This window comes from Zosterops lateralis (genome assembly GCF_965231275.1).
Source record: "Zosterops lateralis genome assembly, chromosome: Z".
In the NCBI taxonomy this organism is placed as follows: domain Eukaryota; kingdom Metazoa; phylum Chordata; class Aves; order Passeriformes; family Zosteropidae; genus Zosterops; species Zosterops lateralis.
Genome location: NC_139800.1, coordinates 24,533,428 through 25,110,143, shown reverse-complemented (window position 1 = coordinate 25,110,143; position 576,716 = coordinate 24,533,428). Strand labels below are relative to the sequence as shown.

The 576,716-nt window shown below is 36.6% G+C and overlaps 1 long non-coding RNA gene across 1 annotated transcript; it reads left to right on the top strand.

Annotated features, from left to right (window-relative positions):
• Window positions 1-101,861: 101,861 nt before the first annotated feature.
• Window positions 101,862-575,798, top strand: LOC310923000. The gene is made up of 2 exons (XR_014592525.1): window positions 101,862-102,099; window positions 575,677-575,798. It is a non-coding gene; the product is annotated as an uncharacterized lncRNA (long non-coding RNA).
• The last annotated feature ends 918 nt before the right edge of the window (window positions 575,799-576,716 follow it).

Here is a 576,716-nt window from a genome sequence, read left to right as displayed (position 1 = left end):
GTTACTGATCCTATGTTCAAATTTTTACCATTCTAGAGCTTCCCAAGCTCAGAGGGCTGGAATATCACCTTTGACAGTTTCAAACCTCTCAACAAGAGAAAGGATGTTAGAACCATAAAACCTGGACAAGATCAGACACAGCTGTCCCTTAGGATCAAAATAAAAGGCTGCAATCAGATGGAAGAATTGAAGAAACATCCTTTTATCTTCAAGTTTTTGTGGATTTTTTTGAGTATTAAGATTTGATCTTTACTGGCATGAATGCAAAAGCATATTATAAACTTGGATGCTTGAAACTGCATGAAGTGAATGTCAAATAGCATATTCATTTAGAATAATCTGAATTTGCAAATCATGCTGTATTAGTAACTCCCATAGTTTACAAAAGGGAATGATATGGCAGGAGGAATATAATTATCCAAAGCAAACAACCAAATGAACAAGTATACATTCAAAGTAAAAACATATTACGGTGGACTCTGCAAGATCCTCATACAGGAAAACAAGTTTCACAAAACTAAAGAAGCCAAACTCAGCAAATTAGTTTTTTTGGAATTAGATAAATCTAATTCTATTTTTGTATAGTTTCCCACCACATGCTGCATATAGTCATCAGCTAGGATTGTTTATTGGCACCTAACAACCCACTGCTGTCCATGAATCACAAATTTACTAATACAGGCATAACTTGTTAATTTCTTTCCCAGTCAAAGTTTTTTACATCTTTGCAAGATGTTTAACATCAAAAAACTGTCCAGGGATAAAAAATCAAGATGTCTTATCCCAGTGTTTAATTGTATTTGGAACAGATTGCCTGTGAAAGTTTTGTAGTTGCTGTGGTAATGAAGCAACTTCTTACTTGCTATGAATGTCTAAATTAACCAGAAAAATGTGTGCTGTGTCAGGAAGGTCCAGAGTTGTAATCATATTCCCTCACCGATATGTGTAATTCACATATACATATATATATATATATATGTGTGTGTGTGTGGATATGTATTGTGTAGGTATATAGGTATGGGAAATTACATACGTATATATATATGGAGAGATAAAAGCATACTCTGTTTACCTTATGGTGCAGTACACATCATTCAATTAGCTCTAGATTTAGGGGTTCACTGTCAGAAGCCAAAACTGAAGGACTAATTGGAAAAAAGGGTAATTTTGGTTTAATTAGCACCTACACTCTTAAACATATTGATAAGTGATTTTCAAGAAGAGCTTAACAGTGGAAGAATTTTGGATGGCACCTAAACAATACCCAGTTGGGAGTGTCAGATTTGAAATGGCCTCTTAAGAACTGTAGGAAGATCTCTCGGTGCCCCTGGGTGAGCGAACAACTGACAGATAAAATCCAGTCATAATTAGTGCTCGTGGGTAGGACCTGGCACTTGGGGTACTTCGTTTTCACAGGCTCCAAAGATTTTTATGTCATTGAATTCTTTTGAGAGCCCAGGCTAAACTAAATTGCCCAAGGTCACACAGAAAGCCTGTGGCAAAATGAAAGATTCAACCCATCTTTGCTGATGTCTCCTACTGCAACTTTAAGCATTAGACCATAAATTTTGTCCTTCATCATGTTTAAAATTTGGGCGTGTTTGCAATTATTTGTGGACACCAGTAAAATTCCATGAACCACAGCACTAAAGAAAATCTGCATCTGTCTGTCCTCATTCCAAAAAAAGTAAAATGACTCCCAGAGCTTTATTCTGACTGGCAGGGTTCTCCCCAAACCCTCTCACCTACATATTTCCATATTTCAGACTCAGTATTTTATACTAGTGATGTAGTTGAATTTCCATAATTCAGCTGTTCAATCAAGGTCCATCACCTTTTTAAATGTGTAAGTCATAAATATGAAAAAAAAAAAAAGTGCAATCTCTGCTGACTGAATTAAAAGTCTTAAAGAAACTTTCCATGCTATGAGGACTGTGAAGGATTTGGCAGAAATGGTGCTAACAATTAAAGCAGCCAGAGACAGATTAAATTTGCTGATGACAGCTCATTTCTGAGATGGTTACAGCAAAAGCCTGATAAACGCTTATCTGAAATTCACAGTTTTGATGAGGCTTCTGCTTGTACCAGGAGAAAATGAAACACTTTAAATAGCCTGTGATCCCAGGGAAAGGTCTGCTTGGTATTGCAGAGGGAAGCTAGGTATTTCTGCTGCAGTTATGATTGTGAATTATTATAACCCTTTGTTTTCACAGTAGGAAAAATAAGTCTAAACTGTGTCTTATAAGTGAAACCAAGGGCAATTTCCATCTCCATAGAAAGTTTCAATGTTTAAGCAAAGAAGGAAAAAAAAAATAAAAAGTAAAAAAAAAAAAAAAGTGGGATATATTTGAATCAACAGAAAAAATAAATGTGGGATTTTTTAAATGGGAGGAAGAATCAGCTATCTCAGTGTATTCTGAATTCCTTGAACCCAGAGGTAATAATTCATCTAGCAGAACAGCCCTGATGCTACTCTGGTTTGGAGTACATCTGCACACACACATTGCGGGTGAAACAGCTGAACCCTGAAGAATGAGCTCTGTTTGCCTGAATTGTAACAGGTCTGTGTGGCCCTGTACCACCAGCCCCATGGCCATCTTTAAGACCTGGCACTGGAAAGTTTAGCAGGAAAATTAAAACTCCGTTTCTAGTCCCTTGGTCTGAGCGTAAGCGTGAGGATTTAATCAACTCCAGTAGATTTTAAGCTGATTTTCATAGGTGAGAAGTTACCAAGGTGTACAGCAGAGTCATGTCACAGAAAAAAAAGACAGATATAGGTAGACAGATATTATTCCAGGCAGCAGTCAAGGCCATGGAGACATTAAATGAGTAATATTAAAGAGTATTTTTTTAAGTAAGAACAATATCTAACTTATAGACACTAAGTATAGAAGATCTATGGGGGAAAAAAAATCAAATCCAACCACAAAAAAACCCCACACAATTTTGTTCACAAAGGGGATTTTTGTACTTATCTCTAAATGGACTATTTCCACTCTTACCAGGTTTCTTCTGATCCAGGAAGGCAAAATTTGTGCTCAGTAAGTTTAGGAGAATTTCAGAAAAAGTGTGAAAAGTCAAGAGGAAAGAGAAGAAGGAGAAGAAGGAGAAGAAGGAGAAGAAGGAGAAGAAGAAGAAGAAGAAGAAAAAGAAGAAGAAGAAGAAGAAGAAGAAGAAGAAGAGGAAGAAGAAGAAGAAGAAGAAGAAGAAAAGAAGAAGAAGAAGAAGAAGAAGAAGAAGAAGAAGAAGAAGAAGAAGAAGAAGAAGAAGAAGAAGAAAATAAAATGAGGCAGTAATAGTTTTGAAACTAAAGTGCACAATTGGTTAAAGCTGTGGCATACAGACACCTCTTTCTTGTATTGCATTTTATATATTAGATTACTCACACAGGGATTTAACTAGAAACATATCTTTTATTAAAATCATATAAATAAAAATGTCCCTCTGCCCTCCAGCATGTTTACAGATGCATTTATTTATTTTACAATATTCTATTTAATTAAAGATCTGCCGTTATAGGAATAAAACTTTCTGAGACGTTTATATCTCCAAGATAAAATTGGACAGGTTTGCAGTGACACAATTGACACCCAAACTCACAGTCTGCACATATGATGTGCGCAGAAGTTGGATATTACACAGTCGTGTTATCAGCTAAACTGGGGCTTACAAACTCAGCATTCAGTAAATTTGAATATCTCAGTAGCTGTATCTCCGTAGTTTTTTCCCTGTGGAAATGTTTTTTTTTTAAATTTTTTTTTCCCAAGTGAAACTTGGACAAGAGGAAAATTCAAGTGTTGATGTGAACTTTGTCCCTCCAGAGAAAAAGTGAGGAGGTAAAATTGAATGAGTCAAGCTTTGTCAGAGGCCCTGAAGTTCAATTTTTTTGGTCTTTGCTCTAGGACTGCCTTTGGCTCATGAGGTAACCAGTCCAAGGCAAAGAGCTTTTCCTGACATCCCAGTGGTCATCCACTGCTCAGCAATTCTGATACTCTTGAATTAGCATTCCCTGCTAGACGGCTCCAGACCAGTTCACACACTCCCCAATTGCACAGAATGTGCCACATTTTCTATGAACTTGTTTTGAATAACTGATCAGTGGTGAATTTCATGTGTATGAGAAATGATTTTCCCCTGTAACACTGTCATTCTATTTTGAAACCAATATCTTCCTTTGGGATGTTTTTGTTTACAAAAGGGTATGAAAGTTACAGGATCTTAACTTTTATTATAAACTAATGTCAACTGCACCTATAAGCATTATTAAAAAAAAAAAAAGTCTTTCTGGTTTTTCTATTAATTGTAATATGTCTTTGAAAATCTCAATAGTCTGTCTTTCTAAAAATTAATATCAGGATTAAATTTCGAGATCTAAAGAAGTAGAAAATAACATTAATGTCCTTTAATTGTCAAGTTGCATAGTAAATATTATACAATGTTTACTTTTTCTTTTCTCCATAACTCTGAGTGAAGCATTGGGAAAAGGTGTTATTTTTTCAATTTTTTTCCTCTAAACTAGACTAAAAACTTCATTTCTGAAAATTTAGAGAAAGAGATTAATTATCTCAAGAAAAGGACAGGTTAAAACAAGTTTCTAAAACTTAAAATTTAAAACTAAAACAACCACAACCAAAAAGAAAATAAAATCAAAAACCAAAAACCCACCAAAATTTAATATTTCAATACGCAGTTATACCTTAATTATAAGGCTATATTAAAGTGTTATAACATACATGTTGCAAAATATGAAGAGTTTGTCCAGAAATTTTTCCAGGGAAATGTGAATAACTAGTTTAGATTTCCCTATGTGTTTTCCACTATGCATCACAAAACCAAAAAGAAAAAATTAAATTTGGAAGCTGAACTACCTTTCAGAAAAGCTTGGATAGTGATTCAATTCCCTTTTATTTTTTTTTAAATCTTCTGAATTCTGTTTTTTTTCCCCCCTTAGGAGGGGAAACAGAATAAAAACAACAGACCAGAAACCATTACATCGCAGAATTTGAAATTATTTGTTCATTTTGCTATTCCTGTACCTGGATACACATGACTGGAGTATTTTACGTTTTCAGAAGGAAAATGTCATATTTATTTCAGGATGGACATCCTCCTCTTGTTGCTGTTTCTTTGTGCAACAACAGCCTATTTTTATAAGTATGGTAGTCAAGAAAATTGAACAAATTCAAGAACTTTATATTTTTTTAAAAAAATAGTTGACTTCATTATATTGTGATGTTTTCAGCCTCTTTATTTTCTGCTATTTATGAATGGACAGACAGTAGTTCAAGTGCCAAGTGATCAGAGAAATACATATGAATGAAATAACAGTAATGAGTGTTAGTACTGAAATAAATATTTGCATCAGGTTCTGGTGGACAAGTGCTATAAAAACTAAATTACAGCTAAAATTTTATTTTCCACCCAGGTTTTCAATTTAGGGGCCATTACCACAGTAGATTCAGTAATGTTAATAACATCACAAAATTTTAGAGTTAAATTTTACCCTCAGTGTATGACACTATGATTGAAACAGCCCTCTTGCTAACGATGATGAATTAGTGTAATAACAGTGGAAGTTTACTGACAGCAAGGTAAAAATAAAAACACAAATAAAAATGAAGTCTTCTGAAAGAGGTCCTGGTTCAGTGCTCATCAACTCATTAGAAAGACTCTATTTGCCCACTTCCATGGAAATTAGTATACATAAAAGTATTCCTTCAGAATTTTTAATGAAATATATTTTCCTCTTTTCCATTTTCCAGAAAGAGTCATGGAGAAAGGACATCTGCACTTCATGTATTTTTAAATAATTACCCTGTCTTTGAAAATATTAATATATTTCCCATCATTTTTATGCTTTTCAAAATTTTTATGTTTTTAAAAATTATTAATGAATACATTGAGGTCGGCTTTTCTAACAGTTTTACTGAAAAACAGATTTGCTAAAAAGAAATACTTGCAAATTGTTATCCTATTAAAAAATTAATATTTACCTTTTAACTAAGACTTAACTATTAGTTAAAACTAAATAGGTAGTATTTACCTTTAACTAATAGGTCATATTCCCCTCTCACCTCAGTTTCCCAAATACAATATTTGTTTTGAACCTTTATTTTTCCCTTCTATATTTTCATTTTGCTTTCTCTCTTTTTTAATGTTTGTCTTCTTTTATAGTAATACTTTCAACTTCTCATTTTTCTGTATATTTATATATTATATATTTATGTATATATATATGTATACATACACAAATACCAAAACAAAAGCAGATTTTGGAACTTCATTACTTTCTAGGCACAGAAGAAATTCTGAACAATTAAGCGTAAAAAAGATGCTCTATTAAAATTGGGGTTTCTACTGTAAAATTTTTCTGAAATTGAAAAAAAACTGAAAAAAGCCAGAAAAATTAAAGATAAAGAAAAAAGACAAAAAAGCACAGATATAAACAACCTGCAAACTTTTTTTTAATGATTAATTAATTCTTTTTACTAAGAAACAAAATATTAATATAATAATCTGTTTTTGTTTTGTTTTGTTTTTTTTTTTTCCTTTCTGTTTAGTCTAAAATGAGAATTAGTATTTGTTTTAAATAGAAACACAAAACTATTATTTAACAGCTAATCTGTGGCTCCAACGTAACAGAACAAAACATGTGAATGCATAAATTTCAAAGAGTTCTTGGGGAGAAACAGTAGAGTTCTGCATATGTTCTGTCCTCTTGAGGAAATGGGGAGAAAAATTTTGGTTATGTGTTTGGTGGGATGGGAAGGGACAGAGTTAAACCATTTTTTAACAGCTTATTTGTTAAATCTGGTAATGAATAACGAAACTGCACTGAAATTTCTTTATATTACTTTTTATTGTAAATTCACGTCTTATTTTATGCTCTTTACAAAGTCTCTTTCAGATCTCTCTGGTGTTCAAGGGCATCCGTTACTGACACATTATTATATAACTTTATTCTTTTGCTATTTTTCAATTAAAAAAAAAAAAAAAATCAGTGGTGTTTGATTTGCTTTTCTTCCCTCCCCCCCCCCCCCCCCCCCCAAAACTCCACCTCGTGTAATTCATATTCTTCTTTTATAGTCATACTATGATTTCTCTGGTCTTGTCTACAATTACAATATTCTAAAATATTGTTGAAGGGATAAGGATATACAAAATCCTATAAGCATTGCTGACTGGATATTGAAAATATCTATACTTGCAAAATTTTAGTTTTCTTTTCTTTATGCATTTTGATGAGCTAATTTCTTTCACCTGTCAAGCTACCTCTGTGGATTTCCTGTATTACTACAAAACACATGTTTGCAGTTGTGCTTTCCTCTGCATTAGCAATACTTTCCTGGCTTAAGAGCATTACTCTGCTAATAAACTACTTTTCAAAACCCATTAAGTTCACGACTTTCAATTTCTCAGTTGCATAGATTCTTTTACTTTTTTTCTCCCTCTTTTTGTTATTGTTGTTGTTTTTGATATTGTTGTTGTTGTCTGGACAGTGCGTAGAAAAGTATGGTAAGGTGTAGAGGATCGAGAGTATATCTATAATAATAAATAATGTCCAATGCTCAGAAGCTTTACAGGGCTTTGATCTGTTAGTGGGTTGTACCTCATTTGGGGGATTGACAGCAAATATTATCCTTCTCTTGATTTTCACAGCTGATACAATAGAAGACCAGAGCTCATATAATACCTGATTTCCCAAGCTCCCAATCTGATGGATAATTGTTTCCCAGAGGGGAAATTTCTTCCCAGGCTACATCAGCAAGTGGTAGGTTTATAACACAAAACATGAGGATTTATGCTCTAATCTATTCCATATCACTATCAGACTCGAAAAACTTGATTTGAGGAGCAGAGTTAATGTGCAGTTAGCAGTTTTAATGTATCTCACCTATTTGTCCAGAATTTAGTGAGATCTCCTAAAAATATAAGTAGGATTGTAGCAAGCAGGCATTCAACCATACTGAACCCAAGCAGAGGAAGAATTTCAACACTGTATGATCGTATCATGGTGCTACTCATATCCTCAGAAGATCTGTCAGCTGCTGCTCATCTTAACAGTGTGGATCAATATATATGAAAAATAAGTGAGAAAAAAACTGCCTTGAACTTTATTTCCTTTTTTGCTGAAATGAGGGCTGTAAAAAAAATTACTTATTCAGAGGAACGCTGTTAAAAAATTGGGTAAGACACTAAGACTGTCATGGATGCAGACATTTCTGATGGCTGTGTGGGGTCCATGGTGGGTACATCTACTCATTCAGCCTGAATCAGAGGAGCAGTTGGGATGCGTTTGTGAGCTGGCCCCAAATGCTGCTTTGCATGTCCATCAGCACTTGAATCAGATACAGCAGTGACTTCAGAGACTGGTCTGGTGCTCTGGACTGCAATGACCATCAAATGTTAATTACACAAGAGCATTTTCTGCTGCATTCAGCAGCCTAAAAGCAAGGTGTCATTCTGAATCAGCCATTTGTGCAACCTGAAGAATCCATATGAAGGCACAGCCAAATCATCCCCTCCCCAAAAACTGAATGGGACAACTGATCCTTTTATGGTCTTGATTATATCTTTCTTACAGGGTGAGAAGATGAAAACAGATGAGTCATTTTTAGTGAAATTTAAATGGGATGATTCCTATGCATTAAATATATTCTGTTGTGCTAATTGGCTGCTTCTGTTTTCTTACATACCAAATATTTCCAGAATCCTGTGACAGTCAGCAATACATCTTGTAAAATGCTACCTAACAGAATTGGAAATACAGGAGTGTAACGTCTTATGAACACAACAGCTTTAAACTTAATCTTCTTTGTTATCTGCTTTTGACAATACCAAAGCCAATCTGATTTTGTGCACTTTCTTTATTTCATCCCTGCTGGGGATGGCACACAGCCATCTATGATGCTACTGAGTTGGAAGGCAACCAATTCAAGGCTAACTGAACAAGATGGATCTGGGTAGGAAAGCACCACAGAAGGATTTTTTTCACCTTTTGACTTTTCAGACCTCACCATGTCTAATTTCACTATGCAACATAGAAGGGAAGAAATCTTGAAAGATGAGAGATAACATCAGGTCTGTGTGAAAAGACTACATGGCTTGTATGACATTGACTGATTTATATTGCCCCTTGTTTTTGAAACTTGGAAGAATCCAGAAAGTGAACTATGGCCTTCATGCTAGGACAAAAACTGATTGCCAGAAAAGTTCAACATTTAGAAAGACTGGTTATTATTTTTGAAAGCTAGTGTCAGAGTGAAAGTTTAGGTAAGAAGGCACTCAGTCTCTTTAGAAAAAAGTTCTCTCTTAAAACAACCCATCTTTGAAAAGAGATTGAATCCCAGCCCATTGCACAGCTTTCTCATTATGGGTGCTTCAGCGCTATCACTTTTTACAGTCTGTGATTCAACCACTTTTTTTTTAAACTCCTCTGCAAAGCAGTCTGTAGAGATCCTTTAGACAATGGCAGTGACAATGGTTTCCTTGGAACACCAGTCGAGTTCCTCAGTTCTAATTTAAGGTAGAGGTCATCTTCATTTAAGAAAACCATAGTGAAATATAAGAATCCACATCCTCAGACTAATCCTATATAAATAGTATCCCTATATTGTTATATCTATAATATCACTATTTATTAGTAATATAATCTCATAATCTGTATTAAATCAACATGCATGCCAATTTACCATATCAACCCTCCTTGCCTCACAAATTGCTGTCATATACAAACAAACCAAATTGATTGGTGTTCGCTTCATAATTGTCACCAGCATGCAATGCAGAAGAATCCTAATCAAATTCAGTGCAGCTTTGAAGACATCAAATTTATTTTCCATAACATATGAATCCTTATTGAAAAACACTCAAACCAACCCCAAAACTCACCAATAAAAACAGAACTCCAGCAGAAACAACAACACCACCAACATCAACAAAAAACAAAACAAAACAAAACAAAACAAAACAAAAAAAAAAAAAAAAAAAGGCACAAGAGGAAAAAAACAACACACACACACCAAAAAAAAAATACAAAAAGGAAAACAAAAATAAACAACAAAGCAACCAAATAAAAAAGATAGGAAAAGAAAGTCAATAGTTTTCCAGGTCATCACACATACACACTGTCGAGTTTTCAAAACTATTGTCTACCACTGCACCTGCTTCAAAGACATCAGTCTATGTTTGGGGACTTTTTTATTGCAATTTTCAGCATTATGTGGTCCTCATTTTATTAAATTTGAAGCCATCCAGAGACATCACTGCAGTCCAGCCCCTGAAGAGCACTGTAATTTTCATTGCCTTGAAGAAGCTGCATTTTATGCACAGGAAGTTTATATCTTTGCTTTTAAAACAGAAAACTGACAATGTGAGGAACAGAGTGATCATTCCATGGGCAATGTGGGACAGAGAAGGTTTTTCTGATTTTATCTACCACCTCTGTTCTCATGTGCCCTGGAAAGTCTGAGACAAGGAGTTTAACATGCACCCACTCATCTCTTTTCTATTATTAACTATTTTCTATTATTAGTTAAACACTGGTAGGGCTGTGAAAACCAGAAACTCTGAGGATATGTTTCCAAGAGAGAGGAGCAACTTCAGCTCCTGCTCAGTAATTTAATTATCAGGAAAGAAGTGAAAACAAGCGGAAAGGGATTGATAAGGAGGTTTCTACTATACAATCTGTACACATCCTGGTTTGAAAAGAGTGCAGTGAGAATGAGATTTTTCTCTCCTAATCTATGGAGATTTCTTTTTTTTTTTTTTAATCTTTAGTGAGAATAGCAACAGCCGAAGGTGCTAGTAAAGTGGTCCAGGTTCATATTCTCCTTTTAATATATATTAATCACTTCAGGACAAATGTTCCAATATCTAGATCCAGCTTGAAACTTTCATTTGTTGATTCTTTCTCAAATTGTTCCTTTCCCTAAGAAAAATATGACATCTTCCCCTGGATATTGTTGTGCTGGAAGACCTCCATTATTCTGCTTTAGCTGATTGTCTGCTTGGCATCGAAAGGGATATAAAAAAAATTAAAGGAAGAAGAAAATAAAAGTGGGCTCTTTAAGCAAGAATGCTCATTTTGTACATAGCCTTTGGCAGCAGCAGGCATTATTTGAAGAGAATATGAATATTTTGAAGACAAGTTCAGAGAAGAAAGACATATTCTTGGTTCCTTTTCCAGTAAACAGTGGATGCTGAAGATGCAGCCTTTTTGTGATAGGACTATGGGCAGTCACTTTCAAGAAAATTTATTCCCTGGAGGCTCATTTATGCTGGATAATTATGTTTGCAGTTATTTTAAGATAAAGTTCATCATGGAATGCTATCATCTTGTAAATCTACAGTGACACTTTCATTATCTCAAACCTTACAAAGATATTTGAAAGAAGATCTTCACAGTTCCCAATGGGGGTTTAGTGTAAGACTGTCAATAAAAATGCCCAATTTCCATCTATGCTTTTTGGAAATTGTGTCCACATGGATTACAGATTTAAAAAAACAACAACAAAACAAACAAACAAACAAACAAAAAGCAAGGATATGAAGAAGAAAATAATGGAAATGAGGACCTATGGTCTCTGAAATTACACAATTTGTCCTTTTTAAGTTGGAGAAGACATGGTGAGCTGTTACATTTATAGTTAAGAAACTAGTAAATGTGTAACTCATTTATAATATTGCAGTTATGCTGTACTTGTTAAGTGTTAAACACGAGAACATGAACAGCGACTTTAAGATTTTGTGTTTTCCATATAGTTTGAAAATTTAGAGTATGGGATCAGACCTTTTAAATGACCTTGAAAAAGTAATTTCATCTTCTGTGCCTCCTCCTGTGTTAAATGAAGGCAATAATCAACTACAAGAGGAAGGAATTGTGAGGATAAATTTGTGCAGGCACATAAACTGTGTACAGACTGGGACACCGAGGACTATGGAGTGACTGTACAGAGAGAAATTTAAAAAATCCAGTGTCACAAGTATAGAAAATTGATGTTTCTACAGCACAGGGGGAAAAATCTAATGGTTGCCACATCTTTCAGACCATGTAGAGACTTTTAATTCAGTGCCAATATATTTGTTATGGTTCAGTTTTGCTTAGAGATAGTACAGCTAGGTTTCTTAGGAGGAGTCTACTTTTGCTTCGATAAAGTAGAATTTATTTGTGATTGCACAGCTAAGGTCATTTAAATCATGCCATCATAAAAATATATTTCCATGGTGTGGCATTTCCTTGTTAAGATCTGTGACAGGCACAGGTTGCCCGAGGAAGCTGTGCATGTCCCATCCTTGGAAGTATTCAAGGCCAGGTTTAATTTGGCTTGGAACAGCCTACACTAATGGGAGGTGTCACAGCCCATGGCAGAATGGTTGGGACTAGATGATCTTTTCCAATCCAAAGGTCTTTTCCAATCCAAACCCTTCTATGATTCCAGGATCTGTAAGATATGGCATTGCTATTATTGGGCATTTGGTAGGTTTTGTTGCAGTTGTATTTTTTTCCAGCAGCCAATCACTCATATCTGAAGTCTAAATGTGTTGTATGAGCACTCATGTAATGTATGAACACTGAAGTAAATAACAAACCCCCCCCAACTCCCCACTGAAAATACTGGAAAGAGCATCTCTTTTAGTAGATTTTGGATCCTTCTTGACATAAAAAGACCACAATAAGAATCTTTCTCAGGATATCTCAGTATTTTCTTTTCTGTCCTGACTAGAACCAAAGGATATCATAGAAAACACCCTTGAAGGTGCTTGTTCAAAGTTAGATACTTCAGAACACAAAGTCCAAGGAGAACTGATGTTCTTTATATACTTCCTTTCTATACATAAGTAAAAATTGCCTTGAAAATGGCTGACTTTACTAATGCTTCTATTGCTTGTTTTACATGATTGTCACTTGCACTGAGAGGTCGCTAATGCCGTTAACAGAGAATGCAGAAGGACTAGCAGCCATGAGGGATAATTAACTAACAAAGGAGGAAATAATTTGCAGGATTTCCCTTGCCTGTTGCAGGGTTTTTTCCCCTCCCCTCCACCCCTGCCTTTTTCTTTTTGAAAGACTTAATTTCTTGTCCTGAGCTTCATTTTTTTTTTTTTTTTTAAATTTTATTTTATTTTATTTTTTTTGTTTTGTTTTGTTTTGGTTTTTTTTTTTTTTTTTTTTTTTTTTTTCAGATGAATGTGTCTAACATTAGTAACAAACCAATTTTTCCAGTCCCCCCGGACTGCATGAGAGTTATAGCTTCAGAAAGCAAGTCACACAACGTTCTCTGCTGCCTGAAACTCACATGGTTCATGATGCTGTCATGGGAAGACATTTATGGATCTCTGAATTGTCACCACTCTTAGCTTCCTGACCAAGCATCACCTTGCTTTATTATTTAGAAGGCCTGGCATTGGAACACCACAAAAACACTTCAAAGGAGATGTTGCTAACGGCTCTAAGACTGAATGTGCTAAATGGGATACTGGGTCTCATGGCAGACTAGCATGGTGAGTTTCCAAAACCCTAGTGGCTGGCAGCATAAGGACACGGTGACCTAGTTTGTGGAGCAGCCATTTCATGTCTGCCACTGGATGTGGGCTCTGCTCTTCAGTAAATGCCTGTTGGGATGTCATGACTTCCTCGTCCATTGCAACTGTAGAAACTCATCAAGGGCCAAATCTGTAACCCATGTCAAATAGACTAGAATTTATGGATATGACTGACTTTTGAGTTACATAGTCAACAAAGCAGTGAGAAACACATTGCAAAACATTCGAGCTGGTAATCAGGTCAGTAAGAGGGTATTTACAGAGATAGAGATGTTCATTACTGAAATGATGTGTCAGAATCATTAACTATGCTATTTCCAAAGTTTTTTAAAACAAATTCTATACTTACTTTAAGAAAATCCTTTCCAGGAGGTGAAACTGAGGCCTTCTAGACTATACCGATGTGAAGTATCAGATGTACTACTCATCACTGCCACACAGCCCTATATTACATCTCCATTAGCAGAGGAGTAACTGCAGGACTTCATTAGTTATCAAGATTAATCACTGACTCACCCTAGTAGGCTTCTGTAGGTGACTTTATAACTGACATGTTCATAAAACAGCAAAAAATTCCATTGGACACTTCTAGATCTCCTTTTTGAGAAGGAATCCACTTTTTATGGGAGTCTCCATCTGAATATCATTTGATGCATCCAGAGTCAACTCTCATTGTCATGTTTTTTTTATATCAGGTTCAGACATTGTTGTAGGTGCTGTCTAAATCCATCACAAGCCCTCAGATATGACAATATATTATTTTATGAAGCTCTAACTATAAAGAAATATAAGAGGAAATATAAAAAAATGCTTTCTCAGAAGGAAGTGACTGTTTTACACTGCCAAAATAGCTAAGGCAATATCAACTGTCCAGAAAAGCAAAAGCAGGTTCTCTGTATTTGGAACACTGAATTTTAACAATGTTTTTGTGGGCCCTTGGGTAAGTAAATATATTTGACTGCGTCTCTGTCTACTGAAGAAGAATTAAACACTGCTTTTCATGAAGGACTGGGAAACCTGGCTTGGGTACTTCCCTTTCAGCCTTTGCACAAACAAGACAATGACAAGGAAATAAGAATAATAAAATAACAATAAAAGAATCACACTTTTTTTTCTCTGGATAGAAGAGTTTACTGTTTAGTTCAAAGTTTCATTGTGCTGAATACCCCCAGGCAAAGCTTTAAAATGTGTGCATGTGTAGAACTTCCAGTGATGGAAAAAGGTCTGAACATGTTCCAAATTGCATTGTAATTAAATTTAGTTCCAGGAGCCTGGTGCTCCAGAGCACCAGTACTCCCAGTGACACCTACCAAAGCCAGTAAACAGCTACTCACTTTTTGACTTACCTAGCTGCCATTTCGCTCTCAGGTGTATTTTACCTAGGAAAAGCTCTGCCAGCAGCTCTGCAGTTTCAGCACAGAAGGTGTCATAATTTGCCACTTACAATGGAGACAAAGAATCCTCAGATTGTTACGAGCACAATAAGAGCCCTAGTACACCATGGAGCCAGGATCATTCCAAAAGGAGAGAAAAATAAATACTTAAAAGCATATAGTGTTTTGTCTTTTTTATCTTTTCCTATGCCCTAGCTAGCAGTAACATTCAGGAGCGTCAAAAATATCCAAGTGCTTGGACACTCCAGAACCTCTGACTGATGACTACATGTTCAGAGGGAATGGCTTAGATTTTGTGGGAGTGCTCACAATATTTGTTCATTTTTAAATTGTTGTGATACTTGTTGCTATTTTTTCTGCTTTTCTAGGAAGTAAAAACAAAAAAGGAAAGTATGCTGGAGTAAAACCCCAGATATCTAAAGAGATAGGATAACTACACATCTCTGGGTTTTTGTTTGTTTGTTTGTTTTGAGGTTTTTTTGTGTGTGTGCTTTTTTCTGTTTGTTTTTGTTTTTGTTTTTGTTTTTGTTTTTGTTTGTATTCACTGACACACACACACACAAAGCAGACTAGTGTTTTCTACATAAAAGATCTAAGAACACAGAGGTTTAAAAAACATTTTGAAGAAAAATTTCTAAGCTGATGAAGAGGCTACACTTTTAGTAATATATTTAATACTTTCACATCTCCTTCCTAAAAGGATATTTTCTGTACCAATCTGTATGCAGAGGTATGCGTTGGAGAATGAAACATTACTGCATGGTATATATAAAATAAATGAAATAACATGTCCATATTTAATACATATTTGAAAGCACTTCAAATGCAAATTTGGGCATCAGAGAGTGCCTCTATATGGATAAACTACAAAGAGACAAAAGACAGGCTGAAGCACTGGCATGTAATCATCCATACTATTTAATTTTTATCATGCCTACGTCATAGGTTTGGCTTATGCCGAATACACTCTCTCAGCCATTCCCTAAACAGAGACTCAAAGTCAAGGGTGTGCTTAGGTGTCATCATGAGCTATGTCACCCTGTTTTAGGGTGGACACACAGGAGGAAGAATGTTTAGAGGTGAGTGACCAAAATGAAGCAATAGATCCTGATCCTTTAAAATATCTTATTGTCATAGGGACATTAATTTTAAGTCCAGCCATGCCATGAACAGCCAAGAATTGTGCATCTTCTTACAGGGATTATGCAGTTGTCAGGAGGAAATATATATCAGCCCTGGAGTAAGGTGGTCCTACATATGAGCAATGTCAGATGATACCAGGGCCGCCAGTCCCTAGACTGGCACAGCTGGGCTGTCACTGTGAGTTCATTTCTTTCTGTCCCCATGTGTGATCTGACCTGACCTGACCTGACCTGACCTCACAGAGCCCCTTCACTTGCCATGTTTTTTTTTTCCCTGTGCAGAGCTGCCAATCCTCCCCAGGACCCCACCAGTAGCTGCACTTGTGCCTGCACTCATTTAGTTGAAGCACTGTGCACCATCTTGTAGAGAGTCTTCTTTCCGGCTGAAGATTACTAATTCGTCCAATGAGTGTAAGCCCAAATCTTTAGCAAGTTTAACAATGGCTTATTTCAGAAGGAAATGCTGACTGGTTTCAGAAGAACATTTCATTAAAATGAACATATTTGACTTTGTAGCCTTTTGCATTAGTTCAACCAATTTGTGTTCAAATGATACTTGAAATGAAATCATAATATTTTTTAAAGGACTTATCAACAAGAGTACAAATAACATTTGGTCCTGGATAGGATTCTGAATAGGCCTATGAGCTGGGATCAATGTTCAGGACAGGGCTGCTCTGTAGAATGCTCAGTTAAAGAAAAAATTCAAACTTAATCATAAATGAACTTGGTAAAATTCATAAAGGCAGTTAATATTTCTACATCAGTAAAGTGACAAATTTCAGTCTTTGTAGGGTGTCTCTAAGACAAAATTCTCCAAAGTTTCTGAAGAAAAATCATTATAAATCACGAGCAAAGTTTAAAATTAGAAGTTAGATCCCTACTTTTCCACAAACTTTCAGTCTCTAAACCTCTGGCCAAACACTGGAACAGAATTCTTAGGGAAGTGGTCAGTGCCCTTTGTGTATAAAAATGGACAATGCCCTTAAGAACATTGATTTTTGGTCAACCCTGAAATGGACAATGAGGTGAATTAGTAAATTGTTGTAAGCCCCTTTCAACTGAAATTATTCTATTCCAGTCTAGTCTGGTCTAGTCTGTTCTGCAATAAATAACACCATAACATTTTTGTACTTTCTTAGAGTAGACCAAGAGCCTATACTTGCAGATTTCATGAGTTCTCTTATCCTCTCTGATCCTGCTTCTCACTCCCAGCTCCAAAACAAGACCACAATTCCTCTCTGATTGTTTCTGCTGTTTTACTGTTAACATTTATTTTCGTCAAACAATATCAAGGAATGCTGGAAAATCAATCTTTAATAAGTTACAGTAATGTTTTCAATTTCCTGTCATCTGGTTTAATGTACACGTGTACCCTGTCATTTCTCATCACTTTCTAAATCCATCTTGTTATCAGCAAGGTATAACTTAATGTACAGCTAACTCTTTCATAGGTGACCTTAAAGCATACACTACTGGGGATGCTTTGCAGAGGAGTCACTCTTTCTTTGCAGTAAAGGTGACAGAGGGAACAGCTTGGAAGCTGCAGCACAAAACTTCAGCAAGGACTTTTACACTTGGGTACACATTCTTGCAAAAAAAAAAAAATACTGTATAGGCAGAAGAAATTCATTATGTCTGCAATGATGTGGTCACTGTGTACTAGAAGAGTATTTGCCTGGCAAATGTAAAGTTCTAAGGCTTAGTCTGACAAGGTTTCATTGTGTTGTCTGAGGATCTGACCTTTAACATTTATTATGAAGGTATGACCTTTAATATTCATGACTATTACTTTGCTATACCTTCTTCTTTGCAGTGACATAACCGATTGACAAAAAAACATTAAGAAATGAGGCTGTGATGATTTAATTCAAAGTTTCCACAAGCACTGCTTTGAGATGTTTCCCTGTGTGATGAAAGCTTGAGAAGGGAAACAAAAGTAAAGGGTGAAAGACTGCATTGCTATGATGCAAAGAGAAAGAAATAAGGAGAGTAGCAGGAGGGAAAGCAAATTAAGAGGGATTTCACTTCCTGAGGAGATTGATCCAGCTGTCTGCAGGCATCCAAACAGTTCAGTTAGTCTTGTTTGGATATTGTATGTTGTCAATTCTCTTACACCAGAGAGAGTTTGCTGTGGAGAGCAACCCAAAAATGGAACAAGTGATGTAGGGCTTCAGACCTCCTGAACAAAAATCCTTGGCTCAAGTCTCCACCGTTTAGATATTTCATTGGCCAGTCACTGCAAGTCATTAAATCGCACCAGACTAAACAGCATGGCCTATAAAAAAGGATGGCAACACCTAAATGGTGCTGTTGGCACTCAGCCCATAGTCTTGTTATTCCAGAGATTCTGCTAGACACTTGTGCTACTCCTGGTCGTGCTTCCCTTCCGTTTTTGTTCTTTTTTAATGGCTCTAAATTTAATTGCTGGAACATGGAAATGTGTCCCCATCCAGATGTGCTAAAGTCTTAGGTTAGCCTTTTTGCATGCATAAAACTCTCCAGACTCAGATTTAATGAAGACTTGGGAAATAGAAAAAGTAGAGAAGTAGTGAATCTGGGAACAAGGGCCAACCCACTCATCCCAGTCCTGAAGGCACCAAAAAGACTGTGAACTCCCACATAGATTTATGCATTCAATTCATTACCAGTTGGTACTTAGAGATAACATTATGGAAGGTTTTGTTTCTCCACTTGGCTTTAATTGCCTTCCTTATTAGAATTTATCTTTCTGATATGTCAAAATATTATTTCAATAGATGCTGCAATGTTATGCAAAAGAAGTTTAAAATAATTTCCCATAGAACATTATTAATGAATGTTTATGAGTTTCAATGCAGGTAATTTAAAGGGCTTGGAAAATACCTTTCTTGAGAGCTCAATTCAACACAACGCACGTTTAGTTTAAAATAAGCTAAGCTCCATGTTTGGAGTTTTCTTTCTTTTTTCATTTCCCTTTTTTTTTTTCTTTTTTTTTTTTTTTTTCTCCCTTCCTCTGGAATATATGAAACTATTCTTCAAATGGTAACTAATCTAACCAATTTTGCATTGAAGCATGAATGCATTTTAATTCACTATTCAAACTGTTGTACCAATGAATATTTCTGCATCCCTAGCAATATGTTGAAAGAGAGCTTTTTGCTGCTATAAAAAAACTCCAAACAAACAAACAAACAAAAAACCCTTCTGCAATTTCTTTATACAGTCTGATTAAAATCCAATTAATTACAAAAATAATTACAAACACAATTAAACCTTTCTACCACAGTTTGCAGAAGAGGGCTGATGGAAGTAAAGTTGTCAATCAGACATCCAATTGGGAGTAGTAACTTGTCATCTATGTTACTTTTAACCAGTAAAAGTGTTAACTTAAAATACTACATTAACAGTGTATTGCTATATGCAAGTTTATTAGGAAATATCTCACTTCTTTGGTTGTTGTTCTGCTTATCATCAGATCAATACAATTCTGTTTATATGGCACCTTTCTTGACAAAGTCATCCCAAGGCATTTCACAACAATAAATGTACGTATAATAAAAAGGCAGTTAAAAATACAATAAAAGGAAATTAAGCATTAATGTACAATCCAATCCTATTGTGAAGTCAGTGCTGCCAAGGAATAATTTTATGTCATCCAAACTTTTTAAAAATTCTTGTTTTATTGACATTTTTAAATTTTATAAAACCAATAAAATGCCCAGCCATAACAAATAGGGAATATACATAATATATATCAGAATTTCTCTCAGTCCAGACTGTCTATTGGCATAAATCAGCATTTCCTTGCTGGCTTCTATAAAGATGTAACAAATGATTATTGGGTCTATTACATGTTGATTTAAACTTTAAAGACAGAATACATTTCTTATCATTTGGGGCTTTGACGTTTATACTAGTTGCAGACAGGTTACATCTTTGTTTCTTTGCTAATATCATTGAAAGCTCACTGGAGGGTATATACCAAACTTCTTCTTCAAAGGGCAAAACAGTAGGTGTAAAATTCTCTTTCCTATCCAGGATTAAAAGACATATTGTGAGAGACCACTAGGTACCACACAGCCACTCATTCACTTCCTATGCACAGGATGAGGAAAAAAAAATGGAAGGGTAAAGGTATGAAAACTTGTGACTTGAATTAAAGATCATTTAAAGGCAAAACCCATATGTACCAAAAAACAAAACAAAACAAAACAGCAACAAACAAAACCCCCAAACAAACAAACAAACGAATGAACAAGGTATGACTCCATCTCTTCTCATGGCCTGGGAGGGGTTCATCCATTTCCAGGAGAGTGGGTTTCCGTCATGTGCAATGCTCACCTGGGAAGACAAATACCATGACCCTGAACATCCCCTCTTCCTCTTTCCTCCATGTTTTACTGATGAGCATGTCATATGAAATAGGACGTGTCTTTGGCCAGTTGGGATCAGCTATCCCCAGTGTGTCACCTCCTTGAGCACCTCCAATCTGGTCACTGGCAGAGCAGGGTAAGACACAGCAGCCCTTGACGCTGTGTGAGCAACCCTCAAGAACAGCTGCAACATTGTCAGAGTCCAGAGCACCCCTTCAGTTCCCCTGGATGATTACAGACCTCGGCACAGAGGTCTGGAACCCAAGAAAGAGGGTTTGAAACCTGGACACGGGGTCTGTCCAGCGGGATTGCCTGGCACAGAGCCCAGGAAGACATAGGCTTTGATTTAAGTCCATGGGAAAAACTTCCAACACAGAGAGGAATTACAAGTCATAAATGTTTGAAAGATAGTACAGTTTATCACCAGGTGGAAAGTTTTGTAGTTTTGGGGTTTTTAGAATGTAGGTGCAGGGGAACGAGATGGAGGATTTAGGGTGGTACCCTGGGTTGTTCTTGTTCTCCTTCGGCATCCGTTTTTTGCAGTGACAGTGGCACAAGGTAGTTTGAGGGTATTGGGTCAAAGTAGAAATTACTCTTCTAGTATAGATACTAGACATTGGAACAGAATTGTAAATAAGAGCACGTAGTTATCTGTATAAGAGGGGTAGCAACCTCCCATCACGGAGGGAGTTGCATCGTGTCCAAGCTGCTGTGAACATCTTGGCCAGGCACAAAGAAAACTTAAAAGATAAGAAACAATAAACATGCAAGAAACCAGAGAAAAAACAAGAACTTGAGACTCCACTTCATTCTTGCATCTGGCTCAAAGCCTTCAGAGGGCAGAGAGCAAAAAAGACTCACTCGAACCACCACCAGAACCACCACCTGACTCTCAGATGAAAAGAAACCAAACTCAAGACAACATGTGTTGTAATCCAAACAAGTTTTTGACCTCAAGATGTCTCAGGCTGGAATTTGGTCCACAAGCTTTGCCTCTAACTTGCTTTTACACAAAATTTAACGGAGATAAATTCACCCATGCCCCCATCTGCTCCCACATTGCTCTCATTTTTTATCCTGTCCTCAAACTCGCTGCTGTAATCTGTCCTTTGACATCTCTGACATTGCTTATTCTCTACTCTTCATTTTTTCCTTGCTTCACGTCTGCCTCTTTGGAGGATGGGACTGCAGGAAAATCAACATAACTAAATCCAGTTCAATTTACAGAATAGTATAACTGTGTCATCTTCCCTAGGACTACCAGGAGTGGATGTAGCATTCCTCAATTCAGTGTGGAGAAGAACTTAGATGATTTGATGACTTCAATGCATTCTGGGTGCTCTTTATACTAGTTACTGACAACAAACTGGGGCATAGTTATGCATGTGAAGCCAGGTACATAGCCTAAGTTTGAGAAAATCTGAAAATCATAGCTTGAGAAATGTTAAAAAGAAAAAAAATTCCAACAATTAAAAAGCCCCAAGCAAGCACAAAAAGCACCCCACCAAACAATTTTGAATGTCTTTTTTAGCACATTTATGTACTAATCCTTGATTGAAGTCAAGTGCATCTTAGTGGTATGTATGCCTCTGAATATTTTGCCTAATGCTAAAGCTTGTTAGCACATTTACATTTTTTTTTCCCACTAAATGATTGTCCCAGGCCACTTGTGATTCTATCTGAAACTAACAGAAGTCACCAGCGAGATTTGCTATATCAGATTTTAGTGTTCAGCTCTGATTTAGTCCTTAAGACACTGGTAGTCAAAGACGACAAGCAAAGCAAGATTTCTTTGTCTCAGGGAGCTGTTTTGGGGTGAGGTGAAGCTTATCTTTATGAGTTCCTGGGCTTTATTTTTCCCCAATAATAAAGGGAGCCTATAAGACTATAAAGGGAATCTGGTACAACCGACTTCCATTTAGATGTTTACTTTTAGTCAGTATCTTCAAGTCATACTTTGTAAAGGTGGGGAGGAGTCACTAGCAAAGGACAAAATGTTTTTTCATCCAGACATACCTCTACTCCAATCCTGAAGCTCTCCGCCTCCCCCATGCTTTTTAAACAAAAGGATGTCACTTTTCACTAGTGGCTAATTCAGTTGTGAGGCAAAGAGAATGACTGGAAAGGGTGTAATAATTACAGCACAATGTGATGATCCTCTAGTGTATTCCCTGAAGATGTATGATCTCAGAGAATTTCTGCTAGGCCCTCTTCAAGTAATTACTGTCAATTTATGCTTATCTGCGAGCTCTCTTTCCACATTTTCTTTTCCTTGCCTTCCTCAGTGAAGATACTGGTTCTGACAAAAGGAGCCATTTGTCAAGGAGCTGGGATGCTGACTATTCCCTCCTATTCTTTGCTGAAATTATGCAAGAGATTACAGTCCAACCTGAACCCATATGTACCTTATCAGCTAAATAATAGAGCACATAATGATCAATGTCAAATGGACATTGGTGGTAGCAGATACAGTTATGCCATTCTCACAACCACTTCTGGACATCTTCATTTTCAACACGGGAAATCACATAGGGCTTTCTAAGAGATCACCAAGGCTAATTCAGTAACTGAAAATTCTGTAGCTGTAACAATCCTAGAAGAGGATTTTGAAAATAGACTCTTCTCCTCAGGTGCCATACTGGAAGGGAGGAGTCTCTTCAGGGTGTATCTCAAAAGATGAATGTTGTGTATACATGAAAGAGCAACAGGTAGGTTTTTTTGGGCTTCCACAGTGATGACCTTGACTTAACTTTAGCTGGCATGGAGTGAAATTACAGTCTAAGACTTGTTTATTTTCACAGAGTTTAGACAGGGGACCTTTGACTTATAGTTTTTGTGCAAGCCTGTTAGGCAATAGCAAATTGAAATCCTCTAATGACAAATTCAGGTGGATTCCTCCTCTAACCACTAAATTAATTAATTTTAAATTCTTGAATGGAAAATTGAATTGGCTTAGACTTCCTGTAAGAACAGCAAAAGGGACTATTATTTAAAAGGTTTAACTGTCTAGTACTGCAAAGAGTAAATCTACAGGAATAAGGAAAAATTGCCACATATATTTGTGTGCTTTTGATAAAATAGCAAGGGCTGTCTAAAACCAAAATTCCCATCCTTGTTTCTTAGACTAGAGAAAAACATGAAACTGTTCAACGGTTCAAAAGTCTACACAATCTGAGATTCTGAGCATGGATTCTGTTCCTCTCTAATTTCCCATTTCTGTGTGAGCACGCCCTGAGAACAAAGTGATCTTCAGGGTTATGCACTATTTTGGTAATCCTGCAGCTTTGGTGGTGCAATACATGAGACTGGATGTAGGATTGTCATATCCCACTGCTAAGCCAGTTTCTCACTTGTGCTTCTGCCACTAGACAAGCTTTTACTTTGGCAATTACATTGTCATTTTTCAAGAGACTACTGCTCTTTCCTAAAGTAAAACACTCACCTTCTATTGTCTGGCCAGTCTTCACCACAGAGGGAAAACAAAGCCAGTTCCCTTGAAAAAATATGCATTGTGGAATTTTCATCATTTTCAGGTTTTAAACACATGTTAGTTTCAAGGCTATCTGTACAATACACAAAGGGTAAAATAAGAAGGAAATAGGAGCAAGGTAGAACTCTTTACCCTAACAATTTGAAGAGGATGCTTTGGCTTTATCAGATGCTAGCATTTGCCTCAGGATTTGGGCTTATTATGAGCTTGATTTAGCTGTCAACAAATTGATCCGTAACAACTGTCTTCTCCATACTAGTTCCTTCAAGCCATGTAGTCTCTCTGGAGGACAGGTCCTTTTTCATTTGTGTGTTGTGATTTGCTTTCCCCACCCCATCCCCCACCCCTCACTCTTTTTACCCCCAGCACTGCCATTAGTTCGCCCAATAACTTAGTTGCTACCACATTTTTTAAAATTTCCTAGTATTTTAGTGGCTGAAGAAATTCAGCAATGCCCTCTGAGTACTTGCACAAACATGCCACTTCTTTGCAAAACATCCCCTGATTTTGTCAGTTGCATGAGCTAATGCCAGTGAAACTCCAATGCTTTGGAAGAAAATCCAGGGGCACCTTGAGGGGGTTTATTTCTTTTCTTTTCTATTTTTTTTTTTTTTTGGTAAAGTTCAAGATGATTAATTATATGGGACTCAAGATATGTAAAAGTTATCCAAGTTTTCACCATTAATCACATAAATGAACAGAAAATAATTAGTTCGTAGTGACTTTCTGGCTTATTATAATCAGCCCAACTCAAATCGACTTAGCCCAGAGAGCCAAATATAGCAAGGAAAAAAGCTCGAGGCATTTTTTCGCTATGTGTTGCCTGTTATCACACAGTGAGGTTTCTGTTCAAATGATGTGCCTTATTAAGGCAGGCGAAACCCATTTAAACAATGTATCAGAAATGCAGACAAGCTGCAGAAAAATACATGTATAAAGAGTATATTTTGTCTTGAAATGTATTGATAGTTAAGCCTGCTAAAACTTTAGAAAATGTGTTTTCTAAACCACTGACATTATGTTTTTCTAGTAATGCGATTGTTTGAGTTTCTTTTAATTATTTTTAATTTTGCACTCATTCTTTTCTTCCTTTTACTTCTCTTTGTAATGGACTTGAAGAATGACAATTATTCTCTTTTATTTTACTGACTTAACCGTGTGCTTATTAGAATAAATTTTATCATTACCCTTTTTATTTTATGATTAGAAATTTTTATTTGATTGCCAAAGCTTTTACTATAGGCTTAAAATCTTGAATATTCCATGTGATTAAACAATAATAAAATGGAAAGGTTTGGATCTTTCTTTTGCCTAATAAATACAACTTTAATTCTTAGAGATCTATTCTAAAGGTAGGTATCCCATATAATGTTTAAATTATTGATTTTTTTTTTTTTTTTGTCATCTCTCTGAATATGAAACCTCATGATCTTTGGCATTTTCGTTTTTTGCATGATAGCATAAAATTACAGAAACATGGAATCATTAGGGCTGGAAAATACCTCTAAAGTTATCAAGTTCAACCATTCCTCCACCACTAATCCATGTCCCAAGTGCCACATCTACATTTATTTTAAATCCCTCTGTCCTGGGTTGCAGTGTGGGATGTACACAAAGTATTCTATCAGAATCTTCATGAACTGTTGAAACCAGGTGGGCTAGTGTTTTCCCAAGCCCCCTGCCTCTTCTGCTAATGACCTTTGGGGGTGTCTTCTGCTAATGGCCCATTAACGCCTGGCCCATGAATCACAGGTATCTCCCTCCAGGGGTTATCTCTGTTAATGGGCCATCAAGGAACCACTTCACACTCCTCATCCTATTGTGAGATGCTCTGCCCAGGGGGAGGAGCCAAGCATTCTCACCTGGATATAAGCTGGGATTTGGGACAGTGCAAGGGCACTTACCCACTGGATTCCCAGAGGACCAGAGCTCCCAGACCTTTCTACAGGATCACTGCTTCAGGAAGAGCACTTCACCTGGACTGCTTCCACCATCCTGCTCAGGTTGTATTCTGACTCTGTCAGTGATCCTTTGTGTTATTGCATTTATTTTATTTTATTTTTACCTTTTTACCTTTCTTCTTATTAAATTATATCTCTGACTTGGAGCCTCTCATTCGTTTTGCTTTCAAACTACAACACCCTCCAAGGATGGTGACTCCATCACTGCACTGGGCAGCCTGTGCCAGGTCTTGACCCCCCTTTTGATGAAGAAGTTTTCCCTGATTTCCAATCTAAACCTTCCCTGGTACAACTTGAGGCTCTTTCACTTGTCCTGTCCCTTGTTCCCTGGACCAGAACCCGACCCAGCCCTGGCTTCTCCTATTATCAGAGAGTTGTGGAGGGTGAGAAGGTCCTCCCTGAGCCTCCTTTTCTCCATGCTGAGGCCCCCAGGATCCCTCAGCACCTCCTAATAGTCTGTGAGTGTGTTCCAGACCCTTCCCAAGGTCTATTCCTTTCTCTGGACATATTCCAGGCCCTCAATCATCTTTCTTGCAGTGAGGGGGCCAAAAATGAACACAGGATTTGAAGTGGCCAGAATTGTTGGTGAATGATGGAAAATGGCTCAGAGCACTTCTGCCAGTTCCCTCAGTCCACTTGAGTGGATCTCATCTGGCCCCATAGACACACACATATTTAAGTGCATTATCAGAGCACTTTTAATTTCCCCTTGGAATACGGGGGCTCCCTGTTCTCCAACTCAGGGTGCCTGGACAACAACAGTTCTTTTTCTTTTGCTACTGTGTTTACCCCCATCATCCAGTAAAGGATGGAGAAATATCAAATTGTACTAAAGTTTGTGTTCTAAAGTTTAGAAATTTCAGTGTCATCAGACTGCTCAGACAGACATCTGTCAGGTGAGTTTCATGGCCAATTCACTTAAGTAAGTACAGTGATAAACTTATGAGTACATAAGAGGGTTGTCAGTGCCACACATCAATAGAATTGTGATATCAAATGAGAAAAGATGTATCCAAAATATTGGGTAAAAACTCAGACAGGATCCCAGAAATTTCTGTGGCATCAATAATGGAGAGGCAAAGCTCAGGAGGTCCTTCTTCTGATAAACTTTTGCCCTGTACTTTCACACTGGTCACTCAGCAATCATTTCCTCTTTGATTTTTTTTTTTTAATTCCTGTATTGTGTAGACCACTTGTCAGTTGTTTTAATATAGCATTTAAAACAAAGAGCAAGGAGACCCCAAGATTTGGGGTCTCAGAAAAAGGAAATTTGAATATTTGCACATATTTCTCCATTTCCCTAGAAGAACTTATTTGTTTCCATTTTAGGGAAAAAAATAAAAATCCTACTAATATGAAATCTCAGCCTACTTTTTTTGGAAGACTGAAAATATAGGAATATATATATATACATGCATATAGATATGTGTGTATATAGACATATATTTATCTCTTGTTATAAATGCAACGGCAAAAATCGGATTAACAAAGAAACAATTTATTAATAAAACAATCCCAATCACTGATAAAGAGAGAAAACCACAAATAGGATTTGCAGTGCAGCGCCGGGTGGATGAGAGGACTGCACTCTAAGGCACGGTTTTCCCAAATCCACATGGAGCAGATCGCAGCTTGGGGTTTTATAGGGGTTTTCATGTCCCGAGGTGAAACAGGTGCCCGGGATAATCCAGCAAATAGTCCAAATAATTTTTGGATGGGCTTCCCGGATTTGCCGGACTCTGCAGATCGTATTCTGGGAAGGTCCTTTCACAAGCGGATGGAGCTCGCTGGCCCATGTTTATTTCAATGTGTATTCCTCGGCGGAGAATTCTCTTTTCGTTCGGGGAGGAACTTCTCTGTCTGGGTACGATGCCAATTCTTATCTGGGTTGGCTAGTGTCTTTGTTCCTCCTGATGGCTCCTGTCCTGTTCTTTTGTCCCAGAACTGGGGGACGATGGAAACCTGCCTGGGGGAAAGTTTCTACGGACTATACCTTTTCACATTTTATATTAACACCAATCTAACCCATATTGTTATATTCTTTTATCATGAATTTTTACCCAATGCCACATTTATCACATCTCTTTTTTCTTTTTTTGCTTTGTTTTCATATTTGTACTCATGGTGAGAAGTAAAGGACTAGTGTCACATAGCAGTGTCACAAAGAAAGTCTACATTAGGCATAAGTTAATCCATCTTCTTCTGGATGAGAACACACAAGGAAGTCGCCCAGGAAAAAAAAAAAATTCTATTCACCAATTAAAGAGTAGTTATTTTATTTATTATTTTACCTCATTGTGAGTTTTTTTTTTCCTGTACTTCTTTAACTTAGGAAGGTGCTAGGAAAGGATGATCTATATCACATATAGAAGTCAGGTGAGAAGGAAATATTATGGCAGGCTGTGCTTTTAAGCAGCCCTTTGTATGGAAATATCAATCTGTTAACTGCTTCATTCTACATTACGGCATTGTAAAAAAAATTCTTTCTTGTAAATTTGATAAAAATACTTACAGCTTGAAAACTTTTTTTTAAAATATTTTTATTATTATGCATATTCATGTCTTAAGATTTTATAGAATGTTAATAGCTAATGGTTTATACCTGATAAATGTCCCTTCAGCCGTTTTTTATTCTCCTTTCCAAGAATCACAGATTTAATTTTTCTTTTCCCCATGGAAGTCAAATTATATGAAATGGTAGACAGCAGTGAAAAACTTTTTATTCATTCCAACATGACAAGACCTAAAATTTCTCATGAGAAATGATGCAAATTTCTCCCTGCTTTGATTATTCACTCTGGATTACAGTAACACAGCTATTGCTTTTGCGATATAAAATTTGAATATTTGGATACAAAGGTTTTGGTGTATATTTATTTTGGTTGGTTAGTTGGACTTTTTGGGTTTGTTTGGAGTTTCTTTATTTTCTTTCCTCAAAAAATCTGCCAGCTTTTAAGTTGATAATTGTTGAGCGATTGAGGAGACGAGGTCTCCATGGTTTGCATCATTTTTGAAGCCAATTTTATTGAACACACTGCTGGTTTATATACCTTTCAAGCATAACAACCATATCCATGTTTCTTGGTAACATTGCTTAACTATGGACAACCACAGACTTGTACAGGCCTGTACTGTCTTGCACAAAAACATACATGTATACAACCTTGATCTCTTCCTCCTTCAGGGTCTTGCCTCAACTTGCCAGGGCTTGTAGCCCTCTAGCACATCTACTTCTGTAATGAGTTCAACTATACTTTGAGTCCTGCTTCTAAGTTGTACTCCCACAGATAATCTATTCAGGTGATAGAAGACAAGATATTTGAAATAAGTATCAAGTACGAGAGGACATTTCTGCAGCTTCAGGAACATCACTGGAGGTGATTCACTTGTTGATTGGGAATTATTTTCCCTCCCTCAGCAAAGCACAAGGGAAAGCAAAAAAGTACTTTTGGGAAGAAGACTTAGACACTACAAGACTGGTATTTCTACCAAATAAAATTCAGGTGATATAACAGCTCCATCAGCAAAATGGATTTGGTGGCAAGTGGTCTATTTTGTTGAGGCAATAAGTTTGTGTTTAAGAGAACAGTGCTAGCAAGGTTTATCTGCAGCACTTTGTTGTGAAGGCAACAGCAGTGGTCAGTGTGAAATTATTTGAAAATGCATGTGAGAATTTTTAGTAAATTTTTTGGGGCATTTGCCCATATTTAGTTGCAGCTCAAAATTTTTATTCCAGCCTTATTAGTTTAAAGCTGTGATGGAAACTCAAAATGACAGCGCTGTCAACACACTAAGACATAATTGCTACAAAGCCTTGTGCTTCCAGGCCAGCAAATAAAACATCGGCTTCCAAGTAAAAAGGCATCAAAGTAGGGGAAAAAAGCAATTCTATGCTGTGCATTATCACCATATAACACTATAAAGTAGAACAACATATTTACTAATGAAATTAGGGGCAGGAGTGCACATGTAGGGATATTGTGTTCATAGTAGTGCCATAATCGGCAGTCTAATTTATTTATATTTTAATTTCCATGATGATGGGCTATTGGTAGTAATTAATTTCCATGCTGGAATTGGCTATTCGTAGTAGTCTGCTACTAGTCTGAATGATTGAGGAAGAGAGAACTTCTCTCTTTGAAATACACATACATAAAGCAAAGTGAGAAAATCACGAAGAAAGACCTAAGGTGTACTTCTTACACACAAAAGCAAGCAAAACAAGATGAAAAGGCTTTGAAATTATATTTAATGCTGTAGCAGCTCTGTTGCTGCATCATAACTCCATTAAACTCAGCAACTGAAAGGATACAAAGAACCTTGGTTTCTTTGTTTTCTACTGAAATTCAGATCTTTCACACCTTCCAGGGCTATTCTCAGGCAATAGTGAGTAGATTTACCTGCAGAGGAGGCAACACTTTCAGCTGCATTCTTTTGTGTGAAAATGCAGGGGGAAACCGAAAAATGAATGAACAGGGACATGGAAAACATCGAATTTCCTCCTTCCACCTACTCAGGTCAAGTCTCCACAGTAACCTCCATTTCTAGGGCTGAAAGTGTTGGTGGGAAGGAGGGTGAGAACCAGCAAAGAAACAATACAGAATGAGTGGAGCTCATGTGATTTTTTGGTCAAACACCACAGGCTTTAAACCTTACTCAGGTGCACTTCACGTGGAACATTCAATTTCACTAGAGAGTGACAGTGAGTCAAGGTATTCTTAGCGACACAAATATATAAAGAGAAAACAGTATTTCTTCAAGATCTACATGGCTTCTGTAAAATCTCTCTAGTGTCTCTGGATTCAGAAGGCCTTGTTAGTCTGTGAAACAATACATGAGTTCTAGGAGTCAGTCCTCTGGAAATTGGAATTAAATCTTGATATTTCTCCATCACTTTGACAGATGACCAAATCTACTGTCATCAGAAGCTCCAAACAAGTTTTGGTCCCACACATGCAAGGACACATACAATCATGATTGACAATATGCTATCATAAAGTTTCCTTATTACTGCTGTTAATATGTAACTATTTTTACTACTGCAGGTAACTACTGTATTTTTAATAATTGTGCAACAAGGGCCTTTAACAAAGACCAGGTTTCTGAACTGTTAAAGTTTCTGATTGATAAAAAAACCTCACAGAACAACGCAGAAGAGGAGAACCCAATTAAACAGTTTGAACCTAAATGGAAGTGCTAATCTGGGTATATTGAGAGAATTACAGCCACAGAATAAGTTGTCATACAGAGCACTAAATATGCCAAATCCCTGGTGTTACAGAAGCACTATTATGAACCTGTAGTCCCTTGGTGAGATGCCAGAAGGAAAAGGGGAGAAGTCTGCTTCCTGCACCTTCTCCTCAATAACATAAAGTATGGCAATAAATTACCTTTTTTGTCTTCATTGCACCTGTTACAATCATCTTGCAGCATAGTAGTGTCAACAAGGTGATGTCATCTTTTTCTACCCTCTTCTTGCAGCAAATACATTAGCCAACATTGGAGATTAAGCGTTAGAAACCTGGTGATCAGAACATTCTGGAAAACTTAACACCTGGAAACAAGCAGCCTATTATGAAAATGAATAGCACTGTACTGATGGTTCATTCTGAAGGTTTTCTCCTAAAATTCTTTGCTCCTTCCTAGCAACAAAACTACAGAAAATTCTACAGATGTATCTTAGTTATACGAAAAATAGATCAGGGTTTTATCTAAAAATAAATGTTATGCTGCATTATTTCTGAAAGAAAGCATAACCAAAAAGAATCATCTGTTTTCCAAAACTGAGCCAATTCTTTTGGCTGGTACAAAGACTTGATAAGTTTACAAATGCTTGTGATGAACAAGGGCCTGCAGACCATAAAGAACACAACTGCTATGATGTCTGGGACTATTTACCATACTTTGTATTCAGAATTCTTAGTGATTTTATGTGACACAGGACTTTTGTTTGTAATATGCTACACTTTTCCTGCCTCCATGTTCTTTATGTAATTTTCCACATCTGACTGGTTGAACATAAAGGAAACAACCTTAGTACTGAACTGCACTGTGAAATCAAAGAAAGAAAAAGCTGAATTTCGACTCTGATCTTTCTTTTGCTTCTTTGTCACGGCTCCAATTGTCACTTTTATTTGAGAAGCAAATGTTGTTACAAACATCACCTCTTCCCTTATTCCAGAGGTCATCTTAAACCTAGCCCACAGATCTTCATGATAGACATCCATGTAGCATCAATTAGAGGAATTAAGATATCCTTTGAGTTTGGCTGGTTCACACAAATTGAGGATATAGTGGTACAATTTTTCAAGCAAGGTATCTGCAAATTAATTTAATGAGAGTCATGACTAAATAATGTCATGGAACCTCCAACACCTTAATAAGAGCATTTAATGGCACATCAAGACTTTCTTTTCACTGTTTTACTTAGGATATTTTAGGGGTATGCAACACTGTTGTTCCTTATCTGACATCCCCATGTCTATAAAAGTAATAAAATAAACATTATTTATCATTACAGAAATTTTCAAAACCACACAAAATATAAAGCACTTCAAAAGACTTCAGGGCATTTGACAGTTCCATCCTTACACACTTTTCATATCGTCTTCAAGGATTGATCAATATTCTAGTGTGGAGTTCACCTCAGTAAGGCACAAACATCCAAAAATCTAATATTTGAACTAGCAGCCTGAGCTCCCTTCACAAAAACATTGCCAATTTCAAAAGAAGTTGAGACATTTTACATGGATCTAACATCAGGAAGTAGACCCACCACTCACTATTGGCTGAGAAGGACGCTTAGCCCATCAGCAGCCTGGACTCAGGACTAGATTTGCAGGATGATGAGGCTTGATTAATAAACCCCATTCATTCAATTTAGAATGATTCACAAAAGCATAACTGGTTTCCATTTTACTTCTCTCCCACATTCAGCATAAGACATGTTAGCATCTTTCATTATTTTAGAAGAAAATATATCTTTGACACAAAGATGCAAAGCCTTTGAGTTTCTGTGCCAAAGTGTAGCGGTGTCAGTGTCTCTCTGCCTCAGCCAGCCCTGGCACCTCGGCAGTAAAGGGCATGGCTCGGTAGCAGAATGAACCTCACCCATCCCTTGGGTTCTCGTTTGCCCGAAGGAGTTAAGCAACAACAGCAGGAAAGAAAGAGGGACTCTGCTCAGGGTTAACTACTGGCTTTATTCCTCCCCCAGTGGGGATAACCTCAGTTCAGAGTATCTGCCTCAGCAGACACCCCTCAGCAGAAGTGGCTCCTTAGCAGAAAGAGCAGGAAAAAGAGGGGAACCTCCAAAAGCAACATCTTTTATTGGGGGAAGAAACTCAGGGATGGGTTTGACTGAGGACAAATCAGGGATCATGTGGGTATGGCTCTGCAGGTAAATTACACATATTAACAAATCAATAACTCTGGCAGGAAGACAGCCAAAGCCTTGTCCAATCACTCAAGGCCTCACTGGAACTTTCCAGACTTTTGGGAGAGACCCCAAAGTGACAGACAAGACTCAGGGGCTGTATAACTTATGATTGACACATAACTAGGTTTGGGGTAAAACCAAGAAGGTTTTATAAATATGGGTGACATGGGGCAAACTATTACAACTTATAAGAAACAATATAAAACAAAGAACAAATACATATATAAAACTGATAAAACCATGTTGGGAAAGATGGGACATGAAGGGCTTGTGAATATGATTACCTAGTAAGAAATATTGGACATGTAAAGCCTGTGAGTGAAATAGAAATGAAAGCCAGCCTTGAAATGTAGGCATGGCAGGCAGGAAGACGGTGATTAGCTAGAGTCAGGTTGAAGGACAGAAAACAAAAGGGCTCAAGAATGTAGATGCTCTCCACCCTGCCAAGGCATCAGGGAAGAAGTAGGTAAGAAAGTAGTCTTTAGAGTTTAGAATATAGGATATATATGGTAATATACTAGTTCTCATAGGCTGCATGCAAAGTTTGTAGGTTTTGTATCTCACGCTGGTTGGTCACTGTAAATTAGAATATTCAACGCAAAAGGAGATATAATGTATTGTAATAAGGTGCTCACTCTCTTGCTCTTGCTCTTCTACCTCTTCTACCTCTCTCTCTTACTGCTCTGATCCCTGCCCTCTTCTTACCTCTCTTACTCCTCTTAGCTTTTCTACCTCCCTTACCTCATAACCTCTCTCTCTCCCCCTCTCTCTTTTGGGGCTTTGCTTCAGTAGAGGCTGGTGGCTGAAGGCAGGCCCTTTTTACCCATGACCCTTGCAATAAACCCATGTGTTTCTAGAATATCACAGGTCTGCAGAGTTCCTTGTCCCTGCCATCCATGGAATCCCCTACAAAACCGAAAACATACCACTAGACCAAAGGAAGAGGGAAGTTGAGCTCAAAAACCCTGCTGATGTCCCACAGTCTGGCAACAGCACAGTATTTGTTAGCTAATGTTAAGAAGTGGACTTCATCCCATATTAGAAAGAAGAAATAACTCTACACTGTGTGTTAAACTGACCTGAGGGAAAATTCCTATTAGCAGGATATAAAACCAAGAACTCTACTTGTATTATAAAAACAGAGTAATGCAACTTGTTCCAGGGGTACTGTTTGCTCACACAGCTCACAGGACAATGAGGCCTTATTCCTCATTGTGGCATCATTGCTGTAATGAAAGTAAGAAATAAATGCAATAAAAACACCCCAAAAGGCAGAATAGCACCTGTCTTTAAACTCATAAGATTAATAAAGCAAGGATTGATTTCAAGAAAGGAAATTAACCTGCTGAAGTAAAACACAGTAAGCTCTGACACAGAAAATGCTCCCTAAGATCCCATGGTAGTTTTGCTTGAGTAGGGAATGTTGGGCTCCAGCTGTGAGTGAATACTGACAGTCTGTGCTATATAGCTGGCAAGGTTTAAACATGAAACAGCCATCTGTGGAGAGAAGGAATGGAGGGAAAGGACAATGCTCCAGTTCCCTGGATAATAGACCTGGATCCCCAGCAGAGAAAAAGCAGGAGATGACAGATGAAGGACAAACATGTAGGAGTAGCATGAAACCTGTGGCAGAATGTAAGAGGATTGCAGACTACATTCAGTTATACAGTGCTAAAAAGAATGTGTGCAGTAATTTTCACTGTGCACAAGTGGTGCCACCCATCTCAAAGGCTTTCAGTACTTAGGGTACCCATTTGGTGAGTCCTCAATTGTTTCAGGTGTTTTGGTGCCTGCCCCAGCTAGGGCAGCAACACCACTCTAAGGAAGCATGAGCAGAACTTCAGGAGGTTTCCTGAAAAAACACTTCCCACTGTCATGTGGACTCTAAGGTGACTACAGTTACAGTGCAGAACTGAGAGCTCACATTCCATCTGAAAGTCCTTTCATTATGATTGCTAAGTGCTGCACGGAGTTCATCTCACTTCTTAGTAAGGTTTACTGGCTTAGGCTCAGCATTTTATTAACATTGCTATGAAGCCTGCTGATTGGAGCAATATTGTGTCTGGACAGCTCAGCTTGTGCCTGGCTCCATGAACAGGAGTGTTTCTACATGCCTAAATCACATTAATTTTATTTGGTTACAAATATACCTGTTTGGATCTAGCTGTAAATAGATAGCTCAAGGTTACATGCTAAGCCAAGGCTGAGAATTGTCTTCCCCCTCTCCATGTCCAGCCCTAGGCAATACTCTGATCTGCTAGTAGGTTATGCATATTCATGTTTTCATAGCCTCAGGAACCAGGACCTTGTACAAGGCCTCAGACACAGACAAAAGTCTTCTCTTGGTGGAAAGCAACATAAAGCGATAGAGCAGAAAGGCAGACCATATGCTAAAGAGAGGATGAAGCCAAGGGAGGCTCCCAGACATCTCTCAAGGACCTCCAGTGAGCTTGAAAGCTGTTTCTTCTGCAGATCTTCTTGCCTGCAGATATGCTGTTTGCCCTTTGAAGGATGAATTCTCTTGTCAGCACAGAGAGTCTGGTGGTATGCTGAAGGTATGACTTTCTTCTCTGCTTGCAGTACCTTGATTCCAGCTGTAACCTAGTGGGGCTATACTCCCTCCAGGCTATGAAACTGCCACATTAGGATCCTGAAAGGGCCCTACTTCTATTCAAAGCATCTTCCTTGAGCATACGTTGAAGTGCCATGTACAATGACTAAGCTCTACATACATGTAGCCCCACAGTCTTAATGTAATTGACAACCCAGTTATTTAATTGGATTTCCCTCTCTTCTCTTCTTCACAGACATTAATTCTTACCTTTGGATTTTTCATACCAAAGTAATAGCATCAAGCACAACATAGTGGATCCATTTTCTGAGCCCCCAACACAAATTTCATTCATCAACCACCAGCTATATATTACAGATCCAATCCTTATACATTACATTGAAACCTTAATAGAGCTGTCATTCACCTCTATTATTATTATTGTACAATTAGAGCCAGGTATGTTTTAAAAGCTAAAGTCTGTGCATTCCTATCCATGGTAAATCCTGCCTGTATATGGACTTTAATATGCAGATAGAAAATTATTAATCAAACCTTTACAAAACTAGGTGAAAGAATTTCTCTTTTCCTTTCAATACATTGCATTGGCAAAAACAAAACAAAACAAAATAAAACAAGGAAAAAAAAACCCCAAAAAAACCCCAAAAAAACCCAACAAAAACTTCCCAACTTTTATAACATGTTTTTGAGTCTGAAAACTTTCCAAACACATGTGCACAGAAACAAACAGGCCACATGCAACTTTCATAGTCAAAACTGAGTTTCCCAGTTTAATTTCCTCACCAAAAAGGAACATAAAATCCTAAACATCTTCTGCAGAGCCTAACCAGATCTTCACAAAGCTTGTCAAGACTTTGTACATAATACCCTTGCAGACAGAGTTGCCTAATTTGGACTCAGTTTGATAAATCTTTTAAAGTATGGCTGACTCTCTGCTGGATGAAGTTATGGATGTCATGATGATGTATGATGGAAACAGTACCTTCAGTGAGTTTGTACCATTCTCATTAGAGAGTTGCCAAAACCTACAGATAACAGAGACAACTCATAAACCAGCACCCCCTTTACTGTTCTGATACCCTGGCATGTAACGCATGGATAAGACACAACCAATACTGTAGGAGGTTGCTTTAAAACAGAATCAATCTGTTTTTTATCTTAGTCTTGCAGTTTTTCTAGCAGATTATCCATACAACTGTCCAGCATTGTCACAGTGAGCATAATTCACTCATCCTGAGGACTATAAAGTGCAAGTGGGGAAAATCGACTGACAGTGATTCATGTAAGGAAACCAATGTATGTGATACAAATGTACTTGAGGGGTATCTAGTTAATTATCTTTGTTTGCATCATCTTCCTTTGTTGATTGAATAGTCCAGAAAAATATTCTTTATATTTTTTTTCTTTTTAGCATGTAAGACCTGACCCAATCTATGCAAAATCTTGTGTATTTTGTAAACTGAGGTATCAACAACAGTTGCATACTGCAATTCCACACAGGCAAACCCAACCAAGCAAAATAAAATGGCCACTCTCATCCCCTGAAGGAATTAGAAGAATCCTCATCCTAGAGGGTCAGAAGAGAACTAATTTTGGATCAGTAGATACTCCAATTATCCAGGAAATGAAAGGAAAAAAAGTTACCTGCACCATTTTTGTTACAGAGAATTATTACTATCTCAAGAAATAAAATAAATACAGTTTATTAAGAAAGCCCTTTAATTGTTTTTATTTATTTTAAAGATACATGGATTTAAAAACTAGGGAATTCTGTTTTCTATTTGATTGCTGCTGTCTCCCTAGGCCCCAGGGATGTTGCTCACAGGGAGAACCAAAGTTATATTAAGTGACTTGGACAACACATCCCATTTATATGCTCCAAATAGCAAAGACACAGCATCATAATTTCTTCCCTCCAACATCAAAATGATGTGGCTAGAGAAGGGTGCTGACTGCTGGATGTGGTAAGAGTTAATACAGATTCCTGAAGGAAATAAGTAGCTATGTGTCTAGCACGAGAAGAGTGAAACAGTCTTTATTCTCTCTGTGACCCTGCACTGCCAGCTGCAAGCCTTTCACAGTCACAGGTTATTACATGGCACTTGAGGAATGCAATAGCTCCCCTCTATTATTCTGATGAGGCTTTTCGTATTTTCTTTTTTTTCTGAGAGCACTGTGTCTTTCCTTGGGAATAAGTCACCAGGAGGGAGCTTTTTAATCTGTCACTCAGGGACTCATATAAGCAAGTACCTGTATAACAGGGTTTGTGGGATCTAGGGAAGATTGAGTTCTTCAGTCAAGACTTGAAGGTGTGACCTCCTGATTTAGAAGACAGAGTGCTACTTCTGGAGTTTACCACTTCCACCATCCTCCCCATTTGTTTTTGTCAAGCTCAAGAATTGTGCTGCCAGTGGAAAAGGCTGCAGTTCTTAATGAAATCAGAAGTGCTGGAAATTAAATCTGTGCTTTCTGAAAGATCATCAGCAGTCTCTTTTAACCCCTTTTTCTTTCCTTTTTTTTTCCTTTGTTAAAAACTTTTAAACAATAGCTTTTCTTCTTTTTTGCAATCCATTTGCATTATTTGTTTACAAGGATGATCACTAATATTCCAAGATATTTTTTTTATTACTGTTCTTCATTATAATGCCAGACAAAAGTGTGAAACAGACAAGGAGACAAAAAATAGCTCAAGCAAAAATTCAGTAAACCACAGGAGACAACTATGGAGAAAAGATACAAATACTGATTTTGTTAGAGCAAATCTGGAAAACAAATAGAAGTGTAAGCACCAAATTTTCAGGTGATAAATAGCGGTTTGAATCTACAGCAAAGGATACATTACTCAATTTACTTCCAGGCTTACTTCCAGCTGTGTGGTAAGATGACCCTGACTGGACATGAGGTTCTCAACAAAGCCACTCTGTTACTTTCCTTCTCAATTGGGCAGGAGAGAGAAAATATAGCAAAAGGTTAATAGAACAAGATAAGGACAGGAAAGGGTCTTTCACCAGTTACCAACATGGGGAAAATGGACTCAGCTTGGGGAAATTAGCTTATTTCCAAGAAAATCAGAGTAAGGTAATGGGAATAAATCCCAATTTTTAAAACTTGCCCCCTTCTTTCCGCCCCCTGTCTTTCTTTACTCATATTTACTGCCTCATTTCTCAACCTCTTGCTCCCCAGCAGCACAGGGGGGAGGAGGAAAGGGACTGTGGTCATTTCATCACACTGTCTCTGGCACTCCTTCCTCCAGCTGTGCAGGACTCCTCATCCCCTCCTCCTGCTCCAGCATGGGGTCTCTCCCATGGGAGACAGTCCTGCAGGAACTGCTCCAGTGTGCGTCCTTACCACAGGGTGAATCCTTCAGGAAAAGACATTCCAGTGTGGCTACCCCACAGGGACACAGGTCTTGTCAGGATCCTACTCCAGCATAGGGTTTCCACGGGTTCACAGGCTCCTTTAGGAATTCCCCAGCTCCCCTGGGCTCCTCCAAGAGCTGCAGGTAGATCCCTGCTCCCTCATGCTCTCCCTGTGCTGCAGGGACACATCTGCCTCAGCATTGACTGCTGCAGGGGCTGCAGGGAAATCTGAGCTCCAGAGCCTGGAGCAGCTCCTGTCCCTCCTTCTGTTCTGCCCTGCCTGTCTGCAGGGCTGCTCCTCTCAGGCATCCTAACTCCCTTGATCAGCTGCAGCTGTTGTTGTGCAGTCTTTTTCCTGCTTTCTGTTATTCCCAAAGGTGTTACCACTGCCACTGAGGGGCTTGGCCTTGGCCAGCAAGGGTCCATCCTGGATCCAGCTGGCGCTGGCTCTGCTGGACAAGTGGAAAGCATTCAGCAGCTTCTCACAGAAGACACTCCTCTAACCCCCCAACATCTTATGCGAAACCAGTACAAACTGAAATAAGAACAGGAAAACTGGAGGCTCCAGACTTTGGAACTGATAATATAAAGAGTGTCCTAGGGTGACAAAGAGCCATGGCCTCAACATACATCACCTGCCACGGCAGTACACCTGTCTACAGAACATGAACCATTTGGCATTGTTCTTCATTGAGGCAGTTAAAAATTCTTCCTAAAGATGTTTGGCCTTTTGATCATCCTCTTATTTTTTCCCAATGTATCTTTTCTTTATTTTTTCCTTTTTCTGTTTATTTGTTTGTTTGTTTGTTTGTTTTTGTTCATTTTGTTAGTTTAGTTTAGTTTAATTTAGTTTAGTTTTGTTTAAATTAAGAGAAAGCAGATATTACCAGCACTGAGGAGTCAGAGCTGCTGTCCTGTGGACAGAGCACAGGACAGATGACTAAATTTGTCTTCCTGTCTTTCCTAATTCTCCTCTGTGTGCCTTCAGGCAACCATCTTCCCTATAATTTAATTCCTCTATCTCTGAAATAATAAATGATCATGAGCATATTTGTAGTATGTATTGTAAATCTGATGTTTGGGTGTTATTATTGAGTTCACAATTGTTTTATTATTATTATTATTATTTTAATTATTATTATTATTATTATTACTATGCTTCTGCACTGGTGAGAACAGCTTAAAACATATACCACTGTGCTGGGATCTACAACTTGCAACAGAAAAACTAGCCTGAAAGATAACCTTGCCACTAACAAGGTAAAAATTAGAGCACCAAGCAACTCTATAGCCTGCCTCACTGATAACAAGGATTTCAAATACCCTGAGCCAGATTCTGTTCTCAGTAAGATGAGTTAAAATCTGAAGGGTCCTGCTGAGGTCCACAGGACTATAGGGAAATTACTGAAAATCAGAATTTGGCCCAGTGGTACTTAAAATAATCGTGCTCACTCTGAAGGGTCTGATATGTATTGGTGCTCAGTGTGCTACACAGGGAAGGAAAAACAACAGAGACACACACATGCTAATTAAAACTGCAGATGTGACTTGGTGGCTAGATTAAATAACACCTCTGGAAAGAGGGAGAGGTGCCAGCTCGAAGAGCAGAAAGCTCCTCAATTAAATTTCTCAAAGGGCTGTTGCTGATCTAATTTCTAGAACCAGGACCAATAACCCTCTGTTTCCAGATGAAGTCTGTCAGTTAAATACTGACCCGTACCTAGTCGACTTTTTCTCTGTACAGTTTGAACAGTAGCTCAGGCAGATATTTAAAAAGGTTTCTGAAACACTCCTGTTTTCTCCTGCTTGGGTGAAAATAGAGCAGGCAGTGCACATGTGGGACCGAAGATACTAGAACAGCTCATTTTCAGCCCTTTTTAGTCGCAGAGTGAGTATGGAAAGCCTGAGTTACAGACAGGACAATAGCCATCAATTCATCAATTCAGATGGAAAAAAACGTGTCATATCTATGTGTGCTAAAGTCAGATCTTCACTGTGCTTCTAGTCTCACAGGCAATATCACCCCCATTTCCACTAGAGCTGGCTAGTTGGCTTGCAAAGTATTTACAGTGCCACCAAAAATGCATGAAAATTCTCTTTTGGGTAACAGCAGTGGCTGAAGACTTTAAAAATTCACATCATTGCTAAGGAAGAAATAGCATACCAAAAACTCTGCAAATGGAAAACTGAAAATGAAATAAGGCTAAGGCCCTCAGCCTGGCTTATCATTGCTTGAGACGTCTCCTGTGGCTGCTATTCCTACAACAACTGCTGTGTGGCATTGCTCCCCTTCAGATGGAGGAAACAGGGCTCAGCACAGTGAGTCAACAGCACTGGATGTAGTACTTTTATTCCAGACAGCCCTATTCCCTGTCCTCGTAACAAACTGTTCTAATTGTTATGTTGACTATTATGGCTAAAATTGCAATGCTCTGCTGTTCAATTTTTTTTTCTATATTTTTATAAAGCTATGGGGAGGGGGAGAAAATGCCTTTTACAAATTATTTTTAAGGGGAAAAAAAAGAAATGCCTTAAAAATAATCTTCTGGCTATAAAATCTATTATGAAATATATTTCAATTAAAAGGCTACATAATTTATATGCATAAGCTTTTCTCCTGTCAAGTTTATATTTTTGTTGACTTGTCATAATGCCCTGAAGTAACTACTTTTGAATTTTAAACTTAAGCATTTATCTTAGCAATCGCAGTAAAGATAAATATCCCTTGAGGAAGATACACAATTGGATCTTGTATACTAGTAAGTTAGGCTTTGTACCAGTTATAATTGCATTAGGAAGCATGGGGGTTCAACAGCAACCATTAGCATTTGGAGATACTCTGTTTATGTTCAGTGTATTGTACATGCACCAGTTAATTAAAGCCATGCCATGGTTGTGATCTCAAAACTCAGCTGTGGGATCCTTGGAAAATATTTGGGTGGCATAAAGGGGTCATAAATTAGTTTAAAATGTTCATTAAAATTTCTCCTGGTGCTACACTTGCTGTAAGGGTCTTTTTCTTAACACTCTTCTACTACAGGGGATCTGGAAGGATCATGGCTGACAAATCCTATGGTAAAGTAATACTTTAGAGCAACAGCAGCAGCTTCTGAAACGGAGAGCACTCATCATCTTTTCACCAGTTTAAATGGTTCCTGAACCTCTTTTGCATGGTCAGTGTGAGCCAAAAAGGTTTACAGGAAAATCACCCCTGTTTTGGTTTTTTTTTTTTTTTTTTGTTTGTTTGTTTGTTTTGTTTTGTTTTGTTTTTGTGTGTGTGTGTGTGTGTGTGAACAGGATAATTCTCAGCTGGCTCCGTGCTTTGATCTGATTTACTCAGGGGCCATGTAGAGATGCTTGGGGCCAGCACAACAAGGGAACAGATTGAGAAGAAAATGTCTTGGGACAACAGAAAGGTGAGTACAATCACCCAGGTGAGTATTCAGCCGTCACATACCTTAGTTTCAGAATGGTAATTATGTCAGGTGTTTAACTTGAGTAAGAACTTGGCCACCTTTAAACTAATCTAAGACTGCACTGTTATGAAAGCAGACAGCTATCCTCTGTGACAAAGCACCAGCCTTGTGGTTAGCCAGACCTTACTGAAAAATCCAGGAAAAAAAGATTAGAAAATGTGCTAGTACTGACATGGGGAGGAGGTATTAATAGAGAGTTGGGAATAGAGTAAAATATGAGGTAGTGCTTTCCTGATATGTGCAAAGATGTGGAATAGCTGAAACTGATGGTGAAACTGCTCCTGTAGACTGTCTCTAGACTGGCCTTTGAAGGATTCTTTCACTTTGCTGATCACTGAAAAAAATAAATGTCCATTAGACCACCAAAATAAACATTAAATTAGTTTTTAAATAAAAAAAAAAATGAAACATTAAGGGCCTCTGAGCCAATGCACAGAGTCCTAGAAATAAACCTTATTTCCCAACACATAACCTATATCATTCTCTGAAAGAGGGTCTCTGCTAAGAGTCGTCCTGAAACTTCTTTGACTTACGTGGGAAAAATCTGTCCCCCTAATTTGGACAGAGGTCCTTTGACTAATGAGAAGGTGGCCAGTCAGCCAGCAAGCAAGTGAACCACAAACTGGTCCCAGTCTCTCCCTGCTGCTGGTCTCCTCCCCACTTTGCCTGCGAGCCTGCAAGGAGTCACTGCGGTGGTTATTTATCTCTACAGTGAGAACTTTCTTTCAGCTATAGTCTTATTGATTTCAGTGTTGGCTGTACTGCTTGTTTGTAACCTGAACAACTCATATTCTTCTCTGCCAAGTTGCATGAAAGCCAAACAGGTATCAAGACCCCATAACATTTCAGAGAGTGTTACAACCTTTGTCCTATGCTGTTATTACCTTTAGGCTTCATAAGAGATGAGGATCCAGATTTATGATTCTTATGCTTGCCAATATAAGTTCAAGGGCCTTTTTTTTTTTTTTTTTTTTTTTTAATCTTGGTTCCTGACTTGTGACAGAAACAAAATGTCTGTAATCATGATCATTCTGCCTGACTCTAACTCTCTTTTCCTTGCCAAAATTTTTGAGCTCTTAGCCAATTTCAACTAACTAAGGAAGATGAGAATTTATATTTAATTCCTATAGCATTTTTAGGAAAACTGGGGATTAGTTCCCAGAACAGCTTATCCATGAAAATATTTTCTGCCAGAAAGGATGACTGATCATTTGTCATCAGATGTTACAGCCCGGAAGTCACCAAACAAATAGCTCTGGACTCATTTCTAATTACATTTATCTTGTACTATCTTGTAGACTTCTAGGGGTATAGGTTGGCAAGAATGTTCTGGGATAATATTAGGGCTTGTAGTTAATTGCTGCAAAACAGGTTTCTGTAGTTTTTGTTTCTAATTGATGCTAGATTTATTTCCTCTCTTATCCCTGTTGACTGCTGTCCTGATTGTGACAATCTTGTTTTTATGTAACAAATCTAGAGATACTGACCCAGTCACCTGTTCAATGCATTGGGAGCAACTGTCTGTCCTCAGCATTTGATACATCCTTTTTCTCTCTCCACGAAAGCCTGAGAAAACAGGGGAAAAAAAAACCCAAAACTTACAAACTCTTAAGGCTTGCCAGAACTGTGGCTCATCTCCCTCCCTGGCTCAGATAAGCTGTGGGTAGGAGTATTATGTACTAAGACTGTGCTTTGCAACTGACCAACTGCTCAACCCAGATTATTCAGAGGAAATTTCCTGAAACCATACAAACAAAAACACCCTGCCAGTATACTACATGCACACGCATATATCCAGGCACAGAAGGTTTGAGTTTCCTTTTCTGAAGGTAAATGCTGCCCTGTTTAATTTAGATTGAGAGGCAGTCTTACTTGCAGGTGAGATCTTGCCACCTTTTTATTTACAAACATTAAAAAGAAATCTTAAAGAAATTTCCTTATGTAAAATTCTTTTAGAGCTTTTCTCTGCCAGTCCAGTTTTTCTTCTATGTCCCTCACTGTGACATCCCCCAAACAGCCTGGGCTGACATTTGTGATCACTGCTACCATCTCTTTAGTTTCACAGTATAGTCTTTAACCATCCGGGGGCTAAATTTCAGGCCAGTATATGTTCTGTGGCAGCTCTCCACCAGATAATCCCTCTGGGTATGATGCACAGAACCGATTCCCCCTCCCCCCAGGACAGTAGGGCACATACGCATTATACTTCCACCCACTCTTCCCTGTCAGGAGATATGTCTGTCCCTGGATGCATTCATGCACTGCAGCAGAAAATAAGAACTAAAATAATAATAATAATAATAATGATAAAATTATATATATATATGTGTGTGTGTGTATATATATATACATAAAATAAAATAAATATATACTTATCTGTAGGGTAAATCAAATTAATTCTACTCAGGTCAAAACAGCTATCCTGATATTCACTAAATGAGGGTTCATTTTATAATTTCTAGAGGTATAAGCAGATGTGCTTCAGTTTTACCTGCAGCTTTCACAGAACACCAATATTTTAAACATATAACAAAACAGCAAACCACAGTGTAGCCATTGCTTCCTTATAGCTGGTTGCTTATTTTAGACAGGAAGAAATCTGTTCTTTTCAAAATATAATGGAAAAGATTACTAGCCACCAAATATATAGCAGCTGGAGGTGTCAGTTTGAATGCAGCACACATATCAAAATACAAACATTTTTAACAGGTTCTAGTGCAGAACTAAAAAAAAAAAAAATTAGCAACACATTTGTTCTATCTATGCTCTATGCTTTCATGTATTTTTATAATTCAAGTATATTAAAAGAAAATAAAATCTGATGAATGCATAAAAAGAAAAGGATTCATTTTGAAATTGCAACCTAATTGGCTCCAAATCTCTGCAGGTTGTGAGGCACACCACTGAGCTGAAGTCATGTTGAAGAAACAGCTTAAAATGACTCACACTCTCTGGTTTCTGGGTAGATTAGTTATTTGGGGGAAGAGGGAGAAAAGGGGGGTGTTTGGGACTTTTTGTCATTCTTTTCCCAAAACACAGAAAGGAACAGCTTCAAATGCTGCAAGCATCCTGTTTGAAAAGGTGACTTCAGAGTGCAGGACTACCTGGATTGATTTTCCCAGACATGGGAAGTGGCACTAGGTGGGTTGTGTGATCTCCAGACAGCTGTGCTCTTTCTTTGTGAAACACTTTGAGATTTGTGATTTCAAACCACTGGTGCAAAGGAAAAAGACTTAGCAAAATTAAGAGACAGAGAAATAAGTTTTCTATAGGATTTTTAAAGCAATCTGAACAATTCTATTTGCAGGGATATTATTCTCCCTTCAGATTTATCATATGATACAAAAATTCTACAGAAAGGGTAGCATCCTTTATTAAATTAAGAGGCTATTTAGAGTAATTTCTATAGAATCCAATTTAATTTCTATAAATCCCTATAGGTATCAATCTTTTTCTATTCTGTAGGATTTCTCCATAGGGACAGTTATTAGCGGCTGAAGGATTTGATTCATAGCAAAGTTGTTTTGTAGAAAGGAAAAATGGCTTCACTAGGAAAGGTTTTAATGTAAAGCACTGTCTGCTTTTGCAGGTAACAGCCCTAGGCTGCTCCTTTGGCCAAATTGGTGCTGGATATACCCACAGTGGGTATATATTTCACAGTGGTGAAATAAAACTATATAGGAGTACAGAGAACTTTGCCCAAGTGAATTTGGAGGGTTCAGTCCTGAGAAATCGACTTTTGGTTTTTTTCTTCCCCTTTTTTGGGTATTTTCGATGCACACTCGCACAGCCATCAGCTGAATGAGAAGGCTGACTGCTTGTAGCGAGTAACTCAAGTATAAAAGCAAGTCCTTTTAAGGGGGAAATGGCTCCTTAATCTGCCATTTGGTGGAAGCTGGCAGTTTGTCAGGACCAAGTTTCATCCTATAGATCTACCTTTGATCATGCAGCTCTTATTGCCCTGCCCATTACCTGACTGCTTGCCAACAATTTGAGGCTGCATTTTATGAGGCAACAATACACATGGGCTCTGCAAAAGCCAGCTCGGAACAACACGAAGTGGAGAAGCAACTCAGCCAGCAGTGACAGTTCCTCTACCCCAGCTCAAATGACTAACTGGATAGGAAAATCAGATTCAGACGCTCTTAAACACTGAATCGCACTCTCGTGCACTAAAGCACTTTGCAAACACATGTTCCCAGTTGCCTTTCCAGCACACTGTGGCCCTTTGAATCAACAGCAGTGGGAAGGAGCAGACCCAGGGTTTCATTTTGCCACCAGCCTGCAGCACTGAGACCGTGCAAGTTGAACACACCTTAAGTTTTAGCAGTTGCCATGGTGATGAAAGGAGGCATTACAAAATGCACAAGCTGTTGAACATGTTGTGGGAGCTGAGAGGAAGGGCTAAGAATAAACTTCGGGCTAATTCTCCGTAACAGCGCACTCCAAGCAGCTGCTACTCGGCCAGCATCACATCCCAGCATCACATCCCAGTTAAGCAGCTCGTTAATACAAGGCAGATTGGAGCAGGAGGGTGTCGCCCCGCTGGGCACTCATGGGTCCTGGTACCCAGCACAACAGCTGCAAATGGAACGTTCTAAAGAAAGAAAGGGCTAATTCTGTTGTGATGATTACTATTGCTATTTAATTTCTCATTTCCATGGGGCTGACAGATAGGATTGCGCCAGCTGCCAGCATATGAATAACCTTTTTTTACTTTAATACTGACTGCAAAAGTCCCCTCATGACGAAGGCTGTAGTGATGAGCTGGAGCAACAGGAAAGGTGCCCCTGCAGCTGAGATAGGAGCAGGAGTTTTGAAGGGGAAGGAAGATGAATCTCACCCTTCACCATTTCTGTAGCTGTGTGCTCACTCCTGGAACCACAGAACAGAACCACAGAATGGAATCACAGAATGTACTGAGTGGGAAGGGACCCAAAATAACCACCAAGTCCAACCCCTGTCTTTGCATACCAAAGTGGAAGCATGTCAGGAGGCCTGGCCCAAACGCTGGGGCAAAGAAACCTCCAGGGTGTATTTTAGACAGAGTATTTCTACCTCCCAAAAACTCCTGACACAAAGACATAAGATCACGTAGGGTAAGCAGGTAAATGCTCTGTGTGCTTCTTATAGAAAGCCAGCCTCGAAAAACAGTTTTTCATTTTCCATATACCTCAAACCTGTGCCTCCACATTCGCTGATCTGAGGCAGAATTCTTTAGCAAAGTCTTTTTTTCTGCCTGACAAAAACCCACTAGATGGCAACATCCCTCATCCCCTCAACCAGCACTTCCAGAGCCGGATCCCTCTTGGTGCAGGGGACTGAGTGTGTTGGGGTGTGGCAGATAAGACACAGAGATCTTGGATGTTGTCATGTGCTGATATTTCCAAAGTGCAAACAGAAACAGATCAGCAGAAAATTCATTGACAAACTCACCCTTTAACCATCAGTGGCAAAGTGTGTGTTACCTGTGTCTGTTGACAACACAGAAAGTTACTTCTGAGCACCTGTGCAGATTTCAGGCCCTGTAACTCAAATGACCCAGTTCATTAAGGATGTAAAAACTACAAATCCGATCAACAAGCTTCTTCCCCTCTGCTCTCACATGCTTTCCCTTGTCTTTCTCTCAAGTATTGTCTTAAATTATATTTGATTACAAGCTTTCTATGTATATATCTGTTTACATATCTGTAAATTGTTCATCCCATTTTGAGCATAACTTACAAGATTAATAGGAAATTCTCCATGATTCTTTGTGCACAGGGCCCACCCTATCAGCCTCAAACATATGTGCATGCATAAAAGTTCTTGGAAGCACTAGAAAAGCACCCAAAACCATGCAGGGAACATAAACAAGATGCAGGAGAAGCAGATACAAGAAAGTATGGAAATTAGAGGGAAAACAAAAAACATATATATATATATATTTCCACAGAGTATTATAGTGATCCAGTATTAAAGAGACAATATCACCATCTGATGTGACAGGTTATCATGAAGTAGAAAAGGTCAAGTTTTGTATCTCCCATGGAGGTCAATATAGGGCACATTTCTCAGAGATGTAACCCCAGCCCTGCCACAGGATCTGGTAATGATGGTCTGGATGAGGGGTCACCTGTGATTTGATGCTGAGAAGAAAGCACTCTACCCTATTGAACCCCAAGAGTGGGTCCTGCTTGACAGACTGATAGCCTTTAATCTTCAGGTTTTATCCACCCTCTAAATTCCAAAGGCAGGGTGGATCCATCTCTCATGAGAAAATTTGCCTGTCATCAAATGTTGTGTTTGGGTTGCATGTTTATTCTCCCTTTTCCCAATACACACTGGTTTTGCTATTACTGTAACAGAACCTCTCTCCAAATTTGCTTCCTGCAGCATGAGCACATGAGGTTCAACCCAAACTCAGCATCTTAAAAGGGTCATAAAGGAAAGATAAAGGAAAGGAGCTCTGGGAAGAAATGCCACAACCTCTTCTCCACAGAAATTCAGGCTAGGAGTGAGAAAGCTGTGAAAATCTATGAGATTTTGCATGGTGGCTTTTGTCTTTAAGCGAGGTCCTACTAGAAATGTCCCCTATTTCCCTGCCCATTAAAAAAAAAAAAAAAAAAAAAAAAAAAAAAAAAAAAAAAAAAAGAGTGAGATGAAGTTCATTAAACAGGGATAACTAGAGTGTGACTGGCATAGAAAGATTAGTAGCTAGATTGTCTGGAGCACTGCAGTGTAAGGAAGACCATCCACATGACAGATAAAACCCAGAGGAAATATCTGCAGGGCAACAAATGCTGGAACTGTGCTTCTGTAATGGTTAAATCTAATGCAGCAAGAAGGCCCTCAGCTTCAGTAACTCATCCGTAACCCTCTAGTGTGGCTCACTGCAAGTCTTACAAGGAGCAGGAGACTGATGATGTCTTATCTCATGCTGACCACTCCCATCTTTAATCAGCATATGAAATCTGTGCCATGGCAAATCATAGACCTGCAGGAGCTTAGGACACTCTGGCAAAGGATTCAGATAATTTTCCCCAAGCTATGTAAGAATGGTCACTAAGGACATATGTACACTGAATGGTGGGGGAAATTAACACTGCCACATATTGGTTATCCACACCTACGCCTGAAACAAACATGTTTCCAATTAAAAGTGGAAGAGACAATTGTTGAAGTCACTTTGGCAGTGAGAACTCTCCAGCTGCCTCTAGATTCCTGAATAAGTGAAATGTTTGACACAGAAGCATATGTTTTTGGCAATGTTGTTTAATCCGTGTTTTAAAGGGAAAATTGAAATTCTACAAGGTGTGAAAAAAAAAAAAAATCACTGGAACATTTTCTGTTTGGAGTGACAGAGACCATGTCACCCCTCTATTCCTGTTCTCTATGTAGACTTCATTTTGAAAGATCTGCCTTACAAATGAACAGAGAGGGAACATGCTAGGTAGGCACATAGCAAGAGAAAGTGGAGGTAGCAACAGACTCCCAAAACAGTCACACTCTGCAAGATACTGAAAAAGGCCTTGGAAGTAGAAATGCAATCGGAATTATAAAATCAGTGAAATCTCCTACAAGATAATGGCACATGTTTAAAAATTTGGTCTTTTTTTTTTGTTATTAAAGCTGAAGAGGTGAGATGTAGATGAGGAAATACAACCTATAAGTGTAAGCTGTTGACAAGCCAGTGTACAGGCGTCACACAGCTCTACCTCCCAACCCAGCATCCAGCCTAGACTGTCTCTCACTTCAGCAAGCCAGAAACTTGGTTAGACCAAACTGAGTCATCTTGCTCTGTCTACTGCTACAGGCATGTAGCTCTAACTGGGAAAGGACACAGAACACGATGGCTGCATTTGCTTTCAGTGCACACTCACAGGGTTTGGTTCTAGAAACCAACACTCGAATACCTTCCTTTATTAAATCTACTCTTAAGATGCTGAAATGTAAGTATTTTTTAATATATCAAATATAATATTATTGAATAATTTTGATTTCATCCCACAGATAAACCTCCCAAAACAAAATCAAACCCTACCAAATTACTTTTTTTTCAAGTAGCAGACAATGATAAAAGAAAAATTAAAAGCAAACGCTGAAAGAACACAAAACCTATAAAAACTTACCATATATCACATATTTCTACCAAAGTCCCCTTAAAAGAAACATTTATTTTCCTTTTATGCCTTCTGTTTCTTATCCAGTCTTTGCCCCATTATAATGCGTTTTCCTTCATATTCCATGACAGCTTAGTTTCCTTAACAGCTTTGTGTAAGAGAATTTCTCAATAGCTTCTTGAAAATTCTAATAGATTATGTCAGCCAGTTTTCCTTTATCCAATATTTGACACGTTCAAAGAATTCTAGTAAATTAAAGAACTTTGATTTTCCTTCACACAACACACATTTTTTATCTGTTACATATCATGCTTATCTAGGATTTTTTTATAATCCTACTTTTAATTATCATTGCAGTCCATTTGCTGAAGTAAGACTCACTAGTGTGTAATTCCCAGGATAATTCATAATGTCTTTTTAAAAGACAGATGAAATATCTTCAGTGGATGATGTTAATGAGAGATTATTTCATTTCTGTATAGCTCAACCACTTCGTCCTTAGATTTCCTCAGCATCTGGTCCAGGTGGTTTGTTACCCTGGTAGGAATCTAGCCAGGACAGAGGGGTTAACACCTCTACCCGTGAGAAAAGTGCTCTGAAATCCTGAATGGCCAGATGCATCAAGAACATCAACCTCTATGTATCTGTTGATATTCAGCTTTTCCAGGAACATGGTGCCCCATGCTGGGAAAATATCATGGTGGTCATCTGTGGACTTACGGGCAGAATTTTCTTGCAGTTTTATAGACTACAAAACTGATAGAACCATTTCAACCATTTGTATACAAATATGCAGCAATTAGTGTGAATGAATGAAGCTCATTCCATAATTCCACTGAGCACTATTGTATCATGTAATCAGTTTATTCTACCTGCAACATAAAATTCTACTTAGTTACACAAGAGTACATTTTATAAATTATTGATTTATGAACATCTAAGGCTTTCTTCAGTCCCATTTATGCTCTTGGTTTTATCATCTCTGCTGTACAGAGAGTAGTGTCATCCAATGGCATAGTCTATACTACTTAAAATTCCACATACTTCAGTAGATTACCCCATTAACCATTATGTTTTCCAGGCTGTATAGATTAAAGTAATTAAACTTGTCCTCAAAGACCTAGCTTCTTGATTATGGGATCATTCTACCGCCTGCAGCACATTTGAGGTGATTTGCAGTAATATTGTCTTTGGGAATTTAGTGACCGTATTACACTGACAGCAGTGAGAGCTGGTGGCCTTCGCAAAAATCAAAATTTCATCTGTGCCCCTTGGAAAATATCTCACAGAGGTATACTGGAGCAAGGCAGCAGTGTTATGGGTGGCTGGATGGCTTTGGGAGACTGGAACTGGCGTGTGTAGTCCCCTAAACCAGGATTTAGTGTTTGGGTTGTAATGAACTTGCAACTGTATTGTGATTGGAAGTGACTGGAAGAGGTTTACAGAAGACTGTACATTGGCCCATGTGAAATGAGCTGGACAGCATCAGCAGAAAGAACAAGTGTCCATATTACACTTAACAAAAGTATACCACTCAATTCTCAGGATAATAACTTCAGCATCAAGGCCAAGGATAAAGTGAGAATGGTGACTAAACTGCTTTTCCCTCCTGTAGAGATGTCCCTTCAGGTCGAACAAATGCATGTTGGTCTGAAAATCTGAGGAAAGCTGCATGTTTTCTGACTACACTTTATCTTTTCTGTGGATAAAAGGGAGATTTAAGAATGTCAATCCTGCATTTTTCACTGGCAAGAAATTGACTAAAAAAATGCATAAAGAAGGAAAAAAAAAAAAAAAAACCAAACCAAAAAACCAAGATGCATGTAGACAGGCTACTGATACATCGTGGAGAAATTTTTCAAAACCATTTCCTTTAGAAATAATTCATCTTTTGTGTCTCATATTTTCCCCTTTTTCTCTGTACTTTTTCCTCTTTACAAAGGACTGGAAAACAGGATCCTTGATGCTTAAGAGTTAATCTGCTTTTGTTACCTATTCCTCACCTGCAGTCAATATTCCCCCTCTGTGACAACCATAGCTGTGAATTTATTTATACAGCAGCAGTGCCCAGGGGCCGCAGTAGGGATCAGCATTTCATTTATAATATGCAGCAACATATAGTGGAGTCCCATGTGACTTTTTTTCTTAATAAACAAAAGATGAAAGAATATAAGTGATTCTTCCCATTTTATAGATAGGGAACTGAAATGTGAAGAGACTAAAAGGCAGATGCAGAAAAGGATTTAGACAATGTGCTGACTGCCACTTAGCCTGCATCCCATATACTCATGACTCTGACTCTTGGCCATCTGCTTATGGAATGATGTCTATATTTAATTAGGTTTTTGATTAAATTTCCCTAGGGAGATGTATTTTGTCATAATGTAGCCTGTATCTGGAGCTGCCCAATGTCTATTTCAATCCAAAATTCCCAATGGGATTAAAAACTTAAATTTTCTTTGCTTGGCTTTGTTCCTGTTGGATTGATCTTCTCATAAAATAGAGACTGTAGACCTCTAGTACAGAAGAACCTAACAGAAACAACAGAAACTTGGATGACTAATTCATGGTGATGCTTGGTTTTCCTTTCATTCTTTTTTTGTTTGTTTGCTTTGGTTTGGTTTGGGTTTTTTTGTTTGGTTTTTTGTTTGTTTGTTTGTTTTGTTTGTTTGTTTGTGGGTCTTTTTGTTTGTTTGGTTTGGTTTTTTTGGGTTTTTTTGGTTTTTTGTTTTTGTTTGGTTCGGTTTGGTTTGGTTTTTTGAATTTTGCTTGTTTGTTTTGTATGAGTGGTTTTGTTTGGGTTTTTTTGATTGGTTGGTTTTTTTTGTTTTCCTCCTATGATTTTGTGTTAAATCTTGAATCTGGATGTAGATTTGTGTCCATTGCACTTCAGATGCAAAGTGCAAAGGAATGATATTTAGTATACAGTCGTCCAGATAAGATATAAAGAATAAAAATAGAGGGTGTTTGTTGACAATCCTGAGTTTAGCAGTTGAACACAATTCCCAGAGTCCAAAGGCATATTTTTATTCTATTTATGGCTTTTATTTGGATCTATTTATATTTTATTTAAGACTGCTGATCCAATATGGTGGTCTAAGTTTACCTGAAACAAGACACAAGTGCTTTGACTACTAAAAATAATACTTAAGACCATTAGAAATTAAGGCTACCAGGTAAATTCTACCTGATTAAGACAGAAGTTCTGGAAAGGACACTCAAGGAGCTAAATCTCACTGCTGCATCTCCTTCTGATTTTATAGCTTTTTTCCTATATAGCTGGGTTTACAAAACTTACCAGCTTTAGAAAGTTCCTGGATTTTACTCTGATCCTGGCTACAGCTCTGATTGTATTGTCTTGCTGTCCAGCAAAGGGGAAAGAGTAAAACAATATTTCTCAGAAATTCTGCAATCCACACCAGTAAGGATTATTTCAGTCTAGTGTGAGGTGTATTTTTAATTTCTGTGTTCCTCCTCTGTGTTCTGGAATGGTTCCAGGTATCAGAGTTCATATACAATGAAAGCACCTCTGCTATGGTCCGTTCAGGGAAAAAAATATTCTTTCTCAGAATTTCTGAGGTTATTCAGACTATTTAAATACTAGGGACACTGCCAGATAAAAGCTTAGTTGTTATCTCTTCTTGGAAGTTAACATAATTTAACATTATGGAGACAAGCCATTTTATGCCACTTTTCTTCAGTGCTGGAAAATAGTTCCAATACAAATAATAATAATATATATGCCATTGACTAATGAGTCAGATTAAGAGTGAGACTTTTATTATCCTCTTTTTCTAGAAGTTCTTGGGGTTTTAGCATTGTAATGAAGAACAAGATTTATATTGTTTTCTTGTATAAAGTATACCAGTCTCTGAGCTACAGTAAATTTGCATGCTTTCACTGAATTCCACAGGACCATGATGAAATTTGAACTACCGATTAAATCTTTTGTTCAGTTATCACCCAGGTTCTTAGTGCTTTGCAAGATCAAGCTGCATGGATCTAATCCAATTATCTTTTCCAAAGGAAGGTTGACTTTGACTACACCAGGATGAGTATCTGCGTGTCATGATTTCAGAGCAACTGTAATGAACCCCCCCTGTTCTGCAATTATGCTAGGAACTTTCAAATACACATTTGACAAATGTTGCACTCTTGAGAGGTGTCAGAGTGATTCTCCTGAAGGATGAAGTGTTTCATCTCACCCCACAGCAGAAAAGGAGCAGGTAGCTGCAACCCACCCATTCTCTAAGCTATACTAAAGTGGCAACCCTCACTCCTGGGACTCAGATTTGTAGTGACAGCATTACGTATTCCTTGAAAGAAAACCTCTCCCGTGTGGGTCAGGGAAAAAGGCTCAGAGAATAGCCCATCAGCAACCTCAAATCTGTCAAATACACAAGCTGATTTTCTGTTTTCACTCCTTTATTTTTTTTTGTCCTACCTTTTCTTCTCTCCTATGACAGAGAGAGCTTTAGTCTTCTGTTTAATAACAGTCTGGGTTAGCCAGACAAGACAATTTATTTCACAAAACTTCTGTGATATGGTCACCAAAATGCAACTAAATTAACCTCTTAAACAGCCTAGCATGAGTTCAGGTTTTTGGGGAGGTAATAAGAATATGCACTGTGGTTCTTTTTCCCCACATTGGAAAGTAGAGTTAGCACCAGAAAGAGAAGCTGAATTTTGCAGGTTTCTGGGTTTTTCTCCTTGTCGCCAGTCTTTGTCTTTTCTTCCTCTTCTGTTTCACACATTTGCCTTGCTTTTCCTGAAAAGAAGAAAATTAGCAACAACAGCAATAATAGCCCTTCTCAGTTAAGTTTTTCAAGGATGTTTTTTGCTTTTCTGTTCCAAAAAACATTTATTACTATCTTTAACACAGTGTTTCAGTGTATTAAAGCACATCTTTCTCTCCAGAGGTTTTTATTCTTTTTTCTACAGCTAAAGGGGTTATAAAGGATACAGTTAAAGCCTCACTTAATAGTTTAAAATTTCATGCTTCCACCTTTTTTTTCCTTCATTCCCAAATGACTAAGCAGATTAATTCAATGGTGCTAGACTGGGAGAAGCAGTGACATTAAACATTGTTCAGTGAAAAAAAATCAGGGAATTCTGCTAGAGCAGGAACCAGGCTGAGAGTACTTTCCCTGGATCTACTACACCCAGATACTACAGTGATTTGTAAGCTAATGAATTGTGGAAAAATCCTCAGAAACAGACACCATAAAATAAATAAAATATAGGAAAATTTGAAGGTGTTTTAAAATATGTTTTAAACTTTCCTATCCCATTTATTTTTCCCAAAAAACTTCTACTACCTCCTGCCAAAAGAAGACCGTGAAACATACAAGCTGATGACAGCTTCAATCCTGAAATCCCATCAACAGAAATGGGAGAATGCATTGCACAAATATGCGTGGCACAGCACACCTGAGACATACCTGTATGGGGCACTTGCTATCCTTAGAAATATGGCTCCAAATTTTTCTTGTACTGTAAGCAAAATATTAGTACTTGGCATAATCCAAGTAGGAGTCTGCTGAACTGTATTTATACATACAAAATTTTACATTTTGGATGGAAAAAACAAAGGTTGCTATTTTTAGAATAGATACCACTTATGCTCTTTTGACAAATATGTTGCTCACATTAACACACATGCAGCAGTAACTCAGTAGTGCATATATCTAACAAAGGAAAGCTTTACTGCGCTTCCATCCCATGCTTTCAATTTGTGGCCAGGCAGCTGAACACATCTTCAATGATCTTTAGATTCCTTTTTAACTCTATGAGCTGGAATCCATCACTTCCCAAAATTTCTGAGTGTGAGAATTTGAAAGGTTTATTCTGATCATTAATCAGCCCCTCCAATTAAGCACAATTACATCCTATAATGATAGTTATAATTATTGATTGATTAATCTTTCAACTATTAATTAAGAATCTTAATTAAAGGAGTTTTTTCATGTTATTTAAACTGAAACATGACTAATTATTTTATAATTTACCCAGTATGTGCAAAAACTGCATTAGTTCTGTTGTGTTTTCTCTGTTTCAGTGCTGCATTGAACAAACTGGATTTAGATTGTCAAAAAGAGCTACGCTTCCATCCTTGCATGGCCAACTTGTGGACATCTATTTCCATCCAAGTTTGCAGAAAGGGCTGAATTGAAAATGACTTTTATAACAGGAGAGGCATAATGATCTCATGAGATTAAATAGTTAATTTGAAAATCTTGGATTTTGCCTGCAAACTGTGATGGATATTTGAGTTATTATTCCTTTGCCTTCAATATGTCTCACAAATGTAAGCTAAAGAAGTGATTTGTACTCTGGCATGAATGTAAGCACAGCTGAAGTTATACTAAATGAAGGACGATACAAAGTTCTAGTCTCCAAAAAATTCCAGTCTCTAATGTATTTCTTTTGGCTATCACAAAACTGAAGTACAGCTGCAGAGAATGAATTCATAAAGGCAGAGAAAAAAATATGAAGGACTTAGATATACCTATAGGTACAACTCTTCCTATTTGTAAAAAAATATTTTTCTACTACATGATAAATTTATGTAGAAAATAATTTCTACAACTGTTTATCCTTGTTTAATTCAACCTTACATTTGTATTACAGCTGACTGAACTCTTCATCTCAATGCTTCAAAAATCATCTTTTGGGGGAACATTTTGTGTTTTGTTTTTTTTTTTTTTTTCTTTCCCAGCACACCCAAGCTTTGTGTTTTCCATGAAATTATGGTAAATCTTATTTCTATTGAAAATGATGGATACAAGTTCAAGGTTTTAAAAGAATCCTATCAACAAAATTTTAGGTGTCTACAACTAAGTTAATCACCCTGTCTATAGTTACTGGATAGAAACAAAGGTTGTGAATAATTTGATGCTTAAATAGACCCTTAAAATGTCAGGCAAGTGATTCTTTCTTGCAACTTATATTTCTCTGCTGATTTTAAGGGAAGGCAAAAATGTCTACCTCAGATACATAGCTCTAAAAATAAGTAAAATCCACCTCTCCTTGTGTTTTAAACTCTTGCACATTCTATTTAAAATTTTAACTACAGTCTGTGCTGGAATACACATTCTGAGAATATTCATTTTAACAGTCAGTATGTTGAACATATAATGGGATTATTTGTGTGAACATAAATAAGGTTGGAAGAATCAGGTTGTTTAGTCCAATAATACAACTGATCTTGGTAGAACACAGTGTAAAGACATGCTCTTTTTATTAGGAAATTAATCAACAGGGGATATTGATTTACAAACTAATAGATTCTGTTAGAATAGATTCTTCTAACTATAAAACTTTCAGTCTGGAGCGTGTTATTTTACCTTAAAGACATGAAAATGAATTGTTCCCAGGTTATATTTTTCTAAAAGCTTTACCTCTATGGAATAAAAGAAAGTTATGTCATTTCCAGCTAATTCCTTGCTATTTCTGAAAACAAAGCAAAAGAAAAACAAAACAAGAACAAAAACAAAAACAAACAAACAAAAAACACCAAACCAAACCAAACCAAACCAAACCAAAACAAACAAACAAACAAACAAAAAAAAAAAACCAGAGAAAAGAAGCTCAAAAGAATCAGTCAGCTGAATATAGGGAAGATGAAGCAATTGTGCCTCATTCTATTAGTAATGGGGTTTGTTGATAGCAGACACAAGTAAGATGGAAATCCTTTAAAGCTCATGACATATTTCAAACAATATTTAAACTAAAATGCTAGACAAGGCTAAAAAATAGAAGAAAATAATTGAAATTACAAGCTTCATAAATTCACTTATACCAGACCCTGATGTGCCTGTCGTAGACTTGGCAGACATCACTGGAGGCAGAAACCTTTGCACCAAGAGGACACTAATCCGTGAGAACTGGCCTGTGTTTCAGGTTGTAAAGAAACCTCCTCCTGTTTGGTAGGGATTGTTGGTTTTGTTTTGTTTTTTATCCCAGCCTTACACACCCGCAGATGGCTATAGCAGCACCTTGTCAAGATAAACTCTCTGGCTTAAATCACCCTTTGCTCTGTATCAGCAGTGCAATGAAAACACTACTTGGAATGGAACTTAAAGGTCTGGGATTTTCACTGAAGTCATGATGATGTCTGTACAAGAGAGATATTCAGGAATGAATACAATTTGTATTGAATGAAGTGCTGGCATTGACTTCAGGCAGCTTTTCACTACAATTTCTTGAGTCCTCATCAGAAGTCCATTGTAGCCAACTGAAAGAGTCCCCTTTTCTGTGAATATTAGCTGGGCTTGTACTTGTCCAAAATGTCTAGTGTGAGATTTATATGCTGAGACTGAGATATGCAGTATGTTCAGCCTCCAACACAGAACAAATTTTGATATATTTTCTATATTATTTGACCAACTTCCTTTAACTTTCATTGAGTTAGATGAAGTGAAAACTCATCAGTAACCTGTACAGTCTCTCTCATAGTTTGAAAGTCAGTGTCCTCTTTCCATCAATAACTATATGGGAACAAGTACTTGCCAGATCAGAAACCATTTATGGGAATAAATTTGCATAAGCTATAAATCATCTACTTCCAAACAGTTTATGTAAAAATCACAAAATTGAGAAAACATCTTACATTCTTTTCTTATTTACCTTATCTGATCTTAAGTATATAAAAATATTCTGCTAATCTGTCAATTTATAAATATCCATGGTTAGATTTAAACACTCAACAAATATACTACTAAAATGCATTCTGATTTTTAAATCATTACTGTTTCATCTATAGCCATGTTAGTCCAGGACTTAAATTATCCACTCACTTTGAGCCACTGGAGACAATAATTATTTGCAATCACTAGTTTGGGTGATTTTTCTGTCTCATTCAAGCTGTACCACAAGGTGAGTTCTCAGCGATGAACTGAATTTCCCTGAAGTTCACAGAGCTTTCGTTATCAGCATCTCTCCCTTGCACACAGGGCCCTGTGTGGCTCACACAGACAGCACCAAAATGCACTGCAGAGCTTTTAATGCATTCTGAATAGCTCTTGTCATTCAGGATCCTTCATTTCATGTTTCAGATTTTCCCAGGGGGCTTTGATGTTAATCCATTTCACACTTCTAACACATCTGTTCTTCTTCTGGCTTTCTTATCTCTTCTGAGCATTCAAATAAAATAAAAAAAAAATTAAAAAAAAAAAAAAGGGGAGGAAAAAAAGGAAAAGAAAAAAAGTTTTAGCTGTCATTGTGCAGTTTCTGAAGCCAGACTTTAATGATGAAGCACACTCCAGCTAACTTCATTGATACTTGGTTTAAGCCACACAAGGAGTTATATATTCACAATATATCCAAAGTTAACTGCTTCCACTTTACTTTGAATTTCTCTTGACTCCTCATGTAAATTAAGAAAAAACTGCCCATCACAATCCCTAGAAATAAGACAGTGTGGTCCAGTGATTAATTTTTGTACATCAACAGGTTTTATAAGAAGAAGCCATCCTTCTCCAGCAGTATTAATTAAGCTGTGACCAAAACATCTTTCATGTGTAGGTGTCAATAGAAAGTAAAATGCTGAACAAACACAGGGCAGTGATCATTTCTGGTTAGAATAGGAGTTTCCAAAATTCAGTGTTCTGATCCTTGATTGCAGAAAAATTAGCTTTTCTTTCCTCAAAGATTTAAAGTGGAAATTAGTAATGCTAGCAAGAAAGATAATTCCGAATTCCTTATTGTTCTCCACTCCACCACAAGTGAAATGTAGCTCACATACTTATACCAGCCCTGTGTAATTAGTCAAAGCTGGATTCTCAGTCTCGGTCCATAGTCAGTGGTGAAATATTGGGAGCTCTGGGTGTGATTCATCCCAAGATTCAACCATCCCAAGGTTTCAGTCTGGATGGGATGAATCATCATCTCTAGGTGTCACTTTCCATTGACACACAAAGTTTCTGGATGACAGCTTTAACTTGGTTTAAAATTCAGGTAGCTAGACTCAACTAAAAATAATCCTAACTTTTGATTTTATCTTGGAGAATAAAAGAATTATTATAAACGTCCTTAGTTTCCTTTTTGTCCTTTCTTTCCTCTTCAACTGGGTAAGGCATTAAGGCTATCAATGATAGTCCCCATTTTAAATATGAAAATGTGCTATTTCATGGTTAAACCTTGGAGGAAATGTTCTTTTTACAATTGCACCTTATTTGAGACATGTTTTGTGGGCCTGACCGAAACTGGTTGCTTAACAAAGGCAGTAACTTAATAATGCTGGAAAAGAATTGTATTTGAAGCATCTCTACAGACAGAAGGTTACCTAATAACTTTCTATTGTAGGCCTGTCACTGTCTATGAAAGACACGCATTATCATATAAATGAAAAGACTGCTCTTTTCCATCATCCATAGCCTCACTCCTCACAAAAAAAGAAAAAAAAAAAAAAAAAAAAAAAAAAAAAAAAAAAAAAAAAAAAAAAAAGAAAGGAAAAGGAAAAGAAAAATCTGTCCAGATCAAACTTTAAAAACACTAAGTTCTTTGCAAATTCTTACCAACTCTTGGCAGATCTCAAGCAGTTTTAAACCACATCAAAATGTAATTTTATGAAAATTACATAAAAAATTGTGACATCTTATTAGTGGATGGATAATTAATATTAAAAAGCAAAATGATCCAAATAATATCCTGTTGACAATGAATTTCCCATGTGATGATTATTTCTATCTTAATTCTTTGTTTCCTGTTGTTTCAGTACTACTCAGCAGAAGCAGGTACTTAGTCACAAAAGTGCTTGACTTATTCCTATGAAAGAAAGCAGGATGTTCTCATTTGGCCATTGGAGGTGGTGGTTTGCAAGTATGTTTGAGGCATTTATGATGAATTAAGCATTTAAGATGATTTAGGCACTAAAAAGTTTGAAATAATCAGTGCAATTTCTAGTGAGCAGGGAAGTCAAAGGATGCTTACAAACATGGAGTTAATGGATCTGACTAGAAAATCTCATTAATATAATAAAATGTTATTCACATAATCAATCCCACTTTGTTCAAAAGAAATCAGCAACTGAACTATAATTACATTAAAGCAAAGACAACTTTTCCATGATGGAACAATCAGAAAAGCTGATTTTTCCAAATGAAACACTATACCAATAGTAGTTTCACTGTTATTTTCAGAGAAAAATGTAGTTGAGGAGAACATCAATAGAAATAAAACATGGATGAAATTAACAACCTTATTTCATCAGAATTAAATGCTCTGATAAGGTAATGTTGATTTCTCTTTGTCAGAACTATATTTTTGGCATAATGTATATGTCTGGATAATTAATAATGACTTTGGAATAATAGACATTTAAAAAGTGAATTTTCTGGGGGAAAAAACCCAAAACATAAAGTTTCTGTGATGATTGGATTACTCTGTTGAAATAGATTTACAGACATAAGCCTAGAAGTCCCAATGCTTAGGAAATTTTGCATACCCGCCCCAGAATATTTGAAAGACAATGTCTGAAAGTACAGCATAGCTGGAAAAAGGTGAGATCTTTTGTTTTGTTTTGCTCAAATGGAGCCCTTTATAACTGTACTTTTTATTTCATTCAAAAATGGCTCAGAAGTAGGCTAACTTTATATGTGTGTATTGCATATGTATACATCTAGAATGTTAAGAATTGAAAAAAAATAAACCAAACCAAAAAACCACCACCAAGAAGTAAATAGAAAACCAATATATGGCAAAGAAGACTCAACCACAAAGAAGCTTTTTATTTTGTCCTATGCAGTTAAAATCCAATTTCTTTTTAACCTGATCTTGAAGAACTCTGGGAAATATGATTTAGTTATTTTGTCTTGTCCTGTCCTTCATAGTCCCAATTGCAATATTTAATCTCCATCCATAATGAACTCCTAGTTAAAATAGAGTTCTCATCACACATTTAAGTAAACTGAGAAAATGTGGACCCTGTGAGATGGAGTCTATCAGAGAAGAAAGGGAAGGAAGGCAGCAAGTCATCAGTCAACCAAGTCTCCCTCTGGAGAAGCTGGCAACAAATGGGTGCTTCTAACTTCAATTTGGTGATGCAAGCTGATTTGATATGAAAGCTTCTTTACCAAAATAAAATTGTCTGTGCCGATTTTTTCCAGTTAGACATAAGGAATTTTTGACATTTTTCCCTGATGTCTGTAAGGTGATAATTGCTTGCTACTGCTGTTAGATAACAGAGCTGCTAGTCAAGTGTATGAAATGTCTGACTTGGAGCTGTATATGCTGCTCATGCTGAAGATGAACACGTGGGGGATTTTTAATGTTAAGTGTCTGAAGTGTTCATCATTTTTCTTTAACACATCTCAAAGAACACTGGAATTCATCATGAACAAAAAAGACCAAGACTGGTTTTGTCTGGTACGGCTTAATTTTGCGCTCTGTGCTACCAATGTACTTCCGTACCCTCCACTTTCCTCTTTCTTTTCAGAAATAGTCACATAGCTCATAATCCTCTGTTCTGTGTTTGGTGACAATGGTCTTTGAATCTACAGACTCATCTCCTCTGCTTTTGAATAACCTTTGTTGGCAAGATATTGTCTTTTTTGAGCTAAGTAATTTATTTTCTAGGAAACAGGCAGGTTTTCCAGCTGTAATAGACAAACACTCCCACCCTCCCTCATTATTCAGTTTTGGAACATTTTATTCACTTCTTTTACCTACAGTACCTCCTAATTCAAGTATGTATGACTGAAGAATATGTCTGACCTCACTTAAAGGCTCATAAAAATCTTTTTGCTACTTCACAGTGAATTGAATGACTAGTGAAAATAGAGAACCAAATACCCTTCTCTGGCTTACATTGATATTTTGTTCCAGATTGAAAAATAAGATAAGAATGTCTAGGACGTCTGTGTAGTTGTTAGAATTATGAACATATCTCAGGTTTCCAAAACAGTTTGCTCATTTGAAGAGTAATGATTGCTAAAATACCTCAGAAGCGCTATTAGTCTCTTCTGACTATATTTGAAGCTGAAGGAGAACACAATCTCATTAAAAAAATCATCAAGTTTCTAGAGAAGATCTTAACTCACCCAAATAGCCAAGATACCAGTTACCCATATGTTCAAGATTGGATGAGGACTTTATTTTCTGAGGATCCGAAGTGAATTTTCTAGCCTAGCAGGTGATGTTCTGTTGTAGGACGTAAATTGTACAAATGTCATAGTCTATATTGAATTTTAGTCTCTCCAAACAGGACAGACAAACAGTACAGAAGTTCTTAGATATAATTTTGATTTTAGATTCATTAACCTCAGATCACAAAATCACAGAATGTTCTGAGTTGGTGGCATTTGACTCCCTTCTCCATACTGCAAATCTTGACAGCACATTCACACATGCACATACTGTCAGAGAAAACAAACTGAAAAACTTTCACAAAGCAAAATGGTCTTCTCAGATGGAGGTTGGTATTGGGTCAGGAACCTTGTAGACAAGGGAAGCATGTGGCTGAAATTAACTTAAAGGAAACCCACAATGGAATTTAAGAAAGCCATAAGACCTGCAGGGGTAACATGGGGCAGTCCAGTGCAACTGGAAGCTGGGAAAAGAGAAAGTTTCAAAAATGTTGTGAAGGCAAAGGTTGTAGAGAGGAGAAGGAGAGAGCACGTATTTTAAAAGGACATTTTATCCTTTGAAAACCTGTTTGCTTTGGTCTGTTACTAAAAAAATTAGGACAAAGATTATTGTCCTATTCGTTTCACCCTGTTTCATGGAACATTGTTCTATAAAAATAAGTTACTGTTATTATCATGATAAATAAAGGACAGATCTGAACAGCGCTATAAATTTTGGTAGTTTTAGATCTATTGCATGAATTTAAATGGATGTTTTTGTCACGGTTATCTATTCCCTTGACCACTCTCTTCAAAGAATTAAGGATATAGAATTTTAATATTCAAATAAACTGCATTTGCAGCATAATTTCTTCAGCATTTGGAAATGAAGCAGTGCTAATAATAATGATCATGCCAAAATATAAATACTAACTATAAATAATTGCTACTAGACAGAAGGAAAATACAGAGTTTAGATCTTTTCATAATGAAGCTCCTTTTATCCTTGTCCAGTGAGCTGTTGGATTAGGACGAGGATGAAGATCTTGAAAATTCTGACTTCTCAAATGATAAAAAATCACTCAGGTCAGAAAATATACCAGAAATCAGAGAAATGTGTCGGCAAAAAAACTCTTGGATATTGTGAAAAACTAAAAAAAAAAAGCAGCCTGGAAACAACATTTCCAGCCTTCACAGAGCTGTCGCAGTCATGGCATGTTCTCCAAGTTACTGCCTTCCAATACAAGATCTTCTACAGACATTCTTTAGCCACACTGACATACACTCCTAAAATTAATTTCCAATTAGTAAATAACATGATGTGGAAGAAAATCCAGTAGCTGATAATTACTATAAGGCTTCAGAGAGTAAATAGGGTTATGCATACTAAACTTTGCGTACTGTCTTTTCTGTCTAGATTTGACCCTCATCTAAGATACTGTGGAGGAGAAAGAGGAAAGTTTCTGGGGAATATTTTGAAACACCATGGTTATGTGTTATTTATATTAGAGGAAAGAGAGAGCATTGTGGAAAGAGTTGAATTTGTCAAGAAAGTGCAGAGTCATCCAAACCAATAGCTTCGGAGGTGAAGTTTTGGGACTGTTTCACTGCAACTTTCAAAAATTTTGTTAGCCTTAAATCTACATTCTTGTCAAAATAAAAAGAAAAAAGCAACCACACAATCCTTGAGAGACAAGATTCTTTATGCTGTTACTTATCTAAATTCAAATTATTGCTTTGTCAGTATTGCAGGATGTCAAAACCCCTTGCAATTTGTTAATGTTCAGGTGTATTTTTCTCAGTCTTAGATTTAGAAATAGTAATTCCTTTTCAACAGGTATTCTCTAGAAAAATATCTTGTACTTGAACTCTTCACAACAGAAGTCAGCTTGACTACTATCATGTTACTCCAGTGAAAAAAGGAAGGAGCTGCATGAGAAAAATATTTTTTGAAAAAATAATCTATTTTGTGGCTTGGAATGCTCTTTTTCACCGAGCTCCCGCTAAAATTCCTGATATTTTAGGATCCTTTCCTCTTTTCATTGCTAGGATTCAGTGACAATTCTATGTAAAATTGATCCATTATTCCATGCAATAGCCTGATCCAAATTAGCCATGTTTCAGAATGGAAATTGAATCAGATGACCTCCAAAGGTTCTTTGGAACCAAAATTGTTGTGTTCCTGAGGCTGCTGTTCAGCATGAGTTTTTGCAGGTTGTCAAAAAAGGAAAAAGAAGGACATGTCTAGGCTTCAACAGTCATGCATGGTGACATGCAGTCAGTTACTGATCCAAATTTACTCAATGTTCAATTATATAAGGTCCTAATGGAATAGGGATATAAAAAAGAAAAGACGAAATACATATTATTAACCTATATTATAGGAATATAAGTATTTTTTTCTTCTTTAAAAATTAGGTAAGAAGTGTTGGAAATGGCTTTAAATGCAAACAAGTAGTATGAGTGGATTTTATTCCATTTCAACATATAGCTGACCTGCATAAAAAAACCTGCATTCAGTTAGTCTGTAGCTCACTGCTTCATTCGGTGAGTCTGTAGCTGCTGAACTCAGTAGCTAGAAGTGGGTGGAGGGCTGGAAGTCTTGTTTAACATATACTTGAATTATCCAGAAATAACATAATCACCTCTACTTTAGAAATCTTTACTTTTGGAAGTGAGTAGCCTTTTTTTTCTCTTCAATTCAGAGACTTGTACTTTTATTATTGTAGCTTATTTTGTTCATTAAATTAGTAATGGTTATGCTAACATTATAATTACTGATCAAAAATGAGAACAGAAACAAGGAAATGAAAATAACTTAAAACTTTCTCAACAAACAAAACATAATGAACACTTCTGAAACAGTTTTAAGATGTCAGCCCTGTTTTTTGGTTTTTTTTTAACAGAGGCTCAATTCTTCACATAATATAATGAATAACACACATTAGGCATTGAAAAATAGGTCTGTAATTATACTACAGGGGCTTGGTGACACTGATAAAACATTCACCATCATCCTCTCATTGGAATTAGGCTAATTATGTACATAGCTGGGTGTCCATTAATCCTATTATTATTATTATTATTATTATTATTTAACAGTATTATTCATAATGTAAGTTTTCCTTCCTTTAATTTCAGACCTGTGACAATCGAGAATGTTCCATGCTTAATTAGCAGCCAAAAGCTTGAAAGTACAGTATAATGGGACATTATGGGGGCTCTATAATGAGTTAATGACATAGCAACCCACTAACGAGAATGAGGAATTTTTACAGTGGCATTCTAAAATGAACTTCATGGAAGCACAAGTTATGTCAAATAACATCATTGCCAGTATCCCTACTAAGCCTCTAGAAGTGAGAGAGGTGCCAGAACCCATCGTCTCAGAGGAGCAAGAGGAACAAGACTCATCTATGCCCTGTGCCATGTGGGGCACTATGTGTCACTTTCTCTAGTGGGAGGAAAGCTTAGGAAATCTTGACTAAAACTCTCATAAGAAATACTCATCTCTGGAAGTCTGTCTAGAATCCATTCTCTGAGACAAAATTCTATCTGAAATAAGGGAATAAGAGCAGGGACAGGAGAGAACAAAAAAGCTTAGGCTGAAAGTGTCCCAAAACAAATACCTCTGTAAAACTTCCCTTCATCCTGGATCATGTTCATCCTGGTCTGCAGGATGGCAGTGTTTTCTATACACTACAGGAAAGGTGATTTCTAAAAAGGAGGACTTCACTGCATTCAGCATAATACTGATATTTAAGGAACCAGGAACAAGTTCACTGAGTAATACGAGATGTATGTGCTCCATCCTCACATATAAAACATAATAATATTATTTTACCTCAACAAGAATCTGGTTTACAAAGAACAGTTTCCCAGCAATTGTTCATTCTTTGACTGTACAGCAAGGAAGAGTTAGTATTTTCCACAAAGTTTTGTAGTTTTAGTGCTACTGCAATTCAACTTAAATTAAGCTTATTTAAGTAACTATATTTTTACATCAAGTGATTACAGTAGCCTACACAGAATACGCTCTATTCTACTTAATTTAATAGAGGCTGGACTATTAATTACAACTTTCCTCTTGGAATAATTCCCTGTGCTTGCTAAAAAATAGTCAAACTTGCAATCAGACTAAGATATTTCTCTATAACTGATGATATTACTTACTTTCCACAAATACTCCTCCTTCCATTTCAATTCCTTACAATACTGTGGTTTTTGTTAGAGACCAAACTCTCAGGTGGCTACATTTAAATTATTTGAATTCTACCCACACATATGCATGAAAAATTGGCACTCTTTAAAAAGTGCCAATTCAGATTATTTCTGTCATTTTCTGCCATGAGCTGGTGTGAAAGTAGATCTCAGATGATAATACTTCATGTGTTTGAGATAAAACTTTCTAGAAAGGAGCAGTTGTGAAATAGTAGCTACTCTGTTGTATCATTTCACCTCTGTTACCAGAAGTCCCTGGTCTCAAAACCAACTCCTGAGTCAAAAAAGTTAGATTGTGAAATTCAGCTCTGATTCAAGAAAATTCAACATTTTCTGTGGTGTTTTTTTGTTTGGTTGGTTTTCTGTTTGTTTGTTTGTTTGTTTGTTTTGGTTTTGTTTTGGTTTTTTCCCCCTTGTTTTCCGGTCAGTGAAAAAAAAGCTTTAAAAGTTGACTTCAAGGAGGAGAAGTAAAATATAGATATCTTTTGCCCCTCTACCTCAAAAATATGTGGAAAAATAGAAAATTATTTAATATAAAATCATACAAAAATATAAGAGGAAAGAATTATTGCCTCATTTTTCTGGGAGTGAAAATGTGTTTTAACATATAAAAAAGGTACATGAGAGAAAGCAAAAAGAACATCAAACAGTACTTCATAGTCTTTATTGAAGAACATATACTTCTTCTTTTTGGTAAGGATGAAGATACTACAGCAGAAAGAAAAGAGGGGTTTTTTTTCTGTTGGTGCTGTTTTCCTGCCTTCCTTGCATTTATTTCAGTGATTACATTTTTCCCTTCAAGTTGCTATACTGATTTTGAGCTGAGCTGAATATAAGAAAGAATAATTTTGATTTGCTTTAATGACTTGAGAAGATATATAATTGTTTACAATTGAGAATTTAACCCTAAAACCAAAATTAAACAAAATACAATAATTTTTTATTCAAGTGTTATTGGTCCTGCACATATTCTGCAACAAGAGAAAAAGAATTACCACTTCTCTCATACCCTTTGTACAAATCAGAAATGAAAACTAAATAATGGGGCATAGCATGCCAAACACTCATAAATCAAACCTGCCCCTAAATAAGCACTATTCATAATAAAAATATGCAAATAACATTGACAGAAGCCATGCAAATAATTTCAGAAGTAAATCAGGGTAAGTGGGCAGTAATAAATTCCAGCTTGGCTGGAACGGCAGAAATTTAGACAAATTAGTGAAAGGTGGGAATGTTTTACAACCAGATGGAAAGACAGTAATCATTTGATCAAGTGCAACTGGACGCTGCAAATTATTCCATCTTTCTCTTTAGGATGAGACATGCACAGGATACTAACCAGACTTCTTCCAGACTTATATCTGTAAATCTTTTGGGAGGGAAAAAGAAATGTACAAAAACGTGAACAACATAATGATTCTGAATACAAACTCAAACCAGTAATAATTAGAACTATGGAAAACAAAACAAACTGACAAACAAACAAACAAACAAGCTCTTCTCGTTGTTTCAACAAAGCTCCCTCCATTATGCTTGTGCAAGGGACCTTAAGATAAAGTGCTTACTTGTATCCTCCTTTTCTGGCTGCATCATATAGAAGAAAGGGACGCAGCAAAGACAGCCATGAGGAATACAGGCATGCCAGTGTGACTCACAAAAGAGTGCACTTGCTGTCTCTTTGGACAACACTTATGCTGTGCCAATCCTTGTACCTAGTGTCTAGGAACTAGAGGGACAGGTGTCTTAGGAACTGGAAAGACAGACAAATCAGATAGTTCAATGAGACACAACCGTGAGTTTCAGTATGAGTAAGGCTCACGCGGTTCAGGGATCTAGACTGACTTCTGGTTTTCACACACAGTCCTAACCATCATGGCATTTGTACAGAAGTGTCTCTCCAGAGGGTGTGAATATATTATCTCTGTGTTAGAATGGCCAAGTAGAAGGAATATAACCAGCAGCCTGAAGTCTTAAGTTCTCTACCACACAACTGCATCCATGGTCCATGATGACACCCCTACACTGGAATCAATGTGTCTTCCTTGCTATTTCATTGGAGATTAATACATATTATTTGAAGTTGCTTATCAAAAAAAAAAAAAAAAAAAAAAAAAAAAAAGAGATCAACAGTTTGTCAAACAAGAGTACAAATTAACTATCCCTTTAAAATTCCTGAAGAAAAGTAATTACATACTTCCTAAACAAGAAGCCAGTCATGCCTTCAGATGAGATACAACTTCAGGCAGCAAAACTTTATCAGAGCTTCATTTCTCTTGTATGTTTAACTGCTTTTCTGTTGGAAAGATAATTTTTCAGCCTTTCCTTTCCTTTCCTTTCCTTTCCTTTCCTTTCCTTTCCTTTCCTTTCCTTTCCTTTCCTTTCCTTTCCTTTCCTTTCCTTTCCTTTCCTTTCCTTTCCTTTCCTTTCCTTTCCTTTCCTTTCCTTTCCTTTCCTTTCCTTTCCTTTCCTTTCCTTTCCTTTCCTTTCCTTTCCTTTCCTTTCCTTTCCTTTCCTTTCCTTTCCTTTCCTTTCCTTTCCTTTCCTTTCCTTTCCTTTCCTTTCCTTTCCTTTCCTTTCCTTTCCTTTCCTGAACTTCCCTGAACTTCCCTGAACTTCCCTGAACTTCCCTGAACTTCCCTGAACTTCCCTGAACTTCCCTTCCCCTCCCAGAGCTTCCTTTTCCCTTTCCCTTTCCCTTTCCCTCTTCTTTTTCTTCCAAGGCACAAACTTTAGTCTAATTTCTTAGGTGACTGAGATGCTAATCAAGCAACTCAAGACAGAGAGGCTAGAGAAAACAATCAAATGTGAAACTGTCCAGGGGAAACACTCTACTTCAATGTAAAAGAGAGGAAATTGTCATTTTGAAGCCACTGGAGACAGCCTTCTTGTTACAAAGAAGACCCTGGGGAGTCACTACCTGATTTGCTCTTAGTCAGGCTGGCATCTCAGTGACAGGGCAATTGTAATTAGGATGAATAAAATGAGAGAAGTGCCAGCTTCCTAATTTGTAATTCAGTAAGCTACATTAAAGACACAGTATTATGTTTAATTTTTTGAAAAATCAGGCAATGTACTAACAGGTAGCAGGACTTCCCCCTACAGAGATAACTTACATAAAATCTAAATCTCTTTCCATGAAGAGAACAAATATGACACAGGCAAAGGAGCCCAGATGGTTATGGAATTTTAGGCAAGCTTTAGAAAAAAATAAGATAGAATATCAGCTGGTGGGATTTGTTTTGCCTTCTGAGAAGAGTCACACAAGAGGAAAACAATGAAGCTTCACTGATGTAACTGATATTACAGTCTGATCTTTCATCTTTTCCTCTGACTAATGAAAATTACAGGGTACAGATGCATCAAAGACCATTCTAATAATTGCCATTTGAATCAGTAATTCCAAAACAGAATATTTTCAGTATCATTTTCTGGGTATTTATAATTAATTTCCAGGTAGAAATAACAGTTGTTCCAGAAAATGTATAAATTTACGTATGTAAAAACTAAAAGTTCATATTTAATAACTGAACCCTGTTCAAAATCTTTTCTAAAAGTGAGATGGCATGACTCCAATAGAAAAACATGTACAATGAGAAGTTTGATGTCAAACTTCATTTCCAAACATGAACTAAAATTCTCAGAAGAAATTTCATCTTCTCTAAAGCCAAAAAATAAACACAAAATCTTTGCAAAGAATAAGTTCAGATTGCAAAAATAAGTGATGACTGATACAAAATAATCAGGTTTTGGCTTTATGTTTAAAGAATATGGTTCCTAAGAGGCTGAGTTCCAGCTTCAACTCTTTGTTGGTAGCCACCAGTGCATATCAGGTACCCTGTGGAGACACAGCCAGGGAGAGATAAATATGCTTCATGTAATTTTGCATTTTGTTTCTGTGAGTTGAAAAAAAAAAGCCCTGAATATGAATATAATTCAAAGCTGGAAAATTTTCCCCTTTTACAAATTTGAATGGTCCAGCAGGCACTGAAAGATGCCAAGATATAATCCCCACAGACACTCACACTTATACAATATTTTCCTTTCTAAAACTTGCATTTTAAAATTGGAAGCAAAGGTTCCAGAAGTCTGAAGAAAATTTGTATTTCAGCAATTCTGTGACCATCAGCATTGCCAGGGCCAGAAGTTCTACACAACCAAGTCCCCTGCCATAGTGGCTCAAAATGATGAGTACAACAATAACCATGCACTGTCACTGAGCTCAACCTCAGCCAGGTCTAATTTGTAGCAATGTCTAAATCTAATCCTGGTGAAGTTCCTGTCTACATTAGAGATTGAAACTGGTTTGTAACAGGTGGGTTGGGAGACAACCTTTCTGTGGTTGGTCCCTCTGGCAGTTCCGTAATGTAGGTGAACTGTCAGGGTTACTTTAAGATTTCTTTCTTTGAAGCTGTCTGCTCAGTCAGTGCCACAACCATTAAATTCTGTTGAAAATATCAGTTTTCAAAGAGAAGATACCTTCTATTTATGACTTGCTCAAGTTGCCTTCCTCGTCTTCTTTTGTCATGAAAGTCAAGAAGCCAACAGCTATGTATTGCTACTACTTTTAGTTGTGGGTTTCTCAAATTAATTTCTCCTGTTGATGTTTAAGTCTTGGCTATCTATATGTCTGTCTGTCTGTCTGTCTATCTATCTATCTGTCTATCCATCATCCATCCATCCATCCATCCATCCATCCATCCATCCATTCATCATCTATCATTTTTTTTTTCCTGAACCTGGAAATCAGCAATTCCAAACTTTGACATTAAGTCCCACAAGAGTTGTCATCAGATTCCAGCCTCACCATCATTACGTCATGTGGTTTAAAACAAAAACAAATTAAAAAAAAAAAAAAAAAATCAAAAAAAAACCCAACAAAAACAAAGCCAGAGAAAAGAACAAAAACATCCAACAAAAGAAAACAAACAAACAAAAAAAACCACTCCCAAAGAAACCAAAACCAAACCAAAGAACAACCTACCTAAAAAACCCCAACAACATCGTCCCCTTCCCCCCCCCCCCAAAAAAAAAAAAAAAAAAAAAACAAAAAAAAAAAAACAACAAAAGCAAATCCCAAAACCCAGAAAAATGTTAATCTCTTTACAGTACATCTCCCCCCACCCGCTGTCCCCCCCACAGACTATCACAGAAATCAAACAGAGAAGAAGAGCTGTGCTTTTGGAGGGAAAAGTAAATGATACTTTAAATTTAAGCAAAGGGAAAGATAACTAAGAAGTAAACCAGGTGATTTCTATTAAGAGGGAAGATAAAGAAAAGCTCCTTGGCTGTCACACCTCAGCTCCAAATGAATAACTGAGAAACTTCTCAGTTTGAAAACCAGGATATGAGATATTAGATTAAAAAAAAAAAAAAAAAAAAAAAGTCTTTTAGTCAAGTGTGCCACCATTACATCATTGTTCAGAAAGCAATCAAGCTGGTTAAAATCTCGTGGCAATATCCTAAACCCTCTGTTTTTAAATCCCCCCAGTCTTGTTACCCCATTTCACTGTGCTGAATCCTAGCAACAGTTCTGTTTGCATCTTTTGTCAACAATGTGGTAAACATTTCTACTGGAACAAGGGATCATGGCTGTCTTTCAATAGCCCAGCAACAGCACAAGTGTAAAATTTGTTAAAGTTTGATGGGAAATAATAATGGTAAATGAATAAATAATAAATAAAGCATTGCAAATTACTGCTAGCCAAAGAAGATGAGTAGAATAAGAGAACTTGTATAAATACATCCATGGAAACTGGCTGGAGAGAATTTAGACCTTTTTAATGAGCAAAAAAATAAAGTAATGATGGCTGTAAAGTAATGGGAACATTGAATTCAACAAAATTCATTGTGTTCAAATGAGACCCATCTTCAACAAAACACTTTAAAAAAATCAGTAAATAAGAGTGAAACTCTGTTTATATCGCTAAACTATGAGAAAACTTCTGTAAAAGTTGAGAGCCTTCAAAAGTATCACCCCAGTGTGAGGAATGCTGGGTATGACAAGGAATGAATGACTAGCTAGGTCATTCAATACCAATATCAATATCTCCTACAGAGAGAATAAAATCTCCTACAAAGGATATAGGATCTCCTAGGATCTCCTTGGATTACAATTTTCTAGAGAGAGATATTGAAAATATATTAAAAGCAGATAAATGATTGACTAAGTGAAATAAAATCAGAAGATCAGAGCAAAAATATAAACTGTATGCTCAGAAGTTGGGGATAATCTATATATGCAGTCCCAAACCATTAATAAATCATGGAAGGCATAAGGCCATTACTTCCATTATACTTTGGACAGGTAGACAGGGTTCACTCCACATAAGCCACGGAGTGTCAAAAATCAACCTCAGTCTGTGTAAGCACATATACTTTCCTGTAATTGTCCAAGAGTCCGGGAATATATTTCAAATGCATCCAATGCTTCCTGCAGAAGGTAAAAGTAACTAATCCATGCTAGTTTCTTCAATACGGTTGAAATACTAAAAGAAGTGCAAGACATGTTCAAAAATCACTTTGCACTCATGTTATGCCAGCCTAGTTTTATGTGTAGGTCTGAGTCCATATTTAGGAAATAATGATGGAGAAATCTCAGGTTCAACCCTCTGCTTTTAGGCATGGCAGAATCTGCTTGCAATGCATGTTGAGCCTGTCTTGGCCACTACCTTTTATCCCATGAGACTGTGGCAGAATCACAAGTTCAGGACACCTTTCCAATGACAAAAATATCCTGTGATGGAAGAAGAAAGGGGATATTAAATGAAATTAATCTTGGGGAGGTAACAGATTTGTTGCAGATAGCCAAGGGATTATGGGTCTGGGATCACATCAAGCCTAAGTAGGAGTCTTGGCTCAAAATGGCAAAGTCCATGTAGACAGTCATAAATGCTACCCACTGCCTTGTTTAGGGACTCCAGTTTCTAAAAGTAATCCATTCTGTTAGGGATTACACATGTGCAGTAAGGCACAAGGACAAAAAGCTTTGCACTATTCAAATACAAATCTCCTTACTGTGTGCGCAGACCAGACACCGAACTGAGTTGCTAATGTGGTTAAAAATCAGGCTCCTGGTTCCAATCAGATAAATCAGTTCTTTTTCAAAGTATAAGAGAAAAGGCTCATTTTCACCCCTGGCATAAGAACATGAAGGGCTGTAACGAATCTAGCTCCCAGTAGAGCTGAAAAAAATCTGTGAAATATCTGATAAATATTTGTTCAAATGCTTTGGGCCCTGACCCAAAAAAGCATGTGTACAGATGAAAAGCAGATGAGTGCTTCCAGCAAAATGAAAGGAGAACCTGTAGAAATATGCACAGGTCAAAGTCAAGTATACACTAAAACATTTTTCTGGGTGGCTCTGGTCTATAGCTGGTATGAGCACAGACTCTAAGCACAGAACTATTGGTACAATTTATTTCAGGCAGAGAAAAATCATTGCTATTATTGTTCTTACTGATATTTTGCAGCCCTTATAGTGAGTGCACTTTGACTTCTATAATGTTTTTCCTTGATCCTAGTGAGGCTTGTTCCCTTGCCATATATCACAAAGCAGTTTATGCTGGCATAACTGCATCTACAATAGCACTTAAGCTGGTATTTCTGTAACAGTACATCAGGAACTGATGAGAAATAAATAAAGACAACAACAAACCCCTCATTCTCCTATATTGAACATCCATGTCAGACTTGGAGTACCTTCTTTCTTGTCCTTCTGCCTCTCAGAAAGGATAAAACAACCAATAGAAATATGTGAGGAAGACTGAATATATAATTTTTTTCTGGATTAAATAGCCCAAAGTTTATACAAAAAGAAGCCTGAAAAGATTGAGAGAAGTCTCTAAATTGTGAAGAGTAATAACAAATGAGTATTTATTTTTTCTCATGACACAAAAATTATAGGTAGTCAAAAAGAATTTTCAGATGCGAAGTTCAAAAAGCAAACAAAAGGACTGTTACATAAAGCAGAATTAATTGTACAACTTGTTGCCACAGTAACCTGTGGATGCTAACTGCATCAGGCAGTTTCAAGAGATGATTAGACAAATTAATGAAAATCCTTTCTAAAGGATAGACAAAGATGTAAACACTCTAGGTGTTAAGACTGCACTGAATGAAGACAGGCAATATTGGGGGAGTATTAACCTGTGCATGTTCTTGTTCTGCACTCTTTCAGGCTGTTGCCCGTAGGATATTGGGTTAGATGGCAGGAGGGTTTCAATCATGGTGTAAATATTGAAATGTAGTTTGCCATGGCTGGCAAATATGGACATCTCCAGTCTCACACACTGCTCTCTTTTTACAGTAAGGCCTGCAGCGACCTACATTTAGTGTGGTTTTTCACCTCCTCCGTGTGGCTATGGGTCCTATGCAAATAGGTCAGGCTAATTACACTCCTCTGATTAATTTTACTCAGCACAGTCTGAGTTGAAGGGATGAAGAGGTTCTGGCAGCAGATAACATCAGAGCATTGATAACTCACGGAGTCCTGAAGGGACAAGCCACCTACACCATGGTGAATGGATGCAAAAATACAAAGTTTTGTTTTATTGTCAAATATGAGTGCAGTGCAAAATATTTAGACTTGCTTTATTGTCATATATCTAGTTGCCAAATTACCAAGACAGCACCTCTGCTTAAGTTTAGATTTAGGTACCATTTCCATTTCAAGCATCTCAGTTTTCTCTAAGTGTCAAATTTGGAGTTACCTCAGAAAACTTAACCTATTACACTCTTTCACCTGGCAGAATTTGCCAGTATAAATTACTTAGGTTTGTATTTTTGAGGACATTCAGGTGCCATTTCCTCTGCCCACTTTCTGATCTTTTATGCATTTTGGTTCCTGTCACAGAGGACATTACCCAGAAAACCTGCATGAAATCCTCCCTTGCAAGCATCTGAGAGCCTTCCAGTCTCCTTAGTTGTGATTAATGGATCTATTCATGTGTGTAAAGTTATTAAGAGAAATATTCATAGAACCAGATACTAAACCAATGAGGAATGAATTAACATTTAACAGGTTAAAATGGGTGTACAGAGCTGTACAGAGCTGATCTGGTTATGCTCCAGCTTAACTTCTTTGTAGTGACCTAAATTTATAGCCTACCAAAAAAAAAAAAAAAAAAAAAAAAAGAACAAACAAAAAACACAAAAAAACCACAAAAAACACACACACAAACCCAACAACAACAAAACAAAGCACCAAAACAACAACAACAACAACAAACCTCCAAGAAGACTTTACAGCTGAAAATCCTGTCAGATTGTCAGATTTTTGGCTTTTTTTTTTTTTTTTTTTTTTCTTGTCATGGGTTCACCTTTCTAGGAGGCAAACTCCCATACAGAGGCTCACTCCCCACTACCCATCAGAAGCACAGGAGCAGAAAGTAGAAACAAAACAGAAGCAAGAAAGCTAGTGGGTTGAGATTAAGACAAGGAGATCACTTATCAATTACTGTCACAGTCAAAGAAGACAGGAAAATGAATTTAATTTATTGCCAATTAAAATAGATTTGGATAGTGAGAAACAAGACAAACCTTAAGGCAGCTTTTTCCCTTCTCCTTTCCCAGAGCCTTCAGACTCCTCTACCCATCCTCAAGTTGCCCAGGTGGTACAGTCAACATCAGTATCATATCAGTTATGCCTGAAGACTTTCAGGTTTTTAAAACATTGTAGCTTTGTAGATTTTTAATATGTATGCTCTCTAGTTTTTTCCTGCCTTTTCTCGCATCTTAGAATAATAAACTATATCTTTCTAAATCGTTTTCAAAATTCTGTTTAGTCTTATCATTAAAAAGAGAACTTCTGACAAAGACATCTTGTTCTCCACCAGAACTTAAGACACCTTTCAAGAAATAGGGCAAAGAATCCCTTGAATCAACTCCAGGGGACTTACCCAAGGGTGGATTACTGGGGCAACTGATCTCCTCTTGGATGTACCTGCTAGATATACTAATTAATTAACCTTAAAAAATTGCAGGAATCCTTTACCACATGTGCATGTAGCCATATTTTGTGCATCGAAATCTTCCATTAAAATATTGGGGTTTTTATCTTACCAATCTCAGTATTGTTTGGAAAGCTTTGTCTGTTGGTTCCAGGCAGCATCAGGAACATGCAAAATTCTCTGGTTTGGGGTCCTTCTCATGGGTATCTGCCCCAGAGTGATCGTCTTGACAGACAGCAGTGTGGACATCTGCTCCAGACTGACAGTCCCCATAGGATGCTGGGGTGTCTCTGCTGCTCCTTCCTGCCTCCTTCTCCAATGTTTGCAAGGGTGTTTCTTATTCTTGTTTTCTTCACTTGAAAACACAAGGAAATTCCATGGAAATGTAAGGCTGAACACCACAATGAGGAAGAATGTATGGAAACATTCATTCAGGAGCCTTAGGCATAGCTGGCTGTATTTCTGCTGCTGGGACATGCACTTCTTGGGCAGAAAAACAGTCATGTCCTCTGCTGTAAAATAAATCACAAATAGAGAATACCATTAGACATATCAAAAAGCTTTTGCTCTCAGGGTACGTGTTTAAGATGGAGGTGAACCATTAGTACACAATGGCCAAAGATCTGAAAACGTGACCTAGCAGATACTTAGAAATCACACTTAGGCACCAAACTGAGGGACATAACTGAGGGACCAAACACTCTCAAGAGGCTGTCTCCTGGGATACATGTGTCCATCTCTTCTTGTGTAGGAACTGGTAACCTGAGGGAGAAGGTGCCACCAGAGGGACCACTGGTCTGATCTCTCTGAAGAAACATAGAGTTTCTGCACTGCCTTAAGTTATCTGAAGTCAGAAATATATGGGATCATGGTGCCTTTCTTGATGGGAGCGTCACTGGTGAAGACATCTCCTGAGAAACTAGGCAGTCCCACCTCACTTCCATCCAATAGTCCCTGTTTCACATCTGTGTGATAATGGGCACAGAACATGCTACACATTTCTCAAGGGATAGATGAAAAGTTAGAACAGCTTTTCCTCTGTTTCTCATCAAAGAGATTGCATTAGTCATTTTGAATTACACTTCAGCTGAAAACCTAAATGTTGGATATGAAGAAAATCTTCAACCAGCCTCAAAGGAAGAGTTCAGTAAATGGAATAAAACACCAGAAGGGTTTTGTGTAAATGAGGAAATAATATTCAGGGAAGGATGTGATACAGAATTATTAGGAATGGAAAAAACATGTGAAGTTGATCCTGCCACAATGCAGGGGGAGGGAAGAGCGGCACAAAGGCCTCCATTCCAGCCTTAATAAATGTGTATGGGAGAATACTGAGTTAGCAGCTAAAGCAGACACTAAATATGCAAACACAGAGCTGAGATATTAAAGGACAGAGACAACGCTCTATTTACAATAAAATAAACGTCGTTTGCACATGTATTACCCATTTAAGTGAGAAGATCGGAAATGGAAGCAGGCACTGTCAGGCTACGTTTACAAAAGATGTGTTTGATGGAACAATTCAACATGCTTTGATTGAGACCCCTGCTACTTTCTGTTTGAAAACTGTAGAGTAAAATGTGCTGGTGAATTGTAAAGGTTTCATCCCCCCTTGATGTATTTTTATTGAACACGACTTGCAGACTTCAAACTTTAATACTCTGTCCCTAGACTGCTGTCACTCACCATATCACACTTCTCAATTCACAAGGGTTAGAGTATGGGGGAAAATGGCCCAAACATAATCACTGGGACACTTCGTTTGTCATAGGGATATATTGTCAAAATGTAAGTTTATATTTTGCAATTCCCATAGGAAATAAAAAGGAGGCATTTAAAAGTCAAAACATAAAAAATAATAATAAAAAAAAAGTTCTTCCTCACTAACTCCCATGCTCTATCAGAAAACAAAAGTAGTTCCTGATTATATTGCATTTATTTCCCAAGTGCTTGTTTCTCCTTCATAGGAGATGAACAGCATAGGAACTTTTTCATCAGAGTTTCAGAATAATGTCATGTTTTTCTTTCCGCCCTAAGCTTTCCAGTGTTCAAACTTACAGATGGCAACCTCCTTCTCAGATGTCATTTTCATTGCTAAGAACTTCTGTGCCTGTGGAGGAGGCCAGTCTATGGTTCTGTTATGCCACTAATGAGTCTCCCATCTCTTCAGCAGTAAACAGTGTTTTTACTAGTCAATATTTGTGCTGCATTATGCACACAAAACCCTATGAATCTTGCCCCCACTAGTGAGCACATATTACGGATATAAATAGGTTTTTTTGTTGTCTTCCAGAGACTCAGGATTACTGGCCTTTTTTGTGTATTCACAATGTCTTGTGTACTTAGATTATAAATTTTCCATGAAAAATGGATGCTTGTGGCAGTGGGCAATCTAACTATCTGTATTATTTATTCAATTTCTCTGGAGCAAAAACTAAATATATTGACTTTTGGCTAGTTAGTTGTACTTGGTTCTTTGTGATTCTACCTAGAAAAAAACAGACTGAGGTCATTTAAAAAGCATGAGCTTTTCCAGGAAAAGCTCAAATTCAATATTATTTAGTAAATACACCCGGTTTCACTGTAAAAAATGAATAAAATGGATTCAAGGAAGACCTTATTGGTTGTATTAATATTCTGTGAATGTGGGAGCATAATATGGACACAATAAAGCACAAGAGACTCTTAATTTACACTTGTTGCTATATAGGACCACCAGGTAAACTAAATAGAATCTGTCTTGACAGTGTCCTATGAACATAAACAAACAATTTTTCCCAAACATATAACCTGGATTTTAAGGTATAATTAGTAGAAGGAAGGGTTCATGAGCCAAATAAAACTGGCATAAATAAAAGCTATATGTTCCCATCTATGACCATTCCCAAGGTGGAATTTTCAGGTCTGTTGAGCTGCACTAAGGCATCTTCAGGTATTCTAGATTTATTATGATGTACCTCAAATGATAATTGGATTTTGATCAGGTGAGTCAAAACCTCTAAAAGAGTCATGAGTATAGAGTATCTCAAACTATATTTGAAACTGCGTTTCAATCAAAAGTGATACAGAAGGAGCCCATTCAACAATTATCATGGAAAGCATCCAGAATCCTGTGCAAATGGTTTTTCCTCAGCCTCCCTTTCCCCCCTGCTGCATTCTTAGTTCCAGATATCTTGACAGGCAGCAAATACTCCAAGGAATTCTCAGCTTGGTAAGGCATCTATAGGGCTGGAGGCCATTAAATCAACCTTGCTCTTGCATCCACTATCCTGTCTGCATTATGTAGAATAAAACTTTAAAATAGGAATTAAAACTCTACAAACTCACATTCAATTAATATTATTCATCTTATTAATACTTGCTGTTGTGAGAATTATCAGGAGATAATTGACCTTGCCAGTGTTATGCACCCTCTGCATTACCGTTGGATTTTTCCACTCCCCTCATGCTTAATTATAACTTGATAAAGCCAAAAAGTTTATTTTCCTCTTCCCAGGTTTAACCATAGAATATCAAAGAAAAGGGAGCAGGGAGGCTGGGAAAGGAAGAAGGAATAAATCTTCTAAAACATGTAATCTGCTCAATTAATAAAGTGAATCTAACAGAGTTGCTCCCTGGGGCCTGACAAATGCATCTGTCCTCATCATCAGACAACTAATATAAAGCACATGTCCAGACATTTTCCCTTCCACTATTCTCTATACATGTATTTTAAGAAAATAATTCTTTAAATCAAGCTAGTGGGTCATGGACTGACCTGTTGTTTTGTTTTGTTTTGTTTTGTTTTGTTTTGTTTTGTTTTGTTTTGTTTTTAACTGCAAACCACTGATTTTCTGTCATACTCATGCTGATCAGCTGGCAACACTTAGCACAGCAAACACAGAGCTTTTCACAAATGTATTCAATTGAAGAAGGAATATATGTATACTAAAAGAACAGACATTCTATCCCCCATCTGCAGCTTTTTAAAGTACTATTTCATACATCAGCCTTGAGCTGTCATTCCAGCAGATTTAAGACTCACATGATTGGAACATTGATAAGGAAGTGATGGAGGTATTCCTGTGTCTGCAAACTGGTGGCTGTGCCCTGGGGATTAGAGAGGAGATGAAAATATCCAGTCCTCCCGCTGTCATTGACATATTCATCCCTAGATACAGTGGCTAGATTCCATCTCCCCAAAGAGCCCTTCAAACAGTCAACACAGGGACTGGGTAGTAAATAGAGGATGAGTAAAGCCTTTGGTCTTTTGGATTTCACCTTGTGTGACCTTCAGAAAGCCTTTTAACCCCTTGGGTGGCTCTGTTTTCCAGACTGTAAAAAAGGTAGGGTCATCCCATAAAGAAAGAGATGACTTACCTGTGGCTGTGACTGTCTCCCTGAGCATGGATCACAGTGCTTAGGAGATGACCTTTGCAAAGGAGATGTTAGCATCTATCTACTTACTTAATAAACAAGATGTCCATGGAAATGAAAGATGTTTACTGTAATTCTTAAGTTTTGCCTTCTTGAGCATTCCAAAATAGCCTATTCTCTAAAATTTTTTGTCATGGGTTGAGATTTTCCTCATATAGTTGGCCAGTGTGGTGGTGCTTAAATTCAATTCCAATTGGGTTTTTACTGCTCCAGTTTGGTTTTATAATTTGTGTTTTATAATTTTGTAATTATCACTATTGTTTAAGATGGCCTCTCCTTCCCTCTCCTTCTCTCCTTCTCTCCTTCTCCCCTTCCCCCAGACTTTCCCGCCAAAACCTTGGTTGTCCTGGTAACCCTATCCCATAATAGTTGTTTACCACCTTTCTGTTAAGTGTCAATCTTTAAGTTATATAACTTCCCCACCCCCTCATCATGTATTCCTCCTCCCCAAGTTACCTATTATTGGTCCAAAAGTTGTGCATCCCCTCATTATACCTTGGTTGAAGGTTGTAATTGGTCCCACGCAATCCCACCCCTGTAACCCACTCAATAAAAAGCCGTGCCATTTTGAGGCCAGCGTCTCTCTCCGGAGCGCTGCCTTGGGACCACGCATCCCTTGGTTGCACACCCTGAGAGTCCCGCCTTTCTATTCTGCGCACTATCCGCACCGTGGTTGAGTTTGCCCACGCCTCTGGCAAAGTGGCCCCTGGATGTAGTGGCGGCAGGGCTGGCCGGAACTGCACCCGTTGGAAAGCCGAACCACTGCAGGCCAGGAATGTTTCCTTGTTGGTATAATATTTGACTCACTGAGTCTATGCTCACTATTGGCTGTATAGTCAGTAAAACCAAGTATTCTTCTTATTTTTTATTTTTCTTGAATTTGCACGTAGGGAAGTGGAGAACAATAACAATCACATCCAACTTCCTCCTCTCCTCTCCTCTCCTCTCCTCTCCTCTCCTCTCCTCTCCTCTCCTCTCCTCTCCTCTCCTCTCCTCTCCTCTCCTCTCCTCTCCTCTCCTCTCCTCTCCTCTCCTCTCCTCTCCTCTCCTCTCCTCTCCTCTCCTCTCCTCTCCTCTCCTCTCCTCTCCTCTCCTCTCCTCTCCTCTCCTCTCCTCTCCTCTCCTCTCCTCTCCTCTCCTCTCCTCTCCTCTCCTCTCCTCTCCTCTCCTCTCCCCCTCTCTCCCCCTCCACCTCCCACTCTCTCTCCCTCTCCCTCTCCCTCTCCCTCTCCCTCTCCCTCTCCCTCTCTTTCTCCTTCTCCCTCTCCTTCTCCTTCTCCTTCTCCTTCTCCTTCTCCTTCTCCTTCTCCTTCTCCTTCTCCTTCTCCTTCTCCTTCTCCTTCTCCTTCTCCCTCTCCCTCTCCTTCTCCTTCTCCCTCTCCTTCTCCTTCTCCTATGTTGCTCTTTGAGTCAGCTGATGTTTTTTCCTTTGGACTGAGTAAACAAAGAAGCTTCTCTTCTGCCTCTGTATTAGATGAGCTTCATGGCTGAAGCTTGCACTACACCTACAAAGTGCTGTATTTGCCTTTGTGCCACATGGCAGATTCAGAGACATTTTTCTGGGTATTCTTATGGGTTTTATCCAAAATATTTTTTTTCTAGTAGACATCTTAGGTGGAGTAATTTAAATATTTATCTCATTGCTCAGACAGCAAGGACTGCAATTTAATAGTAAATTTTGGAAGTGGGCTCAATTCACTTTAAAATCAGTTAGCTTCTGTCAATGGAGGTTTTGAATGCCTTGTATATAGGATCAGCAGGGTTAATCAATAGGAAAAATTGCAGAGAAGTGCTTTCTGAAACATTAGAGTTGTCTGAAAATAGGGCCCATTCACAATGAATTTCTCTTAGAAAAACAGAAATCACAAAAGATTATAGAACATCTTAATTTTCCAAAATGCTTGATACAGAATTAATGATTTCTGTTGAATTTTTTTAGAAAGATGAAAAACAATTATTTTAAAGTGACTCTTATAGTTAAACTTGACATGCTTTCACAGACTTTACTGAATCTAATTCTGAAAAGTGATGTCATTACATATGTGATTTACTTGTTTTTGTCTTTTGCATTTTCTATTAAAATTAAGGAACTATGCAACATGCATAATGTCTATTTAATGCAGGTAATCCTGTAAGCCCTATTACTTTATTGCTTTCAGGAAGTAAGACACGTTTACCTGTACTGGCAGGTTAGAATAGGTTAGAGGAAACAGGCACCAGCTTTTTTTCTATCTGAAGCCAATGAAATCAGAGTAAATTGCAGGTATAATGAGCTTAACTTCAAGTAAAGGAAAATCCAAAGTAAGGTTCTTGATGCTCTTCTGCTGCTAGCATATTATTGCCTACTTCTACTCCCACTCTTTCCATGGAGAATCACAAGAGTTTCTGTTTCCATGGTCTACATTCAGACTTGTTTCCCATACAGAAATGAGCCAGTCTGAGCACCCAGAGTGAGAAGACTGATAAATAAAAATCACAAATTATTCCATCTTTTTAAGCTTGAAAGTGGTGTCAGGGTGTTCTCCCCACAACTCCTTAAATCATAACCAGCCATGAGGGCTGAGATGGCTGGAGACAGATTGATAACTGGACTGGCAACATGGTAGGAAAAAGCTGTCCTGAACAGCAACACAGAAATCTTGCTATTATGCAAACATAATTCCATCATCTTACTCCACAAGCAGTGGGTAGCCTGGGAGCCACTGAGCTCTCATGCCCTGCCGTGGGGTCTTCTTGTACAGAGAGGCCTTTCAATGCTACTTTTGAGGCTGAGACCACTTGCTGAAACTGATCCTTGTTAAGAGATTAATGGCATACTATACTTTGAAATATCAGGTAAGGAATATAAAGAGTTAACTAAGCATATATAAACCCTTAAAAGTAAACTTTTTACTGAGTCTTGGATACAAAGTGGATACAGGTGCACCTAGAGTCATCTTTAAGAAGGTTCTTTCTGAATCTCATGGCCCAATGGGAGCATCTCCCTGAGAGTTCTGTGTGACCCTGTTCCCTATGCAGCAAATAATCCAGTGTACCTCTCTGTTGAATTTTGTTAAATCACTGCCACATCTACCACAGAATTTTGTTAGTTCACTGTTTTATTTCAACAGGATATGTTTCATCTTCTCTCTTCAGAGTGAAATGCATTACTCCCTTGGAGGTGGCTCACAGTACCACAAAGCATATCCACTCAGTATCTGGATTAAATACCTTCAGTATGTCCTGAGTTGATCACTGAGCTCAGAAAAAATGGAGGATTCCTTTGACTGCATTCTCTGCACAAGCCATTCTGACCATCCTCACATGAGATCTTGTTCTTGCGATGAAGATGCTGAATGTCCTGTTGTAAACCAGATCTGTCTGATCTAGACATCCAAGGAACCCATTTGGTTTGGAGGTAGAACTCAATGCTCCACCACTGGTGTGCCCCAAAACAATGCTTCAGACTCTTTCACAGGCCATATGAAACATCTAAAACATGTTTTGATGAAATTGACCCATATCTAGTTTAAGTAATAGATAGAAGTTATCTAGATTTATTTTATTTGAAAATAGGCAGAAAGCTATAAAAGATAAAGTCAACATGTTTTCGAGATTCAACACAAACATTTTAAATGTCTTTGCCTCTGCCTCCTAGGAATTAACTAGGAGGTATTACCAAAGAAAAGAACCCAAATTTATGCCTTAGAGCATGAAGCAGATTGAGACATATGAAAGCTAGAGTATTGCAGTAGAGTAAGCTCTTCTGTGCTTTGTGAAGACCAAGCATGTGATGCTTAAAGTGCTGGCATAGATTGCAAGTATCTTTGGTTTTTTTTCTTTGATCATAGACTTTCTACCTGACCGGCCTTGGTCAAATCACTTGAATTGTTGATTAAAGGTTAAACAGAAAGAATACTGCCATGCCTCACAGTGACAGAGGGGATAATATTTAGATTATTTATACAAGACTGACAGACAATCTTGATAGCTGAATGGTAAATTGAAGAAATACTACTAATAAACCCCAACAACTAACAACTATCCCCTAGGCCAGTACCTTTGTGTCCTCTATATTAAATTCCCCATGCATAATACTTCCTTGTGCCGAGCTCTGCTGATAAAGGAAGAATTTGTTAAAAATTATTTGTGCTATTCATTATGGAAGCCATACAGGGCTCCTGCATGACAGCAGCAGTTTCAAGAACCTGAAGATGTTGGGAGAAAAATATAAAAAATCCCACAGCTTAAAAGCAGAAGGGGGGAAAAGAGCACTTTTCTACACTTCTGTAGGAGCTTTAAGAAACCAGTTTGGCTTTCAATAGTATCCCTGTGAATAGAAGCCAGATGGTCTTTAAACCAGCATTTCCCCCACCATCTTAGGCATGAAAGCCACTACTCTGATGGAGCTGCAAGGGGGAGAGGTAAGGATTGCAGAATACAGGCAGCACACAAAGGAAAAATAAGAAATCCTTTAAACAGGGATTGAAATAGTCTGTTTGACAGCTAGAGGAGGGGGGAGTGTCAGAAAGGTAAAAGGGCAGGCTCCATAGAGGTAAGTAGAAATAATGGAGTGTAGAGTAACAAGATGTGAAGAGGTTATAATGATCATGGTAGCCAAGTGTGTAATTTGCAGTGAATAATTGATCCAGTGATTATTTTTTTTTTTTTTTTTCTGTTTCTCATCTAGAAGATCACAATTTTCTTGCATCTGTTCCATCCTGATGATTCAGGGAGTGATTTCTGCAATTGAAGCATGGTCTGTATACTGAACACAAGCAAAATTCATTGTGAATATACAATATCAGAAATCCTAGTTTAGTTTTGATGGAACACATAAATCACATGGTATTTTGTACTTTCTCTAATTAGTCAGTGCAACTCTAACAATTGCTGTGACATTTCTTCCAATTACATATTCAGAAAGTGTTTTTCATGAATATTCTTTTAAAATGGACTTTCTCTCCAAGTGCTTATGACAGTAAACTTATTGGCAAGAATAGTATTGCAGTGTTTGACAACCTAGAGATTTAAAATTCCATGGTACTTTTTTGTTAAAGGGGAAAAGATTACATGAAAAGCCAACCCCAACTCTAGCATATATAATTACTCATGAAAATATCTGATATGGTCTTCATTAAATGAAATAAGTCTCCAGTTCTCTGCTTCTTTCTCACTCTGGATACATTGGTGTATATGTGACTGAAAGTAAATTTGTGTATTTCTCATACATGAGGTGGGCTGAAAATATCTTCAAACCAGGATGTCCCAACTGCCTATCATGAAAGCTACAGGGAGAGTTTCATAATTACATGATCAATAAGCAACTAAGGTTTCTAATTTCAGGACAAACTCATAAAATTCCAGAGGGTGGAGTTCGGTCTAGTGAGACTCATGAAAGGACAGGAATGTAATTAATACCCAAACACCATTCACGGGCAGTAACAACAGGAAGCACAGAAAAAATTATAGTGAGAGGAGTCTGGGGCAAGAAAAAATCCTTAGTAGAAGAGATCAGGTCAAAGAATTCTTAAGCAACTTAGACAAACATAAATCTAAAGGTCCTGATGCCATATACCCAAAAGAGCTGAGGGATTTGGATTATACCATTGTGAGGTCTCCTGACAGTGGCTGAATAATTATGGTGACAAGAAGACACGCCTGAGGACTGGAGGAAAGCAAAGGTCACTTCTATCTTCAAAAAGGATAAGAAGGACAGCTTGTGAAATTACAGGCTGGTCAGTCTATAGTCCTTGGGAAAGTGATTGGTTAACTTTAGAAGGCATTTCCAAGCAAATGAAGGACAAGAAAGAAAACAAGAGCAGCAGCATGGGTTCACTAAGGGGGACACATACTTGACCATTGTGATAAATTTCTATGGTGAAATGGGTTTCCTGGCCAGTGAGAGAAGAGCAGTGGACATACTGTGACTTCCACAAGACACAGAAAACTGTCACCACAGGATCCTTATAGGGGAACTGGTGAAGCATGGTCTAGGTAAACAGAGAAAGACATGACTGAGAAGGGCCAGGAAGATGGTAATCCATGACAAAAAGTCTTGTTAATATCCACTCACTGGTCATAGATATTCATTATTTTTCTAGATGATGGGGAAACAACTATGCAAAACTGGTAGAGCTGGCTGCTACACCATTTGTCATCTAGAGGTACCTCAACAGGTTGGAGAAATAGTCTGGAAGAAAACTCATGATTCCTAGACATCAGGAGGCCCATTTCAGGGAGAGGAGAAGGCTCAGAGAGAATGTATCTATGTATGTAAACATTTGAAATGATAATGCAAAGAAGTCAGGCTCTTTGGAATGTCCCAGTAGGCACATGGGTGGTTTCTGCTGGAAATCAGGAAACACCTCTTTACTGAGAGTGATTGGTCACTGGCTGTCTGTAGTGGTTTAAGCAGCAGCCAGGAGCCCAGCCCTACAGAGACACTTACTCAACTCCCCCACCAGCAGGATTTGGGAGAGAATCACAAGGTAAAAGCTGGAAAACTTGTGGGTTGAGATAAAGACAGCTTAATAGGGAAAACTGAGAAAAACAATAATTAATTCACTTCTTCCATGGGCAGGTGTTCAGACACCTCCAGGAGAGCAAGGACCCACCATGCAGAGTGGTTACTTGGTAAGACAAAGACCATCACTTCAAATATTGCCCTTCCTTCTTTCCCCTTGCTTATGTACAAAGTATGACTTCAGATGGTCTGAAATATCTCACTGCTCAGTTGAGGTCCCCTGTCCCAGCTGTGTCTGCTCCCAACCTCCCATGTACCCTCAGCTCTCTCACCAGTGTGGCAGTGTGAAAAGCAGAAAAGGCCTTGTCTGCGTAACTCTGTTAAGCAATAACAAAAACATCTCTGTGTTGTCAACCCCGAGTTCAGTATAAGTCCAAAACACAGCCCCACTTGAGACACTGGGAAAAAAACCTCATTTTGCCCCAGCCAAAACCATTACAATATCCCCTTTCAGCAGGGGTTTGTACAAGGTGTCCCCCATCCCTTCAACGTTCTGGGCTCTCCAGCTGGGGTTTTCCCACAGTGCTCAAGGGAATAGTCCTTTTCTGTCAATCTTTTGAGAACACAATTCAGGGAAAATTTTGCACCAAGAAAGTCACCAGGATTCCCTCACCTGCATTTCACTCTCCAGAAAATTGCTGGACGTTTGTGTTGAGGGCCATCAGTGCCTCATCACAGCACTTGTCCAGCCTGAGACTAAAGAGCTCCTGCAAGGTGATGAGAAGGTGGCAACACCCTAAAAAGCAGCTTTCTCCCCTCTTTAGGGCATCTGCATCCCTGGGTGAGCATCAGCTAGGGGCAGCAGCAGGGACCATCCTGGTGGCACTGAGTAGAGGCTGTTACTGCCCCAAGAATTCTGCTCTTCAGCAGACACACAGGCTTTGTCCCTTGGCATTAAGTCCAGAGCTCCTGTGAGCTCACAAGTGTGGTGTACTTGTATGTCCCAACAAGGGCTCTGGTCTTTCACATGGAGGGGTGTCATTGAGGACACTTATGGCTGGCTGGTGGAGGTGCTGTGGTCCTGCATGGTGGCAATGGACCAGGACCATGGGCACACAGAAAATTCCAGTGCCCTTAGTACTTTTAAGTAAGTACTGAGTACTTACTAGAAGGCCTTAGAAGATTCCCAGACAGCTCCCGAGCCTTTCCAGAGCACCTTTTGCATGTAATATAAAATATAAAAGGAAATTGATCAATGCCCTGTATCTCTTTTCCGCTGTCTTTCTCCTTTCCTCTTTCTTTCCTTTTTTCTTTCCCACATTTTTTTCTGCTTACATTTTTTTGTCTCACAACTCCAGTTCTAGAACCTCCATGCAGTAAGACCAAAGCAAGATCTAAGGACTGATGATGCCCTTTGTTTTCTTCCTTTGCTTTGTCAGGGCACATTTTATTCCATTCTCCCATTCTCCATATAGAAGTTTGTTTTGGGAGGCAAGAATTTTTAGAGATGTTTGTGGCCTTCAAGCCAGTACTTTTAGTGATGAGTTGTACTTTACGAGCCAGCACTTTTAGAGGAATTTTTTGTGGGAGTTGTGAAGTGTTGCAGAGTCATTCTCCCCATGCTCAGGAACTCTAGTTGTGTCCCATATGTTTCCATGGATGTCTGCATTCCAAATTTGCCTAAGCAACTCCCATTTTGATCTTTCTATATAGTGTATGGTATCGCAATGCTTTAAACTCTGCTGCTAGGCATGCGACTGGGAAAGCTGGAATGCAGACTGTACTACTAAAGGCTGAGCAAAGGAAAACTCATGGACCTTCTTCCATGTCCTTTGCCAATGATTTCTTCAGTAGCGGGCACAAATCTTCTTTGGTCTTTGTTCTGCGCTTCATGTGATACTAGAAATCTTTGTGGTGCTTTTCTTATCTGTTACCAATTTTAACTCCAGGTAAACTTTTAATTGTCTGATTGCATTGCCCTGAACTCCTTATGGTGTCCCAGAGTGGTTATCAATGTCTACTCACTAATTTTTTTCCTACTTGAACTCAAAGAACCAAGTAATCTTCTTGCCAAATCTGCTCAAGATCTTTCACAAAAGAAATTGATATTTCTTTTACTCTAATTTTGTCCTTAATGAGCTACCCCACATCCTTTGGCCCTTCAGGGAAACACCTCATGATATCTCACAAATTCTTTAAACAAGGCAGGAGTCATTCATTCTGCTAGTGGTTTTCCTTATATCCCTCAGGAACTTTACCTCCACTATTTAATCTCAATGAAGTTATGCATAAACATGGAAATGAGATTTCAGGGTAGGTACAGAGCTGGCCATATGCCTTTATCTGGAGGGTGGAAATTTTGGAAATTAAACACACTTAACAATGGAAAAAATCACACAACATTTGTTGAGAGAATTTCATAAATATTATCTTCCCCAATCAAACTAAAACACAGCACTAACTCAGAGCTGTGATCATTTTTAACTTGTGCTAACAAATATGAAGATGAAATAAATACTTATCATACCAAGCTTAGAATTCAGGTATGCACAAGTAATTCAATATGTTGGATTACCACATTAAGACCAATATTATTTTTTCAACAAAATGTAGCCATTTCAAAGATAGTATGTGGAAATGAAAATAACTAGTCTTGGCAAAGAGTCCGCAGGTAAGGAAAGGCAGATATGTCCACCACAAGGGGAATGTGTCATATCTCTCCTATGGAAAAGTGAGACTCATCTAATTACCTCCTGTCTCACCCTCATTTTCTCCTAGGAAAAAATGTATTTCACTCATTTCTAGCACAGCATCTTTTTTTTTGGTCCATGATTATCACATGCCAGGTGCAATTGGACACCAGCGGTGTCACCTGGAATCAGGTGTTCCTTAAGGCTGCAAAGCCAGAGAGAGAAGAGGAGTTGCAGTGCCTTCCAGTAACACAATGCATCCTGTATGGCCAATCTCATTTATTAAATGGCAATTTACCATGGAAGGAACTTCCCCAAAACTGAGGAATTTACAGAACTTTCTTTTCTAAGGGTTTTTTACTATCTACAAAGATTTAAGGTCATATTCAGTGTCACTTCTGTAGAGTTTTCTGGGTTTTACTTTTAATCTAGATATTTTTTTCATGTTAAATTCTAGGAATTAAGTCTTAAGGTTAACTGTCCTTATGAAACTTACTTGAAACTGGGAAGCAAATCAAAAATTTTTCATGGAATATAGAATCATGAAGTCTGCAGAAGACCTTTGAAATCATTGAGTCCAACTGTCAATCCAGCACCACCACCACCACCTTTACCACCAAATCATGTCTTTGAGTGCCACGCACATAAATTTTTTTTAGCACCGCCAGGAATGATGATTATACGACTGCCTTGGACATGGAAGAACTGGGAGAAAATGTAAATAAAAGAATCACAACTGGAAGACCCCTTTTTCCCTAGGATGGCATTTGATATATGTTAACACCTCCAAGCAATAACCAAAAAAACCAAAATCAAGAGCATTGAGTCACAAAAAGCGTCAAAGGCACCATAGAAAAGGAAGGTACCTGGAGCTGTAGCATTATCAAATCCAAAGCCTTTAAGAATTTACAAAGAAGAAAACTGTCAAACATATTTGTAACAATTGAACTTGATTCTTCATTGAGGCTGTAGCCACCTGCTGTGTTATCCCAGTAATTTAGATAAGTAAGCATATTACACTGGAACAATGTGGGAAATGTTGGAAATACTAGCATCATTCTGAGTTAATATTAAAATACAGACAGCTGGTAAAAATAATATCTAAGATACAGCTTCCAGTCATTGATAAACCAGTGCTGATTTTCCTGAGAGAAAGGGTAGGTCGAGCCAGGGAACTGAAGAATTTAGCTCATCGTACCCTGTCTTGTGTAAGGAACACAGCCACTGCAAAGTGGTATGCAATATTCCCAGAGAATATAAGTTTTCAGAGAGAGGAGACGTTTCTAAGAGAAGCCAAAGTTTGGAACAAATTTTCCTTTGCTGTCTTTAGAATTACTGAAGTAGAGAGGTCCATCATACTGATGGACCGCTATGGAATAAATTGGTGTCCTGACATAAACTGATGACCCAAGATCAAATGGGTAAACACTTTATCCATGTGAAACTTGCATCAGCATTTTAACTAGAGAAATGGAGAAGTAAATGAGCATCTGTAATTATCCGAACTCAAGATTATGATATGCATTAGTTAATAGTTAATGCTTTCTACATGGTGCCTGTGTTTTTGGAGGGTTTTTGTTTGCTTGTTTGTTTTGTGGTTTTTTTTTAGTTTTGTTTGTTTTGGTTCGGTTTGGATTTTTGTTTGTTTGTTTGTTTGTTTTGTCTTTATTTTTTCCTTTGAGGTATCTGTATGCAAAGGAGATATCTATAATCCATAAACCCATCTGGAAAATTTTTTCACCATTTTCAGATTTAGGTTAGGATGTGTTTCAAGATTTACTGATACGTGCACAGCAGATCTACTGATAAGAGCAGTTCTTCCTGAAGCTGATGGCTAGTGACACTTCCTATATTGGTTATATATCTGCCAGGTTGATTGCTCTAGTCCTCAAGTAAGGACTCCAAATTTGCCCTCAAAAGTAGAGGCTATTAAACTAATAATGAACTTCTGGGATATGAAGGCAGTCTGGGGATTATTTCCAGATTTTAACAGCTGTTTTTGTAGAATTTATGCACAGCTAATAGAGGGATGTAATTTGGTTGAAGAAAGGGTGAGTTTGGATGAAGAAGTTTGTATTTTAGCTATTATGTAGACTGTTTCATAATTTATATAATTTTCTTCTGATTTCCTTACATAACTTTATTGCTCAGCATAGTGTAAAAGATAATGTTTATTCACTTTACTCTGATTTTTGCCTGATTAAAAAAAAGAAAAAATCCCCCAGACTTCTAAACTAGAACCAATCAGTGCAAATGACTGAATTTGAGCTGTTACAGAATATATTGTCTCTTTGCAATCACATGTCTTGCCTTTAGATCTGTGTTTGATTTTTTCTTGTACCAGGGCAGAAGTCCGTGCCACCCACAGGAGTACTAAACATTTTGAAGAAGCATTGTGTGATTTAACTATATATTCAATTTAATTTCTATGGTAAATATGATTTTCAAAATACAGATGATTAAACAAACCAGTGCATTTTCTTATTTTTCAAATAATGTTAGAAATGGGAGGAGAAGAGGGGTCCTAAAAATGCTCTGCTATGACAAATATCATGTAGTATGAGGTTTTTCACTTTCCATATGAAAAGAGAACAGGATTTTTTCCTCCCGGATCTGTGGTTGGTAGATTTATACAGAACAAAATTTCTCTAATAAGTGAGAATGCTCTTCAGCTTTCTAGTTTAAATTTATTTTCAGCACTTTATACCCATTTTGTCTTTTACAAACATTGCCTGTTAGCTGTAATAGATCCATTCCTTCTCTCGCGTTACTATTAAAATTTCCCTGATGTTATTTTAGCAATCAAATCTTCTGTGTCCCTTTCATTTTGAGAGCCCACAAAACCAAGATTTCTAGATTGATAAAAAAATTTCTCCATTCCCTTGACCTTCTAAGTAACTCTTTTCTGAATTTGTCCCACTCTGTGTTTCATATCTAGGGTTTTATAGTCCATTTATATTAAAAATTTAAGTGAAACTGGCAACTATACATATGAATTTATTGTGCCTGCACTTTAAGGAAAAAGAAAACATATTGAAGGTAAGAAAATAGTCCATTGACAGTGTTCTTTGAGCCATAATTTTGGGGACAGTTATTTTTTGTGTTTAGATTTGTGTTTGTTTGTTTTGTTATGGAATATTTTAATTTGCTTTAAAATGTAGGGAAATTATCTGTTACTTATGAGATACACAGAGGTGACTCTGTAGACTGAACTTGAAGTGCATATTTGCCTATAAATTCAAAATGGGGATTTGCTGATACAGCAATCCCATCACTCTCTCCTCCTCCCAACCGCTCCCCCCCTCCCCCAGTATCAGTGAATTTTACCCTCTTACACTTTTGGGAGTATCACTGTTCTTCCAAATAAGCATAAGAGCTGTTACCAGAATAAATAAATATAGTATGGACAGAATTATCTCTTCTCAATCTGCCATGTGCCTGGGTAAAAAAGGACTCTTAATGAGGGAGTACCAAGCAGGATCTTCCTCCAGGTTGAGCAGAGTGTTATATCAAGTGAGGAACATTACTGTCAAGAAATTACAACCTCAGCATTGACATAAATGTTGACAGCACCATTTCCACTGATAGTAGTATCAGAACAGATTATGATTCACACAGGACTGCCCAGAAAATGATGATTTAGATTAAATGTTCTGAAATAAGAAAAAATTCTGAAAGGAAAACTGCAGATGACAAGGATTTTATCAGGCCACTACTGAGATGGAGCACATTTTCTCTCCTGTTCTCAGAAGCATCCTGCCTGTGGAGATAAACTAACCATAATGAAATCTCTTTCTCCACCCATTCCTTGACGGCAGCAAGAGACATGATAGTAGGGAATGATAAATCATGTGGTGATTGAAGGTGTTTAACTGCAAAAAATCTCATCTCCCAAGTGCATTTCTGTATATATTTGAGGAACTCAGGCCCAAATCTGTTAATAGTGTGACCTGAAAGAATCCAGTAAAGGCTTTTGATGATTTTTCATGGTCATAATTTCCAAATTCGACATTTGGAGTATTCAGTCTGGCAATGATTAAATGACTTTGTCAAAAAGACAGAATTTATGGCATTTTAAAATTTACCAAGTAGGTGGTGGGGGTTTTTTTTGTTTTTGTTTGTGTTTTTGTTGTTGTTGTTGTTGTTGTTGTTGTTTTTTTAAGTTGAGATCTTCCAATCTTTTCTATTTGATACAAACTCTTGTAACAAGGAAATATATATATACTTTCATCCCTAGATTAAAACCAAAATAAGAAAACAAAACAACACAACAAAAAACAAACCAACAAACCCCCCCCCCCCAAAAAAAAAGAAGAAAAAAAAAAAAAAACAAACAAGGAAAAAAACCCTAAACGACAACAAAAACAAAACAAAGAAAGAAACCCTAAAAAAATAAACTAAAAAGGAGATATATCTAGAATATATAAAACAATAAACTGGGATGACTTCACTCTGTAAACTCTTTGGAAAAAGGAAGTAAATATTTACGAACTTATAAGAATGCTGCAGATGGGGTGAAAAGAAGTATGCTGAGATGTAATATTGAGGAAGATAAGGCAATAAGAGTGATACTGCACTATTATTGATAGTCTCATGATATAAATTAGTGATTTTTTTTTAGGGCAAAGCAATATCTCTTAAAAAACTTTTAAACACAAATCGAAAAAGCTACACTTTCCTGATGATGGAAACTTTTTAAAATTTGAGATATAAATTGTAATTTAGAAATCTAGATAGAATTTGACAGAAAGGCAGTTGATATCTGGTGGGGAGGGGAATAGTGATTTAATAGTAATGAAACTATAGTCTAGCCATGGACACCTGGAAGAGTGATTTTTCTGCTCTGAAAAATTCATGAAGGCTTTATTTAAAACTGCAATTAGTGAAGAAACCTTTGAGACACAGATTCACAGATAGCTCCTCCCAGTACTTCAACAGAGCCTACAAGAGAGATGGAGAGAGATTATTTACAAGACTCTGGAGTGACAGAACAAGGGAGAAAAGCTGAAAAAGAGTCAGTTTAGATTGAATATTGGGAAAAAATTCTTTACTGTGAGGGTAGTGAGGCATAAGTTGCCCAGAGAAGCTGTGGATGCCCCATCCCTGAAAGTGTTCAAGGTCAGATTGGATAGAACCCTGAGCTGCCTGGTCTAGAGACATTATGTAAGGTCCCATCCAAACCAGACCTTTCTGTGATTCTGAAAAAAGAAGCTTATCACAAAACATTGGGTTTGCACAGCAACGAATTCCAGTCTTGGGGGTCCAGTAACATAACTCTAACTGCTTGATGTTTGTTCTGTGGTCAAAATAGGAAGCAACACACTCATCTAACTAGAAATGATCACATGTGGAATGTACAGATGAAGAATGATGTAATATGCATTTTCTGACACTTGGAGCTACATTACATCCTCTAAAAAAACTTCTTAATCAAGTGACAGCAGGAAGACAAAGTCTGACTAATGGACCTACGGTTTATTATATTGATGAATTTACATGTGTATTTAAACAAAAAACAATTGCTAGGAAGGTCATTGAAAGTCTTCACTTTTTTTTTTTTTTTTTTTTTTTCCATAAGTGAACAAAACCTGTTTTTATTTAAAGGAACTATTTTGTCCTATTTCTCACTTCAGTTTTAAGAAGGGTAGACTTTGTTTTTCTCTTGAGGTGAATTGAGGGACAGTAAAATGTAGATTGAGAGTGTAGAAACCAAAAGAAAGACACTGATGCACAAATACAGGTGTTTCTCCACCACAAAAATCTTTCAGGTTACCATACGCCATGATATGATCACTTTGGAGGCAATCTCTCTGCAGGGCTAATATAGCTGAGAGTAAATCAGGAAAGTCTCAGGTCCTTGATTTTAATGATAGAATTGAAATAACTCTTTATAGATAAAAGATAACAAGTAGTTTACTGCAAGTTTATGCAGCAAAATTTGGTGTTTCTCTTTTCTTTCCAGTCCCTTTTCAAACTGCTATATTCCCTTCTTTGCTTACACTTTGATTTGCAAATGTTAGTGGATGTACCTGTAGATAAAAATCCGTAAGTTTAGAGATGAAACAATATTTTGCAAAGATCATTATCTTTGCCAAATCTGTCAAATATATCTCAATAAAACAATACTTATTAAACGCAGAGTTTCAAAATTTTAAATACTCTTAAAACTGTTCTGAAATCACCAAGTGCACTCATTGGGAAATTTTCTTACGATCTTAAAAGTGGGAGAACAGTTCGGTGTCCAAGTTTGCTTTTAAGTTATAACTAGACTAAAATAATTATTAGCTCACAAATAATACTTAGGTCACATTTGAGATTTATGCCCTCAAAATTCAGATGTCCCTGGGACAATATGGAGAAATTGTCTTACACTTTGTATTTCTGTATCTGTAACACTATGTACAACCAAATACAATCTATTTGATATTGCAATATTTTATGAAATGCTGTTTCATTTTATTCAGTATCCTCTATTTCTACTTCAGAGGTTTAAACAGGTTTATGATCTCATCTTTTAATCTGCCTAGGCTATGTTCAATGTTCAGAGGGCCTTAAGTAATTCCCTTCTTATTCTCTGTTCATGGCCGGAGCAAAGTCTGTTCTTTATACAAGTTTTTAAGCTACTCAAAGTAATGTTGCTTAAAAAAGCCATGAAAGACTAATCAACTTGCCTGTGCATGTTCTTAATCACCCATATAATCCATTCACTATTGACCAGAGATGAGATACTTGAGGAACCAACCTCAAGTATCCCAAGGTTTGGCCTTCAACTTTTCTTAGAGAAAGAGTATTTTTCACTGCAGACTTAAAAAAAAAAAAATGTAGAGAACTACTTAACAACAAATCTACTTGCCTTTATTTTTACTTTGATATAAAAAAAGATGGAAGTACCAATATAATACATGTTGATTCCTTGTGGATGTGTATCCTATTTTAAAACCCTTCCTTTTTCAGGAAGCTGCTTTTGGGAAGCCAGAGTGTGATGTAAAGGTTTAAGAACAGTATAGAAGATTCAAGGACAATTTACTGTAACATAAGTGTTGCAGTTCAGTAATTATTTTAAAAATCCAGGTTTAGAAGGAAAGGGCAAACTAATTTGAAAAGAGAAAATAAAGAAGAAAGAGGGAAGGGAAAAAAGAGAAAAGAAAAAAAAAAAAAAAAAAAAAAAAAAAAAACACAAACTGGAGGCTGAAGAGGGTAAAATGGAAATATGAAGGAGAGATAGGAATAAAAAAGAAGGAGAAACTGTTATACATTTAACTCTATAGTACCCTGTTAATGGCTAAGTAAAACAAACCTGGCTCTATTAAAGGTAAGGTAAAAAAGAAAGTAAAAAGATTAGGTGAAAATGGCCTTAAATATACAGCTACTTATATTGGAAATAACTCCAAGAATGTGTTCAGCTTTATCTGTCCACATTATGTCCTAGCACAGCGGTCAGACTTGGAAAGACGTAGAAGACCCTTCCTTTTTTTTCCCAACCAACTCTAGAAGCCTTGACCTTAGAAATATTACCTTACATAGCAGAGAAAGGAAAATTGCTCTCTCCCTTTTTTATGATTATTTTTGTGCACAACAGAAAATTATGTGTTGGAATTTATTGCTGATACAGAAAGAAGCACAAATGACCTGTGATAGTGGGGTGTCCTTTCAGACCTCCAAAAGCACTTGGCATTGAGCAGAAAAGACACAGAAGCCTCTATAAGACGACTCCTGCTGTTTTGCACTGCAATACACAGATAGATAATGCAAAAATAAAGAAGGAATATTTATTTGGTGTACATTGACCTTGGTGGCGCTATATCAGTTTACTCTGATGGGAGATCTGCTGCAAGAAGTCTACAATGCTGACCTTACCTTCTCCTCTAGACAAATATTGCACTGGCTTTGCTGAGAACCTGTTCCCGAATGTCTGCATTTTATTCCAAGTTTTCAGTACTTGGAGAATAGGGGGTTTGGGGTATTTTTCCCTGTTAGTTCATAATTGTGAGACCCAGTTCTTGGGGTAAAGTGATTACATTAGTTAGAAAAAAGACAACAAAATCCCATAACTTCTATTTATTGACTGACGCATCATAGTACAGATAAATGTTCTGTGATCATAATAAGCAAGCATCATAATTCAAATCTCTCAAAGCACAGGAGTAAAAGATTCCACATGCTTAAATGTATACTCACTTAGTAAAGAAAGAAAAAAAAAAAAAAAAGAGAGAGAGAAAATATTAGAGATTTTTTAAGCCAATACTAGCAATATCACTTTTTGGGACATAGCTGTATCTTCCAGGAAATTTATCAAATTATTACCAAAATTGAATGGTAGTAATGTGAATTACTTAATTACTTTACAGAATTACAGCATCATTCATTTCAGCAGATTTATGGAAACAGTGTGGAAAACACAAAAATAAAACTGTTTCAAGAGGTTTCTTTTTGTTTTTGTTTTTGGTTTTTTTTTTTTTTAAATCTTAGGACATGAATTGCAACACAGCCATGCCTCCTCTTTGTTGGTGAGTGGCATTGTGTGTGTATTCACAAGCATGTGTGTAGATGCTGGATAGAAAATTCCTGTGGGTGACTGTCATCCACCAGGATTTTTCATCCATAATGTGGTATCTAAAACTCCTGTGGGTGAGTCTTGCTGAAACCAGCTAACACATATATACTTATGCGGGGAAAATGCAGCATACCCCTCTTTCATGCTCTAGCAAAAGCAAAGGCAGTACTATACTTACCCAAGCAGTTAATTTTTAAACTCCAAAATGCCCTATGTGTCTCAGCATGAGAATGGAGCAACAGCTATTTTGTTCGGATTTCAGTGAGCAGCTTGCTAGAATGATTTGAAAAAGGGGAAACAGGGGGAAAGGTAAAAAAAAAAAACACAACACAACAAACAAACCAAGAAAAGAATATAATTCAATTCTCAATTACTTCAAGTAAATATATATATATATATTTATAATATATATATATATACACTAAATCGAATTATATATATATATACTAAAGTGAATTAAATTAAAGCTAGATCCAGTTGAGAATGAGAATTCATGCTTATTTGGATAGCTAAACTAAGAATCCATTTGTTGATTTCAATCAGTCAGGCATCTTATTGGATGATATTTCTTTTCCTCACTATTTTCACATTCGGACTTTTTTTGTACTAATTCCTGTGGTCTGCATCTCTTACAATATAGAGTTCTCTCCTTAGCCGACATGCAGTTGTTTCCCAGTTTATGGGAACTGTTTCCCTGATATTATATCTCTTGTTCTGGCTTACTATTTGGAACTAAACTTATTTGTATCTCAATTTAACTGTGCATAAAGTGGTTGCAAATGTGTTTATTTCTCATGGGGCTTGTAGAAGTTATTTTTTATATTTTCTCTCTCACTCACTTTTATTGTTCTTTCACTCTTACTTTATGTTTCCTTATCTGTCTTATAACCAGTCATTAGAGTGAAATCCATCCTCAGCTGAGGCAACAGTAAACATCCTTGACTTTGTTATTTTATATATAAAAATATAGTGTCTTTTCAAAAGATGCTATGTTTTCAGCAAGGCACCGATCTGTGTCACTCACTTCACCTGCAAGTAAGAGAAGGCCCTTGGTCAGCCAAGGCCTCCTTACTGGAGGAGGGCCTGTCCTTTCAAAAGAAAGATGTCCAAGTAATGTGGAAAGAATTTCCCTCAAGAGGTATTTATTTTTCTCTATTTTCTATGGAGAAAATCAAGGCAACCATCTTAGATGAGATGGCTATTTTTCAGGGTGATAAACTTAGATGGAAAGAATAGGAAGGATTTGTCTCACTTTAGTTAAGACCCGTAAGTTAGATATTTCAGTATGAAGTGGTCATTCTAAGCTCCTTTTGTAAGTAAAGAAGAGATATAAGCACTTTTGCTTGTTCCTCAGGGCTGCTCATTTCATCCTGAAATACCTTGTTAAAATAGATCAGATGACTTCAGACTTCCTAAACTGAGAGAGATGAATCTGACTCATTTGCTCAAAAGTACTCAGCACAAAATTACTTTGATTTTAGCCACACCATCAATATAATGAAAATTATAAATAATCACTCTAATATTTGGTGGAACTTTTTAGAGAAGCAGAAGAAATAATAACTTTGAATTATTCTCATTACCTCACTCATGACAGCCTTTGATTTCCCCCTGCTCCTTCATTGTGCTTCCATCTTTAGAGATTACTTGCTTAGAGATTCTTAGTTCCTTTGTCATCTTTAATATTTTCATCCAACAAACAAGCTTTGAAATGAAGGAATAATGGAAATAAAATGCTTAGCTGAATTCCTGTCCTTTTGTGTCTGTTTCCCAATACAGCCCATGGTAATCTTGCAGAAATACAGTGTAGGCAGGGAAATGGGGGCCCAGACAAAAAACAACAAAAAAAAAACAAAACAAAACAAAACAAAACAAAAAAACAAAAAAACAAAAAAAAAAAAAAAAAAAAAAAAAAAAAAAAAAAAAAAGTGAATAATTTGTATTGGTAAAACAAAGCATGGGACCCGTGGTGTTAGTGTCTTGTTTTGTATCTTTGGGTAGGGCAGGGTGAAATGTTGAATTTATAAAACGCTTTCTTTTTGTGTCCCAAGAGAAAGAAATTTCATGCTCTTTTTAGATCCCTTTGGAAACTGTCAAGACACTTTGGTCTCAAACTCTTGTCTAACCAGGATGTCTCCATCTCCCCAGACTTTATTATGTTACACGTGCAGAGCTGAAGACAGTATCTGTCTTAGTTCAGACCAATTCTGTGGCGAGTTATGGAAATTAGGGCCTTGACCTTAAATTTGGGTTCATTAATTTGGATGTAGGAATGATAGACTGTTTACATTAACACATTGTTCCTTCAGAAGACTCTTCTATTTCCCACCCTGTGGAGTTAATTTAGTACATTTAATTAATTAATTATTAATTAATTTTACTTTTTGCAGGTATGAATTTTAAGAACATTTGTCTAGCATCCATCAAGGAACTCAAACCTGGACTGAAACTTTACTTTCTTGAGGCAAATGTTTCCTTCTGCGATCTTCTAAAGCCTGGATATTTACTGTTTTCTTCTAAAGAATTGTTTCTTTCGCCAAGCCCTGGAGTAATTAAGAGATGTGTTCAGTACTGCAAAGTTAGTACCTTCCTGATTGTTATTAGTGCTGATAACTATCACGAATAGTACCTTTGGCTTAGCATCCAGCACAGCAAATTGTCGTATTTGTTGAAAAAACAGGAGACTAGATTTACTCCAGATAGGCCCTTTATATAAAAAGACACCAAAGAAACCTTCTGTGTTCAGTATGATATGATTTACTGCCATTTACTGCCAACACTGAAAATATACACAATATTGAACATTTACTATAGTTCTGTGAAGGAGCTGCAGACTTTTATGTACAATACTGCTTTATCTTAAAGATGTTGCATTATCTTGGAGATAAAACAAGTATTTTTGCACCGCCATGTAAAATTCCACAAATAAATCCAGCATGTAAATTCAGTCATCAAATATCCATTGCAGATTGTGGATAGACAGAAGAAAAGGACGGACTGAGCAAGCAGTTGCTTTTGCCCTTCTAAGCATCTCCAGAGCAGGTGAAGGAAATGCATGTTGTATACTTGAGAGCTGTAAGTGTCAGATCATGGATAACTTACCACCTATTCTCAAGACTCATTTCCCTTCCAATGTTATTTCTGTTAGTTGGAATACCCAGGCTTTACTTCAGCACTACATCTTCTATTTCTGAAAGATAGAAACTGTCATTCCCAATGAGATGGGGTTACGACTGAGGTTATGAACTTATCTCAGGTTTCCTGTCTAGAGCCTGTATAATGTTGTCAATGTCTGACATGAGAAAATATTTTGTGTGAAATTTTAATTTCTCAGTTTGTCTTGTTCTGATTTTTTGGTTGTAGGAATTTGTATTGTTTCTTTTATGCCTTTAAGAAAGGGATAAAATGAAACAATCTTCTCATTAAGAGAAAAAAATCTACTTTCTTTGTTCTTCAGCTATTCTACCTATATTTTCTCCTGAATTATTTTTCCTTCAACAGTGTAATGAATGAATCTTTCTCAACTCTGTCTTTCGGGAAAAAAATATACCTTTCCCAATGTCAAAGAGTGAACTTATTGTTTCCCCGCATTAATGGTTTTGGCATTATGATGTATGGAATTTCTTCCCTTTTTTTCTTTTTTCTGACTGAATTTGTGCGCTGTGAATTAGTGAATTGATTCAACTGCAGTGTGTGTGTAGTGTATTTAGAAAATCCCTTTTATGTTTGGTATTCTATATGTTTTAGCATCTATGGGTCACCATTGATAAAAGCTGTGCCTATGCATGAAGATTTTCCAGTCAATTTCTGTTAATTTAGCAATCTACATGCAAAACTCTGATTGTTACATGAGATGTGGATCAAAAGAAATTCTCTTGGATCTTTTGGAGCAATACTCTCCTTATTCGAGTGTAATTTAAGTGGAAGTGGGTACGTCCTTGAAAAAAACCCAAAACCAACCAAAAACCAAAAATTTTCTTTTTCTTTTTTTTTTTTCTTTACAGTGATATTTTATTTCATGCTCTGTTCATTCACAAAGTAACTTGCTCTAATATCAATATGGAAAAAAACCCCTTGTTGAAAGTAAGGCTCTCAAGTGAGAGCTCGCACAGACAGTCACCCTGAGGTCACTTGTTGAAATCCAGCACACTTCAATAGCAATGACGCCTTTTTGGCAGATAAAAAAGCTCTTCAGCGAACTTCAGTCCAGGTCAGAACAGGTGAGTTCCTCTGGAGAGGAGTTGAGTAGTCTGAACTTGCCTTTCACTGAAGTAAATTGCTGAAGCAGAGGATGAGAAAGAAACATCTTCTGGATGAATCAAATTCATAATCTGAATTGTCGGTGTCACACTTTTTCCCATCACTGACTGTAATTAAAATAGGACCTTACATTTGGCTGGGAATTCTTTGTACATCTCTGCCTTACATCAAAAAGCTGATTGTGCCCATTTTCTTATGAATACTGTGCTTATAAATGTTGTTTTTTAAAATAAGAGGTGAATAAAATAACATTGCACCAGAAGATAGAGAAACAATTAAAGTGGAAGTTGCACAATTTTAAATTTTTTCATAATTTTCCACTTATTTCCCAGCAGGTGCTCTAATTTTCCTCCCTTTAATCTGATCTTCAAGGTTACATTGAAAGCTAAAGTACAAATGTAAAAGCCAAGAACACATTAACCAGACATAATCATATTTCTGTTTGAGGTTTGGTGAGCTGAAAGCAAACAAACAAACCAAATAAAGCCACTCCCAGTGACTCCCTAAATTATCCATTTGAAAGAAAAAATATCCAAACAAACAGACAATATGAAAAAAAAAATATGAAAAGAAAAGAAAAGAAAAGAAAAGAAAAGAAAAGAAAAGAAAAGAAAAGAAAAGAAAAGAAAAGAAAAGAAAAAAGAAAAGAAAAGAAAATCCAAAACTAATAGTGAGGGGAAAGTACTGCAAGGAATTATGAATATTCTTTAAGTGTGTGAAGAAAAAAAGCAAACAAACAAACAAAAAAAAACCCCACAAACAAACAACAACAACAACAAAAAAAACACAACCCACAAACACTACAGCTGTTTTAAAGTGAACCTCTCTCAATATGAAATATTTACCAAAAATATGGTTCTTTGCCTAGTCTCAAAATCTCCTCCTTCTCTTTCATCCCTCCCATAGCATTTTTTTGGGTTTTTTTTCCAGAATCACCCTTCCCTATATCAAGAATTTGTACTGATAAACTAACAATGAGGCTAAATAGAAATATGATCTTATCTATGTCTTTAAGAGCTCCACACACATGGATTTCCACACAGCCATGGGTCATAATTTTTGGTGCGAAAAATAAATAAAAGGAACTTAACATTTTCTAGGAAGGGTTTGGGTTTTTTTAAACAAAAGCCAAAATAAAACAAATAAATTAACAAAAATAATGGTAGAAAGATGAACATTCCAAATACCTTACCTGTGAGAGTTCTCAGGAAGATAAATATTTCTCCATGTTTACTGTGGGAAGAAAAAATTCTGTGGTGTCATGCCTACACCAGTTCTAATAAATTAAATAGTTATGGGGAATAATTCTGAATTCCAGAAGCCTGTTAGTTGTGAAGCTAAATTGTAACTGTGGTCTCCAACACCCTTTTGAACCATCTGACTTGAGATATCACAATTTTCAGTATGTTTTGTGTTTAGCACAAGCCAGGAACCAGTTTACAAACATCCTCCTTCTTTTGAAGGTGAAAAGCATTTAATAACGTGGACAGAGCCTTTTCTGTGCCAGTTGGCCTCAGTACCAGAAAATAAAGCTGGGCACATTTAAGCTGACAATTTCTCTGTTTATTTTCAGCTCTATCTGCTTGTAGATCCATAGAAATTTATTTTCTCCTATTTCTAACAAATCAAAGAATCATAAAATGCTTTAGAGATCACTGGGAATCATCTTCTCTCTCACTCAGAGAAGGTTAAGCTATTCAGGACCCTACTTGCACAAACCTTGAATGTCATTAAAGGAGGGAGATCCCACAAGACCTTTGCAAACATTTTCCAGAGTTTGACCACCACAGTAACATGAGAGCTGCCTGGACAGCAAAGATGAAGTCAAGGAAGGCTTTCAGTACCTCAGACTCTGCCCCAAAGGTCCCTGTTCCACTCAGCAGCAGCCCCACCTTTTTCCTAGAATTACTGTTGTTATTGATCTATTTGGGAAAGAAATATACACTTCACTATTGCTCCCATATGCACAGGAGAGAATAAGGCATTTCCAGGGGATTACTCAGAACTCAGTCAGGCAGCAGCAAGCTGATGACCAGTCCTGGGACTGCACTGTTCTTTAAATACTCCTTCCACCTCAGCTGCCCGCTTAACTTTCTTTGTTGATAGCTGTAGGTGTGAAGATTCTGGTGACTTCTGGTATTAGCAAAACCATGGGACTGTAGTAATTGAGTATTTTTTGTAGTCTTTTGCCCTGAGCAACTACTTTGCTTATGCTTTGAGTCAGCCCTAAATTTCTTTCTTTAACAAATGTGTTTGTTTTTCTTAAGGCTCTTTAAGTAAGTTATCTGCTGGTGTTTCTGAGTGTATGTGTACAGAAAACCTCTGAATAATGTAATGAGATAAAAGAAAGCAAACAGGGCATTTGTAAGTCTTTGCCTACACAGGGAAAGGAAAATAGAGCATAGAGAGCATAATCTGCTAAACATGACAGGGGAAAAAACCAGGCAATTAGAGTAAAGAGTTATATATTCTGTAATACGTGTGCATCCATATGGAGACAAAATATGTGTGCAAGTACGTGCACATACAGCAATAAACATATACACAAATGCAAACACATATACAAAGACAAACACAATTAATTTCTAATTAAGATGAGAGCAACATTCAAGCCTAGACTCAAAAGTTATCAGAGGCCTTGCAGAGAATCCCCCTGGAGTTTCTGAGAGCTGGGTTTAGTAGCCAGCAATTTTCAATTTCTTAGATAATGTGTAGGACCATAGTGCTGATTAGCCCTTAAATCACACCCTCCCTGGAAAAGCAAAGTCTTTAATTTCTTTAATGGCTAAAAAAAGTCTCTGCTTTTCCCTTTTTCACCTTCAGAAGCTCTTGGTTAATTGTGATCTGGATTTTTTTTTTTTTTTTTCCTTTTTTTGGTGCTGAGAATAAACAAGGGTACTTCTGTAGAAGAAAAATGCAAGGGGGTCTCATATTAGGGGAATTGGTTTCTCTAGTGGAGAAATGATACATCATTTTAATTCCTGCATTTTTAAAGTGACGCCTGGGGTTTTTAATCTCAAGTCTCCCTTTGACATTAATGGGAGTCATGTTGCTGAAATAAGCACGTGATGCTTTGATAATTGAAAGGAACCATGTGTGATAGAAACATAGACACTGGAGAGATAAAATACCTGTTCCACTAGGAGATCCTGCCAGTTGTCCTTCTAACTCAGGAAATCAAGAGATTTACAACTTGTTTATTAAAGTAGTTTAGTCCATCTATAAACTAGTTAGAATAGAAGATTTCTGCACAGGATAAATAGACTTTATCAAATGGAAGTGTTCTGTTTCTTAGTCTCATTCTATCACTTGTTATTCTTCTTGTGACCTGTGAGTAATTGCTCTCACATAACATATTTTACAACATTTTGGATGCTTTCAGAGGGTCACCTAGCTTTCCCCCAGGCCCTATTTAGTTGATTTGGTTATTTCAATCTACTGACTTCATAAGTCAAGCCTGAAAATCCCCACCGGGATTTTTCCTATCTCTTTTTCCCAAATATTCTAGATCTTGGGGTATTTTACAGAGACTAAAAGAAAAACTTTTATCCCTAGAACTGAGGGATCCATTAAAAATACCAGGTAGAGTAGGATAGTGCAAAGGGGCCTCAAAGAAGATGTGAAGACCATATTGAGCTATGAAGATATTTATTTCCTGGGTTTATGAAGTCCATAAAATCCATGGAAATAGTGTGCACAGTCTTCTAAAAAAAGCCTTTTTATTTCCAACGAGTCATTCAGAAAGTAACATCAAACGTTTTTGGAGATAATAAGGCCTTGACCCCTTCAGAGTCCATTACTGTGTATAGTGCAAGAAAGAAGGAACTGAGAATCATGATCCTGTGGTTTAAATATTGCCTATATTGTCTGTTTGTTTATCAGTTTTCTTAGTTCTCAACCCTGTCTAATGTAAGGACATGACAATTGCTCATCAGTTAAACAAAACATCATTATATATATTTACTCTCCCTATTCATCCCCTGAAAAGAATCTTGTACATATTTAAATGGAAAGAAGGAAGAAAAATTAATATAATATACACTTTTACGATTTGTACAAGACAAAACAAAAGGAATTTACTGCAGTAACATTTCTGCAGTTCACTGTGTAGAAAACACAACAGGGATTTCAGAAAGAAAGAAAAGAAAAAGAAAGTAACAAAATTTGAGCATGCATTTTTAAAGTACATCAAAAATATCTAAGAAAATTAATTGGGAAAAACAGTTATTAAAGCATAACTGAGGTCGCCACCACAGATCATTTAAACATCAAAAGCAAAGCTTTCAGTCTTTTAATGTTAATTTTCTCATGCACCGCATGAAGTTCACTTTCTGGTTTCTGCTTTGTCATATTTGCATTAAAGACCACAGAAGTAGCTAAAGCATCATGGCAGTGGAAGTTGAAATGGAGACATTTTGCATAGAAAATTGTGAGAATTTTCATGTTCTTCTTCCAGTTAATTATTAAGAAGTCCCACAGTCCTGTGAGCCTGATGGGAACAATATATTCTTGCTTTACAGTTAGGGGCATTCAGCTGTTAAGAGGATGGGCTATTGTAGGAGAAAATTAAGAAATGGGTATAATTAACTTGTCTAAAACTGCTCTCAGACTATAGATTCAGAATAACAGTATTTCTCATAAGTACCAGCAGCCTACCAAAAGGCTACATTATGATGGTAAATATTTCCCATATTTCCCCCTGAAAATATGCTTGTAGGACTTTCTCAACTTCTAGCAACTCTAAAAGTTGTGTGGGCCTACACACTTCTGTTAATTTCTGCATGTCTACCATAGGTGTCTTCTTTAACATCAGAATGCATCCACTGATAGTGGAATCATTCAGCTTTTAGAAAAAGCACTGAGTAAGAAGTGCTTGCCAAAACAAAAGCAGGAGCTTCAACTTCATTTTGCTTTTTGTTTCAAAGAACCCAAAATTCCATCTCCCTCTTCCTTTGACAGTTGCTTACCAACAAACTCCAGGGTACAGGGACCAAAGAATAGGAGGGTGGTGAAACACTTTTGGGTCTGAGGATAAGTTGCTTTTCAGAAAAGAAAACAAGTCATGAATCCAGGGTGAAGGGAATGTGTTTTCCAGCAGTTTGGCCATACAGTTATACTAGACGAATATGTACTAGGAGCTGCTAGTCAAGTGTTTCGCTCTGGATATCTAAATATTAGTAAGCAGAAGAAATGTATTGATATGTTCTAGACAAGAAGAGTTTCCAGTGTTTGTCTAATGTGTTCTTTTAGCCTCAGAAGAATTTAAGGCACAAACACTCTTTCCAGCATAATATTTAACCATTTCTTACCATCCCCAAGCTCCATCTTGGTCCTCTTCCATGCCATATTTCCTGTTCCTCTCTGAACAATGAGACAGAGGACTTCACAGGAAGTATTCTTGATGCATAGGATGAAAATTCAGTATTTTTTTAACAGCAAATCTTCACTACAAAAAGCCTAATCTCTTGTATTGTTTGAATTAGAAAAATCATTCAGTTTACTTCTAGTTCCAGCATGGGTAGAAGTGCTTAAATTTTCATACATAACAATAAGTGTTTCCTATTATCTATTTATTTTAATCCACATGCAAGTGTTTGAATGTCCCACAGGTTATTCACATCACTTCCTTCCATTGCAATAATAAAGTGTCATAAGCACATAGTCCTTATTTCCTGGAGTTAAGGTGTTTGGGATTGTCTCTTCACAGTCAGACAAACATATGAAATGCTTATTATGATTTGACTATCCTTAGTGAAAACACTAGGACAACTTACGGAAGTTTTACCCAATAGAGTTGAGAACAGAGAGATGGGAAAACAGAGGTAGAGCTGTGGTTAGACCTCAGCCATTATGGTTCCCAATACTCCATGACATGAAAAATAGTAAGAACAGAAATGTTTTGGTACCACAATAACAGAACATCCAATCCATAGACTATATAATACTTTTCTTTTATAGCTGTGTCAATGCAATTTCCTTTGGTGATGTTTTGAAGCTTGTACGTTAAATATGAGGCTCTGAATACCTCTAGTACTGAAGCTTTAGCTCAGCAAAAATAATAGCATGAAAACACCAAGTCCATTCTCTTGAGTTTTCATGGTCTATTTCTTTGCTTGCAGCAAACTTGGATAAAAGTATTTACCTCTTAAATGTTTTCTTAATACAGTATGAAGACTTGACCTTAAATGGTCTTTACAGCTCATAGACCACAAAAATAAAATTTTGACTGAGCAATTTTTCTTCCAACAAAACCAACGACTGTAGAAAACTATGTTTCTGACTCTTATCCTAAGAATACAAGTAATAACATCTTGTACAATTACTATCACTTGCAGACATTCACTATCACTTTTTGATGTAACTTTAAAGTTGGCATCAGTACTGGTAGGAAAGAAGACAGCCTGAAGGTACTAGACAGTGTCTTCTTGTATTCACTTCTGGAGTCAGTGAGAAAGACCTGGATTCTTGTGTTTCTTTACCTTGCGTCTTCCGTGGTTGTAGTTTTTCTGTCTGTTCCTTGCCCTCACAAGAATTTATTTAATTACAGGGCCAGTCTCCTATAAATAGCATTTCAAATCTAACAATTGTCTTTTTTTCCTCTCCTCCTAAGTTACACTCTATATTAAAATACTGTCCATCACTTAATTCACATTAGGACAGGGGCTGCAGCCCCGGGCAATCTCTGCCAGGGGAAGAGCAGCCTAAGAGACTGCAACCATGGGCCACCCTATTCTTTCAAGAAATTTATGTTTTCTAACATGACTTTATAGCTTCCCTCTTTGTCTTCTTTTGGCTTTTTAAGAAAAATCAGGTGCTTCCAATGAACAATGAGCCTATATATATAGTTTTTCTATATTTTAAATTTCTACACACACATATATTTCTATTTTTAAGCAAAAAAATACTGTGCTATATTCATACACTGTAATGGTCACTTTCCTTAGGATTTGTGATGAGAATCCATTACCAAGAGAAAAAATGCAATTCACTTGAAGAGCATTTTTTCTCTCTTTCACTGCTAGTCCTTTGATCTACTCTTTTCATGTTTCTGAGTTGTTTTGCTTTGTTTTGTTTTTACTTCTCCTTTCAACCTGAAGCACAAATGATGAATACTGATGTGACAGAGTTTTGCCCTATTCAAAAACCAAGAACATAGATACACAAGCTTGTGCCAGTTGCTTATAATGTGTAGGTTAGGAAATATAAGATTTTTTAATTATTTTATTTTATTTTATTTTATTTTTAGGAAAGAGTCATGCTTTGTGGCCACTGGATTCAGGTTAAATAAATTCTGTAATGCTCTGAGTTTTAATATAAGCCACTGTGAGACTTGTTGCAAACAGCTTTTCCTGATATTGAGGTCTCTTCACTTTTTCTGAAAATAAAACCAAACTAAACCAAGCCAAACCAAACAAACAAAATGACAAAAAAACCCACCAAAAATAAACAAACAAACAACTAAACCTCCCCCCAGAACAAACCAGATATAGATAAATTTAAAAGGATTTGAGACCTTCCTCAGATTTATGCCTCAGCTGGAGTGATACTAATTAAGTTTAGTCTCTCCTGAGATAGTTGATTTTTGTGTCTGTCTACCTGCACAGAAATATGTAATGAAACAATGGAAGAATATCTTCATTTTTAGAGATGACCCTGTCAAAATCAGAATAGTGAACAATCTTGAAAAACAGCTTTGCTTATGAATATGTACTAAATTTTGGGGATCAGCTCAAACTGTATTCAGACTGAATGTTTACGTCCTTGCTGAAGCAGATCTATGGTTTGCCTAAGGTATCTATAGGGCATTCAAGCTGCAGAGACTAAACTGACAGGATATGGCTGCAGCATGTTGTTCTATTGTATGTTTTTTTCAAACTGGGAGATTGTTTGCCTGTAAAAAAAAGACAGTGATTACAAAGGAAACAACATGACAAATGCTTCAGGACATTAAAAATCAGGTAAAAAAGATATCACACTGAGCTGCTCTCTTCCAGATTATAATAAAATTGGGTAAACTGTTCACCGTGACTAATTTATTCAAAAGTTGCCCCTTCATGGGCTCATGAATTTGTATTCAAACAGATTTGGATTTCTACAGATTTCTACTCAATGTCACAATTATTGAAATAGCTGTACTTTTAATCCTTTCTTTGGGGACTTTCCTTTTACACATTCTTTGATTCTTATATTATACATATGATTTTGAGAGCAGATGAGTTACAATATGCTCTTGACATGAAGTATTAAGGATGGGTCTTTATAGGATTATTCTTTCCTAGCTGCCCTGCTGCATACAGATACTCTGCAGTAAAGATTTAGGTAACATTATCAGTCTGTATACTAAATTACATTGTAGTAATCTGTTCAGGAAAGTGCATTATGAGAGCAGAACTGCCAAGTTCTCACCTTCAGTTTAGATTTTGTCTATAAGAATTTGTGTATCTTCCATAATTTAATAATTTATCTGAATGAATCCAGGCCCACTGAACTGTCTTACTTAAGGCCTAGGTCTCATAGAATGCACTGAAACATCCTGACTTAATTAGTAAATAATTTAAAGTAGGGTAAGCAGCTAATATGAAAACCTTTGAAGCATTTAAGGCTGTGAACACAGATGTGCCTTATTAACCTCATCACTCAAAGAGAGGTCAGATTGATAGGACATCCTTAGCAGCTTAGGCTGCTGGACCCAAACCAATTCCAGTTTGAGGATGGGTGGCCTGATTTACGAAAAAATCCACAATAGGGGATATAAACTGTTTCCCTAAAGCATTCAATACCTCAGGTTGCACATAGTAGTAAAATATGACCACCAGACCAGGAGTTACTTGAACCCGATGTACTACAGAGTGAAAACTTCTTTCAGCTTGCCCCACCATTCTATATTCAATTGAAAAAACCCTCAAGGATCCTACGCTCTTACAGCTGAGTGTTGAGGCCTAGGTCTCACAAAGCATCTCCAGTTTTTGAATTAACACTGGCTTGACTCTACATTCCCTACCCACTCTAACCACAAGATATTTTCAGTTCTTCAGGAACCCAATAATAATCTACAAAAATACCTGAACCAACATAGAGAAGATCTACAAAGGACATTTCTGTAAAAAACTTCTCTGTGGCCAAGATGTGGGCATCAGAAATTCCCTCTTCACGTTTTCAAATCGCTTCCTGAAAGTCTGGTTATTAAATTATTTCTTTGCATGTATATGAACAAACAAAACATCAAAATAAGCAGGTCATAGCCTAATATTTAAAAACTATTAGAAGAACTTTAAATCCATCACACTCAGAGTTAGTGGATAAGTAATTTATTTAAATACTGTGCAGTCCATAGAGAGCTCATACATTATTATCGACCATTATTATGCAAATATTCTCTTTCGTAATAATTTCATATCAACCTTAATTGTCCACTTAGACTGTTTATTACTGGGTTTGCTTCTTGGATGACAAACATGGGGGAAAATCAAGTATTTTGTGAGATTACAATCAGAGTTCTATTAACGTTGACTATTTATTTGCTGGGATATCACTTACAATCAAAACCTCCAGCTAAATGAAAAGTAAAGAATATGATTATAAAAGGGTCATGAGGGTATGTAGATGAGTCAATCATGACTGACATCAAGTTTTCTTTGTCTTACATCATTTCCAGGAGTCTTTGCCTCAAGGGCACAGTTATTTCATAGATAGGACAAGCTACATGCAAATAATTGAGGATTAGTTGCAGATATTCACAGAGTATGGATACACTTTCACATAATTATTTGATTTATCTCTTTCTTAGAAGAAATTTATCAACTTCGTTTTGTGAACAGATAGAACGATTTTTCGATACTGTACAAAAAAGTATGTAGTATGTACCTGAATGAATACTTACAAAGAATGTTTCTATTTCCATCTCCCACAGCTGGTTCATTTTCAGCCCATTCTGACACTGAAAGAGGGACATGAGCATATGATGAGTGGTTGGCAGGGCTGTGAAATGTTCAGCGCACTGCAAATATAAAAATCATCCTTTGACAGCATCCACACATGAAGAAGTATCCCTGCTCCAGATCACTGATGGCAGAGGGAAGAGGAAAAAAAGAAGACACAGGAGAAATAAAGAGAGCAGGACTTAATTATTCTTTCACATAAATTCAGGAAAAAGACTGAGGAATATACTGCTGCTGTGAGTAACTGAAGGAAGACTTAATTGTTGCTATTGATACTGTCTGAGTGGATAAGTGAAGAAACAGTTTTCAAGGGGTTTTATAGTTTAACTTCTGCCTTCCCTAAACAAATATTTTTTTAAAGGAAGGGAAGTTTTTTTGAATGTCTAAAGTGTTGTTGAACTTTTTCTTTATCAGGGATGTGTATTGTCTACTCTTTTGTTTATTAAGATAAATCAGAACTGACAAAGAAAATTTTATGTTTACCAAGTGTTGATATTTTTTAACCTCTAATGAAAGATAGATTTTATATCCTGTTGATGAAGGAATTGCCAGAAAGAAGGTATTACTTATTGATGAGTTATTTAAAATGTCCTGTGTACTGGTTTACGACAGCTTTCTCTCTGTGTTTTTTAACACAAAGGTACCTTTCTCCCAAAGCCTTAACTCACAATTTTGATGTTCAATCATCAGCCTTCTAGTGTAGTTATATGATAGCAATGCCCATAAAACACACATAAACAAACTCAAAAAAAAAAAGAACCCTCCCCCCTCAAAAAAAAACAAAACAAAAACCCTCCAAAAATCCCCACACCAAACAAACAAAAGAAGACAAAATAAAAGGAATACAATGAGAGTCAAATAGCAGTTTGGGGTGTAGTACTGCAACCTGTGACTAAAAGATTTTTCCATGATGAAATTCTCTCTCATGTATCAATATAATATATAATACAATAAGTGAGTGGTTCTCACACAAACTGTGTCATGTCACTCCAATGGCTATGCCCTGTAAAATTTTACTTGCTCTCATTGTTTTATCAGAATCTATTATAAGAAAGAAGACTTAAGACTTTCTTAAACTTAAGAAAAATTTAAGAATATCCTTGTTCATGTCTCACTCCAGTTCACAGGAAATCCCAAACTAATTCACAGCCTATTGAGTTTTCTGTTAAAAAAACGCCTGGTGGGAAGTAACATTCAGCAAATGCAGAAGGCAGAATTCTAGCCCAAAAAAAAAAAAAACCCCAAAAAAAACCCAAACCAAACCAAACCAAAACCAAAACCAAAAAAACCCAAAAAAACAACACAACCAAAAACCCAATTAAAAAAAAAAAAAAAAAAAAAAAAAAAAAAAAAAAAAAAAAGCCTCTCATAGTCAAGCTCAGGGTGGGACCCTTGGGAAAAAAAAATTTGACTTCAAAGGGATGAGATAAGCTAATTTCTGATTTCTATAACTTGCAACTATACATGCAGGCTGAAGAGGGAAAGAGGAACATTGGAATAATGATGGAAGAAAACAAAGTGACTGAAAATTTAACTACATGGAAGTGCTGTTCTTGATCTTGAAATGCCTTCAGTGCTGGCAATTGTGCAATTTAGAAAATTGGCTCAATTAATGCAGCAGCTTCTTATGTTGAAAGCTCTGAGCTTTTGAATAGGGCAAGAGCTGGATGTAGCAGAAATCAAAGGAGAGTCATAAAGTTGTAACCATAAGATCCAGGACAGTAATTTTGTGCTGAAATGAGAGTTTCAGAGCTCATATGTATCTCCTAAATGGAGCTAGAACAGATGCAATTGAAGGTTGAGGAAATAATTTGAATTTGTCACTAAAGAAGATAAAGAAAACTCACAGTGGATCACACTAGTTAGATAATCTTTGAGTCAGATGAACTCTTAGATCCTTAGCACAATGTGCTTGAGAGAAACAAATCCACTTCCCCACAGTACTCTAGGAGTTAATACTGTTGATGTGTATATTGTATCCATTTAAAACAAAAGAATCCCATTGCACCAAATAATTTTTGTATTTATTTTCATTTGTAATGGTAAGTTTGAACTTACAATTTTTAATTAGGTAAATTGACTTCTTTTTTTTTTTTTTTTTTTTTTTTTTTCAGAATTCCATAATGTTTGACTATATTCTATCTGAAATAATGATCTCATACTGTGATAATAATCATGAAAGAAAAAAAAAAAAACACATTTGAGAAGTTCCTGTTATCTGGCAACAAGTTCAATCCAATGGATATAAACTTAATTGCAATATATTTCCTTAATGATCTGGCCTAATTGGGACTCAAAGATACGGTATCTTTTGAATGCTGCCTTCCTTTAACAAAGCATTCGTAGTCTGCTTTATTTGAAGCACCTTTAAATTATTAACTTTATAAATAATGATTTTTGTGAATATTTAATCAAGACATACCGAGACAGATTGGCAGGAAATCACAAAAATTAGCAAAGGGAATGAGCTGTTGGGTCATCAAGCATTATTTTCCCCTTCATTCCCAGTCACAGAAGAGTGTAGATGGTTTCCCTGCAGTAAGATTTTCAGAGCTGTGTCCATTCTTTAGAATTAAAGTATTTAATTTTGAAAGAATAGCTGAAAAAAGGGAGCATTCTGGAACCAAGTTTCCTTCTCATCACCACTAAATTAAAAGTCTCATCACCACCGAAATCAATGCAATTGTTCCTTGTTTCTAATAACAGGAAAATTAAAGTGCAAATTCCAGGCAAAATCACCAGTGGTCTGAATCATCCATTTGTGGAGTCTATTTTCTTTGATGATGAAAGGAGACTCCAGTAACTACTTACCTAATGTAGATTTGCTGTTCCTATGTTAATTCACATTATTTAATCTAATCGTTCATACACATGAACAATTTAATACTTCACTCACTCACACACTTGTAATTAATATGTTTCATCCAAAGTGTATCAACAATTTGAGAGAAATACTTGTAACAAGCAAGTTGTAAGGACTTCAGGAAGGAACAGAAGATGATGATGGTGACATAGTGACAACAGCTGCTTCTGCCAATGCTCAGAATGCTCTGTAATTGCAAGGACCAATAAAAAGGTGAAAATTACAGGAGTGGACACCAAATGGGGCACTGCCACTACCTAGTGATCTCACATTATACAGAGTATTATGATTCCAAATACTTTTATCTTTTCATTATCAAATTATGTTTTAGAAGTGCACATTCTCTATTTTCTGTTTCTTGCTATCTCCATTGTCTTTTTTCCTTTTTTTTTTTTTTTTTTTTTTTTTTTTTTTTTTTTTTTTTTTTTTTTTTTTTTTTTTTTTAAATCTAGGAAGCATATTAAAAAGGTACTTAACCCTAAAACATAATTGCACTGATATTTCAAACCATACTTCTTCTGCGGCATCCACACTATCTGCCAGCCATGAAGAGAACCCTGACACATTGAGGTAACTTTAAAACCAAGTATATATCACCGAAACTAAAACTGTCATGGAACTTTTATTGTAGTTTATTTTTTCCCTTGTAATTGTTCATTACCAAAACATGTGTTCATGTAAGAAGGATATTTCTTTTCCTTTATCGGGTTGTACCTCTCCCTGATTCATGAGTTTTGCCAGAGACTGACTTTAGCAACATTATTAATCTTTTTGTATGGTGGGGTGGGGGGGGGGGGGGGGGGGGGATTGCAAGTGTTCTCAACCAATTATGACCAGTCCCTTAAAAGATCAGGAAGAAAGGATCTTGTATTACAAATCCGTTACAAATTAAAAAGGCAAGGGAGAAACAGAAGACAAGAAGAAAGACAAAAGTATCTTTCCACAGGGAGAATTCAAAGAGATCAGTACACTAAAAGACTTAAGATGGTCCGAATTCCTAAACAAGCAGGTAGTGTCATACTCCTGATATCCAAGTTATCCACAAAGGAGCTGGCAAATATGACACAATATTTCTGAGCTGTCTGTGGTCTTCTGGAGGTGTAGCTGAATTTTAACAGCTATGGTGGGCATCTAAAATGCCAGTGAGTTCCTTTGTTTGTGAAAGTATGTTGCTCTTTTTTAAGACTTTTAAGTGATTTCCTGTGTATTTATGAAGTTTATTAAGCCCTGTCTTATGTCTCAAGTACTGCAAAATAAAAGAACTAGCTAGATCAAAATTTCAAGCTCTTGGTATTTAGTTTGCACCTGACCCATTGAATCTTTTATTCAAAACTACACTGTGATCATGATTAAAGTACATATGAGGGGTTTCACTCCTCTTCACTTTTTTTGGAGAACACAGAGCCACAGAATGTGTCAGGTTGGAAAGGACCACAGTGGCTCATCTCTTCCCAGCTCCCTGCTTCAGTCCCGGCACAGGATTGTGTTCAGATCTCCAGTGAAGGAGACTCCATGACATCTCTGGATGGTTCCAGCACCATCACTTTACAGTAAAGAAACTCTTCCTCATATTCAGGTAGAACTTCTGTGTACCAGTTTCTTCCCACCGTGTCTTCTCCAATGGATTGGCATCATTGAGCAGAGCCTGGTCCATCCTTTTGGATCTACCTCCTTTAGATATCCATACACATTGAAGAGGTCCCATGCCAGTGGTCTTTTCTCGAGTCTGAACAGATTCAGCTCCCTCAGACTTTCTTTGTCTCTCTTCATGAGAGAGATGATCCTCAAGAGAATCCCATAATCAATTTTGTAGCTCTCCACTGGACTCATTCCAGGAGCTCCTGAGGAGACCAGACCCTGGACACAGCACTCCAGATGTACATCACAGGGCTGAGCAGAGGGGCAGGATTACCTCCCTGATCAGCTGGGAATGGTCTTCCCAATGTACCTCAGGATACCATTGGCCTTCTTGGCCACAAGAACAGAGCCATAAGCCTTCTTGGCCACGTGACTTTTGGCTATGGACAGTCTGTTATCCACCAGGACCCCCAGCTCCTTCTCCTCAGAACTGCTCCAGCAGGTCACCCCCAGCCTCTGCTGGTGCCTGGGGTTCTTCCTCTCCAGGTGTAGGACCTGCCTTCCCTCTGTGAAATTTCAACATTCTATGAATTTTCAACTATGTTAAATGAGATAGATAAAAATGGGAAACATTGTTAGACCATGTTTTACATAGATATTATATTATTTAAAAAAAAAATGAAAACAAGTGAACCAAGGAAGAAAAGAAAATATTACCAGAATTTTTTTCTTATAAGCATGTAGGAGTTATTAAGACTCTAGATTCAGTCTTCACATTTTCTTCCCTCTGCAAACGCCAAACAGATGAAGGATGAATCTCCCAAATGATATATTTTAATTTGAGAATAGATAAAAGACTGATACAGATCACTCATCTGTAGTGTGGTTGGGACCATCTTCCCCAAGAAACTCTTATTTTTACCTCTTTTACTTTTTACCTTAATTCTGCATGACATTTTGAAAAGGCATCTGTTCAGTTTGATAGATGATTTTGTGGGCCAAGTGTCTTACCTCAGATCTGAACCTAAACAATTGCTTTCCCAAGGGGGAAAAAAATAAAATACATGTAAGTAGTTAGAGTTATTCTTTGCTCTCAACTGTCACTGCAAATATATCTCACTTTACATGCAACCAGAAGACAGTCGATGATCCTTGCTTCAGTGTCAGGTCTGTTTCATAAATCAGACAGCAGGAGGTGGTCCAAAAGTCAAATTCTGTATACTCTTCTGGGGTCCTAAAAGGTTACCTTTGAATTGGAGCAAGCCCTCATGGGTCCCAGGCTGTTTGAACTCCATAACTGGGTCTTCCACATAAGTAGTTATCAAGCCAATGGGTCTTCTGGGTTCTTACTTAATATGCTTAGAGGTTTTGCTATTAGAATAAATGCCAGTTCTTTTTGTTAGTGGATTCCTCAGGCTTTCAGAGTGCAGTTTTAAGCATTCTAAATGCCACCAGCACTCATTATCCCACCTCCCCCTCTCCAGTGGAATTCTTAAGTGACAAGAAGCTGGAAAAATACAGATGGCATAATTATATATTGTGCAGTTGATTAATCACCACAAAACATTAATCACATTTGGTATAACAATACATAATCAAATTCTTTATAGTAGAAATTAAGTTTCCTTCTGATACAAAGTGGATTCCTTTAGGATATTGACATGGCTTTTCGGCATGTGTTTTCCACCAATTCTGCATCTGCATCTGATTTAATCAGCTTTAGGGCTCTGCAAAAAAGATGAGTTTAAGGTTTGTTTCATGTTTCTAAGTGCACATGTTAATAATAGCAGAAGTGCAAATACAGATATAGTGCTGTGACAAACTACTCTTTGTATGTTACACTTACTAATTTTCTGCCTTCAGTGGATCTTTTCTTTTGGATACTTTGTTGAATAGAACAGAAAACTTCTAATGAAATAATTCAAGGTTGTAACACATTGATAGAAGAAAGACAGTCAGTATAGCACACCAAAAAATGAACTCCTAGTATCTTATCGGGACAACTCTCAGCATCAGAGGCATGAGGAATTGTTGCTGGCCCAGTGGTCAAGGCAAGATACTGCAGCTAGTCACATCAGATATATTTACCAGCCTACCTTTGGGGTTTTATATTTGCTTTTGACTCCCCAGTCTCCATGATCTGTCACATGTAACTCTCCTGCCAAGGAATAATCTTTGGCATTGGTTCAAAGCTGTCACTCTGTGGCACAGGCCCACAGATCCTAAGTTGTCCCAGGATATGCCAAAACTGTTTTCAGCTCTGCAGATGTGGGCGATGGAGGCCAAGGATTTCACTTCCAAAAGTGTGTTTTACTAACCATGTTATGGAACAGCCAGAGGCCAGTGCTTGTTCCATCACTGCTGCTAAATCTGGGTCACTGTGCAGTAAAGCAATATAAAATGTGTAAACCAGAGGCAGAACAATCTAGCAGAATTTAATTGCCCACTTCTAAGGGATACTGTCTCCTAGATTACACATGTAAACGTAACTAAAAAGAGACTCTAAAATCCAGACCCTAACTCACTCTTTTACACTAGTTTTTTAGTATAACATGATACATTAAATAATCTAGCTGCACCACACAGGCTAAAAAAGCCTTTCTGTTCAGGCAAGAGGCATTTAAGCTTATTTGGAATGTGGAAGCTCAAACTCAGCTCAAACCCAGTCCAATGGAGGCTTTTGAGGATGGTTCCCCCCATTTCTACAGGAAGTATTCTGATCTCCAGGTTATTCCGGACAGAAGATTTTTTTCCCTCTCAAGGAGTCCCAAAACAAGCTTTTTATACAGTCACAGGCACTTAGTTCCTCTGAACCATGTTTTTAAGACTCATAATTTCTCTTCTAATTGTATGGGAAACTATGACAGACCCAAGGTTAGAAAAATATGCCAAGAAAAGTGCCTTGGCTTGAATATGAAACCACTGACTTCCACTTGAATTTTCACAATAGAGATACAAATCATTTTGGGGGGCGGGGGCTGGGGGGGGTGGAGGGAAGTCATCAAGAATTTGGGTTGATTGGTTGGTTTGTTTAGGTTTTTAGTTTTGGGGTTTTTTTAAAGAATTTATAGGCAATTTATACTGAATAATATTAAATTAATCAGTTATTCCATTTATTTAAATAAAAGCATTGTGCAAATGGGATATTAAGAAAACAGTGTAAGGGAAAATCAGTAAGAGGCTATATCTCATATTCAGTATGTTCAGCTCTTGATTTCAATGCCTAAACATTGGGTTCAGAATATAAATGCTTAGTAAAAGTATTCATATTCATCATGTTTTTCTGAGGGACAGCAAGAGAGCAAAACAGCACATGCATGTATGTAATAATCATTTACTGCTTCATGAACATAAATTGTAAATTAACCATGCAACTTACAAGGAGTGATTAAAAAAAACAAACAAATAAAAATAAAACAAACCCATCCCACATTAAAATAAACTAGATCAACTAGGTTTTGGAACAAGGAACTCAGACATCTTTTCTGAACACATAATTTGTCTGCTGGTGCTCAAAATTGGGATGTTACTGGCTTCTATGAAACACTTTTAGAGCTATGAAGAGTGGTGCTGTAAAAATAAAGTGACTGATGTTCTGCCAATGCAAGCCTCAAAAGGAGGTTGAAAAACACAGCAAGTGTCACTTCTGAAGCTGGAGATAGGGAAGCATTATGCTTTATTTTGCCCTTTAATATAAGCCCCAAAGCATTGCTTCACTAACACGGGTCTGCTACCTGAACTGAGTCCAACTCAGTCTCTTAACACAAATGCAGGGATGAAAAACCCATTCAACATGTCACTGTAAAATTTCTGTGTTTATTGCTGGAATTAACAGAGCACAGGGTCTTCACATCCACAGGTTTTGACTTCTATTTTGTTGCATACTGAGGAGATGTAGAGCCAGCTGTGCACTGTTTATTCATAATGGAGAACTGCTACTTGCCCAAAATCCCCACTGATAACAAGAGGATTGCTTTAATTGGAAACATTAACAGTCATGGGAAACCATGTTTGAATCCTTAAGGGCACACAAGGGCTCTGTCATGATCGGTGGTGGATAGGAAAATTGCTTATTTGCTTGGGAAAAGCTTTTGTTTTGACTGTCCATGCAAAACTCACTTGTCACTCCTAAGTGCTTTTGAGCCCTTGAATGTGAGAATTTTATGAGGTAATAATTTTTGCCAATAAATAAGGAGAATTTCAGGATCATGATTTAACCCTGGAAGTACCCCACTGTCCCCAGGAAGCCCCTGCTGAATAGAAGCTGAAGATCTGGCTTGGGCTTGTATAGGCAAAGAACCATGATGCTCCTCATAGAGTGTGGAATTTCTTGAGGAATAACCATAAAATCTCACAGTGCTTTAAAAAAAAAAAAGGCACTCTGGAACATGTGCATATTTTCTCAAAGTTTTTTGAATCAATCAATGTAGTTTAGTGCAAGTCTTTTAGCATGTAATGTTGATCCTTGTTAAGGCGAATTTTCCTTTCTAGTGCACTTCATGCAAAGTAAATTTGACATTAACACTGTTGGATAATCTTTTCACCTTCAATTTGAATATTTAAAGCAGGATTTAAAATATCTTAGTGGGAAGAACACTACTCTGTCACTAAGTGGAAAAGCAATGAAGCAATAGGTATTTCTCATTTCTGTTCTTACAGTCCAATATTTTTAGAGAAAAAGATGGAATCTAGTCCTTTGACATATTTAGCATGAATGTTAGAAGCACAGTTTTCTGATCAAATGGGACAGGCAAAGGATACTAAACATTCACTAAATACCATTTCAATGATCATAGGGTGATCACAATCATGAGACAACTTCTTTGCCACAAGAAGACTCTTTCAAATCTCTAAAGACTGTATAGCTGGAAAAGAGGCTTTTATATCCTAATATTTAATAATTAATATTTGTATTTCTGAACACATATCTACAGATCTAAGAAATAACTGGCTAACCTAGAGACATCAGAATCACCTCTATACATATATGAGGACGGAGAAAGACAATGTATTGAAATGGAAATATTTTAATTTAACCAATTAAATTGAGCTAGAGGAAAACAGACCTGAGATCCTGTACTGAGTTTGCATGACCAGGTTTTGGTAGAGGAGGGGCTGCAGGGGTGACTTCTCTGAGATGCTGCTGGAATTTTCCCCATGTCCAGTGGAGTAAATGCCAGCTGGGTCCACTGGGTCCACTGCTGGCCGAGGCTAAACCCATCAAGAATGATGGTAATGCCTCCGTGATAACATATTAGGAAGGAAAAAAAAAATATATATATATAAGGTAGGGAGGTATTTCTAGTCACAGAAGACCGGAGTGACAATATGTGGGAGAATAGCCCTGCAGTGCAGAAGGAGGAGCAGGAGCTGCTCTAGGCTCTGGAGCTCAGAGCAGCCTCGAGCCCTGCAGCCCATGCTGAGGCAGATGTGTCCCTGCAGCACAGGGAGGACACAGGGGAGCAGAGATCCACCTGCAGCTCCTAGAGGAGCCCAGGGGAGCAGGGGGATGCCCAAAGGAGTCTAGGACCCCACAGCACTCCTGTGCTGGAGCAGGATCCTGGCAAGATCTGCAGAGCTACGGAGAGAGAAGACTAGGCTGCAGCAGGTTTTTGATAGGACTTGTGTCCAGTGGGGTCCTGCACTGGAGCTGCCTGTTCCTGAAGGACTGAACCCTGTGAAAGAGTGACCCACTTTGGAGCAAATCATGGAGAACTGCCTCACAAGGAAGGACATCATGCTGAGCAGAGGAAGGATTTCAAATCCTCTCCCTGGGCAGCAGCAGGAACAACATTTGGTGAGCTGACCACAACCCCATCCCCATCTCCCTGCACCATTAAGGGGAAAGAGGTAGAGCTTGGAAAGAAGGAAAACATTGAGGGAAATTGTTTTTAAGATTTACTTTACTTCTCATTATCCTGCTCTGCTTTTTTTGGCAATAAACTCAGTTAAATTCCCCAGGTTGAGTCAGTCTTTCCCACAATGGTAACTGATCTCTCCCTGTCCTTAATTCATTAACCTTGTGTTATGTTTTCTCTCCCCTGTCCAGTTGTAGAGGGGAAGGAGAGAGTGGCTATGGCTGGGGCCTGGCACTCAGCCAGAATAAGTCCTCTAAAGATGCACATGTATTTGTGCACTCCTAGATTATCTTTATAATGTTGTGGGGCTGCCCAGATTTGCAGACCAAGTCATAACAGGGACCTGATTTGGGAAAAATACACAATGGTAATAGAAGGATGTTAGTAAGAAGCCTGCAGTGTATTTATACCCTCAGGAGCCCACTCCAGTGATATCTCTGATATAATAATAGACTAATATAAAATACTATGCTAATACTCTTACAGCTCTCTCAGTTGTTTCCAAACTAAACTTCCCTAGACATTCACAAGAGTTGTACCCGAGCAAGGACCAAGCAAAGACAGATTCAGCAACTCAGGAATAAGTAATCTTTGGGAAGTACATTGATTAGCTATCTCTATTCTTGTTTAAACATGTTCCTGCTACATTGTTGACTGAGAGGATTTGCATATGAAAGCAGAATGTGCTCCAGTGTTGAGAAAAGGGTGAGATGCTCACTGTGTATTTATGGAAAATAAACTGTGAAAGAGTGACAACCAGCTCTGAAACTTCAGGGGGTAGAAAAAGAAGAGAGAGAGGTAGAAAGAAAGAGAGATAGAAATCTAGCAGTTTTTGACAGGTAGGCATAAATCTTCCTGAAGGGTAGAATCACCTGAGGAAAGAGAATGTGAGAGACCATTAAACCTTAAGGGTTTTGCATGATTTGTGAAGAAAATATGGTATTTTTTAAGGCATAGACTGGCAATTCCAAACGTAGATTTAAGTTGACTAGAAAAGCCCTTTGTCTGTATTTGGCTCAAGGGACGCATGTTAGGAATGTTGAATTATCAGCTCGGCTGTTGGTAAAAGACAGCCTTGCTTTCTGGGGTTACTGGGCAGATGTTTGTGATGAGCTGTTGTTGCAAACCACAGACAACCCAGCATTTTTAAGCAGTAGGATTTAAATGTCTTGCCTTATAAGAAACCAGGCTGGACAATCCTTACCATTGGTTTCTAGACCAATCTTTTCACAGGTGCAGCACCCCTGGACTGAGTGATGAATGACACTGGTTATAGTTCATCTGTGTTTGAAGAAGATAAACAGTTTGGTTCCAGTTCACTCTCTTTCCATAAAGTGAATAACACAATAAAAGGAGAAAAGGGGTTTATTTACCCTCCATTCTTCTACCAATCTGCACAATTCTCAACTTTGAGCCCACTATTTGTCCCTGCATGGTAGAAAGTAGGAACTGTTCTCTTCTGGCTTGAGAGTGTTTTTATTTTTTCTGCTGTCATGAATTGCAGCAAAGATTAAAGGCTGGGACTAGGCAAAGTGGCCGCTAATTTCCCACTTTGCAGGCTTTCTCACTTTTCCATGTGTTTGTGGAAGCCAAAAACAGTATTGAAATCCCTTACCCAATATGCAAAACTCGTGAGAGGACACATGTACCTTGTTTGTTCCAACTTTTCTTAAATTATATTCTTGAACCATATCTGAATGATACTATTTCACCTTTCTTTGCAACAGTCACTTCCTGTGAAAATCCAAACCAAAAGAATCCAGTCCTGCCTGTAGTTTGTATTTCATGACTAGAGACAGTGACCTTCACTGTCTAGAAAGAGAAATAAGACAAAGTCAGTGCAGAATGGACAGTAAAGAAACTACTTACATGGCTTAGGTTTGTGGTACTTTCTAAGAAATGAGATCTATTCATAAACCAAAGATCTGATAATTCCTATTTTCTCTTGTGTTTTTGTGATATCAGACAAGATCATACCAGAAAATCAATAAGGAATTTCAGAAGATGCAATATTTAGTAAGTTATTTACTCCTTATTTCACAATGTCTTTAGATATTCCCCACTATGACTAATGGGAAACTGGTGATTTCATCTGACACACAGACACACTTTGTCACTTGATCTGCTCTGATCTGTTGATGACAATATGAACCAGTTATGCTAACTTCATAAAACAAAAAAATAAAACCACACTGCCCTTGCATATGAGAGGAGTTTGCATGAACTGTTGTAGAATTCACCACTAAATAACCACTAAATAACTCTACAGATTTAGTTTTTGCTTATCTCTACCAGCATGGCAGCTGATGGGACAATAAAGGCCATGTTCACTTTCTATTAAAAAAACCTCAATCTTTAGAGAAGAAAATAAATTAAAACAAAACCAAAACTAAAAGCAAAACCAAACCAAAACCAAAACCAAAAAAACAAGAACACAAAAAACCTAAAATCAAAAAACATTGGAGAGGGAAAGAAATAACAAAGGAAAAAAATAGAAAACAAAGAAACAAACAAACAAAACCCAAGAACAAACCAATCGACCACAACAAAACAAAAACATAGGCCCTAAATTTCCCCCAAATTTATTCATAAAGTGCAAAACTAAGGTCAGTTCTTTCCCAAAGTGATAAATGACAAAATTACCCCTTCTATCTCTCTCTATTTAAGATAAATACAGTCCACCTCTAACAAAGAGTGAAGTTCAAATAGAGAAATAAATTATCTGATCTACCTCAGGTATTTTAGGTGCCTATGTCTTTTATGTTTAATCTTCAGCTAATTTCAACATTTCTTCTATAATCTATTAAAAACTAACAAGCAAACAACAACAACAACACAGAAAAAAACCCAAACAAACAAACACTAAAGTCAAAACCCTGCACACTTGAAGAAAATCAGTCTTGTTAGATGACATATTTTAGCTTTCTAGTCAGGAATAAGGTGCATTGCACCCTGAAAGTAATTATTTCTCTGTTTTGCTTAAGAGACCTGAAGGATCACTACCTCAAGGGTAAGGTCCACGTTTAATTAGATAAAGTCTACTCTTAGTATTGGAAATAATAATGTGACTCTTATGGCTGTCACCAGACGCCATACACCAGATGCCATACCTTCAAGCAACTAGAGTTTTTACATAGTGTTTAGGGAGAGATACATAAGAACGGGATCTTCACATGCCAAAATCTGAGTGGTTTACTGAGAACCATTGTTGTGGTTTGAAAGCAAAACGAATGAGAGGCTCCAAGTCAGAGATATAATTTAATAAGAAGAATGGTAAAAAGGTAAAAGTAAAATAAAATAAATGTAATAACACAAAGGATCACTGACAGAGTCAGAATACAACCTGAGCAGGATGGTGGAAGCAGTCCAGGTGAGGTGCTCTTCCTGAAGCAGTGATCCTGTAGAGAGGTCTGGGAGCTCTGGTCCCCTGGGAATCCAGTGGATAAGTGCCCTTGCACTGTCCCACATATCAGTTTATATCCAGGCGAGACTGCTTGGCTCCTCCCCCTGGGCAGAACATCTCACAATAGCATGAGAAGTGTGAAATGGGTCCTTCATGGCCCATTAACAGAGATAACCCCTGGAGGGAGTTACCTGTGACTCATGGGCCATTAGCAGAAGACATCTCAAAAGTCATTAGCAGAAGACACCCCAAAGGCGTTAATGGGCCATTAGCAGAAGACACTCCAAAGGCCGTTAGCAGAAGAGGCAGGGGGCTTGGGAAAACACTAGCCCACCTGGTTTCAACAGTTCATGAAGATGGTGATAGAATAAATACTTTGTGTACATCCTACACTGCAACCCAGGACAACAATGAACTCTAAAAGATTCACTTATCTATTGTAATGCAAATATCCAGCCCTCAGCTGAAAATTTCCTTCCTCTACCTTACACTGCAAATCATGATCTCTTTTTCTTAAATTTGGATCTACAGCAGGTCATGTTGATAAAAATGAAAATTAGAATGTTGAAAATTTGAAGAGTTGAAACCCTTGATTGTCATAGAATAAGTGTATTAATATTTTAAATGTAATAATCTTAAATTGTAACGTAACAGTAAGGAGCCACCTCCATGGTCCCCCTGGAAGGGGCAGTGAGGGGGGGGCTGCTTGGTCGCTGGAGGCCGCCTGCAGCCCCCCTCCCTCCCCCCCACCCCGGGAAAGCCTGCACAGACACCAAAGCAGGCCGTCCTGGCCCCAACCCCCCCTGTGGCACCGCCGTTGAGGGCAGCCCACCGCTGCTGGCGGCGGCGTAGCTCCACGATGGGGCAGCCCACCCCGGCTCAGCCCGCTCCAAAAGGACCCGCTCTCCGAACCATGGCCATGCCACCGCCGTCACTGCTGCAGCTCTGCTGACAGGGCGGCCCGCCCCCAACCCAACCCGCTCTAAAAGGACCCGCTCTCCGAGCCACGGCGGATAGCCGCCGAGCCGCCGAGCCGCCGGCGTGCCGCCTCCACCCCCAAGCATCCACCTGCCTCGGGCCGGCGCGGCCCGGCTCCCAGAGCCCGTAAAACCGCCCACCACAGGACCCCCGAGGCACCCCCTCTCCATGTAGCACAGCCATCTCGCTGATGCCAGTTGCGAAATGCCATGAGGCTGCTGCAGCCCCTGCCCCCCCCCGAGGCAACCCCGTAGAATATGTAAATTAGAAAATCCCAATGCATTCTGGGACACTTTTTAACACCAAAAACCCCCTATAAAGATAAATCTAAGTAAGATTTAAACCCACAAAAACCAGTACTAAGCTGTATATACCCTAGAGTATCAATAAAGCTAATTAATACAATTTTTGTAACTCGCTGTAATCTAAAAATACCAAAAGAAAGGTGAGACCCCAAGGCAAACAAATGGAAATCAGAACTCCTTGGAGACTCCCGGCGAGGGAAGAGTTCTCCAGCTCTGCTGAAACTTCCTGCTGCAGAGCTGACCAGGACCCTCCTCCTCAAGGGTGAACCCGGTTGCAAGATCCCTCGAGCCACTCTTGTAAGAGCTGATTAATAAAGGCATTTTAAGGAGAAAAATATTATCTCCGCCCATTTTTAACAATGTCATGGTCTTTTTGGTTGGTTTCTTTTCCTGTAAAGCGGCAACATGGTAAGGAATCGTAAGTATATTTGCACTCTGCCTTAAGTGTTCAGCAGTTGTAACACATCCTTTGAAAAATCTTTCTTTAAATACTCAAAGTGTTTAATTTATGAGACCAGAACACTCACACCTCAGGAGGGAATCTCCACTGTGAGATCAGATATTCTTCAGTGCATTTCTAGCTTGGTAAGAAAAAGCAAACAAAGCAGAGAGACATAGTGAAAGATCAACAAACTAAAAAAAAGAGGAAGCACTAAATACCAGCTCCTAATGTATTAAATATTTCATTAACTCTCACTTTTGGTATTGTAAAATATCTGATTATCTACTTCTGATCAGCCTTAATAGGAAAGATAACTACCACATATACCTGTAGAGAGAGCACACAGGACTTATTTTTACTTTAGAGTCTAGTTTTCAGGCTCTGGAATCTAATGTGTAAGGCTGATTCAAAAAGCACCATCTGAAAATGCTGAGCAGAGTGTCTTTACAGAGACACATGGGACACGTTTATCCAGATTCCAGGTGACTAAATAAAATTGTCTAAATGGCTACCTTAAGACACTTAAAATCAGCCTGAGACAGACAGATATGATGTAGAAGATATAGGAGGTCTGTTTCTGACTGGATTGATGGCTGGAGGCACCTCAGTGTATTTCCTGGTTTCTGGGGTCTGGGCGTAGGCTGTAATCCTAAGTAAATAGCCATTGGACCACCTTATTTTGCATATATCTGCAGGTGAAAATCAAGGTTTCAGTGTTTTTTATGTTTATAATGTCACAGCAAGTATTATATAGGGATTCTGAGAATCAAAAAACATTTTGTAACATCAGTGCTGAAGAAACCTGCCTATTCTTATGAAAGAAGCCTTTCAAGGAATTAAAAGCAGATCTTCCAAATTTCATTTTAGAGTGCCAAAAGACTCACACTTGTTTTAGCTATAATATTATGAAACAGGTAAGTAAAAAGCAAAACACTGTTGACTGCATGAGCTGAAAGTTTTAAAAGGCTTTCTCTTATTCTGCCTGAGTCACTGTAAAGAGCCCTGGCTAATTTTTCTTTCTGGGAAGTAAATCCAAACTCATCAGCCATTGTTTCAAAGCAAAAAGTTTTAAATCAAAAGGGAGAAGAATGAAGAATTTAAAAAAAAAATCTAGTTCAGCAAACTTTTGTAGTGCAGGAGAAGAGCCACTAAGCATACAATCGTGTATTCTCAGAGTAAATGACATGCGCTTTTTGCTCTGGTGAGCGATCCATATTTTAAATGTTCCCATATACCATTATCATGCATAAAAACCTGTCACTATTATTCATGTCTTTTTCCCAATATCCATATTTTGACATTGCCACTGAAAAGATCCAGTGTGCTCAGTGGCTTCTTAAAAATAAATAATTGAAAGCTACTGTAAATTATATTAAGCCTCGACATGGCTGACCCTCTCTTGCTTCAGTCCATTGCTATCTCTTTAAATGTATTCACTCATAAATTATATTGTAATTTGGAGGTGCTGAAGTCTTAAGTTTTTTGACTCAAATGTAACTTCCTTCCCAATGCATAATTCATTTTCACTTTGTTCTTGGTGCTGCGTGTGCAATCGGATTTTTGGCAGCCAAATGCAGGCTGAAATCAACAACTCTGTAAAGGGTGAGAATGAAATCAGAATGGACGGCTTGGCGGAAGAAATATTAAGCATGTCACAATGTTTTGTACTCTATCTTGTGAAATGGAGACAAAAACCTCAAACAACTCTTGAGTTTAAAAGGAATGACATTTAAAGTCTGAAAATTATCCACTACTGATGTCATGCTGTTCTTGCATTTAATTACTTTTCACATCACATAAGCTGATGGCTTCTGAATGTTTTTATGCCATAGATTTTTTTTTTTGATGGAGAACATACTCTCCCATTCTCCACTTTTTTTAAACTGGAATAAGTCAGTCCATCTCTGTGGACACAGATGAGGGATATCAGGGTTATCCAAAAAATAAATGTCACTAACCTCAGAAAACTGACCTTCTTTTCTGAAATAGGGTCCTTGCAAAAGCTTTGAAACTCTCATTAAATTAACATGTTATTGGGTCAAAATTTCCACTGCTTTAATGAAAAGTAGCTTTGCAACCTTATGTTGACTGACAGTCATACCTTTGTTTTTATCTTTTCAACATGAATAAGTGGTACTGGAAACAGACTAATTCAAAAAATAACATCCTAATAACAGTATTATAGTTTTCTTAACACATAGTTATATCTGCAAGACAGCAAAGTAGACAGAAGTGCAGCTGCAATGTGACGGATCAATGGCAGAAACATTATATTGATAGGGATTAATGAAGATTTCACATGATCGAGCATAAAGACAACAAGATTTTTTCTGTATGAGATCATACAACACATTCAAGAAAATGAGGTGAAGAGGAAGCTGCAAAAATTGAAAACAACCTAGGAAAGTCAAGACTATAGAAAGGCCAACTTACAATATAATAGATGACACATTATGACCCAGGAACACTTACAAGAAACTGCTGAAAATTAGACATGGTGGTTAGGAGTAAGCTGTTATAAGGATTAAAGATGGAAAGAAAATAGGGTTCAAAAAGGCAGTTGAGACACACAAACACTTCTCCCCATCAAAGCTTACTTAAGGACTTGTCATTTACCTCAGTAAAGTCATTATGTTATAAATAAGCACCTCTGTAATATTAAAAGTACCTAAACCTAGTTATGTGAGGCTGAAATCTGTGATGACTACCATAACCTGTGTGTCAGCTATGACAGCCCAGCTGGACAACATGACTGTTCTTTTTCAAATTTCTTCTTTTCTGGCTTTCCACTCCTCACCTGCTTCGGTCCTCTGTTGGATGTTCAACCTCCGCAATGTGGCACAACAGAGACTCTCGAGCACTGCTGCTTTCCTTGAGTGACCCGTGTCTTCCTGACATCTCCCTCTGTCCCTGATTGGCCTTATTTCATCACAGCTTTAGTCAGGAGGATAAATAAGACAGAAAAACTCAAGATCCCAGTTTCAATGTCATAAATGATGAACCTTTGCTTTTTGTCTACCCTTTCCTCAATTCCAGCTTTTCTGTGCTTTTCCCTCCTGATTTCTCACTATCCATCTGTCCCAGCATCGCACCTTGTGTTCATTGTTACAGCAGTGAGACAAGCGTTATTTGTATGATAACACCTCCCATCCCAGTCTGCCTCTGTGTTTTTTTCATGTTGTTCTGCAGGACTAGAACAGCTGTCCTGAGGTAATATGCCAAGCCCCTTAACCTTGCATTATTCAAATCTCTCCCTAGAGGAGGAAGAAAGACTGTGAGCATCATCCACTTACAGGAATCTTTTGTCAGTGTATATGGTGTTACCTCAGACCTACTCCTCTTGCCAGAGAAAAAAAGCTTATTGCATTAAACAGGTTCTTCTCAAAAGACTTCTCAAATGAGTTCAACCTGGCTCATTAAAACAGCAAATGTGAAGACAAAAAATATAGTTCAAATGGCAAATTTAACTAATCTTTTTTTTTAAACCTCTGACACACACAAAGAAAGAAAAAGCTAAGTGAATTACAAGAAAGAAAAGGAAAATAGCTGAAATAAAATCTACATCCATAGATTTTGACAGCTGCAATATTATAGGCTGAATTAATGTTCCATAAATATACACTGGGCATTTCCATTATACTAACGCCAGCTTTCATTGTCAGTTAACAAGTGCCTGTATAGTAAACCACATCTGACTTCTGAGCTTTACCTTAAGTTGTATTTTCTGATATCAAATATTATGATGGCATAAAAGCATTCTTTAATTGTTCTACTGAAATGTTAGCGCTTAAAAACTCCCTCTCTCCAAAAAAAAACAAACAAAAAACAACAACAACAACAAAAAAAAAAAAAAAAAAAACCAAAAAACAAAAAAACAAACAAACAAACAAACAAAAAAACACCAAACAACAAAAACCCAACTAACATCAAAAAACCCAAACAGGGAACACATGGGAAAATTTTTCAATTTCATTGCAATACTCATCATACTACATATGTCTTAAAGTGAAGTGAGCTGATGTGTAATTATCAATTGCATTACTCACATCAACAAATATATAAAAGAGAAACCTATTAGCTATTTTAGTTATTTTCTGAGCTATCTGTAAGGTAAATCTTAAATGGAAATCACTAGTTAAACCACCAGGGTTTATTCCAGAGACTAAATCGCAGCTAAGAATGATGACTGTAGAACTGATTAGAACACCTCCAACATCTAAAAGGAAAAGATGTAAACATGAGGGAATTTCTGAATAAAAGGGGCATGGAATCATTGACTGCTTGTGGCTGGATGAAAGTGGGATACTCTTTTTTATCAAAACAATCTGTCTTTTTCCTCCCAACCAAATAAAAGCAGATAAATTTGAAGTTCTGTTTTATGCCACTTCTTTTTTCTTTTTTCTTTTTTTCTTTTTTTCTTTTTTCTTTTTTCTTTTTTCTTTTTTTCTTTTTTCTTTTTTCTTTTTTCTTTTTTTATTTTTTCTTTTTTTTTTTCTTTTTTTTTCTTTCTCTCATTTTTTTTTAGTTTATTTATTAAATTAGTGACATGGAGGTTGTCAGGACACGTGGGACAGGGGAACTTTAGCATTAGCTTAACCCTCAGGGAAGTGTTTGAAAACCTCTGTGCATCCAGCAAGCAACAACATAACAGATGGGTGAGTTGGTCACAGAAGCAAAGACTTTTCCTTGCATTACCACATTACAGGAAGCTTCTGAGAGAACGACTCAACTTCACACATCCTTAACTTTAAGCAAAAAGACGAATAGAATTTTTCGCAGTCTTGCATTGCCTGAGAAGCCACTCAGAATGAAATGTCACAATTCTCCTTAGCACAAAAGTAAATGCGGGATATAATTGTTTGTCATCTTTTATTTAAGTTGTGGTTCTATTCGAATTTCAGGCGTGCTTAATTTGACCACAGCCAACTGTCTAAACAAGCAAGCCTCAGTACTTCTACTGCATCAACAACCAGTTTATTAATATCAACATATATTTTAAGATGAATTTTCTCTGGTTTCCTGAAAACGCTGTTTCTTCTGCTCACTGCCATAGGCTAGTTACACATAGTGGAGTGTAGTTTCAGATACACTGAATATAATGAGAAAAAAAATAGCATCAGACACAACAATATTGGCAGCAGAAATCTGTGAGAGAGGCTGTCTTATCACAATTCCTGCCTCAGCCTTTCATTTGTGATAAATCTGGCATCAATAAAAACAAACAAAAAACTCAGTTGTGGACTAGACCTGTCAGAAACTGCTATTTTTATTACACCAATCCTCTGGCAAAAATGGTGTGACATGCTATGGCTTCCTAGCTTTAAGGCTGAATCTAACTTTTTCTGCTTGGATAAGCTCAGCTGGACTGACTTATGACCATACAGCAAATTCCATAGTGAAGCAGGGAACAGACACAGGATGTTTGCAGACTGCAATCATCCAGTTTATCCATAAAAGCAGCTACATTTTGTTGTATTACTACAACAGTCCAAGGAGTGTGCTATTACCAAAATTCAAATTAGCAAAATACAATGTTAGTACTTTATATATATATATGTGAAGCTAAATGAAGATCTTCTCAGCTTGGTCTATTGTTGTTTCTTTCTCCTTTTAGTCTTTTGTCTTTTTGAGTCTTACCTGCCTCAAAAATTCCTCTGCTTCCAAAGTAGTTACATCTCTTAGTACTTCTATAGGTACTCATTAATTGTTCATGTGGTCTTCAGAGTTAAACAGAATGCATCACTTATTTGAGTCCTTTCTAATTAATTGGCATTGCTTTGATGTGTAGGTGCCAATACCAGTTCTGCTGATTCAGTAGATCTTGACAGTGAAACAGACAACTCTGAAGTGAACTGTTGTCAAATAATGTTACCTCGGTTTCTCTTTTACTTGCCTGAATGGAAGGATATTCACAACTACACTGAACTGTAGAAATGAGAAACCCCAGGTCTGTACAAATACGGTGTGGCATTCACAAAATTACCTTAGGAAAGCAGACATGGCCAAGATTTGAGTCTATTGGTGCTAAATCCAAAGTTTTGATTGTTAAGCAGTAGCATCCTTGACAGATCACTAGAGCTTTTGTTTCTCACAAGGGTCTCTCCGACATCATGAGCTGAAAGTTGCTGAATATGCCAAAATATAAATACTATGAAAATGGCTTGCTTTGTGAGAGTTTGAGTATTCTCTCTCTCCCTAAGGGCTAATATACTTCATAAATGCTCTTTTCCACCTTATATTTCAGAATCATTCTTTTGTTCCCAAGCATGAAAATAATGTATATGTAAGGATTACAATAACCTCCTGCATGTTAAAATGTCTTAGCTTATGCTTATTAGTTTAGCCCTCCCTAAAGATACGCATTATTTGCACTATCTATTCTTCCTAAATTCGGCTCATCTCTTTGCCAGAAATTTTAAAACATATGACATTCCTCCTGGTCCTTCTTAGCCAAGTATGGGGCTTTACTGCATCAAACACTGAAATTACTGAGATGAAAAGTTAGTGCAATATTGGTCCAGAAGTGTAGGTGGTATTGTTATCTTTTCATAGCTACATATACACCTCTCTTGAGGAGATTTCTTTTAGCTTCAGTCTTGGAGACAGTGCTTTTGAGTCAATATTATGCTGTGATAATTCTTCAAAACTTTATTTCTTTATATTAGCACCACTGGACAATATCCTTCTTTGAGTGAAACACCATCATTTACCAGTAGCTTATATTCATACTAGTCCCTGTAGCACAATTCAGAAACACATTTTCTATTTACATTTGTCTCTCCCAGCTCTCATTTCACTTCCCAGACATTTTCTCCCCATGCTGTAATAGGCCTGAATTTTGATGAGGCCAAAACACAAAGCAGCCATCATGAATGACTTATTTAGATGCACAACTTTTAGCATACTGCTGATTCTGTTACTACATCAGTCAAGTTTCCTGACTACTCTTCCTGAGATGTAACAGCTCCAGAAGGATTTGGAGAAACATTACAATAGCCTGAGAGTTGCATTTGTTCTCGCTTTTGCTGTTGCCCAGCCCTGATTAGAAGAAATGTTCCTGTTAGCTAATTACTTTCTCAGTGGTGACAGATGGCCAAAGGGTGTGTATGAGGGAAATCAGAGAGGAAAAGGGTTAGTGTTGCAGATCACCTCATTCCCCTTTTATTTAAGTTCCTCTAAAGCCGTTGATTTAACGGATTGATCTCAGGTTGGGGCTGGAGCACTGACTGGAGAATCAGGCCCACGAGGTTCGGTGACCTCTGGGCGAAGGCGCTGAAGGTGTGTGGCTAACAAGGTGCTAATTGAGTACCAGAGTGAGGATGAAAGAAGTTACAAGCAGTTGGTCAAGAGGCAGCATTGTACCCCGAAGAGCTGCAAGTGCCGGGCTTTGAGCCTGGGAAGAGAGGCGAGCTCTGCTCCTGGCCGCTTTACTGCCAGATCCTGGCTGAGACTGTTTTCATCGGGAGGAGCTGGCAATGCTCTCCTGCACCTTTCATGTAAACTACTGAATCTGAGAGAAAAGTCAGACATTTAATTAATGGGTGTAGATGTGGCTCAGTGGATTATATTTTCATGGGAGCACAGATACAAAGGGAAAATCCTTCAGTGAGAGGCTACAGATTCTGCATCTACTTTTCTCATGAAACCTTGAGAAAGTTATAATGCTTTAATTTCTCTGTCTTTCCCACTACCCAGTTTTTTGTTTTCTTTTGTTTTGTTGGGTTTTTTTACACTGTCAACTCAATGAAGTTTGTTCCCCCTTACTCCTTGCTCTCAGTATACAAGATGCTCACCTGCTAACACAACTTCACTATGCTCAGGAGGCTCTTACATCTGAAATCAACAGAGAAAAGAGAAAATAAAGATTGTAGCCCAAAATACACAAACTAAACTGTGAAAACAATGCTGTCATCAGTAAGACAGCAGCAAGAACGTTGACCGTATTTTTGCACTCGACCTGATACAAACCCTTGGTTTTGTTTCCCTGGACATTTGCTTGGTTTCAAAACAGTATTTTTTGCAAGGAAAGGAAAAAGGTACCTTCAAATGTACTGGTCAGCACTTCCATGAGAAACCTGCCTTATATAGGATTTTCATTTAGAGCTTGATGAAAGATGCACATGCCTCCTTCAACATGCAAATTTCTCTTCCTTTCCAGGTGGCTGCTCATTGTGTTTATTTTTGCTTTATTGCAATATTGAGCGTTGTCATCTACTAATCTTTATCTTTTAAGTAACTGGGAGTAAGGGGGAGAAAAATAAATGGCTGTTATATTAGTGTCAGTGCTCATGGAATGTTCCTTTGTGGGTTTTGTCGTTGAGTTTTTCATGTCTTAATTTTAAACAGCCATCAGCTGTACTTTAAATTGCTGCTGAGATGAATAGAAGCTGTTAAGAGGCATTCCTGAAGCTTGTTTTCTGATCAAATCAGACTGGATCGTACTAATAAAAGTGGCTATTGTGAGCAGAAATATTTGTGATTAAATAATCAGTTTTGTTATTGAGAAGTGATTAAATTGCCTAAGGGAAAAAATTATAAATAACACCTAGTTTACTAAGATTTACATTAAGGGCCATTCCCTCCTTCCCCCCCCCCATCCCCTCCCCAAGCAATCTGAGTTGCTTTTCTGTTTTATTTATTTATTTATTTGTTCTTATTTATTTATTTAAGATCAGTCATATGGTTTATTCTATTACATACAGCTGTGTTGAAGTGTGACTATATTGCAAGGGACACTGACATCAGTTTCCTCCATTTAATTAATGGGGAAACTGTTGTATAAGAAGGGGAGCTGTAACTAGGAGTAATTGTAAAGTATCTGCTGACATAAAAGTCAAGTTTAACCTAGGCTGAAGAAAAAAAAAATAGTGGTGTAAAGATATCACCTTCTGCAATTGACATATTTTTAAATAAATGGAAAATTTTCTTCTCTTTTTAAACATAATGTTTGCATTTTGACATGAAAATAAAACAAGTGATGATTTACACAGAGTTCTGGTATCTTAAGCATAGTTTTGGTAGTTTTGCTAGAAGGTAGGACTTGGGATAATATGCTTAGCACAATTGACTTCAAGGAAAGCCTTCGTTCTTCCCCTCCTTCAGTTCAAAAAGACAATATTCCAAGGAAATAGACCATAAAGTATATTCTTCTTGATTTAGACCATGTGTTGGCACTTAACTTCAACTGAGTTATTAAATCATTTTGGCTCTATCACACGTTTAAGTGCTTTGCTGGTTTGAGATCTTAGTGAGGCCACCTGCCATGGTTCCTTTTTGGTTCTGCCTGAAGCTTTAGAATGGGTGAAGAGGTGGCTGCAAATCCCATTCTCTTTTTCACTGATTTTTTTCAACTTGAGCACATACTTCTCCAGTTCAGGCTTGTTTGCTCAATTATGCCACTGAACACACCATGACACTCCACCAGGAATGCTTCATAATTACCATAGGTACTAATAGGTATATATGTACTAATAAGTATGTATCATAGCACTGATAAGAGAGAGAGACAGCATTAAAATAATGTGCACAGTGCAAAAATGTTAATGGGTTAAAGTATTTTCTTGCCTTCACAGTGCAGCTGAGCAGAAAAGAGAGTTTTTATTTCTCATAGTTCAACTGTTATTTGCTTATGTTAAACACAAGGCATATTCTAGTACAACAAACAAACAACAAAAACCTCAAACCCAAAAATCTCCTACCTTAATTAAAGATGAAATACTTCCCTATAATTAACAAATTTACAGATTTACAACAGCCCCATCTCCTGCAGGAACAGGTATCAGCTCTAGCAGCCTTCATCATTATTCCCAAGGGGACAAAGGAGTATTGTGGTGCACTGTGAAGGAGTTGGAATTCATGTACCACAGGAATGAGTTGAGGATCTCACTGTGAAACTTTGGTGTCATGTTTCTGGTTAACCATGATGTCTGCATATGAGACAAACCCTCTTGTCCCCAGATGTTCACACATAGAGGAAAGTTGTCTTTAATAACAGAGTCATAATACATTTAAAGTTTGATGGAGTAAAACTTGTTACTTTTATTTGATCCAGTCAGGGACTGGAAATTCAGGACCCCAAGACCATAAGGATTTGATTTTAAAAGTGAAATTATTTACATTTGAGTTTCCAAATGGTTTGAGTTCTCAAACAGTAAGATTCCAAACAAAGCTGTGACAAAAATAACCAAAAAAACCCCCAAACTAAAATCAAACCAAAACAAACAAACAGAAAAACAACAGCAAAACAAACCAAACCAGACAAACAAACTCCCTTTAATCAAGCAAACAAGCAATAATTTTAGTGTATTTTAAAATTAGTTTATGTAATAAATTAGTTTATGTAATAAATTAATTTAGGATTTTGTTTGATGGTATAAAACCTTGACTTTAAGAATGTGTTATTCGTGAAACTCCACTGTGCTCAAAATATATTTGTAAAATATATGTAACATATGTATAGTGCCCTTAGATATTTTATTTATATAGACAAATAGGTAGATAAGCACATGTACACAACATCTGAATTTTGCAGACAGGAAGAAGAGGAAAAAAGAGAAGTGTTTTCCTTTGGCAATGTTTAGTTCCAGAATAAGTATTTCAGTATTAGAAATTACGTGCAATCACTGGTATTACAGTTCTTTATCTCCCTGTAACATTCAGGATTATAGTTTTTTTATTAACCTGAGGCACTAAGATGATGGAAAAAATAGGGAAGGGAGAGGGAGTAGATTTGCCTCTCATGTTTCCAGAAATTGCCTCCTATTTTTCTCCAAATAGAAGCCCAATAAGTGTGACACTTCATAGGCAGCTGTTCTGAAGAGGATCAGGATATTACTGCATCCTCTCAGGCTAGTGGGCATCTAGCAAGTGTTTGCAGAGCTCAGTAGGAAAACTGGAGTACTGGGAAATCATATTAGAATATCCTTTCATTTCTCTCCTGAATTTGTGTATAATGGGTATTGGGTACTTCATGACATATGTCCATTGAGGTCAGGAAGTGTGTACACTCATAAATATCACCACAGCAGTCCTCAAATCTATTTTTGCGTGAATTATTCTTTATGGCTATGAATACTAAGAGGTCAGGGACAAGAAATGGACTGTGAACCTTTAGCATATCTGACTGCTTCTAGTGTATATGAGCCCTGATCTCTGAATGCACTCAGTTCTGAGATTTCATTTCAGATCCTTCTGTACACCCATCGTCCCGCCATTGCAGTGGGACTAAAATGGGATAATGACTCCATTCCAGGGCTTTAATGGGCAGAACATGTTTGCAATGTGTTTAGCTGCCATCAATATTAATGCACTCATTTGAGGGGCAATAAATTGATAGAGTGTGGCCTTATAATGCATAAAAATTGCATCAGCTTCAGAGCAGTAATGGAAAATTCCTCCATGAGTTCAAGTAATTGGGGAAGGGACTTTTCTTATAGTCATTTTATTTGGCACTTTGAATATTCAGACCTTGACAAGAGCAGTCTTCTTGTCCTCCTTTGGAATCTCAGTGGGATAAAAACAAAGGATTGTTATGATACAATAAAAAATAGTAAGTAAATAAACTCTCTTTGCTGTTTTGGAGAAATATTATGAGAAGCAGTTGCCTTCTGTAATGACTGAGTTAGAAATGAATAAGCTATATTTACCTCCAGCTTTATTAGTCTGAAAAAATGACTTAATGATGCTCTAAAAGAGAGCAAATAGTCCATTAAGAAAGTTATATATCTATTTAAACACCTATGTCTGCCTCTCACCTACAGCCAAAAGATGTCAGACCCCCTTAGTGAGTGGCTCCTTAGTCTATATCTATATCAGTAAATTAAATGTAACTTTTCTGTGCTCTGAATATGAATGTCTATTTTGTTGGTACAAGTATTCCTGGCCTGGGTTTGGTTTTGACCAACTGGTAAGCTCCCAAATAATCCCTGTTCATCTCGGATCATTATCATGCATTATAGGCCCAACAGGCAGCTGGAAGGTGTCCATCCTTTTAATAGGCTAGACTGATAGCTGGAAGGTGAGTCATTTGGTGTTGCTCTTTTTCCTCTATGACCAAACAGTCCCAGGGATATATTTAATTTACAGCTAAAAACTTAGCTATCAAAAACTTCTCTGACAGTCATTTAAGAGCCAATAAAAAGTCTGCCATATTATTTAATTAAGCCAGAAAGCATATATGCTGTAGCAGGATGGAACTACTATTAAAAAAAAAAATATGTATGATGTATGAAAATTAACACACCGAATTATGTTCAAATGTACATGTAAAATAGGCAGAAGGATGATTCACTTTCATCTACAGTAGCTCATATCACTTGGCACTGATGACATCTATTCCAGACTCTTGGAGAGGGTATAAGTTGTGGCAAATGTCATTTACATAAGACAAGAAAAGCTTGATGTTGACCACAGAGAACTCACCAAACCAATGTACTGCAGGTGGATTCAATCTCTAAATTAAAGCTCAGCCAATATCAGGCATGGACATATGTAAAGAATAGGTGTTATAAGGCAAGTAGGTGGGAAAACCCATGCAAAACTCAAGTAGTACCATGGATTCTCCTACAGGCCAGTTTACAAATGATTGACAGATACGGTCATAACCCAAACTGAAAAATGCAAATAATTAATATCCTAGATACACACACACATACACACACACGTACACAGAGAAGTAAAAATACAAAGGCTGAGAACTGATCCGGCAAACCAGCCTGACAGAGAGGCAATGTGACACATACTGCCTGCTGAAATAGAGATGTAGAGAGCTGGATGACAACAGCATTCTGAAAAACACTGTAGCCCATGGCTCCTCATTATCTTCATATCTGTGACTCTACATCCTGACCTGGGGGGGATGCCTTAGGGTACATATCCTGAGGTAAGAAATATCCAGCAAAGACTAAGCAGGAAATATTGCACAAAGACAGCATGGAGAGACACTTGGCAAATCTAGGAAGTGAGCAGCTTTTCAGTTCTCTTTTCCCCTTGGGTCTCTTCTGAAGGCCATAATCATGAAAATACAGTTTCTTTCAATTTGGGCGAGGCAACAAGTAAGCCTTGAAAAGTTGCAGGCATGATGAAGATGATGATGAGGGTGATGATGGAAAAATGGATCATGTGATGTGATGAAGGAGTGAGGAAAATGTGAATTGTCTCTAAGTTGTGAAAGCGAAAGCCTGAGAAAAAAAGTTAGCAAACAGTGTGAAGGTTTTCTAAAGCATCCAAGAGATAAGTGTCCATCCTTCATCACTGCTCTGGGAGCTCACACCACTGTCACTGGAATTCCCACTCCATTAATTTATCACACCAAGAGTGATTTTAGGTTGCCTTCATTAGTGATCTCTCACTAATACCAAACTTTATATTTTGTTAACCCTTGGACGCCATGCTCTTGATTTGGGATGCTGATGCATTTGGCATTTTTAGAGAAAGGGCAGAACTTGCTTGAAACTTGAATCTGGGTTCATGTGTCCCTTTTCAATCTTTTAAAATTCCAAGCCCCAGTAGTGATGATCAGCAGAGGTCTCAGCACCACTGTGGTCTTCATGGAACCTACTGTCTGCCTGATTTCAATTCTCCAGGGCACCCCATTGTGCTCTCAGTGGGGAAAAGCTGCTTTCTGCATTCTGGGACCTAATCACACTACGGAAGGAGGGACGAAAAAGCAATGCAGTCACCATCAGGAGGGCTTTTCAAGCCCTGGAAGACCATGGATCCTTTTCCCTTTTCTTTGTCCAACTCTTTTCTCATTTGCATTTAGACAAATGACATATAGTAATTAGGTTTCTGACTCTGCCAAAACTTTAAATAGGATGCTTTAAAAATAGCCTTTTAAACTTCAAGGTTTTGTTTGTTTGTTTGTTTTTGGTTGTGTTTTTTTGTTTTGTTTTGTTTTGTTTTGTTTATTTTTTTTTCCATGCAATGAACAATAAAAACAGTCTGCATTTTTAACACTTTTTTTAACAACAGTCATTTGGAAATGCAGGGCTGAATGCTGACAAGTTGACTAGCGCAGAGACTTTTGAAACCTAGAAGAAGTGGAACTTACTGTCTTTTTTACTTCATCCCCCTCCACTTCTCCCTTTTGCCTCTTCCTTTCATTCACCATTGACAATGTATGCATTCATAATTTAAGAAATTCTTTGTAGAGTTGCTGCCCTTGTCGGTGGTGTGGCTGCTGTTTCTGCAAACTAAACACATTTGACTGCTAATTTCCCATTGAAAGACATTGGAAGGTTCCTGAAATTAATGGTGTAAGACAAGTTTACAAACTGGTAGGCTCCGATGTGAAAATTAGTGTGTCTCCTCTGCGGAAGCTAAGTGCAGGAAGTTGACATAGCAATGAGCAGCCTGAATACTCATAAAGCACCATCAGCAAGGAAAATAAAAAAGTAAAATTTAAATTTTTTGCATATTTCAGAGACTTGGAAACAGCAAGAAATAGACAAAAATATCAGAACATGTAGGCATGGAGAAGGTGAAAATAGACTTCTTAACAAAAGAAATTTGGAGGATTTTTCGTCCCGAAAACTTTTACTCTGAGAAATCAATGACTTGTTTGGGACCTGTGGTTGGTATTTTGCTTCCATATACTATATGTTAAGTTATGAGTAATATTTGTGGGAAATTAAGAAGATTTTTAAGCCAGGAAGTTACAGGACACAAATTTAGTCATTTATGAAGCAGAAATAACAGAAGAAAAAATCATAAACCCATCGAAATTGAATAGTGTCTTCCATTCATGTAAATGGACATATATTCATTTGGGTAAAGCTAGTGAAATATTTTACCACAGTAAGACAAGATAATAGAAGAACAATTTCCCCTACTTCTTTGAAGAAAAACAGAATACTCCTAGTTTACGATTTGCTCAGGGACACTCATTTCACATATGCAGGCAGCCATTGCAGTTTTCACCTAAAAAGTCTCTGTCCTTAAACACAGTGTGTCACATGAAGCAATCAAACTCCTTAACTATATCTAGGTTCTGATATTTCTTCCTAGAAATCACTGTAAATATTTCCTTGACATTTGAAAAACTGCCTTCTCTGCTATAGTAGTTTTTTGGGTTTATTTTACTATCTAGATCTTTGATTAAATGATTCAAGATACAATCTATTTGATTTTAGTTTATAAAACAGAATGAACACATCTTACCTGAGAGAATTATTTTCTATTTTTTAAATGAGGCTATTTCTGATATCTCCTGGTGTAGACTTTGTTATTACATTAATAGTGGACCTAAATGGATTTTGAAAATTATGCAGTTTTTGCTTTGATAAAACCCTCTTAAAATAAAAATAATTTATTTCAGACAAATTTTTACCTACATTAATGAAAATCAGAATGCGTTTTTACTGTTCTGAATGATTCTCAAACTACAAAAATATCAGGAAAAAATTATGACAAGTATTACATGTTATAAAAAAAAAATTAACTGGCAATTAAAATTTCACCATTCTGTCCTTCTTCTGGGTAACCTGCCCAATATTTCCCACAAGTTATAGACTACACTTACTTCCCAAACACAAATGAACAAAATTTTATATCCTACATTTGTATGTTGAATCCATGTAAAGCCAACAAAATCCACAAAGATTTGTCCAACTGCCCCTCCAATGTATTCGCTTTGAAAATAGAATCTATGAAGCTGTTTTTTTGACTACTCAGAGCAACTCTTAAGGAAATGATCTTGGGACTGATTAATTCTGCATCCTATCAAAAATGTAAAGTAAGCATAAGCAGGAATAGAGTGTTAACAACTATGCTGTAATGACATCAGAAAACAAGGGATGAACTCAGGCTGTTTGGGAAAGTACCACGAGAGCTCTTACAACAATGGATGACCAGTACTGTTATATGTGGACTTCTCTTAAAGGGACTAGTAATTTCTACTGTTTTTCAGAAGATGTTTTCTTGTGAAGATGTTAGTATTTTCACATATCACTCATGCTCCATGTGCACATCAATGATCGTAAAGGGTAATATATAAAATTATTTGAGGTGACTGTGTTTTCTGCTGTCTCCCTAGTGAATGGAGATGTAGATAAAAGATAAAAAAAAGAAAGACAAGAGAGTTTAATGGAGAAATACGTGTCCTGTACACCGAGAATGAATTTAAAAAGAAGCTTCTCCCTGCTAGTGGGCGATTAAACTAAATTGCCAGTCTAAACTTTTCTATGCTGCATTTCAAATGTCAACACATTACATTGCTATTCCTCTTAATTTCTCACAAAGAAAATGCAAAATGAATTCATTATGCTGGAGTAAGTGGAAAAAATGATGAGTTTCTCCAGAAGAGTAGGCAACAGGGAGAGATTGGGCAGGGCGATTATATTGAGATATTTGAATAGCTGGCCATTAGCAAGAGGATCCCCATTACTTTGCTGATAATTACATCCTCTTCGCTATGACTTCCCAGTGGAATAATACAATGTTCCCAATGCAGGAGATAATGAAAAATACCATTCAGGTGGTACATATATGCCAAGAATAGTGTGTTATATTTCTTCCCTTCCCCCATCATGTAGATTGCAATAGCACGCACCTACACGATATGTTAATGTGTGTTTGGTTGTTCAGGGCTGTGTGCAGGGCAAATAAATGTATCTTGAAAATGGAGCTGGCAGTGGAATATCATTCTCCCAGTGTAATTATCTTCCGTGTTTAGTGGGCCCGGTGTATTGCTGAGTACATTTTTGTTAGCTATTATGTAAATGACTTTCAAAGCCCACCACATTGTAATAACGAGGACTTTGGAAAGGATCTTATAGAGATGAAGGGGTTTTTTTTCCTATTTTAAAGAGAGATGTATGTTTCTCCTAATTAATCCATCATTTTACAGATACATTTCTGTTCAGCAATCAGGGAAAATGAAACAAACAAACAAACAAACAAAAAAAAAAAAAAAAAAAAAAGAGGAAAAATACAGCACAAGAACACCCACTCATTTACAGTAACTATTTTTTTCCAACTGATACATAAAATCTCTCATGTGTTATTGCTGCCTTATCACTTCTTGGCATTTTTATTGCTGTTCTATTTTCAGTTTGAGGGAATCTTGCTGCATACTATATATCTGTCTCAGATTCATTAATTTTCAGAGAAAACTCAATTTGCATCAAAATACTTTGCTGTTTGGATGTTACTTTACATATCTTGGGGCCTCATGGCTTGGATGAGGACTTTGCCTTCCAATTATTTACCAGAGGAGAGAAAAGCAATGCCTCTGAAATTGCTCAAATTTTAATACTGCAGAAGGAAGTAGAATTTTGTTCTAGGTTTCTTCTATGAAAACCTTTTACTGGACAACCTATGTCATTGGTTTAGTTTGACTTGGATTTGATTTGTTCTAGTATTTAACAAGAATCATAAATGAATATAAATTAAGTTCAGTAATGACCTGTGGTAACCAATTTTTCATTATATGTGCTTCCATTAAAAAGTTTAAAACATTGACAGGTCATGCAAGAGGAATGTTTTTTATTATATTGTTATACAAGTAGAAATATTCTATTCTACTTGTAGAATATACAAGTAGAAATATTCTAAAAAACCTATTAATGAATTTAATGACAAAAGTGGTAAAAATTTGGGGGACTGGATTCCCTTCTTACTGGAAAGTCACTTTGGCATAAATTTAAATGCCTTTAGTGAAGGAAGAGTGAATATTTCTCTTTTGATTGTTTTGGTTTGGGGAAAGGGGGGAGGTTGAGATGGCAGGGAGAAACTGTGTCTTTATCTGTGTCAACAAGATGAATCATAGAACAGCCTGGGTTGGAAGGAAGCTTAAATGTCCTCAAGCTTCAAACACCCCTCTGTGAAGTTCAGTTTCTTTTGTATGGAACTTTCCACTGTAAAAAACAGTGTATCCGTGGAAGGAAAAATAATCTCCAACATATGCAATCATTTTTTTTTTTTCTGCAAAAGATATGAAAATGAGGCAGAAGCTCCTGAATGTCCTTTTGCACGTGGGCATCTATGCTGATAATATTTTCAGATGAGTGAACTTCTGCAGGTTCATTTGGCACTGTGACATGTTCAGAGTATCCACAACATATGAAAATATATTTGGAATAGAATCTGCAATGAGGGTGTGGAAGTTTGTCATTTACACAATAAATCTGGATAAATATAACTCCCAAATGCAAAAAACTTCATAGTATTAGTTGCAAATAAAAAGTTGTGTGTATTACCTGCAATAAACTGGTCCTCATTCCTGTGACTTGCCCTCTTCCTTTCTTTTTCTTTACCTCCTTCACACTATTCCTTTTTTTGTTGTTGTTGTTTTTCTTTCTTCTTTTTTTTTTTGTTTGCTTGTTTGTGTGTTTGTTTTTTAATATTCCTTTCACATCAGATACATTTGTAGTTCTTGTGTGCAAAAAAATAAAGCTTTGTGAACATTGGAAACTATTCACTGGTCTTTGCTAATACTGTTTTCTTAGGAAATACTTAAATGAACAATGTGTATGGACACTGTTTCAATCAAGAACTTTGAATAATAACTTAAAATGATTGTCTCCACTTTGCCTCCACTTTTCTTCCTCTAGAAACTTGACATACGAGATGAAAAATAATCAGAAAATTTTTATGTTCTGTTAAGGTTGTGGTCCCTAATCTACACTTCTACAGCAAGGACAGACACTTCTGAATAAAAGTTCTTGAGTAAAAGGCCAAAGCAATATGCTATCTTGTGCTTCCTCATATTTACATAGCACATATTTATGTTAAACGAAAAAAAAAATCAAACAAACAAAAAATCAGCTATTTGATAATCTTCATAGTAAATAAGCAGATGTAAAAACTTATGACCTTTTACAAAAAAGATGGTCTTTTTCTCTCTTTAACACATACTGAAATATGCACGCCTGTGTTCAAGACAGTACCAGATTTTGGTGAGAACACACTGAAAGACAATCTGTTTTATTCTTTATGTAAAAAATAGATAGATGGATTAGATGGGCAGAAAGACAGAATGTTATTTCTTGATGGGCTTTATTTTTTGTTTCATTTTTTTTGTTTAAATTAATACTTAACATTTAATTTCATTAGTGTTATGCTTAATGTTATTTCAATTTGTTTGGAGGGAGATTTTTTGTGTTTTTATGTAATACAGCTTGACATGCTTGGACAGAATCATGGAAACTGAATAAATCTGTTAACGTCAATCTAATTGTGCAATCTACACAGTGGTGTTGAAAATCGATCAATACAAAACATGTTTTACATATTTCAATATGAATTTCCTCCTGTCACTCAGCAGTGGTTACTCATCATAAAAATGTGTATTTTCAACAAAAAAGAAATTATGAACTTTAAAGACTGGAATCTTATTCTGCAATCTGTATTTGAGAAAAATCACTTTAGCTTGCCTTACAAATGACCTAGAGAGGCCTCCTACTGAAAAGTGATGGTTTTCATTCTCCATCTTCAGTCAAATTTTAGCATCCTTCCTGAGGGAGCCAGCTGTCACTTGGTTAAGAGTTTGGAAACCTAGGCACAAGCCTACTTTCATTTCATTAAGACAATTCAGATAATGTGGGCGCATCCAAATAGCTATTAGAGAGAGTGTGCGCTTCCACTTGATCATTAGACTGGGATTCATCTGACTAAATGTAGACATCAATGAGGTAGCTACATATTTTTTATCTTGCCAACGAGGGAAACAAGGTCATGATTCATCTTGTCCTTAAGAAAATGCTCAGAATATATTAGATGAATTACTATTCCTCTCCCTAGACAATAACAAAGTGTACCCAAAATGCTCAGAGGTAGATGTCCAGTGTAGATAACTAAAACTAAAGATGATGAATCACAACATAAATATTTGCATCTTTATTCTATAGATTCTAAGTAATTTTTATTTGATTTCTCAAGACTGCTTCAGACTAACTCATTAAACACTCTTTAAGCTTGCCTTAGTCGGACTTTTGAGTCAAAGACAACATAGGAAACTCTGAGAGGTCATTCATCTGAACCTGTGTGAGACATCTGACTTTCTCTGTTGACTATTATGTTTAATTTTTTTATCTTACAGTATGATTCTTCCCATAGAGTTTTTTTGGCCTAAAACACATATCTAAATTTAACATCTGTCCCCATCCTTGTTGTATCATAGAATGCTGCGATCACAGTAATGTCCAAACTTTGTCTGATGTCTCTTGAAGGCTTGGACCTTCAAAGAATTTTTTAAGAGAGTTATTTAAATATATCCCTAAAAAGCTTCAGACATTGCATTACTCTTATACAACACATGCCCAGACCGTTTTGTTTAAATAATATAGGAGAAGCTTTGGAGGTCATGCCCCGATCTTCACTGTTTTGGAAGCCTATTCTTTGCATTCCCGATCTGTGTCTTCTAATCACTTTGTGTGTACTAGTCATGCAACATATACTGAGATGAAATCACTGTATCAAATGTCCATTCGTCATTTTTGTTTCAAAGGGCCAGCTAATTAAGTCATGATTACCAAGTCCCACAAAAGCAACAAGAAAACAGTGTTATTTCTATACAACATAGTGTATCACCAGAACTGTGCCTTCAGAATAATGTCAGAAAGGCCTCCAGGGTTCCCACCTTATAAAGCCATTCAAGAAATTTGTCCTTGTCTTTCCTTTGAAGGGAGAAAACTAGGGTTAAGGGGACTCATTCCAGAACAGACCAGCTGCCTGCATGGTTTGTTCCTCCTTATTTAGCAATAACAAAAAAATGTGCTACAGAAAAAAGAGTTTACACAAATGTGCAGAGAAAAAAAACAGAGGAAGATATGTCAGACTGTTTATTCCCAGAAACAAAAGCAATAAAACAAAACAAAACATAAAAATGTCCTCCAACATGAACATCATGATCATTATCAACATTTAAAAGTTTATGGAAATTATTTTGAAAAATAGGTCCAGGAAATTCAGTTTGCAAAACTGTTTTTTACAAAGACAAATGATAGGAGAAAGACTATAGGAGAAGTGAGTCAATAGCAGTCACATCAAACTTGCAAATGAGGAGAGGGTATATTACTGCTTTCATTACTGTGAATCTTACTGCCATCTCAGTCAAAAATTTTGCATTACTACTCTCTCTTTCTCTTTTCTATCTGCCTTTTCTCCCTTTATATACACTTTCTTTGTTCAACTCTCTCCAGCCAGAATGTCTGTGACACTCCAGGAAGACATTTTTATGACTGATATGTACAGTAAATTGCTCACTTCAAAAAACGTGCAGTAAAAGGTCTACCCCATCTGACTCTATGTTCTCCCTGATGTCCCATCTCCATGAAAAATAGATACCTAAAAAGCAAGACAGCCGCAAATTTCACAGTGATGGTCTTGTGCTTCATTTTAACATTTACAGTTACTTGGGACCTAACTAGAGAACCCAAGTGGTGGAAGCTTAGGCAGTGCGCTAGCACTTAACTGAGCAGGCAAGATCATAAGCATTCTGCTGAATTTGGTCAATGAACTTTGATAAAATGTAATAATTAATATAGACATCAAGTACTTAAAGAAAATGTCTCTAAATCTGTTAATTCCAGTATCATCTGCTCTAAAATATAGTCATAGATTTTGGGGCTCTTTTAAAAGCTCCAATTGTGTAATTTAATAATAGGTTATTTTATTAATGATTTATCCATCCTGCTAAACTACCATGATTCTGACTATTTCCTAAAGCATGATGAATGTCACTGAAAAAAAGAGTTGAACCATTTATCCCAACTTCAAATGGTCCTTTTATTTCACAGAATCAAAGAATCATTTAGGTTGGAAAAGATCTCTGAGATAATTGAGTCCAAGCTTTAATTACCACCTTGTTAACAGGACCATGGCTCTGAATGCCACATCTAGTCATTTCTTGAGTACTTCTGGAGTGGTGAGTACACCACCCTTCTGTGCAGTCCATTTCAATGCTTAGCATCCCTTTCTATGAAGAATTTCCTCCTTATGTCTGGTCTGAACCTCTCTCAGCACAGTTTGTTGCTATGTCATCTTGTCCTGTCCTGGGAGAAGAGATTGAGCCCAGCTTGCTGGAGCAATTTGTGTATATTGTTACAGAATGTCAGACTCAGGAAGACTGGAAGAGACCAGGTCTTCCAGTCCAACCTCAGTGCTCAAGAAGAGTGTCCCAAAATACATTACTCCAGATTTTGTCCAGACAGCTTTTTAATATTTCCAGGGAGCAAGACTTCTCAACCTCTCTGGGCAGCCAGTTCCAGTGCTTAGCTACTCTCACAGAGAAATTCTTCTCCATATTCACCTGTAACCTCTTGTGTCCCAGTTTCCACCCATTTTCTCCTGTCCTATTTCTTGTCACTACTGAGGAGAGCCTACCTCTGTCCTATTGAGATATTGTAGACATTGAGATAATAAAATAAGAACAACCAATCAAATAAACCTACCAAAAAACCCCTATTGCAGCCAAAATAAATATTTACCAAATCAAATTATGAGAAAAAAAAAGTTGTTAATAAATCTTGTTCCTAAAGGAAACTGCTCCTTTTCATGAGCAGATTTTCTTGGTTTTGTTTGGGGATTTTTTTTTGTTTGTTTCTTTCTCTCTTATCTTCTCCTGAACGAGAGACCTGTGAGTTCATTAAATTTTCTGTCTAATAGTGTGTAACACATAGTTGAGGAATGAAGAAAACAAGCCAAATTGTTCACCAATTTAAGAGCAGATTTTTATTCTGGATCTTAGATATCTTTGAGTATAGGATTTTTAAGAAAAGGGATGACTTTTTGCATTTCTTCTTTCCTATGCACCAGAAAACAATCTATATGAGACTATGTCCACCTGTTTTATTAAGAGGAATAAAACTTACTAGGAGCTAGAATCTATCCAGAAAATATAGTCAAAATCTTTATTTTATTATTGATTTTCCCTTCTTCTAGCATTTCCACTGAGGAGTTTCAGTTTTAACAAGCAAATGTTCTCCTGTGGGGGCACTGAGCAAACCTCAAGGGAAGACTGAGGTAGGCATTCTTTAGATTATCAACCAACTTGTCTGGCTCAGAGATACTTCATGAAATTTTTCAATGTAATTCTGCATAATGTGTAAGGAAATTACTCCAAATCCGTTGGCTCTTTGAACAGTTTTGGTGAAGACAGATAAGATTCAAAATACTGTGGCTTTTGCACATCTTTGCTTTTTTCTTTGCTATTGAAAATAATTTATTATGCCCATGATTGGCAATTTTGTTTTCCAGTCACCAAAGAGCACTCTTAGATATGAGGAACCTGCCTCAGAAAGCAGGCACTGTAAATTTTCATGAATTTTTTTCTGGATAGAAGATAATTGAAATCAATGAGGTTCAACCAAGGTTAAAATCATTCACTCATAGGGAGTTCCTCATCAAAGGATGGCATGACACAAATAACTATCACTGAAAGAAACAAAATATTAGAGATCAAATGATAAAGCAATTAATGGACAATACTCAGACTATTTTGTGATTCTTTGTGATTCTTTCTCTCTCTCTCTTTTTTTTTTTTTTTTTTTTTTTTTTTTTTTTTTTTTTTCTTCCTCTCCTTTCCTTGTATTTCCTTTACTGCTTCCACAGTGAAAACTTGAACTCCATACTGGGAACTAAATAATTCCATTAAAGGATTTCTTCTTGGGAGAGCAGAGGAGGTAGAAATAAGACTTTTCTTATTTTGAACATTTTAGCAGCCCAAAAAAACTACTTTTGAGACATTTGTGGGGGCAGGGAAGTGAAGGATGGTAATTTTTTTGTTACTTATTCCCCCTGTAGAGACCCAAATGCCAATCGACTTCTCTCACAGCACCACCTACTGTGGTGGTCTAGCTGCAGGCTAGTGTGCAGAAAGATTAAGCTTTTTCATCTGCAATGTTACAGTTCCTGGGAGGCTCCTGCACTGCTGTTTCAGTAAAGAGATTTATAGAAGTATTTGATGAATTTTAGTCATTTTTTTATCAGTCTGTAACCATAGAAATGTGTGTGTGGAGACCACTGCCATCTTAGGCACTGCTGCAATTTCTACAAATCATCTTACTTGTCTGCCTTATACCTTGTATTATATCAAACTTTTCATTAGGAAGGAATAAGACAGCTTATATACAGAAACAGTACCCTAGTGCATCTTTATGCTGGTCATGCAGTGCAGAACATCAAAAGAATGAACGGGAAGAAAAAGGCAGAGACTTTGTAGAAGTAGGGGTTCACCTGATTGTGTAAGTTTGACCCAAATGAAAGTACAAAGCCCTGTGCATCCTCCTTCATACACATAGAAACATCAGCAAGAAAGAAGTATAAGGGATCTAACAGTAGATATTTCATTGTCCTCAAGATGTTATTAATGCTTATTGTCCCTAAGATACTTTCTGGTCAAAAATGCCTCCCAGTCAATTCAAGGTTGTTAAGAATGAATCTTTTGGGCTGAATGTCTTCAGAGACACTTAATAAACCACCTGCTCTCAGTGCAAAAGTTAATATGTAGATATCACTCTTGGGTCTTTTCATGTGGCTCTTGGGTTGTGAGATCAAAATGATAAACAGTGGTTCCTTTTTAATTAAACAAGGTGACAGAACTGGGTATTCAGTAGCTGCCTCTCAAAATAGAAATGTTCTTCTTCAGTATAACAGAATCACTGAAAACCAGAATGGGTCAGGTTGGAAGACTGGAAGACACCACAGTGGATGATCTGATCCCACCTCCCCGCTCCAGCACGGCCATCCCAGAGCACAGGGCACAGGATTGTGTCCAGAGGGGTCTGGAATATCTCTAGTGAGGGAGACTACCCCCTCTCTGGACAATCTGTTCAAGGCTCTGTCACTGCCCAGGACAGAAGTTCTTTCTCATGCCCAGGTGGAGCTTTCTGGGCTCAATCCCTGCCTGTTCCTCTGGAGCCATTGCTGGCGCCCTGGAGCTCAGCCTGGGACCCACTCTGACCCTTCCTGCAGACAGGGATACACAGGGAATGGGGTCTCCTCTCAGTTCTCTCATCTAGATGCTAAACAGCTCCATCTCCTTCAGCCTTTTCTCATAAGAGACATGGTCCAGATCCTTAACTGGAATTGTCACCAATCATTGGACCTACTTCAGGAGCTCTTGTACTGAGGAGCCCAGAACTGCTGTGTCTGTGTTGTTGTGTACTAAGTTAAGTTTTCTTGGAAAACTGTCGCATTCATGTATGCTTCAAATGGTCATTTCCATTCCTTGTGTCTTTCCTTCCATCCTCTTTAGGCTTTTTTTTGTTTTGTTTTGTTTTGTTTTGTTTTGTTTTGTTTTGATGGTTTCTTTTACCTCTGGATATCTAGATCTCTGGGATTCAGATAGTTAAATGATTCTGAACTTCTTGTGTTTATGATTGCTTATAGACAGTTACCAGTAGGTACAGTTATGATACATCACAGCTACATCTCAAAACTTGGAAGCTTGGGTGAAGGGTTGATATAAATACATTCAATGGCAAAAAAGCTTTCCTATGTCAAATTAAAAGTATTTCAACTCTTTTTTTCCCTATCTCTTGGTTACTCTTTTGTATTTTCTTTTGTGCTCTGAAAAACTTCTTCACTGCTGCTTTGAATACTGAGAAACAGAGTTGACAGTAATGCATATTGCTTCATGTATAATTGTAACTCCACTGACTTAATATTGTTGCTCCTGATTTTCCTGAGTAGGAAAGGAGGATAGGCCATTTCTCAAGACACAGTCACATGGCATTTCAGCCAAGTGATACTGTCACCAGTAGGTTTGTGCGTGTCATCTTTCCACAGCAGTGTCACAGTCCTTCTTTCACATGTAGTCAGTGGATATCTGCACCAATCATTTGCATCTGTTGGTGCAGCATAAAGACACCCTATTTCAAAGACCGAGCCGTCTGTTTCAAAAGTCTCTGCAATGCAACGTAGCACAATTCGAAACTGAGGAAACTCTTCATACAGGATTACATCCATTTGCAATCTGACATTATTCAGACAGGATGGCTATATTATGGAGAGCCTAATTACAAAATGTTATCCCTGTAGTACTCTGCTTTTGTATGTAGGCAGATTATTAAAAATGGCTAATCTTAAAATCATTACACATACAGTATAGTCAACAGCGGAGAGAGTCTCAGCTTTTGTGTGTTGGTATAACAACGTAACAGCTTATGGAGTTGAGGTCCTGGCCTTATTTCTGCTCCATTATTGCATTGTTGTATACAAAGGATGAAACCCATTTCTCCATTACATCCTGCAACACTTGAATAATTCTTCAGAAATAAAAGATGAATTTTGGTTTCACATTGTTGTTTTACTGACTCAGTATTTGAATACCATTAGAGCGATATCTTTTTTTTTTCTTTTTTTCTTTTTTTTTTTTTTAATTCTGCAGAAATCCTCCAGCTGCGGATACAAGGTCTGAAATATGAGTTAGAGCACAAATGCTTCAAAACCTTTAACTACCCTACCACATTCATATCATATTCTTAGGAAACAGGAGCAATCAGAAGTTTCCTTTTATTCCTGCCTGAAACAAAAGTAGACATCTAAAATGCAGGGCTTCACAGCTTCATAATCATGAATTCTTAAAACTATTGAATTTGAAAAAGACCTCTAATATCAGAGTCCAACTGTTAACCTGTACAACAAATGTGTTCATTACTAAACCACATTGCCAAGAGCGACCTTCACACACATTTTGAACAATTCCAGGATAGTGATTCCACCACTTCCCTAGGCAGACTGTTTCTATGTCTGACTACCCTTCTAACAAAAAAACTTTTTCCAAATATCTAATCTAAACCTCCCCCTGTGCATCTTGAATCTGTTTCTTCTTGTTCTGTCACTTTTTGCCTTGGAGAACTACCCACCTGGCTACAACGTCCTTCCAGGGACTTGCAAAGAGAGATGATCCTCCTTTACTCCAGGATAAACACCCTGAGATCCCTCAGCTGCTCAGATGTGTCCTCCAGACTTTCTAGTCTGGAAGTGGTACAGACCTACCAATGATACAGACATGCTAAAAAATTAGAACAGGTCACACATCTTTTTGAACTAGAGATTACTTGACTCTGAGAGGATCACCTGATGTATTGATACTGTTCTCACTGGAACCAGCAAAGGTGAAAATCATCTTTCATTAACATGGAAACTTGGAGCCAGTGGTCCTCTTCTTTAATATCATCAATCACCACAGGCTGAGCTGAACAGTGACTTAACCAGTCTGCAAAAATATAACTATAATCTATAATCACCAATACAGCAAGGTCTCAATGATGGAATCTACATAGACAGAATTAATCCATGTAATGAAGAAGAAGAAATATTCCCCCAGCTGATACAAGGGAAAAAAGGAGTGGATCTGTATTTCTTAATATTATTCACTGTATTGCTGAAGGGCAGTTTCATCTGATGGCAGAATTAGGCCAGGTGAGTGGGGCTGAATTTTTCAATATCAATTTTGTTTAGTTAGGGAAGCATTTTCTACTCAACTGTGGAATATAAGGGTAATATTGCAGGTGATTATAACTGCTTCATATCTCTCACAAGCTGAGATTATATGAAAACCTGATATTCACTTATTATATGCATTTCCATCAGTGCAGCCTTGTCTATCAAAAATGAAAATGCTCTTTTCAAAATTAAAATTATTTTGGTAAATCCACAAGAAGAATTTTATTTTAAAAAATATGATTTTTTTATATTTTCTTTGACAGTAGGGACAGTGTGGGATTTATGTCTCTCACACTCAGCATCATAAATTCAATCTGCCATCAGTTAATCTAAATGAATTGTGCAGTCTATAAATGCTGAAAGAAGAATCCTCTCCTGTTGTGCAAGATCTCCAACCACAAGTGGTTCATTACAGAAAGGCAAATGATAACCCTTTTCTGTACCACACACAAATCCAGAAAGGGCTGTGCAAACTCAGCATATAAAATGTGAAGATTGCACAAGGTTTATGCCTTTGCCCAGTGCTGAAAACAACCACAACCTCAAATAAAACTACAGCTTGCAACCTATTTGAAATGTTATTCAGTTAAGCTCTATTTATTGCCATCAAAAATAGCACACACAGGGACAGACAAAATAGTCCTGTTTCACAAAGCACAACTGGGATCAGCTGACTGGAACTCACACTTATGTTCATTGAAGGGACGTATTCTCATTTTCTGCTCCTTGTTCCTATTTAGAGTTAATGGTAAATGTCTTTTCCTTATCAACTGTCAAATTGTCAGAACACACTTTGTATGTTTGAGGCTGGAGGATTCAGGGGGTGTCAGAGGAAGGGGGAGGACCATCTGCTTTGTTGATAGAAGTTTACTCCCAATATTTTATACTGAGTAATTATTCAAGGTCCCTTGTATTTTGTGTCTCCCAGAGAGGATGTATTAAAAATGCCCACTATTAAATGCTTTTCACATAGAAAGCAGGATTTTATGACCCTGTAACTGCAGGAGCAGTGGTTTTACACTCTTTAGCCTCTGCAATAATGTGTGCCTGGTTCCGTATGCAGGCCGTGCTGTGGTTAGTGTTGATTCAGTAAACAACATTTTGTTTCATCTCCACGGATATTAGGTCTGTAGAGGACAGATTGCATTTGCTGATACTGCCTCATGGTCTTAAAGCACACTTGACTAATTCTGGCTATCATTTGTTTTTTGTTGTATTTTAAACAAGGGCAGAATTTTTTAAGGAGAGATAAAACAGAAGGAAGAAAAGAAAGGAAGTGATGTGAATTGAAGCAAAAACAAGAGAACCTTTAAATGGCATTAAAAAATTAAATGAGGGAAAAAAACCTGCCCCAAACCCTTTCTAAGTGATTGCATAAGGACAACATTTAAAATAAAATAAAAAAACCCCAAACAATCAAACAAACAAAACCAAACAGGAAAAAACACTCAGATGGATATCTGGAGCATAAATGCTTTTTATTTCTATTAACAGAAAGTGCAAGGTTTTTTTATTTTGATTTTTCATGCTTTATATATAGATGTCATGTTCATTACTTATGAACATCTTGTTTTCCCTCCTCTGGACTAGCACATAGTGTATGAAATCTTATCACATCTTTTGACTGACTAACCTCCTTAAAAAGTTTACATTAAAGATACAGGTTTGCCTGAAATTACAGAGCTGCCAGTGAGAAGAAAGGACTGGTCTCAGAAAGAAAGTAGTGACTGCAGGGATCTCTGTCAGGGCTCTGTTCCCACTTTCTTGGATTATTCCATGCAGGAGAGATCTCCTGTGTGGAATGGAAAAAAAAAAAAAAACAACAAACCAAAAAACTTATGTCACATTCTGATCTCAATCTTGTTGCCTACCTAAATGTGACGATGGCTCTGAGGGAGGTGGAATATTGGTCTCTTCCCAGTGCTGACAGGAAAGGGAGACAGTGCCGGAAGAGAAAATGTCATGAGCCTGTTGTGATCACCAAAGGGACTATTCCAAAGTTCCTCAGTCTATATCAGCTCTCTAAGAACACACTGGGGTAATTTGTGGTAGCATCAACATTTTCAGCTCTGAAATATTAAGCGTATCTGATAAAATTTATATTTAAAGATCAGCTTAAGGTGGTTCATTTCTGAATAAACAGCTGACAAAAGTAGATCTTCCATCTTTCTGTCACCCTTTTGCTTGCTGAAGAATTACTTAGAGAGGAATGTTTGTACCAAGACCAAGACTTCAGCCTTTGAGTAGAGGACTTAATTCTTAATACAAAATTACTGATTTGACCCCTTTTTCATTATTGAGATGTGTGCTATCCACATTTGCCCAGTTCTAGATCTGTCTCCCCCAGACTAGGATTCATAAACCATTACTCAGAAACTTCAACATTTTACCATTTCTTGAAGCTTGCTAGGGTCTTTTGAGAAATTATCCACTAAAGTCACATTCCTGCTGCTTCCTAATAATTTTTTTGTTGTTGTTGATGTTGGAGTGTTTTGTTTGATGGGGATTTTTTAGGCTCTTTCAGCAAACTCTAGTCAGCTTCCAAGCACTGAAGATTCAACTTTTGGTGGCCATGTCCTCATTTATAAAATGATGTTTTCACCGCTTTCCTTGGTTTTCAGGTCTTTTTAGTGACAGTGAATGCTTCATCCTTGTAGAAAAACACTAGAAAGGTCTCATCCCTGAGGTCGTACCATTCTCTGCTACATCTGTCTTGGTAGAAGACTGTAGAACCACAGAATGGTAAGGGTGGAAAGAGACATTAAAATATCATTAAAATATCATCTAATCCCAAGCCCCCTGCCATGGGCAGGGACACTTTCTGCCAGACCAGGTTGCTCAAGGCCTTATCCAACTTGGTCCTGAACACTTGCAGGGTGGGGATGTCCACTGCCTCCCTGGGCAATCTGTTCCAGTGTCTCACCCCATCCATGGTAAAGAGTTTCTTCCCAATATCTAACCTACATTTCCCCTTTCTGTTTGTACCCATTCCCCCTTGTCCTACACGGTATAGATAGAGTCCCTTCCTAGCTTCCCCATAGCCTCTTCAGATACTGGGAGGTTCCAATGAGTTTTCCACTTAACCTTTTCTCCAGGACAGAAAGTCCCAACTTTCTCAGCCTGTCTTCATAGGGGACATGTTCCAGTCCTCCTGTCAACTTTGCAGCCTTTTCTGGACCTGCTCAAGCAGTTCCATGTCCTTATCTTGAGAGGACGAGAACTGCAGTCAGTTCTTCAGGTGAGATCTCACAAGAGCAGAATAGATGGGGAGAGTCTTCTCCCTCAACTACTGCCCATGCTCCTTTGGATACAGCCCAGGATACTTTTGGCTTTCTGGGCTGTGGCTGCTTACTTCCAGCTTGAGCTGTTTTTCATCTGCCACCCCCTACCAAGTTTATCTCTGCAGGGCTGCTCTCAATCACTTGTCCACTTAGCCTGTAGGTGTGTCTGGGATTGCTTCAATCCAGGTCTAGATCTCTGCACTTTGCTGTATTGAATTACATAATGTTTACATGGTGTCCCATGTCTAGCAAAACCTCTTATAAAAGTCCTTCTGGATCCATCTCTTCCCTCCAGCACGTTGACCACACCAAAAAGCTCAGTGTTGTCAGTAAACTTGCTGAGGTGTCCTTGATCCCAGTGTCCCAGCAAAGATGCAGAACAGTGTCAGGCATTGACCCCTGATGGATACCACTAATCACTGCTCTCCACATGGACAATGAGCCATTGACCACAACACTTTGTGTGGTTAACTCAGATTATCTAAGTTAATTATTATCCAGCATTCCAGTTCAGAGAATGATTTGTACCTCTTTTGATAACAGACAGCTGTCCAGTCAAACTTATTCAGTGACACACATGCCCATAGAAACCCACCAGAATACACATACCCTTCTTGCACATGTTATCTGTATTGCCATAAGAAAGGGAATAAGCAAAAAAGATGTAATGGAAACATTAGAAATATTGAATACCACAAATGAGATGTCTTTCCTATCCAAGTTACCCAAGCTCATTTTTAACCCTGAATAATCTTTGTTGGAAGTAATGTCTCTCAGTACACCTGTCTTTCTATCTGTTTATGTAAATATATACATAAAACTAGTTGCACACACAAGCTCCCCATGACAGTAGTCTGCTATATTTTTTCCACACATCCTCACACTCTCCCCTCCCCTCTTTACCCTCACCAAGTAACTCCTGCTGGGGAGATGCGCCAGCCAACTCCCTTGATGTGTCCTGCCCCAGAGATGGCAGCCAGATGGCCTGACATCTGCAGCAAGAAGAGCTGGCAGGTCGCCCTGAAATCTCCCACTCAAGGGAGCTGTTGTTATGTACTGAAGTCCTTATCCCTGGAAAGACTTCTTTGAATAAAATATATAATACATGATAAAATGCAATAAATCCTGAAGAAAAGGAAAGCAAATAGTATTTTGAGACTACTTATCGCAACCTCATGGGCAATATTTGTGGTGGAAGCCCACCAAGTCTGTCATCATTCAGTACTTAAACACAATATGTGCCGTAACACACGCCATGAATTGCAATTTTTGTTGACACGCATTAGAGGAGGCCACGGTGTATACAAATGGTAGAACAGAAGTGGGTCAACTCAAAGAGGAACAATTACAACTTACGTATGTCGTGTCACTTCTCCTGATCATGATTTAAGTACATTGCACTGCTTCCAGAGTATCCATTTTGGGAACTGTATGGGAATTCAAATACCTTTCAAATGGAGGCTGGTTTGCACTCCATTACTATGAGTTACACAGAGAGACGGAGATGTTGACAGAGTTCTGAGAGGGTAAAAAAGAGACGGAAATAATGTTAGTAATATAGAACACTTCTATAAATAGTAATTTCTTTTTCCTAAAGGTTTGAGGGATGTTGTAGCTTCAAACACCACCTGTGCAGAATTTAAAGTGAAATATCCCTAAGGGACAGCTGGAATCACCCTCACCCTCTTAGAACCATCTCCATTGTGATCTCCATTGAGTCTCTGGGTGTTTATTCTTACATATAAAGAAAGCGCTGAGAGTACTTTCCTTCTTGGAAAATTAAAGAAAGAGAAAGAAAAAAAGAAAAGACAGAAAAGAATAAAAAGAAAAAAGAAAAAAGATACCTGGTGACTTGCTTTTTAAAAGTAATCAAATTTTAATTTTTTTTTCCAGTAACCTAAGAACAGTAAGAGATTTGAACAATAAAACAACAAGGAAAGCCAAAAAGAAACTGAGAAAGTATAGACAAAACAGCAATCAGCATATTTCAGTATCAGTATGAATTTTCTGCATATCTCATTCCATTTGGAAGAGCTCTACATATGTGTATAAACATACAAAGCTCAAATCTGAGCTCTGCAGGACCTCTTTATTTCAGATGCAAATCAAAATGCTATCTGGGCACTCAGTCTCAACCTAGAATTCTCCAAAGGTGAACACCAAGTTCAACGTTAATTTTGTTGCAAAAGAGCAAGACATCTTTTGTTAAATTCAGAGGTAAAAAGCAAGCAGCATCTGGTAGAAAAAAAATCCAACAATCCAACAAGCAAACACCACTACCAACATAAATCACTCAAAGCAATCTACAGGTCAAATATGTTACATGCATATTTGTCACCTTTTGCTGTCCAAGGCAATATCCACAAACTCGTTAGTGTTTTCCCATATAGAGAGCCAGGCAATAGACTCCAGCTATTTTATACAGCTACTGGTAACATCTCTTGCCCAGAAGGCAGTGACAGACAGAGAGAAAGAGCAAAGAAATAACTTTCACAGTTTTTGTGTTTTCCCAGCTATCAATCAAATTCCCTCTGACATTGCTTCATTTATGGATTATTGCAAAAACAGTGAAACAATGTGCAATGATAATGTTGTAAAGCTACAGAAATGAAATTGGTAGGAGTAACCCATTTCTCACTGGGTTCCCAAGCACTTCTCCACTCTGAATCCCCAGCATTGTTTAAGCTTCAGTTCTATATAAGAAAGCTAATCAAATGACACTCAGGAAAATTGACTTTGGTTTTCAATCTAGTTTCAGATCTCTATTGTACTTATTTCAAATAGCATTTGTTATTCTCTGCATATCCTTAGGAACATGCCCTGTCAAGAAATGCCATACAACTTCAAACCATGTTTTTTCCCACCTCTATAACTTTTTATGTATTCCCTTTTTACATTTTATTACAGCATAACATCTAAAAATGAAATAAAGATTATAGGCAACGCTTCAGGACTTGTAGTTCTGCGGCTTGCCCTGAATATCAAGTATTGTTGATAGGGACTTGCTGCTCCACCGCTATAAATTGCCTAAATCTCCCCACTGACCATCACTGTAATTATTTCTGTTTGGAAATGAAAGATTTGATCGGTAGACTGATTTTTCTTTTCTTTATATTTCCCACTCCTTTTCTTGTCTGTCTTTCCCCCATTCACCTGGACTGTGAATTTTGTCTTGATAGTCGATTTAAAGATTAAATCTGTATTTATTTACCATAGTTATCTCTAAAAGTAAAAGAAAACAACAGGCAGCAGGGGAAAAAGTAGTAAAAGAAAATAGAGAAAAGTATGAAGGAGAGAGGCAAGAAAGCATGGGGAGAGAAATGCACAGGACAGACATCCCAGCGACTAATTTAACAGAGAATTTTTTTTTCCTCAAAGTGCAAAACCAGAAATAAAACAGAGGTAGTTAGTCCCTTTGCATCCAACACCTCGGGGTATTGCTAGGATAGGTACTGAAATTTAAACCACTCTTCCTACAACCCTTTATTGCCCAAATGTGTCAGAATCAGAACAATAGGTCAAATTTAGTGCCTGCAAAAGCCATGTTTGAGGAATAACTTACAATTGAAATTCAAACAGATCAGAAAAGAAAAGTCAACACATCAGTAAAGAATAATCAGTGTCAAAGCATGAATTAGAGGTGCAGGCCAAAAGTACATAAAAGAGGAAGATTCAGAGGGTTTTGTGTAGGAGCTGGGTTCAACTCCAAGGTCAACAAAAGAGCTGCAATAAATGGGAGTAATTTTTTTGTGTCAAAGAAAAATGTCAGGGAGAAAAACTAGAGTTTGTTATGTTTTATTTTCCTTTAGACTTTGGACTGAGATTCAACTGTTGTGCAGCCTCCATTTCCAAGACTGCTATTGATTTTCCAGGAGCCAGAAAAGTGTTGTTCTCCGCCAGGGCCTGGCTTTTCTCCTGAGCAGAGGAGAAGTAAAATGGTCCTTTTGTCCTCATTTCTTTAAACAGCACCTACCCTAACCAGTAAGTAGATGGTACAGTAAGTAGATTTGCATCAATGGGAGATTATACAAGTGAAAAGAATGTTGTGGTGCTATCCAGAAATGAAATTTAGAGCCTTAACAAAAATGTGGGAATGATAAGAGAACATTCTGCTAGTTTGCTAACTAGACTTTCTAAAAAGCCTTTACTAAGGCATCATACTATGGATCTGACCTGCTTCTGGAAGAATTTGTTCCTTCTCTGGGACATATTCATAGGGGTTTCCATTTCTCTGTAATTTTTGAAGGTGTCTCAAAGCCACGAATAATCTTGACAAGTTTACCAAGAAATTGCAAATAATTATTTTTTATTTATACACCACTAGTTTCAACTAATTTGTTTAAAAAATCACAAACAAATTTTTAAATTGAAAAGTGCCAAACACCTGTCAATACTGACAAACTGGAGATTCACTTATCTACAAGAAATATGAATTCTCTGCTGTTGTGAGGTGTATACACAAACACACTCACAGAAAGATATTTAATGTCACTGAAATAAAGCCCTCCTTCTTTACTGCATTAATTGATAAATAGCAAAAAATTTTTAAAAAATCAAGCAAAATTTTAGTAGAATATTAGAACATTTGGATAATCACTTTCTTTAGGTTATAATATATGAATAAATAGATACAGTTATATCTTTATATACTGTTAATGTACTGAGAAAACATGTATTCATTGTACAAGCATATGATTGATGCATGTCATACACATACAAACCTTTTAGATAAATGGACTTAAAATGAGGATTTATATATATTCTTCCATTTTTCTGACACATTCATTTCCAGATTTTCAGAGAAAGTAACTGAGACTAGTTCAAAGTTCTTCACGAATGCTGACGTGATATTCAACCAACATAAAAGCAGAATACATACTGGTATACTTATTTGTATACCATACAGGCATAATTATTTGTATACCACTTGTTTAAGTGGCATATTAGGATGACTAAGCTTCGTGAATTTTTTGCAAATTAGTTTAAAAAAGTGTCATATACTTATATGAATGTAAATAGTACCCCATAACTTTCACTACTTTAGACTTCCTGTCCACCATCCAGAAATATAAATTTTGTCAGTTGCCAAGAAGCAGTTGCATCCAGTAGCAAAACAATTTAAAAAAAAAAATCTTAATAGAGTTTCATAGAAAGATGGCTCTGTGGTTGTTGGGAAAGATGGAGCAGGAAGGGCTTACGAATATGATTGCCTGGTAAGAAATACTGGAGATGTAAAACATGTGAGTGAAATAGAAATGAAGGCCAGTGTTGAGATGTGATCATGGCAGGCAAGAAGACAGTGATTAGCTGGCGATGGGTTGAAGGACAGAAAACAAAAGGACCCAAGAATGTAGCCTGTCTCCATCCTGCCAAGGTATCAAGGAAAAAGTAGATAAGAAAAGTAGCCTTTAGAGTATAGGATGATATGGTAATATAGTAGTTCTCATAGCTGCATGCAAAGTTTGTAGGTTTTGTATCTTGTGCCGGTTGGTCACTGTAAATCAGAATATTCAACACAAAAGGAGATATAATGTATTGTAACAAGATCCTCGCTCTCTTAGCCCTCTTAGCTCTCTTAGCTCCCTTACCGCCCTTCCCCCTGTTATCTCCTTAACCTCATACCCTCTCTCTCTCTCTCTTTGGGGCTTCCCTTCAACCGAAGCTGGTGGCTGAAGGCAAAGCCCTTTTTACCCACGACCCTTGCAATAAAACCACATGTTTCTAGAATATCTCAGGTCAGCAGAGTTCTGTCTTCCTGCCATCCACAGATGAACCTACATGTGGTAGGATAAGTCTGGTCATTTTTTGACCTTTTTTAAAATTTTATTTTTAGTATTATCACATTTTATGAGCTTTTGTGGTATGGTTGCTTTTTGTGTAATTTTGTTTCTCTTTCAGTCTCCCTTTGTCATCTCATGCTATTATCTTTATAGAGTGCAGCTTTATGGCCAACACATGCTAACGTAGGACCATCACAGTTGAACCAGATAACATTTTCATCTGAGGGAAGAGTAATCAGTTTCTCTCAGGGTCAGGTTTGGATCGGCTCAAAAGCCTTAGTGTGGAAAACATAACTGAAGTTGCAAAGAGTGAGGGAATGTTTGTCATATTTTCATCAATAGCATAGAGATCAGACTAAGCTGGCTCTGAAATTTCTTCTCAGTTCCATTGTCTTCCTGTCTGTATTTAAGATCAGTAAAGGTATATTGGTGTAGCAAATCTTGTTCCTTACTACAGTTTCTATTTTTCCTTCCTGTTAGGACAACTTCTTATTCTTCTATTGTTTATTTAAAGAAATAAGCTTTGCTATTACTTTTCTTTCATAACATATTGTTGTCTAATTCTCTGAACTCATTTAAATATTTCTTTCTGATGCCTTATTTATGAATTCTTTTATATTTTCTTCCTCCCCCTTAACTATCATGAGCTTTATCTTTTTGTGGTGCCATTTGTCTTCTAGATTGTTAATCGGTTCCTCATTTTGGATGAGATGATTCAATTAAGAGCCTCTGCATAGAAATGAATTATTCTCAGCACGTCTGTGGGATGGTGGACGTTTCATTCCACCAGGAAAGCCTGTTTGTTACAAGTATACATGAATGTCTATTGTGGAAGCCAATTAGGACTGAGGTTTTTGTCTCCCTGAAAATATTTTTAATTTTTGCTGTGTATGACTCAGCTAACTCACCAAGGCTTCTTTCATACTCAGGGGTGAGAAAGAGGCACTTTCAGATGAAAAACCTGTTCAGGTACAGTTCTTGTGCTTGTATCCAGAGTACCTGTTTCTCTATTGGATTCTGAAGAGGTTCAGCCTGAATAACTCAGATGTCTAACTTTTGGAAATCTACAGTTAATGAAGTAAATCCCATTACCAATTAATTGAAATATTTCAAAACTAGTGAAATCAGATCTGAATTTGAAACCTCATTTTTAATTTCCTACATACTATGGACTTCAATCTACCATTAAATCTAAGAACCTGTATAAATATTCTTTCTAATCCAATAAGATTAGAAATAATTTGGAATAACATAAAGAAGCTGGATATGAAACAAATCACCTTGTTTCCTTAGTAACTTATTGAAAGTGTATTCTTTCAGATCAGCTATACTATGAAACTGCATTACCTCGAACCCTGTATAGCATGATACTGAAATTATATCTGCCTGATGAATTTTGCTTTTAGTTCAATTTAAAAACTGCCATTAAATATTTTTGGTTGGGGTTTTTTTGCGGGTTTTGTTTGTTTGTTTTTGGTTTTTTGTTGTTGTGGTTTTGTTTGTTTGTTTGTTTGTTTTTGCATTGTCAGTTTGGGGGTTTTTTGTCTTCTTCTCTTTCTTGTTCTCTAAAGGTGGACAAGTAAAACTTATGTTTCTTCTTTTCTCCCCCTCTTGTTGTTACAGAGTTATGCCCAATTACTAGAACATGTAATTCACCTTGACCTCTAACTTTAGTCTTAGATGGCCAACACAGTTTTGTTAGTGTTCTGTTTTCAGAACAGCTGGAAGACACAAAATTTCTATCATGTGCATGTCTATCATGTTTGTGGACTTAAGGACAGACACATCTTATTTAGGACACTGCCAGATCTCAGTAGGGTAAAATCAAATTACAGCAGTTTATACCTACTGAAAACCCACAGGATAGTCTATTCGTTCAGAAATGAGCTGTGATTTACAAAAATTCTTGACAACAACATAATAAAGTCATTTTCTAATGGTTAGCTCCAGAATTGTGCATATTAAAATAGTTGGACTGGATATGTGGAACTAAAAGATGTCATATTGAAATTAGGACTTCTGAGTCCCACTTCTCAAATCTGGGTTACTTCCATCAATACAGAGAATTTCTGCCTCTGCATTTACCTATCTGCAGCCTAGGAATAATGTTTTGTCTCTTGGCTCTTTCAAGGCTTAATTAATGAATGCATGTTTTACAGCTAGTTGAGAACCTCAGATAAAAGGGTCTATAGAAGTGCAAAGCATTATTATGTTGCAGGAAGCCTGGTTTTCCTTTACATCAGAAAAACAAGACTTTGTGAACACTTAATTGGGTTTTTTTAAATTTATAAAGAGGATTAAGAAAGCTGAGCCTATCTAAGTCTCCCTACTGGTAAATAAAAAGAAAAAGAAATAAAGACTAGAAGCAAAGAGAGGCTTTATAATAAATAAATATATCCAAAGGGTAATACACAAGTAGCTGTTTAGAAAATAAAGGGCTAGATTTTCTGAGCAACGAAGTGGAACATTAATAGAAATAAAATTGGAAAAAAGAAAAAGAGACAAGGTTATAGGAAGGAAATTTTGGAAAGAATCATATTTTAATCAGTTATCCTAACTCAGTTCCATGACTCCCACAGATAAAGGAGAGTTTAAGAAAATCAATGAAGGCAGACCCAGTCTGTCTATGGTGTTAGTTATTTAATGTATCGCATAATACATCACATAGACATTAACAAATCATTCTGGGTTACCAAAAGGAAAGAGTAGGTCTTTTATTTTGAGTCAGTTGGAGAACACTGTAATGGTAGCAAGCACTAGAAGATTAAAACCAAATCCCTTACAAATGGAAATCAGCAAAGCTCCATCTAGACTAGCTCCATTGTTACAGCTGTGCCAATTGATGGTAGCTGAAACCTGGTCTTCAAATATCACTGTAACTTTGTTCATGATGTTAGGGTGGACAAAAGGATAATCTTTCTTTTGGGTTTTCAAGGACTTGGTGCCAATCTGCTAATACTCCTCTCACTACACTTTCTCATGTTTTGTGTTTTCCTGTTACCAGCCAAAACCCATGATAACTTGCGACATGCTGAAAGAACGAAGCCATACTGAACTGTTGTGTTATGAACCCTAAAAAAAAGTTCTTTAGATTATATTCTATGCTCAGTTTGAGGCATTTGGATTTTAGATTTTTAAATCTTGTGGGGTTTAGAATTGGCTGGGAAATTGAAAAGTTATTTTTATAGTATTTTTTTAAAAGTCAGAGCTGCTTTATTCTCATTTGTTCAAAGTCAGATACATTTTTAGCCTAGCTTCCTGAGAACAGGGAATATACATCACCTTTTGATGTGTGCCTGTGCACTTATATCTCTTTCTGTGTTTTGCACAAATCTAAGAAAAATTTGAAGAATAATGTGATATTAATTTTTTCCTAAAACCATGAAAATGTATGGCTGTTTGAAGAAAAGAGAAAATTTTTTTGCATAGAAAATTTAGTACAATTTTTCATCCTGACCAAACATATCCTGCATTAGCTATCAGAGAATCCACATGTTTTCATTGGCTCTTCTTCACTCAGCCATTTTTACTGTTTTTCTAAACCTGAAGAATTTTTCTCACACAAAAAGCAAAACATGACCATCTGATAGAAACAAATGATACTCAGATAAAGGCAATTACCTTGATTTCTCATACAGTTTTTTAGGTTTCCTTTTAGGAAAGGAGGCCTTCCTCTTTGTGTTAACAGGCTTCATTGCAATTCTGAGAATAACAATATTTACTCACAGATTTTGTGCTTTCTTCAGCCTTCTATCAAGTGAGAGATATCATTTATCCTATAGACTAACATTTTATAGGTCAGTGGTGTCATTTCAATAGCCATGTGGTGCTTATCTTTGAACCTTATCAACTGTCAAGTAGAAGCAACACAGATATTTCTCTGCACAGATTAGCTATCATCATGCTTATTCCAGAATCACATAGATAATTAGAACAAAATAAGTTTGGCTTCAAGTGGTAGAAGGCACAGAAGAGAATGCCTATGATGGCCAAGAGTAGAAACATATTTTGTTGGAGAAGGAAATTGAAGTGGCTTTGTTTGTTTAGCTCTGAGGAAATTGTTCTCAGCCGTCCATGACGGACTGCTAAAAAGAAGTCTTCTGTCAATTGGCTTCAAAAATCTGAGTAAGTGTTCAATCTTCCTGTGAAAAACTTTATATAATTGGCAATCTGAAAATACTGGAAAACAGCTATCCAGCAAATAAAAGTCGTGTGGCCCAAACACGTCAGTTAAACATCAAAGACAGCTCTTTATTCCAAAGGACAATATGTGCTCCAGGAAGGGCCACATCAGACAAACAGATATATTTGGGAATAGAAGGACTCGAGAATTTAATTCTAAAAAGAGAAGCTTCCAGGGTCATGAAATCTATAACTACATCTGACTGAGGAACTCAATTTAGAACCAATATAGTCCACTCCAGACTTTCTTCTTTTAAGGACCATTTTTGAGTGCTGTGTAGGCACTCCACTTCCTTTGAATTTTCTGAGAGTTACTAAGAGGATATTTCTGTAGCTTTAGGCCCAGGCATTAACGGATTAACTTTCAAGATGTTTTGTGAATATAGTCACTTTTTGACTAGGTAAACCAGAGAGGAAATGTCTCACATATTCAACATACTCACTATGAAATTGTGCATTAGAAAATGTTCTCCTTTCTCTTTTTGTTCACTTAGGAAGAATGGGAAATGTAAAGAACAATGCTGTAATGACATAAAAAAAAGATGGCTTAATGAGTCTTTTCATCTCTCTTCCCTATTCTCCTTGTGTACATTTTACTTAATACACATAAAAGAGACAAATAGAAAGATAGGGACATGAACAGTCATATCTCTGATAGGATGAAAATGGTTTGTGAGCTCATGGTCACTCTTTGTTTATATTCTATTAACAATTTTCTTTATATCACAATAACAGATTGTGTAAGGCAAATTCTTACATGCACATAAATTAGAGAATTATCATCTCTGGGAAATGGTTTTAAGCTTTGTCCATCATTTGCATGTGTTGGGAGGATCATGGGGGTGAATTTAATAATTGGCTCAGTGCATTTAGTTATTAAATGTAACTGCCTTGGAATTGAAGGTAAGGATATGCCAGACAATGGCAGAGAGAAGCCAAATAGCTGAAGTGGAGAAGAACAGCTCTGATTTCTTTTATATGCATCCTACATTAAAGAATCCTGAATTGTTGCCTGCAGAGCTTGAAAGTTTGATATTCTTTTTTTCTCTGTATAGGAAATCATGGTGATTGCAAATCCTAAAGAACTAAAGTTATTTAGAATAGAAGCTGTAAATTTATACAGTAGAAAATAAGTATTTTCCTTCTTTTATAGCTCTAAAGGATTAAAGCAGGATTAAAAAGATAAGGAAATAGATTTCAAAGCTCTTATGTTTTCTGCTAGTAAGTGTCACAACTTTTTTTTTTTGTTTGTTTGTTTGTTTCTGGAGGACATAGTAGGGAAAATCCAAAACAAAGGAAGAAATAGCCACAGACAGTAAAAGGTGAAATTACAGACTAATAAAAGTAAAATTAACAGTAGGGACATGCGCACATACATATTTACATACATGTACATGTACTTTTATACAATTAAATCCTACATTTGCACAGAATTTTATTACTAAAGGAACTTTAAATGTCTAATTAAATCATGTATTGGACATCCACTGTAGAACCAACTAATGTTTGCAATATTACTTTTCCAGTTTAATTTAAATAGTATTCTAAAGTAAACAGAACTGAAAACAGATTATTAAAGGTACTCTCAGAAGGTGTAAGAGAAATAGGAAAGTGTAGTGGTAAATTCTTAGGAACTGCGAATGATCAATGTTGTTTCTTCTCTAATTTCCTGAACATAAAACAATGCTGAAAACATAAAAAATACCCAGTTTTACAAAGTTGCGCTTAAATAATATGCTATATTTGGGTGCACAATATGATTTTTACACACCCTAAGGCTGTTTTACCTTCGCTTAGGGATGGTTAGGGCTGACAATGAAGCAGAAAGAAAGGTACCTAGAATTACTTTAATGTCTCTACATTTTGCTTTCTGTAGTTTCAGAGTACAGACCCAAAACTCACTAGAGGTAACAAGAATCTGTTTACTAACAGGAAGAGAATCATGGGATCTGGGGCCCTTCAACTCAATTGAAATTGATGGGGCTTGAGGACCTGCAATATCTTCAATATCTTGTGGCCTTTTATTTTCGGTTGGAATTATTTTTTTGTGGTAGTAGTGCTTTTTTTTTTTTTTTTTTTTTTTTGAGAGAGAGAGAGAGAGAGAGAGGAATTAATTATGTACACAGAAACTACTGACGATATGCAGTGAAGTGTGCCTGCTATTGAGCACTCCATGGTGTTGTGTATGTGGCTATGGCCATTTGCACCAGGGTTATCTCATATGCCCAAATGGAGGAGTGTAGCTGAGGGCTGACTCACCATCTGAACAAAGGCATTAGCGGGGAGCAGAGTGAGCAGAAAAGATATCCTGATTCTGCACTTTCTGCATGGTTTCATCACTTTCCTCTCAACACAGGATTTCTGACAACCTTCCCTGAGGGGAGCAAGAAAGAAACTAGAAGTGAATTTCATCAGGGTACCAACAGTAACCATGTTGGATGAAGAACAGAGGAGATGATTTTTATAAATTTATTTTGACATTTGTCACTTTTGAGAGAATTTGAGTGAACACGTAGATGAAAAACATAATTTAGTGGTATTTTTGTCATGCATAAAGAGGAAAAGCATAGCTGCTTGAAAGTTCATGACTCAAAAGAATGGAGATCTGCTAATTCTATAAGTTATCCTATGTCTCGTCCCCCAAACACCCATATAAAAGCATTCCCAGACTTCCTGGCTTGATCAAAGCCTCCACCAAAAGACTTTCACATCAGGCTCTCTGTACCCACAAAATTACTTGGCAGAGCAGGGAGTGTTTCAGTTCCACATGGTCAGCAGTGGCCACATACCACCATTCATTCAGTGGTATGAAATCTTTGGTGGCAACTGTGTCGGAAACACATGACCTATGGAAAGAAAAATGTTTTGACCAACTCCAGTGTTATTAAAAACTTGCCAAACAGGGTCCAGAAGAAGAGGAGAAAGTAACTTGTACATTCTTATCAGATGCGGAAAGACAATATTGACCATTCAACAAGAATTCCACCTATAAATAAGTAAATATCTCACAGCTACCTATTATGAGAAGACTGGAGAATACTTGTGTTTGACAATTCCTCAAGTATGAAGTAAGTAAATTCCATATATCTATATCTGCCTCAGAAATATTTCTGAGAACTTCCCCGCATTTCTACAACAGGTAATGACTGATTCTCCTCATTGCACCACAGCTTATTCAGAAGAAAAAAGGTACCCTTTGGAGCTAGATAGATGAATTTTGTGGATTTTTTATCTGAAGTCCATGATGAGACTTCAAGCAAGATCCCCTTTCCTCATTCCCCATGCTTACCCCGTCACAGGGGTCTTTTACACAAGGAAATGTGACCAAAGCCATTATAGAGACAATATGCTGACTTTAGTTACTTTCTGAAACCCCATTTTGTGCATGGGAGGGGATATTCCACAGTGGCCAGTTCCATGGGCTGTAAGGCTGCTTTTCGCTGCCGCAGCACTGTAAAAGAGCCATGGTGTAGCTGAGAATTGTGCCTTACAACTGCTTGTGCCACTGGGATGCATCCCTTTGGAGGGATTAAAATGCCTAAAATGAGGGATGTAATGTAACAAGGAGAGCACATGGAAAGACAAGAAATATAAAAAAGAGAAAGGGAAGGAAGTGATTTTGAAGAGGACTAATAAAGTATATGTCACCCTGATGATTGCTTTTTCTTTTCTTCTTTTCTTTTTTTTTTAGCTCAAAATGCTTCCTACTTTCTAGTGTCTTACTTGCCAGCAAATGAATTGCATTGAAAATCTCTGTTAGTATCCTATTAAAAAGGTGAAGTTTTAAAGGAATTTTGTCCCACTATAAATTTGAAGTGATGAAATATAAAAGTAAATATTTTTGCCTGTCTAGTCTGCCCTTTACAGTCCTGCTTTCCTCTAGAGAAACAAAATCTGCCAGCTCTGGATTACATCCATTTGCAATTGCCAACAGAATCTCTCTGATGAATCTTCAAGTGGTTGAGTCAGGTTGGACAAGCAAAATGTCCATCTGTACCATCCCTGATGGATGTAACAAAGCTTGGAATGCATTCACAGTACCAGAGCAGCAATCAAGGGAGCAGAGAACTAGTAGAAATTCTGATTTTTATGTTATATATATATATATTTAGTCTTACTCTATTTTAATTTAATTTATCTTTTAAAATGGATTGAATATTTTCTGCATTTCTCTGCATGGGAAATAGTGAAGTACTTTTCCAAAGCCCAACAGACAGGATGCTTAGGGGAAATTTTTTTCAAAGCAAAGGCAAGTGTGGGATTTAATCGATCAGCTTCTGTTGATGTTTCTGAGAGTCATGCAGCTAAAACTCTATATGCTGTTTTGAAAAGATACCTCTAAAATGTCACAAATATTATAGGCAAAAAGCTGCAGGAGATAGCAATGGTACATTTCTCTCTGTTTGTCTAATTTTAGGAAGATTATCTTAATTGTATCTAATGACAGTGTATTCTGGGGGAAAATATTTCTAACAAAATAATGTTGGCTGTCTAAAATTTCCTATATTCCAGTTTTTAAAATTCAAAGTGTATATTTTGTACGAAGATTTTTGTTTTCCTCATGAAATTATAAATATATGTTTATATACATAAATAAACTAAACATAAAGTCAAATAAAAATTCTCAAACTCAATGGTTCAAAGCACTTCCCTTCAAAGAATATATGAAGTACAAAGAAAGGCTTAGTCAGGGAATAACACTATAGTCTGAAATAATTCAGACTGAATTTGACCTTTGCTGCAGTTTCCTGCCCAGCATGACCTATAAAAGCGATCCATGAGACCTCTACCTCTTCTCCATGGGAGATGGAGGGGACACAAGGTTGCTGCACAGAACAGCAGAAGAGAGACAGCAGACAAAGTCAAAGAAGAATAGGAAGTGATTCCATTTTACACCACTTCATCAATATGATAAACAAATCTGAAACAAAATCATTACACAGTTACATGGTGAACTGTTTGAATGAAACTGAATATTCTGAAAATAATACTGTCTTAGCTTGGACTAGTGTCCAGACAGAACCTTCTTTTGGTTGTAGGTCTTGGCCCTAGTTTCAGATTGGTTGTCATTTTTGTACCTATAAATACTTCTTAGAATAAGCTAAGTTTGCTTTAAAAAGTATTGCAGGAAAATCCATTAGGGATCACCTTATTGGCCGCTGACTGAAGAAAATTAGAGTTATTTTAATGAAACTACCTCACCAAAGATGATGATTTTTTTTTTTTTTCCCCAGAAGTGTTCTCCAAGATGGAATTGGAAGGAAGAAAAGGTTTAATGACAAATCCACTGGTTCTTTTACCCCAACCTCTCCTTTCTCTTTGGACACATGCAATCTTTGTCCCATTTATAGCACTGTTTATTATAGCTGATTCATATGTTGCATCTGAACAACCACTTCTTATCCAGGCAACAATCCTGCTGAGTTCAAAGACTTCCAGTGATTCAACATAAGGTGTTTAGGGGTGTCTTTTCAAAGTTATGTATCAGTTTAGTCACATAATTCCTGCTAACATCAAGGAAAGTTGGCTGGTTAAATCCCCATGCAAACTTCCTTTGAAAAAATTACCCCTAAAGCATTCCGTCTGCTGAGGTTTGAAAGGGGACTTCAATCAATATATTTGTTAAATGAAATGCAAAGAAGATCCATTATTTGTACTCTGGATACTCTTGCTTAATAAAGGCTGTAACACAGTGATGGTTAAAACATAAGGGTTCTTATTCTGTTTGAATTAGTCTTCAAATGTTTGTCTAAAATATTAATATCTTTCACTTTACAAAACTGGACATAAAATTTCATTGGAAGAACCTCTGTCAGATGACTGCTTTTTAAACCCTTTTCTTCAGTCACAAAGGCTGCATACATATATGCTAATGAGGGCAGGTGTATATTTTTACGGACTTAAATAAAGCTGTTATCACTTCAAAGGATTTTGAACCATGGAATCAAAATTTCTTAATTTCTTAGTGAATACCACCTCATCTCATTTCAGATATTTAGAAGTTTATTGTCTAATTTCAATTACAATCTCAGATTTCTCACTATAATACAATACAATATAACATAATATTACAATGAATCCTTAGTCTAATGTGGTGGAAATTTTTTTTTAGGCAATAACTTTGTAGTTTGAGGTCAAATGTAGCTTCACAGGTGACAGCAGTAAATTTCAGCTGTGGTTTAAGTCAACCTGAGCTAGACATTAAATGTACTGAGATGTATCACAGAGTAATACCTATTGGTCCTGTTGATTATAAAAGCAACCTGGTCTGTGTTACACATCAACACATTCCATTTAAACTGCTGAAGCCAGATAATGTTTATTTTACTATGAAATTTATTCTCTTGGAGTACTGCTCACTTTCCCTGTAAATGTAACAGAAGCCTAGGCTGGTTTGAACACTAAGGTTTCTACTGTAGGCTAAGCCTGTGTCTTAGCCTACTGTCAACTATAAAACAAAAGCATCATCAGCTGTACTGATAAGAGAAGGAAATTCTCTCCTGTCTCATTACTTAGCACAGAGAGCAGAGAGATTCAAAAGTTAACCTGGATTCTTGAGTGAAAAAACTGTGACAACGCTGAAAGTCGGATGAGGAACATAAATATGCATTTCTCGTCCTCTGAGTTTATTTTCTGCTATCAGGACTTGGTTTTATTTCAAAATAGGGGGGAAAGGTAATAGAAATAAAGCAATGATAGTTTCTGTAACATCATTAAAATCAGAAATGACAAAACAGAATCATGGAATGGTTTGGGCTGGAAGTAGCTTAGAGATCACGATGTTCAACCTTTCTGCTGTGCTCAGGGAGACCTTCTGCTGGATTATGCTCCTCAAAACCCCACCCAGCTTTGTCCTGAACAAATCCAGAGAGAGTTTTATGGGAAACGTGTTCCACTGCCCCACCACCCTCAAAGCTACCATTTTCCAGTGGCATTTTTAAATCAAAATAAAAATTTCTGCTCCCCATGCTATATCTTTTTTAATATGTAAAACCTCATCAGATAATCTTTCATCAGTTTCCCTTAGCACTATTCCATATTTCTAAGTTACTCTGCTAAATTCTCATGCTGTGGCCTTGTTGAATGATTCCCTCTAACATGCACTAAAGTAACAATATTCTGGTGAAAATCACAGTGATGTGACCAGTGTGAAGACTGGATCATAGAAATTCAGTCGTCATGATGTTTGGACCGCATTAGGTAATGGCAGCTGAGTAAAGTGAAATGCAATATTCAAGAGTCTTCTTGGGAATGGAAATGGGAAGGGGAAAGAGAAGAAGGCATGGAAAATCCCTATGGACTGTTTCCTCTAGTATCCCTAGAATGTTCAGCATCCAAAAAAGACTTTTTGAAATGTTGTAACTTGTTTGGTGAACTATGACAGCCAGGACTTATTAATAAGTTGGGGTGCAGGGCCAGGAGTTGGACTTGATGATCCTTGAAGGTCCCTTTCAACTCAGGCTATTCTATAATATGAATAAAATTTAATTGTGAAACTCCTTTACTCCCACAGAATCAATCTCTCAATCTGATTCTCTCAATCAGAACCTGAAGTGAGAGCTGAGGTTTGAGATGACAAAGACAGGACATTGTCACAAGCACCACAAGGCTTTGATGTGGTTGTGTATTTATTTTGTTGGCAGAGCTGATCATTCTTAGTTTACATTCTGCTTTTCTGCCTTGCCCACCCATCCTCCCCCCATCCTCTCACTTAGATTCACATCTCTCTTTTTTTTTCCTCCTCTCCCAGTCTCCCTCATGTCAGAGACCTGTGCAATATCATTTTCTGCATAATGAAATCTAGAGTGACATTAATGTAAGTGTAATTTTATAGTGGGGAATGGGCCTAGCTGATTGTTTCTACCTGCTGTGTTTTGATGATAGACATTGGGATGTCACCATCTGTGTAATGAAATTTCACCTCCATAATGGTTCAGATTATCAAACATTCTTCCAAGCTGTCTCACAGAAATTTATTTATTTATTTATTTATTTATTTACTCAATAAGAATGGCAAAGTTACTTATCTCTGACAAGCAGAAGGAGAGTGGGGCAGGGGCAGGGGTGGGGGGTGTTCTGAAAAACAGCCAGGAATGGAAAAAAAATTTAAATAATTATTAAAAATTATAAATAATTATTATAATTATTTATTAATAAATAAATAAAAATAATAATTTATATCATCATGCCATGGAAGAAAATGAGATTGTGCCATCTTTGTGTTCAGTACTGTGCCACATTCTGTTATTCCCCCATCTCTCCTAACAAGAAAGAACAAGATGCCAAAGGCATATTCCAAACAGAATACTGGCATGTTAAAGCAGCAAGTGTCAATTCTGGAAATTTTACAGCTACGATTTGTCTTTGTTTCATTCATGCCCTACTTGCCCTGATATCAATACGTGCTGCATAATGCATAATGCAAACTTTTCTTCCTTCTACATGTCTGATGTTGTGATTAGGAAGCAAAAGGATTCAGATTAAGAGGAATCAGAGACATAGAGACAACATTTCAGATAACGGCAAAAACCATTTCTGTACCTCTTACTGTTTGGGATCAGGAGCTAGTCCAGAAAATTACTTAATCCTTCTTGATATTTCTGTCCTGTCACTTTCATATCTATCTTTCAGAGGCTCTAGTTTGAAGATTCTCCTTTTCCTCCCTTTCCTAGTGAGAAAAAACAAGGTTCTGGACACTAGAACCAGCAGGTACTGTGTTTCCCCATGAGGAGCTTCTATTGAGCAATTACATATCTCTTTTTCATTGCCGTCTCTCTCCTCCTGCCCCTCAGCCCCCTTCTTATGTCCTGTCACCTCTGCAGAGAGGAAAGACTCAGGCTTTCAGAGAAGACAAACAGAAATCCAGCTCATCAGAGTCACAGCTAGAACAGGTGATGTTTTTCTTTTGCTGGCTGAAATTATAGCGTACATTTACTTAAAACTTCCAGGTGTGCCACTGCCTTAGCAGATCAGATGCTTTTAGATGTACTTTGTGCATTCAGCTTGAATGACAAACTCCAGAAATCCCACAAAACATGTACACTGCAGCTACTTAGGACATAGTTTTGAGAAACTCCAGAAAGATTGTAAATATGAAATGCTGCATTTTGACACTACAAATCAAAGATTCCTAGGGAACACTGGGTGTATCAAGTGTGCAGACACTTCCCTGAATTTAATAGGCTTACTGTATGCTCTCATTCACATAAAGTTTTTGCCTAGAAAACCATGGATACTCCTGCTCTAAGAGATCATTCCAAAAGATGCTAACCAATTTGACTCTTCTATTTCTAATCAAACATGAAATTAGCTGGCATATATGCCTGTGAGAAAAAGAAGCACAAGTCCCTTTATCTGGCCCAGTGGAGTGTGAGAGGTCACCAATTTTCACAGATGAGCTTGTACTACAAGGAACTGGAGAGATAAAAAAAAAAAAAAAAAAAAAAAAAAAGTTAAATCTTCAGAGTGAATTAAAAAATCGTTCTCCAAGTTTTCTTATTCTGTGCCTTTCCTGAGTGTCCACCAGAAGACAATATGTGGTAATATTCACTGTTTTACATCTGTCTAGTTCTTCATTTTCTGATGTGGAGTTGACCTCCTTTTCCATGTTACGTTTTCTTCCTCCAGTATAGGACCTTTTTTTAATGGAGAAATGGCTCCTCATGACTCCTCATGGAGTTCATGGCTCCTACCTTGCTTCATGGGTTAAACTGGTCTGCATTTTTTTTTCTTAGAAGGAAACAGATATAATAATAATAATAATAATAATAATAATAATACTATAGCACTCTGTTCATTTTAACTGTAGAATTTTTCTTCTGCCATTGAACAGTTAATATTTTTATCTCAAGTTTATGCAGAGCTGAAGTAATGGGAAAAAATGCTGGAAGGGTTTTTTTCTCCCAGCAAATCTTGTCTGGGGAAGAATAATTACTCAATTCCAAAAAAAAAAAGTTTACTAAATTGAATAATTCTTCCCTCAATATTTTTTTATTTCTCATGATTATTTTTAACTAGTCTAGATAATGACATTATTAGCTAATTAGTGATAAATTTCAGTAATTTTGTTTTACTGAGACCATTTGAAGTAGTGTATATTTATTCAAAATGCAGATTGACTGAAAGTTAAGGAGATTATCAAGTTCATTTATGCTCCAGAGGCCCTGCACTGAACCATTGAAGCACTTAGACCTAGCTTCCACAGATGAAAACGGGACCACGGATGGGTGGGGTCCCAAGAGAAAAGACAGTTTTATCCTGATTAGGACTCTCTTACTGTAGCTCTTGGCACACGGAAGACAAATAAGTTTCCTCTAATCACAGATCATCTTGAGCAAAGAGTTTGGGAAGTGAGTCAGGCACTGCCAGTCCTAGATGCTTCAAATGGAAAAGGAAGTGAGGCCAGGGCTCCTCTTCTTTGCCACTGCAGCTGGCCAGGTGTGTCTGGAGAGAATGTTTAAAGCAAGGACAGATATCACAAATTAATTCCTCCCTCAACTTCAACCCAAGCAACTGCCACAAGTACCTGCTCTCTGGGTCATGTTCCTCCAGGAATTATGACTTCTCTTCTTCAGATTTACAAGGATACACAGTATTAATGCAAGAGATAATGCATTTAAACTGAAAGAGGATAGGTTTAGATCAAACACACAGCGAGAAAGTCTTGAGGGTGGCGAGGCTACCCTGGTACAGAGAAGTGGTGGCTGCCCCATCCTGGGAGTGTTCACAACCAGGCTGGATGGGGCTTTGAGAAACCTGGTGCAGTGGAAGGTGTCTCTACGCATGGTAGGGGGTTGGAAATCAATGACCCTTAAGCTCCCTTCCAATCCAAACCATTCTGGGGTTCTAGGATTCTAGGATTCTATGAACTTATTTTTAATCCCCAAATTACTCTCATACTTTCCAGACCAAAATAAGCCCTCAACTGGGGATTGTTCTGATTTCATTGTTTTGCTTCTTGAAGAAGGAAATCATTATAGAATCTCTTGGCTCTTCCCATGGACATAGGGTAGCAGACATGCTCTTTTGAAGTTCCCAATTCCTTTTCTTTAAGAAGTTGCCTGCGAAGTAAAATATTGTTTTCCGTTTAGTAAGTATTTTAGTTTTCACCTTATGTATTTATGAAATACATAAGTATTTAGGAAATATGCCATATGTATTTATGAAAACTCTAGTGAAAAAATACTGTCTCTTCCACCACCAGTGTACAGCAGAAAGGAGCACTGAATGCAGGAGGAATTTCTGAGGTCAGAGGCTTGTGAGGTTCAGGGCAGTACAGTCTGTTTCTTGTCAATGACTCCATCCATACAGACATTCAGTCACCATGCGGCACTTCTGTGTGAGCCTCAGCAACTCCCTCCCTGCTGCATGCACAGATCAGAGAATCACAGGCTGGGATTTAGGCTGGAAAAAAACCCTGAGATAAATGAGTTCAGCCTTTGACTGATCACCACCTTGTTAACTAAAACAGAGTACTCACTGCCACATCCAAAAATTCTTTGAACACTTCCAGGTGTTATAGGGAACATACTGTATTAAATAATCCGTGCTGAAATAAAGTAAAAATAAAAATAAGCAAACAAAAATTGATTCCAAAAAGGCCAAGTTTGCATTCAAATATGGGTGGCTCCGGCAGAAAGAGAAAAGAAATCAACAACTAAAAAGAGAGTCGCAGCCTTAGAATTGGACCATTAACGATGATTAATCAAGGATACACCAAATCAAATATGCCTCAACAACCGGGCACACCCAATGTTGCCTTCTCGGAAACTTCATCAATTCATCAGGCTCTGCTTGAAAATCTATTCAGAAGAAATACAGTCTCAAAAGAGGACACATGAATATACAATCTGAGCAAAGGTGGACGAAGGTGGTCTAGGGAAAAATAAACAGTATACAAACTGGGCTCATGGAGGTGGGATTTGTGAATAGAGGAGGACAGGTGCAATAGAGGCCTGTCCATATGTTCACTCTCAGTCTCGATCCCAGGGTTGGAGCTGTCCTTTATCGTGGCTTTCCAAATTTGCTGTTACACAAAAATAAACTTTATTTTTTATTTTTCAAATCCAACTGTTCCATTTATAAGAGATTGGTGACCCTGACGTGATACAATTTTGGGATTTACAGGCACTCTGCATTGCTCAGGAGGCACCCCACTGATTTTCAGTGACCTGACAGTATGGGAAACCTCGTGGAACCAACTGTATTAGGAACAAATTTAAGCCATAGCTACAATAAAAAGGGACTTGAGTTTGGAACTCGAGTTGAGAACTTGAAGGAAACCCACGAAAGGGTTTCCCCGAGCCGCAACTAATTTTTTTCACTTGTAAAATTCTACGTGCACGAAAAGCCCATGCAGAAAAAAGAATGCAAGTATTGCATGGTTGAGTGAGTGTGACTCAGCGTGTGTCTGAGATGTGGTATTATCATGAAGCGAGAGCGAACCTTCCGGTTGCATTTCCACCCTCCCGAGAGGGAAGTGGTCAGCCAAAAAGGGAAGCGAATGTAACAGAATAAAATACTCCTTTCATACATCAACCCTGCATCCAGGGAAGGGTTTTGGGGATCAGTTATGAGAGGACTAACAGGGAAAGATACATCCTTTGAGTTCGAGAATTGGCAAACCTTTAGTTCAAGGCTTGGTAAGCCCAGAGAACAGGGACCAGGTAATCAAGAAGATTTTTTCAATCAAAAGCCCACAAAACAGTTCACTGTAAGGTCAATAGTTTCGAGAAACTCATCGACAGGTAAGTGTATTTTGGTATTGAATAAAGAAATAAAAGCTTTTTGTGTGAAATTGACCTCAGACCATTCAGAAGATAACGATTGGTAAGTACACATTATAATTTGAAAGAAATTGGACAGAAAAACAGTTAAAGCCAGAAAAAAGACCGTGGTGAAATGAAAATCAGAAAAAGAGAATGGTGCTCTTGAAATTCCAAGGGAAAGCCTGCTAGGTTGGTTGTTAGAAAATTGGTGGGACTGTCCCAGGAGAAGGAAACTGTCTGAAGAAAAATCATGCATTATTGTGTGGAAGTGTGGGGAGGTAAGGAAACCACTGAAGGAATCACTTAGTTTGGCTCATGTTTGATGCTTTTGAGAAAATAGAGAATTAGCAAGAAAAGATGAGGAATGAAGGGAGGTTTCAAGAGGACTAGGGGTGCTGAGGGCTTTTCATTCTGAAGTCCAAAACATCTAAAGAGCCCATGATAAAGTTTAAAACTTCAAAAGAGGTGCTAAAGAATGTGCTGTCTTCCAATGTGTTGTGGAAAGGGGTGAATAGATGTGGGGGCGCTGATCCGTTTCTAGTGTTTTTGTGTGGGTGAAGTACGTGTGTAGCTGAGTCGTGTACTTTTTGTGGACTTGTTTGTGTTGGTCTCCTGTGCTGTGAGAGGGGCTGCAAAGATGGGAGACCCGCACCAGCCCGGGTTTTCTCCCTGGGACGCCGCTTCAGCCCGTGCAGGGTGGGGTTCAGGCCCCTCCCCACTGACGGCTTGACCTTCTCTGCTCGGGCTGCGCTGGGATTTCAGGCCTCCGCCCACACACGCTCCCCATCCAAGGACTCCCTGCCCCCACCAGAGCGAGCCTCTGTGTCCCAGTCCCCCTCTCCTCCCTCTCGCCTCTGGCAAGCTGGGTGCCTCTGGTGCCGCGGGCCTCCCCGCCCCATCCCTGGAGCCGAGCCGGGCCCAGGGTCCCCTCCCAGCCCCCGCAGGTGGGAACAAGGGGAGCTAGGCACAGTCCCCTCCTGGGCAGCTGCTTGCGACTTCACCACCGCCTGTCAGGGCGCCTGCCTTATCTCCCGCTTTTTTTTTTTTTTTTTTTTTTTTTTTTTTTTTTTTTTTTTTTTTTTTTTTTCTCTTGAGCAGCCCGTCACCCACCCTGTAAAGGCAAACGCCCCCGCTGACTCAGGCGCTGTTGTGACCGGGGCCCGTGCTCCCTTTGCCCCGCCCCGCGCTGCCCGGGCCTCGCTCACCCGAGCCTCAGTTGCCTTGCCTGCTGCCTCTGGGCCAGGGCTGCCAGGTGCCCCCGGGGGCCACCTAGTTTTCACCAGGAGACCTCTGTTCACAGGACAAGAGGCAGATAACCTGTTAAGAAATAATATGATTATTGCTCTTGAATCCTAACTGGTGGTAAGCTTGTACAAGCTGACCACAAAAGATGAAGGTAAGATAAATTCTAAGGTTTGGCATGCTCAGGGGGAAGCAAGATTGCATTGCCTTCCCCAAAGACAAAAAGGGAAATCGAACAATTATTGGGGCTTTTAGGATATTGCAAACAATGGATTGAAGGATACAGTGAAAAAGTGAAATTTTTGTATAAAAAACTTACTACAAACAAGTTGAAATGGACTAAGCAAGATAAAGAAGGATTCAGGGAACTTAAAGAGACTTTAGTGGCTGCACCAGTGCTGAGTCTCCCAAATGTAAAAGGCAATTCCAGTTGTTTGTAGATGTTAGTAATCATACTGCCCATGGGGTCCTAATCCAGGACTGGGCAGGAGCTGGGAAGCCTATAGAATATGTATCAAAGCTTTTAGAAGTGTGAGGCAATATTAATACACTCACAGAAGCTGGAGTTGCAAACAACTTCAGCTCATAATCCAACTCAGTTTTTGTTTGGTGAACCATTGAAAGGAATTACTCATGACTGTGCAGAGGTAGTGGAATTGTAAACAAAAACAAGGCCTGATTTGGAGGAAGAAGAGCTCAAGGAAGGAGAAAAATAGTTTGTGAATGGCTCAACGAGGGTAGTGAAAAGAAAAAGAAAATCCAGGTATGCCATAGTTGACGGTAAAACAAGAAAGGTTGTGGAATCTGGACGTCTCAGTGCTAGCTGGTCTTCTCAGGCATGTGAGTTGTATGTGGTTCTGCGAGCACTCAAAAGACTGAAATGAAAGAATACAAATTCGAAGTATGTTTTTGGTGTAGTTCACACGTTTCAGAAAATTTGGGAAGAAAAGGGATTGGTTAGTAACTGTGGGGGAGAGTTGGTACGTGGGGAAATAATAAAGCAGATTTTGGAGGCTCTCAAAGAACCAGAGGCTATTTCAATTGTGCCTGTCAAGAGTCATCAAGTTGGTATGTGGTTTAGAATTTGAGGAAATAATCTGAGCGATTTTGAGTGAATGAAAAAGCTAAAAATGCTACTTTGTTAGTGATAAGTACTGTAGAAATAGAAGAGAGGTGAGGTTCAGGTATATCATATCTTCCTCGACACCCCTCCCCGCCCCCCCGCCCCCCCCCCCACCCGAGGAAATATAAGGGTACAAGAAAATTGGTGGAAAATTAGGGGAAGGCAAGTGTAAACTGCCAGATGGGAAAGAGTTGTTGTCTAAAGAATACATTAGGAAAATTCTAAAAGGACCACATCAGCAGACTCCCTGGGGGGCTCAAACACTTGCAAAACAATTTCTGAAGGTTTTTTTAGGTATAAAGAGATTTTATGAATTAGCAAAGCAAAACGTACAAGAATGTATAGTATATCAAAGAATAAATCAAACCAGAGCATGGCAAGCACTCTTAGAAGGTTGTCTCTTGAATTATTGTCTGTTTGAGAGAGTCCAAGTAGACTTTACAAAGTTGCTTAAAGTAGGGAAATATAAGTATTTCACTAGTAGTAATAGATTAATTGACATACGAAGTAGATGTTTTTTCTAATGCACAAGCTACAGTTTAGACAGTCTCAAAAGTAATGCTAGAAGAAATTGTACCTCTATATAGAATAATAAATAATATTAATTCAAACCAAAAGACACATTTTACTCATACCATAAAGCACTTTCTTGGGATTTGCTATACACAAAATCCAGCTGGGAGACAAGGTGTTAATCAAAACCTGGAAAGAAATGTTTCTAACTCCTCACGGGGAATATCCTTTCCTTGTCCTTTTAATCACAAACACAGCAATTAACAGCAGCCAAGAAAGGTTGGACACACCTCTCGAGTGAAAAAGACTGAACATCTAAAAAAGACACCTGAGTGGAAAGTCAACTCCCTCCCAAAGAACCTGAGAATAAAATACCATCGGCGCACTAAAATGACTGAGGAAAACACTATAAGTTGTTTAATACCAAGATGCCCATGTTATCCATGTGTGCACATTAAGTGTGGTTTATGTAATGAAATTTAGGTCGTACATTGTGTAAGAGGATTTAGGCCCAAGGGTTTGTGTAAAAAGTGTGTAGAGGATGAGCTAACCCTGACTGACCTTATCTTATTAATTGTTAAAGACTTGGGTCTATTGGAGCTAGATTCTCCAAAATGGCTTCTCATATACCAAAAGGAGATAAGGGGAAAATTAGAATCAAAAGCACTAGTCCTAGCAGTTGAGTGCTGAAAGTCAAATCAAGTACTCTGTCTCACTAATACAATAAAGTTATCAAGATGGGGCACCGTTAAGAGGAGGTATGCATTTCGGTCCAATTATGGAACCCTTAAAGAATACCCCTGCTGCTGAGGAGATGGTTTTCCTCGCCACGGGCCGCAACCTGGTGGGTGCAGGCAAAGGGAGAGAAGTACATTTGTGAGGAATCCTAATGGTCCTGAGCCTAGTCATGTGCCACACGATTGGCCTGCCCTCAGAGAAGCTGCTCCACACCAAGAAGAGCCAAATGTATAGATGCAAACATTACTTTGAACTTGTCCTAAAGAAACAAACAGCAATTAAGGCTGTGCCATACTGAGCCCACTACGACTAAAGGAAAATACGTACTGGACCTAAAATGGCACTCAATTTAAAATATATTAATTAGAAAGAGAAACAGTGTGCCAAAACCCAATAGCAACGCCTAAGAAAACGCAGTCAGAGTTAATTCCTAGAAAGAGAAAATTTTTGACGCTAAATAGATGCTTTCTAACAGTATTAATAAGGGGGAATACTAAATCCACTTTTGTAAGATATTTTCAAATTAATAATTTGTGCTATGACTATGGTCCATTGGAGATGTGTAAAAATGGGTAGAAAGACCTACTGAGTAGGTAAAAATTTAATTTTTTAATTAAGTTTGTATTAAAGTTTTTAGTTTTTATGTTTAGTTAAAGTTTTTTTTATTTTTTTTCACTAAAAACATTGCTTTAGATTATCTGTTAGCTGAAGAAGGAGGCGTATGTGAAAAATACAATTAATCAAAATGTTGTATAAAGATTGATGATTACAAAGAAACAATTAGAGATTTGACAGCTGAGATAAAGAATGTAGCTTATGTACCAATGCAAAAAGTGGAATGCCATACTAAAAGCCTCATAATAGAATCAACTATTTAGAAAAGAGGCTTGGTGAAAAAAGGTGATATTTTTCATTCTTTGTTCTATTGCAAGAATTGTATTTTTACCTTGTTTGATACCCTGTTTCATCCAATTGATTCACTCTGTAGTACAAAGAATGCAAATTGCTACTTTACCCACAGACCCAGAATTAGCATTAGAAAAGCATGGTCGATCTAAAGTCTCTAAACTATTAGCTCTGAGAGAAAAAGGGTAAAAGAACCAAGCAGCAGTCGCTTTGTCAAAATTCAAAGAAAAGGTAAAAGACAAAAAAAAAAAAAAAAATAACCTACAGTCAAATACAAAAAATACAAAAAATATTGTGAATCTTCCCAAGAAGATTGGGACCATTCAGATAGGTGGGAGGATGATTAAAGGAATCAACAAGTCTTACTTATAGTGTCTTTTGTTTAGTTCAAGTTTCCTTCACTATGGGGTATGGGAAGCATTGTTGGTGTAAAATGGGATAAAGATTAGGGTGAAAATAAATGATCCACTTAAAACATCTTGCTCAAAAGCACGAATTAATGTGTCCATGTAAAAAGGGGGAGAACTGTTATGGGGAACATACTGTATTAAATAATTCACGTTGAAATGAAGTAAAAATAAAAATAAGCAAGCAAAAACTGATTCCAAAAAGGCCAAGTTTGCATTCAAATATGGGTGGCTCCGGCAGAAAAAGAAATCAACAACTAAAAAGAGAGTCACAGCCTTAGAATTGGACCATTAACGATGATTAATCAAGGATACACCAAATCAAATATGCCTCAACAACCGGGCACACCCAATGTTGCCTTCTCAGAAACTTCATCAATTCATCAGGCTCTGCTTGAAAATCTATTCAGAAGAAATACAGTCTCAAAAGAGGACGCATGAATATACAATCTGAGCAAAGGTGGATGAAGGTGGTCTAGGGAAAAATAAACAGTATACAAACTGGGCTCATGGAGGTGGGATTTGTGAACAGAGGAGGACAGGTGCAATAGAGGCCTGTCCATATGTTCACTCTCAGTCTCGATCCCAGGGTTGGAGCTGTCCTTTATCGTGGCTTTCCAAATTTGCTGTTACGCAAAAATAAACTTTATTTTTTTATTTTTCAAATCCAGCTGTCCCATTTATAACACAGGGATGGTGACTCCATCTCAGCCCTGGGTAGTCCATTCCAATGTTTAACAACCCTCTCTATGAAGAAATTCCTCCTGCTGTCCAACCTGAGCCTTCCCTGCTACAGCTTGAGGCTATCTCCTCTTGGCTTATCAGCGGCTGCCTGGGAGAACAGGCCAAGTCCCTGCATCCTCCGGTCAGGGAACTGTGGAGAGTGAGAAGGTCCCCTCGAGCCTCCTTTTCTCCAGGCTGAGTCCTCACAGCTCCCTTAGCTGCTCCTAGTGGTCCAGACCCTTCCCCAGCTCTGTTCTCTTTTCTGGAAAAGCTCCAGCCCCTCAGTGTCATTCTTGCCATGAGGGTCCCAGAACTGGACAAGTACTTGAGATGCTGTCTCACCAGTGTCACATACAGAGGGAGATGCACTCTGCCAGCAGGTGCCATCAGGAGAGATCCATAATTCAGAATACTCAAACAATCATTTATAACAGTTTGCTACTCTCTGTCATCTCAAGTTCTTGTTTTTGTTATTCCTACTGCATTAGCAGGAAATCTGGGCATATGCCAGCTTGAAAGACTGAGAAAAGACCTATCATGGATGGCTCGAGAGAGACATATGCAACTTGAGAGCAACTGTCTCCCACCTCCAGCCCAAAGGGAGAAAACAGGAATATATTAACCATCAGCAACCTTTAGTAAAAGGGCTCTGCATTTCTAATCAGAGTAGCCTGTGACAAATCGGAGTGTGTCTGTCTGTGTATAACGCCTATATTTTTTGGTACATAACTAGAGTTTAATAAAATAAAATATTTATAGGAAATAAATGAAGAGACATTTCCTGGGCAGCAATTTTTAAAGCTGTCAATAACTGTTGTAAATGCTTAGTGCTTCCTTCAAGAAATGAATTGAACCATATTAACCATGTATATCATGGTTTGAGTCATCACCCTCTAAACCACAGATTTGCCAGAAGCTGAGAGACTAAACCAGGGGAACAACTACTGCATATTTGCTTGGTTGTTTTCTTTTTTCCCCTAAGTATTTGTCTTTGACCACTGCCATCAGCGGAACATTAGGCTCATGAGACCTTTGTTTCAACCCTGCAAGATGGGACTTATCATCCTGAATCATTAGCACCAGCACTGATTTATAGTCCTCTTGCTTTTATAATTTTGTTATAAGTGTTCTCCCCAGTTGCTATATAAACATATGGTCACAGGTCTACTGAATTTATCTTTTCTGTGAATGTGTTGAGTAAACCCACAATGTGAACTAACATTAACCCTTTAGTCATTTAATTGCAGTTGATAAAACAGAGGTCTGGATACTATTACACCAATTAAATTTCTATTTGCTATCTGACGTCCACAAGGAGAAGTGAAATTGTGACATAAACAATAGAGAGTGACATTAATGAGGGTTTTGCAAAGGCTCAGGTTCACCTGGTCTAACTTTAGGTGTTTGCCTGTGTCACACAGTTTAGAACATGACTGACTTGACCTTCCTCTACAAGCAGTGAGGACAGGTCAGGAATTAACATGTTTCTCAGGCAACATTGTATATTCTTCTTTTTGTGACTGATTATAGGGCAATTTAGGATGATTACACTCCTAATTTGGATCCCTCAGTTATTAATTGGTGAGATGAATGAGGGGGTCTTAAGCCCAGCAGAGGTTACTGCTTGAATTTGCAGTAGTGGGAACAATGAACCCAGATACATGATACCGGAGCAAAACTAAAATAACATCAGAATAAATCACACTTCTTTTCTCTTTGAGAGAATAAAACTAACCTAATGTCTAAACCAAAACTGACCAATTTTATTAAAATACAGGACTCTATTATTTTATACAATGGGTTGTTGGTTGCTTTTTTACACCACAGTTATAAATTTGTATTTTGTTGATATTTTAAAAATGGTTTTAAGGTATAGCAGTGATAATAATGAAATAAAATATAGAACACTTGTTGGGTTTTGCTTTCATGACAAATAGGCACTGACAAATCCATGCCACATTACCATCCTTGATTGCTCTGATGGAACTCATTTTCATCTCCTGTTCCTCTAATTACATGAAAATTGCATACTTTTTATGCATGACACATTTTCTGCAGCTTTAGAAAAAGGTTGTGAAGGGGAAAAAAAACATTTATCAGTTTTTATCCCCCAATCATAAAGGCTATATGTCATCTAACCAGCGATCAATCCGGCTTTAACTGCCAGTTTTCTATGCTATTGTTATAATCAGAAAAGGAAGTATATAAAAAATATGTTTTTAGGTGTGTTTGCCCCCCTTATCTCTCAAGAATGGATATTTAGAGTGGTCTTGTCACCAGTCTGTTATTCTCTTTCCAGGTCTACCTTCCCTGATTTCAGATTTCAAAGCATGGATGAATGATTCAACACTGGAGTAAGTAAAAAAGATTAACCTTAAACAATACTACCTCTTAAGCTTTCCCCTGGTTCCTCAGGTTTGTTGAAGATTTATTTTAATACCCAGATGAGAGAGGTGAAAATCAGCATCATTGCTGCAAAGACATTAAAAAGTAAATGGACAGTACTAATAAACTACAAATACAAGGATAAATTAGGTGACACATACCTGTGCTTTAGTTTGCTTTCATGATGGAAAATGGAGGGGTGGAGGGGAAATAAAAATTGATTTTTTCAGTATGTATTTAACCAGAATGGGTTTGCACCAAATGGGTGCATTTTTTTCTTTCCAGGGTGATAATTTATCTAGGTGTTTTTCTCCTGACAATAGCTCTGATCGACAATACAAGCTTCAGTCACTTCCAGGCCCCTCTACAGTTTTGCTGAAAATCCACATAGAACTTCATCAGTGATCACCCCTTGAGCTTTGAAAACAACTGTTTCAGGATGCTGCTGTTGTTTTGATGTTTATTTCTAAGTTACTCATAATTCATGCTATTTCTTATATGTCAGAAATATCTAGAAGCATGAGCAGTAGACACAATTAAATGAAATAGAATGCTCAAGCCTTAATTGAAGGCTAGTTTGGACCTTGGATATACAAAGTACTCTACCTTCAGTCACATGCTAAAGCTGAGAATCTTGCTAGAATAAATGGGAAGAGCCCATACTGGATAGTGGAAAGTAAGTATTGAAACTCCTGTTTTCCTCTCTCATGGAGTCAGTTCCTGAAGAAATAAAATCTCCACAGACAGAGCAAAGTAAAGCTGTGTGACCTGCAGTGCTGGCAGGCAGTGAAAGCACATTGGTGTGTCTGGTGACTGACAAGTCTGACTCTGCCCTTCTACCTACTGTTGCACATAGAAAAGACTCTTTTGTGCTGGGAAATGCCTCTCTCAGGAAACCTACTGTCCTTATTCAAACTTCACATTCAAGAAAGTACAAGCCTTTTAAACTTCAGAAATGAGACTTCATTCTGCAGATTTTTTTATGTGTTAAAATGGAAGGGTGATCTTGGTGATAAGAGCACAACTGAGAGCTTCCTTCAGCATTCACAGTAAAATGGCAAGTCAGAAAATGAAGCTGGTAAGATACATCTTGAAGAAAGAGTGCTATGCTATGAACTCATTCTGGTCTGATCTGCAACACACCAACATAAAGCATTTACAAATAAATAACGTACCAATCTGTCCCTCTTAAATACCCATCCACATTACAGCAAGACTTCTTTCCCTTTTCTCTCAGATTTGTTTATTACACCCACTGGTTACATCATCTATTAAATTAACCCCCAATCTAGTTCTAGTTCTTCCTGTGTAACCTTGAGTAAAGTTATCACAGATGATAAAGGCATCACAGGCAACTAATCCAACTTTACTTCAGTCCCTGCAATGCCTTTATCTTTGTAATTTGTTCTGGTGCTGGGGATGAATAAAAAAGGAGCTTTACTAATCACCTGAGAAAAGTTATGCACACTGTGTGTATGCAAAACTGGGGACTAAATTTTGTATACTTTGCAGAAGAAGGACTGTCTCCATCCAGGGATGAAATTTTCAGTAAACCTGATAGAATTATTGTACTCATTTTATCAGAGTCAAGATTTAATTCTGTGTTTTGTGGCTTGTATAATGTTTAGTTCACTGGAGTCCCTACACACTGGTAAAATATTGTCAATTAATAATAATGTATTTGTTTATTTTCTTTTTCTGAAACTATGAAATTGAACCTTTAAATAATTAACATCCATTCTGTTGCTTAGAAAAGTCTGTATTTTCTATGTGTTTTTGATAATAACAGTAAGAGAATTAACTATAAATTAATACATTTTGGAATGGAAGTAGCAATAAAGTTTATTTAGCTTTACAAAGAAAAAAAAAAAGAAAAAAGAAAAGAAAAGGAAAAAAGAAAAGAAAAGAAAAGAAAAGAAAAGAAAAGAAAAGAAAAGAAAAGAAAAGAAAAGAAAAGAAAAGAAAAGAAAAGAGAAAAGAAAAGAGAAAAAGCTTTTTTGTCTTTATGTTCTTGTTATTAAAAACCTGGGTATTGATACATGGAATTTCTAGGTTTATAATGACAATTGTTTAACTAGTGATGCAAGTGTTCTTAGAGGAATATTTCAATTAAGAAGTCCATATTGAACTTGGGCTTGCAATCCTTTTACACTAGGACATACAGTTGACCACAAGACATTCACAGATGATCCCAGAGTTTCATGACTGAGATATAAATCTATGCATGTTTGAAAATTCATTCCCCAAAAATGCCTGATGCAAGAGCTTCTCCTAACGAATCTCTGGAAACAGTAAATGAATACATATTTCAATGTCAAGAAGAATATGTAGCTCTGAGAATGAAGATTGTGACAGAAAAATTATATATTTTCAGACAAATAAGTGCAATGTTGTTTCTGTTACCAGCAGTAATGATTTGTTTGATCTCCAATGAATTCCATTGTGCTTCTACGCCTTAGGATCCCGGCCTATAAAGATGGGTTCAAAATTCTTGATGTGAAGACATGCAAATGATTCCCCTTGCAATGAGGAACAAATACAATTATTTCTGAAGTGGCATCTAAAGCAATTTTGTTCTTAAAATTTCTCAGGAAGTTAAATAATATATAATTATAGGTATTAAATGTGAAGGAACAAGGTTTTTAATGCACTGTAAATGTCACATGCTCCTGACCTGATAATGTCAATCCTCTACTATGAAATTCTCTAATCCAGAACCATCCTATTGGGGGTAGGGTGGAGGGTTTTTTCTTAGTTATTGTGAAAGGAAGGGTATTTCCTTCCATGATGGAGAAGATGTAAAGCCTGACGAACCAAATCAGGTACATATCATTTGTCTGAGTTGAAAGAAAATCTACAATTTGCAATTAAAGAGATTTAGTGAGAAGTTCATGGGGGGTATAATTAGGAATGATGGGATGAAATCAAGGAAACAAAAATGTGTTAAAATACTCCAGCATGCACCTTACTGTGAGATCTATTAGATTATGGAAATATTTATTGCTGGAATAGGTAAACGTCTGAATCTACCAAGCAATGAATAATGAGCTTGAACACTGGGTGTGAGCACTAAGGTCTGCTAGCTCTTACCTGATTCCCCATCTCTACACTCTCTCTGGAACCCATGAGGTCCTGCAAGGGCCAGATACACACAACAGAAGCCATAGTCAAAGCTAAATGCGGTTTGTGGGGTTTTTGTTTGTTTCAGTGGGTTTTTTTGTTTCTTTCTTTCTTTATTTTTTTCACAGAATCACTAAGTTGGAAGAGACCTTCAAGAACGTCAAGTCTAACCCATGCCCTAACACCACAACTAGACCATGGCACTGAGTGCCACATTCAGTCTTTTTTTAAACACATCCAGTGATGGTGAATCCACCACCTCCCCAGAAAAACCATTCCAGTATGTTATTATTCATAATAATAAAGAAAAACTTTTTCTTAATCTCTAACTTATATTTCTCTTGTTGCAGCTTAAGACTGTGTTCTCTCATTCTGTCAGTTGCTGCCTGGAGAAAGAGACCAACCCTCAGCTAACTACAGCCACCTTTCAGGAAGTTGTAGAGTGCTGAGATCACCTCTGAGTCTCCTTTTCTCCAGGCTAAACAACCCCAGCTCCCTCAGTCGTTCCTCACAGGATTCATGTTCCAAGCCCCTCACCAGCCTCGTTGCCTCCTCTGGACACGTTCAAGCATCTCAACGTCCTTCGTAAACTGAGGGGTCAGAACTGGACACAGCACTCAAGGTGTGGACTCACCAGTGCTGAGTACAGGGGAACAAACCCTCCTACTCCTTCTGACCACACTACTCCTGATTCAGGCCAGCTTGCCATTGGCCTTCTTGGCCACCTGGGCACACTGCTGGCTTATGTTCAGCTGCTGTGACCAGGTACCTTTCCACCTGGGCACTGTCCAGCCATACCATCCCCAGCCTACAATATTGAAGGGGATTTTTGTGGCCAAAATGCAGGACTCAGCACTTGGACTTATTAAACTTAGTCTTATTGGACTCTGCCCATCCATCCAACCATTCCAGGTCTCTCTGCAGAGCCCTCCTGCCTTCCAATAGAAAAAACACATGCTCCCAGCTTAGTGTTGTCTGCAAATTTACTAATAAAAGAAAGACTTGATACCATCATCCATGGCATCAATAAAAATATTGAATTGAACAGAACTGGCCTCAGTCCAGACCCCTGAGGGACACCACTGGTGACTGGCAGCCAACTGGATGCAGCATAATTCACCACCACTGGCCATCCAGCCAGTTCCTAACCCAGGAAAGAGTGCTCTTGTCCAAGCCCTGGGCTGTCAGCTTTTCTGGGAGTGTGCTGTGGAAGACAGTGTCAAAGCCTTGCTGAAGTCCAAATGGACAACATCCACGGCCCTTCCTGCATCTACCAGGTGGGTCACTTGATTGTAAAAGATCAGGTTGGTCAAACATGACCTACCTCTCCTAAACCCGTGCTGGCTGGGCTGGAGACCCTGGCCATCCTGTAGGTGCTGCATGATGACGCTCAGTACAAACTGTTCCATTACCTTGCCAGGTACTGAGGTCAAGCTAACTGGCCTACGATTACCAAGATAATTTTGGTTGGTTTATTGATGGGGGTTTTGGATGGGGGTTTTTTCTGTTGTTTTTTGATTTTTTGTGGTTTTGATGTTTTGTTTGTTGGTTGGGGTTTCTTTGTTGTTGTTTTTTGTTTGGTTTTTTAATTTATTTATTTATTGTGGGTTTGTTTTGTGTTTATTTGTTTTTTGTGTTTGGGTTGGGTTTTTTACTATGTTTTGTTTTTCTTTTAAATGAAATGCAAGTGCATAGCTAATGAACAAGAAAACCAAAATAAGCTACTGAAACAAAACAAGGTATAGAGACATACCTGAGCAGGTGTTTAGTGAGTATCCAAAGACTTGCTGACTAGAAGTCATACAACTTTGATCAGAAGATCCAGCAGTTTTTGCACATCCCCTTAATACAAAGAAGTAGAGACTGTTCAAAAACCTCTAATTCTACAACATCATTTTTTCATTCCATTGTCTCCAATAATTGATGAATTACTTATTTATGAGTAACTCAATATTTGAAATTTATCAACAATGATTAAAAATCGCAGTGAAAAAAAAATCATCTGCTGAGGAAATTGAATAGAAAGGTATCTCATGAAGGTATCACTGAAGCTGATGATAGCTTTATTTTCCAATATCATTATCATATTCAAGATAATAAAACAGTAAAAACATTAATAGTGGATCTCAGCTTTGTTACAGAAGCAGATTACTTCTGAGACAGGGTCAGGAGGTGTTACGAGCGAGGAGTGATGGATGGGACCTCATGTCCTTAAGTGTGGTCTATGTCTTTTGGTAGTACAACCCTGCCCAAGTAGAGCTGTGCTGTATAATTATTTGTCTACAACTGTATAGAAAATCAGTGACCAACTCTAACAGAAAAATAGCTTAAGATGTCATTGAAACAGAACTCTACCCATTTCGTTTTTTCGTCATTCGTGGCTTTCACTGAGGGCAACAGCAGATAAAGACACACCAAGCCTTGCAAGGTCATCCCTATAAAGAAATTAAAGACTAAGGGAAATCTTTCCATATCTGGAGCCATAAGTCAAATATCCACATTAAAAATTAAACCTCTAACCTGAGAGGTTGAAAAACTATTTCTCCCTTACTCTCTTGGATGCTTAGTTTTTCTGCCATGCTGTTTTATTTATGATAAGTAAGGTAGAAGGCAGGACTCAGTATATGTTAAAGATCTGTATTATTCATGCTAATAATGCAGATTCTCGTGGTATTCTCTATATATTATAAATATTTATTATTATTATCACGACTTCTACCGTCAATATCTTTCTCTGTGTGTTTTTCTGAAATTCTTATGTGACACCATAGTTCTCCTGCAATGATTTTGTCTCGTCCCAGCCACCCAGCTATCCCAGCATTCCCACAGATAATGCCATAAGCATGTAATTTTTGACAGTTTAAGAAAAACCTTTTTATGGTTAGAGTAACTTTATGAGAAACATCTTTCTGAAATATAGCTCTGAGCATCATTTTGTTTGGAAAGTCAGGGAAAAAAGTAAAACAGGCCAACAGCTAACACCTATGTGCACATTATTCAAGATATCAATAGATTCTTAGTTATTCTCTGAAAGTTTTTACTGGTTTTACCTCATCTGAAATACTCTGCTCTTACTCTGCTGCACACAGGATCATCAAATTAAAATGATTTATTATTCATCTTTTTTTTAGTGTAAGAACTTACCATGTTTTGTTTCAGAGCACATTTAGACTGAAGTGGCTATACATTAAAAAGGTAACAGTATGAAAAGAAAGTATTACTCAATTACTCAAAGATATATGAAAGAATGAGAATTGATGTCTGAGTCCTAACTGAGCTCACAAGGCCTGAAGTGAAGTCACTTGTCCTGAAGGCCCATACAGCTGAAAGACTATTTAAGGTATTATTTATTTTTTGTTATATGTTTTATGCTTACAGCGTTGGTAGTAAATAAACACACTGAAGAAGAAAACACTACTTAACGAGGAGTAGATGAGATTGAAAGTGACTGTTCCAGACCTGTACAAGAGGCACTGGCCCATTAAATGAATGTGTAGAGCTACTTCTTAATGTGTTAGCCAAGTAATCAATTTCTGAAAATACCAAATAATTTAAAAATAGCCCTGTCTGACCTGAACCAGTGCTGGCATCAGACCAGGCATTTCTCAGGTACCTACTTCTTCCCTTAATCAATCAGTTCTGACATTTTTCCTTTTTCCTTTTATTCCTTTTTCTCTCTCCCTGTTTTATAAACCTTCTTTCGTAAAATTATGTGGCCAGCCAACCTCAAGAGACAAAATTCTTAAGCTTCTTTTAATATTCCATTAGCTTTGTAGCCCATTAACACATTGGAGTGGTTGTAAAGGGAGAATCAATACAGCAGACACAGCACAACTCTGGAAATCAGGACCCTGGGGGTCTGCTTGTGGTGTTGGAATAGCTTTACTCTACAACCTTCAGCCAGCCACTTAACCTTTTGATGCCTCAGTTTATTCAGCTGTAAGCAAATGCAACAACATTTGCATACTGCACAAAGGTCTTGAGAAATGTAATTTGTAAACTTTGGGCAATACGGATCCATTCATGCCTACTCAGACTTGTAATTCTCTTTCAGGAGTCAAGGAAAAATCTGAGGCAATTTCAGAGAATATTGCTTTTAATATATGCTATCTGTTTTGAGATCTTTGAATCAAAGATTTTCAGATCCAAGTGTTGAATCCAGTGAAAATACACTGAGATGTTGTTCTTCTCTTACAAATGAACCAAAACTGAAAAAAAAAATAAAATAGGAAGAGTGGTGGACCAGATAGAAAGACCTTTGTTTCATGGTGGAATTTATTGTCACTGGAAGTTACTTAGACTAGATTTTAAGCAACTACAGGAAAGACTAGATATGTATATATGTCATAAATATCCCTTGACATCCTAAGCAACATTTCAATTTGAATTTGAAAGGGATCTAAAGATTCATCTATATATTCAGGAAGTAAGCTAGTCTCTAAAATTAGTGATCACAATGTAGGAAAGTGACCATGTGCAAAAATGTTCCACCAAACAAAAAACATTAGTTTGAGATTTATGGGTCTTAGCCAATATAATACTTAGCCAATACAAATCTTGCCATATTCTAATCAATGTTTGTATTGAAAATTGGGGTCCCACTTTTTTTTCCCTAAACCATTTGCAGAGGTATGTGCTGGAAGACATTTCCCTGCATGGCTTTTTTAGAGGCCTATGTATCTCTACTAAAGTGTTTTCATAATTTTGTTTGGGACAGACCACATTGAATTAAAGCTTCTACTGGTGATTGTGTACATTTCCATAATCTGTGTTTTCTCATTGATTGTTCAAATACATCACAGAATCATAGAACAGTTTGGGTTGGAAGTGATCCTAAAGGTCCTCTATTTCCAACCCACTGCCCTGAGCAGGGGTGCTGCTGACTAAGTTAAGATTGTGCCAAGCCCCATCCAACCAGGCTTTGAGCACCTCCAGGGATGGTGCAGCCACAGCTTTTCTGGGCAACCTGAGCAAAGTTTCCACATCCTCAGAGGAAAGAATGTCTTCCTAGTATCTAGTCTAATTTTCTCCTCTTTAGTTTAAAGCCATTCTCACTTGTTCTATAAACATATGACTGTGGAAAAATCATTCGCCCATATTTATAATCCCCTTACCTATAATTCTTATGTAATCCTGGTTCAGCTGACTTCTAAGAAAACAAGCAAGGCAAAAAACAGGTTTTTGTTTTGAAATCCACCTTACTGAGAGAAAGAGTAATTCAATTCCATTCGAAAGTGCTAAAAAGGTTAGACTTGAAGGACTGTAAATTTATACTCTTAAGAAATATTTGAAGGATTTTATTTTGTGGGAGAGGACTTTTAAGAAACTGAGACTTAAGAGAAGTTTTCTTGAAGGGTAGTAAATCTATGAACTCATCCTGTTTCAAGTAATTAAGCTGAAACTCCCATGTTGAAAATTTTCATACCTTTTGTTTTTTGTCATGTCAGGACAACTGACCTACACATGGCTTCTATCAGGCAGAGAAACATTAGGATATGAAAAGAATCTGTTAGGAAATGGATTTTCTCTACAGATGCTGTAGCCTGAATTATCTGAAACCACAGAAAGACAGAACATTGATCCCAAAAGTGGATGCAGCAGACAAAAAATCCAGCAGTTGTACAAGTGAGGAGGGTGAACATGGACTAAAGGATCAGTTAACCAAGGAATTGTGACTCTTGTTAGTGATTCACAGTTGGCAGTTGCTTCTTTCTTAGACCACATTAGCTCTGTTTGATATGAGTGAAATTTATTGAGACAAGAGAACCTTTTCCTCCTTTTTTTTTTTTCCTTTTTCTAGACATCTGTTTCAGTTTCTATCTACAGCTGCCCAATACTTCCATTTTGAAGGGGGCTGAGAGTTTGTGCACTGCCATATCCATTATTTTTCACTTTGTTGGTTGCTAAGCAGTCCCTTGTTGCTAAGTAGGGTATGAGCACTTAATTTACTACATTCTTTTTTCTCGTACCAGATTTTAGAAATTGCAGATCCTGTTTAATCAATGTGTAAATGCATGCTTTTGATGTATTTTTCCTAAGAGCAATATTTTGATCATTCTTAATGATACTTAATGAAGTCACCGCATGATTTCTGATTGTACCTAATTGAAGCTTGTGACTTGCATTTCAATGCTATCATCTTACAGTTTTATGTCTATCAGATGAAACTTTACAAGGATCCAAATAAATTAAGAAATATACTGACTTGATGCATTTCTCGGAATTAAGTTGCTTGGAAAAAATGTATAAATTTTCAAATTAGCTGTAGGGTAAAAATTGTCTCTTATATTACAAGTCTGAGGTGGAAGAGGTACAAGAAATTGAGATGGCTTATTATCATGTATTGTTAGCTTACATAAAATGAGCTAAAACTGTAGGACTTGCTCTTAAGAATGGAGTTCCTTAAAAAGCTATCAGAACACTTAATTACACAGAATTTTAATGAACATGCAAGTTTTTTATAATACTGAAAACATATTGGCATTGTACAAGCACAAACATATGGCAAACACTGCTCTATATCACTTGTAAAGTAAAATTCAGATCCTGCAAGTATTTATTATCAAGAAACAGTCACACAAATTTGGTAAAATCACCAGATCTATTTATTTGATAAAAATGTGGGGCCTTCATTATCTGATGAGTTGAGTGCCCAGTTTAACAGAGATAAGAAGGGCAAACAAGTGTTTTCAGACTAATGGAAAAAATAAATATCATACAGACATCTTGTCCCTCAAACTTACAGTAATGCAAGAGCAAGGAAATCTTTCCACAGAAGAAATGTTCCAGTGTTCTTTGACACCTTTCAGTTACGTAGCTGATTGTCACTTTTAAAGAAATGGAAATTATATGTGGCATTTCTTTTAACTTTCACAATTTGGCGTCTATCTGGGAGAGCCCGTATGAGACCTTTTTATAATTTACTGTCCACAGATAAGCCACAACAGCTGGTTTTAAGTGGGAAAAAGAATTTTGATGTCTATGCATTTTTATTACATCAGCAGTCAAGTCATGAAAGAGATCTTTCTCCTTACATCCATATCATCACTATTCTTGCTTCTATTTGCTCATGTTCCCATTGATTACTTATTTGGTTTGTTTTTTCTGCTCACAATCCAGAGTTACCTAGTTAAAAAGGTGGGGTTATTTTTTAATTAAAAAAAAAAAAAAAAAAAAAAAAAAAAAAAAAAAAAAAAAAAAAAAAAAGAGCAAATGCTTGAGCAGGAAGATTTGAGCCGATGACCCCATTGTGGTTCCTTCCAACATGACTGAATCTGTGATTCTGTGAAATGTTAAAACACACACACACATATATTAAAAAAAAAAAATTAAAAAAAAAAAATTAAAAAAAAAAAAAAAAAGTTTTCTGCAAATTTTTATGAGTTGTAGTCTTTGGCAATGGAGTTTACAGGTTACCTGAGACAGCCTGAAGAATAAACAAAGTGCCATAAGTAAAGAAAAGTATTTTAAGGCTTTTTTAATAAAGGTACTGTTTAAGAGGAAGTGGTAAAAAGAAAGCTGTTAAATATATGGGTGCTCTTAAATCCTGTAAGTGAGTTCTGACTCACAGTACAAGTAAATGGACTTTGCAAGTTACTTACATTCAAGCCATGTGGCAAATCTCAGCATGGAATAATGCCACATTTTAAGTGGTCTGTTGGCAGAATGAGTCAGAGGTCTTAGCTGGGTTGTGACAGGGTTGCTGCAAAGCACAGAGAGGGTTGACTTAAGAATACAGCATTTGAAAACCACCAGGAGTCAAGAAGGTCTGCTGCCTGCTAACTTCATAGGCAGAGTATGCTTGTGGGTCAGCTTAGTGGAGCAGAAAGTGGAATCTTGTTTCAAGAAATGTCTATATCTTTCTGCTTGTTCAATTTCTGGCTGCCTTTTTTTTTTTTTTTTTTTTTTTTTTTTTTTTTTTTTTTTTTTTTTTTTTTTTAAATTTAGGACATGAAAGATCATTAATAGAAGACACAGGAGATAACTATGTCAGGCTTTATGCTAACCTAAAGATGTAGAGTGGAATAGGTGTCCTTGTCCATCCAGACTCACCTCTGCTGCCACTGGAACAATGACATGAGGCCATTGGAGTGAACTTTCAGCAATCATTTTTAAAACTAGTTATTATTTTTCCCCCACTGTTTTTCTAGGAGTGGTTCTCCAGAAAGGTTTCTAGGTCCCAGTAGATAAAAGAGTATTAATGGACTAAATTTATTCATGGTCATTTATAATGATTTATTCCATGTTAAAATTACCTTTAGCTCAAGTACCTGTTTTTCCACTTTCTCTATTCCATACCAGCTTTAATTTTGCTTGGTTCAACTAAAGAAATTCCTTTAGTGTTCTCTCAGAAGATGAATGCTCCTTTTTTTCTGATCATCCTAGTAATTCTGTGATTTCCTCAATGTATCGGATCAAATTACTTTTAAATTAATACATATTCTGAATGGTAAAATTTGGGTGTAATAGATGATCACTTTAAGTATTGAGGAGAATATAAACAACCTCTTTGGTCTATTTATGCATTTACAAAGTAATAATGCAGGACTCAGCTGAGCTGCTTTGAATTCACAGTGCACTTGATAATATGACTAGTTTTTGGCATTGCCCCTATCCTGGCCAAAGAACATTGCTCAATTCTACCACCACTGATTCTACGTCAATGTCTCCATCCACCCTGTTCCATATTACATTCAAAATGAGAGGAAAAATATCAAAGATTGGGTTCCTGCTGGTACCATCATTTCAAACATTTTCAAATCACTGGCTAATCAACTCCCTTCTTGTTTCAGATTGTCAAACTCCTAAGCAAGCTATTACTCTTCCTTACAATACTAATATTTCTTTCCAGATATACAGCATCAGCAAATCTTTGGATGATGTGAATCATTTGTTCTAAGACATGAGTGTGGAGAATGTGAATAGCAGACAAAATTGTTTTTATTCTGTACATCAGAAAATACTACTATTTTTAAAAAAGAAAACAACAAAACCAAACAAACAAAAAACTAGAATGAGAAATAGAAGGAAATTCATAATCTGTATTTCAGAGCAATATACTTACTCTTTTGCATACATCAAGCAGAGTTTGGAGGTCTTTCTGATGGGAAAGAAAAAATCAAGTTGCAGAGAATGAAGACTTTTTCATGCCTGATCTTCAAATTTTTTTTTTTTTTTTCTTCTTCTCCCATCTGTTATCACAGCTAAAAGATGGAACACTGAATTATGGAAGAACAATGAAAATCTAAGACTTTTGAATATTTCTGACAAGTTTGTGGGGAGTTCTTGAGTAACACTGACAAGCATAGGAGCAGAGGGGAAAACACAGGATGGGAGGAAAGAGAGGAAATTTATTGGTTAAGGGGGTTTTGTTTGTTTGTTTGTTTGTTTATTTTTTTATCTTTGTTTGGTTTCTTAACAATTAAAAGATCCTCAAGAAGTAAGTCCATTTTGTATGCAAAGAAGGGAGAGGAAGGGATGTTGAAGCTGAAGTTGTTTTGCTTTCTCCCCACCCTAGTCCTGGCTATGTGGTAGTAGGCACCAGGCAAATGTTTCAATCTTGCTGTTCATTAACTTATGAAGCTCTTTTAAAGACATGAGTTCAGACTCTGCCAAATATATGCTGGGCTTGTAATGAAGACAAATGTGCACTTGAAACTGAGTTCAGACTGTGGAATTCATTTCACTTTGGAACTTTTATGGCTGTTTAATTGGAGTGACATTTGGTCAGTTTCTTTAGATCTGGATTCAGACCAGAGACTTAGAGGTGGAGCTCCAAATTCTGTCCTCTAAAGCTGATAGTTAAGGTTTTAATTATTGTGATACTTTTACTGTCAGTTAGCCTTGCATTACTGTTAATGTTTCTTTGGCTTATCATCTCCTAGAATGAATTCCCTGTCTTGTTCGTACTTCTGTGTTTTCCCAGAATGGCTGAATTGTCCGAAACTCATGAGGATTTGTGCATTGTCTGAATAAGAACATTACTGGAGCAGAAAATTCCAAAAGGAAACCCTCAGGGCTGTTAGGAAATTATTATGGTACTTGAATAGGATGCACAGTTCTCTTATGGCTGTAAAATAGCAAGGAACTGGAGTTCACACACTACTGATTTGAAGCAAAATTGCTTGACACTGATAGCTCTTGGTCTGATATCTCTGAATCTTGAATTAAATTATCTTACTTTTCTGGTCTCAGGCCATTATGATATATGACATGGAAAAGATAAAAGAAGCTACTTCAAATACGGATTTACCTAATCAGATGTAAGTTATAAACAACTTTATCTGAACTACTCAATTACAAACATCCCTGTGTAATCAATGGTGAGAAATAGTCACACCTCAGACACAACTTCACTATTCTGAAGCAGGACTACAAAGCAGATGATATGTGAGAATTCAGAGTATTTCAATCCTCAGGTTTTTAGATTAAGGAGATAGGCTATGGATTTCTACACTGTAGACATTTAATGTAAGAAAAGTTGAATTCCTTTCTGAGTATGTTTCCTAGGTAATTTCCTAATAAACTTTTTTCTCTTTCATGGTAGTAAAAGGAGATTACAGATGTACAAAGATATCGGGGGTTTTTTACAGAAATAAACACGTCTTGAAGTCATTACATATGTAATACATGAATGGAATCAAGACTCATTGAAAAATTTGGAGGTGGAGGTGGGCAAATAAACTGGATAGAATCAGTTAATGCATTGCCTAAACATATCTATGGTTATCTTATAGCAAATATAAATAATTACTTTGATTACTCAGCTGGGTCTTCAAATATCTTCAAATATCTGAATCAAATAAAGATCCTTACACCATGGTGTGAGGGTGTGTGTGACAATTTTTAGTCACAAATTTGATCTAAGATCTCAGGCTAAGATACATGAGCAAATAAATGTTCCATTATTGCATGAATATCTGCAGTAAATTTTAGGTTGAAAAAGTCACATTAAAAAAAATAATCTCAAAAAACCTAATTAAACCCTGAAGAGTGTGTTTGCACACTCACAAAATCACAATGTAGTGCTTAGCAAGAACTCATGCAAAATCTATTTTCTATAGATCCTTAAAAGCTGTATTAGCTATAAAGTTCTTTGCTTTGTCTATGCTTGTTCAAGTTTCTCTAAAAAGGTAGTTCTGTAAATACAAGTATATACTCACAGTGATTTTGATATTTTTATTATAGTCTATCATTATAATTAGTAAAGCAGTACTTGATAGTTCTTATAAGGCCTGATGCAAGGAAAATGGGTAGAAGTTTGGAGAAAGTTCCTCTTAGCAATATCCTCAATTTTACTGAGTATATCTGAGAAATTTATCCAAATAATGAAAAATATTAAGTATTTTAGTGCTTTGTTTGTGTGCTCTATCTCAGGCATTTCCTAGAACAGAAGATGATATGAACTATTATCTAAATTTATCTATTTCTCTTCAGTAACTATAAGGAAAATCTAGACAGCTCTCAGTGAGACAAACAATATATATTACTAGTCAGATGAATTTCACTCCTTAATAAAAAAACATATTTAGTGAAACACCTAAATGTGTTAAAATTTCACCATTCAGATAGTTGTAAATATTAATACAGACAAGTTTTAAGTACATATATATCATTCATATAAAGTGGAGTTGCTCTAGACAGTTTCCAGTAAAACCAAATGAGTAGCAGGTGTAAACATTTGTTTTCATAGCTCTCTTATTTCTTGTCTTTTTAAAAAATCAATTTATTTTTAATAAAATAATAAAGAAAATATTTTCTATTACAAGAGCAGGGAAATGAGTTCAATAACTTAACCTTTCCCTTCTCCCCACACAAACTCATAAAAATAGCTAGGCAATGAAGTTAAAGACCTTGCAGACTACTCAGAATATAAATAATCACATCTAGTACAAATAAACAAGCAGTTACATTGTTTAACAATTAATGCCGAACTCATGAATAAGAACACAGAACAGAGACAGAAATATTTAATTTTGTATTATGGAACATCATTAGGAACTATCTGATAAAATACAAATGTGGTAGAGTCTCTTAAAACGCATAACTTTCACATATGATCAGTTCCCTCATGAAGACACTTTATTCTTATGCAAGGAGTTTGATGATGATGGAACTGATGACATGCAGCATTTAAAAAATGTGGTTTACAATAGATGTAACTCAATGATGAAATTTCTTTTGTCTTCTCTTTTACTGTTTTCTTGTGGATGATTCTTATTGTGGACTCTGGCAATCTGTTGTTTAAAGCTATTTCTTCTGCACACAACGGTGCTGAAGGAGGAAGTAGATGATAAGAAAAGGTGGTGGCAGATACACCCTGAGCTAAATTACCTTTCCAAACAAGGTAGGCTCGTATTTCTTCACATCTTCCCTTTCCTCTTCTGTGCTTTACAGTTAAGAGAGAGATTCTCTGCTCATAAGAAACATCTTTTACTTCAGTTATTTAAAGATTCAGGGAATTCTCAATCCAGCTATTTGATGCATTGAAATCAGACCCTGGAGGGGTATAAACACCTAGGTAACACAGGCCAATTCAAAAAGTTAACTTTCTAGCAATGCATAAACTTAATGTTAGTATAATCCACAGGCTCCTCCATCTTGGACCATAAGAAACACGTGAGAAGCACACACAGCTTAATTTATCTGATGGCTCAAGGCATTCCTGAAATGTTTGCCTCAAACCTCAACTTAGTGATTTTGTTAATCGCTTTGATCTTTGCACAAAACATGACTTGCTATGTATATTCACCAGAGGCACAGCATAGGAAGGAACTACAAATACAAATGGAAGCTGGAATACCGTAAAGAATTATATGTTCTTGAAAACCTGATCAGTCGAAACTGGGAAAAAATATGGCTGTGTTGCAAGAATGTATGACACCAATGAACAGATCCAATAAAAGAAGTCAAGTGAAGTCTGGAGTGAAGATATGCCAGAAAAAACTTTGCCTACCATGCCTATAGCAGGGGAAGAAAGGTCCTGTTTTGTAAGAGTAAATAACAAAATAAAGTCTTACTTGTCATAACATATTGAATGAAGAAGGAACTCCTGACTTATATATTGGTTATCTCGTAATGGTGGCATAAGAGAACTTTGCATGGGAAATAATAAGGTTGTCTGAAACATTTAGAGAAGCAGAATTTTAGATAGAATTGTCCAAAAGCAATAGAATTAAGATGAAATTGAGTTAATTGCAACAGAGCAAAATATGTCCTTGCTGGAATAATAGACAACTAGCAAGGCATCCCAAGGAGGACTTAATGACTAATTCCTCTTTACATTTGCATTCTCCTTCACCAGAATGGCAAGGCTAACTTTTGATCCTGCACAAAGAAATTGTAATTGCATTCATTAGGTGTGTTTGTAAAATTTGGTTTTGCCACTAACTGAAATGCCAAAGCTATCTCTGGCAATTTGGCTCAATGTGACCCAGCAATGTGTGACTGCAACCCAGAACATCAGCTGTGCCTGGATCAGTTGGAGCAAATCCAGAAGAAAGGCATTAAGTTGGACATAGCACTGGAGCATCTCTCCAGTGAAGACAGGCTGAGAGATTTGGGACTGTTCAGCCTGGAGAAGGGAACACTCACTGGAGTCCTAAGAGCTCCTTACAGTATCTAAAGAAGCTACAAAAGAGATAGGCAGGAACTTTTTTGAGATTATGTAGCTAAAGCACAAGGGGAGTGGGCTTAAGCTGTAGGAGGAATGGTTTAGATCAGGTATTAGGAAGAAATTTTTACTGTGAGGGTGGTGAATCACTGGAACAGCTTGTCTGGGGGATTCTGCATCCCTAGATGTCTTCAAAAGCAGGCTGGATGGGATCCTCAGAAATCCTGTTCAATAGAAGGTGTCTCTATCCCTAAGAGGGGGTTGGAATAAGATCTTAAGGTCTATTCCGACTCAAATTATTCTATTGTTCTATGATTTCTCACAAAAAGTTGAGTAACTAGAACCAAAAATCTCATCATTCTTCTCCCTTTGTGCCATTTCAAAGAAAGATTACACATTATCTCTTTAGGCATCCTCTGAAAAAGTTTTTGAAAAATCCCAGCTTGGAAAGGAAAAACTTCTTGACCTCTTCTAGACGAATAAACAATAATCCAGATTTGGAGAAATTATCCTCATTTCTACCACAGATATGTTTCTTGAAGCTGGTTTTATCAGTTAAAATAACACCAATAATTATATGCCAGCAAAAAATTAGAACAAAAAGCAAACCACAAAGCAACAACAACAAAAAGAACGAGAAAATATTTCCCCAAACTATCAAACTCTTCATTACTCTTCAATACACAGTTTCAGCCTCTTTTGTTTCCATTTTATTTGCTTTGATTTATAAGAGTTTTTATTACACAGATATTTAAAGAAATTAATGTTTAATGTTGTTTATACAATAACTCATGAGTCTGATGCAAATTTTATTGAAATAAAAAGTGAATCTTTTCATTATTTCAGATTGTATTGGATTAACCTTGAAATCCCCATATGTGAAGAGAAAATTTAATATTTCTTATTCTCTCTTTTTTTTTTTTTGTGCATGTGTTCATTATTTGTTGTTCTTTGTGTATTATTGAATTCAAATCAGAAAGTATAGCCATACTGTGTGACTTGTCAAATCTAATCCAGCCATCATGACTAATCAACACAGAACGTTGTGTGATTGCAATTTTCAGTCTTTGGATCGTTCCTGAATATAAGGTTATTCTTAACTATAAAGATAACTTTCTCTAAGAAAGGTGATTTTCTTCCCTGCTGCATTCTAGTGATTTCAATTGTTTTAGAGTTTAATAATAGTAGTAGTAATTTTGTCAAAATTTACACTGAAGACAGTTGCTGATCTACCACTAGTGAATTTTAAAGAACAAAGAATTCAAACTTGATTTCAATTATTCATTTTTACACATTAAAAAAAAAAAAAATGGAAAAGTAAACTTTCGATTTTATTTAATTACTTCATTAAAAATATGTACATCTGAATATTATAGCATAGGAATATATTTATTCTTACAAGAAGTCTATCTATTTCTAACCCTCAGGATTGAAATATTGTCATTTTGCGCAACCAGAAAACACAACACAGACCGAGGTGCTGTAAACCCTTAGTAAAATGTTAGCTGGTTTAAAGGTATCTTATGTTAGGAACATGAGTACAAAGGGATAGACAACCCCGATTCCTAAAAACAAACATTCCTCTTTAAGAGAAGACCAGCAACAGATAGAAGAGGGCAACAGCAGTCATAGCCAACATCATAGGTTAGTGATGTGCAGAAAAAATTGCATGACTTAATTATATAGACAGAAATTCTAGAAATTAGGGCATTGATAAATATTTAAGACTTAGCCATACAGTAGCTTTTATCAGAATTGACCTATGAAAAATTACCAACGGGATTTTTTTGTGTGTCTGAGCTTGTTTTAAATGAAATAAAAATGGAGAATACTTAAATGGTTTCATGAATTTATTTAAATGTACTGTTTTTCTTTTTTTTTTTTTTAATTTTGTATGCTTAAGCTGTATTTATGTAGAAATTCTACACACAATATTGCTAATATATTAAGGAAAAAAAAAAAAAAAAAAAGGCTGTCAAGCCAATCTAATGTTTTCCATACTTTCATTTTATCCAGAAAAAAATATTTTGTTGATAGGACAAAATTATTGTTTCCTACTGAGAAGGAAAATTAGCTTTCCTTTATCTCATTGTTTTGTGAAAGAAAAATGGGTGTGTTAAACATTGTCTGAGAACTTTAATTCCTAAATTAAAATTATTGTACGGCACTCCCTGTTGTAGTGGATACCTGTACCTCCTAAGCTGTCAGTAGTGGCGGTGGAACACATCCTTCATTTAATGCAAATGGACAGAAAATGTCAGTTTTTACAGAGTCAGAAGGTGGATCTTTAACCTGTAGGTTTGCATCCTATGATTATTCCAGTGAAATATTATCATGGAAAGTTCATTGGCTGAAATACATACACTGCTGAATGGTTCATATAATTTCAACATCTTTATAAATACTTTGATTGTGACCAACAATTCAATGATATACCAAAGGTAGAATTATGTACTCTGAACATCTGCTGACTTTGAAACAGATTTGATAAAAAGAGGTCTGGAGGGAAAATGTCAAGATCCGGGACAATTCACATACATAACCAGTAGCAGTCATCCAGTGTTCCATAAAAAACTTGACATTCTCCTTGATTTAGATGCCACAGGATCAGGTTTATATTATTGCAGAAAACATAGTAAATATTTCATATTCTTTACAAAATATCAGAGATTTTCCGTCATCCCAGAGTTTTTTGTTTGTTTGAGCATCTACAGCTGGTAAATTTCCAATTTTTACTTTATTTGAAATCTTAAAATTCACTTCAGTGATACAAAATCAGAAACAAAGAAGAGAGAAAAAAAAAGAGAGAAAAAAAAAAAGATAGTGGGATCTCTGCAAGAAATATTTTATCCATATTATGGAGGGATGCTTAATTATGTCAAAAGAAAAAGAATGTTTCTACTTTATATTGTCTAGTAGACCTGCAGATGAATCTGCTTCCTCTGGCAATGGATGGTCCCTAATTTGGGGATACATGCTTGAGTGCTCTTCATCGAACTCCTGTGAAGGACACGAATCAAGATTACCCCAAGCATTTATACCACAGCAGAAAAACTTGAGTATGATTAACGGTGTAGCTGCTCCAGGTGGGTTAGGAAAAAAAAAAAACCCAACCAACCAAACAAAAAAAAACCAAACCAAGTGCTCTGAGCAGATATTACAGATTTGTTTGGCATGGACCTAGTAAGTGCAAAGTGCAAAAGGGAGCAAAATATTGAATATGTCAAGCTCAGGGAGAAAATTCTGGGCTGCTACCCAGACCAGCAAAGCCTCCAAGGCAGATTTTCTGATCTTTCTGAACAGACCTTTCTGCTCTTCAGCCTAGACTAATATCAGAAAACACTTTTTTTTCAGCACCTGACTCCCTTTCTCTCTAAAGTTACCCAAGTGCCAGGCTATCTTGCACAATACTCAGTAATTTTTTTTCTTGTTTTCTCTGGAAATTGATCTTAATCCCAACTAATCTATGGAAGGAAGGATTATAATATGAGCCACAGCATCAGGAGATATGTGAGCACACCATCAGATACATGAGAAAGAGCTGTTCTTTCCAGAAATTAAATTCCTTAAGTGAGTAACTTCAGTTTATAATGAAATTATCATTTTGTTATTTACTGCCCACATACGTACATGAATATACACATCCACATATTTATGCATGAATGTGTTCAGACATAGAGTCCAAAAATGAGGGAGTTTGGTGGTCATCAACAAGCCCCAAGCTCTGGACAGAACTGGACTTCACACTTGCAGCTCAAGCTGGAAGACAAAAATAACAAGATAATTTTCTTGTGATTACACAGTGCTTACCTTGCACTGCTTATATAGCATGAGGCTGACAGATAAAATGTAGTTACCAAAAAAATATATGTATAAACAATGCACTTAAAATAAAAAATAAAACCAGACCCTTTCTTCTGGCCTTTGTTGCCTTTTTTTTTTTTTTTTTTTTTTTTTTTTTTTTTTTTTTTTGGTTAATTTAGTAATTTAACATGCTATTCCCTTTATCAGCTCTTTGTTCTGCTGAATTATGAGTGAAACAGAAATTGGTGCAACAAATTTGCAGTTTTAACAGGTTTATTATTACATTATTCCTTTATGGGGTCTTCTACGTAATTGCACAAAATGATGTTATAAATTCCCACCAGAAATACTTACTCTTCTGTAGCCTGGTGTCCGATGTCTAGAGGACATGAGTAGTGCGTCTCCCTTGGCAGCTTTTAGCATGCCCACATGTTCCTTTTTGGTGTATTAGAGGGCAAAGCAAACAGGGGACAAGGACTAAGCAATCCAAATGGATAGGGGAAAGGGAGAGAAAGGGAGAGAGAGGATTTGAAAATAAGCCAACAAGCACTTACAGCAAAACTAACTACCAGCAAAACATTTCCTTCACAACAAAGGTTGAATCAAAACCCTATTCCCCCAGCATATGAATTAGAAGAACAATCGTGTGATTATGATTAAAAAAAAGAGCATTACATTTTATGTTCAGCTATAATTGGTATTTATGACAATTTATGTAAACAGTAATGAAGCCTATGTGATTTTTGCAGGGAAATTGCATTATGACACCAATGATCGTTACTGTTAATTTTCCTGAAGATGATGGCAATCAGCAGGCATAGTTTCATTGTAAATAGGTTAATTTAAAATTCAAACGCTGCTGGTATTTCAAAATGAGTTCACATTTGATTTCCGAAAGCTTTGGCCCTGGCTGTCAGGATGTCAGGGAAAGAATGTTTCACAACAGAAAGAAAGAATGAAAGAGCAAATGAGAACGAGGAAAAGAGGCTAAATATTCTTTCTTCTAGAAATATGTTTTCCCCTGTTGATTCAACTATTTTCCTAGGTGTGATGCGGTCTGCTGGTTTTTTACTGATTGTTTACACAAATTCACAGTGAAAAGAAGGCTCACCCTTCTAGAAATCTTGGGCTAATTTAATAGTTTATTCAGTTAAGTTATGATATCTTTGCAAAGGGTCAGTATAATGGCATCCTCCACCTTCAGTGGAGGGCAAGGGCATCACATTTCTTCACGTAGAATGCCAAAACTCACCTAACAGCACATCCTGCATCTTGGCAATGTATTTCAACACCTAAAAATACCCTTCTTCTATATACATTATTCTTCCTACCACTTGCGAGTAGTAGAGTTTCATATACATAAGTTTAATCAAAGTCCCATCTCTGCTGTGTGAGGAAATGCAATATCATTTCCTGTTTCACAGAAGGGAAACTGAAGTGCTAAAGCCTGATTTTTTAGTTGCCAATACAATAAAAGAAAAGGCAACTGCATTCTTTATGAATTCTGATCAGAGAGAAAATGGGGTTCCGGTTACACTTAGAACCCCTGAGATAAATGATTGCATAACCTTCTCTCATCACATGAAATATTACCAGACCCTTCTCTGTGCACATTTTTATAAGCTATTTCAGAAAAACATATTTGTGTTTTCAAGCCCTTCTAGCAAAGTTGTTTGAAAGCACTTTGTTATCCTAGATTGATTTAAATATGAATATCTAAAGGACAGATTTCTCTGTAAGTAGGCAGGTAGTGTGTAAGCATAGAGGCAGGCTCAGATAAAGACTGCTGTGCAACCTTCTACTTGTCTTCAGCACAAGGTCACTTTCAAGGACAACATTAACAACTTGTTTGCAATCTAAATGACATATTTGGATTAGAATTTGCAATGTACATAGGCAGCTTTTTTTTTTTTTTTCATTCTTTCCTCATTGCCAGATAAAATGTTTGATAGGAATCTCTCCTGTAACCTTTCAGATTTCATTTATTTAGGAGAACAAAAATAATGAAATGCCAAATGAATTAAAATGGTGTTTCTTATAATATCAAGTGAGGACAATTTAAATAGTCCATATTCACAAGCTCGCAAAGATGAACAATCTGTTCATTTGTTAGTGTAAATGCATTTGTTAGCTACTATTTGTTGTGTCCTGAGAATTTTTTTGAGCGAAATTTAGTGAGATGCACAAGATGGTCCAAAGAAATATAAAATTATGCAATTGAGAATTGCAATTTCTTATTTTTGGCTGTCTTCACAGGTGTGAAGCTCTTGGTCCTCTTGATCCACTTCAAAGGGAAATAGTAACATTTTTTTGATTTTTTGTTTGTTTGTTTAAAAAAACAAAAACAAATAAACAAAACAAAACAAAAAAATATCCCCACAGCTCTACTAGTAACCCCACTCATATTTTAGAGTGGTAGACCATGATAAAATTCAGGTGAGAGTTTGGGAGGTTTTTTTGGTTGGTTGGTTGGTTGGTTAGTTGGGTATTTTTCCTTCTTTTTTTCTGGAAAAAGTAATGTCAGGTATTAAACAGAATTATGGTAACAAATCATATATCCATCTGAAACAGGTAAAACAGAGGTCTTAGTCCCTTCTTCTCTTTGGAAATCCTACATCACTCACTAAGAATTATCCTCTGATTTTTTTTTTCCCCTAAAATAAACTTTGTTGGTCATATGATCAAATGTCACAGTAGTCTAGAGAACCTTCGGAATATTAACTGTCATTTCATTCTATGTTCTCAAAGTTACAGTAAAAGTACCTGAAACACTAGGTTAAAATAACCACAGATGTGGAGTTATTTCAGCCAATATTTTTGGCAATTTTTAAAAAGAGAGAAACTTTAGAAAACATGATCATATAATAATTGTTTTCTTGATTAGGATTAGAGCCCTAAACCAGAAACAGGGTCCAACAGTATAATACCATAGAAACAAATAAAGGACTTTTCCTCAGAAGGTCTTATTACTTATGCAAGTAAACAAAATATAAAAAAGCAAACAATGGGTAGAAAATGTAATGGAAACAAATCAACTTGTTAAAAGCTTTCTGCTTCTATTAGATACTGACATTACTTCCATCATTTATTTGTCAGATACAGTACTTGTGACAAACATCATCAGAAGACACGTCTCAAAAAGGGAAGACTTATTCAGTACAGAATTACCCTGTCAAAAATAGAAACAAATGGAGGCAATAAAGTAGGATGGCAATGTTTCTCAAAATCCTATCCTATCAACTTCCTTGCCTAAAATTTGGATATGAGCTTCTTCATCTAATTGACATTCAGATGAGTTGCATCAAGTGCCTAATTATACAAGATAGGAAATAATTTCCTGCTATGGTCAGTGGAGACAAACAGAAGCCTCCACATCCTGATCCATCTCAGCTTCTTACTAAGAAGTTGCTTTGGAACTGGATAAACTTCATCCTGGATATCCCTACTCTTCTCCACTAATGGCTGAGTAAGTCTACACAACTACTTGAAATTGCAAGCCTGACTTTCACACAGCACTAAGCCCATTTTTGGTGCTGTAACAGTGGTAACCTTGTCTTGTTGTACTGACATGACTGGCAGCAGGCCACAACAGCAGGCCACACAGTTTGCCATGAGTTTGCAAGGATTTAAGCCTGGGGTTTGCAAAACCTCTTGTGTTTGATCTTTTATTCACTTGCCTCCAAATCTGTTTCACTTGGTTTAGCAATAAACATATTTCTCTGCAATTGACTAGGTGTCGGTGGAAGATTTGCTTTGCTTTTGTTTATTCTCATATGGCACAAACACAGTTATATGCAGATAGCAGCAAAAAGTAGTTATCCTGTGTATAATGAGGGATTTATGAGTAACATAATGGCATAGCGTAGAGAAATAAAGACCTAGTATCACAGCAGAGGGTTTGAGAACTGGGGACATGGGTTGTACAGCAGAGAAGTACAGACATAGGTTGGTAAAAAGATGGGGCACATGCTGCTTCTTGAGTCCATGTGGATGTTAACAACTCATTCTTGTCAGTTAATTACAAACTCAACTGAAGCTGAAAAAACTAGTTTTAGGGGTAACAAAGAGAACAGAGAAAACAAATGCAATTTTCATACGGAAAAAATATGTAATACATTTTGCTGTAGCACAGGGGTACAAGCAAAAAAGACTAAGGTGTAAAACATGTTTAGAAATGTAAAAATAACCCCACCTGGATCTTAGAGGGAGAAAAAGAAAAAATCTTTTCCCACCTAGGGACTCAGGATGCTGAAGATTCACCATAACCTCTGATGCTATCACCACCACACCCAGCAGATGAAATCTCTGACTTTGGGTTGCTGGGGAAGAAGGTAAGTGTAGCATGAGGAAGAGTTGAAAACTCGGAAGTGTTTCTTACAACCAAATACATCATAAATTTGAAGACTTTTAGATTTGATAAAGGATAGAAGCTGGTATTTTGAGTTATTGTAGGATTCTACCAAGATCAATGTTGAGTGTCGTGGCCTAAAATCCTATGAGGAATTGTCTGTATTTCAGTAAAATGACCCTAGAGCTGTGGCCAAAATTCTGACTCTGTTAATTTCATTGGCTCTTGATTTTTATATGCCTGTCCTTGTTTCAAATAAGCACAATTTTTTATAAGTTGCTGGAAAAGAAAATGAGACTTTACCCCATAATGTAATTGGTATTGAATGTTGTGACTGAATAATGATCTCCAACAGATAGCAAATACAAGTATTCAAGCAAAGCAGACATGTTTATTTTCAAAGCTGGAGACCATTTTTCAATCACAACACTCAATTTCTTTTTCATTAATTCCATTACAGCATCATGGTTCATTGCCAATGAAAGCAGATAAATAAAATAGATGAGAGTGACCCACAGACTCAGAAAATCAGATGTTGGTGGTACAAGTTAAAGGACCAAAAAAATCACTACACAAGCTTGGATAGGTGGAAAACTGGTAATTAAGTAAATTCTGTATGGTCATGCATGACATTTGTGTAAATCCAATGACCATCATCTGGATATTAGAATTTCATCAAGAACAATGTTCTTCTTTATTTTGTTGAGCAAGTTACTTTTTAGTTCAGTGCTGACAATTTAATCAAACTTGAATAGATTAAAACCCACCTGAGTTGCTCAACCAGTCATGGGTTTTTTGAGTATGGTGATTCTCTCCTACTGATTATTGCTACACATTAACCCATATGTAGATAATAAGCTCAAAATATACCTTTTTAGAATCTCAGCAACAACTTCATGAAAGAGGCAATGGAATACCTGGAAAGAAGTGAAACAGAGAATAGTTTATGTTTTGCCTGTCTCAGTAACACCTCCCAATCTTTTATTTTTTTATCAAGCTTCATTGGTGTCTGGATTTAGCACTGTAGAATCTTAAGTGAAATTATCTCATGCTCTAATCTGTCTTAATTTCTTTTTCTCTGCCACTGCAAAAATGCAGCAAAGGGAAAAAGGAGACTGAGCCTCAATATTTTGAAGATGTACCTTGCTTCAATATTTTGAAGATGTACTCTGCACTGACATAAAAACTATGCTAACACTAATTCTCCTCGTGTGAAGACCCTCTACCCACAGGCTGGAACTGTGGAGTTCACCCTCAGCACCTACCATTTACCCAGTGTGAGCACAGGTGCGGACATACTACTAACAGAAACAAAACCAAAACCAAAAGCACACACACACACAAAAAGAGGGGAACAGTTATTTATTATTCATCAATCTCCAGGGCTTCTTTGCCACTCACGGTTAACTCACTTTCAACAGACACTATTTACCATTTGACAGTTCAATTCAGGTACATCTAACAGAAGCAGTGCTTGTTGCTAGCACTCATGTATACCAGAACAGTCAGTATCTCTCAAGCATGACATGCACATTATAGACCAAATGCAAATGAACAGACCCTGTTGCAAAGAGCTTACAATCTAATATTAAGCAGAGAAAGAAAGAACAGCAATGTTGGATGTAAAGAGTGGCAAGAGAAGAGAAATATTGCTAAGTCAAATCATTTACAAATAACTTCTCACACACTGCAAAACCCTGGACTACCTTAAGATCATTACACATATACATGTCACACAAATGGATACAACAATATCTTATATAGATAATGTTAGGGCTGTAAAATTGTTAAATTATAAAGTGCTTATTTTGGCCCAGATAGAGACATACAACATCATAATAAGTCAGCTTACCCTCCTTTCCCATTCACATTGGCAAAGATTTAGGGATATGACACAGATGAATTTGAGTTCTGCAGTAATTTGAATGCAGGAATTAGATCAACACAAGAAGATGTGACCAGATGTGCAGTTGAGATAATTGATACCTTTGCAAGAACTTCTGGATCATCTGTGAAAGACTGTAGTGTTCAGGTGAAGTTCTCAATGACTGGAGAAGGGTAAATACTAACTCTATTAAGGAAAAAAAAAAAAATAAAAAGGCCAAAAATATGACCTAGATATTTATAGGTTACTTGATCTTTGATTTCAGGAAAAAAATCCAGTCTATTCTAATCAGCTTTTTCACAGTTAAAAATCGTTTGTTTTTCTTTCAGGATGGAAAACCTTTGTAGAGATTTAGGAAGATCCACAGAAAATTCTTATGTGATTTGAGGTTATGTCACAGTAGTATTCAGTAGTAGGCAGTTCAGAATGTAAAATATAAAATGTATAATTCTTGTATATTTAACAAAAGAGGGGAAGAAAGGAGTTTATAACTGTGATTGTATTCTGGATCCTTCACCATATTTCAAATATTTTAAGGAATATAAAGAGAAGTGTCAATTGCTATTCCTCATAAATTAATAGTTATCTCTCCCAAACATTTTTACTCAGACCATGTGTTTGTTCTTTGTACAGCCTTCCATCACAGCATTATGTACATTTAATGAAGAATTTCAATATTGGCTGGGCTCTCTGAATGCCAGACATCTCCATTCGGTGCCACTCACTATTACCCTACTTATGGGTGTTCAGTTAGTTTTCAGTTCATGAAGCTTAGTTCATATCTGAGCCAATTTGAACTAATTTTTTGAGACAGTGTATCAAATGATTTACTAAAATCCAAATATATTATGCCAAATGCATTCCCTTCAGCCACTAATTTTGTAATTCTGTCATAAACAAGCAATCAAGTTCATCTGACAAGATTCGTTCTCCTAAAGCCCTGCTGCTTATTTATAATAACCATCCACAAATACATGAAAGATGCACACACCAAAAATGGAATGAGGGTGGATCCTGCAAGATATGGGAAGTTGATGATCAACAAAAACAAAATGTATGATAAGGCAATCCACTGGTTAGATGAAGAGTCCTCTGAAACAGACACTACAGAGATTGGTAGTCTTGCTTGATACTGAAAGAATTTAGATTTTAGTCAACATAGCGTAGTTTGAGCTACCTATCTCTTTTTTGTTTTATTATTTGTATTTTCTCCTTGCTGCCTGTAAAGCCTGTATGCATCTGTAAAACGCCTGTGGAAGAATAAAATATTCTTGTAAAACTGAGATTTTGTTCAGGAATAGGGGAAACAAAATTAAAAAGAGAAGAAAAAAAACAAAACCCACAAAACCAAATCAAAACAAGAGCAGTATGAAAAAATATGAAGCACTCATTTTTTTTTTATATATGATCATAATCTAAAATTAAAAGGATAACAACAAAGAATGTTATGTAAAATATTTTGCTTGGAATCAGAAACACTTTTTCTAGGACAACATCTGTAATGGTAATACAGAAATTGCACTTCAGCTGGATATCAAAACTGATTTTATTTTCCATTACCACCCTTATATATTTCAGCATTGGTGGTCTCTTGATATGATTCTGTGTAAATATATAGTGAGGTGTATGTTCCACACACATAAATATCATATTAGTTTTTGTGACCTTGGGAGTGGTGTCAAGTAACAGTAGACTAAATCTGGATCATATTACTGTATTGGTTATAAAAGCATGAAGAGATGGGAAAAATTCCCCTTGTTAGTTGTTCATAGTCTAGAAAATTATATTAAAGGAGACACCTAACCCTTTTCCAAGGTGTAATGAATCCTGCTCCTCTGTGCAGAGCAACTCTGTCTCTAATAGATAAATTTGTTATTATTCAGAGGTGAATAATTTTATGTTTTCTTATACAATAAGTATGTTGCTTACCCTTTCCACGAAGTTACCAAATTATGAGCAGTGGAGTTCCCTTTCTGGGTGAAATAATTATACTCGAGTTTCAATGAGCAACTCTCTGCTACTGATAGTCTTGATTTGTCCATTTCAATGTTTTCAAGAAAATAAAAGAGAGGCTTTTGTTCACTCATTTCTTCAAATCATCAGAACTTCCAGAATATTTACATATCTAGTTGTATCATAGAAAGAGTTTAGAGGTCAGGAAAACACAGCAAGTTGTGATTGACAAATAATCAAAAGTATGGATTTGAAGCTAATAAAAATACAAAAGACCTAAATTAATCTGAGAACCAATCACAATTTTTGAAAGGGAAATATTGACTTCCTTCAAGCTTTTGAAAAAGTGCTCTTCAAGCTGTTCATAGCATTTCAGCTATTTCTCCTCATCTCGCTTAGCACTGAAAATATTCATACCAGTCATAGTGACCATCATTTGCCCAAATTTCTCTCAGTCAAGCCATGACTGACCAGTCAATGCGGTAGTGGGAAACAATCTCTGTTTTCCCTTTAAATATTCCTTATGACTCAATTTGTGCTTCAGTTTATATAATAGATAGATTAGTAACTTTGAGTTGTCATGTTTCTTTTGGACATATTTTCTTTCCCTACAATATAAACATAGCTTCTGGTTAACAGCTAGATTACTCATTTTATCATCTGTATGTTAACCACTCCATCCACTAAAATTCATTAATTTGCCAGAAGGACCTATAGCAAATTCCTTACACTTTTTACAGATACAGTGATCACTGATTTTACAGTGTTTCATGTAACTGAACCTTGAGTACTGTAATAAAAGCATGTTCATTTCTGAGATTAATTGCAAATTCCTTTTTTGTGGCCTTAAAAACACAAATTACTTCTGAATTCACAGAGTAAAATTGCTCCTTTCAATTGTCAGAACATTTTAAACACATTTCATGGTTCATGTCACCAGTTACTACATAGCAACCATCTCTGTACTGATAAATAGTAATTTTAACAGTCCATAGAATCATTAAAGCACAAAAAAATAAGGATGGGATTCACCTCACCTAAATATAGCCACCTAAAAGTTAGGTGATTTATGTAAGGTAATCAAGCAAGCCAGTTTTGTTGCAAATATAAAAGGGTAAGCATCTTTAGAAGGCCATCCATCCCATCCTAAAATAGTGCTTAAGATGGCAGAATTACTTTTCCATGTAGAGATTTGTGCCTTGCCCTTAAATTAGAGGGTGGTATGATGACTACTGTAGAAAGAATTTTTCTTAAATTGCCTAAATGTGGGTAAATAAGTCTTACTCTACATGTCCCTAAACAGTAAGGAAAATTAAATATGCACAAACCACTTGAATTTGGTCACCATTCTTGTGTTTTCATTAATCTTATGATATTTCATACATTCTCATTCATTTAACACAGTGGGTTACGCCAACATTTTTTCCTTTTTTCTATTTTTTTTTAAGCTTTGATTTGTAACCAAGGAGTGATTATTTACTGAGAAGAGTGTCATGTTAACAACATTTCCCCAACAGGATTGTAAAGTGTGCATGAAAATATTTGCTTTCTGGAGCAATGATGAAAAATATATGTAAGTTATATTAAAAAAAAAAAAAAAAAAAAAAAAAAAAAAAAAAAAAAAAAGGCAGAACTAAGAAAAAGAGAACGGTATTGCGCTGTGGGAATGAGCAGCTCTGCTTTTAGGGACTACAGTAGACAAACAAGCTGATGCAAATCCTCTCAGCCATGGCTATATTGTGAAAAAACTAAAGCTGTCTAAAGAGATGAATAAGAATAGGGACTGGTTTAACATTTATATATGAGGAAGATAAAACTGATTTAGAATTTCTTCTATTTTTTAATACTTTTAATGCTCATCTTGCAAATGCAATGATGAAAAATCAGGGAAGATGCAGAAAAGAACTACAAAAATTATTTTGGAGCCATGGAAAATGCCTTATAACGAGATACTGAAAGAGCTTTACCTATTTACCTTATCAAGAAGAAGATTGAGAGGTGATTTGATTAGCATGTCTAAGTACCTTCACAGGGAGAAAACACTAACTACTAAAAAGCTCTTTAATCTAGCAGAGCAAGGCATAACAAGAGATGATGTCTGAAGCTGAAGCCAGACAAATTAGAAATAAAGTACAATATTTTTTAACAGCGTGGGTGATTAACCCCTGGAACAAAGTGCTAAGGGAAAAGTGGATTCTTTTTGTCTTGAATTAAACCTTTGCCTTTAAATCAAGCTTGGATGCTGCTCTGGAAGATTAAACATGTCTTGAAGTATCTAAGTTTTGAGTGAGTCTTCAAAGAAAGGGAAATGTTTGCATAAAGACTAGGGTCTATCACTGAGTATGATTTGGAGATGTTCCAGTGGAGATAAGGACTTGTGGTATTCAGGAAGTCAGTTTTAATGATCTCATTGTTCCCATTGCCTTTAAAGTCTCTGAATTGTGACAATTATAGACAAAATCTGGCCTAAACCACAACTTCATTGAATGCAATAGATGTCCATCTGAGATGATGTCCACTGAGTTAGAATTAACTGGTCTATCAAATGTCTTCATTTTTTAAGTAAAATAAAGTGGGGAATATAATTTGCTACTCCTGAGCATTTTCTAGATTTCAGACAGTATCCTGTTCTGCACTAGAGAATTCTCAGTTCGCTCAGATTTGCCAGCATTTTGTGGAACGATGCTTTATGCACTGATTTTTTGTTGTGTGGTTCTCCTGCAGACTGACCTATAGTGAAATTACAAACACCACAATGCAGCAGTTCAATAATAGAAATCATTGCCTGAAAGTCATCAGGAATTTGGTTTTGAAATGACATTTTAAGTGTGCTGAAGTGTGTTTTCGCCTCATGTTGTATATTAAATATTTGCATTTACACTGAGTGCTTAGACACATGAAGGACCAATACAATTTGTCTGTATGACATAAAAATGGAGTTTGGGAGGGAGAATAATCATTTCATGTCTGTTGCAGAGGGCTGGGGGAAGGAGTGACCCAAACAGAAGAAACAATGCCTCAGAAGGGCAAAGTTCTTGTGGAAAATATATTATTTGCATTTGAATGTGCTCCAGTCCCATGTCCAGCTGGGCAGAGCACATTCAGCTGCACACTGTGCTATTGTGCAGTGGAGTAGTGTTCATTTGGATTATGTCCCTGTTCACTGCTATAGCTGCTTCTGCCTGTCTGGGTATGTGATATGCTGTGGATGCATGAAAGCAGAGATTTCAAATACAAACACATGTGCTTGTGAATGATTAGATGAATAATACTTTTATTGCTATCTGTTACAAAGAATTTTCTTTCTTGTCCCCTCAAGATATAACTATTAATTAAAGAAAGCTGGCAATTACAAGCTGCTGCTGCTGCACCAGAGAACAAGGACAGCAACTGTTTGCAGAGTGTTCTTTCTTCCATCTTTCATTTTTTCTTTCCTTTTCCCCTGCCTGTCTTTTGGCTGAAGAAAAGTTTAGAGGCCAGGTTTTTGGTTTTTTTTTTTTTTTTTTTTTTTTCTCCTCTGCACTCTACTGGCTGTTCCAGCCTGGAGCTAGCTTGTTATAACCTACTTAGTCAGTTGGGTGCTGTCAGTCACTACCTCAGAATCAATGGTTGCAGATGTGAGCTTGGATGCTATGTTATTTCCCCCTGCAGTAACAACCAGTAAATAGATTTTATTTTAATTTTTCTAACTGTTTTGTCTTATAAAAATTGCAAAAAAAGTTAGGGAATTTGGAGTTGATTTGCAGATAAACACACACCAAAATGAGGTGAAATTTTTTGAAGTAGCCATTTCGTGTCTAAATGCAACATTAATAATGATACAAGTAATATACTTATTCTATAGGAATTTGTTTACATGAACATGAAATGTCAATATATCAGGGTTTTGCTAAAGGAAAGAAATATTCAGCAGGTTTGTCATCATGGTAGTGCAGTTTTTTTATTTTAAAAAAATCACAAACATGGTTGCATATGAAAAATTAGAACATTTTTAATTGTGTGTTGTTGTTATTATTATTATTATTATTGTTAGTAGTAGTAGCTTAACTATTACTATTACTATTTCCTCTAGAGAAAACCATTTTTAACCCTTCCCTTTGCTTTGGGGTGGTGGTCATGACTAAAACTTGTCCTCATATTTCCATGACTTTGCACACCTTTGTTATTCTATGAAACTACTCTCATGAGGCACTCTCCCAAATTCTGCTGGCTTTCAGGGAGAAACAGGAGGCAGACTGTGGGTAGTTACTTGTTCCAAAGCCAGTGCTGACTTCTCCTGATGTTGTCAGATCAGTTTACCATTGCAGCTCTGAGGTCTTAATTGCATTCCAGACAGCTTCAACTCCAGTATTAACTCTACTCCTTAGGAAACAGCAACATTTTAATGTGGCAGATTTTAAGCTCAACACAAGAAAGGATCCTTTATCTATAATATGCTCAAATTGCTTTCAATAATTAGGATAGTTATGTGTGGAGGAAGACAAAGATTCATCTTACCTGTCTCAGACCCTCCATGGACATGTCCCAGGCACCAGTGGCTTGGACATCTGTGTTTGATTTCCAGAAGATCCAGCAAGGAAAATGGTGGCAGAAGATTTTAGGCCTTTCACTTCTCTGTGAGGAGATGAGATATAACTAGGAAACACTGGCAGCAATATCACCAGTTAGGCTGTGTTTCAGTGGCCTCAATCCTGGTGAATTTATCTCAGTTCCTGGGGGGAAAAATAGACATTTCTGTTATTTACTAATAAGCAATTATTTCCCCAGATTTTCACAGAAATTGATAAGCCAAATTGCAAATGCATAGGAGAAGGAAGAAAAGTTCTTCTTTTACTGTCAAATTAGGTTAAAGTATAATAAGATGGTACTGGAGTTCTTATTTCTAGTGGACAGTGTTGCTGAATGAAGATAAAAATCTCATCATTTCTACTAGGTGATGGCAGTTAAGTTACGTTTTCTCATACGAGGGTTCTCAGAAGGGACAGAAAATTAGTACCCTGAACATTTTCATGGAACGTTTTGGGTTTAAATGGAAATTAAAAATACAGAACTAATATTCTGATGATTTTCAGTCTGGATTCTCTTATGCTCTTTTCTGAAATTGCTGTTTGAGCACATCAGAAAGTTCAAAGAGAAATCTTGACTGGGAGGAGAGAACAGTTTCCATCACTCACAATAATTTCCGCATGGGCCATCATGTGAACTGGGTCCTTTCCTCTGATCTCATATCTGAAATTACCCTCGCTTTGCACAAACAAAGACCATAATCATGAGTTTGAAGGGCAGATTTCCCTTCAACCAAGATTTTTGACCTTAAGACTACTATGCCAACAGAAAAGGAAAAAAAACTTTCCCATCCTAGTTTTTTAAAGCTGAAGTCCAGAGATGGTACCTTCAAACCCATAAAGAAATGGCTCCCCATTTTTTTTCTCTCTGGAAATCTTTTACAGAAAAAATTTGAAAGGTCAAATATTGCTATGGACAACTTAACTCCCACAGGATTCATGAATCCAATTTTAGCTACTTCTACCATATTTGGTTTTTACCTATGAATACAGATTTCTTGAGTATAGTCCTTTGTGTGAATATGAAGCTTCAAAAGACTTTCACCACTGGGAATTCAGAACAAATATTTCTTAAGAGAAGTGACCAATGTAAAAATAAAATGGACAGGCTGAAAAAAAAAAAAAAAAAAAGCACATGAAAGCTTTATGAAGTACTATCTATCTATAATTTCTACTCTTCTACAGAGTAGAAATCTGTTTTATATACTGGAAGAAAAAAATTATTACTCCTAGAATATTCCCTCATCCAAGCTTTGGAGCCTGCATACAGCTGAAATTTACCCTGAAAAGAAAACCTGCCTAGAGCTGGTAAATACTGGTGGTTTGGCTGCTCACCCAAAAGTTACCTCTGTTTCAGAGGAGAAGTGATGCTCTGCAAAAGAATTTACTTATCATTCATGTATTTAAATTGCTTTCTGCAAGGCCAAGTGAGTTCTGGGAAATGTACCAGACTGTGGTTCCTAGAGAAACATTATCTATTTAACCAAAAAAAAAAAAAAAAAAAAAAATCCCAAAAAAACCAAAAAACAAACAAACAAAAAATCACCTAAACCACAAACAACCCCAGAAACAAAATTAACCTTTCCAAGAAACCCAACAAAAAGAAGTCGAAGCAAGAAACTAGAAAGAAAACTAGCAGATCTAAAATAATATAATAAACCCACTTCCCCTCCTCTGCCCACAGAAAAACCCCTACAGAGAACTGTAGATACCATTTCCTGGAACATTTCAGTTTCTAGACTGAAAACAAGAGTCACACTGATCATGTTCTGCCTAAATTGGAACTTGGCTGAAATTTGGGAGTCTTTTCTAAGGAGACAATTAGGAACCTTTGCTCTTTGTTCCACCTGTTCCTGGCAGCACTTAGTTCCTTTTAGGATAAAATACCAATCTACCTCAGACTGAGCAATCCTCAGTTTTACATTCACATATAGAACTGGAAAGGTGTTTAATCACATTTTGCTTATATTAAGTACTCATTTTCTTTTTTTTTTTTTTTACCTTCAATTTTCTCATAAAGAAAATGCCCTTTCAGAGAAATGAAAGATCAATCTCTACTCCCAGTTCATGTTCCTTATTTTGTAGAAGACTGTCCTAAATATTAAGATACACAAGGAACCAGAGTCTTCTTTGTTCAGTTTATCAATTTTGTGTTCCACTGTCAGTGGCTTGAAAGAAATTGGTCTTCTATACTATACAGTTTACAAATCAGTAGACTAAAAGCAATCTAAATATAACCCTGGGTGCCTTTACTTTAAAAAATAAAAATATTATGTCATAATATTTTTTGTCGTTGTCCAACTATCCTTCATTTTTCAAAGGCTTCATTTACTTAGGAACGCTACCATTCATAATACTAAGTTCTTGAATTTAAGTGTGTTTTGTTGTTGCTGTTGTTTATTTGAGTTTTTTTGTTAGGTTTATTTTTTGTTGTTGTTTTTCTTCCTTCTTGTTGTTGTTGTTGTTGTTGTTTGTTTTTCTTCCTTTTTTTTTATTTTTTGGGTTTTTTTTGTTTGTTTGTTTTTCTTCTTTTTTGTTTGTTTGGTTGGGGTTTTTTTGTTTTGTTTTTTGGATTTGTTTGTTTGGTTGGTTGGTTGATTTTTTGGGGTTTTTTTTGTTTTGTTTTGTTCTGGTTTTTTGTTTTTTGTTTGCTTTTATTGTAGCTCATCCTGGATGTCAATCTCCCTTATCTATCTGAAAACCAAGTAAAGGATTCTGACGGAAGAACAACTCCCAGTGTGATATATATATATATATATTTATTTTTTTTTTTAATTTTCCTGTGAATCAAACTCTTCTCCTTTCTCTGTAACAGGAATCACAAAACTAAACAGTTACACGCATTTTATCCACATACCTTCACAGTAATTGGAATAAACAATAAGGATTTAAAATACTGATCTATTATTCTGCATCTGTTTTTCTACCCATTATGATTTGAATAAGCATAAAAATCTCCTGAAGGTTACAAAATCACTGTAATTTTTGGAAAGTATATTTCTGCTCTCTGCATTGAAGTTTCTATCTTCAATGACCTGTTCATACTTAGGAGAATGAGGACTTCCAGATCAGTATTGCTTTGCTTAGCCAATATCTGAAAAGAAGGATGCACTTAAAAAGATCCTTTAAAAGCTTTAACAGGCAGTGCATCAGCTACTCTCACATTGCCTGAGCTAAATATATATAAAAAAAGTGTAACTTTGCAGAATAGGATCTCCTTCTTATATGCTTGCTAGCCATCTAAACTAAGTATCTAAACTAAATTAATCCCTTGGTCCCTGCCCACTTTAATTGTAGGAAGGATGTGCAGGGGACATTTATTTCCATTTTGTGACGATGTCCAGCCTTATTTGACAATTCACACAGTGAAGCCACCGGTCCCTTTCATGGCTGTTGCAGGAGCCTCGAGAGATAATGTAATCCAGCTACATCTAGCAAAAAGTAAGATAAAACCAGTTTACATTAATTCTTATTATTCTATTTTTATTTCCTACATATCACAGGTCATATACTCATTTTGCCTCTTGAACTAAAGCTTAAACCTTGGGTATGGCTCATGTTTCACATACCTTCTTGCTATAAGTCTCTTAATACAGTATTTTTTCTTTGAATGGAGATCTTTTTTGCTAATTAAGTAATCTATCCAGTTAAATATCCACCACCATCATCATCACCACCGTCATATTCTCTTTTAGATTTGATTTTCCTAAATATGGATCCTCAAAGAGTGGATACAGACTGTACTACTTCTTTCTAGATTTCTTAGTTTCCACTGGGCTTTGGTGAATGGAGGCTTTTTACTCACTGAAAATCTACACCAAGTTTGACAAGATGCCAATCTTACCCTAATTTATTGTGCTTTTAGTTCTTCTCCTGTATGTTGTGGCTAGAAACGTTGTATGGATATTTTAAACTTACTTCATAATAATTAATGGAGATAATAATTAATGGAGATAATAAGGCCTAATTTAGTAATGTTCTTTTGAGGAATGACATGGCTGTTCTTTTTTTGCCCATGCTCCATTGAGTGTCACTCTTTCCTCTGTTCTGCTAAAAGGCAGAACCAGAGTGGCAGACTGCCTGTTTGTGTTGTCCAGATAAGTTGGAAGCAGGTTAAATTTAAAAAAAAAAAAAAAAAAAAAAAAATTGTAGTTTCCTTGGGATGTTCTAATTTATGAGACTTTTATGGAGAGTGACATATAAAGAGAATGACTTACCTGCAGCCATTGCACCTCATGACATTTTTCTATGGTAAAAACTGCTGATGTTTCTTCCTCCTTAGTCTTGGGCATTTAGAGATTAGTTTTATGTGTTACAAGAAGTGTTTTGTCATTCCTCATCTACCTACTTTCCCACATCTTTGCTCACAAAGCTTTTGTTTCATTTGTTAGACTGTTGCCTTATGTGGTATGAATTCTTTAGGTGCTAAACTACACAATTGATGAGGTTATGCTAAAGCTAATAACTGGTTAGAACAGCCATAGTGGCAAATTACTGCTACAATTAATGAGCAAGCTAAAATAATCTCCAGGCCAGCCAAGACAAGCCCAGGCAAAGCCGGACAGTTCCTGAGAATTTGTGCTGTTCTGTCAATACAAGCCTTAACCTGTTATCAGCATGTAGTTACTATAAACCCTACGGCTTCTTATTAGCATTGGCATTACTGTATTTACTGGGCTGCTGAATCTGAGCAGACACAGAGAAGAAATGCAGAAACAGCCAGAAACACAATCACACTTCAGATGGTTATAAAATTAAAGTTTTCTTTGGGAGTCACTGCTTGGAATTGCTCCCTGCACTGCCTGGAAGCATCTGGGATGTCCTCAAGTGTCCTGCCTGGAACCTGGCTGCTGCTGCAGGGAGGTACAGCACCCGTGGGTTTGTGGCCATTTGTGACAAAACTGTGTGGATGAGTTGCTACTTCTTTGAGACATCTCACACCAAAGTATGAACACATAAATGAGCCATTGAGCTGAATGTTTTCTATAGATAATGAAGGGGTTGTTTGTTGATTAATTTTGATTTTTGAACTAGGGTTTTTTTGGTCATTTTGTTGGCTGAGGCTGTTTTGAGATGTTATTAGGCCGTCTTCAAACATTTACTGTTTATGATGCTTTTATTTAAAATTTACTTTGTAAATTTAATGACATACTTTTTCCCAGCTGAGGTAAGCACTAAGATGTGTGAATGATCTTTTAGAGTTCACTGTCTGAAATGAAGGTGGTTCAAACAGTCATTTGAAAACTGAAAACAGAGAACCCGAGTGGCCTTTATCAGTCAAGCTCAAAGAACAAGCTCTGTTAGTATTTTGTTTTCCATTATTTTGTAGAATTAGGATGAAGAAAAAAATTATTTGGTGGGTTAATTTAAATTTCTTAAAGATGCTGGAAATAAAGACTTTAATTTACTTGTGACCAAATATAATTTTAAAGGGATGCAAAAACCAGCGTATTGCTCAAAGATTAGGATCAGAAAGAAACAAAACCCAAAAGATTATTTCTATGACAGTGAAAATTTTCAGCTATTGAAACAAAGTAGACCGAGAAAACAGTTTTTATCTGTGGTTCTCCTTGCATCGAGGTAACATTCTGAAAGGCAAATTACAGAAACTGTGTGTTACTGTATGGAGTATACACAGGTAAAATACCTCATGTAGGGAGGAATGACTTGACCTGTGCAATGCTGGGGTTGAGATACCAGCTGCTTTCTTTTGTCTTTAAATTCCAACAACCTTTTCATTTATCCAGAGGTTGTTACAGCAGATCATAGGGAGATGTGATGGAATGAGCTCTTGCTGTGAGACCTCCAATGTGATCTGAAAAATATTAGCCATGCTTGGAAAAGAAAAACTCCCTCAGTTTTGGCTTCTCTCCTTGAGCTCCCTGTGGAAATCAGAATTGGGGGTTGCCAGCCTGTTCCAAACCTGTGGCAGTGTGATGAGAACAGCTTTCCACCAGGAACATAACACTGGAATTTCTTTTCCAAACACCAGTATTTGGCTACTTTTGCCTCCTTGTTGTTTAAATCCCATGTGAACTGAAAATCTAGTACATAAGTTATAACCAGTTCCGTGAATTAGCTTTTCACTCCTTGTTGAAAGATAGTTTTGGATAAATTTGAAGGAACACATATTTCATAAAATAAAATTGGACAGAAAACCCAACTTCTGCAAGATTTAAAATAAGATCCATAATCTCAGGCCACCTTACCCCACCAGGTATATTTTAGGAAAAGGAGAGAAGGAAATAATGAGAAATAACATTTTTCTAATACGAAAGATAATTTATAAGCAAAATACTGAACTCAATAACACGTGGAGCCTTCTAGCAGCTACAGGTACAGAGTTAATACATTGCTTAGATGTGATTTCTTCTGAGAACTGAGATTTTGTATTCATGCATATATTTTAAAAAATCACAAGAAAGGAAAAAAAATATTAAAGGATATTAGCTACTTTTATTTATTCTATCTTATTCTAGTTAACAACAGCCAAAGTCTTCTGTTGGCTTCTTTCCATCTACTGCCACTGCCTAAAGTTTGTGAACACCTTCTTGTTTGCCTGCAAGTCTAGAGAAAATTTGAGGTTTCTGTAGTATTCCATTCTGATTATTCATAAAATAATTGCAACCCAGGAGTCCTTCATATTTTTTCTAAGAAACCTGAGTGATATCATTAGAAATATTTTTGGAAATGAGAAAAGATGACACAAAAATAATTAGGACACTATGAAATGTGCTAAGGTTCTCAGTGTTTAAAGTTTTTCCTCTCCCTCTTTTTTCCTAAGAAATTTATTTATTTTAATTTACATTTTGATTAGGTTCTCAGTAGCAGATGAAAGGAATTTAAGTCAATTTGCAATAGGAGATAGACATTCTAGCCAATGAAAAATTAAAGAAAAAACTGCCTTTGCTCTCTTTTTGGACAATTGTTTTCAGAATAATCAGCATCACGAGGACCAAAAAAACCACAACTTTCCAAGGCCAGATGGTCTCTATGCCTTAGTGCTGACAGAAGTGGCAAGAAATACAGATAAAGAAACCTGTTCACAGATCTATTTAAAATATTTTTGGATGAATAAGTAAACTGACAGGCATAGCTAAATTTTGTCTGTATTACAACAATCGAGAAGTTCTGTTAAGCAAAAAAATCATTTTTATTAAATCAGGAATGTGATGGGGATCAGCACTAGTAGCAACTGACTTTTATGTGAGCTGGAGTACAGCAGATCCATCCTTCCTAAATTTAGATAACTATTCAGGAGCTTGAACAACAAGAAGCCTCTCCATCTCAGGTTCTCTCTCTAGTGAGTAAAAAGAGATAAGAACCTCTGTCCAACGACTCAGTGATCCAAAAATGTGAGTTAAATTCTGATAGTGACTAAAATTTTCCATTGACTATAATATGAAACTCTTCTCCACGCTCATGAATAAAAAAGCATAATGAATATGTGCTATAATACTCTTGTTTGTCTTATCTTCCCTGTGTGCAACAGCATAGAATGAGATACACTACTACAAATATGGATTAGAAATAATAAAAGTATTCATCATGGCTGCTTAGGAGCAGACTCTCCAACTCCTGCTGGACCATGAAAAATAATGCCAAGCAAATAACTTGTCACCGGCAACACTGCACTTCCATTTAGCTATTCAAATAAGCAATAGAACCAATAACTTCCTGTCATTGTCCACAACATTACAGAATCTCCTGGAAGTTAAGACATTTCTCCCTGGCAGAAGGATGCTCCTCAGGCCTCCTGAGGATGGAATTCCACCTTCTGTTCCCATGCCTGGCTGGCTGTCACTGTTGCTGTCTTACAGATGTTTCTGTAATCTCATCTCCAAGGCTGTCAAGGGTAGACATGGCACAGCTTCCGCAGACAACCTTTCCTATGGCTTCCCCAGCCTTGCTGTCAGAGCTTCTCCTAATATGTGAAGTAAATTTTCCCTGTTAGGTTTTAGAACTCTTTTATCTTCTCCAGTGTATCAGAGAAATAAAGGTTATTCCTTTATCTGAAAACTGCTTATGTCCCTCCCTCACAGTGCTCCTTGGCGGAGCAGCTTCCACTCTGTGTTCTGTCCTAGACAATGTTTTTTGGGATTCTGATTTCTGGCCTCCATTTTTGTTAATAACCCCTTAATTAACCAGAAAGGCAACATCTAAATTGGACAATGTTCTTGCTGAAGCCAAAAGCTGAGTAGGTTTTGTAGGGATGAATTTCAATTACACATTTCAGCATGCTGTTTGCCTCTATTATAGCAATGCCATATGACTGTTTATATTCATCTAATGATTCATTAAAAAATCATGACTTTTTTTCCCCCTGTTGATCTGTTGGGGAAGCAATAGATTTCTATCCTGTATTTTCACAATCATTGGCTTTTAAAAAATTGTGTTTCCTTCTACTGCAGAGAGTTCCTTTTTTGAATGTTCTCAAATTCACTTTGAATTATAATCATATACTGTAAAACATTTGTGGTTCCTTATGTTCTGATTCTACCTACAAATTCAAAGCATAGTCATCCAGACCAAAAAGAAAAACATTGGATAGGACTAAATCCACATAAATAAGAAGACTGACAAATTTCTCTACAACCCAAAGATGAAAAAAAAAATCAGACAAACTAAATCTGGAAGTTACTTTCCCTTTCTACTCTTATTGAATGAGTTTATAAGCTCTGGTCATATTAATATTAATATTAATATTAATATTAATATTAATATTAATATATAAAATACCATTAGATGGTATTCAATGTTATATGGCATAGTTTCCAGGTTCTGCTGGACTGAAAACCCTGATATGCACTGAGTGACTTCCTCCACATAATTCTTTCAACAGCTCTTAACATTCACTATGTAAATTACACTTGTTTATATTGCCAATTTACCTCCTATTTAAACCACATTGGAATTTCGCCTATTGAGTTTCTGTTAATCTGCCTGGCAGGATTTGGCCTGCATTGGACAGAAGGAGAGAGGAGAGATGAGTAGAGAAACAAAAATAATCCTCAAACAATTTTACATTAAAAACATCTACATTAAAAAAAAAAAAAATCACTAAAATAAGCTATGTAAAAATGTTTCTTTAAATTTCTAGCTCACTCTTCATTTTAAACAGTTATTTCCAGAAGGTTAATCAGTGTACAATTCTTCCAGCAAGAGGAAAATAATTTCCCACCAAGTTTGAATTTGGCAAAAACAATCTACATCACATTGTCATTACAACTGAACATATTTAACTTTATTTTATTTTAGTGTCAAGTGAATATATTTTAAACATTGGAAGGAGGAGGATCGAAATGAGATATTGAAGTCTTATGTTCATGTTTTATCCATTGTTTGTGCATAAAAGTACAAATACATTAAAAATGTCAGCTCATGCAAATCTTAAGGTGTTCCATCCTGCTAAAAAAAAAGAAGTCCTAAGTCTCTAATTCAGATAAGTTGCACTGAGTGATATTTACTGTGTGTATGGTAGAAAAAACTGCTAACAATTCATATAATTAAGGTTTTAATTTTTCTTCTGTTTTTCAGCCTCTTTTTTCACTTCTGTTCATCTGCTTCAGGCTTTTTTTTTCTTTTTCCTCAGAACTTATACAGTGTTTTCCTTGTGTTAAAAACAAGCCAAAAGGCAAATAAAGAGAAGAGGAACTTGTCAGCTTATAATATACGTTGTCTGATAGACCTCTATGAACTGGGCATTCTTCTCTCCCTGCATGGGATCACCATGTAAATAGAGGTGCATGGGTTAGCTTTATAAAGTGGTGGACAATGTTTGAGCTGTCTCCTGCTCCTGCCCTTCTTTCTGATTGCCTGAAAATCCTTTCTCTGGGATCAGATCAGCTGGAAAAGGGCTAAAATCAGTTCTTCTTTTGGGTTCAGACTAACTCAAAGGCAATGAGGTATAGTGGAACAGAGAGAGATGAGAAACTGGAGAAAATTATTAAGGTGTTTGTGAACAGAGAGAATACAAACAAGCTCACATCATCTGTTCCCACAGGTACAAACAAGAATCTCACACATAGGGACCTCATAGTCATGCCATTTGTCTCCATCCTAAACACTTGTGGACAGAAGAGTAAAATTTCCAGCTCTGAAGGTAGTGATAAGATTAACGAAACAAAAATGAGGACATAAACAGAGGGGTAAAATTATCAGAAGACAGGAGAATAGAAGTGAAATTCTAAGGACAATGATGATGACTTTCTGGACAAAACAGCCACAAACAGCAGTGGGAAAGATAAAAACAAGACTGCTGGACAAACATAAATTTAGACAGGTCGTAACCATAGGGATGGTGACAACAGGGAGATAGTTTTAAACAGGGGTGATTTCCTTCCAGAATTGATCAGTCGTTGTCCATTCATCCTCTGTGAGGAATAAATGCAAAATATGATTTTTAACAAGGATAATAATAATCCTCTGCCTCATGACTGGTTACTTCGTTAGCCCAAATGAAAGTTATCTGAAATTATACTGAGTAAACTTGATTGAATAACACAAGGTGTCATTGTGCAGTGTAATTTAATTCTTGGAGAAAAGTTGGGTTTCTTTATTTGTTTTGTGGTTTTATTTTGTTTTGGTTTAGGTTTTTGTTTTGTTTTGGGGCTCTTTGTTTGTTTGTTTCTTGGACTTTTTTGGGAGTTTGTTTTGTTTTGTTTTTGTTTTGTTTTTGGTTTGTTTTTTGGGTTTTTTTGGTTTTTTTTGTTTGTTTGTTTGTTTTGGATTTTTTTGGTTTTTTTTAGTAAATTTCAAACAATAGCAAATTAGGAGATCATCAGGCTTGCAAAGTTAAACACTGCAAAATTATGAAATTCTGGCATTTACTACCTTCTCTATGACCTTAATTTAGCTGCTTCATGTTGGAGATTCCCTCATTTACTTACTTTGAAAGATTATAAGGATAAGAAAATTGGATCTATTATCTTCTCATACACATGCAGTCATACACACAAACCCCAACTTGTCTTTCCCAAGAAAATCTAATCAACAGTCTACACTTTTGCCATCTATGTGCAAAGGTTTGCAAAGTTCTGTGTGACCCTGAGCTTAAATGTTGATATCCAAGTTCCATAGGTACATATGACAACACTAGCAGAAAAGTAAAAATTACTCAATAAAACCTTGTGTACTGGTTTAGGGGCTTGATATTGAAGTATCTGCAATGCAACTGTGATGTATTCTCAGTTTGTGTCAGCATGCCAGGAGCTGCAGGAGTTCAACAAAGAATAACCTTCAGTTCAGAAAAGGCTATCTACATCTTTTCCACATGATGAATTTCTCCACAGACTGGCTGGTGGGACACAACAATACATAAATCAAACTTAACTCAATTTGTACTTTAGTTTTTTCAGTTCACCTTTAAAAAGAAAACAACATATTATCTTACTTAGTCTAAGGCCATCCTAGCAATACAAGGGGAAGAAGAAGGAAAAAAAGGCAATATATATTTTTAATGAAAACTTGGTAACCTGCAAAAATAAGCTTTTTTACTCTTTAGAAAGATGCTAAAACTGCAGTGTCCACAATTTTGGGGTAACTGAGGTTTTCAAGTGTCCCTTGTGATAACAGGATCAGTACAAGAACCAATTGTGTTCAGTTTATGTACCAGCAACTCAAAGGTAGGCATAAATACGCACAAAGGACATGAAATTTGCTGATGAAACATAACTGAAGAAAGAAAAACAGTTGATCAAAAAAAGAAGTACAACAGTATATTTCTAAACACTCAAAATGAACAAAACCACAGATATGGGCATGTGCTTTGTGTGGTTTACGGTGGAGAGAGGCTGGGGAGTAGATATTAAAAATAGACAGGACAAAGGAAATATGAAAAAGGAAGAATAACTCCAGTGGCCACAACAGTACTAATATAATAGGTAAGGGAAAGCTCCAGTGGAGACAGGGACTAAAACTTGAAAGAATTTGGAGCAATTGGTAAACCACAGGAGAAACCACAAAAAATAAAACCAGAAAAATATAAAAGAAATTTCTATAAAAGCTCTTCTGAGTTTATGGTGCAAAAAACACACCAAGCTCCTCTGCAGTTTCCAAACCTAGGCTGGCTTAATGCTTCAACACACAAGAAATATGACAGATATCAGTCTTTATCTATTTCTTGTTCACACTCACTTAAAAGTGATTTTGAAAAAAAAAAAAAAAAAAAAAAAAAAAAAAAAAAAAGTAGCTTTAACCACAAAAGAAAAAAACAAAACAAAACAAAAACCTCCCTGCATGTTTCTGCAAGCAAATTCCTCTGGGATTTCATGTATATATATTTATATATACTTATATATATTTAGAAATTTTTTTGATAAATCCTACAATTTTTAAGAAATATTCTATTTTGCTATAGCTATATTGTTTATTTTGAGGGAAGGGTTTATATGTTTACATACCTAAAAATGTCTTGCAGAGCCTGTAAGGGACTTTGTAATTAGTTTGAGAAGAGTAGTATCCATTCTTCCATCTAAAGACAACTGCATCCACCTTTTCTCCTGGAAAGTCTGGAGGAGGCTGCGTCTCCACTTGGCATACAAAAATGCAATGGATAAACATACCTAGGCTTCTTCCCCACCCTCACCCAGCCACTGATCAAGCAAAACACACAGCAACAGGGAGTTGTGAGTCAAATGTCTTGACTTCAACAGAATTAGCCCTTAACTCCATCCTTTGCTGAAGCTGTGCTCATATGCAGAAGACGTAGCCCAGACCTTTCTTGGTGTTCATTTAAAGAGATATTAACCTGGAGTAATTTCTGTCCATTTATTACAGAAGTCTGAGGTCCCAAAGGATGTCTGATCTGGTGTTTGTAACAGACTGAGAAGTGATGTTAGACAGAGACCTCTTATAAGTCACTGAGGGCCCTGGAGTCTATCAGGTCAGTCAGGGGAGAACTCTAATAGCAGATACTGTCTGGAGAAAAATGTAATTTATATTAAAATAGATAAATTAAATACATATTTTTTTGTGGAAGAGCTATTTTTTCTGGCAGTCAAAATTTCTAAAATATTTTTAAACATAAATGTGTATTAGTATTAAAGCAAGGTTTTGTTTTACTATATGTCTAGGTCATCATATTACACATTTCCTACCTTTCCTACCTTTCTTGGTCTTTTAAACTTTGAATCATTTTACAGAAGATGACACTATGATAATTGCATTTTATAGGGTAAAGAAGGGGTAAACTCTAAATAAATAGCCATATTCAAATCTTAGTTCCACCTCTGTGGGGTTTTGGTTTTGGTTTAGTTTTGGGTTTTTTGGGTTTTTTTGTTTACTTGTTTGGGTTGTGGGGGTTTTTTGGGGTTTGTTTGTTTGTTTTTTAAATAAGAAGTCCTAGGTTCAAATTCTTTGATATATTATTACTAGCTTAATTAATTAACTCCACACAGATTTTTGCATTACATAGTAGAAGATTTATACTATGGAGCTGTTTAATTTTACTTCTATTTGAAGAAATCAGGAACAGCAATCATAAGGAAAAAAAACAGAAAGTTAAGTAGAGTAATTATTTTCCCTTTCAGTCTTGAACTTCCCTTCCCGGAACTTCCCTTCCCTTCATCTTATCCCCTTGTTTCTTTAAGTTTTCTTTGCCTTTAATGACATTCAGGTCATCTCTTATTTTTTTTTTCCTCTATCTCTCATTCATCTGTAATGTAGAAAAACAAATATTGTAAATATTTTTTTCAAAGTCTGTTTCTTTAACTTTGTGCATAGAATATGACCTTTATCTAGACAGACTTAGATCACCAATAAATTATAAAGAAAAAGAAAAAGAAAAAGAAAAAGAAAAAGAAAAGGAAAAGGAAAAGGAAAAGGAAAAGGAAAAGGAAAAGGAAAAGAAAAGGAAAAGAAAAGAAAAGAAAAGAAAAGAAAAGAAAAGAAAAGAAAAGAAAAGAAAAGAAAAGAAAAGAAAAGAAAAGAAAAGAAAAGAAAAGAAAAGAAAAGAAAAGAAAAGAAAAGAAAAGAAAAGAAAAGAAAAGAAAAGAAAAGAAAAGAAAAGAAAAGAAAAGAAAAGAAAAGAAAAGAAAAGAAAAGAAAAAGAAAAGAAAAAGCGCCTAAACCCCCACTGGCAATAATCAGTGTCCATACAGATTTTGACAAGTACAGCAGAAGTGCAGCCATTACTGAGTGTAAATTCTATCTCATCAATTCCTTTACTGTCTGGGAGAGAAAGGAAAACAAAGTAAAAATATATCTAGAGGGAGGACAATGAAAGGAAAAGAAAAAGAGAACACAGTGTAAAATATCGCTGCAGCATCTGGAATGTTGTAATTCTTTTCTTGAAAGATGTTTCCTTCATCTCTTCAATATGAAACTCAACCCTGCTTTGAATGTAGAAGAAAAATCAGTTTAGCCTATGAAGTCAATAGATTTCTATCCAGAGATGAACATGACTAAGATCATTTGATCCTGAAGATATAGAATAGTTATATGAGTAATTGTTAACTTCAAAATTGGAAGTTATTTGAGAACAAGAGTGAATTCTGTCTTTTAAGTGTGTGAATAAAGGCTATTATCCACTTTATTCTCTTGTAAATACGTTTTGGGATGCTACAGTCTTGCCTCAGCCTTCCCAAGAGACTAATTACCTCCTTTTACTCTGTATCATAATGTATATATAATTTGTATCATATTGATAAAAAAATCCATTAGAAGTTTTGTGAGATTTTCAGATTAACTTCTTTTAAGAGAAATTGCATCCTTAACCTGCTCAGACACTTTTAGACAGTTCATCATGTATTTATAGCCTTAGGCATTTAAACTTCTTTACAAATCTGCTGGAAAGTGCACACCAATCCATATGTGACAGTGGATACTTTACTTGAGGCAGTGACAAACCACACGTTTCATTGGCTGGTCTTGAATCAGAAACATCTTTAAAAACTTCAGATCCAGAGTAGTGGAAGGAAACATTTTGGTTTGTGTTATGTAAGTGCCCATGCAGCCCAAAAAGAGCTTTACATTCCTGGAGGTCCAGCCACAGGGCCTTGTACTCAAAGATTTTCTCTGCAGTGTCCATCTCTGCTGGCTAGGGCGTGAGAGGAGAGGTGTAATGGTCAGCAGTATATATAGCCAAAGGGATAACCCATGTCTTTGAACTGAAAATTATTTCTTTCCCTGTAGACCTCTGGGAATCTGGGTTTTTTAATATTGGAAGGGTGGGGGTGGGGGTGGGGGGGCAGAGGGGGAGGGCGGGAGGCTGTTTGTTTGTTTGTTTTCCTGGTTTTTGGGGGGTTTTTTTGTGTGTGTGTTTTTTTTAATTTATTTTAGTAGGCAAACATCTTTTTATTTAAATACTCTTATGCAGAGAGGGAGGAAAAACAAAACAAAACAACAACCAAAAACCCCAATGACTGTGATTTTATATATAGCAGTCTATCTACTAAAAAAGCATGTAACATTTTTTCTCTTGCCCTGAAATCAAAACTTTTTCTTTGAGTCAAAATATTAGTAAGTTATATTTCTTATTAATTTTTGAATGTTTCGGGATCTCAACAGAAGCAGTAAAAATCTAATTAAAATATTGAGACAGAAAAAAAATCTTCATGTGTTATTTTCAACGACATCATTTTGATTAAAAAAATTAGAACTATTTATTTACTTATCAAAGAACAGAAAAAGGGACACTAAAGCTGCCTGTAGGGGAAAAAAGTATGAAAATCTTCAATTAAGTACAATACCTCCCTTTTTAAAAGCTTTTTGGTCCCAATGCAATTTACTTGAGACTGTGAGTCAGAAGACCCTTCTATTCTCTGACTACTCACTCTGACTATCATTTAATTCTTATTTAACAACCACAAGAAGAACTTTGCTGTTTAAATATTGAACATTCCATTCAAATGTGAAACAGCACAGTGGAAATTGGTTCACAGTCTCTGACACAGGGTCCTTTACAGGAGAAAAGTAAGGACACATAAGAGCAGAAGTCAGAAAGTCAAAGGCACAAAATGAGGTGCTATTAGCAAAGGAAGCAAAATGGATCAAGGAAAAGTTCTCCAAAAGTCTAAGAAATGAAGCATGGACAAAGGAAAATGTTAAGTCTGCTACTTAGCAGAAGGAAAAGAAGATTATAATAGATAGTAAGGAAGGTTCTGAAATGCTTGATGGGTTTGATGCTTGAAGTTGATGAGTTTGGTGCTTGAGTCAGTGATAAGGCACTAAACAAAGGGAGAAAGAGGCCAGAGACAAAATTAAGATAGCCCAGGTTAAAGAAAATGAGATAACCAGAACATTGTCAAGTCAGGAAGGGCTGATGAAACTTAGTCTACACTCTTAAAGAGTCTGCCAGGAGAAGTGTGAGGGAACATTTTGCATCCATGTTTGAGAATTTGTGAGAAAGTCTAAATAAACTGGGAAAGGGTAGTTATGGTCTGGGATTTGGAGGAAGCATTTCAGTGGGAGTCCAGGCCAGCAAATTTGTCTTCTTTAGTAGTGTGTTAATCAGCATTAGACTTTAAATGCATTGTAATGCTCTTTTCTGCCCCATAAGCAAATACAAAGTATTTTTTCTGTCTTTCAGGACAAGAAGGATGAATCTCTGGCAGTCTGGACAACTTACGCCCTGATCCAGCGATCACTGGTTTCAAAGAAAATCTTTTCTGTGGATTTCAGTGGGGCTTTCCATCAGCATGTCTATGAGTGCTCTGAATGAGAATAAGAAGAGGATTATGAGTGTAAACAGAAGCTGAAATGTTTCAGTCTATTTTCATGGGTCCAGCAGAGAGGATTACAGAAAGTAAAGAAAAAAGTATGAATACATTGATTTGGGGGGCTTAATAACTTAAAGCTCAGAACATAGCATAAATATATATTTTAATTTTCTTCTGGCTTAAGCCAGACAATGCAGAAAGAAAAAAATAGTTTAACAGGTGATGGTTTCAATCACATTTTAAACAGGATTCTACTTGCTGTTTCCATAGTGCAGCTAAAATTCAGAGAATGAAACTAAAAACTGAGCACCTGATTCTACTCAAACTTAAAAGACTTTTATACAGTTTGTGAGAACTGTCATTGAATGAAAATGTGCAATCTAGACTCTCACAAGCAAGAGTAGAATCATAGCAATAGTATAATTATTACAGCTCGTATGCCTGACTTTTTAGCTAGATGAGTGTGAAAACACATTCAAGTAACTTGTAGATGAAGTTGCATGCCTAATTTGCAAGCATTAAGAAGGTTACATGTGCAGATTGGATAATTATGTACACACAGAGTTACCATCTGACATTTGCCCAGACAATTATCTAATCTGTGCCTGGAATTGTGGACCCAACTTGACTGTCTGACACTTGCTGTCAAACAGTGTGAAGTTCACAGGCAACTTCCCTGAGGTCCTGGGCTTTGGCTAGCAACTTGGGGAATGGAATGCATTAACTTCCTCTAGAGGTAACTAATATCTTCCAAGAATCTCATCTGCAGAGAAAATACATTACAGTCTTGGAAAGTGAAGAAATGGCATTAAATCAGTGAAAATAAATTTTTAAAGATAAATAAGAGGCAAAAATATTAGTTACACTTTGTAAAGACAAGTTCAGGGAATACTACCTATGGAGCAGTATGGCAACAAATCATCAAGAGAATCGTAGGAAAATAATATTTCCATTACAGGGTTGGCTTGCATGTTACATTGGTCCAGGAGCATTCATAACATTTCTCACATGGTGTATGAAAGGCCAGTGAAGAGGAGCACGGTTAATTGGTAATTTATATTAGACTTTGCAAGATCAAAACCTCACATGCATTATTAGAGGCACTATGTAGACTGGGTAGTGAAACAAAAAAATCACATAGTTGAAACTATCTGCATATTTTTAATCATTTGATTATCACCACACTGATTTCAATCACATTTCTACTATTTTCATAAAAGATAAGTCCCGAAACTTTTCAGGCATGTTGAGCCCATGTAGTTAAATTGCAATGAACTTGCCTTTCGGACTCATAAATGTTGACATGTTCCTCTTTCCCCCTCTTTATTTTCTAGGAAACAAATGCCACAATGGAGTATTATGTGCTATATTTCAAAAAGAAAAGACTGACTGGAATGGATTCTGAGAAGAGAAAGAGAATAATTAAAAGGGCTGGAAAATAATGCCATCAGTTTGAGGAAAGGTTAACAGAGGTGGCCATGTTCAGTCTGGCAAAAAAGGAGATTGAGGAGACACATAAAATATCTGCCCACAAATATGTAAAGGGACATCATAAAAGGAGAAGGAATGAATTATCCTCCCTAGTTGATGAGGAGCAAGAGGTAACACACTTATGCTGACAGGAATATATGTTAAAATTCAGGCTTGTTAAATAATTGAAAAATGTGTTTGCTAGTATGTTTTCTAAATCTGAGAAAACATTATCTATCTCCTTTTTTGTTTGGTTTAGTACAAAAATTCTGACACGCATTTTCTCTTTATATACTTGTTAGTAAAAGGGCAATTATTCTCAGGAACAGCGAATGTACTCAAAAAGCATGATAAAGGGTGTGCTACTGAGTACACTGTCAGACCAATAGAAAGCATGAATTTATGCTCAAATTCAGAAATATTTATGCTGAAACTTTGCTACAAGGTGGTGTTTAAAAGCACATCACTTCTTATTTGAGATGTTCAATTCTATTAGAATGAGTTTGGCTCTCACACAAAAATTGAAATTAACTTCTCTGTTTCATAAGTTACCCTTTTCACGAAAAAGAGTACACGCCTGAAGTTAAATACAAGAGTCTTCTTCCTGAAGGCAGTGAAGTAAAATATTTTGCTTTTGGTCATATTTACCATATGTTAATCTGGTCTACCTTAAAGGACTTGATCCCATTTTTTGTTTCATGAAGGTCAGGATCAGGCTAGGTGTTTTTGAATCTATTCAATTTAATCTTCTAAAGGGTGCAGATTATCAGAACTTTATTGACTCAAGTGGAACCATCTTGCTGTTCTCTCTAGATACATCTCACACTGACCATCATAGCATAATTTAATATCTGTCTGTCAGCAGACTGTGGAGTTGTCAGCTTCTCTCCTATTGTCTCCTATCAGTGTGTAAGTGCGGGGATGTTCTTATTTTAACAACCAGCAAAATACCCCTAACTCCATGGTGGAACCTGTCATCATCAGAGGAGATAAAAGGAAGAAGAATGTTGCCTGCAAGAGAAAGTGAAGGGAGCATTTTAAGTAGATAGAATATAATTATTCCATTTGGAATTTAGCCAGATCATCTGACTATATACACTGTATTTGCATGAGGTGTGCAAGGAAAATCGTAGATTTCTAATGGTCCAAATTTGTCAAGCCCTTGGTTTTACACCCCATTCATCGGAAATGAGTGTAGTTGCACTTCGATATTTTCATTCAAAACCACTTAAAAAGGTGAGCTCCTATATAATTGGAATTTTAAAGGAGTTCATGTTGTGTTTATGGAGCAATCACTACTAAATGATTTCATTTAAATTTTTCATAAGCTACACTTTATGAAAAATTAAAAGAAATAGACTCTTCAGAAACCTTGCTAAGAAATAGTCTCTTAAAGGAATATACATGCCATCTAAGCACGTATATTTTCAAATGTCGAATTTTCTGTGTACAGATAAACAGAAGACAGCATTAATACGGAGAAAGAGGTAGGCACTTTTTCCATATCCTGTCAGTAGTTTTCATTCAGCTAGAATATCAGAAATGGACTGCAGCAACCCAGAGATTTAATCCAGGAATAAGAATGCTCAAAGGAATGGATGCAAAATGGTAGATCAGTGAAGAAGAAAGGCTGGTCTTCATCCCTTCAGTTGCCAAAGGCCTGTTTTTAGCCAAAACTGGGACCATACACAGGACCAAAGATAGATTGAGCAAGGACACCTAGTCATACTGATAACTACTTAAAACTCTGTCTGAATGGAAACCCCTGATGCTAAGTCTGTGTCCAGTTTTGAAATTTCACTAGTCGTTATTTCAGCCAGATTCCTGCTAGAAAATAAGTGATGGACTTTTCCAGGGAATTTAAGAGCAGACATACTGTCAGTCCGAACCTCTGACCTGTTGTCAGAGCCCCAGAGTGAGTTATATAGGTAGACTGCTTGGGCAATACCCTCTCTGGGAACCTGTGCTTTGAGAACTCTCAGTTCAACTAGTCTGAGATACCCAAACAATGGGATTATTATTAATTAATGTGGAGTAAAAATTGAAGCAGAAGTGCTTACAATGCTTTTGTCATCTAATCCATATGGCCTTATTTATGTAACCCAACCTGAGAATCCCAAAATTTTAGGAGATTTAAAAAGCTCTCAGTAGGATATATTCTATTGTGTCAAGTATACTTCCATTTCAAACACCAACAGCCCTATTATTTCCATTGGTTCAGCCAACACAAAAAAAAACAACAAAAAAAACCCAAAACCAAACCAAAAATAAAATAAAATAAAACAAAACAAAACAAAAAAAAACCCCAAATACAACCCAAAAGAACACCCCAAACAAACAAACAAACAAACAAACAAAAAAGGAAAATTAATACTCTGTAAGTTTTTGGAAATAAGATGTTAAAGTCCATGGATTGAATTTGTGGGAAACAGAAACCAAAAAATTATCATGCACAATCAATGAAAAGTTTATTCTTTAAAAAACTCTTTAAAATAAAAAAAAAAAAACTTCTCATTAAAGTGATTCTAGGTTGATTTACAGTAGCTGTAATCAAGGGTTACCCGACCTTATAAGCTGTGCTATTCCATTTATAATAAATCTCAGTAGTTAAAAATAGATGAGCTTAGGACAGATAATAAAAGGAACAGTTTTAGAAAGTGACATGATTATTACAGAGAAGTTTCACCATGCCATCTGTCGACAGCAACCATGATAGCGCAGTGATGAAGTGCAGAGAGGTTTCAGAAAGCTGTTTGAAACAATTCAAATTCTACCTGCTTTTCTGTCAAAATTCTCACCAGCCTAATGTCTTGACACATGAACTGAGGAAGAGCTGCAATTTCTTTTTTGAATAATATATTGAGAGCAGCTCTGAGTAGAAGGGACTTGGAGGTGTTGGTTGACAAGAAGTTTGACATGAATTCTCTCCTCTCCTCTCCTCTCCTCTCCTCTCCTCTCCTCTCCTCTCCTCTCCTCTCCTCTCCTCTCCTCTCCTCTCCTCTCCTCTCCTCTCCTCTCCTCTCCTCTCCTCTCCTCTCCTCTCCTCTCCTCTCCTCTCCTCTCCTCTCCTCTCCTCTCCTCTCCTCTCCTCTCCTCTCCTCTCCTCTCCTCTCCTCTCCTCTCCTCTCCTCTCCTCTCCTCTCCTCTCCTCTCCTCTCCTCTCCTCTCCTCTCCTCTCCTCTCCTCTCCTCTCCTCTCCTCTCCTCTCCTCTCCTCTCCTCTCCTCTCCTCTCCTCTCCTCTCCTCTCCTCTCCTCTCCTCTCCTCTCCTCTCCTCTCCTCTCCTCTCCTCTCCTCTCCTCTCCTCTCCTCTCCTCTCCTCTCCTCTCCTCTCCTCTCCTCTCCTCTCCTCTCCTCTCCTCTCCTCTCCTCTCCTCTCCTCTCCTCTCCTCTCCTCTCCTCTCCTCTCCTCTCCTCTCCTCTCCTCTCCTCTCCTCTCCTCTCCTCTCCTCTCCTCTCCTCTCCTCTCCTCTCCTCTCCTCTCCTCTCCTCTCCTCTCCTCTCCTCTCCTCTCCTCTCCTCTCCTCTCCTCTCCTCTCCTCTCCTCTCCTCTCCTCTCCTCTCCTCTCCTCTCCTCTCCTCTCCTCTCCTCTCCTCTCCTCTCCTCTCCTCTCCTCTCCTCTCCTCTCCTCTCCTCTCCTCTCCTCTCCTCTCCTCTCCTCTCCTCTCCTCTCCTCTCCTCTCCTCTCCTCTCCTCTCCTCTCCTCTCCTCTCCTCTCCTCTCCTCTCCTCTCCTCTCCTCTCCTCTCCTCTCCTCTCCTCTCCTCTCCTCTCCTCTCCTCTCCTCTCCTCTCCTCTCCTCTCCTCTCCTCTCCTCTCCTCTCCTCTCCTCTCCTCTCCTCTCCTCTCCTCTCCTCTCCTCTCCTCTCCTCTCCTCTCCTCTCCTCTCCTCTCCTCTCCTCTCCTCTCCTCTCCTCTCCTCTCCTCTCTTCATTTGAATGCCAAGAAACAATCAACAGCTAACAAGTGACTAGGCATGATCCATGTGATTGAAAAATTCATAGGTGAGCAATTATTATTAAACAAACAAACAAGTATTTTTAGCTCAAATGTTTGGCCCCACATCTCCAAAGAGCTCTGTTAATTAAAGAAGTGCTGGTTTCTGAAAACTTTATAAGACTGATACTATGTAATGAATGTGTGGGGGAAAGTAAATCTAGTTTAACTTGCTTAGCAGTGCTTGTAAATTAAAAAAAAAAAAAAAGGAAATAGTCTGGTGCTTAAACAAAAGTATGGTAATGCCAAAATCTGTCCCAGTTCTTTGTCTAGAAAGACTTCTCAAGATGTTTGTCATGTTTACATGCACATGCACACACATATGCACACAAATATTTGCTGAATTCATTAATTTACATACATATATTTTTATAATTTTATAATTTCCCACTATTTTCTCATTAATTTAGTTGGCTGATAGTTATCTGTGCTTCCAGTGGGGTAAAAAACTCAGGCATTTGTATTTTAAGATACTTTTTTTATTATTTTCAATATTGCAACTTTTATTTGATGAAAGTTACTATTAACATATTTTCATAATCTTCTCAGCCTAGCAACAGCAGGAGTAAAAGGTGTGAGGGGCATGCAATATTCATGAAATTAAGGAGAGTTGAGATGAAAGGGAGTTCCATTAGGGAGACCAAGTGTGACAATATGACACATATTTGCATATTTTACACTTTAAATCTTTTCAGCACATCCAAGTTGATATATGGATGTAAACATGCATTGCCAGTTTTTAGCATATTATAAGCCCTCAAGACTTTGCATGCATTTTAATATGTTTCATTATTGCTGCAGATTTTAATTTCGAAACTGCACAGCTTTGATGGAAGAAAGCTGGAAGTCAAAGCATCTGGCCTCTGCTTCAGGCAAGCACAACCTTTTTCTTGAACACTTTTTATATAAGAAATTCTATTTATTTATGTGTGTGTGTAAGTTGTGTATATGTGTGCATGCAACGGGTGAGAAATATGAAGTACGCTTTCTTCGACACACATGCTACTGAGGAAGGGAAAGGGAAAGGGGAAGGGGAAAGGGAAAGGGAAAGGGAAAGGGAAAGGGAAAGGGAAAGGGAAAGGGAAAGGGAAAGGGAAAAAGAAAGGGAAAGGGAAAAGGAAAGGAAAGGAAAAGGAAGGAAAACCAACTAGAATCTGTAGGTATATAGATGTTCTAACCAGTCCAATTTATTTATAACTACTGTAGTTTTCTGGTTGTTCACCAATACAATAAAATATTGCAAGAGCTATATTGTTTGTTTGGTACTTGGTTTTTGTTTGTTTGTTTTTGTTTTGTTGTTTGGTGATTGTTGTTGTTTGTTAGTCTGGTTTGTTTCTTTTTCCTTTTAGCACTTCATCTGTATCATTTTGTCATTTAATTGCATAAGAAAGAGAGTATGACTCGGTGTTGTAAGTAATATCATGACTCATAATAATAATATGGTATTTATTTCTTAGCTGTGATCTTCATATCATAACACCTTACAAATATCCATTCATCCTTTACATTTTCTCAGTTAGGTGTACTAACACCACCTGTGCTCAAGGAATAAATGCATTGTTAAATAGCCACAGTATAGTCATTCAGCAGAAACCAGCACTTGCTACAAATAATTGTGTAGGTGGATCTGAGCTACCTTTATTTCCCTTATTCATGAGAGAAAAAAAAGAAGTATTTCAAGGGATGGTGTTTTGTGGGAAAACTGTGAATTAAAGTATTTTTTATTTCGGACATTGCAGAATGTAACTTAATGTAACTTATTGAGAGAGAGATACCTTACATGAACATAAGTAAGATATAACTTTGCCTGCTTAATCACCAGCACAATTATGTACAATATAAATAAGTAGCTCAGAAACTGCAAGAGAACAACGTCTTTAGAAATTGCAATTCCTTGCTATCACCACATCCACAAGACTGTCCTAATCAGGCCAAACTCTTCCAGTATTCCACTACCCTATAAGAATTTATTCCTAATATCTAATGAAAACCTTTCCTCTTTGAAGCCATTTGAACTAAGTTCAAAGCCATTTCCCCTTGTCCTATCACTCTATGTTCTTGTCCAAAGTCTCTCTCCAGCTCTGTGGAAGGTTCCCTTTAGCTACTAGAAAGTTTTGGATTTCCCCAGAGTCTTCTCCAGGCTGAACAATCCTAGCTCTCTCACCCTGTCTCCATTGCAGAGGTGCTCCGATCCTCTCAGCCTTTTCATGGCCTCCTCTGGATTTACTCCAACAGGTCCATGTTCATATCTTGATGGCTCCAGAGCTGGATGCAGTGCTGCAGGTGGCCTCTGTTCTGATTTTGCCTTAATTGAACTTTTGGTAAGGAAAAAATATGAACAAGGGAAGTGACTGTCTCTGTGAAAATATTACAACTTCAGTTCTGCCTAATTGACAGAACTAATTAGAGAAGCTGGGCATGCCTCTATAATAATATTTAAGAGAGGAGAAAACTGGAAAAAGTTATCTTTTTATTTCCTGGTGTTTTGCAATGAGGGAGCCCCTCCCCATCCTCTAGGTGGGAGGTCAGGCTGGGCCCGCATGGCTCAGCCATTGGGATGGGGTTGGGAGAAGGAAACCTAGGCTGGCTCCACCAAGCCTGGGCTAGGCTGGGCCTGACTGGCTCCACCAAGCCAGGCCTAGCCGAGGTGGGCTGTGCTGCTTTGCCAAAACATCCTACCTCCACTGAGCCCAGCATAGCCCCCGCTGCAGCGCCACACCGAGCTGGGAGCTGCTGAGCCATCCTGATGGTGCTCCAGAAAATCATGCGGCTGAACCCAGAAGTGGCCCTGTGGCCTGCACAGAAAAACAGTCCCGCAGCTGGAATTGAACATGACAGGGGCCAGGAAACAACCATGCAGCCAAAGCAGCCACCACCATTCTGGCCCAAAAACTGAGCGGCAGGACCCGAAATCAACACTGTGAGCAGCTCCATGGCCACCGCCCAGCAGAGATCACATGACCATCCATAGGCCCAGACGATTTGTTTTTTTCAGTGTACAGATGAAACTTACAAACATCAGTCTTCTCTTGAGTAAGAGAAAAAGGTGAAGACATGTAGAGAAAACAACATAGAGACACCAAGGTCATTGAAGAAAAGGTCTAATTGCAGATGGGAGGAAAATGAAGAGATGCCTTAGTCTTGAGCTAAAATTCTTTTATAAGGCCATGGTGATGGGCTATGAACACTAAAATATCCCTGTAATTCATGAAAGCATGGGGAAATGGAGCATTCAAGCTGTAGATAAGAACAAAGACACCCGTGCTGAAACAAACAGATGTTGAAATAGTTGTGATCCAATAAGAAGTTTGAACAGAGAAGATGAGTGATGAAGATCCTTTGCCCCCAAAGACGAAAAAGTAAACCTCTCTTCCTAGAAACAGATGAGAAAATTTTTGTTGAGAAAATTTTTGTTTCTATGCTAGAACAGCTCGTCCTTACAATTGCACCTCAATAAGCTGAGATGACTGATGTTTGGTAGTTGTGGGAAGACTATCAAACCTGGGAGAGACTTCACAGATGCAGATTTCCAGACAGATACTATTCGTGAAAATTAAAGCCATGAGAGAAGTTGTGGAAAAGTTTCCATGGCATAGAAAGAGAGACTCCTCTCCCTAAGTGAACTGAAGAAAGACTATTTTAGTGTGGTAAACTGACTGAAAATATCAGATTTTGTCTTTTTATATTGTCAATGAAAAAAAAAAAAAGAAAAAAAAAAAAGAAAAAAAAAAGAGTTGGGGGGAAGAGAAGTGTTCTGAACATTTATTCTGATTTCTTTTTTATTTTTTTTTTTAGTTATGTTAATAAAGCTTTCTTCCTACCCTTTAAAGTTTTGAGCCTAGTTTTGCCTTTCTCTAAATCCTTATCTCACAGCAAAAAATGAATACATATTTCTAGTGGGTGCGCTGGCATTTGGCCAGCACTAGACCCACTACAGTCTCTACCAGGGCAGAGCAGAGGGGCAGAATCCCCTCCCTCCCCTGCTGCCCACGGGGCTCTGGATGGAGCCCAGGACACGTTTGGCTCTCTGGGCTGTGAGTGCCATGGCCAGGGCATGTCCAGCGTCTCACCCACCAGCACCCCCAAGTCCTCCTGAGCAGGGCTGCTCTCAATCCATTCTCCATTCACTCTGTATTATTGCCCTTTATAAGTAATTGAATTGAGGTTTTGTTCTAGCAGTACAGATTACAAATGGAACATTGCAGAAACTTACTTTGTGTTTTCTTTTACTTACGTGTTTTCTGAGGGTGAGAATCTCTAACAACTACTAACCCAAAATGTGATAACCTAAACGACATCTTAGCTATCTGATAATAAATAATAGAATGATCCTTTTCAGACTTAAAAATCTATAAAACTGTGCTGCTGTCAGGAATGAGCACATCTTTGTCCTGAATTAGGGAAGATGGAGAGGAGGCAGCGAAGAAGTCAGTGCATGTAATGTGCTATGGGGGACAAAGTTGACAAAGTTGAGTTAATGAGTGGGATACAGGCCCCAGTAACTGCACTGCAATAAATCAGTCCCCACTTTATTTGTTGCATAACAACAGAGTAGGTTTGGAAATCTCATACACTGGTTATAGAAATGTCTCTCTTTTGGTTAATGGTTTACTGTGGATTACACAGAAAAAATGTTTTTAAGAACTAACAGTGATATCAATTCTATACCACTATTTTAATTCTCTATATTTTGGTATTACACAGAGTTTCCAAGCAGACCTAGAAATAATATGAAAGTAAACAAGGCCTTAGCCTAAGTAATACAACATCAGAAGAGAGATGTTATAGCTGTGATTGGCTGGTGGGGTTCAGGAGCACAGAGGCCCTAGGTGAAGTTTCTCTGTTAGGGAAGCCAGTTTAGTCCTTCAAAATAGAAGTTCAGTGGCTGCAAGGCATAGATATTAATGATACCCTAAAATTAATAACTGTGACAAAGTACTGCTTAGCAAGAGTAAGTGGTAGAAAACCATGCATTGAATTAACCACAAGAGGTAGAGACAGAGGAAGAGTGAGAACAAGAACTGTGACAAAGTTTGATCCAGACTTGTTATTACATAGCCATCCTCACAGAACTGTTGTACAGGTTAGCAAATTAAAGTCCTTGAACAAAAAGGCTATAAAAGTGTACATTACTGTTATTGCTGTCATCAGTGCATGGTGACAACACAGGACAACATAGATGTCATCCCTTCTAAGTTCACATTAACCAGAAGCTGCTGCTTCTGGCACTTAAGCACTTCAGTGTGTGTATAGAGAAGCAGCCAGACACATTTATGCTGGCAAAGAGAGTGTGGGATTCCTGAATTATTACCATAGCTCTGGTTTCAGATGGTAGGTTTTGACTTAGCTTTCCTGAAGTTACGTGGTAAGAATCTTACTTATTTCTCAGGGCCTGCAAAATATCTGATCCATTGGTAGCATTGTCCAGAAATGGTTTTGAAGACATTTTAATTTTGGTTAATTGATTTTTTTTTTTCTGAAATGTTACCACTGATAAGTCAATGATAAGGCAGTGAATGACAATCTAGCGTGCAGGTTGAGTTGAACCTCTGTAAAGGATGAGCCACAGGCACAAATATTTCTCAGAGTAGTGGAACTTCAATGCAGTTTAATTATAAAATATCTTACTGCTTGTACTTCTTTTGCACCTCCCTAGGCATCTTTCATGGTCACTATTAAAGAAGTAATAGAGGCAAGGAGAATCTTTCATCTGAACCAGTGCTGCAACTGTCATTTTTTGTATTTTTGATATGAGTATTTAAATAGTCAACACTCATGTGTGGTTCATTTCAGGTAAATGGCCAAACTTTTATGATTCCACTCCACCTTTTATGATAACATCCACCCTCTGTTTGTGCGACCTTGTTATTATGGTTGAATAGTCTCAGCTGCAAAAAAAACCAGACATAAAATAAGAAAAAGCAAGCTGGCTTTCAGCTTTAATACATGTGAAGCCCAACAGAGCAGAGATAAGAGCTGTCACAAACACTTTGATATTGACATTTCTCACCATAAATCTATAGAAGACACATACTTCTGCCAGCACTAAGTACACCGTTGGGTGTTAAGAAACATTTTTTTGCTGCTACTTATTCTCAAATGGGACAGGGATGGGAAGAGGTGAAACACTTATATTTGTGCAAAAGCTATTTCCAAGCCTTTCTTATCTCAGCTTTATCTGTTAAAATGTGAAAATGCCCTTGTTTATATTTGCAGCCTTCAAAAATCTCAAAGTATTTTGTTAGACCTTCTAAAGGAGAGATCTTTGCAAAAGCTTAGGAAAGAATTGCTTAACCATAGTTTGAAAGTCAAGGTCAGAATGCACTTGCTTTGCTAAAAAGAGTAAGTGGCAAACCCAAATCTTCCTCAAGCAAAAAATAGTGCAACTTGGAATAATAATTATTACTGCTACTGCATAATTTAAATTTTACACATTGCTTTGGGATATAATCTTCAACTGAGTTTGGGAATTTGGATATAACTTGGGATTTCTTCCATTTTTAAAAAACAATCTTTATGCATAGTTGCATGAACAGTGAAATCATAATATTGTAATATCAATACGAGAAACAGATATATGGCTAGTGTACAGAGGTATGGGTTAAAGAGAAAAGTATCCTAAGTGTATCACATGAGAAATATGGTGCCTTTGGGTAAACAGGAGCATAATTAGTGTGGTGTATTTGTCACAGCATTGGCTAAATTTGCCCATGAGACCCTAAGCAAAATGCAGACAGTTAAGAAAGTCAACTTGAAAACCAATTAAAAACTGAGAGAAACCAAAGGAATTACTTTTTCTTTAGGTTTTTCAAGATAATCCTATTGATGTCAAGTGCCATGGGTGGTTCCTGGATTAGATACTGCTCTTTTCATGCTAGGACCCATCCAATTCAACTGTAAGCAAGTGTGACCACAGGCAGCTGTAAGCAATTTCTTTTTTATACACACATGTACACATGCCATTGTGCATGGATACTCACACAGAGATAGAAACAAGAAATACATAATTAAATTTATTACATTTATTATGGGAGATTCACTCTGAGCAATACTGAGACTGTAATACATGTCGTTCACCCAGATTTGTTCCATCTGTATCCAAATACATATATAGATACATAAATATGTGTGTAGGTATATATGTATGCATAACGTACAGAAAGAATTTATGTGTGTGTATATATATATTTATATAATAGATATAAGTACATAAGGAGGGGAAGTATAAACAAAATATATAGAAACGACAGTAAAACCTTATCTCAAAAATTTCTTAGCTAATTTTCATATCCTTGGAAGATAAATGCATTTCTCTCTGCAAACGAGTATTAAAATGCATTGATCGTTCAAGAAGATACCAGATGACAATTTGAAATACAGATAAATTATAATTTCTTCTCTCATTAACAAAGTATAAACTGTCAGCATCTATGGACACTGAATTTGTTATTAAACTTTGCTAAGATAGATGCTGCTAATAAGAAAATATTTTTCTTACTGCTATTATCTACAGACAAACTGATTTAGAGTTTTCTTCTCAGTGCTTCTGCTTTTCTCTAAGAATTAAATTTGCACTTGGAAAAAAAACTGTTTCCATGGCTTTAAAATATGAATTTGATTAATGAGTGGTAACTGTATGATTAATAGAAATCGGTAATTTATAAAACTAGTATTACAATTCTGAAGACTTGAGACAGAATTAAAACACCTAGCTTTTTTTCTTTTTTATTTACTTTTTTATTATTATTATTATTAACAAAAGCTAGATATTAAAACAAAGTAACAGGAGCTCAATGTGATTAATACATTATAATCATACAAATAAGAATATACCTTTTAGCTTCAAGACATTTTGCCTACTCTTCCACTTTGGAAAATTGCTCACATATTTATTTATATGAGTGATTACTTCAAACAATAGTGATGTCCAGCCTTACTCTTAAACTTGCACTATCTTTTTTAAGTTAAACAACAACAAACAAAAACAATGCTGATAAAGTAGTCATGTGCTCAGGGCTAATGCTTCTCCTTACCTTCTTAGGCATTCAGTAGTCACTGAGTTATTTCCCAAATCAGTGAAAGGGCAAATTTCTTCTCTTGGCAGTCAAAATATATATTAGATCAAAGAGCATTTCCACTTTTCTGATTCTCCTGCATGAAAATAGGCAAAGGATCAACTTTGTTCCAAATGTCATTCTAAAAAAGCGTGTGTAGTTTAGTATTAACAAACTAAGGGACTATATATAAATATGCGTGTGTATATATGTTGACTGTGGGTGGATTAACTAAATGACTTTTAAAGATCCCTTCCAACCCGTATTATTCCATGATTCTATGACTCTATGCTATATAGTAACTGTGTTGGAGCAATGCTGAACTTCGTGTTCTGTAAGACTAGAGGCAGAAATTTGCCACATTTATTTTAATTCCAGTCTTTCTGTTTATAATTCTAAAACACTGAAGTGAAATGACACATCACTGAACCAGAGTTCTGAAGAAAACATGCTATTTTGCTTACAGGGAATTTTTTCTTTATCTTTTTCTCACTCTCTCATCCTTCATTGTCTATGAACATTGTAAACTAAGGATATTTTCTGACCCTTTAAGAGTGTGGCATGTTTAAAGAATATTTTGTTTAATGCAAAATTCAAAGTTTCACACATTAAGATTATTAGATCGGGACAACACAGTCCAATAAATCAGGTTGTTGTGTTTTAGCACAACCTGGCTTATGCTTAAGCAGTAAAATGGGCCGGGTTTTTTTTTTGAAAGCTAGCAAAAATAAACATTATCTAGAAGATTTCAGAATTTCTATGTTCTTCTTTTTAAAGTCATAACGCCAGCTTAAATCGAGTTGCTAGTTCCTTATGATATCACAAGACTCAATTTTTTTTGGCATTAGAGGGACTGGAAGAGAAAAAGAAAAGGTACGAGTGTGCCTGTGATTATGAGCATCTACGAGGTCATGAGTGTTGAGCTCCAAGGGAAAGAGAGGGAGCAAAAGAAGGGAAGAATGAGAGAGAGAGATTAAATGAAAAATTTGGATTACAACAATGTTTCTCAATAACGAGTTCACCCCTCAAAGCAAATCACATTTCTTTTGCAACAGTGTCCTGGGTTGCAGTGTAGGATGTACACAAAGTATTTATTCTATCATCATCTTCATGAACTGTTAAAACCAAGTGGGGCAGTGCTCTAGTGTTTCCAGGCCCTCTGCCTTTGGGCTGTCTTCTGCTAATGGCCCATCAATGCCTTGCCCATGACTCACAGGTAACTCCCTCCAGGAGTTATCTCTGTTTAATGGGCCATCAAGGACCCACTTCACAACTCATCATCCCATTGGGAGATGCTCCGCCCTGGGGGAGGAGCCAAGCATTCTCACCTGGATATAAGCTGGTATTTGGAACAGTGCAAGGAGCCCTAACCTAATGGATTCCCAGAGGACCAGAGCTACCAGACCTTTCTACAGGATCACTGCTTCAGGAAGACCACGTCATCTGGACTGCTCCCACCATCCTGCTCAGGTTGTATTCTGACTCTGTCAGTGGTCCTTTGTGTTATTGCATTTATTTTATTTTATTTTTATCTTTTTACCTTTCTTCTTATTAAATTGTATCTCTGACTTGGAGCCTCTCACTTGTTTTGCTTTCCAAACCACGACAAACAGTGAAAGGCTTAGTATTAGTTCTGACACTTTAAAATATGCCCGCGTGGATGTGCCATATTTGAGCTGCCAGCTTTGTAATAGCTTCAAAGTCAAAGCAGGAGTCCAAGACTTAAAGAGAGAGGTCTAATTTTTGAGCACAGGATCAGTAAAGCATGTTGACAAAATCCTGGAAATCAAAATGGTCTAGAGCTTAAATAAATTCTATCCCTTGGCATCCCTTTCCTCTTACATGTATTTTTTGCTGTAAATATTATCTGGAATATTCTGTCCCTGAGGTCCTGGTAAAATCCACTTGGCTGGGATGAAGAACATATAAAATATTATTTGCACTTGGGACACTAGCAGACAATGTATGAGATTTGGGGGCTGAGAATTTTGGATCTCTCATTCTTACCTTATTTATCTAGGGTATAACATAAAAAAAAAAAAAAAAGACAGGGAGAAACGTATATAAAATTAAATTTAATGCTTTCTTAATTGTGAGAGGGTGCAATATCAATCTACATCAGTACCTGTCAACATAGCTTGAAGTAGTAAATTTAATTGTTTCTATTTCACCGATTAAAAAAAAAAAAAAAGAATAAGAAAGGTTAAGGTTATGTCTTGCAGAGGAGCTTGGTAAAGTTCACTTGACATCAAAAAAGTAATTTATAGTGTTGATCTTGATTTTGTTGCTTTGGACAGGGAACTGAAAAAATTTCTACTGCTAGATTGACATTTACAGCACCCAAGATTCCCAGTACCTGTCAAGTAAGAGGTTTTTTTCTTTTTTCAAGGCAGAAACTTTTGCTTTCTGAACTTTGTCTGTAAAATTAGTAACTTCTGTTTAAAGACAATATTTCAGGATACAAGTGAAGGTAATTTTTTGCTACTTCTCATCCAGAAATAACTCAGCAATCTTTGAAACTCGAGGATCTTAACAAAAGGGATGGGTTTTCAACTAGAGTTTAACAGGTCCATACAATCCAAAATAACTGTGGCCCTGGCGTATTGTTTCCAGATTCCTCCTGCAAAGTACCTTCCATGAGACTCTATTACAAGTATTGAAGGTGAAGAAGTTGTAATCTGAATTTCTAGGAAGATGATGAAATATAGGCTTGAACAACATTACAAATCATGAGGTTTTATGTAAGCAATATCCTAGACAACGCTGATTTATAAGTAAAATGGACTGACTTTCTACCTAAGATAATGACCTTAATAACAATTTTTAATTGTTAATATATGGCTTCTTTTTTTACTGCAAACATTTCACGGACTGTTCTGATTCATCACAACAAGAAAAGAAAGGATTTCTAAATTTTATGGTAAATTTTAGAAATTATTATGTCCCACATGGTCTTTTTATATGCAATCCAATCAATATAACTGGAAAAAAAAAATCACAAGATCCTTTTCTAATCCTCTTCTTTTCTTTCTTTTTTTTTTTTTTTTTTTTTTTTTTTTTTTTTTTTTTTTTTTCCACTAAAGACTAGTAGTCTAAAATACTAAATGGAACAGATCAGATTTTGTCTTTTATTTTTTCTAATTTGGGGGAGCCCTTAGTCCATTCCTGCATAAAGATTATTTAAAAGGGTTTAATGTTGAATTTCATCTCTTCTAACTTCAATGTGTGATAATTTCATGTTTAAGTCTGAGCCAGTTGTTTGAAACTGTCTATAATCATTCAAGAGAAAGAGGCATGACTAGTGGCAACACATCTATTGTAGGACTCTCTTACAATGGAATGGCTGGCATGCACATCACCCATTTTCCTGTATCACTCTCAAGAAACTAGTGATGGCCATCACAGATCCAGACTCAGAAGGTTAGACTGAGGCAGATGAATCACATCCTTAGTTACTTTCTAAAAGGAGCTGAATACTTTTTTTTTTTTTTTTATTTTGCCAAGCCATTTTATCGTATTTCCCCCCCAGCATGTAGCCTCCTTAGGCAATGGGTATAAAGTTGTCCAGTAGGAGAGATGAGTTTATTTAAGTCCAAGATGTTGCTTTTAACACGACAATTTCTTTCTTATCTTATAGTCATACACAGAGTGAAATGTTGAATTTGGCTCTATGACTGAGCATGTCCTTCCTATAACCCCTCACTTGTTATATAGCTACATCTCTGTGAGAACTAGTATCTTCATTAGGCTCACTTCCATTCTACTTATATCAGCTTGTTTAGATCACAGTTTCACATAGATAATGACTTTTTTGGCTATGAAGGATTTGTGCTTAGCAAGTTGATGTTCTGTATTGGATGAATTTCCTGATCTCACATTGCACAAAACAAGCACAAACAGTTTCAAAATGTTCCATTTTGTGTGACAGCTGCAGTGTCATCTTCATTTTTAGTCCATTTTTGTAGCACTCAGATACCTCTTAATGGGTAATGCTACATGATTGCAGGCAGGTACTCCAATTCTAGGAGGAGTAGTGAGGGTTGCAAAGAAGAACAAAAATAGAAAATACTCTTGATTCTTTATGATTTTTTCGCACACAGGAAATCAAGAAATGCCAGTTGAAAATTGTCTTGATAGACGCTAGAAATAGGAGAGGAAAGCTCACTCCCTGCAATTACAGCACTGCATTACATCTTTTCCTAAAATATTTCACAGGTATTTTGAGTCACTTCTGTCTGGTTAGTGAGTTTGACTGAAGGCAAGTGAGCTGATGGAGGGAAGGTTGGGCAACTAGCTGAAAAGATGTGTATGGGAATGCTGAGAAGGCCAAAATGGAAATTTCTAATGCCCTACTCAGGCTGATGAAATACATTGCTTTTCATTAACTATTCTTGTATACTTCTGTCTCTTTGTGCAGTGAGGGAAGAACCCCAAATCAGTAAGGTATTTTTTTAGCACAACAATACCAATGGGGTGAATTAAGCCACAGGATCAGCATGATGTGGACCTAGTGGAAGATGTCCCTGCCATGGTGAGGGGCTTGGAACTAGATGATTTTTAAGGTCCCTTTGAACTCAAAGAGTTCTATGATGGTTGTATGATTTAGAATGGGTCTGCCCTCTCTGAATACCCTTTTTTACTTTGCATGAAGACAAGACTGTAGTTCCAAGCTGGATTTCAAAGCACCCACAAATTATAACTGGGAAAATTTCCCCACTCACTTCTGTGTTATCCTCTGTTTGCTTATCTGTGTAATGGAAACACACTGTGCCTACTTAGATCCAGTGCTGCAGAAATTCAGAGCAGAAAAAAGCAATAATTTTTCACAAGAAGAGTGGTTAACCACTGACGCAACTTACTTAGGATTTTTGTAGATTCACTAATGCTAGAAATGTTTAAATCAAAATATTCTAAGAGATGTTCTAATTCAAAGAGAATGAATTCTGGGAAGTCTTATGACTTCCATTATGAGGGAGGTCAGATGAGATGTTCACAATGGTCCCTTCTGGCTTCATAATCTATGAAGCTACGAAGCTATATGAACCTCTTTCAAGAAATAAAGATGATGGTAACTGTCTATAAATACTTGATAACATGAAATTGCTGGAGGAACTATTTAAGATTGTTAATGATGGTATTATAGGGAATAATGTCTTCAAACTGAAAAGACCAAGGTAGAATATTTAAGAAAGACAGTATTTTCTAGAAGTGAGGTCAATTGCACAGTGGAGTAATTTGCAAAATTGAGTTCTATAAAAAGAGATGTGCAAGAAGAGAGTGAATAAAGAATGTGATTAGTCTATGAAACAAATTTGTTTTAAAGATGGATAATTGAAAAAGAAGTTGTACAGAAATTCCATCACTGTGTTATAATAATTTTAGAAAACAGGTGTACCTGCTTGCTAGCTTTTTCCTTTTTTTTTTTTTTTTTTTTTTTTTTTTTTTTTTTTTTTTTTTTAATAATTGATTAAGAAATGGTTTACTGGCTAATGTTTTCTCATCCAAACATGAAACTTCAGGTAGTAATTTTTCCAACTGACATAAGATAGATCTTAAAAGAGAAATAGCTGTAGTCCATATGGCAAAACAAGCTTTCCCTTTCTGACTTTGTTGGTTTTTCCTCAAAAATCAAAGAAAATATTTCCCTTGGAGACAAATACTTAACAACAGTCAAGTGTTCATCCTTCCACCTTAGTGCAAACTGACTCCAAGAGGCAAAGTTATGAATGTAGAAGGGACTGACATTTTTTGCTATTGTGGTCATGTTTCCTCTAGTTCCTCTCAGCTTTTTCTTTTGCGTACTGAGGTGGTTTGTCAGAGCTTCACACACATTCTGTGTCTAAAGAAGCCTCATTACTGGTCTGTGCAAAGACAAGTCAGGTGGAGAAGGATGACAAGGTTTGCATTAATTGCACAGCTATCTGTTGTTCCAGGGGTCATTCAAGCATATAATAACTTAAGTAGAGTTTCAGTGAGTTGGAAGTTCTTGCTTTTTGGAATATTTTGGCAAGCTGATTTCTTATTATAGCACAGTTGGTATTTCTTTTTAAAGTCTTGGCAGAAAGCTGTAGGTGGCCATATAGCTTATGTCCTGATAGCAATAAATTTTCAAGATTCCATTAGTCAGGAAAAAAAATGGTAAAACTGGATTTGATTATATTTAAGTTCTCGACAGAGGTAATCTCAGACAGCATGGTTCAGATGTGAATTTACCTGCAAAAGTTCATGAAATGTGGGGATAGCTAGTACTTGCTTTGGGCTATTAATAGGCATGCTGATCATTGGAAAGTTTATCTCACTAACCATATTCAGATCCTTCTAAGTCTGGAGTATCTCATGATCTTGATCAACAAAATTTACTATGATCTCAAGCGAACTTTCAGCGAATTTGGTGACATTAGGCTGAGATTTGCACCATGTTAATTCTTTCTTAATGTCTGTAAAGGAAATTTTCCCCAAGTTACTCAAAGGTTAGAATTTACATGTGTCTATGTTTTTATTTAAAAAATATCTTTGATTTTATATCGTTTGTTACTTCTGCAGCTTTAGAAGTCAAATGAACTGATAGAATAAACTTGAGAAATTTAGCAAAGAAATTCAATACAAGGTGAAGATTATGTTAAATTTAATTTAAATTAAGTTGGAAGAGCATCTGGGAAGATGTTTCCTAAAAATTTTAGAACAGCGGAGACTAAATTCTTATACTAGATCACCAGATCACTTCTTATACAAGATCACGAGAAAGGTAATTCTCTTTCTCATCTCTTTGGCATTTGTCAGACCTAGTCACAAGTCTAAATAACTCTTCTGTCTATTTTAATCTTCCAATGTATCTGTATTTGAACTTTAATCACTAAGGATTTTATCAATTGAATTTTTTTCAGTAAGACTACATAGAGAAAGAAAAAATATATGAAAATACTGACATGGGAAAATAAGGAGTCAAGATATTTGGATTTAAATACTTTAAAAAAATTTCTCCATTTCATAACATCTGTTAAAGCATTCACATTTTTTAGTTTTTGAACCAAAAATATAAACAGTTGGCCACTTTGCCTTGGTGTCTTTTAGCACCAAGCTGGTAAAGGTAGCACTGTTTTGGGTGTGCTGAAATTTCCTTATACCAGTCATTCTCCTCTTCTAGAGGACCATACCACTGTGCCTCAGGTTAGAACAACCTTAAGGTCACTCTGTTTTTTGTAGTTGATATATTCACCAGCCCATACAGAACTATAATACAATCACTATTACCCTATTGATTGGAAAGCTAAAATTAGAGATTAAGGCACATCTTTTTTAAACTATATTTGCAGGTTTTAGTCTGGTTTAGTGTTTGTCATCTGCCACACATAATTAAACATATGAAGGAAAACATCACTGCCGTATTTCAATCAAGCATGGTTTGAGATGGACTTCCCATCTTATGTCAGTTAAAATACACAAAATTATAGTTTTAAGATTTAAAAGCAAGTGATTATAATTTACATCTTATTAGTATAACAAAAAAGTATCTATTACCAAATGTAAAATTAAATTATCATTGAGATAATTAGACAGTTTTTGTTTTCATTTAGTTTATTATTTCAATTGTATCTGTGCAAATTAGACCTTAATGTGAAGAGAAATCAATGATTTCTTTTGTTGTTGTTTTCATTGGTGTTGGGATAATACATTCACATATTTGCATTGTTTGAGTAAAAAGGACCATAGTGAGAATTTACTTCAGACATTGCCAGAAAAGCATAGTACCTGATCTCAAATGCATCAAAGATCCAAATTGCGAATAAAATAAATATTAATGGCGAAATTTTTCTTGGGGCCTGGCAGCCCGCATCCTGAGTCTTTTTGAAAAACAGAATATACGTGTCTCATGCTTGAATCATAAGAATACTAGCAAAATGAATTTTTGAATATAAGTTTAAATGTTATGACGTCTAATTTATAGTTAGTTTGTTACATTTAGATCTTCTGTGTGTTTCTTCAAGTATATGAGAAGTGTTTTAGCTCAAAAAAACCTGTCTTGTCAAGGCCAATACCTAAAAAACAAAAAGAGGATTTGATTTGGCAGGGGTGAGTCAAAGCGTGTAATGTTTAGCTGTTTTGATGGTAACTCATAATTTTCTATGTAGATTGATCAGGTCAAGGTTTATCTTACTTTTCTTTAGGTAAACATTCCATACATTTATATCTGAAGCTTCTTTATTGTAAAAAAAAAAAAAAAAAAAAAAAAAAAAAAAAAAAAAAAAAAAAAAGTGAAAGAAAAGGATCTAAAGGATCTAGTATATGAACTCTTATATATATTTAATGACTGCATTATGATGAGAGGATTAACCCTTAAAATAGACTATTTTCCTGCAAGGATTACGGAGGATTATTAGAATGATGAGCTTTGATGAAGATATCTGCATAGTAGATGCCTGTGTCTGAGCACAGAATGTACATCCTTAGAGCCTATACATAATGCATAGAAATACTCACATCAGTTTCTGTACCTCTTTATCCCTTAGTATGATAAAGACTATGGAGAAAAACAGTGAAAAAAGTCAGAGGACCTTCAGTTTTCTTTTAGAAAATGATGTAAATTAAGTTTACCTATCTGATTACAAGAGAAGATAAGTTTACTACTTGCTGAGACATGGTAATTAAAGAATATTTCCCTCTTCCTTATTTCTAATAGTAATCATTAATAACTGTTTGAATTTTTCCCATGTTCTGATAATATTCTTGTTTTATACACAGTGGCTTCTTTTTCTCCCTGAATAGCTACCATGTAAAAATATCTAAGAACTATATCCTAATGATTTCACTAAACCCTTCAGCCCTCTCTAGGGTAGCCAGGGTTATTTCCTTTGTACAAAATGATTGTCATTACACCCACTGCTCGTTCCAAAGGGCTGAATAAGGTGAAGAGAAGAAGGCAAACAAGCGAACAAATAAATAAATAAATAATACCATGACACACACACCCCCCAAAGCTGGATCATGCAAGCTATAATAATTCATAAACAGGGGAGGAAAGGGATAAAAAACAAAAGCAACAAAACACAATTCCCCAAACAGCTGGCACATAAAACAGCCCAGAGGCAATCTTCCTTGTAGCACACCAGACAAACCCATAGGTATTTATGAGCAAAACAATTCAGTTTACTTTCCCTAATAGTCCTGACTCCTCCCTTCCCTGACAAAAAAAAAAAAAAAAAAAAAAAAAAAAAAAAAAAAAATACAACCCTGTGGTTCTTTTCACAGGAAAGCTGGTACTTCGCCTTGTCACTCATGTAGCCCTTGGGTATATACGGCCTTAAAAGAAGCCCAGGTATGATTCCCTTTGATAGGGATAGGGCAATAAGGGGCTAAGGAGAGAAGCAGTGACAAAATGACCTGTAAGAACAAAGTGGCATCTGTGTTCACGGGACTAGATGTAGTTCAATTGTCTTATATAAATCAAATAAGCTTAAGGGTTACATGTTAAAAAAAAAAAATTACTTATCTCTACCCATTATAAAGAAAACCTAACTTAGCTAGACTATTTTCTAGAGTGATTAATTAAGGAATATACAGCTATTGGTGCTATATATTAAACTAATAAATGCCACTCAATGCTGTTTATATTAATCTGAGGGGCATTCTAATGGTTCTTCAGTATGTCCTGAAAACTTCCTAATCCAGGGTATTGGGTTTGCGTGGCAAAATTTTGGTAGTGAGGAGTTGCAGAGGTGGCTTCGCTGAGAAGCTGACAGAAGTTTTTGAATGTCTGATCAAGCCAAGATGGACCCTTGCTGGCCAAGGCTGAGCCCATCAGCAGTGGTAGCAACACCTCTGGCATAAGTATGGGAGAGAAGAGCATGTGGAAAGAAGAGTGAGACTGAGCAAGTGCCCTGCAGACAGCCAGGGGAGTGCAGAAGGAGAGACAGGAGTTGCTCCAGGCTCTGGACCTTAGATTTCCCTGCAGCCCCTGGAGCAGCCCATGCTGAGGCAGCTGTGTCCCTGCAGCATAGGGAGGGCACAGGGGAGGAGAAATCCATGTGCAGCCTTTGGAGGAGCCCAGGCTGGAGCAGGGGGATGCCCAAAGGGGGGTGTGTCCCCACAGGATTGCCACGCTGGATCAGCTTTCTGGTGGGACCTGTGGCCCTATGAGAAGAGCCCACACTGGAGCAGAGGAAGAGTAGGAGTAATTCTCCTACTTCAGAGGAAGGAGTGGCAGAAACAATGTGTGATGATAATGATTTGAAAATAGGTGAGCATCCCATGTTATTATTTATCAGGTCTTAATAAGTATATTAAGTATATATAAGTATAAATATAAGTATATATGTAAGTATATATATAAAAGCCTCTGGATATAAATCAGGAGATTGTAGATCTTGGAAGGGATCTGATGAGATTATATAGTCCAGCTTGCCTACTAAAATAAGTTCATCCAAAAGAGGTTGCTTTAGAGGACATGACTGTTATTGTCTAGGCAAATCATGGAATCATGAAACTTTGCATGAGAACATTTACCAACTCCATCCCTATGATGTCATGCTTACAGAGTTTTCCTCAGGAAATTTTTAAACTCACAAGGAACGATAATGCCTGGAAGAACTCCCAGTCTTAGATGAGAAACTTAGAGGGAAGGAAGTAAGCATCTGAACAAGCACTGAAAGTAGAAAGTCTGAAATCTGGCTCTTCATCTCTCTTTCTCTACCACGAATTTCGATCAGCTACTAATTTTCCCTATGGCAGTTGTGGTACAGGAAATAATGATTATTGGGACAATGTTGTAAAATTACTGAGACTGTGTTCTTCATCATGTAATTAGAATTATACATCCAGCCTCACAATTAATTACTCCACATTCTTAGATGAAATTATTTAATATTTCTGCAGTGCATCAAGGACTAACAGGGCTTTAGCTGTGCTAGATACCATACGCCAATCTGCAAGATGAAAATCCTTGCATCAGAGAGCTAATAGCTTAAATAGTGGGGAAAGGTAAAGGACTTAAGGGTAGCATCTGTGGGAAGATGAAATGACATGCCCAAGGCTATATAGCAGTTCAGAAGTGCAATTTGCAGCAGAAATCACAATACCATCAACAAGGCCATCTTTATGTTAAACAGGCTTTTGTACAGAAATCTCTTTAAGATCAAATTCTCATGAACTCTTGCAAGTCTATCTAATGCACTATTTCCTAATTACAAGTAAAAATTACTCTGTTGATCAAGCAGATAATGAATTTCCAGATTATTGTAGAAAATAACACTGGTATCAAAACTTTGAAATTAATTAAAGGTGAAAATGACCAAACCATTAGGAGACAAACATTACTTTATGATATGTGTTTACAGTAATATGACAGATACGACCAAGCCCAGAATATTTTTCCTGTAGAGGGAATTAGAAATTAACCTTTTAAAATATTTCTTTAAGAATTTTTTTTACAATACATGTTGCATCAATCCTCACAGAATTATCTTTTTTTTTTTTTTTGTATGATATATAACCTAATTACAAAGGTAATTGATCTTTGACCTAAATTTCAACAAAAAAAGTAGCATAGGTGAGTACTGAGATTGCAGTTAAGATATTAAAGAACCTTTTCACCCAGCCATAGTCATGTCACACAATTTTACTCAGCACTCTATTTTTACTTATTCTGACTTGAATGCTCTAATGCTGTGAAAATAAAAAAAAGATATGACGAAAAAAACCAACAACAAAAAAAACCCCTATCAAAATAGCTGTGAAACAGCTGGTATTATGCAAAGTGCACAAAATTGAAAAGAGTGTATGCAATGCTCCTACACATGGCTAGCATACCAGCTTCAACGGATCTGTGAGATTTCTTGGCAAAGAAATGCAAAAGTTAAAGCAAAACATTAGAAGTTATCTGCAATACCTCTGCTTCAGGCTGTAGTTCCATTAGAATATGCTTCACCCAAGGCCACTGAAGATTATGTCTTGCTGTAATTGATGGGTGAATTTCTTGGTCGATTAGAAAAGATGATTCTCCCTTCCTTTAAGACTGATGAGTTAATCAATAGAAGGCATTTTCTTTTGTACTCATGCCTATGAGGAAGAACAGGAAAAAGAATAGTCCAAAATATTTGTTGAACCAATTATTCTTAAATAATACAATTTCTTGTTTACTATTGAGGACTCTAATTTTAAAAAGTATTTGAAAAAAGTAGTAATTTTAATATCTCTTCTAAATATGTAGTTTGATAGTGATGGCCCATTTTTTTACGAGGAGCTGTGTTTTGCATAAAATGCTAGGTAATGTGTACTGAAACATAATTATGAGACTATAATATTGCAAAATAAAATTCCTTAAAAATGTCAGTGGAGGAAATACAATCTGGAGATTAGAATTAAGTTGATGAAGAGGTAAATTCAATAGAATTGTAGCAAATAGGATACACGTGACTGTAAACAAGTTATCTAATATTTTAGTGCCTGAGTTCATAGTCTACAAAATCTAGTTAATATGACATTGTTTTGTTTTACCTATGTTTTCTTTTCACCTGGACAGGAAAGGAAGTTCATATTACAGCCTGTATACATACTGCCAATGAAAGCAAAACATCTAGATAGAAAGGAAATATATATACACAGATACCTGGATAGGAAACACACTTCCTCGAGACAGCTAAACTTCCAACTACTGTGTCTCTGTGGGCAATTTAATTATCTCTCACTGATTGGAAATAACATAAACTTACAGGCTAAATCCTAGTTTTAAATGTTAAACCAAATCAAATTTTGGAAAGAAATGTTATGGGTATCTAGCATGAGAACACTTGCACCTGCTTGTCAATAACCATAGCATGAATTTTTATACCCAAAGTAGGTTTTTTTTCTCCTTTATAGCATAAGACAACTCTTACCCTCAAAGAAAGATTTCCTGAGTATTGTGCTTTGACAGATGCACCAATACATTAAATTAATCATCCTCTGGTAATATCATACTGTTGACTGAAGAGAAATCTATATGAGACATTTTAAAGAGCTAGTATAGAAACAGAGGAAGCACACTCTTTTGCCCTAATTAAAAAGAAAATTTGGTGTCTCCACTGTAGAAAAATTGCATCTGATTTGCATCAACTCAGGAAACTGTAGTCTTTCTCCCGGTTTTTAGTACCATCTCATTGAAAGCATGAACCTTTAGGTGTCAGGAAAAGAAGAGTCTGCACTTTAGACCCCCAAGATGATGGACATTGGTGTTCTGCAGTCCAGAATGGGAGGAGTAAGCTTCCACACCTGTCAGGTTTTCTAAATTATGATCTGCCTTTGTTCTAACCATGATTATCATCATGGAGAGCTACTGTTTTTCCTTTTCTGAGAAGTCTCACTTCTTCTATTTGTTGTATATGAAAAGGTAAGCAGTGTATGAGAGCTTCTGGTTTGTTAGGTTATTTTGTTCAGCACTACTCATGTAAGAAATAACATTTAATAAGGAAAGTGATAAGTACACAGACCTACAGAGTTAACAGTAACATAATGATGTTGACAGTAATGAAACACCTGAGCTCTTCAGCCACTGGCTGATGGCCACTAATGAAGCTACTCAGGCATTGCTCAGAGAGGGTCAGCCTGAAAAGGGAGACCCCTGACATGACTGTTGTGAGACATCACATGGGGATTATGGATCTGTGGAAAACTTGTCATGTGATCATTTGTTGAAGTGCCAGATGTGGAGGAAGAGGGAGCTGAGGAAGGATGGGAGGAGAAGCAGGAAAATAGAAAGTAAGGCAGACAAGAGTCAGCTACATTGCACAAAGCTGCCAAACAGTGTTCTTGCCTGATAGAATCCTGTATCTGATCACAGCAGTCTGCCCTACCTTCTTAATAAATATATTTCATGATGTTTTGGTCTTGTGCAGTTTACCCCCTCTGCCTTACTGCTGATCAAATCCAAAAAGGGAAACATCAGTAACTGCATCTATGGGGTGGAGGGTGAGAGACTTTCTGAATGTGCACTGGATCAGGATGCAACATCCAGGAGTCACTTGATTCACTGGCTTTGTCACATCCTTAAGCTTGAAGGCAATGAAAGTTCTTCCCTTAAGCTTCATTGCATTTCAGAGGCAAAAAATAAGATGCTAATATAATTTATTTTCAAATGCTTCATTTTAAAATAATTTATTTCTGTATTAATCTATATGTCTTGTGTTCTATAAACCACAGCTCCTTCCCTCCTGAGTTCATTGGCAAAACAGAAGGACTCCTAGAAATATTTATATATTTACATATTTATTTATATGAATATGATATTTCTTCTCTCTTGGTGGCCTAAGAATCAGAAATTTACAGCAAAGTAACACAACTTCAAGAGGAATACAAAAAACCCCATCTCCTCAACACTCCTGTTTCCTGTTTCTTTCATGTCCATTTTGGGGCAGCTTCCAATTTTAGCCTTGAAAATGAATCTGAATTCCCCACAGTTTCAGACATTTGCATTTTAAATAAAGTAGAAATATTTCTATTTTGGGAGGAAAATTATCATAATTTTGTCAGATTTCCAAGCATGCTCTCTTATCTGATAGCAGTTTTGACAAAGCAACTGTTGTGAGCTGAGTGCTAAAATGTCTCTGTCAAGACAAAGGTACATCTAAATAGCCTCAAAAGTTCCTCAGAGGCAATCAGGAGGGCTTTGATACAAAATGAGAAACTACAGGCTGAAGGAACATGGACTAAAGGTTTTTCAGTCCTCTGGTTTGGAATTGTAGTATCTAAATCCTGTCTAGGTGTCAATTTAGGAGCCTAGGTCACCCTGAGACTAACCTTTGAGTCCAAGGCTCCGTCTAATTCTTGCTTATATCCCTTATCCAAGTTTTTCAATGCTAGTTATCACCCTTGGTAGAAGGCTCAGGAAAGGGAGTTAGCACCGACTCCTGGGATTTATGCAATCCTTTAGGTTTGTGTAAAGTAGCATTGGCTAGATACATTATCTAAGCCTGAAAAAAACCAAAAAAAACCAGTATGGTAAACACCAAGACTTACTATATTTGCCTATCAGGGTTTAACCTCAATCAGCAACTCAGTCCCACACAGCCATTTTTCTCACTTTACCCTTATGGGGATGGGGGAGAGAATAGGAAAAGTGAGAAAACATGAGAGGAAGGCTGTCTAATAGGTTTAAGAGCTAAACAAACAAACAAACAAACAAACAAGAACAAGAACAAGAACAACAACACCAAAAAACGTGCAAAGCAAAAGCCAGACACAAAGCAATTCCTTCCATTTCCAGTGCGTAGACAAGGGTTCAGGGCTATTCCTGGGAGAGCAGGGCTCCATCACAGGTAGCAGTGACTTGGGAATACAAACACCATCACTCCTAATGTTCCCCATTGTTCTTCCTTCTTAGTCCAGCTTTGTATGCAGAGCATGATGCTGTGTGTTATGGGATATCCTTGTGGTCAGTTGTGGTCAGCTGTCCTACCTGTCCCCTCTCCCAGCTCCTTGTGCACTCCCTAGCTGGTGTGAGGGGTTAAAAGGCAGAAAAGGCCTTGACTCTGTGTAAGCCTTGCTCAGTATAACAAAAAACATCTTCTTATTATCATCAATGTCTTCGTCACAAATCCAAAACACAGACCCATGCCAGATATTGTGAAAAAAAATTAACTTTACCCCAGCCAAAAACACTACACTGCCACAGGTTTAGAAAGCAAAATGACTCAAAGAGCAGACTTTTCCCAGGAAAGTCTGCTGTCCTTTCTTTATGCCAACTGGCTGATTAATAAAAAGCATAATATCATTTTTCATGGCTGTGCAAGTCATACCTTCACAAAGCACTCAGTTCTGATCATGCAGCCCTTTTGCTTTAATGGTAAAATCAGTAGTTTTCTTTGAGATTTTATAACAGATCCATTTTAGCACATGTTTGCAACCAAGCCTTGCTACTTCCTTTGCAGCATATCTCTGGTTTTCACCTTTTTATCCCGTACTGAAGACTAGCTTAAAAGAAGCAGGGGTCAGCCCAGATTTCACAAATCAATATTTCACTTAGCAATGCAGTCATGGATCAGAAATGTAGTTGTATCCCAGCAAAGGAAATCAGGGCTTTATCCTTCCCTCAATGGAACTATATTTAGTGAAAGAACCATGAGTCAAACTTCTGAGCCAGGATTTGGAGATGCAAGCTACCTTGTATCAGGTAAGCCAGTTCCCTTTGATTATACAGTGAACTTGTGCTTAAAGCCCCTTCTGACATGCGATTGTCATAACCTAGTTCCCAGCTACTACACCTGTCTTGGGCAAAGCACCTTGGGTCTTTCAAGTCTGAAAAACAAGAAAGAACTAAGGATATTAATGGCATTACTTGCATTGCAAAAAAGTGTCCCTTTTCCATTATCTCCCTTCAATTTCACCTGCTAACGACTTTGGAACAGTTGGAATTTTACTAGCATTTCTGTAGCTAATTTTAAATTAAATGCATTATTATTGCCAGGGTTACTTTTTCAATGCAGGCAAGTCACATTCCTGTTCTCAATACAATGAGAATTTCAAGAACATTTTTCTAATTTTAAAAATGCGTTGCGGCTTCTCCCTCTTTACTCTGGATTTTATCAATACCCTGAAGCAAATTAAATTTCAAATTAACACAAACACTAGAAAATTACAGTGCTTTTTGCTGGTTTGTTCTGCTCTTCCTTGTTTTCCAAGTCTAGGTTTTAGTTAATCATTAAGTTTTGGTATCTGCTGATGAAAATATAGTCATGGGTGGTCATATGGACACATTTGGAGTTAATAGCCCTGCTTTTCTGAGTCATGTTCTATTAAAAATCCGTTCCACCTTAGCTGTAAAACCAAACAGAAATACAAAATTGACTACTTATTTTTTCTCTTTCAAAGCTATATAATGAAACCTATAGTGTGATTCTCGTGAAAAAAACAAACAAAAATTTCAGTTTTTCATCTGCACTGAGGTGTTCACTAACTCAGTCTAAGGAGGAGAAAAAGTAATGGTCAAGTTGAAGAAGTCATAATCCCATTCATGCTATAAGACTTGTTAACAAGTCTCCATCTCACAGAAATCCAGGGACATGAAAGATGATATATGTTTGCAAGGGATTTTGATTATTTTCAAGGCTTCTCTTCAGCTATCGAGTTACCTGTTTTCCACAATATGTCCAAGTGTATCAGGGTTCTGTACTACTACAAATTCCCAATTTGTACACCAATTGCAAATACATCTGCAATGAACTGCCTCACAAAAAATATTCCCAAACTCGGATATAAAAATAAAACAATATTTTACTATTAAATTGAAATAACATATAGCCAGAATTTGCATTTGCCCACCAAGGGTAATCCCTCAGAAAGCTTTAATTTTGTTTGTTTATTTCTTTATTTTAATTCATGTCTTGATATTCCCTCTGCTTCTATTGTATCTGGGTCTCTGTATAGGATTGGTTTTGAATAAGTAACAGCAATTGCGGAAATGAAACCTGCCCCTAGTCAGTCGATATGCAGGTTTTTTCAGGACTTGCAAGGTGAAGCCATGTCTGCAAATGCTCAGAAATATTCAGCTATTTTGAATCATTGTAATGCTTCTATAATTTAAACCTATGTTTAATTCCAAGGAGGGTCTAAACGAGGAAATAAACCCTAATTTTTCTGAAAAAAAAAAAAACAACTTTTTTCCTAATAAATCACTTGAATTCTGTTAGTACCTACCAACTGTGGATATTAAAAGAATAAGTTATATTTTCCTAATTTTCTGTAGAGGTTATTTTGGGGGAAAAAAGGCATCAAACTGAACAGAAAAGGATCTTGTATCAAAGTATTTATTCTCATTTGTCTCTATACATCTGCAGAAAGTACTCTTGATGATAAAACATCACTATCCAAGTAAAGCTTAGAAAGTTTTTAGTAATGTACTGAACATTTTGATTAAGATCAAACATTTTTATTGTTAAGATTTAAAAAGTCTGTCAGAAAAGGACTTCAGAATATGTTTGTTGAAGGGTCAAACACTTAACACTTCACAAACTACTTGAGGAAAATAAAAATAGTACAGAAAAGTATAGGGAATCCAAAGGATCTAATCCACAAACTCACAGAAGTCAGTGGAAGTTTTTCTATGCAACTCATAATTTTTATTGAGTTATTAAAATAAGAAAGTTTACATCAATTTTAGTTAACATTATACATATGGAATTAGACACTTTTAAGATGCTTTAGCTCTGTCTCTGACTCAGAGAATTAGCTCAATTCTCTGAGAAAGCTAAATGCTAAATACAATCTTAGATGTCTAAGATGTATGGAGCGAGACATCTTTTGGGAGAGCTCATCTTTCTGTTTTGACTTTAAATGGGGCACAAATAATAAATTTTAAGTAGACAGCTGGCATGTGGATGCCTAAAGCTGAGGCACGGACAACAGTAACTGATAAATAAAAGATACAGACAGCATAAGCAAGGGTTTACTTTAATTCTACTGAAGACCATCTAAAAATACATACAAATTAAGGACTCCCCTTCTAGCTGTCCTTGAACTCATTTAGCAGTATCTTCACAAATTGCATACTGAGATGAGTTTGAACCATTGCAGAGAATGGGATCTACCTTGCTAATATTGGTTTTATCTGTTGTGCATCCATGGATTCTCAAAATTATAAGCAAAAATAAAACTTAAAACCCACCACCAACAACAACAAAAACAAACAAAACTAACCAAACAAAACAAACAACAACAACAAGTTTTTAAAAAAACCCAAAACACCCCGCTAGACCACAAAAAAAAACAGACAAAAAATGAAACAAAAACTCCAGAAATATATGAAATTGGAGACCAATATAAGAAAATCAGCACAGTAGTCATGTCAAACTCTTAAGCAGCAATATATATCTCTTTCTCTCTCCAAGACAAGTCTTGCAGAAACACAAGAGATGGCATAAAATTTTAAGTATTTCTGAATGAACAAACATGCCTTAAATCACTTCAGAACACAGCCAGCATAGTTTGAAATATCCATCTCCAACTCCTCAGTTTCTTTTTTGCCTCATATCTTTCTGCTCCTATGCCCACATTTCATAATTATGGATAAATAATTCAATAATTGAAGGTTAATCCCCAACGGTTAAATTCAAGAGCTCCCTTTGATACAAAAAAGCAAAAGACCCTTAGAGGTAAAACACACAAAATTTTGATTAGTTTTCAGAGTCCGTTTGATGACAAAAAGGTAAATGCATTTCTGTTTAAACTTCTTTTTATTTGTTGGCTATTCTTTTGAATGCCTTCAGCTCAGAAATAGGCTGTGAAGAGTAAGCAGAACAGTGATACCCAGCACTCTCTTGACGGGTCGGTGGAGTGTACATTTTGTGATAGCTACAGTGGGTTTTGGCCATACCACAATTAAACAAGGAGTGATTTCAATCAAATTTCACAGAAGGAAAATTCATTCAAAGGATACAAACCTCTGAACAAACCACAGAGCTAGGTCCACCTAAACGTTACCAAACTGAATTATATTACACTTTTAATAAAACCCTAGAAAAAACAGTGATTTTAATCACCACAATACTATTTTCTGGTGATTTCTGAATCATGTTCCTGATAAGTTTTTTTGATCTATAACATTTATAAACATGAATGGTGTCCTCAGTGGCACCAACAACAGTGTGTTTGTTAATAGATTAGACACGTTTTATATGTGTAATAAAGATATGTTGGGAAAAGCCTAATAGTGAGGTACATAGATGTTCTTACAGAAAATGCTGGGAACACATTAATTTATGTTAAAAAGGAATATGGAACTTGGAAAGTTAAATAAGAGAAAAAGGGGGACAGGAAAATATTTAGTATCTTTAACTAAAATTGTAGTCAGAGAGGATGACTATGAATAAGCACCATACTTGAAATGACCTTTAGAAAATTTCAAGTTATTATTTGTATATACTTTAGTTATTTGACCTATTCCTTTTGTTCAGTCCTTGAATAAATCAGAAGTATCCATTAACAACTGTGATACAAAATATTAGTGATACACAAAGCTAAATATGTCAAGGAAGGAGAATTATTTTTCCACTTATGACAGAGAGGACCACAAAATGTCCCATAGCAAAGGCAATGTTTTGACCTATGTAAAATGTACCATTACAGAAAGCCCAAGGCAGGGCCAAGGGCAGAGACTGAAATGCCAGTGGTCATAGCATGAATATTTACATCACCAGATAGTCAGGGATTTTAGAGCCACATTCTGCTTTCCCTCTGAAGATGACTTCAGTAACTTTACTAATATTATTAACATTTTTCAAATATTTCTTTACTTCTCTGGCTCATTGGTCTAGAAAGGATAGACCAAGAACTCTAAAGGTAAAGATTGGATGGAAGTTTTGGATTCCCTTCATGCACCAGGCTTGTGATAACAATGACTTTCTTCCAACAGAATATAGCTTCAGTTTGCAGAGGAGGACGTGAAAACATGATCAGGTAAGACAAAAGATTTAACCACTAGGGTGCTTCACTTATGTCTAGAAGCAGTCATTTCCCTTTCACTTACATTCCTGTTATTACATGATCATGGGAACAGTAAAGAATGACTACAAGAAAGACGGAGAGAGACTATTTACAAGGATATATACTGACAGGACAAGGGGAAGTGGATTTAAACTAAGAGTAGTTTTAGATTAGATAGATTAGAAAGAAATTCTTTCCTGTGAGGGTGGCAAAGCCCTGGCACAGGTTGCCCAGAGTAGCTGTGGCTGCCATGTCCCCAGAAGTGTTCAGGGCCAGGTTGGATTTGGGTTTGGAGTAACCCAGTTTAACAGGTGTCCCCGCCCATGGTAATCTTTAAAGGTCATCTTTAAGGTCCCTGTCAACCCAAATCATTCTATTATTCTGTGATTTACTGAGAGTACTCTGAGGATTTCCCCACAGACTCTGACATTCATCATTGGCCCTCATTAGTCAGATATATCTCTAAAGTGATGAAGAATGTCTTGAGCATGTCTGAAAATTAACCATAGCTCTTTTCAGGCTGTAGGTGACATGATACTTTTGATCATTTTTCTGTCTGTGGAAAAGGAGTAAAGTGTTTAGGAATTGTACTCAAAATTCCTGACTCCTAGGAAAATCACAGATTAAATCTCAAAATAAATAATCTCTGAATATAGTGGAATATTTGAATTTAGGAAATGATATCTAGAAATTATCTCAAGCAAAAGTATTTACAACTCTTTAAAGATGATCAAGATCTTCACCATCTTGGAATACATATATTAAACCTCAGTGTCCAAATCACTAATATAAACACTAAATTAACATTATTTCAATTACAATTTTAAAGAGTCGGTTTACAATCCTAAATTGCTTTTTAAATTAGTGTCCCAGGGAGATTACCTACTTCATCCACCAGTGCTTAAAATTACCTACTTTACTGTAAAGAGAAGGAATTTTTTGGAGCCCTGTTTTGTTTAATTTTGGTTTTTTTGGTATGAGAAAATGAGAGTGAGAAAAACACTTGCACACTGGCAAGTTACTCAATACATGTCTAGGACAAAAAAGAAAAACAAATCCATTTCCCCAAAACCCAACAACAGAACCAATAAATTCAACCCCAAAGAAACCAACATAAACCTCACCAAAGAAACAAAGAAAATACAACAAAAAAACCAACCAACAAATCAAAAAACAAACTCCACAGCAATAATAGTAATTAATAATAGTAATAATAATAATAATAATAATTAATAATAATAAATTTGCTGGAGTAACTCTAGAAACTACTTGTGAATACGCTTTATTCACAAAAAAGGCCCTTGGTAATGCTTCCACTGCTGTCATTTGATTAGTAGATGGCTTAGAGTGCTGCTTGCGGTAGAAACACCTTCTTTTGCTATATTGGGTGAATATTTACTGATTCTGACTCCCAAGGACCCTCTTTCTGGTGGTAAAATTTTGTTGGAACAGTGTATAATTATATAAAATGTGTAACTATTTACATGTTCAGAGGGCAATTAATGTTTTGCCTGGCTTATACTTAACACTAAGAAATTAAGTTACAGCCATGCTGACACCTCAAAGTGAGTGCACTGAGGAATAATTCCATTTTTAAGGAAATACGTTACTCAAGAGGATTTTCAGTACATACTCAAGGTCTGTTTGGGGCTTGCGTCTGGGTGAAAGCAGCACAAAAAATCCCTTCAACCTCCACAATCACAGGGAAAAAGTATCCAAACAAAAAACAGCAAACCAAACTCAAAATAATTTCATTCAGGATCTCTATATTTAGCGAACAGATTTTTTCTGACACTGCTGCAGAACAAGCAGCTGCTAAATAGATTACGTCTTTCATATTAACACCCTTTTTAGGAGTCAGGGGTCCAGATCAGTTAGCTTGGAGATTTATGAGCTTCTGATTGTCTTTTCCAGGTAAATAATGGAATTTTCACACAGATTGAGGACCCTTCAAGAGTCTTGAATAAATGAGATACGTTGTGCTTGTTCCTGTGGCATTTCTCAATGTTAAGATATCAGCAGGACAAAAATTAATTCAGAAAAACATCTCCTCTTTCTGCACCTGCTGAAGGCTCCAGGGATATCCACAAAGTGAGGAGACAGTACATCTTCCTCCAAAACATCTCTGTGTCTCTCTAGAGGATGAATCTATGAGAAGTCTGCCACAGACATTTTGAAGGCAGACTGAATAACAAATAGAAGGTTAAATTCCTAATCAACTCAGAAATACAACAAGGGAGATTGTTGGCACTGACAGTGTCCAAGCTCTCCAATAATTTTTTCCTACTGAAATAATAAGTTTAGTAAAATTCTAGGTATCTGAGGTTATGAACCCATGCTACAGGTAAAGTCAAACCCTTACCACACAAATCCACAGGAAGCTGGCCAATCTGGCAAATTATTTGTGACTCAAATCTTAAAAAAATTTACTGTAGATGCAACCTATAGGTAGGTAAAGCAGACATCTGAGAAATTTAAAAAAAACCAAGAACTGTGATGCATACCTCCTGGAGACTGTTTCCAATGTATCACAGGAGAAAAAAAAAATTTAATCGTGTTATTTATAAGTAGGGTATGAAGGAAGAAATATTTTCAGGCCCTGCTGGGCAAAAAACATCCTGGGTCTTGAGGCTTGGCACTCACAAAATATAAATAATGTGAAAATAATTAAAGATGCAGATATCTCTCAGACATAAGAATTGCTCAGGAACTCACAAGACATAAATAATGTTGGGAATTATGGGTCAATTCCTTATTGGTTTCCATCAAAATCGAAGTAGGCTCTTGTCCTATGTTGCTACTACTAGTAATATTGCTATTACTACTAGATAAGTAGAAACCTTAAAAATTTTGATCTCCTTTTAGTCATCTTCAGGAGTTAACTTTTTCAATTTTTAAAATTAATTTCACCTTTAACAATTTTTCTGTCTTGACATCTACTCAGAAATTGTACTTTCTGCATCTGTTCTATTCTATCCCTCTGAGTACACTCCCAGACTTTTCAACACCTGCCCCAGCTTAAGTCCCTTGATGAAACCCAGGGGCAGAAGGAATTGCTCAAAGTATTACCATTAAGTTCTTATTGGTGCCTTGTACTTTAATATTAAAAATTCAGTTTTTGTATGAAAAAAAATAATAAAGCTGATCCATTTTAGACCGTGGCTTTTCACGGCTCCACCAGATCCATGTATCTCATGGTGGTGTTGAGATCAACACATATTCAAAGATCTTATTCTTCCTTGCTACTTCCACAAACAACAAAAACTTTCATTTCTACTGGTTGCCACTAAAGTTTTTTATTTTATAAGGATATAAATATCCGCTGAAAAGTTTCAGATTAATGCATGACAACCTTAAAAAAACCCAAAAAAACCCCAAAAAAGCCAACTGTCTTTACATTTAGCCAAAGTAGTATAACATAAGAGGCAGAATAATGTGAAAAATGCTACCAATCTAGTGAACATTAGCTTTTCAAAATTTATTCTTTCAGAGCTCAATGGCATACAAGTGCAAAATATATAGGCAACATGAGCACTTTTCCTGTGCTGAGACTTGAGATGTGTTATTTAGTCCCTTCTCTATCATTTAATAGTTTTGTAGGAGTCCTACAGCCATCGCCTACACCTTCTGTATGCAAGTTTTCAGTGCAAAATTTATCTTATTTGTTTTTAAGAATCAGAAACATTGCATATTTCATGCTAGATGAAGACTTTCATGGTGCCGTGATGTAGAAAGCTGCATGAAAGTAGAAATAACAGCTGGGAACTGTGTCAAAACTGAATGCAGAAATTAAGCTGAAATGAAAGGACTTATTTTTCCATTTGCAGAAAATAAATGAAATGTTTTTGGACCAAGACAATAAATGGAAAGTCATTATTTCAAACATTTCTAATGAGTAGAATTGAATGGAGATTTTGCTTGAAAAGTGTGACCAGAAAGAAAAGAGAAAGCAAAATATTCTCATTTTAAAGTTTGATTCATAACATCATCTCTGGAGGTGGGTAAGGTGCTGGCCTTTTGACTCCAGTCATTACACAAAGGGGAGAGAGAAAAGCCAACTACTGACTGAGAGCAGGAAATATGATGGCCCTCCCACAGAGTAAGAAAGACTAAGAGGATTGTGCGATCAGACAGCCCCTAGGAAGCTGCTTTTAGAACTGTCTACACAAAATTAAAAAGGTTTTTTTAAAAAATGCAGGGAAAAGGAAAAACCAAAAACAAAAAAATCCTGTTGCTGCTCTGATGAACCTTAAAAAGGATGTATATGCTTCATGTAGTCAGCAGTCTGGGGAGCAAATGCTTCTCCTTTAGTAATGGGTCACAGCTGGTTTCAGCAATGGGCTGAAAGCTTCAAGTTTGGCATGACCGAGCATTCATGCAGCTTAAGCAGAGGCATTTGACACTAGTGACGGCAAACTTGGATGGATTAAATGCCTGCTTTGAATACAGCAACAGCAACAAAAACATCAACAAGAGTGAACAAGTAAAACTTGTTTGATGAATAAAGCATTACAATATGAAAATCTTAATCTGAGCATTGAGGGGAATTCAAATGGGAAAGGAGATGTAATGTACAGAAATTAAAAACTCTTGTGACAATTTTTGTCTGAATCTGTTTTCTCTGCACAGAAATTTTTGTTTCCATTCCACATTGAATATATGAGAAAGATTTGATAAAGAGTTAGGATAACAAAGTGTTTGTTAGAGAGCAGTTCTAAACTTCAGTAGCAAGAGTTCACTTGGTATTAATATGATTTAGATTAGGACACAGATTCTTATCTTTAAAACTCTTATACTCTAGGGAAATTCACAACATGCAGGAGGGGATTGTTTTGACTCAACTTCTTGAAAGACCCTATCCAGGTTTTGCTGCAAGAAAGTGGTATAAAGAATTCAGACATTTTCATTGTGAAATAATATTTACAGCTAATATTAATAGGTTTTTTGGTTTGGTTGAGTTTTTGTTTGTTTGTTTGTTTTTGGGGTTTTTGTTTGTCTTTCTCATTACGTAAAACACTGTGAAATCATCAATCAAAAAGAAAATCTTTCATGTATCTTTCAGGGTGAAGGTAAGATAATGCAAAATATCTGAATTCAAGAAATGACAGAAACCTGACTTCACAAGGATGTGGTATGAAGGTATTATCTCTTTTTTTCTTCTAATACTGTCATCACTTGTTTAATTTTTACACCATATGAAGAACTGGAAGCGGTTTGAATCCACCCATAGCTTTCAGAGTAAAAGTGAACCCTAGTATCACAGTGATGTTCTCAGCTTTCAAGATGGTGCGGAATTGGTTCGAAATCTTTTTATTGAATGTATAAATTGGTATGCCTGCTTCACAAAGACAGCTTTCACTACTGCATGTTTTGCAGTTACTTTAGAATTAATTATTTCTATGTCAATAGCACATTAAACCTCCAGTAGAGACCACAGGTGAACAAAGTCATTTGATATATGCCTGCAATTCACAGTCCGAACATTTTATCACCAAAAAAGAAAATAACACCAGTTTCAGAAATTTTCCATAGCAGGAAAATAGAATACTAATTCTTATAATTTGAGTTCTTTATGAAACCTGTGGAGAGCTAGACTTTATCATTTGCATCTGCCGGATAATTATAGCAGAATATGACCATGGAAAGGAAGTGAAGAATGTTGAAAATTAACTTTTGGGGGTTTTGCTGCCTGAATGGTTCACCATGACAGATTGTTGCTTACCTTACTTTAAAATCTGATGCCAAAATTAGAAAATTTTGGGGAAAAAACCAAAACAAAATAAACAAAAACAAACAAAAATTCTCCAGTACACTTTCTGAAAGAAACCTTCACTTGAAGTTAACTTTACCTGAAACTTAAAAAAACATTCCTTCCTTCCTTCCTTCCTTCCTTCCTTCCTGAACTTCCTGAACTTCCTGAACTTCCTGAACTTCCTGAACTTCCTTCCTGAACTTCCTTCCTGAACTTCCTTCCTGAACTTCCTTCCTGAACTTCCCTGAACTTCCCTCCCCTGTACTTCCCTTCCCTGAACTTCCCTGAACTTCCCTCTTCCCTTCCCAGAACTTCCCAGAACTTCCCTTCATTCTCCTTTATTTTCTCCTTTCTTCCTTTCTTTCTCTCTTCCTTCCTTCCCTCATTAACTCCCATTCAAATGCATACCTCTACCTCTTCTGCTTTCCTGCAGTGACAGGAAACTGAAGAAAATTGACGCACTAACAGTTCTAATATGACATTCTAAAAGTGACTTTTTGATTTTCAATTAACCTTGCACAAAGAGGAAATATTGAAATTCCCTTCTTTGTTCCTGGCTGTGTACATTAGCCAGGCTAGTGTTGGTAGGAGTGAACAGAAGGGGTTGGGCTGGGGAGGGGGAAACTGGCATCTCATTCAAGCACTCCACTGCTATTTGCACAAAACGAGACAAGACTACCCTGCAATAATTACTCTCTGAAGGGGGAAACAGGTAGGAGAGAGAGTGCTCTTGTCATTTGTTTGACTTAATTGTATGCTTTTATGAGCCGTCTGGCTGGAAGGATTAAAGTTACTTTTAATAACACTTCTTTTCAAAAGAATTTGATTTGAGATTTCCCAGCAGGGCTGCCTACCAAGCAGCAGGACCTTTCTCTTCCCTCCAGATCCCCATTCCTTGAGCATTCTCCTATCCTCCCCCCTCCTCTTCCCCCTCTGAACACCAGCATTGTTCTACTTGTCTAAGAGAAATAAGGATGTATACTATGGCATGAAGTCAAATTTTTATATTCACTTAAATAAATAAACCAAATTAAAAAAGTCTATGAAAAAATATGCATAAAGCAGTCTTTCCCAGGATGCTGGACATAGGGAAAATGAGACATTACCACATAGTCTGTTTTTCTTTCAGTTAGTTTAGAGGTATTCATTACATACCTATAGAGCAGACTACAGAATGGGCCGAGAGTATTTCTACAAAGTATTTTTAATTTAAGGAAATAAAAAAGTATAATTAGTCAAAATGAAACTAATATCTTGGGAAAATATGAAAGAGTCTGGAGAGTGCTTTCTTACTATCATGAAGACCTCTTTCTTAGAGATAAATTTTCAAAGTTATTTGGTGTGTCCACATATTAATGCACTTCAATTTAGTTCATATTATGTTATCAAAATATACATAAAGTGTGCATAAAGAAAAACAAGAACCACAGCCTCTGTGGGAATCAAATTGTCTCTTTTCCTAGCATGATCCAAGGTCCTCTGTCTGTGAATAATACGGGTTAATGTGATATTAACAGTCACTATCCAGCAAATTGTGAACTTATAGATGGGGGTCAACCAGTTAAATATTCTTTCCCTCATTACATGTGCACTTTAAACTATTATTTAAGAGTTTTTTTAGAAGACATTCCTCACTTGCACCATAAACCTCAGAAACATTAAGTCAGTCTTCTTAGTAGTATTTAATTTGCCTTTCTATAATCCACATCCTAAAATTTCATTTTGTTGATTTTCCTTCTGCCTTACGAGTAACAAGAAAATATAAAATAGTTGCACAAGGAATATGGTTACTCTTTTACCTGAACTATTTATCCAAAAATAGATAAACTTGGGGTTTTTTGTTAGTTGTGAGTTTTTGTTTTGTTTTATTTTGTTTTGTTGTGTTTTGGGTTGGGTTTTTTGTTGTTGTTGTTGTTGTTTTTGTTTGTTTTTTGTTTGTTTTTTTTTGTTTTGTTTTGGGTTTTTTGTGTGGTTTTTTTTTTGTTTTTTTCTAATTTCACTTTGTATTTACATAAGCATTTACAAACCCTGTCCATCATTTATATGCCTTGTCCACATGATGTTAAATACATGAGCATCCCTTCTATAAAACCAAGGGAATCAACCTTGATTTTTCAGCTGTCTGAGAAAGAAGAGTGATTTTTTTGCTAATGTTCTAATGTACCTTATGTCAAGCTCCTAGATTGCAAACATTTCACACGTGGCACATTAATGCATTGTAGGTTAATTGCTCTTCTGATTCCATTAGAAGGAAGAAGATGCCCTTTCATACGCGCATGTAAATCATAATATACTTAATTCACTCTCACATCCTAATTCCAAAGTCCAAACCACTTTTATGTACACAGCAACAAATAACAAAAAAATGTATCTGACATTCTTGAAGCCTGAGTTTATTTCTACTCCTGAATCTCCATGGCCATTAGCAAGAACAGCCTTTGGATATACTCAAATATAATCAACACCATCCAAGATCTAAGTGATTGTGACAACCAACATCATGTGTCAAAAAAATCTGTGCCTCATCATGTTTACTGATAGGAAGTTGTTTCTTTTTCATCTGAAGTGAGCTGTGTTTCTCACCTCATTGAAACATTTGTTTGACAATAACTAATTTCCCCTTTTTAACTTGTTACATGATGTATAAATTAAGTAGAGAGAAAATTAAAATTGAACTTATGTTATTCAGTTCGGAACTAAATGATTTGTTTGTAAGGGACTTACTTGCTAATTTACGCAATGAAAACCTTAAAAGAATTTAGGGGTAAAGAGAGGAATATCAGATTATCCATATACTTTTGTGTTTTCTTTCTTGAAAACCTTGAAGCAAGTGTGTTTCCTTTTCAGATCTAATCAAATGATTCTTTATTTTTAACAAGTCTGTTTCCTCACATTTTCGTAATTCCTTTTATGAAAAAATGTAAACTCATGTCCTGTATGGAATGAATATAATAATTTCCTGGATTTAATTTTTCATTTTGACACAAAAACTCTTTCTTTGGGCAGCTGAAGTAGTTTATTATCCCTGAATGCTTACAGAAACAGTTACTGCCTGCGTAGCTTCAGGCAATTATATAGGATAGACAGAAGCAGCTTTTAAATTGTCTTGGGAGGGGACACAGTTACTTCAGTAGGTCACATCACTCAACACCTAAATTTTTGACCTCAGAGAGCAAGTTGAATCCTCTACCTAGCCTTCTTTTCTCCAAACAGGGAAGGTGAATTAGATACTTAAAAACTTGCACACCGATGTATTTGTACATATTTATACATTTTCCATGGAGCCCTTATCAAGCAAACACAATTATTTCCATCTCTAAGTGCCCTGAATGCATTAAGAGTATAACTGAAACCCTGACTGAACAATGTTCTCGCATGAACTACCTCTAGGTAAGAAATTAGAATAAATAGAGTAATAATCAACAGTAGTGGGTAGTTTCTTCCTCTATCTAGGGGAAGAATACGACAATACCTTGTTCTTTTTCTTTTAACTGAGATAGTTGCTTATACAATACTGGCTTTTGAAAATATTGCCTGAGTTATCTCCCCAATCTTGGCTGTATGAGGAACAGTGAGGAATTATATAGAAGGACTGAGTGTATTTAAACTATCAGGCTTAGAAAATATTTCTGTGTTTTTCAAGTGGGAATATCCAAGAAATAATGTTTCACTGCTAGCCTAACAGAAAACAGAATATCTTGTGTGAGTCACATTTTCAAGCTACACATTATGAAATAGTTGTAAGATGACTAACAATGAATTATTCTATCAAACCAGTAGAAAACAACAAACTGCAAAGTCCATCTAGCAAAATTAAGAAGTGAAAGAAGACTGAAATATAAATGGGTCATGCAGAAATGTTGATTCTCTAACTCTCATGTTTTGCAAGCACTCTGAAGATAGTAACACACTTCCCTTTTAGTTGTGTGATAACTCTTAAAATATTAATATTTCATATTGCTTTCATCCCCAAAATACGTATGCTAAACTCCAGTAATTGTTCTTATTCGTGCATTATCAGTAATCAAGACTGGAACCCTTCTTTATAGCCTTTGCTAATATTTCTGCCCTTAAAAGAAAAAAATCTAAAAAAATAACCAAAAGTGAACCCCAAAACCCCTCAGTATCTTTGGCAAGCCTCATTATTTTTTAAAACCAGACAGATGCTCTAAAAAGGCAGCCAATATATAAAGTGTTTCTTTCTTCTATAACTGCAGTTAAATAAGATGAAAGTTCTTTGTCTTGCTCTCTCTCTAACCTCGTGCAGCAGGTCACTACAGTAATGATCTCTCACAGCTGGTTCCCTCATTAAGCTCCTTAGTGATTATATCTTACTAGTTCCTTCATGTAAAACCCAGAATTTAGACACATGATGAAATAACCCCTTGATTCATATTCCCATGGAGTTCAAGTATGACACATGCAACTTTACAGATTTTGAGAGAGTATCAGAAATAAACACAACTGACAATTTCACCACAAAAAAAAAAATTTGGAAATCAGGCAGAAATCCACCTTCCCTATACACAGTGGAAAAGTGAAAGAGATAAGATGCTGCACTGAGGTTAGCAAATTAGACAGAAGATATTGCCACGTTTGATCTTATCCACACTACTAGCTAGGATGTGCAGAAAATTGTGTTCTATCTCCATGCTGAATCATAGCTCTGACTAGAACTGGAAGTGTTTTTCCCTTTTTAGTGAATCTATCAAAATATTATTGATCATTTCCACATGAAAAAAATCAATCTCCTTGTTTATAGTTTGTTGTATTAATGTTTAGGACTTTCTGGCCTTCTGAATTCTGATTTACGTAGCTGAAGCAGTTGTCCTTAGCTCAAGAAGTGACAGCCATGATAAAATTACTGCTCCCTAATCATGACCAATCCTGAAGTCTGAGTGTTTGTTCAGTATGCTTTATCTCCTCAAATGAAATATTTTCTTCCTTTCTTTTTCTTGTTTTGTTAAAATATTTTTTGTTTCCCTGGATTGTTTCATTCCAAAGGAATTAGCCTTTTTCTCTTAATTAAGAAAGGAAGAATAAATATTTTAATATTTTACCTTAATGTTATGAAAAAGTTTGTTTGTATCACATTTCTGTGTTTGATAGACTCAAAATACTAAATACAACCTGTATTAATAAAACGTGTTTTGAGTGCTTTAGATTCCTGAATCTTTTTCTTCTCGGAACTCCACCTCTTGGTGAAAATATATTCACATGTTTAACTTTTGTTTCCAGTGAATTCCTTTCTTCTCCAACATTTCATTAGTCATGGCTGGGCCTATGTCCCTTCAAATATCCCAGTAATTTTATTGATTTAGTTTGCTAATGATTAATCCTAGGTGCAGCTATATGCATAGAGTGTAGCATCAATGAATTCGTCGTTCAGAAGAGAGATTAAAGTAGTCAAGTCTCACATATTCATTCTGTAACACAACCTGTGCACAGCTTTTCCAGCATGTGCTCTATATTTCTCCATCTTATAGTCATAGTCTCAGGCCAATGGTGTTTCTTGGTCTGAAACATTTGAGTTGCATCAGTTCAGCCAATTCCAAGCTATGTATGTAAGAAGAAGTACAGCGATGTTTCCATATGTTCCATCTGGGATTTATGTGATTGGCTAAATGGCTGAAACTGGAAACATCAAATCTGACAAGATTATTAAATTCATCAAGAAAGAATAGCAAAACCTCAAAACAAACAAGATTTATAGTTATGATTATTTAAATATGGCATATTTGCAAATGCATACAGGCCATTTTTCATTCTAGTTTTCATGGTACCCTCAGGCTAACACCATTTAGGATACTGGGCAAACATAAAGTCTCTTTAGATTAAAATTATGTTAACTGCTAAAAGCTTTACAATGGTAAGCAACCCAATTTTCAAGACCTATTTGGAAAAATAGTTTATCTTATACTTGGTGCAAATTTGGTGCTCCTAGAAATAAGAGGGGAAGTCCTGTTTAATAAAATTCCAATTTAAACCTTTAAGAGATGCACAAATGGATATTTTTGTGAATTTTCCATAAAATGAGGTGACCAGTAGTTAAAGGTTGATTAGCTAGGAACCCTAGAAATTATCTTTCTTAAAATGTATTTGTTGTTGGCTGCTCAAATTTAAAATCACATTTTGACTCTTTTATTGCAGTACTGTACTTAGAGTAACATATAGAAGCACATTTTTATCTGTAATTGAAATTTTGGATGACTGATATTCTCCATAAACACATGGAGACACCCTTGCCTTTCCCCTTTCCCTCAGTGTTTAGAAAATCAACAAACTTTCGGGGACATTATGGAGGGCAATCAAGAAACTATCTCTGAGATCCATTGATGCTATTTATATACTTAAATATTAAGCATGTTAACCAAAGCTTCCACACTGATTTGGCTTTAAAGTCAGCAGCAAGAAATAGCCAAGTTTCCAGGAATGATCCATCATGTATCATGATGGTCTCTAAAATAAGGTGGGTGTATCCTTCAGAAGATGCTTATTTTCTCTCTGGGAAATGTTTTTTATATTTTTATACATGTTTACTCGTGTTTTATACATGTTATTTATATAAATACATGATTTTTTAAAAGGTGGATTGATTTTCAATGGAAATCTAGTAACTGGATGGCAATTAAAAGGTGACCCATTTGATACCTAAAGTTAGGTGAGTGAGCACCCTTTTAGCATTTGGGGGCTTCACCACATTATGAAGATGGGATATGTTTTGGGCTGTTTATATATCAGGCAGCAGTGCTTGGTATCACTGTTGAACGAGCACAAGCATTTTTGCATCTTTTGAGGTGTCTTCTGCAGAGCTGACTGTGACTCACTGAATTGCAGTCAAACAGTATTGGTGATTTGTCTTTGTTCTTTGATACTCATCCTTAGGTTCCACACGACTTCTCCTTATTTTCAAATGGAGTTAGGTCAGGCACATCTGAACCTCAATTTGTCCTTAATCTGTCTGATTTTCAACCCTTAAGTCACACCAGACTATAAGCAGAACTGCCATAAAATTTCTTTTCATTAATAGTCTTTTAATGTTGACCTGAGATATATAATGAGTTTATCTTGGTTTGCTTTACTTTGATGATTTTTTTTTTTTGGCAGTTTTGGGGGTTGTTTGTTTTTGGTTGTTTGCTTGGAGGTCTTTTGTGTTTCGACAGGGGTTTGTTTGTTTGTTTGTTTTTCCACTGCTATGGGATTAAAATTATAAAGATCAGAAAGTACAGAGAAGAAATCACAGAAATTACTCCAATAGCCATGGGTCATATAGCAGTGTATAGCCCTCAAAGAAGCCCTTTGCAGAATTCCAAGTGATATCCTTAAATGACTCTTCCACAAGAGCTGAACAGTTCCAGGACAGCACCATCAGCTTTAGCCACAGGAAAAATTGGAAGTTTCCTAAGGCAGCAGATTGCCAATGGGAATAATGTAGTTATGGTATTATTCTCTTTTGCTGGCATAATGAAAAGGCACATCTGCAGTTACTGCTCCTGAGGGAGGGGCTGGGGGAAAAGTTCTTCTGTTTCAGAAGAGAAGGTATTTTCAGTCAACAACCGCAATTGTTTGCCTTTCATGAGGCAATCACTGCTATCCAGGGATGAGTTTCCATTCTTCTGATGGCAAGAGATGCAGCAGTACTACCTCTCTGGGTCTTATTCCTTCTTTTCTTTTTTATGTCTTTCCTTTATTTATTTTTATTTTTGTTATTTTTACCTCCCTTTCCCATAACAGAAATATTCCAACTTTACTTACTGACTAGAAAGATAAAAAAAAAACATTTTCCTCCTACACTGTTGAGAGCTCTAGTGTTTGCTCTAGTTCCCATTCAGGGTCTTGTCCTGTAATTCTAGGTAATAATTAAGGATATCCCATCCATGCTGGACTTCTGACTTCTTCTCTCTACCAAATTTCAACTCCTTAAAATAGAAATGTTTAACAAAGGAAAGAAAATTAATTTTGATGCTACCAGCTTTCAAGCAATTTAAGTCATAGCTGTACTAATCTTATAATAAATGAATCTCAGTCTAGAAGCTGCATGATCAAATGTAACTACAGAATAATTTAGGCCAGTGAATATTTCAATCATGAAATAGAAATTCATTCTGGACACATTTAAAACTCTCACTCATCACTCGCTCTTGAGAGCTGGGTTCCATACAGATGTCTAAGCTCCTGAACAAGATTAGAATAAATTGTTCAACTTCATATCACTAGCTGGGATTGTCAGCTCACAATTCCCAACCCTATAATATTCACAAGTGTAACAGAATGTGATAGTTTCCAGAAACTTGTAGAGATGACTAGCATATAAATATCCAGACAAAAGATAGTCTTTGCTGAGGGTAGGTCAGCGGCTCCTTTCTTCCTATAGTTCTTATTAAAAAACTACTTCTAAGTGACGAATAACATAGCAATAGTTCAGAGGTCACAATAATGACCACTGTAGTATCTTCAATTTTATGGCCCAAATGCTTGAACAGGGGATTGAATATTAAAAGCCATACATTTTATTTGAAGACTAACCTATGGCCAAGTCGAAACTCTAGATGAGTTATTTTATTGCTCCATGTCTCACCTATCAATAAACTGGGCATAATGACACTTAACATCTTTAAAAACTGCAGCATAAAAAACACCTTAAAGAGAGTTTATAAATGTGACATAGTATTACTGGTAAAAAGACTTAAAGTATTAATCATATTATTGCTTTCCGCTGTATTTTAAAATTGTATTGCTTCCCTATTCATTTTATCTCTGGGTAATAATATTTCAAATCTTTAAGCAGCTTTGACAATGGTCATTTCATTTTCCATTGGAGCCTAGATAATTAAACAGTTCACTGCTCTTGGGATACATGTACGTTTCCTTACAATTAGTACTGTACTCCTTGATAGGCATAGCCACTGGGATTGATATGATAAACTCAGTAGTTATTTGACACAAGAAGCCAAAAATTGAGTAGGTGGCTTATGTTTTCCTTTCTTTTCCTTCTCCTTTTTGATGCTGTACTCTCCACACTCTAAAGGAAATGGAAAGAGAAACCTTATCTTCATCCAATATACTTTAACATTCAGGAACAAGACTTGCTCTTGTTCTTTCCTGCTTATTCTACATCAATAGTTCTTACTTGATGATTATACTGCCTGAACTTTTATGCTGCTTGTTTAAGTATCCCACATGGGGATTTTTTGCCCTTTGGTGGTTACATATTTAAATATTTATGCCTAGCTTTGTTAAATATGTGCTATTTCCTGTATTATAATGATGTTACATATCAACATCACAATACTATAAATACTTATATTTAATCTGTGGTCACTATTTTGGTATGTTTGTGCCTTCTTTTAAGGCAAATATTAATTCTTTCTTGCTTATTATCTTTCTGTTTTGTGGATTCAGCAGGATCCTCCTAGGATAAATCTCTAAAGCAAAATAGCAAAGAAACACCAAAATTTTAGTCATCGCACAACAAATATGGTTTGACAGGTTTACTCATTATCCAATAAAAGTTCAGGTTCATTTTTCTATAAAAATTAGGAGGTTGTTTGGGATAAAAGATATGCAAATGGTGGACAGAGTGTTCCTGTACAAACCCACTCAATACTGTCCATTTTGATGTTAGACCCTTTATTTCACAGGTCTTTTTCATTCTTAGAAATACTGCACAAAACAAGATCCAGTAAATTAATGGACACATAAATAAATAGAGAGTATTTATTTATCCTCTCCTTTCTTTTATTAAAAAAAAAAAAAATGTAGTTTATTTCCAAGGTCCACTTTATGTACAGTGATGGAAGGCACAATAAAGCCCTGTGATGCTGTGGCTGATGTGTCACAGCTGTAATGGCAGGAAACTTCCTGAAAGAAGGGATTTGAGTCAACAGAGAAGGCAGCTCAACATTAAAATAAAACAGTTCCGTGATTTCAAATTAAATTACTGCAAAACTTTTTGTTCTTCATAGTACTGGGTTATTTTAACCTTTCATTCCATTTCAAGATTAAAAGACCTGACGAAACATAAGGGTTTTTGATGAGCAGAAATTCTGATCAACTCTAATAAGGCATTTTCCACAGAAGCACATCACTGAAGCTATCCAAACTATCTCAATTACTAATGATTAGAACATACCTCTAACAGAATGTTACCAACTAGTCTCTGAATCTATTAAAAGAGAATGTGTTAGAAAATTATAAAGATTCTTATCATTATGAGGGTTTCTCCTAACTGTATTAGTTACCTGTAGAAATTCTAAAACACTGAAGTTAATATATTTTTCTTTTTTTTCTCTTTTCTATTTTTTAAGTACATATTTTCTCTGCTGGGTTTTGCAGAAGTGCATTTTTTGAGAAAAGCTTGCCTCATGTTTAATGCATTTTTAGCTTAATGATATTTTGTGCTGCTGAGCTCCACCAGCCTATTAGTAAGTTTAATTTTAAATAGCTTTCCTTTTGATCATTTTTGATCTATTGTCTTTCAAAAAACTTTGTATTTTTAGAGGCATGTGGAAGAATATTAACGAATACCTAATATATTTCTATAAAATTAATCCCTGCATATACAACCATAACTTTTTTTTATATTTCTTTCAAAAACAAACTAGTCACCATTGCTTTTATGCTTCCCAACTAGATGGTATTTTGAGGCTAGACAACCAAAACATGCAGGTTGAAAGGCAACATTAAATAGGCTGTTTATTTAAATATCCTCTGAAATTAGTTTGGCTACTTGACCTAACTACCAGCTTAAATGCAGTAAGAAGGCATTTTAACACCATTAATATCTGGATTCCAGCCAAAGAAAATCTCCTTATTTTATATCCCTTTAGACTGCATTGATGAAACAGCCTAAAAGTAGGTTTGGTGTTCATTAATTAATTTTAAATGAATTCCCATTTTAAATGGGAAGGGAACACAGATTGCATAACAGGAAGATGAAAAATTGAGGCTCTGAAGGTTAAGGGGTTTGCCCTTTGTTGGACATTTCCTAACATACGTAATGATATGATTGTTCAGTTCTGCATAGTTATAAGAGAATTTAATCATATATGGTATGGTGAGTTCAAACAGAATATGCTTTTGAAGTTATGTTGGAGAGACATTTTTCTCCTCTTTCAGTCCAAGATGAGGACTGGTTTTTTGTGATTTCCTCCTCTCTTGTGTTAATGCCTTTAGCACAATGAAATTAGGCAGTCCAGATTTCTAATGCAAACTGCTCAGGGACAAGACGCTAAGTGATTCTAAGTGTTTTGTTGAGAGCCAGTGTTTAAGTAAACATTACAAATTATGGTTATGTAGTATATAATATAGATTGAAGCCCTTGAGCAATGTATTATTCATAAAATACATCAGTTTATCAGTTTGATCATGTTTCTTTCCTTTAAAGAAGAATATGACAAGAATTTTAGTCCTGTTACTGAGGTAGCATGTTCAATGCCAGGAAAGACACATCCTTGAAGGGTCTATTTTCTTTTTAACCAGGTTTGTATTATTGTATTACAGATCAGGTTTTGATTATCTGGAGAAAACCTGTGGTTTCCTTGAGATTTCCTCTCATATGATATAGCAGATCGAGCACCCCTGGGTATTACAAAGTAAACTATACACTATTTTCAACAGAATAATTAGTGGCATCAGCATTTTAATTGTCTGTACTTTGTTTCTATTTTATGCTTTGCTTGTTATTTTATTTATTCAAATGAAGGTTATTCTGTAATTAAAAAAAAAAAAAAAAAAGAATTCCATGGCAGTATGACTGTAGGAAAAAATACTGCACTATATCAAATAAAGTTCAAGAAGCAGGGTTACAGGTTTAGAGCTATTTATGTAGTATTAGGTTCTACCATCACTCATAGCTTCTAACTGTGGTTTAGGTTCTCCTGTAATTCATACTGTCAGCATGCAGAATAAAACCAGGGATCTGCTCGAGGAGATCTGGAGGCACAAAAATATGAGAATCACTGGCTAAGAAAAATTTATTAGACATGAATTTATTACAATTTATGATTAAAAAATATGATCAATGAAAAAAGAAAATGAACAGCAGCAACAACAATGCTCAGAGAAGAGTGTACAAGAGAGGTGAATGACTGGCACCCAGCACTACCCCACAGAACACCCCAGAAAACTGAAGAAAACACCCCCTTTCCTGCCCCCTGCAAACAGTCCAAGATCCTGGCCATGACCCTCAAGACAGCTGCAAAAATTGGCCAGAACCAGGACAGTCTTAAAATGGTCATGAAACACAGAAATTTCACAATACCCACGGAACAAACCTGTGTCCTTGCACTTACATGTCCATATCTTTTATTCCTTTGTGACAGGTCGATGTTGGCATGGATACATTTAGTATCTGTTAGAACTATCAATATCTGTTAGGCATACTAATAGGTTTATTAATATCTGTTAGACATATCAAAGGAGAAACTCTTGAACAGTATTAAAATGGTAAAATGAAAAAGCAAGCCTTTATTGGAAGCTCCCGGATGCCTCCATAGTTATCGTCTCTGGGCAGACCTGGTATAATTTTTCTGCAACATTTATAAGTTTAACAAATTAACCTATTTAAAAAATATTTTCCAATTAGGAGTTGGTGGGATAATTTTCCACTGGCTATTACTCCATTGGAGTTGGTCCAGGGCTTCTTTGTCCCATTTCTTGTTGTGTCTTATCAGATTCTGCTTGGAAAACAAAATGTCCTCCTTGTAGGTTCTCTTGAAAATAAGACTAAATAGTGTTTCAGGAATATGTTAGAAGATTGGCCTATTACTCTAAAACCTAAGAGAATGGGTAGGAAAATACCAGGAACTACATAACCAGGTATTAATAGTTTACAAAATTACAAATATATGAAAAAAAAAGATGAAATCTTTAGGTATCAATATTCAGAAGCATGGACATGAGTGCACATTTTGACAAACTTTTAGAAGCTCTGTGTGAGGTGTGTTGTATCATGCCTGAGGAGGGTTTATGTTTACAGTATGTACACTGCTTCACACACGTTCACACTGCAGAAAATGTTTTGGGCGAAGAAGAAAAGATTAGTACCAAGATACCTTGAGGATTTTTCAAATATTATCACACAATATTATTATACAATATTGTATATTATATTATACAATAATATTATATTATACAATATTGTATACAAGTATTTCTTAGATTCTAGTGCTGCCACAAATAATTTTTGAATTTTTTTTTAAACAAACTTATTCACTTTTCCTCCATCTGACCTTTACAAATTCTAACTTTTTTGTATTCCCCTCTTTGAATAATGTTTCCTTTAATATTTGCATAATCTTCCCATATTATTCCCAAAACTGTTTTTGTTTGTTTGTTTTGTTTTTGTTTTTGTTTCTGTTTTTTCTGTGCAATCCTATCCTCTTTCATCACACTCTGAGTAGAGGTGTAGGAAGAGTGAAGTTATATTTTTTTCCCTTTTTTTCCCCCATTTTTAACAAAATACTGCAATCTGTGGCTGACTGCTTCTTGTTGTTTCTTGTTGTTACTTCTGCTGTTGTAGGAAGACCATGGGTCCTCCATCTCTTCACAATATCAACTGGGAGTCTCCAGACCCCTCATTGCTGGCTCGGCCAATAGAGTAATATGATCAATATACACCATCCTAAGGAGGGGTAGTCAAGAAGATTCCATCAGGCATTGAATATTTTTTAAAAAATTACTATTCTAAAATGAATTCCTCTGTTTGGTACATGATTTAGATATTTAATTTTATAAAATACAGTATTAACCAACAATAATTCTCGGTAATTAACTGTAAGCAAAAAATTATAACAAACACTACAATTTCCCACAAACAAATTTAGTTTCTTGGTTGCTGTGAGAGACTACAGGAATGTGCTTTCTACCAAGAATGCACAGACTTTAAAGATCATGCAATAAGTTTTGAATTTGATTCTCATCACAAAAGAGGATTAATTTAGCAGTAATGTGTTAGCATTAAGAGATACGATAAGATCCCAAAGAATGTGAGAAGAAGGAACTGTTTCCAGACTTTGGGAGTATTCTGTATTTTAAGCTTCTAAAAATTAATTTGATAATGCCTCCAGTTTCCTTCTTATTTTTCTTCACTGCTTATGCATGTATTACTTTTCATTAAAAGAGATCTGTGTGATTTTTATTTTCTTTGCTTTTGTTTTTTAATTCTTGTGGAATTTACATTGTATTAGCTGTACAAATCCGGTCCAAAAGAAGAAAATACTGTGATAAGTATGTAGTATGGTCAACACCAATGTGATAACTAAATTGGCTTTATATTTATTACATCTTAATTACCCTAATAGTTCTTTGTTAGGAATGACAGCGTAGTTATTTGAGGAGAGATTAATATTTTTGATTGATGAAACTTACAATTAGGAATATCTAGGTAGTCCTTAAATTGATAAAGATGGTATGTTTCACCTCATTGATGAACTTTTTTCTGAACTTTCATATTTCTGGAGCTGGGCAGGCAGTTTTTCACTTTTCTCTGACAACATAAAAAACATGTTGTGTACTGTCATAATTTTTCCTTTTTTTGTTGTCTGTGTCCACACATATGCTCTTACTGAAGATAAAGACTGTTTTCATCATTGCTGAGTTTCCACAGTGAAAGATTGTTAAGCTGTGGTAGGCCTAATGACATCCCAAACATCTTCTTGTGTTGATACAGGGTATCTTCAGTTCATTCTGTCATCAGTACTAAATGCTAGATGGATCACAGATACCTTGATTTCTGACATAGTGATCTGGATGGAAACTGGATGGCAGGGATGCCATCAAATGCCTTAACAGCTATTTTTAAAATTATTTTCCTCTTTGGAGACTTCCTTTTCAGATATGAAATGCTGGTAGAAAAGACTTTATTCACACACATTATCAGAAAAGGTTCTTTGTCTTCTGCGGTGGTCAGCTCCAATGGGATGCGGCACCGGCCAGCCCAGCTGCCACCACAACCCGGGGGCCTTTTTCCCAGAGGGCTAGGCAAACCCAACAACTGTCGCGGGAGCGCAAAGAAGAAAAAGGCGGGACTCTCCGGTAAACCAAGGGGTGCGTGGACCTCAAGGCTCCGTCCCAGAGAGACGTCACCGAGAGGCTGGCACGGCTTTTTATTAGCTCAAACAGGGGGTGGGAACAGGGGTGGTCTCTCTGTGATCCAATCAACTTTAACAAACAACTTCAACTAGTGGGGTGATAAAACTTTTATCCAATGGGGAAGAACTGGTTACATAACAGGGGGTGGGGAAGGTTATATAACTAAATGATTGGCATTTAACAGAAAGTGGTAAACAACTTATTATGGGATGTATGTAACCAGGGAAACAGGGAAAAGGCGGGAAAGTTCTGAGGGGATGGGAGGCCATTTTGAACAAAGGGAATAATTATAACTAATATAACAAAACTGGAAACACAACAACAAGAACTGGTTGGAACGAAACAACACACTACCACAGTCTTCTTCACACAGTTACCAACACTGTCTAACATTTCACTGTTATGTGATAAATTGCAAAATTGTTGTTTGCTGTGAACTTTTTGCTATCCTGAATAATGTTGTGGGTGGGGAAACCTTTCATGAATCATGAAAGTTGCCTCCTACCCAGCCAGAAAAATTATCTTGTCCACACTAATCATCAATATCATTGACCTTTGTCATAAAACTTGGGTCATTCATATCTATATCCATTAGAAGTATCATCCCACGACCACCTCTTCGGGTCTATTAAAGTCATGTCAGAAAGAATCATTGACTTCTTGTCAAACACATCCAACCTTCCACATTAATGTATCCACAGATGGCTCACTAATCATTCAGCAAACAATGCATGATAAACACCAGGCAGTGAGAACTGTGGGAGAGATCTTTGGAGGAACCTGTCCCCCTCCAGGAATGGACCTGATAGTGAAAGTGATAAATGAGACAGGATACACAATATGCTTTCTGCCCCTTCATGAGTTACAGGAATGGGTAGACATTGTTGCTTGTTTGTTTTCTCTTTCTTCCTCCTTTGCTCAGAAGTAGAGAAAGAATCTCACTTAATTAGAAAAGTGATGTTATATTTGTCAGTGTTTTCTTGGTTTTTACCCTGAGTTCTACTCTTTGCAATTGCAACTTGTCTCCTAGAAACTTAAACCATACATCATCTTCAGTGGATGAAGATGTAGTCACAAGAATGTGTTTTGTTTTTTTCTTTAATAAAGTTTCATTAAATTTGAAAAAATGCATTTGATTGAAACCCAAGCCCTGACCACATTTTCCAATGTCGCAGAAACTATTCAAACAATGATGATCTGGAAGATTAGAACCTTTAATATTTAGGTCAGCTATTGCATCACTGGAGAAACTCCAGAAGCATTGGCTCTATTCTTAGCCTACTGATTTAGTGAAGGTTACCAGATTGAAACACCTCTTGGACCTCTGTTCCAGCTTCTGTCTTTTACTATTGTCTGAAATTCTTTATATTTGTCTATTCAAATTGTATATTCCTCAGTGCAGAAACTACTCTTCCATCAGCAGGAAAGAAAAAACACACGACAAAACACCAGAGTGGTGTGAAAAAACACAATGGAAATCAGGAATAGACAGAGGATTTTCAGGGGTTCCCAGGCTCCATTGCACACTAAAACTTCAAAGAACTTCAGTGGTTTTGTAGGGAAGTAAACTAAGTTGAAAATGGGCTCTTTGGGTCTTCAAATATTAAATATCCTACTCTAAAAATCTGACCTTGGCTCCGTTTTGTGCTAATTCCTTTATGGATGAAATGTTGATATTTACCCAACTCAAAATAGATGTGCTTAATAGTCTTTTAAAAAATTGCTTTAATAACCCTAAATGGGTGAAATTCTCTAGGTGCAAATTATAACCATTATTTCTGTATAACATCCATTAACAAACTCTTAGTGGGGAAAGAAAACAAAAAAGTAAAGGAAAAGAACTGGACATTTCCAAGACTATATGCTGATAAATACAACATATGGTAAAAGGGTAAAAATAACTAGAGGAAATACCAGTAATCATGATAATAATTAATAGTAATAATAATAATTAATAAAGAAGAGTAAAAGATAATTTTGGAAGGGATATAAGTTCATTTTCTTCAAGGCATAAGCTAGTTTCTACCTACAAGGGCTTAAGAAGATATTTCCCTTTTAGGCAAATTGTACTATTCATCTCTTTCTCTGCAGCATCTGGCACCAGCCGTTTTCAAAAGTTCATTCCCGATCCATCAGTTTCTTGTGTGCTATGGTAATTTTTATTTCTGTGAGCTGAAATAAAATTGTCTTTACCTAAAACTAATTTCAAGGTAGAGATACTATCCATGCCAACATTATGCTGGCAGGGCACTCTGTAAACTACTTCTGAACATGGAGCCAAATGCAGCCCTTTTGAAGATCTGCAGGCTTAGTCTGACAATTTTGGCAGATGCCTGGTATACTTCAGGGGCGTTGAAGTCTGTGCCAGATTTTCTTCTTTGATTTCTACTGATCTGAATGCACACATCTGGTTGTGGGAGGGGTTATCACACATCTACATCTGCCAAATATGGCCATGCTCTAACACATGCATATTTCTTTAATTCCTGTGTACTTTCTTGTGTCAGGCTGGTTCCAGAAGTGAGTTATTTCAAAATAATTTAATGGAAAATATTTGCAAAAAGACAAATAAGAAAATAAGAAACAAAACACAACAAAAACCACCAGACAAACAGACGAACCTGCAAACCGACCAAATAAAAATCTGTCATGAAAATAAACCTCCCCAGTGCTGGGGAGAGAGAAAGAAAATCTGAGCAAAACTGGCTGAATTCCCATTGGATTCTTAGGGGTCTATGTGCTCTTCAAAGTTTATTGAAAAAATATTCCAAAGAGTTAACCTGGAAGGTCTTCTGTAAAAAAAAAAATATAATAAAAAATCAAAGGGTATGAATTCATAATAAAGCTTAAACCAAAGTCATTAAATATAGATTGACATGTAGAGAATTTCTGTAGGAAAATAAAGAGGAGAAAAATAAAATGTAAACAAGAGGATATTCAGAGAACTTGAGAGAAGCTATAGACAAAATAATGAAATAATAATTGTTAGATGTGAGCCAATAATTCCCAAGGAATAACTTTCTCAGTGCATTTTTTCTCTTTCCTAAACACACAAAACCCAAGGATCTGGTTGTGGATTTTTTTCCTTTTTTTTTTTTCTTTTTCCTTTTTCCCAGCAATAGGAGAAACAGAACTGTATCTCAACATTTTGTTTTATTTTTAAGTGTTTGAGATTCCAGGAGTATTTGGTATTCAAATTTTGGCCTATTCTTGCTGTAATTAGGCCCAGGGGCCACGTGGTCCATTTGTTTTCTTCTGACTGAAGCTCAAAACACAACTGAGGGAATCCTTGGAAGAAACTATCACTGTTCTGAGACCCTTAAGGGAAAACAAGTGTAAATAGCAGGAAATTTCAGAGCCATCAAAGTTTTGCAAGGTGAACTATTACTGTAAACATGCCCAAACTTGCCTCTACATACACATATGAAACCACACATACTAAGACTGCTGAAAATTCGAGTAAATTACACTCAATAAAACTCCAAATTAATCTTAGATGAAAAGCTGCATTTTTAATGTCATCCTCACCACTCACCTTTGACTGATGCTGGATTTTAGCTGCTTATCTTAAGGTCCACCACGTCATACAGTGGAAAAAATGGAGGACAAAAATGATACCAAAGTATTGTAAAAAAGAAGGGACGACTGTTATTTCAGTAATAATCAGCAAAGATTTTTCTTTTTGGCAGAGCTGAATACAAACAGAATTATTCCTTACATTATCTGAGGACTTTCTCACTTATAATGAAGAGAGAGTAGGGAAAGAAATATTGTTTAGCATCTGGATTGTGGTCAAAATCTCACTGAGATCACCTGGTTGACCCTTGATAGAGATAGATCAGTATTTTTTGATAGATAAGATTATTTCTCAATATATATGCTTACATTTTGTGTAGTGGTTGTTGACTTACATGCCTCTCTTCTCCACCTGTTAAATGTACATAAATCTGATTTCTTAAAGGAAACACAACAACTTAAAAATATCAGTGGGAGAATACTAAACAGCTGATCAGAAGTTAGAGTGATAGAAGTTATCTAGGTTATCTTTCCTCACTTCCCAAATTGAATCCTTCTGACAAATGATGATTTGTTCTTCCAACTGGGAGACTTCTCTACCTCCTTATATTCAAAAAGTAATTAATCTTGCCTGAACGTTCCTCTCCAAGAGTGGGTTCCCAACTCTAAATTCTAAACTAAGAAACGTTTTTTTGTCATATCACTGTGAGAACCTTACCTTCATTTCAGTGAATGTTTTTAGCTTTTCAATTACTTTACTGGTTTCCTGCTGGGCTTCTCTGAATTCCTTTGCCACACAAATAAACCTCTGCATATGATATTTCTAGGCACCTTGGATATGTAGGCAGAACCCCTAAAATATGAGCCTTCAGTTACAGATTATAATGATGACTGTAGAAATTCCCACATCCAGCCAGAGAGTACAGCTCAAGTATTCAAATAGAAGTGGTGTGTGTTGCATCCATGTCTAGGTGATTGACAGATAAAGTTGTCTGAAGTAGATATCAGCGAAGCACAGATCTCAAAACATAAATGTAAAAATATGTGGATAACAATGTGAATAAAGCCTACCAAATGCCAGAGGTCAGATCTGCGCCTGGTATAAATTGACACACATCTGCAGCTGTTTTACACGTAATGAAGATCTCATCATAGGAAGTTTCTCTAAGCCTAATGATTCTCAATTTTATTTCACAGAATACTTTCTAAACTTAGTGAATGAGCAAAAAAAAAAAAAAAATTCCTAAGAATATAGATAATTCATATCCAGATTTTATTTTGGTATAGATTCTCAAACTTTCACCAAATAAAACTGAAAGAAAAAAATAAATCAGAAATACCTGAATAATAGTCAGACCTTGGGATACCATCTAGATCATCCTAAACTATGAGCAAGAAAGCTCATTATGGCCTGAAAATCTGCTACTTGAAATAATGTTATCAGTTACTATTAAAAGTCACAAATACTTGTAATATCTTTTGTTTATTTTATTTCTTCTCCCTTCCACTTTCGGCAGTTCTTTGTTGGAATCAACATTATTAACAATATTAAATTACTTCTATTTCTTATAATTTGCTTCCCCATATAAATATCTTTTTTTTTTTTTTTTTTTGCAAAGTGAGGAGATGATTCAAAGCAAAGAAGTGAAAACAAACAAGAGAAGTCTAGATAGCACTGTTTCTGGATATCCGCTTTACTTACACTGTCACAGTGGGTTTAATTCCTCTAAATATTCATCCTCCAGGGTGACCTGTGCTTTGATTAACCAGTGCACAGCTGCAGCTGATGACGAAGGCAGAAAGACCTGAACTTCACTGTTCCCTGATGCTCTAAGAAGAATAGATTTGTTCTTGGGTCCAGATACCCTTAGGTAAGGCTTAAATATATTAAAAGGAAGGTGTTATAATTTCTTGCTGATAGATTTACAGAAACTGATGTAAAACTCAAGTCTGTGCAAATTGAGCAGGTCCAGCTAATTTCAATCATTGTAATTATTCAGATTAGTAAGTTCAAGAAGAGTTTAACTGTCTACTCAATATTATACAACATCATGATTAAATAAATCTACTCTTTGCCATAGATCCAGTCTAGACATTCATCAACCTGAGAAAATCGTAGAAGGGACTTTTGTTTCTGTCATAAGTATGCAATAGCTATCTTTGTCAAAAATGGTGATTAGTCTGGTGGCTACTGATTATATATATATGAAATACATACATACATATATATATATATATATCTTGTTTGAAGTTATAATCAAATGATAGCATAAAAATATGTTAGCAAAGATTGTGAAGCATACAAGAAAATAGAAGGTAAAGACAGACACATTGGTGACTTAGACCACGAACTAAGACTTTTCTATTTATCCATGTCTAAACGCTTAAGTATTGCAAGTGGATGAAAACCTCTGGAATACAAAATTTCACCCAAAAATAAAAAGGAATTTTTTTTTTTTTGCACTTGACCAAGTTTTGAATTAATGATTTTCATGGAAAGTTTGAAAGTTTTGCAAATATATAGTTTCAGAGTTATTACTTTTTTCAGACTGAAGTGGACCTTTTTGGAAAAAATAGACCAAAAAATCTTCTACTTTTCCTTTTTTCAATCATTATTATCAAGCTGAGCATTATTAATTAGCTGATGATTTAACTGTTGCCATTTCTACTACATGTCTCTCATATATCCAAAAAAATAATTTATGTCACAGCCTTTTAGAAATACTCTGCAGAACTGAGTAGATCTAGAGATACAGACTCAAAAAACAAATCCGTTGTTCATACAGGAGTTCCACACAAACAGAATTTTTAAAATTAATAAAATGTAACACTATTTATATTGCATCCATATCAGGTAGGCTTTTATATCAGTATTTACAGATAGAGCACAAAATATTTTATTTGATAAATAGCAAAAGCAAAGGAAGGTTGAAGATAGAGTGATGACACTGAAAATTACTTCCGTGAAGATACCTACACTAAGCGGATGACATTATTGGGGACGAATGATATACATAAAGAACAAAGATTAGGACTTGAACTTTGCTGTGGAGCATAGTAAATAGAGGGGAGTAAAGAGGCTTGAAAGAATTTTCACCATAGAAGAATGGTAGAATACTTTCAATAGCAGACTGAAACTTTTCAGTACCTCTTACGGTACTTCTCTTTATAGAAGTGAGGCTATGAGCAAAGTAAAATGACCAATAATAATTTTAATTAATAAGTAGTTTAAAGACTGCAAAAAGGATATCATTGCATATTAAGAACCAAACCATATAAGCATTTTAAGCATGTTTTTAACTCTAAGTACAAGCTGAAGTTCCACTGATGCCTCTGAAGTTACATTAAATGCTCTCATGTGTTGGCATTCCAATGCAGTGGGATTTAATTGAAGCTAAAAAATACTGTACTTATTTGTGAGAAAATCTGATATTTTTATCTCTATTGAAGTTCACAAGGCATTTCCATAGGCATAAAGATTCCTTTGCAATATCCTTTTGTGTCTCTTTTTAGTTTACTTTTTCTCCCAAATCAGTCCTCCTTTACAGATGAGTTTCTGCATATCAGCAGACATCAGGAATAAACAAAGGGTGTCATACATACCACAGCTAACCCGTATGCCCAACAATGAATTGCAAAGTGTCTTCAAATAACACCTCACTCATGTCTCTGGGCAAAGGTTTATACCTGGTCAGTATGTATATTCTATGAGACGCATACTGTCGCCTTATTTTTTTTCTTTTTTCCTTTTTTTTTTTTTTTCTTATTTTGTGTAATTCTCTGCTAGACCACTGCCGTATTTGAGGTCAATTGTCCTGACTTTATGGACCAGGCATGACTTCATTTAAAAAAAAAAAGGTTTTGAAGGATGAATGAAGTGAAAACAGAAGAGAAACCCATTTTGTTCTATGTGGGATAGAACAAAAACTGCTCTGTAGGACATGTGGCATAAAATAGCTATAGACTATGGCTCAAGTGAAGTCCTGTGTAATACCCATGCTGTGAAGAGTCTCGGATTTCCACTTACTTACAATATTGTGAGTATGTTTATTAATTTCCATAGGTTTTTTTTAAATGTTTAGTTGAAAAGGAATGAATAGAAGAGAAGGGACAGAACTGTAGAGGTTGCATCCCTGGGGAGCAGAACTACAGCTGGTGATAGAAATTATTTCCTTCAAGAACAGCTGTGAGAGCCTTATGTGCCAGTAGCTGCATGTGAACCCTTTATATTTGTAGCATAAAATCTGACAGGATAGTGTAACTCTGGAGAGAGTATTTATATGTAACCAAACACATCCACTTTGCATTAAATATCCTTGTTAAGCAGGTTTATGTTCTCCTGTCTGCTGTCAGTCAGGTTTCCGTGCACTATCAATCAGTTGCAGTCACCTGTTCTTCTTTTCTTGGATTTGGGTACACAGTGAATAATTTCCAGTTGTAAGGTAGTTGCACGCCCCTAAAAAGGGCAGAAATTAATCAGTTTGTCAGATCGTTCAATATTCTGCTTAACTGCAAATTAATAGCACTGAAGAGGGAAAATTTTTGCTCTTCATTCCATTCAGAGTTCCCTTACAAACTCAACAATAGGTGTGCAGGTCATATGCAGCACCTTCCACTGAATATGTCCTCCAGCCCTTCCAAAACCTATACCCGAGGCCAGTTCGCCTTTGCCTGTCTTTGATTGTCAGCAGAAACCAAGAATGTGAGTTCAGTTCTGTCTTCAGTAATTCTAGCTACGACCTTCAGAAAATACCTTAAATTCAGCCACTGACTGTCTTCTCTCTTTTGTGAAATGAGATGAATGTTCTCTATCTCTAAGTCTGTATAAAATACAGTTAAAATTAAAGATATTCTCCAAATGCTACTAAATGCAATCCCAAGCCTACAGAATCAGTGTCAGTGGGAGTTTTGCCATGGAATTCAACAGGAGCAGGGTCAGGACCTGATATAATTGAGAGAAGTTGTTAATATACATCACTTACTGCCTGCCTGCAGTTCTTGTCTAGCTAATAAAGTCACTCACTGACATAACAATATAGAGTGCAGGAGCAGGTGACACACTCTACTGTGTGCTTATGAGGTCTTTTATAGCACACCTTTCCCTTCAGTACATAGTGGAGGGTATATAAATATACTCCATATGCTTTATACTACTATATTGAGTAACTTTTTGAATGTATGCTTTGGCAGCTCAGCATATCCCTTAGTGTGTGACATCCATAGCAGATTAGCAGCTTCTGTGCATTCATGAAAACACCAGAATAGTCTAACACTAGTAGCTGTTCAGTATACCTAATTGGCTTTTGGAGATCACTAGTAGGCTCAGAATTAAGAATGGATGGGTTGTTTGTTTGTTTAAATATTTTTCTTTGTCATCAAAGGTTTATGTTCGTGGTATTCCAAATGTGTAACATTAAAACCAAAATTATATGCAATCAGCATTTGAAGCCACCTGTTTTTTCAGTGGGGCTGTTAGATGAAATCAGTAACAGCAGCAGAAGCAGCTCCTAATCACACATTCTTCCCCTGTCTCTCACTCTGAGTTACTATGTTATTTAGGTTGATAACCATAGAAGATTCTTAGTTATGCTGTAGACCCCATTTTCCGTATGGTCAGGAAAGAATATAAACCAAGGAGCAAGACTGTGCAAGTTAATAAATATTTATGAATAAAGAAATACTGCATATCATGGTATATAATATTGTGTTCCCAAAAACTTTCACCTTAAAAAAAGATTGCTATTAGAAAACTCTGATGAAGTTATAAAAATTTGGACTGTTTACTGCCCCTGCTTAAAAAAAATTGAGTTCTAAGCAAATATGAAGAAGTTTTGTATCTTCATCTAAGGTGGTTGAGAGGCAAAGATGGAAAAAATGAATTTGTATTTGATGTTGATCATTGTAAGAGAAGTGTGAAGAAGAGGAAAATGTCAGTCAATATCTTTTGAAATGATGTGATGTCAGGAGAAAAATGTCAAATTTTGAGAGATCAACTTGTTTATTTTATCAAAAAGATAGGGGAATGTTTCTACTTAAACATCAAAGTAGCTTAAGATAAGAAAAACCCCTGATGTGAAAGCACTATTATCTTGCAGAGAAACACAGAGATAAAATGCATAACAAACACGTTGTATTAATATTAGCAAAAATTGAGAAAAATTAATTTGCCTTTGTTTTGGTTGGTTTTGTGTTTTGGTTTTTTGGTGCTGTTTTGGGCGTTCTTTGGGGTTTTGTGGGGGTTGTTTGTTTGTTTATTTGTTTTCTTGATGTTGTTATTGTTTTTTAAGAACTAATATACCAGAAAAACTTAACTATAAGAATATTAGTAAATAATGGGGTTTATGCTTTTTTGTTTGTTTTTTGGTTTTTTTCTAAGTGCCAGATTAATTTTTTAATAGTAATAGTGTCTTTTGATATGGAATACAAAATCTGGAATATAAAATTTTGAAATGCTAGTCAAAAAAGAGATCATTACTTTCAGAGTATAAGAGTATATTGACATTACTCTTTCTGAAATATGAAATTTCAAATTTTTTTTCCTATATTAATTTATTCATTTCAGAGTGAAGAAGGTCTCTTTCAATACCAGAATTTTAATATACATAGAATGGGAACAATTATTTGAGTTACCTCTGGATGTCTAATTGAAATTAGAGAATTAGAGATACATTACTTATTTCTGAACTAGCAAGTCCTAGGTATAAAAGGAAGGATCTTTCAAAAGGTCTCAGATTATGTCATTTTTAAATGCATACAGCTTTAATTAATATAATTTTTTTAAAAAAGAAGGAAAACAACAAATCTTTAAGTCTTTAAATCATTTTGAAATGTAAATATAATTCATGTTTTATTGTTTATGTAAGGGGAAAGTATACTAAAACTCTATTTTGTGAACCTTCCCCCCTCCCCCCCATCCCCCCCCCCCCTTCCACCTTCAGTTTTAAAGCTCTGTTGATGGACACATCCTTTTAGAGCTCACACCATGTCTGGCTGCAGTTGTCACTTTACATTGAATTGTAAGTTGACAAGAAAGTCCTAGCCAAATGCTGCACTTTAACTAGAAGACACATGAGACAATGAAACCTGAAATGACATGGTTTTATTTTTTTTTCTTTTTTTTTTTTCTTTCTTGACATGCAGAATTTTCTGGAGGAAATAAGAAAAAGAAGAAATTAAAAGTATGGGAGTACTAGAACTCTGCATTGACAATGACAGCATCTGGTTACCTGTCTTAAGCTATGCCCCACGTTTCTAAATATCAATATCGAGCTGGGATAAAGTTAGGCCAAAATAGCCTAGAGAAGTAATACAGTGGTGAGAAGCTTTTATTGAAAGAACTTTTGTGGGTTTTACTCTTCAGGGAAAGAGGAAATAAAAATAAACGAGTGGATAAAATGTTTTTTTGCTGAAGAGTGTGGGGTTTTGTGTTCTCTGTTGATTTTATTCTAAGCTATAACCTCTCCTAGCTATAACTTAGTCTCAACCTTTTGTACTCAGTCTCTTAAACCAGCCATGGAAATCTGCCCACACATTTTCCTATATGTCTACATATTTGCGGGTCTTTTGATGAAAAGTGTCACTCCCTCATGCAGCAAAGCACAAAGAAAGAGAAATGGTGCAAACACACAGAGCTAAGGGTTGTGATCTGGCAATGGAGATCCTCCACCTAATTTATTTTTATTAAAAAATGTGTTTGTGCTGTTTTGGAAAGACTCTGTCATCTGCATATGTTGAACCTTGAGGAATCACTTTAAAATGAAATTTAGCAAGGGAGATTCTCACCCAGGTCAGATGGAATTATGGTTTGTTTTGGCATCCAGTCACCCATGCTAATTCAAGTAGGCAATCTACAATACCTGGGCTAACCAGCAGAAAAAGTAGGCTATTAACTCTGTAGTCCATCAAAGAAACCAAAATATCTTCAACTCTGGTTTCTCTGAGTCCTGGAGATTTTCGGGAATGCTTATCACATTCAGCAACTCTTGGAACCAAACCAGGTCTCAAGATAGAACCTCATAAATCCAGGTCCCAGGTGATGACCTCATCTGCTACTCTTCCCTACTCATCCATCCTCAATATTCCAAACCCTCAGTAACTTAACTATCAGCACCTAGAGAACCATTATGTAACAGATTTTTATTTACTATTTTTCAAGAGCAAAAAAGAGAGAAGAGAAAATTCAAGAAGGTGTCTTCAAAAACAGCCTGCCTAAAATGCACTAGATACACCTGATGTTCAATGAGGAACAGCTAGTTTCAGGACAAACACAAAGCTCTGTTTCCAGTCCCCACCAAGAGGGAGAGGAGATATGCAAATGAATGTCTGGGAAGATTCACAGCTCCCAAGTTTGTGCGTGCTCGTTTTTGTCTGTAACACTTCATTTGTGAAGCACATCTTCCCCAGGGGAGAGTACGACAAGATTCAATTCAGATTCTCCCTAAATTAAATTAAATGCAATGGCCATAGAGCCCCAGGGGGGTGGGTTGGGGGTGAGAACTTTTCAGTTCCTGATAGGATGATGACTTATTTTGAAAGAAACTAACTTTTGAGCAAATTTGAACTGCATGTAAAAAGAGCATAGGATGGTGGAGTGAATTAATGTGAGCATTTAATGAGCTATATTATTACTGTCCTGCTCTGAGAAACTAAGGCTTTCTAAAACAGTTAGGAGTAGTTTGAAGTGAAGACATGCTAACTAGAAATTTGAATTTATATTTCTTTGATATTTTCTAGAATTTATTCATTTAAACTTTTGCTCATACCCTTGAGATAGTTGGGATGACTAGAAGTACTTGGCTGTTAGAGTCACAACTTTTAAGAAAGGTTGTCATCCTGTAAGTTCCTAAAGTTAGGGCATACATAAAGGAAAAAATACTCAAAACCATTAAGCCAAAATGTTAACACCACATCCCTCATTTGTGAACACCTCTAAGGGTGAAGCTAACGGAAATTACCTTAAGTTATTTGAAATAAGGATTAAAGTTACTTTTGGTTTATTACTTTCTGTGATATGTTATACAGAGATGCAAAAAACTTTCCCAAATACTTCATGTGAGGAATAAACCAGTCAACCAAAAATATGGGAAAACAGAAATGAGAAAGCAGCAAGATAAAAGAACATCATGTGACCTTAAGTGATCCAGGAAATATTATTCAGGCAAATCACTCTAGATTAAATTAGAATAGATTGTAATTTCACAAAATATGCTACTTACCAGTTTGTAATACATCCAGTGCTACACCAAAAGCCTTGTTTCCACTTTAAAATTAATGAACAGCACTAACCGATCCAAGATAGAGGTTCATTGAGGAAATATGCAATTACCCAATTACAAATTTTAATGAAAAATATGGAACATACATCTACATTTTTCCTTTATCCTAGAGATTTTGCCACATGGAATGTGTGGTTCATATGCTGTTTCTCTGTCTGATCCAAGAAAGTTTTGTTCTGATGAAACTCTTAGTAATTCTCACGCTCTGTTGTGATTACAGTAATCAAGTTCCAATTAAAAATAAATGTCATAAAAAATTGTGGATAAACAATGTAATAACTCACATGAAGCCACTAAGAAATATCTGTAGAAGAAGAATTTGTAGAAATCTCTGTACATCTCACAGTGTCATCACACTTGCAATAAACTCCTCCACTTCATAAATATTTAGATGCCAGAGTCACAACGCAGTTCTTAAAATTATGTAAAAAAATCTGTACATATTAGAACAGAAAGAACTTAAAGAAAAACAACAACAACAACAATAACAAAAAACAACACTGTCAAAACCTCACAAACAATTTATTTTCAAATACCAGAACTTTTTTCCTAAACCAGTGCTTCTTTAGGGATTATAATGGTTTTGAAAAACATATCTTAAGTTCTCTTATGATGGTTTAAATGGTTTAAATTTAAAGAAGGCTCCAGAATTAGAGTTGTGCACATAAATAATCACTGACATAATATAACATCTCCCCAGTGAGCATGTGAATGTAAAAACTATTGGAAAGGGTTTGATGACACTATTTGAAATTCAGTGTTCCAGAAACTCATGCTTTTAGGATTCTTGTTAGATTTTAAATGATCAAAAGCAAGTCCAGAACATATGGATATAATAAAAAATCTTCATTATTTAATATTTGAAAATGGTACAATAAGTTAAATTATCTTGTCAGAATATATTTAAAATACACAAACTAAACAGGGATTACGATAAAATAGAAAGATATATGTGTCCTGTTTTGAAGAAACATGTGATTAACAGAAAAAAACTGTGTGATATATTGTTGTGAACTTTAAACCAATTTGAACAAATTTTATGCATATATGGATCATATATTCTCTTCCATAAATGCTTTTTGGATAATAATATCCCTTCAACAATGACAAAATGATTGCAGCTGATCTACAGTATATTTTTAGTGTGTGCTTTATATCCATAAAAAATAAATTAAAACACCTTAAACAAACAAACAAACAAAACCAAACAAAAACAAAAACAAGGGAAAAGAGAAGGAGAGAAAGATACAGGGAACATAGGAGCTTTGGGGGTTTTTTTTGGTGTGGTTTTTTTTTTTTTTGTTTGTTTTTTTTTTGTTTTGTTTTGTTTTGTTTTGTTTTTTGTTTTTTGTTTTTTGTTTTTTTGTTTTTTTTTTTTTTTTGTAAGCTAAAACAAATTTTACTCATTATGCAAAAACAGAGCAACTCTTCCCTGTGACTCTCTTATAGAATCTTGTTTTTAGAAGCTGTGTCAGTACTTGAAACAAAGATGAGTGAAATCCCGATTGGCACCTGGTGCATAGTGATGTCAAGAGCTGATACAGACCTAAAACATCCTGTGTTGTGGTTTGAAAGCAAAACGAATGAGAGGCTCCAAGTCAGAGATATAATTTAATAAGAAGAAAGGTAAAAAGGTAAAAATAAAATAAAATAAAATAAATGCAATAACACAAAGGATCACTGACAGAGTCAGAATACAACCTGAGCAGGATGGTGGAAGCAGTCCAGGTGAGGTGCTCTTCCTGAAGCAGTGATCCTGTAGAAAGGTCTGGTAGCTCTGGTCCTCTGGGAATCCATTAGGTTAGGGCTCCTTGCACTGTCCCACATACCAGCTTATATCCAGGTGAGAATGCTTGGCTCCTCCCCCTGGGCAGAGCATCTCACAATAGGATGAGGAGTGTGAAGTGGTTCCTTGATGGCCCATTAACAGAGATAACCCCTGGAGGGAGTTACCTGTGACTCATGGGCCAGGCGTTAATGGGCCATTAGCAGAAGACACCCCAAAGGTCATTAGCAGAAGACACTCGAAAGGTCATTAGCAGAAGACACCCTTGGAAAAACACTAGCCCACCTGGTTTCAATAGTTCATGAAGATGGTGATAAAATAAATACTTTGTGTACATCGTACACTGCAACCCAGGACATCCTGTTAGAGAGAAATTTAGTTTGTTTTTATACACATGGCTGAGACTTTTAATCTGATATTAGATACTCCCCTACAGTATCATCCTGTTAGTAGTCAATTAGTTTGCTATTAATATGCGCCTGTATCGTGAGTCACATTTCTCAAGAACAGGAAAATTGAAGAATTAATGAACATGGCTTTAGCAGGTATTGCTGTTAGAAATACTCTATCCCCCCCACAGCACATTTTCTGTCCGCAGGTGCAGAGAGACCTGTTTTGGGAGCAATACACCAATGGAAATATAAGTGGTTTCTGGCATCAGCACCCATTCTAGCTAGATCATTTGAAGTTGATTTGACATGAAATGAGGCAGAGAAAAGCAGAGGATGGAAAGGAAACAAATTTCTTAAGCTGTTCCACTTAAATCCTCAAATGTATAGTGCATTCTTACATGGAAGACAAAATCAGAAACTAGGAGAAAATAGAAAAGAAACGGTGGATTTTTCAACACCACTTCACTCCAGCACTAGGCTGGTAGCATTTTTCTGATCTTGAGACAGGAAAAAAATAAAAAAATGAGGAGAGTTTAACTCTAGTCTACATGTTATCCAGATGAATGGAGTAAGTTGCTGCTTTGACTCTAACCCCCTTGAAAACATCACAGTGGTGAGTTGTTGAGGTGGCTGCATGTTGTTCAACAAAATGGAAAAACAGGAGTGAAATCATTCCAAGTCTGGGTGGAGAAAAAGGAAGACAAGAGAGTTGCAGAATAGTGTTTGCAATACAGCTTTTTTCACCATTGTTCTGTCAAATACAGCCACACTGGGGCAGACCCAGTGTTGCCCTCACTGTTTGAAAAGTGCTTTGAAGTTGAAACATATTTTGTACATGCTAAGTATTATTATTTAAATTAATTGATAGGGGGACTGTTCTGTGCAGCTGTCTGCTGGCTTAGATTGAGTTATGCTGCAGGATATTGTTTGTGTTGTGATGAAGAAGGCTGTGGTAATACTCTCTGACTGCCTCTCCCCTGGGAACTCTCCCAAAAGCAAAATGTGCATCTGATGAGAGTATCCCAGTGAGCAATGATTTAAATACATAAATAAAATTAATAGGAATGAGGAACATGTGTGGGAGATAAGTTGAAGTCTTCATAAGCATCAGTCTTCAGTTTGGATAAAAATTGTCAGTGGTCTTAATTTTGGAGGTAATGAGTGGTCCAAATTTGACTTCAATATGGAAAAGAAGCCTGTATAGAACTTCTAAGCCTATTCTGGATTGATTTCAAACTCAGGTCATCTCCCATCTGCTGACCAGGGTCTCTTCTTTTGTGCTTTGATGATTTACTAAAAATGAAACCAGTTTGCTTTTTCAAGGCGTCTACAGAAATATCTAATTCAGGAACTTCAGACCTTCTTTGCATTCAGTGGAGAGGAAGGGTGAAAGGGGAGAGAGAAAAGTTGATGACTTAGGATGATGTTTAAACAGGCTGTGCTTTCTTTTATTGATGGTTCAGCCTCATGCTGAAGCTGAGTATAAGTGCCTCAAATCAAGGATATACATTAATTGGTATGGTTCCTCCCCCACACAGAAGCAAACCTGATCTACAAGGCTTCTGGTTGAAGCAAGCTGTCTCTGCTAGTCATAATCCCAGTACTTATCTTTTCCTTTTTAATTTTTTTCTCTTTCTTTGAGTGCAAATTCCTTGAATGATTTATTTTTTGTTTCCACTTTTCAGAGCTAAGCCTCCCATGCAAACATCTTTGCTAGAGTGCAGCTGTCTCATTTTGCATAGCAAACTCAAAACACAGCTCTCACCAGTCCATGTTATGCTAACTTATGATTGAAACATTCAGACCTGAACCCCTGGAATTTTCCATCTGCTTTTCATCTGCTGAGCTGACGCTAGAAGGGCAACTGCTGCGAGAAACCCCGCAGGGCAGGTTTTACCAGTGGGTGTAATTGAGAAACAGTAGCTAACACTCTCAGACACGGGGCAAGGGGATGGTTAATAAAAGAAAATATAGATCAAAAAGATATAACACACATCACAGCATGATCCGAATCAGTGTGTTGTTAGGTTGTGGTTTTGTCTTGTTTAGGATTTTTTTTTTTTTTTCCCTAATACATACACGCTCACACATCCTCAAGACGGTGTGCAGTAGCATGCCTCGAAGAAAGTAAAAAACCTAAGATTTGTGGAACACAATTAGCATTTAAATAGAGCAAAAGGTCTTATTGAGATTCTGACCAGAGAGAATGGAAAACTGAGAGCCACTTCCAAACCAACAGTGTCACCCACTTATTGAGCAAATCAAGTGAAAAAAAATAGCTGATGATTTTAAGTGTTCTACACAACTTGCCTTTAAAGTCCCAAGTATGCAAATCCAAGCCTGAAGTCTTCTGAGCACTGCTAAGGACCCTGAGGTCTTGTTTAATCCTTGAACAATGAATATGGTGATAGCAGACATGCTATCCTCCATAAAAAGTGAAGCCATATACGCCAACAGCCATACTGAGGAACAGGCATGGGACGAGTTCCATGGAATCCTTATTCTCTGTAAAGTGCCCAGAAAAAGGGTCTGCAGTGAGCACCATCCAGGAGTCTGTGCTTCCTTGTAAGAATTATTTACAAGGTCAGTCATCAAAATGTGTCTTAAATAATCTTTAATAGTCCTTCTTGGTGTGTTTTTTCTTGGATTTAGTTCTGGTTTTGAAAGGAAAGAAAAATAATTAAGAAAAAGGAATCAAAGGAAAGTCACAAAAAAATGCTCATGTACACATATATACACACACTGAGAAATTGTTATATAAAATGACCAAAGAAAATCAAGAAAAATAATTATTGCAGCTGATGAAGCAGAAACCCCATTATAGCTAGATGCTAGTTCACAGTGTAAGGTCCTGGAGGTTGAGAGCTAAATGCATTTTTCAGCATCTTTAGCACAATTTATTAAATTAAGTTTTAAAATGAAACACATTTCTACTCACTCTATATTTTCCCTCCTCCTTGCTCTCTGCTTAGGGCAGTTAACAGTCAGTGTTTATCACCCTTAGTTTGCTTCTTCTCATTTTCAGGCCTGACGCTGGAGTGTGAAACTCTCCCTGCATTTATTCTGGAAATGTTATTGCTATTGATAGCAATCCTTATACTGGGGTGCAAGGTAGGGAGAGAAAAACATCTGGAATATCTTTTGGTGTCTTCTGATGAAAGCCTGAGGTGCCTCAACCCCGAACCAAACCAAAGCTTTGAGATGAAGCAATGTCTCCTGTTAAATCAATGGTGCCATTGAAGCAGGAATGATATCTACAAATCAAATATCTTCCTAAAGTGGAAATCTAAGAGGTAAAATGATAAATTCACTTTAAATCTGTATTGTTGGTGGCATTTATCTTTTCCCAGAAGGAGTTTCCAGCACTGGAGCTGCTGAATATATAAGTTTCAGAGGCAGTCTGAAGTAAATCTGTTACAGCCCTTTCTCAGATGTAGTCCTTTGACTATGCAGCTGGGTAATCTCCAAACCCTTTAGATACAGCTAGTGAGTCTATACTGAAATTACGCTGCAGGTATCTTTCAAAAAGAGAAAAAATGTTCAAAATCTTGCAGCATATGGTGCACATTTTTAGGATAATTTTTTTTACTTGAGTTTCATCTTTCTTCTTTTGAACTTATTATAAGCTAAAACTCAATTCTAATTCCCATGAGATCTTAGTCTCAGGAGAATTTTAACTCAAGTAATTCTCTTTTGCATTCCTGCACATTGATACTAGCTCTGTTTGCAAAGACAGGTTCACTTTCACTGTCAGTCTCTAATTTGCATGGAAATAATTAAAAACAATAACCTCCTTTTTTAGGTGAAGAAAGGAATGGGAAGAAGTGATGTGAAAACATCAAAAGTGGCAGTTGGAAAATGGAACATGGAAGCCATACCACCCATCACAGAGGCACTCACTATGGATACACAGCACAACAAGCTGGAGGACACACCTAATTCCTTGTCTTTTCTGACAATTGTGCAACATGCACAGTTCTGCAAAATGACTCACAATATCAAAAAAGTCATTATGAAGAAAAACCATGTCAGCCTTTGGGTTTCCAAGAAGGAATAGCAACAAAGGAAATGAGGAAGAAAGGCAAAGTCAGAAACACCTATCAATTCCTACCTATGTTTATAAAGTATGAGAAATTAATTCAGGATGTGGTTACTTGTAGTGGTGTGGAATTGTTTTTTTTTAATTTTTGTATAACTTTGTGTCCTAGTTTCTGTAAATGTAAATGTTCATCCCGCCATCCCCCTTCTCAGATACCTGTAGGTAAATCACATAAAGTGTTCCCCTTTTCCACAGTATGTCCCTTAATGGCCCAGGCCCAGTCCATTTTATGTTATCAATACTCAAGGCCAGTGCCTTTTCTATTCTGATAGCTCTGGCTTCAGTCATTAAGAATCTATTATATCTTATCTGTGAACACACCCAAGGTTCTTGATAGCCCAGGCAGGCCAGATGGCCCAGCCAAATCTTCAAGTCGAAACCCACCCCTTTCACTCCTAAATGGCCATGTCACACCCCTTCATTTCAATAAGTAACACCCCTGTTCATAAGAGCAGGAGAGACCCAAAATTGCTCTCTGAGCTCACTCTCACACACACACTCAGGCCTGGAACACCCGGGTATCCACCCTGAATAAACACCTTCTTTACCATCAAGTGTGAGTCACTTCTTTCTCCTAAGTAAGCACACTTCTGCCTGGGATCCGGACCTGCCTAAAACTTCACCATATGACGACAGAGCCCAGCAAGCTGGAGGGTGCACTGGGGACTGTGATAGTTACTGATATGGATTTTAGCACAGTGTCTGTTCACGCATACATAGTATGAAAAACTCCAAGTATAACCTGGTTGAAAAGTGATTTAGTTAATAACACTTAAACTATAAGCCTTAATTTATAGCAAGGCCCTCTGGTGCTTATTTCTTTGCATCACTTTTCTGGAATAAAAAGGAGACTGAAAACTTGTGTAAATTACTTTTGTATGTTAGGTATACAAGGTGACATATACAGCAGTTTCACACAAATTCATTTGTATGTGCATCTGTGGAAGGAGGGCACTGTTCAGGGGTATCTATATGAAGAACAGCTGCATGAATAGCAGTTTTTTGGGGACCTTTTTTCTTGGTTTAATTTTTCCCTTTTTAATAAAAAGAAATATGTCAAGATTATCTATCACAGTTATTACTAAAGATCTATTTATACAGATGCCTCTCTAAATTATGAATTCAATGATCATCCCACAGATAAATGTTGAGTCATAAAGGCACATGTTGATTTAATATCTGACATTAAGACTTTTGAGTCGAAGGACTATATCACATTAGAAGTGCTGGGTTAGAAATGGTTAGGCTTTGAAACTTAATACTATAGCAAATAAACGTGACAATATGTTTTAAAACATAGAAGAAAAAAACCCATAAATTGCAACTATGAAAGTATCAACAGGGTATTTTTTGACCAAATTGCTGCATATTTCAAAGGTGTATTATAAAGTAGTTTTCTTTTTGAGGGTCAAATGAATAACTTGTTTATCAGTGTAATAAAGAATGTTTTACTCCATATGAACGTATATGAATATGTATTTGTTGATAGAAATCAACTGACACCACCAGTTTGAAAAGCTCTGAATTTTACTCAAAGAGTAAAAGTTGCATGAACCAACAGAGGCAATTATAAAATATAATCATAAATATATTTTAAAGTAAATATTATAAAATAAGTATAAAAAGTGAGGGTTCGCACTTTTTGCACACAAAATGCACACAACCCACCCCTCGAGATGTGTCTTCCCACATTTAGACCCAAGATTCAGAACAAGATGACAATACATTTGCATTTGAATTTTCCTTCATGCAAAGTTCTGAAATCAAACGTGTCCATAAGGATAACATCCAAGCTGTACAATTGGAAGTAGGATATGTAAACTGTTAACAGTGGCTGTCCCACAAAAATACAAATGTAAGGAACAATGTCATGTGTAAAGACAGCATCATACCTTAAGGATACTATCTCTTTTCCTTAGCCCTCTCTTCAATTGAGATAGAAGCTAACTCCCAGAAAAAAACCCAGACTGTTTTCTTTACCGTCAAACCCCCAGAATTGTTAATTCATAGGTTTGAGTTCCTTGGATGTCCAGATGTACATGCTGAAACGTACATCCTAAATGGTGGGTGATATCCTTCTATGTGAAATTTCACTGCAATGCAAAATTTACAAGCCCTTAAGGAATTCCTCGGTGAGAGTCAAAATTCAGCCCTGACCTAAGGTGTCTTGCTCCCCCCTCTGAATCACGGTACTCCTACTGGAGTGTCTGGAGGTTGATCTGCTCAGTGTGAAAGCAATGGAATTAGCATCCCCCATTCAATGACAGAGAATAGCACTTGGAGATTGTGGTATAGCTGCAAAGGAACAGTTATGATGGGAAAGGCTAATGCTTCATATGCACTGAATGAATCATGCTGCAAATGAAAACTATCTCTTGTGTAGTCAGTCTGGTCAGGGAGGAGCTACAATAAATAGACCAAAAGCCTGTGATGGCTTTCAAAGGCACTTTCCTTTCATCATCTGCATGTGATATTTATGGAGCTCTAGGTACTTTGGATTAATGAGATACTAAGGATATCCATGAGGCAAGTTCTAAGATAGCCACATAAATTAGTTGGGATGGGTTCTACTGCGATAGAACAGAAGCCAAACAGCATCTGTTTTCTCCTTGGTTATTCTCCCTGTCAAAGAAGAGCTCCAATCAGGAAGCTTCCAATCTTGTAGACATCATAGGTTAGAAAGTTTCTGGAAACTATGTGAAATTTTTCTGATTCTATTAAGTAACATTGGGTCCACCCATGGACTGGGGAGCTATCCTTAGCTGCTAATCAATGTATTACACTGATAGAGACTAGGGAATTTTTTTTTTTTTTTTTTTTTTTTTTTTTTTTTAACAGATGTTCTGAAAATGGTTTGAAGATTTTTTTTTTTTCTGAAACTGTATCAATTTTCAAGATTCAAGGGTTGGAATGATTCTAGGACCAATTTCCAAGGAATTAAGCCTCTAAATAAACTCCTAAGCCTCTAAAGAAACTCCTGCAATCTCCAGGATACACTATACTGTAGCATTTTATAATCTGTTGTGTGAAAAAGAGCATCTAAGTAGTCATGGTCATATTTTTAGGAAGCTTCTCATTTAAAAATTATATTTATCAATGGTCTTGCTCTGCTGAATAGCCATTCATGAGTGAAAAAGACTAATATTTTCTTTTAAGGCACAGCAGATTTAATTTTTAAAATTTCAGTTAAGTTTTCCTTCACTTTTACATTCTAGTCATGGTGAAAAGCACAGATCCTAGCTCCCTTTAAAATACAAATAAAAGGTAATAGTTGGTGGGGACTGAAAAATAAAGCAAAAAATATCTGATCCCAACTAAACAGGATGCCTGGATATCAGCTATGAGAGTTTTATTGTCTGTTCATTATGGAGAAATCTCTATCTGTTAGTTTTATGCAGAGCTTTGGCTTTTCTCGATCCAACATAATAAGTAAAACCACAAATGTGCTTTTTGAGGAACATTAGAAATTTTTTTCTAGAAAGGCCTTATTAGTTCTGCTTTTCCAGTTCTCAACAGTGTGACATTATGCACAACAATAGGCTCTACAGACTTGGTAAAATGTGTTATTGTCCTTGCTGAAAAGCCCTGGCAAGGTGCTCTGTAACTGTTTTTACAGAGTACAATGTCAAAACTTTCTTATACAAGGCTCGAGGACCTGTACAGAATGAGCTACAGCAGGCAGAGATTAGTAAATTTCCACCATAGCTGTTTACAGATTTGCAACTTGTATATTCACTTGTGGGGCGTCACGGTTGTATATTGAGCATCCATAAATCACAGAACTCCCTGGCCTTGCTATGAAAATATGACAATTCTGCTCGGCATCTGCTCCACCTTCTATTTCTGTCACCTGCCAGAATGACAGTGGGCTATAAACGCCTCCATGTGCTGAAGCCTCAGCTCTGATTCCATGGAATTAAATGACCTTGGCCAAGATGATATTTTTGATGTGGAGAACTTATCCCATTCTTCATGCAAAAGAAGACAGGTTCTAAACTTGAGTGACAGAAGTCAAATATTCTTGAATAACAACAACAACAACAACAAAGAAAAAAAAAAAAAAAAAAAGAAAACCAATGAAACCAAAACAAACCAAATAAAAACCATTGACTTTATTTTAATATTTCTTCTTCAATACACTGACATTTTACCAGGTAATTGCCTGACACAAATATTTATGAATGTCAAACCACAGATTTTTATAGTATTTGCTCAGAGAATAACAACATTTAATGAATTCTACCGTGCACATGGGACTCAGGTCTTTAATGAATAGGTCACTGTGATTTCTAGAGATGGCTGTCACTTTGAGATATGAGAATCATTTCTCTTTAGTGAAGAGGAGCTTGGATATGTGCATATTTAGGGGCTCTTTTTTTCACTACTTTAGACCTCTCAAAAATGATGCAGAGCTGGGGCTAAGATTTAGGAGATTTCAGGGGTTATATCACTGAGATCCCCAAAGATTAGGAGAGTACACATGCACATTTTAAAATAAAAGCAAAAAATACCCCAAAATTCTTCTGAAAAATTGTTATTTCTGTTACTCCTTGAGTTCTGAAGCATCAATTATGTAGTAGTGTTTTTTGTGCATATTTTGTCATGGCTCACTGATGATTATTTGTTTCACAAGCTTCACCTTTTACTAAAATTTCATGTATAAATACAACAGCGCTACCATATAACAAAACTATTCAAATGTGGTTAAATCTTTTTCTTCAAAGCTTTCTTTATAGTCCTCCTGTATTCGATGAGGGAAATGAGCATAATTAGCATGTATGGAAGAACTTGACCTTGATGTTCCAACAACAACCTCATACACAGAGAAGTAACCACAGATATCCAAGGAAAATTAACTTAAAAAAAAAAATCAACATTGTATCAAAAATGGTCTTACTTTCTTTGCCACAGACAAAAAATTAGTTTTGATACTGGAGAATATTGATATTGTTCTCTTAACTAAGGGGTGGAACACAGTGTGGAGGCAGAACCTTGCTATCCATGATGCTCCCTTTGGAAAACAAAAAAAGGACTTCAATCCCCATGTTAACTGTCCAATTGTTTATTATTATTATTTTTCCAGGAAAAATAAAAACACATTAAAAATGATAAAGTAACAAATAAAAACATTTGTCAAGTATAATTTAATAGGCTTCTTGAACTACTAAAAGTAGTGCTTTTATAGAGCAGAGGGACAGATGTATTTACTAAGAACAGGAAGTGGCTTTTTGTGTACAATGGAAATTAAAATGGCAGTATAATCTACTAAATAGACTGTTTTGGTAGAAAAAATATTATAAGATTTACAACATATGGGGCATCACAGGATATAGAAATGAAACAAGCAACACCAAGGATTTTGAAGTTGTCATGAAAGCAAAATTATGGCTTTTTTTACCCACGTATTTTTAATTAAGATCTCCATATTCCTGCTAAATTAAAGGAATTGCACTATAAGTGCAACACAAGTCAAAACATAAATCTGTTGTCTAAAATTCAAATAGTTCAAGTTTGGATGAATCTCTTGCAGAGTGGGTTTGAAACAAGAGGTGATTTCACATTCAAGGACTTTATTCCAGAAACATCACCTCAGTCCCTCAGCAGAAAGGGTGTTTGCAAAAATTCAGGTCTTCTCCAACTTAAATAATTCTATGATTCAGTAACACTTACCATCTTTTATTCATTTTGAGGCTTTCATCTTTGCACTCTGCACATTTGCACCTATTTTAAGGTGATTGACCTGTGACAGAAAGTTCTATTGCCTGACCCTGCTGTATGACATTAAAACTGCAAATGTTTCTCTATGATGATTTTCCCTACTAAAAGAAAAGCTTATCTAACATAACCATAACATGTGCAAAACCTGTCTCAAGAACATCCACAGTGCTTTTACATTAATTTTCCCTTTTCCAGCCTGGTTTCCTTTTTGATATTATTTTGAAAGTTAATTGGAAGTTTTAATCAAAGGGTTTGTAGTTATATAAAATATGTCTCAAGTTGGAGCCAGTTATTGGGATTTTTTTATTATTTTTAATGCAACAAATTTATGGAATTTAACTATTATATCTTACTGTGGGTTTTATATCAATTTAGGCATTTGTATTAAACATGTTGCTTATCGTGATGCTACTCCACTATTTCTTCAGTATTATGTATGGGATCCTGTATCAGTTTTAAGAACCGCTAATTTAAGAACTTCAAATAGGTGTTTCATCAGAGAAATCCTCAGTGTAACTCATCCAGGTAAAAGCAAATAATGGGAAAAAAACCCAAACTATGAAACTAATCAAACAATACATAAAGTTATTGGAAGAAATGAAAATTTGAAGTGGTGTCAGAAGAGAACATTTATACTTTTGTAATGAAGTACTCTTAATTTAGCAATCAGCAGAAAAAAATGTGATGGTAACAAACTAGAAAATATAACTTGAGTGTGGATTTCTATTCCAAAACACCAATTACTTTAATCCCAACATACTTTCTTTACAGCTAACATAAACAGCAGGACAACAGCAAATTATTTCTGTAACAAAACAGAACTGGAACAGCCAACTTTGTCCTGAAAGAATTTGTTCATTGCTATCCCTTAGTCAATTTCCTGTAAATATTGAAGTAGACGTTGTAATATTATATTTTTTTTAGTGGTCAATATGACCAGTAACACTGTTGAGGACTTGTTCTCCTGGGTCTCAATGTGCTTTATGGGTTTGACTACAATAAAGCCACATCCTTTCATTTATGCACAGATATGAGTGGATTGTAGCAAATTTGTTGGATGACTCAGTGCACTAAGACATTCCCTTTCTCATGAAGAATACTATTCAGCTTCTGCCTCCTCTCAGGAAGCAACTCACATTGTGTAGAAGAGCTTTTTATTCAAATAAACACCAAACAATAAACTGGCTTCTCAAAAACAATGCTCTCTTATAGTGGCAGTGACATCCTGTGCCTTAATCCACTCCCCTGACTCAAGCAATAAAGTGACAAATGAAATCAGTGACTGTTGAGAAATAACCGTGCTCAGTTCAACCGGATATATACACACTCTTCCCTTGAACAAATCTATCCTTTAAGAAAGAAGCCTTTAAAGTTACAGCACCAGGCTGTGAGTTGTAAAACAAAATATCAAGAAAGACCCCAGTAAAAAAAACTCTTTTAAAACATATGACTAGAGAATAAATAGTAGATAACATTGACAGTTGATCAGCTGATATACCATATTAGTTTGACAGAAGCAGGTGAAGATGTTTTTCTCAGCTTATCAGGTGCATTTCTATTCACAAACCTCGTGGCAATGTTCCATGGTAATGGCTCTAAATACTATTGGAAGCCACATTATTATATCTACTGCTGCGGAATACTGCAGTATTTGTTTATAATAAGTGCTATGTCTAGACTTCCCTCCAGTGTGTTCATGTTCCTAAAAACTAATCAATAATTGCTTTACTTACGCTATTGAGTTTCAGCACATTAATTAAGATATCCCTCAGTAATCATAACAGACCTCAACACTAGATCAAAGAGAAGTGTTTGAAATTGGTTTTGTTAACAGTGAAGTAATTTGTCCCTTCTCTCGAATGACCTTATCCAAGGAGAACAGAAGTGTAAAATGCTTCCAGATCAGAACAGTAGTTTTCTAAATGCATATAGACCAGGCAAAAATCTCCATATCTCTTGATCTTTGCTTTACATTTCATATCAATTAAAAAAATATCACAATGTTTGAAAAAGGTCTAATCCAGAGAGTATAGAGTGAAATCTCTTGATTAAAATTCACTTCTCTAAATATTTTTTATTAAAAATTGCACGGTGTGAAGCTAGTCCTTATAGTACTGACAATACTAAAAACATACATCAGTCATAAATTTAATGCTTATGTGGTTTAGTTCAACACATTGATGATTTTCAACATTTCCATTTCCTGAATTATTGTTATATGACTTAAAAACACTTTTTCTTGACTACACACATATAATGTGACAGCGGAAGTCACTACTACAGGTTTATGAACTGGGATATAGTTGTAAATCAATATTGAAAATCATGGCAGTTTGCCACATTAATTTGAGCGCCAGACATGAGTTGCTGTTTCTCAAAGTAGACTGTGCTGTGATTTCAAAGAAAAAAAAAAAAAAAAAAAAAAAAAAAAAAAAAAAAAAAAAAAAAAAAAAAGAGAAAGTCTAGTGTCTCTCATTATCCATACTGCCACCCGATTCCTTGATTCTCTGGTAGCAGGTGACGTTGGTGAGATACTTAATTTAGGAACGTATTGGCAGAATCCCTGTGGGGGGACTGTACAAGGAGGAGGAGAATTGGAGAAAGTCTGGTTTTTTTAAGGACCTCTGCTTTTGCCAGTGTGTTAGCATGTTCTTCTCCATCCTTCACATAGGAACTGCAAGGGCAGGCTGCTGAGAGTCAGAATTGCTGTAAAGAAACATTAGTTGTAATGAAACCAGTGGTTCCTGCCATAAGCAGGTGCTACCAGATTTTCATCCTGAATGCAGTTGATCTGCTGACTGATATCACAGGCAAATTATTAAAATGGAAACTATGGCAGAACTCCATCTCTGTAAACTTATTATGTTGAATAATAGTAAAAAGTTCATACACAAACTTGAAAATTTAGAGTTCTTTGCAAGTTTCAGTTAACCGAATTTCCACTCACCCTTTTTTTGGGGTATTAGTACTAAGATAATAATTTTCACACTCCTGTGCATCATGAAGAGAAAATTAGAAAATGCAGTTCTCAGATGAAACACTCAAACAGGATATTACTTTCTAAGAAATCTTTGTAAAACCATTTCTAATTCTTCCTTTTTATGTCTCTGTTTTCAACTGTCTTGCTAGGTAAAACAATGTCTCTGTTTTCAACTGTCTTGCTAGGTAAAACAAACCAATGCTAAACTTACAAATAAATGGTTTCTGTGTAACAGAGGTTACAAAAAAACCTCTATTTCAAAAGTTTCCTTTCAGATATCACCACGGTACTCCAATCCACGGTTTCTCTTTTTCTTCTGGTATGCAACCTCTATTGGGATGCCTCATCTACTTACAGAATCACTGAGTTTACCACCTCTGATTCATTACTCAAATATGACAGAAGTTTGTTGAATTTCCGCTGCTCCTAGTTTTCCTGTTGTGGAACTTTTAAAAAATTCCTATTATTTTAATGAGCAGAAGAGCTTTTAAGAAAGTATTCAACTCCATTATAATTCCTGAATGGTCAAAGACCAGAACTTCTACCCTTTCCCCTTTAGAAATGAGTTTGAAAAGTCTTTTCCTAGCAGACTGCAGACCAAAACACACAAGAAGCACTGCAAACAATATTTTCTGAAATAGATTGCTGAAACAGTCCTATTAAAAAAGAAATCTCACATTTCCTTTTCAATGGCAAAATTGTCTGTAGAAGACAAAGTAAGTACCAAGGTTAAATTTTCTGTGTTCTCCTTTGTTCAGCACTGATGTGGGCACATTGTCTGTACCTAATGAAAACTAGGAGAACAGCTGACTTTGTGGTGTCCTTCTAAGTGAGGTTGCCATTTTTATCTAATTTGGATCCGTCTAGGATCAAACCCTTCCCTCACTGGAGTCTGGAATTTGCCCTTCACTGGAATCTGGAATTTGCTGTGAGAGAAATAAACTTCTCTTTTGACAAAATAATACAATTATTATATTATAAAATAATATAACATAATGCAACTCTACTGTATTTCAAAACCTGAACGTATTAACATTCTAAAAAATCTTGAACAATAGAAGACAAAGCTCTGAATGTCTAATATGTCATTATAATGAATGTCATTAACTACAAATTAAACAGTATGCAGTACATCCTGATTTTTCTCATCTGAATCCCAAGAACTGAAAAATTAACTATTCTTGTTTGGTTCCTCTTTCCCTTTGTGTTTCTTAGAATTTTCTAACTGCTTTTCTCTTTGGCAAGTCATGGTTATTTCTCTAATAAAAAGATATTTAACTAAAGAGAGTCCACAGTTCTGAACAGAGCATACATCTGAATGTCACTCAATAAAACAAGATTAACCTAAGGAGCTGCATTTATCTGTTTAGCCATGTGACTGAGAATTAGTTTATTCCCAAATGGAATGGGTACATGACAGTATTGCCATACTGACTTGAAAGCTTGGACAATGAAGGTCTAATTTCTTTCACTGTTGTAAAATGTAACTTAGGAACAAAAATGAGGGCATTTTTGAACATACTAAAAAAATGCATTTACTTTAGAGTTCACTGCTTTTTTTCTGTATATATGAAGTTTTCTTAGCATACAGAAAATACAAGGAATCTGTATAAAGCTCTCTTATTTTTCTCATTTTTGAGGCTGAGCTAATGGATATATTTCTACAAAAGGAAAGCAGTGTTTTGAGACACAACTTGTCCAAATCCTGACCACGTTTATGAACAGTATTTGCTAGAAATCCAGATTGCTGTTTCTATATGCAACTCTTCTGTCTTTGCGCTCTTGTGATTCAATATCTTAATGAGAACTACGTTTACTTTTGGTAAATTATTACCAAATAATTTTCACGAACAAGCCTAAGCACACTGATTGTCTATTTCTCTGATCTTTTGCCATAACAATGCAAGAATAACTGTAATGAGTCAAATGAAAGATCCATTTAGTGCATCATTTCCCTCTGAAAATTGCATTATAGAATGCCCTGGGAAGAATATAGGCTGGTCCTAGGAACATCCCAGATATATTTGAGAAAGAGATGATGACGTGCCCGAGTCTCTGCCATCAACCTTTTTTTCCATAGCAAAAGTAACTGTGATGCCATGGTCTAAACAGGAACCTTTGCTCAACCTAGCAGAATGATAACAAGACTAAGTACACAACCCAATGTCACGTGCTGCATTCATCCCCAGTGAAGACAGCTATACTGCAGTTTTGAATTTTTATTTTGAGAAATGAACCACTGCCCCTTTGCTGTTTTCTTGCATCTTTCCTACAATAGGTTGGAGGGGAAAAAAGAAAAGAAAAAAAAAAAAAAAGAAAAAAAAAAGAAAAATTGATAAAAAAGGCTGAAAAAGGAAAGACTGCACAGCTGCATGAATATGACAGCCTCATCACCATACCATGGATATTGTGAACACCTAGGTTTCAGGCTGAAGCACCCATGATGGACTGCACAGATTCAGAAGCATGAACCTGTTCTGAAGACTTTAAAATTAGAGTTCATTCTCTTTATGCTTCAATATTTAAAACATCAATGGATAACTAAATAAATAATTGGATCAAAAATCAAATCCTCTCTCCTTTTAAAACATATGTTTCTAAAATACGTGTTTGCCATCCAAGTAGTGTCTCATGAATAAGTCATAGGGATTCCACAAGATGTTTGCCACCCAGGTTGTGTATTACACAGATAGATCTTAAATTTATTTGTCACCTCTGCAATTTTTTTCTGTATAAACTTTCTTATATTTAGAGCTCAATTCTTTGTGTAAAGGTTTTTACAACCAGGTTAATTTATGTGTAGCTTAGTGGGATATGTGGTACCACCAGTGAATTATTTGGAAAAAGGCTGTTTTAAAAGGAACCCTTCAAAAAAATTCTGTCACATCTCCTCTTATTTATGAGACTATTCTCATAACTTTTAAATGGCTCATGTTAGACCGAATAAATTACCCCCTACTCCAGCAAAAGTTTCCTGAAAATTCAAAGATTTTTTTCTCTTTGAATTCTAACATGCCTCCAGTACGTGTTTAGGGAAATTATATTCTAGCAATGGAAATCTCAGGTCTCTGTCCGCAGATATCAAAACCACTTATCACATTTCTAAAGATTCCTGTTTATACATCAGGGGAAAGCCAGTGCTAGTGGCTGTAGAGGGGGTGGTCCTGTTTTGGGTGTATTGCCAGAAAATCTTGAATACCGACACAATTCATGACACCAAGAAAGAACAGACCTTCCATGTACACACTTTCAGATTTGTCTGCCTGTCCTAAAAAGACTGTCAAAAATCCCCATACAGCTGAGTAAGCTCCAGGGGGCCCAGATGGAGGAGAGACACACAGACATCAGTGCAAAATGCAGAATCATCCTTTTTCTTGTACCATGGTTTATTCAGTTGCTTTGTGTGGCAAATATTGTACTACTTGGTCCATGCTTCTTCTGCTTAACTAGTTTGGTCTATAGTCTGCTACAGAGTTCAATGGCATTGGAATAAATTCAACTGCTAAGGGAAGCCTTGGGGTCTTGAGTGGAAATAGCCCCATAGCAACTCAGTGTAGATACAGAATGACAACTGCAAGCACTTCCTCAGCCCCCTTAATAACATTTTATAACATTTTTACCCCAAGATGGCATTTATGTTGTTAATTCTTCTTTCTCGATATAAAAGCATGCAAACAACAGATTATTTTTTACTGAAATCCTCCCACACAGAGGATGCTTAGACTTTACACTCCTTTTAAAGTATTGTTCATCCAACTTACTTTGAACTTTAAAGCTTTTTACTGAGATAACAGGATCTACAGTGTGAGATCAAGCTTAGAAATCACAGCTTGAAATGCCCATCCAGGGGAAGTCATGCAGAAAATGAAACATATCTGGCAGAACAAGACTATGGTCAGAGTGACAAGACAAAGTCAAGGAAAAGGGCAATGAGGAGAACACCGACAGGAAAAGGCTCCCTGGTGTTACTGAGGAAAAAAAAGGTAAAAATGTGGAGAAAATGAAGAGTTAAAACTCACCTAGTAAGGCTGAGATTGAAGTCTGTGAAAAATCCCATATCCCCTCTCTTCCTACAAAAGGTCATCCTGTGTGGAAACATTTTGTTGTCTCTGTGTCTCTGCTTTTATTTTGGGCTTCATCTGGGGGATTTTTGTCTAGGTTCAACTGTGTCTTTTTCAAAATGTTCAGACTCTTAGCTGAGGAAAGGAAAGGAAAGGAAAGGAAAGGAAAGGAAAGGAAAGGAAAGGAAAGGAAAGGAAAGGAAAGGAAAGGAAAGGAAAGGAAAGGAAAGGAAAGGAAAGGAAAGGAAAGGAAAGGAAAGGAAAGGAAAGGAAAGGAAAGGAAAGGAAAGGAAAGGAGAGGAGAGGAGAGGAGAGGAGAGGAAAGGAGAGGAGAGGAGAGGAGAGGAGAGGAGAGGAGAGGAGAGGAGAGGAGAGGAGAGGAGAGGAGAGGAGAGGAGAGGAGAGGAGAGGAGAGGAGAGGAGAGGAGAGGAGAGGAGAGGAGAGGAGAGGAGAGGAGAGGAGAGGAGAGGAGAGGAGAGGAGAGGAGAGGAGAGGAGAGGAGAGGAGAGGAGAGGAGAGGAGAGGAGAGGAGAGGAGAGGAGAGGAGAGGAGAGGAGAGGAGAGGAGAGGAGAGGAGAGGAGGAGAGGAGAGGAGAGGAGAGGAGAGGAGAGGAGAGGAGAGGAGAGGAGAGGAGAGGAGAGGAGAGGAGAGGAGAGGAGAGGAGAGGAGAGGAGAGGAGAGGAGAGGAGAGGAGAGGAGAGGAGAGGAGAGGAGAGGAGAGGAGAGGAGAGATTATTATATCCGTGGCTGGAGTTGTACATAAAACTGACTAGATGCAACTGGAATATAAGGATATAGTAGCTCCCCCTGTATTACTGAGAGGGTTCAGGGAGCACTAACAGGCAAGAAGTACAGCTTTTCCCTCATTTAATTAATCTTTTGAAAGCACAAACCCTGACTAATGCTAGAACTAAGTCTTGCTGTGCTTTTATATAATGAACTTCTCTGACAAATAATTTATGTCACGTTTCAAAGCAGTTTTGATGCCTTGTTGTTTGGATACCATTTATGCTTAATGAAAAATAATGAAGAAAAGATTATAAGAGGTTTTTTAGTTGGTTTTTGTTTTTTTTTGTTTTTAACTCACACAGTTTTACTCCCCAAATTCCCATCTAATACATAAAATGAGCATAGATAATGTGAAATTTAGAGAATTGAACTCCATTGACTCCACCATTTTTTTTTAAGTAATAAACTGAAGTAAGACAATTATGAAAAGTATATAGTAGAAAGTCTTTGATTATTTAAAAAAAATAAATTTAGAAGTCACATTTTAGCTCTTTAATATAATTTTTAAGCAAATCCAATAAATATATTATTCTATATACAATTAATCTAAAATCAATAAATCCAAACAGGATTTTTCTATGTTAATTGGGAGGAGGGTACTGATGGTGGTTCTTTACTGGGCTACAATAAATAACTTTCAGGCAACCTTTAAGCTACTGAAAGTGTAGAGAAGAAACGATTAGATTTTAAAAAAAAGAACCTTTTTTTCCTTGAGGAAGATTTTCTGCCCTTAAGTGAGGAAATTGCACTAAATAGCACTGAGTTGTTATGAAAGAGACCTTTCTGTACACCCAGCAGAACAGATAGAAACATAAGGCTTTAGAGCACTGTGAAAGTAACTAAATGATCTAAATTGTTCTTATAAGTTACTGAAGGAAAAAAAAAAAAGCTGAGAATTATGTCTCAAAATAGAATTCTGTTTTTTCTTTCTATATGACATATTATTTTACAGCTTTCTCTCTTTCTAAAATTAACTGAATTCTTTTCCACTTATATTGGGATTATTTTAAAATATAATATTTGAGTATGTATTTATGTATACTGATTTATAAATGTGGAGCTGTGTGTGGATATAAAGATAAAAATGCATTCTTTGTGAGTGTGGGAATGTACATGTCTATACACATGGAAAGATATGTTTTGGAGGTTTTGGTGTTTTTTTCTTAAGTTTGACACAAATATGCCAAAAGCATAGATTTGTATGAAACTTTAAAAAAACAAAACAAAACAAAACAAAACAAAAAAAAACCCTAAAAAAAAACCTTAAAAAAAACCAAAACAAAAACAAAAACAAACAAACAAACAAAAAATCCTACTTCCATTATTGCTTTGTCTATTTCAGTCCTCCTGGCATATGTTCCTGTCGTCTGCCCACATTGCCACTTATAAACACTAAGACAGAGAGACAGATTCTTAAAAAAAAAAACCAAAAACCCAGCACATCTCGTTTATTTCAGTTTAATTTTTCATTTAAAAAAATCATTAAAAATGACATTGTCCTCTAATTTTTGCTCTATGCAGCAGCTGCTATTGTCAAGCTGTTGTCTTTGTTACACTATCTTTGTGAGAGAAAGCCTGCAAAATCCCTATATTTGGGGATTTTGTTTGTTTATTTGTTTTTAAAATGACAGGTTTTTTTTAGTTTGAGACAGAGTTTAATGGAAGCAACCTCTCCTTTTAACCCTTATTTCTTTTTTAAAAGTTCCACTTCTGAAGAAGAACAGAACCAGGTTCTCAGATGGAGAAGCTACAATAACTTCATGTAATTTACACCAGTTAAAGCTGTAGGGTGTGGAAATCATACCAACAGTCTTTGTATGGATTATTTAGAATGGTGCTATAAAAGTGCAAATGTTAGAATGGTAATAAACATATAAACAATACTTGATCCATTTTTGTTTTTCTTCAGTTTAAGCCTCTTTGAGATGTATTTTTGCATGGATGGCTGTGTTTCCAATACACAGGGAAAAGGATGCCTTTTTTTTTTTTTTTTTTTAATTAATCTCTTTTCCAAGATAGGGGGCAGAAAGTGGCAAAGATTATCCAACTAAACTGGACAGCAGAGGACTCTGAAAGGATCCTACTTTGCACGTTCATACACTTGAGTTTTGTGAACAGTATGTCAATGGCAGATACCTGGTAACAAATTTACATGACATGAATATTTATTGGTGATTATTCTATCTATTTTTTTCTAATAATGAACATAACAGAATATCTGATTTTCAGATGTTAAATATTAAATGGAGATTTTTGTGTTTGTCTGAGCACTAGTGCACAAGGTAGCACATTTTAAGGCTTCTACATTTGTGTGACCCAAATCCCATTGTCATATTTTCAAATTACAATAAAAAGGGATGCACTTCTATGTAAGAAACAGAATTTTTGTACCTCTTTATATGCTGGTCCAGATGAATATATCACAAATATAAACAATTTAAATTTTTAGTGTGGATATGTACTTTCCCATCTGATATTTGAAAGATCCTCAGAAAAATTTACTCTTTACCTTGTAAATATAGAAGTCCAAGGATAGCAACACTCCGTCTCACTAACTAGAACTATAATTAAATGGGATGAATCTTGTATTTCAGCCTGGATTCTTTCAATACCCTTTCCTCAGCCTGCATTCTGTAATTGGTCTATGTTCCATTTCATGATAACATGTGCATAGTTCTCAGAAATCTATATAAAAACCTTTGCAAACAATGAAGCACAAAAAAATAAAATTTTCTGAAAACATATCAGTTGCTGAAAATGGTTCTCGGCATGATCCCAAAACCAGTTATACTGACATAATTGGATGGGAATACAAAAATAGTGAAAAAGATGGAAGTAGAAATTCAACTTTGCTGTCATTTAATTTCTTAATTTACAAATTTTTGGTCTTAGGACATGCACTTCCATTGGGTGAAACTTTTCAAACTTCCTTTTTTGTACCAACTAGATTTTCTTCAACTGGAAAACAAAATAACTAATATTGTAATATTTATTCATTGTCTAGATAAAGGCCAAACTGATTTTTTCAGTGCTGCAACTAAAATAATCTTTTCTATACTAAATACAACTAAACTTTAAATGTGTTTTTCTTGAGTTACGTCTAAAGTCTCTACTAGAAGTTATGAAATCTGCTTACAGTGTTTTCTGAAGCACAAAGTTCTGAAGATCAGTTTCCTTCTCTTTGTAGGAAAGAGAAATTTTAACTTACATAACTTAATTTCCACTCCCAAATATGAGCTTAGTTTTACCCTGGACACAAATTTATAAGTTCAAATCTCTCTATATAACAGTGATAGAAACTAAGAACACTGTAATAAGCCAAACATCTCTACATGCATTATCTGTGTATGGATATACATGCTTATATCATATTTAACAAGATAGTTGAATGAGAAATCTATGTATCCTTTTATTTTTGATGTCGGGTCTCAACAAAAAGCTAATTGTATCCATTATGTACATAGCAAATCAACTCCTATTTACAAGAACACATATATATTAATCATGTTGCATGATAGAGTGATTCCCAAGAATATAATCTTTTTATATATATAATCTGTAATGGGTAGCTCAGTTTACAGCTGATGTTTAATTAGGAGCTTGCAGTTGCAATAAACTTTTTTTTTATTGCACTCAGCCAAGGTACAGTAAGTATAATGAAATGTAAGTGACCCAAACTAAATGGAAGCACTGAAGTAGATAATGTGGCAATATATCAAGTAAAATATACTGATTCTGCAGTCAGTTCATGCCCTAATGGCAGAAAAAGGGTTTGAAAGCCACTTTAACCGTAAGTAGTGTGTTTATGTATTATTCACAGTAGCAAATAATTGCAAAATGTCAACATTTCATTTTCCTCTTAAGAATTTCTTTTGATTAGTGACCTAATTAACCATTAAAAAGGGAAAAAGAAGTATGTATTTTTTATTTTTAAACCATGAATATGAGAAGCAGGAATGTTGCTTATTCAAAAGTAATTTATGATCTCCAAATGTCATAGTCAACATTAGCAGTCTTTAAGTGATCAGAAATAAAATAAATAAAACAGTCCACTGTATTTATATTGTTTTTGTGCACTATGTGTGCATGTATTTATTGCTGTTGGTGACATTTCTTATTAACATAAGGTAAGAAATGCAAATTTCAACAATTTTCTGATTAATTTTTTTTTTTTTTTTTTTTTTTTTTCTTATTTCTTTCCTTTTTCTTCTTCATTTCCCAGAAATTCTGCAAACTGCATGGAAGAAGTAACAGAGAAAAAGCAACCATAATCTCCCTATACCAGTGTCACACGTTCTCAGCTATCACAGACCCCATGTCCAGGTTCCTAAGTCCCATTTCACACTGCTATTACAATATACACAATGTACCAAGGCTGGATTTAGGACTTAGTTCTTTCACCAAATGATAAATGGGAACAAAGAATTACAGATGTTCAATAGTTTCTTGAATATGATTATCAGCCACCTGCAGGTGGCTCTCCTTAATTTAACATGTTAGTAGATATTTTTATTATTGTCATTAGTCTTTACATGTTTGTGTAACAGTCCTAAGGGGGTATGCTTTGGACTTTGACTGCCTTGTTCTAGACTCCATGCAAATACAGAACTTCCAAAGATATTTCTTCCTGTGGAGCTTCCACAAAATTAGACCAAACTCACTGAGCAAGGAAAATGACACAGAGATTAGAGACTTTTTCTGGGAAATATATATGTACATAGCTGCTGAATATGATGCCCACATATATAAACACTCACAACCACTTCTCAGAGGTGTTTAAATTTCTTAAGAATTAACAAAATTGATTAATGACCAAGACTCCATCTCATTATAACTCTATTCATATCAAAGTGTGAACAGGTCTGCATTCAAACTTGTGAAGATTGCCACTTCTCACCACTTATGCTTGTTCTCAAAGAAAATCTTGTATCAAAACTATTAGCATAAACCTTCCTCCATGCACTGCTAACAAATTACATGTTCTTATTAGATAATTTCCTGACATACATAGTCCTGAAAGGTAGATCTTTGTTCTGTTAAACTACAGAGAATTATTTCATCTTGATGCTCCATTTTTCCTGAGTACTACTTTTTTTGTTATACAGCTTTTAGTCTGCTATGGAAGTGACATTTTGAAAGTTGTACTCTAAGCAGAATATCCCAAACAGACTGGGTGGAGAAAAATCTTTAAAGAGTTAATGCTTAGAGTTTGGCATACTGGTGAACTCAGCTGACTCTCTGATCAATTTTCTCCCTTCCAACATTCTCATTTTATTTTTGGTAACCAGTTCTTTGCTCAGCCATAATGAAATTATCTGGGTATCAAATTCAAGCTGGAGCTTTCATTGAATTCAAGAGGTTTCATATCAAGAATCAGTCTTGTTCAATATCACTTAAGAAGTCCATGGATCAACCAAAACCTAAAATATTTTCTCCTGGTGATATTACTTTCAGGGCTAGAAAGGAAAATCCAGATGTGTTTATTCATGATTTAGTTCATATGAATTCACCGTTTGTGGATTGTGATCTTTTGAAAAAATTATAATTGAGATTTCTGGTAGGCTTCACCATATGCCAGATATGTAGTGAAAATAGCATTCCTTCTACCATTATGGGAACATTGTTGTGTGGAGAAGTAAGTGCATTCTGGGCTTATCCATGCACATAAGATAAAATGTAAATGACTTTAATCCAGAAACATAAAATAAAATTTCATCTTACTAATTTGGGTTTTGATTAAAATATAAAACCAGAGAAAAAATAGCAAACCAAACCTCTAAAAGTAAGCTTCCTGTTTTGTCACATCCCCATAATAAAGGAGACACAGATGCCCAGAAAAATAAAATGCATTTATTAAAAAAGAACTGAAAAACATTTTCACTTCATACTTTTTTCACTCCTGGAGAGTTCAAAATAACCTTTCACAGGCCCTCCTCTAAACCGTAGTTAAAACAAATATGCATATCTGTGCTGGGTCTGGCTGGGATAGAGTTCATTTTCTGCCTATTAATTTAATGGCTGAGCACCTGCTTACCCTTGGGAAGTAGTGGATGAATTTCTTGTTTTGCTTTGTGTGTGCTGCTTTTGTTTTACCCATTAAACTATCTTTATTTCAACCCACAAGATTCCTCACTTTAACTTTTCCCATTCCCTCCCCCAAGCCCATTGCAGGGGGAGCAAGAATGGATGCTGAATTGTCAGGTGGGGTCATGAAAACACCCATCTGAATTTTGTGGCTGAGGTTTCACTTGTTACAGCATATTGCTGAACTAACTGACCATTAGTAAAATTAACACATTGCTGAAGAGGTAAAGAACATCAAACTTTAATTCTCAGGTCTGTGTTAAAGTATAAACCTTGTTTTTGGTACAGGATGTGAAGGAGTAAATGGTGATTTATTGTGACTCATTTAATGAAATAAGCCAAGCTAACTTGTACATGTATTCACATACACAGCTATTAAAGGATCATTCATCTAAGCATATTTTGTAGATGTTTGTACAACAAAAATCTTGAATTGTAAAATAACTTTAGATATTTCAACTGTTTATTTTTCTAGGGCAAATGAGGAGGAATCCAGGAATGTAAAAGAATCGTACTTAAATTATCCAAATCTCACCAGTAGCTTCTATAAAATAACTATTGAATAACATAACTTTGCAATATGGGAAGGACCTTAAGTCACTTAATTCCTTAGTTTGTTTAGGTCAATGAATTCATATTCAAATAGTCTATATGTTATTATTAAATGTCTTGTTCACACATAAGAATTTCTTAATGATTTTAGGTAAGTTTTCTTTCCTGGAGTGCATCAAGGGAAAAGGAGAAATTCCTATACAATAATAGAGTCATATATGTTGGAAAAGTCCTTTAAGATCATCAAGACCCATCATAAAACTAACTCTTCCAAGCCTACCACCAAATCTTGTCCCTCAATGCCACATCTGCATAGGAGATGCTTTTCAAGTACCTCCAGGATTATGATTGCATCACTTTCCTGGACCACCTGTTCCAATGTTAAATAAAATTTCGGTGAAAAAATTATTCTTAAAATCCAATCTAAACCTTTCCTAGTACAACTTGAGGCTATTTCTAGTCTTCATATCACTTGCTATTTGGAAGAAGAGTCTGAATCCCATCTTGCCACAACCTTCTCTCAGGGAGTTGTAGAGAGCAAGAAGGCCCCTCCTGAGTGTTTTTTGTCCAGGCTGAGCCCCCTCAGCTCCCTCAGCTGCTCCTCATCAGATTTGTGGTCCATACACTGCACCAGCTTCATTGCTCTTCTTAGTAAACACTCCATCCATTCAACGTGTTGAGTAGCAGAGATTTATACAGGTAATATGAAGAATAAAGAGACAAAAAAAAAAAGTCTAAAGATAAGCAGAGAAAAGTGCAATGCCATGTAAAATTTTTTAAAAACATGCATACACCCATATCTATCTCTTATATTTGCTACCATAAAAACATTTCCTCTTTCCTGTGCCATAATGCAGTGGCTCTTGAGTTTTAGGAATGCCTTTCTATGCCAAAAGGATCTTGGAAACTGAATCACTGAAACAGTTTCCCTGGACATACTTGAGGAAGGAGGACAAAAAAGAAAAATATATCTGCTTGATGCATAGCTGGTATGTGCAGAATAGTGACAGCTGTTTGTTTCTTTTAATGAACCATTTTGCCCTGCTCCAGCACAGGCTTCCCACAGTGTCACAGTCTCCATTTTGGATTCTCTTGCTCCAGCATGACATCCTTCACAGGCTGCAAGTGAATCTCAGTGTTTTGTTGTTGTTGTTGTTTTGGTATTGGTTGGTGTTTTTTTTGTATTGTTTCATTTTTTTTTTTTTACCAAGAGTTGCTTCTAGCATGATGATGGATTTGGCCTTGAACAATGTCTAGTCCATCTTGGAGCTGACTGGCATAAGCTCCATCAGACAGGGGGAAGTTTCTTAGCGCTCCTCACAAAATTCACCCCTCTAGTCCCACACCACTCCCTGAACCTTGACACACAAACCTCATACAGGCATACACATGAAAAAATCACAGGATATAAGCCAGATGTAGGATAATATATGGATATAGCCCAGATCCATCAAGGGCATAGCTAACTCACAGGATGTGAATCTAGTATAACAGAGGTGCTCTCAAATTGCGTGAATTGATCCCTATATTAAATGCGAAGTTCAGATTTGTCTCCCTCTTTACTAAAAAAAAAAATTCTATGTATGTCAGGCATGAACAAACTTGTCAGTTTGGAGAGATTCCCAGGAAATAATAAGGGGAGAACAACATGTCACAACCTGAGTTTGGAAAGTAAAGACTGAGAGAAGGGAAATAGGAAAAAATGGCTTGAAATGAAGAATTATTAAGATTATACCGTGATATTCAGAGTGGTAGAAGAGATGAAAACAGGAGTTCTAAGTATACTTTCATTGAAGTACAGTGTTTGACAGAAACTGGAATATTTCATGCAGGCTTCTTGAATTTTAGAAATCTTTTGCTGGAGAAAGTCTGTGAGGTTCAAGGCAGTTAGTTACATATAACAAGAGAAAGAGACAGAATGAGAAAGAGAAAATAAGGTGATGAAGACCTAGAAATATTTGCAAGATTTTTTTTATTATTATTATTATTTAGAAAAACACAGGAACCTCAGAAATCTGTTGCAAATGAACACGTTGTCCCTTCTATAACTTTTAGGCTCACTTTGAGAAACAAAGATCTCTTTCTCTTTGTAGAAAAATTAAATCTTGCTCCCCCCCACCACTTTTTTGTATATTTATTTTAGATAATTCATTGATGGGATGTTCAAGAGGGTCTCTGAATGCTTATCAGGCTTCTCTTCAGATCTCTCATAGATTTGTAGATCTAATGACCAGAGACCATTCTGATCTTTGAGTCTGATCTCATGCAAAACACTAGCATAGGTTTTCTTCTAATACATTACTGATGCAAAATCAAGCAGCTTTGCTTGAATGGCAGGGTTATCTTCAGAAACAAAACAAAACTGAGTTTTAAATACAACTCTAAAAATGTGCAGAGATTTTATTTTTTAAAGCAGCTTTTTCCTAGCACATTTTTTGTCCTAATAATCCAAATATGTCTTCTTAATGTAAAAATATTTAACATATTTCAACTGTGAATTAATGAGATGGCTAATTCATCTCACCCAAGTCTTTTTAAATGTATGGAACAACACAAAAGAGGTCATTAGTAAAAGAACCATAAGTGGTTACTTCTCTAAAGCTCAGCTTCTTTACACTGTTACACTGTTTCTGTTACACTGGGAGATGTCTGTAGAGAACAAAGCTTTCCAAAATTTCTCTGTAATACTTTTAAGACAATGGGCCTCTACAGTAAACCTGAGCTGTCAGCCAGGAACCAGTGGACCATTTCAAGTGCTTTGCATCCATTCTGCCTCTGCTGCTCAAAAATGCACACTGTCAAGCAGTACTGTGTGCTCCCAGCACACAAAGATATAAAAAAAAGGTTATGTGCTTAGTCACAGGATAGGAGAAAACTAATATACCCTGCTGATCCTTCCATTGGTACTGCTCATGACCTGCAATTTAAGCACTTAAGTTTTACATATACAAACTTTGGCCAGACAGCAGTGCTTCTAGATTATTTGTCTTCAGTTTCTGAGAGCTTACCTGGAAGGGGGAATTTCCAAAAGAAGACCCTGGTCACTGAACTGAGTGTTACCAAGGCAAGTACTGTGATTTCTTAACATGTACTTGACGTGAGATAGATCCTTTTTAACTAAGCACATCTGATAGAAGCAAATGGAAAATTTTCATCCCAGAAAGTTTGTCAGGATATTTGGAAGCCTGAAGACCTGGACAAGAAGTTGCAGCAGCAGTCTTTAAGTGGAGCAGAAATATGAAGAGGAACAAATGCCTATTTAATGCCCCACTCACACAGGTTAGTCAAGACATAGTCTAAGCCCAGGCATTTTGTAGTGCTATTTGCTAATGTTCAGGAACAAATAGTGACAGGGTTTCAGAAATGCATTTTCTTTGACCTTATGTAAAGCCAATTTGCTAAGCTGAGTAGTACTTTTGGTATTTATTAGTGCTTCTTTTATTTCAATTTTATGCTGTGTAGAAAGCAAATGACAGTACAAGTGAGTCAGAGCTGTTCAGGTGGAAAAGCAATGAAGGAAGGAAAAGGAGAAAAAGCTACCTAGGTAGAGGTATCATAAAAGACAGGATTTAGTTTTTCCTTCTCAGTCATTTTTTTTCCTGAAGGTCATAATTCCTGCGTCAACCTACAAGTCCTTTGACTTTATGAAGAGGGAAAGCAAGACAAAACTTTTATGAAGTTTCAAATAACAGACATTTCCTCTGATGGAGGACACCTTTGACTCAAAACAAGGACAAACTTTCAAGTTAGAGACAACTTGAGAGTTAGATAAGGTTGTTCAGGGTCATATCCAGTCACATTTTGAATATCTCTGAAGATGGAGATTCTGTGGCTTCTCTTGACAACCTCTTCTAGTGTTGAGGTAACTCCTTGATTTAAACATTTCTAGTGATGAAAAATCCAACATAACCCTTGACATGTCATTCCTACACATTGTTCATTACATTTCCTGTTAAACCTTAGTTTTATTTATAGTTCAAATTTTTCTAGCTTCAACTGACACACACTCAATCATATTTTATTTTGTCTGCTAAACTGTTTCATTCAAATTATTTTTCTTACATTTATAAGAAACATATTTATAACCTATGGGTGTGTCACCCCTATTTATAAGCTGAATAGATCAGGTACCTTGAACATCTCATGATGAAGCATACTTAATCCATTTATCATTTGTAAAGCTTTTCTCTTTCTTTTCTCTGAAACCTATATTGATTTTGCACATTGTTTAAAAGTTGGCCCTGAAAAGAGGATACACTATTCAAGCAAGACTTGTAACTATTTCAAATAAAGTAATAATACAGGTACAAGCTTTTTTTTTAGATTTTTAAGTCAAGTACTTCTTAATTCCAGTTTTAGAGTCCAGACACAATTCTTTTCAGGGGCTGAACCTGCTAGATGACAAATACCAACAAAAAGGGCCGATCAATTCCCTAGACTCATTCTTTGTACATTGTACTTTTCAGAAACATGTTTGACTTTTTATGCAGTAGGGGGTACTTGTCATTGCATTTTGCAATCTGGCTTTCAATATGATGGATCAAAAATTTATACAAGGTCACTATAACAACAACAATAATAGATTTCATCAATGTATAAATCAAGGACCTCTGTGGTGAAGTAGTGACATTCAATACACAGGGAAAGATTTCAGAAACATTCCCTAAATTTCATAAGCTTGTGATTAGAGCAAGGGACCTGGAGCATTCGTTTGAGATTCCAGGGGGAAAGACTGGCACAGTAAACTGCAGTCCAGTTAATGGTTACTCTTTTCAACACATATGCAGAGAACTTTCTGAACAAAGTTCACTGATGTTCACAGCCATTTCTGAGGTCTGGTTTGTAACCTCAAACTGAATTAAACACAACTGACAAGCCTGATAATCAACCCAGGGCTAGTAGTGACAACAAGATGCTAAACGTGGTTCTGCAGCCATGTCCTTTGGATCTGTGACCTGATGACACAAGGGTGTGCAAGTATTTCCCTGTGCCAGGCAAGCAAATATTCATCATTTCCAAGGTCTGGACTATATTTTTTAGGGGATATACTGTGCCATGTTCAAGATAGATTTAGTATTAGCAAATATTGCTGTATCATATCAGGACCAGAGAGACCTTCTAGCCTGAATCTCATCTGAAAACTACTCACAGTTACCTCTGAACTAAAACATTATTTGGAGAGAAGAAAATGGTGCCTAATAGATTAAAATCTTTCCTGTGCCAGGAAAGCTAGGTCTTGAATTTGTGTCTGAAAAGTAGACATGTATTCTGAATATTTTTTTCCCAAGCCCCATCTGAGATATTTGAAGAGTCAAATTTTCTTTACTGCTGCCTGTGTTCACTTTTATAAACTCCACCAGAAGCCTGGAGAGCCCAGCAGCGCAGAAAATTGAGCCTCAACCAGACTCAAGAACTGATGCAATCAGGCCAGCAGCTCCTTTTTAAACAAGGTTTAGCAATGACCCATAAAAGGAGATCCCTTGTCTTTGAAATACAGCCTCAGAAAATTCTCTGCCAATTAAAATGTATTAAAAAAAAAAAAAAAAGTTTAAAGGAAAAAAATGTAGGTTTTTTTTGTTTTTTTTTTTTTTTTTTTTTTTTTTTTTTTTTTTTTTTTGTTTTTTTGTTTTTTTGTTTTTTTGTTTTTTTTTTTTTTTTCCCTTCCAGAATGACTGTAGCATACAGAGAAAACTTTTCTAATTTGGAAAGCTTTACCCTGATTCCTTGCTTATACTCTCCCCTGAAACATACACATACTTGAATTTAATTGGGATCCAGATAGTTCAATACAGCAGATAAATTTCTTCTTGTAAAGTATTGCTTGCTGATATTTTTTTTAGTTGCAAAGCAGTGACAAAGTTTATGTACAGAAAGTTAAGGGAAATGTGACTGATGGATACAATAAAAACTCAGTTTAGTTCATATACTCTTTTACACAGGTTGCTATTTATTTGAAAAGCTTCCGGAATTCTGTAGACAATAAGTTAATAAATTCCCTTCCTTTCCGAAAACCATCCAGTTTAAGACTTTCTCTATGAGAGAAGCAAAAATCTTCCACAGCTCTACCTAATCTTCCCCAGAGGACAAATGTATTGTTATTTCAAACCTATTAGTGGGCACTTTCAGTGCAAATGGGGAGTGCAGGGAGACAGTCAGCCTGACCACACATAGCCTCTTTCCTCAGCCAAAATAAACCCTCTTGACCCTGAGAACATCTCACAGTGGACAGAGTGTGAAAGGGGCCTGATATAATCCAATCTGTTACTGAACAGCTCTTAAAGATTTATGTAATTTTTGATTTTTGAACACTACCAACAGTTCTGGATATGGAGTTTAGCATACAGCTACAGAAATCTGCAACAGCAGCTGTGTTAATAAATTGTTTTAAATCTTGACATATGTGTATAAATTTATTTTCTACTAAGCAGTTCAACAGATTTCCATGATCTAATCCATAATTCAGCATACTGGAGAGTAATTTCGCATAGTATATTACATATTCCATACCTAATGCCAAGAGGTAAATCCAAATCACAATCTCCCATGGAATCTATAGTTGAAATCCTTTCTTTTTTTTCTTTTTTCTTTTATTTTTTCTTTTTTTTTTTTTCTTTACTTTTTCCTTTTTTTTTCTTTTTTCTTTCTTTTCTTTTCTTTTCTTTTCTTTTCTTGTTTTTCTTTTTTTTTTTTTTTTTACTTTTTTTCTCTTAGAACAGTCTATCTTTGGTCAGTTAGACTGGCTCATAGACACATTAATCAAAAACCTAGCACAATTCTGCATATATCTGTATGTTGACCTAGAAGCCTCTCTTTAACTAGCCCTCTTATTTTTGATGCTGCTAGTTCTTGGTAGCTCAGGCATAGCTTAATTCACTCCAGCAGGGTTACATTCTCTTATGCAAGCAGCAAATTTGGTCCACCAGCTGCAAGATCAGCTGTAATGTATCAGCATCCTTTATCTAAAAGATTTGTTGGCTGGATGTTTATGCTGGGAAAAAAACATAGAAAAGACATCTATATGATTAATCTTCAGTTCATTTTATGAAATGAGGCAAATTATCAATCATTTTAATTTAAAAATAAATAAATATTGAGTATCTTTTCTTGTAAATGTGTTATTTTTCAGTGAGAATTGCTGAGCATGAAGAATTAAATATTATATTGAAGTTCTATAGCCTATCACACTTTCAAAATAGATGCTCTTAGTAGAAATAACTCTTAAGATATGTGAATCTATGAATTCATTATGCAATTTTGCATCAAAAGCATATACAGCTACCATCACTTTTGATTTAGCATCATTTGTTGGGGCTTTCTTCTTTCTGTTTGTTTAAAAGCTCATGGAATCATAAGAATCTCTGAAAAGCTCAGCCTTCACAAAGAAAATTTTTTCTGGATTAAAGGTTGGGAAAGTGGGGTAAATCTGTATATAATGCACAAAGATCAGGAAGCACAGGCACCAAAACTGTTACCCATAGCTGTCCATGGCACAGGCTGGTTGTAAACAAGATTGTTGTAAAAGTGAATGTTTCTGAAAAGGGACATAATTTTGAGTCCAGCACTACCCCTACACATGTATTCACATGAAGTGAATGAGACTTTAGCACCTTTTTGCAGCATAAAAACCTTTTATCAGACTTTTTGGCAGGTTATCAGGCAAGAGAAGAGGCAAGAAACCAGTACAACAGAATTATTTATACTTCTTTACTGTAGGAAAAAAAAAAAAACAAAACAAAACAAAACAAAAAAAAAAAAAAAAAAAAAAAAAAAAAAAAAAAAAAAAAAAAAAAAAAACACAACCCAAAGAATGATAATTCTCTGACAGAATTTTCAGAATTATTCATTATTTTGAAAAGACACAATTTTTCTGGAGTGAACATAAATAACTTCACCAATATCATAGTTAACATCATTGTTTGTACACCTTTTTTTTTTCTCCTTTTCTCCCCAAAGGTATTCTGCTTTGATTTTGTAACACATAGCTTCACAAAAAAACCCTGTAAAATCTAACAGAGCATGATAAACTTGCTACAGGATTTTCAAAACTAATATATATTGCAAGGATGCAATTTTCTGCAAAATTCTGTATAATAGCTTAACAATTCCACAGGAATATGTCCTTTACTTCATTATGCTGTTTCTCAGAATATCTTTTATATAACTGTACTCTTGTCCTCCTTTTAAATCCTGTTGTGCCAGAGCAAAATAAAAGAAGATTACATTTATATGCCATCTTACATCTGGATAAGTCAAAAATCATGTTAGGCGGTATCTAGTACCATGAATGTAACCATATCTGGTGTGAAGGGTGTGCAGGATCACCTTGTATGAAAGTGCACGAATAAATACCCTGCACATGTCAATGAACAGAGGCAGCTTTAGATAAAGAAGATTATACTAACACTGCAACTGGCAAGATGTCCTACAATATCTGTGGAAGCCAAAACAAGAAAGAAGGAGTTACAAAAAATGCCATTCAGGAACTATTTGGGTGTGATGGATTCTGCCCTGGGGTAGGACAGAGAATAGGTTACTTCATGCAATTGTTTGCTGCTTCAGTTTTATGCTGTAATTGAACATGGAACAAGAGAAAAATTTGGGAAATATTATGTTCAGTACAGATTTGCAGTGAAAAGACTGTCTATACTATTGTTTAGACAGGATAAAAGACAGGCTCCATGTGTGTTCTGGAATGGTCTGGCCTAGCTTTGATCCTGAAACAAGAGCTAATCAGGTTGTGCCTATACCAGCATTTAACTTGATATGAAGACTGTAATGTTGAAATTAATCTTTCTATCACTGCATGTACCTATCTCCAGTTTACTAGCAGTTCAGAGCACATGGATAAGATTTCTTTAAGGGCAAAGGAAACCAAACCAAACCAAACCATCCAAAGAATATGCAGAATCTGTATCCATCGACCTTAAATAACAGTAATTCAATCCACAGAATACAACCGGTCCTGGAGTGGTGGAATAGCTCATAATGCAGATGGCCACATGATCACCTACACCAAGTGTTTTTCCTTGGATATATACTCCTATTGCATTACTTTTAGTGCAAATAGAGCTTCTGGAAAGTTTCTGTATACTCTAATGGCCTTTTGATGCAATGAGGATAGAGATGAAATGCAATAGATCCTCAGGCAGGATAATAGGCCTATTCTTCTGGTCTCAGAACTAATGCAACATAGAGATCAAGGACCTCAAAGGAAGCAGAATGTAACTACATAAATTGCATTTATTTACTTGGCAGAAAATGATCTGTAAGATATTTGTATTTCAATCTCCAAAAAAGTGATAAAGAAAAAAATGCTCATTATTAATGGTGTAACCTACTAGTCGGAGCTCAAAGTAATTGTATTTCTTTCAGAATAAGCATATTTTAATTTCAGAAAATTGGAATTAATGCTATATCTTTTTGTAAGGAATTTTTATTAGATGTGCTGCACAACTTTTAAAGAAGCTTAAAATAAATATTGCTATGCTACAGTATTTTTTCTAACTATGTAGAATTCTAATGAATCATTATATTTTGTGATAACCAATCACTGGTTTATAATTATTACTTATTTTTCCTATTTTTTAAATATTATTATTTTTTCTAGCATTAGTCTTTCAAAAATCTCAGTGAATTACCTGTCATTGGTATTGAATAAATTATAGAAATTAGCCAATATGAAACTATATCATCAGCAGTTATCTGTGGTTATATCTTGGTCACACATTATTAAACAATGTTAAATCATTTCCTGCTGTGAATTTAAGCAGTTGAGTTTTTAAAATACTGTTTTCTCCTTTCCCTTCCTGGACCATGCCTTCCTGAGCCTTCCCTTTCTTTCTTTCTTTCTTTCTTTCTTTCTTTCTTTCTTTCTTTCTTTCTTTCTTTCTTTCTTTCTTTCTTTCTTTCTTTCTTTCTTTCTTTCTTTCTTTCTTTCTTTCTTTCTTTCTTTCTTTCTTTCTTTCTTTCTTTCTTTCTTTCTTTCTTTCTTTCTTTCTTTCTTTCTTTCTTTCTTTCTTTCTTTCTTTCTTTCTTTCTTTCTTTCTTTCTTTCTTTCTTTCTTTCTTTCTTTCTTTCTTTCTTTTTCTTTGTGGTTTTTGTTTGTTTGTTTGTTGTTGTTTTGTTTTGTTTTGTTGGTTTTTGGGTTTTTTTTTCCTTCCTCCTTCTGCCTACTTGTGTATTTCTTCTCTCTTTTTCTTCCTTTTATTTTTCCCTCCTTTTTTTTTCTTCATCAAACCCACCTGTGACGGTCTGCTTGTGGCTGGACTGTACCTTTCCCAGATAAAGCATTTACATTCAGTATCTGTATCTGGAGCTTCCAATTTCAGAGGCAGGAGAAAGCTTACAGGGCCAGCTCCAGCCTCTTGCTTCATTTGCCCTGCTTTTCTGAAGCTGTGATTCATAGGGGAGTCTCAGCTAATAAAGTTTATGATATTTTCAGCATTTTATTGCTCTAGCAGCAGGCCAGCATCTCTTTGTGTCGTGGGCTGTGCAAATCTCTTACAATCTGAGTACAAATCAACCTGGTTGTTCCCTGGTCTTATTGGTGTTCTAAAGCTCAACAAAGAAAAAACAAAAGAGGTGAAAAAGTCTTGATTAAATCATTTCTGTCTGAGAGGTTCCAAACTTTCACATGGATTACATATAAGGTAGATTCAGACTTGCCTTTCAGAGGAGTTCAAGCTATAAACTAAGAAAAAATACAGACAAGACTGGGAAAATACAGTAAATATTTCCAGCAGGAACATTTGCCTAAGCCACAAGAAGTTGTGTGGCTCACTAGTTTCTAGTTTTACTCAATGTCTTTATTATGAATGCTTGAGTTTAATGGCTCCTGCCAGGAAGTGACTGGTGGATAGTCTTTGGTAATTTAGCAAAATAATTCTGCCATTTGTGATCCCCCTCCTGATATCCTCTTTCAGCCCTAGTCCAAGATGCACAAAAAATTAAGAACATGATTTAATTCTGGCCAACTTTGCCATGCAGTAACTTGCAGTCAAGGAAATACTGAGAACCACTGAAAACAGTGTTGCACAACATGCGAGACTTTTTTTCTAACAAAATAGAACTGAGAATGCAAACAAAAGCCTACACACTGATTGGGTTCTCTGGGTTGTTGTTTTTCAGAATTGGGGTTTTCTTTAGGTTTTCTTTTTTTACATTTTTTTAAGTCCTCCTGAAAGAGAGTGATAGGTTAGCCATACACAATAGGCAGCTGAGTATTCCAAAGATAGGAAATGCAATTATTTTTCAAATATATATTAGTTGCCTTTCCATCCCTGGCAAAAAAACTGTAATTTTACATTAATTTGGACATCGGAAAAGAAACCATAACCTATAACTTCCCAAACCTAGACTCCTACTATATTTTCCAGAGTCATTCACAGTGGGGAGAAAAAGAGGAAGAAAGAAGCTGCAATATTGTTCCATTAGTACCTACATTGAGAGTTTGAGCTTTTGAACTTTAACAGCTAAAACCAAGCACATATATGAAACATTAGGTACTTTTATTTTTATATAGCCTTGTGACAATAGATATGGGCTTACCCTGCCTTATGTTACTTGTCTAGAAATCAGTTACATGCCCTGAGCCAGTTCACTGGCTTCTTTGTAAGGGTAGTGGAAAAAGAAAAATATTTTCAAAATATTTTCAGAAGAGAGTTCTTCTCATCAGAATTTGAGTGACTAAGATAATATATAAATCACCTTCTGGAAGTGGCTTCTCTTTCCAAAAAACACAACTTAGAGAATCTTAGAGAAAAAAACTATGGCAAGTTTAAAGCTGAGGAAGAGAAATCCTACCCTTTTCAACTGTATTTTAATAACTTAAAATAATACAGCTTTTTCAACACATTTGTTCTAATTTTGAACACTGCATAACTGGGCCAAGTTTGGAAATCAGTAGAATACTAAAATAAAATACTTCCCTAGCCCTAATTCTTTCTTCATAATATTTATACAACAGGAGAAAAGTAGGGAGAACACAAAACAACCCACATGTTTTGACAGATGAAGAGTGCCCTTAATCTGAAAATTCCTACTAATGCACTACGGTCGTAGTAAAAGAAGATCTCTGTGTCAGGATTATGGACTGGAATAAGTGATAATTAACTGGGATATATGAAGCAAAAAAAAAAAAAAAAAAAAAGGATTTCTATCCCAAGGAATTAAAAAATTATCAACAGACATCCATTTAGACATTAAAAACAAAGCTGAATTTGACTTTGATTGACACAGCAGAAGTACTGTATGTGTATGATAGAGGGATACCACCTTTGCAAGGATCAGATGAATGTAATAAAACCAGGTGTAGCAAATAGACAGATAAAGCTATTAGGATGGACCAAGAGGTACAGATAGATAACTAATTAAAGTAGATGGATAGCCAGATAGTTAAAAGAAGAATAAGGATGTGACAAACAGACGGGTAGCTCAAAGGGACTTGGGCATAACATTTCCTATCACCAGTTAATCTGTCAGGTAGTATCCCATCTTTAAAGAAAGGACAGCTAGTCCCCTTTTGTTCAGTATGGCTCATCTAGATCATCTGTTTATACTAACCTTGAATTAAACCCTCAGCTCTGACGAAATTACTTCAAGGATGACTTTGGCCCAGTTATGCAGTGTTCAAAATTAGAACGAAGCCTTTTGCACAAGCGTGACACCAGGTGAGCCCAAGTGATGATGATGAGGAAGGACAAAAAAGACACCACATGGTGAACCCCCCTATTCGTTGTTCAAATAAGTATTCATTTCACAGTAATATTGTTTCTTTAAATAAATCTGAGGCATCTTTATACCTTTAAGCACAATAGTTTTCTGCATTAGCTTGATATGCATATCAAAATGTGCACTATTTCTTAAACTGGTAGATAGAGCAGGTTTGCCATTAACATTTATGTATTTAAGTTTCATAGTCACGTGCTTGGAATACATTTCTCCTTCAAAGATTTGTACGGCTTTCAGCTTGTAATTTATTGCTGGGTATATTAGGTACACTGAGTCCTTCTGATTCACAGCTTTCTAATCGGCTATTTAGAGTTTACACCAAGCAGAAAATCAATGTATTCAATATGTAGTAGCTCACTCGTTAACTCTAGTCATTTGCTTAAAGAGAAATGTTGAGCTGATAATTGAAATATGGTCTAAATCATGCATTTTAATTTAAAATAAAAAAAATCCTTGAAATATTATCGTTTAATCCTTTTTTTCTCTCTCCTCTTTCCCTCTCTAAAGAACATATTTATTTCAGCCCCTGCTTTGGGATCCTAAATCCATGGCTGACCAGAATTTCAGAATAATAACATATTTTATTTTACACATCATCCTACAGAAATCTTGAAACACTTTGTAAGTATTCCGTTGAAAAACTGCCACTTCTGGGGTATGAAATAGAGTATTTAGAAGCATCCAGGATCATCTTACAGCATTTCAGCAGAAGATATAAAGAATATTTGATCCAAGGGAAGAGGAGAGGTTGAGTTAACAAAAGGCTAATTGCACAAAATTTTGGCTAACTTTCCAGGGGGTTACACAGGTATTTTGTTTATTGGTTAATTGGGATTTTTTTATTTGGTTGGTTGGTTCGTTGGTTGGTTGGGTAGATTCGTTTAGGATTATAGAGGGAAGGGAAGTTCCAGGAAGGGAAGTTCCGGGAAGGGAAGATGAACTGAAATTAGAAAAAAAATATTAAAACATCTAAGAACTTCAGATTTTTTTCTATTTTTCTTAGGGATTATTACCTAAATATTTACATCCATATATTGAGCTCCTGAGGAAGGGGTATAGTCTAGCTGCAGGACTGGGTTCTGATGTGATACAAACTGGCACATCTTCTTTGAAGCTGAATGGACAATACTGTTGTGCAGAAAATCAGCAGTTGAAATTATTTAGTTCAGGCTTGTTGTCTCAAGTTATGCAGATAAAGAGTCCATTTTAGATGCTAAAAACAGAGATTTGGGAAAAAATTAAAAGGTAAAAGTCTAGTTACAGATAGTCAGATAAGGAAATTGGATTTACATTGTTAGAAAATAAAAGGAAACAAATACGTAGAAATAGGTAGGCATTTGTATTCATCCCACTATATTTTTATATTTGTTATCTAGCATCAATTTGGTCTCATCTCTGAGGATACGTGTGATATTACACCTTGATTGTACAATGGTTGCTGTACTAACTGGAACAGGCACATCTGCCAGTTTCCCTGGATTTCGCTGTTATAAAACTACTCCAGAGCATCCTGAGTATAACTGCTCAAAAAAGAAGTGTCTCTTTTTATTTATTAGTTTATTATATTTTGTTATTTGGATTTTTTTTTTTTTTGAAAGTTAGTATTTTTGTGTGATCAAGTTTTGAAAGGTTGACTAAACAAAGAAAAAATTATTTTATGAATTTGCGTTTAATTTTTGAAAATAAAACTTTATATGTATTCTTAGAAAGCAAAATAATTTGTTAAAAAATAACATGATAAAATGATTTAAAAAATATATGACAAAAGCCTATTTTTTTTCTTAAAGGGAAACTTCTTCTCTTTTCCTTGTATCTTTCTAACTGCAATAGACATGTGTTAGTATTTCCCAGTTAGATACCACCTTAAGACTCCACTTAGATATTACCTGCGCCTGAGGATTAGTTGTGATCGATATTTCACATTCTATAAATACACACTATTTTAGATTTATTTGCCAGTTTTCTGGCCTGATATTTTCCCCCCATCCTTACCTACTATTTCGCTGTGAAATGACACACATCTCAGAGAAATATTGCCAGGGGAAAGATCGCTCCACTACCTCCTCCTCTGTTCTCATTGCCTCTCAGACTCACAGCCTCTTGCCTTCTCTTCTTGTAAAGAGCACCCTGAACTCCAGAAACTGAGCTTTCCCTCATGCCACAGAGGTCCTGACACTCAATCTGCATAGCTCTTATCTGTCCTGCACAGAAGGAGGGAGGAAGAGATGTGAGAGACTATTTTTTGCAGTTCAAAGTCACATTTCTTTTACTTGTTATTTTTGTCCCCCTTCCGCTTTTTTTCTTATTTTTTTCTTTTTTTTTTCTTCTTGTTCCCCCGCCCCAAGATAAATAGAGGTAGAAATGACAAGTGGTTTTGATTAGCATTTAAAAATGTTGTCAATTTTTAATGAAAGTGTAACCTCCAACCATCAACTTTGCACAAACCGAAGCCAAGGTTGCAAAATGAATGCTAATATCCTTGGCAGGCTTTGGCTGGACTGCCCTTCTATGAACTTCCCTTGTTGTTAATTTGTTATGTCAGCCCATATTAGCAGGTTTCAGAAGCCTAAACTGGTGAGAGTATCAGCCTTGAGGAGCCAGAGTACATAAGAGTTTGCTGTTACTGATATTATTATGTAGTTACACACAAAGGTTTGAGGTCTGGGTCCTTCAGCACCGTACATCCGGCAGACCTAAATCTTGCCAGATGGTGTTTCCCCAAAGGGGCTTATCATTCAAGTGTAAAATGAGAGACCAGAAGTGAGGCTGGCAAAGGGAGGAGGTGGAGAAGTATGCAGGTAAGATAATTCTACGTGACATGAGTTAGTTACATAAAGAAGAGACTGCCCTTTCTACGGGTACTTGTGACTGGCTGCATAAGTGCCTTAGATATATTTCTAACAAGCCATTACTGTGTAGAGTGAAAAAAAAAGAATTTGAAAGAACTGGTGACATGGCTTTGTAAGTATTCATGAAGATGTTCCCTAAGCACAGAGGGAGGAAATTGTAAATATGGTGTGGGAAAATTTGAGCAGTGAAGCAGCAGAGGTTGACAGTGCTGGTATTGCACTGAAAATTCCATTATACATGGAATATTCTTTCTTTTATTATTATTTTATTGAGCTCCATGTGAAGAATCACTAGGTAAATTGCCCTTTTCTGAGTGAATCACCTTTGTACTTGCCTGGAGTGTTCCTAATATACGAAATAGTCAGGTAGCTTCAGAGAAAATTCCATTTAAAATGAATCAAACACAAATATTTTGAAATGTAGCACAAACTGCATCTTTCCTTTACTCATGGAATCATACCATTATTTAATAGTGAGTGGAAGAAGTAAGAACAAACCAGTGTATCATTCTATAAAATGAGCTGTGAATAGGACTTCGGCTCTCTTGAAGATTCTTCTGAACACAAAAATTATCAACTTAAATTCTACCTGACCACATAGTTCATCCTGGTGCTATCATTCTCACCTGTGTGATGTGTCTGTACATGTCCATGTGTGTGTGTCCATGTCCATGTGTTTATACACAGAGATTTTTTTCTGTAAATAAGTGACCCTAGTTCTGCAGAAATGCAGTCAGTGATGGTGTGCAGTACAGAGGCTGTTTCACTGTGCAGATTGCTGCTGCTGCTTGGAGAAGGAGCAGAGAATAATTTTGTATCTAACTGAAAGATCAAAGGCCCAATTCTGTAATCGGAGAGGCTCAGGAAGGCACTATCTAGGCCTCTGTTTCTTTTTCCTTGCCAAGAAAATGTTACACCTGCACTGGTTGAAAGCACATATCAGTATAATACAAATCAGATATCAAATGAAAGTAAGAAAATGGGACCATTTTGCAGTCTGAATACATATCCTGCAATGTTCCCTGGGCAGTATTTAAAGGACAGAGCTACTCATACTACCCAACATATGGCTTGTGTATATAATCACATACATCCTGGTTATAGATGCCTGTGTACCTGTCTGGATGAAGCTTGAATGCATGACAGATTTTCACACAGAAGAGGAAGGGAGAAAAAAAATTAAAAATAAAGGTCATGAAATCTGATCATCTCCATATTTAAGGTTACTCTAAGCAGTCTGCAAATAACAAGGTACTTTAATACCCTGCTTGCACTTTAGTCTCATTTAATATAAACCTATGAAAGATTATTCCTGAAGTCATTATCTTTAACTGTTGAGAGCATAGATCATACCTAAGTGACTGAAGTGCCAGAAGAAGTCTCAATGGGGTACTGCTGAAGATCTGATATATGTCTTTTGGTATCCATCAGAGTCAAATGATATGCAGAAGATGCAATGATAACTTTGAAGAATGGGATGTGTTCCACAGCCAGCTGGGACCATGAGCCTACGGCAAGCTTGGGATGGCTGGGCGATGTCATGGAGAGCACCGCTGATTTTAGAGTGATGTTAATGGGATGCTATAGGTGACTCCTTCTACCATTAATCCTGTTGGCTTTGCAGATGGACTTCAGGAGTGGAGTGAACTGCATCCTTATGCTTTGCATTGGGAGCAGAGACACCAGAATGACTATAAAAGGTTGCCCATTTTGTCACGGTCTTGTTTGAGCAGAGACTCCCTGAGACAGCTGACATGTAGGAAAAAGAATCCAGACGAATCTGTCTAAAGTGACTAAAATCTGGGGAGTAGAAAACTCACTAGCAACAGGACAGAAAATTCAGATTTGAATGATGGAAGTTAGAAATTAAGTGTAGAGAGAAGGGTTCTTATGAATGTGAAAGGGAAGTCTAACAAAAGAAAGAGACATTGACTGCATAATTGGAATGCTGAGAAAGTCTGTACTATATATATAGGCAACCAGGGCATAGTGGAGGTAACCTGGTTCACCTGGTCAAGCAGGAGGTTTGGTATCATTTTCAGATGCATCTAGTGGACAACCCACATCTTTTACTGCAGTGAAGCAAATGACAGGAAACATGCACAGGTGTCTATCTAAAGAGATTGAGCTGCGCCACAGACACTCAGAGGTGCCTGACAAGAACAGCTTCCTTCAGATTCTTTGAAAGATGTGAAACAAAACAAAATTAAATTCAGTATATGTATTATTCACAAGTTTACTAAAGAATGATTTCTTTTTTGACCATTTACTCCTGCTGTAATAACTGCAAAAGGTGTTAAAGGCCTCAGGTTCTGAATTCTGTACTTGTCTCTTCTGAGACTTGCAACGTAATTTAAAATGGTCATGACACTCTGTTTATCAGTTTGATTATCCCCAAAATACTTATAATGATACTTAGATTCTTCAGGGAGTCTTGTGGATTGAAGCCTGGAAACGTCTTTGAGGTCTGGAAATGTAATATACTGTCTCAATCCAACATATCATCATTCAATTAGAGCTATTTTGCTCCCCTTATACTCCTTTGCCAGCATTTTTCTGACTTCTGTGAGTTGTTCAGGGTTTGTTTCTATGTTTGGGTTTTTTTGGTGGGGGGAAGTTTGGTAGGTGCTCTTGTTTGGTTGTTGCTTGGTTGATTGTTTAAATGAACATATGAGGCTCACTTATATTTCCTCTAGTCACTCTTCATTATAGACTGTTGAAATATTGGATAAAATATTCTCTGAAGATATGGCTCTATTTCTTTTCACATGAATTATACATAAAATGACCCTCACTGTTGTAAACTTTTGTATCTATCATTTGTATGCATCAAATGAGCAAACCTTGGTTCTTTGGAAGAGAAAACAATTGATGACCAAGCCTCACACTCTCTTACACTGCCTGTTCTTGACATGTATGTTAAATCATAGAATACCATCTTGGAGGGGACTTAAAAGATAATTTTAGCCAAGCCTTCTTGGCAAAAGCATGACCTAGAGAAGATGGTCCACCTCCCTGTCCAGCCGAATCTTAGAAGTGTCTAATGTTGGCGAAACCGCCACTTCCCTGAGGAAATTAATTCAAAGGGTGTTTGTTTTCATTGTGAAAAGCTTCTCTCCTGTGTCCAGCTGAAATTTCTCTGGGATCAGTTTTACCTATTACTGCTTATATTTTCCCTGTGACTCCTTGTAAAAGAGTGTCACATGGGGTCCCCTAAAACACCTTTTCCCAGGTTTGAACAAACCTCTCCCAGATTTTCCTGAGGTAAAAGGTAACCCAGCTCTGTGTTGATCTTTGTCACCCTTCTCTGGACTCTCTCCAGTCTACCCATGTACTTTTTGTGTAGTGGAGGTTGAAACTGAACACAGTATTCCAGGTGTTGCCTTACAAGCACTGAATAGTGTGGGATAATGATTTCTTTATCTCTGCTGGTGGTGCAGCTAAGCATCCTGACAGCTTGCCTTATTGCTGCAGCACACTGTTCATTCTTACTTACCTTGTTCACTGGGACCTGCAGTCCTCTTGCCATAGAGCTGCTTCCCAGCCTGGGAGGTCACAGTTTGTGGTATGCTCAGGGATTAGGTTTTCACTTGCGCAAGATCTTGTCAAATTTCACAAGGGTCCTGTCAGCCAACGTTTCCAGCCTACCCAGGTCATCCTGAAGGCTGTCTTTCCCTTTCAAAGTGTTGGCTTCTCTACTCAGTGTGGCGTCTTTGGCAAACTTTGACAGGATACACTCAATCCCTTTCTTTCACATCACTTGTGAGGCTATTGAACAGTGTTGTGCCCAGTATCGATCCCTGGGGGACCCCAATTGTGGAAAGTTGCCATTTGGAAAAGGAGCTCTTTACCACCAGCCTCTAGGTGTAACCTCTCTGTCACTTTCCCACCCAACACACAGATTGCTTTCTTCACCAACACATCAGTTCCTCTTTCAGGAATTTGTGGGAAACCACAAGGAGAGCCTCGGAGAAATATCAGTACACAATGTCCACTGCTCGCCCCTCAGCTGCTGGAGAGGTTCTTTTATGAGAGAATACTATCAGGTTTGTCGAGCATAATTGTCAGCTTCTCTGGAATTACAAATTTACTAGCTGAGACACAGGATTAAGAACACCAAATCCCAGGACATACTCTCCACTTAGTTATTTTCTTGCTGTGCATAGTCCAACAAATCACTTAATCTTTTTATACTTCATTTTAGCTATCTCTAATTATTATTATTAAATAGGTATTAAAAATATCCAGAGCTGCTGATCCTGGTAAGAGTCCTGTTGTTTTAGGTAGTGTACAAAGATTTGGTGAGTGACTTCCTGAGGAGTTTGCTGGTTAAGAAACATGACAAAGACATTCCCAGGAGATGAATGCTGTAATGCTTTCTGGCTGTTCTAAGATTTTTAAATACATCAGGTTCTCTATAGATGCAAAGCGTTAATTTTCACACTAGAATCTATGTGCATAATGATAGATCCAGAATATCACATTGTTCATAAAACAGACACACATACATACACACATACTTCATCCTCCCCATGTTTTCTGAACATATTTCTACAGTTGCAAATAAATTTTCTCCTTGTTCTGTAATGATATGACAGTAAATGAATTACCATAAATAAACCAGACACAGGGATTGGTGCATAAAGTTGTCCTAGCTTCATACAAGATCTGACCTTGGAACAAAGAATACTTTACATCCATGATGATTCTATCTGCTGTTGATGAATCACAACTCCTGCTTATGTTTAATCACTGCTGACAGTAACAGCTGACAGCTAGTTAGGAAGCAAAAAGTCCTCAGCAACTAAATCCTTTTGTACAGAAGAAAATAAAATTCTATATATGACTGGTTTTGCATACAGACAGAGTGATTGGAAGGATGATATGCAGATTTTTTTTGTACTAAATAGAAGCTTTGCCGGCTTTCTCCCTTTAAATAGAGGTCATTCGTTTTTAATCATTTTTGCTTTTCATTATGATTCCAGTACTGTCTTTGGAGATGTTTCGGTTAGCTATGTCATAATTTTTGCTCAAGCAAAACAAATGAAATTTATTTGCAAAATTTAGTGAAAAAAATACTATTTCAATTTTTTATTTGGAGAAAATATGGAGTTTGTAGGGAAAGTTTTATTTTCAGATCCAATTAACTATAATGTTGGTGGGTAGTTTTCAGAAAGGAAGTTTTTATATCAAAGGTAATTTTGTGACTGAATTTTTTAATTATTTAATTATGTTCTTGTGCATCAATTTACTTCCATTACTGGAACGTGAAAAGGAGTGGGACTAGAGGACTGTATACTTTCTTTTGTGTTAGCAACAACTAAGAGAGTTGGCTCTGTATTGTCGGATTGTATCTCTCAGCTGGGGAACGAAATTTCTCATATCCAAGCTTTCTTTACATGTGCATTGTTTATATGATGGGAGTAATTATTAATTTACTGGCCTTAGCATTTACAATGTGGGAAAAAGAAAAGCTCTGAAGTTTTTTTCATCACAAAAGCACTTAAAAAAAACCAAAAAGCAAAGGATAGATAGTGTATCTCAGAGTTAGTTCATTTCTAGCAGTGAGATGATAGAATTTGGTCTTTCCTGCAGAATATAGGGATGAATAATGAAGTAAATGTGTGGTTTATCTATTTAATGCTGCAGGGAATTACAGTATGACTGTTCATCTGATTTTTTTTTCCTCATGTGCAAGACAGACTGCAACTCTACAAAAATCACATTCAGTGAAGAAAAGTCACACATATAACAGACTATTCCTCTTTTTTTCCATGTTTTTTTGTGTTAAATACACTGCTGGCTAGGGTGAATTCCATGCTACCATCACACATTTGAGGGGTCTTTGGAGCAGAGATGCTACATATACAGCTAGTTCAGTCTGGAAACGGTTGGGAGTTCTTTACATGGGTGGTCAGGCAAGAGCAAATTATTATTATTATAGCACAGGAAATAATAAAGGAGTTACATTTACACCAAAATTCAGTAATACAAGTGTTTTTGAAAAGAAATGACAAGGCTGTGCAGGTACACAGGGGAAGTCCAAGAGGAAACAAACTTTTGGGGGGGATGTTTAAAAGACACAGTGTAGCAGTAATACGGATTTCTGTGCTCAGCCCCTTACAGTTGATTATTAAAAAAAAAAAAAAAAAAAAAAAAAAAAAAAAAAAAAAAAGGGGGGGCTTAAAATGAGTTCCTAGTAATGATTTTAAAGTTACATTATTAACTTTCAAAGAAGAATAGGAAGTTTTGTGATCATATCTCATATACTGACATATGGAAAAGATTATAACAGGAGACATCCCTTTATTAAAGATGGTAAACTACATCAATATTCTTAAAACTCTAAGTTGCATAAAAAAACCCCAAACCTTAAAATACAGAAAATACATACTTATTAATTTAAAACTTGGGAATATTTTTTTATTGGATCAGTTTGAGCTAAATCTACTTAAAATAGAAAGTAGTTGGTGAAATTCAATGGCTTCTTCCATGAAAACAAGGAAAATTGCTTTAAAATTACCCAAAGTCTGCTAAGCTGGAAACAATTCTATTTTCTATTAGTAAGCGAATCATCAGAAAGCTCGAATTACTTTTTTGGGGATTTTTTCTTGGTAGCTTTATGGTGTTAATTTTGCAGTCTTATATCTGTTAAGCTACAAATGAAAAATATTTTACAGAATTGAAATAATTTTTGTCCAGCTTACTTCCAGTTATTTTTCGTAGTTGTTTTTTGGTGGGTTTTTTTGTTTGTTTGTTTTTGGTTTTGTTGGTTTTTTGTTTTGTTTTGGTTTTGCTTTTTTTGTTTGTTTTCTGTGGGGTTTTTTGGTATCTTTATTTGTTTGAGAGTTTTTTTGGGGTTTTGTTTTTTTTTCTTCGCATTGTAAATATATTCTGAATCTGGTGATCTTTTTATTCCAAATGTTTCAGAGAAGTATATCAAGAATCCTGACTGACAAAGGGCTCTTAAATTACTCTTGTTGGAGATACTCTTAAGTACTTAAGATACTCCTGTTGCCCTTTTTTAACAGGAAATATAAAAAGACATCTGCTGCAGAATTGGCATAGTGCAATGCAGATGGATGGATGTTTGTGTGTGGGTGCAACAATGCTCTTCTTTGATATTTGTCCTGGATTTGTGAGATAAGAATGTATTCTATTTGCCATCTGTTGGAGGTGGGGGGCAGTTATCTTATCTCTTCCAAGAACAATGTCTCCCTCCGGGGAGACGTCTCCTGCTAATGGGCCATTAAGTGACTCACTGCATGACTGATAAGGTACATCATCCCATTGTGAGATGCTCCACCCAGAAGGAGGAACCAAGCATTCCTACCTGCATAAAATAAGCTTGGTCTAAGCCATCGGCCCAGTTTTTCTTCACTGGATTCCCAGAGGAGCAGCCATCTTCGCTGGATTCCCAGAGAAGCAGCTTCTTCCCTGCCGGATTCCCAGAGGAGGACCAGGCCCATCTACTCTATCACCAGACCTTCACAGAGAACTATACCCTTTTACAGGATCTCTGCTTCAGCAGCATTTCATCTGCCACTGCAGGAGGCACAGCCACCATCCAACTGGACTTTTACCAACACCCTGACTCCTCAGGGTGTCAGGTTTTCTGACTGTATCAGTAGTTTTGTTTGTACTAATTACATTTGTTGTTCCTTTTTTTTTTATTTTAGTTTTTTCTAGTAAATAACTATTATTCCCATTCCCATACCTTTGCCTGAGAGCTGTTTTTTTTTTATTTTGAAATTGTGGTAATTCGGAGGGAGGGAGGGGGTTTACCTTTTCCACTTCACAGGAGGCTTTTGCCTTCCTTTACAGACTCCTGTCTTTTCAAACTAAGACAATATTAGACATGGAAAGAATATTTTCAGCAGTTACCAAGCAATCTAGGCCACTAAGGAAGTACCTGAGTTAATTGTGTCTTTAGGATAACAAGAGTAATAAAGACAAGCTGATAAGCATTGTCCATTTGATTTCTTAAGTAAAGTGCAAGGTGGATAGATGTCGCCTTAAGTTTCCTTGCCTTGTGAGTGTTTGTGATTTTGTAGTGGAGATTCTCACACAGCTTCATGTAAACTACGTATATATTTAGAATTATCTACTTTGTTTACATATTTCTCCTCTGGGAGGAGAAATCTGATTGATGGTGGTGTTCACCTATGAGGTAGAAGCCAATCTTTTGCCTCCTGTAAGAAGTATATATAAATGGAGTCAGAAATATTAAAATAGAACTTTCCTGCCTGACTCTGCTGTGTGCCTTATCTTTTGTGTGTCTGATACTGCGACAGATAGGGGTACTAAAAATAATCAAAATAAACTTTTTTTTTTCCCCTCCATTACTTATTAGGATTTACCTCCACATTCTGTCACCTTTGGAGTCAAATTATTAAGTAATTTTACCCTGGGCAGTGTTTATACATCTGAACATTGGACCATGTAATATCACTGATTTCTGGTGAAGGTCAGTTAAATCTTACAATGAGAGTAACACACTGAAGAAAATTGAATTTGCTGTATATTTGCAGACAGGTTATTAATAGGAAACATATCCAAACATAAATACTAATCCATTTTGTACTCCTATTTAGCTAAACAAAATGGAAGGAAGACAAGCAGGAGGGAGGGAGGGAGGGAGGGAGGGAGGGAGGGAGGGAGGGAGGAAGGAAGGAAGGAAGGAAGGAAGGAAGGAAGGAAGGAAGGAAGGAAGGAAGGAAGGAAGGAAGGAAGGAAGGAAGGAAGGAAGGAAGGAAGGAAGGAAGGAAGGAAGGAAGGAAGGAAGGAAGGAAGGAAGGAAGGAAGGAAAAGAGAGAGAAGAGAGAGGGAGAGAAAGAAAGAAAGAACGAAAGAAAGAACGAAAGAAAGAACGAAAGAAAGAACGAAAGAAAGAAAGAAAGAAAGAAAGAAAGAAAGAAAGAAAGAAAGAAAGAAAAAGAATTAGTCATTAGTCAATTATTCCTGTGAAACTCTAAAGCAAGGCTGAGTCTCTCTGTGCTTTAGTACATTATTTCTCATAATTTTACCCAAAATGATATCCTGAAAAAATTATTCTTATTAATGTTCTCTTTGTTTCTGCAGGGGGCATAAAAATAACTGATGAGTATGAGAATATAAACCGTATGCTTAGTGAGGCAGAGGTGATAATTAGAACATGCTGTACTACGCAGTAAACAAAGCTATTATGAACGATAGAGTTCTTTATAGAGTATTTAAAAGGGGGATGGAAATAATATACTTTCCCCTGACTAGCTTAAAAGCTCTGTCTGTAACTACCATGAAAAATAATAAAAAGAAAGGAGAAGGCGATGTGGAGTTAATCACTCAAAATGTTGGTTTCCAGATAAAAACAACCACAAATATTATCAATACTTATTTGATTCCACGATTTATGTTGAATTTAAGAATAGCACATTATTTATGTATAGCATATTATTTGCCTCTCATTAGTCATTGGTTTGAACATGATTAATCATTTTGCAATAGCAAATACAAGGTTGTGGAAGAAAAATACTATAGATTTATTTTGCCATCTGATTGCCATTTTACAAGTTTTTCTGTTTTCAATGTGAAATATATGCTTTCTAAAGGCAAGTCAAATTCATTGTGACAAGGGGTAAACCCAACCTGGAATTTAATCATTCAAGGTTTCTTCTCCCCTGATTGTGAAGGTTACATGTTTATTGGATATTGAGATTATTACCATCAAAAGTTATCTCTAGTGTAACCACATTGCAGTACCTTCACATAGCTCTAATGTCTTTAGTAGTACGTAATTATAAAATACATTGTATGTAATCAAAGTCCCCATTCTGAACTAAAAGTATATCTCACAAAAAAGTAGGCATGGGGCTCTACAACATCTTGAAATTTGCCTTAGATTGAACCTTGACCAATATAAAACCAAATCGGCCCCAAACAGAATACAATCAACCAAATGGTAATATCCTAAATGACATATACTTGTCTTACGTTTGAGATCTGTTCTACCTTTTTTTTTTTTTTTTTTTTTTTAATTTACTCTTATTTTTTTTAAAAGAAAAAATCCCTATTCAAAAACATGGGTCAAGATGATTAAAGACCAATCATCATGAACTTAAAGTCAAACCCATCTTACTATTACAATAATAGAGATGAATTTTTTTTTAATGAGACATAGAAGATGACTACAAGCACACTACTGTGCTACATCCCTTCTAAAACAGAAAACTCTGAGCCTCTGGATTCATGATTTGAGAAAGGAGACAATGGTTCTTTCTACGTACCTATGCCTGCTGGTGATATGTGCACAATCTTGTTGCTTCCTGCATCAGCAGTGGAAGCATGGATTCTACATCCCATTCATAGCTGAAAATCTCTTTATATGTTGCTAAGTGGAATGCAGATGAGAATTAAAAAACCCACGCTTCTCTCCCATAATTTCCAGGAAGCTTTGACTTTAAAGAAAATGTAAAAAACCCCATGAACTAAGAGATATGTTTCTACCCTGTAATGCATAGATAAACTAAAAACCTTAAATTTTATTTACTACAAGTATATTACATTTGGTGTCTTTATTAGTATTCAGGTAAATGTTATAAACCAGTGAAGAAGTATGCCCAGAATCTTTCATCCCTAATGTCTTCATTTTTTCCATTATACTTCCATTACTTCCATTTACTATTTCCTTTAGCCTTTTTTTTTTTTTTTTTTTTTTTTTTTTTTTTTTCATCTCTCAGGGCTTCCTTTGAGACTGTGAACTAAATAACCTTGCCTAAATATCCCATGGCAGCAGTAAGATGAAGAGAACTACCCTGAAATTAATACACATATTTCTGACCAAATGTGACCCCTTGAAATAGAGAGGAAGATGGAACCTGTATTTCTGAAATCCTAAGGGACTTCTCTTAGGGTTACAGGGTACTTCTATCCTTCACTCAGGATTTAGAGCCACAGCCCACTCCTAAAAGTACGTTCTTCATAAATGAAAGGTGAGTGAAGTAGATTCATGACCTGCAGAGAAGTTCTAAGAAGATCAAAAGACTGGGAGACTCAAATTTACTTATTTTCTGCTCCAAGGATTCAAGTCAATCTTATTAAGTACAAGTAAGCCCAAACACCAGTTCTATGGATTTCTTTGAGGGGGGTAAAAAACTCACTCAGAAGACTAGGCTTTAAATACAGGAAGAAAAAGATCTGGCTTCAATCACCCCTCCATGATCTCAACCATTTGTTTCTAAGGGCCATTTTGTATGAAATACTGATGGTTGCTGTATAAATGACCTTCATGGCTTTAAAAGAACATTCCTATAAAATACTCAGGCCACAAATTCCTGATAGAGTCTCAGAGTGTTCTTGAAACTTATCCATAAGACTGATCTGCCAGCACTATGTGATGGGAAGCAATGTTTTCTTTTACAACACAGCAGTGGGATGTAAAGGACTGTTTTACCTCTTTTGCACATGGCCTTGAATCCATGTGCCTTCTTGGAGATAATTCTAACTATTGTGTTATTGGGTACTCTTGGATACATATTCTTTGAGTTTCTTTCTTGAAGTTATTCCACTTTGGAAGATAGAATGAAATATTCATCAAGCCAGACAGAAAGAATGAATAAGCAAGATTCTTCTGTCTATGGGGTTGGGTAGTCATGTGGGAGATGAACACATGGGTTCTGGTCCCTGCTCCAATAAATACTTAATATATATCAATGTATGACTCTGAGAGCAAGTCCTTCGCACAAGACAGGCAGAGACATGCATGTTTTGTGAATCTCGGGAGGATTTAAACATAAAATAGATATCTCACTCTGTCAAAACCAGACTTCTTGGCATGCTCAGAACAGAACTTAAGATATCAAGGGAACTTCTCTGTCAGAAATACTCATGAGCTTGCAGTGCAGCAGCTTTGAAAATCTGAACTTTAAAAATGTGAATCTGAGATTTTAGTGGACTTAATTCTAGGTGTTTTCATTTTTCTGCTGTTTTTATTAAATTTATTTCCTCATAAGACATAAAATTTTGTGTTGGATTGAAGAGTTGAACTTCCAGCTATTGAGCAAAACCATGGTTGAATACTCAAGCACCTTCCCTAGTTAGGTGTACAAAGCATGTAACTGTAAGGAGGAACAATTACATTACAATATTATGACAAGAAATCTCCCCTGTTCCACTGCCCAAGAACTCCCAATTACACTCAGAGATGGAACCTGCATACACAGCTGAATGTCCAGGGCTCTGCTGTTGTAGCTACAGTCACGTACAGTGAGATGATGGGCAATTGCCTCCCTGTTTGTAGGAGATATTTAATGGTTTTGCTACCCAACCACAGAAGGTCAGCAGGGAGATGGATGGTGATAAAATAACAAGCAAAATTGTTCTAACAAAGCATCTGTGAGCAACTGCTTGATCAAAATGACAGACATCAATCAGAATAATAACTTCAAATATGAGATTTTCAATTAGCGAAGGAACATAAATAAATGCGTCTGGAAAATAAGCATAAGGGATTTGGGAAGGAGACAGCACATACATAACAAAAGAAAGAGAGAGAGGCAGCAGTAAGAGAAGCGAACTGATATACCCAAAGATATGTGAACAGAAGCAGACTTACAAACAGGTCTGCTGGGAGACACACAGATAAACAGAAGTATTACAAATATTATCTCTGGCTTGCATACAGGAAATTCGTCTAGAGTTCTGCAAAGATTTTAAATTGCACTTTATATTTAAAGGTAAAACAAACCAACAAAACAAAACAAAACAAAAAACCAACCAAACAAACAAAAAACCCAAAACAAAACCAAAACCGAACCAAAACAAAAGCCACCTTCTGCTACATAGTCCCTTCCCTTCCAAAACTTTTTCTAACACAAAACTGTTTGTAGGACACATTTTGCACTGGTAAAGCTGCACCTTGAATATGGTTTTTAATTTTGCCCCCTCCATGACAAGAAAGATACTTAGGTGCTGGAGCATATCAAAGAATGGTAACAAAGCAGGTAGAGGCTCTGGAACACAAGTCTGATGAGGAGCAGCTAAGGGAGCTGGGAAAGGGGCTCAGTCTGGAGAAAAGGAGACTCAGGGGGAATTTCTGTCTCTGCACAACTCCCTGACAGGACGGGGCAGCCAGGTGGGTTGGGCTTTACTCCCAGGTAACAAGGGACAGGATAACAGGACAGAACCTCAAGATGTGCCACAGTAGGTTCAGGTTGGAATATAAGAAATATTTTTTTCACCAAGAGGGTGGACAGGCTCTGTATCAGGCTATCCATGAATGCATTGGAATTGCCATCCCCAGAAGTATTCAAAAAACAAGTAAATGCAGCACTTGAGTATATTGCTAAATGGTAAATTCATGATGCTGGCTTAATTGTTGGACTTGATCTTAGAGCTCTTTTCCTACCTTAATAATTTCATGATTCTATATGCTTAGCAGAGATGTAATCACAGCAATGAGTATGTTCAGACTGAGTGCCTCTTTTGTCATTTTCTTACCTCTGAGGTTGTCATTTGCATTAGTTGTGTAGTGCTGTGGTTTTGGTTTTATCACTTTTATGTATGTATTTGTTCCTTGTTTTATGTTCCTTTTTATAAGTTGTAATGGTTTGCCCCATGCCACCCATGTTTCACCCTCATTGGTTTTACCCCAACCCCAGTTCTATGTCAATCATAAGTTATACAGTCCCTGGGTCTTGTCTGTCACTTTGGGGTCTCTCCCAAAAGTCTGGAAAGTTCCAGTAAGAACCCCAAGTGATTGGACAAGACTTTGGCTGTCTCCCCACCCGAGTTATTGATTTGTTACAATGTATGTCATTTACCTGCAGAGCCATGCCCCCTTGGTCCCTGATTTGTCCTCAGTTAAACCCATCCCTGAGTTCCTCCCCCCAATAAAAAGTGTTGCATTGGGGGGTTTCCCGCTTTTTTTCCCTCGCTTTTCCCCCCCGCTGCTTCTGCTGAGGGGTGTCTGCTGGGGCGGATACCCTGATGAATAAAGCCAGCAGTTAACCCAGAACAGCCTCCTTCTTTCTTTCCTGCTGTCGTTGCTTCATTCCTTTGGGCAAACAAGAACTCACAGGGATCGGTGAGGTTCATCCTGCTACCGAGCCGTGCCCTTCACTGTCGAGGTGTCAGGGCTGGCCGAGGCAGAGACAAGACACCTCTACATTAGTGCATTTTACTTCTGCTTTGCACAGGATTATGGGCAAAGAGGTCTCAAGTTGCATAGCTCCAAGAAAAGCAATAAAGACCACCTCCATCTCAGGAAAATGTTGATGTGTAGGTTGTTGAAAGATGCAGCATATGCCAGGGAAGTTATGTAATGTACAGATTTGGTCCTTTTACTCCCATCAGAGCGAATCCAGTTGTGCTGGATACTAAGACAGATGAAGTTTTCATTTAGTATGCCATGGTGACTCTAATGTTTCTATGAAAAAAAAGTTTGAACTAGAGTATGGGCCTCAAGGATTCTGGTGAATAAGACGCAGCCTCTTCAAAACCTCTCTACTATGACCATGTTTTGTATGGTTTCATAAGTTTCCAAAAGCCGAGTGTTCTTTTGAAATGTACCAATATATTTAGGGATGATTATAAAAGAGGTGAAAATCAAAAGCCTGGAAAAGAATACAGTAGAAAATTAAGTTTCTAGTTCCTACTGAAAAAACTAAGACAAAAGCAACTCAAACAAAACAATCCCTCCCCAAGAAACTCACAGAAGGAGTCATTTAATGAACGTCCTTGTATGATTTAAATCCTGCTTGTTCATTTTCTAGCAGTAGCATAATTAAAATATCATTGTGGAGAGGTGGGTGGGAAGGGAAAGGATCACTGTTATATACTGTCATGTTTTCAGAGAGAGGTAATATTTCTTTGTGAAAGTGATACTTATTTCAGAAACAACAATGCTGGTGTCCTGATTCAGACAAGGACACTGGTTATTATCAATGTCTTAAGACAAAGACACATGAAACTTTTGACAGGTTAGGTGAAGAAGGAGTTCCTCTGTGTCTCATTCAGGATTTGAATAGCTTTTAATTTACAAAAGAAATTCTGATGGAGGTAAATTTAGGCCACATATGTGTTACAGGTAACTCTATACACAAAATTTTCTGTCATAAGCATCACTGAATATCGGTGCATTAATTAAAGGGCTTGGAAAACTAAAATGTTTTATGTTACAGACCATCTGCAAAGTGAAGTAGACTGGAAAGAAGTGATGAGAACAAAAATATCTGTTCCTTTTATTTTATCTTATGTTTTCTAAAAAATAATTTCTGCAGACTGAATGGAGACAAATCCAAATCCAAGAATAAGGGACTTTACCTCCTTTACCTCCTCTGGACTCTCCAAGTCCAGAGGAGGTAAAGATATAGGTCTGACAGGTGAGAAATACACCCAGGAAAACAAAAAAGAGAGAAAGAAAGAGGCCTGCCAGCAGGACACTGCAAAAACATTTGAATAAAAGCAGTAAGTTATTAACAGTTGTTGATAAAGAAAGAGGGTAGATTTAGTTTATCCTGAACTGATACTGGAAGAGGGGAGGTTTAGATTAAGTATGGGGAAGTAATTCTTTACTCTGAGGGTGGTGGGGCCCTGGCACACATTGCCCAGAGAAGCTGTGGCTGCCCCATCCCTGAGAGTGATCAAGGCTCGGTTGGATGGCCCTTGGAGTAACCTGGGATAGTGGAAGGGGTTCCTCGCAAAGAATAGAGTTGGAAACAAGTGATCTTTAACGCCCCTTTCAACCCAAACTACTCTATGATTTTATGATCTATTGAATGTCATCTTGTATAAAATTAACTGCTATTGGTCAATTATGTAATGGACATGTCTTCATAAAGTCAGTGAAACTGACCAGAAACCTGTAATGACCAGATAAGCAAACCCACAGTGCTATAGAAACGAATAGGTTTCATAAGTATAATATGTGTAATTTAGCAATGCCCCACAGTCCTTACAGAGAAGGCAAAATGCAGCAGCTATGACCAGATTTATGTATTTCGTTGTCATTGACTCATATAGTGTTGAGTGAATCTCTCATCATTTAAGAATTATGGACCTAATTTTGTCCTTGTTAATTCTTGTGGATGCCCCTGACAGGTCAAATAAAATATTTAGTCCACCATTTTGACTTATCTAGTTCTATTTGTGATCATGGTTTTCCTTTTTCTGTGGTGGGGTGCCAACCCTGTTTTTTGCTAATAATCTGTCAGAGTGTCTCACAGCTGCAGAACTTGGTTTCCCCTTGAGCAACTTCTGCATTTACTAGTTTGACCTTATCAAGTTTCTTTTAAGGCAGCTCTCAATGTTAGTCCAAAGTTACAACTGCCCTTCATTTTTATTTTCATAATTAAAGCTCTTCCCAACTCCTCACTGTTAACCCTGAAGATTGAGCCTCTTCCTTAAAGCATCTCTCAAAATCCCAGGTACTTGGGGTATAGAAGGAAGTGAAAGGATGGAAACATATGGGAGAGTCAGAGCTTCTCTCTCCCATACTTGGTTTCCTTCTGTCACCTATCTCATTCAGGCACACCAATAAGTGTTTCCCCCCAAATATGGACTTGTGAATCTCAGAAGGAAAGCAACCAGTGGCCTGTATTATCACTCATCTTGTGCTTTTTTGTTTGAACAAAATTTTCAAACCCTTTATTTGTTTTAGTTGTAACAACAGCTAAAACTTGCAGCAAAAACTGTGGATGAAGGACAATTTCCTGAATCCCAAGACCTCACCTAAGTTCTTTGGTAATGTTATTTCTATATGTACATGAATGGGCATAAAGACACACATATAAGAGATACATCAGTGTATCAGTATTGATATAAGAACTATATCAGTATTGATGAAATGTATTGCATCCAAATGGTCATGCTATTTTGGCTTGTCCCTTTCTTCACATTATTTGTGTTGAAAAAAGAAAATTAGGAAAATCATCATGTGCTTTAGTTGCACAAAACTTATTTGAGTAACATCCTCTACCTCAGGATAATGAATGGAGTCTTTTGAATCATAACTGACAGGATGGAAATCTCCACATTTTTTAGCCAAGCCAGGAGCTTTCCACATGCCCAAAAAATTGAGATGTTTTTTCGCAATCCTGTTGTACTCTGTTTTAAGGAGATTTTCTTTCTGTCCCATAACTCCTTGTTGTGTAACACCATGCTTTCCTAACATAGGGTGATTTTTTCAAATAAATATTTGTTTCTTGTACCTTACCCTGAAAGCATTTCAGAAGTTCCCTTTCATTGTATGTCCTTAGAAATCCACACATATAAATTAAAGAACCTATTTCTGTATTCTCAAAGAAAGTTTCCCTGTTAGTCTGCTTTAGTCAAGCAATGCAGATTTATTCCTTTTCATCTTTCCTCATGACTCATCGCCTATAACTCCTTGATCATTTTTTTACTTTGCTCTGAAATGTATCAAATTTTGTACATCTTACATAGCTATTTCTTTCTTTCTGTCCTCCATAACAATCTATAAAACGGAAGGACAACATTTTACCTTCTCACATACTACTTTTATGTCTATATTTTTGAGTTCCTTTCTGTCCCTTTCATCAAATTACTCCACTTCAACACCATTTCCCCTTCTGTTCAATCATATCTATCCCTTCATTTTCCTTCAAAAGCAAAATAATGGGGTCACCTACTACCAATAATTCTGTGGCATTAAACTGTAGACAAAAATCCTACAGACAAAATGGGTCCCAGGTATCTAGAAATCAGCAGGAGACAGAAGTGACCAAGAAGTTTTCTGTTTTCTTCTGAGCTTTAGCTTGATGGTCTATATTTATGATGATGGATACAAACTCCAGTGAGTTGGGATTTTCAAAGGCTAATGATCTGTCATATTTAGCAACTGAAGTATGGCAGAGTTTTCTAGACTGAATTCATTCATTAAAAAAAGGGTGAAAGTTCAAGTTTTATGTGATAGCATTATAGCTCCTCCGTAATAAATGCATAATTAGGTAACTATAGGAAGATTGTATATACAGCAGATACTAATCCATTTAATATGTTGACTGTCTATACTTAATTATGATAATCTCAATGTGCTGTTAAATAGGCAAGCAGGACAAAAGCCTCCCTTAGAGATTTGTCAGTAGTGTTTTAAGAGTTGATATAGTACACCTATAATCCTCCGCTAACTCATTAAAGTCCAGGCATAAGAATTTTTTCTTTCTATTTTATGTTTTAATCAGTCCTTATTTCCCTTTTTCACTTTACATACTGAAACACAAGCTTGTGTTTCTCCAGGAAAAAAAAACCCATAACCTTTATTATTGACATTAATGAGTGATTTTCATACCTATCCAGGACTAAAGAGTTCTCTGAATTTGAGGTGGGATGCGAAAACAATGGCTTTGTCTTCATCTTCAAAAAAACAAAATAACAAATAAAAGTTAAAAAGAATAGCTAGCAACCTATAGAAGATCCATTACAATTAATGAGGGTTACATACTAAATCTCTTTGTCTTTTTATGTATGAAATGAAATAGATAGAACTCTCACACATTTTTTGCTCCAGCCACTTTGAATATTGTTCATTCTTGTTGTCAGCTTTGCCAGTGATAAAAGGTTTATTACACATATTCCCAGGTGATGGTAGAGCAAAAAGTATACATAATGTGGCTGTCCAATGCATTGACATTCATATTTAGTCTCTAAAGTCAAGTCATTTCAGAGGAAAGAGGACTACAATTTGCTATGTAATGCACTGAGACAATCCTATATCTCTGACTGTGTTTCATGACAGATCTTATAAAAGATCGTAAATTACTATCTGTTGAAATATATGAATTTAATGGATTTCATTAATGCACACACCTGCACATAAAAGATTTTGCAAGCCAGAAGATATGATCAGTCAAACAGCTTTAATAGTTATTAATTATAGTTGCTCACTATTTATTTCTCACTAATGTGGAAATGTTAAAGTATTTTAATACCTGTGCTCTTGGATGGCATGCATAAAACAGGGTAACATTCTTTTTCTCCAGTGCAATCAATCGGCCTATTACCCAATGCTCTAAACTCTGTTAGGCATTTTCTGAGGCAGGACCCTTATTTTTCACCATATGTTTCAGAAAAACACAGACAGATTTCTGCACAAAGATTTCTGCTTTCTGCTTTCTGCTTACTGCTTCTGAGTCATTTAGGCTGAACCCAAAAATCTTCAGTTTGGATTTAACTTTGTAAAATATTTCAATATTTGTTTCAGTATTTATTATCGGTCATAGAAGCACAGAATGGTTAAGGCTGAAAAGAACTTTTGGAGATCAATTTATCCAATCCTAAGGCAGGCTGACTGAGAGCTGGTTCAACAGGATTGGGTCCAGTTGGGTTTTGAGCATCTCTAGAGAAGGCTCTGCAACCTCTCTAGACAGCCTGTTTTAGTATTCTATCACTCTCACAGAAAAGAAGTTCTTCACTCTCAGATGAGATTTTGTGTTCATTTTATTCCCATTGCCTCTTTTCCGGGAGTCTGGCCCCATACTTTAGACAACCCCACTTACACACACAGAAGATTCCCTCTCAGCCATTGCTTCTTGAGGTTCCTCAGCCTTTCCTCGCAGAGAGATGCTGCACATCCTTCACCATCTTGTAGCTCTCTGTTAGACCCACTCTAACAACTCCTTGTCTTTGTTGAGCTAGGGAGCCCAGCCCTGGACACAGCTGTCCAGATGTGATTCAGAGGCAGAATCATCTTTCTTGGCCTGCTGACTTGACTTTTACAATGCACCCCAGGATGCTGTTGATCTCTTTGTCCCCCAGGGCACTGCTGGCTCATGGACAGCCTGCTGTCCACCAGAACAACCCCTGGTTCTTCTCCTCAGAGCTGTTTCTAACATGTCACCTCCAGCCCGTGCTGGTGCCCAGGACTTTTCCTCCCCAGGTGGAGGACCTGCACTTGCCTTTGCAGAACTTCATTAAGTTCTTCTCTGTCCAGATCTCCTTTCAGTCCAGGTTTTTCTGTCCAAGTCTCATGAGATGCTTTTAAAAAATAAATCTACATTGTTTTTGCCTCATAAAACTATTTGTTCTGGTCCTAAAACATTTTAAAAAACAAACAAAAACCTCCCCACAACAACAACAACAAAAGAAAAATCTTCAAAACTCATGTGTTGAAATCAATAAGAGAAATCAAGGAGGACACATCAGATAGACTAAAAATTTACAAACCTGAGGCATTACCATAACAGTGCCAAATTCAATTAAAAAGGTATCGAAAGTGCCAGACCAAGAATGCTACCAGCCAAACAAGGATATATTGTAAAACATTCCAGTGACTCTGGCCTCTGGAGTTTGAAATGAACACTATGAAGCAAATGAATAAACTCATGCAGTCAGCTGAGAAAGATTTAAAATAGGCTCCTACCTCATATTCTATGATTACCTGTAACAAAACCAAACAGGACGTCACTGATAGACAGCATACCTGCAGTGACAGTACATTTGTTCTTGGAATAAAGGCATCTGCCCCTGAGTTTCAGCTTTTGTAAAGTGTAAAAGAGATTACTTTCATGGAGTCATGAGTTTTAAAGGGCTTTGAGATATATTGGCATAAAAAGAAAGACACTGTTAGTAATTTCAGACCATGGAGTTTCTTAGCCCCTTGGAAAATCTACATTTTATCAATTTTTCCATGCTGTATATGAAAATGCAAACATAAATTTTCATTGTAAAGAAAAAATTTAAGCTTGAAGTAAAAATCTCTTTACTTTGTTCAAAAGTCACAATGATCCAAGTTTGTAAAACAATGAAGCAATATAACATTTTACGTATTACATACATAACTGGCAAAATTAGACATAGATTATTATATCAGCACATGAGTTACTCTTCTATTGTCTACCTCCATATTCTTATGTGAGAATATATATGAAGTAACAACTTCCACCTCCCAAGAACATAAAACTATTATGTGTTATAAATGGTGCTAAATTGTGAATGAAAGCACTTATTGAAATTATTATCCCAACTGACATTTGTTATTTGTACTGTGCCCTTTCATCCAAATTTGAATTATACATTACTCAGTTTGCTTGTTGTTCATTCTTTTGCTGAATTTCTTTGTATGGGCTTTTTTGGTTTTATGCTGTATCTTTACTAAATAAATAGAAGTTGGATACATTGTTGGACATAGATATATTTCCACACAATCTACTACTTATAAGTTGTTATCATAGTTATGGGCTTTTTGATCTCTTTTAACTGTCTTAAAGAATGTCAATATATGCACTTAATTGCTGACCCACATGGCATGCAGTGAAGGCACTGGCCACAATGTTGACTTTCATCAAGTTTGAGCTTTTGACCTGCACCTTAGATGTGGAGCACCCACAACACTCCATTTCTCTATGAATTATTGCTCAGATCTTCTGAAATTAAAGAAGAAATAGACATGGCTGAAGACAGTCAAAACGGGCATTTTCGAAATTAGAAATCACTTGGAAAATTCAAGCACCATTGTTCTGGCCAGCCAGAATTACTAACTTGTCAAAGGGCAAGGATGTGGAAAGAAATGGGTCTTTTTACTTCAGGCATTGCATTCATAACATTTGACCATTGAGAATGTTAGCTATGGACAACAGCAATGGCTGATCCTTTGAAACACTTGATCCTTACTTATGATTAGGATTCGTGACCAAAAATAAATTAGATTTTTTAAGGTGTTGGTGAGTTTTATTTTTTTTAAGATTATTGAACTTTAAACAAGTACCTGCATGGCCTGTGTTAGGAAGCCTCAGAGTGTCTGGGCCATTCAAAACTTTAAGAAGAGACTGATATAAAAACTTTAATAACATCAAGTCACAAAAAGGACCTGAGTAGATGGCTCAAAGGCCATTGTTAGAGCTAAAGTTAGCTATTCTGCAGCACCGCTATTCACTCTATGTCCTTGCTTCATAATGGTTGGTATAAAATGCTCTTTTCATTTGGAGTGAAGAGAATTTTTAACTCAGGAAAATACTGTTCCCTGAACAGGAAAAAATGGGGTTTGCCCTACATTATTACATGTTATGTTATGTTATGTTATGTTATGTTATGTTATGTTATGTTATGTTATGTTATATCACACTACTCCATGTTCAATTTTAAGGTTTTTGTACTGTGCTTTCTTTCTGAAACCTTGGTAAAATTTGGTGTTCTAGTTGAAAAGATATCTTGAGAAGTACTTGAAAAGAAAATACATTTCAGTTAAATCAGATATATTTATAGTTAAGTATAGCCTTTCACACTTTCCTGAATGTCAGTCTGGATTTCTGACATTATTTCCTGACAATAGGAATGATTCAGAAACAGAGCTGTATATTTCATTAATACTGAGAGGTGGAAACATCACCTAAAAGTACTTCTTATTTTGTCTATTTTGAGATAAATTGATTGTATCACTCTAGAGCAAGAATTTCTACATTGTTACCACAATCTGGGGAGAATTTTACTCATCACATCATGAAAGACTGTTACAAGGAGAAACCATGATGGTGAGGAGATCTGGCAGAATGGCAATATTTGCATGATGTTCTAGCACAAACTACAAGATCAAGCTGTAGAATGAAAATCTAAATAGCTATACATGGTGAGGTTTGTCTTTTTTTTTTTTTTTTAATTCAGCAAACAGGTTATTATTAGGGTTAAAAACACTCTCTGAAGAAATGATCTCATTGCAAAATCTCATTTTGCTGATTTGTCCACCTTACCACTTTCATTTTAAGCTGTCATTAGTAGCATATTTTTTCATCCTTCAGTAACAAATTTTAAAAAAATCTAGTCATCTTTAAGCACAAAATTAGTCCAATTCGTTTACAAGGAATAAAATGTGGAGCTGATCTGCAGCAAGTACAAACTGGCATAGTCTCATTAAATGCAATTAATCTACTCCAATTATTGTTATCTGAAGTTCAAGATCTCCAATTGAAATAATGTTTTCATTGATCTATTAAATGAAAAAGAAAAAATGTCTGTCTATGTGTCCAGCTGTGTAGCTATCTGTATAACACTCTGCTTAAACAGACAAAGCTTTTTCATTAAGTATTTGGTCAAAGGCTGTTGCATTTCTTAAGAATTTTTTTATCCCCACAAATCCTGCCCATTTTCAGACAACACTGGAAATAAACATCTTTTAATCATGGAGGGTTGGGGAAATGGAGGAGGGTGTGAAGGGAAAACAAAAAAGGATCTCAAGCCAGTATTTTATGTTCAAATCTTAGTGAGAATACACTTTACTTTCTGATCAGCTTGTTGGTAGTACAAGGTAGAGTGATGAAAAAGAAAAAGTGTGTGAAAATTCTCCTTTACTGTCAAAGTATCTCTCTTCACTTAGCTTAATTAACAAAGGAGAAAGTTTGTCATAGTTATTCAGAAATATTGCTGAAGTTATTGTTAGTAATTTTCTTCTGGGGAATAGGGAGGAGAAAGAGAGAGTAAAGAAACAGTGAACAAAACTACAATTCTTGATATAGGCGGTGGCATATTCACATACTGTCAACTGAACAGGTACAGCATTGTGAGAAGAATCAGCACAAAAAATTGTATTTCATCTAAATCCCACATATATCCTTAAATTGGTTAAGAAAGCACATCATTTAGAGCTTAGCCCTCCCATTCCCCAGTATCCCTTACTTACAGTGCTAATAAATACTTTAATAGAATAGCTAAGATTAGAGCAGAGTAACAGATTCTACTGGCTGCCGTCTGAGGTTGCAGTGAGGAGTTTGTCTACATAAATTATGCATAATGTCAGAATTTTATGCACATCACTGGAAATTTCCTTCTTTTCCACATTTAGACAAGAATCCAAGGATATAAAACAAAAGGTTTGTTATTGTTACTAATTTCATTGCAGGAAATTAGTGTATTGCAGGAAAAAAGTCCATAGCTTGTGCTGGGATATGGCCTGGCATGTAACCAGCTCTAGATACCAGGAATCTTGGCTCAGATGACCTCCAGAGCCACCTGCAAATCTTGACCTTTCAATGATCTGTGAAAACTCAACTCAAGATGCCTTTTTTGAACTCTTGCAAGTTGTTATTTTTTGCCTTGTGCTGAAACTTGAAAGGCTAGTGGCCCTTCTGGGAAAATGTTTTTGATTTTATATATTTTACATATTTATTTACAGGAAAGGAAGCTGGTTTTCAGTGCATACCATCAGCAGGTGTGTTGGAAAAGTCTTCTTTTTATTTGAAGACTGATGAAGACAACCAGTCTTTAACAGTTTATTTTCAGTGGGAAAAAGCTTATGGCATTAGATTTCTATTTCATAATGCTCAGATTTATGATGGGCAGTAAAATCATACAGTGAGTGTTAATGTAAGTGTTATTTAATGACATCAGAGTTACCAGGCATCAGGTATGATGGTTTTCACAGAGCTAACATTGCAACTCTCAGCATTGCTAGAAAAGGTAGTGAAAACCAAATTGTGGGATTTTTATCACTGTGTTTTATAAGATCCTGCTGTACATATATTTTTCCACAGATAGATTAAAAAAAAAAAAAAAAAAAAAAATCTACCTGAAGTGTCAGTTGCGACCCTTCTGTTGAAGGGTGGTCAGGGTATTTCTCCCCAAACTGAGAAAATAGAAGGTAAAGTAATTAGACCCTTCTCTGAACACATATAAAGGTGAGGAAAAAGCTTCAGTTTCAATTCCAACTTGATGGATGCAGTAGGTTTTATAAAGTACATGTTTATATGCATTTATTTCAACATAAAATTTAAATGAAAAATAAGTCTTAAGCCCTAAAGCTGCACAAAATCAAGGTTTCTACCAATTTTATTTGCAATTAGCTGCTCATATATTTATATGGTGTTCTTTAGAAATATTTATCTGTTATATTCTGTCTGCTGCTCTAGCACTAGAAGAGGCTTGTCTGGTCCAGAAATCAATGAAAAAATTCAGTAGTGGTGTGCTCAAGAGTTTCTGAATCCTTATTGTAACATGCCAGGAAATTTATGCAAATACTAGATTTCTATGCCCAGATCTGGTCACTGCATGTGACAAATGGATAGTCAGTGAAGCACCTACCCAGACAGATCACATTATATGCTCTCCAAGGCTTGGATTATATATGTATATTTTGTATTGCACAATACTGAGCAGATGGAACCTGATTGTCAAAAGCCCTCAGCAGCCAATATTCTGAGTGCTTTATAAAGACTTTCCTGTGGCTGAAAAGGGGAAAAAGAGTAAAGAGAGTATTTTACTGCCTCAATTACAGTCCACACTTAATGAGCTTCCATCTAGACAATGCACTGCCCAGTCTTTGAAGGAAAAACCAAAACCAAAACCAAAACCAAAACAAAAAAACAAAACAAAACAAAACAAAACAAAACAAAACAAAAAAAACAAAAACAAAAAAAAAACCAACCACAAAACCAAAACAAAAAAACAAAAAACAAACAAAAAAAAAACCCAAAACAAAACCAAAACCAAAACAAAAAAACCTAAACAAAACAAAACAAAAAAAACCCAAACCAAACCAAAACAAAACAAACAAAAAAAAAAAACAACCACAACACTTATGTTCCTTTCTGGTTTATAGGATAGTTAGACATCAGTTAGTCATCATTTTTTTTTCTTTTGGACAATTTATATCAATTAAAATATGAAATAGACATAGATGTCTATGTCAATACATAGGTACTTGTGTGTGCTTGTGTATGTGCATATTCCACCTGTTATATTTTTAAATATGCAAAGAGAATCCTTTTCACTCTCTCAGTAGAAGTTGGCAACAGCTTCCCATAGCAACAACTCACAGATAAAGATTCTCACATCAAACTAAATTGTACATCGAGGACACTGTTATATGTTATCTCAGCATTATAGGTCTGATTTAAATCTACAGAATTAATGAGTTTCCCAGAGCAAGTCTAACCTCAGCTCACCAGGCTATGATATAGCCACACATATGGCAAATAACATCATGTCTTCTTTTTGACGTAGAGAAATGAGTTAGAGAGTGAACGGCAGGTTTTATGCCAAATTTCCTAACTTTTGTGGGTTTAAATCTTCCCCCAAATATTATTTTATGAAAACTACTGGTTTTATATTTGAAGAGACATTCAGTCCTTCTGGATACAGTTACATTCTGTTTCTCTTGGTTTGGGGGAATTTCTTCTCCTGAACGGTCTGCTCAATTGAATAGCATAAAATAGAAAGTAATTTCCTTCTGGCAGGACAGGTGGAAATTTTATGCTCCAGGACTGTTCAATAATAATCTTTGGCTGCATTCATAAACACAGACACAGCAGCTAGCTATTAATGTAGAGACATGCAACATGGAAAATATAATTCATGACTCTCCATCCTTTCACATACAATCTTCATTAGCAGAAAACCTTCAATATTGTCAACACTGCACAGAATATGGTTTTACTTCAACTTTCAGCCTCTAAAAAGAAATGATGTTAAAACCATGTTTCATCATCTGAAAGAAGCATATGCAGGGCAGCACAATTTTCAACACTGAGGTTCATAGCCAATCCAGAAGATACTCACAATGTCACTTCAGTGATATTTGGTTTTTTATTTGCTTTTTTCAATCTCACAGTTTTACTTTTGCAGCAAAATTGCATTCCTGTCTAGGATGCCAGCTTTGTAGTTTTTTGATTTTGCTTTGTTTTGTATTTTTCAATTGCAGTTTTCATTTCCAGTGTTTGGGATTTTTTTTTTTTATCCTTTTATTGTTATTGTTTCTGTTTTTTGTTGTTGCTTTTAGAACTGAATGAATAATTTAAAACTGTGAAGTTCATTGATGGTTCAGATCTTTTCTAGGACTGGGATATTAGAAAGGATGTGTAAAAGTAATGTAAAATAACCTTTTCTCCTTTCAAAAGCTCTCAGAAATACATCAAATATTTTCTCAGGAATAGTAAAGAAATACATTCAAGAACAAACAAAACCAGAAGATTTTTATTTTCCTTCATTAAAAAAGTTAAATAATTGACCTTAGACTACTTCATTTTCATTTGAATAAAAATTGAAAGTTTGAATCATATGAAATGATAATATTGAAATGTCCTTCATAATGCCTTATATTTCTTATAATGTAGAAGTCATTAAGTTATTTGAAGAAGAATGTTTAAAAATACAATTGACTTCATATATGCATTTTAATGTATGTACACAATTTTTTTCCTGCTGCAATCACTCCAGTGGCTTTAACTTTTTTCCAAACAGAAATCTACCTTCCAAAAAAATCTCGAAAGCTACATTCTTAAATGTAATAAAGAGAAAAACACAAAAACTGAAAAACTAGAAATAACTATCTATTGGACCTTGATAATATATTTGTATTTGAGTGTTTTATTTTCAGTATGTTACAATTATATAGTAACTATAAAAATTCTTTTCTTTCTCTCTTTCTTATTCAAATTCAGGATCTCGAATTAAAAAATAAATAAATAAATAAATAAATAAATAAATTAAGGTTTTTGAAATCCGGAATGTAGGCTTGATCTTAGATTCAACAAGGTTTTAGTCACCAGATCCAGGAAATGTAGATTTCAAACCTTACAGTATCTGTCTTATTCCTCCACAGTTTGAATTCCAAACTTTGTGTTTTAGTCTCTAAAGTCAGTGTCCCAGCTTACTCCCATGAGTGATATTGATGGATTTGGATTATTAAGACTACTTCAAACATGATTCTCTTGTCCAAGTGAAGTAGTCCTTCTGTGCTCCTGTTCACGTCACTAAGTGAAACAGGGAGGTTGGTGTTTTTTCTACACCTGAACTTCCTCTCTAAAGCAGAGAAATTTTGCTCCAGACTGAACCCTGAGAGCAAAGCCAGGACAAGCAAACAGTTGTCCATGGAATATAATGTGGACAAAATAGACCTGTCCATCTGACACAGATGATGCATTGCATGGCCTTGGGTGAATCATTTTCTCTGTTTGGTCTTTCTCTCCTGTGAAGCAGGAATAATGATACTTCCAGACTTCCATTGTAAAGACATAATAGAAAAATAGGTAAACAGATCACATACAGGTTCAGTTGTTTCAGTGTCTTGTCTCTCACAGTGGCAGTAGTAGGTCTGGATAAGATGAGAAGAACAAGATAAACAATAATAACATCTCCCTTTGCTATCTCTTCTCAGGTTCTGACAGGAGGGAAGACAAAATCCTTACAATTTCCACAGCCAAGTTTTGAATCTATACTATTTTGCTTAACATTTTTGAATGGATTTTTCCTTGGTTCTCCAAATGACTTATCTGAAAGTAATTCAACTCACTTGCATTTTTGGCTATGTTTTGTGGTAGTAAGTACTACAACTGGATTACTGTTGTGGTTTAAGTTCCATTGTTAATGAACTGTTCCATATCCCCCTGTCTTCCTGAATTAATGGTTATGTCCCAAAAGTTGTTTCCACCCCCTTTCACCTGATCCAATCCCTTTTTCCTGAATGTTCTAAGTCAATCTTTCCCTGGACCAATCCCTGTCAAAATTCCTCCTCGGAATTCTCCTAATCCTTGACAACCCATTGGCCCAAGTGACCTGTTCTCCTCCCCCTGTTTTCCCATTGGTTCCTGAAGTACAACACTCCTCCTTGTTCTCCTCCCATATCCTCTCTCTATTGGTCAGAATTTGGTACCTGCCCCTGGGACTTCCCTCATTTATAACATGCTGCAGATTGTGTTCTGAGTCCAGTCTGTCGCTGACTGTTCAGAAGTGCAGAGGCTCCTGGATCACGAACAGAGAACCTCCCTGTCATTCCTTGTCCCCAGCTAGAGCTGATCTAAAGACCTCTATGCCATGGGGCAGACCACTCCAAGTTGCATCTCTCGTCACCTGTTTGGGAGATGCGTCCCACTCACAGCACTGTGCCGCTGTGGCTGAGCTGGCTAAAGGATTCCAGCACAGACTCAGATTACCTGTTCTGATAAAGCATGACTTAGTAAGCAAAACAAAACAATTGTCTTTTTCTTGCCTTAACCTGCATGCCTAATAGATAAAAGGAGTGAAAACAGTTGAATAAATGACAAATTTGCTAATGCAAAGCCTTATGTTGGGTTAAAATATCAGTCTATACCTTTGCTAATGTAATTTATTTTTTTTAGCAATGGCACTGGCATATCAAAAATGCATATGAAATACACAATTCAATGTATATATTTACATCAGCATTTAGGAGAAGGAATTAGAACATCTTTCTATCTTCTTTGCATATCATTAACAATGTTATATTGGAAATTCAAAGAGTTTTCCTTCACACAGAGGAAACTGCCCAATCAGAAATTAATTTTAAACTTGAAGAAGCATTTTTGCTTGCCCAGACTCTGCAATGTCAAAACTCTTGTCTGTGAATTCACTTTGGAGAGGCATGGAAATATCATAGAATGAACCATATCTGCACATTTCTGCATTTATTCTCAAGGCAGCTGATTCTTGATTTGCAGACTGTTTAGAGCAGGGCACGTCTATTTCAGTGATATCAGTAGCAATTGAAGATACAAGACAATAAAAAGTTATAAAATTACAAAAAAAAAAAAAAAAAAAAAAAAAAAAAAAAAAAAGTTTTGTTGATATTTAAATAGTCTGAAGGTGAGATCAGGACCAAGGCTGATGGCTTTAGCCTGAGTCCTGCAATGTAATGCACATCAGAAGTCTTTTGCACATCTGTAGCATACCTGAGAAATCAGGGACAGCTCAGCGGGCAGAGTGCTTTTCAGAAGCTTCTGTTGTTTTTGTTGCAAAGGGTGCGAACTGGTTTTGGCAGTTGGCTCTGAATGACCCTAAAATCTTCCCAGTTTTGCTTTGTGTGTCTCTCGAAACCATCCACACTAACTTGGTGCTTCAGAAGCAACTATTTGGATCTGTCCCTTTGGTTCATACCACTCTCTCCTCTTCCTTTCCCACATATTCCCTCACCCTGTTCCAAGGGAAGATTTGCTCACAAAGAAAATAGATGATTAGGTATTTAATCAGTGTGACACATTATCTTACTTTTCAGAAGACAATTTTTGAGATAAGTAACTGAAATAATTTCATGCTCTCAACTTATTCACATGACAATTCAGCATGCCTCTCTCTTCCTCATAAAGACCCCAAATATTTTAGTCTATTGGAGTTTTTGTTATTGTCTATATAACTTACTAGCACTTGCAAGACCCAAATTGTATGTAGTTATACCTAACTTTCCTAGGACCTCACACCTCTGTGACCTTGCTCTACTACTGGGTCATTCAGTAGAGACTAGAAGCTGTAGTTACTTCCCATACTCACAAAGGGATGTGTCTGTGATGTTGGTGTCAAACATTTAGATGTCTAAATAGAACTACATCAGACTATTCTTCTTGTGTGCACATTAAAGGGGAGATTTGTTTAACTATAGGAAAGGATTGAGAAAGTGCAAATGATGAGGTTGGACTTGATGATCATTGTGGGTCCCTTCCAGCTGAGAATATTCTATTATTCCAGTCTGTGATTTAACCTATGAAGGTGTCATTAAAATCTCCACTTTCCTTTTTCATTGCATTAATCCAGTTTGGTAAGTCTCACATTCCTAACTGCTGAGGAAATCAGTAGTAATTAGATGGCTAAAAAGCTGTAAACCAGTGGTTCTTCATGGATGTGTGCAGCACACAGCAAAGTGGGGTCTTCACTTCCAACCCTTCTAGGCAATGCTATCACCCCGGTAGGAATATGGTTATTACATGGACAGAAGCCATTCCTGATTTGCTTTCAGGAAGGTTCTTGATGCTCCTACTCTTTTTTTTGTACTTATTCTCAAGTCCAGCAAAAAACAAAAAGCAAAGCAAAACAAAACAAAAACCAACCAAAAAAACCCCAAACCCCAAAAAACAAACAAACAAAAAACAAAGCAAACAAAAAAAGCCCAATAAACAAACAAACAAACAAACAAAACCCCGAAAAACTAAAGGGCCACCTCAAGATGTGCCCCAGGTTTTCTAAAAGTTTTTTTATTTTTAGATTTTAATTTCCAGTGCAAGATAGAAGGTCTGCCTAAAGCTCTATATACATATGGTCATTTAGATTTAACTCAAAAATTCCATTACTACACTGCTTACGGAGTGCAAGCAAAATTTTCCTGCATGGGCCTCAAAAAGGCAAGGTAGGTATGTCCTAAACTAGCAAGAGCTGATTGCCTTTCCTCCCGCCCCCCCCCCATGGTATCTTTTGCTCACAAACAGCCTAAGTAGCAGCTATTTAGCCTTCCTCTTCTTTACCAATAGAACAAACAATTAACCTGGTTTTCCTACCACTGGAAATTGACATTTCAAAGGATTTAAAAGATTTTTAGCATCTTGAAATCTGGCTCGTCTGCTATCATGAAAATAAGAAGTGTGAGAAACAAGTGCAGCCTATAACTCGACTTCAGATCCTGACCTTTCCAACAGTCAGCTACTCCAGAAATAAAGAAAAAAGATAATTGCTATTAGTAACTACTATAACTGCTATTAGAGCAGGCAATTAGGTCTGTTATTTCATTATTTCATTACTATTGTTATTATTATTATTAATTTAAATCTATTTCTGTTCCAAAACTCAAACTGGAGTCATAAGCTGCTTAATTAAGGAAAATGTCTCATGAAATGGAAGAAGTTATGATTTTGTTGCAGAACTAATAGAATAAAATATTTTCATCTTATTAAAATCTTTGATTTAATTTAAAATAACTTTTTACTGAACACAATGATTTAGAATATAAAAGGAAAATTACATCAAAATTATCTTTTTTCTGATCCATTGTGAGCCTCAATTTGGTTTCTCTCATGCCTTTAACTAATCTCAGGTGGAATCTGAGAAAACATTTACACAGGTAGAAAAAAACTATAAAGTACTGCTTCTGGATTTTTAACCCCATTCAGCACACAAAAGTCTTGGACTAAACTTTGCATAAGAACTACAAGATACACATGAACAGAGCAAAAGCTCTGAACCTTTGAAATTTCCGCTTTGATTTTTAATTCTATCTAAAATAGAGGATATAGTATGCCCTGTGCTGAGGAAAATAGGGACTTTTGTCAGAGGAAACAAGAAATAATCCACAGCCTTTTTCACTAATGAATCTGGTGCCTGCTCTACAAAATTAATGAAAAGTCTCTCAATTGAATTCCATGGGCTTTGGAGCAAACCCCAGATAAGCTGTTCAGTGAGAGCAAGTAAAATAAATTGGGAAAAGGTTCTTTGCTTTACAAAGTCATTTTAAGGGAGGTAATGGAACAGCTGTTGCATAGATAAAACACACATGTCCTTTCAGAAATGCCGTTGGGCAGAGCCTTGCTGCACAGCACGACTCGTGGGCATCACCCAGCAGCTTCTCTGGCTGAACAGACCACTAGCCCAAGCGCTAACCTCACAACGACTCCCTAAATCCCTGTGGCCCCTTAAAGGGAAAAACAGCTTCATTAGTTCCTCACATAAAGAGCCAGAACATAAACACAACATGCTCCATTAAAATAGTCAAATTAAGCAAGTGGAGAACCTTCTTATATTGTGTCAGCTTTAGTGGTTTCATTTTGGATCTTGTCTTCCTTTTTTTTTTTTTTTTTTTTTTTTTTTTTTTTTTTTTTTTTTTTCTTCCTTGTTTTGGTTTGCATGCTTTCATTTTCGGGGCATGCATGTGGATACTTAGACAGAACTAACTTTATTTTATGTAGCTGATTGAAGTGTATTTTGAGGATTTTTTTCTTTGTCCTGCCTGAATTTTAAAATGACCATCTGGAAACTAAAACTGGTGTATCAGAGACCCCATATAAATTATTCGTGATCTGGAAGGGTTATGGTGAGAGAGCCCTTTTCTTTGTCAACTCTCTTGTCTCACTCACTCATATTCCATTAAAAATATTTGTTTCTCTTTTTTTGTTTGTTTGTTTCTTTGTTCTCCCTTTAATCTTTAATGTGTAAACTTTTTGGAAAGCTCCTTTCAAATTATTATAAAGGGAAGAGATTCTCTGTTGGTTTGTTTCCTTTCTTTTTTAAGATTTTCTCTTATTGAAGAATTCAAGTTAGAGTAAGGATAGAAAAACAAACACATTGATTGATCTGAGTTAGTTATAATTTTTATTTAGTCCTTATATTCCTTGTTTCCTATTTAAAGGGGGAAAAGTCAAGATGTGGAATACTTGTAAGAAAGGAAAGGAAATATAGTGATAGTAACAGTAGTGATAGTAATAGTAATTACAATAACAATAACAAAACCAACAACAGTAACAGTATTAAATGCATTAAGAAATATTTAAAAACTATTTATTGAAAATTCTTAGAAGGTTAAACATTTAATGTTCAAGTAAAATGTGCTCTCTAACAAAATGCAGTTATGCTATGAGGATTTATCTTTATATAATATCTAACTTTAAAAATAATTACAGAGTACTTCCTATTAAAAAGTTATATTCATTCTTATCCAAAGTTTATCAATAAATTAAGTTGAATATATATTATGGTCCATTAGCTGAAAAAGAATGAGCTTTACTCTTTCTGTTCATGTCATAAAAACACCTTTCTTTCAATGCATTGAGAAGTTCTGTGTAGAACCAAAATAATGCTTGCATTGAAGCATCATGTGAGCAAAAAGTAGGAAATCAAACTATGGCCAACATGACCCTAGGTGTGATCCTTGCCTTTTTACAACAGGACACAGCTTTCATCCAAATTCATCCAAAAAAGGAAGGAGTGGCTTTGTTGTCATCCATGATGGGGTGGCTGCATCAGTGGGCAAGGGAAGGGCTACAGCTGCAAATTTTATGGAATGCTGTAATGCCTTTGGGACATGGTGTGCCACAACCTCCTTCTCTCTAAAATAGAAAAACACAGATTTGATGGATGCAGAGTTTGTTGGATGAGTAGTTGGTTGGATAGTCATGTCTAGATAGAATGGTCATCATAAGGGATGGAGGTCTATGAAAAGAGATGATCCTTTGGGCTGTCTGTTAGGAGCAGTGTTTAATATCTTCATTAATTCTCTAGACTAAGGAATTGAGAGCACATTCAGTAAGTTTGCAGATGACACCAAACTGAGCAGTGCTGTTGATGCACCTGAAGGTTGGGAGTTGATCCAGGGGCACCTGGACAAGATGGAGACGTTGCCCATGAAGATCTCATAAAGTTTAACAAGACCAAGCACAAGGTGCTCCACTGGAGTCAGAGCATGAATCCAGGCAGAGGGATGAACAACAGCCCTGCTCAGAAGGACTTGGGGGTGCTGGTGGGTGAGAGTCTGGACGTGCCCCGGCCGTGGCACTCACAGCCCAGAGAGCCAAATGTGTCCTGGGCTGCATCCAGAGCCCCGTGGGCAGCAGGGAAGGGAGGGGATTCTGCCCCTCTGCTCTGTTCTGGTGAGACCCACCTGGAGCTCTGCATCCATCTCTGGGTCCCAGCACAGGAAGGGCAGGTATTTGCTGGAGAAGGTCCAGAGGAAGCCACTGAAATGATTGGAGGGCTAGAGCACCTCTCCTATGAGGAAAGGCGGAGACAGTTGTCATTTCTCAGTCTGGAGAAGAGAAGGCTTTGGGGAGAGCTTAAAACTGTTCTTCAGTACTGAAAGGCGGCTTATAAGCAAGATGGGGTCAAACTTTTAGTATGGCTATTGTATTAGAACAAGGAGTAAGGATTTTAAAATAAAAGAGGATGAATTCATATGAGATATAAGAAGATTCTTACAGTGAGGATAGTGAAATGCTGGAACAGGTTACCCAGAAAGATGGTGGATACTCCATCCCTAGAAACATTCAAGGTTGCTCTGAATGTCCTGGTCTAGTTGAAGCTGGCCTGGCTTATGCAGGAAGAGCTAGACTGGGTGATCTTTAAAGATCTCTGCCAGCCAAAATTTTCTATGATTCTATGCTTCTATAACAGACAGTCTAAGAAAACACAGCCTTTCATACAGGTGAAAAAGGATAAAGCTTTTCACAGGTGAAAAATGACCTGTTGGCAAAGAGAAATATGGCACACCTATGGACACAGTTCTCTTGGCTTGTATCAAGTTTTCTGACTGTCTTCTTCTGTGTCATCTGGTGTTCTCATAGAAATACTCATTTACTGAAATTTTAGACACCTCAGTGAAGCACCTCGAAGGAGTAGATGGTTGCTGTAGGTACCTGTCTAAAATTGTGTTTCTGTTATTATTGCTAGAGGGAACTCTATCATTCTTCTGAGAAGAGGGACACGATTAAGGGCCTCATGCAAGTGTCAAAATTTTGCTAAAGTCCATCTGAGCCTTTATCAAACTATGTTAATAAATCTTGACTAAGCAAATGTGCACTTTTAAGAGATATGATGCAAACATGCATGCTGTTCATCAAATCTGGTTTTGTCTCCATTGTAATTTTCCAAGGTATGAAATCTCTGTATAATTGTAACCCGTTATATAGAGAGATGAGTGAGATTATATATAGTTATTTCCTTTACTTCATTTTTGCCTTTGCAAATAAGGTGTTTTTAATGTGTGTTGCAGAAGAATGTGTCTTCCATCCCTGTTGTGATTGATGGCTAGCAAACTGCTGGGGACAATTCCATTTGGTGGGTAAAAAACACTATCTCATTTATCTTTATATCATATCTGTTGCAAATTAAACTAAAAACATAGAGTTTGCACACTAAAATTGTTACACTGTGGAGCAATGTGCCTATAAAACAGCATGTTAACAAGCACGACATGATAAATGAAATGCAATAAACTTCTGTAATTTCAGATTCTCCCAGAGGCAGATGACGAGGCTATCACCTGTGGAGCTTTGCTTGGTGACAGCATAACAGTATCTCCAAGGAAGTACTGGCTGGGCTGGCTTTACAAGAAGTGAGTGGCTACTAGTGCACACTCGGTTAACTTCACACATGCTGCATCTGAGATAAGGTTTGTAATTCGAGCAACTAAATGCAGAGGCAAAGGTACTCTGCTTGCTGGATTACTGGTTTTCCTGAACTGGAATGTCTTGTTTTCTTCAGTAGATGGCAGCAGCACTGATGTATGATAACAACTGGATTCCAAAAGCATTTTGTGAAATACAGCTGCTATTTTTTCTCCTTCACCCCTCCCACCCTACTATCACCATCATAAATGATCATAACACCTGAGCCTCTACCAGTTAGATAATAAACCTTATCTCCAGCTTCAATAGTGAAGTGATTTACAGGTATGCAACTTTGTCTAAAAATAAACAAACAAAAAAAAAAGAAACCAAACCAAAACTATAAAAAATTAATTAAAAACTCCAGGAAAGTAAACCAAAAGTTCCCAACTATCTTACTTGATCAGAGTTGCCTTATTTTTATGTGCCAGTAAACATTTATTAGCATTAACTCTCTAGCCGTACATGCAGATACATTTTTCCTCATAAAGTGTCCCATGGCACTACCCAATAGTTTTTTCACCAACATTATGACTCTCTTCAGGAAGATATCAGTAGAGCACAGGTTTAGGAATGGGAAAGAAGCAAAGAATGTCTCAGGGATTTATTTGTCATTCATAAAATGTGTCTATTTCATACCACACAACTGAACACTATTTTAATTCAAATGTGCATGTTTCAGCTGAGTAGTTTAAGTATCAAAAATATTAAAATAGTCCCTCCAGCGTTCCTGAGCTTTTATTTTGAAGGAGAAGGAGGAGACAAAAAGAGAAGTGTAAGGACACTCAGAAGGGAATCATAAAACTGAAGGCTTAGGTGTAAGAAACCTAGTTTGAAATTCCTGTAGCTGGCCCAGTCTGGCACAAGATATCTGCTTCCACTTCTGTGAGTGCTCTAGCCCCAGGGCTATGAGAATACAGTTGTGTATTCAATCTGGCCCAGTAAATATTTCATTACTTATACATAGAGGTTGAATGCAGGGACTGCATCATTCACCTTAGATGCAGGTGAAAAGCAAAGGGAGGGTCCCCACATGAAAATCCTGAAAATTAGAACCTTTAAAAATTAAAATTAGAATCTTCAAAAACCTTCTGTATCCCCCAAAAATATCCTGAGGCATTCAGAGTTTTTTGAATGTAAAATTTCTGCCATTTACACTCATCACAAGAAATAGGATAGTAGATCTCTAAACCAAAAATATCATGTTCCTCAGGGGAACACAAAGACAAAATGAACAAGAAAAAACACTTACCAATTTGATGGACAAATTACATATTTTATTATTATTATTCTTGAAAATACTCTCTGCTAGTATTTACTTATGTGACGGACTTGTGGCTCTGTGAGATGATGAATTTCCTGGGTCTGAAAAAATAACTATTACTCTGTTAAAACAAAGCTAAATGTCTGATGAGAGAAGGTAAATTAGTTCAGAGGTTTAAATGCCGTGGGATACCTTGAACACTACTGAAAATGTTCCTGAAATTTGTGCTTGAGCTTTTTACCTCTGCATTTTTTTCAGCAATGCTTGGGTATTGTAAGTGCTTTTGTCTTTCTTTGATATACTTCACAGGACTGGTTTATGTCTAAATTCATCTTCTACAGTCTACAGTAACAAAAACTTTTAACAAAATTTGCATTAGGATTGAATCCTCATAACCACTGGCCTAATTATAAAAAAAAAAAATCAGTTGCCATGGTGACAGCTTATAAATAAATGTTCCCTTCAAGGAACTATAGGTAAGGACAGAAGAAAAAAAAAAATCTTAACATCTCATATTGATTGCTGGGTCAATGCCGTTCTTGAAACTGTAAAATATGAATGAGCAGCCTTTGAACAGAGTAAGATACTAGATGCCTTTGATCAAATCTGGAATGCATTTCTGCACTGCTACTCACTAAAAAGAACAAATAGAGGATAACCCTCAGATGATCAACCCAGGATCCACAAGGCCTTCTTCTGTGTAGCTCAAAAACTAAATATGTATTGACCAAATGATGACAGGGTTTGTTCATGAGACATTCAAGGAAGTAAACAATAGAAAAAGACAAGTTTTATTTTGATCATTCCAAAGGGACAGATTACAATTAATGGCATTAAATTAAACAAGGAAATTTGTAGACTGAACATCAGAACATCAGACTACATATATTTAATTACGGAGGGGTCTTTCTAACTGAAAGAAATTCTGAGAATTCTGTAAGAAGAAACAGGATAAATCACATTGCAGAAAACTGGATGTGGTAGGATGTTGATGAATACAATAAGTTTATAAGGTATAATAGAGAAAATTCCTAAATCAAATAGAATTTTCAAATTTAGATAATAATATTAAAAATAAATAAACAGCAGAGAAAACAAAACAGAAGTTGTAGCTGTAGCACCTCAGAGAAATTTGCCTGTCTTGGGATTCTACTTGCACTTTTAGTTTTTTAACTATGCATATTTACTATTGTATATATTTAAGTCTTTTCATTCTATGACACCATGAAGACAGAATGGAATACAACCAACCAAGCCATGACTCAGTAAAAGTGGCATTACTGATGTGACCAGTTAATGAAGATGCATAGAAGAACAAACCCAGTGAATTACAGCCTGTGCTCTTCATTTCCCAAATAATATCTTTTTCAAGTGGATTTCTTCAAAGGGACTTGAAAGTGTTTTAGAGATTTGTGATGATTGTTTAGTGAGGGATTTTGTTGGTTTTCTTTTTGTTGTTGTTGTTGTTTGATTAGTTAGTTGGGATTTTTTAAATAAAAGTTTTAAACTGTCTTTTATACAGCTCACTTTTTTTTCCTTTTGGTCTTATGCTTAACTTTCCTTTGTTCTTCTGGGTTCTGCAGTCCACAACATCAGTTTTCCCTGAGAAGAAGGGAAAACTAGAAAGGAAGAGAAAACTGACAATGGTTCTTCCATCTCCCAAATCTTCCTCAGGTTTAATATAAGCAGTTAATATGTACACAAATAAATGGTGTATGAATTTCTCCAAGATGTCAGAATTTATATGTATCTCACACAGTAATGACAGAATTCCAAAAAGTGGAAAGTTACGAAAAGTGAAGAGTGTGAGATCATTAGGAGCGGCATATTGCTTATATTTATTTCAACACTATTTAGGTCCAGTAGAATTTTCTGTCTGATGCTACATTATTAAATCTTTTTGGGGGGAAGTTCACACAAGCTCAGAAATTTATTTTTAGCTAACTTACTCTCCCTTGAGACATCTGAAAGATGTGGGCAGGGATATCTTCTGTCCTTTTAGAAATAAAGATCAATTTAATTCCTTTGGAACAAGCAGGAGTCACTTCAGTTAACACTATTTGAAACTTCAGAAAATATGATAGAATTAAGGTCCATTATATTTTTTTCTCATCTGATTATATAATTCACAGCAGGATTTTTGTAAAGGATCACAGGAGCAGTAGCAGTTGTTTTAAAATCCTTTCCAAAAAGAAATTTGTGCCCAGTCTCTCCAATCTGTTAAATTAGGAGGTCAGGCAACAGTGTGTCTATAAGCCAGTTTGAATCTGTTCCAGTTTTTCCTCAAAAGAGGAAGCCTGGGTTCCTAACTCTGGCATCAAGAATAAGTTAAAGCAATGTCTCATCTCCTGTGATTACTTTGAAAGATCATTGATTTTAAAGAAAAATTTTAATGGGAAATAAAAAAAAATCTGGACAAGGAAAGGGGCTTTATCTGCCTATTATGTTGAAGGAAAATATAACCTGCAGTAGAGTTCTTAACCACACTTTTGCATTTCTGCGCTCAAAGAAATTTGCATTCTCCTCTTGACAAGGCAAGAAACCAGACGGATTGATAGGAAAACAAGTTTTTTGGCTAATTGTTAAAGATGTTTCTTTGATTTCTGCAGAACAGCATGAAGACAACACAAGATAAGTAATGCAACAATACAGGAGAAGGAAAATGTAAAAACCCGAATTCAGAGCTCACACAGGATCACTCCCAGTAGGTATTCAAGCTACATTTTAATTTCCTTAAAACAGTTTTATTATTGGGACAAAAGGGGAAACAAGGAGAAAAAAGCTAACAAACCTATAGTCAGACCTAAATTACAGAACAGTCCTTACATTTTTTTTCTTTTTTTTTCCCCCCACATCTGAAAAAAATGATGATTTCTTCTGATTTGATAGCTATTCATCCAACAGAATGGGAAAATAGCATCCCAGGAGAGATCATGTCTTCAGTCTGAGCTAGGCAACTGGGCTCCTTCTATAGCCAGCTGTGGGGGATTGGTGCCTCTTGAAGGAAATTAAGCTCCTTTTATGATGGGTGTTAAAGAGAGAGATCCAGAGAAAGCGATTCGTCTTAGCTATATTTCTCCATTAACTATGGACAGTCTAAGGGAATAGCTTAAATTGGACACTTAACTTCTAGACAGCTAAAAGTAGGGGTGAGTCCCAGCTCTTGTCATCATGCAATATAAGCCCTCATCACTCACAAGGTTATGTTCATCTGCGCACAAGGATTTCTGGGTGACTGTATTGCCCTCTGTTGCATCATCCTTCCCCCAAAATCTATGTGTTTCAAGGACCTGGCCTGCTGAACTCACTAGGACTTTTCAATTCATTGCACTATTGCCAAATTCACAGCTTTTACAAAGTTGTGGATAAATGGTATTCTGGTCAAACCCCAGTGCCAGAAGTAAAATTTTGCTTTATAAGTCACAGCTTTTTATCAAATGGTATCTTGGTATTATCTTGGTATTCTTTTCTCTCACTTTAGTCAATATCAATGTTAAAAAGCCTTTGCTCAGAGTATTCAGAAAGAAAATATTCAATATGAGCACAGAATTCAGGTTCCCTGTACAACAAAGAGAGACATAAGAAAATACTTGAAAAACAGTGCAGGTAACAGAGGGCTGTGAACTGCTTAGACTGCAAAATTCTAAATTATTTTTCTTGACATGTCTAACCAAAATCTTAGCCAACAGAGAACATGTACTGATAAAGTCAATGACAAAGCTTGAAACGGAAGCAACTGGAAACACAGAAACAATTGCTGCCTAACTATCTTTGTTTAAGCTGCCATTTACTTATGAGCATTTGGATCTTATTATTTCTGCCAAATTTGTATTTTACTGAAGCCAGGAAAACAAGACAAAACAAATCTTTATTCTTGAATTTGAGACAAGTGGGCTCTAGTGAAGGTGACTCTGAGTTCCCAAGCAAGTGAGAATCAGGGTTCACATAGAAACTGCTTTTATTGTTAGGGTGTTAGGAGTCATGCATTCATTTCCTGAAGGGAGAAGGGAAATATAAGCTTTGTATCCCAGTTAAGGATGTGGATCTATGGATCTATGATTGTGCTGCAGTGCTGAATTGGAAATTAATTTCTGGCCATGTAAATCAATTTTTTCATTGGAATGATCTCCAAATTTTTTCTAGACTCAAAGCCTTTTGAGACTTAGATTTCCTCAAGGAGTGTTTAAACAGCCCTTCTACAGAATATGTGGAGGATGATGCACTCATAAAATACTGCAATAATTTAGGCTGAAAGTGAGCTCTGGAAATCATCTCTTGTGAAACTCGCTCAGAGGTGTTGGGGTGAATCAATGTCAAAGTTAGAGCTTAGGCAGGGTTTTAATATAAATTCATTTTCCCCCCTCTAGTTTTCCTACTGCTGTAGGAAAATGGCCAAAAATACTCACTAAAGATAAGTTAAACTATTTCTACTGCTCTCCATTATCTAACAAAGCAGTCCTCTTATCATGAAGGTGTTCTAGACCGTTAGGCACACTTTGCTGTTGTAAATCCAGGCTGGTCAGCTCAGATTCTTAAAATTTCTATACCTGGACAAGGCTCAAAGAAGATTTATTTCATAATCTTCCCAGTCTTACACTAAAAATATTGTCATGGTCAAAATGGGTATCATTGACTAAGTGCTGATACAGGATTTATTGTTATTTTAGCTCAAGATTAGTATTATAAAAAATACAGTGCTTGTAATTATTCCAATGAGATTGACTGGTACACTTCCATTTCATAATGAATTTAAGACTGATACACACAAACTTCACAGTTTCTAGCCTATTACTTAGTTTACAGTCAAATATTCTTGTGAATACTGAATTACTGAATAATGTGAGTTTATGGGCTTGCCAATTAATAAAATTCTTAATAAAATGAAGTTGAATCCATTTTATGTTTTCTATTGAAAGCTTTTGTAAGTTTTCTGGGTTTTCTTCTTTCTTTTTATTTATTGTTTACCACAAAATTTAAATCACCTTCAATTGACTATTAGCTGTAGTTACTCATTAACTTTCCTCAGCACCAATTAACATAAAGGATTATTGTTTGTTACTTAGTGATTTAAGAGGTTGTCAGAACTTCACCTTTTAAAGTATGAAAACATCTAAGCTGAAACAATTTAGGCAGTAACCACTTACCAAAAGACTTTTTAAAATAGGCAAATCATGAGATCATGATTTGCCTATTTGCTGAGATCATGTCTAGTCCACATAACCTGAAATAGTCCTGAGACTCTGGGTGACCAGGTAAGCACTAAGCCTGCTACATCCTACAGCAGAAATTTTCTGTTGGGCAATATACACAGCTCAGAACACAACTGGGCTGGAAAGTCGTAGGTCTTGAGATATTTGAAGATTTAGCATGCCAGCTTTCACATGGGCATAAGATAGATTTAGTTTTCTTCAGTAAAATTATTTCCTTGTGTATAAATCATATTCATTAATACAGGAGCCAGAACTTGCCTAGGCCCTATTCCCATGTTAGATCATGGAAATACTGAATCATTTCTTCATACTTACCTTATTTGCTGAATGAACATAAACTAGAGGAACAGGATTGAAACCAAGGGGTGGAGAGAGAAATATTTCTGTCCTGGTTTTGTCATCAGGGCTTTTAAATCCCAGTATCTAAGGCATTTTCACTAATTGCATAGAATATCTACCAGAACCAATAAATAAATTGAAGTTTACTGAGTGTTACCTTAGTAACTAAATTGCAAAACTGTTTTCATTTAAGAGTCTCAGAACTGATGAAAAAAAGCCTGAAAAAATCAAGATTTTTGAAGGTTTGAATATGTTACAAACCATTTTCCCCTAGTCATGCATATTTTGAGGATTTTTATTGTTTTTAATTAATCCTTTTTATATAATTCAGCTTGTGTCCTTTCTCTATTCCCTTTTGTTCCGTTCTGGTTGTTGTTCCACTGTCATGCAATTTATTTCTCCTTTTACCAGTTAGATTCTTCATTCTGAGTTGTCCTCTCTAGCCCTTTAGAAGATTCCCTGTTTTCAGTAATAGAAAGTTGTTATGTGGTTAAAAGGGATGTCTGAGTCTTCTCACATTATGCCATCAGTGTGATGAATGCAAGAACCCTTAACCACCTTGTTGAAATCAAACAAAAGCAAACAAAAAGCAAACCAAAGCCAGTCTCACTGACTGGAGTATGAAGGGTAGTTGATCAGTATATAATTCTAAAAGCAAAATATAGGGGTTTTTTGCCATTTCACATAGCACAGTGCTAAATCTGGGTTGGGTTTTTTTGTTGTGGTTTTGTTTGTTTGTTGTTTTTTAGGTTTTTTGGTTGTTCGGGGTTTTGTTGTTGTTGTTGTTGTTGTTTGTTTTTTTTTAAAAAAAGAAGATTGTTTCAGAATTAGTTTTTGTTCTGATGCAGGATAAAATTTTAATTTGTTTGATTTCTTGGTGTCTACGCAGGAAAAAAACCAACATTGACATCAATGACCTGTAACTGTTTTTCCATCTTCCTTCTGCATATCCCGACATCTCAACTATGATCTAGGTCACTGTGATTCTCTGAGATCTGAATTTAACCTTTGACTTGGGAAAACTTCAGCACTTTTACAAAAACTATTTTCAGAACAGAATCACAGTTTTGATAAATATGCAGAGATGTATGCTAAATTTCTGAACAGCTATTTAACTCAGTCTGCAGAACTCTGTAATATGCGAAGTTGTACTTCTTAGCTGGATGAATCTTTGCAGGATGCATTTATACCTACACTGAGGTTAGGATCTGTGTCTCCAAGGGTTTTTCTGATTAAAAAAAACATCTCAAATAGATAATTTCTGATAGCCACAGAAGACTCTGAAGCCATGGTCAGAAAGTTGATACGGGGTTTGTGGTCCTAGAAAGGTTTTTGCTCCTATTTAATGGTACATGAAAACTCTGGCATTTCCATGCACAAAACAAGACAACATGGCATGTTTACATTCCATATTAGGAAGCAAATTCTCCTCTGTGAAGGTGGTGAGCTGTGGCACAGTTATCTAGAGAAATTGTGAATGTCATATCCCTGGAAGTGTCCAAGGCCAGGGTGGACAGGACATGAAGCAACTTGGTCTGGTGTAAGGTGTCCCTGCCTATGGTAGGACATTAGAAATAAATGTTCTTTAAGATGTCTTACAATCCAAATGATTCTGTGACTCTGTGAATCTATGAATTCTTCAGTACATCTTCAGACTTCCCTTAAAATCTCGTTGACAATTCTTAATTTCTAATCAAGAAAAAGTAATGGAGAAACAATTAATTTTTCTGTTCCTACAATCTCCTTGCTACCTCCAAAAAAACTCCCAATATGCTAATGATCACATGTAGCAGAAATCACTGAAGAAATTCTGAGTAGGTTTACTTTGGCTTCACTAAAAGAGCCAAGTGGGATCAGTTTTCTGGGCTGGGTACCACATCCATGATGCTAGTCAAGCTACAGAAAACTGCATCAGTTCTTCTTAAAAAATAAACAAAACAAAACAGAACAGAACAACAACAACAACAAAAACAAAGAAACAAACAACACACCACAAACAAATTAAATTAATTAAAGAAATCTTATATTCCTCTAATAAGACATTGTCTTCATTAGCATTCCTTTGAGGTATTATACAAAACAAACTAAACAAGCTCATTCTGCGCAAAATAACTACTTTGGTCTGCAATCAAGTATCTTGCTTTAAGTCTTTGTACTGTTCACCACTTTCCCTATTAGTTTTGGCTGACTTCACACTGTGTGTATAGCTAAATGGTAGTGTCAAATGCAATGCTGTGGTGTTTTGTCTGCTCATGGTGCTAGAAATAACTATATGCTAATATTAACCTAGGCATTAAAATTTATCACACAGCTTAACCAGGGTTTCTTTTTCAAGGTAGCTTTCCTACAACCCACATAGCTGTATTCCAAATAGCTTGCTTCATAATAACATAGGTAAGTGTACAGGTTTGTCATTGTATCATTGGTTCCAGTATTAAAAAATAATAATTAAAAAGAGGAATTAAAAAGGTAAAAAGTAGGCATGTTAAAATTTCTCATCTCTTCCTTAAAAATATACAAAATTTCTATACACATTTGATAAAGATGACTGTAGAAGGCTGGATATTCTGCTCTAGAAAGGAAGAAAATTTGAGAAGGGAATTAAAAATGGTTCATGGAATTACTGTGGAATAAACCTAAGATATGACATCTTCTTCTGAATCCTTAATATTTGCAGATCGGCTTACTACCTGAACCACTAAAAAAAAAAAATCATTTGTTTCTGCTTAAAAGAACAACAACAACAACTCAGCTAGATCATTATAACTCATACAGTCCCCTGGAAAGGTCTAGAAAGTTGTATCTCATAGAAAGATAGACATTTAGACAACACAGTTGTTAAGTAAATTCAGTAAAAAGTTTGTTCTTTTTAACAAAATTATTATAGCAGTTTTGCAGAGAGTAAAATCAAAGCAGAGGTTAACAAGGTGAAATTCAGTGAAATATGCTAAGTCACAGCCAGAGCTCTCTCACGGTAACAAGCCTTTCAATTCCAAGTCATCTCAGGTTTTCTCCTTTCTTCATGCAATTTTGATCTCCAAATGTAAAATCATGCAACAAATTAAGGAACAACTAAGGCATAGAACCAAACAATGCATTTTTATTTAAAGTTGTTGGTTTTTTTTTTTTTTACTATCGCTTTTCTCCCCCTTGGGGAGAGCAATAATCACAAATTTTAAAATTACTGTGAAGGGCGAAGTGAAACAACAGAATTCAAACACTTGTGAATATCTATTTGGCACTTCAATAGATCTAATATTACTATCTAAGCAAAAAAAACCTCAGGGACTCAACTCTGATTTCACTTATGTCAGTAAATCTAGAGTAACTTCACTATAAATGCTTTAGTCAATAGTTATTCCTGATTTACACTTATGAAGCTGAGAGAAAATGGGGCTTTAATTGATCAGCAAAACCTGTCTCAGTGTAGATTTTTCTCCAGCAGTCCTCTTACTACAGTAATTTCAAGAAAATAAATAATAAGATTCAAACACCACAGTAAGCCATTAAGAAAATTGTATATCAAATAAGCCCCCAAAAGCCTGGAGAATTGCAAACACAAGTGTTGCCTTACAGGTCTCATTTCTTACGTAGATTTAAATAATTCAATTGTTGAATAAGTCTTCTATATTCTATTTATTCAAGCATTTTCAACTTTCATTTCCCAGCAGCCATGCCAAGAGTCATAAGAAAGAAATGATCTTTTTTGATCATTGATGACAGTGATGTGAAAACAAGTTGCATTGGGAAGTTTCTGCATATTATATAGTAAAGGGATAAATAATGGTATGCAGCCTAAAACGGTCCTCAGCAAGAGTGGGACTAGCAAAAGAAAAAAAAAGCCAAAACAAACTTTCTTCGCTAGGCTTAAATAATTAATTGGTTGAATCACTGAATGCATCCCAGATTTTGTCATACATTCACAGTTTCCCTGTGATACTTTCGCTGACAATAAAATTTAAAACCAAATCAAACAAAAACATACCCAAACTTGTCTTAAAGAAGCAAGAGCTAGATAAGAATTCCTTTGTAGTTTCAGAAAACTTACACCATATTGAAGATGATTGCTATGTTCATAGCAGTAACTTTTATGGTAGTTGAAATAGTTTTTTACTATGTATTTTAAACAATTTTTCGTTCTTTAATCTGGAGTTCTTCAATCAAGTAGGAGCTACAGGGAATTCAGAAAAGCTTTTTTCACTTCCCATGTTCTTCTCCTCCTGAAATCAAAGTAGTGGGGTTATCATGTTGTCACATTCTATTGTGTGACAAAAGTAGACATGATACCAAGAAGGATTGAATTGACCCTCATTCACTTTAAAGATTTGTGCACAGTTGCCTCTGTGGTTTGATTGGAGAAACATAGCAAATCAAGCTTCTTGCATTTTAATTTTCAAGGCAATAATTGTCTTGATAATTGTATGCATGGATTTTTCATCCCATTGCCATAGAACCTAAACACTCAAAGCTCTTTCTAAAATTCATTGATTTTGCATAGGTAAACGAAGACATGATATTCTACAAGTGCAGTCTGCTCTGGGCCAAAATTAAGTAATAAAGAATAGCAACACAAAGAATCTTTTAAAAGCCTTCTCAGCAAACATTGTGTTAGTTGCCAAATTTATTTAGAAATGACTTACAGCCTGGGAGCACATACTTGCATGTGGCAATTCCACAATCACAAAATTATGTCTGTTCACATGTCTCACAGCTGTTTGGCCTGCCTTATCCTTCCAACATTCAGCAGAATTCATTGAGAATACTTTTTGAATGAAGCTACCAACCTGGTATGACAGAATTACAGAGTGGGTCAGGTTGGAAGGGACCACAGAGCATCATCTGTCTCAACTTTCTTGCTCAGACAGGGTCATCCCAGAGAATGTTGTTCAGGGCTGTGTACAGATGGTTCTGTAATATCTCCAGTGAGAATTGGTGTCTAGCAAGGCCTACCTTTCACCTGAGTCCCTTAATCCCCTGGAGTATTGGAATGGCAAGATAAACTTCCCTTCCTGAGAAACAGAAGAGCCTGTTGTGAGGTGCAGAAATCTCAGTAACTGTTTCCTGGAAACATCAAAGTTTTGAGTTCATGTCACATTACGTGACTCTGTGTTGTAAGTGAAATGTTCTCTGAAAACCTTATCCTGCAAAAATAAAGAATAAAATAAATGCTTTACACCTTTTTGTTGGGCAGAAATCATTTCATTCATAGGATATGTGGGCATTAACGAGAAAAAAATGAGGCAAGGCAAATATCCTTCATTTCCAGTACACCACCAGTATATTGCTGTAAGCCTAAGCATAAAAGGCCTGGTATCTCAAGCTGTCATAGGGTTGTACAGCACAGACATAGCAAAAAAATGTCAGAGTGCTAAAGTCTTTTGTCAAATGCTTTCCTGCCACCTCTCAGCTGATTTAAAATTAGACCAGAGCTAGGAATGGTTCTGTTTGTTTATTACAATTGTTTGAACTGTCACAGATGCATCATGTGGCTGGGCATGGTGTAAGGGTTGTGTCTCTACAAACTCCTCAAACCATATTAAATTAATTTCTTCAAATGTTAGCTCTCCAAAGTTTTTATTCTCATTTCAGTATTACTTAAGGACTGCTGCGGTGCATTTTGAGTTTTCTAAAGTTCTGTATAGTTTTTGTTTTTAAGTTTCTGTAATAGTTCATTCCCACCCATCCCCCTTTCCCTAATCCCTGTTATTATCCCCTCAATAGGCCTCTCCCTCCCCCTTGTACCTTCCATTGTATCTTATCCATTGACACACCCTAGCATTTGATTACCCTGGCAAAGCCAGGTGGCTCAGCCAAGGCTTCAGGTATCCCCACATCCCTTTTGCCCCAAAGTGGCCATGTCAATGCCCCCTGTACCTAAGTCACTCCCTCTCATTTCCAAAGGTCACGCCCCTGTACTTAGGTGCAGGTAAGAGCCCCAAATCTGCTCTTGCATACTGACACCAGGGCCATTGCCCTGAATAAACACCTCCCTTACCACCAAGTGTGAGTCTGTTCCTTCTTCCAGCCAAGAACACATCTCAGCCTGAAATCTGGACCCAAAGGAGTAACTCATTTATATGGTATCTGAAGAGCGGGCTGGCCGGGAAACCAGCCTGGAAGATCCATAAGGGACTTTTAGGCTGAGATTTGAAATTTCAATTATACAATAATAAAAGGACACTTAAAAAAGAAACGTGTGAAAAAAAGAGGAAAATAATAATAAAAAAGTAAAACTAAACAACATTTCTTGTTTATCACTACTTAATATTTTTCTGTTTCATTAAGTACAAAATTTGTTGGTTTTCTTCAGTAACTTTCTGAAGGGTAGATTTTCATATGAAACACTGTTATTAACATTCATTTGGATCAAAAAATAAACTTTCAAGCAATCTAAAAATCTGAAAAATTTTGAATTACTTCATCACTCTACATTGTAATTCATCATCACAGTGAACACTGGACAATATATTCCTGGCTAACTTTCGTATAAATCTACTGATGAAAATAATATATCTTAAAGTAAAATCTAGCAGTTGGAAAAAAAATATCCAAACAACCTGGTATTGAAGAAGAGCTGTGGGAATCACAGGTAACCTAAAAAAAGACTTCAGAGTTCACTGAGACATTGTCTGGAAAAAACTAAGTAATGAGGACTTTTTTAAAAGGAGAATTTGGTGACAAAGAGATACAGAAACAGAAGCATGAGTGAAGTTTCTTTATTTTTTTCTTCCACAAAATATGCCCTGAAATAATGTTAGAGATGAAAAATAGGATAGCTTGCACACATGCATGCATATTCAAGGAGGTTTTCTCTGCCTATTGAAGCTTTATTTTGACTTCACCTGTTTGAAGTTTCCATTCAGGAATGTTCTGTCTCTACTTTTATACTTTTTGTTTTGTTTTGGTGTTTTTGTATGGTGGGGTTTTTTAGTTTGCAGGTTTTGGTTTTGGGTTTTTTTTTTGTTTCCTCTTTCAAGAGTTAGCAAAAGAAAAGGGGAGAAAGAAGCTCTGATGTGCTCATACTTTTTTTTTTTTTTCCCTATTTCTTGAGGTAGCTCAGGGTTGGAGGTGGAGTTTGCTCTTCCTTTCATTAGTTGCTTTGAGATTCACATCTTTTGTTCTTCGAACTCTCTTGTTTGAAATTCTTTTCTTTAAGTCAGCAGGGAGCAAGGGTTGATGAGCCTCAGCCTCAGCTGCAGCCTTGGGGCAAAGAGTCTTCTTTTTGAATAATAGTCATAGGGTTTTGCTGTATTTTATTTTTCCCTGAAATGTATCTTGGATATGTTGATGTGTAAAAGGCTCTTCTGAAGCTTGCACTCATCCTCTTTTCTTTATAGTTTTCTGACTTTTTTATTTTTCTCTGTGTTATAAGCTTATGTAATGTTTATACTTCTTTATTCTAAAATCCCCATCTTGGTGTTTTGTTGTGGGTTTTTTGGTTGGTTTTTTTTTTCGTTTGTGTGTTTTGTTTTGCTTTGCTTTGTTTTTCCTATTGTGGCTTTGATAGATATATATTTCCAGTCTGTGTTTTACTTTTCTTAAACTGATGTAAGATCAGAGTAAACATTTGCCACCTGTCTTCCTAGATATGTACTGAGAACAAGTATTGAATATCATGGTGCGTTCAGTTTTCATACATAAAGGATTTTTACTGGGACATTACATGCCACATTTCATTGTTTAAACCAGCACTTAGAAAGACAAATACATGTAGGTCTGGGAATTTTGTTTAGAGACAAGAGGTAAAATTTTCCACAATGTTTTTGATTTATTCCAAGTTTTCATGTTTCCTTCTCTATAACCAAATGCTTAAAGCACTTACTTAAGAATCATCCTTCCTGAGCCTGAATGAGTCCTTCTGTTACCTAAGGACAGCCCTGTCCCCTAAATATATGTAAATTCGTGACTCCTGTTGAGGCATTCCTGGCTACACACTGGTTCATCAATATTCATAGGGAGAGAGCATGAAAAAGAAAACATAATTTGGAAGCCTAATGCCTCTGACACTCCACTGAGGGAAAGGTGGTCTGTGTTCTAATCCTTGTTTTCCTTATTTATCTCTTAAATTACCAGGCAAAAGGGAAAACTATTGTTTTCTCATTTCTTGCTGATACTACTTTTTCACTGTAGTATAAAATTTCAGACTTCACAAGAAGCGTATTCGTTCCACACAACCCCATGAAGTTCTTTGTGTCTGAGAGTGTGCACTAAACAGTGTCTGACATTCCTTTCTTGTGAAAAGCAGGGCTTTTCTCTTGATTGGGAAAATTATCCCTTTCAAAAACACTGAATTAAATCCCAGTTTATCACACAGTTTGGTTTACCTACTTGAATTTGCTTCATTTTGCTTTGGTCAGTAGTATTGTTTGGAACTTGACATTAGACATTCTGGGAAGCATGTGTGACATTTTGCTATAAGAGGCTGTTTTTTACTACACATATTGATTCTTAAATGTTCCCCGACCAGTGTTAAAGATGCTGAAAGCACCCATAGTCATTGTTTGATTAATTTGTACATGTTTCTCTTTTCATTTTAATGTATGTTCCCCATCCCTTGGGAAATGTCTGTGGAATAGTCCTCATCACCTCTTAGTCTTTAACACAAATCTTTGGAATAAATACATTCAAAACCTTTTATCTTAATGTAAATGGACACATCTTGCTCCCACTCTCTCGTGGCCTGGGGGTAGGGGGACACAAGCTCTATATACTTTCAAGCATCCAGTTCATTCCATTACTAGGAAAAAGCAGTATCTTCATAACACCAGCTGTAATCATCATCTTCCCAGCTGTAGCAGAAGTGAGTCTCCAGATTTTGTTAATGATGCAATTCATGGTTCAAGACAATAAAATCACTGCTGATGGCTTTATATTTCATTCCTTATTATTACTAATATTTTGTTTCTGTGTTTCATGTTTCTTCTTCTTTGTAAAGTCTTGTCCCTGTCATCTCACAAAGAAACCCATATGCACTACAAAAATCTTGTATTTAGAAGAAAGTGTAGAAAGGGTTTCAGTGTACAGTATGCCATAAAAAATGTTCATAACACTTTTCAAATCTGAGGAAAATCAGTAGCACAGACAAAAAAACCATGACCATTCCACATGAGAAAATGCTGACACAGTCTAACTGAAATAGTTTACAGAAATAGGTCATTCCAAAGACCTTTAGCCAGGGAGAAGACATCATTGTGCATTCCGTTTCTTTTCAAAATCTTAAATTGTCTAATTTTGAAAAAGGAAAAATATTCTCTTTTAAATCACCTTTTGAATGTCTTCTCTGTTATATTAATGGTGATTAGCATAATATTTATGACATCATACATTAATTATTATATGCACGCAGTCTAAAATTTAGTGCCTATTTTTGGTTGTACTTTTATATGCTTCTAAATATAATTCATTGCTCAATGTGAAACCTCAACATATTAATCCTTTTATCTTAAAATTATTTAATTAATAAATTTCAAATATCAACATCTTCTTTGTGTCTTGATTTGAAATTTAAATCCTTGTTAAAACTCAACAAGTTCCTGTAAAACAGACATTATTGCCTGAACATCACAAAGGTAGAACAGTTCACAAGAAATTTTAATGGACACACTCTTGCTTGTGTGTTCGAACAAAGCCTCATATCTTTATTAAAAATAGACTTCATTTCAGCTCCAGGGTGGAATTTATGGCTTGTGTGCCACAGGAGAAAACTTCTCAAGCTGGAAAACTACAAATAGATTTTTGGAAGTGTTACGGAGATGTTGTTCTGTTTCTATTTTTGTTTATTTTTTTTAATAGTAGGGTATGTTCATAGGAATCTCAATAATAACCATCTGATCCTTTCTTTAGTTTCTGACTTAGGTTGGAGATGCCAATGGAAAGATTTTGACATAAACTGAAAGTATGACGTAATTTGTCCCACACTATATATTCACTTTCTAGTCGTAAGAGAGGTTGGGACTTCCCAAACCACAGATTGTGTATGCTGTGCTGTTAACAACATCTTTGGTCAAATCCTCTTTGTTCATATGGGAAGGAATTTTTAAAAGGCAGCTTGCAAGCTGTTCCAGCTAATAATTTGTCATGTAGGTACAGTCATGCTTGGTCCTTATGAGGCTCTCATAATTAATTTATGAACATCTACTTTATTCTATGTTAAATAGATTCTTCCTCATTACTTAGGTGTAGTTGGCAACTTCTAATCATGCATTAAGATCATCTAGTGTAAATATAGCCATCTGGAAGCTAAGCATCCAGTTTCAAATAGTCATGTAGGTTCTTTCTTAAAGAGACATTAAGCTGTTCCCAAGGACAATTTAGTCTGCTGCAAAATAAATGATTTGTTGTTGGAATGAATTTCTCTCCAGATATGGCTCCTTTGGGTTGAATAGGGAGCCCAGATGAAATAACTTAGACGCCCTGTTATCATATGGCTGTCTCTGATATGCATCTCACCTGCATTAAAAAGGACAGCTGCTGTTGTGCAACACTTTTCTGTCCTCGCTTCACTAATGTGACCTTGGTGACCCAAGTCCATAGGTACCCTGCCTCCCAGCTAGGAAATAGACTATAGCTATGATAATAGATGAAATCAGAAGTGAACCACTTTCTGGTCCAGCCCAGCTTGGACTTAAGGACAATAATTTATCTCTCAAAACCAATCAGCTGCCTCTACATTACCTATTAGCCCAAAATATTATTAACCCCAGACTGTGTCAGAATGAAATCTGACAGAGCAGTAGATGGACTAGGCTCAATCTCACCTGATTATTTAATAGCAAGGGTGATTGCAGAATGGATTTTTTTTCACTTGTACCATGGCCTGGTTAGTCACAGAATTAGAGAACCATGTAGCTTGGAATAGAGCTCTAAGATCATTGAGTCCCACATTTGAAATTGCCATGACAATTAGACCATAGCAATAATTGCAATATCCAGTCATTTCTTGAACACCTCCAGGGGTCTTGACTCCATCACCTTCATGGGCAGCTCATTCCAGTTCTTGACAACACTTCAGTGGCCTCAGTGACTAAATTCTTCCTGATGTCTAACGTGAACCTACCCCAGCATAGCCTGAGGTTACATTCCTTCACCCTGTGAATTTTTGCCAGGAAAATGGTCTGGCTCTACCTCCTCTCAGGGATTTGTAAAGAGCAAAGTGTCCCTTGAGTCGCCTTTAACAAAAACTGAGTCCCCCCAGCTTCCTCTTCCACTCCTAACATGACTTTATTATAAAAACCCTTCTCCACTCTGCTGTCCTTCTCTGGATAGGCTCCAGCAACCAAATATTTTTCTTGTTGTGAAGAGATGGAGAAGTGAGCACAGCACTTCAGGTGTGGCCTCACCAGTGCCCCCAGCACAGGGGGGGTGGGCACTGTCCTGCTCCTGCTGGCCACACCATTGCTGGCACAAGCCTGGTGCCATTGGCCTTCTCGGCCACCTGGGCACGCTCCAGCTCATGTTCAGCCACTGGAAACCAGCACCTCCGTGTCCTCTCCCACTCTGCAGCTTTCCAGACACTCTTTCCCAACCTGGAGCTGCAGGGGTTGTTGTGGCACAAGGACAGGACCCAGCACTTGGCCTTGTTGAACCTTACACAACTGGCCTCAGCCCATGGATCCAGCCTGTCCTGATCTCTCCAGCAGATCAACACTCCCACCCAAAATCTCACATGTGCAATTGTTCTGGTCTCTGATGTGGGTTTGTTGGGTGCTTTAGTGCAAAATTATGCAACATTTTAAAATTTCTTAAGTGTAGTAGAGAAAACTCTGATTCTTCTGTCTATTGTGATCTTCAAAAGAAAGCAATGGTAGAGAGATTCCATCTTGTGATCACTTCTCACCATGCTGTTTTCAATCATTGCACCTTGTGCACCTTCCAGAAATTTACCTCACTGGCCCTTGTCATTGGCCTTAAACTTCCCAGCTATCTTGCAATATTTAAAGAACAGAACCCCCTGTTTAATATAACTTTTTTGTGTTCTCTAATCCTGAACTAAATGTTGAAATGTTATTCAAAATACTATTCAGCACTATTAATTGAAAAAGGATTTTACACATTAGGTAATAAATAAACAAATAATTTGATGAATGAGTAAAAAAAATAAAAAAGGTTAAAAGAAACAAAGAACAGCAATTTACACACAGGCTAGTTTGAGAATGATAGGATTTACTTGCCTTTGAGTTTGATTTTTGGGTTTTTTTCCCCTTCTATTTAGGCCATTTACCTAAACTACCATATATAAACAAATTTTGTTATTAATACCTAGTTATCAGGAGCTGCCTGGAATAACAAGATTTAAACTAATTTGTAGGACAGAAGCCTACATCTAGTGAGAGAGTCATGTGTTTTTATTTTTTAAAATGGGTTCAAGATATTACTAAAGATGTGTGGAGATTCTTTGCTCTAGAGTCCCTACATGTCTCAGTAAAAGTTGTAATTTTTCTTTTACAGACTTTGTGATCGTATCGCTACATTGTTCCTCAAGATAAAATTTTTTCACTCATGGCTTGTTGCTTTGGTTTGTTGTTTTTTTTTTTCTTTTTTTTTTTCATTTTTCCTAATAATTAATTTTTTATGAAACAACAGACTACTCTCCCAAGAATATCTGAAAGAAAGAGGACTCAGGGGTCAGAAGCATGCCCTTGACATTCTACCATAGAGTTCATTAGGAAACAAGAATAATTTGGTTAGATGGCCCAGAAGAGGGAATATTCAAGCTTTAAATAAATACACAATAAAAATAGCACACTGTTACTATAGGGTTACTGGACTGTAGCAGTAAATGAACTGAATAAAATTTTATGGCTTCTTAACATGCTGAGGTTTTGCAGTGTCGTCCATCTTGTAGCCTAACAACATTTCCCAGCCTGCTATCAGTGAAACTAATAGTGCGAATGGAAATTTTATGAAAAATGGGAAATCTGCGTTGGTTTTATATTGTGTCAGTAGAATGAATAAAGACCATATTTTGGCATTAATAGCTAATGGTAGAAAGTGTGTAGGGAGAGAGAAAGAAAGAATGGCTACATTTTCAGCTTTCGAATTGATGTTTTTTAAAGAGTTGGCTGTAATTATGATACTTGAATGTGATTATCATTAAGCTGATAAATTTTTTAATAAGTAGGTGAACAACGCAAAGAGTTCATTGATGTATTCAAGCACTGTAGTTGTATTCCATAAGTCTCCTTGTGACTCCCAGACTGCTGTATTAATCACATGGATACCAAGATATGTTCTGATATTACCTTTCACTGCAAGGTCAAGGTTTTGTACTAACGTATCATATGGGAAGGCATAGGTGGGGGAGAAGAAACCTCAAAATTATTAATCATACTGCAGAGCAACGATAACAATGGTTCTTTGCTGACTTAAAATGGATTCCTTAATGCCCCTCAAGCCAAGATGTCATAATGACCTCGCTATCAGACCTCCTTAGACAGCACAGATAACATGTAAATTGGATCCATAAGAAGCAGCAGGTACAGCAGCAACAGAGCAGCACTCACTCGAGTTCTGCTTCTGAGTAGCCATGAGCACAGCAGCACAAGTGTGGGAATACGTTTCCAAAAGAAAGCTCTGGATGGACTTTGCATAAGTGTCAGGGAAAAAAAAAAAAGAAAAAAACATCTTATCGAGTAATAAAGAGCAAATATGAGTTCACATTTTTTGGAGGTATTTTTGGGTTTTTTTTTAAAGAGAACCAGAGCTCAATTCCCTTCTCAGGTAGTGACAACCTCCTGAGTGAGCAGCACAAGCATGCCTTTTGATAATATACTAAAATGTTACTAGTAACACACCCATAGCTGCTAAAACACTGTATATGCCAGAAATAACCCCAAATCTCATTTAAATCAGCTAGCTAAATACTCTTGTGAGCTTTCTTGTAATATTTTTTTCCTAAAGGTTTGGTTCCTTCTATTAATTCTGTGTCTTTAATAAAATAATTTTCCAAATATTTGGAATAAATTTTTTTAAAGAAATATCACTACACATTAATAAAATGACTAATGTCATAAGATCGCAAGGGTTGAATCTTAAGTAGATTCTATATATTTATATATATGACATCAACTTTAAATGTTGATAAATAGGAGCAGTCCTTATTTACATCGTGACAGAGTCAAAAGATTGGTATTTTGTCAACTATATTATACTGTTAAAAGGAACTCAAGGGCCTTTTATCAGACCTTTATTAGTTTGCATGCTAACCAAGTAATCTAAGTAGTCGTATCAATTTCTGTTGTACTGAAAAGACAGAGAAAGAGAAATAGAGACAGAGGAAGATGATAAGAAGGAGAAAAAACTTGAGAATGGAAGAGTAAAAAGAAGAGAGAGGGAGAGGGAAAGAGAAAGGCAGAAAGAATTATGCAGATAATTCCAAAAGATGACTATTTTATTTCATCTATTAATCACTGATTTGTACATTACAGGTGTTTCTCTCACCAGTACCTGTGAAGGAAATATGCATATTACCTATTAGTAACCAGATTATGAAGCCTATAAAATAAATCCCATCTTTAATGACTTACTGTTGAACTCATCCTTCATCAAATGGTCTCAGCTATGACTAGTTGTGAAAATTTTACTGTGTCCAGATAATATCTCAACAGTTAATATTTTTGAAGAAACACCACTTTAACTAAAATAGCTCCAATAGATTTTTTGAAATAAAACTTCCTCAAGATCAATTTGATCTTCAAATATATTCTGTAGTCTAGCAAGCTGTATAAGCTGTATTTTATGCTCTTGTTCACTGCAATATTTTGAAATCTAAATGACAAAGCTTGAGATTTTTTTTTCCCCTTTTTTGCTAAATCTCTTTTTGAGGAAAATGGAGAGAAACATTATGAAACTATTTTAATATTTCTTTCCTTCGTTCAGGCTGGGAATATTATTCATATTAAATTCTAAATTCTTAATATTATTTCTTTTTCTCTGTTCCCCTCAGAAAATCAGTTCAAGTTGGTTTTTTTGGGGGGTTTTTTTTGGTGGTTTTTTTTTTTTTTTTTTTTTTTTTTTTTTTACTTTTACAACTTTTGTACTTTAGACATTGGCAGTATTATGTAAATAGACACAGTGCACAATTTAAGGTAAATTTAAAAGGTTTTATATTATTCTCAAGATTTTCGTGCAGCATAACAGACTCATAGATCTTGTTTTGGCCTGGGGAAAAAGAATTACTTACTTTTGAAGAAAACAAAAGCAATACTGTTTTCCATATCACCAAAGCTTATGTATAAATGGTTAAAATATCATAACCACTGTATGTCAGGGAGTTGCTAGGAAAGCTAGCAGCACAGTAAAATAATTTCTTCCATTGAATTTCAATATTTGTGATGATTTTCTTATGCCATTCTTATGCAGCCACATTCAAAGGTTTTTTTATTTATAATTAAAAAAATGATGCCTGCTTGAGCTTAATTAATTAGCTGCAGTTATTTATAAAACACGCAGTGTGCCTGTTTCTTTGTCTATATGTGCCTGGTCTTTTTCTTTGTCTATATGAGCAGAACAAAACCATAGTTTAGAAATTCTTGATCCTGCTTTAGTCAGGCAGAGGGACTTAATGATCCCTCTGGAGTGATTTATGAAAATCTATGAATCCTGTTCTTGATTATTTTTAAGATTAGTGACCTAGAAGACATAGCTTAACACAAATCAGGTCTTCTGCCTTCCTCCAGCATTTCCCATTTTGCTAGTGGTCAGTCAATAGCACTTCAGTTTTTTGAGTCTGTCTGAATGAAATTAACATCTCAGAAATGGAAAACATTTCTGGCACAGTAGTAAAGAGAAAAAAAAAAGAAAAAAAGGTAAGGGGTTAAATTTGCAAAGGGAAAAACAGTATTTGTGTCATGCCAGCAGCTGTGAACAAAATTAATTTGCCTCTCAAATATAGCCCCTAGGGAAGATCTTGGGAGTGTTATGTGAAAGGGGAGGTTGTAAATGTCCCAGAGACTTTATGCAATTTTAGGCCTTGCTCGAAATCAGAAGTGAAAACTAAATAGTGCTAAAAAGAGAATGAAACAATAAAATAAAAATATTTGAACTCACATTGTAGATTGTGTTTGGGAGGCAAAAGTCATACATAACCATGTATTCATTCTCCTGCTTCAGTTTTGATCTTGACTCCGCTCTGAATTTTCCTCCATTCTCCACTCTCCTGTTAAACACAGTTTGGGGTTTTTTGCTTTTTTTTTTAACCTTTTCTACTTCAGATGCTATCTCTTCGTTTCTCTTTCCTCACCCTGCTTAATTCACCAAAGCAGTTGTGCCTGCTTGATCTGATTGACTTTAACAGGCTTTCTCAGGAGCTGTAAGTAAAGTCTGTGGTCTCTGTCCCCTTGTTACTCTCTCAGGCGTGTACTTTCTTATTAACTTTTAAACACTCCTAATCTCTAGGGCAGTGAACTCCCCTGACTCTTTCTGACACAGATGGGAGTTGAAGACAACTGACATTTCATAGAAGCTGCTCAGCATTTCACCATATTGATACATAAATGCCTGATGGGTCAGATCCAAAGTCTCCTGAAGTCAATGTAAAAATCTCTCATTGACTCAAGCAGGCTTTGGATCAAAACCTATTTGTTTATCTGCCCTTCTGTGTTAACCTTCCATGTTTCTCATCTTTCCCTATCAATACCCCTTGCTAGAGGCAATCTCGGCAGCACTAAAAACATGGTGAAAATTAGTAAGGTAACCACATTAGTCAACACACAAAACCAAAACCAAAACCAAAACCAAACCAAACCAAACCAAACCAAATCAACAAACAAACAAACAAACAAACAAAGAAAAAAACACTTTGCTTGAGTTTACTTCAAATGACCAAAAGTCTGAAAGTCTGAGACCAGAGTAGCATTTAGATTATTAGACTTTTGTGTACTGGAAATTTTGCTTCTTCAGCCTCTTACTGAGAAATTAATTTATGAAATTTCATGTAACTACAGAAATTCAAAATAATCCAAAATGGAGTGGGAAAAGGTTCAGAGGGAAGGAAGAAAGAGGAAATGGCGGAAAAAAACCCAAGCAACACTCCTTGTTTGATTACATTATTTTAATTTTAGATTCTTTCTTTCGTTTTATAAAACACATAGCTCAGTGTGCATATTCTCTGCAGTTTATAAAGAAAACATGAGATATGCTGATGCATAAAATATTGGGCCCAGCATCACAGTATGTGCAAAATTCCATACAAAATTCAGATGTGCAGTGAAATAGGAATTCCTTATTTCTTGTCTAGATTAAAATAGGTGCATAATTTATCTGGTGCAAAACATATGCAATAGTCTTTTTTAATAATTTATATTAAAAAAATATGTTCTGGCATTTGATGTCAAGGAGAACTCTCTCAGAAAGCTGACAGGAAAACTCATGTTAGAGCCAGCATTTCCTTTAATGACACTCAATGTAAACTGTTCCAGTATCTTACCGGGTGCTGAGGTCAAGCTAACTGGCCTATAATTACCAGGATCCTCCTTCCAGCCCTTTTTGTGACTAAGTGTCATACTGGCCAGCTTCCAGTCATCTGGAACCTCAACAGTGAGCCAGGACTGTGGGTAAATGACGGAAAGCAGCTTTGCAAGCTCATCTGCTAGTCCACTCATCACCCTGGGATGGACCCCTTCTGGCTCCATAGATTTATGAATATCCAAGCAGCTCGGTGGGGGCTGAGGGAGGATGATTGTGATTCTTAGTAAAATACATAGGCCTTGGGAATAAAAGTTAGATAGGTCAGGTGGATCTGTACCTGTATAATCGTCAATACAATAAATGATAAATTATTGTTAATTGTAACACTAGTTTGATAACTAAACATGATTATTCTCTTAAAGCAGAATCTTAAGCAAGAATCACAAGAATAGTTGTTCCAGGTTTAGGATTGGGTAGAATCAATGGAACAAGGTGGTTTAATGATTAACATGTATCCTTATGTAACAAGAAAAGTATAAAAACTGTGTCATTTTTCAACTTCGGCAAAGTTGGATTTGGGTGCGTTCAGGACCCCCCTGGCTCCCAGGGCTCTCAATAAAGCACTACATGCAATCATTCCGTGATTGTGTGTTTTTCCTATGCTAACAAGTATAATAAAAGAAGAATGTAGTGAACTGTTTTCCAAGAGAATTTCCAAGTGTGTAATGGACATATAATCTGTGCTTTTATTGTTGTTAAAATAATAATGTTGTTCCTCTGCTTAATACTTTCTTCTGATAGATCCAAACTGCACAGAGTCCATACTGACACCTAAAAGACCTTCACAGACACATTTATCCCAGTCTCATATATTTTTTTATCATTCAATTTTCCTGGTAGAGAGTGGCAAAAATTTCCTAGTGCAAAAATGGGGACAATTATGCTATGTATTGCAACGTTATAACAAAATTAGTTACATTTTTGATAAATCTGGTCTCAGAGTGTGGGACTGGAGTCTAAGCAAGCAATATTTTAGTAGTTTGGGATAATGTGTAAAAAACACATATCACAGGATTTTCAGAAGCTTTATGCTATATATAAATGCCAAAAAGATTTAAAATTTTCACACTTCACTAAAACACAAACAATTTTGTGTGGAAACAAAGTGTATTGACAAGAGCAAAATGTTCTATAAAATCTTATGTAAAGTACTAATCTTTACTTCACATGTTGTAACAATTATCTTTAGATTTCAAAGGAAATAGAGATGGCAGTGCCAGTATTCCCACTTTAAAAATAAGAAAAATGAGGCACGATAAAATAAAGTAATTTGCTCCAGCACAACTAACAAAATACTGTTGGAGGCAGGGAAAAATATATATAAAAGACAGCACTGATTTTTCCATTATTTAACTTAGATGTTTAGACACAAAGTTGGAACAAAAGAAGAAAGATGAAATGGCACACACCATACTGAGATATATAAACACAAATGTAGCCTATGAGATACTTGAATTAATCCTCTGGTTTTCATGATTAAGACTTAGCTACAGCATGGTATCCAATTCTGAGTGCTGTACTTCAGAGACAGAAGTGGAAAGTGCACACAGGAAAGTAAACTCTGACCAGAAGTCCAGAAATAACCAATGGGGAAAGATAAAAATAAAAACAATTTGGGTCATTTTATGAAAGTAGAAAGGGAAATTGATAATATCCTCAGGTTGGATTTGAGGAAATTTTTTTCAGAATTTCCACAGGTTGAAGAAACACAGAATAGTTTGTTTGGAAATGTGACGAAGTAGCCAGAGCCAGAGGGCCTCAACAGCATATTTGTTAGGAATGACATTAGTAGATTGTGACACAAGATATAATAGAGCAACTGATTTGGTTATATTTCTGAGCTTTGATTCTGTACACCTCTTTACTCTTTCTGCAAAATTTTCTGTCATATTGAAGCATTTCTGAATAATATCTCTCATAAGTTAAGACCACATCAAGTGGCTTGAGCCTGTAAAAAACTAGCACCTTTATTTTGTTTTGTTTGTAGTTTGTAAGGTTTTTTTTGCATTACCGTGCAGTATTTGATTTAGTAAGGCTTCATTTGCTGCTATTTTACAGGATGTCCCTGAAACTCAGTGTCTGAAATTGATGAAGATTTTGGCCTACAGATTTCACCTGCAGATGTTGTCTTTCATGAGGATATTTCTTAGACAGAAAGAAATTTTTTTAAACAGAAACTGCTGTCTGTTAGCTTTTTCATCCATCACTGACTATTTTTCAAATGAAAAACAAATAATTAAAAACCCTTTTTTTTCCCTAGCCAACATCTCTAGCATTTGTTTCTAAAAGCTGTCTCAATTTGTCCCATACTCCGGATAGTTTTATTCTTCCGTGTAGTCATCTGCTATTTTTCCATGCACAGTATTTTCATGAATAAAAACTATAAAACCAAGTATTGTGATAATTTTTTGGCTCTTTAAAATCACAGTAGAGACTCAGCCTGTCCTACTATGGTTTATTTTTTCAGGAAATAAAAATCTTTTCCTGACTTGAGCTCTGGGTGAAAAACACAATTTCTGTTCTGTTTTAATTTTTTTTTTTTATTTTTAATTTTAGGTTTTCATCCTCCTATTTTCTTTGCTTGCTCATGACTATAAATTAATCAAAGTTGAAACTTTGTAATTGCACATAAACTACATGTTCCCTTTACTTATTTTTTTTCAGAACTAATTACTTACTTAACTTGATTAACCTTAAAATGTCAAACAAGACTATTAAAAGGAAAAAAGACAAAGAAGGAAAAAGTCAGTTCTATCAGACACACATATAAATAAACATATAAATCTTAAATTTACATTTTTTTAGCATTTTTCAGTTTTCAAATTTTTAATTTACCTAAAGGTAAATAAAAAGGAAAAGAAGACTGTGTTTTTAAATGATTATATCGGTTTTTTTAATGTAAAAATTCAGAATTGAAAACTAAAATATAAGGAAAGACCTCTCAGGAGCTATTTTCAGGGGGGTTTCTTTGTTTGTTTGTTTGTTTTTCCTACAGTACAAAAATAAATATACAGATACAGATAAACAATACAAATTAATTATCTTCAAAGTTAACCTACAGAATCTACAATCTCATAGGTATTTTAATATTTTTTTGCATACATATTTTTTTCCTTGGTGAACAAAAGGTTTCTTACCCCAACTTTCATGCTCTTCCTCTCTCATCCGTAAAGATTTTCTGGTTTTACATCACATAATTGCATAAGTTTAAGTAATATCGTATATCACACAAAATGTAATTATATAATGTAATATTGTATTATGTATGATACATAATTATAATAATTTTGTAATATAATATTACATTCATAGTTCTGCATCAATAACAATCCAGTCTCTTTCCTGAGACAAGAAAGAGACTTTCCCTGCTGTTTCCTTGGGTTCTGTGACAGGTAACTGTGTGAAGAGATCAGTGTCTACACTCCTCTTCCTCTCATGAGGACAATGAAGGCCCCAGTGAGGTCTCCCCTCAGTCTTCTCTTCTCCAGCCTGAGCAGATTGTCCTCAGCCTCTGCTCACATGGCTTCCCCTCCAGACACTTCAGTATCCTCACTGCCCTTCTTTGCACACTTTCTATGGTTTAATGTCTTTTTTATACTGTGGCACCCAAAACTGCTCACAGGACTCAAGGTGAGGGACAATCCCCTCCCATGACCAGCTGATAGCACTCCTTTAGGCATGTGATTCCATCACTTCCCTAGACAGTCTGTTTCAGTGCTTGGCCACCCTATCACATAACTATTTTTCCTAATATTTCTCCTGAAGCCTAACATGAACCTCCCTTGGCACTATTTGAGACTGTTGTTGCTGTTGCTTCTTACTTGGGAGAGGAGACCAATGCTCTCTTGGCTATAGCCTCCTATGAGGCAGCTGTGGACAGTAGGAAGGTCCCTGCTGAGCCTTCTTTTCTCTGACACTTGACATCAAGTTTCAATGACACTTCAGAAAGAATATTAACACTCAGTGAAATTGATGTGAGAAGTTTTCATTTGACCACTGATCAATTTAGAATTTGAAAAAATTATAAAGCAAAAATCCAGAATATCTCCCCAACAAATACTTTTTCGCTACATGCAAATAGAACAATGGAACAGTTTATGGAATAGTTTATTAGAATTAGTTTATAGAATAGGAATAGAACATGGAATAGTTTATGTCCTACACCATTCATATATTCCTCAATACTGAATAACTGTAACCTACTTATGATCCCTCTGCCCAATTTCAGTTTAAGTCCCTCAAAAATTGTCTCCAAGTTCTAAGCATTGTAGTTATATCAGTTAATCTTCTAAATATCTTTTTCAAGTTCCATACAAGGAAAAAAAAAAAAAAAAAGAAAAGGGCAAAATACTAACTACTATCTAATTGTACTTTTACATGGTAACAATGGATTTTTCTATTCCTTCAATTGTGCTCCCAAGGTTGTATTAATCTCACCTAATACTAACCACACAACATTATATATCTAATCTATGCTTGTGCTGCCTTTGTTCTCTATGGAAAGCAAAAGCACCTCTAAAGACTCATTTAGCTGGATATAGAGAGATATCTAAGATGATTATTTAAATGAATTTCCCTTCCTGTAGGTGGCTAAAGTTGAGGAAGATTAATTTGGACCTCAGTCTTACTATAACTTTGCATAACTTCAGTTTTCCACAATGAAATGGTCAGCCCTTCATGTACCTAAATGAAACCCCTTAAATTTAATAATCTTGATTCTCCTCTGACTCAAAATTTCCATTGAAGCACTTTAATGGATTTGACTGTTATTTACTGCAGTTATATGCAAATTTTAAAAAGAGGGAAATAGAGTAAAAGGTGGAAAAAATGGGAGAAGGGTAAGATTTTCCAGTAATGAAAATGAATGTTTCTCAATTGAAGGCAATTGATCTGTGTTGATTTACATCCTTGTAGCAGGTTTCTCTGCCTAAGTGGAGGTGAAACAGCCCAAACTTTACCCAACTTCCAAGTTATCAGTGATGGATGGAGAAGGGAAGGTCATACTGCTTTTGGTGTTGGAGAAGGCTTAGGACAGCCTGACTCACCAATCCCAAATTTAAACATTCTGAGGATGTAAAGAACAATGTTTCCTGACAGAAACTGGCACTGGTGAGGATGTGTCAGACAAATTTTGTGATAAAGGAATGCACAAGTTATATATTTGATAGCTTATCTTTAGCTGAGCTAAAGGCTACTGAGCTGACACAGCCAGCCTAGAAATATTTGATTGACAGTCAATCACTATATAATATAGAAGCCTTGTCCTATTTTTTTTTAACAATAAGCACCTCTAACAAACTCCTGGACTGTGCATGAAGATTTCTCACTTGAGTGAGAATGCTCTTCAAGGTTACGCCTTGAGGCTAAGCAAAGAAATTTGCCCGCAGTTGTTACTATGAGTAACATCAATCTCTACTTAATAATTAGATTTTCTATCTTTAATACTACTGCTTCAATATTGCTTCAAAAAACAGTGCACTGGACTAGTAGCTATGATTATATATACTGTGCACTAAAAAAATTTGATTAATGTCTTCTAATCATTAACATTACCATTGCTAATGAAATTAGTTACTTATTTCTTCAGTATGAATAAATTTGAGTTACCATCTCTTATCCTATGCAACGAAGTGGCACAAAGATTGAATTACACCTAAATAATTGTTTAAAAAGAAATTGTAGACTATTTATTGGGATAAGATTGGATCCAGCCATAATTAGACACCTCTGTGTGAAGGAATTTAGAAAGCAAGGTTGTCCTCTCTGCAGCTTGTGACTCAACAGGTGGACTTCCCTCATAAATGCTGCCTGAAGCTTCCATTCTGCCTGCAAATATCACCTGACTTCCATCCAGTGCCTGTACATGACATGTGGGTGGAAAGGATAAGAACTAGCCTGTTCTCTTAGTATATTTTTTTCAATAAAAAGAGGTTTGTTAAAAAAGATTTCTCTGGGATTTCATCAATCAATTTTTACAAGATTCCCATGAAATAGATAAGGCCTGAAACAATATGTTCAGGGCCTTGTCAAACAAGTCTAATGTGTCTGTAATTCACACTAGAAGGAATGTTCCGAGTATTAAATTATCCACAGACTGTAGTTGAACAATTCAATACTCAATCTGTTAAGAGCCGAAAGAAACAAAAAAATCATATAAGGAATTCTTTTCTGAAAAAATAATTTCTTTCTAATTTCTGATGTGTGGTGACAGTTCATCTTACATCATGCCATATTTACAGAGAGGAACAAACCTGTTTTACAAATGGAAAGGATAATATAGACGAAAAAAGGAGAAAGAAAATAAAAATTAGTTCAGAAGAATTATTCTCCTCAAACAGATCCTTGTGCTATTGGTTTGGACCACAAGCAGTTAATCCAAATTTAGTAGGCGGATGGAGACAGAGGAGATGACTAAGTGGATCCTCTCTATTTGAGGAGCTGGCAGGCACTGTGGTTCACCAGCCACCTGAGTTATGTTTTAAATAGGTTTGCACGTCTATAATTTACAAAGAGAAAATGTAGCTAGCAGAACGAATGAGCTGAGCATCTGGTTTACTTCACTAACTGGAGGTGTGTTTCTCCAGGTACACTGAAAAGAGGAAGCTGACAGGAAGGAAGGAAGGAAGGAAGGAAGGAAGGAAGGAAGGAAGGAAGGAAGGAAGGAAGGAAGGAAGGAAGGAAGGAAGGAAGGAAGGAAGGAAGGAAGGAAGGAAGGAAGGAAGGAAGGAAGGAAGGAAGGAAGGAAGGAAGGAAGGAAGGAAAACACCAAAAAACAGCCATGGTCAAATGGGGATCTTCTGGAGAACATTTATTGACTGAACATCCCTGAAAATGAAGAGCTTAAAGTGTACAGCTCAGCCTGAAGTTCATGATTTCTTGCATATAGAATTCAAATTATTTTATTTGGGAATTGTAAGTCAACTTCAAGGAAAGTCAAAAGTAAAATTTTGGCTACATTTGGCTCTGGAGGTCTTAAAATCATGGAGCACACCTGGAAATTTTCTGCAAATGAGGACATAAATACTTTCAGCTGGATATCTAGCATTCATGAAAAGTCCTGGAAAAGGAGTTACAATTATTTCAAAAAAACTAGCCAAGAACTTTTGGGAAAATCAAGACTATATGTTAACAGAATTTGGCTATCTATTTTTTATATAAAGTACTCTTTAAATTTTTCAGGCTATATTTTAACAATGCATTAGGACAGTGTTTTGCTATGGGATGTAATAATTTTTAGATGAGACATCAAACTAGACACCTGATTTCCTGTGCTGAATAAAGATCAGGGAAATTGCCCAGGTCATTTAAAATTAGGGTGCTCTCCAGCTGCCACTCATTGTGATTGCCAGCCTCTTGCTCATCATCGGGTGGAGTTTTGTGTAAGAATACCTAACAATGAAAATCGCCATTTGCATGAAAATATTTCATGCTATGGTACATAATGTATAGGAAAATCATCTCTAGGATAAGCAAGTTTTCAAAATGAAAGTACTATAAATGGAGAAGGACAACTGGGTGTAGGTGAGTGATGCTGAGAACAGGACGAGTTCTGCAGATATCTCAAGAAGATAAAGATTTCATTAAAAATAAACCATTATTAGACAAAGACAGTGTGGAATCCAGTTTTTTTAAATGAGTAGTTGTTTGATTTAATAGTTTTGGAAATACTTAGATTGTTTGTTTTCATTATATAGGTACTAAAAAAAGTGTCTATGAAAAAATTTGACCTATTTTTTTAAGCTATTCAGAATGGAAACACAGTCAAAATATAGATGTTACTGTGTATCCTATGTTTCACTCATGCATCTTTCCTAAGTCTTTCCTCATATCAATATTAACCTTTAGTGTGAGTTTTCATATTATTCCTTTAGCATCACAGATTCATGGAGTCTTATGGAGTAGTTCATTCTGGAGAAGACCTCTGCAAGTCACCTGCTCTAATATCAATCTCAGAACCTTATTCAAGGTTAGATTAAGTAGTTTACAGCTTGGTCCTGTCAGATTTTTAATGTTTCAAAGCATGGACAATCCACAAATTCTCTGGGATTTGGTTGTTTTTGATTTTGTTTTGGTTTGGTTTTTTAATTGTTTAAAAATGGTGGGGAAGAAAACCAAAACAGAATAAAAAACCACCACCATCAAAAAACAACAAAAAGAACAAACTAAGAAAGACTCAAAGGGTTTCTTTCTGTTGCAGCTTGGTCTTCTGGCTGTACTGCTGCACACAGAGGTCCTCATGTAGTCAGAGTTCTTTGCAAGGACACATTGTTGACCTGTTTATCTCATCCACTAGGATACCATAATTTTCTGCAGTGGTTCGGCTTTCCAATGGGTGCAGTTCCGGCCAGTCCTGCCGCCACTACATCCAGGGGGCCACTTTGCCAGAGGCGTGGGCAAACTTGACCACGGTGCGGATAGTGCGCAGAATATAAAGGCGGGACTCTCAGGGTGTGCAACCAAGGGGTGCATGTTCCCAAGGCAGCGCTCCGAGGAGAGACGCTGGCCTCGAGATGGCACGGCTCTTTATTGAGTGGGTTACAGGAGTGGGATTGCGTGGGACCAATCACAACCTTTTGCCAATGTATAATGAGGGGATGCACAACTTTTGAACCAATAATAAGTAACTTGGGGAGGAGGAATACATGATGAGGAGGTGGGGAAGTTATATAACTTAAAGATTGACACTTAACAGAAAAGTGGTAAACAACTATTATGGGATAGGGTTACCAGGACAACCAAGGTTTTGGCGGGAAAGTCTGGGGGAAGGAGAGAAGGGGAGAAGGAGAAGGAAGGAGAGGGAAGGAGAGGCCATCTTAAACAATAGTAATAATTACAGAATTATAAAACACAAATTATAAAACCAAACTGGAGCAATGAAAACCCAATTGGAATTGAATTTAAGCACCACCACAATTTTCTTTTTGAAAAGCTGTTTCTTACTGAATTGGTAGCCAGACTGTACTACTACATACTTAATGCTCTATTATTCCAGTGGGCGCTGAAATATTACTGTCATAAAGACAGTTATTTTTGCATCAACTTGATAATTCCAAATTTATTATAATATAGAGTTGTTTCACTCCTTAAGGCTTGTTTTCTGGTTTTATTGTGCTTTTTTGTTGAGGGATTTTTTTCCATTTTCTAGTCTCTGTAAACAGTAGAAAAACATGGATTGTGATTCACCAACAGGAAAGATGAAGACACTTCTCTGGTCAAAGGACTTGTGTTACTTTAGACGTGTGTTACTTTAGGACTTGTGTTCACTTTAAACTAATCACCAGACAGTTTTCTCATTAAAAATAGACATCTGAAAATGAGATGTCTATAAAGCCAATATATAGGAAGAATTGTTAGATTATCTGCTTTGCTTAAGGAATACATCCATTAAGAATAAAGGCTATTGACTAGGGGAGATAAATTTGTGCGATTAAAAAAAAAGAAAAAGAAAAAAAAAAAAAGTAAAACAGATATAAAAAGGTAACCAACCTAAATAAAGGAAAAGAAAACCCTCTACAAAGCCAGAAGCTTTTGTTATTTTTCCTAGTCTCATTGAACAGAACACTGAATGTATAAACTAAAAACATTGAAGAATAATCATATCTTCTATGAGATCATCCTTTTCTTACTTTTTGTTGATTTTGTTGTTTTTGTTGTGTGGCTAAGTAATTAAACTAACCTTTCATGGCTTTTGTATTCTGAGAAATCCAGGATGTGAAATTCTCTCCATTTGTGGACTCGGTGACCTCCATGTTCTGAACAATGCCTGAAGTGAGTTTTGCATGGTAACTGCTGCAGTTTTCCTTTTCAATGGCCTCTTTGCATCACCTAAATCCCAGATGAATAGCCAGCTTGATCAGTTTTTCCCCACCTTCTCTTGATAAATGTTTCCCCTTTTCCACTTGGCTGGCAGAAAGATGACCATTTAAACGTTCATTTGTTTAAGCTAACAGACTGTAGTCATCTGCTCCCCAGGGAAGGCAGGAATCCAAACAGGTCTAAAATGGCATCGTTTAAGAACACAATCAATTCATTATCTTTTTCATAAAGTTCGCATGTGCACACATTAATCATAATGGAGTGGCACTGGGCAGAAAGTTCTTGCCTAAGCAAGTTCAGTGCTGCAGCATCTCTTTATCATTTAACTGCCTCTTGCAATTTAGGCTTTTATTGTTTGCTCATTCAGCTGTTGTTTTATGAGTGCTGGTGTATCCTTTGTGTAGCCAGCTGAACAATCTTCAGCGACCCTTTATGCCCTGGGGCCCACATGGGTCCCTTTGCTCTGGTGCAGTGTACAGCTGTGTGCAGGAAAAATGTATCATTCCATTCTTTTATGAAAATAAAATAGATGATGTAGCCCATCTTTACGCATCCTTTTGGACCTCAGGTCTGAGGGTAGGCATCAGGTCTGAGGGTAGGCATCAGCCTTTCTTTCCTGTGATCAGCAGCAGTTACCTTAGGGAAAGGCTTGGAGCTGTGTCGGGGTGGGTTTAGGTCAGATATCAGGAAAAATGTTTTTCATCCACAGAGTAGCTGGGCAATGAAAAACTCCACACTGAAGTGGCTATGGCACCAAGTCTGCCAGAGTTGAAGAGGCATTTGGACAATGGGTGTGATTCTTGGGGTTGTTCTATGTAGGGTCAGGAGATGGATTTTATGACAGTTTGATGAGGAGAGAACAGTAGATGTCATCTGTTGGGAAAGACAGGACAGGAAGGACTTATGAATATGACTGCATGATAAAAAATACTGCAGATACAAAACCTGAGTGAAATAGGAATGAAAGCCAGTTTTGAGATGTGTGCATGGCAGGCAGGAAAACGGCGATTAAGCTCACAAAAGGACAAGAATGTTGCCTTTCCACCTTGGCAAAAGACATCCGGGAACAAATGCATAAGAAAGAAGTCTGTAGAGAGTAAAATGACATGGTAATGCAGTCGTTCTTATAGGCTGCATGCAAAGTTTGTAGGTTTTGTATCTCACGCTGGTTGGTCAATGTGAATTAGAATATTCAACAGAAAAAAGGATATATTGTATTGTAAAAAGAGGATCGCTCTCTTACTCTCTAGCCCTCTTGCCCTCTTCTCCTCTCTCTTGTCCTCTTGTCTTGTCCACTCTTGTCCCCTCTTCCCCGCTCTTGCCTTGTCGTCTCCTCCCCGCTCTTGTCCACTCATCTCCTCTCCTCTCTCTCACTTTCCTTGCTCCTGCTCTCTCCCCACGTTCTTCCCCTGCTCCTGCCCCGTTTATACCCCTTAGCTCTCTTCTATCTCTCTCTCTCCCCTTTCTCTCTTTAGGGCTTCGCTCCAGTCTAGGCTGGTGGCTGGGAGCAGGCCCACTTTACCCACGACCCTTGTAATAATAAAGCCACATGTTTCTAGAGCATCTCAGGTGTGCAGAGTTCCTTGTCCCTGCCATCCACGGAGAAAAATTCCTACAGTCATCTACTTTTATTTCAACAAAACTTTTCTCTTTGTCTCCCATAACACACACACAGGCAAGCCCAGGAAATCTGGATTATTCAGTGAGGTGGATCCAGAACAGGGTGAATGGCAGAGCACAGAGGGTTGTGATCAGTGGAGCAGATGGAGGCCCGTGGTCCGTGGCATTCCTCAGGATTAATACTGGCTCTAGTCTTATTCTACTTGTTTGTCAACAGCCTGCATGAAGGAATAGAGTGTTCCCTCAGCAAGTTTGCTGATGATTTCTTGTTTAAAATAATAAAAAGAGTATTTTATCCACAGATTTTTGTTTGCTATTTGGGTTTTGGAGGGTTTAAAACAAACAAACAAACAAACAAACAAACAAACAAACATTTACTCAGTCTTTTTCAAGTATCAGAGATTTAATTGCTGGATCACTAAACCCCTCAAGTTTGACCTGCAGATTTGTCATTTTAAAAATATATAAAGATAGAAGTTTCTTAAGTACAAAACACAGAGGGAAAATTAATTCATTGGTGTCCCATCTATTTACTCCAAAGTTATTTACTAAAGGTAGGATTCGTATCACCTAATCTTAAAATATATAAAGATGTCTGTGAGACATCTTACTTAAAGCTGGGATAAAATTCCCCCAGGGAGAAACCAATTTCTATCCTCTGTAGACATAATAGAGATGGCTTCCTTGGCTGACAAAACTTTCACATGAAATTTCTCAAAAGTAGGTTTAACATAAAAAGATGTTATCTTTTCACAGTAAGTAGCTATCTCAGCATGGATGCCACACTCTGTGAAGCTTGGACATTGCTGTTCTAAACTTGATATAGGTATTCAAAGTCAACCCTAGGAAAAGAGTTTAACATTACCCTCGCTCAGTCAAAGCAACGGAGAGAAACATCTATATCTTGTTCCAATGTTTTGAAACACCTCTTTCAAAATATTGTAAAACTTTGGGGGGGCGCAGTGAAGATCTATTCCCACAACTTTTTTTTTTTTTTTTACTTTTTTTTTCTATAGAAGCTGCTTAAAAATAATTATATTTGTCTGTATTTCCTTGGTAAAATGAAAACAAGTCAATACATACAAGACAAATAAGTGTTACTTATAACAGAGAGGATTTTTTTAAATATTCCTTCATGAGACATGTATACATATAGTCAGTAAAAATTATCTTGGAAATATAAAGAGAAGATACATTTAGATTACATTATATCAGTGGATCAGCGTATCTGAAGAACAGTTAATTAACTATTAAATCTAATACTTTGGATATAAAGCAGTGATTAAGAGCTTAGGTCTTTGTTACCCTCTTTTCTTTACTCATTGACATTTTGTGACTCTTTTAATCATGCTTTTAAAGAAACCTGTTCTTTCAGTGTCTTGAGGATAATATATTCTGGCAGATGGCTGAGATTTATTTAAAAAAAAAAAAAAAGAAAAAAAAAATAAACAAACCACCAAAACCAACAGAAACTGTTAAAGTGTTTTTTCAGTCTGTGTTTTCACTGTTTGTCATGGAACATCATGCAAAATGGCATGAGTGATAGGAACCTGATGTGATTCAGATGATTTTCAAGGGGAAAATGGTACACATTCTCTGAGGATTTTGTTTGCTCTCTAGCAGCCCACAATGTCTTTGAAAATAGCACACATTTTCACAAAGTGACAGGAAAGATGCCAGAAGTTGATGGGTTAAAATATATTACTTTTATAACTGTTCATAAAAAATATAACAAAAGAAAAGAAACCCTATTAAAAGTTTCTCATAGGAATGGTGTTATTTCACTAAGAAAGTTTCTAGAAAAAATCTTTTTTAATTTGAAGTTTTGTCTGTTGGGCTGTTTTCGGCTGAGGTAGAGTTAATTTTCTTCCCAGTGGCTGTTACAGGGCTATGCTTTAGGTTTGTGCTGAGCACAGGGGTAATAATGCAGAGGGGTTTTTGTTATTGCTGAGCAGAGCTTGCACAGAGCCAAGCCCTTTTGCTGCTTCTCCTTATGCCAGGCTGAGTGAGGATGGGGGTGCTTGGGAGTTCAGGAGACACAGCCAGGACAGGTGACCCCAACTGACCAGGGGAATGTTCCAGACCATATAAAAATCATGCTCAGTGTATAAAGAAGGAGTTAGGGAGACATTTGGAGTGATGGTATTCCCAAGTAACCACTGTGTGTGATGGAGCCCTGCGCTCCTGCAGATGGCTGAACACCTGCCTACCCACAGAAGGAGTGAGTTAATTCCTTGTTTTATTTTGCTTTTGTCCACAGTTTTTACTTTTCCTATTAAACCGTCTTTATCTCAACCCATGAATTTTCTCACTTTTACCCTTTTGATTTTCTCTCCAATCCCACTGCTGAGAGAGAGAGTGAGTAGCTGCCAGTGGCTGGGGTTAAACCATGACATGTGTTTTGATAAAATTTTGTTTAGAACAGTTTTTTGCTTTTCATCACAAAACACATCTACCTACATGTAGTTTTTCAAGCTAAAACCTGTGTATTTCCAACATAACTTTGGAGGGGTATTTTTGAAATATAATTTGGTTTATAGGTTTATGTTTTAATGAATGTCCTGCGTTGCGGTGTAGGATGTACACAAAGTATTTATTTTATCACCATCTTCATGAACTGTTAAACCAAATGGGGCAGTGCTCTTCCCAGGCCCCCTGCCTTTGGGCTGTCTTCTGCTAATGGCCCATCAATGCCTTGCCCATGACTCACAGGTAACTCCCTCCAGGAGTTATCTCTGTTTAATGGGCCATCAAGAACCCACTTCATGACTCATCATCCCATTGTGAGATGCTCCGCCCAGGGGGCAGAGCCAAGCATTCTCACCTGGATATAATCTGGGATTTGGGACAGTACAAGCAGCCCTTACCCACTGGATTCCCAGAGGAACAGAGCTACCAGACCTTTCTACAGGATCACTGCTTCAGGAAGACCACCTCATCTGGACTGCTTCCACCATCCTGCTCAGGTTGTATTCTGACTCTGTCAGTGGTCCTTTGTGTTATTGCATTTATTTTATTTTTACCTTTTTACCTTCTTATAAAATTGTATTTCTGACTTGGAGCCTCTCATTCATTTTGCTTTCAAACCACGACAATGAAGAACAACTTTTTGAACCATCTTTAAACACTTTGCCAAAACTTTTTCTTTCATAGTATTTCTACACTTTTCAGATCAGCTTTGAAAAAAAAAAAAAAAAAAAAAAAGGAAAATAAATGCAAGCAATTTCTTTTTCTATATGTATTCTAGTACAGAAAATATGCGGGGGTTTTGTGGGTTTTTTATTTGTTTGTTTGTGCCTTTTTTTTTTTCTTCCCATATACTAATTTTCCTTTAGGTCAAAAGTGTCTTCTAATAAAAAGATGAATGTATATATATATACATATGCGCATTCACTCTGTTCTAGCACATCATACTCCTGGTTGACGTATCAACTATAATTACTGAGCCAAAAAGCATGACGTTTAACAACTTTCAAGGTGCTTGAACAGAACAATATGGTGTTTATGCAGTGATTGTATTTCTGTTCTACAGTTAGCAAAACTGGTGTCAAGCTATAACTGGTAACAAAGAACAAAACCTTAATTACAGACACACAATCAGAAAACATCCTGATTTCTGAACTTACAGTCTAAGTTCCTGAATCATTATGATTCCTTTTTTAAAGTGAATTTTACTAGCATAATGATATTAAATATTTGTCATATATATATATATATTTAAAAAAAACACTTCATATAATTTTTTGATATTACTTTTTATTTGTTTTTTATGAATACTAAATATAATGAATCATATAGCCTATGTATAGGTAAAATATGTTTAGGAACACATCAGATAGCTCCTTTTACTGTTTAGAAAGTGGAAAAGACCATTTCAATAATTTCTCTGAAAGTTACTGTCAAACGCCCTCATTGAAATAAGAGACCTAGCTGAGGAAACTATGATGTGAAAACCAGAGACAGAGGAACAGAAGATGACATGAATGAACAATTTTGTGGAAGAAAAGCCACCCTGGAACATGTTAGAAAGTGCTAGTAGAAAATTGCTTTGAAGGAAGAATTATAGCCAAGAAATTCTTCAAAACAATGTATGAACACTGAGACAAGTGAATCACATTCAGCATTTCCTGCCTTCTAGCTTATTTTTAGCTTGTGTAGAAAAACTTGATCACAGGTACTTCCAGGGTAGTATCTTGTGGGAAGTTTGAGAATATCAGCTCTATTCTTTCATAAATGTGATAGTTATGGATAGTCCTAGCAAGTGTGTAGGATAGACTTGCGATTAAACAGGCAGCCACATCCCAAATATGAAGTTCTTGTCATCAGCACAGTAATGAGCTTTGCCAAAACAAGCATCCCAGATCTCTCCCTTGAATTTAACCTTCCTCAAAGGCTCATATTTTGTATTAATGGCATTGATTACAACTATGAAACAACGTTGTTGTTAAGCACAGATGAGTTTTGTTTAATTCCACAATTTGCTTATTAAATGCTGTAGCTACATTAAGTAATTTTTAAATGTTTTGGAGGTTTTTTGGTGGTTTTCAATTTTTTTTTTCTTTTGTTGTTGTTGTTTTTGTTTTGTTTTGCTTAGTTTTGTTTTGTTTTTGTTTTTTTTTTTCCTTGGTTGGTTTGTTTTAAACCCTTGAGGTTGAGAATTTCTACTGCTGTCCAAGAGGGAAGAACAATCTGTGAAATAAAATAATTAATAAAAACATTCTATCAAATGCCAAAAACCTGAAAAACACCATCAGTCAAGTTTTTTGTTGTTTTCTTGTAATGGTTTCACTGGTTTGTGTTGGGCCTAATCTGTCTGCAAATAATTCTTTTGAAATGAAGGGAATCTTTGCATGGAAAGAGAAGAGAAAGAGAAGAGCAGGGTGAGAGCATGTGTGAGGAGCAGCCCTGCAGACAGGCAGGGCAGTGCAGAAGGAAGGGCAGGAGATGCTCCAGGCTCTGGAGCTCAGATTCCCCTGCAGCCCCTGGAGCAGCCCATGCTGGGGCAGCTGTGTCCCTGCAGCACAGGGAGGGCACGGGGGAGCAGAGATCCACCTGCAGCCGCTGGACAAGCCCGGGCTGGAGCAGGGAGGTTCCCAACGGAGGCTGTGACCCCATGAGAAGCCTGTGCTGGAGCAGGACCTGTCGTGGCACTCTTTGGTATCATTGTTCTTTATGGGAGTGCGACGCATTCCCCCAGGGCCTCGTGTGCCCCAGGCAGTCACCGGTGGATCAACATAAAGAATATGAGATGGACCTAGCTTGCAGCTCCAAGAATCCTTTATTACAACTTAATTTGAAGACAGAGCAGAGGCTAGGACCTTAGAACCTCAAAAAGAAAAATCTCAGAAAAAATCCTTCCTCTCAGGACCACTCTGGTGGGAGGGAGTCCAGAGTAGGGATCAGGTAGGAGAGGGTTAGTAGGTGGGGATTACAATACTGAAACCAATAAGGGAGCACAGCAGGAGGGGAGCCATCTAAACAACTAATAAGACATCAAAGATTGGGAGATTGATAGGGAACAGTCTGGAAGAAAAGGCAGGGTTAGAGAAGGATTGACAGCTGAATAAATGAATGCAATCTAGGCAGTACTAACAATAATGGGAAAGGGAGGCAGGGTACAATTTAGGACTAAATTATTAGCATGGTGGAGAATAAAACAAGCCATTTAACATAAAAACATATCATGACAAGGATGCCGGCAAGATCTGCAGAGAGAGGAGCCCAGGCTGGAGCAGGATTGCTGGCAAGACTTGTGACTTCACAGCAAAACCCACAGTGGAGCAGCCTGCTCCTGAAATATTGACCCTGTGGAAAGACATGTGTTGTGTTTTTTGGTGAAAAGCTGTAGCCCGAAGACAGGACTCCTACTGGAGAAGTTCATGGAGAGCTGACTCTCTTCATCACTTAGGAAAAGGAGGTAGAGCCCACAAATAAAGGAAGAGTTGGTGATAAGGTTTCTAAAATTTAATTGTCATTATTGCGCTCTGATTATCTTGGCAGCAAACTCAATGAATATCCCCAAGCTGAGTCTGTTTTGCCTGTGTGAGAGTATTTGGTGCCTGATTTCTCTCTGGTTTTGTCTCAATTCATGAACTTTTTGTAATATTTTTTCTCCCTTGTCTCATGGAGAGGAATGATAAAATGGCCTTGGTCAGTGTCTGGCACCCAGCCAGGGTCAAAGCCCTGTATACCTATATTTTAGTTTGTTTATATAAAGTCAAAGGAATTCAGCTTTATGGGAACACCGCAGTGGGGTGCATGATGGCATTAATCAGATCTCATACCAAAGGAATATTTCACTTGCTAAAAGAATTATTTGAAGAGTGCTTCAATAATAATAATAATAAAGATATATAAATAAAACCTAGTAACATCTCTGTTTGTAAGTGAACCATATAAGTAAAAAACCTAATGAGGAGAAAGAACATAAAAAATGATACATAAATATCATTTTGCTGTAATTTTAACCATACCATATTGGTCATAAAATAAAATATTTTATTATTCATGTATTTATCATGCTCCATGTTTCAGACACATCTTTTCTCTATAGAGATATATTTTTCTCTTAAAAATGTAAATTTCTTCAGAGATATGTTCTTGGAAGTTAGGTTCACAATTGATCATTCTGGTCATACTAACTGTATTTCTGGTCTAACATGGAAAGAATGATACTACTACACTTAACAGAAGAAAGGTCTTTCTGGAAAGTACCTTCAGGGCTCCTAGATGTGTTAAACTGTCTTGCTCCTACACTGAAAGAAGAAAAAAAATCAATAAATTTGCTAGACTGGTTGTTATGCAATCTGGTGTCTGGACATCATACCCTGATCATGCTGAGAACTCATCACTCAGCTGACAAATCTCTGGGCTGTCAGTCCCATCCATCCACCTGATGAGCTCATATCAACCATGCATTTTCCTGACAAATGCAGTTTCCCAATAAGGCCTACTGAAGTCCTTAGCAAAATAGGTGCACAAAGAGATTTTTCTTTTTTTTGTTTTCAGAACAATGAATGAAGGACCATTCCTTCCCTCTTGTTTCTGTGTATCTTTCTTAAAAGTAAACAAACAAACAAACCCCTTGTAAATCTAACCAAGTATGTTAAGGAGAAATCTAATTCTTGCCTTTTTTTTTTTTTTTAAATGAAGAGGAAATGCATCACATTTGAAAGAAATATATAAGAAGTAGGTCACAAAACCTTTCATGTGTGTGAAATCTCTGTAAAATACACCACAAGTCTAAAACTCAGTTTTAAATGTGTTTACTATGTGATCAATACTATTAGTGATGTATTAGTGACAACTGAGGCATTTTTCTAAGGTATCTCATATAGTCATTAATAAAAATCTGTGAATTGTTGCTTCGCGTATCTGTCTCTCAGGTCAGCTCAGCGTCAGCTGAGCCACCCTGCTAGCTCTGATACGTCCAACAGTACCTTTGCGTGGGTTTTTGGCTCCGCAGCCCCTTTGCCTTAGCTGTCTCGGCCGTGGTTTAAAAGAGGGGACACTCCGGAGGCTCAGGGAGAAAAGGTTTTATTCGGGTGACTCAGGGGGCAGCCCCTGGTTCCAGGCCTGAGCCTCTGGGGAGTGACCCCAGGCCTCGGTTACAGGGGGTTTTTGTTCCCCCAAAATCTCAGGGGTGGATACAGGTTACAAGACTAATCACACAAAGCCAGGTGGGTAAGGTCAAAATGCAATACACAACATTAACAAATCAGGTGGATTTGGGATGTGGCCCTGTGAGACTCACCAATCCCTGTCAGACACCTCTCCTGAAGGTCTGGGGTCTGGGGGATGGTGGACATGTGGGGGAGAAGTACAATGGGATGGGGGAAAACACAATAGGACGATCGAAACCCAGGGCAGAGGATTAGAGTTGTCTTGGCAACTCTTATCAACCTCTGATAAGCACATTCCAAGACAGTAACTTTACCTGGCTAGGGTTAAAGTCCAAATCACATCAAACCTACAACTAAGAAACTTATGATACCATTCCAGCACCCCCACACCTCCCCCTTTTTCTTTTATTTGTGTCACTGGTCTGGAGTGTACATATCTGAGTCACACTCGCTGCTGGAGTCAGAGTCTGGTGGGAATTCGATGGCAGGTGTATGGCGCGTTTTCCCCTCTTTAAGGGCTGGTTTTCTGCAGCGTGGGACGATGGCACTGACGGCTTGTAGCATCTCCTTGAGAGGAGGTGTCGAGCCTGGTTCTCTGGGTATCAGATTTATTGCAGCAGTGCACTCCTCGTTCGCATGAAAGAAAGCCAACTGCTGAATCACTTGTTTCTGTGCCTCCTCTCCATTAAATTGCTGTTCCACAGCTGAAGCAAGTCGCTCCACAAATTTGACATAGGGTTCTTGTGGTTCCTGAAAAATGTCTAAGTAATATTGTGAGGGGCCATCGGGCCGCATTTTCAGAAAGGCTTTGCATGCTTGATTAGCTACAAACTCAAGGACATTTTGGGGAATGTTGGTAGCCTGGTCTGAGGCTGCTTTCCAATCCCCTTCCCCTAACAGGTGGTTTAGGGTAATAGGATTGCCTGCATTATCAGTTGCTGTGGTTGGGTCCTCCAGCAAACCTGGCAATGCAGCTTTCAGCAGTTTTCTCCAAGTGACCTCCCATAGCTCAAATTCCATTTTGCTTGAGAGGCACTTGAAAATCTGCTTCAAATCAAAAGGTACAACTGTGATTCCACCAAAAGAAGTAAACAACAAGCCTTCGAAATAAGGGCTATGTCGCCCATATTCCTTTAATGCCTTCATGAGGTCTTTAACAAGCGTCTGTGACAACGCTTTCCAGGTGGCTACCGTGGTTCCCTGCCCCCTGCTCCTTCGGTATGTCACCGGAGTAACTGTGGGTACCCCATCTGTGTTTGCACCTCCGAGCTCCTGCTTCTCTCCCTCCCGGACCCCAGCCGCTGCCTCAGGTTCCCAGTGGTAAGCTGGGGGCTGCTCCCAGCCTGCCTGTGGCACGGGCGGCTGTGGCCGTTGAAAGCTTGGAAAAGCATTTCCCAAAAGAGGTGCCGTCGGGGACACCGTGTTCCCGAGTGGGGGGTAGGGCGGGGGCGGTGCCGGTGGGGCTCCCCCTGTGGGAGGGGGCCGCGGGGGGGCGGGCTGGGGCGGGGGCGGCGCCTCGCTCGCGCCGTGGGGGGGAGGGAAGGGGCTCCACGGCGCTGTGGGGTGCTGCTGCGGCGGGGGGAGAAAGGGAGGGGGGGCCACGGAGTCCGGTCTTTTCAGCCACTGTCCCGGGAACCCGGCAAAAGCGGCTGCAGCGCCGGCATTCGGTGGGGGGAGGGGAGCGGGCGGCTGCGGTTCCGGGGGGGGGGAGGCAGCAGCCCAGGCAGTCCCAGCACTGGGCGGTCCTAGCACTGGGGGCGGCGCCGGCAGCCCGGGCAGGGGCGGGGCAGCCGGCAGCCTCGGCGGGGGAGGGGGGGCCGGCAGCACCGGCGGGGGAGGGGGGGCCGACAGCCCCGGGGGCAGCGGCGAGCCCCACGCTGTTGAGGCTGTGCTCTGATCCCCTCTCGGTCCCAGGAGCAGGGGTGGGGGATGTGGGGCTTCCCCGGGCCCACATGGCTCGGGATAGATCGGTTCCGGGAAACATGGCTGGGGAAAAAGGGGGTGGGGTGGATAAGGAGCCTTCCCGGAGGAAGGAACCGCCCGCTCCGGGGGCGGGGCGGGCAGGGGGAAGGTTCTGGGCGGAGTTGGGGCGGTGCCCTCACAGTAGGAGTTGGGTAAACCCCACCCCTGGCTCTGCGGGGGCGTGGGAAGGGGCGGGGGAAGGGGCGGGGGAAGGGGCGGGGGAAGGCCTTGTGAGGAAAAAGGGGGCGGGTACAGGGAAGGGCCAGTAGGAGGGGGCTGAAAGGGATTCTGGGAACAAGAAGAAGGGGGAAGGGCACAAAGAGGTGATGGCTGCACCTCGTGGCTGCCGCCATTATGGAGGCCTTTTCCTTTGTTCTCTGGGGAGGGGGGGGGTCTCTGTGTCTCCCTTCGGGGGTTTCTCACAGCCGTTTTCGCTGCCGGACCCACCCGGGCGGGTTGGGGACTGGTGGTCTTCCTCGGCGAATGAGAAACGGACTCTGGGTTTGTTGGCTGGGGAAATCGGGGGGGTAGTGGGGGGGGTTTGGGCGTTCTGGCCAGCCAGACTGCCCCGGGAGCCTCTCGCAACCCGGCCGTGGCTGCGGGGGGCGGGGGATCCAGGAATTCTCAAAATGCTCGGAGAGGGGGACCCCGGGGGTGCCGGAGCATTTTTTAAAATACCTGGGGGGGTTTTGGGGGTTTTAGGGGACTTAGGGGGCTTGGGTGACCTGGAGGAAGGAAAAAGGGGAGACCTGGGGGGTTTAGGAGATTTTGGGGAGGCAGGGGGATGGGACCGGGGGGGTTGGGAGGACTTGGGAGAGGCAGGGGGAGGGGTATGGGGGGAAGGGACTGAGGGACGGCAGTGAGAGAATGCAACTTTGTTATCTTGCATTCCTGTGATCTCTTCTAAGGCAGCTTTTATTTGCCACGGCCAGAATGCAAATTTCGCAGCCAGGACGTCTCCTGACTTCCCTAATTTTTCCAACTTTTTAGAAGCATTTTCCCAGAACCAAATGCTGTTCACTTGGTCCGAATTAACATTCGGAAAATGCAAAAACAAATACCTAATAAACTTTTTCAGTTCCTTTTTTGAGTATTTAACTTTGGCAACAATTAAAACTCCAATTAAACTTTTAAAAACCTCTTTCTGGGTGGTGTTTAGTCCGTTTCCCATTCCGACTAGCTGTTACCTTTATCACCACCCCTTCCCAGCAAAACCACCCCCCAAATCCCTGTGGGTGTCCTTTCCTAGGGGTAAGGGCTTCCTTCGGGTGGACCCCCGGTCCCCCCCTGTCCCGTCCCTCCTAGGGTTCCCTGAGGCTTCCCAAGCCTCTGTGGTGGGTATCCTCCCCTCCCTTAGAGGAAATATACTCACCAAGCCCTCGGGATACTGGAGACGTTGCTGGGGCAACCACAAGCCGGAAGGGACTCCTCTGGGCAGGAGCTGTTCCCTTCTTCCACCAGGGGTGCTTTTTAGCAACCCCAGTGGCTCCGTGAAATGCTGAAGACCTCGGGACACGACAAGGCGACGTCCTCTCAAAAGGTCTCTGGGTCACAGGGTCCGAGTCTTCCTCAGGCCTCTGTGTCAGCTCCCACGGTACAGCGGGTCAAAAGGCGTCTGCAGGCCCCACGTTGGGCACCAATCTGTTGCTTCGCGTATCTGTCTCTCAGGTCAGCTCAGCGTCAGCTGAGCCACCCTGCTAGCTCTGATACGTCCAACAGTACCTTTGCGTGGGTTTTTGGCTCCGCAGCCCCTTTGCCTTAGCTGTCTCGGCCGTGGTTAGAAAGAGGGGACACTCCGGAGGCTCAGGGAGAAAAGGTTTTATTCGGGTAACTCAGGGGGCAGCCCCTGGTTCCAGGCCTGAGCCTCTGGGGAGTGACCCCAGGCCTCGGTTACAGGGGGTTTTTGTTCCCCCAAAATCTCAGGGGTGGATACAGGTTATAGGACCAATCACACAAAGCCAGGTGGGTAAGGTCAAAATGCAATACACAACATTAACAAATCAGGTGGATTTGGGATGTGGCCCTGTGAGACTCACCAATCCCTGTCAGACACCTCTCCTGAAGGTTCTGGGGCCTGGGGGATGGTGGACATGTGGGGGAGAAGTACAATGGGATGGGGGAAAACACAATAGGACGATCGAAACCCAGGGCAGAGGATTAGAGTTGTCTTGGCAACTCTTATCAACCTCTGATAAGCACATTCCAAGACAGTAACTTTACCTGGCTAGGGTTAAAGTCCAAATCACATCAAACCTACAACTAAGAAACTTATGATACCATTCCAGCACCCCCACAGTGAATGATTCTACAGAAAAAATGTAGATACTCCTGAAAAGATGGGGAGAGGGGAGAAAGAACAAAAAATAAATGTTTCTGCAGAGGTAACTTGGAAAATCTTCCTCCAGCAGAGACTACCCAGTAACATTTACCTACATGTAGTTTTTCAAGATAAAACCTGCACTTCTTGCACTGAGTTCCTGTTTGCCTTCAGATAGTCAGATTAGAAAGGTCTGAGGTTTGGAAGGCTTGGTCATTTTTATTTGTTTTGTTGTTGCTATTGTTATTTTCCCTCTTTCCTTTGTTTTCTTGCTGTTATTTTACAACATCTGAGTACCTTCTTATTAAATACGAGACTACCAGATGTAGGAGCAACTGAAGGTGTCACTCATCACAGAATTTCATCACTTACATAAATATATTTACATAATGACCAGTAATGATATAATTATATTGAAAAAGAATCATACAGGATTTAACAAAATATTTTTAACAAAGTCCTAAAATTCTCCAAAGGAAATCCCTGAAAGGACTTTTGAAATAGCTTTGTTAAAATAATGACTCTAAACACTTTATTTTATTTTTAATAAAAAGAAGATAAGAGCCATTCAACCTATTTCCATGTATTCTAGGCTTTGATCAGCTGTGTAAAACAAGGAATGACTTTACTGTTAATGTTTTTCATTTGCTAAGTACTGTTTGAGAAACTATATATACCTGACCTTGTTTCTAAATTCTAGCTGGGGGAAAAGAGTATTTTGGCTTCTTTATTGTTTGGCTCAAACATTTAAAGATCTGTATTTTAAAATTAAATACGTGCAAAGCCTCATTATTACCTCCAGTTTCCCTAAGAATTCAGAAATGAACTTTTAAAATTATTTTTCTTCTTTTATGCACAGTAATTCCTCATGTGTTAAGACCAGCTCTTCCCTACAGCTATAACCTAATCGGCATGCAGAGTTCTGATTATGAAATACAAGCAATTTGAGGGAAATCTTAATGTAATTTGCATTAGCAATTCTAGTTACTGGCTAAAGACTCTAAGATGGTTCTTAAAAAATAAAAAATAGTATTTTTCTGTGCTGTGCAGTTGAGTTGTGTTTTTATTCTACTTGTGGAGCATGCAGAAACACTACAAATTTCAGAGGTTATTAAAACTCAGAGGAAGAGAGTAAAAGAGAAAACTGTGGATGAGTGAATGCATTGTGTATAAAAATGTACTGATTTAGCCAGAGTCAACATGAAATGAACACGTAGTTGGGATATAATTACGGGCAGTTAAACTGTCCCAGTAATAAAGGCCTTAGGAAGGCTTCAAGTGATTTCAGACTAGATGACAATTACAAGATCTCTGCTAATATTGAAAACTCTTACTTTTGATATTTATACATACATTATATACTCAGTGTATAATAAAAATAAAGCCCCAAAACTTCACCAAAAGTCTCCCCTCAAACAAAGAAAGCCAAAAAACACCCCCACCATACAAAGGATGCCTTCTTTGGACATCTCCAAAGAAGGCCTTTATGCATTCCCTCTCCCAGATTTCACTTTCTATGAATCCTTTGCTGCAATGGCAAATCTGCTTCAAGTAAGACTGATTAAAATGAAATTACTCAGTCTCCTGACCCATGGCAAATTTCACGAGCTGCAGTTTGTCTAGTGGTTCAGCTGTGAGTACAATCTGATTGGCTGTAATTTAGCTTTATAGTTCTTTGTCCCTCCTGTCCCCCCTAAAAATAGTAAAGTCCAGTAATAGTAAAAGGAAAACAAAAAATAGAGGGGATAGGATGGAAAAGAGAAAGGAAGGAAGAAAGGAAGGGAGAGGAGGAGAGTTCTAGGAAGAGAAAAAGGAAAAAAAGAAAAAGGAAAGAAGGAGAGGGCAGGGCAGGGGAGAGGAAGGGAGGGAGAGGGAGAGGGAGAGGAGACAAAGAATAACAATATTTTGGGCCAAAGGAACTGTGAGATAGACCAGATTTCTTAGCATGATATTCTGCACTCTGCAAAGTTTATCTCAAGAAAATTAAATGCCTCTCTAAATCTGATAATTCAAATTTTTATTTCTCATTCCTAAGTAGTGTTTGCTTCAATCAGACAATGAAATCATACCAAGTTAGTTTTGTTATAGTGGTTGCTGTTTTGAGGGTTTGTGTATGTGTGGGGGTAGTATTTGTTTGGTTTTGGTCTTGCTTTGTTTTTTTTTTGTTTGTTTGTTGTTTTTTTTTTTTTTTTCCTCAAATATTCTAAAAAACTTACTAGTTCTGAAAGGCACAAAGAAATAAGTAACAAAATTTCCTGTGTGAAGTTATTTTCTGGACTAAGGTTTTCACCCACAGGATGTGAACACATTGAGAATAATGTTTAAAGCAGCTTCTTTCTACCCAGACTTAGTATTTTGGTTTGTTTCATTTTGTTTTGTTATGTTTTGTTTTGTCTTTCCTGGGAAAAAAATCTCCTAGTACTCCTGTGGGTGGCTTTTGGGACCTGGAACCTTTGCCCACAGAGGCTTATGACTTTTCTTCTTTCATCACCAAGTTCTTATGGACAATAAAAAATGTAAGTGATTAATTTTTTTCAGCATAATTTAGAATTGCAATACACTGTTTTGCAGGGGAAAAAAAAAAAAAAGGGGTGGAAGAATACGTCACTAACTTGTGTCTGTTACCAGAGGCTTTATTTTTGAAAAGAAACATAAAGATGACATAGAGCCTGTGGGGCACATGTTCACCACAATATCTATTAAACTGGTTCCATTAATACCATATTTTTGATTTGATCTGATTACTCTTTGTCCATCCTAATCAAAAGAGATTCTGCTGCCTCTAAAGTTTGATGACCAAATCCCTTTGCAGAGAACACCTGGACTCAGGAGAACTCCAAGTGTTACCCATCCTGCACAAAACTTTCGTAGTGCTACGTAACTCCGTACAACTGTTACGAGAGGAGCATTTTATGTCCTTCTCATATCAGCCACCTGATATAACTTGTCCTAAGAATCTGATCATCCTTTCACTCTCATTTGGAATATGGAGAGACAGTGAGAACAATATGTCTAATTTTATACATGCATAGTGCATAGAAATTCACAACTATGATAATACTTACATAAAAGGCACAAATCATCCTTTGTGTTTTAGATATATTCCCCTGTGTTTAAATATTGACTGCAAAACTGTGTCCTAGAGTGACCAACTTAGATACAGAATTCAGTCAGATGAATACCATCCTGCTTCCTCCAGAGACTGAGACAATCTGATTTGCTAATGCTCCCTGTCCAATTAGATCCAATCATATGTTGACCAAACCAAAGCAGAATAAACAGAATCCAAACTGAAATGAAACAAAACCAAACTACATTGAAATAACAATCTTCTTCAAAGTGTGCATTTCTTTGCTGGAAAAAGAAAAGGAATGTGTCTATTCTCCACAAATATTCTCTTTCAGACACACTCCAACCAGCCTACACTGCATTTAAAGTTATAATTCTTTCCTAGATTCTGATATCTTCCAGGTATATTGATACCTTATAGAGTGGTATCAATGGTAGCATCTCTAGAATATCCTGAAGTCTAACAGGAGATGAAACATAAGTAGTTGGGGTTTTTAACTCTCTAAACTGGAAAGAAATAGAAGTAATTAGTCTGAAGTTCCCCATAGAAAATGCCTGAACAGTTAGTTCATTTTAGTGTCTAAATGCTGTTTTGAATGTTTAATATGTATTAAGACAAAAACTGAATAAAATAGATTATGAAAAAATGCCAAATAACAATTACTGCAAATTTAAATATCCATGAGCTTCACCCCATAATTATGTGCACAAAAAATTATATTTAGCTGTTTTCGATATTTGCACTTTTCCATTTCTAGGGACTTATTTATATTTCAAAATGAGATAACTATAGGAACTGAATAGAAAAATGATCATACAACATTTCCACAAGTGTACTGTATTTAAATACACAAAATATTGCTTATTTATTGAGGCAGGCTTAAAAACCTACCTATTAAGTGAGAGAAAGAATAAAAGTTCAGGGTTTTTAACAAATAACATTGCCACACTTCCAGGGAAGGAATGGTTGGGTTTTTTCAGAATTTAAAAAATTAGCTGCTCCAGTTCTAGAAAGCTGATATGTATTAATATAATTTTTTGATCAGTCATCTGTGTACCTTCTTGTAAGTGTCTAAATAGACTTTACAGGAGAACATGATGGTAGTAAGGAACTTCAAGTTGTTAAATTCATTTTTATAAACCTACTCTGAGCTGCAATGGGAAAAAAGAAAAGCTTATAATTTTGACATGCGAACATTATTCTAATAATTGGTGCAATATGTTGAAGGGGTAGGAAACCACATAGGATCATGTAGAAAATGTCTTTGAAGACAGTCGCTGATAAGACTTTTTCCCAGTCTGACAAAATGTTCTATGCATGTCCAGATAATTATCACTATCATTATCTAAGCACAGATCACAGATTATATCACCTTTCTCAAATTCTCTATATTTGGAGAGTTGGGAAAAAAGAGTTTTTCAACGGACAAGTTTAAAGAGCACAATGGATGGATACTCCTTCTTCCAGGATCCACAAATTTATAGACCAGGATAAAATGGTTTAAAATAAGATGAAAATAAGATGTCACAGCAGCACACAATTTTGTGAAAATAATAAAAAAGACTCTTACATATTATGTAGTAATTCCTTCCATAAGGGATGGGATTTCCAGATCTACTGCATAAATATGATGTGAGGTTAACTTATTGCAAAGAGATCCATTTATTGAACTGAAGCTTTCTTATCAATGAATTCTGTATCAATGGTTCCTTCCTTCCTTCCTTCCTTCCTTCCTTCCTTCCTTCCTTCCTTCCTTCCTTCCTTCCTTCCTTCCTTCCTTCCTTCCTTCCTTCCTTCCTTCCTTCCTTCCTTCCTTCCTTCCTTCCTTCCTTCCTTCCTTCCTTCCTTCCTTCCTTCCTTCCTTCCTTCCTTCCCTTTTTTTCTCTCTGTCTTCTCCCCTCTAAATTAATATGAAGTTCTACTCTCTTCAAAATACAAACAAAAATGCAATCTACAAAGATAACTCTGGCTGCTTCTTTTTATGCCAAACAGATAGGATGAAATAAAATAATTTTTAGATGTTATTGTCATGTTGAATATTGTTTAGGCTTAAACACCAGGGAACCAAATAAATCACTACTATGATGCTAAGAAAGGCTTATGGTTCAAGGTAAAAAAATCATTTTTTGTATTAAAACTGCTGTTGATTCAGAGCTTTTAAATTTTATTTTAAATGAATATGTATATATGGAATGAGAGTTTCAATGATTCAAACTGAATTTTCTTCTCCCTATACTGAGACACCATTGTACACTGAAACATTAGTGAATATGCATTACAGAACTCTTATCACTGACTTCTGAGACCCACATATTTTGACCCCTGAAGAGGTGGTTCTCACAAATGCTCCTGTGACAGCTCAGCCCGAACATAATAGGTATGTACTGAATTCTTTGAGTTTTTGTTTTTTTGGTTTTTGTTTGTTTGTTTGTTTGTTTGTTTTTTGTTTGTTTTTTTGTTTTTTGTTTTTTGTTTTTTGTTTTTTTTTTTTTTGAGAATGCCAAGGTAGTTAGGATTGCTTTTTGCTACATGTATTGCAATAGTTCCCAGTGGCAGATCTCAATACTAATGTAATATCCTTACAAAAGAAGCTTCCAGGCTTTAGTGTGGGAAACCCCAGCATTCTGCGAACGATAACTAAGTCTCCACATATAAACTCTCTTCAGGCTTTGGGGAGGACATATTTTCCAATGGAAAATTATGTTGAGAACAGTGAACCTGAAATTCATTTCCTTTTTCCAAAGACGTTACAGATGCCCACATTCAAAATATTCTGATATGGAAGGTCAAGGAACCATAAATCGCTTGTCTTTAGTATTTACACTGCAGAGACAATCAAATGCCCCATTAAAACCATGTCTTTCTGACATCAGATGTTATGGGGACAGTATCTCAACTTTAACTGATTTTCCTGGGTTTTTTTCCTATATCTTATAATTTAACACAGTGGTATTAGAAATATAATAAATGGCAAAATGAAGCAATAAACCACACCATCTGCTTGCTTTTTTATGCTGTATTCTCCTAGTGTATTATTAAAATATCTACTGGATTTGATGCTAAGGATATAGACAAAAGCAGCAGGAATGTCCAGTTTCAAAAAGACCATCAGATATACCTGAAGGAACATGAGTTCACATAGAATGTTCACCCTCAATTCTTCTCAGAAAGAACTTTGAAAATAAAGCTGAGCTAGGAGTTCCAGAAACACATAAAGAATATTAATGACTCCCTGTGGTCTGTGTGCCTATTTGAGATTAGTAAATGAGCATATTCCAAAAGTGAGAGGTTCTGCCCCTCAGGCGTTTCCCCAAACTCTGCACATGACAGTAGAGACAGGCAGTCTGTTATGTCAATCCACTTCCACACTCTTCTTGTTAGGTGATATACTGACCCAGACAACTTCTGGGACCAGACTGAGTGGGATTTCAAAGACCTAGGACAAAAGAATCACAGAATTATTGATGTCTCTGATCCACACAAACATCATATTTCTCAAGCAGTCAAAGGTCAGTGGAAATCTCTCAGACCTCATAAAAGTAGTTCTACAGGCTAATTTACCCCCTTCCTGAGTGAGTAAGTTTCCCTTCTCTTCCAGCCTGTGCATCAGCAGGGAAGAAAAAAGTTTTGAAGATAAAAGCCTTTGTGCAGCAAGTGGAGAGGAAAGACGAGAAATGTCTGGTGAAAAGCAATATGTATCAAGTATACATGACAAAAACCTTACTCCAGAACATTTTCTATTATTCATTCGAATAATTAAAACTAAGGTTATTCCAAATAAAAATATTTACAGTAATTTTCAGTTTTTTAAATCTGTTATTTAATGACAAAAAGTAAAACAACTATTTTACCAATTCTCACGTTTTTGGAAGTAAGTGTTTTCTTTTTATTAGGCCATTTTTCAAATTCCAGTCAAGCATTGTGCTTTATTGGAAGATAAAAAACAAAGAGCAACCATTTTTTCTAGAATTAATTTTGTCAATACCGTCTGTTCTTTTATTATGCAATATAAGAACAATTAAACCATTTTTTAAAAGAAAGCTACTTTGAAGAAAACAATTCTCAGTTCTTGTTTCTTTCTTTAAAAAAGACCTAATAAGGAAATGCAGTTTTATTACATCTGTTATTGATGCTATAAAACTGTACTCCAATGTCTGCAAAATGCAAGTTAATTGATCATGCTGTGAAAATACATTAATATGAGTTATTGAATTTTTCATGTGTATTTGAAATTACGTAAAGATGTGAAAGTCTCCTATGACACAGTGTAAATCTTTGAATTTCAGTTTAATTCTTTTAATTTCTATATGTTTATGAAGTGAAGCCACAAAGAAGATATTGGCCCAAATACCTTAAACATCCATAAAAACTTGGCTATGAACTAAACATGACTAGGAAGACAAGATTGCATGATATCTCAGACTGTATTCATGTGAGATAATGGATTGGTATTATTGATCTTTATTCTTATAATCATTGGTGGGAAAAAAAGGAAAGAAGGAAAACTGAAAAAGGAAAATAAAAAAAGAAAAAATGAAAATAAAAAAAAAAGAAAAAAGAAGAAAGAAGAAAAAGAGGAAAAGGAAAAAGAAAAAGGGAAAAGGAAAAATAGACAACAGGAAAAAGGAGAAAAAAAAAGGAGAAAGGAAAAAGAAAATGAAAAAAGGAAAAGAGGAAAAAAGAGAAAAAGGAAAATAAAGGGAAAATAAAGGAAAAAGAAAAGGGTGGAAGGGAAGGGAAGGGAAGGGAAGGGAAGGGAAGGGAAGGGAAGGGAAGGGAAGGGAAGGGAAGGGAAGGGAAGGGAAGGGAAGGGAAGGGAAGGGAAGGGAAGATTTCTTACAGCAATAATGAGGAAAATATTCAAACTGAGTGAAATGATTATGAGTTACTAAAAGACCCAACTAAGATACAGATGAACCAAGAAAACAATAACTATATATTAAGTTGAATTTTACAAATAAATTTTTTATGGAAAGTAAAAATGGTTCAAAAAATCTAATTTTTTAAAAAATATTTTTATCATTGTTATTGTTTATTAGGTTTTCTGTTTTTCTTGATAACTTTTAAATATTAAAAAATCCCCCAGGGTTTTTTAATTTACTTTTCCTCTCACTACTGCCTTTATTCTCCTTTTTTTTTTTTTTTTTTCCTAACAATAAATCTTTAGTAATAATATAAATTAGAAAAATAAAGACCATGCTTAAATACCACGCCAAAATCTGTCTTGGTTTGGGAAGACAGGTGTCTTCCAGGGAAAGGTGGAGTTTCCCTGGGAATGGAGAATGTAAACCACCAACCAGCTCCCCCCTGCCCCCACCTGCCACCTTCCAAATTTTTTAAAATTTGCAATTAAAGGTTTTTCAGGCAAAGATTTGGGAATAGGAATAACTGTTCTTTACTATGAATATTAAGAATACAAATGTAGTAGTACCAAAAAAACCCACAAGGAAACAAACAAATGTCCTAGAAACTCTGACAGAGACAGAAACACAACCTGACAACCTGTTTGTGTTGGAAGCAGCCCAAAGTAAGCCCTCCTGGAATGGCAGATGTGATTCTGTTGGAGTAGAGATGGTCCTGTAGAGAGGGTCCAGTCATGGGGAGATGGGTCCAGTTTTTCTCAGGAAATCTAGTGGGAACACTGGGTACCTGATGCTCCTATGTCTCAGCTTTTAATCTGGGTAGGAATGGTTTGTCTTCTTAACCTCCCACCCCTCTTATTTTTCCTCTCTTCTTTTATGCTCCACATTCTACAGAGGATATTTTTAATCAGCTAATACAGTTCTTTAAGGACTCTGAGAAATCCAAATTAATTTTAGTCTTTTGCTATAAACTTTTTCTTTTCTTTTCTTTTTTTTTTTTTTTTTTTTTTTTTTTTTTTTTTTTTTTTTTTTTTTTAACTGATTAATTGTCTCATGGAATGCTTCCAGTCATCAGCTTGCAATTAACATTTTTAGTCTTGGGTCTTACTTTATATTAGGTCATTCATATGATCATTAAACCAGTGAGTTAAAGCACATATGACATACTGTAATAGTTTAGATAATCTCTCTCTGACTAAGGTGAATATTTCTAATACTTGGTTATTACACTGAAGTACAGTTTACTTTTTGTAGAGTTTGACATTTTCAAGAGATGCTTGATAAAAATGTATACTAACAAAAAAAAAGAAAAAATCAACCAGCTAAAATAGGAAATAAATAGTGCTCAGTAAAATGTCTGAATATTTGTTTCAGACTAAAGAGTAAAGGTAATTTTAATTGTTTATAAATATTTGTTGTTCAGACATGTCAAAGGCTGTATATGTTTTTGTTTTTTAATGATAAATTCTCCAATCAATTTTAACTTTTTTTCAGTATTTTTGTTTTTCACCATTCTTAAAATTCAAGGCCAAGCTTAGTCTATAGGTGTCTGGTGAAAATATAAATTGGAGCTGAGAGAGAGGAGAAGGGGAAAGAAATTTTGGTTAGTGTTGTATGGACTTGGCTCCCAGTCTCAGCATCTTTCAGTCCATTACTACTATTGCTGGCAGTAGGCAGATGCTTCGGGCAGCTTCATCCTCAGATTTATCTTTTCAGGATACACAAATCCAACCACCAGTCCATCACAAAATTTTACAGCCATGGGGATGCTCCGTTTCCCACATCACCTTTTACTCAACTGTTTTATATATAACAGATATTATATCCAGCCTGGCCTTGATGAATTCCAGGGATGATGGAGCGTCCATAGGTTTTCTGGGCATCTTTCTCCAGTGCCTCACCACTGCCATGCTTAAGAATCTCTTCCTAACAGCTCATCTAAACCTACCCTCTTTCAGCTTAAAGCCATTCCCACTTTTTTTATACCTGCCTGTCTCTGCAAAAGTACTTTTCCTTGTGCTGAAAAGACACATTAAGGCCACCCTGAAGCTTTCTCTTCTCCAGACTCAACAATTCCAATTCTCTCAGTCTTTTCTTACCTACCTATTCCTGTCCTGATGTGCAGCACATTTTGGTTTGGTGTCTCTTAACCTTCCTTTTTTGGATGTTGTAAGATATTAATAATTGTTTCAGATTAAAAATAGCAGCCACATAGGGATATATTTTAAAAAAACTAAAAAAAACTTATCTAAACAAAAACCTTAAGGTATGGAACTGGGGCAATATTGCTGTTTTGCAAAGTAATTATTTTAATCTTATCCCAGTGTTCACTGCACCTTGGACCAGGCATCACAGTCACTTTTCTCCCACCTTCTTTTCTCTCCAGTGGCAGACTGCATGACTCTAGGGTTCAAAGCATTGTTTGGGGTATGTGTTCTCATCCTGTCCCACTCTGATACAATTAACTCCCTGAGCTACATGTGCTGCTTGGACAAGGGAATAAATCCGGAAGTTAGATTCTGAATGGACCCTGGTGTTTTGAGTTGTCTCCTTCAAACCAAATGATCAATACTTTCTTCCTTGCAGTGCCTTTTTTATCAGAGTTTGCAGCCTCCCGCCAAGGTTCATAACTTTGGCAGTCATCTTTCATCCTGAACTGTCTTTGATTATAATTTTACATCACACAAATTTCATTCTATCATCTCCAAAATATAGCAAGGCTGTGACCAAAGCTGTCTCAGGATGATGCCAAGTCAATAATTCATACCTTTATTACATCTCTGCTGGGTAGCTGTAATTCAGCCTAGTTGTTGTAATTGTAGTACGCTAGCACTTGTAGATTGGTGTGCCTGAAGCAGATTTGTGTCCACTGAAGCAGTGATTGTTCCCTGTCTTTTACAATCTTATCTACTTGTCTCATGCATCTGTAATATATAGCAAGTGCCTACCACACCTTAAAGAGACAAAGAATTTATGCCACTTAAGATTTTAAATCCTTCCTTATTAAACACTGCAGCCTAAAGATAATTCTTTTAGACTATCAGTTATGCTCAGGTTTGTATTCTCTTTTCATACCTTCCTTCTCTCTTTCTCTCCTCTCTCTCTTTATTTCTCTCTTGCTCCTTCACCTTCCTTTTTTCCTTTCACCTCCTCTCCCCATTTTCCTTTTGCTTGTAAATATACATTTTTGTAGTACTTACATTTCTGTATATTTTTTGGAGTATTTTTGATTACACCTGTTGTACTTCAAATTTTGAGTTACTGTACAGGGGTCACTGAAAAAAATTTCTTAAAGGCCATTAGAACCAGTGGCCCGGTAATATGGTAACACATTGCTCTAATGTGAGTGAATTTTAAATGATAAAAAAGTATGTGGAAGTACAAAGGGATAATGTCCACTTTGGAATTCGTTCTAAATTATTTCTTCTTGTTTTTTGACGCAGTTGCCCATGGCAAAATCACTGATGGAACAGCCATAAAAAAACCCAGTTCCATCCATTTTCTTACCCTTCAAACTCTAGAATTACACAGGGAGGAAGGGGAAAAAAAAAAAAAAAAAAAAAAAAAAAAAAAAAAAAAGAAGAAAAAAAAAAGCAGGTTTATTTCTAAAGCACAAAGCAAAGTACTTTTTCTTGCTGGGTGGTTCCCAATATGTATTGTTCCCTCATATTATTACATTTTAGATACAAAATTTAATATTTTCCTTTTTAGAACTTTATGAGGCTTACCAGGGATCCTTTCTGCAACCTGTGGAGACCCATGTGAATCACAGTAATTCCCTTAAATTTTATGTCAGCCAGAAACTTTTTGAGAGAAAATTCTTACCTGTCATCCTATAGTTCATAGGAGCAAGGATGTTCCATGTAATTTCTGACAATATGAATACAAAATAGCGTGACATAAATACTTAATCTACTTCGTGCTATGTATTTTTTACATCTCATCAAAATCTATTTTATTTCTTAAATCTGAACTTAAACACTTAAATTCCTAAAGCTGTGTGGCTCTCTTAAGGTAAAACTTTGCCTCTTTGTTCATAAAATTTTTCATGTTTTCATTTAAAAAACCTGGAGAAGCACACACTGAAAAACACAAGTACACACAAAAAACTATCAGGTGAGCCAAAAATCTACATTATGTTGTAGTAAACATCTTAATTTTGAAAAATTCCATGTGTTTTACTGTGCATATCTGGAGATTTAAATGTTGTTATTTAGAAAATTACATGATCGTCCTTATTATATCCAAGTACAAAATTAGTGCTCCCCCTTTTAACATGGTGAAAGAGAATAATTTGCCAAAGAAAACTCATGGTATGGTACAGACCTAAAAGAGTTTGTCTTTCCTCCAGAAGCAGGTAAAATGCTGACCTTTCTGTAGTAGCCATAATAACATATCAGAGGAACCCGTACACCTTTTGAATACACCCATAGTATATCAACATCACACAGTTTACATTTTGAAGCATGTTTATCAAAGCTGAGTCAAACAGGGTAAAATTCTCAAACCAATTTATATTCTACAATCCAGCATTTGGACCCTGGCAACTCAGTAATTATTTGGCTTGTGTGAGTATGCATGTGTGTTTATTATTTTATTTATTTATGTGAGATGTGTGTACACTAGTTTTATTTTGGAGGCTTATGTTATAAAAGCTCTGCATGTGATTTATTAAAAACAAATGATGTAGCAAAAAGAAGATTATATTCCCTCATAATGGGATGGGGTTCTTGCCAGAGCCTGGAAGTGGAATACTAACCAGTAGCTTTTTGAGAGCTGCTAGTTGAAGAGCTGTTGAATATAAACTGGCTTTGCTCCTCTTTTAGCTCAGGAGACTGTTTCCCTTCATTTTTATTTGTACTTTGTACCTTTTGGATGTTGTTTTTTTTCCTCATCTCCTTAGGATCCATTCTCTGGACTTTTTTCAATATAGAAAAAGCAGATAAGAGGAACAGATTTTATGAGACAAGTGTGCTGGAGCCATGGCTTCAAATTTCTGTTTCCTAGTGGGCAGATGCTTATTTTAACTGATTTGTGTCCCAAAGGTGATTGATCCATCACACAGCTGGAAAGGGTGGAAAGAGTTCCCAGGAAGGAGACATTTGGAACTGGGTTGCAGCATAACAGCTTGGCATACTCAAGGATTCAAACAGGTTCAGCCACTTCAATTCTGCATTCACAAGAGGAGCAGGTTGTGTCGAAAAACCTCTGATGGGGATAAGGTGAAGAGGATATCATCAGGATATGATTCAGGTGAATGTCTTTCATGAATGACTTCTAGCCTTGCACCTGTTCTTAACACATGAAGGCTTGGGGGCAGTTTTCCTGCTCTATTCAAGTCTCTCACTCTTTCTTTTGACTCAGTCAAAAATAAGACCACATATTGCAATACCCAACATTATAAAGAAGTGAATCTCACTGGTTGCAATGGTGTTTTTCTCAGAGGAAATTTACTATGTACCCCCATTGTCAGAACCTACCTGTTACAAAGCACCTTTAGGACAAGAGCGATGGGTATCAGAAAGCATCGTGATTTTCAGCAGCAGCAGTGAGGCCCTTGGATCCAGAAGCAGACTGTCTATGCTGAGATGGGTACCTGTGTACTCTGGACTGAATGTCCACAATTTTTTGTTCAGAAGCATCAGAAATTTTTTGGAGTGCTGCTGACACCAAGGGCAGATGGGAATACCAGCTACAAAAGAGCTGTCACTGAAATACATTTCCTTCCTTGAGATGTTTTTCTTAATTTGGCAGTCACATCAGGACTGAGATAAACTCTAACCCACATTAACCTGTATAGCCATCTTACATATATACAATTAATGCTGTGTATGTAGCTGAGGATAGTTTTTTTTGTTTTGTTTTTTCTTTTCTTTTAGTTTTGTGGGGGTTTTTAGGATTTTTATGGCAGGAGATAATACCACATCACTTTTTGAATTTCTTTTTTGTTCTGCATATAAGAATTTATACTTTCTCTTCTGCTCCTAAGAATTATCTTTGAATACAGGGCTGGAGACTTACGGGTATCAAGAAAATAAAGACCAGCTTGATGGGACTCTCAATAACCTGGATTAGTGGAAGGTGCATCTGTTCATAGCAGAGGGGTTGGAGCTAAATGATCTTCAAAGTCTCTTCCCATCCAAGCATTACATGATTATACAAAAAGCATAGAAGTTCTCCCCATATTAAATTCAAAATAAGCTCATGGGTAGTACAAGCACACTACTGTAATGGAGAGAAGAAAGTCAAAAAATAAGAGAACAGGAAAAGCGTGATTGATATGTCTTGTCAAATAAAAGATGGAAACTCAATTGAAGGCAGTAAAGACTGTGAAATAACCTTTATTTTGTACAGACACACTTGACCAACTTAATGAGAAACTACCATATGACTGAAATGCCTCATTTTGTATGATAATTTACACTTTCATTTTGAATAAAATCCATCCCTGCAACAAAGGACAAAATTAAAAGTAAAAAGGAGAAATGCAAATATAAACCAGTGTAACTTTCTTTTGACTTATTTTACATATTTTATTAAAAAAAATTGCTTTCCCTTCATGGGACATTCAGAGTCTTAATTTAACTGAGGTCTTTCAGTGGAAGTAGCAGGGAAAAAATCTTATCATTATGGTTGCTATTATTATCATTATAGTTATCATAATAGTCACCATCAGGATCAAATTCATGACAAAATAGTGCCAGCCAATCATTTTGATAGTTGTGTTTACCAAGATGAGGAGTAAATAGGACAAATAAATCTCACCATCTGTTTAATGCTACGCTTTTGCTTAGAATTCTAGTGATAACATTGAATTACTGTACTTCCAGAATATTCCTTGTAAAGGATTAACTAGGAAATCATATATATTAATTAGATGTGCACAATACCATTCCACTGATGACAAATTGAAGATGTCTTTAAAAATTGTTATTAGAACAACTTTAATAAATTAATCTCTAATTTTTCTCTGATTAATCTATTCTGAGGGAAAAAAAATACAAACATGTTGTCATCTTCAGAGAGATGAATAAAAGAATGCAACAGAATTTAAATTGGAAGTTCAGCCAGTATAGAACTGTATTTCTGAGTTTATTCATCTCCCCAAAGGCTTATCTTCTCACAGTAATATGTGATAAATAGCAATAGCATAACAATATAATGACCATTTTCAAAACACACTAAGATAAATTTCTCAGATTCATTTATTTAAAATATAACTGCTAGATCCCTTAACAACTTTGGAAAGTCACCTTAAGGTCTTAAATTGTTCAGGGGTTTTGTTGGCCTAATGCTTTCTGTCATGCTTAATCAAGCAATCAATTTTGACAGAAGCTGATTGTCCAAATAAGTTTAGCTTAAATTCCTGGTATTGGATGACATCTCCAGGTTATCAGAAATAACAAATTGGCAAGCCCGGTTTTAACTAGGTGATAGCAGCTGACCTGACATGAGTACTCTGAAATGCAACACACCCTGGGCGCATGGGGTGGGGAGCAGGATCTGTGGAAGACCATAAAGGATGCTTAACAGATATCCTGTTAAATGGATAATATTCCGTGAAACAGATAATGACATCTACCTTCAGTTCTACCAGTATAAAATGGGACCTTTGATACAGGCAATGGAATTACACTGGTGTAAAATCTAAATAGATGACAACAGAATCGACCTCCTTGAGGCTGAAATTTTAAACATTTACAGCGGAGGAACTGCAAGAATGTTGAGGTTGTTCTTACACTTTATTCTTATTCTGTAGAGAAGAGGATTAAACTTCTCGGATTAGTATCAGTAAATCTGAGCTATGATTCCATTTAGAATTATATGTACATACTCCTTAAATAGAAAATACATAGTCACATTGAATCATCTATCTGTCTGTGTTTTATGGGGATTTCATGTATCTATATGGATGTTATCACCAACATCAAAACTTTAAAAAAATCACTAACTTTCTGTCTGGATGCTTCCTGGTAGCCAGGAGATCTTAGCAACCACTGCATAAAAACAAGTCCAGTACCATAAGTCATCATTTTGAGCTGGGAAGCCTGTCCTCTGCCAATGTCAAACCCCAGCAGAGAATTACAACCCAACACAAGCGGATATAGGCTGAAGCAAGAGAAAGCACTGCTTGTCAGCAATTGCAATTGCCTTTTAAGACCACTTTTGTACAGAAATTTAATACTCGTAACAGAATTGGAACAGAAGTAAAACTCGAGGTCTTCACTGAGATCAAGGTCCAGTTTTGCTGAGCATGTGATTTCACTTTGTCCGGAGCCCAGGTCCCTGATACACTGCAATCCATGAGTGTGCCCTTCTTGTCTGCAGGAAGATGTTTTATGTGCCTTCAGCTCTTGTCCCTCCTGCAAAGTTTTAGAATAATAGGACCATGTCTTAGAAAACTTAAAATTTTACCTGATTTCAGAAAAAAATCCCAAACTTAAATATTCTCTGTGCAATTCAAAGTGGAAAATCAGTTTTCTCGATGTAAATAAAATATTTTTATGCTATGAAATATAACCTTGTAATTATGGATTCCAGTATGATTATTTCTTCCATTCCTCTCTAAATTCCATTGTGTCTTCCATTTAAATTCATCATTTATTAACTTTTCCTTTTTTGTTTTATTTTTGTTTTGTTTTTGTTTTTCAAAAAACAAGCAAACTAATGAACAAGAAAAACACCTAAAGAAAGTACAAAAAGAAGAATATAAATCAGGCAAATGAAAGTTTGCTGAGAACAGCAGGGGATATTTAACTAATTTTGAAAGACCTTGGTTCCTGTTAGATTCCTTTTCATGTTCCTGTGGGAAAATTATATTCAGCTATTTTATTAATAAATAAAATGGAATTAAATGAAAAAAATAAACATAATTTTAAAGAAGATAAAACCTGATTTATAGCTTGTATAAATAAATACATACAAGGAAGTCTCTGTATTTAATGAGGGATCAGGAATCATTTATCAGAAATGCTCTTCAACACAAGAAAGCTTCTCAATACTCTTCAAACTTCATCTAAATTTAAATCAAAGGGTAAAATAGGAAATCATAGAAAATAAACAACTAGGAATATCTTTATGAAAAACTACCTTCTGGCTTCGTTGCATGAAAAATAAGCAAAAGATACATAAACAAGTAAAATGGGCAATACAAAACTAAATTTGAAGATTCTTTTTCCCCCATTTTTTTTCCTTCTTATTTTTTGAGTGTAATGTTACATTTGATTCTGAAAGTGAAAGTTAGTTGTCATATATTTGCAAGAAGAGTTCAGGCCATTGAGAGCAATTTCCTTGGAGTTGTTTTTCCTTCAACCTAAAAAACTCATTGACTAGAACAGTTTCAGTTTATTCATTCTTTTGACAACTCATCTCTTAAAAAAATGCTTCAGTATTTTTATCTCCTGGACAGTTGAAGGAAGACCTCTCTATCTCTTCTTCTCTCATTTTTACTTTTTCTACAAGCAACTAAAATTCAAGTGTCACACAGAACCATAAACTTTAAAATTCCTCTATCTCACCCATATTTAAAATATGCTGAATCTAGCCAGTTCAAAGAGGAAGAAGGATTGGGAAATTTTTTCCTAAAACCTTGTTATCAGCATGGTTAACAAGAGGAGTCATAGTACCAAAGAAGCTTACACTGAAAGAAAAACTTTAAGATGATCTAGTCCAACTGTTAACACTGCCAACTCTTCCTCTAAACCATATTTCCAACTGCCACATCTACAAATCTTAAACCCTTCCAGGGATGGTGACTTGGTCATTGTCCTGGGCAGCTTGTTCTTATGTCTCAACACATTTTCTGGAAAACTTTTTTATAATATCCAAATAAACCTTCACTGGCATATTATGAGGCTGTTTCATTCTATCACTTGTTATATGGGAGCAGAGCCCAGTTCACACCTGGCTGCACCCTCCTTTCAGAGAGTTGTAGAGGGAGAACGTCCCCCTCCCAAGTCTCCTTTTCTCCAGGCTGAGCCCTCTGAGCTCCTTCGGCTGCTCCTCATCAGACTTGTTCTCCAGATCTTTCCTTGGCTCTATTCCCTTCTCTGAACAGGCTCCAACACCTCAAGGTGATGTAATGCAGGGATAAAACCAAGCCAAGAACCCAGGTGCTTCACCAGTGCCCCCAGCACAGGGGGGGTGGGCACCGTCCTGCTCTTGCTGGCCACACCATTGCTGGCACAAGCCTGGTGCCATTGGCCTTCTCAGCCACCTGGGCACACTCCAGCTCATGTTCAGCCACTGGAAACCAGCACCTCCAGGTCCTCTCCCACTCTGCCACTTTCCAGACACTCTTTCCCAGCCTGGAGCTGCAGGGGTTGTTGTGACATAGAGACAGGACCCATCACTTGGTCTTGTTGAACCTCACACATTTGGCTTCAGCCCATGGATCCAGCCTGTCCTGATCCCTTTGCAGTCCCCTCCTGCCCTCCAGCAGATCCACACTCACACCCAATTTGGTGTTGTCCTAAATCTGACTGAGGAGGCACTCAATCCCCTCATCCAGGTAATGGATAAAAGTATTAAACAATTGGCTAGGGCCAATATTAATCCCTGAGGAACACCACTGTGACTGGACACCAGCTGGATGCAACTTCATTCAACAATAAATACATACAATAACCAACTTTCTGAATTAAGACTTTAGTACAGAGCACTGGCCTGCTGCCTTCCAGCGCAGCAACCTATTTACTTCTAAATTATATCAACGTATACAGAGGAAGGTGGCTCTCATCCTTAGTATTGTTAAGTGGTATACAGAGTGATAGAGTGAATATAGCAATAATTTCTGTTCCAGTTGGACTCCGTTTCAGCATTTACTGATTTTTACTAATTATCAATATGAAAGAATTTTGATACAAGCGTTATTTATCTGACCATTTGAGAAGACCTCCAAAAGACTCCAAGCAGATGTTAAATTCCCTTTGAACATAAAAAAATAATATCCTCAGTCAGTAGGCCTATGACCAAAGGAGAATTAAGTTTGAGGATAGGAAAAAAAATATGGATTGTAATATTTTTAAAAAATTGGAAATGTCATTGACTCTGTATAAGAGGTATGTTGAATTGTATTAGTATCATAAAGATAAAAAAAACCAAGGAAATGCATTGGCATAATATGCCATCTCACTTTTTTTCTTGCCTTTCGGCCTTCTTTCTGTCTTTCATTACATTGTCAGTCCATTTATTTTTTTTTTTATAGTGTCCTTAAACATATCTTGATCTAATCCCCTAAATTCAATGACATTTTTCTTTTTGTTTCAAACTTTGACCAGCAGTTTTTACCCACAATCATGACCAAGAGTCCTCACCTCTATCATAACACCATTTTGTCACCTTTCCATTGGAAAACAAGCATCCAAACTATTCATCCTTTTTACTATTAAAAACAAAACTAACTAAACTAAGCTAAACTAAAACAACACAATAAAATCCTTATCTGCTCTTAGATTTGGTGTGATTACCCTACTGACTTTCTTACTCCAGCACTGACACTCTTCAGTTCCTCATTGAGTCTGGATATTTCTGTTTGTGACAAATAGACAAGAAGTGACAATTCACATCTTCTGATTATGATGCTTAAAGCTCATATTTCACTCCACTTCTCTGTTTTTTTCTCCACCTTTTCCTTCCCCTATTTCTCTCTCCCCTTTCACTTCTCTTCCTCAGGGACAAAACCCTTTACATTATTCAGGTCTCCATTACATGCTACATTTTTGTTTTGTTTGTACGAGGGACTTTGAAGATCTGTAGTTCTTTTCAACATTCAAGATCATTGGACCTCTTACTCCTATGCAGTGCTATGCTACTTGAATTAGTATTACCCTTCAAAGAACAATATTTCACAGTGACAGCAGTCACTGTGTAATGTGCTTTGTTAAAACTGCTAATGCCAAAATGCCTTTTTGTCTTTACATGCTTTCTGTCCTTGCAACCAAAAGAAATATTTGATTGGAAAATTGCCATGTCATCACCAATGAATTTTGCATTTCCTTATAAAAACAAGATTTAAACACAGTTTTGGAGATCTCTGGTTGCTAATGTTGTTGTGATTTCTCCTCCTAATGGTCAGCACAAGGAGTTTGATGTGAAAACTGCCACGTTGTGGGGTAAATGGGAGAAAATATCTAATATCTAAATTTTTAACCTCAAAAATATGCCAAATGTTCAGAATACTTAAAAAGAAGAAAATTGATGTGATAAATGTGACATTGGGTAAAAATTCATGACAAAAATATATAGCAAGAAAAGTTAGATTGGTGTTAATATAAAATATGAAAAAGGTATGGTCCGTAGAAACTATTCCCCTGCCAGGTTTTCACGGTCCTCAGTCCTGAGACAAAGAGAACAGGACAAGGACCATTACAAGAAACAAAGACACTAGCCAACCCAGATAAGAATCAGCATCGCACCCAGACAGTGAAATTCCTCTCCGAACGAAAAAGAGAATTCTCTGCTGAGGAATACACATTGAAATAAACATGGGCTGGCGAGCTCCATCTGCATGTAAAAGGATCTTCCCAGAATACGGTCTGCAGAGTTCAACAAATCCAGGAAGCCCATCTGAAAATTATTTGGACTATTTGGACTATCCTGGGCACCGGTTCTGCCTCGGGACATGAAAACCCCTATAAAACCCCGAGCTGCGAACTGCCCCATGTGGATTTGGGAAAACTATGCTTTTGAATGCAGTCTTCTCATCCACCCAGCGCTGCGCTGTGAATCCTTTTGTGGTTTTCTCTTTTTATCAGTGATTGGGATTGTTTTATTAATAAATTGTTTCTTTGTTAATCTGATTTTTGTCATTGTGTTTATAACAGATTTGGTGCCGTGATTCGAATTCGAAGGAGCTGCGGGGACCTGCTGTCCAGGAGGGTACCCCTGCTGATTTCGGCGGCCTGGTGAGTCGGGAAATCCCGTAGCTCCCTCCGAACACCCGAACCAAATTTAGGAACCAGAAAACCACAAAAAGACAGAGGGAAAATGGATCCAGGGGCAAAGAGAGCTTGGGAAAGGCAGAGGGCCTTCAAAAGCCACGGCTGATTTTGTTCATAAAACGTCTATGTTCATGAAGACATCCACACAGGAAAAGGAGCTGTAAGTACTGCTGGTTGAGCGGGTGATCGGGCAAGTGTGTGAGACATGATCTGATCACGAAGCAAGTGTGGACTTCAAGGTCGCAGTTCCGTGTTCTCGCAAGAGAAGCGGTCGGCCACAAAGGAAGCGATTCTGTGTGAAAGTTCTCTCTCATCTCACTCGTCAAGCCTGGGACTAGGGAAGTCACAGGGGACCGATCACGGAGGGGCTAAAAGGGGAAGGGTATGTCCTATTGAGCTCGGGAATTGGTAAACCCTTTTAGCCAACGGACCAAGGTAAGGGTCCAGGTAAAAATCTGGAAGGAGATAGAACGCCGATCAGGGGACTCCTTGGCACAGCTCGCTGGAGGGGCAATAATTGGCAAAAAAGCCCCAATCCCTCAGAGAAAGTCAAAACACAACGCAAAGGCAGAGAACTGACTCAGGAAGGAGTCGAAGACTGGTAAGAAATCACATACACAAAAAGCATGGGACAGACAAAGAGTAAACCTCAGAAAAAGACTTCAGGAAGACCTCTCTCTGAAAAGGAGGAGGGAATGCTTGACATCTCTCGAAATAGCCCCTTGGGCTGGATGTTAGAGCATTGGGGAGATTGTCCCCAAAGGAGAGAAAAATCCAGAGAAAAGATGATATATTATTGTGTTGATGTGTGGGGAGGCAAAGAGTTGAGGAGCCACCTTACGTGGCCGGTGTTAGGAACATTTGAAAAATGGACGTGTAATGGACGTGTAAAATCTCTATGTAGAAAACAAAAGCCTCTCAGACCCTGAGGAGAGGGAATATGCTCGGCTCTGGCTGAATACCCGAGCAGGATTGCTCCCGATAAAACAGAAAGGGCGGCCCGGAACTGGGACCGAGCCCTGGAAACCTCTAGACCATCTCCCACCCCCTTACAATGGGCTGGACTCACCGCCCTTGCTGGATCAAGTGGTGCCTACGGCTCCCTTGGACCCCCGAAACCAACCTATGGGGGCACAAGTATCCCAAGTGGGAAGCCCTATGTCCGTAACGACACAGGCTTCCTGTCCCTTGTCCCCACTGGCAATTTGCCTGCTGCCACCCCCTCTCATTCCCCTTCCATCCGGTCTGAGTCCGTCGGCAGCACCCCCGCTGGAGGACGTCATGACCACTGGAGTCCCCTCCAAGATCCCGTCCACGCAAAGATGGGAACAGCCTCACTCGCCCTTGCCGGCACTGCCGCCACAACCAGGGTCCGCCCGAGTTGAGGAGAGAATCTCCTCTGCCCCACAAACAGCGGTTCCACCCCTGCAGCCCACAAAAGGGAGACAACCCACAGCCATCAGTTCCCCTCCTGCTAGCAGAACACGTTTAAAAGCGAGGCTGATGGGTGATGAATGGGGAGAGAGTGAAAATGAGGGACACAGTTTACTTCCTTTAAAGGAAGTTCCGACGGCCTCCAGGATTATCGGGTTTGTGAATGTTCCCCTCAACACAGGAGATGTAAGAGCTTTTAAAAAGGAGATGGGACGGTTGTTGGATGATCCTTTTGGTGTGGCAGAGAGGTTGGATGAGTTCTTAGGAAGTAGTATCTATACCTATGACGATCTTATGGCAATCCTAAGACCTTTGTTTAACAACGAGGAGAGAGAAATGTTAAAGCAGGCGGGTATTAGAGACTGGGACCGGCGTAATCCACAGGGGATGCCAGGCAACCAGAAGTGGCCCAGCACTAGTCTAAGTTGGAATGCGCAAAGAGAGGATAGGAGGCGGAATATGGTAGACTTGAGAAATATCATAATTCAAGGTGTAAGAGAAGCGGTTCCAAAGGGCAAAAACATTAGCAAAGTTTTTGGTGAATGTCAAGAGAAAGATGAATCTCCCACTGAATGGATTGAGAGATTATGGCAGATTTTGCAGATGTATTCTGGAACTGATCCAAATTCTCTGGTGGGGGAGGTTCTGTTAAAAACTCAGTTCGTTGCTAAATCTTGGGAGGACATTAGGAGGAAATTAGAAAAAATAGATGGGTGGCAAGACAAGACCTTGCAGGAACTCCTAAGAGAGGCCCAGAAGGGCCTGAGAAGGGCATGAGAAGGAAAAAGGAGGTACAGAAATTACAGGCTAAGGTCCTAGTGGCTGCAGTAAAGGAGGTTCAGAAGCAAGAACAGGCACAGGGTAAGTATAGAAAGATGCCCTGAAAGCCTCAGGGTTTTCGCAAATTAACCCCAGCCACCCCGAGGGAACTCCCAGAATGTTATTATTGTAAAAAGGCAGGACACCTTCAGTGGGACTGCCGAAAAAGGATAAAGGATGAGAAAATCTTTCAGGAAGATTAGGGGTGTCAGGGGCTCTTCACTTTGGGGACCAGAACATCCAGAGAGCGCCTGGTAAAATTAAAAGTGGGCCCCCAACGACAAGAAGTGATTTTTTTGGTAGACACTGGGGCAGAGAGAAGTACCTTGCAGAATTTGCCGTCTGGATGTGAGACTAGTCGGGAAAGAGTGATGGTGATTGGTGCTAAGGGAGATCCCTTCAAAGTACCTGTAATAAAGAATGTGGAAATTGAGTCTGGAAATAAAATTTGCTTGGGAGATTTGTTGCTGGTAGAAGAAGCTGATTATAATTTATTAGGAAGAGATATGATCATTGCATTAGGAATTAGTGTGATTGCAGAAAGTTCAGAACTAGTGGTAAAAATGTTTAGGCTCGCTGTAAAGGACGAGGAAGAGATTAATCAGGAGGTTTGGCACTCGAAAGGAGAAGTAAGGAGGTTGGAAATCGAACCTATTCACATTGAGATTGAAAACCCAGAGGACCCTATAAGGGTCAAACAGTATCCCATCCCGATGGAAGGGAGAAAGGGGTTGAAACAAGTAATAGATGATCTCCTGAAGGGAGGTACTCTAGAGCCGTGCATGTCTCAACATAACGCCCCCATACTGGCTGTGAGAAAAACCAATGGAAGTTTTCGACTGGTGCAGGATTTAAGAGCTGTGAATGCCAGAACCCAAACTATATTCCCGGTGGTAGCAAATCCCTATACCCTGCTAAATAGACTCTCCCGAGGATGTATGGTACAGTGTGATAGATTTAAAAGACGCCTTTTGGACTTGCCCTTTGGACGAAAGAAGTAGAAATTATTTTGCTTTTCACTGGGAGGATGCGGATACAAACAGAAAACAGCAGTTAAGGTGGACAGTCCTCCCCCAGGGATTTGTAGAATCCCCGAACCTTTTTGGACAAGCGTTAGAACAATTGTTGACCCAATTCACCTCAAGGGAAGGGACAAAGCTTTTGCAGTATGTGGATGACTTGTTAATAGCTGGACCCACTGAAAAAAGTGTGAGGGAATGTACTGTAGCTTTGTTGAATTTTTTGGGAAAGAAGGGTTTGAAGGTCTCAAAATCCAAGCTGCAATTCACAGAGCCCGAAGTAAAATATTTAGGACATTGGCTAACCAGGGGAAAAAAGAAATTGGATCCTGAAAGGGTGGCAGGTATCATAGCATTACCTGCACCAAAAACCAAAAGACAAATTAGGCAGATTCTGGGTCTCCTGGGATATTGCAGGCAGTGGATTGAGGGCTTCAGTGAAAAGGTAAAATTTCTGTATGAGAGGTTAAACACTGACAGAGTGAAGTGGACTGAACAGAACGAATCAGATTTTCAGAAATTAAAGAATATCCTCATGACTGCTCCGGTGCTGACGTTACCAGACATAAATAAAGAATTTCAGTTATTTGTGGATGTGAGTGGGCAGACAGCACAAGGGGTCTTAACCCAAGAATGGGCAGAAAAAAGAAAACCTATAGGTTTTGTGTCCAAAATTTTGGATCCTGTCAGTCGAGGGTAGCCAACATGCCTGCAGGCGATTGTGGAAGTTCCTCTTTTGGTTGAGGAGGCGAAGAAGGTAACCTTCAGAGCGCCTTTGGTAGTTTATACCCCTCATGATGTGAGAAATATCTTGCAACAGAAAGCAGAGAAGTGGTTAACTGATTCCAGGCTTCTGAAATATGAAGCCACTCTAATCAGCTCTTCAGGTTTGGAGCTAAAAACTACCTCTGCACAGAACGCAGCTCAGTTTCTATTCAGAGAAGCCTCAGAAAAACTATTACATGATTGTATTGATATTGTGGAGCTTCAGACGAAAGTAAGACCTGATTTGGAAGATCAGGAATTGGAAGGAGAAGAGAAGTGGTTCATAGATGGTTCTGCAAAGGTAGTGGAAGGAAAGAGGAAGTTGGGATATGCGGTTGTGGATGGTAAATCGAGAGAGGTAGTGGAATCAGGTCCCCTAGAAGCGGGTTGGTCAGCCCAAGCCTGTGAGCTTTATGCTCTTTTAAGGGCCCTTTGGTGACTAAAAGGAAGAAGGGGAACTATCTCTACCGACTCCCGGTATGCCTTTGGAGTGGTACATATTTTTGGGAAAGTTTGGGAAGAAAGAGGGCTAATAAATACGAAGGGAAGAGGCTTAATCCATGGAGAAATAATTAAACAAATCCTAGAGGCCATTCGAGAACCAAAAGAAATCTCTGTGGTCCATGTAAGGGGGCATCAAACCGGACTCCAATTCCAAACCCGTGGTAACAATCTAGCCGACAGGGAAGCTAAAAGAGCAGCTCTGCTTATGGTGAGTGCCCCTGAGGTGACAATGGAGGAAGCCCCTGAATTCCCTCTACCCCCTTCTGAAAAGGAAACTGAGGAATTCTAGAAGATCGGAGGGGTCCTAGAAAGGGGGAAGTGGAGGCTGCCTGATGGGAGGGAATTAATATCAAGGGAAGAGGCTAGAAAAATCTTACAGAGATTGCACAGACAAACACACTGGGGAACTCGGGCATTGGCTGAACAGTTTCTGAAATTTTTGGGGTGCAAAGGAATTTTTGAACTTGCCAAACAAGAGGTACAAGGGTGTGTCGTCTGCCAAAAAGTAAATCGATCCAGATCCAGACAAATTGCCTGGGGGGGTCGTCCTCTCTCATATAGGCCATTTGAAAGGATCCAGGTAGATTTCACGGAATTACCAAAAATTGAGAGATACAAATTTCTGTTGGTGATAGTGGACAAATTGACTCATTGGGTGGAAGCTTACCCCAGGGCAAAAGCCACTGCACAGACTGTGTCAAAAATTTTACTAGAGGAACTTATCCCTCGGTATGGAATAATTGACTATATTGATTCAGATCAAGGGGCACATTTTACTTCAAAAGTTATCAAACAAACCTCAGAAACCTTGGGCATCAGATGGCAGTATCACACCCCTTGGCATCCTCAGAGCTCAGGACAGGTGGAAAGGATGAATCAGACTCTAAAGTCTCAATTGTCTAAACTTATGCTGGAAACAAAAATGTCTTGGATCAAATGCCTCCCTCTAGCTTTGCTTAACATAAGAACTATGACACATTCTGAGACCGGGTTGTCCCCCTTTGAAATGTTGTATGGAATGCCCTACAAACATGGAATGCCGGTGGGACACCCTCAAGTCAAAGATGCACAATTACAACCTTATCTCATTGCTGTAAACAAAAATTTACAGGATCTCCAAAGGCGTGGACTTATTCCCCAAAGTGCTCCTCTGGGATTCGCAATCCCTCAGATACAGCCGGGAGATAAAGTGTTAATCAAAGCCTGGAAAGAACTTCCCCTCACCCCACACTGGGAAGGACCCTTCCTTGTTCTCCTCACCACTGATACTGCGGTCCGAACTGTGGAAAAAAGCTGGACTCATTCATCAAGGGTAAAAAAGGTTGAGGACTCAAGTACCTCGGACTGGAGGATCACCACCCCTCCAGGAGAGCTGAAAATTAGGCTTCAGCGTCACCATAAATGACAGATCAGATAATTTGTACCACTCCTAACTGTGATTGCTTTCCTTTTATTCATTTTGAATGTGTCTATTGTAAACAGGTTTGGGTAACTCATTGTTGGGGAGGGAACAGACTGAAGGGACTGTGTACCAATTGTCTAGCCGAAGAACAGGAGAATACCGGCCGTCTTCTAATACTTGCCACACGGGCCGGACTTTTGGAACTAGACTCTCCTGAGTGGTACAAAATTTACAAAAAGGGGATAAAAGGGAAATTGGATGCCAAGGCAGAGATTTTGGCAATTGAGTGCCAAAGGACTATCAAAGTACCGTGCAGAAGTGATACAATTAACCTGTCTCGGTGGGCGATCTATAAAAGGAGATTCGCTATCAGGACAACAAGGGCCTCTGAAGCTTATCCCTGCTGCCGAGAAGACGGTCTTTCCTGACATATGTTCACATACGGGCCAAGAGCGAGGCAGAGGGGTACATCTGTGGGGAATCCTGACTGTCCTGAGTCTAGCCGTGTGCTTGACCAAGGGGGCCATCCCCGAGGTGCCTCTGGGGGTGAGTTAACCAGGGAAGTGTGAGCAGTGCCTGACTGCCACATTTACCGGACAGATAATCAGCTGCCCTCCAGGGCAACAAACAGGTTATTGTTGGTCTAATGGCACTCAATTCAGTCTCTGTGAATTGGAGGGGGAAGTCCGATGCCAACACTCAGGGGTAAGTTTTAGGGACGGTCAGTCAAGAATTCGTGTTGTGGGAGGGGAAAAAACTCCCCATGTCATTCGCAAACGTGAGATCGAGATTCTTTCCCCAATTCCAGCTTGTGACCAATGCAACAAAACTGTATGGGTAGGAGGAAAAAGACAATCAACCTTCCTGGCATATTACAGAGTAAACCCTTTATGTTATGGTAAGACTAAATTAGGAATGTGCACCATGGGAGGAAAATTATACTAGGAAGGAAGAAACCTTAAACATGAGGAAAGGGTTTCCTTCAACAATGAGCCTATCATCCTTGATTTGATGAAAAATGATGACAGTACCGTGTGTTTACAATTTGATCAGACCTTTTGTTTTTCGAGGAATGAGGAAGGGATGGACCCAGAGAGTAAGGTGAGACAAATAAATCTAGAATTAAAAAGGCAAGAAGCCGAAACCAGAAAAAGGAGAATCGAACAGGAGAGACTGAAATCTCTCAGTGAACATTATGAGCAATTAGAAAAACAATACAGTGATTGGGGGCTACCAGCTCCTAACCAGAATCTCTTTATAGATCTGATACAGGAGATAGCTACTGAATTAGGATTATCTAATTACTGGATTTGTGGAGGATTAAAATCAGCCGAAAGGTGGCCTTGGAAGGGAGAAGGACTTACCCCAGAGCAACTCTTAAAATGAGAAGGATCTAAAATATCAAAAACCATGCAAAGATCAGAGGGATAGATATTAGACAAAAGAACTGGCAGTATCTGCATCAGCAGAGAAGGAAAAAGTTCACTGGCCTGGTGGGTTATACACCATGTATAAACACGCTTGCAGTAAACTCGAATGACAAATCGAGGATTTGGCAACCTGAACCACCTGTGGGTTATTGGAGCCGCAGTCGGGGAAACAACTGTGAGTGGATCGAGATAATCAGGTTATGTTGGCATAAAAGTACTGGGGCTAATCCCTTCCAAGACCTAGAGGGCCTGAAAGAGTATTGGAATGAACCCACGAAAATTAATACGGGATGGAAAGCTCCTGATGGAATATACTGGATATGCAGGAAAAGGGCATACAGTGAACTCCCCAGAAAATGGAAGGGATTCTGTACTCTAGGAATGATTAGGCCCTTTTTCTTTACTCTACCTAGGTCAGAGAGTAATTTACTAGGAGCCCCCCTCTTTGAGACACTGGATTGGCACAAAAGAGAATTACCAATGGCAGGAGGCAGTCAAAAATGGGGGGAAGAGGAGTGGCCCACCGAAAGAATCATTGAATATTACGGGCCGGCCACTTGGGCAAATGATGGCAGTTGGGGATATAGGACCCCCATTTACCTCCTTAACAAGCTTATCTGTCTGCAAGCAGTGGTCGAGATCGTCTCCAACCATACTTCAGATGCCTTAGAACTTCTGGCAAAACAACACTCACAAATGAGGGCTTTTGTATACCAGAATAGATTAGCCCTAGACTACTTGTTAGCCGAAGAAGGAGGGGTATGTGGGAGGTTCAATGAATCGGAATGCTGTATTGAGATAGATGATTATGGGGAGACAATCAGAGGACTAGCGGCTGAAATTAAAAAGGTGGTGCATGTGCCAGTTCAAAAATGGAATTCCATCTTGCAAGCCTCTTGGTGGGATCAGTTATTTGGACAAGGAGCTTGGTGGAAGAAATTAGTGTTCTTCATAACTTGTTCTATCGCAGGTATTATATTCCTTCCTTGTTTGATCCCTTGCTTCATTAGACTAATCCACTCTGTTGTCCAGGGAATGCAGATCGCTTCCCTGCCCATGGACCCAGAAAATGCTTCAGGAAAGCTGACCTCTCTCTCCCAAATATCAAAATTAATGAAACTAGAAGAAGGAGGAGAGAGTGGAAGAGCAGCAAAGACCCTGAAAAGATTTGAAGGGAAAATAAATGGAGAAAGTGAAACACTCCAGGGATATGGTGAAATGTCTCAAGAGGACTATTATCCCAACTGGTATTAATAGTCTTCTTCACAGGAAACAAATATAATAAAGAAGCACGAATTTTTAATTTAATAAAACTATTAGGTGTGGGACTGTGATAAATGTGACATTGGGTAAAAATTCGTGATAAAAGAATATAGCAAGAAATGTTAGATTGGTGTTAATATAAAATATGAAAAAGGTATGGTCCGTAGAAACTATTCCCCTGCCAGGTTTTCACGGTCCTCAGTCCTGAGACAAAGAGAACAGGACAAGGACCATTACGAGGAACAAAGACACTAGCCAACCCAGATAAGAATCAGCATCACACCCAGACAGAGAAATTCCTCTCCAAACAAAAAAGAGAATTCTCTGCTGAGGAATACACATTGAAATAAACATGGGCCGGCAATCTCCATCTGCATGTAAAAGGATCTTCCCGGAATACGGTCTGCAGAGTTCAACAAATCCAGGAAGCCCATCCGAAAATTATTTGGACTATTTGGACTATCCTGGGCACCGGTTCTGCCTCGGGACATGAAAACCCCTATAAAACCCCGAGCTGTGACCTGCCCCATGTGGATTTGGGAAAACCATGCTTTTGAGTGCAGTCCCCTCATCCACCCAGCGCTGCACTGCAAATCCTATTTGTGGTTTTCTCTTTTTATCGGTGATTGGGATAGTTTTATTAATAAATTGTTTCTTTGTTAATCCGGTTTTTGCCGTTGTGTTTATAACAATTGATAATAATGAAATGTTTAAGATAGTCCTCCAAACAATGTATTTTTTTTCCACATAAACCCCAATAAAGGCTAGTTATTAGTATTTTTTCATGCAATAACAATGCAATATCAATAGTTTTCCAGTTATTGACAAAGACATATTTACAAGCAATTAATCTCCCTTCCCTTCCCTTCCCTTCCCTTCCCTTCCCTTCCCTTCCCTTCCCTTCCCTTCCCTTCCCTTCCCTTCCCTTCCCTTCCCTTCCCTTCCCTTCCCTTCCCTTCCCTTCCCTTCCCTTCCCTTCCCTTCCCTTCCCTTCCCTTCCCTTCCCTTCCCTTCCCTTCCCTTCCCTTCCCTTCCCGGAACTTCCCTTCCCGGAACTTCCCTTCCCGGAACTTCCCTTCCCTTCCCGGAACTTCCCTTCCCGGAACTTCCCTTCCCTTCCCGGAACTTCCCTTCCCGGAACTTCCCTTCCCTTCCCGGAACTTCCCTTCCCTTCCCGGAACTTCCCTTCCCGGAACTTCCCTTCCCTTCCCGGAACTTCCCTTCCCTTCCCGGAACTTCCCTTCCCGGAACTTCCCTTCCCTTCCCGGAACTTCCCTTCCCGGAACTTCCCTTCCCTTCCCGGAACTTCCCTTCCTGGAACTTCCCTTCCCAGAACTTCTCCTCTACTTCCCTACTCTTTCTTCCTTCCCTCCTTCTCCCTTTCCTCTTCCCTTTCTCCTTTCCTCCTCTTTCTTTCCTGTTCCCCTTTCCCCCTTTCATCCTCCCTCTTGCCTTTCCCCCTTACTCTATTACTTCTTATCCTGAAGCAGTAAGATTTAAATCACAGTTAAGTCAGTAATTATAAATTTGAATTCCTTTCAGATACTTAGGTAAATACCATCTGGTCCTGATGATTTGTTACATTTTATCAATATGTCTAAAATCTCCGCTCCTGACACTTCATTTTGAGACTGACATTCAAACAGAGAGAAACAACCAAATTTCCCATCTTCATGGGGAACATGGATATGAAGAATTCATTTTTCTTTTCTGCTATGACATTATCTTCCTTGTATGATTCTTTTACATCTTGGTCATTTGTAAATCCCATAAACTCTCTGGCAAGTTTCTTGCTGTTGATGGATTTGAAAAAACTTTTTATTATTACTTCTTTTATTTTAGAAACTTCAGCAGCTTGTTTTTCACACTAATCTTTTCATCCCATTTTTATTAAGTTTTAACATTCGACTTGTCCGCAGTGAAGCCTTTTTTGCTATTTTCATTGAGTGCACATGCCTTCCACTTTTGAAAGATATTGATTTATTTCTAAACTAAACTGGAGGAGGTTACTTCACTTTGAAGGATGACACAAATGAAAAAATATGGGGAAAACAGGAAAAAAAATGGAAGGGCTGTTTACTTAAATGAATTAATTTCAGAGGATAAAAAAGGGAAATAGGAAATAAAGGAGATTAATCATATAGTTACATTTACACTAAAGCTAATGTCATGTTATGAATAAAATGCTTTGTTTTGTTTTATGGGGGGGGGTTTGTTCCACCTCAGCATTTGCAGCAGCTACTCCTTAGAGAAAGGACACTGTGAATGCTGTTCTCTCAGCCACAACACTATTTCCTGAAACATTCCTGATGGCAGCTTGAACAGCCTACCTTTATGTGGCAACACTAAGTTGTGTCTTGGCTACTTTCCAGCAATTGTACTTTATAGTCCAGTTGTGTTATCTGAAATATTTTTTCAATAGCTCAGAGGTCCTATAAGGGTACAGCCAGACCATCCAGTCATCAGAATTAAATTTCAAAGAATCTGTAACCTGCAATTCAAAGATGTCAGTTTTTAAGTCCTTTTGGAAAGGCCTCTGATTTTTTAAACCATGTACAGCCATTCTCTGTCAATTGGGAGGAAACAGGTTTCGAAATAAAAATTAATAAATTATTAGAAGGTATCTCTAAAAAATGAATAGAAACCTGATAATTTTATATGTTGAATTCAATTCAGTGATACAGCTTTCTAATACTGACAGATATTGTCTGTTTATTTAGCATTTGGCTGGTGGTTGGTTTGGTGGGGGGTTTTTTGTTTGGTTGGTTGGTTGGTTGGGGGTTTTTTTTGTTGTTGTTGTTGTTTTTGGGTTTTTTTTTTTTGTGTTTAAGCCTTGTTTTCCATGGAAATATTTAAAACACGGTCATAAAGCTTGCCAGTACATGCTAGCTTTATTTTAGAACTTATTTATGCTGCAAATCAAACTGGAAGTAAAAGCATAAACAACAGTTGCATATAAAAGCAGATCAAGACTTTTTCTGACAAAGGTTCTAAAGGCAGGCACCAAAATGGCGTAACTAAGTTCAACACCAAGTTTCTGAAGGTTTAAGCATCTCTGGATCCTTGTATTGACATAAACTGGGAATGCTTAGTGGTTCCTCAGAAAACCCATTCTCTTTCTGTTAATACTTAATAAGAGTTTGGGATACCGACTGTGCAATTTGTATTTTTGAAACATTAGGGAGAGATGTTAACACAACTATTTAGTATGCCAAAATACATAAACATTTTTCCATCAATTCTATTAATTTTTTTTAAAAAATCCTGTATCTAACTCTGCTAATTAATGTCATTGATTTGATTCCTCTACTTTACTAACCCTTTAATTTTCCATAAGATATGTGCCTCATTTTTCTAATAGGAATGTTGCATTTCAAGGTGGTTTCATTGCTCCTGTAAGCCTCGCTGAAAACCATACATTCCTGCTTTTGCTTAACTATTTCCTGGACCTAGAATATAATGTTCTCCCTACATAATTGGATGTGTGTCTGGGAGTGTGAGTGGGAAATGGGAGACCTGCTTGAGCAGTGGAGTATGCGCTGTCCTTGAAAGTACCTGTCCTTGATCACAATTATCTCCTTTCCATAGGGGAAAAATGTTTGGGTTTGGAACTTCTGGGGGCATAACATGACAATACAACCTATTTCAATGGTAAACTGCTGGTGGTAAAAACAGGCTATTATTCACACTTATATAAATGCTATTATAATGGATGCTTTTAGTCTTTTTAGTAATAAAAAGATAAATTATAAGATGAGGAAATTTCATTTTCTGGGGAGATAAAAGATATCTCACCTTAAATATTTTTGTAATGAATCAGAAATTAAAAAAAATAGAAAAAAAAAAATCGAAGGAGTGTAGCATTCAAAAATATTTCTTTAGAATGCAACATTTCTTTAATCATTTTTTGACTCAGCTTTTTTTGCACTAAACCTGAAATGAACTGTTCCATGTTGCTTACCTTTACATACTGAAATCTGACGCTTCCCGGTAACTGACACTGATTCTACTCAATTCCATGTAAATCCTCTAACAGATTATGTTTCCATATTACACTAAATGATATGCAGTTGCTGAAAAATTGTGTCACTTGAAGCTTCAATTCATTATGAACAGCATATCTCATCCACTCATAAGGGAGTATAGGTTAATCAGAGTTATACCTTCCCGGATGCTGTGAAGCACAAAAATAAAGAATCTTTTAGCAAAAAAAAAATAACCCGAATCAACCGGGCAAGTGTAAAATGCCCGGTTCAACTGCCTGATACTCCACATTCCAGTAATCTCTATGGTTTGTGAAAACTTCTGCTGAAGCTTTCAGATTCCATAACATATTTCTTATGGCAGCTCTTCAAAGAGGTGAGGCAAATTCCTACATATTTTCATAGAAAATGTGTATAATAAATAAATAAAATAAATAAACCATACACACAACCTAAAATTCTAAAAAAAATTCTGATAGATGATTAAATCTTGATCTTTATTTACACAGGTGTATTTAAAGAAGTGTAAGTGGTGTTACAATATGAACAATCTGGATGTATAAAAAACTGGTATTACTACCAGTAACAAGATGAGAGAAGTTTCAAGTTTGGGAGATAGATTAGAAAAAAGATTTTCCATATAAATCTCTCCATTTTACTGGCGAGCCTTAGTGAATTACCCACACAGGAATGGGGCAATGCTGCTGTACATTCTAGGACTCCTTATTCCCAGGTTTGTGCCTGAATAACAGAGCAACTCTTTCTCTTATTCCTGGCATTGACTGTTGCTCTTATAATTGCCTTCACTGTTATGAATAATTTTTTTTCTCTATAAAAGAAATTACAACTTGTCTCTGTAGAAGATAAAACCTGAGTAACTGTTGTACCAAAGGAATGCAGCAGGTTTTGCAATAATATGAAGAACAGAAGATATGCGACTTGTGGGTAATTAAATACATTTGACACACAGGCCTATCGGTGAGACACTTATTTTTAACACCTTTTAGTTATTTTTCTCTAAAAATAGGGCTTTAGCCCCCCAGCTTCTCTCTGAAGAAACTTTGAGACCAGCCATGACAGGACTCACGTTGTTAAGCCTGCTGGGTAGTGCCAGTACGAAACGTGATGACAGAGTCACCCACAGAGAGAGCTGTCTTATTTATCTCCATGCTGGCAAACTGATGCACTCCTAGTAGTAGTAGTTTTCCCTGTAATCATTTGTATTATTATTTATAACAAATTACATGTCAAGGGCACAATGGCAGATTGGTGTATCCCATTAATTTTTTGTATGAGGGGTGGAGGGAATAAAAGGTTATTACTATTACCAGAAATACATTGACAATTTATTTTACCTGCAAACTGAGAAGTTCTTTCCATTAAAACTTTTATGAGAGAGAATGGGAAAGATACAGTCTTAGACAGACTTAAAAAATGGATGGAGAAAAAAAGGGAAGTGGAAGACAGAGGCTTGGAGAAGAGTAATATTTGGGTATGTGTTGAAATTATACCTTTAATTAAGGATATTTACTGAGACAAAGTTACTTCTAGAAAAAACACTATTAAATGTACATTTTTAAGAGATCTGCTGATGAATATTTAGTTCAAGATAGTCTACTGATGACACTAGTAGACAATATATTTTTAAGAGGATGATGTAACATTCTCTGCAAAGAGATGTAGTAGGTTGATAGTTTCAAGTTTTATGCAAAAGTTATTCTCTGAGATTCATGGAAGGAATGTATCCCAAACAAGGAAAAAGGGAGGCAGAGGGAGTTCCGAACAAATTTTAGGCATCATAATGAGATTAATAAGCAACCGAGTGCAAGAGAAGAAAAATGTGAAAATATTTGTGAAAGAAGTAGGGGGAGGAAGAATGAAATCTTGAACTCTGTGGCCTGTGTTCACATCAGATGATTGTAATTGTCCTTTCTGGCCTTAAAAATCCATGAATCTATGAATGAATGAATGAATCTATGATTCTGGGACAAAAGCTGAGAGAGGGTTCAAAGATTGCAGGTCCAAAGTCAAACTCATCAGTGGAGACTTATGAAAAGACATGATTTATGACAAACCTTGTCCTTAGATTATACGTGAGGCTACTGCTTTTTAAAAGTGACACTTGTCACTTTTCTGTCTCAGCAGGAGGAGAAGAAAAACATATATATAATCTTTGTCAACATCAATTTTTCTTTCAGGTTTATTGCAAACATAAACTGTACTGCACAATGAAAAAATACAGTGTAACCTTGGGTCCATCAAACTTGACACTAAAAGGTTAAATGGATTTCTTAGCTTAGCTGGATCCAAAGAGGAAGAGTACCTGCAGAATACAAGCTGCACAGAGTAATACTCTCCTTTCTTTTCTTTTTCTTGCGGTTGCAGACAAGGTTTACAGACAAACAACGGACATTGCATTCAGTTCAGCAGCACAAAGGTAATTGTATCAATAAGTTCTCAATGATTTGAAGGTTCTTTCAGCGGGTGATTTGCAATACTAAGCATTATGGCTCCAAAGAGATACACAGATTGGAAGTTGGTACATATGAGGCGGGGAGCCAGCCAGCTGTATTATTTTCACCAAATTGGGTGGAGTTGTCCTCACTGAGCCAACCTGCTAGACTAAGCATTTCCTTTTTCCTCTTCATTTTCGAGCCCTGTCTTATTACATCTCTTTCTCTTTTTCTCCTTTATCACTCCCTTGGCTGTCCTGCTGCACTTGACTGTTCTTTTAAAATTCTGCAACTGCACAGATTTAAGACAAGAACAGTGATACAAGAATAGGCTGTTTATGTCTATATTGGAACTGGTAAGAAACTTTAAAAATTTTTGTTTGTTTTTCTTCTTAAGGAGAAAAAAAGAAAAAAAAAAAAAAAAAAAAAAAGCCTGAATGCTTCAGGCTTTAAGATGTAGAATATCTTCCATTCTGCTCTCCCTGCTATGTTCTGGAGGGAAACCAGTCAGATTTATACTGGCTTGAAGAAAGTAGATACTGGAAAAATTTCTGCTGAATGAAAAGCCCTGAGTTTATAACGAAAAATAATAATACTAACTAACTAACTAACTAACAAAAAAAAAAAAAAAAAAAAAACCAAAAAAAAAAAAAAAAACCCACAAACCAGCTTTATGTCACTGATTAAATAGCTAGAGTGTTCAGTCGCTTTTTAAAGTATTTTAGAGAGAATAGAAGAAAAGCACTAATAGAGCTTTGTAAGTATGTAGCTGATGAGTTTGCATTCATTTAACCTTGTACTGCATGGAAAGAAAAATGGGGGGGGGGGGGGGGAAAGCCCTCTGCAATTAGGACGTTGGTTCCCATGGCATTTGTGAGCTCCAGTCTGAGCTCTGTGCTAGGATCTATATGCACCTCCATTCACCTTTTGAAAGGTCAGGCATGCTATGAAAACTAAACATCTAAAGTGCATATGCCACTCCACTCCTGCAAACGACTGCTTATGAATCTGAAAGGTGGATGGAACAAAGGGTTTGCAGGATTTGCATGTTCTCTCAGAGCTGGGCCACATGTGAAGGAGAAGCTGTCAAAAGCAAAAATTTCCTCTGCTTCTGCCTCTGTATACAATTGACAAGGTACATGAAAATTAAGCACTGGAAATATAACAAAAAATTTCCCTGACTTTACCAGTCCATAATAGAATATATATATATATATATATATATATATATATTTTTATTTTTTTTTTTTTTTTTTTTTTTTTGCAATAGTGTCTCCTTTACTTTGTTCTACAGTTAAGGCACAGCTTATTAACTGATGTTAAAGAAAAAGTGAGTCCAAATTTATACCAGACAACTCTAAGTAAGGAATCCAGAGGATAAGAGATGTTCAAAAACCAGTTTTTTGAAGTTGAATCTAAAATGAAGCTTCATGACAAAACTAGCCAGATGTTAATGCTCATCTCAAACTTTGTACTACAGAATTAAATAAAAAAATAAAATTGGAAAAATCAAAAAACAGCCACTGAGATGCCAATGCTTGTAGTTATTTCTATTCAAAAGAGGTTTTAAAACTGAATTTGCAGTTTTGGATTTAAAACATTGAATTTTGTCCTCCTTTTACTTTAAATGCTATGTATAATAAAACCCAGCAACATTCCTTTACCTTGCCTAGTATGGGAAACCTTTGGCAAAGGTGAAAAACCTAGGAGCATCTTCATCCAGATATTACTCTTCCAGAAGTCTGAAATCTCACCAAGTGCCTTACCTTAGTCTTCCTCTTACTCCTTTAGGCCTTTAGGTCAGAGAGGAATATTATCTTAAAGAAAAAAGTTTGATTAGATTCTGCTTAATTGGAATAATTCCTACCACAAGGCAAGAATTTGTGATTTTCCTACAGTTGCTTAGTTTTCTCTTAACTATTTGGCTTTTGCTAAAGGCTCTGTTTTTTTGACCCTTGAAAACAATCCTTTAATTTATTTTCTGGGAACCCTCTCCAGAGTCTGTGAAAGATGGGGAGTCTGGAGGACTAATAGCCCAGGATCTGATCTGCAGCAGGCACTGTTTATCACAGACAGCACTGCAGAAACTTGTCCCACAACTCACCGGGTGGGTGGTGTTGGTTGGCACCAGCGGCAAGGGAGGGGTGGTAAATGCACCCGGGCAGCAAGCATGTCAATGTGCATTTATGCTAATGTGTGTGCTCATGTGTGCAGACAGATACATCGTGGAGTTCTGCTAGCAACTGAAGTGTGATCTCACTTTGAGTATTTGCAATGTTGATTTTTGCAGTGTTGGTTCTCTGTACTAAGCAACATGAAAAACTTAAGCTACAGAGGTTTATTTAGCAAGGCAGCAAGACTGAAAGTGAACAAGGAGCTTCATGATTTTGACATATAATTCTTCAGATACGATCAAATAACTTGATTTACTGGAAGTTCTCTAAGTGCCAGAAAAAACAATTTAAAGAATTGGAGCTGTCGACAGGATGACACTTTCATTTTGAGGCAACTTTCAAGGTTTTGAAACTTTTTCATTTTCCACTTAGGAAAAAGTGTTGGAACATATATTTTCCTAATGAACTTGTTGGAGCTTGGTTGCACGTCAAAAGGAACTTAAGCACCCATTGCTCTCTTTCAAAGTAAAAATAAAAGAGATTAATTAAAAAATAAAATTTATTATGAACAAAACTGTACTGCAACCAATGTGCTCTTATGTAATTCTCCTGTTTTAAAAAAATAGCATAGTAGGGTACAATTTAACTTAAATAACTTAATTTAACTTCACTGCATTTCTAATGAGTTTGATTCCACTACTTCTTCGTGAAACCTATTCCAGCATTTTACTATTCTCATAGCAAAAAGGTTTTCCACGTCCTTCCATAATTCAGGTTTTTCAACCCTTTAAGCCTCCTGCTTGGTGGTCCTGCTCCAGATTCTACTTTTTCAAAGCAAAAATTACACCACGGAAATATTAAAACTGAACACAGTGTTCCAAGTGTATCCAAACAAGAGTTGATCAGAGTGGAATAATCACACCCCATTATCTGCTGGCTATGTTGTTGCTCATGGATCTCAGGAAACAGCTTTTTCTTTATAGCTACAAGAGCATTCTGCAGATTTATGATAAATCTAATCCCCCTCAGGACTCAAAGATCCTTCCAGCAAAGATGCACCTAAGCAAGGCAGACCCCTGCCTGTTCTGCTACTGTTTCTGTCATACCCACCAGGATTTTGCACTTATCACATGTTAAAGATTCTGCAGGTTCTGTTGGCCCAAACTTGTTTGTATTCTACTTGCAAAGTTTCTTTCCTCAAAGCAGTATGCTTCAAATATCTGTGACCTGTGTGGGTGAAGGTATTTACAAATACAAGATATCACGATTAAAAATGACATTTAGTACAGTTAATTTGTCACATACATCTCACACATGAAAATCTCTGAGACACTTTTAAAGGATTCTTAGCAAATTCTGAAATTTCACAGATATAGGTAATAAGATACATCTTGTACTTTGTTGAAGGACGTGTTTGTAAAATGAGTTTAAGTTTTAACTCTGTCCAGTTCCATTCAGAACCACAAACTGGGAGCTCCTGAGCCAGTCACTGCCTCTTTAAGTCCTTGATACACACACAAGCTGTCTTTAACTTAAAACAATGACATCATCCTCTGATCTTTTCTCTTCTACAAACTTCATGTAGTGTTCCCCAGTTCAAACTGATCTCTGCTTCTAACTCCTGTTCTGTAGCTGGGAGGTGTGAGGATGATGAAGATGTTAGATCTGTCAGCCCAAAGAGAACTCACTCTACCTTTTCATAATCCCCAGGTAAGAGTTGTGAGAAGTGCAGACTGTTACTTTTCTTCCTGATTTTTTTCCTGGATTACATAAAGAACTACATCTCCCCTCTGTGGGTGTGCTAGCATGAAAATACAGCCCCAAAAGCAGACCCCAGAAGTATGCAAGTAGGAAAAATGTCCTTTCAAAATAAATAATTTGCAACTAGAAAATATGTTTTAGTCAAATGTGTCACAATTTTGACGATTTTTCTTTTGTTTTTCCCAAATGGCATTACAAGCTGAACAAGCACCACATGTTGAGAGTCACAGTAAAATATTTAATTTGAAAGTGTTAACTTGACTTCAAATTGCATGTAAAATAGACAATTATTTCAAAATGAACTGCAATTTGGTGCATCCCAGTTGGACAGGCTGAAATGTCAAAAATGGTTTTACTTGCTGGGTTTGCTTCCTATACAAATATAGAAATTTCTTTCTGGGGGTGCTACTCTAAATTGGTTTCCAAAAACAAATTCAAAAGGACCCCAAAACATTTTTTCCTTAAGTTTTCAGTGATTTCAGCTCAGTCTCAGTTTGGAATGTAAGTAAATGTCAAAGATTGGAAAATCAAAACATTGAGACAGGATTTTTCTGTTTGTTTGTTTTGCTTTTTCTAATCAGTTTTAATATGTCCATATACCAAAAGGCTTCCAAGCAATAGTTTTTAATTTTAAAAACCCAAATGAGAATTTTGCAAAAATTAAAATTTCTTCAGGTTTGATGTTTATGTATTCTTTTACATCATAATGTTTGTGAGTTTCTTAGATTTTCCAGATGTTGACTGGAGTATGACCATCAATGATTTTGCCAAAGAAATCACAATTTTTTTCTTCTGTGTTTCTGTTAAGCACAGAGATATAAACACAACCTGTCGAGTCTGTGTTTCTTATATGAGGTCTGTCCTTCCCTCAAAACTCCAACTCTGTATGTATATAATTCTTTATTTATATATTCATATCATATTCAAGCATGAGTTTTTAAATCAATATTTATAAATTAATCTTAAAAATTTATGGAAGACTCATTAACAAAACCAAAATTTATTGCATCATAAAAATTAGTCTTAATAAATTACATTAGCTATCCTTACAGTCCCAAATGTCAGCATCTACAGTGTATATCTGTTACTGCAACCTGTGCAAATATCCAGGAAATAATGTATTTTCTCTGTTTACTTTTCCTTAGGATAAACACCAAAACAGTAAAAAGAGGCTAAGACACATCAGGGGATGCAAAACAGACAAGCTGCAACAGCCTACATGGGAGAATATTACAGAATTACAGTTTTTGCAATGGCTACCAACTGAGCATCTGGAATAAACAGGTTTGGAGCCCAGGAGTTTTTAATACAGGGAAAAGTTTGCCTCAGATGCTTACTTCTTTACATTTTTATTTTAGTCTTTACTTCTAATGCTTTAAAGAAGAATATTCCAAAATCCCAGTTATTTCTGTTGTTGTTCTTGTTGACTGCTCTGTCAAAAGCTACAGGCGGATAGAGGCATATTAAATTCTTTGTTACTAATATTTCAGTTCACTGCATTTGATCACTGAGGATTATTTGCCTGCTTGCTTTGTGGTGCTTTGGCAATGATAGGGAGAGAAAAATGTTGGATGCATGAGCTCTGCAATTGTCCCTTTATTTCTATTGATCCTTCTAAAAAACACACAAGGCATTTCACTGTGCCAGATTTCACATGCCTTGACCCTAGAAGTTAAAGAATTTTTCTCTTTTTTTATTTAAGGGGATATGTTTATGCATGTGGACATCCTCACCGTTAAGACATAGTCAGCCTCCAGAGCACCATCCCTTTTATGCAGTGAAGGAGACTAAAAAACCAAGAGTTTTCAGTTAAATTAGTATGTTCAGGAGTCTATCTTCATACACATGATAGTAACTGACAACACACTTGGATGGCATAATAACTGTAATTCTGTCATTTTATCACTTCTGAGGGCTTGACTTTGCGTACCTCCTCATGGCAGGTAATGGAAAAGAGTACAGAAAAAACAAAGAGGGGGAAAAACTCACCAGCAAACAAACCCAGAAATGTGATTATGCTGTGTGTATGCTGACAGTCTCACAGCTCACACAGCCCTTGAGAACTTGAATAGAGCTGGGACAAATTAGGAAGTAATTCTCTAAAAGACACACATTTGCCAGTAGCTTTTGACTTGCAACTCTTTACTCACCCATACATTTATCTGTTCAGTGTGCACCCCAGTTGCCTCCTGAGTATAATGGCCAAGTTGTTTTTCTTGGAAAAATACAATGTTTTGGCAAAATTTCTGAGTATCTAGAGCTCTTTCAGGGGGTACACAGGACTGACATTCTAACCCAGGAGTTTAGAAGCATCTTGAGTTTCCCCAATCACTGTCCTTGAAAGCCAGAATAACACAAGGTTGGGACAATTTATATTTTGGTTGCTTCGAAAAAGAATGAAAAACTCTAAAACTTTAGCTTTCTTTCCAGAAAAAGTCTCTGCATGTGAGCATATTCCACTGGACAAAAACCTTTGTAGATATTTTTTCCTCAGTAGAACCAGATCTATTCTCCACCTGATATGAACAAGATTATTACATCCTAAGATGTTATCACTATAACGATATTAAATCTAACACTTTTTTTTTTTTTTTTTTTTTTTTTTTTTAACTAGAAAGCAAGAAAGTCATCAACAATTTCCTTAGTAATATTTTATCTATTTTCCCCAAATTTCCTCTCTCAGTCAAAGATGGTGAATCTTTCAGACCTGTATCTTTTCGGGAGATGAGATAAGTCAAATTACATTGAATTTATCAGAATCAGATGATTTTTAAAGTTACTCTTCAGAAGCAAGATTGGAAAACTAATATCTGACTTGCACGCCAGACTGACTAGGGTAGCTGTGGTCTGCTTTCATTCTACAAGCCATAGGGTCTTTGTCCTCCAGCTGTTGTTGGTGTTGGTTGTGGCTTCCAGCTGTGTTCCTAGAAGTAATCTGTGAAAATAAACATTCTTTAGTTTTTCCCTTTCTCTCTTTAAAGACTTGGACAACTCAGATAATTTCCTGGCATTCCTTAGTAGCCCTTTCTTTAATGAGAATATCAGCTGTCTATATAGCTTTTTTTCAGTGTATACTGCCAGCTAATGGCAACTTTATTAGGTATCTGCAGTGAGATGATGAGCCACCTGGGAGTATTAACACCTGGATTTACAATCACAATGGTAGAGCATATTGAAGTCCTTCACTACACTGAATTACTCAATAATAGCTTTTGGAAACATAAATAATCAAGAAGCATCATTTTTGAAGATAAAAGTCAGGAACATGTCTGGCTAATTGACCATGATGGAGTTATAATAGTGAAATACTGCACAATTTTGGAGTAAAGTTCTCTATCGTGCTGCCTCTATCTGAAGCATTGAGGGCTGGCAACTCTACAGAAGTTTATGTATAGTGACTCTGGCACACTGCTTCTGCCAATAAGATGCATATCAGATTTTTACATTGGTCTGATCTATTGCAATAAATTCTGCCTCCAGAAAAAAACAGAGATAATGTTAAACAGGAGGACTCTTAACAAGATAATCTCGCGGAGAATGCCATCAAGAATGCTAATTCAGTTTGCATCAAAATCCAGGAAAGGTCAGATCCTGGTAGCAACAGAATTTTCCATCCTTTTTTCTATATTTAGTTAAGAAACTATTGAGATCTGTTTGTGTATTTCAATCTTTTAACTCCATCTGATTAAGAAAATGATCTAAGTTACATACAGATGTAACTGCTGAAGAGATTTAAGTGTGAGCTTTACAGCTTGGCTCAGTTGAGACATATATTTACTCAAGTTACTTCAGAGGATTCAAAGCAGTGGCAAAATGCAAAATATAAAACTATAAAAGTCTCTGTGAATCTATGACTACATTTTAGTTCTAAATTGCACTTGTCTGTTCAATGGTTTTCAAAGGGAAGTTTCTGTTCTTTGCTTGCTGTTGTTTAGACTCATTTTTCTGGCTTTGAGTTTGATTTTTTTCAGAGGGTGAATTCTTGAACATTTTTCTTTTCGATTTTCATTTCCAAATATTTCTCAGGAAAAAAAAGTTGTAAAAATATCCCTATGAAATCTATTCATTTATAGAAATGATAAGCTTACCTCACTCAAACAGTAAATATTTCTGGGAGAAAAAAAAATCCTGAAGTTGTGGGGGTTTTTTGTTTTATTTTGCGTTCAATTTCTTAATTTGCTATTTTTTATAAAATTACAAAATGGAAATAAACCTCCTTTTCTTTACCAACATCCAAAATCTCTATGGATATTTTTTCTCTAAATGCCAATATTTAGGAATAAAACAAAACAACAACAACAACAACAACAAAACTAACAAAAGATATTTAAACTTCTGGGAGTGTAACAAGCTTCTCAACAAATAAACACTGGAGAATTTATTTCAGTAACAGTTTTCAAATAGAAACCACAAGATTTTACTCGCTGCCTCTTGCAATTAGCTGGTGAGGTACAGAATGACTTCCCTGTCTCTCCCCAACCCAAAGAGTAAGAGTATTTGTTTATTCACAATAACTGAAACAGCTTCAACAGAACTAAGTCAAGAAGCCCAGACTGCAGTACCTCATAGACTGGTGGTTTAGAGTTCAGTGTTGCAGGTTCCTGTTTCTCGTCCTCTGCACCAGGGAGGCAGAAGGCTTCCACTCAAGTGCTCACCAAGCAGGTGACAGCCCATGGTTTCAGGGCTTCCTGCATCTCGTGTGTCCCAGAATTGCTTCGTCTCACCAGGGCTCCCAGGCCCCTCCTGATCCAGCTGTGGCACTGAGCCCTGCAGATGAAACTGCAGCTCTGTCACTTCACCACAAAAATCTGACTCTGGTGCAGCTCATGTTCCTGGAAGCTCATTTATTATGCAACAGAGACTCAATAAATTAAGTATGATTTGATCTCCGCCCCGCCACCCCACCCCACCCCCCCTCCCCCAAGCTTTTAAAATACAGCCACTACAGCCACTCATGCTGCCAAGCATGTTTTGGAGTCACAGAAGGAATTCTTCCCTCTCAGGGGAGAAGTTAGAGAAGCACTGGTTGACCCATCCATGGGAGTGTTTAAAACCAAGTTTGTTGGGGCTTTGAGCACCTTGGAGTAGTGGAAGGTGTCCCTGTCCATGATAAGGAGGTTATAACTTCAGGCAGGGCTGAGCAGGTCAGAGAGACCATTCTTAAAATGTTTACATAAATTCAGCCTCACCTTTGCATGTCCTTGTTGCTGTTTTCTCTACATCTTGCAGGGTTATGAACTACTCCACAATCCCAGGAATCCCATATTGTCACCCAGTCTCAAATTCAAGGTTGACTGGAAATAGTCATAAAACACATATAGCTTACAGCCCTAACACGTGGTATTTGAAATTATTATCTTGAATTGCATGGCATTGCAGAATTCCAGATTTTTTTTTCAACATCTCAGCATCTCTTTTAAGTTTTCACTTAATCACAAATGAACTCCACAGGTATTGGGTGAGGCAAGAAAATTGTGGCAAACCAACTAAATGGATGTTCTCACATTTACATGAAGTTGTAAACCAGGTATGTCACACTGGGAACTTGACATTTGAATGAGGCAGTGCTGAATGGCATTTGAGGATATGGGGATCAGATGCAGACTCAGAAAACCCAAACATGTGGGGCATTGTAGAACGGGACAGGATTACAGCTCTAACCTTAGAAATTGGGGAAGTAAGCCATGGACAGATGTGGTTGTTCTTTAGGGGAGACAATTACAGAGGAACAGTTGGAATGGTTATAGTAATCCTTGCATACTTGTGTGAATAAAATAATTAAATAGCAATATTATACCCAATTACTTATTAATCAGGCACATGAAGTGACTAAACGTCAGACTAAGAAAGTGCCTGGATTTCAGTTAACCACTTAGAGTGGTCAAAATTCTAAATAAGGAAATGGGCACAAGAAAGACAAGTGCTGCAAAAATTCCTGAAAGGAGCAATCGATGAACTACAAAACACAGGGCATTAAGCTTTTTAGTGTTGGTGCTATTTTCTCGCTTTCTCTGATAACCAGTCAGATAAAAATTTGCCTAAAAGAAGGTATCCCAATTTAAGCTCAAGGGAGTTCAGCGTCTATTGGAATCAAGACAATCTAAAAACAGCTCTGTTCTGCTTTGAAAAGGTAAATGAACCTTCTGTGGAAAGCAGAAGTGTGAAAGGTTCAGAAGAAACCTATTACAAGCTTCAGCACACACTTGTGACAAGAATTGTGACTCTGTATTTTAGCAGAATAGAGTCTCCCCAAGGGATACCAACTAATCTGAGACATTAAAACATTGCATTCACTTCAGCTATATAACTTCTTCCCTCAGATGGTGGTCTAATCATTCCCTATAATGCTGTTCCTAAAATAAACGAAGATTTTTTTATTATTCTTAAGAGCAGAGCTGTTAAATGTTGCTGGTCAGAATTTTCTTAGTTATTCTGGGAGAAAGTCGTTTCCATTGCTTTTATGAGGACTTCAGCAATGTTAGGTATCCAAGTTCTAATTTTTTTTTCAGTTTTACTTTGAGATTTTTAGCTTTCTATTTTAGTGCATTTGCTCCTGAATTCTTACTTTTTTTTCCTTTTTTAGTGCCCTCTTACTGTGTTTTAGCCTGTCTTATCTTTTGTGATCTTTCATCACTTACTGTCTCATGTTTTCAGTCAAAATTTATGTAAAAAATGAACTAACATCACACTTGCACCTGAAGGTAGGATTGGTATCATATATCTGAGCACTTGAGTTAAGATTCACCCACTTGGCTTGTATTGGTCATGGTTTGTGGCTTAGATACACAGGCCCTCATATACACATGAATAATATTTTCTGAGATTTTAAGGTATATTTTTTGAGATATATATGAATGGAAAACCATATTTCTCTAAGCTTATATATGAATGGAAAACCATATTTCTCTAAGCTATTCACAACACCTGTTGCTCTGTACATGGATCAGTATGAGTCAAAAAGTGTGTTTGAACCCCTGTGGCATTCCGGAGAGAATTTCTTAGAAACTTTTTTGCCAGCTACCCTTGGTATATCACTTTTATTTCATAAGACCATTTTAGTCACTGTAGCGGGTTCAGGAACATCAACAGGCCTTAATTAACATTCAAAATCCACTTGGCTATTCAGAAAACAGTGAAAAATGGTCTCTGACAGAAAGAGACAGATGATTAAAGATTCTTATGCTACACAGAGTGGAGTCAGTGGAAAGACTGGAGTTTTGCTTGGAGTCTGCTCGCAAAGCCAGCAACAGTCCTCTAAAGAGGAAAGAAGGAATGATAGGAGGCATCCACAAAATTATTCTATTTGGTAAAATAGGGAATAATATGACTGCTTCCTCACAAAAAGCCACCACAAAACGGAGTAAGTCTCCTGGTCTCTCCTACGGTACCAATGATATTTAGAAATATCAATGGCAATAGCAAAAGCTTCTGTTTATTCACTGGGCTGCTGAAGTTAATAGGATTTTGTTAATACATATATATGTTGATACATAGATTGTATTAATGCATATTACTTCTGGATATAATTCTGAAAAATGTATGTTTTCCTCTGAATTGAAGGCATAATTATCTACACAGTGCATTAGCAGGCTTAGTAGCCAGAGAGCTCACACTGGAGTGATGTGACACTGCTAAAAAAAAAATCAATCTTGGTCTTCATATCCTGGAGAAATATATAAGTATAGAAATTTTTCCTGAAATTATTGCTAAGTACCAGGTTTTTGGACTGATTTTTTTTTTATTTGATTATATTACAGCACCACATTTTAGGTTACTTAAACATTTTAAATATCTAGTATAGGAAAAGAAGATAAATAATCCCAGATATGAAATGTAAGAAAAAGTTATTATATTATACTCCACTTGTACTCATTAATTTATTTCAGATTCAAAGGACTAAAAAATAAAGGAGGAAAAAGATAATAGAAATAGCAAATATTAATTTATTTTATATAAAATGTATGTTCATATACCAGACTTTTAATATAAAAAGTCTCAATCCCCTTATCCCTTAACTTGTTCTCACAGCATGATCCATTATACCTTATGGACAGTGAACTATATGCACCAGTGTATTTATTAATGTATTGTAATAGATCACCAGTCTATATTACTTTACTGCATCCTTGGTAACATATTCAGAACATTATTTAAAGCTCATTATTCACTGAAATAACACATGCAATAACACAAGTTGGTTAGCTGTGATATTTTATTAGAGTGAGCATTTCGGGATTTTATTCTCAGCCCCTCATCAACATAAAACATAGTAAAGAGTTCATAAATCTAATTAAGAACATTAGAATAAGGAAAAATCACTGAATATTTAGTTAAGATATGCGAGCCTCATGTACAAGCAAGCCATTAGAGGCAGTCATAAATGCCAATTGAAAAGCACTCAATAACAGCTAGTTGGTGGGAGTACAGCAAGACAGATGTAGATGGAATGGAAGTCTGCAAAGGTACAAGTGTTTTGTTTATCTGGTTGTTTGTCTGGATTTTTTTTGTTTATTTCCCTCCTCTTTTCCCTTGAAGAAGTTTTACTGGGATGCGGTTCTGGATTGAATTGCCATTCACTTAGGAAAATAATCTTGTTGTAAACATTATAACCAAAGGAACATCAATTTCATCTGGGCCATCACCTGCCCTTCAAAATAGATAGTAGTAGTAACTTTTTTTCCCTTTTCTTTTTCCTTTTCCTTTTCCCTTTCCCCTTCCCCTTCCCCTTCCTTTCCGTCTTTTAGAGAGTTTTAAAAGGTATTCAAGTTGTAAAAGATGTTTAAAAAAACCCCCTCACTTAGAATATCACTTAGAATCCTTCCAGTCTCTTCATTTCTTAGAAGCCACTTGAACACAAATTCAGCCATCAAGATCCTGTGTGTGTGATAAAGCTCCTAAAAACTCTGATATAAAGACACAGATACAGTTCTTGTCCTATAGTTTTTTCTGAACACGACCCATATCACTGGGCTCACTATTTAAGGTAGATAAAGAAGTTCCTTGATTGAGGAACTCCCTGACTAGGAAGGGAGCAGTTTGTACTATGTCGAACAATGGAGAGGTGTGTTGTGAGGACTTCGCTCAGGACCATCAGGAGAAATCTAATTATCATGGGAATGGAGGTAGCTTTTGAGTCACCTGAGCAGTAATTCTGAGTATATTTGCAGCAAATAGCTGATGAGGCAAATAACAAGCTGGCAAATAACAAATTCTAGTTAGTGCACTCCTACATCTGAAGACATAGAACCATATAGAATCAGATTTTTCAGTTTTGCTCATTTGCTTCCTGTTCTTTGCAACGCAATTTCAAAGGAGCGTACTTAAGGACACTTCAGGGAAGGTTTGAATGGCAAGACAGATATAGAGTCCCTTAAACTAAGAATAAGGCTTTTCCAAACTTGAGATCTGGAACAAAATCTGTTAGTAAATACATCTGATTCCAGATGAGTTGTTCTCATTCAGAACACCTGTTATCAACCTTCTTCAACATCATACTAAATAAATGTAGTTGTAGTGCAGTCATCAGTCCTGGTTGCCCCTAAGATTCTTTCTTATTCAAGGTCCCAGCTATCTGATTGAATGTCTATATTAAGCCTGGCACCTGTGAGCTAATGCAGTGTAGAACAGGACATCAGTATTAAGAGATATTTACTTTTAATCCTTTGCAACCAGTGTGTATGTGTGGTAGTGGTTTATTCTATATGGATTTGGAGTTAGGGGTTTTGGACATTTACTTTTGATAGCTCATAATTCTTGAAAAAAAAAAGACTGAAGTATCTTCTGCAACTAACCCAATCACAAATGCAATAATTCCATTTTTTATATATATATATATATATATATATATATTTTTATTACTGAATGTTATATTTATGTTATATTCAATTGGTTATGTTAATACTAATTGAAATGACCCCTCAAACTGCTTCAGCCTAAGTGATCTCAGGCTTCTCTGCCTTCTATACTTTTATTGAGTTGAAAAATAACAACAAATGTAAATGACATTTACAGCTCTTAATCGGTGTAATTAACAGTTCTTATCATTCAGCAGGACAAGCAGTGGCCTTTTATTACGAATTCAATGATGCACATCTACTTTGGACTCATCAGACATCAGACTTAAAGACAAGTAATAAAACAGCTGAGTGAATGTCTTAGAGCCATAGACACCATTAAAGAATGCTTGCAGAAGATTTATTTATTTTTTGCTCAAAAAAGATGACTTTTGGGATCATGATCATAGAAGGGTTAATGTTAATTAATTTGAAGTAGATTTTGAAATAATGTTAATATATTGAATCATTAATAATAGCCTAAATTTTTATTGTTTTTTTTTTTATTGTCAGTGGTAATTGCTATAAACTAGACCCTGAGGCAAATAACGAAGGATGAGGGATTAGATTTATAACCACATGGAAGTGCTAAGGGGTTGTTGATACCAGTAGCATGTAAGATTAAGAAGTTGTTTGACCCTTTGAGTGAGTACTGCAGAGCACTGAAATTGATGCTTGAGATACCCCAAGCCCAAAATTTCAGTCTTCAGAGTGCTTTATTTAGAAATGCACACTGTGGTGCCAAAAACATGTGTATCCAACCAATGGTTTAGTAACTTGGTTAGTGAGTTCCATTTAGCTCCAGTGGAATTCATTAAGTGGGGAAGGTTCAGCCTCGGTGTTTTTTTTTGTTTTGTTTTGTTTTGTTTTTGTTTTTTTTTTTTTTGTTTTTTGTTTTGTTTTTTTTTTAATGGACGAGTCATGTAGATTTTCTCCAGCCCTTGACAGGTAAAGCTGTGGGGCAACTGATACCATTCAGCTTTGGAAGCTTTCTTAGGCTTCTCTAGGTAACCTGGTAGAACTACTGTGGACAGATTTAGGTAATTAGTACAGTCTTGGTCAGCTGAGGGGTCATTCATAGTCATTCATGTGTCCAGATTTGTAAATTTAAAAATAGCTTAATCACCCTGTAAAGGCACTTGAGAGACCTTTTTCATCTCATGCTAAGCAAAAAAGACAGGTCTGATGAAATGTACTCCTGAATTGCTTTTAAGAGTAAAAGGGTAGGTGTCTTTCTCAGATTTGATCATCCTCTAATGTCTATAATTAGACTTTTTTTTAACAGAATGATCAAGAATTAGCTGCAGTTATAATAGAGATTTCTCTCAAACCAGATCAAAATATCTTTCCCACAGCTCTGAAATCTGTGTCTCATTTCAACTGTATATTTCCTACTGTAGCTTCTCAGCTTTATGCACTGTTTTCTCAGTGCCTGATTTTCCCATGCATCGGATACATTATCTAAACACCTAATTCTGCATGTTATTAAGGACAACCTCTAAAACTTTATGGAGCTAATCTATCTCCTGGTAGTGGGGTTCAGATAAAGAGGGTGTAGAGAAAAAGTTCAAAAAGATGCTTCCCTTGAAAACAAGAGAAGTGAGTGAAATTTTGTTCAATATGCATAATACAATGTTCCAGTGTAACTATAGCTAGATATGAATAAAAATGGACTGACAAAGAGCCCCTAAAACCCCTGCCAGAAATCTTAAGAAAAGTTGTCTCATCTCTTTGGAGCTATACAATGTAGCAGATAAATTACTGCCTAATCGTTCATTACTGTGTTAACTGTCAGGGTGCTAACTATTGTTCCATATGAAAAATCCATGTTGAGAATCCAGCTCAAAAAAAATCTCTGAGAGTTCTTTAATGAAAAGGAAACATTTGTTAAGCAGAAATGCTTTGTAACTCACATATTACTTGCCAAGAAAAACTCTGCTCTGCAGCTAATTTGTAGTGATGTCTGGCTGGGATTTTCAAAGGTGCCTAAAGAAGTTAAATGACTGGCTCCTATTGACTTTGCAGCTACAATCCGGTTCACACCTTTTATACTGCTTTCACTTTAATGAAGGGAAGAAGTGAAGGAAAGGTTTGGCTAATAGATGGAGTAGGAGATTTACTTTCCTTGGAGCTACACACAAAGATTTGGCTCAATGGATCAGCAAATATATTATTATTAATAGCAGTAATAATGGTACCTACTTATTCACTCTGTAGGAGTACACTCAAAATATCTCATAGAAAATCACGATTATCTTTCTTTTGTGGGTGAATAAATGCAATCTAGGTCAACAAGCTCAGATACTGCTCTACAGTTGCCCCCCTGTGCACATAGCAGCAGCACTCGCAATGCAAAATTGCAGCACCAGAACTTAACAGTAGGTAACTTCTTCAGGCATTGGTGCCCTTGGTCAAGGTTACTCAAAGATATATGACATATTCATAATGAAATGATGGATTTGACTGGGTCCCAAACCAGAATCCAACTAGCTTTTTTTGGGGGGAGCCTGATGATAAAACAAGACCATCCTTGCACTTGGCACCAGGCTACCATGTGGCTCATACTCACGTAAGCACCATATTGATCTATTTTTAACCTCATAAATAAGAGGTGTTAGAATTCACAGTTATTCTTTGAAGGATGATGAATTTGTGAAAAAACTATATGAAAAAATAAAAGAAAAAATTGAATTTTATATTGTTTCAAACTTTAACTTGATCCCATCAGAAAAGAATAATAAAAAAAGTTCTTGTGATCATTTTATAAAAATATTCCATTTCTGAATATGTTTTTTTAAGAAAAAAAAAATCAAAGACACTATTTCTAAGTTATTTGTCTGAAAATAGGCCCTGTTATGAAGTCAAAGTTATGACATTTGTAGATCTTTTTGAAATAAAAATCCTTTTCTCTAGAGACTTGAATGGGCACAGATTTACTCTAGAGTATGTGGTTTTGTAGCATTATTATTACTCTATTTCTACAGATTTTAATAAAGGAAAAATTTGTAAGGTTTTTGGTTTTGAGTTTTTTACTTATCTTTCTTTGGCATTAGAGCAGCAACAAGTGCAAGTTAAAAGTCTACTTGTACTATAGAGTAATTAGTGAAGAGGAACTGGAAAGACGTTCCATTTTTTTCTTGGATACATATCCAGCTTAGATAATTAATTTTTTTTCTTTCTCTTTAGTGGATGTCAGAATTAAACACAATTTAATCATCTCAATAAGCTGTAGATTCTTTCTATTTCTTATGCAGAAATTATTTATTTAGCAATTTGAAAAAGTTTTTTGCTTAAATAGTGTTTTTTTGTACTAAAAACTGGCATTACTCTCTCAAGAAAATGTTGACATTCAACTTTTCAAATTTGTTGTTGCTGTTGTATGAACCTTAACATGTTCTCTCTTTCTCCACTTAACTTTCTTTGTCCTTTTGAGGATGTAATTATTTTATCTCTTTAAATGCCCTAATTTTCATAAGCACACAGACATAAACACTAAGCTTACTTACACCAACAGTGATGTTCATACACATATGGAAACCATTTAAAAAAAATCTTTTATGTTTAGATAAGCAATTTATTTCCTTTGTTGATTTGGGCCCAACAGTTTCCATCAAGATATTTAATGCCCAGATCCTCCTTTCTCCGCCACTGTAGAAAGAAGCACAGCTCTGCCCATCACTTCTATGTACTCCCATTTTCCACCATCTCAAAAATGTCTGGATAAAGGAACCAAAACAGACCACGTAGAAAATTCTTTTCCCAAATAAGATCAACAAAACGTATATAACAAAATGTATTATCCAAGAAAACCTTGTCAATTGGTTCATGTGTTTCTACAGGAACTAAAGATAGATATCTATAGAAAAATAGATTAGCAACAATGAAAATGACAGAAGAGCAACGTTAAGAGTGTACAGCAGTAGTCAAAATGTTTCTTTAGTGGCTTGTTACTTTCAATTATTTCCTTTTTCTTTTTTTCTTCTTAGTAAATTAATGTCTCCCCCAACAAAAAATCAGGCAAGAGCTGTATCCATTAGAAAACTATATTCATCACATTACATTTGGATATAGGCAAATGGTTGAGGGAAGCACAGTTCATGTAATGTGAAATGTTTTATGTGATTCTGTTCAAGGAAAATGATGTTTTTGGAGAAATGAAGACTGGCAGAAAAAATAAAAATAAAACAAATAGTGGTAAATGCTGAAAAAGCTGGAGTCTTTAATTGCTTATCATTACGGTAGACTAGTCTGTATTAATTGGGAAAAGAAAAAAGTCAAGTAATTTCCTCAAAATAAGCCATTATTTAGAAATTATAAGTAAACACAGTACGAAATAAGTGTTCATTTTTCTATCCTGTATTTCACCTACAACTTAGTTATTTGTTTTAATTTGTAAGTTTTCACATACCATCAGTCAAGAAGCACAGGACAAAAGATATGCAACAAAAATTAGGATCTGCAATGACTGGCCTAATTTGATTACTGACTAATTACTTATATATTAAACTTATATACCATTTTAAATAGTATTTACTGTCTAAAACTGAAGGAGGTTTCTGGTTTTCAACATGTGTGCGGTCACTGAGGAACAAATAATGAACACATGCCCACACATATCAGCTGCCATCTCCTCAGCCAGTTTGAGGTTTATGGTTTTAAATATTGCCCAATAGAATTGATCTCATAAAATCAATGAAATGAAAACACTTATAAAATTTCCTTTCCCGGGGAATGTAAGAGACGAATTTATATTAGATATTCCACAAGTATGAAGTATTTCAGACAGAAAAAGACGAAGAGATGTGATGCCATGTGATTATGCTAATACTCTTAGGAGAGTATGGCTTCTTACTCAACTGATCAGTTATGCTATGCTGCATATTTCCAGAGTAAAAAACTAACCAAATAAGCAACAAATGGAAAACTTTCCCCACCCCAAACCTTTCTAATAAATTGGTGAACTAAATGGAGATAATGAATGTAGAGAAAGCATTATTTTCTCCATTTTATTCATAAGCATAGGTTAGTGAGCAGCAAGATTGCAGAAGCTAGTCCATATTGACCACACAACCCCTGAATGGCTATCATCTGCTCTCTTACCTAAAAGAAAAGACTTCTAATTTGGAAATTTCCATCAAAAATACCACGGACGTCCAGTGAAAGACCAGAAGTTTAGGATTATCTTTGCCCACCAAGTGCTCTAACCACTTAAGCATCTAAATATCAGCTGGTATCCAGATTCATGCTGATTACAGAATTATTGTTCTTTGGCTGGCTAACAAAGGGTGATCTTGCAAATGGTCCCTGGCTGCTATGCCTGGAAGTTTTGTGCATGTGTGTTTGTTCTCTGTGTCCTTAGACAGCAACAAAGCAATTCTATTGCAGTGGGAACTAGTTCAGAAGCCATTAAGTATCAATATGAGGATCTCCTCAGATGGCTAAATTTGCTATTAAGAGCACAACAGAGATTGAGGCAGCCCCAATAGTAATTCTAGATGGCAAGTAGCACCAGAGGTAGTATAACTACCACAGTTGTAAAAATTATGAGCAAGGGATTGGAGTGACAGTAGGGGATATCATTACAGTGGCTTGATCAGATGTGACTGAAGACATAGTGATATGATGTCTTTGTTTCCATGGATGGTACAAAAACACCTCGAGACAGATGTCTTTTCACTCCATTTTTGCCTTTCTTTTCTGTTCTGCAATGTTAAAGGAAACAGCTGGTAGCCCAGCACTGGAAGCAGTTTAGATTCTGCTGGGACAACCTCTTGATCTGATTTTTTTTGTTAATTATCAAAGAGCTAGGAGCCCTTACTACATTCTTCTTCCCCAGGGAATACTGCAACTCACTTATGCAGCTCATATGAAAGGTAAATTCTTCCAGTGAAGACACCTTGGTTTGTAACTGTTAATACAAAGTCATCTGAACGATTACCATTTCAAAGTGTGTAACAATATGCCATTCAAAATAGCATATATTGCGTGTGACAACAGGATGTGACTGGGATGGTCGTGTATGGAAACCCTAGAAATGATCAGTCGGTGAGGGGTTCTGACCTATGTTTGTCACATCATGGTGAAATATTCCCCATTTAAATTCTACTGTGTTTGTGTAAGACTTAGACTTAATTAGGACTTAGTAATTTTGTATTTAAGAATTTCAAAGGACTGGCTCATGTGTTACTCAAACCATTAAAGTAGATTTAATCCAGTGTTTAAAACTTCAGGACGTGCCTGAAGTATAATGGGAAAAATGTATGGTAACAAAAATTTTAAAGGAAGAATAAATAGGATAATCCAAGCAATTACAAGTTTCATTTATATTTGAAGCAAAATGGACCGTTTGAGACAAGTGTGAATTAACAATTAATTAAAGGAAGGTAGTGTATTAATGGCAGTGAATTTGCACAGGTTGGAAATTATTAAATAAATGGTTGATGTCTATGCCTCACAACCTAACAGCAAAATTGGGAATTAATACTAATGAGCTGTTTTTTGACTGGGGTCTCCCTGGGATTGATTTTTGACTTTATGCTAGTAAACATTTTATAAACAAGGTGGAAGAAAACATAAAATCATTACCAGTAAAGCTTGGAGTTGATACAAAAGCTAAAGGAATGATAAATAATGAAGAATACAAGCCAGTGGTACACAGTGCTCTCTGCCTCCAATAAACTAGGGACAAGGATACTATTAGACTCAGATATATGAACAAGTTATTCTGGCATCACACATAACAAGTCAGCTGATTCATGAGAACTATCCATGGGAGTAGTCTACCCTGCAGAAAATCAAGGCTGTTCAAATTAGTTTAGCTCTGTGAAAAGCAGGCTAAGCAAACTCAGCTTATCTTATGTTTAACCCAGATTTATTGTACACAATGGAACAGACCGCAGAGATCAGCTGACATGCAATAATAGGTTTTGTGTCTAAGCCTAGTGTGTATTTTCAGTGTGGTTAATAACAAGCAATGCATTTAGGAGCAAAACATGTTTGTCACATTGAAAAAGTGGGGAAATATCACAGTAAAAAATATAAAAATAAAGATAACATTTCAGAGCTAATCTAGTGGACAAGATAAAAAAAAAGAAAAAAGGGAGTGTCAATTTAGTGTAGGCACATTACATTTTTATGGTGCGAGTAATTAACTGTTAGAATAACAAGATTTATATCGGATTCTCCATTGCTGGAATTTTTTAAACAAGATTGGATTTTGTATTCTATAAATTATTTTCTCCAAAGTACCAGTATTAACTTTAAAGAGGAATTAAAAATCCTGGGTTCTGTTCTATGAAGGAGGCTAAACTGAAAAAATGTGGTAGTATCTCCTCACTTCGAAATCTAAGAGTCCTATAAGGGTTCACCAGTGGTTTTTCTTCCATGAAGTAGTTGATGAAAATAGGTAGATAATGAGAAAAGACAAGCATCTACCTTCTCTGAGAAGTCACAAACATTGTAGTGGTGACACAGAGCAATGTGAAGCTTTATTTGCCATTGCAATTAACTGAAGCTAAAGTAAATGACAGAGAGGACAGCTTTCAAATAACTTGTGATTTGGTGTCTTGAAAAATTCAGGCTTTATTCTAGGATACTTAATTTCTTGTCTGACCACATCAAAGATAAAACTTCTCCCTTTCTAGAAATTTATTGATACAAAGAACATAGATCAGAATCCCATCTGAGAAAAAACAAAAAAAGAACAAAAGTTTGTTGTCTTTACATGGTATCAAAGTCCAGTTTTATAATATTAAATGTATATAAAAGGAAAAAGAAAAGTATATCAATATCATTGTGTAATTATTATTGTTTTTGCTACATATATTGATTTTATGTTACACCAGCTGAAACATTTTGGATAGACAAAACTGAAGAATTAATCGTGTTTTAAATATAAAACACGATTAATAAATACTATTAAACCTCAAAGTGAAGAAACCTTGGAAAATTCAGTTTGGACAGCAGCTCTGAAGTCGTACAGATTCACAGATTGCTAAAGTGGTGAATTGTTTTCAGTTTGTTTCTATTAAATTAGGAAGTGCCTGTGGAAAAAGAGATATATTCTACCTCAATTTTACTATTGAATTTTGATGTTTCTTGTCAGTCTTATTCACTTCCTCTGAAACTGGTGGAGAATTAAGGACATCTCTGGTTCCTGACTTGTAGCCATCAGGTGAGATGAATCAGTCTTTAAATAGGATTAGCTTTGTTTCCTGAAGAGGAAATTTACAAGATTAAGTACGGAAAGATTCTTAGTTTAACTGTCTTGAAAAAAAAACCAAACCACAAAAACTCATGAACCAAACCAAAACAAAACCCACTTCAAAACACTTAATTGTCTTTGTTTTGACAGATTGTAATTATTCTGTCTCTTTAACAGTTGAGCTCATGAGAAGTTTGCAAGTCACTGATGCCTTCAGGTAGTTGCCGTAGCCAGCATCCCTCACTCAGTTACATCCAAGGGTCTTTGTTAAAGCAGGATCTACATAAAAAATTGTATTGTTTTTATATGTGAAAGACAGATGGTGATATGAAAATAGTTTTGCAGATGGACAGATATATGATCGGTTTGCACTTAGTATAGCATTGAAGCAAACCAGAAGAAGAAAAATTTTGAAGGGATCTTGGAATTTCATGTTAATTTCCATAAGTTTATATTTTCAGTGGAGTTCAGTTTTGTTCCCCTGCATTGTGTGAATAAATATTTTTTGTTGCAGTACATATGTTTTCTAACATTTGTCTTAAGATGTATATTATTTGTATTTATATAAAGTATATTTGCATCTAATTTTTTAAAAAAATAACCCTCACACTTCTAAATGTTGAAGAACACTAAAAATGGTTCTTATCACTTAAATTACTACTTTTTTTTTTTTTTTTTTTTTTTTTTTTTTTTTTTTTTTTTTTAATAAAATATTTCTTTGCCAGGACTAAAAAAAAAGCCCGACAGGTCTGTGGCAGGATGTCACAAATCAACTTCCACAGCTAGGAATGGACTTATGGACCTATTAAACTCACCATCTTTGGCTTTGAAGCAACAGTCATCATCATTAGTTGTTATTACTGCACTCCTTGACATTTTCAAGGAAAAAAAAAGGGCACAAAGGATTTAGTGAGACCAATGACTGGTCACCTTTAGACAGAAGGGCTGCTTTCACTTTATTTAATTAAAATGCTTTGTAAAAAAAACAGCAAAATGCAAGAGTGGAAAGTAAATCAAATGCCCACTTTTCATTTCCCTGTAAATCCTGGGAAATTCATCTTTTACGAAAATTCAAACATCTCCAAAGCTTTTTTTAAATTATTATTATTATTTTTCTTTTTTTCTTATTTGGACAGATAGAGTAAAGAATTAGTCCCTTACTGGGACCCCTAGACTGAATCACGTAAGAAGAGTAGATAGCAAAAAATTCAAAACAAAAATTGAAATCTTCTTGTTTTGATTTTGAAATGTTATTTTCCAGACATTTCCAAGATATTTACCCTAGAAAACTCCAAGTTTCTTACATATTATACTGGGCATTAAAAAAAGCTCTTTGTGTCCTTCAGCTTGTGCAATAATATTCAGAGACTGAATTTCCTTTTACAATTTACCTTTAGATAATTTGATCCTGGCTAATGTTTTCTGGAAATGGTGTGATACTCTTCAACAAAATTAGACTCTTCAACAAAATTAGAAAATATGAATGAGTTTTGATGCAAGATGTTTTCTACATATGTGTTGATAAAATCATTGTTTTAAGTGTTCAAGTTAGTGCACAGCTAGATAAATTTTCATGGTTGTGTCCACGCATCAGGGAACATCCACAACACCGACACAACCCTCTTTGGGTTTTCATGTAGGTATATATGAAAATTTATCATCTTCAGCTTATTATATTATCGATGGTGAGAGGAAAAGGCAGCAGAGAAAGAAAGAGACTTCATACAATGAATCTTATCTGTAATGTTTTATTAAAGATATTTTATGAGAATTTGTATTTAATTTCCAGTTAATCATACTTTTAAGATTGAAGTTTATATTGTAGTTTTTACAATAAGTTTAAAAAACTTATGTAGAGTTTCTCAAAATGAGAAAGTCTTGTTTCCTGACTTACTACTTGTTTAGTAGTAAGTAAAGCAAAGTAAAAGTAAGTAAAATAAAAAAAAAATAGAGAGTAACAAGTTTATTCTTTGTTCTTATTGTCCTAATAACTCACAGACTTTTCAAGGTTTAAAACTGCTGGGTATAAACACTGAAAAAAACCCCATTTTTAAATCACTGATCTGATTTTGTTCATTGATTGATCTCCTCTTACCATAAGAGACAGAAAAGACTCATTAAACCATACAGTTTGTCTCAATATCAAGCCAAGATTGATTGATCCCTACATTGCATCGCTCAGGCATTTTCGTGATGAAGCACACCCAGTTGTGAAACTTGCCATGGCCAGCATATCACAATCATTATGATACATTGCATATGCTCTTGCAATTGTTTATACCACTATATTTTCATGTAGCAAGAGCAAAACAATCCCAGAGTGCTTCTCACGTACCTGAACCTGGCTAGAAATTCCATAGCTTGCTTTCTTCTTTTTGGAAACTGAAGAGCAGGGCAATTGGGAGCAAGGTGAAATGTTTCATGCTGATGCCATCTTTCTCTGGAAAAGAAAGATGTCCTGACATGCTCTTAGACTTAGTAGCTAGAGTCACAATTACCTGCAGTGTGCTAGAACAATGTGTTCTCAACCTGGAAATGTACCAGTCAAAACCTAAAATATTCAAATTAAAATTTTTGAATCCAAATATATGACAAAAATACTTCTTTTGCAATCATTACTTTGTACTTCATGGAGCTCAGAAAAGCTAGTCATGCTCTGTAAAATATCAACTTAAAATAGCAAAGTTTATCATTCCTATTTCTATTATGTCTGTTTTTGTGTGGTTTTCTATGAGCTGGTAGAAACAGAATGTTATTGCATGTTTCTTGTGTTCTTTGAAAAAAGGAAAATATGGAGATGTCAAAAGATTTCCCACCTCCCCGATCCTGAGGAATCAAATAAACTACATGTAAAGAAATAAATGTAAACTTTTACTACTTCTTTTCTCATATGTGTATTCACATTGCAGTAAAATCAGAAGTCTGCTCCTTGCAGAAACAAAGCAGGAACTTCTCTCTTTCCTTCCTAGTCTGGATATGTTTTGCTTCCTTCCTATAGCTGTACATGTAAATACAAAAGTGGTGAGGCACTCAGCAGGATATCATGTGTCTGGATTCCATGATCCAGTGGGATGAAACATGAGTTTTTCTAATTGAACACACTGACCCAGTAGGCTGTATTTTGTAATTATGTTGGGTTTTTTCTTTTATAGGAAGATTCCATGACAACCATACCCTAATAAAACCATTTTATTGAGGGGAAAGCAATCAAGCAAAAAATTCAGACTCACATATAACCTTGGACCTGCAGTCAAATCTGCATATTCATGTTTAAGTGTAAATTTGTGTGGGTGCCCATAGGAAAGATTAGCGATTCAGTCTTGCACCATTCCAGTCAAAGTTTCAGTCCTGGCAAGTGCAGAGGAAGTTGTGGAACTACTTGCATCCTCTTCCCTTAACCTGCCAGGTCTAAATTCTGTAACCAGGATGTTAAATTTTGATGTCAGTAATGGAGAGCCCTATTTCCAAGGATTTCTGATGGTGCAGAACTCCTCTTTGTTTGGGGTGACAGTTTCTTAGCAACAGCTATTAGTGAGCAGCTGCAGACCCAATCAAATGGTGAACTTGGACAATCTCTTTTGTACATGTCTTGAAGAAAAATCCCTTGCTCAAGAATATAAAACATATTGACAATTATACACTAGCCTCGAATATAACTTTTCCCTGCAGTTCTACAGGCAGGTTAGCTGCACTGAGCACTCAGCCTGCACACATGGAAAAATCAATTTCATAAGAGATATATCTTCATGTGTCATGATCCAGTGTATGATAGTGGCCTTTTATGTCTATTTAGCTTACAACAAATTTAAAGCTATCACCTACCATGGTGATATTAGCAGTCCAATAACTCAACAATTAAACAAATTTCTCTCTCTGTCTCTCTCTCCCTTTTTCTTCGTTGACTGACTATAATCATCTTCCAGGAATGACCTTGAGAGATTGGGTATTCTTCTTGGTTTAAGTGCCATTAGCAATATTTTTTTTTTCAGAAAGCGAGCTACTTACATAGTTGGCAAAAAAAGTGCCGATAAAAATCTACTCTTGGCTACTCAGTAAATTGCATTGCACTATCTGCTTGCCAGCTGAGGGTGAAGAACATTGTATATTAAAAGATTTTCATTGTGTAATAATGTGAACACCAGCAGCAGTAATTATAAAATCAATAATTCGTAATAAATATGTCCTCCTTATATAATTACTAAATGATTGCAAAACCAATATTATGCACTAGTTGGAATGGAAAAGGTTGCTGCTAAAGACTTTCTATATTACACATTATTGTTCAACTCTTAAACACCCTTGGTCAAATGAAGCATAACTTCAGCCTCATCAGAATTAAGCTAAATGCTATTTCAGTTAGATCTCCTTAAAAAGTATTTGATTCATGGAAAAACTAATTACCAGATTAAAGTGCAACAAAAAGTGACTTAAATGCAAAGTCTTAAACACCATTTATCATGAGCTGGGACACAAAAGGAAGATAGTTTCTGTCCTGTAAGATTTTTAGTGTTTAGGTATATATTATTATTATTTCCTTTCTTTTTTTACCTTCTAGATGAGTGTTTTGATTCCCCAGGAACACAAATAAATCTCAAGATATCATTTGTATTTGTATTCACAATTTTCGCAAGCTTTTATTTTTGCTTCAAGTGATGATTTCTGCAGCTGAGATAAGAAGGAAGGTGGACCTTTTGTGGGTTTTCCATCTTTCAGGGTACTTAAATTCAGCAAAGGGGTCAAATAGTATGTTATTTTAGTTGTATAAATTGCTCCTAGGGCTATCAGGAGAGCCTAAGAGAAACATAAGCACAAATGCAAAGGAAAGAAGCTCAAATGTGCATTCCAAAGCCCTTTTGCATAATATAGCTGCCCTATCTATCACAATTCCACCCTGAAGAAATATTTTCTATCTATATAAAGGCAGAAAGTTGAAAGAACAACACCCTCAATGAGAAAAAATATACATGTACAAATGTACAAACAGAATCTCAGAGGATATAGGCAGGTCACTGAACTCCAAAAACTGCCTTGCTTCAATTTTCTAAAAAACCTACATCTATTATTCTCTTCTTATTTTTGCATTACTGTGTTCATACTTTTCTGACTCTTCAAAAAAATTTAATCTCAATAGCTATGGATCTCTACAGTGTAAGGTCTATGTCTGAGCTAATCACCCCAGTTCCCATATTGTAGCAGTAATTCAGAAGATACAGTAAATGATAAAAATAGGCCCTTTTAGTGTGAAGTCTTATCCTAGATATAATATCCAGAAGAGAGCAGATGAATTGGTCCTAAAATTGTTTTTTTCTCTTCATAAAGGAGTTTAGTGTGACTAATTCAGATGTAAATGTGTGCATTCTAAGTGAATCCCATGCCTTACATCTATTTGAAGTGTTTTCCACAATGCACTCATAGCTACTTGCATAACAGAATCTATTTTCTTTGTCCACTGTGTCCCAGTATGGATGAGAGTTGAATTTCCCAGTACCACTCCCCTCCATCTCCTCCAAATGGTAACCACCTATCTTGGGCAAAGATCTTTGCTTGTCTTTATGTGCAAACTCATGATAAAAATACCCCCTGGCAAGCAAGCTCCATCTGCAAATATAAAAAGTTCACATTCTTCCAAACCTAGAATAGACAAATACATACAATGGAGGCCATTAAAAGTGAGTAAAAACAGGACAGTATCCAATGATTTTATATATATATATATTCCTGCTTGAAAGGAAGCCACTGAAGAATGAGGGAGTCTTGCTGCCCCTCTCCTCTCCTCTCCTCTCCTCTCCTCTCCTCTCCTCTCCTCTCCTCTCCTCTCCTCTCCTCTCCTCTCCTCTCCTCTCCTCTCCTCTCCTCTCCTCTCCTCTCCTCTCCTCTCCTCTCCTCTCCTCTCCTCTCCTCTCCTCTCCTCTCCTCTCCTCTCCTCTCCTCTCCTCTCCTCTCCTCTCCTCTCCTCTCCTCTCCTCTCCTCTCCTCTCCTCTCCTCTCCTCTCCTCTCCTCTCCTCTCCTCTCCTCTCCTCTCCTCTCCTCTCCTCTCCTCTCCTCTCCTCTCCTCTCCTCTCCTCTCCTCTCCTCTCCTCTCCTCTCCTCTCCTCTCCTCTCCTCTCCTCTCCTCTCCTCTCCTCTCCTCTCCTCTCCTCTCCTCCCCTCCCCTCCCCTCCCCTCCCCTCCCCTCCCCTCCCCTCCCCTCCCCTCCCCTCCCCTCCCCTCCCCTCCCCTCCCCTCCCCTCCCCTCCCCTCCCCTCCCCTCCCCTCCCCTCCTCTCCTTTTCCCTTACTCTTCCTTTTTTCATTTTTCTTCCTTGTTTTTTTATTTTTCATTTTTCTTCCATTTTCCCCTTTTTCTCTCCTTCCTGTTTGACCTCATATCATCTCACATGTAGCTGGGCTCAGAATATCTCATAGCAAGAAAATAGCAGGAATGCAATATGAAATAATCACCTGTCATTCAAACAAGAAACTGTTTTGATGAGACTGTTTTTTGCCATAGAATTCTGGTTAGCTATTTTAAAAGTCTGCAAAGTCCTAATGATTATTGTAGTTGTCAACCACTCAGCAGGTTTAGTATATTTGGAGTTGTGCTAAGCCTGTCAGTCAGAGAAGATGTTATCATTCCATTTTGCAATAGGGACATGGAGATTTGAAAAGATTATGAAATGTATTCAGACTAGCTAAGTACAGACGCCTAAGTTAAACACTCTGGCCCCTCTGAAGTCCAAGTTCAAACCATCTCTGTGTCAAAGTGTGTATTACCTATGTATGGCAGACCCTGGCTTCCTGCATTGTCAGTCAAGTCAAGTAGTCAGGATCAAGTTAGCCATCTGAGCTGTGCCCAGTGTACTTGCATGAGGACAATAAGGTGTGTGTGGTAAATGCAGCACTAAATCCTGCTCCTTGGTGCTGCCAGTTTCCATTTTCCAAGGGAATCAAAGTGAAATAAGGGTTAGGATCTCTGTAGTGGTTAATTCATGCCTTGTGTGTTTCACGTATTAACTGATCACTTATTTTTCTCACAGATATTTGAAACACTAAATAATACAGAAAGCAATGTTTCTTTTAAGAATTGATCTGACATGAATCCAGCATTCCATGGAGAAAGTGGGTGCAAGGGATTTAAAATTGAACTTTCCTGGAATCCACAGAAATTATTAATACCTAAGTCTCAAGGCCATCTGTAACATCAATATAAAGATAGGTCTGTTAAGATTGTTACCCTACTTCTCTCTCTGGTAGTTATATGATTTTCACACTAAAGTTACCTATGATGACTTCTCATCAATAAAATTCAGCATTCACATATAATAAGACTTTTTCTAAGTACTTCACAATATGAATACCTTGATGCAGTGGGCCAGAGATGTAATTTTCTGTAGTCAAAATGGAAAATGTATATGGGCATGTGTAGGTGTCTAGACGAAGAAAAAACAAGGTGGTGTAAAGAAGACAGCTTTTACTGAGACAACAGACTGATGTTCCTTTCCTGAATCATGCATTCTTGTGGTCAGCAGTAAATTTTTTTGGTAGGATTCAATATTGCAACTACAGTTCCTAAACTGTTAAGTTACATCTGGACTCATAACTTCTGCAGACCTATCATCAGTTAAGGAGAGTTCAACAGAACACTCAAGACTTGGGTGGAAGATTTTTTCAGTAGCCTTTCTGTGTCTGGTGATTTGCACCACATTTTGTGCGGAGAACATTCAGTGGAATTTGTCAAGAAAAACCATCTTGTCTTGAGGAATCTCGGCCAGTCATGACAGGGGATAAAGGCCCCTACAATGTTTCTGTTACAGGTTACATTGTAAAACTGCAATATGAGGGTGGAAAAGTTATATCTGAGTAAAAAACCAGATTGACTAGATTGGTTTAAGGGAATTTACCTGCCCACTCCATTAGTTCCACTCACTGCAGTGTAGTTAGTCAAGGATTTATGAACATACAGAAGCTTCATCAGAAAAGACTTATGATCTCTGTGCCACGTCCATGTGCCACTGAGCCAACATGTGTATGTGCAGTGTGTTTGGTGCATTCAGAATGTGCCTGAATTCATCATCATATGTTCTTTCTTATTTTTCTCTAGGATTTCTCCATCATTCAGATCAAGTCTCTATTTACCCTTACTGATATGCACTTCTGTATTTTGGAACATGTAGAACATCGATAGAGTAGAAAAGGCTAGTTGAAATTCTGTTCCAGGTGTTACCCAGAAATTAAGATAACATGATCAGAGTTATTTGTCTGGACAAAAATGATAATACTGTATGGGAAAAGATATAATTTCTTCCTTTCTTTCTTTCTTTCTTTCTTTTTTTTTTTTTTTTTTTTTTTTTTTTTTTTTTTTTATTGATTATGTTTAAAGAGGAAAGAAACGGCATTTTAGCAGAACTGCAAATTCATATTTGTATCAAAGAGAGTAGACACAAAGAAACCTTGAAGTTCAGGCTGTAGGATTATAAAATGTGAGGCCATATAATACAGTGGAAAAATATACAGTAAATTGTATTTTATAAGCCATATCTATAGAAATATGAACATATAAAAACACATACTGTAATATCAGTGCCAGAAAGGAAAGATGTATCAAATTTAAAATATTACCACTCCTCTTCAACTCCCAATGTTTAAGGCTAGAAAAGCATTCCATAAAGAAGACCAGAGAGTTGTAACCTGTACATCACCAGGTATAGCTTTTGGGCAGTGATATCTGTCAGCAATCACTTCCGTTAAGGTGGATTATGCACCAGGTGTACCCGCAAAGTTGGGTCGCTGTTGCCAGCTAGACCTCAGTAGCATATGGCTGTATCTGGAAGCCAGTGCTTTACAAACCTGGGTAAAGTGGAAAATGTGTTATTTTGAGAAAGAGGAATATAGATTCATAGAATAACAGAATCATAGAATATCTCGAATTGGAGAGACCTTTGAGGACCATCCAGTCCAACCCCCCTGCAGTGAGCAGGAACCTCTTCAGTTATAAACCAGGTTGGTCAGAGCCCAGTCCAACTTTTCCATGAAAGTTTGCAGGCATGGGGCAATCTCAGCCCTCTATTGGGCAGCTGTTGTGGACAGTGGAAATGGTTAGTCAGGGACTCTGCAAACCTCTGACAAAGCAACTGACTTGCCACTGCATGTAGGGGACAGGTACTAAATTCCCATTGACTTTTAACAAGAGAAAAACATATATGTTTAATTTGTGTCCTTAGAAATCACTTAATGGGCCTTTTTTAAAAGTATGGCTAAAATTTAGATGCTGGAATATATTAGGTTCTGGCACCACCAGAGACATCTTTCTGTCGATATTCTGAAAATAACTTTCTATATCAACTCAATCTCAGTTTAGTAGGGGTTGTCACTGATAAGGATGATAATAGTTAACGGTGATGATGAATTTTAAGAAATTGTGGCTTTCTCTAATGGCTAATCAAGGATATACCTGCACACAGTATCTAGTAAAAATACAAAACAATAAGAGGGTAGTATGGGAGAAGCGCAGGTGTTGATAAGGAGGTTAAATGCTGCATTAACTGTGTTTGTGTAATTGCTATTAATGCTGTTATTTGTGTGGCTTAACTATGAAAAAAAAAAAAAAAGACAGAAATACAAGAAACCCCTACCAGCTTTGTCATAACTTAAAAGCCAGCACAGTTTAGCAGATGGGAAGCTCAGGCTCTGTCTCCATGAGGTGAACGTGGTTTCTCCTCAGGACGAGTGGGTAGACAGGTCAGGAGTCAAATGGTGCATGACCCTTGATTCCACTTGACATAAAAGAGTAGAGGTGAACTCCCCTGCAGCTCCCTGTACCCAGTACTATATGTATTTTTTTTTTTTTTTTTTTTTTTTTCTGAATAGCAGTCCTAGAGAGATTCCTAGAGAGATTCTAGCAGAGGTGGTGAAAATTTGAATTTTTTCTGATTTCCCAAGTACACCAAGCAGTTTAAAATCTAAATATTAATTAGACTTACCTAGAGCAATGTTTTCAGACCCATCTAGTCAGCTTAAGAGAAAAAAATCTCAAATTGAAATGCAATGCAAGAATCTGAGAGCGTAATTCCCTTAGGATTTCACTTTTTTAAAAATCAGGCTTATTTTAACTTTCTCTGACTCAGTGTATCTAATTTCACTTTGAAGTGTTTTGTGATACTTTTTCTCCAGTCCTTCAATATTTTATTTTTTTAAACATTATTCTTTAAGAAAAACAAAGAAAGAAAGAAAGAAAAATGATGCAATTTTTGTCTAGTACATCAATGATGTTCTTAGCTTCTTACCCATAATCAAATTTAAGTTTAAGCTCTTTTTTTTTTTTTACAGTTAATGCTCATCTTGATAAACTCCTAAGGGCCAGCTCCTCTGAGAGCTTTGTTAAATCAAATTTTATTAAAATTTAGGATATGAAAATCTTGTTTGCATAATAATCTATATTAAATATTTTTACTATTTTTCTTTGGGGATCTAATTTATAATCACTATTTTTTTGCCATGTTTACTTTTCCAGGTATAATGTGAAATAAGTTTTGCAGGGCAACAACGTCTAACTATGTTGCAGAGCTAGACTTCGCTTACTATGGATTTTGCTGCAACTTAGTGGGAATTGTGTTGGATATTATATGATTTCACTATGTGAAATGCAGTAAGTTAAGTGATGACAGTCACAAAAATAAGTTTGCCAGAAGAAGATATCTTCATTCATACAGGAAAAAAAAAATAAACCCCAAAAAACTCAAAACAAAAAAAAAAAAATAATAAAAAAAAATAAAATTAAATTAAATTAAATAAAAATTAAAAAAAAAAAAAAAAAAAAAAAAAAGGAAAAAAACGCCAACTGAGATATTGATCGAAAAAGTAGTTTTTTCTTTTGAACCAAGACTGAATTATCATTGGAACAATCATTATGAAGATGTATCAGAGATAAACCTGTTTTTTTTTTTAATTTTTAAATAATCTTCCAGTGCCTGTTTTACTCTTGTCAGGAGAATTCCTATAGCTGAAATCTAAAGATCATTGGATTCCTGAAGATGAGACAACAATATGTAATAACAATTCTTGCTCTCTGGGGTTGGAAAAGAGATAAAGGATGGTGTAGAAGTAATTAAACACACCACATTCATAATCCAGAATCAATAACATGTGATTTATTTTCCTATCATACATCATAAATTAGTAATAGGTAACACAAGTGTCTGGATCAATCTACTCTCATTTTAATTTTATAAAAGTTTGGTATCGAATCAAAAACACATCTCCAGTCTCCCCCATTAGTCACTGGAAGAATACTCAGCTCCTGCTTTTGCACTTACTTGAGCTTTGAACTTAATTTGAAACATGATTTTAACACCTTTGAGCAGGATGCAGACCAAGTGATCCCCAGAGGTCTCTTCCAGCCTCAGCTAGTCTGTGAGTCTTGGCTAATTGAAGCCTGATGCTGAACACAAGCATCTGGAAAACCTTTGAATTTTGGTTCTTGTGTGAGCTGTGGGCCTAAGCTTCTCTTACAGTCTATTAAAGCCTGGCTAATACAGTTAATGGAAACTGGAGGGGCACTTGGCCACAGGTACATTTCAGATTGGAGGTGACTCATGCAAGGCTTCCATGGAAGTTCTTGCGGTTGTCTGTTCAAATCCAGGTGACTGTACTTCTGAGGTACATTCCATAATTAAACTTTAGAGGGGATTATATTTTCCGTTTTGCCCCATATCAAGCACTCAAAATGTAGTCATCAGAAAGGAATGTCAACTTTTGAAAACTCTCAATTTCTCCTCAAAATTCAAGAGAAGGAAATCTTGTCTTTTTCATTTTAAGAACTCATTGGGATCATTAATCTTGATTGCTTTCTTTGTTTGTTTTTAATTGTTAAAGAAAAATTGTCATTGTTATATACATTATATTCTAAATATATTATTTTAATGCAAGTGAAAAACAATGACTTAAAAGTTCTGAGTACAACAGTTCAATTTGAGTAATTAAGGAAAATCAGAGACGACCAAAACAAGTTATCTTCACAGCATTTCCATGAGATGCAGAACAAAATTATTCCTTAGGGAAATTTTAACCTTGTCACTCTGTCTATTCAAAGGTAGGAGACAATTTAACACTCCAAGTTGCCATTCGCTCCAAGTGTATCCCTCTGACAAGTTTCCTTGCTATTAAATTAATTTTCTTTGGCATTTGTTATTAGGAACATGATTCCCTAGAGTAGTGGTTAGAACTCTTACCTGAGTAAGGTCAGTTTTTCAACTTTTCTTCATAGATGTTTAACATATTTTATCCAATTACTGTTTAATTTAAAGTCAATGGGGTTTAGTATTTTGATTTCATTACTAGAGAAACTGTTCTTATGAGAAAAGTCCTTTCTCATTTACTTAAAACTAATAGCACTAGTAATTAAGTGTTAAGTGTTAAATCTAAGTGTTAAATCTAGCCCCATAAAAGAAGGTTTGGGCCATGATTTAAACAACTGTCACTTTGCTTAAGAAAAGGTCTGATGTTAAAATAGGATTAGGGTTCAATAAATGCAGTGAGGACATGTTTGGTATGAAACAAATACCAGCAAAGTCCAGTTCAAATGTTTATATAGGACCTTACCTTCTCTCTAAAAACAAAATTTATTTATATTTGAAATTAAAATGCAAATATATATATATATTTTTTAAAATTTAGAATCGTTACATAAGCATTGCAAACAAGAATTGTATTAGTCTCTTGTTGTTATGCACACTTTGAATTTTGCACACAAGAAGGGAAATGGCAAGCAGGAAGATTTTTTTAGGTGTGAAGCCTTAAAATGGCTGCTAAATTTCCTTTGTTTGCTACAGCATATTTTTATATCTTGCTCTTAATTATATATAACAAATGCCTGATATTTGTGTTTCTGCTGAATAACCTAGGAGATTTTTCAGGAGTAAGTGGTCATAAGATCTAATGTAGCCCCTTCTTTCAGTTCTTTCATTCTCCTGTGATTTTGAGTGTATGTGAGAGAGTGGCATTTTATATTGACTGAGACAAGTGTAACAACCGCCAGTGGCTCAGCTGCCATCACAGTAATTCTACATCTTGTCTAATTTGGGAAGAAATGTAACTCTGTGCTTTTGAAGTTTTGATATAATGGAGATAGAAAGGAAGGACCATCTGAAAGATCTGGTATGGGTAATACAGTGGTGCACACATTGCAGTATAAAAGTTTGCTGCTACCCATCCTTCCCATTGCTTGAGGGAATCTGCGGCAAATTCAGGAAAGATAATGTGATGGTGGGTGTGGCATAGAGTGATGGTTGAGATCTGAGATAATGATCAAAAAGATAAAGATCTTGCCCATGGATCATAGTACTCCTGTAAGTTTTCTTCTTTAGCTGATTTTAGATTTGTTTAAACTTTACAGTGCTTCTATAAAATACAAACATACTGCATGAATCTATGCTAGAGAAGTTCCTACTCCCTTTAAGCATGAAATTTTTGCAAAATGAAAAAAAAAACCAAAACAAAACAAAACCACCAAAATACCAAAGCAAAAAACAAAAAACAAAACAAAACAAAAACCCAAACAAACAAAAAAACGAACAACAAAAAACCAACCAACCAAACAAAAAAACCCAAAACAACAAAAAAAAAAAATCTAATGAGTACCAGTGTTAAGCTAACAAATAAATCTCCACAGCAAAACATCTCACTTCACTTTCTCACTTTTTCTAAATTGTCATGACCCACATAGACATGGAAAAATCCATGAGTCCAATTGTTTTCTGCCTTTTGTGGTTTGCAATTTATGTCTTCTCTGGAAGTCATCGGTCTAAAGCATAATTTTCATGTATATTGTTCTCATTTTTACTCGTATACTGCTATACAGACAGTGTGAAATGTGTTTTTTCTTTTAAAAATTGGCAAAATTAAACACATATAGAATTATCAAAGTAAACTGAGTAAGAATGATCAATAAAGTAGTCAGATAAATTGTGAACAATCGTATCTAGTTTTTCAGGGATTTTTGTTTCTATGACATATATCTATTATGATATTCACTAGACATGCTACCTCCAAGCTCTTACTGAGTTTATCCTTCTCTGTGAGGCTTAAGACAAGTACTAATATCTCAAGGAATTAATGCAGATTATGATTGGGTTTTACTGCTCAACATTTAAGGTTGCATTTATCAACAGCTTTCCTCACTGTTTGTGCTCTGACTTACTGGCTTTCCTTAGTGGTGTATATTTAGATCTGTGTTTTACTGGCACAAAAACGCAATGAGAGGGTCAGATTAACAGAATTTTGAATTTGTAGGCATGTGTAGGTGTCTCTGTATACATACGTGCATGACATCCTAATGTACATATCTATGGTTTTACTGCATGTCTGTGCTAATATTGGGTTTATGGTAATATCAGTAGGATTTTTCCCCACATCTCAGCCATGTTCCTTAAGAGTAATACAGGAAGATTGTTTCTAATTATGGAAATAACTAATCATTTTATACTTATTCACTCTTCAACTGACACTACCAGCTCTTGTGTGAGTATACATCCAGCAGAAAGTGGACCCAGACTATTCATTTACTCAGGTTAAAAACTGAGCTTTCCTTTTAAATATCTAGACTCATCTGGCAGACACAAAGACCAGTAAGGAAAACATCCTGAAGATTTAGATGTCTTTAAGGGTTATAAATGTGATCTTGGAGTGTGGCTAAAATTAGGTCTCTCTCTTTTAGCGTTTCTAATACTTATTTGTTGGTATCTAAATAAAGTATATATTTTCAGACTTTTCTTCACTATTGAGTATGAACATGACATTTATTACAGCTGGAGATTCAGGGTTTGGACATAGTGCTGACATCATGGGATGCAAAACTTATTCCAACTATCTTATCTGTCAAAAAAAAAATCTTTGAAAATCAAGCTTCTGAACAGAACACATAGCATTTAGAAATTTCTCTTATTGGGCCTAGGATTAAATTCTGGGATCCTTTGGATACCAGCATATAAAACAGTACTGCAGGATAAAATGGAATGTGGACAAAGAGTATATATGTTAAATTATAGACACTGTTGGAATATAAACTCTACCTTTACAGGATGTCAAAGGTGGTTTATCTCTGTCTCCACTGACTAACCTAACTATCGTATTTCAGTGTTCCTTTTACCTCTTTTCTCTATAACTGTACTTTCATACTCCACCAACAAAATTCAGATTATTAAGTATTATAGAAGAGTGAAAATCATTGTTCTCTAACTTTTGCCTTCAACTGGGATGGCATACATCATGTTGTTTGGCACATGCTTGATGGAGAAATATTTCTCCATTGCTGTGTGGAACATATCTCCCACGTTTTTGCAAAGTTCTCAAACTACTAAGATGTTAATTTAAAGAAAAGATGACAACCATTAATCTGCTTGAAAAGAGAGGTGGAAACCACTGCTGCACACAGATATTCCTATTATTATAAATGCTTATTAGGCCTTTTTAAGGTTATCTTCTAGAATTAGATCCCCCAGAAGACCTGAGCAGAAGAAAGCCTAGTTGTTGCATTGTAATCAATATTAGGTGTGAGTTAGGCTGCTCATCCCTGCCAAGTCTTAGTACAGTTATAAGTGCCTGGGGAACTTTAAACTAAAGAAGTCAGGTGGCAAAGGATTTTAAGCTCCTTGGACATTAGGGGTCAGCTAACGATAACAGTTTAAGTGCTTACTGTACGTTTTGTGTAACTCCTAGATTAGATACTCGAGTCCTTATATCCCATTGGGTCCTAAGACTTTGATGCATTGCTCTAAGCCAAGGCATTTAGCTGACATGCTTAGTCACTTAAGCTCCTGATAGAGGGAAAGTAAGGCCACCTGTAATCTAAATCACTTTTTTGAGTTCTCCATCTTTCTCAATTGACTGCAAGTGAAATACAGGGAAAACAAGTTTTCAGATGTGAGTGTTCTTCAGGTATGACTTTAATGCTTAAAGTTGGGTTAAGCGTGCCAAAGCATTAACACTTAGCACTGAAAGTCACAGAGGAACTTTGTGATAAGCAGGAATTCACAGGCAGCTGACAGAGTCCAAAATCCAGGGTTTTAACCTTCCCCTGTGCCCACACACTGACTTTGTTAGTATCTTCCTGCCTTAATTCACATGCTTCCATGGCTCTGCTGATTCAATGGGAATATTTGGAGTCTTTGTTAGAGCAAAACTGGCAAAACTCTTGGATGAAAGTTAGGACAGCACATGAATGAAGAGTGACAAAACATATTCCACATGTATGCAAAATTGTTGCTCAGAGTACAGTTTTTATCACTTGATCTGAGTTGTCAGTGCAGGAGAAAAAGATTTTCTTTCATTTAAAAGTAACAAAGTGTTGCTATATATTTCATCTGAAAGTCAGCAGTTGCTGCCAGACCACTGCATTTGTAGCAGCAGCATCTCAGAATATTCAGTTTACTGAAATCTAGGCTGGCATTTTGCATTGTTAAGACTACATAAAAAGCTTTAGCAAATTGCCAAGACCCATTTCCCCTGTCCTCCCACTTAAATAGTTACCTGGGCTTATATCACCGCTAATGTGAAACACTTGCTCACAGCAGCAAGTGGCAATTCTGGGTACATCAAACCCCAGGTGAGGAGTAATTATGATTCAATGTCAAGATTAATGCTGTCAAAATCTTAAAATATGGCTGACATGACAAAGCCCCCCCACTGTCTGAGGATAGCCCAGGCACAAATGCATTAGAACAGCTCCAGCTATTCCCTTAGCAGTCTTAGTGCTGGGCAAATCTCTAGCTGGTTCTCAAATAATTATGAAAAAAACCACTGGAAGAAAAAAACAAAACAAAACAAAACAAAACAAAACAAAACAAACAAAAAAAAAAAAAAAAAAAAAAAAAAAGAGAGAGAGAGAGAGAAAGAAAATAAGGACATATGGGATGAAAATATAATAGAATCATCTTTTCCATGCATAAACTACTATGTGGGGGCAGAGGGAGAGGAGTGTTGAAAGATAAAACAAATAACTTTAGTTTAGTTTAAAAGTGCCCATAGGTAGAAATGTTTGTAACTTCAATGGGGATTATATTCCAGAGAGTTCTCCAAGCTCTTTGATGAATGTGTGGAATTGTCTCCTTGTCTCCTCATTACCACTTAAAAAAACAAAAAGGGAAAAGAAAAACAAGATCTGACAATTCAAGCAATCATCTTTAGCTTCTGTTATTTTCCATTAGCAACAGGAACATACTCTCTTAGTGAAACACAAAATGTGGTTTCCAGAGCTACTGTTGAGTTTTGCAGCATGCCAGGACCTGATTCACCTGCTCCAAGAGCAGCTCAGAAAGGTGGTTAGAGACAGTTTTCAGTGCTTTATTTGTCCCAATTATCTGTTCCTGCCTTTTAGAGTGAATGAAACATCTTGGCATTGTTTATCATAGGCTTTATGTTCACTAATAACACTGTTGTTTACTTGGAACAGTAATGTTCCAAGTCAATGTAGGTTCCTTCCTGCTAATCCCCACAAGCTTTCAGACCCATTTCTCATTTCTTTCACAACAGAACTGAACAAATCTGAATCAATGTGGCTTTCTACCACAGTTTTTCATTTGAAACTTGCCCACTATAATATGGATGAATGTTTCTGGCCTTATTTCAGAGCTGTCCTTATTTATAAGCCAGGCAAATGAAAATCCAGCACCACATACATCCAGATATTTTGAGAATGGATGCTAATTCAATGAATCATAATTAGAGTGTCTGAAAACTCTGTTTCACTTACATGAACAGTGCTTGTGACTCTTTGCTCTTTCTGGTCCTTTGTAATTCCATCAAATTCAGGAAAATACATAAGAAACGGGACAAGGTCCAGTGCAGATCCAGCTCAATAATCCAATGGGAGACTAGGCAGGCTTTCCTAAATGTAGAAGCAGGGCCAAAGGAGTCAAAGTTTACCAGAATTAGTCCTCACCAAATTAAGATCTAGTATTATGGAGTATTGGGCATAATCCCTGACAGCAACAAGCAGAACTGATGCCTTGAGAAGGCTGACCTGATACAGAGACTAGACAGAGCTTAGAGAATAAAGTAGATATTTATTGAAAGGCCTTTAAGGATACACCTTGGGCAGTACAAGAACCTGGCCAGGGCTACACCCAAGGTGGACCTAAAATGGTCACAACATAAACAAACAGTCACAAAGTCTCACACTTTTATAAGTTTTGGTCCATTTGCATATTGGGGTTAATTGTCCAGCTTTTTAATTATTGCATTAAATATTTGCATAAAATAACTATTTTAATTATTTAATTGCAGCTTTAGGTTGTGAAGTCCCATCCTTCTTGTTTCTCTCTTCAGTCCACCATTGTTTATGCTTTCGGGCTGAAAACTTGTAACCATTGTCATTGTTCTCAGGCTGGAAAAGGATTTGCTTTGTCTACCTGCTCTGTGAAGAGAGCTTACTAACACTTACTATGAGGCTCAGAACTACACACATAGGCAGCACAGAATCTGAAAAACATGAAAGCTAAAACTTAAAGCATCAGAACCATCTTGCCTCTTCCATCCTACAGTATTCAAAGATTTTCATAGATTTCATAGCATGGACATCTGAATATGACTGTGCTGCAAAAGTCATTGGACATAGCACCATCTTGGCAGTGCAGCAAAAGCTGATGGCAGGTAAGGGCTCTGCCACAATAAGCGCTCTCACACAACAGATTAATCACAATGTGATTGTCTATCTCCTTTTCACATAATCTGATGAGCAGTTACTTAATCAAGGGGACAGCTACAGTATATCCCAAGATTCTTTTGTGACTTTAGTGAGATGAATGAGGACATTTTCTGCTAAAGTGAAAATTATAGGAAAAAAGTGTGAAACAGTCTATAATAAAACATAGTTTTGTGCAGGATGGGGGATGTGGTTGTTGTTAATGTTGTTTTGTAACGTGGAAACATTTAATTTCCATGGAGTCAAATACTTTTTCTTCAGCTTGATAAATAATTTTATTTCTACTTTCCAGTTTATTTAGTTTTCCCCACTGAGATTAATTTTATATGCATAGCCACATACAATTATACTTACTCACTTAATGTTACAAAATAAAATCTGTATGATGTGGGATTACCATTAATGATTTAAAAGAAACAAAAGATCAACCTTAGAAATACATATTTATTTGTTTCTCTTTATGAAAATATTTTTTCCTTTAGAAAAAGATAATGCATTGTTTCAATAAAATAAAAAGGTCAGAATTACTTGCTTTAATGAGTCACAATTTTGTCTGAGTAAAAACCTAATCTATATACAATCAATTACAAAGAGAAGTTTCTATATTAAAAAATTGGCATTTTACAGCAAAAAATATTTAGTACAGGGTTTAAAGCTTTACATAGTTGTGAATACGTTCCATAAGGTGATACTATTTGGGGGATATTTTTCTTAGAATTAGGCATATATTTTTGTGTTTTATTGACAATGACAAATACTTTCTTTTTGAGTCTGGATGTAAACTACTAAAGCAATGTCCACAAAACTGTCAGACATATAACATAACTGGGCTCTAATCCGTGACTAGGAGTCCTACAAAGCATTGCAATGTGAATAATAGAGCCAAGTGACAAATGTCCCCTTCATGCTCTAGAACTGTGGACTGAGCTCTCTCAGTGTGCTTTACAGCTGGATGTCAATCTGGGCCATTACAGTAAAAGATCACACCACATACTTCTCTAAGAAGTGACTTGGTTTGCTAGGCCAGTCGACAGTAATTGCCATTAGTCTCTGAACAGGAAGAAGTCTAGAGATAAAAAGCTAAGAATGTGTCTGCATTAAAATAAGATGTAGCAAATACTTGGTGCCTTTATTTTAATTAGTGGCTTTGCAGCAGTACAAGTTTCGGACAAGACTGTGAACGCCAATCAAGTCCCCTTGGCCTTGATATCAGTATTGAGATTGATAGTTCTTGCTAAAGTCTGTCACATCTTCATTGACATTCCTACCCATCCTAGAAACATTGAAGGTATCAAAGGTTTTTAGTCTCATGGCTGAAATAAACCTCGTGAGGTCAGCCTGTCAATAACAGGGCTAATCCTGATGTTAGATGAGGTTGCAGGGGACTTGTACTTCACAGTTACATCTTCAGATACAGAAACAAAGAAGAGTAATTATATATTAAAACTGATATAGTCACTAGCAATCATTTGTTTTGTTGTTGCTTTTAATCATGTACTTCCCTGTACTTCTGTCATAGTCTGACATTAGAGAGAGAGAGAGAGAATATGCCTGACCAAAGTAGGGGAAAATAAACACCATTAAGTTAAATGATTGGATATTTTTACAAATTTTTAGCTATTGCTCTTTCTTTCCCCACTTACAGAATATATGTATTTTTTTGTCATGTTTTCTAAAGGGGTCTTGGCAGTCCTTATGTCATGTTCAGTTCTCTGCTGGAGATGTTCAGCACATTTTCTATTTTCTTAAGGCATTTGATTTATCTTATATTTAAGAATACTTTAACGAGGATCATGTATGTTACACTAGCAGTAACGTTAGAAATGTTTCCCATTTTTGCACAGCTATTTTTAATTTTATTACATGGATGTCATGAACACTTTTACCTTTCTGTAAAATAAAAATATGTTTTTACCCATCTGATAAACCAAAGGATTGATAGAGGAAAAAAAAAATAAATTACCTCTACTCAGCCCCTTTTCATGTGTGTATGTGTCCTTCTGTCACATCTTTCATTTTCCATTCCTCTATGTTATCTCTCTTCAGTTGCAAGGAATAAAAAACCAAACCAAAACAAAAGAATAACCTTCCTTTCTATTTCTTAAACTTGAATATCACCATTAAAGCAAGAGCTGAACTACCGTTTTGTTATTGTTCTGACAGGTCAAAGGCAAAATTCAGGAAAAGAGAATATGTTATTTATTTATGCCCCCCCCCCTCCCCCCCCCACCCCCCACCCCCCGCCCCAATGTTTTTGAATTACTTTTTATGCTACTTGGTCAATAAAGACAGACAACACAGAACAGATCTTTACCTAAGAAAATACCACAGAATAGACAATTTCTACTGGATAAAATCTTGTTGTGGGTTTTTATAGTGACTGTTAGAGAAATAGGTGAGCAGAACATGTTCAGAACAGAAACATGTTGGGTTTGTTTCTGCACTAGAAGTTTGAACTAATCCAGCTGCCTGCCACAAGTACTCTGGTCCTGGTATCTCACACTGTGTAAGTCCTGAAGACTTGGAATTCTTTCTAGCCAAGACCTAGAATCATGGGAATGTGATAGGTGAAGCTGATCCTTCTGACAGTTCTGAGCTGTCTTTTGTAGTTTGAGCATGTGTGAATTTAAGGATTACTCTTCCTCTTTGCCATACAGACATGTCACCCTTAACAAATTATTTTTCTCTGTGTATTAAACCCTACCTCCAAAAAGATAAGGAGCAATTCCTATCTCCTTTCTAGTCTTTGGGGCAGTGCCTTATTCTTTTTCGATGTGAAACATGTTGGTAAACAAGACCTTCTCTGTGGACAGCTAGGAACGCCAATTTTGCCTCTGCTAATGATACAATTCTTAACAGCTGGACCACTTTGGAAAATATCTGAAGAGAAACACTCTATGGCAAGGACTCAAAAGAAATAATCAGCATTAGAAAGTGTTTTTTTCCTATTAAATATGCCACGGTAAGTAAACAGATTTGAATTAAGGTGTTTGTAGCACGTATACTCGGTTCTCTAGGCTGATAGTTTTCATGGCCTAAATTCCACTCTCAGTGCAGCCCAGACAACTTTACAGGCTTTATATCTTAATTAAATCTTTCTAATGATTCAGAGCAATTTTTTAACTCCCACTTTACATTTGTTCACTTGCTAACACATGCTGTATATGCGCCTTTAGATCCTAGAATCACATTATGAGTAAAGAATGGTTTGGAACTTTAAAACTCAATTTAACTACCATTCTAAGTATTTATTTATTTATTTATTTCCAAATAAAACATATTGGCTGATACTTTATTGTAAATAACCTAGCCATTCAATTCAGAAGCCCTACTTCTGAAAATAAAATAATCTTGATAACAAAGCTTATTTATGAAGTTACAATAAAATACTGAGTGGTTTTTACTTTTACTAATGTAACTTCATCTATCTGCATAGTAATTCTCAACAATGCTAAGTTCTATTGCCCATTTGTAAGTTGATACTGCTACATAGTATAAACAGATGTTAAATTAGTTTATAAAAACACCTAGGAACACCTGTAGCAATAGAGTGCTTGTAAGTAATAGGCAAGACTATAAAATTCAGATTACAACAAAATGCAATATCTTCATGTGCTAGCACAAATTAAAAAATATATATACCATGGACAAAGTGCGAAATGGATCAAATTAAGATAATGCCAAAATAAATGGACTCAATATTATGTTAATATTAAAGAACTTTGCTAGTACTGTGATCCTGCCAAAGAATTTTAATGTGTTTTCTATCTCTACCAGTGATGTTACGAGCAAAGTAATAGTTTGAAGGTCTTACCAGTATTTTTTTTAACACAAAAACTATTTGCAGCATATTAAAACAAACAAACAAACAAACAAAAAACCTATGCAATGAAAAGATGGAATATCTATTGTCAAGTAGAACAAAACCTGAATCCACATTTCTAGTTTAAAAAATTTGCAAATATGAGACTATTTTAGTGAGTAAACCCAAAGAGTTACCTTATAATATAAATACCAACATAACCCTAACTATAACAGCACAAATGTCACTTCTATAATGAGGCAGAATTGTCTGTTGCTTTTCTAATCTCTAGAGACATGATTCTGCAACAAAATAAAATTTAAAACAAGTAAACCTAGAAAATATACCAGAAGCAGGCTGATGGAGGTATTCTTTCCCCCCACCCTGTTGCCAATCCAAAATAGGTTAAATAAGATTTAAAATTTATTCAGTCTCTATTAACAGCCTAGTAGTAAGAGATATTCATGGAGAGAAGTGTGATTAACTCGCTGAAAGGTATTACAAATTTTGAAAGAAGAATGGACCATCGGACAAGCACTGGATGTGTTTGACTGAAATCAGTTTGACCATTGTTCAAGGGAAAATTTTAGAGGGGAGCAGGGGACAATTAGGCTTATTTGTGCTGGTATTGAAGTACACATAGAGTTGATTTTAAAACAGCTTCTTAATTCAGCCTCAGAGAAGTGTTTATTGCAGCCCCTGTAAAAAGACCAGCCCTGTTGAGTCTATGAGTCTTTTACACATTGTGACTAGCATTACAATGACTGACGCAACACGGTAAGTAAAAAAATAAAGTTCTCTTTCTCTCTCAGTCCCCCACCTCCCTCTCCAGCAGATCAATATGCTTGAAGAAAATGTCACAGACTCCATTGAAGGTAATAGGTTTAGATCACCATTACATTTTCTATTCAATGAACTGAGTCTGGTCCCTTTCAGTTGGAAAATTCACCTGTTTGAAAAGATTCATTTTCTTCAATGCAGTTGAATATAACAAAAGAGCAGTGATGTCTGTAGTAGAGAAATATAAAAATATGTGTGTATATATATATACACACACACATACACACACGCATACATACTCATACATATATATATGTGTGTATGTATGTATACATATACATATGCATATATATATGTATATGTACATACACATATGTATATATGCCTGTAGTTCATCTGCTCTTCTATATATAAAGAATAGTGAAATAAGAAGAGTAAGAATGAAGGGGTACAGAGGAAAGCTTAGACTACTCTAATTAAAATACATTATTGAAAAGTAAATCAAACCAAGCTGTTCTATCTTCCTAGTTCTGTCCTCAAGCTGTGATCTTAAAAGGTGGTGTTCCAAACTCAGAACAAGTGCTCTGGAACTAAAATATTAACTAATTTACCTAGAATGTAAATAGTGAGGTCTAGATATTTTTTTAATTTTTTTTTTTTATATTTCATTTTATTTTATTTTTTCTTATTGTAAGGTTGTTTCTTGTATAGAATAAGACTCCTCAATAGATATTATCCAACCTCTGCTATAAATGTAGTGCAACAAACAGTTACAGACCAACTTAATATAATATATAAGGAGAAAAAATGTGTAAAGAAAAAGGATGAGATACAGATTTTGGATTTATTTTCTAAATTTTGAGATCTTGCTCAATCAGACTCTCTAGCTTCCTGAGTAATACAACCAGATGTGTTTTTAAACCTTTTGTATATGTTTTAACATTTTCCAAGGAAGTTTGCATTTTTGATGTAGAGATACCTGTGACAGAGGATCTAGAATTCTTATGAAGGTTTTCCAGTTCTTCTCAACTGCTGAAAATCTGAGATTTACTGTTAAAGCTTGTATGACTCCTAGACTTTTTCAGCACTTTCTCTGCTGGATGAAAGTGCACCTTCCCAGCTAACTTTTTTTCCCTGAGAAGGTAGGTGTAACTTGCAAAGAAATTATCCAAATCACTATTCTCTTTTTGTACTTTCTTTTTACAGACATGCACTTTAACTACAGAAATTTAGCATACAGACATCTCCACCTAAGAGAAATCTTCAGAGTGTGAGGCATTAGATACCTTCATTGTAATAAAGAGATGTTTTAAAATAAGCAATGCAAGGTACAATTTATCTCCTTATGTTGTTCTATGAACCTAGTTTAGCTTCTCCTCAAAAAGTCTATTTCTCTCTGTTAACTAAAAGGACACCCAAGTTCAGATTGACATGTGGGCTGCTGAAGACTCCAAACCAGTGCTCATGGGCCATGGCACATTCTGTCAGCTGCTGGGAGAAATGCTCAGCCTGACTCTTCTTTCACTACACTTTTTATTCCTGCAAAGACAAAAACATGTTTTTATTCTTCTGTTAAAGTGCCTTTGTCACAAATATGGAATTCCACATAAAACATAAACTTAATTGTCAAAATATTACTATTTTTAGAGATTTTTGGAAAAAAAACCAGTAAAATACCCTTTTTATTTACAAGGCCTGATTTGTTTTTCTGGAATGCTTTGTGGTTTGATTTTTTAAAAATATTTTCAAAAGATTTTTGATTTTTTAAATTTCAGAAAGGGATCAGGTACCTTTTAGGAGACACAAAAGATTGCGTGGGTTTTCTTTTTATATACCTTTCTCAACGTTTTGGGGGTTTTTTGTTGTTGTTTGTTTGTTGGTTGGTTGGTTGGTTGGTTGGTTTTGGTTTTTTGTTTTATTTTGTTTTGTTTTGTTTTTTGTTTTTTTTGAGTTCAAATCAAAGGCTCATCCAGCATCCATCCTCATCCATAATTATCCTAGATGTTTGCTTCTTAATTTTAACTCATTTTACGTTATATTTTATAATTTCCATCAGTCTTCCTTCTTTCTTGGCTTATTTCTAACCATATTAGAAAAACGACTTTTAGCTGTTTGGTGACCCAGAAAGAGTCCAGTAGCAGAAATAGAATATGATTCTTTCATAAAATGCATTTTCATAATGCATATATGCAAGAAAGTTGAATTAACATTAAAGTAACATACTGAGTTTTATGATGTCTCCTAATCTCAAGTGTTTATTTGTATATTTTGGTATTCTTTTAATGCATTACTATTGGATATAAAAAAATATTGAAATACATGCAGGAATGTGTGAATACAGAAACATCGTTCTTTGAAATCAACATTAACAGCAATGTCATGAGACCACAGAAAAAGCTATTGCTAGTCCTGAAAAATATAGAGAGTGAAGTTCTTTTTGGTGAGGAGTTCTGTGTCAGCTGTGATTATTTTTTTTTCTTTCTTTTCTCACTTTTTTTTAACCATGGAGGGAAGAGCAAGGCAGGAATTTTTCAAAATTTATAATTCAGAGAAAAATTGAAAAAAAAAACCAAAAACAAACAAAAAAAAACCAAACACAAAAAAACCCAAAAAACCCCCCAAAAAACCCCAAAAACAAACAAACAAAACAAAAAAAAAAAAAAAAAAAAAAAAAAAAAAAAAAAAAAAAAAAAAAAAAACACCCACAAAAGCCAAGCAATTAAAACCTGGATGAAAGGAACTATTTAAAAACCACATTGATTTCTGAGTTGAACTCATCACTGTGCCTTATGGTGCATGACTATAAATTACTAGTATTGGTTGAGTTCTCTCTGTCAACAGAATATCTAGATTATGGCAACTAGGAAACAGAAGTATTTTTAAGTACAACTCGATTGCATACTCTCTTTGCAGGCTGAGGATCAGTAAAAGTTCCACAACAGATGCTTCGGGCACACATAAGAAGTACCTGCAATCATTTAGCTTTGCAAAAAGAATTCTGATGCTAATGAGGGCTAAAAATTGGATTCACCAGTTTACAGGGTACACTAAACTGAACAAAATTGTCAGCATAACATTTAAATTACTTTTTTGATAAGCTTGGCTATTTACAAATCATCAGACAATTACATCTTCCAAAAACTATTTAACATCAATTCACTCTGCCTTTTCAACACTGCACTTGATTAATTCCAAATAAATTGAAAGAAATTACCTTGCAGATTGCAAGAAACTGACCAAAAACAATTGCTACAGTTTTAAATTGCGTATCGTTAAACTAACTCCGCATAATAGTTTTCATTTGAATTATCTTCTCAGCTCCAAACATTAACTATTTCACAGAAAGACAGAAATGATTGGATTTGATTAATGTGATATGCTGAAAGGACTGTGTTTACCCTCAAATTATCCAGCAATTATCCATTAATTTTGACAATTAAACAACCCCTTTGAATAATAATGAAAGTATAGGAAAAGTGTATTTCATCTTTTCCTTTCTCCAGTTGATATTACCACTACTTATGCAAACCCACAAAATTACTGTAAGAATACATCTCTCATCCTGGAAATGAACATCACATATACAGGATATGTTTTTACCCTAAAAAGGGGACCCCAAAATATCTTAAACATGAGAATGTCAACTTTTTAGAATAAGTAGTTTCTGTAGAGGCAGCAAATAATAAATATCTGCCAATATCTCAAATGCTAGACACTGGCCCAGGTTCTGTGAATGTGTTTTAGGTTTTTTCAGCACTGTCCATTGGCCAAAATATAGGCAAGGAAGCCCTCTGAGGTTGAACTCACAAGTTAAAATATTCCAGACCTAGGATTTTACATGTGAGAGTTTTCCACAACACTGAAGCAGTCTCAGATGAGCTCAGCTCAGTTGCCCACAGGTGAGTGTCTGGCCTTGCAAGAAACATCCCAGGTAGCACAGGTTGTCCAGGCAACTGGCAGATGTTCTGTAGCTCCTGTGATACATCTACAATGCCAGGACTATGATTTCCTGGACTGTCAGCCAAGGACAGGCAGAACACCCCATCACATCTGAAGTGGTACAAAACATCTGTCTGTGCACAGCTGCATCAGTCCTGACAGAGTTAATGAAAGCAGAAAAGCTTTTATGCTTGCTGAACGTATGTGAACTTTAGGATGAACTGAATAGTCCTCATGGGCATGATTTATGAGTTTAGACACTCCAGTGGATCTTGCCTTACTTCTAGTAGGCTTTCTAGAAGGTTATAGATTTCTTGCATCAGGTTTTTAAGGATCATTTGCTTGTCTTCTTTGACACCAACCCCCATTTTTATGGTCTTGGATGAACAGGTATCCTTACGATTCAGCATTGCAAATGGGGTTTGGACTTTGCAATTGCTGCAGTTGAACAACAGTGGTTACCTCAGTGTAGTTTTACATTAAAGATATAATTTAGACTTAGTAAAGACATAATAATAATCTGTACTTTAAATTAAAAAAAAAAAAAAAGGAAAAAATATCCACTGCAGACATTTTCAGGTTTAGTGCAAATGTAATTAGTTTGATTTACTATAGCTATGGGCCACCAACTCCACCTAAGTTTCCAATGAATTTCTAAAAAGGAGAGGCAGAGAGCCAGAGGCAATCAAAGGGAGTAAGGAAGTGTGCGGTAACTTCTCTGACACCCTTACTTAAATATTGCAGTACCCTCAGGTAGGGTATTCATAAAAAGAAGTCAAAGGGGTTTAATGTTCAGTTTTTGTTTGTTTTTCTTTTTTTTTTTTTTTTTTTTTTTTTTTTTTCTCCTTATATGAGTGTTTAAAACTCCACAAGATTTTCTATATCCGTCTGGCATGGCAAAGTTTTGACAAGAGAGGGGCTATAGGGATGGCTTCTCTGAGCAGTTGCTGGAAACTCCTCATGTCTGGAAGATCCAGTGCCAGCTGGATCCAGGATAGGCCCTGCCACTGGCCAAGGCTGAGCTCCTCAGTGATGGTGCTGCTACATCTAGAGTAAGATAGCTAAGAAAGGAGTGAAAAATGCAACAGCAGCTGGAGTAGACTAGTGACAATGTGTGCGAGGAGCAGCCCTGCAGACAGGCAGGGCAGAACAGAAGGAGGGGCAGGAGATGCTCCAGGCTCTGGAGCTCAGATCCCCCTGCAGTCCCTGCAGCGGCCCATGGGAGGAGTCCGTGCTGCAGCACAGGGAGGGCATGGGAAAGCAAAGATCCACCGGCAGCCCCTGGAGGAGCCCAGGCTGGAGCAGGGGGATGCCCAAAGGAGGCTGTGACCCCATGGGAACCCTGTGTTGGAGCAGGATCCTGGCAGGATCTGTGGTCCCAGAGAGAAGAGCCCAGGCTGGAGCAGGTTTGCTGGCAGGATTTGTGACCTCATGGCAACGACCCACACTGGAGCAGCCTTTTCCTGAAGGACTGATCCTGTGTAAGGGATCCATACTGTAGCAGTTCATGGAGGAATGACCCCATGGAAGAAATCTATGCTGGCACTATTGACCCTGTAGGAAGTACCCACACTGGAGCAGTTCATGCAAGACTGCCTCCCATGGGAGGTACCCCACACAGGAGTAGTGGAAGGATGTGTGAGGAGGGAGCTGAAGAGACAGCATCTGATGAACTGACCACAGTCCTGTCTCCCATCCCTCTACGCCACTATGATGAAGGAGGTTTAGAAAATAAGGATCAAAAATTAGGAAGAAGAGAGAGGTGGAGGTGTTTTAAGATTTGGTTTTCCATCTCATTATCTTACTCTAATTTGATTGGTAATAAATTCAAATAATTTCCCTCAGCCGAGTTTGTTTTGCATGAGACAATATCTGATAAGTGATTTCTTCCTGTCCTTATCACAACCCATGAGATTTTGTTCTATTTCCTCTCTCCTGTCCACCTGTGGGTGTTTTCAGGTTTATTATGTATATTTTCAAGTTTATTATGTATATTTTCCAGTTCTATGTATAAGTTCAAAATGGCCTCCAAGTTCTTGTACCCTGTCCCCCATCTTGTTGTTTGTTCCCTCATAAGTATTTTTAGCCCCCTGTTTGCTACATTTGTTAAGCTCTGCCTTGGAGATGGCTCTCCATTGGCCGCTTTTCCCCGCTTTCCCTCCTGTCCATCACTCTATTCCCCCATGTCCATCACCCTGAGGCCTGACCCTGATGATTGGCTGGGTTTCCTCACTCTCTCCTCCCCGCTGGCCGTGATTTGTTGTATTACACATACTGCCACTCCCCTGTTTCTCCCTATAGGCTGAGATATTGTACCCACCCCTGGTTACACCTCCCGAGAGACCCGTTTAAATGACCCTGTTTTCACTGCTCAGTGTCTCTCTTGAGGCACTGGGCTCGGAATAAAGTCTGTTCCCTGTTCCACCCTCGAGAGGGTCCCCTCTCTTTTGTCCATCGGTCACCTTTGCAACTCTTCATTGGAACGGAGCGTGGATCAAGACCCCACACTGTGGTGCTGTCAGGTGCGCTAGGGCTGGCTGCGGATAGGCGCAACGCGACATCCACCCAAGGAGGGGAGTGACAGAGTGTCTTTGCTCAGTACTTGGAATTAATTTATCACACTCATCAAAAAGCCTGCTTTATTTCATATATAATCTATATAAAGAGCTTCTAGAACAACGCTCAGTGATATTAAAATTAACACAAGTCTTGTGTTTTGGGAAGACAGAGAGGGAATAAAAAAGTGTACCACCACAAATACAACCACCTGGCAAATGTTAATATAAAGGCCTTTAATTGTACTCTTTTGCGGGGGTCGGCTTCTCCGAGACTCCGGCCAGCCCTGCCGCCTCCCACAAACCCGGGGATCTTGCTGCCAGAGGGCGACCAACTCCTAACCCTGTAGACGCGAAGGTGAAAGAAGGACGGGACTCTCGGGGTAGCTTAACCAAGGGGATGCGGATCCACCAAGGCGGCGTCCCAGAGAGACACCAATCCTTGGCTGCACCGGCTTTTTATTTGCAAGGGGTGGGTTGTACAAATGGGTGGTCTCTCTGCAACAAACCAATTAGGAAACATCGAACCATGGGGTGATCTCAACTTGGTCCAATAACAAGTGACTGGGAGGAGGAATACGCAGTTAGGTGGGAGGGGAAGTTACATAGCTGAGGTGATGGACAGATAACCAAAAAGGTGTAAACAACTATTATGGGATAGGGAAAACCATGACAACCGGGAAAGGCGGGAAACTGTAAGGGAAGGGAAGCCATTTTGAACAACTGTAAAAATACAGAAATATAACAAAGAACTTGGAATAAACGGTCCAATATTCATCAAAACACCTCCACACTCTTTCACATCCTCCTCTTCCTAATAGAAACAGCACTGATCCACTCTACAGTCTTTCAGTCCTTACCATGAAAAATATTCCTGTTTCACAGACAGAAAGGGCAGAAGGCACTGTTTCAGAAGTCCTTTCAGGTTTTCTTCTTGTTATTTAGTCTTAATTAAATCTTTTCTCCCACTGCAGGACAGCAATAGTTATCTCATAGTTAACCAGTAATGAATAACTGCTACTGGTTAATGAGTAATCATTACCTCAACTGAGGCCAAGGGAAGCCTGGGGTTTCCTAAAGCAGGCCCCCTTCCTATTTGCATGCTGCAGGGTAACATCCCTCTCAATTTGGCCCAGGGACTTCACTTGCTCACTACCTTATCAGCAGCATAAATGCCTCTGTGGTAGCATGGGGTATTTGATAAGACTGTGTGTCACATAGCACTCAAACTCCATAATCATCTCTGAGCCACAGGAGCTTAAAAACAGAGTGTGAAGTCATCTTTCAAGTTTGAATGCACAAGTAAGCAAAGACAGTAATTAAACTTCAATTGGTATTTTATTTTTAATTCAGCTGCAAAGAGCAGAATCTCGCCTTCGAATTTAATTAACAGCCTTCCCCTCAGCCCCCTCCCACGTACACAGCCAGCCATCTATCAACAGGGAGCTAAATTCTCCTTTCTTAAAACCCTAGTGAAATCACAGTGGAGAATTTGGTCCAGCAGTTTACAGAGTGCTGATGAGAGCCCTGTCATGTAAGGAAGAATATAACTTTAAGCTGAGACTACCTCCTATGGTTAAGAAATATCAAGATTTCTTTTTTCTTATTAAGGATCAGTGTATTGTTTTATCTTTCGTATCCACTGATTTGGCCTTCATTCTTTCTCTATTTAGAAAATAGCAAAGAAAACGTTAAAAAAACTCCCAACCTTTTAGTTCTTACTATCCAAAGGTGCTGTATCTGCATTTTTCTCCTTGAAATTTCCATAGAATATAACAGGCTGATGATTCTCATAAGCAAGATTTCCAGTTCATGTCAAAGATGATTAGTGGGAAGGAATTAAAAACTTCCTTTATTGACACCATGGGAAGGGGCTAGGAGAAGGACTGCAGTAAGACTGAACAAAAAAACCCTACTCTCTAAGTCCGGAGCTATGGATCTTCCTTTAACTCACCCTTTTGCTTTGTGTTCACCTGCTCTTTAAGCTGCTACAGACCTCTGAAAATATAGGTTTGACAGTTCTTGTCAAGCTCAAGTCAAACACAGGAGTCAGAAGGTAAAGTCAGAAATGGGATGAGAAGAATCACAAGGAGTGTTCTCAGTGTAAATGGTGATGGACCCCAGAAAATAATGGCTATCAGTGGGAAAGAGGTGATAAAACATGCCTTAGCCATATACTTTCTGGTTCTTATGTGATATTGGCACACAGTACTCATGAATTGCCTCTTGTCATGTAAATGGACAATCTGCTCCCTAAACGACCTTTTATCCCCTCCTGCGCTTCCATCTTGCACCTCAATATTGAGGAGTTACTGGGAAGCTTGTGTATCTCAGAAAATAACTGAATTGTAGCAGAGTGCATATCAGTAGGATTTCCCAAGGAGAACCAAGAAAACACTATCTCAAACTTAAATAATTCAGTTTAAATTACCCAGGTTTGAAAGATCAGCTGTGTAGCCATGTGCAGCACAGGTGTACATTCAAGCTGTATAATCTGCAAAAAAGTGCTTATTTGGATTCTGGTGAAGAGCTGGTTGTGTTTTGACTACTGCAAATCCGAGCTCTCTCTCACTTGCAAAATGTTATGCAAGCAAACACAAAAAGCTTAAGGAAGATATGAGCTTTAAAGGAAATTACATGGCAGCTGTCTGTTACAGAGTTTCACGTACCAATTCTTTCTGAATTCCTGTTAATGTCCTCTGTCAGTAGCAAGCAGCTGAATCAAACAGGCCAGTGGTCTGGTCCACTCTGCTAATCCTTGCTTTTGGATATACCAATTACAGTGAGCTCAGACAAGCAGCAAAATTAATTAGAGGAAGAAAGCTATTAACTTGCTCTGCAAAATTAGGTGTGTTAAGCTCCCTCTCGCACACCTCCACACATAGGTGCAGCTTTGCTAATTGATTACTGAGGAAGGCACTTGATATTACTACCTATGTATGCATTCTGTGTTTTAAACTCCAGGGAGGGATTGAATAACTTTTTTGTTCCTGAGACATTAGTAAAATTAATATTAAAAAGCAGACAGTTGGATACTGAAATAGCAAGGCATTGAATTTTTGGACTAAATCCCCTAAAATTTTGAAGTGTTGCTCCTACATAAATCTAACTACATTTAAACTGGGCCTAGCTGAAAATTATATTTCCAGGTACTTCAATATTTTCAAATATGGAGGGCCAGGATGGATTGCTCAACAAAGATCTTCACTTTTCTCCTGTTAAGAGCTCAGTTTTGTTCCCAGCTACCCAAATCTGCTGAGGTCATGAGAGAGCCATTCAAAATCAAAGAACCATTTTTTGCATTTTTTTTGGTTTTTTAATAGGTTTTGGTTGAATTCTTCACCCAGAATGAAAAAAAATATATATATATATAGAAAAAAAGAAAAAAGAAAAAAAAGTTAGCAACAAATCTGCTTGGTGTCTAAATCATTAAATAAAGATTAAATGGGAAAGGCCTGTCCCAACTATCTTCTTTTAATGAATGAGGTCCATTAGAAATCAATCTTCAGAAGAAGACTGATCTGATTGGATCCAGGAAGTAATTACTACCTCACATATTGTATTGGTATCCTATGTAATCAGCAGATAGAAGCAAACATTTTAAAAAGCATATGCTAGTGTAGGTTATTTTGAATATCTATATCTCACAGCATCTCAAAAAAAGCACATCCATTAATGCAAGTGCAGCTTGCTGAGTTTAGTATCACTGAGATCTGATGTGTGCATCTTTCCCAATTTAGAAGTGCTGCTTCAAACAACAAGGAGATGTTAGTGAAATGTATAATTATATTTATTATACAAAGTATTCAATATAAGGATCTATTTAATGGTCACGGCATTATGAGATGTTATAATGTTATAATATATAATATATAATCTAATATAATTAGATGTTATAATACCAATAAAAACATGCATGCGCTATTCTCAACTGTATACTATTAAATAATCAAAGATCCAATCAATGCAGGACTCTATTTATGTTAAATGTAGTCTTACTCTGTACTTAATAGTATAATTTTATATTATTATATTCTGAACATGAACTTAAAAAGTTTATAAACCTGTTTCTATGACTGTATTAAGGTAGTTCCTTTCCTATCAAGGTCTGTAACCATCATGGTGACACTGAAGAGAACCTTGTTTAGCTGGCAGTAGGTAAATACAAATAGACTTCTAATAATTATAATATGTTGAATAGCAAGAGAAGCATATTAGAAGTGAAACAATATTGTCAACCTAATTGAGTAGTGAAAGTAAGTTAACAGCCCAATAATGCAATATAAATTAAAATGCCATGAAATCATGGTAATATAATAAGAGTCTAAATAAGATTCAGTGACAGTAATATCTCAGACCAAAAGCTTCTTTAAGATAGTTCTGCCTAAAATTACACACACAAAACTGCATTAAAGGGACATTACTAAGGTTGCAAAGTCAAGCACTCAAAACAAGTTAGGAAATGCTTGAATTAAGTTTGCCGGTGCAACATTAATTTGGCACCCTTGTGTGGGGGCATTATGGCACAGTCTTTAATTGCATGATCACATGCTATTTTTTTCCACAGGGTGCCTGCCACCTTCAGCTAATTAAGGTTCAGAGGAAAGCTTAATTTTCACATTCTCTAATTTCTGCAGGCTTGACTTTGCAACCTTAATGGTGTTATTTCAACATAGGCTTGTGGGTTTCTATCTGTGTGAAGAAGACAGACAGAGGAGGAAGGGTGAAGAGGCAGGTGTTCATTCATTTCCCTAAGTTAAGAAAGCAAACATTTTAAAGATGACAGTAATTCCATGGTCTCATACTGACAGCCAGCTAGGTCTTTGGCAAAATGAAAATATAAAGTTAGGTTCAGAAGCTAGGTTCATTTTGCTCAAAGCAGTGCTACTGAGGAAAATAAGTGAAGGGGTAGAAAAAATGGGCTGTCATCTGCATGGGATGATATCAAATTCGACCATTTCTAGCAAGCCAGTCATTACTAGAGAAAGTGATGAATATATGCATCTTCCACTTCCTAGACAAATGAGATGTTGAGGCTGTATCTTCCCCCTTTGTTTATTCTTCACATTCTTAAATTCGTGTCTAAAATTTTTATTAGTCTTTATGTCAGTATGCATATACATCCCATACATATGTTGGGCAGGTATGTAAGTATTTGGCAAAAGTAAGGAAAAACCTTACTCTTTGACACTAAAATACATCACATTTGAAGGCACTTTTGGGATGGAGAGTAGGATTTTAGATTTCAGAGCTATCCAGCAACCTGGCTGACTTAATTCATTGGCTAACGTAAGCAGAATTAAACTACACTAGAGAAGTTTATGGTCTCTGCCTGCCTCAAGATGTGGCTGAGGTGACTCTGCACAGTGATGTGTGTGATGTTAGGCTGTGCTTTGGACCCTGTCAGGCAGCTTACAGTTTTCTTACAGCTCACTGTGCAGCCTGGAAATGTACTTGATTTTGCATGATCCCAGAGTCACCTTTTCACTCTTTGTTCAGCTGTACATGGACAAAACAGAATTTAGGAATGATCCTGAAGTCATATAGCTACCTAAAGCATAAATTAACTTTAAATCAACAAACTTCAGACTTGAATGTGCTGCTGAAGCTTAAATGTGGGATGGGCTGTATTACTACATATGCATCCAGACTCAAAACAGACTTCAGATTTTGCACTGCTTTAGTGCTGGGATACTTGCAGAGCTTGGAGAAACGGTACTAAAATCTCCCACAATTCTATGAAAGAAATTGGTTGTTTTGTAGTTTTCATCAGCTGGTAGAATCTGACTTGAACATTTGGGGAAATGCAAACTGCAAAACTAGTGTAAGATAGCCAGGCATCCTCCAGTCAGTTGAAGATGGAATTAATTGTTCAAGAAGCAATCCCTAGCATTGTGTAGGACTACAGCATGGATTCCATAGTCTTGTACAGTGGTGGATGGACAAGTATCAGACAAGTATCCAGACACGGGGAATGGAAGTCTTGCAAACAAATGCATGGGAAGGCTTGCAGACTAAATTTTCTGTTGATCTACAGCATGATCTCCAGCTTTGGAGTTGTCCTGACTTCCTTTGGCTTCAAAGGGACTTGGTCAGGCCCATAGTGTTAGAGGACTCCAATTATATTTAATTACAGCTGCATGTATTTTTTGAACATGACTATATGTCTGCAAGCTAAAAGACTGTGAAAAGGATTTCATAAAGGCTACTCAGTAGACACTATTAAGCTATTCAATTAGTTTCATTAATTCCTAAAAATGCTTAAAAATACATATATATTGCATCTGATAAAGCAAAATAATTATCACAATTAATATTTGGCGTATATACATAGCTTTACATCTGGTAATGAAGGCATTCTTGGAAGCACTGATAGACTCATCAACACACACAAAAAAAAAAAAAAAAAAAAATCAGGATACCAGATGAAATGCAGAAATGCAGTGTGTTTCATGTTTTGGAAAAAAAATGCATAATGCCCACTGCTACCTCTTTTCCTTGAAACCAACCAAAACTTTTCCCTTTTATGATAGCAAACCCACTCATATACAGATACAGACCAGCATTAAGAAAATCTGTTTCCTATGTTTGAGGCAGATTCTGCCTTGCAGTATTTGGGATCCTTTGCAGAGGGTGTGGATGTAATCATAGCATCATGGGACATCCTGAGCTGGGAGGGACTCAAAACAAGCACTGAATCTTACTCCTGATCAATCTAATTCAGCTCAGCTAATGATATCAATACCATCCATGCCAAACTGAGTGTCTGTCTATTTGCCCAAACCTTTAAACCCCCAGGAAGTGGACAAAGAACAAGGAATTTGGCCATCTTCAAGCAACTTCTGTTAGTGCTGAGACTCATCTTTGTCAGACCAACCAAAGAGACCTCTCATCAAGCTTTCATTTTGTGCTGGAAATATCTGAGGCTCTGCTGCTTCTGAATGTAGAGAGGATAGACAGAAAGGGCACTCCTTTTTTCTTTTTTTTTCACTGACCTTCTTGCAAGGTTTAAGGTTTGCTTCGTTCCAGAGGATTGGAGTTTTCAGTCTTATAGCTACAAGCTCATACTTGTGTAAGAGCAGATTTGATCCAAAGACCTTATATTCCCTCATCAATTTCATGAGCCATTGCATTTCCCCATCTGTAGTGATTTAAAAAAATACATTATATTACAGGATATGCAAAACATTAGCTGTGAAAATGGTTGAATCTGATGTTTTATGGTTTATCACAGGAAAAAAGTCACGTCAGCTAACCCAATATGCTGGGTGGAAATCACTGTTAAACTTCCATGTAGCAATGCCTAATTTTATTATTATTATTATTTATGAGTTCTTTTTCCAGCTCTTATACTACCTACTTAACACCTGAGGCTTTTTGCACCAACAAAATGAACTACCTCTAGTGTCTGAAAGAAATTATAATTGCTAACATACTCCTATTCTGTGTGTGCTAATATACTCCTTTACAAGAATGATTAGCCAGGTACTGAATAAAGTTCAGAAGCCAAGGGCAGAAATCCCCCAGAAAATTATTTTCTAGGTACCAGATAAAGGGAGAATTGTAGGAAGAATTTCAACATCATTTATTTTCACTTTTAAGTGTTTGTGGGACCGAATGGGACACTTCTAATGACTTGAGGAGCCATCAACTTGGCAAGCAGATTTCAAATAGAAAATAGGAGCAGAGAAATAAAGGGGGAAAAATTGTACCTAGACGTGACTCTTGCTCTGCATGTTGGTGTTAGTGCCAGAGTCCTGGTTCCTATACTATTGAAAATTGCCATTAGCTTAAGATGCCAATGCACAAGAAAGGAAAAGGCTGAAGGTTTTTGGTTGAGTTTGTTTGGTTTTGGGGGGTTTTTTTGGTGTTTTTTTATTATTATTTTTTAGTGCCTTGGAAGGACCTCAATTGTGTTTTATGTCCTGTTCTATTTGCAAGACCAACTTTTTTCTTGAGATCACATAATTTCTTTTGTGATTAAATACATCTTAAGACAAATGTTAAAGAGATCTTACGTTAGGTGGGAAAAAAAAAGAATATAGCATAGTCTTGCTATGAAGAAAGATAAGAGAGCAAATTTTAGATTTAATACATTTAAGTATATGTGAACCTTAGACTTATATTTATGGTATACTTAATTAATTGTAGCCCATTAATGCAAGCCTGTATTTCAGAGAAAGGTCTATGTTTAATCTATTAAAAATAACCATTGCCTCAGAAATAGCCCAGTACCTGATTTTGTAGATTAACATATTTCGGATACAGACACAATGCACTATCCTGCTAAAATGATGGTCCTCACTACAATTCTTTTTCTTCACAAATATCCTGCTTTTAAAAGAATATTCTGCAAGATTTTTTCCTTCCCCTTTTACAATAGGAAAGAACTCTGCCTGGGAAATTATCTGGCCATTTACAGAAAGTTCCTGGATTTGTTGCTTCAGTCAGGGGAAAAAATAAATATCAGCTAAGAAGAATACAGTCTTTAGTTCACTGATGAGATTATAAGGCCAAATAGTCATCTTTAGACCAATTTTTCATATAAGGAACAATATCTTTCCTCATTTTAAAAATATATTAATTATAAAAATACAAGAACCCTAGGTGCCCTACTTTTTCCACTTAGAAGGAGTTACAATGAAGTGAGACCTGGTGGTAAATAAGAAAATTATAGTATTACCATATTATTTGGTAGAGTAAGGACACTCCATGTTTCACAGACATGCAATCTCAGAATCATACGATAGTTTGGGTTGGAAGGGAATGTCTTAGAAGGAATGTCTTGTTCCAAACTCCCTGCCATGGACACAGACACCATCTACTAGAACAGAACCAAAATGGAAATTTCTGGATCTGGAAAAGACCAACAAAAATTCTGGTGCTGGAATAATCTCAGGAATTTATAGTGTTTGGAGAAGGGCTGGGCTGACCTGAGAAAGTAAAGCCAGTGTACTGCATTATTGGCTAGAGGACCAAAGCACAGGGATGCAGCTAGGTTGACAACTGCTTAACTCCCATCAAATAACAAGATTCTTATTAATACTGAGGTTCTCTAGCCATGAAATCCAAAGAGGGCTTTTCTTGGAATTGCTGGGTTGCAGTAAAAGGGCTGCAGTGACTGGGGCAGAAGTTTATGCCCAGAAAATCTTGCCTTTTCTGATGAAGAAATATTCTGATTAAATTCCATGGATTTCAGAGAGCTATTTCTTCCAGATTACACTGCCTCAAAATTAGAGTTCAAAACTCTTAAAACATTTAGGAGATCATCTGGCACCCTCCTAATCTGAGTAGAATGGGGTTCTCATGATAAGGATATTTTTCCCCAAACAGTGAATCCTATAACTATAAAGACTGAGAATCATATTTTTTGTTCATTGTAGGTATATCTGTTCCTGTGTTAAAGGAAGTGTCAAAATATAAAGATACTCCATAATATATCAAATTCAAAATTTATCAGGACTCATCTGAGTCAACGTAATTGCTAATGAAAGTTTCAGAATTATGTATCCACCATGGCCTGGATCTGTATCTGGTGTAAATCTTCTGTGATTGAGACTACAGGGTCAGAATGGGATGTAAAATTCAGCAGAAGATGCCAGTTCATCCAAACCAAGATTATAAGAACTTTACAACTCTTCCCAGGGCAGCTGAAATTAATAATTTCTGTCTTTAAGCTGATACAGAATTAATAATTTCATCTTTCTTCAGAAAAACAGGGAAATTCAAATCAATGTAACCAAAGACTTGCCTATGAACATTTTTTATTATTATTATTTTCCTTAAATCATGCATATTAAATATTTTGCTAGAGGAATTGCATCATGTTTAACTTCAGAAGCACGTTTTTATATTTTTAATTATTATTATACTTATTCCTATCTACATTTTTCATTCTCATTTATGCCTAAATATAATGAAAATATTACTATTCATACAAAACCTTGACCTTTTTCTCTTCTATATAACCCAAATTTGCATCCCCCTACTTACATGTTATTCCACATCTCCATCTCTTTAATTAAATTGATGCAGAATTAATAAACAGTATCAAGGACTGAATTTTATTGTAAAGAGACCATGCCACTACTCCAGGTGTCAAATCCACTGTAATAATATGTGCAATAGAGATGTTCATTCACTGTCAATCACAGACAAAAATCATTCTGTTGCCTTTCCAAGCTCTTCTAAAAAACTTCTCCATTTTTTACAAGAGGATGAAGAAAAAAACATTCTCTCTTCTAATTCAACTAAATTCCAAAATTGAACATCATGGTGTAATGGACAATGAAAGAGATAACAACCAAGAAATATTTTTCACTGGTTGTTTGTTTTCTTGGTGTTTTTTTCGTTTGTTTTTTTTTTTCCTCAAAATTTTCCTTCACCCAGATTGCAGCAGTTTCTTTTGTTCTTTAATGCCTGTGATGTCAAGAAAAATAAGATTTTATTTAAGGGTAGAGTTAAAATATTTCTCCCTATAATCTTAATTTCATAAATATAAGAAAAATTCATATTGTGCTCAAAAATTCCTGGAATAAGTGAGACCTGAGTCTAAATGCACAATACCCATTTGCTGAAACTTTGCATGACATTACAGCACTTAGACATCATGGGTATATGGCTCTGTAGGATGGGCCTGTAAAAAAGCTCCCTAATCTATATAATAATATCAATAATGAAGCTTTCAGTAGATATCAACCTCCTGCTAAGTGCACTCTCTCTGTTTGAAAATCTTGCTAATTCAAGACCATTAAAATAGATTCTCTTAAAGACTCTATTCTGTCAAACACCAAAACCAGAGATATATAGAGAAAGGGGTTTAATTATCATTGTTCTATATCTCGAACTGTTAGTTATTTTCTGAGTAATAATTGCCTAAGTTTGTCTTCAAAAGGCATTTTAATAGTGTTAATACTAGTAAATATTGCTCATTTTGGTAATGATGTGCAGTTTTAATAGTTCCCACAGTTTCTAAAAGTCATTTCTTATTGTTTTACTGTAGAAAGAATCTCACTTTAATTATGTCATAATTGTTTGTAAGCCATAGAATCTTAATTAATGCCAATGGCTTAAAGGCGCATACTGAGCACAAACTTTATGGTTCTGTTTGTTTTCCAGGCTCTTCTTTCTGTAACAAAAGCCCCAGCATGAGTTCCTATGAGCTGGCTATTTCCTGTGGTCCTTTCTCTTTGTTTCTGATTTTTATATGGATATTTTGTAGTCTTCTCCCTCTTTCTGCCTCCCTGTTTCTGTGATATTTATTTGTATGTTCTTCTTTCTCTTTTAACCTCATTTCAATGGATGATTACCAATAGATTTCTAGACACAACACAAATATGGAATTCAAAGTTAAGAGTAGGTATTTCTCTAAGTATCTGTTTTTTTCCATGCTGGGAAGCTTAGCCTCTTGTATGATGCTTCTGAATAAAAGAAAAGAAAGAAAAGAAAAAAAGAAAGTTAAGGAACTGCTTTTTTTGATACATCTAGAATTGGAAGATCTCAAAGAATTGTTCTTATTAGTTCAAATATCCTGGTCATGGCTTTGATGTATGAGCAAAAGTATGAAAAGATATTACAGAAAAAAAAATAATCCAAAATTTCTGCTGGAAGATAAATAATCCTGCTTCTCCAGTTGAATCAAAGGAAAAGAGACAAAAAATGGCTATAGTAGAATCTCACCTGGATTTATTTATAAATCATTTTCATCACAGTAGTAGCTCTAATCTCAAATCCAGAGTCTCATATTCTAACTGCTGCTTAAACATGAAAATAATTCTGTTACCATGCAAAGCCAAACAACATTATCATTTTACAGAACACAAAGAAATCATACATAAAGAGATTAAAGAACTAAATTTTCAAAGACACTCACATATGCAAGTGAAAATAACTTTTTTATTTCCCTTGAAATATCTCAGCAAGGTATGTACTTGAATGGTCCATGTGTCATTATTTTCCACCCCAATCTCCAAACGTACCAAAATAAGTATCCACTGGTATAATGTCAAACAAAAATCACATAAAAGTTGTTAGATGGCTTTTTGGAAATTTTTTTGCCCCCTGAAGTATATTTCTAAGCTTTTACTTTTTCTTTCCTCATGGAATCTATTTCAGCAAAAAAACCCCAGGTCATAGTATATAAAATTACATTCACTTTATTTTAATGTAATAAATATGAGAAAAATTCTTTTCTATATTTGTTATTTTTGAAAAGAGCTCCTTTCTTCTCTGTCTATAGGTACTTAAAGTCACCAAAAGCAAAAATTGCCAGATGAAATTTCACAATCTGTATTATTGATTGAAAAGAGGGGGAAATAATCAAATTTGTCATTTTGGAAATTGCCAGTGAAGATTTTGGGAAGTCAGAAAAGCTTTTCCTACAGAGAAACCCTTCCCAGAGCAAGGGGACTTGCACCACTCTTGGAGGCCCAAGCACTAATGCAGGCAGGACTCTGGGCTGGATGAATCAGCACGGTTACAGCTGGGTAATTCCCAAACATGAGGATGTTCCTGAAATCCTGGCAAGTTCTCTCCTCCCTTACAGCAAAACCCCTGACAACTGATAGGTGCTCACCAATGAGATCTTGCAACACTGGCATTAAATGTAAAACATCCTAAAAGGGAAAGGACCGGAATGCTTCCTTCCTGAAAGGTGATGTTGAGACAGGGATGGTCTCTTTCAGGGAAGCTATGTTTCCTTTAAATCATGCTTTACCGTATAACAAAGCAACTTGTTGCATCCTTGCCAGGTATGTAATCTTTCTGCAAGTAAGAGGAGACAGAATATCTTTTCCAGAACCTCTGACTCTTGGAAGCAAGTGAGATTTTTGACACCTGGTCTCTCCAACATAAGATTAAAACCTTCTATGGAAACTTAAGTTTTCTAAATACAAATGAATGGTATCTTTGTGAAAATGCTTAATTTGCAAAGGAGGGAAAATCTTTGTGATAACTACTTATACCATTTTAGTTATGAACCTTTTGTATTTTCACTTTCCTTTCCTGTTTTAATTGGGGGGGGGGGGGGGGGGGGGGGAAGATAAGAAACTATATCACGCCAGTATGAATGTGGGTGAAATTGCAATGGGATGATATTAGATACCTAAAAAATATCTAGAATTACATAAAGAAAAATGTAACAGTGGACTGAACACCATGTAAGTGAATTGTTTAGGACAAAAGTGTTGTCATGAATCCATCTAAATATTTTGGGATCAATCATAGGACTGACAGTTATTATTCCAACCTGAGAAAGTTTTATATGCCCTGTACCTATCAAATGCCAGCTTCAAAGAAATTCTACTCATTCTAATGAAGGTCTAGCATTATTGCCCAGTTTTAAAGATAAAATTTTACAGATGCCATGAGCTTTCCTGGGGCCAACACCTTGAAAACTTTCTGTAGGGATCAAGAACATGTGCTTGTCAAACCAGTGAAAAATATTTTCAGGAATATTTCTTCAATGTCATACAGTGGCAGGGGAATGGACTTCTTTTTCTTCTTCTAGCTTACATTAGCTTTAACATTTGTTGGGAAAAAAGAGATAGTATTTAGAAAAATGGGCTTTGGGTCACATTCTCAAATGGCATAAATTCCTGTATCTCTACTGGTCTGTCCTATTACTTGGAATTCTGCTCAGGGAGAAGGAATCTCGTGTTTTTCTGGTTTCACCAAATATCCTTCCATTTCACCTTTCATTCTCCAGGGCAATGATTATCAGATGTTGAAGACAACATATAACTTTTTGCCTCAGGCAAATTCACAAATGTTTGCATTTTTGCTGCAGGGCAGAGGTAGAATATAATCATATGTGCCACAAAAATAGTTCTTTTCACAGCCAAACTAGAAAGCTTTTTAGGCCAAGATTAAATTTGTCAATATTTCTGGAGAAATCAGCCAGTACAGAGAGTTGCAGAGTGAGAATTGTTATATTGTTAATGTAAGAAAACATGTCAGAATGCTCTCCCTACATGTAGACATTTCCAGTGGAGCTACTCACCCAACCTCCTTCACATCCAGTAGAGAAAAATGGGAACTTTTTGGACAATGTTCATCTCAGGCCCATATCTAAGATAGGTCAAATGAAATATGCTCTTAAAGGGTCAGGTTTTTTCCCCTTCCTCAGGTAATGGTGACTATCTCAGATAGAAACATTTTTATTCCAGCACCTACAGTCAGGAATAAGAAAATACCAATCTGAGTTTCAGATACGACCATGCAAGTATAAATTGTGCACGTGGGAAGAAGTTGTCTGAAGCCAGCCTCCCATTTGCCTTGCTCCCAGGGGATTTGAAAATTTAGATATCAACTACGACTGCCACACTAACAATCCTGTTGTGGGACATTTCCCCTGGTGCTGAAACGGACATAATGCACTCCTTTCCTTGGCAGACATCCCATCCATGTCCCTTCCCTGTTCCCCTGGCATGGAGCAGCAGTGGGAAGGGCCCTGCTCTGTGCAGGGTAACAGAGCTGGCTCTATCTTGGGCTGGGTGAGTGCCACATCACTGCATCATCACAGCCTCGGCTGTGCCGTGTCTGTAACCGGCATACTGCTTTCACTTGAGCACTCTATTTATGCAATTGTGCAATTTTAAAATCTATTCTAGCCACTCTCAGGACCCTATTCAAGAGGTGTGGCTATAGCCTACTGAAGTTATCTGGTTTACTGACACGAAGGAAAAAAAAAAAAAAAAAAAAAGAGTACCTGAATTACCACAGGATTTCTGCTCATAATGGATGACTAAATACAGAACAGTGCTCTGTTTTAAAACTGTCAACAACCCATGGCCCCTTTTTTTATATTTACTTCAATGAGAATAACTCACAACAACAGCAGCTTGTCATCACTTCCATCTCATTGCTCTTGTTTACGCACAGGACTGTAAAACTTTACCTCTGCAGATTGCTTTAAAAACATAATAAAAATAAAATCTACTTTACATTTTTGTTCCAACTGGTTTTCTTGACAGACAGCTGCCCATAGCTCAGTGGTTGCTCTGTTCAGTGTACTTTAATTTTCAGCTTTCAAGTTTTTCTGCAGCCCATTCAGAAGTAAATTCTCAGGGAAAATTGAGCTCTGTCATGGATGGATTAGTACTATAATAGTTGGTCACATATCTTGCATGAAACCTTTCAAAAGCAAGGCAAATGAGAAGGAAATGAAATTCATTTCATACTTCTTCAAGCACGCTAAAAGACTTTCTCTCCAAGTAATCTGTGAAGTACCAGTAGTTTATTGGAGGTTCACATAACTACCATTACATTATACCTTGTCACAATCTCATATATTGGGTGACTGCTTTTTCTGAACTGATGGTACCTGCAAAGTGTGCTCTATAGGCACTGAGGAGAGAATACCGTTTCTTAGATCAAAACGTATAGGTCCTAAGAACGGCATAAATAAAGGTACTTGAAGCAAATTGGGACATTACAGGTCATAGGTCAATGAAATCTGAAAGAGAGATATATTGAGGAGAAGTCGTGTTTGCTATGTGATGATGATACACTGAGAAAGAGAAGGGAGGGAAGGGGGGAGGAAGGAGAGGGAGGAGAGGGAAGAGAGGCAAGAGCAAGAGAGAGAAAGCATAATAAAGTTTTTTCTCGACAGTTAAGGTGCAGGAGGTGCAGCCATTTTCCTGGCAGAGTGGGAAGAAGCTATATTGCTTTTAGCAATCCATTTGGTTTCTTTGTCATTTGCAATGAAGGCGGTGCTTCATCCCTTAAGCACATCTCTGTGTGTCTCCTAGATGTATAAATATGTGCTTTATTTCTTCTTAGGGTAAGATAAACAAATACCTGCATTATTTTGGATAGTTATTTGAGTCTGCCTTTTAGATGAAAACTATTTGCAGGCGAAGGGAAAAAGAAATTGCTGCAGAGATCTTGTTCATATGTTGATGATGTCACAAAGAATTGTAAGTAGAAATATGGTTGATGTTTTACTGCTGGTGCAGGTAGGGAAAGAATAGGTGTGGCCATGATTTGAGCACTGGTTCAGGTAAAGAATTAAACATAAGTTCTAGACTTTTGGAAATGAAAAACCTACTTAAAGGCCCTGATAAATCAGGAGTTAGTATTGCAGTTTTTTTAAACAGAATTGTTTTGTTAGGATTCAAGTGGGGGAGTATGATCATTTTAAAATATCTTTAGAATAGTTGGTAATTATGATTTAATTGCTAAGAAATCTGTTTTTCTGGTTGTCAAAGTACTGCAACACTAATTCAAATTCAGTTTGTTTACATAAAAGGGTTGAAAATGTAGTTTATTGATATATTTTAATTTCAAAGCTTTATAATTTGGGGAAAAAAATACAGTTCTCAAAAACACATGAAAAATGTTTGAAGTTCCCAAACAAAATCACAATATCTTTTGCTTTCTCTGATTCTATTTTCCTCAAATTTTTTATGAGACAGGAACATCAAAAAATATAGAGCCCCCCAAAAAATATTAAACAAAAAAAAAAAACACATTATGAATAATAGAAGTCAGTGACTTGTAGTTGACTCTTGCCATAAAAACTCCAACCTACCAATCAAAACCAAACCCAAGCCCTCCTCCAAAAAACAAAATCAAACAGATCAGCTTTGTCTGATTACAGAAATTCTCAATGAGTCCTACAACACTCTAGGAATTTTGGCATTTAGATATGAGACTTTCAATCTACTGAAGAAGACATGACACTAAGTATTTTTCCCAATGAAAATACTAAAAAAATTTGATTTTATTGATTTTACATATGTCAAGAATATCCTCAATCTTTTACTTATGTCAAGAATAAGGCTAATTTTCCCAATATATCCGCTATTAAGACAATTCTTCTAGAGCCATCCAAAAGCTTCCACGTAAGGTGGATCATAACTTTTCCTATTACTGTTATTGTTCAGGATTAAATTTCTCTCCATTGCAATTTCAAGTTAGAATATTGTGCTCTGTGCTCCTCCTTATTCTATTTTTATTAAACGAGTGCAGTCCATGTTGGAAGGGATCCTGAGCAAACCTGTCTGGTGGAAGATGCCCCTGCCCACAGCAAGGGCTTAGAAAAAGATCCTAAGATCCCTAAGGTCCCTTGCAACCCAAACCATTTGTGGTTCTTTGATTCTAAGATACGTCTCTCAGCATAGCTAGAGGGGGAGCCTAGGATAATAATTTCTCTGAATTAAACACTATTGATATGGCCATATTGCCTTCTCAGATGCAGTTGTGGCAACACATAAGAATAGCTCCTATGTTCCAGAATTTCCTTGTGCTGTTTGAACAGAGATCAAAAGGCGAGCTCTGACCTAAACATAAACCAAGGGAAAGAAAAAAAAAAAACTAAATTCAGACAAAACTGAATAAAGAAATCCAAGACAAAACACAGATGAGCCTATGAGACAAGACCTTTCTATATATCAGAACTACCTCCCTTGAACAGCCTGTACTGATTTCTGTGAATAGAAATGGTTACTTCAGTCAAACCAATGGCAAATGCATAGGAATAGAGAGAGGGTTAGCAGAAAGCAGCAGGATTATTTTCAGAGGTATGTGCCTCAACAGAAGGTGGGGTTTTTAATTTGTAATTATTACCTGGAACTATCCACAGCTCTTATCATCATAGAATTTGTATAAGGTAAGCAAATTTAGCTAAATGGAAAGGATACTGTTCCATAATTAATCATTGTTACAGTATACACCACCCAAAAAGTCTCTGCCCAAGAGAAATGTGCCAAATGACAGAGACATCTGATTGGTGAAGGAATGCAACAGATTATCTGGAGAAATCTCATCATCTTCCTCAGCTTCAGTCGCAATCATTGATTAATATTTTTTAGCGCTCCAAGTTAGCAGTTTCCATCTGCCTTCAGGTGACTTGACAAAGTGGAAGACAAGAAATTAGACCTAACAAAGGCCTGAGAGGTTAGCCTCCTAGTAATGCAAAGGGATATTCTGTACAGTGTGTTTAAAAAATGCCATGGAAGTAGTCCAAGAGAGAGAAGTTTCTGATCACACAGTGGAAGAATAAAGCTCTCTGTGTTAAATTTTTACACTGTCTGCTGGGAGAAGGGAAGGAGGAAAGCAGCTGCAGTTGGAACAGGTGAAGTTTGCCAGAAAGTACTGTTTGGGAGGTAGATTTGTTGTTGTCGGTTTTTTGGTGTTTTTTTCGGGGGGTTTTTTTTGTGTGGTTTTTTGTTTGTTTGTTTTGGTTTTTGTTTTTGTTTGGGTTTTTTGTTTGTTTTGTTTTTTGGGGTTCTTTTGGTTTATTTTTCAATAAAATAAAAAATGTATGCTGACTTTTTACATATCCATATTCAATTTTAAAAATGCATTGATTGAGAGTAGCTTTTGCAGAAATAAACCCCTAGAAAATATCAGATCTCAAACAATAAAAACAAAAAACAATTGCAAGAAGTTCTACAGTTTAACTTGAAAGAGAGAATGGTTTCCATTTGGGTATTTGAGAGCTTTAAAGGTGAGAATCATTTCTTTGAAATTCATCCCCATAACTTGAACAAACATGGAAAATGAGGGAGATACAGGCAGAGAGCACAAATTATCTCATTCTAAGACAAGTTTGTGAGAAAGGACAAATTGCTTTCTTTAGCCTTGATTTACCTCCACAAGCTAAAGTATGAGCCTATTTAGGTAGGTTAGACTTCAGAGCTAATTTAGACTGCTGAAATTAGGCAAGATTAATATCTCCAAATGTATTTTGATACCTCGTTCCAAAGGACATCCATTACCTGAAAGAATTTTTTAAGTTCTGCTAACAGCATGATCATCCAGTGAACTGAAACTTAAGGTACAAGATTTGTTTACTATTGGAGACAAAGTCAGAAGTACGTGGTAAGGCATTTTGAAAGGCCAAAAGTTTAGTTCGTATAACATTTCACAGTCCTAAAAGGGGTGATGAGCCATCTGCATCACTGAAGGTTAGGCCAAAACCACTCATACGTCTAACACCTGTGACAACACAGCCTGAAGAAAGAAAGATTGGTGAGAAAAAAAAAAAAAAAGTTTTTTTGGTGGCCTTTCAGCAGGGGGCAGTGTGTGTTCCTTCATTAGAAAAAGATTACATACTTCAGCAAACCTGAAGCTGCCTGTAATGCGGGGGTATGAGGAGGTCAATAAAATATGCCAGACTTAGGACCATGTAGCAAATTATAAAGTGAGCAATGCTAAAATCAATATGATATTTGACTGTCAGCTAATGCAATTTGTTCAAAATAGGGTAAATGCACTTCTGCCATTTCCTCTTTTATAAGGAACTTGGCAGTCTCATTCTGTTATCAAGTGCAAAGCCTTCTCTGAGATCTGACTGGGATGGAAATGAACGCAATTTTGAAATATTCCATAAATGCAGAGTGATACAGGGACTAAGATAGGCATGAAATCAGACTGAAATTTTTTATCTGTTGCATATCAGGTTAGCTGTGAGAAGAGATGACCTTTGCCAGACCTTTTCGCCCCAAGGCAGAAAACAAAACACGTCAGTATTTTGCATAAACACCACGCCCTTCATCCTTCATCCTAAAGAACTGTTAAACATCAAGGTACTTAATTATTAGTGCATTATCATTGCCGAGGTAAGAGAGAGGCCAGAAATTAGGACTCTGCTGACTGAGTTTTGTACCTTCAGCTTACAAAAAGAGCTGTTTCTATCTGGTGCAAATAATGCCATGGTGGAACAGAAATTGCTGGGCCAAATGATAACTCAGTTGACAAAATATAAACTTGAGGCAGCTCTGTTGAAGTCAGTGGTCAGCTCGATTGAAGTCAGAAGTCTTCTTCACCAAGACAAGGTAAAATTGGTGCTAGGATAACAGGCATACAAGCTAGAATTATACAAAATGTACGCTTGAACAATGTCAAAGTGGCAGCGTTTTTCTTAGCATATTTTTTCGTCGAAGAATAGTACAAGACATCTGTCAGAGATTTCTATTCCTCCCTTTTGTAAGCATATCTAAATAGAAAAAAAAGTTAATATAATTATAGTTGTTACTATTAGCACTACAACTACCTCCTAGCTTTCATGTTTATAGCGGAATAATTATGATTTTTATTTTTTAACAAAGTTTCAATGCATTCATGCTAGCAGTGGAAAAAAAAATAGTAGTTACCCACAGAAAATGAATTATGCACCAAATTGTAAATATTCCATTTCCTTTTCTGATCTGAAAATCCCCAAAGAAATATGAACACTTTATTTAAAATTCATCTGCAGTGACATTTTCTGGCTGCATGGAGCACTCCCACAAATGCACAAGTATTTGGGAAAAAAGATAGCTTTTTATGAGAATGCTACTGTGTGTTAATTCTGTGTTTTGCAGTCTGCTCTCTCCTTCTCAAATCAAATGAAATACTTCCAAGTGATGTGCTGTAAAAGAATAGATGAAAATAAGTGCATTTTTCAAAAATAGGATTTAACTTATTTATACAGTTGAATTTATTTATACTGCAGGATAAAGATTCATTCAGATAAAATACTTATTACAAGATGCCCAAAGACTGAAAGACAGGTTTGATACACTATCAGCTGACGAGTAAACAATAGGACACACCGATATAATACTGCAACTACAAAATAGATAATTTCTTCCATAATCTTTGCTGTTTATTAGGCTAATAATATTATCTACATCTTACTGAGTAATCTACCTTCAGCATGCTATCAACCCTGTCAAATTAGATTGGAATATTTTAGTTATGATGACTGTCAAAGAAAATGCAATGGAAACAAAATCATCACTTTTTGCATTATCTTATAGAATGTCTGGTATTTATTGAAACTCAATTTCTGTAATTTACTTTTTCTTCTACTAAGAGAAGAAAAAAAGTTGACTAGCTTTTTTTTCTTGGTTGCTACTGAAAAATTACAAATTTACATGGATATTTTGTTGCTTGATTATGAAGACAAAACAGAACCAACCAAAAAATGAAAGATCAAAGAAGCAATCTCAAAACCTATACTTCCTAAGAAAACACCAAAAACCCTCAATCTAGCCAACTAGCCAACCAATCAAACAACCAATAGACAGACAAAACCAAAACCCAAACAAAACCAAAATAAACCAAAGCAACTCAACTGCCAGGATAAGCCAAAATCAGTCAACTAAAGAAAGAACAACAACAATAACAACAATAGCAACAACTGCCCCCCCAAAAAACAAAACAAAACAAAACAAAACAAACAAAAAAACCCCACAAAACAAAACAAACAAACAAACAAACAAACAAACAAACAAACAAAAAAAAAAAAAAAAAAAAAAAAAAACAGAAAGAGGCATACAAACAAACAAGACAAAATCCCAAGGCCCTCAAAACATCATAGGACAGTGTTTTTTGGTTTTGGGGTTTTCTTTAATTATTAAAGTTAATCTCTTCCAATTTGCTTGCCTCTCTGGTTATGAGCATTTTCTGGAGAGAAATGTCTGTTTGATTCTTTTTTGTAGGTTGCAATGTAATATTTTGACAAGTTTACAGAGAATCACTTTGAACTGTCCATGGAAGGAGTGTGCTGACTGACCTTCAGGTCCAGCTGACTCATCCAGTGCACCTCATATTTGTGCACCAGTGCCACTCACCATTTTAAATAAGCTCTGCATCACCCAGTAAGTGTGACTTACTACTACAGTAAGTGTGACTACTTCCATGAGCAGGAAAAGACCCATCCAGAAGGCAAGTCATGGATTCTGTGATGGGTGTCTTGAATCATTCAGAAAAACCCTTTACGGGGAGAGGGAAGCCTAAGTTTTGGGAGTCTACTACCCAGTTACTGATGCTAGAATGGGTTAATTTCACTATTGATTTGTGGAGAAAGAATTTTCAGACTAACTAAATAACTAACTAACTAACTCAAAAAATATGAAAGACTTGAGATCAAGAAGCTGTATTTCCCACATTTTGCCTCTAATATACCTAATTTTGGTGTTCTGGACAAGGTCTTCTTCTAACAAGACACAAAAAAAAAAAAAAAAAAAAAAAAAAAAGATAAAAAGAAAAAAAGAAAAGGTGATGTGGTTCTTTTTAAAGCAATGTTGTTTAGATCAGAATAAAAGGACGTTGGTGTTTCATTTTCCACATGAAATCCCAGCTGATCTTTATGATGAAACACACAGACATAATTTTCCTTTTCTCTTATAATTACATCTGCTTATTTTTACAGCTTCTTCAATACTCCCTGTACTTGTTCAGTGGCTCTTTTAAGCTCTTCTTTTCCATAAAGGAGATTACTTATTAGTGAAACCACACTCTCTGCAGTTCATACTACAAGTTTTTCAAAAAACAATTAGTATTAAAAAAAAAGTTTGTCTATTTTATTTTCCCTGTAAAGTAACTTTAAATACTTGGATACAATAAATTCAACCAGGGTATGTTTTTACACTTTAGTATTTCTCCTTTTCCCTGCACAAAATACTATGCAGTTTGATGGCTTGTCTTTGTAAAAAAAAAAAAAAAAAAAAAAAAAAAAAAAAAAAAAAAAAACACCCAAAAATACACAAAACAAAAGAAGCAAAACAAAAAAAGGGGAAAATTGAAAAATGTAGGAGTTTGATGTCATAATGCATAGTGCCAGTTCCTAATTTTGCCTTTTACATCTTCATTGTTTTAAATGTGTTTATTCCAAACTTTATCTGACTTCATAGCCTATCATATTTTAACAACTTCTTCCAGTGTCTCATCACCCTCATGGACGACAAAATTCTTCCTAACACAGCATCTAAACCTAACTTCTTTTTCTTTGAAGTCATTACCCTTTATTCTATCACTCCATGATCTTGTCAAAGGTCTCTCCATTGTAGCCTGTTTAGGCACTGAAAGGTGCTTCAAGTCCTCCCCAGACCTTTCTCTTGTCCACACTGAACAATCTCTGGTCCCAACTTGTCTCTGTAAGAGAGGAGCTCCAGTCTTTGGATCACCTTTGTATTCCGCCTTTGAGATAACTTCAGAAGGTCCAGGTCCTTCTCATATTGTGGTCCCCAGAACTGCCCCTGGCTCTCCAGATGGGTCTCACCAGAGCAGAGGAATGGGCCAGAATCCCCACTCTCCACCTGCTGCCCACTCTTCTTTGGATGCAGCCCAGAACTTAATTGGTTTCTGGGCTGAACACACACGGTGTTAGTGCATGCCCAGTTTTTCATACACCTACACCCTCAAGTCCTTCTAGTCAGAGCTACTCTCAGCCCATTTTCCACTCAGACTGTATTTGTGCAAAAGCACCAATACAGGATTGCCCCAACGCACGTGAAGCACCTTGCACAACATTAATGGGGCTCCTGAAAATAAAATGAGGAATCAATTCTTTCAAATAGGAGGACAAAATTCCAAAAGATCAACATTTATCACAATGTACAAAGGTACCTTTTTTTTCTCTTTTCATTAATTACCACCTCTTTTAGGCTAGAATCTTTAGGTTTGTTCTTCTATTGTGTTCACTTGCCAGAGGTGGAAAAAATCACCTGTATGTCTCTTGTGATTAAAGGCTCACTTAAGGACTAAAGCTTCAGATACTCTTGAGGTTTTCAGGTGGTTTTGCATTCTGCAGTCTGTCACCATGGAGTTCCTTGAAAAGTTGCAGCAGTTAGGGGGAAAAGATAATTTAAAAAAAAAAAAAAAAAAAAAAAAAAAAAAAAAAAAAAATAGAAAAAGCAGAAGGAGACAGAAAGAGGGGGGAAGCAATAATAAGATAACTAAGGAAGAATTTATTTTACACAACTATCTTCTCAAAATACATAATACAGGGTATAACAATCCTGAAGTTAACTTTAGAGAAGTTAAAAAAGGTTTTTAAAAGCATCTCATGGCAAACTGTGTTCCCTGTTGATCTCCACAAATTTTGTCCCCCAATTTCTTGAAGTCCTCAATCAGGTGAACATTTAAACATTCAAGTTCATTATATTTTGCAATAGCTTTTTAGATAGCTTTTTCAGAAAGCTTTTTCTCTTTATTTTGCACTTTCATAAGCACAAACACTCCTTATCCATGTCCTTTTGCTAAGAATTATAAACTAACAGACAGTATGAATTTAAAACTGACTTTAGTGAGTATTCTCTGATGTACCATATCATTAGTCCCTGATGAGCCTATTGAAATCAAAGGGAAGATTCACATTCAGTGAGTCTCTTCATTGAGAAAGCTTTCACTGAATTTAAGTTCAAGATGCAATATTGTATCTGCAATATTGATGGCAGTAAACCAGACAGGCAGAGCTGAGTTAGGACCAAAATGAGCTATTGGTGCATTCATCTGTTAAGATCATAGAAGTAATAAAAGAATAGAACAAAGTATGTAGCACAGAGAAAGATTCAGCTATTGTATGCAGTTTCTTATATCAGCCAGTCAAACCTGACTGCATGGGGTTTTGGTTTGCTTGTTCACAGTGGGTTTTTCATGTGAAGATTTTCCAGGTTTGTGGGAATTTTATCTTCACAGACAAATAAAACAATATAAAGACAGGGACACATTCTTATGAAGGCAACAATTAAAAAAAAAAAAAAAAGAGTCAACATTCTTGCTACACTTAGGGTAGATTTCATTGTGCTTAATGTTATTTTCAGAAAGTAGTATTTTCAGTCAAAACTCAGAATTATTTCATGTGGGAAATTTTTACAGGAAGCTTGAAAGAAGGTTCTTGAAGATCTTAAAAATAAATCCTTTCTCCTGTTTTCCCCATTCTGTTCCATCCTCCCAATGTGTCTGTTTTGTTCATTGTTTTGTTTTGGTTTTGAGGTTTTTTTGTGGGGGTTAACTATTGATAGAATAAAATTCAAATGAAAGTAACTCTAAAGGAAGGAAATGCTCATAAATCTTATCATTTGGGAGAAAGAAGTCCAAATTACTCAGACTATACAGAATACACCAACATTTACTCAGAACTGAGTCGAGTACATGCTGATGTAGCTCTGCAGTCTTTTTCACACATTATGGGCTGCTGTTAGATGAGACATGAAAAAAATCACAAGAGCAAAAGAACAACAGCTGAAGGGAAGAACTACAAGGGGGTTTCTCCATTGCACTGAAAGTTAGCAAAAAGTTCAGCAATACAGGCAATATCTATCAAAAAAAGAAAAAAAAAAATCCCAGAAATCTCAGTTTCAACTGTTAACAGTCTGCAGCATTGCTTTCTTCCCATTCCTACCTTTGTCCCTGAAGAAACAGGCTTTGTTGCCATGATCTAGAATATACACATAAAATAAAGAGCTTTTTGGAAACCTATTTCAGAAATCAAATTACAAAGGGTATTAAAAACATCTTTTCCACCTCCTAAATAATGTTTCACAAAAAATAAATCAAGCAGGTCTTTTCTTTTTTCTTAAATGATTGATTCAGGTGCTTAGTGTTTAAGAGTTTCTTTATTTTCAAAACTCCCTTTTAACTTGGTCACCTAACTACCTTTGTTACAAGTAGCTGAACCTCAAACATAAATATTCAAGCTCTCTCTAATTGCTGATTATTATTGCCTCATAGAGTTTTTTCCATGCTCAGTACATCTTTATCTCCTTTGCTTATACCTTTTTTCTTCATTGGTATGTAGAGGGTATAGGTCAGTTAGTTAATACTTAAAATAACTTCTAGGAACTGGCCAGCTCATTTCAAGTTATGAGATACCTAATTATGTTTTTTAAATCTAATCTTTAACACCAAATCAAATAGTAAGATTTTGTTTCCTTACAAGTACACTTGATTTAATAATCAAACAGGATTATAAACTTACATGTCAAATGTGTAACTAATAATAATAATAAGAAGAAAATACAAATCCTTTTTCTTGCACCTATTGGAGATTTGATTAGGCAAATGTAACTCAACAGGATCAACTGATAAATGCCAGAAGCCTGTGATATCAGACTAGATTATGTAATGGTTCTAGTCATGTTAAAAATCTTTAAATCAGTGAAATCTAGATGACATCTGATATATTTAGGTTAGGCTCATAATGGGTTACATAGCTTGTCCCACTGTTTCCACTGGAAATATTAATGAGGTAAAAAATTATAAAGGAAAAAGAATATGTTTCTAATTGTGACATTTATCAACATGTTTAGGCTTTCAGATTCTGCTTAGAACTCCTCTAACCTCGGATTGATTTCCTGAAATCAATTAAATCAATGGGCAGTTTGAAACCGAAATAGGAGTTAGAACTCTTAAATCCATCTTTGGGACTGAGTCTGAATTGCTCCATTTATGAACGTTTGAATATATTCTATGTCAACATGGCTGTAGTGAACTCCATTCTCTGGATCATAGGCATATTAAGTTCAATTCTGACTTTTTTATGGCATTTGATTTCCAGCCATGAACATTACCTCCTGTTCAACAAGCTCCAGTGTAATTTTCCATTTTGTTTCATTGAATTAAAGGAAGAAAAGAAACTGTCTTGTGAGTCTTTCATTTTATAGACAGCTGGTCATTTCATTAACACTTTTCATATTCTTGTTTGTCATAATGACTGACTATAGTAAAAAGATTTTCTCCCCATTAACATATGATAGAGCAGCACTTTTTTTGCCAGGGATATATTGATTGGGTAAGGAGTACATTTATTAAAATGTAACCAGCATCAACTTGCTGGCTTGTGCGAATGGGGCACAATTTAACCAATTAAATAGTCATGAAGAAGAGGAAAATCAATATTTCTTGGATCTTTCTACTCAAAACTTTGCCAGCAAAATGGCCCATAGATTTACAAAATGAATAAACAAATGAACATAATTCTTATTATTTTGATTTTTAATTATGCATTGGGTCAGAAGAGAAACTTTGCAGTTATCTGGAGCAAGATTAACATCAGTTAGATAAGTCTAATTCCATGATTCATAAATTACTATAGCAAGGAAGTTTAATTTATATTAATCAAAATCAATTTCTTACATTCTCAGATCTTCGATTATTTGAGATTTTTTTGTTACGTATTTTTATAATTAGTTGTAGAAGTATTTTGAAGGCCCATTTCAGTGAGGAATAAAAATTCCCCAATAGATAGTAATGAGCACTGATTGAACTGAAGACAGACTACATTATCATTTTTAAGCATGGCACCTCAAAATGTTCTTCTATTCTCTATTTTTACTTCCATTCTTAAATTTTAAGCCATAGTTTGTATAGCAAATGTGTTTTTCTGTAAAATTCTGGGTGAGCTTGTTCGTAAGTATTTTAAATTATTCCAATGAGACGCCATTATGCAACTCCAGAAAGGTGTCAGTGTACAAACATGGGCTGCTGAATACTGTGCCTGAAATAAGGTAAATGGAAGAATTCCTTAGGAAGTGAATAGACAGTATAACTCCAAAACCAGCTTAACTCTTATCCAAGTGCTGCAAATCATATGTTTCACACAGAAGATTCTCCAGTATAATTGGTTGTGTCAAAAAGACAGATTGAAAGGAACCGATAAGGGATGTAAATTGGAGCTTGTGTGGTGCTAAATGGGTACTGCAGAACATTCACAAAGATAAGAACTGTTGTGGGGATACAGAACATTTTTAGCAACTCCTGGAAGAGAAGCTGCACTTAGTTGAAAAACCTCACAACAGTCACCACTGGTCCAGAAAGAATCTAGTAAGTACATAAAAGTTTCTTTATTGTCTAAGAGGATCCCCAGCAATTGTTTTGTTTGTGTTTTGGGTGGTTGCTTTTTTTTTTTTTTTTTTTTTTTTTTGGTTTTTTTTGGTTTTTTTGTGTTTTGGTTTGGTTTTAACTTAACACATTCACACCACTCAAAGTACAATATGTACCAATTACAAGGAAATTTGGTGTGGTTTTAGTTTTGTCAGATAAGTTGCTGAGAATTTTACCTTTCAACATTTACTGGAGTTGCACCTACATTGTAGCTGTATTTCTTATTATTCCTCTTATTAGGCATATTTTATTGGAGATTCTTTCAACCAGGAGGGTGATTTGAAACTGAACAAAATTCTGGATCAATGTTTCCATCAGCTGTGCTCACACATGCACTGTTTCATCTACAGGACATTTTTATGCTATGAAGTAGCACATCACATGTTTTGAAAGGCAGTCTCTCCTGTAAATTGACACTAGCAAAAAAAAAAAAACAAAAAACAAACAACTCTCTGTTGTTCCTTTGTATGGATGTTTGTAACTAAGCCTGAAGGTTTACATTCCTGTTACCTTAAACTCTAACAAATATTTTGTATTAAACATTTGTAAGATAAAGAACTGCAATTAGACCTTTAGCACACAATCACTAGCAAAAAAGAAAAACAAAAAAGATGTTTATTTTTCTTGTGTTTGAGTCTGCAAAATTACTTTTATTCAAATTATTGGGAAGAGTTTCAGGAGCTTCAATAGGTATTGCATTAAATCCTAAAAGATATCATTTTTTTGGTACCTTTGCTATTCCTCTGTTATTAGTTTTGCTGAAAACATAAAACTTGAAGAATGGTGACCAGAATAAAATGAATTTCAGAATATGTCTCTGTGACAAAATTAATCATCTAGCTTTCTAAGGGGTAGAAGAGTCTCAAAGATCCAGTAGCTAAGAAAGATACTGAGAATGAAATCAAAGTTAAAAATAAAGTCATTAAAATGAAAGCAAAAATGAGAGGCACAAGGAGTCTTCAGATAAAGAGAAATTACATACACAAAGAGGATCTTATCTGACTTAAGCAGACAATAAATAGAAATCTGTTGCTTCACTATGTGCAGATGCATTTTACAGTCTTGCATTTGAGGTAAATACACAGTGCAAAAAGGTGAGCAGGTAGAACAGCAGGAAAAATCAGAATGAAGCAGGATTTTCAGTTGTGTTTTTACAGTAAAAGAGTTGAAATGTTGCTGGCCATAACTCTTTGCATAGCTGTATTAATATATACTGCATTCGCTTTCGTGGCATCAAATTGCAATAGGATTCACCACATTTAAGAAAATAGAACTACTCTGAGTTGGACACCAGACACAAAAATTTAAATGCTATATGTAAGAAAGTAAAGATTTAAGCATAAATACATAGAACTATTGAAGAATGGAGCACAGACAGTGGATTAGGTGTCATGGCTTCTTTCACCCTTAAACAGTGACAAAAGAGCACAGGGCTCACTCAATCACTGCACATGTCACACATGTAACTAATCCTGCTGAGGGTTTTTGATTTTTTTTTTTCTACATGGCACCCCAGTATTTTAGAGTAAACAACATCTGTGTTCATCACAAAAACAGTGTTGAACTAGTCACTAGCTTGTGTGCAAAGTGCCTCATTTTCCAAGATTTTATTTTGAAAGCTTTCCATACAGACTTCAGAAGATCCTGCAGTGCTGGAAGCATCAAGCTATTATTTTCAAAGTAACTGAGTATTAGCCTGAATCTGATTTCAAGATTTATAAACAGTCAAAACCAGGCTTTCACATCCTGAGAAGTGAATTGGAATTTTAGACTCCAAGGACAATTCAAGAAATGTAGCCTGAGACCAGTTCCAACTAGAGCAAGTCAGTTACTTAAATTTCTCCATGTATAAGAAAAAAAAAAAAAAAAAAACCACAAACAAAAAAAACCAAAAAAACCTGTTTTGTAACAATGCAATTCTATTGGGGTTTGTTGTATGTTCAGGAAAAACCAGGGAGATGAGGTGCATGAATTGGCTCTGCAGTGGCTGACTTTCTCCATTAAAAAAAAAGGACTAGCTGGGCAGACATGGGGAATTTGCTTGATATTATAAAATATGTAAGTTATTCAAAGTACAGATTGTTACAGACCTCTTTGAGCCCTTTATTTTCATCAGAGATTTGTAGGAACTCATTTACTTCAAGTCTAAAGCAGCAGGCAGATTTTCCAGAGCAGAAGCAATTTTCTCTGCTCTGCAAGGCCTTCAAAAACAGGGAACATTGTTCTTCTTACTGCCTCTATTAGACACTGTTTATTCTCTTTCAGAAAGTACTCTGTAATCTGTAAGTAAGAAATGCATTAAACATGTTAAAGATGTTAATTAACTGTTGTTGTGTTATGTCTTAATATCACCAAGCATTCATCCTTCCTCATGAATAGAGTTGGCAAATCTTCTGATCTTTCTTATTTCTATAAAGTATTAAACCATCAGAGTCATGTTGAGTTTCACAGAGAAAAAAAGATACAAGAATGTGATGAAAATTACAGCTTATATCCATTTAAACTTAATGAGTCACTTGCCATCAATACATAAAGTGACTCTGATATTTTGGGGGTGAGCAGGCTGTTATTAATCCTGCCCATTGCTTTTAATGTGTGATAGAGCACTAATGGGTATTCAGTAAACAGAAACAATTAAGTAAATTTGCTGGAATATGTTTTGGAAGGTAACATGCTCCTCCACTTGACTATAACAGCCTTTTCACCATGATCAATTAAACACTATTAATAAAACAAGATACTCAGCCAGAAATATATTTTTAACCTTGCTCTCTGAATTAAACAATTCTGGAGTCATCATCCCCCTTCTTTCACGTTCAGATATTACCAGATGTAAAGACTGGGATTTGTTTAGCCTGAGTAAACAAGGACCTAGGAATGGGACAGCAAGATATATTTCCAAGGGCATCTGAAAAGCGGAACAAAAAAAGAGACAGAATTACTTTATGGTGATTCAAGGGAGAACAATGGAAAACAGGAAGAAATTTAAGAAGGGAAAAACAAAAGCCCTGCTTCTTGAGAAATTTCAAGTAAGTTTCAGCAAAGCATTAAGAATCGTTCAGTAGAAATGAAACCAACCCAATGTGTCTCCAAAAGATGCTACAAATCTGGAATGAAGGATTTCTTACCTCTTTGCTTTTCTTGCCCTTTCTTCACTAATTTATTTTCTTAAGTTTTCCTTCTTTCCTGTTCGGTCCTTCTTCCTCTCGCAGGCACTGTTCTTTTCTTTCTTAACATCCACTGCATTCAAAATTTAGATGATATTGAAAAGGATCTTTTTCATTTCACTGGCTTTAGAAATTTGTTCTTCAGCCTATCTCTGGTCTAAAGGAAAAAAATTAGGGGAGATATTTGATGTAAATTTTAGCTAATTGACTCTGATATAAGGACACACCAGACCAAGATAATTTTAGTGTGAAAAATATTAGGGGTTAGAAGGGAATTATTTGGGGTTTTTTCAAGTAATGAAGTAAAAATTTAAAAATTAGCTGAATATCAGACAACCCTTTTTATGAGAATATGTTCTACCTTGTGCAATAGCCATCCCAAAGGCAAAGATGGACTTTACCTGTTTAAAAACTGTGACAACAGTACACAGATGAATATTCATTGTTAGAAGGAAGATTTGGTACTGACTATTAGCCCGAATCTGATTTCACGAGGATTTCTTTCCAAATGTTGGACAATATAGAAATTATCATGTTCAGAGTAAGCTTTTTTCAAGCTTATTATGGAAGGAAGGAAGGAAGGAAGGAAGGAAGGAAGGAAGGAAGGAAGGAAGGAAGGAAGGAAGGAAGGAAGGAAGGAAGGAAGGAAGGAAGGAAGGAAAACATTCCCAATTCCTTCTTTATCTTTTTTATCTTCCTCCATAGATGGTTGAAGATTTGAATATATTCCATCTTTTGGGAGTTTTTGAATAAAAAATTTAAGAGTTAATTAATTTTTTACCAAGCAGATATGAAACAGTAGTTAAAGGACCGGCTTTGGTGCTCAGTTGGGGTCTCTTGTTTGTTTTGGTTTTTTTTTTTTTTTTTTGTTTTGTTTTGTTTTGTTTTGTTTTGTTTTGTGTTTTGTTTTTTGTTTTGTTTTGTTTTGTTTTTTTGTTTTGTTTTTTTTTGTTTGTTTGTTTGTTTTGTGTTTTTTTTTGTTGTGTTTTTTTTTGTTTGTTTTTTGTGGTTTTTTTTTGTTTTTTTGGTTTTTTGTTTTTTGGGGTTTTTTTGTTTGTTTGTTTGTTTTTGCTTTGTTTTTGTTTTTGTTTGTTTGTTTGTTTTTAGGGAGGGGGATGGTTTTGTTTGTTTGTTTGTTTGTGGGGTTTTTTTCTTTTGTTTTGTTTTAGTTTGGCTTGATTGTTTTTCCTATTAATTTTTTTCTTCTAACTTTAATACTAATATTAACTTGTATATCTCACGATTGTGAGATAGCCAGCTATCCAAGCCTGCAATAGCTGAGATGTGGGAGTTTGCATTGTTTTTTTTTCATAATGACTAAAGATCTATTTTCTGCTTACCTGGAGAGCAAGATTTCCAATATTATCTTAGAAACAGCTTTTAAAAATAAAGCCATAAAAGAAAAAAACAAAAACAAACAGTGAAGTGAAAACATTTCTCACATCCTGATGATGTGTTTAACAGTTCTAGCATGTCTAACATTAAAATTTTATCAAAAAATCACAAAAAAGGACAATTTGTACACAGAAATCAATTTAGCATACACTTCTTCACAACACTCACTTATAATTTATTTTGCTTATAAAAGAATTTACTTTTAAACCTAATTTTATTTCTTTCAGAAGAGTGCAGAAGAAAACATGGCACATTTCTCTTGCCTTGCAAAGGGTAAACAGTCAACAGGACAGGAAGCAATAAAGGTAAGGAACTGGGTATAAAATTAACATCTGTGCCTTCAATAAATGAAAAATTATCACGGAGCCACATACTACCCCCTTCACTGATTGGGTGTTTTATTTCCCATTGGGATACAATTTATTTGAGGGAAATGAAAAATTCTTGCATCAGTTTGTTAGAGGAATATAAGGGCCAGAGTTATGGCTTTTAAATCCCTTCTATGTCTACAGTTCTTAGTCTAAAAATGTCAAATATTAGAGTCCTCAGACAAAGATATCTGAAAAGCTGCAATAAGCCAAAAAGAGTCAGCCTTCCCATATAGAATCTTCTTGCTCATATTACGGTTGCATGTCAGCCAGTTTTTGTAATTATTACTATTTTTTTAATATCTTTCATTATCTGTGTGTTCATAGATATATACACAATCAAAATCTATTTTATAATTAATTTCTTATTGTATATTATTTTATATTTAACATTGCACGTTATATATTAAATATTATATATTAACATATATTATTATATAAATAATTGTCTTATTTAAATAAAAGGTTGAAAGTTACTGAGTGCATGGATGCAAAAGAGAATGAGCTATGCAGACTAAGGATTTTGGTAATGACTTATGAAGACTAAATGTCTGTCCACTGTGTACATCCTTTTAATGAATTTCAACATGCTACCTTGGATAAAAGTGAAGTTATATAGTTGTGATGCATATCCTACAATTGTGATGTGTGGGTTCCCTGATCTTAAAATGACAGCACCAGTGGATTCAGAGTCTTCTACCACTGTCATTTCTCTGACCCCTCTGCTTTTTTTGTAGGGCTGAGATTAGGAGAGGAGGAAGAAGATGCTTGAGAGCTGAGCATCATTAAGCAGAGGTGGCTCTCCATTCAAACAGGAGCACCTAATAGAATAAACTTTCTCATGATAGAACTCCTAGGTTGTCAAGAGAGTTGTTGCTCTGGCAACAGCATCACCTGCTAGGCTTTCTGGTCACCGGGACAAAGAAAAATTGGTCAGGTAACTGTAGAGCCTATAATAAGGCATAAGCTTGGACATACCCTTCTTTCAGGTCATGCCGGAAAGTGATGGATCTGTGGAAGTGACTTTGATTACAGGACTTCTAAATTAATGAGACAGCTGTGCTGTCTTGAGAGTGGTTGAAGTAATGCTGGGCATCCATGCCCATGCATTACATAATGCATGGATGAAGTTCTGTCTGTGGCATAGAGCAGTTTGGGATATGTGTGAGAAGGCAGCTTTCCTCCTCCTGCTGACTTGAGAGCCATGGCAGCACCAGAAGCTGCTCAATGTCATTTGTGTTAAGTGCAAACTGCAGTGATATTATGAAATCAGGGTTGTGACTGCTTCTGTGGGGATGGAAAGTGGGGGGTTTGGAGCCCTGAAATTCAACAAAAAGGGCTTTAATAAATATTGTTCCTAGACATAACTAGGAAACCAAACAGCAACTTGTTGAAAGACTGTTCCATTGCCTTTAGCTCCTCTTTATAATATTTAGTTATGAAGTAAAAACATTTAATTTATTTATTACCTTTTTTACCCTTTGAAATCATACGTCCTCTCTAGCTCATTCATCTGAAATGCGTTTGTCCACTCTAAATCAGTTGTAGTATGAGATGGATAAGTTTTCAGAAATTTTCTAATTTTCTTTGTTACCACTAGAGACAGAATAGTCAAGTTTTTAATGGGTGGTAAAATCTGTACGGTATGAATCTCAGCCTTCCAAGATTCTTCACTTCAAAATTCATCTCTAGATATTAGCACTCAGAAACAGGTGAACTAAAACCACTACAGAAATATTAAAGTAAACATTTAGGATACCCTAGATCTATCTCTTACAGCAACTTCTAATTCTATTGATAAAATCACCTTTCCCACAAAGTGTGAATAGCTAAAGTTCTCCCCTAAGCCATTTATTTTTCTGAACATTTAGATGCTATTCAATATTTATAGCTACATTTCCAATTGCACTTGTAAACACCAGAAAGTGTGAAGATTTGAAGCCTAAATACAGGTTGCTGAGCCTGGTCAAATGTTATATTTCAGATCACAATAAGGACATTTGCATATAAACTGTAGTATCAATATCTCATTTTAGTAGACTAAAAAGCTTGCTGTAATTGCACTTTATTGTTTCTTGCCCATTTTATAGACTACATTTGCATTTAAAGACCTCAAGCAGGACAGAATGGGATACTCCCAAATCCTGTGAGAAACAGTGTTGAACATTGTAACAGGTACTAAAAATAATAGTAATAAAAAGGGGTGATGTGTTTTTTCCCCCCACTTCCTATCCCCATAGGAAATCTTCTTGAGAAAATTGAAAACTATTTTCTTTCATATTATTTTATTTTGTTAACTTCCAGATGTTACCTGGAAATGCTTTAATAAAAGTTTCTATTGTACTGTTGTAAATATTTCACTTCTTTCCAGGCCAAAATATTAGGCCAGCTGGCACTTTCCAGTACACAAGATGGCGTCCCATTCTTGTACCATTATTTGTACTGTGGCAATTGTTCTTTGTAAAGGCATGGTGAAGCTCTGAGCTTTGAATTGTGACACAGACTGAGGCAGGATGTCCTCAAATGTACTGAGGTGTGATATGTTAAACAAAACTATTTAATGAAAAATTTACACATTAAAGTAAAAATATTTTAAAAGTTAAGCTAATGAAAAATAAAGAATCTGCAGGAATTATTTTTCACAGCATGATAGAGGGGGACTGATGAGATGCAAAGGAACAATTTTCTGCCCAAGAAAATAAGTGATTTTCTTTTGTTAGAATAATACCTCTTGGTGAAAGTGCTGATCACAGCAAAAGGGAGAGTGAAAAGAAGAGATTGACCTTCTAAGCATTTCAACTCCAGGAACCATCATCAAAGAAATATCTTTCATATTGCATCCTTTCCTTAAGGTCATTGGAGCAAACACAGCTCGTGGAATGTTTGAAATCACAAATCTCTCCATGCTTTGCTGCTCCATGCCTGGTCACATGTCCCCAAGATCCTACAGGGAGTAGGCAACACTTCAGTAATTATACAATTAATAAACACTATGGCACCTCTCCCATGATTTCTTTTGTCTAACTTCAATGACCCTGTGATGGTGCTCCTGTCTTCTCCCCTAACATTAGTTCTATGACGTAATTTTCTTCCCCGACATGTAGACAAACCTTTATGTCCAAATTTAGTCTGATCTAGAATATTTTCAACTGGTAAGCAAAACTTGTTTGAAATCCAGTAAATTTTGAATCAGACAGCAAGAGTTGTGCTGATTCTTGCTGCAGCTCCTCTCCTTACTGAGCATCAAAAAAGTAAAATTATATTCCTTTGAACTATTCTTCTTGATATCATATTTCACAAACAAGAAGGATTACTGTTTCCCTGAGTTATGTGTACTGTAGAACACATTTAGAAAAAAATATTTAGGAACTAATTTTTTTTTTTTCTTCATTGCCCAGACTGCGAGTGTTCTGATGGTTCTTTCAGACTGTCTAATACCAAACATGCCAATTTTTGTCTGTTCTGTTTAGAGGAGGGAAGGGACAAATACAGTACAGATTACAAACTATCTGAGCCCTCCAGCAAGTGTCAACGTTATCCAAGATAAACTCACATCAGAACAGACGCCTTAATTTACAACTAGGTTTTATATTCCACAAATAATTTATTAAGATACAGAATATTCATCCATCGGGATTTAGAAATAAGCTCATATTCTGTACAGATTGCACATTTTAGATTCAAATTGGAAACAAAGGAGTCACCAAATATTATTAACACAGCTGCAGTGCTGCAATGTATGCTGAGGGTGGCTTCCAGCTGGGGCAGTACCAGCATGGGGCTTATTGGCACGACCAGAAGAAGGGTCCCACATGACATGCCTAGAAGAGCCCTTTGGAAAGACAGGGATCTGGGTTGGATGTTTTTCTTTAGCAATGAGGAGAAGCCTGGCTGCAGATGCATGCAAGTATTTCTTTGTTTTGGATAAAGCTCCTCTTGTACTGGTGTTTATTTGTCCCATTGACTGAGCTGAACTAGAGAGTTAAGAGGCAAAGGGTTCTTCTAAGGCATTGAGTTTGCCTTAATGCCTAAATACCAAGTTGAAATATGAAATATAAAGCATTCAATTAGAAAAATCAAATCAATTTTAACTTTGTATTAGGTGCAGCTTTGCTACCATGCATTTGCAGTTCTAGTTTCCTGTGCAGGAATATAGCCCATTTTAATTTGACACAGTCCATGCTTAGGAAGAATTCCTCCTTATGGTAAATCAACCCTTGCATTTCTCAGGAGACAGCTGTAGCAAAGATAGTTTACAAAACCTGCAAGTATGATCTTACCTGCAGATTTCGGGCAGATGTTTCTAGAATACTTACAGATGGAAAACTGAGTCTAAGATAGCTACTGGGCTCCTCTCGGAGGCAAAACTTGTATGTATCAGTAAATCTGAACAATTCCACTTGATGGCTGGCTAAAACACTTCCAAGGTGGTAGAATTAGCATCATTCGATAGAACATCTGCCTCCAGTTTTATTTGTAAAATAAATATGTCCTTTCAAAAAATGGTCTTGTTTGCTTTCAAAGGAGTCTGGCAAGCACAAAAATCAGCACAGTGTACTTGCTCAGCACTAGCTCCATTAGCTACTATGAAAAAAAGAAAACCAAAAATAACTGGCCTTTCCTTCCTACATTATCTTTCACAGAAAACAAGTTTATGGCTTTAAAAGATCTTCTTTATCTAACTCAAAGTGCTCAACCTAATATGAATGAACAGCCAAAGAGCTTAAAGATAAAGACTGTGTCAATTACCTTGTCTCTTAGGATAATCTGCTTGATGGCTGGTCATGTCAGGGAGGATTTTCAGAGTCTGAACTCACACAATTAGAAAAATATAACCAAAAAAACCATAACACAAAAAATTAAGAGCATTAACTTGTTTGACAGACAAATGCAATACAGATTCTAGCATAAACCTGGAACAGTAAACATACTTAGGACATACAATGATGGGACTTTCAGCACCGGGTATGTTTTCCAGTGCTCTTCCTCCAGCTGGAGTGGTGTTCCTTTTGGACAGAAAAACAGCATTAAAATAAAATATAAATCCCTTCCTATCTCAAAACAAAACTGGAAAACTCTACTATAGTTTAAAAGAGAAATTTGAATTAAGTTTGTATTTGTTGAGGTGTTTGTTTCTGTTTATTTGATGTTTGTTTATTTTTTGTTTATTTGGGGTCTTTTTGTGCACGCCTGTCTCCAGACTAGATAAACGTATGAATCATAGACATAAGATGTGAATAACATAGCTTAAAATAATGCAAAGTTTTCAGAGAGTTTGTCACTGAAGTCAATGCATGGATGTCTCAACAGGTTAGTAGAGAACTTATAGCTCCTGGCTATATTGGCAAGATTCTGCAGGGTAGGTTTTCCCTAGCCACAGGTTTGAGAGTAGGCTTTGCTCTTTATTCTTTATTTGTTTAACATTAGAAATAACTGTCCAAGAAACACCATCATCCCAAATTCTTACGCATCATATAAATATTTATTGAGGCAGTCAGAGTCTAATAGATTTCTCAATGTAATGACAGTGAGGGAAATGACAAAATAATGTCATTTATTTGCAAGTAGGAAACTAAAGGTCAGATAGAAAAATACTTCTTTTGTGAAGTTACCCAGGAGACTACTCCTTAAAGCAAGGAATCAGGGAAGTTAGGAAGCTTCACCATAATATTGTCCTTCCTCAGCTCACCATTCTTCACACAGGTTTTACAGGAATTAGTATTTTATATTTACCAGATATTTAATCCAAACTCTTCCCTGAGCAAATGCAGTTAAAGGTTTGTATGCACTTTTGCACTGCGGGCACTTAACATAAAATGCATTTTAGTAAAAATTATAGGATACCTAACGTTATTCCTTTAATAGGATATATTCTGTATATAGTTGAACAAAGGCCTTTAATATTAAATGCCACTTATGTTCTTTCTCATTTTTCATGTACTTATTTCCTCATGATTCATTTAAGATTGTATAAAACAGCCCCCTAAAAAAAAAAAAAAAAAAAAAAAAAAAAAAAAAAAAAAAAGTAGAAGAAAAATTCAATTGCAAATTAAAGAAAAGTACACAGACATGCTCCTGTTTTCTCATCTCTTAACTGAACTTTGAACTATGGTGTTCTTCAAATGAAAATGAGTAAATAAGAGCACAAACAAACTCCAGACAAGCTTCATACATTTATTAACAACCACATGCCACTACAGAAATGGATTACTCTATCATTCAAAAAGGAAAAAAAGTGATGCTATATTCAGAGAACTTCTGAACAAAAATTTTACTGTATTCTTGGATTAAAACAGCTTGCAATGTTATATATCTTATTTTTTCATATATTTTATCTCCCAAGAAAGCTGTTCTCCACTATTTACAAGAGAAAAAAAAAGTATCCCACATACTAAGTGAATCTAATCTCCATGCTATCAATAGGGAAAAAAAAACAGAAAAAACTCAAACAAATTAACTCCATATATACATATTTTTTAAAATTAAGAATGAGGCATACCATCTGAATGCTGAAAAAACTTTTAAATTATTTTTTGAAACCCTAAGATCACATCCGGTGTACCAAACTAGTTAGAGGCAATTGGAACAAAGACTGAGCTATTTTATTTATTTTTAGTGTTTCATGATTATCAGAGATAGAGCAGTGCTCAAGCAGAGCCTGTACAAAGGTATAATTGGAAAACAAATATGGCTTTATATGTACCTTGTACAATAAATAATTTTGAAAGGTTCCAGATAGAGAAGTGTGCTGGAAAGGCAGTTAAGTAATTTTGTATTCTTACTCTTCTATTCTTGTGGGAGAAATAATTGCTTACAAAATAATGGCAATTATAAATTATTTTAAAAAATCTGATGTTGTGCATCATTCTTTTGAATATATATGAATAGCTGATATTGTTGCAAAATAATAAGAGGATTTTTTTATCACAGTGATGAATCTTATGAGAAAGAATGCCATGCTGAACTTGATGTAGCAGACACTCAGTTATGTACTGAAGCTTTAAATAGACACCAGAAAGAGGAAAACATAATTCTTTTCAAAGAAGATAAATATTTTTGAGACTGCATGGATACTGGTTGAGCAGATAATTGGTGTTGTACTAATGGCATGTAATAATGACTTTGCTGTTAGGAAAGGGACATAATTAGTATTTATATTTTGATGAAGGCTAGATCCAAGTTGCCACTGCAGTTTTTGCCAATGGACCTGCGCAAGCATTTGCAAAAGATTGAGGAGGAAAGGAGTCCTTATTTCACTTTTTCAGCTGTTCAGTGTTTATTACACTTTCCATCTGTATGAGCAAGGGAAACATATGGGTCTCCCACCACTACCACCTGTAGGACTTTCACTGTATTTAAATAAAATTATAATTTTGTAGATTGGGTGATGTCCAGCCCAAGTGCTTGGAAAGAAGAAATATTCTTATGAACATGTGAGGTTATGTCCTTCCATTAGCCTAAGACTGGACACTTTGTCAAGGCTTGTTCTTCTTTGCAATTGTTGAATCTTCTCGGCTGAGAATCCAGAGAAAATGTCCAGACTCTTATGTACAGGTCTCAGTAACGTATAGGAACCTTCCAAAAGTAATCTATTTGTTATTAGTAAACCTTTTACCAAAATCCTTGCTGGAACACAATTTATCTTACTCTGTAGGGATATCCTGTTTATTAGTTACTCCTTTTAGTTGTCTTTTGCTTTTAAATCAGCTTCTGGAATAAGTAGATCCTACACTAAGCTATGGACATGAATATTAAAATGTGGGTGCCAAGGATTTCCAAACACTTCAAAGGCAAACAAGTAGGGAAAGTCAGTGAAGGGTATGGGGCTGGAAGGAGATTAGGAAGGTGCAATGCCACAAGTGTCTATTGATGTTATGAGACTTAGTAGGTGCTTTGTTTCTCATGAATGTGAAATGATGTCCTCTGCTACAGGCACAGACATGTCCTTACTAAGGAGATCCATCGGTGAATTGAAATGATTAAATATGACCTGGAAAATATAAAGAGCTCAAAACAGAGAACCAATAGAGTTAATAGCAATATGGGCATTTCAGATTCAGTTCCCTGTTGCGACCTCAGGCTGTGTTTGAAGGGGCTAATATAGGATCCTGTGTTAGTGTTTGTAAAGTCTCAGAAAGCAAGCACCACTCCTGCTAGGATACCCAGACCACACCTTAATGGTTTATTTCAGAATCCTAATTTAGATTTTTCAGCATCTGAAATGTAAAGTCCTGGAACCACAGAGTGCTTCTGAGGGTGAAAACTCGATGCACAGGATCTTTGTACCACAACTATAGTATGTTTGGTTCCTTTAAAGGGTAATTTATGATGTACTAGTGGAATACCTCCCTTCTCATTGTACAGATAGGAATCTAAGCATTCATTTTGGTTGACTGAGTTTTCCTAAGTTACCATAATTATTGATAGGAGTAACATAGGCTCAGGGACAGTGAAAGACATTGGGAGTCTTATCACTGTAATGTAATTTAGTCACTTTGAGGGTTCAGACCAGTTCCAATTGTTCATGTTAATGATGGAATTTACACTGCAGGTCATGACTTACACTGCAACAGCCTCGTGCTTGTGGTTTATCCTAAAATATGAAACACCTCAATTCTTGACAGGGAGAAGAAAGAGTTGTGGATGATCCTCCCACATTTCTCAGGAAAATACTTTTATCATAAGTAAATGCTGGGAAGAAGCACTTCCTTTAACTTCTCAAAGAGTCAGAGAGGGTTTTGTGCATCTAAAGCAGTGTATCATGATTATGCTTAGTGCTGTAAATACATGGAACAAAACTGGAGATTTTTGTGCTTCCCTTGCAATGTGAAGTGTCAGCCATCCCACCCCTGGTACATCCTTTCACACACATTCATAACCCTTTCTAGAAGACCCAAAACCAGGACATGGGAAGTAGCTTGGGTAGGAAAACAAGCAATGCTTTCAGAGGAAATTCCTCTATGTAATGGAAAGTCTCTTCTACCCTTGCTTAGGCTGTAGGTGCTAAGCTATAAGGGGTGTTCTGAGCTATCAGTCCAGGGTCAGTTATCACCAGTTATCTCATTTTCAGTGCATGCTCATTTTGTGTATACAGTTGCATAAGAATAATAAGTATATTATCACACCTATTCAAGGACAGAAAATTTTCACCCTGATGTTTCTTTGGGAAACTGTCTTTCAGGAAACCTTTGCTTTCTGATGCTTTGTGGCTACATTTTTGAGTTGCAGGAAAGTAATATATTCTAATTCAACCTGTGAATATCCAGAGTTCAAAACCTACTGATTAGGACACTCCCTGTTCTAACTGCAGAAAAAAAAAAAAAAAAAAAAAAAAAAAACATGGTAGAAAAAAAGTATGATTGTTAGCGAAAGGTTGTTGGAAAGAGTGCTTATGAAGGCAAAATATCCCAGTGCACAGCCTGGTTTTTCAATGATCCATTTTTTGTCTTTTGTTTTTGATGTGTGTTTTGTTGTTGCTTTTTCATTGGTTTGGGGTTTTTGTTTGTTTGTTTGTTTTGGTTTTTCGGGGGGGTTTGTTGTTGTTGTGTTGTTTTGTTTTGGTTTGGTTTTAAATGTGGGGTTTTTGGAGGGGTTTTGTGTGGGTTTGTTTGTTTGTTTGTTTGTTTGTTTGTTTGTTTGTTTGTTTTTAATGGGAAACTGCTGTCTTCTGTGAAATGTGGTTAGCAGCTCTGTTTACTTCAAAAGTAATCACTTCTTCATTCAAACTGCCTCACCAGTAAATAGAATATCTTAGGACATTAATTATATGGGAGAGAAATCTATGTGAAGGAGCTGTTACAATTCATTACTGTACAAGAACTATTCAGAGAAGAGAGAAAATGTAAGGATAGAGATAATTGTTATTGCCTCAGCTTCTTATGGTATTGGGATAGATGGATTGGAAATGGGTTATCTTTCTCCCTTGTAATAAAGTGGGTACATACACAGAGCACAAAGAGGAAAGTTAAAGCGTAGCCAAACAGCATTACATCAGCAGAGCTGCCAACTGTCTAGTGGGAGCTCAGGAGAGCAAAGCAATTGCAGGTGTGATGCTGTGCTAGGGGATTAACTTGTAGCAGCTAGTTTTTTCCAAAAGGAAAAAAATAAAAGACAAAATTCCATAGCCAGAGAATATAGATAAGGGAAGCTATTCCAAATTTCAGGTGGCTGTTAAACATTTCTGCTGCTTTTATTTTATTTCTCATTCAATGTATTACCTATCTGTTTATTCCTGTGCACAAGTATAAGGAGTGGGATACTGTTTCCCTTTTCATAGGTTGACTGAATTATTATGAAACTGACTTTATTTTTTTTTCACCATTAAATAGTGAAAGATCAGTATTCATTATCCTGAGTAAAGCCTTTAAACTAGAGGGTCATAACTATCACCCAAGACCACTTTTTTTATTCAAGTTGAGTAACAAAATAATATAAAATAAAGATACAGTTAATATAGAATGTTTTCATGTGCTCTATGGTTCATAACAGTGATTTATGAATTATTTATGATTTTATATGGTTCATAACAGTGTGTGTATGTGTGTTCCAAAAAATACCATGTTTGATACAGTTTTAATAGACTTGTATAGGTGATTTTGATAGAAAATGCTGAGAGTTTAAAAAGGATATTTCAACTTGTTTGTCCTTCTCTTCCCCTGTCACAAGCAAATCTCCTTTGGAAACTGCTAGAGGAGAATGAGGTCGGCAGCTTAAAAGAAGCTCTTCAATTCCAAAATGGAAAATTTCACCTTTTCTCTTTCTTTTAGTGTTCTAAGGAAACAAACAAACAAAAACTCCAAAACAAGCACCCAACCCTCATATATTAAATGGATTTGGTTTTTATCACAGAAAAGATAGTATTTACCAAAACACCAATAGTTATGTCAGTATTCTCTGTAACTGTATGTCCACATCCAAGCACAATGTCTCACCTCTTTCGGACTGTCGAAGTTCAGTTTCAGATAGCTAAAGCATCTGAATCCAGACATTGTGGATGTCTCTTTAAATGATAAATGTACTTCCCCATTCAGCGTCTTGTACCTTATTCTGATTAATTTGCAGATCAGGATGAAGTATACTTCAATTATTGTGCTCAGTAGGTTTTTTTGTTTGTTCACTTGATTATTATTATTATAATAAAAATAAAGTGGTGCTACACATTGTAGAATTCTCATTTGCAAACCCATTCATATTTAAAGAACAATGTTTCATTCCAAAGCTGATCAATGATTTTCACTTGGGTCCTACTCTCCCATTTAGGCCAATATTGAGAACATGTTTCTACAGTGAAGTATTCCCAGTAGAAAACTTGCAAGTCTAGAAGTGTGCAATTTATTTCAGTTTAACTAGGTCATAACAATGTCCTCAAGTGCATACATGCCTGTAATTTCTAGCTGTTCACCAGAGCACTGTGTTTTCAAACTGAGAGCTGAGTTCCCTAAGTTGCACAGTAGTGTAGAGCAGAAATACATCCAAAGTTTTGTCCTGTGGCTGAGAAACATTCTACAGTGTGCTCTAAAGAAGGAATACAACTCAGAAAGTGGCTGAAATAGCTCAGATATGTTAAAAGACTTCTGGGGAAGAACAAGAGAGTGGTCAGGAATCCAATATGTCAGGGGCAAGACTAAGGCTGGAAAAAGATATCTTTCACCAAAGAATGATGGCAGACACTGGTGTTTCAAACCTCAGTGGCAATGATAAATGATGTTTAATGATTATAGAAATCGTATTACATGTAAATAATGAAGAAGAGTATCACAGAGGTTTTAGAAGAACCTATGCATATTCCTGGTGCAAATCTTACCAGTGCTCCAGGCAACACAAACAAAATGCTAAAAAGTTTGCAGTGAGTTTGAATTTTTGCTAGATTTAGAGCCACAATATTAGGGAATGATGTCTCAGGAGCAGGTCAGGTGCCAACTAGCTCCCATCCCATGAATCTCTCTTGAATAAAACTCATTATCTTTTCTTTATGTAGAAATTGACATAGTTTGTTTGACATTTTCAATTTCTCTCTGCCCTTTACAACTGTGCTTTTAGCCCTATGATTTTCACTGAAATACTACCCAGCTTTGCCTCTTATGAACAGTACTCATAACTTCTTAGTCTCTGGACTCTTTTTTTCAGATATTGAGTTCATTCTACTGACATTGTCCACTTCTCCCTCTGTATTTTATAATCCTATTTTCTCTTGGCAGTGAAATGGGCTGCCTAAAACTTCTTTCCATTTTCATAGCTCATTTTGACCTAAATTTTCACATTCTTAACCACTTCTTTTCTCCCCATGATTTCTAGAAATCACCTAGTAGAAAACTTTGGGTATTTTTCTTTTCCCAGTGAGCATCTATCAATCTTATTCTCATCACTTCAGACATAACTGGCATTAATGCAAAGTTTCTAAGACTTTTCATAGAGTTTTAGTGATCTGCCACAGTAACCAGTCTTCTCACTGTCATGAGAATGCCCCAGTGGATTGCAACATCCTGCAGTGCTGAATGAACCAGGAACTGCCTCATGTCCCAGAGATTTCAAAGGAAGTTAATGGTTGGTGGTAACACAGCAGGAATGGCAAAGGAACTGTGCTCCTTTCTATAAAGGTGCAGCAAAGACACAGGCAAATAACTGAAGCAGTAACAGCATTGGAAACAAAATGGTTCTCTAACAGCTTCTGAGTCATCCATTATTTCTGCATGTTTTATATTATGGCCCCATGCACCCTACATATCAAGAGCAAGATGACCCCATCACAGAGATGGAAGGGAGAGTTTAAGGGCCATTGAACACTGTGATTTTTCTCACTGTATCACAATTACAGAAAACCTGTGCTAAATAACATGATGTTGGTTTTCTGCGAAAATTCACAGTATTTGTGTGCTAGACACATTTCTTGCTGTCATTCCCTCTTGGTGCTTATGGTTTAGCACCCTCTTTGGCTTGTGGCACGCAATTGTGTTTGACAAGGCCAGACTTACAGACCGAAAGCTCCTGATATGCACCAATATGCTTTATTCTCTTTCACATTGCACTAGACAGGGGCCCAGGGGCCCACAGACACACGTCTCCTTGAATGCCTGGGAACTTAATATCAAGAACCAAATATGAACTTCAGGGTTGACTGACCATGCATTGAATTAAGCCTCTGTATCTATATGTGATAGGTGGTATCTTGGCCAAGACACTGATGTCCAAACCAGGAACTTCCCATTCCCAATAAATGCAAAACATGCAGCAGCTTAAGCAAAAAAAAAAAAAAGCTTTTTTTCTCCCTATGTTGTGTCTTGTAACATACAGATGGGTGGCAGATACCTCCAAAATTAAATGGCAGTAAGCTCAGGTTTATCTCTTTTATCTTCATTTCACAAGCATTTTAACTTGTTTATCATCTAAAAATCATATTAGACTTTACAGCGGGAAATACTGCAGAACTTTTCACTTCAGAAAATTGCTGTTAGAAGTCTTCACTATGGCTGGAGTTGACAGAATACTCTTCAGTTCTCTCCTTCCAGTGGCCAGGCATTTGTGTAAAACTTTGGAAGCTGGGATTTTAAAATTCTTAAACTTCAGCATATTTTGAAAGAAGAGCTTAGGAACTAATGGTGGAGAGACAAAAAGGGAATCAATATTATTTGTGATATGCAAATAGATTTGTAAGAACAGAAAACAGTATTACTATGATGTAGTTAAACCAATGAATTTTAGCTTGTACAGCAAATACTTACCTCATTGATGAATTATAGCATGACCTTAGTAGGGTAGGGGGGAATGAAATCTTGATGAAATGACCTTAGGTAATTATGAGTCCATCGTGACTAAAAGTTATTTTAACATTGCTGTTACAAATATGATTTATACCAGGAAGGTCTTCCAGCCCCTGAAGCTTTTATGTGATGATTTCTAGCTAACAAAAGTCTCTGTGAGAAATTTTCCACATGTAGTGACTACAATCAAAGAACATCTTAACCTTTTCTTTAATAAGATAGGTAGTCAGAGCTGCCTATGAGCCATGTTTAGAAGGCATGACTTATCCTTTTAGCCCTTTTTCTGAACCTCTTCCAATTTTCTCTCCATCAGGAACAAAAACATTTTCCATATCGCATAAGATCAGGTCCTATTATTTCCTCCTAATTGCTAATCTCTCGGCTTATGTTCAAACAGAAACATGAAAAGTATATTGTTATTGACAAGCATTTAAAAAAAAAAAAAAAAAAAAAAAAGACAAATATCCCATTTGTTAAATTTAATTCAGTCAGCTATTTATTTTCCCTCTTAGAGAAACCTGTGATGGGTGAGAAGGGAGAAGCTGTAAGGATGGCATTGGTGAAAAAACTTTTGTCAGTGCCCTCTGAATGAAAACCAAATGTGCCCCAACAAGCATTGCTATCTGGGCAGTTAAACTGATACATCTCCTCCCATTCCACGGTCATTTGTTGTGACTCAGCAAGCACTTTGGGGACTCTTTACAGCCAGCATGCAGGTGTAGGACATTACACAAATGAAGTGAGGACAGTTTGCATGATGATCACAGCTGCAACAGTGACAGTCCTTGACCCTGGCGGTTGAGAGTTATTTTCTTTGCATTAATCGGTAAAGCACTTCAGCTATTTATTTTTCTCCACTTTGCAATCCAAAGACATTAACACCAGCTTTGGAATGATTGCCAGAACAGGCCATTTCACTTGTCTTTCCACCTTCTCTCTGGGTTATTATTCTAAGTTAAATATATCTTTTGCTGTGAGCTGCATGGAAGTGTCAGTGTCACAGCTCTACTGCAGGAGTGGGCTAGCAACCAGCTGCAATTTGAAAACTGCCGATGACACAGCCTTCTGCCAGCACAGCTCTGTCAGGGAAGGAGAGTCAGAGATGCTGTTTTACTAACAAAGCGGGGGAAAGAAGGGAAATACGCTTTTAACAGAAAAAAAAGAAGCATTTCATCCCTGAAGCTTCAGCTCTTACATTGCTGCAAGGACCCGTTTTGTGAGCAAGGCTCCAGCTGAACTTGTCTGGTTAAAGACTGCAAGGAAAATACCCCAGATGAGGCACAGTTAGAAAGTCAAAAATTGAAACAGGGGATTTTACCTCTTTCAAATTTGCTCCATTCCTGTGATGAAGTTGAGAGTGACTTCCTGGCTAGGAAAGAGCAATGTGATACAGTGTGATTGTGTTATGAGTGTCTGTGGGTTAATATGCAAGGTCCTGATTATACTGAACCTTTACCAAATTTTCGCTGAATCTCATGAATAATTGGAGAGGACCTTAAAGGTCACCCAATTCCAATCTCTCTCTCCTAAAGGGAGAGCTTCCACTAGACCAGAGCTCCATTGGTCAGAGCTCCATCCAATCTGACATTGAGTTCTTCCAGGGATGGAGCATCCACAGCTTCTTTGGGCATCCATTGTAATGTCTCACTGTTCTTCACTTTAATTTATTTCTGTTTAAGAATTCAAATTTAAATTCAGATGTCTAAACAAGATGGTGAAAAATAGTAAACTTCCTACCCCAACAAAAAACACCATCCAGCCCAAATAAAATCCTGTCTAAATCTTCTCTGTTGCAATACTTAAGGTATATATAATTATATATATAATTATAGAATACTTATATATTTTTTTCAAAATTAAATTAAGTTTGGCTAATACTCATTTTTTAAAGACAAATAACAACAGAACTTAATACACAGAGTACTTTCTTCATAGAATTTAAGTTACTCCGTGTTTATTGGAAACTTTTTCATCAACATGAGTAAAAAAAAAATCCCAGTGAAGATGAGAAATTATTTGGAGGATTTACACAGCTAGAGACAAAGTCCTCCCAGGTTGCATAGCATTTGACTGGTGAAGTTCAGACATACCCCTACTCATGAAACTGGTCCTTGCAGTAATCCAAGAGGATTAAACCCTGGGGGTGAAATGCTTTATGTTGGTATAAATGTATTTCCTTTTCTGTTCCAGGGAGAACAAGTCATCCTTTTTTCCACAGCAGTTATCTTCTTTGGCTGGAAACCACCTAAAATCAGTGGGTTTTATATATCTATATCTATCTATCTGTCTGTCTAATGATGATTTTATGAAATTTTATCAACTCAGGATAAAATTACTGGCCAGAAACAAGAACATGAGAACGTGAGATCATAAATGGGACATATCCATTTACAATTACCACTGTGATAACAGTCTCCCAATTTAATGTATTTACAATGGTCAGTTTTATCCTCTGCATTTGTTTCTCTTTCTTTTTTTCCTGCTATGAAACCTAGTAAAAAGTCTTCTCAAAAGCAGAAATTTAAGAAATTATCCTGAAAATTTCTTCTTATTTGATGAAATACTGGTATTGTTTTCTGGACAGAATCATACCAAACTACAGTTGTGTTAAATGGGAACAGGAGAAAAAGATCCTAGTACACAAAGAACCCGTCTGAAAAGCATCATCTAGATCCTCAGGGTTTTAATTATTGTTAAATAAGAAGTACAAAGCACAATTCTGCTGAAATCTCATCCAAATCTAAACATCTTGGAAAAGCAATAATAAATTGCTGGCACTGCCATAATTTCATGCACACCATGTTTTCTGCTGAACTGATGTAATAAGAGAAAGAAATGAACTTCACAGGAATGGTATTTCATATCTGCTCTTTTGTATCTTGCAATATCCTTTCTGATCAAGTGTCCTATCTCTGGAGCAAGTATTGATTTTCACAGCTGAAATACAATGTCTCAGCATGCTAACCCCCATTCACACATACTTCCTAGTTCCAACACTTTCTGTCTCATTTATAATTATAAAATGTTAAAGGTACAGATGCACATTTTCTTTAATGTAAAGGCATTTATTTAAAAAATCCCTTAAAACAAAACAAAACAAACAAACAAACAAACAACAAAACCCCAAACAAACAAACAAAACTCACCTTCAAAATGTACAAGATCATTGGTAAATTCAAGATACCAATACAACTATTTTATACATTAGTGTTGTTCATTTTTTCTATACCTTTAGGAGACATTTTTTTTCTTTTAATTTTTCCTATGTATCATCTTTCAGATATTTTTATTTCTTCTGCAAATTTGTACATAGTTGTGTATTGATGTATATACAACTTTCCCAAATAATTAGGGATGGCTACCTCTAGAGAGGTAGCTAATTTGTACCTCTAATGTTAGAACTGCTATGTGAATGTGTTCCATGTTTTGAACTTGTAGGAAATCTTTGGCCCTGTTTCTTCAAATGTAAGTAAATCTGTAGGATTGAGGAATGTTGCTTATCTGTTTTGAGACTGTAAATTCTACTGAGAAAGAACTTGACTCTCATTAGTCTTTTATATCTAGGGAGAATATATATAACAGGTGGTAATGTTTAAAACTGGATCTGTTCAACCAACCCTCTTGAAGGATAATAAAAAACATACCTATATCTTCAAAGATTCTTCTCCAGGCATCAGCAATTAACAACCCACAGGATAAGGCTCCTTAAATTAAATCTTGATTCAGTTAAAACTGAGTATTCAACGGTGGTGCGTTTTCACCTTCTCTTTGTAGGGGATCCTATTCTTACCCCCATTACATCATTGAAATCCAAAGGGACACCATAGAAGTCAGAATTTTATTCTGTTTCTGGGTTGAAAAAAAAATGGAGTAAGTGACCCAGACTTCATTATTATAGAGCTAAGATGGCCCGGTAGTACCTAGTGGCCTTCCAGAACAGACAGAGTGCCTAAAATTAATCTTCTGAAAACCAAGTAATGAAGCGTTAAGGTACACGTCAATTCAACCTTAATTCTTCCCTCCTTGAGCAATGACCCAATACTCCCATAGCACACAGACATATTCTCTGCCTTTTTGGATAGTGAAGAACTTTGAGGGAACATGGTATGTGTGGGGGAGGATGGGATACAAAATCTTCTTTCTGCTAGGAATATCTGACATTTTTCTGTAAGGTTTGAAAACAAGTTTTCACCACTTGCTTTGCCCAAAGCTCTGCACATATCTCCAGGATTCAACAACCCTTCTCGTGTCTGGCATGGTGTGTCTGTATGGACGTCCTGAAACCTCTGCCTAAGTCCTGTTTTCCCTTTCACTGCTGAGTTTCTCAGCAGGAAGGAAAGATTCACATTTTTTGGCTGTGGCATGACTCAGCAGACCACATCCTTTCAAGTACATGTTTAGCATACTCATGGGGTGTAGGAAAAGCTGGGATTCACAGATCCTCAGATTATGAAAGCTAATCAGCTTTGCTTCTCCAGCTAATCTCTCCTCCACTTAATAGAGGTTTACTGAATTCAGCTGGAAAACAGATAATTCCCAGAAGCTGTCAACAGCACCCAGGAACTATAGTTGTATTTCATGATTTTGGCCTAACTCTTCTTTTCTTCCTCCTCTTTTCCTTCTTCCTTCCCTAGTGTCTCTCTCCTCTAAATTTACACCAGTGCTTCTGCATACCCTTAATTTATCCAACCACTCTTATTTCATTATATTCTTCTTCATAACTAGTATAATGACAATATTACTCCATCCAAAAATATTGTGAGTTTTTCCTACTAAGGGACTGCATATTAGCAATGCTTGACCTTAAGCACATTCAAGTCCACTGCTCAACAAACATGATTATATTATCCTTACTGTCTTTCATCTTTCCCTCTAGTTAATCAGAGCTGGCGTTCTGTTATAATAATTCCCCATGTGGAAAAGGAGCAGCATGTCCAAGCAGCCTTTCTTATACATCTGCCTCGAGAATGTGTAATTTATTATCTTTCAGAAATGGTTAGAGTGCCTTCTAAATTAGCTCTGCAAAATTAGCAAGGCACCTTTCTAAAAGTTTGTGCTGTGTTGTTATGAGGTTTGGGTTAGGGTTTTTTTGGTTGGTTTTTTTTAGGTAACAAACCCTGGCTCCTGTGAGACAGACAAATCAAGGGAATAAAATGTTTTGTGTCCATACTTAGAGGTTTCTAAGAATATTTTAGGAGTAGTTATGAGGGTTGTGAGAAACAGCTTGATTGGAAGTGACTTTGCCTCTGTGAGGAGGAGAATGATTTCATTATCTTAACATAGAATCACTGAATGGTTTGGGTTGGAAGGGACCTTAAAGATCATCAAGTTCTAAGACGCTGCCTTGAGCAGGGACACCTTCCATTATACAAGATTGTCCACTCATGCTCATGGGTGGTTCTTTACCAAGGAACACGTTCAAGACTTTAATGTTTTAGTTCATCTCATATCTTAAGCTCAGAAGATACTTGTTCTGCATAATAAATTGCAAGGAGCAGTGGAAAAAACCATAGTTTTCTTGCTTCTTCTTTGGCAGGAGCATGAGTATAATTTGGTTTCTATGACATCAGCTTGCCTCTAATTGCCACCTAATTGTTGCCACCACATAGCAAATCTGCTTCTTAGTTTCTTGCTGTTTCTGCACATTCCTTTGCAGAGAGCTGGACGCATCTTCTGATAACTTACTTATCCAAAATTTCTTTTCCTCCTACAAATTGTAGGAGGAGTTGTAATTCAGGTGAGGTAAGTGGGAAAGTAGTAAAAAATGGAGTAATCATTCTGAGTTTTAAGCATGCCAGGAAAAGCACACAAAACAACCCAAACAAAAAGGCTGTTCTGAGAGGCAGCTGATCTAAATGTTAGGGTGCAATCCCACCTCTAAAATAACAAGTGCCAGACCACTGAAATGTTTCATTGGAGACAGCAAATTTCAACCTGCAAGGCGTACGGATTTCATATAGGTACAAAATCTGGGAGAATTCCAGGAAGGAGAAGGATCTGAGAACATGTTCAGCCACATGTTCCACTTGATGGTCCATGATGCTTTTAAGTAGAAAATGGGTCTCAGACATAAACACAGGACATCTGAGCTTCTTTAAACATAATGAGAGAATTTTTTTCTCATAGTCATTTTATTTTGCATTCAGTTTTATCATTCAGCTACAAATTTCATTTTCAGTTGTTTGTACAAGGACATTTTTGAACATTTTTGAAGAGGTTTAGATGAAGGGCACTCCCAGCTGTATTTCATTTTGAATAGGGTAGATTTTCATGACATTAGATTTCATGACATTAAAACAGTTTACCCTTAAAACATAAAAGGTTCAATAGACAAAACAAAGTAATAAAATCAACACTTTAATGATTTTTCAAAAAAGAAATAGAAATACATCTGAAACTAGAAAAACATATACTGGAAACTTAGCTACTCATTGTCTCACTGCACTCTGTTGGTTTTCCAGTTATATCCGTCATCTTGGGGAAAAAAATAACAAACAACAAAGTAAAATAACCAAAACTAAAACAAACAAACAAAGACCAAAAAGAATGGGAAAATGAAGAAAGATTGGGGGGGAGGAAGTGAGATGAGAGAGAAAAAAAAAGATAAAAAACCTTTTTAATAAAATTCCCATTGTAGGATCAATACCAGTCTGGACAAGAGTGCTGGATTCTTCTTTGTTTCATGCATCATCAACAAAATTGTCAGTAACTAAGCTTGGTTTGCTAGATCCTCTTTGCTGGCAATGGCTCAATTGAACAGAAGAACATAGCTTGATTTCCATGTCCCAACTTGCAGCTGTACTACCGGCAGTCAAGGGAAAAAAGAAATAAAATTGTGTTTTGATATGAATTAATTAGGCACATTTGATCTGAAAGTCACTGTGAGATTTTAAAAATGGCACTTTCTAGACTTTTTTCTGATTTATTTTTTTAAGCTTAAAACTAGTGTTGAAGAGAATTCATGGTTACAATGACATCTGAAAAAAATTACAAGTAGTGGTTTGGTTTCTTAATTGTTTGTCAGCGTTGAGTTATTTTTATTAAAATATTGCTAAAATAATTCTATTTTTTTTTTGTTAAAGGAAGCATTCCTGCTAGGGTGAGCATCTCTCTATTCTCTGACATTAATTTTATTTCTTAATATGATGATTCCAAGAAATTTAATAGGAACCCTATCTCTTTGAAAGTATTTAGCTTGACATATATATATATATGTATTTTTATATGTATATAAACACTGCAAGGATAGAAGTTATTAATTTTCTACAGTAAATAAAAAAGTGTATGTTAGGATAAAAGTCAGGAAAAATTATCTGCCAGCATGTTCATAATCTTATTATTAAACATTTGTGATGTGTGATGGGGAATTATCCATTAATCCAAAATATCCATGGAGTGCTTGAAGTACCTGCTCTCTCCCTGATCAGATATATCCTTTCAAAGCAGGTTTTTGTTCTGAATGTAATTCATCATAGTTATCACATGTCACAAAGTGTTACACCACGTCATTTTACATTGCAATGTGACATGACATGGTGCAATTAAGGAAACACAATGCAATAGCTCCTATTAAAAAAAAAAAAAAAAAAAAAAAAAAAAAAAAAAAAAAAAAAAAAAAAAAAAAAAAAAAAAAAAAGAGAAAAAGAAAAAGAAAGGAAAAAAAAATAAGAGAAGGATAAAGGAAACTTACTTTCCCTATCAGTTAATGCGTTTTAGTTCCAAAAGTCTGTGCAGAGAAGAAAATCATGCTGATTAAAACTGAACAAGGTTCTGAGCCAATTCCCACTGAAGACAATAGGTATCTGCACATCAGGGAAGCACGCATGACTATGTTTTTATTAAAGCACAACTGTAAGATCAAAATTTTAAATCTGGATTCACCAGAAAGGAATCACCAGCAGGATCTCTTAATTCTCATAACAAAAACTGGCATACCATTGGTATTTATTATTAATATGATTCTACAAGGATGCATCACTATAGAGTGCATTGGTTTGGTCCAGAGGAAAAGGATAAAAATAAACAAGTTTCCTTGATCCCTACAGTAAAAGAGTTTATAGGCTAAAGATACAACTATGAATTGCCATTCCGTTGTCTTTGGCGCTTATTAATCTTTGACGGCGTGGATTTTCGCCCAGTGTCTAATATATTTCCAGCTTAACAGATATTTTAACAGTTCAATATATATCAGGGAGAAGGAAGAGCTTTTTAAGCTAAAGGCCAACACTGGCACAAGAACAAGTGGGTATAAACAACTCATGAATAAATTTAGCCTTGAAACTAGAAAGAGATTTTTACCATCAGAGAAGCAGAGTTGTGGAATAGTCCTTCAATGGGAGTAGAGAGATCAAACAGCATAAGTAATTTAAAAATGGAGTTTATAAATTTGTAGATGAGAATATGCACCATGGTTTTCTACAGGAGGAAGCAGCTTGATTTTAATGGTCCAGAAAGAACTTTCCAGTTGCACAAATACATGTAGGGGAAGGAGTGGCTGAATTGAAATGGAGAATTCTCGAACATTCAGCTCATAGAGTCATTGAAGAGACGTAAATGTTCTGGACTTCAAATTTAGAGGTGTTGCTCCATCCACCTTCAAAGAA